Below are 576716 nucleotides of genomic sequence, written 5' to 3' on the forward strand. Positions count from 1 at the left end.
GCTCTAAAAAAACAAGGTTGGTGAAGTTATTTTGCAAACTGTGAAGCACCAGCCAACTGTTGTCATCCTTCAGACTTGACATGTCATTGAAAGCATTTCCCAAATTGTGCTAATGGAATCCAACTGGACAAGAGCAGATTTCCCTAGTGGTTCAGATGGTAAAGAATCCACCTGCAATGTGGGAGACCAGGGTTTGATCCCTGGGTTGGGAAGATGCCCTAGAGAAGGAACTGGCAACCCACTCCAGTATTCTTGCCTGGAAAATCCCATGGACAGAGAAGCCTGGTGGGCTACAGTTCATGGGTCTGCAGTTGGACACAACTGAATGACTAACACACACATGCCCTCAGTGGTTACGTCCTGCAGCTACACTTGACCTTGATTACCTGAATTTTCTTCGTTGCTTGGTCAGTTGGGCCCATCATTGCCTGTGACCAAAAACCCTGGTTCTTATTTCTGTAGGTGAGCAAAGACTGGGGTGGAGAGTTTGTTAGGGACTTCCTTGCAAGCTTTACCACCAAGGTTTTATGGAGTGACCAAAGTTTTATGGAGTGACCAAAGTTTTATGGAGTGACCAAGGTTTTATAGAGATATGTGAATCTAGCCTGAAAGTGAAATGGTCAGGTGAGCCTTGGGATGAACCAGTGGCATTTGCTCACTTGGGGGTGGGTGTCCCAGCTCTAGGTGGTTGATACCTTGGGGGAGATGCAGCATTGTGTGGCTAAACCCTAAGGTTTTTTGAAATTTATTTTTTTCCAAATGTGAAATTGTGACATTTTATTCTTATGGCAACTTCACTGGGCTTCCCTGGTGCCTCCCATGGTAAAGAATCTGCCAGCAATGCAGGAGACCTGTGTTCGATCCCTGGGTTGGGAAGATCCTCTGGAGAAGGGAATGGCTACCCACTCCAGTATTCTTGCCTGGAGAATTCCATGGACAGAGGAGGCTGTAGCAACTATAGCCAGGCTCTTTGGGACCATTGGGTTGCTGGACACGACTGAGCAGGTTGGCTTAGGAAGCGAGCCTCAGACCAGAGCGCTGGGCTTCTCATTTATAAACTGGTTGTCAACTTCCATAGGGTTGTTAAGAGACCACATGAGAAAACAGAATGCCCAGCCCACCACACTGGGCCCGGCCACAGGATTCCAGCGGGAGATGTCAGCTACTTGTGTTCTGCTGTTATCTGGCAACCCCCGAGCTTCAGAAGTTTTAATCCTTCGTTTGGTATTTCTCACCCATATGGTTAAAAGGGATCATGACTATACAGGCCTTTCAAGCTTGGTCAAGAAGATAAATATTAAGTATTTTGTATATTAGAAAAAGAGAACTATTCTTCCTTTCCCCAAAACTGCATGATTTCAAGGAAATGGTGTAGTCTTCTTAAAAACAGGTTTCAGCAAAAAATAAACGAATTGAAGATATTAAGTAATCAAAAGTAAAAAGGTGATGCTAATCGTCAAGGTGGTGCCAAGCGACCTAAGAATGGGGAACACCGCAGTCCCACCGTTTCTTCCGCGTGGAGCACCATTGGCCACCCCGCGAACTCCGCCCCCTCCTCGCTTGGTGGAGGGGGGGGGAGGCGGCAGAAGGGGCTGGAGCGAGTGGCTTTGACGGCACCAAGGTCAAGGGGGACGGCGGGTTCCGTCCCAATTTCTTGGGGTTTGGAGGACACTATGCGCCCAATCTCCGAAGGCCGGGTTCTGCACTTCCAGCCGGGCGACCTTGGTTTCCGAGACTTCCTGGAGTCCAGTTTCCTCTTTTGGGAAATGGAATGGCCAAGGCTGACAGTGATGGTTTAGGGCGCACGGGGACCAGGGTCTACGGCCTCAGAAGGCGAAGGGTCAGGCTTGCGCCTCTCCAGGGCTGGGCTCAAACCACCGGCCGCTCGGGACAGGACCGTCAAGCCACTAGACCCGGCGACCCTCCGCAAGGCCCCGGCTCGCGCGGATTCTAAAATGAGGACAAAGCCCGCCCGGATCTACCGTGCGCGCGCCGCTGCTGCCAATGGGAAGCCGGCACGGGACTGAGTGACAGAGAGGCGAAGCCAATGAGCATGCACCTTGTTGCGAGGTGGCCTTGGCTCCGGCATTATAAAGAGCGCCACGAGTCGGCATTGTCAGGCGGCGGCACCGCGCGGCCGGGGCGAGCTTTGGAGTCGGTGGGTTCGTGCGGCTGCGGAGGCGGAATAGGCGAGCGTGAGGTCGCAGCGGCTCCGTCGGTAGACGGGGGAGAGGCCCGGCAGCGCGAGCGTTAGCGCGGCCGAGCCCGCGGTGCCTTCTCGGCGGGTGGGGACGAGCGGGCCCCGCGGCGTCATCGGCGGCGAGGTGAGCAGCCGGGCCCGCGGGCGGGAGCCTGGGCGGGAGTGGCGCCGGCCTGACGCGCCGTGGCTGCTCGTTGCAGGAGCCGCGCGCCTCGGCCTAGCATGTCGGAAGCAGGTGAAGAGCAGCCCATGGAGACGACGGGAGCCACTGAGAACGGACATGAGGCTGCCCCCGAAGGCGAGTCGCCGGCCGGGACGGGTACCGGCGTTGCGGCGGGCGCTGGAGGCGGGAGCGCGGCGCCCCAGGCCGGCAACCAGAACGGCGCCGAGGGCGACCAGATCAACGCCAGCAAGAATGAGGAGGACGCGGGGTAAGTACTGCTGCGGGCCGACGGGGGCGCCGCCTTTGTTCCGGGGCCGCCTTTTGTTGGCGCCACGCGGCGGGGGGAGGGGCGGGCGGCCGGGGCCTGCTCGCGGCCCGCAGACCGGCAACTCCGCGCCGCCCGCTTACGGCGCGCGCTGGAGTTTGCAAGTTTGTTGGGTCGACTTTAGCGCCGCCCCGGGGCCGCTGGCGCGGGGACCTGCGGCAGGCGGTCCGAAAGGGGAGTGAGCTCGGAGCTGGGGCCTGGCGGGTCGCGCTGCCTAGGCTGCGTGGGCGGAGTTGGCGCGCACCCGGGCCTCCCTCCTCCGGCTCCTCCTGAGGGCGGAGTCCTGGTCTGAACTCTGACTCGGTCCCGGAAGCCTCGAGTTCCTTGAAGTGATCGGAGGTGGCAGGGGCCGTAGTGTTTTGATACATAGTTGTTAGACAAATTAGATTTCTTCCGGTTGTGAGACCTCAGGTCCTAGCTCTCCGGCCAGGTTGTGCTTTCTTTGCTCAACCAGCTTAGGGTACGGAGTCACCTGAGGCTTTATTAGGGTCAAGGTTGAGTTTGGAAGGGTAGGGGAGACTCGTTAACATATTCCAGAGGTAGACCCCTGATCCGAATGGTGGCTTTATTTATAATCCTTTCAGTGAGAGCTTTGTCAGGGTCTATACTTCCAAAATCACAGGTTGGTTATAAGGCTTGTTTCCATGTGTCTCACTCCACTATTTCAGAAAAATGTTCGTTGGTGGCCTGAGCTGGGATACCAGCAAAAAGGATCTAAAAGATTATTTTACCAAATTTGGAGAGGTCGTTGACTGTACAATAAAAATGGATCCCAACACTGGCCGGTCAAGAGGGTTTGGATTTATCCTCTTCAAAGATGCAGCCAGTGTGGAGAAGGTAAGCTGGGTAGTTCACAATTAGGAGTCTCACTCAGTGTATTCCAAGATACCATTCTTAGACCATGATTGGCTTATGTGTTTTGCACAGTTGAATGCTTTGGGAAGAGCGGAGAGGTTGAGAATTTATCCTATCCTTTTCCAAGGGATTAAAAGTAGAGATTACATGGAGGAGTGAGTATGGGCTGGGGTGATCCAGGAAGGTTTATAGTGGACCATTTATTTATTATCTTGTGCCTATTCTGGACCTTGCTAAAGCAAACATTTCATTGAGAAGATTAGAAGAGAGCCCACAGTTGCTAGGAGATAGGCATTACTTGAACCTCATTTTGCAAAAAAACAGAAGGTTAAATAGAAGAGATCACATAGCCAGTAAAGGGTGGATTGTGAGGATTCTAGCCCTAGCAGCCTAATTTTAGCCTGTGCTTTAAGTTTATGGGACTGGCTGGGCAAGAAGAGGGGTGCAGGGCATGGTCAAAAGTCTTGGGGGTGGGTTGAGGATAGATTTATAAGTGTTTAGGTAAACCAGGTGAAGTTTGGAGATGGGGTTGGGAAGTCAGGTTGGGGGTAGAGTTTGGAGGGGATGAAGCAATTTTGTGTGCCTGTGTTGGGAGTCTTATGGCTGAGAGAAAGAAGGTCCTGGTCTCAGGTCATGCTGCTGAGTTAGAACCCAACTCTCTTCTGTTGGAACAGGTTCTAGACCAGAAGGAGCACAGGCTGGATGGCCGTGTCATTGACCCCAAAAAAGCCATGGCCATGAAGAAAGACCCAGTAAAGAAAATTTTTGTAGGGGGTCTGAATCCTGAAGCCACTGAGGAGAAGATAAGGGAGTACTTCGGCGAGTTCGGGGAGGTGAGTGTGTGGCCTCCACAGTGGTCTGCCAGCTGCAGTGATGTTGCCTTCTTACTGGTCCTTGACAACTTGGCTGACTGGAACTTTTTTCCACTGTGGTGTTTGTGGGCCTTTTCCTATGAGTTCCCTATAGGCTCTGAGGTAGAGTCTTGAGCTTTGCCTATATTTGCAGATTGAAGCCATTGAGCTTCCAATGGATCCAAAGTCGAACAAAAGACGAGGCTTTGTTTTCATCACCTTTAAAGAAGAAGAACCTGTGAAGAAAGTGCTGGAGAAAAAGTTCCACACCATCAGTGGAAGTAAGGTAAGGTGTCCTCAGCTGTGTGTGCACTTAGCCTTTTGCTGAACCACATCCAAGAGTTCTCCAGGGTGGACCTTACTGTTTTTGTGCAGTGTCTGCTGCCCTGATAGGGACAAGTGGTCCTGTCCTTCAGCACTCCTAGGCTGGCAGGACAGGACGTGAGGGAGGCAGGAGAATACTGGAGGATGGGGCCCCTCTGGGACGGGTAGTGTGCGGAGTCGTCTCTTCAGTTCCTGAAGAGAATTGAAGCTAGAGGGCAAGGTGTACCGGATCTAGAATGCAGTGTGTATACTCAGGAGATTTTAAAATTGCCGCTTAGTGATTTCTGTGGTGAAGTCTCTCCTGCTTATGGACATTGTTGCAGAGCTTTTCTCTTATCTGTTTCCAGCCACAGCCACATCTCTTCATTTCCATCCCCTTTGGTCGCTGGCTAAATTAACCCCTAGTCCAAAGATCCTTTCCAAAGAGCTCCCAGGGTCCTGGCCACCTTAAATCCAAGGCCAGTTTTGACTTCAAAGGAGCAGAGTCCTTTGCAGTGAGGGGCACCTCTTTCTCCTGAACTCTGGACGAGAGAAAGGGTAGGTAGTTCATGCTCTAAGTGGTGGCTGAGGCAGTTGGGAGTTGAGGGTGTGACCCACTGGCAGGGTGTGGTAGGCTTTGCCTGAGCAGGAGTGGCAGCCAGATAAGGTGGGACAGGTAGGGTGGGGCTCCTGAAAGTCTCAGTCCTGGCTGGGAATTTGGAAAGTTTGGGATTGGGCCCTTTACTTTTATGTGAGAGAGAGAGGATCATAGGGGGCTGTTGGGTGAGAGCCCTTGTTACCCTAGAGGACACTGACATGTGCCGTATGTGAAACGGGCATGAAGTGCCCGTTTTGTGGTGCTGTTAGTCAAACTGCTGATGGTTGGTTGTGAAATAAATGTAATTTACGTGGTTATATTCAGCAGTTTTAACCTAGTAGGATAGAAAACATGAGATTGCATCACTTGGTGGGGGTAATCTGCCAATTTTTGACTATGCTTGGATGAGGATGTCTTATAGAATGGTTTATAGACGTCTTATAGAATTGGTCTTAATGGGAGACCAATGTTATTGAAGTTTATTTTAAAAATACACTTAAAAGCAGGAGGACAGGAAAGTCGATGGCGTTTCCACCCACAGTAGGCAGAGTTTTGAGCAAAAAGGAAACCGACTCTTATGCCCTAGCAGGGGAGATACACCTGGCCCATCCCAATAGTAGATCAGTGTTGGAGGAGGAAGGAGCAGCGGGATGGCCTTAAGGAATGCTGTCCTGAGCCCCAATGGCTTTTTTCCTCTGTAAGATAGAGGTCAGGGTTGCCACCTCAATAGTGTATTTGAGTGGAATGTTTTATTTCTTCTTGGGGTGGGGGGTAGGGGTGGGAAGGAACCTACTTTCTCTAAAATCCCTTAACTGGGAAAGCCTTCTCTGACTTCCTTGCCCAAGGTGGTGTCTTGCTACACTGGACTGGCACTGGCCCGGCTGTCCCTCTCCTCCCACTTGTTAAGGTATAGAGTGGCCAAGGGTGACGATCAGCAGACCTACGGGTGTGTCTCTTTGTTTTTCAAGCAGTCTGGGAAAATGTTTGAGCAAAAAAGGCCAGTGTGACTCTTGGTCTGAGTTTTAGTTGAAGTTCTGAGCTAGTCCCAGTATGGTTTCCTACTCCAGCATGTCTTGAGCAGATAAGATCTACCACCTTAATGCTTGTCATTGAGGGCTTTTGTGTACACTCCCTGTTTAAGGCTTGTCCCACTGGCATGACCCACTGTTCTCTTGACTTTCAGTGTGAAATCAAGGTGGCTCAGCCCAAAGAGGTTTATCAACAGCAGCAGTATGGCTCTGGGGGCCGTGGGAATCGCAATCGAGGGAACCGAGGCAGTGGGGGCGGCGGTGGAAGTGGAGGTGAGTAGAACCCAGTTGAAGACGGGTCCTATTTCCCTGCCTGCATGGAGCTTCTGTGTTTGTCTTGGGGGTTCTCTGGTGCTCGTTGCAGCAGGGTGGGCGTGGTCAGGAATGGCTCCTGAGTCGATGCTTTGCTGCTGCTTGGATTGGAAGAGCCCATCTTTCTCAGGTGGCCTGGGGCCCCAGGGCAGAGGGGGCCTCTGCATCACACTCCAAGTTTTGAGGGGGCAAGGTGGGAGTGTGCTTGGCTCTGTGGCTGTCCTGAGACTTGGTACACCCGTGGGTGGGTGGGCTGAAGGATAGGGCAATGCTGTGCCAGGCGCTTATTCTCCATCCATCCCAGGCCCCTCTGACTCCAAAGCCTGAATTCCATCCTTTTTAAGGCCAAGCTGCCAGGAAGGGTGGGGGTGATCAGTGGATGATTTGAATGAAAGTGAGCTGCCTTGGTTGCCCCAGTGAAGTCAGTTTTCTGGCCTGGCCTTCTTAGCTCTAGCTTGGGTCTCTCAGGCCCTCTACACCAGGACAGCAGCCCCTTGGCTTTTCTGAGTTGCCATAGTAACCTTGCCACCCAAAGGGCAGGATTTCCTCCATCCTAGCTCCTGCGTGTGCTAAATGGTCCATGGGCCCCTGTGCCCTGCTCCCCCCACAGGTCAGAGTCAGAGTTGGAATCAGGGCTACGGCAGCTACTGGAACCAGGGCTACGGCTACCAGCAGGGCTACGGGCCCGGCTATGGCGGCTACGACTACTCGCCCTATGGCTATTACGGCTACGGCCCCGGCTACGACTACAGTAAGTAGGAGAGAGGGAGGCCCCCATCCACTCACCCACCCCGGGAGGCAGGAAAGACAGGGCAGGGGCCATTGGCAGCAGGGGCTTTGGAGTCGGACAGGCTGGGCTTTTGTCTGAGAGTGGATTTTGAGCTTTTGGGTTTCAGGAAGGTGGGGTGATATCCTACCAACAGAGTTGTTGGTTCTGGTGAGGATGCATATCAAGCGCCTGGCACAGGGGTAAATGTTCAGCAAGTTGTAGCTACTTTCATTGTTGTTCTTGTCCCTAGGTCAGGGTAGTACAAATTACGGGAAGAGCCAGCGACGCGGTGGCCATCAGAATAACTACAAGCCATACTGAGGCTTCAGCAGGATGACTGACCACACACGCTTTGTTTGGATATCGAGTGAACACAATTATGTACCAAATTTAACTTGGCAAACTTTCTATGGCCTGTCCCATGTGCATCTTATTTAAAATTTCCCCCCTGGAAATCACTCTCCTGTTTAATATTTCCAGAGCTCTAGTTGTTTAGGCAGCGTGTGGTTTTTCAAGAGGCCAGAGCGGCATTATGGGCTGATTTTTATTACTGGGTTACCCAGAACCAGATTGGAGGGTCTGCTTCCTGCTGCCGCTCTGCAGCCTGGACCTGTGGACCCTGGTTGTAAAGAGTAAATTGTATCTTAGAAAACCAGTGTCACCTTTTTTTCACCTTTTAGTTTTATATTATTTGTGTCATACATTTCCTATAACGGAAGTGTTAATTTTACTGTACTTTTTGGTACCTTTCGGGAATCTAATGTATTGTAAGGTATTTTACACGTGTCCTGATTTTGCCACGACCTGGATATTGAAGCTATCCAAGCTTTTGAAATAAAAATTTAAAAACCCCCAAGCCTGGGTGAGTGTGGGGTACACTGTGAAGGGGGGCGGGTGCTCCAGAGCTCCAGTATCCTCCACGACCTCCTAAGGCATCCTGTCAGGCATAACCACACACTGTCTTCATCTTTGGTTAGTTTCCTTTAATGACTTGGCCCTGCTTAGGACTTGTGCAGCTTTAAAGAAAGTGGAGTGGCAGAGGTTTGAGGCAGTTGTTCAAGGAGATGAAGACAGTACAGTGAGGATTACCACCCTCAATGGGGATGCTGGCCCAGGCCAGTTGGAATCTGGAGCACCCTGGAACACCTGTCTTGACTTGCCATTGAAAATGGGATTCTATCCCAGCGAAGCTGTGAAACCTAAAGACAAGAGGGGATACACAAAGGACCAGCTGGATCTGAGCAACAGTGTCCCTCCTGGTTGTCATGTAACAGCCCCATCTGGCAGTGGTATTTGCTGGCTTGGCTGAAGCGCCAAGTCTAGTGACTTGAGACCTAAGATAGCTGGTTTTAAGATGCAGCACTTGTCTGGGGCCAGGGTGGATAAAGCCTCGCAAAAGTTCTGTATCTTATAGAGGAACTGGCTGGGGAAGGAAATAGCTATCAAATGCAAACTTAAGGACTCAAGATTTTCAGGGGTGAGGGATGTGGAGCTGAAGGCACCCAGAGCCTCCCAGTGTTGAAATTAACCTGTGGGAAAGGTCCACCACTTGGAACAAACATAGAAGCTGCCGATGGATGCTAAGGAAGCCAGTTCTGGGTCTTCTGGGAACAAGAAGCAAGGCCACTTACCTAGAGAGACACCTCTCAGCAGGGCTGCCTCAGGAGTGGAGCCTCAGGGTCTCACAACTTCTCACTTTGGCTTCCATGTCTGAAAAATAACCACAGGACCACTCAAAATGGTCCACCTTCAAAAATACATTCCCTTCTCCCAGCAGGTCCTGTTCCACCTCCAGATGTCTCTACTAGGGAGACCTGGGGGCAGTACAGTAGAAAGTAATTTGGTCAGGGATGGTGGGGTGGTTGTCGCTGGGCTGTAGGGGAGTCTACAGGGGAGACCTTGACTTTCCTAAATGATTAGCAATGTGGAAAGGGATTTTGCGTTGAATCTGTCCTGAATGCATACCTCATTTTAGCCACTTAGCAACTGAAAAGCAAAGCTGCTGCCACCTGTCTCAGGGAAGTTATGAGGGTATAAGAAGCTATAAGATATAATGGAAATCTCCCACTGTGGTTCTGACAGGCCCAGCCCTGCTTTCCCTTGTCCTGCATGCTACACTGGTGCCTGCCCAGGGCTCCGAGTTTTGGGGGAAACAGGCAGGAACAGGCCTCCACTTCAACTTCAGCTCCCCACTCCTTGCACTGCTCAGAGGACACCTGGCTCAGCTATTAGACCCCTGTCCCTGGGCATACTGGGAGGCTGTGGCTTCAGGCTCACCTGTCAGGATGGCATCTAGCTTTGCTACCACGTGTCGTGCGTTGTCCAAGCTGAAACACATCGGGGGCTTAAACTTCAGGACATTCCTCCCAGGCCCGTCGGTGCTCAACAAAATGTAGTTCTCCTTAAGCCTGTGAAGGTAGGACACAGCAGGGCCTGCTGCCCACCGGCCAAGGGCACTTCATACAGATCTTCCAGACTTTTCTCAGCCTGGTATTGGCAGCCATACTGCTCTCAGAACCCACCATAAGCCACCTACCACCAAAAGAACAGCACTGGCCAACCCCCACCCAGATTCCTGCCCAACTTTATGGCCCAGCATCAAAGACAAGCACAGCACCCCATGTGAGGTGCCCTGGCCCTGAGGCTGCTGCCACCCCTCCCCGCCCCCAGAGCAGGGGTCTTGCTCCATCCATCCCTAGAGGCCCAGCGTAAGCCAAACAGAATGGCCACAGGGCTACAACGTGGATGTCAAGGTTCCCTGCGTTTTCCATTTCGATGTATGGTTTATGTCATGCGTGGTTTACTTTTTCTTATAGGAAGGGTCCAGCATTCACAAATAGTGCAGTGAATTCATGTAGCCTAGCTTCAGTAACTCCTGCCACCTCTGTCTCTACCCTGCCCCCAGATTATCTTGTATAACTCCAGACTGGACTATCCAGTTTTCATTTCCAGTTCTTTTTGGAAGATGACTTTACTCTCTTCAGCATTATCACTGGTACCTAGTAATAACTTTTAATAGTCCACATTTATACTTTTAACCCAGGAAGGTATTTTGGCCTCTCACAGAAGAGGTCTGATGTGACTGTATTTACATTCTCTGACCCCCTGCTCTCATTTTTTACATTTATTACTTTTATGTAAGTCTTGTCAGGAACAGTGTCCTCAGCCTGCCTCTAGCTCCCTTATCCCATCCTGGTCTTCCTGGCACTGACAACAGCCATGCTAGAAAGCCCAGGTTCTGACTTCAAATCCAGCTCTGGCTCCTAGCAGGGTTGTTTCACTCAACTGGAGAAACGACACGGGGCTGGGGGGGTAGGGTGCAGAGAGGGGTAGTTGCAAGATGGAGGCAGTCAGGCTTGGCTGCAGAGCTGGCTCCCTCTTTCCCAGAGATCATTCTCAATTCCTGAATCCTGAGGCTCCTTGCGAGAACTGGTGGGCAAGCTGATGGATGTGCTTCAGCAGAAAGGAGGCAGGGGCTGGGCGGCCATGCAGGAGGGGTCAGCCTCCAAAACCATGTGGAGAGGTTTTTACATCAGTACAGTTTGTATGATTCAAAACGAGGATGCACATTTTACAACTTGAGTAAGAATACACATCAAACACTAGATGGGTTTTGCAAGGTGGGGGAAGTGGGTAGGAGTGAAGAATGGAAGAAAAAAGGGAATACCTAAACAAGAAGGGGAAGGGTCCTGGGGCTCAAGTGGACATGCAAGCCAGGGCTGGGGTGAGGGCTGAGTCTTGAGATGCCGAGTCCTCAGACACCCCACCCAACCCCCCCCCCCCCCCCCCCAGATGAGGAGCAGGAGTCTATCTGAAAACCTCTAGGAACAGGGAGTCTGCTTCTGCCACAGTCCCAGCTGTGGCTCTGGAGAAGCTGCTTCTCAGGCAGCCTGGGGCTGTGAAATGCAGGCTTGTGGCTGCCTGTGTCTGAGAGCTCCAGCAGCTTTGGTATTGCCTTGTTTGAAGTGGCTGCTCAGGCTGGGAATGACCTGCACTCTGTGGGCCCAGCATGTCTGGGGGCGTGGGTCAAAAAGGAGAGGCAAGCGGGGAGCTCTTTCCCAGTCAGAGCAGTAGACACTACAAAGGCAACTTGTTTCAAGAAAAAAATACCTGGACACCACGTAGTCAGCCTCTTCGGTTGCTGGCATTCTTGTGGCCTCATCTTTGATCAGATCCACACCAATGAATAGCCCAACACCCCTGGAGCAGAAGGTGACATTGCAGGAGACAAGGCTTGAGGGATCGAGGTCCTTGCTTTCACCCTCTGCTTGGGTGTCAGCCAATCCCCTGTCAGAAAGCTGACCAGGGCTCACACCTCTACCTCCCAGGGAGGCTGAGAGTTGTAGGAACCCTCAGAGGGTGGCCAGTTCCAGGAACTAAATGTGATAGGGAGGAACCCTCAGTGTAGACAGAGTAAAGTCTGATTCTGGCTTCACCACCCCACCTCCCACCAGGTGCCATCTTGGGCAACAGCACCTATAGGTGCTTCAGTTCCTCCTCTGTGGAGATAAGTTGCCACCATCCCAGGTGGGGGTGACAAGGTGAATGAAGGAACCATACCAGGCCCCTGGCAGATAATGACTACTGTTTTTAGCCTCACCTGATGTCCCCAAGAATGGGATGTTTGGCTTTCTGCTGTCCAAGGAGCTCCATCAGGAAGCTGCCCACACAGGCTGCATGAGCCTGCAGCTGCTCCTTCTCCAAGACATCCAGGACGGCCAGCCCCACAGCACAGGACACTGGGCTGCCCCCAAACTGAGCCAGGGGACAAAGGGCAGTTCAGGTGCCCAGCAGAGTGGGCCATGCCCCAGGGAGTGTGAGGGGCAGCAGAACTGCCACACACATTCCAAAGGCAGGTGAGACTAGGCATGAACCAATGACTCAAGTGTTCTGGGCAGCAGATGGGGTTCTCTTGAGGCTCCCATGGATCGTCCCCGCCTTTCCAGGTACTAATGGAGATGCATTAGCAGGGATCCAGTAAGAAAGCCAGGGATGCAGAAGAATCCCCAGGAAGATGCAAAAATCAGAAGAGAGGGTGTTCTGGGCATTCCCAAAGAGCTGGTTTTTGTCAAAAGGCTTCTGGATCCCATCTTGTGGACTGGACCCAGACCCACTTCATTGTACCACCCATCACCTCTTTCAAGGAGAGTCAAAAGCAACATGCCAGAGCCACACCCAGGAAAAGTCACTCTGTATAGTTTTAGCTCACAGCTTTACTGGCTGAGCTCAAGGTAGATTTTAGGGCGCAGACCACAAGCTGGCTGCCTGTGAGCCAAATGGAGCCTGAGGATTCATTTTGTTTGGCTTGTGTAGCATAATTAAAGGTTTTGAATTAGGTATTAATGTCTTAAAAGAAGGGACTTCACATAAAAATATGTTATGTCTGACTTAAACCTAGCCTACCTGGCTAGGGAACCGCCTACAGACCATCTTTTTTTTTTTTTTTTTTAAGTGTGTCTTAGAACCTTTACTGAGGTATAGTATACATACCCAGGTGGTGCTAGTGGTAAAGGACCCACCTGCCAATGCAGGAGACGTAAGATCCCTGAGTTAGGGAGATCCCCTGGAGGAGGGCCCGGCAATGCACTCCAGTATTCTTGCCTGGAGAATTCCATGAACAGAAGGGCCTGGCGGGCTATAGTCCATAGGGTCACAAAGAGTCGGACACGACTGAAGCAACTTGGCACACACATACAATAAACTGCATATATTTTAAGTGTATATAGTTCAGTGTGACTTGACAAATCTATGCTTAGTTGCTCAGTTGTGTCCGACTCATATGACAAATGTATATACTTGTGGAAATTCCACTACCATGAAGATATAAACCATTTCCACCATTCTCCAAACTTCCTTGTGCCCCCTCCACTATGGCCCAGGTAACCACTGACCTGCTTTCTCACCACAGCTTTGCCTTTTCTGGAATGTTATATGAATAGAATCACAAAATATGAACACTTTTGTGCTTAGCTTTTGCTCAATGTTTTTAAAAACTTATCCATAATATGTGTATTGGTAGATGGTTCATTTTATGGCTGTATAGTATTCCATTGTATAGACATACTACAATTTGTTTATCCAAATTCCTATTGATAGACTCAGCTTATTTTGATTTCTGTCTATTTATGAATAAAACTGTTATCAATTTATAATAAAGTCTTTTTGTTAACATATGGTTTCATTTCTCTTAGGTAAATACCTAGGAATGGAACTGCTAGACTGCTTGATAAATGTACATTTAACTTTATAAAAAATGTGAAACTTTCCCCAAGTGGTTGTGTACCATATTACACTTGTACCATGAGTCTGTGAAATCCCAGGAACTCCACATCCTCAAAAACATTTGGAATTGTGGCATTTTAATTGCAGCTATTCTAATGGTTATGTAGTGGTATGCTGTAGACCATCCTGGAAATCTGTATGCGGACTCTCATACCTGAGATCATAAAAACCTTCCTAGGTGAGTCTGCTATGAGGCAGCTTTCTGATAATGCCACAACAAATTATATGTGGAATGGACACAGGAGATGAATTGAGGTTACTAATTGTATATTATTACCAACTGTGAACTCATTACAAGGTGGTATGTTCCACTCATAGTGTCATTGTTTTTTTTTTTTTTTTTTGATGTGGACAATTTTAAAGTCTTTATTGAATTTTTTACAGTATTGCTTCTGTTTTATGTTTTGGTTTTCTGGCCTAGGAGCATCTGGGATCCTAGCTCCCTGACCAGAGATCAAGCCCATGCATTGGAAGGTGAAGTCTTAAGCACCAGACTGCCAGCGAAGTCCCTACCCGCAGCATCTTTGGTTTAGAATTGTGGCCTGGTCAACATGCTGAACTAGCGTAACAGATAGGTCTTTTTCCAAAGATCACCACAGGGGAGCAAAAGAAGAAAAATGAAAAAAGCCCTGGGCTTTTCCCTGGGCATTTAGAAAGCCATGCAGATGTGTAGGGATACGTTCACACCCCACGCTATGTGCATGTTCAGGAAGCCTGGGAAAGCTCTAAGCTCTCACCACCAGCTAACTTGAGGGTTCACAGAAGAAGGAAATAAAGGCTAAGGCAGAGTTGTCAACTGCTTGGCTGAGTGCTGAAGGCATGTACCAACACACACATAGGGCCCCTTGTCAAAGACTGACACAACTCTTGGTTTCAGCAATGTAAGGAGATGTCTGTCTAGTCATTAGATGATCACAAATCTAACCAAGCAGAGACTACAGTGGTCATGCATGACAACACAGACTTTACAGAACTAGTTTAGAAAAGGCAATATACAAACAACAACAAACCATGAGGAGGAAAAATGATTTCTACATTATATTATTTTAAATATCTAATTTTCAACAGAAAATTGTGAATCATGAAAGCATGGTCCATATATGGGGCAGTGGTAGTGGTGGGGCAGGTAGAATCAATAGAAACTGTTCTAGAGGAAGCTCAATGATGGCCTCATTAGACAAAGACTTTTTCTTTTTTTAGACAAAGACTTTAAATCAGATGTTATAGATATGCTTAAACACTAGAGGAAATCGTATCTAAAGAACTAAAAAGCTAAGCATGAATATAGTGTCCTGCCAAATTTGGAATATCAATAAATTGAATTTATAAAAAAGTCAATAGAAAAGCATAGTAACTGAAATGAAAAATTCACTAAGAGGTCAACAGCAGATGTGATCAGGCAGATGAAAGAATCAGTAAACTTGAAGATATGTCAGGTTTGAAAATCAGAAAGAAAAAAGAATGATAAGAAAATGAACAGAGCCTCAGAGACCCGTGGGACACAAACATTCCAACATACGCAAAGGGGAATCCCAGAAGGAGAGGAGAGAGAGAAAGGAGCAAAAAGAATATCTGAAGAAACAATGGTAAAAAAAACTTACTAAATTTGACTAAAAAAACCCCCAAAAACCGAACCCCAACAACTATTTAAACATCCAAGGAACTCAATGAACTCCAAGTAGAATATTCCATACCTAGACACAACATAACCAAACTAGTGAAAAACAAAAGCAAAGAGGGTGGGTGAAATGGGTTATAAAATACATAAATCACAGGGATGTAATGTACAGCATGGTGACTATAGTTAATACCGGGGACCTCTGCACTTTCACTGCAAGGGGCACAGGTTTGATCCCTGGTTGGGGAACTAAGATCACACATGCCCGTGGTGTGGCCAAAACAAGCAAACAGGCAGCAGACAAATAAGTAATACTGTACTGTATACTTGAGAGCTGCTAAGAGAACAGACCTTAAAAGTTCTCATTACAAGGCAAAAACACTAACTTTTTGGTGAGGGATGTCAAGTAGACTTACTGTGGTTATCATCTTGCAACATACACAAATGTTGAATCATATGGTACACCTGAAACTAATATGATGTTCTATGTTAATTATACCTCAAAAAAGAAAAAAGAATATTGAAATTATCGAGAAGCAACTCATTTCGTACAAGAGATCCTCAGCAAGATTAATAGCTGATTCCTCACCATTGTTGTTTTTTAGTCGCAAAGTCACGTCCGACTCTTGTGACTCCATGGACTGTAGCCCATCAGATTCCTCTGTCCATGAGATTTCTCAGGCAAGAATACTGGAGTGGCTTGCCATTTCCTTCTCCAGGGGTCTCAACCCAGGGATCAAACTTGCGTCTCCTGCATTGGCAAGCAGATTCTTTACCACCGAGCTACCAGGGAAGCCCCTTGGAAACCCTAAAACCTAGAAGTCAGTGGGATGACCTATTCAAAGTGATGAAAGAAAAATACTGTCAGTCCAGAATTTTATATAAAGTAAAAGTATCCATCAAATATAAAGGAGATGGGAATTCTCTGGCGGTCCCATGGTTAGGAGTCCACGTTCTCACTGCCAAGGGCCTGAGTTCAATCCCTGTAGGGAAAGTAACAGCCTACATCCCACAAGCCACGTGGTGTGGGAAAAAAATTTCAAAAAAAGATAAAGGAGAAACTAAGATAATTCTAGAGAAGCAAAAACTGAAAAAGTTTGTCAGCAGCAGATCTACTTTACATGAAATACTAACAGTATTTCTTCAGTGAAAGGACATCAGACAGTAACTCAAATCCACAAGTAGGTTGAAAGTGAGAGAGTGAATGTATGCCATGCAAACAGAAAGAGAGTTGGGGTGGCTATTGTAATATCCGACATAAAAGACTTGCAAGATTAAAAATGCTATTAGCAACATAGAAAAACATTTTATAATGATAAAAGAGTTATGTACTTAACAATAGAGCCCCCAAATACATAAAAACTGAACTGAAAGGAGAAATATAGAACTCAACAAAAATAGTTGGGAGTTCAGTCTCTCATTTTCAATAATAAACTAGACAGAAGATGAACCAGGAAATAAGCCTGAACAACACTATAAGCCAATTAGATTTAATGGATATATACAGAACACTCCACTTCAAAAAAGCAGCATAAATACTCTTCTCAAGTGCACATGGAACATTCTCCATGATAGACTATATATATTAGGCCATAAAACAAGTGTTGATATATTTTAAAAGTCTGAAATCCTAGAATGTATCTTTTCTCACCACAGCAGAATAAAACTAGAAACAAAGAACAATGAAAAACTAAAAAATATGTAGAAATTAACTGAAACAATGGGTCAAAGAAGTCATAAAGAAGATTAGGACATATTTAGAGATAAAGGAAAACACAACATACCTAAATTCATGGGATGCAATAAAAGTACTGCTTAGAGAAAACTTGGTATCTGTAAATACTTTTGTTAAAAAAACTCAAATGAATACTACTTTCACTTTAAGAAAATATAAAAGAGAAGAGCAAACTAAACCCAAAGCAAAAAGAAAGAAAATCATAAAGCTATATAGTGGAAATAAACAGAAATACAGAAAAACAACAGAAAAAAAACCCCCCAAAAAACAAAAACTGATTCCTTGAGAAAATCAACAAAATTGACAGAGATCAGTTAGACTGACCAAGATAATAATGAGTCAAATTATGAAGATCAGGAATGAAAAAGGATATACCACTGCCAATCTTATACAAGTAAAAAGGAGTATAGGGAATAATATGAACATATGTCAACAAGCTAGATAACTTCAATGAAATAGACAAATTCCCAGAAAGATAAAGAGTATTAACACTGCTTTGAGAAATAGAAAATCTGAACAGACCTGAAGCGAGTAAAAGCAACTAATCAGTAATTTAAAAAATCCCACAAAGCAACTGGTGAATTCTATTAAAATGTTTAAAGAATTACCACCAATCTTTCAGAAAGTCTTCCAGAAGACAGAAGAGGCATGACCACTTCCTGCCTCATTTTTTGAAACCAGTGTTACTCTGATACCAAAACCAGACAAAGATATCCCAAGAAAACTATAGATCAATATCTCTTAAGAACTAGATATAAAATCCTCCAAAAATATAAGAACAAACTGAATCTGGCAACATATAAAAAGGATTATACCATGATCATGTGGGCTTAATCTCAGGAATGTAAATATTAACCATATTAATAAGATGAAGGACAAAAAAAATCACACGATCATTACAATAAATGAAGAAAGAGAATTTTACGAAACCCAACAGCTTTTCCAGATTTCCCTGGTGGTTCAGGGGTTAAGAATTTGCCCTCCAAAACAGGGGGCGTGGATTTGGTTCCTGGTTGGGGAACTAAGATCTCACATGCTGCAGGGCAACTAAGCGTGTGTGTCCCAACTACTAAGCCTGTATGCTCTGGAGCCTGCACTCTGCAACTAGAGAGAAGCCTGCGCCCTAGAAGAGCCTGTGGGTCACAACCAAGACCCAACAGAGCAAAGCAAACAAACAAACAGCCTTTCATTATAAAAGCTCTCAGCAAATTAGGAAAAAAATTCTTCTTCAACCTGATAAAATGCTTCTAGGAAAAACTCACAGCTGATATTATACCCAATGGTGAAAGACTGAACGTATTTCCCTAAGATTAGGAACAAGACAAGATGTCTACCCTTGCTACTTCTAGTCAACATTATACTGGAGATTCTAGGGCAGTTAGGCAAGAAAAAGAAATTAAAGGCATTCAGAATGGAAAGGTACAAGTAAACTATTTCTATTCACAAATGACATGACTTTGTACATAGAAAATTCTAAAGAATCTGTAAAAAACTATTAGAACTAATAAATGCATTCAGTAAGGTTGCATGATACAAGATTGATATCCAAAAATCATCTATATTTCTATATACCATAAATGAAGAATCTTAAAGTAAGATGAAGAAAACAATTCCATTTATTAAGCCATGAAAAATAATATAATACTTGCTGCTGCTACTGCTAAGTCGCTTCAGTCGTGTCCGACTCTGTGTGACCCATAGACGGCAGCCCACCAGGCTCCCCCGTCCCTGGGATTCTCCAGGCAAGAACACTGGAGTGGGTTGCCATTTCCTCCTCCAATGCATGAAAGTGAAAAGTGAAGTGAAGTCGCTCAGTTGTGTCCGACTCTTAGTGACCCCATGGACTGCAGCCTATCAGGCTCCTCCATCCATGGGATTTTCCAGGCAAGAGTACTGGAGTGGGGTGCCATTGCCTTCTCCAATATAATACTTAGGAGTAAATTTAATAAAAGTAGTTCAAGGCTTTTACAGGGAGTTCCCTGCAATCCAGTGGTTAAGACACCAGCTTCCACTACAGGGGGTGCAGGTTTGATATCAGGTCAGGGAACTAAGATCCTGCATGCTGTGTAGTGCAGCCAAAAATTTTTTTTCATCATTTTATGAAGAAAATTATGAACATCATTGAAAAAAATCAAAGACCTACATAAATGGACAGATATGTTTACAGATTAGAAGACTTAATACTGCTGCTGCTGCTGCTAAGTCACATCAGTCGTGTCCGACTCTGTGCGACCCCATAGACGGCAGCCCACCAGGCTCCCCTGTCCCTGGGATTCTCCAGGCAAGAACACTGGAGTAGGTTGCCATTTCCTTCTCCAATGCATGAAAGTGAAAAGTGAAAGTGAAGTCGCTCAGTCATGTCTGACTCTTAGCGACCCCATGGACTGTAGCCTACCAGGCTCCTCTGTCCATGGGATTTTCCAGGCAAGAGTACTGGAGTGGGGTGCCATTGCCTTCTCCGTTAATACTGCTAAGATGGCAATACTCTCCAAATTGATCTACAGCTTCAATGCAATTGCTTATCAAACTCCAAGCTGCTTTTTTGATGGAAACTGACAGGCTGATTCTTAAAATTCACAATGAAATGCAAGGGACCCAGAACAGACAAAACAATCTTCAAAAAGAAGAACAAAGACTGGAGGACTAACAGTTCTTGATTTTAAAACATACTACAAAGTATAGTAGTCTAGACTGTGTGCAACTGGCAAGAGGGTAGATATACAGATCAATAGAACAGAACTGAAAGTTTATAAAGAAACCATTAAATCCATATATTTATGATTGATTGATTCCTGACAAGGGTGCTAAGACCACTTACTGGGGTAAGATATAACAAAGAATAGTCTTTTCAGCAAAAAGGTATTGGGACAACTGGATGCCAAGTCGAGTAACTCCAGCTCATACCATCTGAAAATTAGCTCAAAGTGGATCTAAGACCTAAATATAAGAACTAAAACTAGAGAATTCTTAGAGGAAAATACAGGTGTAAATCCTCCTGATCTTTGATTAGGTAATGGTTTGTTAGCTATGACTCCAAAGTACAAGCAACCAGAGAAAAAATAAACTGGACTTCATCAAAATTAAAAACTTTTGTGCTTCAAAAGAAGACAACTCAAAGGGAGAAAAATTTTATGTTTGATAAGAATCCAGTATTTAGGATACATAAAGAACTCTTAAAACTCAGCAAAAAAAAAAGAAAAGGATATATTATTTCAAATATATATATATGTCATATATATTGGAATCTCCTTCATGAATCACATCCTTGTCATGGCAAAGGGGCTTGTGTAACTCAATAAAGCTATGGCCCCACACCTTGTAAGGCCACCCAAGACAGATGGGTCATAGTGAACAGTTCTGACAAAACGTGGTCCACTGGAGGAGAAAATGGCAACCCACTCCAGTATTCTTGCCATGAGAACCTCATGAACAGTATGAAAAGGCAAAAAGATATGACACTGGAAGATGAGGCCCCCAGGCTGGAAGGTGTCCAATATGTTACTGGGGAAGAGCAGAGGGCAATTACTAATAGTTTCAGAAAGAGTGAAGCAGCTGCGCCAAAGTGGAGACGACACTCAGTCGTGGATGTTTCTGGTGGTGAAAGTAGTCCGATGCTATAAAGAATGATATTGCATAGGAACCTGGAATGTTAGGTCCATGAATCAAGGTAAATTGGACATGGTCAAGCAGGAGATGGGAAGAATGAATGTTGACATTTCAGCAATCAGTGAACTAAAATGGATGAGAATGGGCAAATTTAATTCAGAGGACCATTATATCTACTATTATGGGCAAGAATCCCTTAGAAGAAACAGAGTAGCCCTCATAGTCAACCAGAGAGTCTGAAATGCAGTACTTGAGTGTAATCTCAAAAACAAGAGAATGATCCTGGTTTGTTTCCAAGGCAAATCATTCAACATCACAGTAATTCAAGTCTGTGCCCAACCACTGATGCCAAAGAGGTTGACCAGTTGACCTACAACAGCTTCTAGCACTAACACCAAAAAAAGATGTACTTTTCATCATAAGAGATTGGAGTGCTAAAGTAGGAAGTCAAGAGATACCTGGAATAACAGGCAAGGTTGGCCTTGGAGTACAAAATGAAGCTGGGCAAAGGCTAACAGAGTTTTGTCAAAAGAACATGCTGGTCATAGGAAACACCCTTTTCGAACAACCCAAGAGATGACTCAGTCTCTGAAATCAGACTGATTATGTTCTTTGCAGCCAAAGATGGAGAAGCTCTATACAGTCAGCAAAAACAAGACCTGAAGCTAACTGTAGCTCAGATCATCAACTCCTTATTGCAAAATTCAGGTTTAAGTTGAAGAATGTAGGGAAAAACCACTAGGCCATTCAGGTATGACCTAAAAAAAAATCCCTTATGATTATACAGTAGAGGTAATGAATAGGTTCAAAGGATTAGATCTGGTAGACAGAGTGCCTGAAGAACTATGGATGTATGTTTGTAACATTGTACAGGAGGCAGTGACCAAAACCATTCCAAGAAAAAGAAATGCAAGAAGGCAAAGTGGTTGACTGAGGAGGCTTTGCACATAGCTGAGGAAAGAGAAGCGAAAGGCAAAGGAAAAAGGGAAAGATACACTCAACTGAAGGCAGAGTTGCAGAGAATAGCAAGGAGAGATAAGAAGGCCTTCTTAAATGAACAATGCAAAGAAGCAGAGGACAACAATAGAATGGAAAAGACTAGAGATCTCTCCAAGAAAACTGGAGACATCAAGGGAACATTCACGCAAGGACAGGCATGATAAACGACAGAAACAGTAAGGATCTAACAGAAGCAGACAAGATTAAGAAGAGGTGGCAAGAATATACAGAAGAACTGTACAAAAAAGGTCTTAATGACCCAGATAATCATGATGGTGTGGTCACTCACCTAGAGCTGGACATTTTGGAGTATGAAGTCAAGTGGGCCTTAGGAATATTACTATGAGAAAAGCTAGTGGAGGTGACAGAACTCCAGCTGAGCTATTTCAAATCCTAAAAGACAAAGTTGTTCAAGTGCTGCATTCAATATGTCAGCAAATTTGGAAAACTCAGCAGTGGCCACAGGACTGGAAAAGGTCACTTTTCATTCTAATCCCAAAGAAAGGCAATGCAAAAGAATGTTCAAATTACTAAACAACTGTGCTCATTTCACATGCTAGCAAACTTATGCTCAGAATCCTTTAGGCTAGGCTTCAGCAATATGTGAACCGAGAACTTCCAGATGTACAAGCTGGGTTTCAAAGAGGCAGAAGAACCAGAGATCAAACTGCCTATATTTGTTGGATCATAGAGAAAGCAAGGGAATTCCAGAAAAACATCTACTTTTGTTTCATTGACTACTCTAAAACCTTTGACTGTGTAGACCACAACAAACTGGAAAATTCTTAAAGAAATAGGAATACCAGAGTACTTTACTTGTCTCCTGAGAAACCTGTATACAGGTCAAGAAGAAACAATTAAAGCCAGACATGGAACAACAGACTGGTTCAAAATTAGGAAAGGAATACATCAAGGCTGTATCTTGTCACCGTGTTTATTTAACTTATATGCAGAGTACATCAAGAGAAATGCTGGGTTGGATAAATCACAAGCTGGAATCAAGACTGCCAGGGGAAATACCAACAATCTCAGATATGAAGATGATACCACTCTAATTGGAGAAAGTGAAGAGGAATAAACAACCTCTTGATGAGGGTGAAAAAGGAGAGTGAAAAAGCTGGCTTGAAACTCAGCATTTAAAAAATTAAGATCATGGCATGTGGTCCCATCACTTCATGGCAATAGAAGGGGAAAAAGTGGAAGCAGTGACAGATTTATTTTCTTGGGCTCCAAAATCACTGCAGACTGTGACCACAGCCATGAAATGAAATGATACTTGCTTCTTGGAAAGACAGCTATGACAAACCTGGACAGCATATTAAAAACCAGAGACATCACTTGGCTGACAAAGATCTGTAGTCAAAGCTATGGTTTTTCCAGTAGTCATATATGGCTGTGAGAGCTGGGACCATAAAGAAGGCTGAGTGCTAAGGAACTGATGCTTCTGAATTGTGGTGCTGAAGAAGACTCTTGAGAGTCCTCTGGACTGCAAGGAGATCAAACCAGTCAATCCTAAAGGAAATCAACCCTGAATACTCATTGGAAAGACTGATGCTGAAACTGAAGCTCCAATATTTTAGACACCTCATGTGAAGAGTCTACTCACTGGAAAAGACCTGATGCTGGGAAAGATAGTAGGCCAAAGGAAAAGTGGGTGGTAGAGAATGAGGTGGTTAGGCGGCATTACCAACTCAATGGAAATGAATTTGAGCAAACTCTGGGACAGAGTAGAGGACAGAAGAGCCTGGCATGCTGCAGCCCTTGGGGTCACAAAGAGTTGGACACAACTTAGCAACTGAACAAGAACAACAACATATTGGAATATATATGTCATATACATTGGAGTGTGTATGTGTGTGTGTGTGTGTGTGTGTATGGCCAATAGGCACATAAGAAGATTCTCAACACCACTGGCCATCAGGCAAATGCAAATCACATTAATATACCACTTCACACTCACTAGTATGGCTATGATAAAAGATAGAAAATAAATGCTGAAGAATATACAGAAAAATTGGAACCCTCATAAATTGCATGTAAAGTGGTATAGCTGCTTGGAAAAAGTCTGTCATTCCTTGGAAAGTTAAACTTAGAGTTGCCATGTGACCCAGCAATTTCATTCATAGGTATATGCTCCAAAGAGTTGAAAACGTATGTCCATACCAAAACATCCTGAATGGTCAACTGCAGTATTACTCATAATAACCAAGGAAGGGAAATAGTTAAAATGTTAACTGAAGAACAGATAAATGAAACATGATATGCTCATATAATGAAACATTATTCATTCAAAAAAAGGAATGAAGAACTGATTCATGCTACGACAATGGATGGACCTTGAAAATATTGTGCTATGTGACAGAAGTCAGACAGAAAAAGTCACATATTGTGTGACTCCACTTATGTGAAATGTCAAGAACAGGCAAATCTACGGAGACAGAAAGAAAGTTAGTGATTGCCAGGACTTATAGAGAGAAGGCAATGGGGAGTGACTGCTAATGGGTATGGGGATGCTTTGGGGGGTGATTGAAAATGTATAATAACGAAAACTAAGACAGTGGTAATGCCTGTACAATGGACTTCCCTGGTAGCTCAGCTGGTCAAGAATCTGTCTGCAATGCAGGAGACCCCGGTTTGATTCCTGGGTCGGGAAGATCCCCTGGAGAAGGGAATGGCTACCCACTCCAGTATTCTTGCCTGGAGAATTCCATGGACAGAGGAGCCTGGAGGGCTACAGTCCATGGGGTTGCAAAGAGTTAGACATCAGTGACTAACACTTTCACGACTTTCATACAAGTACTGAACCATTATGTTGTACACCTGAAACAAATGTCAATTATAACTCAATCAAGAAAAAGATTCAATTCCCAATGAACATACAAAAACAAAAATACACATATACTGGGAATTCCCTGGCAGTCCAGTGGTTAGGGCTCTGTGCTCTCACTGCTAATGGCACAGGTTCAATGCTGGGTAGAGGGACCAAGATCCCTCAAGCCAAGTGGCATGACACCTCCTAAAAATACACACACACACTTAATAGCTTCATAATATCTGAAGTAAAAATTAATAGTATTATGAGAAAAAGTTGATCATTTTTCATCATAGTGTGATATTTAAATAATCCTTAATTATTAATAGATTAAGTAGAAAAAAAAAATCCAGCAAGAATATAAAAGATTCGAACAACATAATTAACAAGTGTGACCCAAGAGATATCCAGAGAGTCTGGCAAACAACATTTAGAGAACCCACAATTTCCTAAGGACATGTAGAACAATCAAATACCAAATCACCTCACCATATTTTACAGAAAAAGTATCAAAAGAAAAAGTGGTACTAAGTCAGAAGTTAATAAAAAGATTTGAAAAAACTAGAATTGAATGATAATGCAATGGTTCTCACTTTTGGTCTTAGAACCTTTTATACTCCCCCAAATTTGTGAGGAAGCTGAAAAGGTTTTGTTTATATGGGTTATATCTATTAATATTGATGAAAAAATAATTATATTTACCAAAAAATTATTGAGTAGCAGTGAGTTTGTTTGCACAGAAGCTACCATGGTGCTTCCTGGTCTGGAGGTTTTACTCACCGTGTTGAAGTACTCGACGCCGGTGGCTTCAAATGCCCTTGCCACAGCTTGTGTTGTGGCCACGCAGGCTACAGGGTGGCCATTGCCTATGGACTTGCCCATGGTGACAATGTCGGGGACGAAGTCTTCCCCCTGCAGCTGGAAGGCCCAGAAGTGCTTGCCTACTCGGCCAAAGCCCACTTGAATCTCGTCTGCAACAAAGACCCCTCCGGCCCTGCGGATGTGCCTGTGGCAGAGGACACACGGCTGATGGGAGACTGTGGTGAGAGGGAGCAAACCAGGAGCTGAGATGTCCTGGGACTCTGAATCCTGGTGTTGCCAAAATTAAGGTGGGGTCCTGAGGCAGGTATCTGGCCTTTTGGGAGCCACTATTTCTTCAGGGACTTTGACAACTCTGGCAAATAGGCCAGGCTGAGGTTGGAATTCGGAAGCAAGGCTGGCAGACCCCACCCTCAGGCAGCCTCTCCCACCTACTCACCCTGCCACTTCTGGGAAGTAGCCAGCAGGGGGAATGATCTGCCCTCCCACACTGGGCAGAGATTCAGCAAAGAACGCTGCAATCTGTGGAGGAGAAGGGAGTGGCACTGTGGTGGGGCTGAGTGGCAAGCTGGTGCATCCTGCTGATGCTGGCTCAGTGCTGGCTCCAAACATGAGTTACTGTTATCACCGTGCCCCCACTTTGGGCTCCACATCGGATCTGAATATTTGCGATGTGGTTTTTTCAGGCCTCAAATCAATTCTTACCACCTGGAAGTAAGACCCCCTGTACTTAGTGTGTTCCAGATGAAATTCACTGACTTCTCCACCATAAACCTCTTCCTTCCCTCCCTGCATATGGTGAATCCCATTCCTCCTAATTAGGACAGAAATCTGGCCCCATCCTTGATCCAGCCTCCTTCTTCACCCATCAGCTGGCACAGCTTCTGACTATTATCCCTGTAACATCTTTGTACCCTCCTTTCCTCTCCTGGGCAGATCTGCTAGTTTCTGCCTTGCCCTCCTGCAGCTGCTCTCTAACTGGACATCTCTTCCAGGCCATCTTTCACTGGCCACCAGGGTAATGCCTCAACCCAGACACTGAGCTCATCATTGTCCTATTTAAAACTCATCACTGACCCTTTTGCTTACAGCAGTGACTTCCAAACTCTGCTCTGCCTTGGAGCCATTTCAGAGGCTACTGCTGGGATAAAGAAAGGACCAGTGGGGTGGGAAACTGGTTACCCACCCATGCTAACATTCAGAGTAATCTCTTATAATCTACTTGATTTAATACAAGTAGGTGCAGAGCATCTGAAATGCGTAAGCCAAGCCTCCCAGCTCTGATTCTGCCAACCTTTTTGGCCGGTCTTTTCTGTATATCCTGTGTTCAGTTGCCACTCTTTCCGCAAAGTCTTCTAGAGAGCCTTCACACCAATTGCTAGCTGCCTCCCTTCTACTGTTGCTGTGGCTACTGCTCTTCCAGGGTAAGACAATCTCTCGTCTCCCCACTGCTCAGGCCAACAGGGCCTTTGCAGGGCACCATGTCAGACTGACACCATTCAAGTGCATCCCCTGGTCCCATTACCTTCTCTCTTAAAACTCTGTAAAGGTCCCGCATAGCCTCTGGCCCCTCAGCTAGAAGGGCACTTGCAGTCCTCTGACCTACAGTCCCACCTGCCTCTCTAGGTTTATCTTCTGCCTGCACAGCCTGACTCTGCAGTCACATGGTTTCTGTACAGGCCACTGGGCTGTTGAAGATGCCTTTCCTTGTCTACCTCCTACCCTGCCTTGAGTGGCTAATGCCTCCTTACCTTCTATTACTAAAATTAGTCAGTACCCGCTTCTCCCCTGACAGGCCCACCTTCACACTCAAACCAGTCCAGCCTGGACCCCTGGACTCTAGCAATGTCCAGGATATATCTCTACCTAAACTCTCAACTGAACAATTAACCCCCCTCCTAAATTCCCAAAGGGCAGGCCCTGGTTCCAATTTCTCTCAGGGTCCCAAGATCCAGTCCAGGGCAAGCAACATTTGCAGCTTGCTGGACCAGTCCTGCATGGATGTGGTTACCTTCCTGCCCTTCTCCTGTGCGCTGCTGACCACACGTTTCACCTCACTGGCGTAGGCCACAGCTGGATTGGGGTGGTCTTCCCGGTAGGGGCCCCGGTAGGTATCTGGGAGAGGTGCCTGCGGGGAGGGACAGTGCCACGTCATCCAGGCTGGGGTGCAAGCACCGACCTGTTGCCCACTTGAGCAGCGCATACCACGTGGACCCACTCCTTCTGCCCATCCAGGTCCCGGAACTTGTAGGGGCTGATGTCAATCAGGGAGCTCAGATGACCGTGATAAGCACTGGGGAGGAGAAAGGAGAGGGGACTTAGGCTCGTACTTCCTGGCCTGGCCTTGACAACTGTCCATCCATCTCAGGAAACAGTCAGGCAAGACCAAGCTTTCTGACACAGCCCCCAAGTCCTGGGGCCAGGAGTGAGCACAGGTCTTGGAGTCAGCAAGCCTTCCTACAAGGCCACTCATTAGCTATGTAATGGTGGCTAACTGTTAAGAGTCTCTGGGTTCAGTTCTCTCCGCTGTAAAGTTGGGGCAGGGGGCTCTTTCTCTCTTGTGGTTGTGATTTTAAATGTGATAATGCTCTAACCCTGTGCCTGGGTCTTGCACATAGCAGATACTCAATAGACTGGGAGTTTCAGTTTTAATACCTAAAATGTGGGACCAATTCTCACCACCTTATAAAGCATTCTCTGTTTCCCAGAAGCTGCCATAATGGAAGAGATGCCGAGGGAAAGAGACACTGGGTATCCGCATGGGGGTGTCTTTGTGGCCAGGTCCTCGTGATCCTCTGCGGGCCCAGGCCTCTCATCTTTCCTGCCCAAGGCACCTAAAGTCAGAGCCTCACTGATTCCCAATAAACGGCAGGCCCGTGCTTCTGGAAATGGCACTTACTGATCTAATACCACCACATCCCAGTGTCCTGTGTACTGGCGTGCCAGCCTCAGGGCCAGGTCGTTGGCTTCTGACCTATGACAGAAAAGGTGAATACTTCTTGAGCAGCTGTTCAGGGCTTTCCCTCCTGGATAACTGCTTCCTACAGAGAAACCTGGAGGGGAATGGAGGAACCCTTCTAGCAGCAAGAAGATTCTTAGGACACCATTTGTTAGTCATTCACTTATTCATTCAATAAATATGTATCAAATGCCTTCAATGTGCTAGGAGCTGGGGGCAAAAATATTAAGAAAACAGGCAGGCCCTGGCCCTCCTGGAACTTACGTTCTAGTATGTGTCATGGAAGCCCAAAAACGAAGACAGAACGATCATTTGGTAAGTGCTACAATGGACATAGGATGTCAAGAACTAGAAGGGGCTCTACCTTTGATAAGGGGTGTTAGGGGCTTGAATCATGTCCCCCAAAATTCATGTGTTGAAGCCCTAACTCCTAATATCTCAGAATGTGATTGTATTTGGAGAGAGGGCCTTTCAAGAGGCGATTAACTTAATATGAGGCCATCTGTGTGGCCCTAAACCAGTATGACTGGTATCTTTATAAGAAGACATTTGGACACGCAGAGAGACATCAAGGATTGTGCATGATTGGAAACATGGCCTTTTCCCAATCATGTGAAGACAGCGAGAAGGTTGCCACCTGCAATCAAGGAGAGAGGCCTCAAAGAAACCAAACCTGCCAGCACCTGGATCTTTGATTATGACTTCCAGAACTATGAGACAATGCATTTCTCTTTAAGCCACCTTGTTAGCAGTGTTTTGCTATGGCAGCCAGAGCTGACTAAGGTCATACCTGTAGAGTCTTGAGGGTAAAGTTCCTAAGCAGAGTGAGCAGCACACAAAGACCTTGTGAAGGAAAAGAGCTCAGAAAACCACAAGATGACAAAGAAGGCCAGGAGAAGCCTGAGAGAGGACGTGGGGAAGACAGGAAGGGCTGCAGAAGGAGCCTGGGTTTTCTTCTCAGTGCCAGATGAAGCCACTGTAAAGTTTTAATCAGAGAAGGGACATGATTCAGCTCCCATATGAGGAGAAGCCTCTCTGTGTATCTAATGGAGTAGAAAGCAATTCAGGTGCCAGTGAGGAGAACTAGAAGAAGGACACAAAGATGAGAGCAGGTGGTGGCCACGTAGATGGAGAAAGACGGAATGGAGTTAGGAGACAACGTGCAGACAGACGGGACAGGCTTAATGCAGGACTGGAAGGAGGGCACGCTGCTAACTTGAGCAGAGGTGCACATGCCTCCGTCATTTGCCAGGAGAGAGAGAGGGGTGGTGGTGGTGGTGAGGGACAGCCGGCCTTCTTGGGAAGGTCTGGGGCAGCTGCCTGGGAATGTCAGGGAGAGCCAATGCCACGGTCCCATGCCAGGTGTTAGCGAAGTTGGTCAACTCTTGTGTCTGTTGGACAGGTGATGTTACACATGTTCCAGAGTCAAGTGGGTGGTTAGAACCTCGAGGCAGAAACACACTGGGAACATGTGGGTCTAAGACACAAATGTGGGAGTCAGCAGCATGTGGACAATATATAATACACAGGAATGGATGAGATCAGGAAGGGAGAGGGGCTTAGAGAAGATCAGCCCTGAGGAATGGAAGGGGAGGAATTGGCAAAGGAGACAGAGGAGTGGCCAGAAGCTGGCAGAAAACCAGAAGCATGAAATGTTCTGGAAGCAAGACCAGAAAGCATTTCCAGAGAGTGGTAACTATCAGTATTACTGAGAGACATGGGAGGACAAGGGCAGCAGAGACCAGGTCTCCCCACTCCTATGCCTCATTATTCTCTGTACTCTTCTCTCCAGGGCACACTGGGTTGGTCCTGTGTACATGCCTTCACCTGCCATTTCGGCCGCAACCGCTACTCCCAGCGTAGTATCTCCTGTCACCCAGTCACTAAACTGGTGCCTAATGGTGTCCATTCTTGGTCTCCTCCAGTCCTGGTGACATCACTTACCTGATTAAAGCCCTCTGATGGTTTCCCAATGCTCTTGGGATAAACAAGAATCTTACTTGACTAAAGAAGCCCTGAGTGATGGGCCCTGCCACCCTCCCCAGTGTCTTCTCCCACGCTCTGCCCTCCCTCAAGGGCTGTCTTTCAGTTCAACTGTGCTGGGGTGCAAATACTCATCCTGCCACAGGGCCTTTGCACAGGCTGTCTGTGTGATGACCAACCTTGACAAGAATACTGCAAATGGAGCTGGCAGCAACCTTTCTTCCTCCTCATCCAGCTAGCCCCTAGTCACTGCTTGGCCTAACATCACTTCTTCAGGGAAGTCTTCCCCAACCTTCACAGAAGAGGCCAGGCCCCGCCCCCCACGGCTGCTATGCCTCACTATTCTCTGTACTTTTCCTCTAGACCAAGACTCCTCTTTGTTATTTTGTATTTCTTTGAAGAATCTTGGATGTTTCTATTCCTTATGGAGCTGGGATTTTGGCTGTAGCTCCCAGCACTATGCCCCTATAGTCTTAAAGCAGACAAAGGTACATATTACCTTGGTAAGCCCCAACAACAATCCTACAAGGGAGGTAATGGCACCCCTTACAAAGAGAACAGGAAACTGGATCTGACAGAGAAGCAGCAGGGCCTACAGCTGGGAAGCCTGAGTGCCAGCACACTGAGGGCTGCCTCTCCCCAAACTCAGTCGGTTACACTATGCTTTGCCCATGTGAGCAAACTGCTGCCTCATCCTTTTACTGGGGGCTGGCCATACCATAGTGCACTTACCCAGAATTCAGGAAATAAAACACACAGAGCTTCTCTGGCAGGGTCTCTGACAGCCTCTGCGCGTAATCCACAATGTTGTCATGCAGGTATCGGCTGTTGGTGTTGAGCACCTGGTTCTGTTCGTGTGCTGCTTGGACCACGAGAGGGTGGCAGTGCCCAACTGCAAGAGGGCCACCTCTATCATACGGCTGGCTCCGATCAGCCAATCCCTCCAGGCCTCCCCCAGCCCCAATCTGTAAACCCAACTAGAGGAAATGCAGTTATGGTGGGAGAAGTACAGAGCAAAGACGGGAGTCTGAAGACAGAGGTGCCAGTCTCAAAAGGAAGCCCTAGAAAGGAGTCCCTGAGATTCTGGCAGAAGGCCAAGTTTTCCGGCAGAAACCTGATCTAGAAGACCCATGTTATTAAGTAAGCTTCTTGAGGCCTTGTTCTTGACAAAGATGGGGGGGTGGGATTTGGGGGATGAAGATGGCATTGGGGTGTCTGCTTGACATTACCAGTTAGGGAGGCTGGAGGTAATGACTGCCAACAGCCAAGGATTATAACCAGAGAATGAAGATGACTGGTGGCTTGCCAAGTGTCAGGCACACTCAAAGCAAGTTACATGAATTAACTCCTCCAAACGTCTGGAGGTGTGTACCTCGTATCATCATGTCCATTCTGCAAATGAGCAAACCGAACAGAGACTGAAGCTTGCCCAAGAACACAGAGGGAGTAAGTGGAGGACAGGGATATGAACCCAGGAAGCCTGAAACTAAAGCCCCTGCTTTCAGCTCTACTAACTTCCAATTTCCCTACTGGGTCACTGGACTCCCTTTCCTTCCACCAGCTCTGGTGGCCTCATCTGGTTAACTGAATTCCTACTTAAGTTTCCTCGTCCAGGACCTGAGATGGTTACCAGGGCTAAAGCCTTGCTGCGACTGCCAGGGCCTGGCCAGGGTCCTGCTGGGTTGCTGATCATGGCTAGGCTGACTGCTGTTCTCTGAGCTCACCATCAGTTCCAAGTGGAACTGAACCACTAGACGTAGGTGTCTGACTCCTGCTGGTTTAGCACAGCTTTAGTGGTGTTAAGTCACTCAGTCATGCCTGACTCTTTGTGACCCCATGGACTGTGGCCCACCAGGCTCCTCCATCCATGGGATTTCCCAGGCAAGGATACTGGAGTAGGTTGCTATTTCCTCTTTCAGGGGATCCTCCCGACCCAGGGATTGAACCCGGGTCTCCTGCACTGCAAACAGACTTTTTACCATCTGGGCCACCAGGTAAGCATTTTAGCACAGCTAGTGTTTGGATGTTTCCACAGTTTCCATAAAAAGACTGGGCCTCCTCTGCACATGGATGCTGGCTAAGTTGAACCTGAGTTCCCTGCACCTCTCTGCAACCTGAAGATGACCCCTGAACTAGGTTCTGTCTTGGCATCCTCTCCTGCCCCATCCTGAAGTATCATACCTACCGTGAGCCACATTGTTGATGCAATCGATGTATTCTGCCCCCTGTTCATCATACATGTACTGCCCTCGGCCCCGGACAATCTTAATAGGATCCTCAGGAAAAAAGAGTCTGCAGGAATTGCTGTAGGGACAGGCAACAAATGGACAGCCATGTCTGAAGATCTGAAGGAAGAAATCCACCCATCACAGGCCTCCCCCAACATCTTCCCAGTTTCTGGAAAGGACAAAAGCTTGAAGTGCAAGGTGTTGTGTCCCTGCCTCCAGTTCCCCCACTCCACAGGTGGCTGGAAAGGTGAAGGATGGGTTAAGAAGTTGCTAAAACTTAAATTGTTTAAGTCATTTGAAGACTATGTGGCTTCAACATATCTGAATGAATGTGCCCAGAGTCCCTTGGGTCCTGGAAAAAGGTGGCTGCTCCAGACCCACGGGCTCCCTAGGGCAGTGTCTCTTTGCTGGGAGTGTGAAAAGGGCTGGCTCTCGGCCCTAACCGTCCTTGCTTGCCAAGCCTGCTGCTCTGCTGGGGGCCAGGCCCAAGCTCTAGACCAAGGCTGCCTCACGCTCCACGTCCCACCAAGAACCCCTCAGACACAGGTCAAGGGTAGACTTTCTCTAAGGCTGCCTGTGAGCCGACTTCCCCTACCCCGACCTTTCGTCTGGACTTTTAATCCCTTCCTGGGTCACTGTCTGGCCGGCCCCAGGTCCGGAGAGCGGGCCACCACTGGGGGAGGTCTTCCCAGGCGCCCGGCTGCAGCTGCGAGGGTGGATAAGACGCTGCGGTGGAGGCGCAGGAAGCGACCGCCTGCCACAGGCTGAACGCCGCAGGGTCTCAGGGGCCGTAGGCTCGGGAGCTGGACGAGACCCGGCGGAGCTGAGGTCTGCAAGCTCCGCGCCGGACGTGCGTACATCGTACGCGCCGCCCCCACGCCGCTGTCTCTGTACCTGAGCAGCCGCCGCCTCAGGGTCAGAGTCGCGGCCTTCCCACGCTGATCAGCCGCCATAGCGCTCGCGGGCAGTCGCTCGGAAACGCTGGGCTGAGCGTCCGGGCTCCGCCCAAGGCCACGCCCCAGCAGCGGGCCCCGCCCATCGCAAAGCGCGACTCGGGGCTCCTGTTTGCTCCGCGGCCCCGCCCCCAGGTGGTCTATTAGGAGTTTGTTCCTTAATTAATTTGGCTAGAGTCTGGTGGGTTCCTCACCCCAGCGAAGTTCCATAGACAGTGCCGAGCGGAAGCCGGGTTTGTGCTCGCCTTGCCTAGTGTTGCCCCAGCTCTGGTTTCCGGACAAAACACCAAATCACTGACCTCGCCCTCCCGACCTCTGTGGTTTCCTTCCTCGGGAAGTGTACCCTAGTGACCCCGCCGCTGCTCCTGCACCCGACGGGGCTCTGAGCTTCGGGAGGCTTCACCTGGAGCCTCAGGCTCAGTCCCTGAGTTGCCTTCCCCCCCGCCCCCCGCCCCCCGCTCCCTGAGCATAAAATGGGATGCGCCGTAAGCTTTCCCTGGGAACGTGTGGCAGGCACCCGGCATAGTTCGGGTCTCAAGGCAGGCGAAGTCCATGAGCCGCGGAAAGGGCACCACTGCACAGTCCTGTGAAGGAGCCGCAGAAAGGGCAGAAGGAGAGCACAAGGCCACTTGCTGGGGCTTGCTGAGGAGGTCCTGGGCGTGACCTCTGGGACTCCTGCTGGAATGCACGCAGGGTGAACCCGAGCTATAGAACTACTATGAGAATCTTACAGTGTTTAGGAAGAGAGGTAGGTCTCCTGAGCCTTATCCACGGCCAGGAGACGGAGGCTCAGACAGGGAAACGGCTTGTTCTTTTTTTTTTTTGAATATCAATAATTATTTTATTTTTTTATTTTTTAACTTTACAATATTGTATTGGTTTTGCCATATATCAACATGAATCCGCCACAGGTATACACGTAAAAATATGGAACGTTTCACGAATTTGCATGTCATCCTTGCGCAGGGGCCATGCTAATCTTCTCTGTATCGTTCCAGTTTTTAGTATATGTGCTGCCGAAGCGAGCACCTGGTTGTTCTTAAACACATGGCAAGAGTGAAGCCAAGACTGGACTCCCAACTCCAGGGAGTGAGAGGAGAACGCCGCTAAGGGACTGGAAAGCAGCATACAGAGAGAGAGACCCTCCTGGAACTTTCTGCCCTGGTGAACACTAGAACCAGGGCGGGAGGCTGCAGCCTGAGCTGGGTGGCCTGAGCAGGCTGGAGAAAGGGGAGGCTCCTGCTGTCCTTCTTGTCACCTCTTCATGAGTCTCAGCCTCCTGCTTCACCCCCTCATTTCTGATTTCTTCATCTCTTCTCCCAGGCTTAAGGCTTTTTTTTTTTGGCTGAACTGTGCAGCTTGTGGGATTTTAGTTCCCCAACCAGAGATTGAACTTGGGTCCTGGCAGTGGAAGCTCTGAGTCCTAACCACTGGACAGCCAAGGAATTCCCACTTAAGGCGTTTATTAAAGAATATTTGGAGTTTCTTTATTGTGGTAACATATACACATAACAAAATTTACCATTTTAACATTTAAAAAATATTTTATTTTTGGCTGTGTCGGGTCTTAGTTGCAGCACACAGGCTCTCTAGTTGAGGCGTGAGGGCTTAGTTGCCCTGTGGCATGCAGGATCTTAGCTCTCCCACCAGGGATCTAACCCACATCTCTTGTGGTGGAAGGCGGATTCTAACCATTGGGCCACCAGGAAGTCCCCATTTTAACATTTTTAAGTGTACAAGTTCAACGGCATTAACGGCATACACTCAGGTGCGTCCAGTACCACCATCCATCTCCAGAACTTTTTCATCTTCACACACAGAATGAAGTTTCTTACTTTTAAATGTAAAGCTGAATTAAACTTTAGGTATGATTCTTGAAAAAAAATTCCTCACAAATTAACCAAGAAAGTTTGCTTCTGGCCTGTAGTTTTTTTCTGAGGGCCAAGCCCCCCACCCTGCATGTGAAATGTGGTCACTGATTTTCTCAATGGATCTGATCCTCTTCTTTGGTAGAGAGACCCATAGCTGTCTGTACATCATGCAATTCCAGCTTTGTATATGTAATGCGTATGCTTGTGGACTTCCCAGGTGGTGCTAGTGGTAAAGAACCCACCTGCTGATACAGGAGACATAAAAGAAGTGGGTTCGATCCCTGGGTCGGGAAGATTTCCCTGGAAGAGGGCATGACAACCTACTCCAGTATTCTTCCCTGGAGAGTCCCATGGACAGAGGAGCCTGGTGGGCTACAGTCCATGGGGTCGCAGAGACACGACTGAAGCAACTTAGCAGGTAGGCAGGTGTGTGCTAGTGTGTATGTGTTCGTGTGGCAGAGGGAGTCTGAGAGTCCTGTGAGGGGCCTATCTTTGGCCCTGTCTTGAGCCCAAACATAAGCCTGTCTTGTGACTCAGGACAGCTCAGAGAAGTCAGGTTACCTCAGGAACTTTTCCAGCTTTGAGGTAGAGGGTGAGAAGGCCACAGTCAGGCCCAGCTCACATCTCACCCACTCCTGGGATGTCCAGAGTCAGGAGGGTGGAAGTCAGACCAGGATTGGCCATTTCTTGGGCTGAAAGTATCTACAAGAGGGGCAGGACAACACCAGGAAGCCTCCCCTCTTCCTGCTCAGAAAAGCCCACTCTTTTCTTCCTCTGGCCCCATGCTAAGCATTCCTGTGTCCATTCTCTCATGTCTGACCTTTGAGGTGGCATTGGAGGTCAGTGGGGCAGGGGAAGAGAGGAAGTAGCTGAGTCAAGATTTGAAGCTAGGGCATGTTGTTTCGCAACACAGGCAGCATTGGCATTCTCACTGAGATGGTTCATCACTGGGCAGGACTGTCCCACGCGTATCAGATGTTTGATGTGCCTGGCCCTACCCACTAATGCCAGGAGTGTCCCCCAGTCTTTGTGGTAACCAAAAGCAAACCATGCATTTCCGGTAGTATTCTAGGGATCAGGAGGACGGAGACCGGGGTAAGCCCACTCTGCTCTGGCCTCAGCTTCATCTGCAAAAGGGGGAAGTCATCTTTGTGACTAGTTTACATGCTATGGCACACAGTGGGGCTCCAAAAATGTGTTCTTTCGCTTCTGGAAGGGGTAGTTTGAGGCACAGCTGCCCTTCTTGGCAGGGGAACATGAGGTCCCCAGGCTTGAAGGCTCAGTTTTGAGGCAGGGTGCTCCCCGTGTCTCTGCTGGGACCGCAGCAAGTCAATCACTCTTGTATAGTCTGTTGCCCCTACCCCAAGCTCTTGAGGACTCTGCAGACTCTCAATTTTGAAGTTTGCAAAACCTGAGAATATACAGCACAAGGCCAGAAGAGGGCAGCAATGGACCATGAATGGCCCTGTCCCGGCCAAAGGAGCAGGAAAGACCCCTTCCTCTCCCCCACCCCCAATCCCCACACCCAGGTATCTGGGGAAGGAGGAACATGTGGCTTCTACCCTCATGAGGTTCTGCCCATCCAGCATCACAGTGCTCCCCATAGACTCCATGCTCTGCCAAATAATTTTGGAAAGACAAACTGGGGGACATCCAAGAACCTCAGTTTGATGCCCCAAGCCTGCTACCATGTCCTGACTGTGCATCCCTGGGCAGGGGACTAACTCCTTGGAACCCCACTTTCCCCACATGTAAGGCAGAAATAGTGATACCAACCACATACGCCCTTTACAGGTTGGTGAGGGGATCCAGTGAGTTACCTGGGTGGTGTGCTGTGCTGTGTTTAATCTCTTAGTCGTGTCCAACTCTTTGTGACCCATGGACTGTAGCCAGCCAGGCTCCTCTGTCCATGGGGATTCTCCAGGCAAGAATACTGGAGTGGGTTGCCATGTTCTCCTCCAGGGATCTTCCCAATCCAGGGATCAAACCCAGGTCTCCTGCATTGCAGGCAGATTTTTTTACCGTCTGAGCCACCAGGGAAGCCCAAGAATACTGGAGTGATGACTGACGGGACGTGTGCAGTGATGCTGGAGCTCCAAAGGACGCCTGGATGTCCAGTGGTCTCCGCCAGTCTTCACAGACCCCCTGTGTTTTCCTTCATTTTCATGTTACTGACTTCCCTGGTGGCCCACACGACTGGCTGAGCAGCATGGCTTGCCATTTATTCCCAGCAACGGAGGGGAAAAGGGGCAGAGATTAGACCTGCTCCTTCTCCTGAGCCAGCATGTGGCTGGACCTGTTTTGTTAATTAGGAGGCCACATGGTGGGGCCTGGGGTTACTGCTCATACTATGGCCTCCTTAGGCCTCAGTTCTTGGAGGGAGAAGGCTGGGATACCATCACGGCAGGCCCCATCATGTGCCTGGTTTTGCCACCTGAGAAATGGGCACACTTGCTGGGCCCCACTCTCAGGATTAAGGACCAACTGGGATGTAGAATTTTCTAAGATGGCTGAAACAAGATCTCCTATCCCACATTTAAAATATGCTGCTGCTGCTGCTAAGTCGCTTCAGTTGTGTCTGACTCAGTGCGACCACATAGATGGCAGCTCACCAGGCTACCCCGTCCCTGGGATTCTCCAGGCAAGGATACTGGAGTGGATTGCCATTTCCTTCTCCAATGCATGAAAGTGAAAAGTGAAAGTGAAGTCATTGACAATTTTCCCTTGAGTTAGGGTGAACCTCTAATTCTGGCAGGAGGTAATACCGTATGAGTTCTGAGGCTTGGTTGTAAAAGGTGACACAGATTCCATCTGGCCCACCTGGGACATTCACCCTGGGAATCCAACAGCCTTATGGTGAGGAAGCCCAGACCACACAGAGAGGTGTGCTGGCCATCAGAGGCCAGGCAACATCAACTGCCGGATGTGGGAAAGCTTGAGTGACAGCCGCTGAATTGAGCCCATTACTCCCAGAACTATAAGACAGAAATAGAAAGGATCTTTTTTTTTTTTTTTTTTTCTGGTTTGTTTGTTTGTTTTTGGCCATGCCACGTGACTTACGGGATCTTAGATCCCCAACCAGGAATTGAACCCAGGCCCCAGCAGTGAAAGTGCCAAGTCCTCACCACTGGACCACCAGGTGATTCCCAAGGATCATTGTCTTAAGGCAGCAGATTGTGGGGTGATTTGTTATGCAGTAGTCATGGCTCATCAGATCAGAGAACACACAGGGGCTCAGTGACATGGGTGCTGGACAGAGGGCTCAGCTGGTATGTTAGCTGGGCAAGGCCTTGAGTCTGTGTTTCCCTGACTCCAAACCTCATCTTTGCCTTGAGCCTGAAATACTTATTCTGGTTTCTGGAGGTGGCTCTGGCCCAGGGAGAGTTCTCTTATCCCTCCCCACACAGCAATGACCAAGCTGAAACCTCACCTAGGGATGGGCCTAGGGCCAGTCCGCAAGGACAGACATACCCAGACCCACATTCGTGATTTATTACACACAACAATATCCGTCTACACAGAGAGGGGAGGCAAGTAGCTGGTCTGGAGCTGGTGGCTGGGGCCCCTTGTCAGAAGGGGGAACCTCTTCTCAGAGCATCATTGGCTGAGGGCACAGGCCACCTACTCAGGCGTGAAAGCAGCCCTGAGGCTCTTTTCATTTGCATAGCTCACTCAGAGGACTCATTTTTGGGAGGCTGACCAGAGTTCCCCTGGGTGGGGAGACTTGGGGCCATCGAGGCCCAAATTCTGAGCTGGCGGTCCATCTCCTCAGGCTGGCAGTCCCATCACGTCCCTCATGTGGTGGGGGTGTGGTGAAAAACAGGAAACAGACATTCCAGCCTGGGACCTCCGCGCTCGAGGATCACAGGGCTCCCTGCTTCTGGGTCCACGTGGTAGTGATCACAGAGCCTGGCCTTCACTCCTGGCCAGAGGACACTTGTTTTCACAGCAGGCAGGCTGGTTCCTGAGGCCTACAGCACTCGATGGGAGCTCAGCCCGCTTAGGTTGCTTCCCACAGCTCCAGCTATGAGTGCTGAGTGGAAGTCCCGTCCTGCCCTGGTGAACCCAGGGCCTAAGGGGGCCCAGAGCGGTGGGCAGCTGGGTGTGGCTGAGTGCAGAGGCCAGAGAAGCCAAGATCAGTTGTTTGCTATTCATGCCACGAGCCTTTGTGGATGGCATGGCCTGGGGTTCCAGAGCTTCAGAGGGCAGGCTCTTGCAGGGCAGTGGAGCAGCCGGAGTTTCTGCTCTCAAGTGACTGAAAGCCCAACCTGGCCTCTCTGCAGCCTCTCCTGAGCCAGGCAAGTTACTTTCATCTCCTTCCTGGAAAGCCAAGCCCTGAGGGAGCCCTGCAGGTACACAGTGCCCCCAGGGGGCCTGTCCGCTTTCCTGCCAGCTTCACACACTGATTGTCCTGGGGCTGGGCTGGGCACACTCTCAGATGTTAAATGGCCACAAGTATTGGTGTTGCATCCCGTGAAAAAAGATCAATATATTACTGTTTTGTTTTTACAAAAATTAAAAATGTCCACATGGATCTATACAGGTTGTGAACTGCGTGCTCAGGATCACTAGAAAAGGAGGGAAAGACTGAAGGTGAGGTGGGAACTGGGGGGCCCCAGAAGCCCTGTTTCTGATCTGGGTATCCCTGTCCTGCCTATTTCCTTGGGAAGAGGTATGGCCTCCCAATCCTCTCATCCCAACCTCCTGAATTCCACCCTCTCTTGGGGTGGGGGAGGGACAGTATGAACAAAGTCTCAGGGGCTGATGGCTTTGCCCTGGCTGGGTCAGGGCTTGAGTGAGCCCTGTATGACCAAGAGGGTGGTTTGCTCACAACCAGGATCACAGCCCTGGGTCTTGGGCCACACGATGGGAGAGTCAAATCTAGGGTTACTTGGGGAGACCCGGCTGTTCCATCACGATGTAGGGAGCGGCAGGCACTCAGCCCCAGGGTTCCCTTGGCTCTCCCACTCCTCCTAGCCTGCCTTGGAGACTCTTCCCTGAAAGTTACCTTATGCCAGCAGCCAGGCACAGGCAGTCCATCGGGGCCCTGGAAAGGAAGAAGGTTTCAGTGACAAGGAGGCAGGGCTGGTCAGCAGCTCCCTGTGCTCCGCATACTCCTGCCCCAGGAGGAGCTAGCTGCAGCCCAGGGAGCTGCCACCTGAGGCCAGGGCCTGAATGCCTGCCTTGTCCACCTGGGTAGTCAGGTCATGGGACACGACAGCCACCCTCGGTGCTTGTTCTAAGCATGCCCGCATGGGCTTTGCTGGGACACGAGTAGCTGTGGGTGGAACCAGGACACCACAGAGTATAGGGCATTGTGCTAGACATCCCCAGGCCAGGAGCAGGCCTGGCCCTGGTCCCACCAAGCACCTGTGTGTCTTTCTGTGTGGCAGCTGTGATGAAGGTTCTGGTAGCTCACCCTGTGGTCTTGAGAGCTTTCAGACATGTGTCCAAGAATATATGAAGGACAGTCCAGGAAATGGGATTCCCTTTTGGCCTGTCCTGGTCCCTGTGTTTGGATCTGAGTAGCAGACAGGATGGGCTGAGGTCAGGGTGGACACTGGGCCAGGGTGGGGAGGTGTGTGTGTGTGATGGGGTTGGAGTGGGGATAGTCTGGAGCCATCAGACACAAGCAGGGAGGTGGGTTTCCTCAGGCGGCCTGGTGGTGGGGAGCTGGTGATGGACCAAGGCTGACCCATCAGTCAGCCTAGTGTCCCTGGTGGACGCCATAGTGGATGACATTTCACTCTGTTCTGAAGCACACAGGAAGACCATGGACACAGGGGAGCATGCCCCCCACCCCCAGCACTCTCATGCACCCCTGGGGGCTGAGGCTGGGGCCCAAGGGGAAGTGGGGAGGAGGGACAGAATGGAAGGGAAGGCAGGGCAGGGCAGTGGGCACAGGCAGCACAGAACGCCCAGCACAGCAGAGCACACAGCACACAGCAGGCCAGGCTGCATACCGCCGGGCAGGGTCCACCGCCCCTGGCCAGGCCCCTGGAACCTGGCGCCCCTCGCCTGCCTCTGCATCTAAGATTCTCCTGTTTCAGAGACAAAGGCTTAATGACTTGGAGGGAAGTCTTGACCAGGGCCTGGGGCTTGGGGCCGGGCCCCCCTGTCCCCTGCTGTCCCTGGTCCTTTTAGCGCGTGCTTGCCTCCCCGCTGCTCTTCCTGTTTTTTCCCATTGCCTCCTCCAAGCCATCTGGAGGTAGGGATTAGAACTCCTGTTGCATGGATAAGGAGACTAAGGAACAGAGGGCTAAGTGACCCATCTGAGGTCAGAAGATTGGACTTTGGGGTCCCTTGCCCTGCCCTTCTGGAAGGGGATACACAACATGGCTTCTCCCCCACCACAACCCTGGCAGAGATGGGGGGATGTGAGTAAGTGGTGAGTTTCAATATGGAAACTCAGTTATTTTTCCTGTCTTTTCTGAGGTCCACTGGAAGAGTTTGACATGTAAACCTTCCTTGCCTTCTAGAAGGAGAGGACTGAACTTTGGTTATTTCAGGTATCAGATCTGGTGGGCCACAAGAAGCTGTGGTAAAAAAGCAGTAAAGGAGAAAGGCTGTGAGGGGAAAGGGCTTTGGGGCACGCGGAGGAGATGCAAGGGGTGAATGTGCAGCTATCCAGACCAGCAAAAGCCTCCTCTGGGACAGGACAGACCCTCAGAGAGGTAAGGGTGGTTCCATCTCCCTTTAGGTCCAAAGAAGCTGAGTAGAGGAACAAACAGACTCCGTCCTTGACCAGGCTTCCATCTTCTAGATGGAGTGGGTCCCTGGGCCTTGCCCATGGAGGGGTTATGACCAGAGTGAGAGGAGCCTTGGTGATGGTAGAGATTAGAGGGTAACCCCAGCAGTGTGGACACCCCAGGGCAGGGCACATGGGGCCTCTGGGACTTGCGACTGAGCTCCGAGGGCTGCAAAGACTTGGGTTTGGGCTCCCTTGTCTCACCAACACGTACCACAGGACAAGGCTGGTCCAGGCCTGGGGGTCCCGGCTCGCCCTTCTGGCCTTTCATTCCTTTCCGACCTGGGACACCGCGATCCCCCTGGGCAAGAAGGAAGATGGGGTGTGATGGTGGCTGCCAGGCCCAGGGCGCCTCCAATGTCCCTCACAGAGATGGGCCTGGGGCCGGCAGGCCCCTGCCCTGCTGCCCACAGACCAGCCTCTGCAGCCTTCCTCCCCGCACCCACCCCGCCTTCTCTCTGCTTTCTTCCTGCCTCCCATGTCCTTTCCTCTCCACCTGCTCCCTCCTTCTCTTTGCTTGCCTCCCTCCTTCTCTCCTCCTACCCTTCACATTCTCTCCACCTTCCCCACCTTCTCTCCACGCTCGCTCCGGTCTCCTTTTTCTCCTCGAGGTCCAGGGAAACCCTGTCAAAAAGATTAAAGGTTAAACCTGACGATGAAGTTTGAGGTGTGCTCTGGTTCTCTCTTCATCTCTCTACCTCTCCCACCCACCTCTGCCCCTTCCCTCCGCACATATCCATGTTACAAGCTGGACCATCCCTGGCTTCCAGGGGACACAGATGCGGGGTATGAGGATGATGCTGAGAAAAGCCTGCATTCAGGACACTGGCACGGCTTCCTCCAAAGTAGAACACCACTGCTGTTTATGGGTGGAAGCCCTCAGGCAGAACTGCTAGCAAAAAGCTTTGTGTCATGTCAAGTCAGGTGCAGCAGACACTGGCCCAGGCTCGGCTGGGGGCTGAGACATAGCAAACCCATGGAAGTTTATATCACCATCTTCAGCAGACCAAGAAATGGTGCTCTCTGTTCTCTGCGCTTGGCTGAAACTCTTACGCACCCACCTACCCATCCATCCATTTGTTCATCTGTCCATCTTCCCAGTATCCACTAGGAACTGGGCTTTGGGCTGAATGCTGAGGGCAGAAAACCAGATTTGATGAATTCCCTCGTAGGTGGCACTAGTGGTAAAGAACCCGTCTGCTAATACAGGAGACATAAGAGATATGGATGGGTTCGATCCCTGGGTTGGGAAGATCCCCTGGAGAAGGGCATGGCAACCTATTCCAGTATGCTTGCCTAGAGAAGCCCATGGACAGAGGAGCCTGGTGGGCTATAGTCCCTGGGGTTGCAAATAGTCAGACACGACTGAAGTGACTTAGCATGCACACTCTTATATTTATTATGCTGTTTATTTTCTGTATCTTCTGATGTATTGATATCATCAAAATCTTGCTGGCTGGGGAGAGGCTGCCTCTCCTAGAGGTAGCCAACCCTTAGATATAGCAAAGAGCTAGGCAGGGAGCATGCCTTTCAGATGTAAACCAACCAATCCTGGAACAACCTCCTCTATCTAACTCACACACCAAGTCAATATTTTCCCTGCCCCAAATCATCCCAGGGCCAGGTAGCAGGCAACTAGAGACCATGCTTAGAGCCCAAAGCCTGCCAGAATTCTTCAAACTAGCCAATCCTAAACTGTTGACTCTGCTCTGCCTCGCTTTCCCCAGAGAAATGCTAGTAAAATCCCTGCCCTAGGTTTCTCCCCCACTCCTTTCTGCCTGCCAACCAAACCTACTGTGTCTCCATGTGGTTCCATGTGGGGCATGCCCTTTCCTTGAGAACTGTAAGTAATAAGTTCTTCTTTCAAAGGCCTGTGTCGTCACTAAGTCGCTTCCATAAGTTAGAACCCCGCAGGTACAAAGGTACAGAGTCTAACGTGACAGGCAGTGGGGTGCAGAAGATAATGATCAATACTCATAGTGATAGAGATCTGAATCAGACACCATGGGGTACCAGGAAGAGGGGCTCTTCTGTCCAGGTGTGAGGTCAGGAAAGGCTTCCAAGTAGACTCCCCATTTCAGCTGGGCCCATTGGAGTGGGTTGACTTTTTACTTTGGCCTCACCATATGGCATGTGAGATCTTAGTTCCCTGACCAGGGATCAGGATCAAACCCCTGCCCCCTGATTGAAGTATGCAGTCTTAACCACTGGACCACAGCGGCCACAGTATTGGGGGCATAGAGTCCCTTTTGCTCCACCACCACTACCTCTCTGGGTCCACAGCCTGAGCTGGATTCAGTAGTGTCTTCTTCTCCTGGAACATCAGTGGAACCCTCCAGTCAGAAACTCAGCCTAGAGTTCTTCCTCTTCCTGTGTGTAGGGTGCCACTTTCTCCCTAAAGTTTAGGGTAGGCACCAGACTTGTTGCAGCCTACCTGCATCTGGTCACCATTTCCCTTGCAATAGCTATCTGATTTTCCTGGGAGCCACTCTCCCTTCTCACAATTCACCAACTCCACCCCCAGATCCAGGATGGAGCATTATGAGCAGGTCTGGCCAGTTAGGGAACTGCATTCTTATGGCCAAGTGACATTTCAGCATTGGCCCAGCTGGGGCCGATGAGAGTTGATGAGACTTTTTCTCAAAGAGTAGCGAGTGAGGCAAATGCCTTTCTCCAGGATTTGGACTTAGAGGGATGCAAGTTTGGAATTCTTGGCTCCATCTCATCACCATGCAGAAATTGGAATGATTCAAGAGGAAGAAGAGACAAGAGAGGGTGAGAGGTTGGGTTGTGTTGACATACTTGAGCCCTGGATCTATGTGTCACACATATGGAGTTTTCAGTTATGAGTCAGTTTAAACCAGTTTAACTTGTGTTTCCCATCTCTTGCAACCAAAAGATACCTGATCCAATCAACATTGGATTAATACTTCTCTTCTCCTTCCTGCAGTACTGCCATAGCTGAAGCCTTATCATCTCTCACCAGGATATTGCAACATGCTCCTCATTGGTCTTCCTACCTCCCTACTCCAATGGATCCACTCTCCATCCTCGATCATCCCCCCATCTGTCATCTGTCCAGCTATCATCCATCCATCCACCATCCATCATTCGCTTGTATCCATCACTCATTTACATACCATCCACCCATCCTTCCTCTACCCATCCCTCCACCCACCCATCCTCTGTACTGTATCCATCATCCACCATCCACTCAACCACCCATCTATCTATCAAGAAAGCACCTACTCTGGGCTGTGTGTTGGGTTTGCACTGTGGACAGGGGTGGAACCAGTCAGTTGTAGTCTAGCCATGGGGAATGGGGACACATCCGAGCCATCCAGAGGGCAGCATGAGGGCAAAAGTTACAAACGGGAGAGACCCAGCCACAGTGGATGGTGAGCTACTTACATCTAGTCCTGGCTCCCCGGGTCTGCCCTGAGAAGAGACAAAGAGGAGATGTGAGGAGGCTGAGAAGGAGGTGTTGGGAACACAATTCACAGCCCTGTGAATTGTCGATAGAACCTGTACTCTGGCCCCAGAGACCAGTGAAGCGCAGGGGTTGAGCCCCCAGGACTGAGTGATACCATTGTTGGGGGACATTAAAGGAAGGTGGTTACCTTCTCTCCTTTGGTTCCTGGCAGCCCAATAAGGCCTGGTGGGCCAGCTGGCCCCTGGGTGGAAAAGGAATGTGTCAAGAGTCATGACAATTATAGAAATTAGCCCCTCTAAGGATGAACAAGGCTCATGACACTCACAGGCAGGCCACTGGGTCCTCTCTCACCCGATGAGCCCTTCTCTCCCTTTGCTCCATCCAAGCCCTGGAAGCAAAGGGGAGATACCAGTTAAGAGGGCCAGACAGATGGCAGAACAGGAAAGCCTGGGGCCTGACCGGGAACCAAGGTGTGCGGGGCAGAGGGACAGACTCCAGGCTCTGACAGGCCCAGCCCTGGCTTCCTTCTTGTGCAAATATCAGAATGTGGGTGTGCATGTTTTATCCTTTCTTACACATGGGCTTTTTCACTAATCCTGGAAGGTAGGTTATAGTCACACCCATTTCACAGAAGAGGAAACAGAGGTACAGAGAGGGGCAGGGACAGGCCCACTTGCACAGCCAGGAAGTGGCAGAGCTGAGCAGCCACTGGGTTTCTGAGTCCCCGTCTTGGACCTCATCCCTGACAGCAGCTGCTTATTCTAAACATCATCTGGGGAGGCCTCGGAATAAAACAGAACCAGAAGCCGCACATCTGCTCAAGCTACATGCTCGGCCCCACTCAGCTTTGGGATTCTATGAGTCTGAGGCCCCGCTTGGCCTCTGAGCTGGGGATGCAGAGATGTGGTCTCCCCCAGGGTAAATGAGGGAGATGCAGTGAGGCCAGCTGGCCTCCCTGGGTGAGGGGACATGGGCAGACCACACTCACAGTTTTAATTGGAGAGCAGAGAACACGATGTTATGTAATATACACCAAAGCCAGGACTTTGTATCCAGGCTGTGGGCAGTTGAGAGACAGATGTGTGCTTGAGGGGAGAAGAGGGGAGGGGGCAAGTAACGGAGAGGCGGAGTGTGGGCTGGGGAGCACCAGCTCTGAAGATGCTGGCAGGGGCTTGGGAATGGCCAGGCCATGGGAAGAGGCAGGGCTGGTCCGGGGCCGACTGTGGGGCCCTCACTTTGCCTGCTAGCAAGAATTTGGGGAACCAACCAGGCTGTGAGCCTGCAGCAAGTAGGGGCCGGAGTTCCCATCCATGCTTCAGAACTCACCTTGGGACCCTGCATCCCCTGAAGGCCCTGGAGAAGGAGGAGAAAGCCCCAGATTAGAAAGGCCATGAGGCTGGGTCCAGACCTCCCAGCCAGGCCCTCTTGCAGCGGCCACAAAGGCTTCCAGGCCACTCACTGGCCCTGTGGCTTCCCAAGCCCAGACCTGGGCTCTGCTCGGCTTGCCTGATGTGTCTCCTCCCCGCTGGGGTACCCTGTTGTCCTCTGGGCCTAAGCCCGCCACCCTCTCCACATCCCAGCTGCTTCAAGCCAAACTTTCTTACCATGGGGCCTGGGGGACCAGGAGGGCCTGGGGGCCCTGGCTCTGCTATGATCTGGGCCTAGGAAGGGTCAGAGGTGGATTAGTTGCCCATTGCCCCTCCACCCCTCACTTACCCACACTTGAGCTCATCGGACATTGGAGGAGCACTCCCTGGGTGCTGGGCACTGCGCTCCACACTGCCCCCAAGAGGCACTGCCGGGTGGGAGGCCCAGTGCTGGCCTTTGGGTTCAAAGATGGCCTGAGGCTCCCCGCCCCCCCACTGCCCTGAGCTTGGTCAGGCCAGGTGGTCCTGTGTCCCAAGGCTCAGGGCCCCAGCCAGCCCCCAGCAGAGACCGTCAGCAGTGCCCTTACCAGGCTCTCCTGTAGCTTGTCAGATGCCGACTCTCCCTTCTCTCCCTTGGGGCCGTTGGCACCCTGCGGGACAGGATGGCCCTGAGCCCTTTCTGTCTGTCACCAAAATTGCCACCCACGGGGCTCAGCACCTCCCCTTCCTTCCTCCATCAAGCAGTGCATCTTCAGTAGCTTTCCCTAAATCAGTGGGTATTCCGAGAGCATCTTAACAGCAGTATACGTTGTTTCCTGTGGGGCAGCCAGGGGCTCTAGGAGCAAAGACCTGGGGTTCAAATCCTGGCACCAGCTCTCTAGCCGAGTGAGCCTCATGGATGGACAATGGATGTGATGTGGTAGCAGCTCTTCCCGTCTGGCCACGCATGACAAAAGCAATGTTAAAATGACGATGAAAGTGGGTCCCTATTCTCAGCCCTGCCCATGTGTCCCTTTGTGGGAGGGGAGGTTATCACTCCCATTTTAGAGCTGAGGAAACTGAGGCCCAGGGAGGTTAGGTCACTTGTGCTGGGTTCCAGAGTCAGTGAGATGGAGCAGGATGCAGACTTGGGCTGTCAGAGCTCCCCGTCTAGTCATCTGCCATTAGGCAGGGCCTCCTTATTTCACCTTAAGGAGGGCTCTCGATGTAAGTGGTAGGTCTGCCTGCAGGGGAGGAAGTGCGGGCTCAGAGTCAGGGCATCCCAGCGCTTCCCTTCAAAGGCCCAGTGGGCTGGGGCTGAGACTGGGCTGAGACTAGGACCACAGAGTCCCAGCCCCTGGCAGCCACCGTGGGGGGCCCGCATTCACCTTGGGACCCTCACATGGGGCAAGTAGCAGAGGGGCTTACTCAGCCACCTACCGGGAGGCCTGACAAGCCCATCTCTCCTGCTTCCCCTTTGGGTCCTGTTGGTCCGGCTTCTCCTGGATCTCCTTTCTGTCCTTTGGGACCCTGAAAATCACAGAACAAGATACAGTAGGCACTTTCCCTCCCCCCATGCGGAGCTTATTCTAAGGCAGGCCAGATCCTCCCTTCTTCCTTGTGGGTCTTCTCCTCCAGACCAAGTGATGAAGGAACAGAGGGGCCTGGCTGGCAACACAAAAGGGGCAGTCCCCGCTTGTCTTACTGCAAGCAGGGCTGCAGGGTGGGGCAGGGGGCAGAGCAAGTGGGAATGGGTAGCTACTGAGGGGGTGCATATGGGATCAGGGCCAACCCTGTGCTCACATCTCAGGAGCCAATGGTGAGAGCCCCTAACCCCATATACAACCAACCATCCCTCGGTCACCCAACCAGCTGCTGCAGTCCTTCATTCGACTGATTGTATAACGTCCACTCTGAGTCACACTCTAGGGACCAGTGCTAAAGGCACATCCGTGAATGTTAAGTGATACCCGTGGACACTGTCGTGTCTACGCAGGATCATACACATGCGTGTATACTTACACCGATACTAATAATGACAGGGAGATGACTCTTTGTTATTACATGCCAGGCACTACTCTCGAGTGTGTTCCGTGTGCCGTTATTTAGCCCTCAGCCCTTTTACCATCTTCAGGAACTGAGGGACCGAGGAACCGAGGCTGCCAGAAAGCGAGTAGCTTGCCTGAGGTCTATGGGCAGAACCGGGATTTGGCTCCAGAGCAAATGTTCTGTTTTCTAGACCTCTGCACGCACGCGTGCAGAAACAGACACAGACACACACAGACACACACACACTCAGCCTGACACAGTATCAGGCACAGCATCACCAAGGAAATGAAAGGCCCAGAGACCTTCTCTCCGTCGATTCCAGGAGCACCAGGCAATCCGAGTTCGCCCTGGAAGGGAACAGACAGCAAGGTGGGGTTATGGTGCCCCGGGCCCTGGAGGGATTTGTGGCCAGGCTGCCCCCTCTGACCAGCGCACTGGCCCCGGGTTGGGTCCCTGAGGTTGGGCCTTCAGGAAGAAGCTCACTGCGTGCCTAGCAGTGCCTCCTCCACTTCCTCAGCCCTGTGGGCAGGTGCGGCCATGGCTGTGGTAGGTGGAAGCTGAGGGTCCAGGCCACAGAGCCCAGGGATGATGGCTGGGACCAGATCCTACCTGATTTTAAAGTCTTGGGCCCCTTCTCCTGAGCCAAGTGGGCAGGTGTGAACGATACACACAGGCCATAGGAATGGCTCTGTAATCTACAGGACTTTGTAACATCACGAGGGGCCCATTTATGGATTATATGTGTGAATGAGGCATCGCAGGGAGAAGCCAGGGCCAGGAAGAAGGCACCCCGCTTGGTTAGGAAGGAGCAGGGCCACCTCCTCTGAGCCCTAGAGGCCAGGCCAAGGTGCCTGGAGAGAAGCAGAGGCAGAGAGGAGACCCTGGAGGCGGCCCTGGAGACAGAGACCCGGGGGACCACACAGTTACGTCTGCACTGACCTTGGCTCCGGGGATCCCTGGTGGCCCTGGGGGCCCCTGTGGCCCAGGAGGACCCTGTGTGTGAAAGTCAAGGGGTCAGTGTTTAGGTGGGGCCTCCCCATCACTGCCCACCCCCGTCTCCATCTTGAGGCCGTAGACCATATAGCCCCCTTCCCACCTAGTCAGGTCAGGCCTGTGTCTTGGGGGAGGCCTGGCGGATGGTACCAGGTATCAGGTAAGACGGCACAGTGTCTAGCCCTCTGCCCTCAGTATACGTTTCATCACAATACGCTTCTGCTCAATCCCATGACAGCTCTGTACTGCCTCTAGAAGCAAACGTAAAACCAACCCCTGCTGGCACTCAAAGCCAGCCCCAAACTGTATCCCCAGCAGAGGCCCAGCACTGTGGTCTCTGCCTCTCCTGTGACCTCTGGTGCTGTCCGCTGCTCCCGGGCATCCCTTGGTTTCACGGGGAGGGGACAGCATATTCACTCCCGCGCTCCCGTCCCTGCCCAGGCTTCCCTCAGGCCACCTGCCCCCACCCCTGCTCAGGCCCCGTCACAAAGGCTGCTGTCACTCAGCCCCCAGTCCAGCAAGCCCCAGGCCTCTTCCCTTCACCTCCTCTCCCCTACCTGCCCCCTCCTTTTTAAAGATTGAGGCATAGTTGATATACAATATTATATATGACATACAATAGTATATACTATTATAATCACTATAATATAGTGCTTCAAATCACTGTCCAAGGTTATACTCATTTCTAGTTATTATGAAATATTGGTTATATTTCCTGTGTTGTTCAATATATCCTCGTAGCTTATTTTATACATAATAGCTTGTATCTCTTCACCCCTTACCCCTATCATCCCTTCTCCCTTCCCTCTCCCCACTGGTCATCACTAGTTTGTTCTCCATATCTGTGCATCTGCTTATTTTTTTTTTTTTTGTTATGTTCACTAGTTTGTTGTATTTTTTTAGATTTCACATATAAGTGATGTCATATAGTATTTGTCTTTGTCTGATTTATTTCACTTAGCATAATACTCTCCAAATCCATCCATACTGCTGCAAATGGCATTTTAATGGCTGAGTAGTATTCCACTGTGTGTGTGTGTGTCTGTGTGTGTGTGTGTGTCTGTGTGTACACATCTTTACTCATTTATCTGTTGATGGACACTAAGGTTGCTTCCATATCTTGCAACCTGCCCCTTCCTGTCGGTGCCTCCATTGAGATGCCCTGGTCTTACTCCTTCTTCCATTCCAGCCACCCTCCTCCAGATTCAGGCCCAGCACCTGCTTTCCCGGTGGCCTCTCTGCCTCGAGTGACTCCATCTTCCACACCATTCCCCAGCTAGCCTGCCCCTCAGTATGTGTTTTTCGACTTCACCCCTCTGTGTCTGCCCAACAAATCCAGTCATCGTCCCCATCTGGCATCCACAATCCACCTCCCCACTTCTCTGCTCCCACAGGGCTTCTCCTTGCGGCTCTGGAGCAGCCATGTACAGGCGCAGCCCTGGGCCATGCCACACCACACCACGCCACGCAGGCCTGGGGTGGGCACCGTTACCATCAGCTCATGCTTCCCTGAGGCTTGTGGGAGACAACTGAAATTGAAGCTGGGGTGGGATTCGGTGCTGACACCCAGTCTTTGCAGACCACCTCTCCCCACCCCAGCTCCTCTCCCAGTGCCTCTGAGCAGCTGGCCCCCAACCTTTCTCTCCAGCTGGTGATGGGTCCTGGGCTTGCCCAGCACTGGGACAGGGCTGAGGCCGCACAACTCCCGAGTCTCCTGGAGCAGGCCTTGCCACGCTCTTCTTTCTCACCCAATGGTTGTTAGGAGATCAGCCTTCTAGCCTCTGGTTCCTAGAAAGGCCCCGAGAAGCCCTGCCTCTTGCTTCTGAAGGGTGAGCTGTCCTTTTTTGCCTCAGCCTCTGAGGAGCTCAGGGCCACATGGGCCCATTTACAGTGGCTCTCTCAGCATCGTGTGGGACTCCACACAGTACTGATTTCCATATTAGGTACCTGGTGACGTTACCTAATATGTGTTAAGTCTCTGTGTTAAGCTACCCCTGGTCCGTTGTGTAAAAAAGTGTGCAAAGTGGGTGGATATTCCCTCAGGAAAGGAACGCTAGGGGTCCACCAGGAACGCTACCTTAAGGGCTTCCAAGATCCTGCCATCGTAGTCAATTACCACTGTGTCTCCTTGTTCGCCCTTGAGGCCCGGGGGACCCTGAGGCAGGAAGAAGAGGAAGAATTTCAGGGAGGAGCATGGTGGGCATTTTTGTTTCACCCCGAGAACCTAGTAACTGGGGCTGCACACAGGACTGTGACCTGTGGGCCAGCTCTCTCAGCTGGACCCTGGGCGGCCCCCAGCGTGGTGTCTTCTTGAATTCTCTCAGGAACTGGCACCCTGGCTCACTGAGTGAGCATTCTGGGGGCCAGGCAGGGGGTTACACAAGGGAGAGGGGAGGCCTGGGGCAAACTGAGGAAAACACCTCCGCCTCACAGGAGGTGCCTGTGATCCGCCTTCACGTGAGAACTGAAGCCCACTGAGGCTCGTCCTTGAGAGAAAATGGACAGCCTGACTTTGATGTGAAGTTCTTCAGATTTTTAAATGTTGGCAAACAAAAACACCCAAACCCTCCAAAACACTGCCAGCTGGAGGCTGCCCTCGAACCTCAGTTTCTTAACCTCGGGGGGAGGCTGCATGCACCAGGCGCTGACACTCCCATTCACTCCTGGTTCCGAGTCCACACCCACCCACGCACATGTCCACATGTATGTGTCTGCACACGCCCTTGTCGACAGGCACAGACGTGTGCCCTGCTGCTGGCCTCACCTTTCCCCTTGGAACCTCCCCTCCCCTCTGGACTCTTCTCTGCTAGAGCAGCAGCGGGTGTGAGCACTTTGCTCAGGCTTGCGGCCAGGTGCACCAGAGAAGAGACCCGGCCAGGGCCTCATTTGCCAGCTGCCTCCACGGTCACAGCCTCTATGGAACTGGAAGGTGTACACTGAACTGCCATGCTCAGTGCTTAATCCAATTCCCTGGCCATCCGCACCAGCAGGCTGCCAGCTTAGACCTCTGTCTTGGAGGAGGGAGGCAGCCTGTGGGAGCGTGAGGGGGATGTGATTGCTTGAGATCACAGGGCCAAGAACAAGGTGCTGATAGGGGCTCATCACTAAAGATCTGGGACCAGTTGCGGTGGTTGTGCTCCAGCGACAGGGGTGAACTGTGAAGTGGGGCTGGGGGAAAGGCAAGGCCCCCATATGTCATGTAGGATAACACCATCCGTGACATATCGAAGTCTATGTTGAATGTGCCAAGGGAAAGAGTCTAGGAGGGCAGACTCTTCTTGCCTGGGGAGGAGGAGAAGAGGGAGGAGGACGGGACTCTCCTTTTCACATCCATAATTGAACATTTTACCCAAAGCATGTATTAAGAATTAAAAAGCAAAAAACAAAAACAAAAACAAAAAAAACCCCAACCCACTAATGAAATATTAGTATTAAAAAAAAAGACTACAAGTTCTCAGAGCTCCACTGCTCCTCTGGGGTATCTGGGGGACAGGGGCTTTGGAAGGAATGAGGTCCCTGGATCTCATTGGTGTGGCTGGGGTGGGGGGACTGCTTACCCGCTGCCCCATGGCTCCATCAGTGCCTGGGTGGCCGGGCTCCCCCTGTGGAGACACATGGCTGCAGCCAGAAGTTCCCCTGCCCCCTCCAGTGCCCTCTTCCCCAAAGAGCACAGGGCCGAATGGATGTGACTAGCATCTCCCAAGTTGAGGGAGGAACTGTGGGACCTTCCTCTGGCCCCTTGTTGTGTAGACAAGATGGGCCACTGAGGCCCAGGGGCCCAAGGCTACACGGTGAAGGCCTTGTCACTACTTGAGACCACCTGCCACCTGACTCCAGGCCAGCCTCTGATTGCCAGGGCCCAGACCCTTGGGCCAGGGACCTTCTGGACTCCCAGCTTAAAAGGGTAGATTGGAGGTGAAACCAGTACCCCCCAGGATGGGCCTTCGGGAACCAGAGAAGCTCACATGATGCCACCTTGGGCCCCAGGGCTCTGTCTCTGCCATTCTCTACCTGCAGCCCCTTTGCTCCCTGACTGACCCTGCAACAGAGGCGTCTGCTGTGGAGCTTCCAGGCTCTGCAGGCTTCCAGAGGAGGTCCTGAGAACCTGCCTGAGCCTACCCTGAGGTGGGGGTGGTGAGTTCAGTACAGCCCCCAGGACTCAGGCCCCAGGCCCCCTTCTGGTTTGGTCTTAATGCATGGTTGGAGAAACTCAGGGGCTCAGTCAGGTTAGAGGAAGCCTGGCCAGGATTTGGTTGTTGTCTTAAGGGGATGAGGCACCAAGGAACACAGCCAGTTCCTGGCTTGGGGGAAGGGCAGAGTGGGGCCACCTGAGATGGGAGCCAGAGGACTTGAGGGTGTAAGGGGAGGCCAATGGCCTGGATGATTTGCCAGGCCTGTTAGTGAGTGGGACCCTGGCCTTCCTGCTGGCCTCCCTCTGGCCTGACCTGGTCATCAGCCCACGTGCCTGTGATGTAAAAGGGTTGGGTAGACGCTTCATTAGGCAGGTGGGAACTGGGGAGATGGGAGGCAGGGGGACCACAGGAGGAGGGATGTGTACCTACCTTGGGCCCTGGGGGTCCAGAGAGCCCTGGAGGGCCTGGTATCCCATCATCCCCCTGAAGAGAGAACAGTGGAGGCTGCAGCCTTCAGACTTGCACGCATTGGCTGGGTCCTCTGGCAGTCAGCTGGCCATCCCCTCCATGCACTTCCTACCGCACCAGTCCACTCCTGGTAGCGGCACTGATCACACTGGGTCAGGTCAGTGCTCCCTCCCCTCCTTGTCCCTCTAGGGCAGGGGTAGGGTAAGACCCACTTCCATCCCCTGTCCCCACTAGCCCAGAACACAGCTCAGTAGGTGTGTGCAAAAGGAATGGATCAGCTGAAGGAGAGGTAATTTATTCCCTCTGTGAACAAACATCTCTGAGCACCCTCTGCAGGCCAGGCAGACAAGATCCCTGCTCAGTGGGTCAGAGGAGACCAAGGGCCAGGAGATACCCAGATAAATTCACAGCCTCATGCTGGGTAGTGGATGTGCCCGGAAGAGAATATAAAGGAATGTTGGGATAGAGAGGGACTCAGGGGGAGTGTGGGCTTCAGTAGGTGGCTGGGGACAGCCCTTCGGAGGAGGGCACAGCTTGCTGAGACCAGTATGAGGAGGAGGAGGCCTGGCCGTGGGAAACAATGGGGGAAGATCAATCTGGGTCAGTGGTTCCCAAACTGGAGGGCACGTTAGCACCACTGGGGGCTGCTTGAACAGAGCATGCCCACCTCTAGTGTCTCTGACTCAGTGCCTTTGGGCCCCAAACACGTGGGTCTAATGAGACCCAATGATGCTGATAATACTGCTGGTCCAGGGATCACACTTTGAGAACCAGTTTGATGTGGGAACAAATGATCTGCCTGAGTAATTCTATGTGTTTGATGTATTTCTCTAAGAATGAGTGAATGAATGAATGAATGAATGTGATCCTGACTTCTGAGACAGGTAAGAGCAGCGACCCACAGCGAGGACTTGGGTTTGGTCCCGCTCTGCCCAGCCCCTGCTTTTATCTCCAGCCACCTCCCACATCCCTGCCAAGAAGGCCCTCCACAGCCACCCCCATCTTCTTCCCAGAAACACTGGGCTTAGCCTGGTCAGAGCCACCTGGACACCAGCCTCCTCCTCCTCTGGTAGAAGTGGCTCTGATGACCTCCACCCAGCATAGCCCATAGACCCTGAGCTCCTCAGAGAGATTCTCATGGGTGATGGGGCTGATAGTCCTGGACTCCAGTCTAACCCTGAGCTGGTCCTTCCCAAGCTGAGTGATCCTGGGCAAGTCACTGCTCATGGGGGCTATGATGCCCCCAGTCTCAGAAGGAAGTTGCGAGATTAGAGGGAATGCATTGGAGGCCCTCAGCTCCCAGAAGATGCTTACTGAGGATAGCGCCTTCCCCCCACTTTCTCTCCTGCCCAGTCCTGGGGCCCTGGCTCCTTCAGGGATGACCACAGCCTGCCTTCCACCCTGGCAGGTACTGCTTAAGGAAGGAAGAAAAGAGAGCTGACAAGCTAATGGGCTTTATTATTCAATCCTCACAACCTGCTGTGAAGGTAAGGCAGGAAAAGTCTGTCATGACCTCATTTGACAGAGGAGTAAACTGAGGCCCAGAGAGGAGATGATGTCACTTGTTCAAGGTTATAGAACTTGGTCTTCTAACCCCACTGCTTTGGCTCCAGTGGGGGAGGAGGAGGAGAAAGGGGTGAGGTGAAGGGGCCCCCTGTGTCCAGGCCTAAGACAGGAGTGAGAGGCACTCACCTTGGGGCCTGGGGGTCCACTCGGGCCCTGGAACAAGAGAAGAAGGGGTGTTAGACATCATTCCAGAGGCTGCACCCGGGCTGTCTTCCTTAACATCCTTGTTTTATAAAGGGTGACGTCAAGTCCCAGAGGGTGGCAGGGCTGTCTCTGGAACCCAGCTGAGCCATCGTATCTTGGACAGAAATCTGCATTAGATCCCAAGCCGTGATTAGTGGACTGCAGGCTCTATCCCAGGGGTGTGGGGTTGTGAGAATTTTGCTGGGGTTGGGTCCTGGCCCATCTGCTCCCAGTGGTGGTGGGGGCAAGAGCCCAGGTATGCACCCTGGGCTGCATGCCCAGTCCCGCTGTGGGTGGGCAGGGGAGAGGAGCTTCCAGGTCTCAAACCATGGTCCTGCCTGCCCAGGCCTCTGAAATGCCCTGGATACTGACCGTTGCACCATCTTGTCCAGCTTCTCCTTTGGGACCCTGAGGAGGCATAAGAGAAGAGCACTGAGGCGGGGTGGGGTTGGGGTGTCACAGTTGCCTGAGCCTGTATCTCCTGCCAGACCCTGGGCTGGGGCTGCATGTACGTTCTCTCATGCAAGTACACTTTTGTCCTCACCAAACCTCTGAAAAGTGGGTGTCACTGTCCTCACTTCACAGATGAGAAAGCTGAGGCTCAGGGAGTTATGTGCCCAGCACAACAAGGAATCGGTGAGCTAGTTGAGCAGTTGCCCTGATAGGGGACCCTGGAGGCAGTCTAGAGAGGGGGCGGGTGCCAGCTCTGCGCTGGAGGAAGCACAGTCCAACCTGAGCCCCTGGGGGAGGGAAAGGGGGCGGTACAATGAGGTCTGACCCCGCTGTTTGGGTTAGGACTAGGGGCACAACAGTGGCTTCATACTAGGGAGAAAGAGAGAGAGAGAGATGGAGAGAAAAAAGACAGAGAGAGAGGGAGAAGAGGTTGGTAGAGAGGTGCAGAGACAGGGTTTCAGGGTCAGGACTGGGACTGAGATTACAACCAAGGTCAGAATCTAAATGCAGTTAGAGATTGGGGTTAAGAGTTGGGTCAGAGTCTGTAGGCGTGAGTTTGGGTTTGGATAACAGTCTGAACTGGGGGTGTGGATCTGGATTTGGAAATGAGTTTGGGGTCAGACCTGGGTTTGATTCCTGGGTCGGGAAGATCTCCTGGAGAAGGAAATGGCAACCCATTCCAGTATTCTTGGCTGGGAAATCCCATGGACAGAGGAGACTGGTGGGCTACAGTCCGTGGGGTCACAAAGAATCTGACATGCCTGAGCGACTAACACTTTCTCTTTCACTTGGGATCAAGGCCTATGTTGGGGTCAAGGACCTGGTTTGTGTTAGATTAAGGTGTGATTGGAGTAGGAGTCTGGGTTGGGGCTGGGGATAGGATAGGGTGGGGGTTGGTTGTGGGATCAGGGTTGGGAGGTTTGGTAACCACGTCCCGCGTGGTCCAGCTCCATGCCCTCTCTTACCTCTGGGCCTGGTGCTCCCCTGGGGCCATCTTTCCCAGTGTCGCCAGGAGGGCCCCGGGCCCCAGGGGGTCCTGGAGGCCCTGGAGGCCCAGCAGCTCCATCTTGCCCTGGATCTCCCTGAAAGACATGGGGCCCAGCATGACTCTGAGGGTGGGCAGAGGGAGTTCTGGCCTCCAGAGAGAGAGAGAGAGGCCTCCTTAGAGGGGTGGCCAGATGTCTTCGCCTTCCCAGCGTGCGGCTGGCTTGGAGGAAAGGGCCTTGTTATTGGGCCTCTTGCTACTTCTTGGTATACAAAGGGACAGGACAGGTCCCTTGGTATATAAAGGGACATGACCTACACCTCTGCATGAGAGGCCAATAGGATCTCGTACCCTCCCCCATATGCATCATTGCTCCAGCTCTCAGTGCCTGAAGCCCAGCTACGGAGTTCAGGTGACAGGTGAGACATATTAGGTGTGGGACAAAGCACACGTGCCCAAACAGCCCCCTTCCTTTTGGAAGGGAGGGGACTGTTTGCCTCCTGAAAGACCTTCCTGGTCGCTCAGCTCTGGCTTTATTAAGTGCTAGAGGCACACTCTCGGGCATTGGTCCCAGAGAAACACTGAAAATATTGAAAATTAGAAACATGTCCACACAAAAACCCATACGTGAACATTCACAGCAGCTTTATTCACAATAGCTCCTCATGAGAAACAATCCAGATGTCCTTCAATGGTGAATGGTTAACCAACTGGGGTACATCCATATCTCGGAACACTGCTCAGCAATAAACAAAAAAACTGAACACTGACTCACGCAACAGCGTGGATGCATCTCAAGAGATTTATGCGGAGCGAAAAAAGCCAGTCTCAAAAGGTGGCTACTAGATGACTGGGCTACACGAGATTCTTGGAATGCAAATTTGCGGAGATGGAGCACCGATCAGCGGGGTTAGGGATGGGGGCTGGAAAGGAGATAACTACAGCTATAGATAGAGAGCAGGAGGGCTTTTTGTGTGGTGGTTGCACAAATCTCAAGGGTGATAAGATTGCATGGAAATACACAGATGCACAAATAAGTAAAATGGGTGAAATTGGAATAAGGTTGGTGTATTATATCAATGTCAGTTTCCTGGTTGTGGTTGTACTATAGCAATGTAAGATGTCACCATTGAGGGAAACTGGATGATGGGAACAGGGGGTATTATTTATTACAACTGCATGTGAAACTATAATTATCTTAAAAAAACCAAAAAAGCGACAAAGGTACACAACATCTCTTTCTTGCAGCACCCAGTCTCTGACTCTTGGCTGTGTTAGTAACGGGTTAGACCTCAGGCAGCCAGAGCCCTCACCTTGTGGCATGTCCCCGCAAGGAGGAGAGACTGCAGAGCCCCTGGCACTTCCTGATGCTCTTGGGGGTGCCTGCCCAGTACTGGCTTAGGGCACAGTAATGGGGCATCCCTGGCTCACAGTGCCAGCAACTCCCAACCCACCTGTTGCCAAGAAAGGAAGAAGGCTTTTGTAGATTGGGCCCCTGCTGCATGCCCAGCGCTGAGGGGTGAGGTTGTCTCACCCAACCCTGTGACCACCTGGCCAGGGCGCTGCTACTTATTTAACAGATGAAGAAGCCAGGGGTTAGAGAGTAACAATTTACCCAGGGTTACAGAGTAAGGAAGGTCAGGATCTCTTCTGGCTACTGAGGCAAGAGTCTCCTTTAGACAGATTTTTTTCATCTGTGGACCTCACACTATGAGAAAACTTGCCTCTCTAGACCATGGCACATATGACATAGCTCACTCGTCTTCCCAATTAAAAAATTAACTGAAATTCTCAATGTCTACCATACAGATCTTCTGACCAGTCTGACTTAGCCAGGGTCCTGACAAAGAGACTAGAACTCCAGCCAAAAGACAATGGCTCAGAGTGGCAGTGGTGGGTGATTCCTGTCTCACTTTACACTGTGTTAGGAATCAGCTGCTAAACAATTCAAAGGCTCAGGGTGGGAACCACTGATAACGGACTCTCCTTATCAAGGCAGAAAATGAATGTCAACACTTGAGCATGTTCTAGAGGGTGTTTAACTTCTCCTGAGTTACTTGGAATGCGGCTGGACACCCTTCTTCCCCCAGGATCGGATGGCTGAGGTCTCCCCCTAGGAACGCGGGATGAGTCGAGGGGAGAGTGCACACCAGCAGCCCAGACTCGGCCAGTCTACCTTGAGGATGCGGCGACTGTACACGTGATGGTCTCTACTTATAAAGTCCGGATTGAGCCTCGGGAAAACCATCTAGTCAGCAAATAGGTGTTTGATGAGAAAGGCAGGAGGGTGATTTGGAAACCACCAGGCTATTTCTGGAGGCAAAACCACTTAACCCAGCCTGGAGAGAGGAAGGGCATTGGAAGTGCGGACGGACCACAGTGAGAGGATAACAGGGAGGAAGGCCAGGGGTCTCCAAACGGAGGAAACAGGCTCCAAGTGTCAGACATTTTTTATCTTTCTCTAAAGTGTCAGGAGGAAACAAACAAGTCAAACAAGTCAAATTCTTTTCCTTCTCTACACAAATTTAAAAAGAGGTTTTTCTTAAAATTTTGTGTTGCCATGATGACACCTGGCTCCACCTGAACTTCACTTTTCTCAAACCTTGAGCTAACCAAGGTGTTCTTCTTAGGGCAATGTTTGTCTTCAGCTATGTTAATGAACTATGTATTTACCCTAGACTCAGTCTTTCTTCAGGTTGATTCTGCTTAAGACTCAGAACCGATAAGGGCTCAACAAACCTGTATGTTTTCCTCATACATTGTTCTCCTAATCTATGTTAATGAAACTATATATTTACTTGGAAACCTGCCTTTCCTCAAGATTCATGTCAATCATTTTATGGTCTGGGATGACTCACCTGGTGCCAATGTTATCTCAAAATGCATGTTATGGGTGAGGGGCCTGGTGCCACTCTGAGTTTTGAGACCTCTCCTTTCTCTAATCAGCAGCTCACTGATAGGTATATAACCTACTGCTAAAGGCTAGCAGGGGGGCACTCTATGTCAGAAGCTTTATCTATCACTTTTATAGTTTAATGAAACTTTATTATACAAAAGCTCTGAGTGATCAAGCCTCGTCACTGGCCCCCGATTGAATTCTTCTCCTCCAGAGGCCAAGAATCCCTGCGTCTCTCATGGTTCAGCAACAACCTTTAACAGTCTCCGAAGAGGGCTGCTATGCTTGATCCCATCCCTCGGGCTCTTCTGCAAAGGGACCTCGCCCTCCCCTAAGAGCTGGAGTCCATTTCTTCACCCTCTTGACTTGGGTGGATCCTGTGACTTCTGTGACCAACAGAATGCTGTGGACATGACGCTGTGTCCCTTCTGGAGGAGGCTCTTAACTGGCCTCCTGCCTCTTGGAATGCTACTCTTGGGATGGCCCTTCTCCCACCAGGCTGGGAGAGGCCTGAGCCACACAGAGATCCATGAGCGGGCATCTCCGGCTGAGCTCCCCACCAATAGCCACATGAATTGCCAAGACATGCTTTGTGGAGCCCACCCAGCAGGAGTCCTCACTCTGCTTCAGACTCCATTGAGGAGACCCCTGGTTTGGCAGGAGGCACTTCTGGGTACCCGGGCCCGGGGGCATGGAGGGCTAGAGGAGACTCTGACCTACTGTTCCCACTCAGCTGGGTACCCACTTTCCTGATTGCCATGAACCTTCATTTCAGGGGCTTGGGATATAGGATGTCACCCCCACTCACAGTTGGAGAAACTGAATCTCAGAGGAGGAGGTGATTCACTTCACATCACTCGGCTGGTAAGTGGCAGAATTGAACTCTGGGCTCAGGGCATCTGGCTCCAACCATAGCCTTCCCTCTTCCTGGGTGCCAGCTGCTCTCGGGAAGATCAGTCTCTAGTCTGGGCCTGGTGCCAGCCCCGCTTTCTGCCTATCTATGGTGATAAGGGTGACCAGGATGTCTGCTTGTCTGTGCAGAGAATGGAAGCTTTGGCCAAATCAAGGTGCTTGGAGCTTCTGCCTGATGGCTGCTTAAGTAAAAACAGGCAGCAAGATAGACCATGGGTGGGGAGGAGGCTGTCACTCCCTTCTTTCTGTGATCAGTATAGGGACCCAGAAAAAACACTTATTATGGTATAAAACAAACCATGCGGGGTTGGGGGAGGGTCTTGCTTGGGTCTTACCTGGGGGCCAAAGTCTCCTGGTGTGCCCTAGGAACAAAAAACAGGATGATCTATCACCAGTACGTCTACTACTTCTTCACGTGTGTGGAGCATTGCTCTGCGCTCAGTGCTTCATACACGTGGTCTCACTCCAATCCTAACAAAAATAACGTACAGATGCTACCTTATCTCCATTTCCAAGGAGGAAACTGAGGCACAGAGAGGCTAAGTAACTTGCCCAAGGTCACACAGCTAGCAGATCCAGGGCTTGGAGTGAGGCGGTCAGCTATCTATTGCCAGCCTCCAGACACAGCAGAGTAGAACCCTCGAACTTCCGAATAATGATGGATGATAACTGATTCACTGCTTGAAGTCACCAAGCTTCGGAGCAGCGTGCTATGTAGCAGTAGATGCCAAGACAACAATTTTTCTCTGGTTTCAAAAGAGAGGTCTCCCTGCCTTCATCGTTTCTACGACTCAGTGGCATTAGCCAGAATTGGCATGAAGGCAACCACTCCACCTGCCAACTGGTGCCTATTTGTTCATCTACAAAGAACACTTAGTCCTTTACCTTGCACAGTCTTCCCCATGAGAAGCTGGTTTAAATTTGCAGCTGGTTTAAATTTACAGATGGAGTAACTGAGGCCCACAGAGCTGGGCAACTTGCAAAAGACGACACAGTTGCAGTGGAGCTGGAATGCACACCTGAGGCTCCAAACACCAGATCCTGTGCCTTGCTCAGCCCTGATGGTGGATGGAACCCAGGCTATTCTGACCTACCCAGGGCATGTGGCAATGGGGGTTGTGGGTGGCGCAGCACAGCCTGGCCCTGTCCTGCTTAAGAAGTGTCTGTCGGCTCTATCACACCCAGGGCTGTTTTGGCCCCTGACTCCACTGTGGGACACGCAGATCTCCCCTCTCTCCTGCTCCCCTCCAAGCACCTGGAGTCCCAGCCCTCCAGGAGTCTGACTATGACATTTAGTGCCCAAATGCCAGGGAAGTCCTTCTCACAAGGGCTTCTCACAGGGCTACAAATATCCTGGGGCTAGCTCTCTACCATTTGTTTTCCTGGGAGGTGTTCTCCCCACAAAGAATGCCATCAACAGTGTTCAATTCCCCAGGCTTTTCTGGTACCTTCCTCTTTTCAGGATTGACAATTTTGGAAACCCGTCAGTTTGGATAGACTATGCTTTGAGATTTGTTACACTCTGGTGCTAGAAGACTTCAGCTTCAACCCTCCAGGTACTTTAACTTGTCACACAGAAGCCTCATAACCATTTTAGGAGGTAGGCACCACCAACTGCACTTCACAGATGAAGAAACTGAGGCTCCAGGAGGGGATGTGACTTGCCCAAGGTCACACCCTGGGACTGGGGTTTGAAGGCAGGTTTCTGGCCTCCTTTTTCAGCCTGCCATATCTGGACAGCCTCCAGCATCACTTACCTTTTCCCCTTTGGGGCCTGGAAGTCCCTGGAGAAGGAAGATAGAGAAAGAACATGGGTGAGTGAAGAGGACTAGGCTGACCCCTTTCTGGTTCCCCTGAGGCTCTGAGGGCAGAAAGGCCTGTGAGGCTGAGCAGAGCTGTGGGTGGCTGAGTGAAAAGACATGTGAGCCTATCAGCCTTCAGCTGCCCGTGCTGGCCCCAAGGAAGCTCTGCACCTCAGTCCTCACCATGAGGAAGACAGGGCACTGGGGCAGTCACTGGCATCCTCTCTGAACAGGGGTAAGTGTGCTAGGTACTCCCCCTAGAGAACAGAGCTCTCCCTGCTCAGCCCTCGCTGTGCCCAGACACCAGTGAGGAGTCATTGACTCCTGGGTCTGGAGGTGTGAGAAGGTGGAGGTGGCTCCTGGCAGGACACGGTGGTTGCCATCACCCTCTGGCTGCAGGGAAATGTGTCTCTTTCAGTCTTGCCAAGTTATTAACACCAGGACTTCTAGGGAAGCGGGTCAGGTCACACACAAGGCACTGACGGTGGGGCTCAGCGACCCTGGGGTTGGGGCTAGGCTGCGGTGGGGCCAGGTTGGCGTTCACACTCCTGGTCAGGGGCCTTGATCACTGGAATGGATCACTCCATCCCAAGTCATGTTCTCTTCAGCTAGTAGTGGATTCGCTCATTCACTCTTTCAACAACTCATCCGTCTAGGTACTGGGTTCTTTCCTCCCATCCTTTAATAATGTACCCAGCATCAGTCAGCTCTCCAATCATTTGTTAATCCATTCATTTTTTGCTCAGTTGTCTGCCCAACCATCACGCATTTATACATCCACAAACTCATCTACTCTTGCTTCCATCCAACTGTCTGTACAGTGTTTGATTCATTACCTCACTTGACTCTCCTTCCTTCCACCCACTCATCCACCCACTCATCCGTCCATCTGTCCATCAATCTATCCATCCATCTGTCCTTCCTTTCTTCCATCCATATCCAATTATTAATTTAATTATGCTATCTCTGTGCATCTTATTTATTCTGCTAAGGATGCCCATGGACCACCTCTGACCCAGGTGTTGAAAACCCTTCAGCGTGGTGTCCACCATTCAACTCCTGAGACTGTATGAGGGGATGTATGTGCTGAGGGCCTTCTGGGAGGGCAGGTGTTTTGAGGGCTGACTGGACACCAGGGACAGTGTTGTTCACAGTTTTTTGCATTCCCAGCATCCCTGTGGGGAGAGTTAATATGACTGTTTGACAAAAAAAGAAGCCTCATGCTTGGGAGGTGAAAAGGCCTCCACAAGGTTGCACAGTCAGTAGGGGGTGGGGCTGGATTCGAACTCAACTCTGACAGTCAAATAGCTTCTCTCCATGTTGAACCACATTCTCAGTGGCTCCTCCCTCTGGCGTCCATGGCCATTCCCAACCCCAGGGGCAGCCCCATCCCAGGACACCTACAACTGCCCTGTTATCACTTACAGGCTTTCCATCCAGACCCAGTGGCCCCTGGAAAACGAGAAAGAGAGACAGAGAGAGCACAGAGGTTATATTTCTTCTGTGTTTTATGACCCAGAGGCACTGGGTGACAAGAGACCAAAGCCTGCCCTGAGTTCATGGTCTTGGGTACATTTCACATGGACTCAGGCTGGGGGCATCTCTGTGTTGTTTGTTGCCCAGGATCCCCTCCTCCGAAAACAGAGCCCATTTCTCCTTCAAAGCCACCTGCCTCCATCACCCCACAGGATTTGGACATGTGACCACATTCCCTCCGCCAGGCTGAGTGCTTCAGGAATGAGTGTCATGCCTGAGACTCTGAATGGTGGAGCTTTAGCTTTGTGGTGTCTGCAGATGGCCAGTGACCACTGCACAGAAGCCTCCACTATCTCCCCTTCACCTGTCTACACACCTGACGAAGCCTTGCTGACTCCACCTCCTTGTGGGGGAATAGAGGAATCCAATGGGGGTGCCATGGACTGGGTCTGCCTGGTCTTGACCAACCCTTGCCCGCTGGGTCTAGCTGTAAACAGTCAGTTTCCCTGGCTGGGTCTCCAGACTGCCCTGGCAGACAGTCATCCACCAGTTCCCCAGATGCCGTGACAATGGCTACCCCTTGGTGCCCTTGCTCAAGGCCCTCACTCCAGGAAGGAAACTAGGGCAGTTCTTAAAACTGGTCCCCTAAGTGCTTCTGGCCACTCGCTTTACATTCAAGTCAAGGGTCTAGATGTCAGGGCAATGGCCTGGGGGCAGCTGGGGTCCCAGGAGAAGGGGGAATGGGGCCATTTCAAGGGCTCAGGCCCTGGGGTCTCCTCGTGAGGTGCAATTTCAGTCCCTGCCATCTGAGCTCAGCAGGAGCTGCATGAGCTGGCCTGTCTCCTCGGCCCAGCTCCTGGCCATCTTGACCTGGTTCCATATGAAAGGGCTCTTCTCTTCAGCAGTCCACTAAGAGTGGGCCTTGCCCCCATCTACCCACCACAGGCTCCGGCCCTGATAAGGCCATGTCCCTCTGGGCATCTCTACCTGAGACCCCTCACCCTGGCCTGGCCTTCCCAGCTGCCATAACACAGAGGGCCCAGTCCCATCCTGGGTCTCTTCTGGGGCTATTGGTGACCTCTATACTCTGCCTGAATTGTAACAGGAGCCCTGTGTAAGGCAGGTGTTATCATTCCCATCTTACAGAGGAGGAAGCTGAGGTCCAGTGAGGGGAAGGCATTGCCCCAGGCCAGGCAGCCAGAAGTGGGAACTGGAGCCCAGATGGCAGGGACTTCAATTCTGTGTGGACACAGAAGTCTATACCACACTCAAGCCCTGGCAGTGGTCTCACCTGGACTCTGGCCACTCTCTCCGCCTCTTGTCTGCCCTTGTATTCCTCTGTTCAAACTTTCCTTGCTCTATCCCATTGCCCACTGGATCTTGACTGTCCCTGGACCCCCAGTCACCTTGTCCAGAGTGGTTGCCACTGCAGACTCTGTGCCCAGGCCCTGAGTGTGTCTGTCCATCCTGCTGACCTGAGCCCAAACATAGTGCACACTTTGCCCCTCTTTATTCTGCATGGTTTAAAAAAGTCATAATGCAGATGGAAATTAAAAAGAGACGAAGATGCAGCTTAGAACTAAGTAACATTCTTTCCTTTTCAAGAAATAAGAAGGCAAGAATGCAGAGAAAAAGGAAGCCCTGTGTGTTACTGATGTGAGTAAACTGTGCAGCCACTAGGGAAAACAGTATGGAGGTTCCTCAAATAATAAAAAACAAAACCACCTTATGATCTGGCAATTCCATGTCAGGGTATTTACCCAAGAAAAATGAAAATAATAATTCAAAAAGATACCTGCACCTCCATTGCAGCATTTTTCACAATAATGAACAGAGAAACAACCTAAGTGTCACTGATGGATAAACTGATAAGAAGATGTGGCATGCGTGCACACACACACACACACAGAAACACTATTCAACCATAAGAGAATGAGAGGAGCTTGCCTTTTCAACAACATGGCTGGACTGTGAAGTGCATTGTGCTAAGTGAAAAAGTCAGGCAGAAAAAGACAAATACCACATGATCTCATTTATGAGTGAGTGAGTGAGTGAGTGGAAGTCACTCAGTTGTGTCTGACTCTTTGTGAACCCATGGACTATAGTCGATGGAATTCTCCAGGCCATAATGAAGGAGGAAACAGACAGAACAGGCTCCATCTTGAAAGCAGGACTCCATCTTGGGCCGGACTGTGGACTTTGAGCTATATGCCTAGTATCTATGGAAACGACATATCAACTGGAAAACCAGGCCCCCTGGATGGAAGAGCCCCAGGGCTCGTACCTGGACTCTGTTGCCTAAAAGAATACCCTAATTATCTGTGTAACCGAATAGAATCATAAATTCTATTATGCTTGATTCATGGGGTCGCAAAGAGTTGGACACGACTGAGCGACTGATCTGATCTGATTATGCTTATTGGGGTATGACCACAGGCCTGTTGATAATTGTCCACTGTTAACTACCTAGGCTTCAGTTCAGTTCAGTTCAGTCGCTCAGTCATGTCCAACTCTTTGCAACCCCATGAATCGCAGCATGCCAGGCCTCCCTGTCTGTCACCAACTCCCGGAGTTCACTCATACTCACGTCCATCGACTCAGTGATGCCATCCAGCCATCTCATCCTCTGTCGTCCCCTTCTCCTCCTGCCCCCAATCCCTCCCAGCATTAGAGTCTTTTCCAATGAGTCAACTCTTCGCATGAGGTGGCCAAAGTACTGGAGTTTCAGCTTTAGCATCATTCCTTCCAAAGAAATCCCAGGGCTGATCTCCTTCAGAATGGACTGGTTGGATCTCCTTGCAGTCCAAGGCACTCTCAAGAGTCTTCTCCAACACCACAGTTCAAGAGCATCAATTCTTCGGCGCTCAGCTTTCTTCACAGTCCAACTCTCACATCCATACAGGCATATGAATTACGGGTTAACTTTGATTATATCTTTCTTTTCCTTTGTTCAGACTAGTTTCAGGGAATTTGGGGAGGTGGGTTTGAGCATGTACACTTAGGGTATATAAGGTTTTCTGAAAACCTGGTCAGAGTCCTTGGCTAAGAGGAGATTCTGCCTTGGGCCCACAGGTGTGATAAACCGCACTCCACTATCTGCATTATCCTTCTGAGTGAGTTTGTTTCCCAGAACACGTGGCTACAACATTTGGTGCATGGGCCGGGAAACTCCTCACTTTGAGGAGACAAGTCCCATTTGGGACTACTCCGAGGCCTTGCGGCTGGAATCTTCTAGAGGGGGTAAGGTGCCTCGCCCTTTTGGAAGGATTCTGCTTCTCAGTGCCCGGACCTTTCATGTTAGTAGGTAGTGGACGGCAGCAGGGGAACTGAGTGCTCAGGTGAGGAGGAACCCACCCAGCAGGGTGGAAGAAGGGGCCTGATCACCCCCCTGGGAGGGACTAGAAGGGGCATGGACCCACAGGAGCCTGGAATAGGCAGATGGTGGCGATTGCTTGGTACACAGGTTGACGAGAGTGTTAGGGCTTGGGAAGGAAATTTGTGAAGGTCATTTATGAGGTGGTGTCCACACCGTCTTGGGGAAAATTATTACCAAGCAATTCCCAGGGGATTTTTAGGAGAAGAAACTTGGTTTTTTGTGTGCTCATATTCTGCCCTCCCCAAGGAGGTCTCCTATCTGCTGTGAAATTCTTGACCCCATCGGAATTGTCAGGCTAGAAGGAGGGGGATACATAAGTGAGTACAAGTTGGCTTTTCTGGAGACAGCCTGGGACATGGGTTATTTAACCCATCTGTATTTTCATCCACACCTGATCAAGCCCACCAAGGCAGAATGGACTTTAAAAGTTAAGGGAGAAACAGTCTTCGATCACGTGGTGTTCTGGTTCGGCTGTGCTGACCGACAGGTGAAGACACGCCAATCCCCCTTCTCCGTCTGGGATCTGGCAGGTAAGGCTATTCTCACCCAATTAGGAGGGAGGCAGAATGGCAATTTAAGTGTCATTGAGCGGAAATATCAGAAGTACATAGGGTACTGAGAACTTCGTAGACAGAACGAAAAGGAAAAGTAGAAGGTCCGAGAAGGTAAGCAAGATGTGGGGGAAGTAAATCTAAGGCAAGTGTATTGGAGTGCATGATTAAAAATTTAAAGAAGGGATTTGGAGGAGACTATGGGGTGAAAATGACGCCTAACTGCCTCCGCATACTCTGTGAGGTTGAATGGCCCCCTATGGGAGCAGGATGGCCACCAGAGAACACCATGAACTTAAAAATAGTGGAAGCAGTCTATACAGTAGTCACAGGAGAGCCAGGGCACCTGGATCAATATCCATATATTGACTCATGGCTAGGGTTAGCTCAAGATCTTCCTACTTGGACAAGATTCTGTATTCAGAAGGGAAAGGGAAAAATATTAGTGGCACAAAAATTGACTGATGATAAAAAAGGAAATTCTACAGGATTTGGACGGGGAAGACCTGACCCCTCCCCCATACTGGATAATGAAGTGCCTGCCTCTCAGTGTTCCATCAGGACCGGAGGCCGCCTTAATGCTTGATCCAGGGCCAGGTGAAGTCCTGCAGCAGCAGCAACCGCTCTTCCACCAGCTCTCCCGGAGTTCCTAGAGCCGCCGTTTCGGCAGGCTCCAATCCCAGCAATGGAGACCTCTGGTCAACTCCCCCAGAATTCCACCTCAGCTGGACCTCCTAGATTGTATCCACCTCTCCCGTAACCCCTCAAAATGAATGGAGGTTGCACAATCTCCCGGAAAGGAAACCGGACGGGCTAAACAGTCAAAAGAGAGTTAACTCAACAATTCCCTGAGGTCTGAGCAGAAGACAACTCACCCCCTCCCCAGGCTTGCAAAACAAGTCCCACTGGTAATAGAACTCAAACCCGGTACAATTACCTGAGCACGCGCCTTGGGCCTGCCAGACCTTGCTAAGCCATTTACTCTTTACATGACTGAAAAGGACAAGGTGGCTACAGGAGTGTTGTCCCAGACTATGGGGACATGGGACAGACCAGTGACTTATTTCTAATCAGCTGGACAGTGTTGCCACTGGGTGGCTGGGATGCTTACGGGCAGTTGCTGCAGTTGCCTTACTGGTCCGGGAGGCAACCAAGCCCACTTTGGGCGAAGATTTGTTCGTAAAAGCCCCGCATGAGGTCAACACTTTCCTGCTAGGGGACCCCCATAAATGGCTGTCGACATCCCGGATTACTCAATACCAGGGACTGTTATGTGAGAATCCCCATGTTACTACTGAGCCTTGTTAGGCCCTGAATCTGGCCACTCTCCTTCCTGTGGGAGAAGGTGGGTCCTCACATGATTGCAAGGAAATATGCCAGCAGACCTGACTTCAGAGACCAGCCAATCCTGGACCCAGATTTGGTCCTGTACACCAAGGGCACCAGCCTGGTGAAACAAGGACAATGACTGGCGGGATGTGCAGTAGTCACGGAAGAAACCATCATTGAGGCTCGCTCTCTGCCATCACACTGGTCCGCTCAACAGGCTGAACTATATGCTCTAATCCAGGCCCTCCAGCTGTCAAAAGGACAAAATCTCAGAACTGCACTGCCTGCTCACAGGTCAATGCTGCCTCTCGGCACAGACGGAAACCTCCAGGGATTCAGGTAAAAGGCACGTTGCCCTTTGAACACCTGGAAGTGGACTTCACTGAAATGAAACCTCACCGACACTACCATTACCTGCTGGTCATGGTATGTACGTTCTTGGGATGGGTAGAAGCTTTTCCTACCTGGACTGAAAGAGCATCAAAAGTAGCCCGGTGCCTGCTTAGGGAGATAGTTCCCAGATTTGGATTTCCTACCAGCATTGGATCGGACAATGGCCTGGCTTTTGTAGCTGATTTAGTATAACAAGTAAGCAAAACTTTAAAGATCAAGTGGAAATTACATACAGCATATAGGCCCCAGAGTTCTGGGATGGTGGAAGGAGCCAGCCAGACTCTTAAAGAGACACTCTCCAAGTGGATCATAGAGACTGCTCCTGGGTGGACTTGTTTCCGACCGCTCTGCCCAGACTCCGGATGACCCCACAGTCCCATGGCTCTTCTCCGTACAAAATTGTGTATGGGAGGCCCCCTCCCATAATAAAACAGGTGTCAACAAATTTGCCTCAGGTAAGGGGAGATGAGATTTCACAGCAGATGGAACAACTGGGTAATAATAAATCAAGTAACTAAGTTTGTACAAGAAAGGGTGCCATTCCCCCTTGGGGAACAGATTCACGAATTTGTGCCCGGGGATCAGGTGCGGTCATGGACTGGAAACACGACTCCTTGGCCCCACATTGGAAGGCCCATATACTGTTGTTCTAACCAGCCCCACTGCAGTTAAAGTTGCATGTGTCACTCCCTGGATCCCCACATGAAGGTGAAGAGAGCATACCACGCAGACCCAGAGGACACCGAGTGGACTACACAACAGGACCCCACGGATCCCCGTGAAACCAAGATCATCTTAAAGAAGAAACAGAGATGAAGCTATACAATCAACTGCTGGTACCAGGACTTGCTGGTATCATCTTAAGACTAACCATAGTTTCAGTACAAAGAGGGACCTGTGCTATAATTAAAGTTGAATGTTGTGTATATATTCCTGATTTATCTGGCTATATATCAGCCACCCTAGATGACATGAAAGATCAGGTAAAAGTTAGGCTTGATGATAATCTTCCTTTTTGGACTTCGGTCCTATTTTAGGTGAAGGGTGATTGATGGAAAACTATATTTACCATTGTTACAGTTGCCTTGATAGTTCTGCTTTGTGGACCCTTTATTTTACAATGTTTTATGGACTTTGTAACCCAAAGGTTGATGTTGTTCTCCCAAATTGGAGGTTGGAGAGTCAGGGTGCAATATATCCCTATGAATGATGCTCATACTTTGAGTTAAGAGCATCAAGAGCGGGGAATGAAGGAGGAAACAGACAGAACAGGCTCCATCTTGAAAGCAGGACTCCATCTTGGGCCGGACTGTGGATTTTGAGCTATATGCCCAGTATCTATGGAAACAACATACCAACTGGAAAACCAGGCCCCCTGGATGGAAGAGCCCAAGGGCTCGTACCTGGACTCTCTGTTGCCTAAAAGAATACCCTAAGTATTTGTGTAACTGAATAGAATCATAAATTCTATTATGCTTATTGGGGTATGACCACAGGCCTGTTGATAATTGTCCACTGTTAACTACCTAGGCTTAAGGCATATGAATCATGGGTTAACTTTGATTGTATCTTTCTTTTCCTTTGTTCAGACTAGCTTCAGGGAATTTGGGGAGGTGGGTTTGAGCATGTACACTTAGGGTATATAAGGTTTTCAGAAAAACTGATCAGGGTCATTGGCTAAGAGGAGACTCTGCCTTGGGCCCGCCGGTGTAATAAACTGCATTCCACTATCTGCATTGTCTTTCTGAGTGAGTTTGTTTCCCAGAACGCGTGGCTACAACAATAATACTGGAATGGGTAGCCTTTCCCTTCTCTGGGGGATCTTCCCAACCCAGGAATCAAACCAGGGTCTCCTGCATTGCAGGTGGATTCTTTACCAACTGAGCTGTGAGCGAAGCCCTCTTTTTATATGTGGAATCTAACACCAAACAACAACAAAATAAACGAGCTTATAGATAGAACACACTGAAGGTTGCCAGAAGTAGGGGGGTGGGTGAAATGGAAGAAAGGGTCAAAAGGTACAACCTTCAAGTTACAAGATAAACAAGCTCTAGGAATGTAACGTAGAGCAAGGATGACTCCAGTTAACAATACTGTAAAGAGGTACATCTCCAAAGTCTTCATTACAAGAAACAAAACAAAACAGAGACTAAGGTGTAGCTTACTAAATGAAGCTCTTTTCTTCAAATGCCAGGGGGCAGAACACAGCAGACCTCACTGCTAAGTCACCAGCAGCAGCTGGTGACATGAGCTGGCCTTGGAACTAGATTGCATGATGAGTTCAAGACACTCCTGATAAAGGCCAGGACACAGAGCAGGGCTTGCTTTGGACCTGACTCCCTTTCCTTTATGGGTCTGCCCTTGCCACAGCTCTGGGAGCCTGGTGCCACATCCCTTCCTACAGATGAAGAAGCTGAGCCAGTGGGACTGTCCAAGGGCTTGAAATAGGCCCTACTCTCCATGGAATGCTCTCTCTCCGGTAGCACAGGATAGCAGGAGTGACGGATGGCTATCCAGGGAATCTGGGGAGAAGGCTCATAGGCCTTGCCTTCCTTCCAGGATTTCTGGTGCCTCTGACTCCCTGAGTGAGGAGACGAAAGGCTCTCTGGACCTTCTTTCACTTTGACCCTCTGCCAGGCCCAGTTCCAGTTGATGTGAGGCATGCAGTGCCACGGTGCCCCCCTTTTCTAGAAATGACTGTTATAGAAGGGAGCTTGGGGATGTTCCCTTGGCTTTGACCCCAGAGGGGAAAACTCAGTGCCACAAACTGTCTCTGAGAGCATTCTGAAGGCCAGACCTCAGCAGCCCCCTCCTAAGAGTGACCAGGGGCCTCTTGCCTTCCAGGCAGGATGCTCCCTTCTGCCACCTCCAAGACTGTCCCAGTGGATCATTGAGACTGCAGCCTTGGTTCCCAGCTTACTAGTTTGTGAGAAGCCCACTACATGCCAGAAAACCAAGTTTTCAATCCGGGGTCCTGTCTGTATTTGGGGTCACAGGTCCCTTGGCTCCTGGGACTTGATAAAGTTTGTAGTTTCAGAATAATGGCAGAGGGGGCATGAAGAGCACCAACCTTGGAAATGCCCATGGTGAGGCTGAAGGAAAGTTACGAGTTCCTCAGGGATTCAAAGCTGGAGCTGTATGTGGAGACTCCCATGGACAGAGGAGCCTGGTGGGCTACAGTTCATTGGGTCACAAAGAGTCGGACATGAGTGAAATGACTTAGCATGCACGTGGTTAGATATGATGCCAAGAAGATTCCCTTGGCAAACATAGAATGGTGACGTGCAGATACTTAGAGACCAGAGGGTGGGGGCCTGACTTCGGGGACGGAGCTGACCCACAGCCATGGCTTTGGTCTGTGGAGGTGGCTCTGGGCTCATCTCTGATGACACCGAGGCAGGAAGTTTATGCCCAGGCCCTTGAATTCTCTGTCTGGGGAAATAGCTGATGCTTGGAGAGGCTGCTCAGTGACCACGGGTCACTGGGAGTCACCGAGGAGGGAACTCACAGAAGGGTGGGGTGGAGGAGGAAACAGCTTGGCTTTGGAGTCAGATGGACTTGCCCAGCTTTGGGGCATGATTCTGACCCCTCTTATCTTGGGAGAGGCTGGGGCCCAGGCTGTGACCCTTAGAGGATGGGCCCTGCCCACAGTCACCCTAATACTGCTTTTACAAAACTGGTGTCCATGGAACACTAGTGTCTTGCAGGCTTGCCTGGGGTAAGGAATTCTATGGTCAAGTAAGGAGTTGTTGTTGAGTTACCAAGTTGTGTCGAACTCTTTGAGACTCCAGGGACTGCAGCACTCCAAGCTTCCCTGTCCCTCACTGTCTCTCGGAGTTTGCCTAAGTTCATGTCCATCGAACCGGTGATGCCATCCAACCACCTCATCCTCTGTTGCCCTCTTCTCCTGTCTTCAATCTTTTCCAGCATCAGGGTCTTTCCCACTGAGTCAACCATTTGCTTCAGGTGGCCAAAGTATTGGAGTTTCACTTTCATCATCAGTCCTTCCAAAGAGTATTCAGAGTTGATTTCCTTTAAGATTGACTGGTTTGATCTCCTTGCTTTCCAAGGGACTCTTAAGAGTCTTCTCCATAGAAGATTTTTTGAACCATAGTTCGAAAGCATTAATTCTTCAGCGTTCTACCTTCTTTACTGTCCAAGTCTCACATCCATACACAACTACTGGAAAGACCATATCCTTGAATATATGGACCTTTGTTGGCAAAGTGATTTCATTGTTTTTTGTCATAGCTATCCTGCCAAGCAGCAGTTGTCTTCTAACTTCATGATTGCAGTCACCATCCACAGTGAAGTAAGGAGCTATACCCTGTGAAATAGGTTTCTTTCCTGAAAGACTTGCCTGAGCTTGTGGGTCTCCCAGAAGGCAATGTTCCCAGCCTCACTGGATGCCTTGTCTCAGGGCCTGGCTGAATCTTTGCAAAGCAACTGTGATGGCAGGCTGTGTGGATGAACCTGGTGTTTCCATGAGTTGGAGGGAGGTCCAAGCCTGGCTCTGAGTGCTCTGTGAGGAAGAGAAACATTCTGGGGAAGGGTAGGCCTAGTAGATGGGCTGGACCAAGGCTGAGTGCCCCAGCTGCTGACAAGCTGGTTTTGAGCAGGAGGGGAATGTACTGGGAAGCCAAGCCATCTGGAAGAGCAGAACCCCAGACGGGGTGGTGGCAGGGCCTTGGTGGAAGGGGGTCTTATCCTATCCAGACAGCCCTCCCTTCCCCGACTCTCGGCAGAGATGCTTCTCTCCCTGCATCTCCCACCAGAGGAGCAGAAGGAATGACACAGAGTGAAGGGAGGACTGGGGCCTTCCCTGGGTTCAAACCCCATCTCTGAGCCTCAGCTCCCACAGAACGGGTGACCCTGAGGGTCATATGCCACAGCATGTGCCTGGAGGTGCTTGGTCCCTGCTGGCTCCTTCCCCTGCCTGATCAAAGCCGTGGAATTCACCAGAGGTTTTCAACGCTTTCTGCCCTCCACGAAGCTAGACAGCCGTTTACAAGGCTGGGTTATGCTTTAAATCACTCCTCCCTGGTGTAGATCAGCTGAGCTCCAGGGTGATTCTGGTTGTGTAGAAGCAAACAGAACCTTGCGCTGTGCTGAACCTCAGGCCAGGAGGACAGAGCCCCCGTGCTGGCCCATCCCCTTGCCCCGCTCAACAACCTGAGCAGCCTGGAACCTCAGTTTCCTCATCTGTAAAATGGAGGTCATGCCTTTCTCTCAAATGACAAGTTCAACATGGGTCCCAAGATAGTCTCCTTGGTCTCCTCTTTCAGATCAACCCAAGTTGTGAGACCTACAGGCAAGCAGACACGGAGTGGAGTCTGCACTGGCCCTGGGGTGGGCAGTGCTGGGGAGGGATGTTTGGGTGGCCTTCCGAGTGGCTGGCAGTGAGATGCCAGGCTGTGCCACTGCCAACATCTCTTACCTTTGTGGGTTGGCTCCCTCCCTCACCCCTTGGTTAATTCCTAAGCAGGGTTCCATGGAGCCATCTTTCAAAAAAATATTAGCAAGTATGGCAAAAGAGAGGAGGTTTCTTGGAGAAGTAAGTTTGGGCCAGGGAGTATGCCAACTCTATCACTGGAGCATCTCAATGTGGCCGTGGAACAAAGCCTTGGAGGGACCCTGGGGCAAAGGAATTGTGCAGACTGTTTGCTCTGTGTGAGGCTGGCTCTGTTCCTCCCTGTTAGTTGCGGCTCAGGCCTCCCAACTGGCGAGAGTTATCTGTTGTATGGAACTGAATCAATACACTGGCCGTGTTTAGACAGAGACAGGAGTAAATGCTCAGACCAGCCGGGGCTGGGTGACTATCTTGCTTTCTGGTTGTAATTAATGCTGACAGCTCCTGTAGGGGAATGGAGCACCCCCCAAATGCACCAGAACAGGGCCCCTGGATGGGGGCTTACCAGGATTATCAGTCCAGGGGCCAGTAATTATGGCCCAGATGTTGACAATTCATCAAATTACAAGGCTGTTGGGGCCCAGAGTCCCAGCCTGGGGTGTGTGTTTTCCTGTGCAAAGGCTCTCTCATTAGGGCTGTCCAGTGGGCAAGGGGGTGGATGGGCAGTGCCCTCGGGCAGGTCAGTACCATGTGGTTCTGATTTCTCAGGTCAGACTGTTTGCATACACACGGGCCACAGCACGACTGTCCAGGCTTAGTGATTTCCCAGACTTGAATTCCACAGTAGGGTAAGGGAAGAAAGAACCCCCATTCTTACGTCCAGGCTGGCTGCAGCTTGTGTCTTGGTGGTGGCACGTGGCTTCTTCTGGGGAACCCCTTCCTGGGATCTCAGGCTCTTTGTAGAGTGGTCTTTGCAGTCACCTGATACACCTAACTTGGAGAAGGCAAAGGCACCCCACTCCAGTACTCTTGCCTCGAAAATCCCATGGATGGAGGAGCCTGGTGGGCTGCAGTCCATGGGGTCGTGAAGAGTCGGACACGACTGAGCGACTTCACTTTCACTTTTCACTTTCATGCATTGGAGAAGGAAATGGCAACCCACTCCAATGTGCTTGCCTGGAGAATCCCAGGGATGGGGGAGCCTGGTGGGCTGCCGTCTATGGGGTCGTACAGAGTCGGACACAACTGAAGTGACTTAGCAGCAGCTACACCTAACTCAGAGTGAGCTGTGGGGACTCCAGCTGTGTGGGGACCTAGGAGCCTGCCAAGGTCAGAGCCCTGCCCTTCACTTGCTCCTTGGCCCTCCCATGCTGCCCCCTCTCACTCCTTGTCTGGGCAAGGGAGGGAGGGCAGGGCTGGCCTGGAGCCAGGTTCAGTTTAGCCCATGCAGTTAAAAAAAAAAAAAAAAAAGAAGTAAAACTTAACCAAACTAGTTGCAACATTTAAAAATTGTAACGTTTCACATAAACATCTGGAGCATGGACTTTTACCGAAAAGCTGAAGATGGGTTCAGCTGGGTTCACATGCCTGGCAACGGCTGCTGGGCCCAGTGCAGTTCCCAGGGCCTCACAACTGGCCTCCTGTCCTGCTGAAGTGACCTGCCAGCTCTGTCAGGGCATCTGGCTTTGTGACCCTTGGCCTAGAAAACCCATTGGTCCCTTTAGCTCTGTGATTCTGTGAGGCCGGAAAGCCAGCTGGCTTCTATTTTGGGGAGAAGACATGATCAGTGAACACGCTGTGTGCCCTGGAAGCAATTACACATATGTCCATTACACATCTTGGCTAGAAAAAGGGGTGCTATGCCTTTGAACAGATCCCAAAATACCTGCCTAAATTACACATTTGCCCGTTACATGATTACCCTGTCAGATATCGGGAAAAATTGTTTCAGGGTGGGGTGAAGGGGAGTGACAGACCTGACTCCCATTGGGTGGGTGAGGATGGAAGCTGGATCAGTGAACTGAGCTTATCTGCTGAGCGCTGCCTCCAGCCTGGTGTCTCCAGCTCAGGCACGTGGGGCTGGTCTGAGGGAAGGTAATGGGATGGCAGACCAGCGGAGGCACCCATTTTGCTGGCAGCCTCTGGTGCGATGAAGATCTAGCAGGATGGATCAGAGGGTGGCGGGCCCAGTGTGGCTGAAACTATACAGTGGGTAGTGGCCTGCCTGGGACAGCACAGTTCAGCTGGTGGGACTGAGACCCAGCATTACCAGGACACCAGGGGACAAGAGTGACTGACAGGGCTCACAGCAGACACAGGCTGCAGGGACCCCTGATATCCAAGGCTACACACCTGATCTGCCCTCTTGCCCTGAGCCTCAGTCTGCAGGGCCACTTGCTTGCTTCCTCCCATCCTCACTCGTGTTTGAATCCCCAGCCTCTCTGAAACCCTGGGTTTTGAGGTTAGCCCCCCTTGGTTTCCATGAGTGACACAGTTGTTACCCACTGTTAACAGATTGGGCTTCCCTGGTGGTCCAGATGGTAAAGAGTCTGCTTGCAATGCAAGAGATCTGGGTTTGATCCCTGGGTTGGGAAGATTTCCTGGAAAAGGGCATGGCAACCCATCCAGTATTCTTGCCTGGAGAATTCCATAGACATAGGAGCCTGGTGGGCTACAGCCCATGGGGTTGCAAAGAGTTGCAAGAATTAACAGGTTGATTAGAATTCTTAAGAATCCAAAGATTTCATTAAAAAACCTGTATTTCCAGCTTCTCTTGAAATGTTAGAAGACGTGGTAATGATCGATCTGCTTGGGCTGAGCTACAGTGACCCCCTTAGATGGGGCATGTGCCCTTCCAGTTCAGTCGAAGCCCACTGTTCCCTCCACTCCCCTGCACCCAGCCCGTCTGGGTCATCACCTGGCTGGCCCCTGGAATGCATCAGTGAGCTTGAGAGCCTGCAATTCTAGCTCTGAACCATCTCTCCGAACCACATATACGTCCAGTTCTCCACTTACCATGGCCTCTCTCCTGGATCGGTCTCCACCAGACCCCGTGCCTCCAATCCCCTCAGTGCCCATTCTTCCTACAGTGAAGCAGCAGGGAGTCATCCTCCTTGTTCTGCTTTTACCCTGCAGGCCTTGGAGCGAGCTGCTTAACTTCCCTGGAGCTTGTTTCCTCCGCTGTAAAGTAGGTGTGGTGTGCATGGAATGATTTCCTATAGCTGACAGTGTCTAGACTAGAGCTGGGCACCCAGGGCGTTGAATGAGTGTGACTGTAATGTGCTGGGCCAGCTTTGGTGTAAAAATCCAGGAAATGGGGCAGAGCTAAAAGACACACACACACCTTTGCCTTCTCACCTGGAAGTCATTGACCCTAAGCATAGCCCTGTTGGGCAGGTACCGTTATTACCTCCATTCCACCGATGAAGAAACTGAAGGTTGGTGAGGCTAGGCATAGCCAGTTTGGCCTGGGACCCAAGCCCGAATTTCCTGCTTAAACCCTGCATGCTTCCCACCTCACCATCTCCCTCTGGCTGCACCTGGTATGGCCTCACCCCCCTCTCAGGGCAGAGCTGCAGCTCCCCTTGGCCTGACATTCAAGGACCCCCTGTCTGCCCCCACGATACTCCTTCCAGACCCACACGTCACCTCTGAGAAGTCTTCCTCACCTTTTCCTTAGCCCACACAGCTCCTCAGTAACTGACCTACTGCACTGCCTTCCTGCCACCTCCCCTCCCCACTGTGACCCTCCCTGAGGATCCAGTGCCCACCAGAGGCCTGCCTCTGAAGGGTGTCTTGTGACTATTTGAAGTGCCCCCTTCTCTAGATGGGCTTGCACCATCCTGTCCCACCAAGTTTGGGTCTGAGTAGCCCAAAAAGGCTTCCCAGGTGGTACTAGTGGTAAAGAACCTGCCCATCAATGCAGGAGATCTAAGATGTGGGTTCAATCCCTGGGTCGGGAAGATCCCCCTGAAGGAGGAAATGGCAACCCACTCCAGTGTTCTTGCCTGGATCCCATGGACAGAGGAGTCTTGCAGGCTACAGTCCATGGGATTGCAAAGAGTTGGACATGACTGAATTGACTTAGCACACACACAAGTACAAGGACCTGCCTTGGTAGGGAGATGGCCCACTGGGGCCAATCTCTCCCTAGAAGCCCCTCCAGAAGGGTGGTTATGTAGCACAGGCTTGCATACCTCCAGTGACAGGGAACTCACTGCTTCCTGGGCAACCTGATGGATTTGCAAGGTTTCTGTTAAGCCTGGACCTTCCCAGGTTGGATGCTATTGCAAGTTCTCTCCACCTTGTGCCCCCTTTATAGAGGCAACTGACTTGTCAATGAAGCTGAGTGCTCCAGGCCTGCTGGCCTTGACCCTCCTCTCCTGTTCCCTCCCAGCCTGGCCTGTCTTGGGTGCACCCTTTCCCTGGACATTATCCTTGAATTTCCCATCTGTCAGCCCCTCCTCGGCCTTCCAAACTCGGCTTACACCTCTTTTCCTTTGGATGGTGCCCTGACCCCCACCAAGCCTGGCCTGGGTCACAGACACTTGTAGCAACCTGCACCTTCTCAGCCCTGAAGTTTGATTCTCTCTCCCACTCAATCCCAGCCTCCGTGAGGGGAGGGGCCCTGGATGTATGTCTCACTAGTTGTATCCCAAATGTCAAACAAAGTGAGGACACAACAAATATTTGTTGAGTGAACCAAATGCCAAGTGAATTCTTCTATAAAGTTCCCTACTGGCACCAGCACTTGGCCTGGGAGCACCAGAGGGCGCTCCTGACCTGTCAAAGGCTGTCATGGGCACCAGCTGACTCCTGCCCCTCTGGGCCACATCTTGGGTGCTGGGGACACTGGCTTGGGAGGGGCTCCCCCTGCTGGGGTTGGTGATCACCGTGGTTGAAGGAACTGTCATTCACTGAACCCAATCCGTATGTCCAGTGCTAGGACTCTCATGGGGTCAGTTAATTGGCTCCCCAAACGCCTGAAGAGGGGTCACATGGTCTGTGGAGCCCCAAAGCCCACTCTCTCTCCACTGCATGGGCAGGACAGAGGGCCAGTCCTTGATTTCAGGAGGATACTGTGTGGACCAGCTTCATACTCCAAATAACTGCGTTCTTTCAAGTCTACTTACTTGGAAGACCTGAGTTTGCCCCAGTGGCCTAGTGCAGGTCTGAACATGCTCTTCCTGGCAATGGGGTGAGGGTTCTTCACTGCCTGGGCAGAAAGGGAGTCAGAGACCAGCCTGGAGGGCATCACTCTGCAAAGGTGTTGTCACAGGATCACCTGCAAAGAGCCGGACAAACCTCTGCTGGCCTCCCACGGGCTACCTCTGCTGAGAGCAATCCCAGAACTAGACATGGGAAGATGGTACCTTCCTTGGAGGTTTGTATTAGGAGCAGGGGGCTCCTGGGCCACTGCCTGGAAGATGCAAAATGCTTCCAAGGGTAAGTAGGGCTTCTAGAGACCAGGGGGAGGAGCAGCAGCTCAACCCTCTGTTCTTTTGGTTGTTCCACGTGTGATACTTGAGAGACATGGGCCCAAGGCAAGGAGCCCAGGTCCAGGAGCACCTGTACTGGGCTTTTGAGGGGACCCTGGGGAAGAGGAAGGGAAAGTCAGCATGGTGGCCTTTTCCCTGGGGCCCAACTGTGGTTCCCCACAGTTCCAATCTGGGGACAATTAGCAGGGGCTGCTCGGGAAATCTGCTTTCATTTGCTCCACCTGGAATCTGGAGAACTGGGGAGCAGCCCTGCAGGGGTCAGATGAAAATGAGATGTAGGATGCTGAAGTCCAAAAACAGATGAATTCGGGATATTACAGATGAATCATTTAACTAATTACATTTTTACAATCAAAGCTGTTTTTGAACTATGAGGGTGCAAATAAGCCTATGAATGCATGGTGCCTGGTGGTTCTTTTTTTGTTCACTTGATTAATTCCAAACAGTCTAACTGAGTTATTCGTTCCAAAATTGGTCCCAGGCAGAGGCCCTGTCTCCTATCCCGCATTTCAGCGCAGGGCTTGTGCTGGTCTCCTGGGGCCTAGGCTGTCTGTCGATGCCCCCCATGACTGACTCTGCATGAGATGGGCAGCTCTGCCTGCCCTTCACCCCTGGCCCAGTTAGAGGATGCTTGGGGAGCTGGCTGCTGCCAAGCATGAGGATTTCTGGTTTTGGTCTCTCACCTGTCAGAGTCAGGCTGCAACTCCTGCCAGCCCTCTCTTCTCCAGTCTTGCCTCTTTCATTTCATCCTTACTGGGACTTGTTTCAGCCGCTTAATATTGATAGCCACCTTCTGTCTGGACCTCCCCCACACCCTGCCCCTGTCTCTGTCCTGTAGCCAGGGAGGCCTTTCCAGTATATACATCCGTCTTCATCCCTCTGGGTGAGTGGGGGCCCTTCGTTCAGCGTCATCCTCCTCTTTTCCTGCCCTTCCACAGGGTCACCGTCCACTGGCACGTGGACCACACTTTGACCCTGCATTTTCATTGTGTCCATGTTGGTGCTGCATGGAATGCCTATCTACCTCTTCCCCCTGTCAAACTCCTACTCATCCCTCAAAGCAGGCCCCAACTGTCCCTCTTCTGTGAAGCCTCCCCTGTCCCAGGAGGAGTTAGCTCCTCCTTCCTCTGCGGGGTCCAGGGCCTTGTCTGGCTGCCTTACAGCCTTACCCGCTGTGCCATAAAGATCTCTGTGTGGGAAGGTCTAGAGAGCCTTCAGGGGGAAGCCAGGCTCCTCGTGCTTGTCACTGTGAGATGTGGCAAAATGGCACGGCCACTCTAAGCTTCAGTTTTTTCAGTCCATAAAATAGGCACAAGTCGTGGTGTCCAGGGATAGGATGTACTCTTACTGTGAAGTGCTGCACAGATCCGATCCCTCATGTTTTCATCCAGGCCAAGTTTCTCACTGCAAATGTGGACAGAAGGGCTGAGTGGATGCCTAGGGGCAGGGGTGGGGAGGGGGTCAATTATGGCTGTGGTCTCCCTGCTTCCCTCAGCTGCTCCTGGCCAGGGAAATGGAATTAGACATTTCACCATGAGGAAGATTTCCCCCCTCTTGCCACTACCAATTTCTAATTGGGGCCTGTTTTGAGGGATGAGTAGGAGTTTGACAGATATATGGATGAGGAATAGGAGAGAAGATGGGACGAAGACATTTTCTTCTTTAAGTTAGACCTGGTTTTCTGTTTTGTTTTTTAATGGAAAGCAGGAAAGGGTCCTAACAATTTGATAATGGGGGAGGGGTGGTGGAATGGGGTGAGAATCCCAGGGCCAGATAGAAACAGGGATGAGGAGGAGAACATTCACTGTAAATATCTGTTTCTCTAGGTGATGAGAGGATAAAGACCCTTCTACCAGTGCGCAGACAGTCTGAGCCCTGATCTGCTGCTTTAGCCAGCTTCCTGATAGGGTGGCTGGTGTGATGGAGAGTCTGCAGGCTTTGTGCTAATTCAGGCTTTGCCTTGGGGGTGGGCCTGGTGTCTCAGCCAAGTCCTATCATGGACTGAGCCCAGCTTCCTCCTCTGTGCAGCAAGGTCAAGACCATCAATCTCTCAGGGTGTGAACACGGGCCAGCATGTCTCCAGCAAACACTCAGTCCATGCACTTACAGTCCTTATAGTCCCTGGCATGTTGGAAAAGCCTCTGGGCGGGGGATGGGAGTGGACAGTCCTATAGCTCAGCAGGTAAAGAACACACCTCCCAATGCAGAAGACCCAGGAGATGCAGGTTCCATCCCTGGGTTGGGAAGATCCCCCTGGAAGAGGAAATGGCAACCCCCTCCAGTATTCTTGCTGAAAAATCCTATGGACAGAGGAGCCTGGTAGGCTGTAGTCCAAAGGGCCACAAACAGCTGGTCATGACTGAGTGACTAAGCACTGGAAGGAGAGAGTCCCCCAGCTCTTGTCAAGGCAGTCTGCCCCTGTGGGCAGGTGGTTTCAGTAAACACAGAGCTGAGTTTTCTTGGCCTCCTGCCTGGGTCAGCCTCTCACTGTGACCTACAAGATTCTACTCCATGCAGCCCTGGAGACCTTTCCAACTCCCCCTTCTACCATTTCCTGGCACTTGCTCACTCACTCCAGCCGTACTGGCCTCACACATACTCTGGACACACGACACTTGGTCCAGTCTCATGACCTGTGCACTTTTTCCTCTGCCAGGAGTATTTCCCACCGCCTCCCCAAATTGTGACATCTTTTCATCAAATGAGTTTCAGTTCAAATGTCATCTTCCCCAAGAGCTTTCTGATTATTTAAACCACCCAGTCAGCCCTCTCATCATGTTCCCTGCTTTATTCTGTCTAGGATTTTACTGTTTTGTTGGTTTCTTTTCTTTGTTTCTCTCCTCATCACTGTAGGGAGGGGCCTTGTCACTCCTGTTTGGCGCTAGTCCAAAGACCCAGGAAACTGTCTGGCATAGAGACGATGGCCAATGGTGTTTCTGATGTGGTCACGCTCCCCTGTTCCAGGGACTCTGCACCACTGGCCCTCAATGGGCTTCATCATTTCTATGTGCCTCTGGTCTCACAGCTTATCACTTTCCTCATACATTCAAATACATAAATCTTAAGCTCTGGAAAATTTACTAAATACACATTTTCAATAACTATTTAAATTGTGTTCTGAAGGTGTAAAACAAACCCAAAAGTCATTAAAGCTCAGTGTTAAGAGTCAAAAAGTCCAAATGCCAAAAAAAAGAGGAAATGTGAGGATTTTGATGTTGTAAATAGGAGATGGTGAGAAGTTTTCTATGCCAAAGTCAAGGTGTAGACAATGCTGAGCCTTGCGTGAGGGACAAGTCTTTTTGTCCTAGACAGAAGCCACAGTTTGGAGAGGAAAAAGGAGAGTGTGATAAGAAACCTCCAGGAAGGCCACAGCGACCCCAGTTGTCCCTTCCTCTCTGCTGCTGCTGCTGCTAAGTCGCTTCAGTCGTGTCCGACTCTGTGCGACCCCATAGACGGCAGCCCACCAGGCTCCCCTGTCTCTGGGATTCTCCAGGCAAGAGCACTGGAGTGGGTTGCCATTTCCTTCTCCAATGCATGAAAGTAAAAAGTGAAAGTGAAGTCGCTCAGTTGTGTCCAACTCTTAGCGACCTCATGGACTGCAGCCTACCAGGCTCCTCCGCCCATGGGATTTTGCAGGCAAGAGTACTGGAGTGGGGTGCCATTGCCTTCTCCGCCCTTCCTTTCTATCCCATGGTAAGTTGGCTGTTGGCTACCCCTCCCTCATAGTTCCCCAAAGACTGCAACTGGGTCTGATTCTCTTTGTGCTACCCTCATACACAACACACCTCTTGGATTTGTTGAGCAGAGCCAATTCTGCTATTTATGAGATCTCACTTTATCAACATGAATGCTGATTACTACCCCTAAATGTAAGAGTGTTGTATCAAGGGCTCCTCTGCAGGTCCCACCTTGGACTGACAATGTTCTGAGTTTAAAATTCCCCCTGTGCTGCTCATTTCATGATGTCTGCTGTCCCTGTATCAACTGAAACTTGAAAATTCTTAAACGCCTGGTGATCTCTTGAAATTCTATCCCTGCAATTCCAAGTTCTACCACCAGATGGCAGTTAGGATTACATGCTGCTGCTGCTGCTGCTAAGTCGCTTCAGTCGTGTCCGACTCTGTGCGACCCCATAGACGGCAGCCCACCAGGCTCCCCCGTCCCTGGAATTCTCCAGGCAAGAACACTGGAGTGGGTTGCCATTTCCTTCTCCAATGCATGAAAGTGAAAAGTGAAAGTGAAGTCGCTCAGTCGTGTCCGACTCTTCGTGACCCCATGGACTGCAGCCCAGCAGGCTCCTCTGTCCATGGGACTCTCCAGGCAGGAGTACTGGAGTGGGGTGCCATTGCCAGGATTACATGAATTTTATCAAAACTAATATCATCTGAGATTGCTTCTAATGAAAATATACCCGAAATTAAAACAAGATACATACTTACACTGACATCCATAAATTTTTACCTATAATATTAGCATAGATTTAAAAGTATAATACCCTTGATTGACCAAGGCTTTGGGAAACAAGTAGCATTCATGTGCTGTTGGTGGGAGTGTAAATTAACACAGCCTTCGGGAGGGCAATTTGACAGTACACATCAAAAGCCTTAAACATGTGCAAACCCTTTGGGCCAGCAAGTCAACTTCTAGACGTTTATTCTAAGGAGATAATTATGGAAATAAGCTTAGATTTATTCCCATCGTGTTGACTACAAGAGTGAAAGATTGTCAACATAAATAACATGACTTGGAGATTGGTTAAATCAATTACATATATGGCAAAATGCTATGCAGCTATTACTTTCTATAAAAATTTCTTAATAATGTAGGTAAGTCTCATTCTATATTAAGTGAAAAAAAAATAGGTCACAAAAAAGTATGTCCACTGTAATCTCATTTTTATAATAATAAAAATAAAAATAAACGTGTATACAAAAAGTATGGGAAGAACAAACACCAAAATATTGAGAGGACTTATCTGTGGGTGGTAGGATTACGGATAATTGTTTTTTTCTTTTTGTGCTTTTCTCTATTTTGGGAAGGTTTTTATAAAAAACATGCTTCTTTCGTCATCAGCAGAGAGCTATTCATGAACGCTTGCAGTAGAAAAGGACAGGCTGGCCTCTGTATAGGGAGACTGTGGACAAGGTGACCACAGGCCCTTTTCCGTCCACAGCCTGCCCCAGGTACATACTCAGCTTCTCTGCCCCTGTCCCTCTGCTGCCCTGCTGGGCCCACATATGCACTTAGTTTCAGCTGCTCTGCTCACAGGGTGGGGAGGGGCCCTGGACTAACCCGGAACACACAGCTGGCGCAGTCTTCACCACAGCCACCCTGCCGAACTCTTTTCTTGCTCTTACTTCCCTTTAGGAAGTGACATGTTTTTAGCACAAAGGAAAAGAAAAACCTCCCTGAGGCTGGTCTTGAAGTTTACTAAATTGCAGAAAAAAGCCCCTAAAACTTTTTCTAACACTGACAATTCTCAGGGTTTTGGTAAAACTTTTACAACTTTGAAATGCTTATTTAACCTATTGTTGGTAGCCTGCTAGAAGGTATATAAAGCTCTTCTCAAGTTAACGACGGGGGTAATCTCCTTCACTCTCTTCTGATGTCTATGTCAGAAGCCTTTTCTGTTTCCTTTCAGTAAACCTCACTGCAAAAAAAAAAAAAAAAAGAAAGAAAACGGACTGCTCTCAAATCCATTTTCCTTTCTAAATGCTGCCAACGTGTGTGGGTGGATAAATTTCCTAAGCCTGTCTTTCTTTCCATCAAGGTTGTGTGAGGTGAGGAAGATAGAGGTATTATTGAGGGGCTGCAACCTGACATCCTACACTTGGGCTCTGGGTGTATTCTCCCATTTAAACCTTTAGCTCTGTCAATGTGATTTCCCCAGGTTCCAAGTACCCCAGTTCGCCCACCTGAGCCAGGATAGGACTTGGGTCAGACAGATTAAAAGCCTGTGAATACTCAGCACATGAGGTGCCTCTCGGGCGGCCAGGCCCCTCACGCTACAGAGGTCACCTTACCCCTGGGTGACCACATGGAACCATCTGTAAGCAGAGCCCAGGCTGGGAGCCAGGGCCTCCATCAGCTGAGAGGTCCAAATTTCAGCCTAAAACACATAGACCCCCGAGCCTGCAGAATTCCCTTCCAACCTCCCCCCGCCCACATGGGTCTGCTTCCCTCCTACTAGTGGAAGCCAGGCAGGGTGTCACCTTCACCCTGGGGGCCCATTATAGGGACAGCCTCTGAGGCCTGGAACAAGGGTGCTCAGAAGCACACAGCTAGGTGAGCTGACTGGCTCCCGGCACTGGAGGCATGAACACCTTGAACTCAGAAGCAAGCAAGGCAAGCCCACCTAGGGAAGATGCCCAGATCTGTGTGGAACAGTGCATGCATGCTAAGTCACTTCAGCTTGTCCGACTCTTTGTGACCCCATGGACTGCAGCCTGCCAGGCTCCTCTGTCCATGGGATTCTTCAGGCAAGAATACTGGAGTGGGTTGCCATTTCCTTCTCCAGGGGATCTTCCTGACCCAGGGATCCAACCCGCATCTCTCATGTCTCTTGTATTGGCAGGTGGGTTCTTTATCACTAGAGCCACGTGGGAAGTCAGAAGGGAGGAGCTGCATGCAAACTGGGGATGGGTGACAGCAGGAAAAGGAGCAACAAGCCCTGGGGTAACTGTTGATGTGATACCAGCTTCTCACCCAGCCCAGTCTGCTCGGGGCTACCCAGAAACAAGAAGCCTAAGGGGCCAAGGGCACAAGGGCACAGGCTGCCAGCGCTGCCTGCAAACAGGGAGTGGGGAGGGCTTGCTGGGCTCTAACCTGCTTCCTTTCCAGAAAGCTCCCAACTTCATACCAGGTGAACACACCTCTTCTTTGGCCTCCCCATCTCAAATTCACAGACCCTATCTCTGACCTGGGCTTAGCACCAAAAACCTCGCACACTATATGCTTAGTTGCTCAGTCATGTCCAACTCTGGGACCCCATGGACAGTAGCCTGCCAGACTCCTGTTCATGGGGATTCTCCAGGCAAGAATACTGGAGTGGGTTACCATGCCTTCCTCCGGGGGATCTTCCCAACCCAGGGATCAAACCCAGGTCTCCTCCATTGCAGGCAGATTCTTTACCAGCTGAGCTACCAGGGAAGCCCCAAACCCCAGGCTTAATTTCCTGGGATTCAATTCCCAGCTGCCGAACTCTGCAGGGGGACTCTGGCCCGTCACCCACAGAGCCTGCTGACCACCCCCACAGCCTGCTCCATCCTGGGAGGAAGGGCAGGGATGGTGGCAGAGGGAGTTGAGGCTCTGTGGGAGGTAGACTGGACCCTCTGGCAGCTGGTGTAGAGCTCCCTGCCCCTTACCCGGGCTAAATGACTCCCACAGTCAGCCAGCAGCCTCTCTGATGCTCACAGCCAGGGAGAAAGAACCTCTGGCTATCATGCGCTCAGAGGAGACAGTAATAGGGGAAAAGCCACTACTCACTCCCCTGGGGCTTCCCTGGTAGCTCAGTGGTAAAGAATCTGCCTGCCAATGTAGGAGACACGGGTTCGATCCCTGGTCCGGGAAGATCCCACATGCCTCGGAGCAGTTAAGCCCATGCACCACATTACTGAGTCTGTGCTCTAGACTCCAGGAACCGCAACGATTGAGCCCATGTGCAGCAGCTACTGAAACCCGCGTGCCCTAGAGCCTGTGCCCCTCAACAAGAGAGGTCACCGCAATGAGAAGCCCACACACTTCAACAAAGAGTAGCCCCCACTCTTTACAACTAGAGAAAAGCCCGCGAAGCAAAGAAGACCCAGCAGAGCCAAAAAAAAAGTAACCCTGGAGTGTAAAAGGCAATAAGGTAATGCCAGGAGTGGTTCTGTCGGAACTGTCCAGAGCTCCTGGGCTAGTGAAGGGAGTGCGCCCAAGACATGAAGGTGAAATATTCTAGCAAAAGCTTCTAGTTCCCCAAGAGCCTGGCTGCCATGTCTGGGAATGAGAGGCCTGACTCCTTCCTTCCGCATCAGGAAAAGTTGCTGGGGAGGTGGTGGCGCCCTGACCCGCCGTGTGCTCCTGCGGGATGAAGGCGGATCATGGCTGGCTTCACATTTCATTCTTAACCCATGCAGGGCTGGGTGTTTCTAATCTGAGGGTCCAGGCTGCTTGCTGCTGGGGGAGCTGCCCTGGCCAGCCAGGAGGTTCCAAACTCCACTCCGGACTCAGAATGGACCACTCCAGACATGAGGGAAATCCCCCCTAAATTTTCACCAAGTCTTGTAGGCTAGGTTTGTGACACATTTTGTGCAGCTATCACCTCCTCTGCCTTAATTAATCCCAGCTCCAATGCTGTAAGGGAGGTTTTGAATCACCCCGGGTCACAGAGCAGGAAACTGAAGCTCACAGAGGGCCAGAGCCTTCCCCAAGGTCATCCATATACGAGATAGCAGTGTTGGAACCCATGCTCAGGTCTCCCTGATGCTTGAGGCTGGAGTGCCTTCCACAGCCTCCTTGGAAGGCAACTCCTGCAAGACTGGGGGACCCACCTTTTGCCCCTGCCTTCCCCTGCCAACCCATCCTGAGTGTGGACAGAGCTGGCCGCTAGAGAGGCCCCTGAATTTATCGACGTTTACCCTCCCTGCATCCTCCTGGCCTGAGGCACAGGACAAATGTGTCTCCTGACAGGATGGTCCTGTTGTACTCTCCTTCACCAGGCTCGCCCCCTGCTCTTTCTTTATTAGGACTTCTGGATGCTGCTGTCACGGGCAGGACCCGACAGCGGCACAACCTCGTGTCACCGTGCTTCCGCTGTGGCGCTCACTCAGCCCAGGCTGGGGACGTCCATTCCAGGTATAAGCTAGCTTTTAGGTTTAACTGTAGAAGATCTGAGAAGTAATGACACCAAAGAGGCCAAACAGGAACCACCCAGTCTCCGGTTCTGGAGTGGTGACAGGACACGGGGGGCTGGGACAGGGAGTCTCCTGTTCCCTGGGAAGAGGACGACATCCAAGCCCGTGGGGGAGCACTCACTCCACGGTCAAGGACTGGACCCTGGGCTCAGGGCTGACACACTGGCTGGGAAGAGCAGTGTTGGGTGGTCTCAGCATGCCCATGAGACTCTTGAAAGCTATTTGATTTGTCTGCAGGGCTGCTGGAGGGGCAGACGGTTCCTGCCAGGATGGCCTTGCAGACCCGCACATTTTGCATCTCCACAGAACTAACGCTAATCCATCCACAGAGAGACTGTGGCCACTGAGGAGCAGAGGTGCAGGAGCGGGAGGAGAGGAGTGCAGACAGTTAAATAAAGGCACAGAGGAAGAAGATTGGCTAGAGAGTAAAGGGCAAAGAGAGAGAAAAAAATAAATGGCAAATTACCGGGTAGCCATCTCGTCCCGATTGCCCCTGTGGTAATTAATATGTCGTTAATAATTAGACCTTTGGTAGAAAAACCATATGGCAACACTTAGAACTCAATCAGGGTCCCAGATCCCCCCCGCCCCTGTGTCTGCAGGGTTTGCAGCAGAGGCTGCTGACAGACTCCTTCAAGGGGGAATGCAAGGCTGAACCGGGTCTGGGGGATGGAGCACCTCATCCCCACCTCATTGACCTGGCTGGAGGGGTCACCAGGGCACACACCACAGTGTCTTCCTCATGTCAGCTGAGGCACATGGCAAGGACCTTGTGGAGTTCTAGGGGGTGGCATTCCTAGCTACCACGGACAACGCTCCTTCATGGGCCTCACGGGTTTCCTGTCTGTTGCTCCTGGGAATGGGGTGACCCAAGGAAGACAGCCCTTGGAAGTCAGAGGTATGGGGACACGTTGACAGCTACTGGATGCTTCTCTGACCCCATGTGCTTGAAGTAGTGGCTGCCCAGACACTGGACAACACATCGGCCTCCACTTCAGGTTGCCATGGTAGCTATGGAGCCACCTTCCAGAATCCCATGGAGTCTTTGCTATGTGCAGCCTGAGAACTCTGCATTTGTTTAATTCACTTAGTCATTTTACAGCCAGGTTAAAAAACACAGACATACACACAACAAGACAAATTTGCTCCATAGCCCTCTGCGTTCCGCACTTTGGCGAGTTCACACAGGCTAGCCTCCACATGACTCAACTGCGTGAAACTGCTCCTGGCCCATAAATCTACACATTCCGGCTTTCTTCCTCAACGGGGTGCTGCTACATGCACCAGGACGTTCAGATTCTGAAGGGTGCGGATTGGGAAATGAATCATGGTTAAGCTGAAGTAAAAATGAAGCTGCTCATCTGAAAGGAATTCCTTTAGAAGGTTAATTTTGGCTCAAGCAGACCGTCATTGTGTTTCTTGAATGAATTCATCGGGATTTATCAGGCTCTGAAAAACTGCCAAGATGAATCAAAGGCAGACTTGTCATGGGTCTTGGAGAAGGAATGGGATTTCTGGGCTGCTGTGGATCCAGTAGCCACCCCCTCCCTCACACCCTTCTCCAACTCAGCACCCTTACTGGCCAGCTGTACTCTCAAGGTCTCTGTTGCCCAACCCAGAGAGTCAAATATTTTGGCAAAGAAGGAAAACAGACCCCAGAATCTAGTGGTTAAGCCCCACTTATTCTTGACATAATTGCCTGACTCCAGAGTCCTTTCTGCCAAAGCACGTGAGATGAAAATGTTTACGCAGATCAACTGCTGCAGAAGGGCTAGGAAATACAGGCATGGTGCTTGTGCTTCTGTGCACCAAGTCAAAAAACTTGAGCCAGAGATTTTGATGAGGAGCAGTCAGGCGCGTGCCAGCTCTCTTGGAAGGATAATGGTCACAGGATGCTTCACTGGGCAAGTCAAGCACATGGAATCCTGTGTTTGCATTCATCTACAAATGCCAAAAGAACATGTCCCCTGGCTGAGATTGAATTTTTTTTTTAAAGAATACATCTCTCTAATCAAATATTCTTTTCATAGAAGTGCTACACAGAGAGAAAACAAAATATCTTATCTTTCAGGAGCAGAGAACATAATCCAGGACACTTACAGGAGGACCTGCAAAACACAAGCAGAGAAGCCATAGTAAGTATCAAAGGGAGAGAAGGTCCCCTCACCCCCGCCAGCCCCTTCCCTGCACAGCTCCTGGTCACCCCTCCTTGCAAGGCTTTGATGCTGTCGTCAGCCCCAAAGCCAAGTGTCAGGGCAGAGGGAGCACCTCTGTCCTTGGAGGGACCGGATGGGCATGTGCGTGGTTATGACAGTCCAGCAAGTTTTGGTTTGTGCATTCATGACATGAGGCTGCTGTTGCTTCCTGCTTGGGGCACACCCATGTTGGGCTTTGCCAGGCAGGGTAGGAATCAGATCCGTTCCTTCTTGAAGAATACATTTTGGAGCTCAATGGGGGTTGGTTCATTTCTGTGGAAAGGGAGATACTTGAGAAAGAAAACATTTTGGGCAGAGGGGAGAATACTCCTAACAGGCACTGGCTATGTGCTTGTGTGGATGAGGAGATGTGTAAGGAGGTGGAGGGGGCCCATAGCCCAGCTCTGGGGTTAGCGGTGCTGAGCCTGGCTGTGTGTAGGGAAATTTGAAGGGGGCCAGTCTAGAAGCACAGGTGGCAGCTCCAGTAAGGCTGGTGCAGCAAGCTGAGACTTGCCCCGTGGAGGACATGCAGGTGTTCCTCACCTTGGAGTGTACACACCACATTGCACAGCCATGACTGCATTTGACCTACTCAGTAATCTTTGAGGTATGACAAACATGCCCATCGGCAGGTGACAACACAGAGGCTCAGAGTGAAAGAAGTGACTTGTCTAAGGAAGTGACTTGTCTAACCTACATAGTTGGTTAGGGATGGAATTTATGTCTGAAGGAAGTCTCCCGATTCTCAGATCCTACACATATTCCACTAAAAGCCACAGTGCTGCCAAACCAGGGACTCCTCTGCTTGTTCCCCTCCAACCCCAGACCTCAGTCTGGAGGGTGAGGCCAGAACACAGAGGCGGCCCTCGGCAGTCAGCCACCCCCACGTTTTCATGGATCAGCGTTGGGTGCAGGTAGTGGGACCAGGGGTGAGAGAGGCCACAATCTCTGACTCTCAGAATTCTCCTTGGATGGATTGATACTTGAGAAAACAACAGCACAGGAAGGAAGCACAAGAAGCTCCCAGCTCATCATGAGAGACCAGAGCCAGGCTGGGCTGACTGGGGACAGGAGACTAGGCTGGGTCCAGAGGGTGAGGCATGGTTATCTGGCAGAGGAAGAGGGAGGGAAAAGCTCCAAACACGCCAAGTCACTGGGCATCTAGGGTTCAGGCAAAGCCGAGCAGGCTGCAGGAGGGCAAGACCTGGGGAGAAGGCAAGTCAGCCAGACCACAGTGTCTTGTTTCCATGTCATCATCTGGGGGTGGGGGACGTGATCTGAAGGACAGTGGGGGCCACTGAAGGTTTCTGCACAGAGGAGTGATTCGAGGGGGGAAAGTGGGCTTGAGGATGTGCTGCAGTCGTCCCCCTGTAGGTGACAGTGGCCTGGACTTGGGGACTGGCAGAAGAGACGAAGAAAAGTGAGTCAGATGGACTTGCCAGTGAGGACAGACAGAACTTGCTCATGGATTTAATGGTGGAGGGTGAGTGAAGAGGTGATGGGATAGAGGAAGGAGAGCGATGAGACAAAGCTCTTTCTCTTCAAAAATTGATGCACGAGGTGCTAATGTCTGAGAATGTAACCTGATGGGGGGTGCGTTCTGTGCATACGCTAAATCTAGACTAGGGGCGGGGTGGGTTGTTGGCCATGTGGACATCTGTACTGCTGGTATCTCACTTCCAGACAGCTGCCCCACTCTCTGTTTTACCAAAAAGAGGAAAGCCACCAGATGGACTAACTATCACCTTTCTGATGCCACACACACACACCTGCCCGCACCTTCACCTGTGCCTGGCCTACTCCATGTTTGGTTAACTCTGATAGAAGACATGTCCACATATTGAGGTGTGGGGAAGTCATTCTGGCTTATACATGAGTTAACTTGGATTTTCTGCTAACTAAAACATCCTATTTATGGCCAATCAAAAATACACTGTACTTCTGCTTTAATTATTAAAGAAAAGGATGCATTGACCAGAAGTAAAGACTGTTCATGTTAAAAATAAAGAGCAAATGCATCCCTTCCCGGGATGCCAATGCTGGTACTCTTTTGATAAGACAGCTTCCCAGGTGCCAAGGCCATACTGACTCACCAGGTACCTGATGATCTGTTTTATTTTTAAACCTTGAAAGAATGTATCCCTGACTTGTTTGAGGTTCTTTGTTCTTTTTTTAAAACACAACATGATTATATTTGAATATACAACCAAAATACAAAACACCATAGTAAACCGATGGAAATTAAATATGGTATTTCATTTACATTGCATGAAAATAGCTAAAATCCCTAGTTATGAGTTCTTAGAAACCAGTAACAAAGACACTGATATACCAAGGAAAATGAAAAAAAAAAAAAAGAAGAAAATGAAATAACAAAGTGAGTAGTAAAGATTAAGCATATATGAAGATTATTGAGCTGAATTAAAACAGAATAAAAGCAATTTCTTTGTAATATCACATTGCCAAAGATTAAAAATGTAACATTTGTGCAGTTTCATAAAACATACCCATATAAACACTGGGGGACAAGATTGATGAAGTCCCATCTATATAGTAGGGAAAAATATATTATAATTTAATTATATAATTTATAATTCTAAGTTCAAACTCAGTCCAAATTCTGAGTGTGGACTCAGAATTACAAAATTTGGGTATCCTTAGTTCTAGCAGTTTCAATTTATTGGAATTATTTCTACAAATTAGTCAGATAAATTTAATCTATATAAACCATGTTTACCACATAGAAAATTTGTAGCTAATATACATACCCCCAAAATGACATGCATATTAATTTATCAATAAATCCAAAAGGATGTGCACAAGATTTCATTAATGGTAGATAACACAGATAGAGGTGGCAGAATTAGAGGAGGAAAAAAGCCATTTAATAAGTAAAATATTACACTTCACAAATTGCCATATCCTTTGAAATCTTGGAAAAGATTTTTTATGAATTAATTTTAAATTTCCCTGTGATAAGTTAAAAATTTAAATATATGCAGTTATAGGAGCATTGAAATGAAGCCTTGAAGTTACACCATCCTGAGCAGTGTAACAATATCTCCATCATTCAAGCTCCTGAGATATAGTCCAATGGCAGCAATAAAACAGTCAACTTGCCTGGTTACTATTCTCTCCAGTATCACCCTTTGGGTCACTTTCAAACTTGAGCCTTCTCAGCCAGTTTTTCTGATCTACTGCTGCTGCTGCTAAGTCGCTTCAGTCGTGTCTGACTCTGTGTGACCCCATAGACGGCAGTCCACCAGGCTCCCCCGTCCCTGGGGTTCTCCAGGGAAGAACACTGGAGTAGGTTGCCATCTCCTTCTCCAATGTGTGAAAGTGAAAAGTGAAAGTGAAGCCGCTCAGTCATGTCCGACTCTTAGCGACCCCATGGACTGCAGCCTACCAGGCTCCTTCGTCCATGGGATTTTCCAGGCAAGAGAACTGGAGTGGGGTGCCATTGCCTTCTCCGTTTCTGATCTACAGGGAGTGTCTATTGCAACACAGTGATGAAGATTCTTCATACTTTATGAAAACTGTCTTTGGCTTTACAGAAGATGGTGGTAGAAGCAATGACATCAGTTTTCCTAATTAGTCATCACGATCATTATCACCAAGGGGGTTCTCCTGGGCCCAGAGGTGGGAGTGAAGAACATTTGGAATGAAGAATACTGCATCAGGTCTGGTGGTACCAATTGTTGAGATTAGAAACAAAGAAGACCAAAGTATATTTTCTTGGAAATATCATCTCCCTGTGGTTTACAGATGAGATTTATACATTTCTCCAAAGGGAGAGAAATGTCCCTGATGGTGACAGATATCCTCCACCAGTTCAGTTCAGTTCAGTCGCTCAGTTGTGTCCGACTTTTTGTGACCCCATGAATTGCAGCACGCCAGGCCTCCCTCTCCATCACCAACTCCTGGACTTCACTCAGACTCATGTTCATCAAGTCAGTGATGCCATCCAGCCCTCTCATCCTCTGTCGTCCCCTTCTCCTCCTGCCCCCAATCCCTCCCAGCATCAGAGTCTTTTCCAATGAGTCAACTCTTCGCATGAGGTGGCCAAAGTACTGGAGTTTCAGCTTTAGCATCATTCCTTCCAAAGAAATCCCAGGGCTGGTCTTCTTCAGAATGGACTGGTTGGATCTCCTTGCAGTCCAAGGCACTCTCAAGAGTCTTCTCCAACACCACAGTTCAAAAGCATCAATTCTTTGGCGCTCAGCTTTCTTCACAGTCCAACTCTCACATCCATACGTGACCACAGGAAAAACCATAGCCATGTTCGCCTCAAATCCCATCTTCTCCCTTCTTTTCGTGGATAAGTGAATACTCTTGTTTCACTGTGTACGGTTCTCTGCCGCACTAGTATCTAAGTCACAGGCTCTTCAGGATCACTCAAAAACTATTCGTAAGAGTCACTGGGAGTACAGAGTTGGATATAATAGCCCAACACTTCCAAGATGTCAATGCTGCTGCTGCTGCTAAGTTACTTCAGTTGTGTCCGACTCTGTGTGACCCCATAGACAGCAGCCCACCAGGCTCCCCCGTGCCTGGGATTCAATAGGTAATGATGAAGACAGGCACAAAATGGCTGTATCTTTAAAACACCCTCTGTTGTTTATATGTTGCTTTAAAAATTCAAAAGGCAGAAAAGAGCAGCAGTCCCTTCTTTTCTGATCTATTAATACAGTAAAATTTTGCTATGTTTTTCCAGACAACTTTCTATTCAATAATTCGCATTTGCATTTTTAGATTGTCATGTAGCAATAGACAAATATATAAACAGTGTTTTAGTATTTTACTTATGCATGTGCAAAAATTTTTTAAAGATTACTAAAATAATCACCATTATAGTTAACACTAATTAGTTCAGTTAGCATTACTTAACTCTATTATTGAAGAAGCTGAGCATCATTTCTTTAAGTGCTAGTGAAATAAAAGTGATTAGATCTCATTAAGGGAAATGAAGTTATTTAAATGCAAAATGAATAAATAACCTTGTGTGGCTGTTCAGCATCTTTCTTTTAAAGCTCTCAAGGCACTTATTTTTTAAAACAATTATAAAACAAAACCCCATAAGGGATGCTGAATAACAGTGTAAGGGTCATGAGAGGGCCACTCAGTGAGGTTTTGGGATGTGCAAGGGTATTTTTAATCAGTTGCAGGCTTGATTGTTTAGAGGTGAATGTCAGAAAGAACAGGAAAAACAGTACCAGTTTTTGTGTCAGACTCGAAATCACAGCTCTCCCACTGACTAGCTATGTGCCCTCAAATGAGTTATTTAAGCACCCCGAGCCTTATTTTTTCCATCTATATAAAGTGAGAATAACACTTTACTATAAGGGCTGTCGGAGAAGGCAATGGCACCCCACTCCAGTACTCTTGCCTGGAAAATCCCATGGATGGAGGAGTCTGGTAGGCTGCAGTCCATGGGGTCGCTAAGAGTCGGACATGACTGAGCGACTTCACTTTCTCTTTTCACTTTCATGCATTGGAGAAGGAAATGGCAACCCACTCCAGTGTTCTTGCCTGGAGGATCCCAGGGACAGGGGAGCCTGATGGGCTGCCGTCTATGGGGTCACACAGAGTCGGACACGACTGAAGCAACTTAGCAGCAGCAGCAGCAGCAACTCTATTATCAGGTTAGAATAAACACATTCTTCAGGAATAGTAACCACTAATATTTCAAATAAAAAAACCCGAGGCATATGAACACACCTCAATGCATACATTTAGTTGACATTTGTACAAAAATGACAATTTAAAAAAATCATCTTGGGACTTCCCTGGTAGCACAGTGGCTAAGACTCTGGGCTCCCAATGCAGAGGGCCTGGGTTCAATCCCTGGGTGCAGAAGCAGAGCCCATATGCCACAACTAAGGCCCCAGTGCAATCAAATAAATAAAAATAAGTAAATATTAAAAAAAATCAACTTAAAACACCCTTCAAAATCGGAATAGCTTTTCAGTGCTTGAATGATACTCATACGAATAAGCTCTCATTACAATTGTTCTTTTAATGGAGGGTCTTCATTCTAACATGACAGAAAAGTGGGCTGAAAACCATACTTCTCTGAGGCAGTTTCTCAGAATTATCTGGGAGGCTGGCTTCCAGGCTACCGTCCTCACTTTGGCTCAAATAAAACTCTTTTCTATTCCATTTATAGACTGTTTATTGATTATTTTTGTGGACAACTCAGAGGAGCTGACACACCTCCTCTTTCCTGGGACCCTGCTGCCCCCATGCTCCCCCAGTCACTGTCAAGCCTGACTTTCAAGCACATCCTTCCCCACAGATCTGAACATGAGAAACCACCCTTCACTGCACGGCCTCCTTTGTTCCTGCCCCCGCTCCTCTCTCCCTCACAGATGCACTGTGAAAGAGGGGTCTCCTCTCACTCACCTTCCATTCACCTTGTAACCCTCCGATTTGGATTCCATTCCTACTTCTCCATCAAAATGGCATTCACCAAATTTCCAAGGACCTCCTCCAATCAATAATCCTGACAAGGATTTCTTCTCCTTGAAGTTATCTTCTACCTCCTTCTAGAAGCACTCTCCTTCTTTGGCTTCCAAGATGTCACGTCCTTTCACCTCCCTGACTGTTCAGCTGACTCAGTCTCCTCTCCCAGCCCCACATGCTGAGGCTCCTCAAGGTTCAAGTCCAAGCTTTCTTTTCTTCAGTTCTCTGCTCATCAGTCGCCTCTCTCCATCTTCCCCAAAAAGCTCTTTCACACTCATGGCTACACTAGATGCAAGTGTCCCAAGTGTATATCTTCAGTGCTGACCATCCCTCAAAGTCCAGGCTCCCTTTTTGAGCTGCCTGCTTGATTTCCCCTTGAATAACCCCATGATTCCTTAAACTAGAATGCATAGTCATGCTCATGATTTTCTGCCCTCACACATGCTCCTCTCCAGCTCCTGAACTCAGTGGACATCATCCCCTCCTTCCCAGCTGCTGAACAGGAAAATGAGGAGTCCTCCTTGACACGATCTGTTTGGCACATTCCCTGTTTGTTGCTCTGGAGCTCATCCACTTGGGTCTCTCCCCAGTACCACAACCTCATCCATGTTACCAGCATCTCCTGACTGTTGTAATAGCTTCTTCACCCATCTCCTACTTCACTCATCCCACAGACGTCCACTGAGTGCCCACCGTTCCAGACACTCTCCTGGGAAAGTGGGATACAGCAGTGAAAGTGACAAGCATCCCTGTCCTAAGGAGCATCCCTGCTAGTGAGGGGACAGCTGAGAAACACTAAGCATAAACAATGGTACGTCACCTGGAAGAGGACAGTGTCATGGAAAGAGAGAGGCAGCGGGACAGGGTATTTCTCCAGGATGAGACGTGCAGCAGCATGTTTGCATAATGGAAGTCATCAGCAGGAAGGGGAAGACCTGATGTGTTGGAGAAAGGGGGATTCCTGGAACGATGCCCTTGAGAAGGCAAGAGGGACTGGCACTGGCACAGCTGTGGGTGGGAGCCTGGACAGTCCATCTGTGGAATGGGCAGGGAGGGAGAGCATGCAGGTGTGTGACTGTGGTGGGATTTGTGGAAGTTCTCTTCCAACTGCCCCAACTATGCTGGTGAAGTAGGAACTGAAGCCGTGAGTCACGAGTGAGGATTAAGTGGCTGAGGGTGTGAGGGGCTTCTATGAGGTTATCAAGATCCCCAGGAGTTCACCTAGAAGTGGTGTTGGAAAGAGGACTGGAGACCCAGGAACTGAAACCCACTAGCTGTGAAAATGATGTGCCTGGGATCAGAGACAGCCTCAAATATGTAGACCTCATGTTCTCCAGTCTCCATTCAGAGGCTAGATGCAAGTCCGATCATGGCCCGTCCCTCCACTCCTCACTTTCCCATTGTTCTTAAGACAGAGGCTCAAATTCAAAGCCCTGTCCTCGCTGTGGGCTGCCCATGCCTCTTCACCTGAGCCCGTCGAACTGTTGGCGTGCGAGCTGTTATTGATAGAAGGTGGTGGGCAGGCTAGTGGTTATTGGGACTAAGTCAAATTGGATTCATACTGCTGCATGAATCAGGGTGAATTCCAAAAGGATCAAAGATTTACAAGCTTCAAAAAAAAAAAAAAATCCTAAAGGAAAATGTGGGGAAATTTCTTTTTAACCACGGAGAGGAGCAGGCTTTCCCAAGAACAGTTCATAATTTAGAAGCTATGCCATAAAGTCAGATCCAACCATATAAAAGCAAAAATGTCTGCAAGGCAGAAAGTCAAAAGCCAGAGTGAAAACATTTCCAACTCATGTCACAAAGGCTAGATAGTTCGATATAAAAGTATTCCTAAAAATCAACTCTAAAAACATCAATAATCTAACAGAAAAATGGTTAAAAGATATGAATAGAGAGAACAGAGGAAATATAGCCCTGAAGTATGTGAAACAAGAAATTGTTATTCTCAATAAAAGAAAGTTAAAACTACATCATATCAGATGAGAAAAAGTGAAAAAATCTGATGGCTTATCATGTCAAGGGAAATGAGGACAGCCACCTCACACATGGGTAGGGAGGATAAATTGGTACATTCTCTGCAGAGAGTGAGTTGGCAATACTAATTAAGATGTAAAATTTTTGTACCAATTGCTACAATGATCCTCCTAGAAATGAATTCCATAGATATATTAGCATATGTATAAGATGATAGGTGTATAAGAATACTCACTGCAGAACTGGTTGAGATAGTAAAGACATTAGAAACAGCACAAGTGGAATGGCTTAAAGAAATGATGGGATGCTTATGAAAGTGGGATACTAAGCAGCTTTGAAAAAGACTAAAGTAGTTCTGTATGTTCTGACATGGTATATTGTTGCATTTTTTAAAAAAGGCATATAACATTATATTAATAGGTAGCCATTTATACTAAAAAAATTGGTAGACTTTTGTTTGTATAAATGTGGAACATCTCCATGTAGTCAGAAGAATTTGGTCATCAAGTTGCTTCCGAGTAGGGGAATAGTTGAGAGAACAGGAGAGGTGGGGAGAGACATCTTTTCACCACGGACTCTTTGATGCCATCGGATACACATGTGTAGCTCCCAAGTCAGACAAAGCAATAACTTTAACTTAAAAATGGCTGGATTCAGCACTTGTGTTTTTGTCTGGTCCTCCAGCTTTTGTGGCCTTTCCTCACACTCACTTCTAAGCTCCCTTCAATAAAGCTCAGACTATGATTATCATCCTGAGGGCCTGGGCGCCTGAGATAGGAGCCTGTGGCCTGGTGTAAGGTGCAGCTCAGGAGATGGAGGAGGAGCTGCAAGAGTGACCATCACTATTAACGACCTCAACAGCTCTTTGCATACTTAAAGGCTGTATTTTCTGTGTACTCTCTATTCATATCTTTTGGCAATTTTTCTATTAGATTATTGATGTTTTTAGAGTTTATTTGTAAGAATACTTTTGTATCCAACTACACAGGCCAGAGACTATAAAACTCTCAGAGGAAAACATAGGCGGAACACTCTCTGACATTAATCGCAGCAAGATCTTTTTTGATTCATCTCCCAGAAAAATGGAAATAAGAAAAAAAATAAACAAATAGGACCTACTTAAACTCAAAATGTATGCAGGTCAGGAAGCAACAGTTAGAACTGGACGTGGAACAACAGACTGGTTCCAAATAGGAAAAGGAGTACGTCAAAGCTGTATATTGTCACCCTGCTTATTTAACTTCTATGCAGAGTACATCAAGAGAAACACTGGGCTGGAAGAAGCAGAAGCTGGAATCAAGATTGCTGGGAGAAATATCAATAACCTCAGATATGCAGATGACACCACCCTTATAGCAGAAAATGAAGAGGAACTAAAAAGCCTCTTGATGAAAGTGAAAGAGGAGAGTGAGAAAGTTGGCTTAAAGCTCAACATTCAGAAAACTAAGATCATGGCATCCGGTCCCATCATTTCATGGGAAATAGATGGGGAAACAGTGTCAGACTTTATTTTTTTGGGCTCCAAAAATCACTGCATATGGTGATTGCAGCCATGAAATTAAATAACGCTTACTGCTTGGAAGGAAAGTTATGACCAACCTAGATAGCATATTGAAAAGCAGAGACATTACTTTGCCAACAAAGGTCCGTCTGGTCAAGGCTATGGTTTTTCCAGTGGTCATGTATGGATGTGAGAGTTGGACTGTGAAGAAAGCTGAGCGCCGAAGAATTGATGCTTTTGAACTGTGGTGTTGGAGAAGACTCTTGAGAGTCCCTTGGACTAAAAGCAGATCCAACCAGTCCATCCTAAAGGAGATCAGTCCTGGGTGTTCATTGGAAGGACTGATGTTGAAGCTGAAACTCCAAATCTTTGGCCACCTGATGTGAAGAGCTGACTTATTAGAAAAGACCCTGATGCTGGGAAAGATTGAGGGCAGGAGGAGAAGGGGATGACAGAGGATGAGATGGCTGGATGGCATCACTGACTCGATGGACGTGAGTTTGGGTAAACTCCGGGAGTTGGTGATGGACAGGGAGGCCTGGTGTGCTGCGATTCAGGGGTTGCAAAGAGTTGGACACGACTGAGTGACTGAACTGAACTGAACTGAAACTCAAAAGCTTTTGCACAGCAAAGGAAATAATAAACAAAATGAAAAGACAACACACAGGCTGGGAGAAAATATTTGAAAATGATGTGACTGACAAGGGATTAGTCTCCAGAATTTACAAACAGCTCATCATCAAAACAAACAATCCAATCAAAAATAGGCAGAAGACCTAAACAGACATTTCTCCAAAGAAGACATACAGATGGCCAATATGCACATAAAAGATGTTCAGCATTTCTCTAGTTATTAGAGAAATGCAAATCAAAAGCACAATGCGATATCACCTCACACTGGCCAGAAAGGCTATCATCAAAAGATCCACAAACAATAAATGCTGGACAGTGTGTGGCGAGAAGGGAACCCTCCTACACTGATGGTGGGAATGTAAATTGATATAGCCACTATGGAGAACAGTATGGAGGTTCCTTCAAAACTAAAAATAGAGCTACAATATGACACTGCAGTCCGACGCCTGGGCATATATTTGGAGAAAAAACATGATCCGAAAGGGTACATGCACCCCAATGTTCATTGCAGCACTGTTTACAACAGCCAAGACATGGAAGAAACCTAGATGCCCATTGACAGAGGAATGGGTAAAGATGTGGTACATATATACAATGGAATATTACTCAGTCATTAAAAAGAATGAAATAAGGCCATTCGCAGCAACATGGATGGACCTAGAGATTGTCATACTGAGTGAATTAAGTCAGACAGGGAAGGAGAAATATCATATGCCATCCCTTATATGTGGAATATAAAAAGAAATGATACAAATGAACTTACTTACAAAACAGAAAGAGGGTCATAGACTTAGAAAATGAACTTATGGTTGCCGGGAGTGGGGTGGGGAAGGGATAGTTAGGGACCTTGGGAAGATCATATACACACTGTTACATTCAAAATGGATAACCAACAAGGACTTATTGTATAGAACATGGAACTCTGCTCGATGTTATGTGCCAGCCTGGATGGGAGTGGGGTTTAGGGGAGAATGGATACATATATATGTATGGCTGAGTCCCTTTGCTGTTCACCTGAGACTACCACAACATTGTTAATCTGCTATACCCCATACAAACTAAAAATTTTAAGTTTGGAAAAAAACATAGGCAGAACACTCTCTGACATAAATTGCAGCAACATCTTTTTCAATTTATGTCTCAGGAAAATGGAAATAAAAACAAAAATAAACAAATGGGACCTACTTAAATTCAAAACCTTTTGCACAATAAAGGAAACAATAAACAAAATGAAAAGACAACCCACAGATTGGGAGAAAATATCTGCAAATGATGTGACCAAAAAGGGATTAGTCTCCAAAATTTACAAACAGCTCATAAGGTTTAACATCATCAAAATAAACAACCCAATCAAAAAACGGGCAGGAGACCTAAGCAGACATTTTTCCAAAGACATACAGATGGCCAAAAGGCACATGAAAATATGTTCAATATTGCTAATGATTAAAGAATATAAAATCAAAACTATAAGGAGGTATCACCTCAGACCAGTCAGAATGGCTATGATAAAAAAAAAAAAATCCACAAACAATAAATGCTGGAGAGGGTGTGGAGAGAAGGGAACCCTCCCACACTGCTTGGTGGAGATGTAATTTGGTACAGCCACTATGGAGAACAGTGTGGAGGCTCCTTAAAAAACTAAAAGCTAGAGCTACCATATGATCCAGCAATCCCACTTCTGGGCATATATACAGAGAAAGCACCCTAATATTCATTGCAGCACTGTTTACAATGGGCTTCCCTGATAGCTCAGATGGTAAAGAATCTGCCTATAGTGCAGGAGACCTGGGTTCAATCCCTGGGTTGAGAAGATTCTCTGGAGGAGGGCATGGCAACCCACTCCAGTATTCTTGTCTGGAAAATCCCCATGGACAAAGGAGCCTGGAAGGCTAGAGTCCATGGGGTCACAAAGAGTTGGACATGACCGAGCGACTAAGCACAACACAAGACATGGAGGGAACCTAAATGTCCATCAACAGAGGAATGGATAAAGAAGATGTGGATAAAATGGATAAAGAAGATATGAGACAATGCCATTTGCAGCAACATGGTTGAACCTAGAGACTGTCATATTGAGTGAAGTAAGTCAGACAGGGAAGGAGAAATATTGTATGCTATCTTTCATATGTGGAATCTAAAAAAAAATGATACAGATGAAGTAATCCTTAAAACAGAAATACTCACAGAGTTAGAGAACAAACTTGCTAAGTGGGAAGAATGGGGGAAGGGATGGTCAGGGAGTTTGGGATCAACATGCATACACTGCTCTATTTAGGATAGATGACCAGCTGGGTCCTGCTGGGTAGCATAGGGAGCTCTGTGCAATGTTACGTGGCAGGCTGGATGCGATGCGAGTTTGGGGGAGCATGGATACATGTATATGCATGGCTGAGTCCCTATGCTGCCCACCTGAAACTATCATCACATTGTTAATTGGCTATGCTGCTGCTGCTAAGTCGCTTCAGTCGTGTCTGACTCTGTGCGACCCCATAGACGGCAGCCGACCAGGCTCCCCTGTCCCTGGGATTCTCAAGGCAAGAACACTGGAGTGGGTTGCCATATACTTCGATATAAAACAAAAGCTTAAAAATGAATTCTCTCAAAAATAAGGAAAAAAAAAAGAAAAAGTATCCATCAGTCACTTAGGGCTCCTCATGCTCTGGGAACTCCACTATCTCCTTTCCTCAGACTTCTCGTTTAACCCCTGCTGCCACTGAACTTGCACATTTTACAGGTGAATAAACTGAGGCTCAGAAAGCTTATTATGCCTTGGTCCTGGCCTGCTGGAACCCAGCATGATCCAGGCAGCCTGACTTCAAGTCTAACCAAGGGCAAACTATTTTGCCAGAAAGAGCTCTTACATTCACCGAGTGTCCCCTGAGGTCCCTGAGAGGGTGTGTGGCATGTCTGAAGTCACTTAGCTAGTGGGGAGCAGTTCAGGTTGGAAGCAGAGCTATGGGACCCCAGACCCACAGCACCTTCCACCATCCTCAGAAGAGCGGCCAGAGTGGGAATGGCAGCATTTCAGAGATACATCCCTTCACTGGTGGGACAGGACACGTCTAGCCCAGCTGAAGTGAAGTGAAGTGAAAATCAGTGGTGTCCGGCTCTTTGCGACCCCATGGACTATAGAGTCCATGGAATTCTCCAGGCCAGAATACTGGAGTGAGTAGCCTTTCCCTTCTCCAGAGGATCTTCTCAACCCAGAGATTGAACCCAGGTCTCCTGCATTGCAGGCAGATTCTTTACCATCTGAGCCACCAGGGAAACCCAGAGGGGCTTTTAAAAGTGCTCACCTCTTCCCAGGGCTTCCCATTCACATGGAATAACTATACCTAGACTCTCAGGAGACACAGCACTCCTTTGTGGCCCTGCTGCTTGCTCTATCAGGCTTAGCTACGCACTGGGTCTCACTTGTCTCTCTCTCAGTTCCCCAAGGGCCCAGCTCTCTTCAACCCCGGACATTCACACCTGTCTTCACAACCGCGAAACTTAAGACATCTCCTCACATTTTGCTCTTGCTTCCGTCACAGCTGCCTGCCATTTTCTTCCAAGCACTTATCACAGTCTTTACTCCTGAAATCCACTTATGCATGTTTTGTTTATTTCTGTCAGCCCCACCAGCAAGGCAGCTCCCTGAGAGCTGGGGCTCTGTGTGTCTGGCCTCCCACCGCTTCCCTGAGGCCTAGAACAGGGCCTGGCAGACACAAGTACTTTGTAAATACATGCTGAATGGATGAGAGGGGAGAAGAGGTCAGGAGAGCCGAGCCCTCGACTTCTGACATCATTGTATAGTCAATCGTTGATATCTAAGGTTGGGAATGGTTCCATGACTCCCCAAGATATCCAAATCCAAGGATGCTCAAATCCCTTATATAAAATAGTTATAGTTGCATATAACCTACGCAATCCTCTTGTATATTTGAAAGCATTTCTAGATTACTTGTCATACCTCACACAATGTAAATACAGTGTAAATACTATGTAAATAGTTGCTGATGCACAGGAAATTCAAGTTTTGCCTTTTGGAACCTTCTGGAAATTAAAATTCTGATACGTGGTTGGTTAACTCCATGGAGGGCAAACCATACAAGATTTGTGCAGTGGCCACCAGCAGCCTCTGGAGATGGACTCTCTGGCCAGCCAAGAGCTTGGCTTGGGCTGTCCAGGGATTTCCCTGCTTAGAAAGTGAGGCTGGCTGCAGGGTCTCCAGGAGGCCACGTGGTGGTCCAGCCAGGGCCTGGCTCCATTCTGCACACAGTTTTCAAATATGTTTTCAAATATTCAGGCATTGGCTGGATATGCTTTATTTGCTGTTGGGAATGTGGGAGCAATTAACAGGAGTCAGATAACATGGGAAATAAAATGGGTCTGAGGGAGCAGAGGGTTCGATGGTTTTGGAGCCTCTTTAACCGAACTGATACAGCCTGATAGGGACAGTGTTTCCCAAGTGGGGAGCCAAGTGTCCTCATGCCTCAGGGTTAGAAGGGTGCAGGAGCTGCTCCTTGACAGCCAAGCAGAGGTGGGCGGAGGACCTGGGGCCTACAACGCCTACCTACCTAGAGCTCTTAGCCCTTCTGGGGATGATCATTTCCTGAGTGTTTCCCAAAGGCTGTATTCCTGGAAAAGCAAACTGGGAAGAACTCCCACAGTCTGGCAAATATGTGGCCTGCATACTTGGAGGTGGGGCTGGCCTTAGTGCATAAGGCTGTTGGGGTCACCGTCCCTGCTCACAACCCACACTGGCCCCTCTGGCCTGTGCCTGGACTACTGACTCCCACTCTGCCAGTTCCCTGCTCTGCCCAACAGGCTCTGGCTCCTATCCAGGCCTCTGCCTCTTCCCACTCAGCAGCTCGGGTTACAGGGCCTGGTCTTGACTCTTAGAAGCCCACTGACCCATGAGGAAATGACCTTCAGCCATGCTTCTTGGGTTTTTCCCAGGGGAGCAGAGTGGTCCAAGGCTTTTGAACTGAGTTTGCAGGTAGATGAAATGAGGCTTGGAGGCTGGCAAATCCAGAGCCAGTACTGAGTCAGCAAGCTAAGCGCTTAGGTCAGGCCTCAGGCCCTGGCTTTAATCAGGGCAATACTGCCAGGGAGTGTGGAGGCCTTAGAACCTGACTCTCCAGCTCATGAGCTCTAGACCTTGAACACGCGGCTGTCCTCTTGGAGGCAAAGTCTGCTTGGGAGAAACATGGGGAGTAACAGTCCTGCTTCTCTGGACTGCTACGAGGACTGAGTAAGATATTGTGTGTGCATAAAGTGCGCAGGAGAACAGTGGCTCAGAGGAGGCGCCAAAGCCCAGTGCTGGCCGCAGTTACAGCGCGGCGTTCTTCCTCTTTCTGACACAGGTATGCATGCTGTGCAGACACACACGTAGACACACAGAAAGAAGAGAAACACAGATGGTGGTTTTCCATTGTTTGGCTCATGTTGCCGAACCAACACTGACTGCACAACAGGTTTGAAGAGGCTCGTTTTGAAACGGCACCTGAGATGGCGCTCCAGCATTTTGGCATGGAGGTTTGCTCTGGCAATCACCCTAGTCAGACTCTGTGCAGGGCAGGCAGTGGTGCTAATTAGAAGTCTAAGTGAAAAGTAAACTCATTGGATTAAAAAAAAAAAGAAACTGGTCCTATTGAAGTGTAATTCATATACCATGAAATTCACTCTTTTAAAAGCATAAACAAGTACTTTTTGATATATTCACAGAATTGTGTAACCATCATCATTGTGTAATTTTCTTTCAGTTCAGTTCAGTTCAGTCGCTCGGTTGTGTCCGACTTTTTGCGACCCCATGGACTGCAGCATGCCAGGCTTCCCTGTCCATCACCAACTCCTAGAGCTTAATCAGACTCAGGTCCATCGAGTCAGTGATGCCATCCAACCATCTCATCCTCTCTCGTCCCCTTCTCCTCCTGCCTTCAATCTTTCCCAGCATCAGGGTCTTTTCCAATGAGTCGGTTCTTCACATCAGGTGGCCAAGTATTGGAGTTTCAGCTTCAGCATCAGTTCTTCCAATGAATATTCAGGACTCAGTTCCTTTAGGATGGACTGGTTGGATCTCCTTGCAGTCCAAGGGACTCTCAAGAGTCTTCTCCAACATCACAGTTCAAAAGCATCAATTCTTTGGCACTCAGCTTTCTTTATAGTCCAACTCTCACATCCATACATGACCACTGGAAAAACCATAGCTTTGACTAGATGGACCTTTGTCAGTAAAGTAATGACACTGCTTTTTAATATGCTGTCTATTATGTCATAATAGCATATTATGTCATATGCTGCCTAATATGTCATAACTTTACTTCCAAGGAGCAAGTGTCACTGTTTCCACTGTTTCCCCATCTATTTCCCATGAAGTGATGGGACCGGATGCCATGATCTTCGTTTTCTGAATGTTGAGCTTTAAGCCAACTTTTTCACTCTCCTCTTTCACTTTCATCAAGAGGCTCTTTAGTCCTCTGCTTTCTGCCACAAAGGTGGTGTCATCTGCATATCTGAGGTTATTGATATTTCTCCCGGCAATCTTGATGCCAGCTTGTGCTTCATCCAGCCCAGCATTTCACATGATGTACTCTGCATATAAGTTAAATAAACAGTGTGACAATATACAGCCTTGACATACTCCTTTCCCAATTTGGAACCAGTCTGTTGTTCCATGTCCAGTTCTAACTGTTGCTTCTTGACCTGCATACAGATTTCTCAGGAGGCAGCTCAGGTAGTCTGGTATTCCCACCTCTTTAAGAATTTTCCATAGTTTGTTGTGATCCACACAGTCAAAGGCTTTGGTGTTGTCAATAAAGCAAAATTTTCTTTATCCTCCATTAAAAAAAAAAAACAGAATGTGTCTTTTAAAAATAATTTTATGTATGTATGTATTTATTTTTATTTTTGGTTGCACTGGGTCTTCATTGCTGTGAGGGATTTTCTCTAGCTGCAGCAAGCAGGGGCCACTCTCTAGTTGTGGTGTGTGGGCTTCTCATTGTGGTGGAGCACAGGTTCTAGGGCAGATGGGGTTCAGCAGTTTTGGCTCCCAGGCTGTAGACACAGGCCCAATAGTTGTGGTGCAAAGGCTTAGTTGCTCTGTGGCATGTGGGATCTTCCTGGATCAGGGATCAAACCCAACTCTCCTGCACTGGCCGAATGATTCTTCCCGCTGAGCCACCAGGGAAGCCCTACCTTTCATTTTTGAAAGAGAGTTTTGCTGGACATAAGGTTCTAGGTTAGTGGTTTGTATTTTTTTAGTCATTTGAATGAGTCAGTCATCCCATGGCCTTCTAGCCTCTATTATTTCTGGTGGGAAGTCAGGGTTTTTATGTTATTGAAGTTCTCTTGTATGGATGAGTCATTTCTCTCTTGCTGCTTTCAAGACTTCCTCTTTGACTTTCAGTATTTTGCTGTAATATGTCTGGGCCTGATTCTTAGATCTATAGAAAAATCTATGCTTAATATAATTTCTCAGAAGGTAGGACTTATGTGTATCAATTTGCTACTTAATTTCTGTATGTCTTACATCTTTTTTTTTTTTTTTTTGACTGCACTATACAGCATGTGGGACCTTAATTCTTTGACAAAGGATCGAACCTGGGTCCCATGCAGGGGGTGTGGGTTTGACCCCTGGTTGAGGAACTAAGATCCCATATGCCACACAGTGCAGTCAAAAATGAAAAAAAAAAAATTTATACTCTTTCATATTTATCTGTTATTTCATTGAAACTCTTTAATTCTGTGTGTGTAGATTTAAATTACTGTCTAATGTCCTTTAATTTTAGACTGAAGGAATCCCTTTAATATTTCTTGTAGAGCAGACTGCTAGTGATGAATTCTCTTCATTTCTGCTTTCCTGGGCATGTCTTATTTTCTCTTTCACTTTTCAAGAATAGTTTTTCTTGTTATAGAGTTCTTTGTTGACAATTTTTTCTTTTTTCCCATCACTTTGAATATGTCATACCAACTGCCTTATGACTTCTGTGGTTTCTAATAAGAAATCAGCTATTAATCTTATCAAGGATTCCGTTTCTGTGATGAGTCACTGTTCTTTCACTGCTTTCAAGATTCTTTCTTTCACGTGTGTGTGGAGAAGGCACTCTTCCTTAGACAGGATCATCTCAATTGACATATCTTCAAGTTTGCTGGTTCTTCTGCCAGCCCAAATCTACTTTTGAGCCCCATTAGTGAATTAATCATTTCAGTATTGTACTTTACAGCTTCAGAATTTCTATTTTGTTCCTTTAAAAATACTTTCTATCTTTTTATTGATAATCTCCATTTGGTGGTACATAATTTTTATAGTTTCTTTTAATTATTTAGACATGATTTCATTTAGTTCTTTGAACATATTTGAAATAGCCATTATAAAATCTTTGTCTAGTAAGTTCTTCTGGGCTTAATCACTGATAGTTTTAACTGCTTTTCCCCCCCTTTTCCCCCCATTGCCACACTTTCTTATATCTTTGTGTGTTTCGTAATTTTTGTTAAAAACAGTATTTCAAATAGTCTAATGTGGCCACTCTAGAAATTAGATACTCCTCTTCCTTTCCAGAGTTTGTTCTTGTTTGTTCAGGGCCTTTTCTGAGCTAAATGTCTATACATTTTCTCTGAAATGTGTACTCTTTGTCATGGCAGTTACTGGATTCTCTGCTTGGTTTGCTTAACTGTTAGCTTAGGTCAGAGGTTTTCTTTAATGCCTTGAACTGGTAGATCTCCCAATCTGTGCCAAGGGACTCTTTGTGTGTGTTGAGCATAATTTCAACACTCTATGAGGTTACAATCTGCCTTTGCCTTCACTTTTTGCTTGAATGGAGCCTCAAGGTCAGCGAGAGGTGAGAGACTGGGGTTCTTTTAGGTCTTTCCCTACGCAGGCATGCGTATTCTAGATCCCCAGGTATCTGTTGGAGCATTTTAAAGCTTCTTTGGACAGTTCATCCCCTTGATTTTCATTTAAGTTGCTGTGTCAGCTTCTTGTTGCTCCAACTGGTATTGCCACCTTAGGCAGCTGCAATGTTAAACAATTGTTGCTGAGTGTTTCTGGCAAACACTCTTAGGATGTGCCTTTTCGCAGTAAGTGAGCTCTGCATCAGTTCAAAAAAAAAAAAAAGACAAGTCATGTGTATGGGCCTTTCCAGGGAGCTGACAGTGACAGTTTTTGGAGAATGAGCATTTGAGGAGCTTCAAACTTGTTCTGGCACCTCCAGTGGCTGCTCATTTTCACAGGTACTGTGCTTGTGAGGCTGTGATGGTTTTAGGGTTACCATGGGGCTGGGGAGATGAGAAATTAAAAAGCTACAAACCTCACTGCTCTCAGCAAGGTTCAGACCTTTTTCTATAAAATTAACATTTCTTAGGTTGTTACCAGACATTGATTTTCAGAATTTGGAAAAGGTCATTTTCTTTCTAGCGTTATTGTGGCTTTTATGGAGGAGTTGATTTCCAGAAGTCCTTACTCTACCATTCCGGCAGTGCTTCTGCTGTATTTTTAGAAAGTGTTTCTTAGGGCCAGGGTGGATAGAAAACCTTAACACTAAAACTGCTGATCTAAGGCTGGCACCTGCAGAGATCTGGTGAGTGGCTCCATTTGTCTCTATAGGTTTAGCACAGCCAAGCAAAATTTGTTTTCATCCCTTCCTGCCTCCTAACCCTTTATCCTTCATTTGCCCATCAGTCCCTCTCTCTCTCTCTCCTCCCTTTCCTCCCTATTTCCTGTCAACAAGCATTTATTGGCCCTCTCTTTAGTGCCTGGGGTCAAACTCCTGCTCTGAGGAGCCCATCCTTTGGTGGAGAAGGACATGTTTGCAGAGCAGACCACCAGCACTTCAGGGAGTTCTGGGACTGAGGGAGGGATCTAGAGCTAGGGGAGCCAGGAAAGACTGATTGATGCTCATGGAGAAAGGGGAATCCGGAAGGAGAAAAAAAAATCCTGCTTAAGTTCCCTAGAAAGAGGATCCCAAGGATACTGCTGGGCTTCCTCAGCTGAGAAATAGGCTACTGGGGAGACGAAAAATCCGTTCTATTATGATAAACATACAAAAACACTGAAGGACCTGTGAAGTATATTCCAGGCAAAGGCTCCCACTGAGAGCTGGAGAGGCCCCATCTCCACAGGTGGGCTGGGTCAGTTCTGTCTGCAGCAGCAGCAAGAAACCCTCTCAGCCAGATATTGTCCCACCAGGCAAACAAACAAACAAACAAAAACCTTTCTCCCTGGGGCTCAAGAAAAGCCTGGTTTGTACAGGGGAAGGACCCAAAGCCAAGAGGTGCATGTATGTGAAACTATGTAGAAATAAACACGAGGCCCAGCCAAAGCTAATCAGAGAGGGACATCTGCTCTGTGCTACTCACACCATTCTGCGATGGGCAGACCACAGGGCATTGCGTGGGAAAGGGCAGTGAAGGGGAGGAGGGGCTGCCCACCCCTTGCCCAGCAGCTTAGACAAGACATTTCTCCCCGTGAAGCATCAGTTTCCTTATCTACAAAATGGGGATAATAACAAATTCGTATCTTTTGCAGAGCTCTGTGAAGATCACATGAGATGAAGGACTTGGGAGGACACAGCGTGGGGTCAGGGGTCCACTGAGTCCTTGATTTTCCCTTGACTTTTAGATCAGTTATGAAGTGGAGTCATAATTCTAATGAGTTTTTAAGTTGAGTAATATACTTTGTCCTAAAAAAAGTCACTATCTATTCCTCTCTTTCTCCCAAAAAGGACATCAGGAGCTTACAATAAAAGGCAATAAAATCTTTTACGAGGGCAGAAATGAGAACTGAGTGATGAAGTGTGTATTTGGCAGGCAGTGGTGTGGGGGGTGCGGGGGCGGGGGGGGGGGAGTGATTACACAGAAAATCCATTGTAATCAAATACAAAATAGTCTCCAGCTTCTGGAAGTCAAAGCAAACAGAGTACCATGACAGGCATTTCCTGCCAGTGAACTCTGGGGAGTTTATCTAGTAAGGAACTAGATTGGGTAAGCATGCAGCAAATCGTGGGGACAAGAGGCCTATGCCCAGGGCCAGGAAGAAGAATCTGAGCTTCACAGAGAACCTGCCTTGTTTCTCCCAGATTCAGTCTGCCTGGGGTCCTCCTGATGGTGGAGCATGGTTACCACCATGCTGTCCTTATGAAGTTGCCTAGGGGCTGAGCATGTGTGCATTCATTCATTCACTGTTCTGTGCATTTCCATTCCCTGGAGGCTCCTCTGCACCAGGCTGTTAAATGCGTGCTGTAGACTTGGGGTGTTATCCCCAGCCAGAAGGATTAGATAAGACTTTTTGGAGGAGATGCTTGAGCTAGGCCAAAAGGACAAAGCATAGTGAACTTGGGGTAACAGTCCAGGTACAGGAGGAGAGATCTGGGTGGGGGAGGATATGAGTGCAGGTTCAGAGTGGGAGGACCCTGGACATAGCTGGAGGTGGGGGGTATGGGAGGAGTAGTGGTGAGAACTGTGCTGAGACAGACTGAGAAGGATAGGTGGGAGGTTTGGTGTGGGAGTGGGGAGTGAGGGATCAAGGAGGATCCCCCTTGTCTGCATAGGGAAGCAGCTGGCTGGAGGTCCCCTCCCTGCAATGGGGAGCTGGATGAGGGCAGGCTAGGGGAAGTGCTGGGTTCAGTGGGGCCAGGTTCAACCTCTGGGTCCAGAGGGGATGACTTGGCTAGAGGAAGGAAGAGGGGTGTTATCAGCATTATGGGGGTGCCAGAGCCACAGGGGTGGGAGAGAAAGAAGGCCAAGGGCAAATCCATTTAAGAGGCAAGTGGGGTCTTATAGGAAAGGTATATGAGAAGGGGTCAGAGATGTGGGAGAAAACACAGGCAAGAGTCAGCAGGGGGCCTGGGGGAACAGCCAAAATGAGGTTCAGGAAGAGAGACAGCAATGCATTTGCGTCTGCCCGTGTGGCCACCAGGAGGTCAGTGGTAACCTTTGGCCAAAATGATGTGGGTGGATTGGCAGTGAAAAGAGACTGGAGGGGCTTGGAGGAGCAGAAGGCAAGGTGGAGGAGATGGGAGCCCAACAGGGGTGTGCAGCCTCTGAGGGAAGCTTCACGGTGAGTTGGGCAAAGAGTACGAAAGAGTGCATTTTGGGTGAAAGGAAGATGGCAGGAGGGAGGCTGGCAGCAAATGCAGGTGAGTCTGCAGGTTGTATGGCAGGGAAGTGAAGGGGTCTTCTCCTGGTGGCTCTGCCAAGGGAAGGACTGGCCAAGTCTGTGGAGGGACGGGGACACAGAGGAGAACCATCTTGGGTCAAGGGACCCAGGGTAGCAACCCTGGGTGGTGGAATCACCATCTATTCCTACAAAGACAGGAGGTCATTTCAGAGTGGGAGACGGGGGGTTAAAATTTCTGAGGCTGATAATGAGGTTCAGGGGGTGGCTGAGGGCATAGAGGGGACTGTCACTGGAACTGTGACACTGGAATGATGTCAAGAAGGCAGCACTGGGCACTGCAGCTCTGGGGACAGTGGCTGGAATTGGAGGGGGAGACAAAGACCTGGTCCTTGGTTATGGTCTGGTGCGGGGACTGGAGCCTCCAGCCAGGTTCCAGGTCAAGGGCAGACTTCCAGGTCGAGGTTTAGGAACTAAGAAAACCTGGGACTCACCGGGATCACCTCTTCTTCCGGGCTTGCCACGCCGTCCAGGGGGGCCTAGACAGGAAAACAAGGATGGACTCTTTAAGATGGGAAGCCAGGGGTTTGGGGACAGCCTGCCTGCTGCCAGCTGCCTGCAACTCACACGCATTGCAGCAGCCGGGGGGATAGCCTGCCCACCACCTTGCTGGCTGGGAGAGTGGAGAGGAGTGTGAAGAAAGCTCTGGCTCCTGCCCCTCCCTTACCCCTGCTCCTCTGGATCGTCCTTATTGGTTGCATTCTCATCCCCCACTCATTCATTTAGTTATTCAATTATCTGTTTATTATTTCATTCACAAGTCCTTTCCCATTCAAAAATGTATACTGCCTAGAAACTCTTGAGGCAGGAGATTGCCACTGAGAAACTTCAGACTTACAAGAAAAATAAGGCTGAGGATGGCAGTTATCTTATGAAAGCTTGGACAAATTCTTTTTAATATTCACTAAAATAAAGCAACAGAGAGAACACACCACATAAAGACACTGTCGTGTGTACAGGCTCAGTTGCTCAGTCGTGTCTGACTCTTTGCAACCCCATGGACTGTAGCCCACCAGGCTTCTCTGTCCATGGGATTCTCCAGGCAAGAATACTGGAGTCGGTTGCCATGCCTTCCTCTAGGGGTTCTTCCCAACCCAGGGATCAAACCCAGGTCTTCCGCATTGCAGGGATTCTTTACCATCTGATGCCCTTCTCCAAAAGACATTATCATAGCATCTCAGATGCTTAAACTCAGTGATAACAGGCTCTATCCTATCCACCTACCTCCTTCCTCTGTTCACTAAACACTTTGGCACCTCCCTCCCCTTCCCTACAGCTCTAGGGAGACACATAAAGTTCTTGTGATTTATTGCACATAATGTGCACACTGATGCATGTGCTTTTTGGTATCCAGTCTCATCCACATGGTTTTGCACTTTCCGAATCTGATGTAGACCATCCTGCCTTCTCCTTCTGCCCCTGGGCCCACATCAGCCCCCAAGACCAGAGTGACCGAGATGCTGAAGAGGAAGAGGGCTCTGGGTACCGGAACAGGTGGCAGGGCTCAGAGAACAGCTCACCTGGCCTTGGAGTGGAGGGCGGAGCTCATGCCTCCTTGCCTTCCCCACCCTGTCTCTGTTTTCACTCCCCGCTAGTCTAACTACCTCTGGTTCTTTCTCCTGTTTTCTCAGGTGGGAGAAGGTGTGCAGAAACGAAGTCGCAGGCACTAGATTGTAATTTATACCTCTCTTCATCCTCACTGCACTCCCAGCTCTGGGCCGGGCCCGGAGGCAACTGAGGAACAGCCTGTGTCATAAGCACTGTCCTTTCCTGTAAAAGTCAACTCTAAGGGGATTTCCCTGATGTTCCAGTGGTTAGGACTTTGCTTTCCAATGCAGGGGTTTTAGGTTTGATCCCTGGTTGGGGAGCTAAGATCCCACATGCCTCAGGGCCAAAAAACTAAAACATAAAACAGAAGCAATATTGTAACAAATTCAATAAACTTTAGAAATGGTCCACATTAAAAAAAAATACTTAAAAAAAAGCCAACTTTAAACCCCCTCAAAAATTCCTGGAACAATCACAGAGTAGAGGCAGAGACTGGCCATGAACCAGGTCTGTGGCAGGATGGCTCACTGAGAAATTAGTGTGCCTGTGTGTGTTTCCCTTTACTGTTCTCTTCATTTCTAAGCAGGTAGTCATCCCCACTTGTGGGCTCCCTGGGTAGCTCAAATGGTAAAGAATCTGCCTGCAATGCGGGAGACCTGGGTTTGATCCGTGAGTAAGGAAGATCCCCTGAAGAAGGGCATGGCAATCCTCTCCAGTATTCTGGCCTGGAGAATCCCATGGACAGGGAAGCCTGGTGAGCTACAGCCCATGGGATTGCAGAGTCAGACATGTCCAAGCGACTAACACACACACATGACCATTTGTGCCCCTGAAATGGGGGTCTGGGACAGAGCAGAAAAGCAGAGGCGGCCCCAGGTCAGGGGTGCTTCCGACTTTTATTAGGGGGGTGTCCTAGATGGGGAGGACGGAGGGCTTCTGAGGAAGAGAGAGAGAAGGGACTCCTGTGGAGGGGAGGAGTTACATATTAGACTCTGAAACCTTTGCAAACCCCATGGGTGAGGTAAGAATGAATTTCATGCCAGCCTTATGGACTGGGGGGCTTGAACTTAGGAGGTTAAACAAACTTTAAAAAGTGAGAAACATGCTATTTCTTGCACTACTGAGTTTGTAGTTAAAAATGTTTTTATTGTGGTCCCAAACATAACATTTACTGTCTTAACCTTCTTTATGTGTATAGTATAGTAGTGCTAATTAAACACACACTGTCATGCAACAAATTTCTATAACTTTTCAACTTCCAAAACTGAAACTCTATATCTACTGAACAACTCCCATTCTGCCCTTCCCTCCAGCCCCTGGAAACTGCCATTCTGCTTTGTGTTTCTCAGAGTTTAACGATTTCAGGTATCTCAGACAAGTGGAATCATGCAGTATTTGTCTTTTTGTAATTGGCTTCTTTCATTTAGCATAACGTCCTCAAGGTTCATCCATGTCTCAACATATGATAAGACTTTCATTCCCTTTTTTAAAAATGATTTTATACATATATATACATAAAATAAATATATATATTTAAATTAATTAACTTTCCCTGGTGGCTCAGATGGTAAAGAATCTGTCTGCTGTGTGGGAGATCTGGGTTTTATCCCTGGGTCAGGAAGATCCCCTGGAGAAGGGAATGGCAATCCACTGCAGTATTCTTGCCTAGAGAATCCCATGGACAGAGGAGGCTGGTGGGCTACAGTTCGTAGGATCACAGTCAGCCACTACTAACACTTTATTAATCTTTGCCTGCGCTGAGTCTTCACTGTGTTGTGGGGGATTTCTCTAGCTGTGGTGAGTGGAGGCTACTTTTTAGCTGTGGTGTGTGGGCTTCTCATTGCGGTGGCTTCTCTTGCTGCAGAGCATGGGGCTCCAGAGCATGGGCTCAGTAGGTGTGGTGCACAGGCTTAGTTACTCTGTGGCATATGGGATCTTCCTGGAACAGGATCGAATACACGTCTCCTGTATTGGCAGACAGAGTCTTCTCCACTGTACCAGGGGAGTCCTTCTTCCTTTTTAAGACTGAATAATGGTTGGTATAGTCAAAGCTATGGTTTTTCTAGTAGTCCTGTACGGATGTGAGAGTTGGACTATAAAGAAGGCTAAGTGCAGAAGAATTGATTTTTTTGAACCGTGGTATTGGAGAAGACTCTTGAGTGTCCCTTGGACAGCAAGGAGATCAAACCAGTCAGTCCTAAAGGAAATCAACCCTGGGTATTCTTTGGAAGGACTAATGCTGAAGCTGAAGCCCCAGTACTTTGGCCACCTGATGTGAAGAGCCGACTTGTTGGAAAAGACTCTGATGCTGGGACGTACTGAGGGCAGGAGGTGAAGGGGCCACAGAGGATGAGATGGTTGGATGACATCTTCAACTCAACGGAGATGAATTTGAGCAAACTCCGGGAAATAGTGAAGGACAGGGAAGCCTGGCATGCTGCAGTCCATGGGGTCGCCAAGAGTCGGACAGGACTGAGCGACTTAACAATAGTCTGTTGTTTGTGTCTGCCACATTTTCTTCACCCATTCATCTTTTTTTTTTTTTTTTTTTTGCTGTTCTGGGTCTTCACTGTGGTACGTGGGCTCTCTAACTGTGGTGTGTAGGCTCAGTTGCCCCACGGGCATATGGGATCTTAGATCCCTGACCAGAGATTGAACCCTCATCCCCTGCATTAGAAGGTGGATTTTTAAACACTGGACCACCAGGGAAGTCCTATCTTCATCCATTCATCTTTTCAGTTGATGGACACTTGGGTTTCTTCTACCTCTTGTGAACAATGCTACAATAACACGGGTGTGCAAGTATCTCTTCAGGATCCTTTTTCAACTGGTTGGGATACATACCCACAAGTAGAATTGCTGGATCATATGGTAATTCTATTTTTAATTTTTTGAGGAAATGCTATTCTGTTTTCTATAGTGGCTACACTATTTTATATCCCCACCAACAGTGCACATGTGTTTTGTTATTTCTCCACATCCTTGCCAACACTTGTTACTTTCTTTTTTTTTTTTTTGATAGTGGCCATCCTAATGGGTATGAGGTGATATCTTGACTTGGATTTCTCTAATAATTAGTGATGTAGCGTATTTGTTAGCCATTTATATATCTTTGAAGAAATGTCTATTCAGATCGTTTGCCCAGTTTTAAATTGAATTGTTCTTTTGTTTCTGAGCTGTAGGGGTTTTCTATTTATTTATTTTTAGTTGAAGGATAATGGCTTTAAAATGTTGTGTTGGGCTCTGCCATACATCAACATGAACTGGCCAAAGGTATACATATGTTCCCTCCCTCTTGAACCTTCCTCCCTCCTCCACCCCATCCCACCCCAGTAGATTGTTACAGAGCACTGGATTGAGCTCCCTGCATCATACAGCAAATTTCCACTGGCTATTAATTTCACATATGGTAACATGGATGTTTCAATGCTACTCTCTCAATTTTCTCCACCCTCTCCTCCCACTGTGTCCATAAATCTGTTCTCTATGTCTCAGTCTCTACTGCTGTTTTGGGGTTCTTTATATATTCTGGATATTAACCCATTTTTAGGTATAGAGTTTGCAAATATTTTCTCCCATTCTGTAGGTTGCCTTTTGTCTCTGTTGATAATTTCCTTTGCTGTGCAGAAGTTTCTTTAAAATTTTACTTACTTATTTAATTTTATTCTTGGCTGAACTGGCTTTTTGTGGCTGTGCTTGGGCTTTCTCCAGTTGTGGTGAGCAGGGGCTACTCTACAGCTGTGGCACATGGGCTTCTCATTGTGGTTGCTTCTCTTCTCGCAGACCATGGGCTCTAGGGTGTGGGTTCAGTAGCTGTGGTGCATGGGTTTAGTTGTCCCTTGGCATGTGGAATCTTCCTAGACCAGGGATTGAACCCGTGTCTCCTGCATTGTCAGGTGAATTCTTAACCACTGGACCGCCAGGGAAGTCCCAGAAGTTTCAAAGTTTGATGTAGCCCAATTTGTTTATTTTTACCTATTTGACCATTAAGTTAATTTTAACTTTTAACCTTTTGAGCTAATTTTTATATATAGTATAAGGTAAGGGCCCAACTTCATTCTTTTGCATGTGGATATCCAGTTTTTCTAGATAGCATTTGTTGAAGAGATTGTCTTTTCCCCATTGTGTAGCTTTGGCACCTTTGTTTAAAACCATCTGACCATATAAATGATGCACCCCTGAGTTTTTTTTTTAATAAATATTCATTTATTTGTTTATTTTTGGCTGTGCTGGGTCGTAATTGACGTGCATGGACTTTCTCTAGTTGCAGTGAGTGGGGGCGACTACTGTCTTATTGCAGAGCAGAGGCTCTAGGGTATACAGGCTTTAGTAGCTGCAGCTCTTGGACTCTGGAGCATGGGACTCTAAGTAGTTGTGGTATATGGGCTTAGTTGTCTCAAGGCATATGGAATCTCCCTAGACCAGGGATTGAACCTGTGTCCTCTGTATTGTCAGACAGATTCTTTAACCACTGGACCATCAGGGAAGTCCTACCCCTGAGTTTGGAGAGTAGAGATTCATGCCAGTTACACAGCCCTTGAGGCCCTTGAGTTTTCCTGACACCAGACAGAGACCTTGAGTTTCATGCTGGAATGGCTCAGGACTGTATTGACTGGCAAGGCTAAGATTCTGGCACCCCCATAACTGACAGCATCTCCTCACGGCGGTGTAAACAGTGTAACCAGCCTCCAGGTCCATGATGTCAGCCAAGGCCTGAAACACCGCATTGCACGTCCAACAGCCTCCAACACCTACATGTGGGTGTCTCCCCAATACCTCAGACCCCTCATGGCTAAACATACATCCTGCTCTCCTCCCAGCTCCTTTGTGGGGCTGACGGTGCCTGGGAACTTTGTGAGGCTGGTCAGTGTTTGGCCTGTTCTTTCGGGGCATCCTCTGTGCTGGGGGGTGAGTGAGGGTGTGGGAATAGGAACTCCGCTGGCACACCTGGGGGCATGCTCCCCTGGCTGTACAAGGGGGGAGGCCCAGCAAACTGACCCCTGGGTTCTCTGCTCTCACCAGGCTATCGAAGGCCTGTGATTGGCCCCGCAAGGCTGCTCAGCTGTCCTGGGCCTCAGACTGAGGTGTGCGGCATGGCAGGAAAGCAGCCCAAGAGTGGGAGAGTAAGCCACGCTCTTCCTGGATCTGAAAGCTAAAGCAGCACCGTGGTTTTCTGATGGTCATCATGGCGTATGACTGCAAAATTCTCTGTCTGGGTAACTCAAGCCAGATGAAGAAGACATTTGTTGTTGCTGAGGGAGCTGAACTAATGGATTTTTCTGGGTGGTTCTTCTGGGTGGCATAGTTAGGCAGAAGGCCCAGTGAGGAGGATGCTCAGTGGGTAGGCAGCTGTCCAGGCATGGTGGGGTGCCCCTGCTTCCCAGGGCCTTTGAGGGAAGCTCCCAGCAGGCCTGGCGTGGGCGAGGAGCCTGGGTACTGATGAGTGCATGTGGCCTGTGGGGCTGTAGGCCTGACAGGCTGGACAGGACTCCCAACTGAAATGGCCTAAGTGAAGAAGGAGACTGAGGCAGCTGCTTGTGAACCCTCTGCAGCCAGTCCGAATCAGATCCCGGCAGCCTCTGTGTGAACAGCTCACCAATAGACAGCTGGTTGACCCTCTCTTCTGAAATTCATACTCAAACATTCAACTGCCTCCAGGATAATTCTATTGAAAGGCAACATGTCTAAAGCCAAAATCATCTCCCAATTCTCCATGTGCTCCCTGACAGGGTTCCCTTCTCACCTAAGTGTAGGGATCACCGGTATCCATGGAGCCAAGCCAAAAATCTCATGGAAGCTGTCTGTAGCATCCTCCTTTCCCCACACCTGAGACCTCTTCCTCACTGGCATCAGGCAAAGGCTGCCCCCACACCTAGCCTCTACAACCTGCCCTTCCTGCCATGCCTTGCTTGTCCTCCTAACAGAAGACAGTCCACTGCAGCTGGCAGTCTGCATCGTGTGCAGCCTAAGTTCCCTCCTCACTATTCCTTGGCATTCTCTTTAAAAGACTGTCAAATCCAGTGAGATCCAGGCCTTAGAAGAGATGCAAGACAACCTAATTTGATGCCCAGGGCTGCTGAGATGAGGGATACTTTTTCCTCCTCCTTTCTTCCCACGGCATGAGATGCAGGTGGCGAGGCCTGCCATGCTTGATAAATAGAGGCCCTGGGAGTGGGGAGTGCCAGAGCTGAGCCTCATGCTGACTACTAGTCTCCCTGTCTGCTTCTTTTGCAAATGGAGAGGCCTTGCACACGAGAAGCTTGCATGGTGAAACCTGCAGTTGTGGGGCGGTGGTGGGTGGAACGGCAGGAAGCACGGCCCTTCATGAATTTCTGGATTGTCAGGTGCTGAGGGCTGGTCAGGGGCAGAAGCCCTGGTTCAGCATCTACTAGGCACCACTCTAGCTACTTATCTAGCAAATACAAACTTGGAACCCTTTGTGCTCCGGATCTCCTGTGGCTCATCCAAGGAGCTCAACTATTCCCTGCTCATCCCTCTTGTATGCCTTGTACAGAGGGGAACTCTGAGGCTAACTGAGGCTAAAAGACTTGCCTGCCTAAGGCCACATGGGCTTCCTAAGTGGCGCTAGTGGTAAAGAATGACCTGCCAATGCAGGAGATGTAAGAGACATGAGTTCAGTCCCTGGGTCGGGAAGATACTCTTGAGGAGAGCATGACAACCCACTCCAGTATTCTTGCCTGGAGAATCCCATGGACAGAAAAGCCTGGCAGGCTATAGGCCATGGGGTCACAAAAGAGTTGGACATGACTGAAGTGACTTGGCACATATGCTTGCATACAAGGCCACATAGCTGGTGCTTTGGCGAGCCCTTCATCATCAGTTTGTGATTCCTAAGGTGTAAGGGCAGTTGTGCCAGACATGTCAAACCCCTAGGCAGGCAGCCTTGACAACAGAAGGGGCGGCCACCCTGGGGTGAGCCGCAGGGCAGACAGGCCACCCCACTGGCATCTGGGCCAGGCCTACAGCATGTTGCCCTGGGCTCCCAGGGAAAGCTGGGCCAGCTGATTGCAGCTCAGATGTTCTCCAAACAAGCAAAACCAGGCTTTTGGCCCAGCAGTGTGCCCCAGAGTTTTCCACCTGTTGGTTTTCCTCTGCTCCTTCCTTTCCACAGTAGGACAATGTTTCCCACTGCTGGTGCAGACTCAGACACTCAGGCTGCCCTGGAAGGCACCTGGGAGTCTGTCTTGATCAACTTGTTGATGTACAGATGGAGACAATAAGGTCTTGCCCAAGGACGCTGCTGTAAGAATAGTCCCGGCTGGAGAGTCTCCAGGTGATGAAGACCAGCTCGGTCTGTCCTCACCTCTGTGTGACCCACACAGCTCTGGATCAGGGGCTGGTGGTCGTGGGGACCCTGGCGTTTCACAGTGGGTGCCGCTGTGGTGGTGCCTGCAAAGCTTCTTTCCAGAGGCTTTGAGCAACAGACATGCACAGGTGACGCTGGTGCAGAAAGGGAAAAACCATGACTGACAAGAAGCTGTTTAACCTCTCTGCACTTTGGGTTCCCAATCCACAAGGACAAAAGTTTAGGGGTGATGGCAACCACACCTGCCTTGCAGAACTATTTAACAGATGAATTGACAGCAGACACACCAGCGTGGGGGCACAAAAGAGGGACCTATTTCGGACTGAAAGAAATAACGCAGGGGCCTCTGGAGCATTAGCATCTGGGTATTTGATGTACCTGGATTACATACTTCCCAAGGTGCATGAAGCCTGAGACAGGGTAGCTATATTTCAGTTTAGCTCAAGTATGGGGTAGTGGGCAGGGTCTGAGTCCAGAGGCTGGCTGAACCCTCAATTACACCCTGACCTTGACCCCCAAGAGCAGGGCCAGTCTGGAGCCTTTCCACATACCTGATTAGTGTGTCTGCGGACCTGGGGATCAGGATGCATGGGTAGAATGGTCTGGGAATGAGATTTCCGAAACAAATCCTGAGGTTTCAGGCATAGCATGGGCTAGCGAGGGCTCTGCTCGTGACAACCATCTGCATATTAAGTAACTCCAGGGAGGACGATGTTTTTCTCACGCACCCTTCGAGGCCAGACAAAGTGGAATCATTTCTAACCGATAAAAATCTGATCTCTGATTGGGCTGGAGAACTCATGTCACTGACCCACTTCAAAGGGGGCCTGAACCCTGACAGGCTCCAGGGTGGCCTGAGCAGTGAGGACCTGCTGGTCTCCTTCAGTCCTTCTGGGCAGCTCCCTCCGCTAATGCCTGCCTTACTGCTGTCCTCTCACAACCCTGGGGCCAACCCGGGCCAGCCTGCCTAGGCCTCTCCCTCTCTCGCTTCCCCTGGATCCAGCGGTTACTCAGCCACACTCCCTCAGCCAGCCCCTACTCCTCCCACCTGCAAGTCCCTAAGGGTAGGAGCTGTTGTGCAACTTATCTAATAGAATCTATACTCAGTTTTGAAAAATGCTTTAAACCCTCTCCACTCTTTCTTCTCTAAAGATTGGGAAAACTGAGGCTCAGAGAAATCAAGAAAGTTTCTCAGATGCAACAGCAAAAGGTGGAAGCAACTCAAATGCCCATCAATGTGTGAATGAATAAACAAAATTTATTACAATATATATGTGCAATTCAGTCTTAAAAAGGAACGAAATTCCTGCACATGCTGCAACATGGATGGACTTTGATGACACTATACTGAGTGAAATAAACCAATCACAAAAGGAAAAATACTGTATGATTCCACTTATGTGAGTTATCTGGAGTAGTCAAATTCATAGAGACAGAAAGAACAGTGGTTGCCAGGGGCTGGCGGGGCGTGGGGGCGGGGTCGTGAGGAGAATGGGGAATTAGTGTTTAATGGGGACAGAGTTTTGGCTTGGAAGACGAAAAAAGTTCTGTAGATGGATGGTTGCCCAATGATGTGAATGTACCTTATACCATTGAATTATATACTTAAAAATGGTAAATTAATAATCATGTGTATTTTACCACAATTAAAAAACAAAAGAAAAGAAATGCTCCCTGGGTTCTCAGCCACCAAGGGCCAGAGTGAAATGTGAACCCAGGTCAGCCTAGTGGAGACCGTGGTAATGATGCCACTGAGCGTCCACTGAGGGCCTGGAACTGTGTGGTCATAGGGACAGTGGTGTTGTCCCCCAGGGTACACAGCAAGGAGGTGGCAGGTCTGTGTGACGCCAGGGCCCGTCCTCCAAACTCCTCAGCTACTGTGATTAAGGCTGTCCCCACATGTGTCCACGTCCTCCGAGGTCTTCAGACCCGGTCCTCTGGCATTGGAGGCTCCTTTATCTGACCTTCTTCCCAGGACTCCAGGAAGAGAGTGGTTCTGAATCCCCTAGACATTCAGCTTGGCGTTCCCTAAGATTGCCCAGGGCCCCAGGGCCATTGTGGGGGTGTAACTTGAGCATAGAAGGCAGGGGGAATTCCTGGATTTGAGCTTCTATGACCACATCATTAAAACATCTCCCCAGATCATTTTGTTTTACAAGTTTCAGATCAACCTCAGAGCTGGAAACTTCCACCATGCTCATTTCCAGCCTGGCCTCACAGGGCCCTCTGTCCTTCGGAGGATGGAGGCAGTGTATCCTGTGAATGCCTCTGGGAGGGTCTGGGGGACACTGCACTCGGCGAGGGGACACTGACCCTGGGAGAGGCTGGCTAGCTGGCAGGCTGCTTGGGTTCCAGAGGTAATGCTGTCCTTCAGGAATTAAAATCACAGTATCTTGCTTGGCAAGTACAGCTCACTTAAAAGGCATTTAGGTCCTGCAGGCTCATCCTCCACCATCCACCACACTTGTAAGCCCAACGGCTTGTTGCAAGGTCCTGAAGCAGTTTGGAAAAACAATGCCACAGGCTGCTGGGGTTGTAAGGCAAATGTTTGTTTGGAACTAAGATGGTTGTCCAGGTGAATGAAGACCCCTACTGCCCCAGTGATCAGACCTGGTCAGCCTGCTTGAACATCATGCCAAAGGAACAGAGGCCACCTTGGAGTGGGGGGCTGGGCCAGGGCTGGTGGATGGCCCCAAACTCACATTCCCCAAGGGCCTCAGATATGAATGCTGATGCTCCCTCCAAAAGGAGTGGACAGTTCTGGACAGACACAGCAGCCCCTCTAACTCTGTTCAAGAAAAACTAGAGACAGGTGGTACCATTTACTGAATATTTACATGTGGCACTAACCTGGATTCCATGGTACTAACTCATATTCTTCACATTTAACCTTGGAGGAAAGCTACTATTATGATCTGTATCTCATAGATGGAGAAACTGAGGCACAGAGAGATTAACTCAGCTCTGAGGTTAGACAGCTGGTGTGGATGGGGCCGAGCATTGAGATCCTGAGCCCTGGCATCCCAACCCTGCCATTGGCCTCTTGCAGAAGATGCTTGTGGAAGGTGGGCAGGTAGAATGGGTCACAGTTTTTATACCCAGTTCTTGGCACTTGTTATTATTATTTTTAAAAAATATACTGTGAACCACACAAAATGGAAGGGGCCCAGAGGTGGTTCTTAGAAGTCTGTGAATTAAATACTGAAATAAAAGCCCACAGGCTGCCAACACTGGAGCAGACTCTGGCCTGCTTTTGGCATGCCCATCAGAAATATCTATTGTTTCCAGGCTGGTTTCTCTCCCAAGTCAGGAGCAACTTTAATAAGGCATTTAGCTTTTTATTTTTTTCTCTCTTTTTAAAAAATTTAAATTGGAGGAGAATTGCTTTACCATGTGGTGTTGGTTTCTGCCATACATCATAATAAGGCATTTTAAATGGGATCACAGAGTCCAGACCCATTACTTAACGCTGGCAGCACACCAGACCCAAGAGCCAACTCCTGAGGATCCCCAGGGTCCCGGTGGGAGGGGACTCAGAAGATGGGGTGCAGCAGGCCTGGAGGGCGCGGCTGACACATGCTGAGCCGATGCAGGCTATATGCTGGGTGCTTTTCTGTCTCTTTAATTCTGCTGGCAACTCTGAGATGTGGTGTAATGGGTTTGCTCACAGCAAAGAAACCGAGGCCCAAGATGAGGTGACCTGTTCAAGTCAGGGCTGGTCAGGAGCCAGGAGCTGGACCAGAGCTCTTGTTGGCACTAGCATGATACTCCTAAGTGTCTCCTTTTTGGGAAAGCTAAAGAAATGGACTGCCTCACCCAGAGGACCTGGAGAGAAGCAGAATACAAGAGGTGTTAGTACATGGTTGCTGGGTCAGAGCAACAGGGCTCATGGAAGGGCTTTCAGGAAAGGGCCTCTGTGCCTTAGAGTGGAGATTTCAAGGGACTATTTGAAGGGGTTCTTTTAAGTGACAGATGGCTAAGTCACAACCCTTGGCTCAGGCAGCTGAAGGGAGGGCTGAGTAAACTTGCATGAAGAGTGAGAAGCCCCTCAGAGGGACAGAGAGAGACAATGGCCCATCTTTTCTCTTGGGCTCAAGGCCATGAGTACATCTCCAGGACTGGAGAGGCCCTGATTGGCCAGTTGGCTTGGACTGGAAGGGCTAAGTGGGAAGTTCCAGGAAAGGGAGAAGGACTTTCTTGAGCTCCCCAAGGGTGAAGGTACGGTCAGGTTAACCTGAACGTGGAAAGAGCTGGTGCCCAGGCTAAGAAAGGCATGCAGAGAAACTGTGGCTCCTGGCTGCTGGTTCCTGTGCAGGCAGCGAGTGTATCCGAGGCATCGGCTGTGAGGGGTTGGTGCTGGGTGGTCAGCGGTGAGTGGGAGAGCCTGGGTGGTCAGCGGTGACTGGGAGAGCCTAGCGCAGGTCTCTGGGGCTCAGTCAGACCCAGATCTGTGCTAGTGAGAATTGGCTTCTTCCCAGAGCCTATCATCTCCTGGGATTCTGTTTCCAGTTGGAAAACAGACTCCAGAGAAGCAACACAGAAACCAGCACACCCCAAAGACACCAAGTTCCTCAGTTCTCCATTCACCCCAAAGCCTTAATCAGTGACACATGGGCCAATGTATCCCCTCAAACTTAATGAAGGCCAGGATTTATTGCTTTCAGAGAATGAAAAGCTTTTATTTTTTTTTTAAACTTAAAAGCCATCCATGTGAGCTTTGATTTCCAAGAGAATTCCTCCTAACCTACATGTTAAAAGTCCAATCAGAAAGTTCTAGAAAAGAGCAAGTGAGGCCTTCAGCGTATGGCCAACATGCTGGTGGTCATGGACTTAGGAAGCTGGCCACTCAGCTTGTCCCACCCTGCTCCGAGGTAATTTGACTCTACGGGCCTTGGACCTAGGCCTCCCACTCCTGGGGACAGGAGAACAGAGCTCTCCTGAGGGAAGGGCATGCCAGCCCCCAGCAAGGCCTGGGGTGCTTTAACATCCACATCCAGGAAGTGAGGGCAGCAAGTGAGCAATCAAGCGACCAGCCATCCCAGTGTGCTCAGGACTAAGAAGTTTTCTGGGCCTTTCAGTTTCAAAGGTGGGACAGTCCCAGGCAAACCAGATGGTTGGTCACTTCAGCAGGCAGCCTGTGAGGAGGCTCTCTACACAGTCCCATCTCCCACTGTCTCCTTTCATTCCACACCTACACCTCCTGCCACGCAGTCTTGCTTCTGCTTCTCAAGCCAGCCAGGCCTCGTCTTTTCTCAAGGCCTGTGTTCCCTCTGCCTGGGGCACTCCTCACGTGGCTGGGGTATCTCTGCGTGGTTGACTCTTTGTTGAGCTTCCTAGACACCTTCACTGGTCACCATCTCTGGCATGTTTTCTTGTTTTATTTTCTTACAGTCACTTACCTTTACCTGGCTTATTTATTTCATTTCTTTTTTAGTGCTCAGGGGATGAGGAGGTTGGAACCAAGTTTTGAGTTTATAATACCCAAGGGACACCAGTTCTGGGTTCATAAACCACCAGCCATTATTTCTACAACCACCACCAGCAGGATTACTGCAGTGTACATTCAGAATTTACTGTGTCCTGGGTACTGTTCTGAGCTCTGTCATGTCAGTCCTCCTGTAATTTTCATAGCCACCCTACAGATGTGAGAGTTGGACTATAAAGAAAGCTTAGCACCAAAGAACTGATGCTTTTGAACTGTGGTGTGGAAGAAGACTCTTGAGAGTCCCTTGGACTGCAAGGAGATCCAACCAGTCCATCCTAAAGGAAATCAGTCCTGAATATTCATTGGAAGGACTGATGCTGAAGCTGAAACTCCAATACTTTGGCCACCTGACGCTAAAACTAACTCATTTGAAAAGACCCTGATGCTGGGAAAGATTGAAGGTGGGAGGAGAAGGGGTTGACAGAGAATGAGATGGTTGGATGGTATCACTGACTCAATGGACATGAGTTTGAGTAAGCTCTGGGAGTTGGTGGTGGACAGGGAAGCCTGTCGTGCTGCAGTCCATGGGGTCGCAAAGAGTCAGACACGACTGAGTGAATGGAACTGAACCCTAAACCTCATTCTACTGAGGAGAAAACTGGACCCAGAGAGGACAAGTCACTGGCTGGAAGTCACTATCAGTGGCAAGGTCAGGACTTGACCAGGTGGTCTGGTGCCAGAGATCATGTTCTGAGCCACAGGCTATTCTGTTTTAGAATTAGATGAGGTGGGGCAGAAGCCCCTTATGAATCCTAGAGGAAGCTGGGTGGAATGGCCTAAATCAAAGTTCTTACCCTCACCCCATCCCAATTCTCTGCCTGAATTCCCAGTCTCTGTGAACAGCATTACCACTTACCTAGGAGCCCTCAGGAATGTGGGTGGATCCATCCCACTCACACTTCCTGAGCCGCTGACCAGGTCTTGGTCTTGTCCTGGCATTTTATGTGTATTACTGTGAACCACACAACACCACCATGTGGTGGGGGCTATTCTGCCAATTTTATAGCACCAAGAGGTTAAAGAACATGCACCAGATGACAGAGTCAGAAGAGAAAGAACCAGAGTCTGCCCCTCTCTGCTCCTGCTGGGCCTGGTACCAGCATCTCTCCCTGCTCAGTGGTCACAGCCTCGTCCCTGGCTTCCTTGTTTGCTTCCATTCTCTGTCTCACAGTCAGTACAGTCCTTCTAAACCACAAACCTGATCATGGCGTTTCCTTTGAAGCCTTCCACAGGCTCCCCTCTGACCTTGGGCCACAGTCCGAGCTCTTTGGCCAAGGCCCTTCCAGGTTGAGCCAGACTTTGGCCTGTGCTGCCCATCTCCTACTTGTCCTCCATATATTACTCCTGGCCCAGAACACATCAAGGCCCCTGAGCTGTATGTCCTTTCTCAAATACTGGCCAGAATAATTCCTATTCATCCTTCAAGACCCAGCTAAGACATGGACCCTTCCCTGGGAAGCGTTCCTGGCTGCCACTCTTGGGCCAGGGATAGTTATTTGCTTCTGTACTTAGTGCACTGGGATGAAGCTGTCTGCCCAGCTCTCTGTCTGTCTGTCTGCTAGACTGTGAGCCTCACAAAGTGGAGGCCACATTCAATTGGCCTCGGTCCTCCAAGAGCCTGGCCCTGGCTCAGGTCAAATCCAGTTAAACTGGACTAAGGTGGATGGTCACCAGCAGCCATGCAAAAATGCTCTGGACTCTAGGGTGTCCATCAGCAGCTTGTCTCAGGGGCTTATCTTTGCTGGGGGTTGGAAAAGGAAAAGATGTAAGTTTGTCTCTTTAATTATTGAGCACCTGTGCTTGACCCATTCTGCCCACTGGGGTAGGAAGATGCCCAGAGATGAACCAAGGGCCAGCTGCCATGGTCTTTTAGCTGGGGCTGTTGGAAATCACTTGGGGCAGATTTAGCCCTAGTAAACTGCTCTTAACCACTCTCTGGGGAGATCCTTGAGCCCCCAGATAATTAGCTGCATGTGTGTGGGAGACAGGCCTGTTTTTCCCCCAAAGATTTATGAGAAGGGGGAGTATTCTCATTGACCTCCCTTTCAGGAAAGGTCTCTTTCTGGAACACTTGCTGAGTATTCCATCAACACATATGCTTGCAGTAAGCCTGCTTGACATCATCACACCCGGCATATGTTTCTTGTCTCATACGCATTTTAGCACTCGCTTTGGTGACTGTATGTATTTCTGAGGGTCCCTAAACATAGCTCCGAATGAAGCACTTATAATTCATCCTTCATGAAAGCCACCACTGGTCTTTCTAAACATACTTGGAAGTGGATTCAAAGTTTATTTAGAGAAAAAAAATTTTTAGTAGACAGAAAGAGAGTGTTTGTGAATTCTTTCTCCTAACCCCTCCCTTCTGAGACCTTGGGAACAACTCCTTTGGCTCACAGATGCTGACACCTTCAGAGGAGAATGTGGACGTGTGAACACGCGCCATCTCTTTGCCCAGGCATTTCTCTAGTTCCTCCTCAGTTTATTCACTTGCTATGCTGTTTCTCCCTCCATCCCAATTTCCCTTTCTTTCCTTCTAGTCATGCGCTCATCCATATATCCTGCTGTAGAAAAACTACTCACTACATAGTTCTGAATGAATGAAAGACTTTATTCATCTAGACAATCAAATATCCACCTAAATATTTGTTCAACTATCCATCCAGCTGTTAAGTTATTAATCTCTGTTTATTCTTCCTTTTGATCACCCATCCACCCATCCATCCATTCAACCATCTGTCTGTCTGTCTTGCCATCCATCCAACATTAACCCACTCTGTGCCAGGCTCTGGGGATACTCAAATAAATACATCTGGTTCTGTTCTTAAGCAGCTCACAAGTTTCTAGGGTATGATATGCAAACAGTCAATTATAGCACAGCGTGGGAAGTGATCTTAGATGTGCAGGTGCTGTGGGGGGCCTGGGGAAGGGGCGTGGATGCCTGGGATCAGTTCCAGTACAGAAGGGGAAATAGAGCCATCCACAGGTAGAAAACATGCTCACCTTCCCTATCTCCTAGAACTAATGGGGTGGCAACTTGGGGTGAATGGAGTCAACAGTCTCCCCAGAGCCATTCCACTTCTGCTTTGTAGACATTTCCTGTCAGAAATACACTTCTTGATGGGGCCCACTCAGATGTATTCCCTCGTGATCCTGCATTCCCATTCTGCAGAGGACAAACCAGGGCTCAGGAGGAGGGGTAGGCAGAAAGAATCGGCAGAACCTTCATATCAGAGTCTGAGGATGGGTGGTCAGCCCCTGCAGCCTGCTGCAGCCATTGGCCAGTGGTTAGCCCTCAGGACAGCAACAACCTCTGGCTTATCTACTCCCACTTTGAAAGCTTCCGAGTGCTTGGGACTCGGGCCCAGTTGCTTGGGATCCAGGCTCTCTCTGTACTCCATTTGTCCCAGAGCTAACTAGAAATTCCTGGCAGGTAAGCTGTGGTCCCTCTCTGGGAAGCAGAGTGCTCAAAGGACCCCTCAAACCCTGATATTTCAGCACCTCCCTTCTCCTGGCCCCATGCCAAGGGCTGAGAACAAGGATCTTGCTTGCAGAGCAGGGACCATGCCTCTCAAACTCTAGGCTCTGGCCAAGCCTTAGGCTCTGGAACCTGCAGAGAATGGCCATGGTTCAACAAACATTGTGGGTGCTGGACTGACCAACATTGCCTTGCCTGGGTGAGGATGGCTGGGTGTTCCCCCCACTGGGTAAGGCAGTCCCTCTGCCCTCTCTAGATGAGTATTTCCCCTTCATCACAGTGTCATCTTCCATGCCTCCCTTGTCCACATACCCCAATTGGCCCTGCCCGTGGTCTCTGTAATCCCTGTCAAACGGGCTCTCTCAGCCTCGCTGCTTTCAACCATCTACAGAGGCCTCCTCATGGGCCTCCCTTTCCCCAGGCTTGTTTCTCCTATGCAATGTCTTCCCTGATTCCCCCATCCAAGGTGCCTTTCTAAATCTAGCCATGTCACTCTTCCTTAAGAGAACATCAAAGCCCATGGCCACTTCCTTAACACAGAAGTAGGATCATTAAAAGAGTTATGTGTTCAAAATCTGCTCTGTCACATACTATCCGGTGAGTGCAGGTAACTCTGGGCCTCAGTTTCCCCATCTATAAAATGGGCATATTAATACCTTTCTCACAAAGCAGTTTTTGTTAGAATTATGGCTGCAATATAAAGTAAAGCTTTTCCCCAAAACAATGCTTCAGAAAGGAAGGAGTCATTTTATACTCAAGTCTTTAGAGAAGGCTTTCATTTCATGTGGTGTATGCTCAATTAATTTATTAAAAAAAATAGCAACAAAGTACCATTTGGTAAAAATACACAACCTAAACCATTCCTAATTAACACTAGTTCTAGAGGCTTCCCTGGTGGCTCAGATTGTAAGGAATCTGCCTGCAGTGAAGGAGACCTGGGTTTGATCTCTGGGTGGGGAAGATCCTGGAGAAGGGAATGGCAACCCACTCCAGTATTCTTGTTCACAGTATTCATTCCAGTATCCTACAGACAGAAGATTCTGGCGGGTTACAGTCCATGGGGTCTCAAAGAGTTGGACACAACTGAGCGACTACCACTTTCACTGTATTTCTAGATGCTTAAAGAGGTAACCCTAGGGATCTGTTTAAAAAAAAATAAAAGAATCCAGGAATTTAAGGAGGGGAGATGGAATTTATTTTTACTACTTCCAGAAACCTGAGTTCCAAGGGCAAAATAGGTCAGGAGAGGAAACACCAGCAACAATATTTAGGAAGCTGGGGAGTAGACAAATGAGAGATCACTGTCCATGCAGAAATGGGACAACCAATATTTTAAGCCAGGATTCGGGACGCCTCAAAAGCAACCAAAACAAATACCCAAAGCCCAGAAACTGGAAGCACCATACAGTGATGAGCTGGAATCTAGACCAGGAGTCTCAAGTCATGGCTTACAGGCCAAATTTTGCTCACCCTCTATTTTTGTAAATAAAACTTTACTAGGACACAGCCATGTTCATTTTTTTTTTAAATGAACTACCTATGGCTGTTTTTATGCTACAAAGGTAGAGTTAAGTAGTTGTGATGGAGATTGTATTAGTCTCTGATCTGGACAGCTGCCATTCTTCAAACTGTGCAGAAGCTTGGGGTTTGTTTTCCAGACAGAGGAAAGAGGAAAGTCTCTAGCACATGCAGGGAGCCAGGCACAAACGAGGGGGGGTTACCATTAAGTGAAAGCTTACACATGGAATATGGAGGCCCACATATCTCTCCTTCTCGACGCAGATCCCTTCCTTTGCTGCCAGGTGGAAGGTGGGAAGGCTCTTCCTTGGGAATCTGATCAGCCCAGGAGAAAGACCCAACAAGCTCATGCTCCTGTGGAGCCATAAAAATAAGTAGTTCCATCTGGGTCAGTGGCGCTACCAGTCAGCTGTTTAGGTTTATACTCTGAAAAACAAGTCTAAGGTACTGGACGCCTCTTACAGAGGGAAAAACAAATGGAGAAAGCAACTCAGAGGAAACTGGCTTTCAAAAACACAAAACTTAAAAATCCATAAATAATAAGCTCAGAGATAATGGTGGATACAAGGTACATGAAACAAGATCAGGATGCTATTAAAAAGGAATACTCAGAGAACAGAGAACATTTGCACAAAAATTCTTTCAAATTAAAAACATGATAGCAAAGATTGAAATTCCATGAGAAAGAGTTGTGACAGAAAGGTTGGGGAGAGTCATCAAGAAAGGAGAACAAGACAAACAGATGCAGATAACTGGAAAGAGGAGATAAGAAAATCAGTCCAGGAAATCATGATTTGACAAGGGACTGCCCCCTGTTTCTTTGCCCCTCAATAAAAAACAATCTTACAAAGCAAAAACAAACACAGACACACACCCAACCACTAAGCCAAACAAACAGAAAACTTCAGAAAGAGGGAACAGAGAAACATGGGGAAGAAATTGTTAAAAAAAAATTCAAGAAATTTGGTTTTCTGAGAGTCCAGCTCAGTAAAAGACAGCAGACCTTGGGTGGGGGAGCGGGGGAAGTCAAGATAGTGGAATTGTAGGATGCAGAATTTGTCTCTCCTCACGAGTACATCAGGAATACATCTACAAATGGAACAATTCTCAGAGAAAACCGGCTGTACGTTAGCAGAAGACTTCAGACACCTAAAAGGGCAAGAAAAATTCCCTCACAACAAGGTAGAAAAAAGAAAGAAAAAAAGAAAAGAGGAATCAAAAGAGGGTCCAGCAACCCTGGCAGGAAGCGGGACATGAGGAGGAGGAACCAGAGATCAAATTGCCAACATCCATAGGATCATCGAAAAACCAAGAGAGTTCTAGAAAAACATCTACTTCTGCCTTATTGACTACACCAAAGCCTTTGACTGTGTGGATCACAACAAATTGTGGAAAATTCTTAAAGAGATGGGAATACCAGACCACCTGACCTGCCTCCTAAGAAATCTGTATGCAGGTCAAGAAGCAAGAGTTAGAACTGGACAAGGAACAACAGACTAGTTCCAAATCAGGAAAGGAGTATGTCAAGGCTGTATATTGTCACCCTTCTTATCTAACTTACATGCAGAGTACATCATGAGAAATGCCGGGCTGGATGAAGCACAAACTGGAATGAAGATGGCTGGGAGAAATATCAATAACCTCAGATATGTAGATGACACCACACTTACGGCAGAAAGCGAAGAAGAATTAAAGAGCCTCTTGATGAAAGTGAAAGAGGAGAGTGTTAAAGTTGGCTTAAAACTCAACATTTAGAAAACTAAGATCATGGCATCTGGTCCCATCACTTCATGGCAAATAGATGGGGAAACAATGGAAACAGTGACCGACTTTAGTTTTGGGGGCTCCCAAATCACTGCAGATGGTGACTGCAGCCATGAAATTAAAAGATGCTTACTCCTTGGAAGGAAAGTTATGACCAGCCTAGATAGCATATTAAAAAGCAGAGACATAACCTTGCCAACAAAGGTCTGTCTAGTCAAAGCTATAGTTTATCCAGTAGTCATGTGTGGATGTGAGTTGGACTATAAAGAAAGCTGAGTGCCAAAGAATTGATGCTTTTGAACTGTGGTGTTGGAGAAGACTCTTGAGAGTCCCTTGGACTGCAAGGAGATCCAATCCTAAACTGCAGTCAATCCTAAAGGAACTCAGTCCTGAATACTCATTGGAAGGACTGATGCTGAAGCTGAAACTCCAATACTTTGGCCACCTGTTGCGAAGAAGTGACTCATTTGAAAAGACCCTAATGCTGGGAAAGATTGAAGGCAGGAGGAGAAGGGGACGAGAGAGGATGAGATGGTTGGATGGCATCACTGACTCGATAGACATGAGTTTGAGTAAGCTCTGGGAGTTGGTGATGGACAGGGAAGCCTAGTGTGCTGCAGTCCATGGGGTAGCAAAGAGTTGGACATGACTGAGCGACTGAATGACTGATTGACTGAACCCTGGCAGGAAGCTGGACATGAGGAGAGGTTCCTGCACTCAGAAATCCCCACCCCTCATTTTTTTTTTAAACACTTAGAGTGGGTAAACTAGCTAAGGCAGAAAGGGACCTTTGGGGAATCAAAGGAGAACACAGCAGATGGTCTGTGGAAGGTACGACAAAGTATCTATCTTGCATCAAGACCTGGCTCTGCCCAACTGCCTGCAGGCTCCAGTGCTGGACATCTCAAGCCAAACAACCAACAAGGTAGGAACACAGACAGCCCTAGCCATCAGCAGACAGGTTGCCTGAAGTCATACTAAGCTCAGAGATACCGCCATAAAACACACCACCTGATGCAACCCTGCTCATCAGAGAGAAAAGACAATTTCACCCAGTAGAGTGCAGGCGCCAGTCTTTTGCAGCAAAAAGCCCACACAAGCCCTGGGACCAACCTCAAACACCAGGGGGCAGACAACAGAAGCAAGAAAAACGACAACTGTGTAGCTGGCAGAAAGGAGACCGTAAACACAAGAAATTAGACAAGAGAATCCAAAACAAGCAAACAAAACTAAGTTAAGACAGAATTAGACAACAGAGAAATATGTTACAGATGAAGGAGCAAAGTAAAAAACTCCCTGATTCCTTCGAGTGTATCTTTCATTTCAGTTATTGTGTTGTTCATCATGTTTGTTGGTTCTTTAGTTCTTCTACATCTTTGCGTTTAATTTTTGTTAGTTTGATTAATATGTGTCTTGGCATGTTTCTCCTTGGGTTCTTCCTGTATTTGGAAAACTCAGAAATGGCCACAGGCCTGGAAAACTTCACTTGGGAAAGGAGTACAAGGCTGTATGTTGTCACCCTGCTTATTTAACTTCTATGTAGAGTACATCATGTGAAATGCTGGATGAATCATAAGCTGGAATCAAGATTGCCAGGAGAAATATCAACAACCTCAGATAATCAGATGATAACACTCTTATGCCAGAAATGGAAGAGGAACTAAAGAAAGAGCCTCTTGATGAGAGTAAAAGAGAAGAGTGAAAAAGCTGGCTTGAAACTCAACATTCAAAAAACTAAGATCATGGCATCCAGTCCCACAAGTTCATGGCAAATAGAAGGGGAAAAAGTGGAAGCAGTGACAGATTTTATTTTCTTGGGCTCCAAAAATCACTGTGGATGGTGACTGTAGCCACAAAATTAAAAGACACAATCTTTGGAAGGAAAGCTATGACAAACCTAGACAGTGTATTAAAAAGCAGGGACATCATTTTGCTGACAAAAGTCCATACAGTCAAAGCTATGATTTTCCCAGTAGTCATTTATGGATGTGAGCATTGGGCCATAAAGAAAGCTGAGTGCCAAAGAATTGATGCTGTTGAATTGTGCTGCTGGAGAAGACTCTTGAGAGTCCCTTGGACTGCAAGGAGATAGAATCAGTCAGTTCAAAGGAAATCAACTCTGAATATTCACTGGAAGGACTGATGCTGAAGCTACAATACTTGGCCCCTTGATGCAAAGAGCTGATTCTTTGGAAAAGACCCTGATGCTGGGAAAGACTGAAGGCAAAAGGAGAAGGGGGTAGCAGAGGATGAGATAGTTAGATAGCATCACTGACTCAGTGGCCATGAATTTGAGCAAACTCCTGGAGACAGTGAAAGACAGGAGAGCCTGGTGTGCTGCAGTCTATGGGGTCACAAAGCGTCAGACATGACTTAGCAATGGAACAACAGAACCAGAAAAAAGGTACTTCTCTAGATGGGAAACACAGAGAAGAAAAGGATGTACAAAAACAAACCCCAAACAATTAACAAAATGGTAATAGGAACATACATATGAATGCTGCTGCTGCTGCTAAGTCATTTCAGTCGTGTCCAACTCTGTGCAACCCCACAGATGGCAGCCCACCAGGCTCCCCCGTCCCTGGGATTCTCCAGGCAAGAACACTGGAGTGGGCCACCATTTCCTTCTCCAGTGCATGAAAGTGAAAAGTGAAAGTGAAGTCACTCAGTCGTGTCTGACTCCTAGTGACCCCATGGACTGCCGCCTACCAGGCTTCTCCGTCCATGGGATTTTCCAGGCAAGAGTACTGGAGTGGGGTGCCAATGCCTTCTTGTTATACATATTATACATATGAATAAGTACCTTAAATATAAATGGGTTAAGTGTTCCATCTAAAAGACACAGACTGGCTGATGCCAAAACAAGACCCTATATATGCTGTCTATACGAGACCCATATCACACCTAGGGATACATACAGATTGAAAGTGAGCCTATGGAAAAAAAGATTTCATGTGACTGGAAATCAAAAGAAAGCCAGAGTAGCAATAGTCATATGGGACAAAATGGACTTTAAGATAAAGATAATTACTGGAGATAAGGCTCAATAATAATGAGCAAGGGATCAATCCAGGAAGAAGATATAACAACTGTAGATATTCATGCACCAAAAATAGGAGCACATCACTACAAAAGGCAAATGTTAACAGCCATAAATGGGGAAATTGAAAATAACACAATGATAGTGGGGACTTTAACACTTCACTTACACCAATACATAGATCATCCTGATAGAAAATTAATAAGAAAACACAAACCTTAAGTTACACTTTAGACCAGATAGACTTAATTGATATTTATAGGACATTCTATCCAAAAGCAGCAGAAGACACTTTCTTCTTAAGTGCACATGGAACATTCTACAGAACAGATCACATCTTGGGTCACAAATCAAGCTTGGTAAATTTAAGAAAACTAAAACCATATCAAGCATCTTTTCCAACCACAATGCTATGAGATTAGAAATCAATAACAGGGGGAAAAAACCTGTAAAAAATACAAACACATATAGGCTAAACAATATGCTACTAAATAAGCAAGAGATCACTGAAGAAATCAAAGAGGAAATTAAAAAAAAAACAAATGACAACAAAAATGTAATGACTCAAAAACCTATGGGATGCAGAAAATTAGTTCTACCGGCAATTTATTGCAATACAATCCTACCTCAAGAAATGGGAAAAACATCAAAGAACCTAATCTTACACCTAAAGCAACTAGAGAAAGAAGAACGAGCAAGCTAGAGAAAGAAGTCAGTAGAAGGAAAGAAATCATAAATATCAGAGCAGAAATAAATGAAATAGAAACAAAGAAAACAATAGCAAGGGTTAATGAAACTAAAAGCTGGTTCTTTGAGAAGATAGACAAAATAGTTAAACGATTAGCCAGACTCATCAAGAAGAAAAGGGTGAGGACTCAAATCAAAAAATTGTAAATGAAAAATAGGAAGTTACAACAGACACCGCAGAATACAAAAGATCATAAGAGACTACTATAAGCAACTATATGCCAATAAAATGGAAAACATGTAAGAAGTGGAAAAATTCTTAGAAAAGTACAAACTTTCAAGACTGAACCAGGAAGAAATAGAAAATATGAACTGACCAATCACAAGCAATGAAATTAAAACTGTGATTAGAAATCTTCCAATAAACAAATGTCCAGGACCAGACTGATGGCTTCACAGGTGAATTTTATCAAATACGTAGAGAAGAGCTAACACTTCTCCTTCTCAAACTCTTCAAAAAATTGCAGAGATAGGAACACTCCCGAATGCATTCTAAGAGGCCATCATCACCCTGATACCAAAACCAGGCAAAGATATCACAAAAAAGGAAAATTACAGGCCAATATCATTGATGAACATAGATGCAAAAATCATCAACAAAATGCTAGCAAACAGAATTCAACAACATGTTAAAAGGATCATACATCGTGATCAAGTGGGTTTATCCTAGGGATGCAAGGATTCTTTAATATACAGAAATCAATCAATGTGATATACCATATTAACAAACTGAAGAATAAAAACTATATGATAAATCTCTATAGATGCAGGAAAAAGCTTCTGGCAAAATTCAACATCAATTTACGATAAAAACTCTCCAGAAAATGGGTACAGAAGAAACCTACCTCAACATAATAAAAACTATGTATACTAATGGAACAAGATAGAGAGCCCAGAGATAAACCCACACTTATGGGTACTTTATTTTTAATAAATGAGGCAAGAATATACAATGGGGCAAAGATACCCTTTTCAATAAGTGGTTCTGGGAAAAACTGGACAGCTACATGTTAAAGAATGAAATTAGAACACTTCTTAACACCATACACAAAGATAAACTCAAAATGGATTAAAGACCTAAATGTAAGACCAGAAACAATACAACTCTTAGAGGAAAACATAGGCAGAACACTTGATGACATAAATCAAAGCAAGATCCTCTATGACCCACCTCCTAGATAATGAAAATAAAAACAAAAATAAACAAATGGGACCTAATCAAACTTAAAAGCTTTTGCACAGCAAAGGAAACAAACAAGGTAAAAAGACAACCTTCAGAATGGGAGAAAATAATAGCAAAGGAAACACTGACAAAGAATTAATTTCTAAAACATATAAGCAGCTCATACAATTCTACACCAGAAAAACAAACAACCCAATCAAAAAGTGGGAAAAAGACCTAAACAGGCATTTCTCCAAAGAAGACATAACGGATGGTTAACAAACACATGAAAAGATGCTCAACATCGCTCATAATTAGAGAAATGCAAATCAAAACTACAATGAGATACCACCTCACACCAGTCAGAATGCCATCATCAAAAAGTCTAGAAACAATAAATGCTGAAAAGGGTGTGGAGGAAAGGGAACTCTCTTGCATCGCTGGTGGGAAGGTAAATTGATACAGACACTATGTAAGATGGTATGAAGATTCCTTAAAAAAACTAGGAATAAAACCACCATATGGCCCAGCAATCCCACTACTAGGCATATACCCTGAAGAAAGCAAAATTGAAAAAGACACATGTATCCCCTTGTTCATTACAGCACTATTTACAACAGATAGAACTTGGAAGCAACCTAGAGGTCCATCGACAGATATGGATAAAGAAGCTGTGGTACATGTATACAACGGAATATTACCATAAAAAGAAACGCATTTGAGTCAGTTCTAATGAGGTGGACGAACCTAGAGCCTATTATACGGAGTGAGGTAAGACAGAAAGAGAAATGTAAATATCGTATACTAACACATATATGGAATCTAGAAAGATGGTATTGGTGAATTTATTTGAAGGGTAACGATGGGAAAACTTAATGGCATGGGGAGAGGGGAGGAGAGGGTGAGGTGTATGGAGAGAGTAACATGGAAACTTACATTACCATATGTAAAATAGATAGCCAATGGGAATTTGCTGTATGACTCAGGGAACTCAAACACGGGCTCTGTAATGACCTAGAGGGGTGGGATGGATGGGGAGGGAGATAGGAGGGAGGTTCAGGAGGGAAGGGACATATGTATACCTATGACTGATTCTTGTTGATAGTTGACTGAAAACAACAAAATTCTGTAATGATCCTTCAATTAAAACATAAATAAATTAGAACCATACAAAAAAGGTATATATAAAAAACCCACAGCAAACATTATTCTGGATAGTGGAAAATTGAAAACATTTCGTCTAAGATCAGGAACAAAACAAGGGTGTCCACTCTTGCCACTATTATTCAACATAGTTTTGGAAGTTCTAGCCATGGCAATCAGAGAAGAAAAAGAAATCTGGGTTAGAAAAGCAGAAGCAAAACTGTCCCTGTTTGCACATGACATGATATTATACACAGAAAATACTAAAGATTCCACCAGGACATTACTAGAGCTAATCAATGAATTTATTAAAGTTGCAGGTTATGAAATTAATACACAGAAATCTCTTGCATTCCTATACACTAACAACAAAAGATCAGAAAGAGAAATTAAGGAAACAGTCCCATTTACTATTGGATCAAAAAGAATAAAATACTGAGGAATAAACCCATCTAAAGAGATAAAGGGCTTCCCTGCTGGTTCAGATGGTAAAGAATCTGCCTGCAAAGCAGGAGGCCTGGGTTGGATCCCTGGGTTGGGAAGATCCCCTGGAGAAGGGGATGGCTACTCACTTTAGTATTCTTGCCTGGAGAATTCCATGGACAGAGGAGCCTGGTGGGCTACAGTCCACGGTGTCACAAAGAGAAGCACAACTGAGTGATTAACACTCATTTTTTTTTTTTTCAAGGAGACAAAAGATTTGTATACAGAAAACTATAAGATAATGTTCCTGGATTGGAAGAATCAATATTGTGAAAATGGCTATACCACCCAAAGCAATCTATAAATTCAATGCAATCCCTATTGAATTACCAATGGCATTTCCCAAAGAATTAGGACTAAGCATTTTTACAAGTTGTATGAAAACACAAAAAACTCTGAATAGCCAAAGCAAGCTTAAAAAATAACAGAGCTGGAGGGATTAGGTTCCCTGACTTCAGACTCTACTACAAAGCTACAGTAATCAAGACAGTATATTACTGACACAAAAACAGAAATATAGATCATTGGAATAGAATAGAAAGCCCAGAAATAAACCCACCTATGGTCACCTAATGTGTGACAAATGAAGCAAGAATATACAGTGGAGAAAAGACAGCCTCTTCAATAAATGGTGCTGGCGAAACTGGACAGCTACATGTAAAAGGATGAAATTAGAACACTTCTTAACACCATACACAAAAATAAACTCAAAACTGATTAACGACTTAAATGTAAGGCCAGACTTTTAGAGGAAAACCTTCTTTTACATAAATCATAGCAGGATCTTTTTTGACTGACCTCCTATACTAATGAAAATAAAAACAAAAATAAACAAATGGGACCTATAAACCTTTTGCATAGCAAAGGAACCTTAAAAAGACAAACCTCAGAATGCAAGAAAATAATTGCAAACAAAGCAACTGATAAGGGAATAATCTCCAATATATATAAATAGCTCATGCAGCTCTCTCTCTCTCTATATATATATATGTATATAAATATATATATTTACCCAAACAATCCAATCAAAAAATGGGTGGAAGACCTAAATAGTCATTTTTCCAAAGAAGACCTACAGATGGCCAAGAAACATGAAAAGATGATCAACATCACTAATTATTACAGAAATGTAAATCAAAACTGCAATGAGGTATCACCTCACACCAGTCAGAATGGCCATTTTCAAAAAATCTACAAACAATAAATGCTGGAGAGGGTGTGGAAAAAGGGAACACTTTTACACTCTTGGTGTAAATTGTTATAGGCACTATGGAGAATAGTTTGGAGGTTCCTTAAAAAACTAAAAATAGAACTATCATATGACCCAGCAATCCCACTCTTGGGCATATACCCTGAAAAAAATCATAATTCTGAAAGATGCATGTACTCCTGTGTTTACTGCAGCACTATTTACAATAGCCAGGACATGCATGCATGCTCAGTGGTGTCTGTCTGACTCTTTGCGACCCAAGGACTGAAGCCTGCCAGGCTCCTCTGTCCATGGGATTCTCCAGGCAAAAATACTGGAGTGGGTTGCTATTGCCTACTCCAGGGGATCTTCTCAACCCAGGGATCAAACGCGAGTCTCCTGTAGCTGCTGCATTGACAGGTGGATTCTTTATCACTGAGCCACCTGGGAAGCCCAGCCAGAACATGGAAGCAACCTAAATGTTCATCAACAGAGAAACAGATAAAAAGATGTGGTACCTGTATACAGTGGACTAATACTCCAGCCATAAAAAGGAGCAAAATCGTGCCATTTGTAGAGATGTACATGGACCTAGAGATACTGTCACACAGAGTGAAGTAGAACAGAAAGAGAAAAACGAATATTGCATATTAATGCATATATGGAGAATCTAGAAAAATGATATAGATGATCTTATGGCAGAGCAGAAATAGAAACACAGACATAGAGAACAAATATATGGACACAGGGGCAGGGGAAGGGGAGGGTGGGATGAATTGGGAGATTGGGACTGACATATATACACTATTGATATGATGTATAAAATAGATAACTAATGAGAACCTACTGTATAGCATAGGGAACTCTACTCAATGCTCTGTGGTGACCTAAATGGGAAGGAATTCAAAAAAAGGGGGTATATGTAAACATATAGCTGATTCACTCTGCTGTACAGCAGAAACTCTAGTGGCAAAAAGTGAAGAGGAACTCAAGAGCCTCTTGTTGAGGGTGAAAGAAGAGCGTGAAAAAGCTGGCTTAAAACTCAGCATTCAAAAAATTAAGATCATGGCATCTGGTCCCATCACTTCATGGCAAATAGAAGGGGAAAAAGTGGAGGCAGTGACAGAGTTTATTTTCTTGGGCTCCAAAAATCACTGTGGACAGTGACTGTAGCCATGAAATGAAAGGATACTTGCTCTTTGGAAGGAAAGCTATAACAAACCTAGACAGTGTATTAAAAAGCAGAGACATCACTTTGCTGACAAAGGTCCATATAGTTAAAGCTATGGTTTTTCCAATAGTCATGTACAGATGTGAGAGTTGGACCATAAAGAAGGCTGAGTGCTGAAGAATCGATAATTTCGAATTGTGCTTTTGAGAGCCCCTTGGACTGCAAGGAGATCAAACCTGTCAGTCTTAAAGGAAATCAACCCTGAATATTCATTGGAAGGACTAATGCTGAAGCTGAAGCTCCAATACTTTGGCCACCTGATGTGAAGAGCCAGTTCACTGGAAAAGACCCTGATGCTGGGAAAGATTGAAGGCAGGAGGAGAAGGGGGCATGGTGAGATGATTAAACAGCATCACTGACACCAACACAACATTGTAAAACAACTATAGTCCAATAAAGTTATTAATAATAAAAAATAAAATAGACCTTGCTAAGGTACTTCATCTTGAAATTTCAAAACTCTGACGTTCAACAGATGATTCTGAAAGCGCCCAGAGAGAAATAGCAGGTTTCACACAAAGGACTGAAAAAAGAGGAAGACTTTGGATTTCTAATAGATAATGCCTAAAACTGAAATATCAAGAAGTTGCAGGATATTCATGTTATTTAGAGAAAGGTGATAATTACCAACAGAACCCCACTATTGGCCAGGTGCTATGCCAGGAACTGGGCATAAAATGTTAATAAGACAGCACAGTCTCTACCATCATTAGGATAGTAAGAGAGACAGGCACTGGTCAAATAATGTATAAAATTACAAACTGGTAAGTGCTCTGAGAAGACTCTTGTCAGTCCCTTGGACTGCAAGGAGATTGAACCAGTCAATCCTAAAGGAAATAAACCCTGAATATTCACTGGAAGGACTGATGCTGAAGCTGAAGCTCCAATACTTTGGCCATCTGATATGAAGAGCAGACTGATTGGAAAAGACCCTGATGCTAGGAAAGACTGAGGGCAGGAGAAGGGGACAACAGAGGATGAGATGATTGGATGGTATCACCAACTCAATGGACATGAGTTTGAGCAAACTGTGGGAGATAGTGAAGGACAGGGAAGCCTGGTGTGCTGCAGTCCATGGGGTCACAAAGAGTCGGACACGAGTTAGCTATTGAACAACAATTGCTATGCAGGCAAAGTACAGGGACCTCTTACAGTATGTGATAAGAGAACATGATCTGGTCTGGAAGGTCTGGGCTTCTTTGAGAAACCTATGCTTGAGATAAGGTCAGAGAGATGCTCAGAGCTGACAGGGCAGAGTGGAGAACATTTCAGGCTGGAGGAACAGCAAGTACAAAGGGTCTGCAGTGAGAGGAGGTAGCAGGGCCTCAACTCTGCACCCCCATTGGAATCACCTTAAGAGATCTTATAACAGATGGCTGGGTTTCACCCTCAGAATCTCTGATTTAGTAAGTTTGAGAATTTGAACTTCTAAAAATTCCCAGGTGATATTGATGCTGTTGTTCCAAAACCAGAGTTTGAGAAGCACTGATATAAATATCTGCAGGGCCCAGTCAGAAGGAATTTGTATTTTATTCTTCAGGCTAGTGGTTCTCAAATTTGAGAATCATCTGGGCACTGGCTGAGCTTACAAACTTCCAGGTGCCCACCCACCTTGGTCTGTGCAGGGCCTGATAATGAGTATTGACTTGGATGCTGATGTTCAGAGGCCACTAGAGGGCTGGGAGCAGGGTGATGGGCAGGCACCTCCTGCAGCAAAGCAGTGGGTAGAGGATGGGGCCTCACTAACTCTGGTAAGAGACTAAGTTGGAAAGGGCAGGATGGTTTTGCAAGGCGGACAGGCAGGTCTGAGATGGCTTGAGGACAAGAGCCAAAGAGTGTGTAGGAGCCTGGAGGCTCTGGTCTTGGGGGTCCCCGATCAGGTTTCAGCTCCCCAGCCAACAAGCACCGTCAGCCTTTCTGTCAGCAGGAAAGCCCTCCTCCAGGTGGCCAATTTCAGGTTTCAAGTGTCAGCTGGATTTTCTGTTCCTAGTCTCCTCAAACCTGCCTGAAAGTTCACTGCCAAGTTGATTTCTAAATTTTGTGAAATAAATTTATTCCCAGGTGAAAACTACTCTATCAGATTTCTTCTGTGGATGACTCAGCCAAGATGGAAATCTGCTGTGTCTGGCTTTAGAATCCATCAGAGTCAGCTTCCATTTCTAAGACAACTGAGCAAAGCCTCAATTCCACCTGAATCTCAACAGATGGAGTGAGCCAGCCTTGGCCTCTCCAGGCTTTAGGCTCCTCCTGACAGCAAGGAGGGAGCAACAGCAGACCCTGCAAAGGACCCAAGCCTCCCCAGTTCCCTTCTATCCCTCCCTGCTATTTTGTGGCCATGATAAGAGCCACAAAAGTCCAAAAAGGCACCACATGAGGACTTCATCAACCCTGAGTTGTGCCTGCCCCCCTGAGACCTTCCCTGTCCCTTTCAGTCTCAGTCCACTCACATTTGGACACAGGATGAGGCTCAAATGGGGCTTGGCTTTCCTGGTAGCCCAAATGGTAAAGAATCTGCTTGCAATGTAGGAGACCCTGGGTTTGATCCCTGGGTCAGAAGATCCCCTGGAGGAGGGCATGGCAACCCACTTCAGTATTTTTGGCTGGAGAATCCCATGGACAGAGGAGCCTGGGCTACAGTCCCTAGGGTTGCAAAGAATCGGACATGACTGAACAATTAACACTTTTGAGGCTCAAATGAAAGGCTGCCCACATAGCTGCCCCTGTGACATGGTGAGTTCTAGGAACTGGAGGCCTGTGCAATTCCTCCTGCTGGTTAGTCCCAGGAAGGCAAGTGTTTTATGGGAGATATGGTTACTGCAAGCATTGCAGAGACTCTGGGAGCCAAGTACAGCTGTCCTCTTTCAGCAGGGCCTGTAGGAGAAGGGCCTAGGGACTCCTGCCTTCCTGCCATTTTTAAAGGCCCACCTCTTGTTTATGAAGCATCGACCTCTCCCACCCGCTGCTAAATAGTGTATTTCTGTGAGCTTTGATCGTCTATTTCTTCAATCCACAGAGCCACCTTGTGCAGTGTTATTCACGCCTTTTGTGTCACTTAGGGCACAGTCCATTCTGAAGGAGATCAGCCCTGGGATTTCTTTGGAGGGAATGATGCTGAAGCTGAAACTCCAGTACTTTGGCCACCTCATGCAAAGAGTTGACTCATTGGAAAAGACTCTGATGCTGGGAGGGATTGGGGGCAGGAGGAGAAGGGGACGACAGAGGATGAGATGGCTGGATGGCATCACTGACTCAATGGTTGTGAGTCTGAGAGAACTCCGGGAGTTGGTGATGGACAGGGAGGCCTGGCATGCTGTGATTCGTGGGGTTGGGAAGAGTCGGACACGACTGAGCAACTGAAATGAACTGAGGGCATGTCCTTCTCCAGCTCAAGTGCCCCAAGTCCTCCTCTGCATTGGGGTCAAAATCCGCCACCTTGCCCTGGCCTAAGCACATTGTCAGATCTGTCTGGTGATTACCACATCTTTGACCTCATTTTAAATACCCCTACCCCAATTAACCACACAGACTTTCTTCCTGCTAGAATGTAAGTTCCTCCACAGGACAGATCTTGTCTCTCTTATTTCTAGTGCTTGGCATAGAGTGGAGTTCAGAAATATTAGTTGTGTGAATGAAATGAGAAAATGGAGGCCTGCAGAGAAGTGACTCGCCCCACATTATAAGCTGACAGAGGCCTATCAGGCCTGGACACAGGTCTGGTACTGGCTTGGCCAGCTTGGGGTAACTCTGTGTGGCCAAGTACTCTGATGAATGTTTCCTGGTCAAAAGAACCTTGTGGAAGGCAGAAATGCTGCTTCTGGGCTTATCTTGCAGAGATAGTGGTTGTAGAACAAAGTGCAGTAGTTGTGGGTGGAGACTTGGAAGCCAAGCAAACCTGGACTGACTCCTAGCTCTGCCACTCACTTGCTGAGTGGCCCTGGGTAGGTCACCTATTCTCTCTGAGGCTCAGTTTCCCAGTCTGTAAACCCGGGATTACACGGCATCTACCTTCTCAACTTGTGAAGCTTGTGCAAGACCTGGAGTACTGAACGCTGAGCACAGGCCTGGCGCTTGGTGATTTGCAATGAAAGTGAAAATGTTGCTCTGCCTGCCAGGGGCTGAGATGTGGAGCTCACAACCCAGGCCATGTGCCCCCAGGGCTCTATAAGCGGCCTGCAGGGAATCAGCGTCCTCTGGAGCAGGTGATGGTGCCACCACATTGGGCAGCGTCATCAGGGGAGGGCTCTGAGGACAGAGACAGCTGCCAGCAGGAGGGCATGGTGGGCACAAATGCCACAGGCTCAGGAGTGTGGACAAATACACTTGGGTTTGCAATTTCAGACATTTGCATGGTTTTTCATCTTTTAATCTCATCTGTTATCAGCTGCTAGGAAGAGCAGAGCCAGACTCCAAGCTGTCAGAATCTTTCTCTGAATCCAAGAAGAGAACAAAGAATTCTGAGGGGGTGACACAGCTGCCTGACTGGCAGGGGCAGGGCTAGGCTGGAAGAAGGCACGTGAAAGCCAGGCAAAGGCACTTGGCCAGGAGGGTGGGCACAGCTGCCAGGAGGCTAACCAGTTGGCCTGCCAGGGACCACCCTGGGCTCTGGAATGTCAGAAGGCTGGAAGGAGTCATCTCTTTGAAGAGTGCCTTTGTGTTTGGGAACTCAGGAGCCAAAGTGGTGTGAAGTTCCAAGACCCCCTCAGGATGCAAGAGGGGTGGGTTGGCTAGGTCCCAGTTGGGTGATCTCCCAGATACCAAAGCTACTCCCTTCCCCAGAGCCTGGAGTGGTCAGTGGTTATTTGTGGCTGCTCTAAACCGGCTGGTCACCTCCTCACATTTAGATGCTTTCCCAGAACATAAACCCAACTTTCCAACATTGATCGGAAACTTCTCTGCTTTCTTAGGGCTAAGGATAGGTGAGATCTACATTCTAAGCTCAGATCCACTTGACTCAGAGCTGAGTTAGGTGCAGATGGAAGCAGGGCTCAGGGCTTCCAATCTTCAGGTAGAAGTAGTGTGATTCAAAGCCAGCAGCCTTGAGGAAGCTTCCTGATCTGCTGAGAGTGCTCCTGGTAGGCCGGTTCAGAGATGTGATGCAGGGACCCGTTCTCAAAAGCTCCTCCACCTAGGGCTTTGTATCCCTTAATAAATCTTTTCCCTTTCTTCTTAAATTAGCTGGGAGTGGATTCTGTTGTCTGCAACCATGAATCCTGACAAACTCCTCCAAGGACTCCCTGGCAGAGTTTTAAAATCTTCTGCTTGCAGGCATAAGCAGGTTATACAGATTAAATAGAACTCATGTAGCAAATATCACAAGGCTGCCATTTTGGTCTATGTTTGATTTTTGACAGTGATATGATTCAAGAAGTCTTTCTTTACTACGAGAAAAGAGAGTGCAAGCTGCAGAGTAAGTGGGGACTGCCAGTCAGCTGCAGGACCAGAGCTCAATACGGAGTAGTGGGGACTGGGGCACACTGGAGAAAGTATACTCTAAGGGGGCAGCTACTAGGTAGTTACAACAGACTGTTTCTAGATCCTTCCATTTTCTAAGAGAAGGGTGGAATCAGGATGTCCCATATCTTTAATCATTTTGCAAACATAATGAGGGTCAAAAACAAAAAAAACCACAGAAGCAACAGCTTTCAATCTGAGTTTGGCCTGTGGTTGCCCCTTTGTGACCATAGGATCAAGCTCCAGCTCTTTATTATGGCATTTTACACATACCAACCTCATTTCCTCCCACACACTCCTTTCCTGCCCTCCCCCACAGCTGCATGGACAGACCCCTTACCCTATGCCTCATTTCTTTCCTTATTCTCCCACCTGGCAAATCACCTACATATCCTCTAAGATCATCCCAATGATCAATCCTTTGTGAAATGTATTCCCATCTATTGAATCCCAGATGTTCAGTCTTGGGGCTCCCACAGTTCCCTCTATGTCCTTTCATCCTGAAGTTTCTCACTCCATGAGAATCACCAGGGCCTCTGTGTCCCCAGCCAAGTGCCAGGAGCTTGTCCACCTTTAGAGAAAGCCTGTGTGGTTCCCTAAGGAGGTGGGCTGATTCTCAGGTCTCAGGCAGTGTCCATCCTAGTGGAATGGGGTGTGTGGGGTTCAGCTGGCCTCACTGTCCAATGAGTGAGCCCCTGGCCAGCCCTCCTCCCAGAGCTTGGAATCATATGTGCACTTTCAGGACAGAGTTTCCCTTTCTCCTCTGGGGACGAGCTGGGCAAGCACATGGCCTGTGCCTGTCTTCCACCCCATGCCTTCAGGCCACAGTATGGGTGGCCTTGTTCCATCCCCGCCTCCCTCTCTAACTGCAGATTTGCCTTCCTCCTGTCCTCCTGAGTGGGGTGGTGATGCATTTCAGTTCACCCAACTCTAACTAGGTTCACCTCATAGTTATGAAGCTCCAGCTTTTTGCCTGGCAGAGTGCAGGCGTGCTCCCATATCTCAGGGAAGCCTCACAATGATGCCTGATGTTGGTCTCATGCCCGTTTTACAGAAGCCCAGGCTCAGAGTGGTGAAGTGACCTACCTAAGGTATGTGCCTGACCATGGCCCTGATGCCTGTCCTGCCCTCTTTCCAAGAGAAATGATTCTTGGCTGTGGGGCCAGAGGGTAGCCATCAGGAGGACTGGGCCACCTTTCCACATCTCCTGCCCTGAACAGAGTCAAGTTCCTGGGAGCATGTCCAGTTCAGCATTTCATGGGATGTGGTTCCATGATTGCCCCCTGAACACGAGAGCCTCTAGCTGGGGAGCGCTACATACATGGCACCCCTGGAGCGCTTTTCCTGTGTTTAGCTTTCTTTTGAAGGTGGGAAATCTGAAGGGGGGCAGGGAACTGCCCTAGAAAAGCACTACCGGCCCTTGACCTTAACCTTCCTCTGCACTTGGACAACAATGAGCCTCACGGATGACAGGAACCAAGCATCTACGGCAGTGCTGGTATTTCATATGTTGTCTCCTGTGGCCTTTCAAACTCTTAGGAGGTGCAGATACTATTACTAATTTATTATTCATTTTCAGATAAGGTGATGGAGCCCAAAGACAAGGCTGTCTTGAAGTCACACACGTAGTAAGAGATGGCGCTGGGACTCCCAATCAGGGCAGTGGACTTCCTTCCCCACACCCTGGGCCTGGATCAGCCTGGGCACAGTCCCAATTTTCTTCAAGGCAAAAACTGTTTCCTCAATAGATGGAGATGGTGGCCTCTAAGGCAAGAGGACTTGGCTGGTGGGAAGGCTCTGTGCCAGACCCAGAGCTGGTCATGACTAAAGACAGATAGAGCAAGAGGAGAAGGCAAGGTTTCTGATTGCTGAAGGCCAGCTGCTGTGCACCAACCAAAAGGGGCTTTCAGAAGCAAAAAGTTTTCTAATTAAACAAAAGGATGGATTTCAAGGAATGCCACATTTTGAATCTCTTACCCATTCAGACCTTTGAATAAAATTCATAATTATTTTGAAGAGATAATGTAATTTCCAAATCAAAACTGTGCTGTTAGACTTAAAGTAATGGAAGAACCTTCTGCTACCCCTTGGTGACTAGGAATTTTGTGGGGGCATAGTGGAGGTTTCATCCAGTGCCTGGGGGAGAATGTTCCCCTTGAGCCGATTTAAGGACCAAGGAAGACAAAAATAAAGGCAGCAGCTGGTGATCATGACTCCTGCTTATTGCATGAACTGGATATTCTTGGGCACACACTGGTTATTCCCTCCTGAACCTCTGAGCCAGGTCAAATGGTATGGTCTACATTTAATGTATGGAGGCCCTCATGCTAGATTTGCCAATGCTTCCAGCCATATATGAAATGGCAGCTTCAGTATCTCTCTAGAGGGAAGAAGTAAGCTCAAAGAAGAGTTTCTGCTCAGCCTGTTGTCAGTACAGACTGACAAATCAGGAGGGAGGGTCTGCAAGAAGCACAGAGGACTTAGAATCAATGTTTGGACACTGTGATAATTTGCAAAGTTGTTGCAAAATGCTAGTTTGCTCATCATATATGAGCTATAATTAATCCACCATGTCTTTGCAAAGAATTCCAAATGATTCAGGGTGTGCAACTAACTTTGACCTATTGCAAGTTTCTTAGGTGGCCATGCCTGGTGTCTGGTTTCAAGCTCTGTGTTGCCCTATATGAGCTGGTAGGCTAACGAGGGAAAAAGCCCCCTGTGACATGAGTAGGATAAACAGAGAGGCACAGAGTCTTGGTGCTCTGCGGAGGGGAAGGTGAAGTCAGGACTTGATACAGGCTGTGTTTTAGTCTGTTTGAACTGTTATAAGAAAGATATCATAGATTAGGTGGCTCATAAACAACAGAAATTTGTTTCTCATGGTCTGGAAGCTGGGAAGTTCAAGACCAAGGTGCCAGCAGATTGCAAGAGCCTCCTTCCTGGTTTACAGACACAGTCTTCTGCTGTGTCTTCACAGGGCAGACAGAATGGGTGAGGAAGCTCTCTGCTGCTGCTGCTAAGTCACTTCAGTCGTGTCTGACTCTGTGCGATCCCGTCCCTGGGATTCTCCAGGCAAGAATACTGGAGTGGGTTGCCATTTCCTTCTCCAATGCATGAAAGTGAAAAGTGAAAGTGAAGTCGCTCAGTCGTGTCCGACTTTTAGCGACCCCATGGACTGCAGCCTACCAGGCTCCTCCGTCCATGGGATTTTCCAGGCAAGAGTATTGGAGTGGGTTGCCATTGCCTTCTCCGAGGAAACTCTCTAGGCTCTCCTATAAGGGCACTAATCCCACTTATGAAGGCTCCACCCCCACCACCTAATTGCCTCTCAAAGGCCCAATGTTCTAACACCATTACTTTGGAGGTTAGGATTTCAACATATGAATTTTGAGGGGACATAATACATTCAGCCAATAGCAGGTTAGAATGTACACTAGGTGTTCAGTAACATCTAAGTAATCCAGCTGTTCCTTAAAAAGTTAAACATAGAGTAACCATAAAACCCAGCAATTTCATTCCTAGGCATATAGACCAAATAACTGAAAACTAGCATGTTCAAGCGTGCCGGCTGCAATGGACTGCTTGGCAGAAGTGCACCGGCTGCAGCAAACCTTGCAGAAGCGTGGCGGACAGGAGCTACCCCATGTCCGAGGTCAGGGGCGGTGGCTGAGAGGAGCTACCCCACGTCCGAGGCCAGGGGCGGTGGCTGAGAGGAGCTACCGCACGTCCAAGGAGCAGTGGCTGCGCAGGCGCAGGAGCGCCGAGAGGAGCTACTCCATGTTCAAGGTCAGGAGGGGGCAGCGGTGAGGAGATACCCCTCGTCCAAGGTAAGGAGCAGTGGCTGCGCTTTGCTGGAGCAGCCGTGAAGAGATACCCCACGCCCAAGGTAAGAGAAACCCAAGTAAGATGGTAGGTGTTGCAAGAGGGCATCAGAGGGCAGACACACTGAAACCATAATCACAGAAAACAGTCAATCTAATCACACTGGGACCACAGCCTTGTCTAACTCAATGAAACTAAGCCATGCCCGTGGGGCAACCCAAGACGGGAGGGTCATGGTGGAGAGGTCTGACAGAATGTGGTCCACTGGAAAAGGGAATGGCAAACCACTTAAGTATTCTTGCCTTGAGAACCCCATGAACAGTATGAAAAGGCAAAATGATAGGATCCTGAAAGAGGAACTCCCCAGGTTAGTACGTGCCCAATATGCTACTGGAGATCAGTGGAGAAATAACTCCAGAAAGAAGGAAGGGATGGAGCCAAAGCAAAAACAATACCCAGTTGTGGACGTGACTGGTGATAGAAGCAAGGTCTGATGCTGTAAAGAGCAATATTGCATAGGAACCTGGAATGTCAGGTCCATGAATCAAGGCAAATTGGAAGTGGTCAAACAGGAGATGGCAAGAGTGAATGTCGACATTCTAGGAATCAGAGAACTAAAATGGACTGGAATGGGTGAATTTAACTCAGATGACCATTATATCTACTACTGCAGGCAGGAATCCCTTAGAAGAAATGGAGTGGCCATCATGGTAAACAAAAGAGTCCAAAATGCAGTACTTGGATGCAATCTCAAAAATGACAGAATGATCTCTGTTTGTTTCCAAGGCAAACCATTCAATATCACAGTAATCCAAGTCTATGCCCCAACCAGTAATGCTGAAGAAGCTGAGGTTGAACGGTTCTATGAAGACCTACAAGATCTTTTAGAACTAACACCCCAAAAAGATGTCCTTTTCATTATAGGGGACTGGAATGCAAAAGTAGGAAGTCAAGAAACACCTGGAGGAACAGGCAAATTTGGCCTTGGAATATGGAATGAAGCAGGGCAAAGGCTAATAGAGTTTTGCCAAGAGAACACACTGGTCATAGGAAACACCCTCTTCCAACAACACAAGAGAAGACTCTACACATGGACATCACCAGATGGTCAACACCAAAATCAGATTGATTATATTCTTTGCAGCCAAAGATGGAGAAGCTCTATACAGTCAACAAAAACAAGACCAGGAGCTGACTGTGGCTCAGATCATGAACTCCTTATTGCCAAATTGAGATTTAAATTGAAGAAAATAGGGAAAACCACTAGACCATTCAGGTATGTATAATAATATACATATTATAATCCCTTATGATTTGTATATATAATGTATAATATGTATATATAATGTATAATATGTATAATTTGTATATATAATGTATAATAAAGTATAATCCCTTACGATTATACAGTGGAAGTGAGAAATAGATTTAAGGGACTAGATCTGATAGATAGAGTGCCTGATGAACTATGGAATGAGGTTTGTGACATTGTACAGGAGACAGGGATCAAGACCATCCCCATGGAAAAGAAATGCAAAAAAGCAAAATGGCTGTCTGGGGAGGCCTTACAAATAAATAGCTGTGAAAAGAAGAGAAGCAAAAAGCAAAGGAGAAAAGGAAAGATATAAGCATCTGAATGCAGAGTTCCAAAGAATGGCAAGAAGAGATAAGAAAGACTTCTTCAGCGATCAATGCAAAGAAATAGAGGAAAACAACAGAATGGGAAAGACTAGAGATCTCTTCATGAAAATTAGAGATACCAAGGGAATATTTAATGCACAGATGGGCTCTATAAAGGACAGAAATGGTATGGACCTAACAGAAGCAGACGATATTAAGAAGAGGTGGCAGGAATACACAGAAAAACTGTACAAAAAAGATCTTCATGACCCGGATAATCACAATGGTGTGATCACTGACCTAGAGCCAGACATCCTGGAATGTGAAGTCAAGTGGGCCTTAGAAAGCATCACTATGAACAAAGCTAGTGGAGGTGATGGAATTCCAGTTGAGCTATTTCAAATCCTGAAAGATGATGCTGTGAAAGTGCTGCACTCAATATGCCAGCACATTTGGAAAACTCAGCAGTGGCCACAGGACTGGAAAAGGTCAGTTTTCATTCCAATCCCAAAGAAAGGCAATGCCAAAGAATGCTCAAACTACCACACAATTTCACTCATCTCACATGCTAGTAAAGTAATGCTCAGAATTCTCCAAGCCAGGCTTCAGCAATACGTGAACCGTGAACTTCCAAATGTTCAAGCTGGTTTTAGAAAAGGCAGAGGAACCAGAGATCAAATTGCCAACATCCACTGGATCATCGAAAAAACAAGAGAGTTCCAGAAAAACATCTATTTCTGCTTTATTGACTATGCCAAAGCCTTTGACTGTGTGGATCACAATAAACTGTGGAAAATTCTGAAAGAGACGGGAATACCAGACCACTTGACCTGCCTCTTGAGAAACCTATATGCAGGTTAGGAAGCAACAGTTAGAACTGGACATGGAACAACAGACTGGTTCCAAATAGGAAAAGGAGTACGTCAAGGCTGTATATTGTCACCCTGCTTATTTAACTTATATGCAGAGTACAGAAACGCTGGGCTGCAAGAAGCACAAGCTGGAATTAAGATTTCCCAGAGAAATATCAATAACCTCAGATATACAGATGACACCACCCTTATGGCAGAAAGTGAAGAGGTACTAAAAAGCCTCTTGATGAAAGTGAAAGAGGAGAGTGAAAAAGTTGGCTTAAAGCTCAACATTCAGAAAACTAAGATCATGGCATCTGGTCCCATCACTTCCTGGGAAATAGAGGGGGAAACAGTGGAAACAGTGTCAGACTTTATTTTTTGGGGCTCCAAAATCACTGCAGATGGTGATTGCAGCCATGAAATTAAAAGACGCTTACTCCTTGGAAGAAAAGTTATGATCAACCTAGATAGCATATTAAAAAGCAGAGACATTACTTTGCCAACAAAGGTCCGTCTAGTCAAGGCTATGGTTTTTCTAGTAGTCATGTATGGATGTGAGAGTTGGACTGTGAAGAAAGCTGAGCGCCGAAGAATTGATGCTTTGAACCCTGGTGTTGGAGAAGCCTTTTAAGAGTCCCATGGATTGCAAGGAGATCCAACCAGTCCATTCTAAAGGAGATCAGTCCTGGGTGTTCTTTGGAAGAAGTGATGCTGAAGCTGAAACTCCAGTACTTTGGCCACCTCGTGTGAAGAGTTGACTCATTGGAAAAGACTCTGATGCTAGAAGGGATTGGGGGCAGGAGGAAAAGGGGACGACAGAGGATGAGATGGCTGGATGGCATCACTGACTCGATGGACATGAGTTTGAGTGAACTCCTGGAGTTGGTGATGGACAGGGAGGCCTGGCGTGCTGCAATTCATGGGGTTGCAAAGAGTCAGACACGACTGAGCGACTGATCTGATCTGAACTGAGCATGTTCATAGCAGTATTATTCACAATAGCCAAAAGGTGAAAACAATCCAAATGCCTATCAATGGATGAATGGATAAAATGTTGCAAATCCACAATGGGATGTTATTCAGCTATAGGAATGAAGTACGGATACAAAGTACAACATGGATAAACCTTGAAAAGAAATTGCTGAAGCCAGACACAAATGGCCACATATTGTATGATTTCCCTTACATGAAATACCCAGAATAGGCAAATCTAAAGATGGAAAGTAGATTAGTATTGGCCAGAGACTGGGGATGGGGGGTGAGGACGGACTGTCAACAGGTATAGGGTTTCCTTTTGGAGTGCTGAAATGTTTTTGAGCTGAATAGGAATGATAGTTACAGGACATTGATTTTACTAAATCCTACGAATTATTCAGTTAAACTGGCTGATTCTGTGTTAGGTGAATTTCACTTTAACGGTTAAAAAGAGAGAATCCAGCTAATAGTTCATCTTGCTTCTGGAAGTACAGCCTCTGTTTCATGTCTAATGATGCTTTTAAAAATAAACCAGAATTAGACGGGGAGCGGTGGGGAACTGGTTAGGGTAAGAGGGCAGAAGGGGAAAAAAGCAAAGTCGAAGCAAGTGCAGCTTTGGTGCAGCTGGTTTTCCAATCCCTCTGTTTTCCTGAGGGATGGTTTTCACTTGTAAAGAATAAAAATGCTCCTACAGCAAAGCCAGTGGCTCCAACAGCAGATACAGGAATCACTCAAATCTCTTCCTTCTGTGCCGGTCCACAGGGGAGCTCGATTTACCAGGGAGGGAGGCTCAGAGAACATTGGGAAATCAGCAACTTGCTGGGTGCAGCCTGTGGGGGGCTGCCCTTGTCAGAGGGGTCTGAGTGTGGAGAGATGGGTGTGTGGGGAAAAGGGCTCCCTGACCACCTGACTCCCTGCCAGCCCCCAGAAGAGTGTTTTGTATGTGAACAGGTTTCTCCCACTTTTTCAAACTGGAGGCAGGCTCTAATGGCAAAGTCCAGACATCACCTCTCTCCATTTTTAAAATTAGTTCCATAAAATGAAGTGAATTAAAACATGTGAGACCTTTCCACAAGCTGGGCTGGCTGCCAGGCTCTCCAAGCTCCAGAATGAGAGGGAGTGGAGTTGCCTCCTTCCAGATCCATGAGTCTCCACTCTCAGGTATGTGGGCTCTGTAGGGCGGGAGTGGCACTGTGGTGTGGGGGTATTCTGGGGTAGGGGGCACTGCAGGGCTATCCACAGCCCAATAATTGGAGGTGCCTTCTCTGAGCAGAGGGGGCCTGCTTCACCAACCTGCTTCCTCTCGGGACAAAAGCATCATTCACTGTTGACCATTAGCTTTCCGTGATGAAAAGAGGTTCATGGGGTCAGGGAGGGGTCAGAATAATAACAATGATAATTAGGGTACCTGGTATTCATTGAGAAGTTATCACATGGTGGGCATGATGCTAGGTGCTTTGTGTAGATCACTGCATGCAGGCTTTGAGACAACTCCAAGAAGTAGGAATCATTATCCCCCTGTTATCATTGAGGAAACTGAGGGTTGGGGAGGCTGAATGAAGTACTCAGGTCCTGTACCTTGGGCTCAAACTCCCCAGGTGTGTGGTCCAGGGGTGTGTCTGGCTATTCCAGGTAGAGGTGAGTAGGGGAGGGATGGGGTTCCACCCAGGCAGTCTCTCTCCAGGGGCCATGCTCTTTTCTATGACTTTCTACACCCTGAACCCTCAGTGCTCCCAAAACTTCTTTGCACCCCACCCTGGAGGCAGCCGGATAGTACAGAGAACACAGAGGAGAAAGTCAGACTCACTCCAGTGGTCAGTGAAACCTCAGCTGGTCACTCCGAGCTGAATTTCTATGACACTGGGAGGTGCAGAGAGATAGGAAAGGTGAATCCAGCATCCAGATATGCCTCGGACACAGAGGCACTGTCCTTCCACCTCCAGCCTGTGCAACTCATACCAAGGGCGGGCTTCCCTGAACGGCGCAGTGCAGTGGCCTAGGTCCGGAGGTAGCGAGTCAGGCCGAACCAGCCAGGGCTGAAATCCTCTTGGAAAGCCTGAGGAAGATGTACTGCTTGAAGCAGCATTCAACCCCTTAAGGAGACAGAGCAGCAGGCTTACTCCTCTCAGAGCTGATGAAACAGTCACTTGTGTCTAGTGGAAACCATGCATTTAAACCCTAGATGATCCCTAGGGATCATACAGAATGAACCCAACCACCCCTCGCAAAGGCTGCGAATTGACAGGCAAAGCCACAACCTTAGTTCTGCATCTCTAGGAGATGTGTGTTCCTTAACCCTCTGCCATGCTGGAAGCCTTCTTCTAGCCCTGCCCCATCTAATAGCATCCTTCCCTCTACACCATGGCTCCCAGAATTGAGTCCTCAGGACAAGCTTCACAGGGGAGCAGAATAATCCTCCTCCTTGTTGAAGGTATTACGCCCCTGTTAATACAATCTCAGGTCCTACCCTGACACATAGGCAGTCAACGCCATGATGAGTTTCTCACCCAAGCCTTGAGGCTGCCCTCTCCGGGCCTCAGCTCATACATATGTAAAGTGTGCACAGGTCTACCCTGTTTCTGTCCAGCTGATCTGGTATGGAGGTAAGAATGGGAAGGTGCAGGCTGTGTGAATGATGTTCCTGGCTCGGTGTCCCTGGCTGTGCCGTGGACCGCATTCTCACTGATTCACAGCCAACTAGGGATGTCTGGGGATAGACAAGAGATGTATGATTTAAATACCAAAGCTTCACTTATGCACTGGAGTCAACATAAGCTGGGGACATAAGTCTGCCTGCTCCTTAGTAGGCCTTGTGTGGGGTGAGGTGTGTGCTCCAGCTGAGGTCCTGAGTTTGGTGGCTAAGGACTTTCTAGTACTCAAGGGCTCCTGAATGTAAGTTCAAGCTGTTTTTTTTTTTTTTTTTTTAAGTTTTATCATTTTTTCCCCCCAGAACTGGAGCTAACACTTGGCTCTGTAGAGTTTTGGAGAGAGGTGCATTCGAGCTTCTTATGGGTAACCCGAGGGTTTTTCAGAAGAATTTGGACTATGCATAATTTTTGCCTTCTGTAATGACTTTAGAACAAAGATCCAACCTAAAACATGACTTTGTAACAATGACTTATTTTGTACCTGCCCCCTGGGAAAGCAGCGGTCATATATTTTGGTTACCCATATCTCTAGGGCACAGTCTAGTCACTGGGATGTCTCAGGAGAAGGCCTGGCTACATGGATGCATGATGAATGGATAGGTGGGGGAAGATGGGATTGGAGCTTGAGGCGAGGATGGGCCTGGTTGAGAATTAGGACACCTCTCTGACCAGCATCACCAAAATGCACCCACAGGAGAATAATAGACAGTTTTCCAAAAGGTGTGTGTCAGAACAGCCTTATTGGTATCTCTAGAGCAGAAGTAATACAAAAGGTAATGAAAGCTGGCCATCTGGGCAGTTAACTTTCACTCCCATTTTTGCCTTGGAGGCAGGAATAAGCCCACTCAATACATCCAACTCCAGCAATAAGTCAGCTTTTGGCTGCACTCGGGGTTGTTCCCCTTCCCCTTCCCCATTCTCTAGGTCATAGCTTCTCAAACCCACCTGGGGATCTTGTTATAATACAGGTCTAGGGCAGAGATCTGGGGGAAGGCTGCAGATTCTCCTAGGAGGAGCTGATGTGCATGGGCAAGAGCACAGGGACTACCTACCAAGGTTCCTGGCCTGACAAATAGGATGGTGTAATTGTGAGTCACCCAGGTGAATGGAGTGAGTCTGGTCTCCAGCACAGAGGTGGACAGGCCCAGCTTTTCCTACATGATGTTCCTATCTTCTGTTTAAAAAGTCACATCATCACTGTTCTTTTTGTGGAAAAGGACTGTGAAATAAAGCACCCAGAGTTAATGTGCACTATCAGGGGAGCTGAGATGAAAGTCTGGATTTAGGTCACACTAGACCTCTCACCAACCACACTTACCAGCTCTTTTCCTTCATTCTGATGACAAGGAAGCTATGTCCCTTGTGCTGAGACACTTGGGTTATGCTCCCCCAGGCCACACGGATGGTGCGCAGGGCTGACCCCATCTCTCTACTCCTTGTTCCGCGCCCTCTGTGCTGATCTTTACAGACAGGACAGAAGACAGTTCCTGCTTCCCCCTGAAAACAGCCCTTATCCGCCCTGAGTTGAGACCTCCTGTGGGCCGTGCAGTTGCTCAAGGACCACTGACCCCTCTCCCAAGCTCCTGTTTGAATCAGTGCTGCAGAGCACTTACGAGCCTCTGCCTTCCTGTGCCACAGAGCGTGCATTTTGTTTTCAAAATCTACACGTAAACACAGACAGCTGACAAAGACAAGTTTTTCCATGCAAAGTTGTGCCTTGGGCACCAGATTCTCGGTGGTGGAGGCTGGGGGAGATCAGGAGTATCGATTCTGGGTCCCCATGTGTGGCTTGCCTGAGTGACCACAGGCCAATCCCTCCCCATCTGAACTCCTAAGGGGTCTGGGCCTCTGTTATCTCCTGACGTCATCTGCCACCATTTGCTTCCCCTCTCACCTCTAGCACATTTATTACTGTGCTGCTCTTCCAAACAAGGCACCATCTCCTACCTCATGATCTCTGCACTCAGTGTTCCCGCTGCCTGGAATATTTTCTTTCTAGACGGCCACCTGGTAAATTCCGTCACTTCCTCCACTTCTTTTCTCAAATGTCACTCTTCTCATTGAAAGCTGTCACATCTTCCTCACTCTGCCACCCCAACACTCCAGGCTGTCCTTTCTTTCTTTTTTTTATAACACACCAACTTTCTAGCATATTGAAACCTTCTTTACTGCCTATCTTCCCCAAAAGAATACTGCAAGGATTGCTGTCTGTTTTGTTACTATTTTCCCAGGGCTCAGACCTGTGCCGAGCACACAGAAGGCACCTAATCAGTATTTGTTAACAATACAGGCCTGACATAGAAGGAACCTACTTCAACATAATAAAGGCCGTACATGACAACCCACAACAAACATTATTCTCAACGGTGAAAAACTGAAAGCATTTCCTCTAAGATCAAGAAGAAGACAAGGGTGCTCGCCATTATTATTCAACATAGTTTTGGAAGTCCTAGTCACAGCAAGCAGAGAAGAAAAAGAAATAAAAAGAATCTAGATTAGAAAAGAGGAAGTAAAACTCTCACTGTTTGCAGATGATATGATAATAAACACAGAAAACCCTAAAGATGCCACCAGAAAATTACTAGCGCTAATCAGTGAATACAGTAAAGTTGCAGGCTATAAAATTAATACACAGAAATCCCTGGCACTCCTATATACTAACAATGAAAAATCAGAGAGAAGTTAATGAAACAATCCCACTCACCACTGCAACAAAAAGAGTAAAATACCTAGGCATAAACCTACCTAAAGAGACAAAAGATCTGTATGCAGAAAACTGTAAGACACTGATGAAAGAAATCAAAGATGACACAAGCAGATGAGAGATAGACCAAGTTCTTGGGCTGGAAGAATCAATATTGTGAAAATGACTCTATTACCCAAAGGAATCTACAGATTCAATGCAATCCCTATTATACCACCAATGGTATTTTTCACAGAACTAGAACAAAAAATTTCATAATTTGCATGGAAACACAAAAGACCTGGAATAGCCAAAGCAATCTTGAGAAAGAAAAATGGAGCTGGAGGAATCAACCTTTCTGACTTCAGACTATACTACAAAGCTACAGTCCTCAAGACAGTATGGTTCTGGCACTAAAACAGAAATATAGACCAATGGGACAAGATAGAAAGTTCAGAGATAAACCCACGTACCCATGGGCATCTTATCTTCGACTAATGAGGCAAGAATATACAATGGAGAAAAGACAGCCTCTTCTCTAAGTGGTGCTGGGAAAACTGGACAGTTACATATAAAAAGTGAAACTAGAACACTTCTTAACACCATACACAAAATAAACTTGAAATAGATAAAATACTTAAATGTAAGACCAGAAACTATAAAGCTCTTAGAAGAAAACATAGGCTGTACACTATTTGACATACATCACAGCAAGGTCTTCTTTGACTTACCTCCTAAAGTAATGGAAATAAAAATAAATGGGACTTAATTTAACTTAAAAGTTTTTGCACAGCAAAGGAAACAATAAACAAGATGAAAAGACAATCCTCAGAATGGAAGAAAATGATTGCAAAGGAAACAGCTGACAAAGGATTAATCTCCATATGACTCAACAATCCCACTTCTGGGCATATACCCTGAGAAAACCATAATTGAAAGAGACACATGTAACCCATGTTCGTTGCAGCACTATTTAAAATAGCTGGGACATGTAAGCAACCTATTAATAGATGTCCATCTACAGATGAATGAATAAAGAAATTGTGGTACATATACACAAAAGAATATCACTCAGCCATAAAAAAGAACACATTTGAGTCAGTCCTAATGAGGGGGAGGAAACTAGAGCCTGTTATACAGAGTGAAGTAAGTTAGAAAGAGAAAACAAATATCATATATTAATGTATATATATGGAATCTAGGAAGATGGTACTGATAAACCTGTTTGCAGGGAAGGAATGAAGACACAGACATAGAAAACAGATGGATGAATTGCGAGAGTAGCATGGAAACATATACATTATCATATGTAAATTAGATAGTCAGTGGAAATCTGCTGTGTGATGCAGGGAGTTACAATCAGGGGCTCTGTGAAAACCTAGAGGGGTGAGATGGGGTGGGAGGTGGCAAGGAGGTTCAGGAGGGAGGGGACACATGTATGCCTATGGATGATTCTTGTTGATGTATGGCAGAGACCAACACAGTACTGTAAAGCGATTATTCTCCAATTAAAAACAAATAAATTGAAAAAAAAGGAAACAAAAACCAATACTGGCCTATGATGCCCACATGGTTGCCCTCTGGGAGTTGAGGTTTGTAAGCCAGATATATGAGCCAGAGGGCGTGAGTATGTAAGGTGCCCGACACAACATGTGTGGTGGGGTGCCATTTATGTTCAACATGAGCAGCTGATCTGGGACAGAAAAGGTCTGGGGAGGGGGTGGTAGTTCCCACATTAAAAGTTTAATACTATCTATTTTAATGTGCAGTTTCACTGCATTGTGTCTTCACTTGCAAAAGCTTGGGTAGAGTAAGCGGACAAGCCCAGCAGGTAGCCTCAGATACTCCATCCAGTGGGACATGGGCAATGCAGCATCACTCAACCTAGAGCAGCAATCGGTGCCTCTGCCCAGGGCACTTGCAAACATGGAAGGAGGCCTGCATGCCCTGCCAGGCTGAATGGACCTGGGTTGGCATGACCAGAAATGCGGCAGGGACGCATGTCATCCTGGGGGGCCACCTGCTCACCAGTGGGGACAAGGATGGTGAGACCAGGAGAAACAGGCTCAGGGGGACAAATATTGGAGAGGTCGTGTGGCCCAAAGAGAAGGGTCCTTGCTGCTAGAGATTTCACAAAGTGAGCTGTAACCTGGTCAGAGGGTACTCCTCATCCCAGACCTGCCACAGAGCTCCAGGTGAGAGACACTGCTCTCTTGCAAATGTCCCTTCATTTTGGGTCATAGGGGAACAGAATGATACCCAGCAGCCTTCAGCAGAAGCAGTTCAGCAACTCTGACAGTCCCCTGTCAATCAAAGAGCTCTGCTGATGGAGTCAGAGATAGAGGTACTTCCCCATCACTGCCCATGTCCAGTTGTGTGACCTTAGACAGGCCCTCACCTCCAGTTCTCTTTGTCTGCAAAGCAGGACCTACTATGAAAGGCTCATGAGACTGATAATGAGTAAACCCCCACACAGAGCCTGCACAGGGCGAGGATGGACCAGGCTCTTGGAAACATTTATTTATTTTAAAAAGAGAAGATGGCCGTGATACACCAACATTTCTCAACCTTTTCTTTTGCAAGCCCTTCTTTCTATTTATATGTACTCTTATTAAATAAAAAATCAATATTTATTAATATATAATAGATAGACCACCAATAGTAGCTGTAGGAGGAAATGATTAAAACAGATGGGAAGTAATAGAGATAGAGTTCCAGAATTAAAGATGAAAGCGCTCGAATCGCAAAAGTCCACAGAACACTAAATAGAGTTAAGAAAAAATTTATGCTTCAGCTTGTGGCAGTCTCCACAAACTGGAGACTATTAGAGACAGAGAGAGGCCTACACACAGACTGGCACCACGCTTTCCGATAGCAGCACTGCCTGCAAGATGATAAAGGAGCAATGGTTTTGGGGAATCAACGTGAGTATCGAAGCTCTAAGTACTGAACTTTGAACCTGGGAATTTTACATCTAGTCAAACTGGCATCCGAGTGTGAGGCGATGACCAGGGCAGTCTCAAACACAGAAGGCCTTAGATGGTCTGCCACACAAAGGCCCTTGTGGGAAAACATCCTGGAGGAAGAACTCAGACAAGAGAAGAGACAAACCCAAGGAATGTGACTAAGGAGTGGTCAGATTCCCTAAAGACTGCTGGTCCCCCCACCCTATGACCTAATTAGCTAAGACCAAGAAAGAAAATAGAGGAATAACAACATGATGGGAATTAGGTGGAGGGGACATCGGGGACATGAGTGTACAGGAAAGTTTTTGCCTTGACAGAGAGGCACATATGGATTACAATTTTTATTTAGAAAAAAGAAAGGATTAACAAAGAAGCATAGAAAAAGCAGAGGCAAGCTGAAACCATAAACTTCTCAGTAAAAATGGCAGATGGCTGATTGGATAAAATACAAAATCCAGCTAAGGGTTTTACAAGACAGACAGTTAAGCCATAAACTGAAGTAATGAAGAGGAGAAGGGGATGGATGGGGTAGATCTGAAATTCGTTGGAGCTGGATTTGGTCCGTGGGAGTTCATTATGCTATTCCTGTCTACTTTTGCAAACATTTGAGTTTTTCCATTACAAATGCTTTTTTTAAAAAAGCATGTTTTTGACCAAGATTTATCTCTTCTCCAAAAGTTCAAGACAGCTATGAATTGCTTTTATTTGCCCTGTGTCATCGCTTGAGCTTTCAGAAATGGTTAAATAGAAATGAACTTGGAGGAATTGGTTTTATTGGGTAATGATATAGCATTGCATCTGGAAATGCCCCAAATTTCTACTTAGAAAGATCATTGTAAATTGGCAGGGGTGTTTTGTGTGTTTAAACTGTGTATACAAATTGACCTTTTAAAATGAAACACAAATATATATACATTTTAACATTTATGCATATGTCTGTGTGTGTACCCTCACACGCTCTCCCAAATCTGAATCTTGGGACCATTAATTAGAATGCTAATAATGTTTGCCTCTAGATGGTAAAATTACACAAGGGTCCTTTTTATTATTCTCCTTCCGCTCCAAAAGATCATGTGTCCCAAGTTGCGTTTACATAGTAACAGTTAACTTGTTTTCCCATCATTATTAATCAGAGTCATTTGCAGCGGCCAGTCAGAGCCTCTGATGGCTTCAGATAGGCAGACTCCCACATCGGGCTGATAGAACTCTGGCAGAAAGCCAAGAAACATAGTGTTGGGTTGGCTTGAGAGCTGCTTCCTTGTAAGGCAAGGTTTTCATCAGTTTTTGAAATAGCAAAATTCATCGGTGGATCCCATTGTGACCTTCAGGGACCTGAGCAGTGGGTCTCATCCACATCCCCTGTCGCTCCTCCCGGTCTTCACTGCCCACTGAGGGCACTGTGGAGCAGCGTGGCCCCAGAGGACTCTCTGTGATGATAGGCGCGTTTGCCAGGCCGCCCCATGTGGAAGCCAAAAGCCACATGTGGGCTACTGAGCACCTGAACTGTGGCCAACTCAGCTAAAGAGCTACATGTTAAATTTCATTGAACTTTAATTAAAGTAGCCATGGATGAGACTTGAAGACATTAAGCTAAGTGAAAGAAACCAGGCATAAAAGGCCACACACTGCATGATTCCATCTATATGAAATGTCCAGAATAAGACTCTGGATTTACAACGACAGAAACAGAGTTGCTGGGAGTCACAGGAAGGGGGGTTGGAAGTGACTGCTAGGGTTTCTATTTGTGCTGATGGACATGTTCTAGAATCAGAGACTGGAGATGGTAGCAAGCATTGTAAATACATTGAAACCCACCTAATCGTAACACTGTAAAATGGTGAATTTTATGTTGTGTGAATTAGATCTCATTTTTAAAAATATGGCTTCTTGGCTGAGCTCTCTGCCCTTGGAGAGGAGGGTGGGAGAAGGTCTGCAGGCTCCCCTTCCAGGCCCAGCCCTTGTGGATGCTTGCTGGCTCCGGCACTCCTAAGCTTAATTGAGGAAGGGCTTCCTAGAGATCCCAGGACCTGCTGGCCACCTGCCCTAAACCCAGCCTTTCGTATCTCTGACCCCTCGTCAGGCACTGATTAGGGCTTGATGGTGAGGGGAGGGACCATGGGGCCACTGACTCCTGGTGGGAGGAAGGCCCAACTCCACGCTGCAGCTCTCCTCACTGCACAGGGTCAGCCCTTCCACCCCCATGACGTCACCAGTAGGACAGGCTGACCCCCAAATCCTACCTGGATCCAAGTGGGAGTGGGGGTGAGCACGGGTGCAAAAGTGCTGCACTGAACACACAGAAGGCGGCATTGTTTCTGATGTCTCGTCAGGCAAAGTCTGGAAGGGATTCTTGGTAGGAGCTCTGATGAGGGTTTACCAAATTCTCAGCACAGCAAGGGCCAGGGTGATTGATGTGGAGAAAAACATTTTTACCAGCCCCCTTCATCTGGTTTGTATTAAGAGATTTCCATGCTTGGGTTTTTTTTTTTTTTTTCCCAAGGTAAAAATCCATGATGAGTTGGGAGCAGAGAAACAGCAGAGGGGACAGGCAGTTGGGTGGTGGTGGGGCCGGGGGGAGCTGGGGGCAACCAGACCAAAAGACAGGCTGAGGTGGAGGAAAGTCTCTCACTCTTTAGGACTGTGCTGTGCTTAGTCGCACAGTCATGTCTGACTCTTTGTGACCCCATGGACTGTAGTCCACCAGGCTTCTCTGTCCATGGGATTCTCCAGGCAGGAATACTGGAGTGGGCTGTCATGCCCTTCCTCCAGGAGATCTTCCCAATCCCAGGATTGAACCCAGGTCTCCTGCATTGCAGGTGGATTCTTTACCAGCTGAGCTAGTGGGAGACAAAGGCCCAGTAGGCAGATAATCAGTGATGATGGAAATGCTGGGACTGGCTTCCTTTCTCACTTTATTAAGGTCATGATGGAACTGGAAGCAAAAAAAGTGGTCCCTAGCAGCCCTTATCACCCCAGCCTCTCACCCCATGCCCGGTCTGCCATTTCCTCTATCTCTCTTGCCCTTATGTTTCTCCCCAGCACCATCAGCATCAGATGTCACTAGAGGCTGTTTTTTTTATTTCAGTCTCCCTGCTGAAGCAGGCAAGCCCCACAGGGATGCAGAATTGTTGACTGCATGCATGAATGAATGAGTGACCAAGTCCTTCTCCTGCCTTTCCAGCCCCAACCTGGACACTCGGTTCCTCCTCTTTGGTTGGGGTGTCTCACTAGTGGGTTTGGCTTGGTGGAGACAGCCCCTTGCAGTGGCCCTGATGGGGGTAAGCCTCCACTTCTCCCTGGGTTTTTCTCTCTTTCAGAGCTGGAGAGAGTGTAAGTTGGGAAAGGCCTCCAGAAACCAGTGAAGCATGCACACACAGGGTTTCTTGGCCTTCTTGGTCCTCAGGCTCTCTGATCCTCCTCTCCAGGCACCTCCATGATCAGGTTAGCAGAGCGAACCTAAGCGCTCCATAAGCAGAGCTGGCTGAACCCCCAGAGACTAGGTCTGGGACCCACTATTCCCCTGCCTAGAATGACCATGAGAACTGTCCCACTTATCTGGCTTTTACTTATGCCTCAGGGAAGAGTGCTCATGTCACCTCCTCCAGGAAGCCTTCCTGGTCCTGCTCCTCTGTTCCTCCTTGTTCCTGGACCGACCTTGCTCTGAAGCCTATTTCTCCATCACAGTCCTTGGTACTTGGATATCACTGGCTCCCCCAGTGAGAGCTCCTGGGAGCTCAGAATCATCACAGTATCTGGCACACAGCAAGTGCTCACAGAAGGTTTGTTGGGCTGATGTGTGAAAGAGGAGTGTGGTCAGCACAGCGCTCTAGCACCCAGCACGGGGTGGGATGGAACAGGGAGAAAACATGACTGGATGTAAAGAGGGAGAACTGGGTGGGCCACCTGCCATCCCTTTCTCCCTTGGCCTGTGCATAGCCTGCCCAGTCTGGCTGTGTGACTGTGATCATGGGTGGCTCATATCTTGTCTGAGGGCACCTGCCCAGGGCTCAGGCCTTTCCTCCAGCACTCAAGCTGTTCTCCTTGGCCATGGGCTCAGTTGTGTCCATCCTGCATTTTTAAAAAACACAGGAGTGGCCGCAGTAGCCACTTCCATGATCACACCAGAGGGGCTGGCGCCTCCTCTCCAGATTGCGACAAAGCCAGCTGGGGCTGTCCTCTGGGGGTGCCAAGAGGACCAAAGGTGCTTCGGCACTCCATCACCTGTCTGACAGTTTGGTGCAGAAGTGACCTCTTGCCACACCAGGCTGGAGTCTCGGTAACCAGCTGCCTGTGTGGTGTCTGATCGCTCAGTAACAAACCGAGAGAGAGCCACACAGCCAGCTGCAGAGGTGGGGCAAGGAGTCTGACTCCAGGTAAAGAAGGAGGGGAGGAGAAACAAAGTGTGATAAGGACTGAGGAAGGACAGCGCTCAGCTCTGGTGCCAACAGTTAATCAGCAGTTTAAGACGAAGGGGAAGAACTACGATTTCTGCCATCAGTGAAGTGAGTTTTTAAATGAGTGATAACTTCTGTATACAGTGCAGGTGGTCTGACAGCAAGCACAGCCTGAGCGTCCACTTTGCACCAGCCTCTGGAATGCTGGAGATATCTCAGCAGGCCTCTGTTCAGGGAACTTAGCTCAATGGAAAGCCATTCCAGATGGGACATGTGGTGCTCAGAAGGATGTGCATGGGGCTCTCAAGATGGGTAGCCTGGGGCCTGACCAGGTCTTGGGGGTCAGGAAGACTGCACAGGGTTTGGAGGAGGAGAGGATATGTAGGTGAGGGATACATGTAGGAACCCAAAGCAGGGGAGCTTATGGTCTGAGGGTGCATCTGAGAGAAAGTGGTGTGTTCGCAGTGTAGGGGAGGCATGAGGCTGGCAGCACAGTCAGGAGCCAGACTTGGGCTCACTATGGGGACCGTGGATTTCATCTCAGTGGGGGAGATGCTGATTTCATGATGCTCAGCCTGCGGGCTGGATTTTTTGTCCCAGGATGTTAGGGAAAAAATTGTGTCCCCCACTCCATCTCCCAACTCATATTAAGGTTCAAAATGTTAGTCACTGAGCCATGCCTGACTCCTTGCGACCCTGTGGACTGTAACCCACCAGGCTCCTCTGTCCATGGGATTCTCCAGGCAAGAATATCGGAGTGGGTTCCCATTTCCTACCCCAGGGGATTTTTCTGACCCAGGGATCGAACCCTGGTCTCCTGCATTACAGGCAGATTCTTTACCTACTGAGCCACCAGGGAAGCCCAAATTAAGGTTACTGGAGGTCATAAAGGTGGGACCCTAATCTGATAAAACTGGTGTGCATATAAAAAGGGACAGAGATAACACAACTCTCTCTCTTTCTCCATCACACGAGGACCCAGTAAGAAGGTGCTCTCAGCAGGCCCCAACTCTGATGACGTCTTGTTCTTGGATTTCTAGCCTCTAGAATGTGAAAAAATAAATTTCTGCGTTTAAGCCCTCAGCCTGTGGTATTTGGGAATGGCAGCCTGAGCAGACTGATAATGTGGGCCTTAAGTTAGATACTTTCACCCACGCTTTCCCTCTCACTTTCCAGGCAGCCCATCATCTTCACCGTCCTCACTCTGAGCAAGGAAGCCAAAGGACTTTGATGACTCGATCAAGTTTGCAGAGCTAGGAGCACAGCTGTAAAAACACCATCTTGCTTTGGGTATTTTCTCTCTTAATGAAAAGAGAGTGGCTACCTTTTCAATTAGCAAGATGGAAATGCTATTATTCAAATTTAACAAATAAAAATAGACATCAGCTAATGACACAAGTTATGCTAAAGAGACTGAAGATGAAGGGGGGAGGGGATGAGACAAAACCCTAATGGCCTCAAGTATTTAGAATGATTATTCTTAAAATGTGTATAATGAATACTAATTTGATATCAAGAAGGGTTTTAATTAAAGGTAAAACATGGATGCACAGCTCTTTCAAACTTCTGTCTTCAATACAGTATGAAGATAAACCTCTTCACTTTCTCTTCCAGAAAGAGAGGAAGGAAGCATCCTTCCTCTAAGGATGAGAAGGAGCTAAGAGAGAAGGAGCATGGAGTTTCTTGTGGCCCAATAGACAATCTATGCTAAAATCTTTTAAAGACTATTTTTTTCTTCTTCTTTTAAATTTATGTATTTTTAATTGAAGGATAATTGTTTTAAGACATGTATATGTTTGGCATTTCTTTCTTTCTTTTTTTTTTTTTTGAGCCACAGGCTGCCCAGCAGGCATCAGGATAAGACAAACACTCACTAGCGCAGCCTGTTGAGGAAGGTCTCCCTTTGAACATTCCAGCATGTCTCCTTGTCCATCATCCCTGCACTGAATATTTTGAGAAGAAAATAAACGAAGATGTTTCCCATTAAGAAAAAGAGCAGCGAGGCCCTCTCCTAAACAACTGAAAGAAGGAATACAGGACAGTCTCTTAGGAAAGTAATTTGGCAATATGTTTCAAAATCTAAAATGCATATACTCTTTGATCTAGCAATTCTACTTTTAGGAATGCCTCCTCAGATACTCCACATGTGCACCAAAGTATGAGGTAGGAGGGGATTCATAGCAGCATCACGTTTAATAAGAAAAGATTGGAAGCAAGCCATATGCCCAATAACAGAAGAATGGTAAAGTAAATTATGACATGCTCATACAATGAAACTCCATGTAGCCTTTAAAAAGAATGAAGTGAAATGAAGCCATAGAAGTACTAAAAGGAGCCATAAATTTCTTTTATCTTCTCTGATTTGAGAAGACTCTTGCATAAGACACAAACTTTAGAAGCCATACAATAGAAAGCTGATAAATTTGACTACATTAATTTTTTTTTGCATGACCCAAAAGGAAAATGAAAAAACAAACACAAAGAAATAGTATAAAACTGAGAAAATATCTCCAACTCATATGAAAATTTCCTTAAAGCTAATCAATAAGATGAACAACTCAACAGAAAAATGGGCCCAGGATAGGATCAGGCCATTCACTGAGAATGAAACAGAAGTTTCTCTGAAACATATGAAAAAAATGCTCAACCCTTAGTCAAAGAGAATTTCAAAATAAAACTCTATTGGGATGTAGTTTGTCATCCCTTAGAATGACATACAGTGAAATAGTAGCAGGCTGGTAGGGCCTGGAGAAGCATTGAGAAAGAAGGGGGTGAGTGTTGAAGCACTCTCTGCAAAACATTTTAATCCAGCAATCCCACTTCTAGGAATTAATTGCTCAAATATACTCACCAGCATGCACACCGGTGGATGCAGGCATTCAAAAGAATGAGGAAGCTCTGTGGGTTCAAGATGGCGGAGTAGAAGGATGGTCACTCATGCCCTCCTGTGAGAGCACCAAAATCCCAACTAGCTGTTAAACAACCATCAACAGGAGGACCTGAAACCTATCAAAAAAAGATACCCCACATCCAAAGACAAAGAAGAAGCCACAGTGAGATGGTAGTGTAACAGGAGGGAAAGGGGCAGGGCACAACTTTTGAAAGAATGACATAGCCCAAGAACATGACATAAGCTGATTAGAATCAAATGGGACCAAGATGGCAGACAAGACTAGACCTTGATCTTCAATCAGCAAGTGAAATGACACACCCAGAGGTGCCATGACAGTTCCAAAGCACTGTCAAAAGACCAAGGAGTGGGCGGTGGCCCAAATCCTGGAAATCTCCATCCCGGAATTCCGAACAGGGCTTCCCTGATAGCTCAGTTGGTAAAGAATCTGCCTGCAATTCAGGAGACTGTGGTTCAATTCCTGGGTTAGGAAGATCCGCTGGAGAAGGGTAGGCTACCCACTCCAGTATTCTTGGGCTTCCCTTGTGGCTCAGGTGGTAAAGAATCTACCTGCAATGCAGGAGACCTGGGTTTGATTCCTGGGTTGGGAACATCCCCTGGAGAAGGGAAAGGCTACCCACTTCACTATTCTGGCCTGGAGAATTCCATGGACCATATAGTCTATGGGGTCGCAAAGAGTTGGACATAACTGAGCAATTTTCACTGTCGCTTTCACTCCTGAAAATAGTTGGAGTAATCCTCTCACTCATTAGTGTATGAAATTACCCAGCCTATAAAAGCTAACCATGCTACATTTTGCAGACGCACTTGCCCTCTGGGGTGGCCCACACTCTGTGGAGTGTGCTTCTCTCTGAATCTGAATAAATTCACTTCTCACCTATCACTTTGTCTCTCACTAAATTTTTTCTGCAATGAGAAATCAAGAACCTGAGCTTCACTAGGTCATGAAACCAGGTACCATGGGTTTTGGCTGGGTTTCAGTCCCAGCAACGTGGGTTCAAGTTCCAAGCAGGGTTTTGGCTGGGTTCGAGTCTCAGCCACATGGGTTCAAGTCCCAATTTGTGGTAAACGGTTTCAGCAGGAGGGACACAATCACAATAAAATCAAATCCTATAACCGCTGGGTGGGTGACCCACAAACTGGAAACAATAATACCAAAGAAGTTCTTCCATTGTTGCGAAGGTTTGGAACACCATAATCAGGCTTCCCAGCCTGGGAGCTGGACAAAGGGACTGGAAATCCCCAGGGAATCTGACCTTCAAGGCCAGAATTTGATTACAAGATTTCCACAGGACTGGGGGAACAGACTCCAGTCTTGGAGGGCACAAACAAAGCCTTGTGTGCACCAAGACTCAGATGATAGGAGAAGTTTATTGAAGAACCTGATTTGGTTCAGGAAACTGAATCAAAACTACCTGCTAGTGTTGGAGGGTCTCCTTGGAAGTGTGGGTCAGCAGGGTCTCACCACAGGGATGGGGGGTTGGCAGCAGCTGTCTGGGAACATCCCCTTTGGCATAAACCCTCTTGGAAGTTGCCATTAACCAGACCATAGAGCCCTTGGACTTCCCTGGTGGCTTAGACGGTAAAGCGTCTGCCTACAATGCGAGAGACCTGGGTTCGATCCCTGGGTCAGGAAGATCTCCTGGAGAGGGAAATGGAAACCCACTCCAGTACTCTTGCCTGGAAAATCCCATGGACAGAGGAGCCTGGTAGGCTACAGTCCATGGGGTCGCAAAGAGTCGGACATGACTGAGCGACTTCACTCAGAGCCCTTGTAGACCAGAGGGCTGGGTTGCCTCAGGCCAAAAAAGTACCAGGGAGGGAGGCATCCATCAGCAGATAATTGGATTAAAATTTTAGTGAGCAAGGCCCTGCCCACCAGAGGAAGACCCAGTTTTTCCCACCACTAGTCCCTTTCATCAGGAAGCTTACACAAGCTTCTTAGCCTCCTCCATTAGAGGGCAGACAGAAGAAGCAAGAAGAACCACAATCCCACAGTGAATAAAACAAAACCATGTTACAGAAAGTTAATCAGCATGAAAAAGCACAGAGTTATGTCCCAGATGAAGGAACAAGATAAAATCCTAGAAAAACAACTAAATGAAGTGGAGATAGGCAACTTTCCAGAAAAAGAATTCAGAATAATGATAGTAAATATGATTAAGCATCTCGGAAACAGAATGGAGGCAAAGACTGAGTAGATTGCAAGAAATGTTTACCAAAGATCTACAAGAACTAAGGAACAAACAAACAGAGATGAATAATACACTAGAAGAAATCCATAGCAGAATAATTGATGCAGAAGCATGGATAAATGACTTGGAGGACAGAATAGTGGAAATCACGGTCACTGAATAGAGTATAGAAAAAAGAATGAAAAGAACGAAGACAGCCTAAGAGACCTCTGGGACATTAAATGCGCAAATATTCACATTATTGGGGTCCCAGAAGGAGAATAGAGAGAGAGAAAGGACCTGAGAAAATATTTGAAGAGATAAAAAGCTGAAAACTTCCCTAATATGCCTGCATGCTCAGTTGTCTGACTCTTTGAGACCCTATGGGCCACAGCCTGCCAGGCTGGAATGGGTTGTGATTTCCTCCTCCAGGGGATCTTCCTGTTCCAGGGATTGAACCCACATCTCTTGAGTCTCTTGCATTTGCAGGCTGATTCTTTACCCACTGAACCACCTGGGAAGGTCACTGAGCCATCCCTAACATGGGAAAGGAAATAGTCAACCAAGAATGAGGAAGCTCCGTCTAAGAGACAAAAACATCTCAGATTTTCTATTAAGTAGAAACAAGGGACGAAACAATGTGTGTTTTGTTATTACCACTGAGTTAAAAAAGACCTGGAAAAGGCTGTGTTTATACATGTGTTTGTTTAGATGGGTCAAAAAACACCCTTAACAGGATACATGAGAAATGACTAGGGGAGGGTTGCTACAGGACAGAGGTACAAGGACTTTCCTCCCTGAATACCTTTTTATACCACTGGAATCTTGAATTATAAATATCTTGCCTACTAAAATTACTACAATAAAATCAAAAGAATGAGGCAGATTTATATGTTCTGATAAGGGATGTTTCCAACTTACCTTGAAGTATTAATAGCAAGGTACCTGAACATATTACAACACGGATAAACTTTGAAAACATGCTGGATGAAAGGAGCAGCACAAAACTCCACACATTGTATGATTATGTTTATATGAAGTGTCCAGAACTAGCAAATCTGTAGAGATAGAAAGTGGATTAGTGGTTTCCTAAAGCTGGGGGTGGGCAGTGACTACTAATGGGTCCGGGCCTTCTTTTTGGGGTGATGAAAAGTTCTAAAATTGATTGTGGTTATGTGTTGCACAACTGTGTGAATAGACTAAAAACCATCAGCTTTGAGTTGATGGTACATTTTGAGTGGATTGTATGGTATGTGAATTATGTCTTAATAAAGCCATTTTTTTAAAAGGTCAGGTGCAGAACAGTGTGTAAAGCATACACAGCTTTTCTGAAAGAGCGGCATTTTTCTGTGTGGTTTGGTGTGCATGTAGGAAATACATGAGTGGGTGATCCTGCAGCAGAGAAGGCGGCCACTTTCCACAGGCTATGTGAGCCCCACTGAGCCTAGAGACTGAATGCAGTGATACGAGCCATGGAGGGAAAGTGTGCCCATTTAAGGTTCCAAATGATGAGGACCTTTTCCAGCAATATTAAAGATGGGGCTCTACTTGCTGTCCCAGGCATGGCACAGTGTTGTAGTCTAGAGTTGCAGGCCTCCCCTCTAGGCCCCTGCAATAAAGCTGATAATAACTGGATACAGACAACAGAAGGTCAGGGAGGTTAGATGACTTTGCTCAAGTCTCACCAAAAAGTCAGTTCTGACTCAGCACACAACACAAATCTACAGACTCAGAGCTCAAGTGTTCATTCCACTGAAGCCGCCCTTCAAGTTTGCAGACATTCACAGGATGCAGAGGAGCAATTCATAACAAGTACATGCCCTGCTTCTTCAGGTACAGGCCCTGACATGGAGAGCACCAGAAAGAGAATTGGGCTACCTGCCTCCCATCAGAGCGTGCATGAGCCATGGTCCTCACCATCGTCTTCTTCCTCCCGCCCCATCATCACCTTCATCTCCCCGACTTCCCTCCACCTCCTGCAACTTGAGCAGTGGCAGCTAAAACTCCCCAGTGATTACTACAGGCCTGACACTTGGTACCCACTGCCTTGTTTAATCTTCAGGAAGTTCACCTCCAAGCCTTCATGACAAGTCTTGGGAACATCTCACACAGAGCCCAGTGTTTCCAATCCAAGCCTCCACTTTAAGATATTAGGGAGAAGCTGTGCGAGTCAGGACTTCTGGGAGAATGGCAAGGAAGTCAGTGATCTCAGGCAGGGAGGACCTTCATGGCCATCTAGTGTCAACCTCCCATTAAGCAGAAGGTGTGTCCATCCATCCAACATTTATTTAGTTATCTATTATGTTGTCAGGCTTCCCTTGTGGCTCAGATGGTAAAGAAACTGTCTGCAGTTTAAGAGACATGTGTTCGATCTCTGGGTCAGGAAGATCCCCTGGAGAAAGGAATGGCAACCCACTTCAGTGTTCCTGCCTGAAGAATTCCAAGGACAGAGGAGCTTTTGCGTCCATGGCGTTGCAAAGAGTCGGACATGACTGACCAACTAACACATATACACATGTTGTCAAACAGCAGACTTTGTGCCAGAGATACAATTCAGAATTGGCCCCATTCACGAGGCCAGTTTAATGGAGTCTAATACAACTTCCTTTCCATCATGGCTCTTCAGCCTATTTTTGCTTACTTCTTATGCTGGGGAACTCATCACCTGGCTAGAAATCACATCCCATCTAATGGAACATTTGGACTATTCACTCCCTTCATTTTCTAGTTGAAGAAACAGAGGTCTAGGAAGAGAAATGACATGGCTGAGCTCACACTGCACACCAGGTCAGAGCTGGACACCTGCCTTAAGGCTGTTTCCTTCAGCTTAGAGCTCTCTGAGAGAGTGGTGTATTGCCTTCAAGGTCTGTTTGAGATCTATTCAAGAAGTTTACTTTGCTGACCCAAACTTCTGTTTAGCCTTTCAAACCCACAGGGTACTGATGGCTGACTGTTTAAGTCCAAAGTCAGACAAAACCAATTTCTCTTTTTGTTAAAAACAATTTTTAAAAAAAAGATGTTTCTTTTTGTCTTCTTATGGAGAAAGGTTTGTAGTAGAGCAGGAACTCATCTCCTTCACCTTGTGATCTCAGACTCCAGAACTGTCCCTGGCCTGTGGACTGGCTACAGAGCAGGAGAAAGAGCGTGGGCTTCCAGCCTCAGGTTCTGGTGCTGGCTAAACCCCAGTCCTCTGTCCACCTAGCCTCTCTGAGCCTCCATTTCCAAACCAGGATACTTTAAAAAAAATTTTATTTTAAAAAATTATTTTAATTGGAGGATAATTACTTTACAATATTGTGAAGCTTTTTGCCATACATCAACATGAATCGGCTACAGGTATACATGTGTCCCCCCATCCTGAACCCCCCTCCCACCTTCCTCCCCACCCTATCCCTCTGGGTTGTCCCAGAGCACTGGCTTTGGGTGCCCTGTTTCATGCATGGAACTTGCACTGGTCATCTATTTTACATATGGTGATGTACATGTTTCAGTGCTATTCTCTCAAATCATTCCACCCTTGCCTTCTCCAAAAGTCTGTTCTTTATGTTTGTATCTCCTTTGCTGTACTGCATGTAGGATCGTTGGTACTGTCTTTCTAAATTTCATATATATGTGTTAATGTACACTATTTGTCTTTCTCTTTCTGACTACTTCACTCTGTAGTCACCTCATTAGAACTGACAGGGAAAGAGACACGTGTACCCCAATGTTCATCGCAGCACTGTTTATAATAGCCAGGACATGGAAGCAACCTAGATGCCCATCAGCAGATGAATGGATAAGAAAGCTGTGGTACATATACACAATGGAGTATTACTCAGCCATTAAAAAGAATACATTTGAACCAGTTCTAATGAGGTGGATGAAACTGGAGCCTATTATACAGAGTGAAGTAAGCCAGAAAGAAAAACACCAATACAGTATACTAACGCATATATATGGAATTTAGAAAGATGGTAACAATAACCCTGTGTACGAGACAGCAAAAGAGACACTGATGTATAGAACAGTCTTATGGACTCTGTGAGAGAGGGAGAGGGTGGGAAGATTTGGGAGAATGGCATTGAAACATGTAAAATATCATGTATGAAACGAGTTGCCAGTCCAGGTTCGATGCACGATACTGGATGCTTGGGGCTGGTGCACTGAGACGACCCAGAGGGATGGAATGGGGAGGGAGGAGGGAGGAGGGTTCAGGATGGGGAACACATGTATACCTGTGGCGGATTCATTTTGATATTTGGAAAAACTAATACAATTATGTAAAGTTTAAAAATAAAATAAAATTAAAAAAAAAAAGAACTGACTTAAAAAAAAACATTCCTTTTTGTGGCTAAGTAATATTCCACTGTGTGTATGTACCACGACTTCCTTATCCATTCATCTGCCGATGGACATCTAGGTTGCTTCCATGTCCTAGCTACTGTAAACAGTGCTGCGATGAACATTGGGGTATGTGTGTCTCTTTCAGTTCTGGCCAAACCAGGATACTTGTGCTTGCTACTTCAGCTAATCTGAGATATTGTGTATAAAAACAATCTAGGCTTCCCTGGTGGCTCAGTTGTGAATAATCAGCCTTCCAATGCAGGGGACTCGGGTTTGATCCCCAATCCAGGAAAATCCTACTTGCTATGGAGCAGCTAAGCCCATGAGCCGCAACTACTGAGCCCACATGCTGCAGCTGAAGCCCACGTGTTCTAGAGCCTATGCTCCGCAACAAGAGAAGCCACTGCAATGAGAAGCCTGCGCACCACGACTGGAGAGTAGCCCCTGGTCGCTGTAACTACAGAAAAGCCTGCACAGCAACAGAGACCCAGCCCAACCAAAAATAAATAAAATAATTTAAAAAACTAGCATTGAACTTGACACTAGTAAGTGCTTGATAAAACTGAGGTTGGGTTTGTTAATTTTTTTTTAAAATGCTTTGAATCAAATTATTGTCTGAATGAAGGAAATGATTTAATTCCCTTTACAAGACACTGCCTTCTGCTACAAGGGAAGCCCCCATCCTGCCAGAAATGGCCTCAAATTCTTTGTTAGACCAAGAGCAGGGATTTCTGGTTAGGAAATGTCAATCATTGCGAATTTCATGGAAGGTGGAACAAGAATAGAAACTGCTAAATTATTTTTAAGGAAATATACATTTTTTGGGGGCTACCCTGGTGGCTCCGGGAAGAATCTGCCTGTAATGCAGGAGACTCAGGTTTAATTCCTGGGTGGGGAAGATCCTCTGGAGGAGGAAATGGCAACTCACTCCAGTATTCTTGCCTGGAGAATCCCATGGACAGAGGAGCCTGGCAGGTTACAGTTCATGGGCTCCTAAAGAGTCCAAGACAACTGAGCGACTAACACTACTAGTGTACATTTCTTTAACAGGTTGCAAAATCTTCGTCAGTGGGGACAGGTCAGTTTAAAGTGCTGGCAGTTATGAAGGGATGAGGAACACACAGATTCTCCCGCCTGTGAAAACATGCCCTCCTGTGGAGCCTGGTTGGGCCTCACTTAGGAGGGCTGAGGTCCTGCATGGAGTGAGCTCGGGCAGAGGCTACATACTGCCAGGCAAAGAGCGTGAGGAAAGAGCCTGCAAAATCTGAATCCCTCACACAGTGTGCTAGCTGTATAACTCCAGGCAAGCACCTCTCTGAGCTTCAGTTTTCCGACCCTAAAAACGGGCATAATGATAATACCTACCTAGCTGGGTTGTCGAGAGGATCAAATGAGAAACATATTGGAAATTGGCACTCAGTGCCTGATCCATGGAGCTGTTCAGGAAATGGTGTCCTTGTCATACTGAGGGTAGGTGTTTCCATTGACTGCTGTGTTTCTGCAGTGCAATCCTTTGGGGAACCAGTAACCTCAAAGCGCCACAGATATTCTAGGTCTGTGAGCTAGAAATTGGCCACTGGAGCAAATATGATGAGAGAGAAAACACGCACTTGGGGGCTTGAGCAAGAACAAGCTCTGTGGTCTTTACCAGGCCAACAAGCTGGTCAAGGACAATGGAATGAGTTTCTGACATTCAGCTTCAGAGTCTGTAAACAAGACAGGCACTGAACTCTCCAGGACATAATTTGGTCCCATTTTTGCCATATCCAAGCAAAGGCTGCTGGGAGCTTCTGTGAGAGACTGTTTCTAGATTTTTCATCATTCTTGTGCCATCTGTACCATCTTTTTAACTTTATTTTTTAAAGTGTTTTTTCTTATTTAAGCAAATATGTTTGGAAATGAAATTTGATCTCTTCCACAAAAGGAAAACCAGTCTTCCATGCCATAAAATGGTTACAGTTAAAAAAAAATACAATGAAATTTACACAGTGCAACAAATTTTAGCCAAAACCCTTGCCTGAAATCACTTAGCCTGAAGTCTGTTCTCTTTGCAAAAAGGGAGAGTAACAAGTGTTAAAGGAATATTAACAACAGACAGGTTCCAAATAGGAAAAGGAGTTCGTCAAGGCTGTATATTGTCACCCTGTTTATTTAACTTATATGCAGAGTACATCATGAGAAACGCTGGACTGGAAGAAACACAAGCTGGAATCAAGATTGCTGGGAGAAATATCAATAACCTCAGATATGCAGGTGACTCCACCCTTATGGCAGAAAGTGAAGAGGAACTCAAAAGCCTCTTGATGAAAGTGAAAGTGGAGAGTGAAAAAGTTGGCTTAAAGCTCAACATTCAGAAAACGAAGATCATGGCATCCGGTCCCATCACTTCGTGGCAAATAGATGGGGAAACAGTGGAAACAGTGTCAGACTTTATTTTCTGGGCTCCAAAATCACTACAGATGGTGACTGCAGCAATGAAATTAAAAGATGCTTACTCCTTGGAAGGAAAGTTATGACCAACCTAGATAGCATATTCAAAAGCAGAGACATTACTTTGCCAACAAAGGTCCATCTAGTCAAGGCTATGGTTTTTCCTGTGGTCATGTATGGATGTGAGAGTTGGACTGTGAAGAAGGCTGAGCGCCAAAGAATTGATGCTTTTGAAGTGTGGTGTTGGAGAAGACTCTTGAGAGTCCCTTGGACTGCAAGGAGATCCAACCAGTCCATTCTGAAGGAGATCAGCCTTGGGTGTTCTTTGGAAGGAATGATGCTAAAGCTGAAACTCCAGTACTTTGGCCACCTGATGCAAAGAGTTGACTCATTGGAAAAGACTCTGATGCTGGGAGGGATTGGGGGCAGGAGAGAAGGGGACGACAGAGGATGAGATGGCTGGATGGCATCACTGACTCAATGGACGTGAGTCTGAGTGAACTCCAGGAGTTGGTGATGGACAGGGAGGCCTGGCGTGCTGCGATTCATGGTGTCGCAAAGAGTTGGACACAACTGAGCGACTGATCTAATCTGATCTGAAAGATACAGCAGGACCAAACTGACCAAACTCTTGGGCCAACTGGAAGGACTGAAAGATTTGAAGAAGGGCTTTCTGATACAGAGTTGGTGCCTTTGATACTGAATAAATAATGCTCTTGTGTCCCTGCTCAGCAAAACTTGCCCTGAAAATGCCCCGGTATAAACCAGGGCACACATGGCCCATGTGTGAATGCTCAGTTGCTTCAGTCGTGTCCGACTCTTTGTGACCCCATGGACTGTAGCCCACCAGGCTCCTCTGTCCACGGGAATTCTCCAGGCAAGAAGACTGGAGTGGGCTGCCATGCCCTCCTTCAGGGGATCTTCCTTACCCAGGGATAGAACCAGTATCTCTTACGTCTCCTGTATCGGCAGGTGATTTCTTTGTATGGATGTGAGAGTTGGACTGTGAAGAAGGCTGAGCACCGAAGAATTGATGCTTTTGAATTGTGGTGTTGGAGAAGACTCTTGAGAGTCCCTTGGACTGCAAGGAGCTCCAACCAGTCCATTCTGAAGGAGATCAGCCTTGGGTGTTCTTTGGAAGGAATGATGCTAAAGCTGAAACTCCAGTACTTTGGCCACCTCATGCGAAGAGTTGACTCATTGGAAAAGACTCTGATGCTGGGAGGGATTGGGGGCAGGAGGAGAAGGGGACGACAGAGGATGAGATGGCTGGATGGCATCACTGACTCGATGGACGTGAGTCTGAGTGAACTCCAGGAGTTGGTGATGGACAGGGAGGCCTGGCGTGCTGCGATTCATGGTGTCGCAAAGAGTTGGACACGACTGAGCAACTGAACTGAACTGAGCACCACTTGGGAAGCCTAGGCGGCGCTAGTGGGCTACAGTCCATGGGGTTGCAAAGAGTTGGTTGCAAAGAGTAACTGAGTGAGTAAGCACAGCACATGGCCTGATGGATGTATAAACAAATGCCCTTGGATTCTCATTCATCCTACATTTCCTTGCCACTCCTCTACAGGTTCTGTCTCCCTCCTCTCAGGCTCTTCTCCCCACCTCTGCCTGCAACCTAAACCTTGGTCCCTCATCCTTGTCTCCCTCACACACCTGCCTGCAAGGTGTATTTCTTCCTGCAGCCTCTCCTGGAAATTCCGCACTGAGCATTCCTGTTTCTGCTGTCTCTCCAACCTGCTCGTCTCCTTGTTCCAAGGGTCACCCATTCTGTGCGGGACCTTCATCCTCTTCAGGCACACAGTCACCTCAAAGATAGATGCTTTCACATATGTATGTTCACACCTATGCACAAGCTCTTACTGTTCCCTTCTATAGATGAGGAAAGTGAGGTCCAGAGAGACTAGCTGACAGGTATGGGTCCCACAGTTGGCTGACAGCCAGGCAAATGCCATATCCTGACTCCCGCCCTCCCTCTGAAGTCTTCCCACCACATCACTCTGGACTGCTCTCTGCAAACCACAAGCTGAAATAACAAAGAGGGCCACAGGCATTGCCTAGAAAATACTGAGTGGGAGATAAAGGAGTTTTGATATTTATACAAAGGTTTCTCTCTTCCTCGCTTAGGATGTGAGGCCATTATTACTGGCAGTGAGGAAGCTCCTAGGTCCAGCTTCTTCTGGTTGACACACTGCAGGTTTGCAGGGACATGTGGTAGGAAGCATGCCTGAGTGCCCCTTCTACAACTGACAGCCAGGAGGCTCAGGGTGAGCCTTCAGAGCCAATCCTCCTGAGCCAATCCTCCTGTCCCTGACTGGGGGCCAGTAGGTGGAAACACACTTGTCCCTTTTCTATCTAGAGACTAAGGGAATGAAGGGAACCTGAATTTGGAGACAGATGGATAAAGGCTTGAATCCCAGCTTAAAGATCGACCTAAGGACAGAAAGAGGATAGGAAGCCTCAATGATGGGGCCCCAGCCTGGAGGTAAACCCGAGGTGGGAGTACCCACTGAACCCTGAGCCCACAGAATCCAGGTTAAGCCATGGATAACCTCACATGGGGGGTGCCTGGTCTGCCTTTCTCTCTCTTCTTTTGCCTTCAGCACCTCTATTTTCCTTGGAGAACCATCCCTCTTCCCTCCTCTCAGTTCAGTGGGTTTGGTAAATCTTGACCCCTGACATGTACTCTGACTTCTGGTATGTAACTTTGGCTTGGTCTATCAGCACACTCTTGTCTTTCTGGCTGCAATGATTGACTCAGAGATGGATGTGCCACCAAGGAGACTTAGTCATGGGACTTCTGCTGTTGGGAAAGAGAGGCTCTCTTTGGTTGAGATACAAGAAAGGAGTGAGGAGTGAGCTTTGAGGGCCCCACTTTCTGAAGAAGCCAGCACACAGCAAATAGACCCAAGCACTGGAAACAAGGGCATTCTGATGTCACCAGGGGAGCACCCAGACCCATCCTACTGAAGTCAAATCAGTGATTCATATTTTTTTTCTCTCTTGGTGTAAACCAGTTTGAGTCAGATTTTTTGTGACAGGCCACAAAACACATCCTAATAGGTAAGTGGAGTTTTAGGGGGACCCACATGGCACAACTGTCTCATGTTAAAAAAAAAATTAGTCCATTACCTACCATTATGATACAAACCATTATGTTCAAACTATTGTACAATTGCACTCATCTCTAGCAAAGTAATGCTCACACTAGCAAAGTAATGCTCAAAGTTCTCCAAGCTAGACTTCAACAGTACATGAACTGAGAACTTCCAGATGTTCAAGATGGATTTAGAAAAGGCAGAGGAACCAGAGATCAAATTGCCAACATTCACTGGATCATATAAAAAGGTAGGGAATTCCAGAAAAACATCTTCTGCTTCATTGACTGTGCTAAAGCCTTTGTGTTGATCACAACAAACTATGGAAAATTCTTAAAGAGATGAGAATACCAGACCATCATACTTGCCTCCTGAGAAACCTATATGCAGGTCAATAAGCAACAATTAGAACTGGACATGGAACAACAGACTGGTTCCAAATTGGGAAAGGAGTATGTCAAGGCTGTATATTGTCACCCTGCTTATTTAACTTCTATGCAGAGTACATCATGAGAAATGCTGGGCTGGAGAAAGCACAAGCTGTAATCAAGATTGGCAGGAGAAATATCAATAACTTCAGATATGCATATGACCACCCTTATGGCAGAAAGTGAAGAGGAACTAAAAAGCCTCTTGATGAAAGTGAAAGAGAAGAGTGGGAAAGTTGGCTTAAAACTCAACATTCAGAAAACTAAGATCATGGCATTTGGTTCCATCACTTCATGGCAAATAGATGGGGAAACAATGGAAACAGTGGCAGACTTTATTTTCTTGGGCTCCAAAATCGCTGCAGATGGTGACTGCAGCCATGAAATTACAAGAAACTTGCTGCTTAGAAGAAAAGCTATGACCAACCTAGACAGCATATTAAAAAGCAGAGACATTACTTTGCCAACAAAGGTCCGTCTAGTCAAGGCTATGGTTTTTCCAGTGGTCATGTATGGATGTGAGAGTTGGGCCATAAGGAAAGATGAGCACAGAAGAATTGATGTTTTGAACTGTGGTGTTGGAAAAACTCTTGAGAGTCCTTTGGCCTGCAAGGAGATCAAACCAGTCAATCCTAAAGGAAATCAGTCCTGAATATTCACTGGAAGGACTGATGCTGAAGCTGAAGCTCTAACACTTTGGCTACCTGATGTGAAGAACTGACCCTGATCCTGGGAAAGATTGAAGGCAGGAGGAGAAGGGGGCATCAGAAGATGAGATGGGTGGATGGCATCATTGACTTGATGGACACGATTTTGAGCAAGCTCTGGGAGTTGGTGATGGTCAGTGAAGCCTGGCATGCTATAGTCCATGGGGTCACAAAGAGTCGGACGTGACTGAACTGAACTACCATTTATAGTTTATAGTTTATCAAGGCTTTAGTAAATTTTAATTCTGTCCTCTGCTATAGTTACTATCATCCCCCTGTCATTTGCAAATGTGGTCACTGGACGCGTTTTATGTTTCCAAGTTATCAAAAAACCATGAACAAGCTAGGCCTAAGTATGAGTCTATAGTCCAAAAGAAAACTGGCTCCTGGTTGACAGTGGCCCACTCATTCATTCATTCATTCAGTGTTTATTGAGTCCTCTTATGGCAACTCATGATCTGATTAGACTGCTGTGACTATTAACCAACCAGCTGCACTCCTAGCTTGACTCTAGTCTGAATGACTAATTCTCAGACAAAAAGACTGGGCATTTTGTCAACCCATGTGAAGTTCAAAGGCACCGAGATTAAACACTCCCGTGACCTGAGGTCACGTAGAGGACCAGCTCGGTGAACGGCTTGTACCTGGTGGGCACTGAGGCTCACTGTCCACTGGTCACAGGGCTCATGGGCCCTTTCCTTCCTCCTCTGCTTGAGACAGCAGGCCCAGGTCCCTGTCTGTCTCAGCCACCTGGGGTTTCTAGAAATCCCTCTTCTGAAAACAGGACAGTTCTGATGTTACTACATCCTGTCCTCTATTCTTCCTTAAAGCCAAGGCCATATTTCTGCAATCACACTGGCAAGTTCTTCCTGTGCTCCAGGCACAATTCACTTGGATCTAGAGACTCAAATTAATGCAATGAGACCCAGCAAATGCTTTTTGCATCTGACTTGTGACAGAGCTTCTTAAAACTGCCCCCCTCACTCTCTCTACCTGGAGTGGAAGCAGGAGCACAGGACCCGAGCCATCATTTGCACTCACTGCTGCCTGTTAAAACTACATTGTGGCGTTCTGGCCACATGTCTGGCTCCCCTTTCTTCTCCTTATGCCGAACAGATTTTAAAAAGCCAAGTGTGCTCTTCTGCACATTTTTGCCATCCCTGGGCCTGTTTTTTTCTGGGCCCTGGCCCTGCTCCTCTTCTTCCTGTCTACACACACACACCCTTTCTAAGTCTGAGAAGTAAGTTCGTGCATCCTCCATCCCATAGGAGAAGCTCTTTTTTTTTTTTTTTTCCTTCAAACATCTTGACATCGACTTTCCTAATTTGCAGGGTATGAATCTTTTGGCTTGTGGGACAGCAGCTCCAGTGCCCAGGATGGTGAGCTAATGGTAGAGGAAGCTCACAAGGGCGCCCCCTGTGTGGAGAGACCACAGCCTTGCCCCTGAAATGCAAGGGCCCCTTCACCTGGTAGTGCTGAGGGTCAGGGTGGTTCCTCACAGTCTATGTCGCGTTCATCCAGCCCCTCCATCTCCAACACTGAGAAACGCTAGATTATGGTTCTAGAAGGGGGAGCCTTGGAAACCACCCAGTCCAGGGGTGGCACCTTAACTGGCAGCATCACCTGGAGGGCTTTTCCTGTCTCCATCCCAGAGACTGAGCCGTCAGCTTTGGGGTGGATCTCAGGCACTTGTATCTATAAAAAGAACCCCCAGGTGCTAAGATTCTGCTGATGGGCCTCACTGGGAGCCCCCCACCCCCACAGGGTAGTTGGCACCTGGCACAGGGCACCAACCACTAGGGTTCCAGGGTAAGCTCATAGAGTGTGCCCAGGTGCCCAGCCTAGTATTTCCATTACCTTGTGCTGACTAAGGGCTTGGGAGCCTGAGCTAGGGGCTGCTTTACTTCCACAACCCTCGTAAATACAGCCTGGGCTTATTAAGCAACAGGGACCATCCAGTCAGGCCAATAAACATATGTATAAACAGATAAATCAATGAAGCAATAAACAGTAGGGGCCATAATGATCTTTTTACAATTTCTCTTTGGGGGTGGGCTTTGCAACGTTACTGTGTTGTTGTTTCAATAAGCAAAATTGTTTTCTTGGGACTTCATCCAAGATCCAGCCCCAGCTGCTCACAGGAAGCCCTGTGCAAGCAGACGGTGTGGGAGAAGGAGGCTATACTTTGATGTGCAGTATGGGGGCATCCTGGGGGCATGAAGGCCTTCCTGAGGCCCAGGCTCCACCATCTCTGGCTTGGCTTCCCACTGGCCTCCTTCTTCCCCTCATACTCACACGGTGCCTTCCTCTTCAACCAAGCCCTCCTGTGTCCTCTTGACCACATACATATACCTCTTGTGCTGTGCTTAGTCGCTCAGTCATGTCTAAGCACGTGTCTTAGACTCTTAGTCTTATCTAAGAGTCATGTCCGACTCTTTTGTGACCCCCATGGATGGCAGCCTGCCAGGCTCCTTTGTCCATGGGGATTCTCCAGGCAAGAATACTGGAGTGGGTTGCCATGCTCTTCTCCAGGGGATCTTCCTGACCCAGGGATTGAACCCAGGTCTCCCACATTGCAGGCTCTTTACCATCTAAACGGTATCCAGGTCTTTGGCATTTCAGCCTCTTTACTGTCTGAGCCACCAGGGAAGCCCAAGAATACTACCTACCCCTTCTCCGGGGGATCTTCCCAACCCAGGAACTGAACCAAGGTCTCCTGCATTGCGGGCAGATTCTTTACCAGTTGAGCTATAGGGAAGCCCATCCATGCCTCTTGGGAGGTATTAAGGACTTTCCTGGGCCCACCTAACTGCTTCCCAGACTCTACCACATGACCTGAGTTCAGCCCACTGGGGTATTTGGTGATCTTTTCCCTCCTTGACAGCAACAGACCCTTCTGTTTGCTGACCCTTTCTTTTCCTTATTCTCTGAGCCCAGCTCTGACATCACCTTCTCCCTATTCTGCCTGGTAATGGTCTCCCTGCCACACTGGGAGCTCACTGAGGGCAGAGCTTGGGTCCTCTCAGGCTGGGTCAAGGACCGAGGTAAGAAGGGCTGTGGTCAGGGCAGCAAGAGCTTTGGAGGCAGATACACTGGGTTTAAACCCTGCTCACACTCTCACCAGCTGGGTCACTCCTTAAAGCCTGCAAGGTGATCCTCTCAGTGATGGGCATCATTTGGCACGGTTTTCCCTCCTTCCATCAGTGTGTGTGTGTGGTGTGTGTGCGTGTGCACGCACACTCAGTCACTCAGTTGTGACTGACTCTTTGAGATCACAGACCACCAGGCTCCTCTGTGGAATTTTCCAGGCGAGAATACTGGAGTGGGTGCGTGTGTGCATGCTTAGTCGCTCAGTTGTGTCTGACTCTTTGTGACCCCATGGACTGTAGCCCGCCAGTCCACGGGGATTCTACAGGCAAGAATACTGGAGAGCTGCTATGTTCTCCTCCAGGGGATCTTTCCAACTCAAGGATTGAACCCAGGTCTTCCGCATTGCAGGCAGATTCTTTACCATCTAAACCACGAGGGAAGGCCAAGAGTACTGGAATGGGTAGCCTACCCCTTCTCCAGGGGGTCTTCCTGATGCAGGGGTAGAACCATGTCTCTTGTGTCTCCTGTGTTGGCAGGTGAATTCCTTACCACTGGGCCACTTGGGAAGCCCCAGAGTGGGTAGCCCATCTGTTGAAGACTCATCTTGCCTGTGAGTCCCCACAACAGAGCTGGGTCTGATTTATCTCTTCCTTCCCAGCTGGGCCCAGATGGTCACTCAGGAGCTCTGCTGGCTGCAGGGGCTGCTCCTAACCCAGCTCAACTGTCTGGAGAAGAGGGAAGCTCCTGCCTGTGCCCAGGGTTCCCTCTGCACCTTGTGATGACTGATATGACCTCCTCCATCCTCTAAGGCATGAGGTCACCTTTACTCTGAGCGCATTCAGCTCCATCCAGCTTCCATACCTCTGCTGGTCCTCCTCCTCATCTACTGAGCTAGCCCCACTTGGTCCCATCTTCTGTCACATATACTTTTGTCCACAGCCTCCTCTGTACCCACAACCATCTGAACCCTTCAACCATTTTCCACCCTGCCCTCAGGAAAGGGCTTTCAGAGCACCCCTCCTCAAAAACCCATCACTGCAACTGGAACAAGTGCCCATAACTCTCTAGCTGACCCCCAACCACTTCAGCTTCACCTAGAACTGAATAGCATCCTGCCGCAATCCACAGTGTGGCCGCTCAGAGCTGCTCCCACCTTCCTGGAAGCATTTCCCTCCTCCTTGCTTGTCCCTGTACTTGTCAACATCATATCTATTGTTTAGGCCCAGAGCAGAAATCATCCCTTCCATAAAGACTTTTCTGGCTCTCTCCTCCAACCAGGGAGCAGATATCACCCTCCTCCACAGCCCAGGAGATCCAATTTGCATCCATACTTTGCGTGCCAGCCTTCCTGGCCACACAGCTGGGCCATGCTTTCCAGACCAGAAAGCATTCATCCAGTTCTGGAATGGAATGGGCACTTGGCGACTGTTTGTTGAAACTGAATTTTACACAGTGTGTGTTTAAGACCCTTCTCAGAATAGGTGTTAGTCTGACTGTTGTGCATATGTACGTGTTAAGTCACTTCAGTCATGTCTGACTCTTTGTGACCTGAGGGATTGCAGCCCGCCAGGCTCCTCTGTCCATGGGATTTGCCAGGCAAGAATATTGGAGTGGGTTGCTATGCCCTCCACCAGGGGATCTTCCTGACCCAAGGATCAAACCTGCATCTCCTGCATTGCAGGCAGATTGTTTTACTGCTGAGCCACCAGGGAAGCCCAGTCTGACTGTTAAACTGGCCATTTGCTATTAGACAAAATTCAGTTGTGGTCAGGTCAAATTTTTTCCTATGGCCAAATCATTATCCGAGGGTACTGCTGGAATATAAATCAGCACTATCTCCATCTGCTTGGAAACAACCGATGGCATTGGCTCCAAGTTGCTTGATGATGTCCAGATGTGGGCTGCTGCACTGAAGTGCATTTTCTGTAATTGAGCTGACAGGAGCTCCAAGTCTCACAGGGGTGCTTGGCCTTGAGCAGGTCACCCCTCTGTGTGCCTTGTTTCTCCTCTGTAGCAGGGAGGGGGCATGGCAGGCTTATCAGCCAGTTCACAGAAAACATGAACTGACCTCCATTTTCCTGAAGCAGTCTATAGTTTGAAATCAAGTTTTCTGTACACGCATATTGAGCTCTGAGCCCACTGTAGATGAGGTGTGCTCCTTTGTGGGCTAGCGGACCTGGTCTCACCACCACATTGAAGGGAGGAGACCCAGAGCTGGACATGAGATCTTGCTGTATAATACAAGATGGAAGCCCCCAAGTGCTGGGGGCCCAGCAGGCTCCAGAGGACTCATCCTATTCTGGCTCTGAACAAATGCAGGCTGTCATCATACAACCATGTCTTTCTTTTGCCTTATCCAAATGCACCCTCTTCCCACTTTGAGGGACTTCTTGCTCCCCAATTCAGAAGGCATTCTGGGGCACCTGCTGGTAGAGGTACACCTGAATGCTAGTCTTCAGGGTTTCAGGGCTTCTCAGGGGTACACTCACCACCCTCCTGGGGCCCCAGCTGACCTGGGCACTGCAGGGAGTGAGACGGATGAGAGCCAGGCGCTCCCAGCCCTGAGGAGCTCAGGGCCAGGCCAGGTGGCAGGCTGTGCATGTAGGAGAACTGCTCTAAGGGAGATGCCACAACGTGCCAAGGAAACTCATGGGGTCAGCGGGCTTTGGTTTTGCACAGAGGGGCTCAGGGAAGGCTTTATCAAGAAGACAATATTGGAGCAGGGCTTTGGAAGTGAGAAGGTCTTAGATTTGCTGAGAGGGTAAGCAAAGAACAGCCATAGAGACAGTTTGAGACAAGATATAGAAGCAGGTGGGGCTTCCCTGGTGGCTCAGTGGTAAAGAATCTGCCTGCAATGCAGGAGACACAGGAGATGCCAGTTTGATCCCTCGGTTGGGAAGGTCCTCTGGAGGAGGAGATGGCAAGCCACTTCAGTATTCTTGCCTGGAAAATTCCATGGACAGAGGAGCGTGGTGGGCTTCAGTTGGTGGGATTGCAATGAGCTGGACACGACTGAGCCCACACGCACACGGAAGCAGTTAAGCCTGGATCAACTCATTTTTGTCTATAACTTGTGGTGTGAGAAAGGCAGAATGGGAAATCAAATGTACCTGGCCAGGATAGCAGGCAAAGGAGGGGGAATCCCACAGGCTGGGTAGAGAGGGTCTAGTGTTTTGTGCAGGGGAGCAGCAGGACCAGGCTGGGCCGTCAGAAGCCATATTCCTCTGAAGGAGCGCAACCAGCAAGCATCATGGAGGTGATGAAGTTCCTCCAGGGAGACTTGGTGCATTTGGCATCACTCCAAGGCAAGTATGGCTGTTTATTTGGATACTAGATTCTTTTTTATTGTTCCTGGGCTGTAAGGTCATGAACATGCTTTTCCTCTGATGTGGCCTTGCCTGCTAACAGATTCCTGCTGGCAGACACATGTTCTCCCCGGCACACAGGGACTGCTCTTCACTGCAGCAAACCCAGGCTGGTACAACCTGAGATATGGAGTGGTAACACAGATGGGTGAGAGTGGGGAGAAGAAAAGGAAACAAAGGACTGCTCATGTGCTGTGGCTCTTTAAGGATTACCCTTTTGAGACATGGGTCCCAATTTACAGAGTGAAGTCGATATGGAAACCCAGCCGTTGAAACCATTTACAACATATATAGCATAAAAACCAGCCAGCAACCTATCACAGCTAGTCCTAGCTCAGAGGCCAGAACCAAATTGATGCCAAGTGTCCCCATAGTAGGATCCTATATCAACATCCCTGTTATGAACACAATGACCCTTGGGCACAGCTCTCATCAGTTGGGCAGCGCTGAGCTAAAGGAATCATGAAGGGCACATGGGAAAATCTGCTAAAAAAGACACCCCCATCACCACCACCCCCTTTCTCCCAGCCCCACAGGAGTGTGCAGAGTCAGGCTGTAGACCCTGAGCATGATTTTTTTCTCTTCATGTTTAAAGTCTCAAAGGAAATGCTCTGTGCAGACTTGATGAGGAGGAGTCAGAACCTGAAACACACATCCGAGTGACTGTACTTCCTTATCCTAAGTGGGTTCAAGCAGCATTGCCAGCCAGCAGCCCCCAAACCAAGACAGGTGCCACATCTCCTGTTTATAGGTTGAGATGGGCAAAATGATGTGCCCAAGTTTGCATCACTGGTCCATTTATGCTAAGACCTTTATATTCAGGGATGCTGAGCAGGGAGGACAGGTGAAAGAGACATGAGTTGTGGGCCTTATTTTTCTAACTGCAGGTGGGTCTCCAGGGATTCAGTTCCCCAGGCTCCTTGGCTGCGCTCGGTGACATCAGCCTGACTGGGCTGACACTGGTGGGCCAGGACTCGAGTAGCCCAAGCCTACTATTGGGGCACCATCCCTGGCTTTCGGGATGGGCTGACCCTGGCATCCGGGTTGGACTCAGTGCTTGGCCGGACTCAGTGCTCTGTTACCCACTTGCCTCTCAAGGGAGAGCCCAAATTCCAGGGTCCCTTTTGGGTGGTCGATTTCCTACCAAAGTGGAAACATCTTCCCTGCCTCTCATCTCTGAGCCCACCATCTCCTGGTCCCTAGCTGAACCTCTAATGTCCTCTCCACACAAAGCTAGCTCCCACTTTACCCCAGCACACCATGGAGTTTCATACCATTATGTCCAACTGTGAATCCAAGCCAGAAAATGCTTCTAAGTGTTAATTTTATAGCTGTTATTAACCAGGGTTAAATCCTTCTGATTTAGCTTAAACCCTAGAATAATTGTTTTGAAGATCTAATATGTTGGTTAAGAAGGATTTGGGGGGGGGGACATAAATTTGACCAACTTTACACTAGGAAATCCAGTAAAATTTTTAGATTAGAAGTTGCGCAGTGATAGCCCACAGACATATTTTTGTTTGGCCTGCAGAGAGTTTTAAAAACATGTGAATTCATTGCCCAGAGTTAAAAGGCAATTTTGCATACAGCTCAGGATTTCTGGTTCCTCTTTAAGAAATAAGTTGATGAGGCAGCAGAGGCTAACCCTGTGAGGATGGGGACTGATTCAGGGGGGTGAAGGTGGGTCCTGGGGAGGAGGGGGTGGCCCCACCAGGCCCAGGAAGCATTGAGGGAGAGTGTGGCTCACGAGAGAAGTAGCGCTGAACATTCCAAGTTCCCAGCACAGACCTGACTTGGCTGCGAGCCCTGGTGTAATTTACAGACTTGGCAGGAGAGCTATTTCCTCCAGTTTTCTGTTTCTAATTAAAGCTTTTAGGCAAAGGGTTTAGTTGCTGATTCTGGTGCCAGAGTTAGCCCTGGCCTTATTAAACAGAAATATACAGCCAAGAGGAAATGAAGGAGGAAGGACAAATGATGCCAAAGGGGGAAAATGTGACTAAGAAACCAGAGCAGCATCTACAGGAGTAAAATATCAGGGGTGAGTTTGGTGGGGGGCGGGCTGGTGGAGAGAGGATGGGATGGGAAGCAGGAGGTACAAGGACTGCAAGGAACTTCGGATTTCTTAGGGGAACTGAAGACTACCATAGCAGCAAGAAATCAACCTCCTGGGAAAGAAATGAAGGCTTAAAAGATCCTCGAAACGACTTCTGTCTCAATTGGAACATCAGGGCTACCACTCATCAGCTGGCTTTGTACTCTCTGGCACCCCTCCCCCCAACAACCCCGGGGGTGGGGATGGGGTGGGTTGGGCATCTCTCCTAGTCTTGGTTTTCTCAGCTATAAAATGAGCACAGCAACAACAACTAGACAGGGGATGCTATGGGCATGAGATGAATGCATGGGGTTGCTGTGGGGATGAGATGAGAGCATGATGTGAAAGCCTGCCTGCACCTGAGCAGTAGGACTCAGGCCATTTCTCAGGGGTGGGACCCTCGCTGCGCACCTGGGCATGGTAGACCGGGGTCTGCGAGTCCCAACACAAGTGCCACCAGCTGGAGGTAGCCCTGCAGGTATTAAGCTCCACAGTTTGGTCATAGGAGATCAATCTGGACAAAATCCATTTTAAGGCACAATCCCCACAAATACTTCTTACCTTGTTCTGCTGGGGGCCCTCCCACAGGATGGGTGAGTACTAAAGTCACCACCTGGGGTAAGGGAAGAGGCATGGCCTGCTCAGGGGCTGATCTGTTGCTCAGGTAGGGGTGAATCCCCTCCTTCTTGCCTTCACTCACTCCAGGGACCATGGAAGCACTTTGGGGCAGGAGGGTGGTTAGAACGCCAGCGCTAGATACCATCTGTTTTGATTTTCTGTTGGTTGCATACGGAGGGGTTAGCTTAGGTTGGATTTGCATGTATGAGTCCTCCATATGCCAAGTCAATTCAAGTGCAGTCGCTAAGTCATGCCAGACTCTTTGTAATCCCATGGACTGTAGCCTGCCAGGTTCCTCTGTCCATGAGGAATCTCCAGGCAAGAATACTGGAGTGGGTTGCCATTCCCTTCTGCAGGGGATCTTCCCAATCCAGAGATTGAACCCAGGTCTCCCACATTGCAGGCAGATTCTTTACCACGTGAGCTACCAGGGTAGTCCTTATGCCATATGCCGGGAGGTCTTCAAATAATTTGTTCACTTAACTTTAATCAAGTGGACCCTGGAGGCTATAATTTTTCAGCACACACTGGCTTCTACCAGAACTGAAATATGTGATCTAAAGATATTCTGCTGAAGTGGAGGACAGACTAGTAAGGGCTGTAAGGAGGAGGTGGCAAGGGTCTTGCCACCTGACCACCTGAACCAGACCTCTGCTCTTCCTGGTCTCTGCACACCCCTCTGCTCCTGCAGTGTTCTTCCAGTCACCTCTCTCCACTTGACACACTTCTATTCACCCTTCCAGGCCCACTTCCACTATCACCCCTTTTCTTCCTTGATATCTCATCGTCCCTCAGGCTTTCCTGCATTCCTGTGCCAGGGCACCTATGGAGTTACCTTGTGGACAGCAGTACATGACATGTCTCCCACTGCTCTGTGAGGTTTCTGGGCATGGCCAGAACCAGGCCTCCTGGGTTTACACCCAGCTCTGCCCCCTGTGACTGCTCTATGCCTCAGTGTCCTCATTTGGCAGGTGGGGCTGGGAGAAACATCTCCTTGCAGGGCTGGGTGAGTGTAGGCACTGAACGTGTCGACAGCCTCTGGCCTTAGCAAGCCCTGAAAACCTGTTAGCTGAACCCACAGTGGGCACCACCCCCACCCCTAGAGTGGCTAGAACCAAGACGTCAGACAATAACAAGCATTAGTGGCTTGCGGAGAAATGGACGACACACCCTGTTGGTGGGAATGTATGTTCCATGTCTTGCTTGCCTTCCTCAATCTGCTATTTTCCATAGCACACGTCATCTTCTAAAATACTATGCAATGTACTCATTCTAGTGCTTATTTATTGTCTGCATGGGCTTCCCTGGTGGCTCAGATGGTAAAGAATCTGCCTGCCATGTGGGTGACCTGGGTTCAATCCCATGGGTTGGGAAGATCCCCTGGAGAAGGGAATGGCTACCTGCTCCAGTATTCTTGCCTGGAAAATTCCATGGACAGAGGAGCCTGGAGGGCTACAGTCCATGAGGGTCACAAAGAGTTGGACGCGACTGAGTGACTACATTTTCACTTTCCTGCTAAATGGGAGCTCCACCAGGTCAGGGATTTTTATTTGTTTTGTTAATTTATGTATCCTCTTGCTGTATTGGTAGGCACTTGATAAACATTTGTTGAAAAGCAGAGAATTTTGTCCTCACATCTCTGAGAAGTAGGTTTTATTATTCCCACTTCTCAGATGAGGAAACAAAGGCTGGAAGAGGTGAAATAACCTCCCTAGGGCCCCCCCAGTCCTACCCCCCCAGCTGGCAAAGGGAGTTGGGGAGGAGTCCAGGGCTGCCTGTGCCAGGACTGAGCCCCTCTATGTTGCAGAGGTGCCACGACTCCTAAAAGCAGAGACCAGGGGACAGCAGCTGCTCTTTGTGAAACAGGCATTGAGTTAGATGCTTTCATTACCCCTTCACTACTTTGAAGTGATTCTGCATGTTTGCCCTTTTATTTCCACTTAATAGAAAGGAGATGGAGGCTCAGAAAGGTTGTGGGACTTGCCCAAGGCCCTGTGGCTAGTGAATGTTTGTTTATAGAAAGGGGTTTCGAGCCTTCTAGATGCAACTGAGCTCCTCCCAATGTATAAGTCACGTCCTGTTTACTTCCACAAGATAAGCACCTGTGGATGAAAAGAGTGCTCAGGAAGCTAAATTAGGACTTCCCAGGATAGGGAGTGGTCGGGGAACATCAACAGGCAGCCTCTCAGGACATCCTCAAAGCAAACCCCACCACTTCTACCTTCCCTGTAGAAGCCATCACGCTGTGGAAAGGGCCCTTGCTCCCTCTGGCAGGCCAAGAGTTGCAGTAACCTGATTAATCAGTCCTCGGATGGGGGTCACTCGAGGGGGGATGGCTCAAGGACATACTCAACCGTCCCAAAGCCTATTTTATGGGCTCTGGAAAGGAGCTGCACAGGACTGATGGCAAGACACGGGCGCCTTCACAGGGTAACGTCTGCGTCAGCATCAGGCAGGGCAGGGCGACGCTGCATCAGTCCTACGGTGAAGCTACTATCGCTGTAATGTGAATAAACAGTGTCCCGTAACGGGCTACTGTTTTATACCTGCCAGACTCAACACTTGGCCTGGCCAGTATACAGAGAGCGCTTCCCTCCGTGCTTCTAGCATGGAGGGGATGGACCTCACGGTGTTTAAGATGCCAAATTCTGTCCTGCCCCATCTCCAAACGAGTTACCCCATAGCTACTGAGAATGAACCCCAAAGCACCCACTGGGCAGCCTTGAAGTCAGTTTAACCAAACTTGCTCAAGGCAAGTCACAGTGAAGCCAGAAATCCCCATTCTTAGATTCTCTCCTCTCCGTCACCTGAAACCCACCATCTGGGCCTAGGATTCTACCACCTTACTTCCTGGAGTACATTTCCACAACTCACCCCACCTCCACAGTGGCTTCACATTCTCCAAGGCCAGGCCACCAATCTCCTGGCTACAACAGTCTCCACGCTGTTCATCTTCCACTGGCAGCAGATCCCACCCTGTGATGGGAGAGAGACTCTGATGCAGCTATGGTAGGGATGGACGGAGTGCAGGCAGGCAGAACAGCAGGAAGGGCAGCCAGAGCTGAGGAAATCATCTATGCAAAGGTGGAGAGGAGAGGGGGCTTCCCAGGTGGCACAGTGGTAAAGAATCTGCTTGCCAATGTAGGAGAGGCAGGAGACACTGGTTCAATCCCTGGGACAGGAAGATCTCCAGAGGAGGTCTTTTATGGGGTCGCACAGAGTCGGACATGACTAAGCGACTGAGCACCCTGCAGAGAGGAGAGGACGGTTCTAGTGGATGGTGAGCGATGCTGTGCATGTAGCAGGAGTCCCGGGCCCATCACACGGGGCCAGAGAAGACACTGGAGAGGCAGGCTAGGGTCGAGTGAGAAGGGCTTTACCCAGTATTCTCAATGTTAACCCTCCAAGGGGTTAACTAATTCCATGGAGCATCCCCTCTCCCAGAATGCGTACATGTATCCAAACAGCCCGTCTGCCCCAATTTCAGGGTATTCATCCGCCCCCTAAATGGCGCTGTTGCTGCCCCATGGTGAGTGGGTCTCATCAAGAAGAAAAAGACCACCCTTGTCCCTGTGCCTGAGAAGCATGTGGAAGATGACTGAGCGGAGGCAGAGCACAAGAAGTAGGGGTCTGGGAAACACCCTGTGATAATGCAAAGGTCTTTGGTAAATTCCTGCCAGATCCAAGTGGTAAGAACAGTGCCAAAGAGAGGGTTAAAGCTGATATTAATGGCAATCCAGGAAGGAAAAGGCAGTTATAGAGATGGAGAAGTCCCTGTGTAGAAGATGCTGCTGCTGCTGCTAAGTCACTTCAGTCATGTCCAACTCTGTGCTACCCCATAGACAGCAGCCCACCAGGCTCCCCCGTCCCTGGGATTCTCCAGGCAAGAACACTGGAGTGGGTTGCCATGTCCTTCTCCAATGCATGAAAGTGAAAAGTGAAAGTGAAGCCGCTCAGTCGTGTCTGACTCTTAGCGACCCCATGGACCGCAGCCTTCCAGGCTCCTCTGTCCATGGGATTTTCCAGGCAAGAGTACTGGAGTGGGGTGCCATCACCTTCTCTGTATAGAAGATGAGAATAAGCAAATCTTTCTTGGGGTGGGGTGGGGCTGGGAGAGGGCCTGCAGTAGCTGTCCTCCCCAGCTCCCACACTGCACTCCCCTCACTGCCCTCCTCTCACTGCCAGCTCCCAGAGGCTGGGAGAACAGAGACCGTGAGACCAAGGAGCAGGAGGTGAGTGGGACCCTGTCTCAGCTATTTGCCCAACAGGGGACTCCATGCCAAAGCCCACACCCCTTGTTCTACTTTGAGTCCCAGAAGCTCTAAGCAGAGTGACTATCTTCAATTGCAAATTGATCTAGAGATAAGTCTGACTTTATGTGAGGCTGTTTAAAGACTTACTTTATCCCACTTTGGGGGCATATTTATTCATTTCATTGCAGAAATGTTATCTGGTTACGGGGGCTGCTTGTACATGTCTGACGTTACCTTCTATTGTAGAACGGTTTTGAATTCTGACACATCAAGTCCCAAGGGGTGAGATAACCGATTGTGAACTGTACTAGGGTAAGTTTGATTAAATTACTGTACATCTGTCTGGCAGTCAAAAACAAAACACAGAAAGATCTCAAAGACATAGAGTAAGTTTTAAAAAAATAATTCAATTGTGTAACAAAAAATTGCAAAGTGTCTAGTAAGCTAGGCACTTTTCTAGGCACTGACATTAGAAAAGTGAAAAAAGTGGAAAACTACTAAATAAAGCTCTCTACATGCACTGTGCACACATGTGTATATAAATGTATAGGAAAAGGCCTGCATTGTCCCCACACAAATCTGGTAATAGTGGAACCTGAGGGGACAGAGGTCATGGAAGCATAAAGCACTCAATGCCAAAGTGTACTGAATAAAATGTATATATGTATATATTTATGTGTTCAGTTCAGTTCAGTTCAGTCGCTCAGTCGTGTCCGACTCTTTGTGACCCCATGAGTTACAGCACGCCAGGCCTCCCTCTCCATCACCAACTCCCGGAGTTCACTCAGACTCACGTCCATCGAGTCAGTGATGCCATCAAGCCATCTCATCCTCTGTCATCCCCTTCTCCTCCTGCCCCCAATCTCTCCCAGCATCAGAGTCTTTTCCAATGAGTCAACTCTTCGCATGAGGTGGCCAAAGTACTGGAGTTTCAACTTCAGCATCATTCCCTCCAAAGAAATCCCAGGGCTGATCTCCTTCAGAATGGACTGGTTGGATCTCCTTGCAGTCCAAGGGACTCTCAAGAGTCTTCTCCAACACCACAGTTCAAAAGAATCAATTCTTTGGCGCTCAGCCTTCTTCACAGTCCAACTCTCACATCCATACATGACCACTGGAAAAACCATAGCCTTGACTAGACGGACTTTTGTTGGCAAAGTAATGTCTCTGCTTTTGAATATGCTATCTAGGTTGGTCATAACTTTCCTTACAAGGAGTAAGCGTCTTTTAATTTCATGGCTGCAGTCACCATCTGCAGTGATTTTGGAGCACCGAAAAATAAGTCTGACACTGTTTCCACTGTTTTCCCATCTATTTGACATGAAGTGATGGGACTGGATGCCATGATCTTCGTTTTCTGAATGTTGAGCTTTAAGCCAACTTTTTCACTCTCCACTTTCACTTTCATCAAGAGGCTTTTTGTGTATAAAATATAAAATAATATGTATATGTGTGCATGCATGCTCAGTCATGACTAACTTTTTGTGACTCCATGGACTGTAGCCCACCAGCCTCCTCTGTCCATGGGATTCTCCAAGCAAGAAAACTGGAGTGGGTTGCCAGGCCATCCTCCAGGGAATCTTCCTGACTTAGGGATCAAACCCGCATCTCCTGCATTGCAGGTGGATTCTTTACCCACTGAGCCACTGGGAGAGTCATAAATATATATACATGATGTAAATGTGAATATATTTATATAAATATATTCGTGTATATTATATATCTATATATTATATATATAGTACATTTTGTATATATTTGGTATTTTATATATTCAATATACATATTAAAGTGCTATAAACTGAATTTGTGTCCCTCCCAGATTTATGTGCTGCTCCTAACCCTGCTGCTATGCTGCGCTTAGTTGCTCAGTCATGTCCAACTCAGACTCTTTGTGACCCCAGGGACTATAGCCTGCCAGGCTCCTCTGTCCATGGGATGCTCCAGGCAACAACACTGGAGTGGGTTTCTATTTGCTAGTCCAGTGGACCACTTTTTGTCAGAGCTCTTCACTATGACCTGTCCATCTTGGATCACCCTGCATGGCATGGCTCATAGCTTCATTAAGTTATACAAGCCCCTTCACCACGACAAGGCCGTGATTCATGAAGGAGAAGAAATAGCAAATGGCTTTCACAGGCTCCTTTCAACTCCAGGGGGAAGATAGTAAAGTCGACAGTCAGCTCTCGCCAGGACTTAGGAAAGTATGGAGGCTGTGTGAGGTGGGAGCCGTCAGCTCACTCTGTCTCCACCTCCACTAGCTGCACTCCCTGCAGGCTCCCCCGGCTGCCCCCAGAAAGACATGGTGAAGGCCCTCCTATTGGGAAATTAGCACCTAAAGGGGCATATGAAGGGAGTGGCTGGGTTAACAATTACCTGGAAAGTTCCTTATACTGCCCAGAAAGTGCAATGGCCATGGTATTACATCTCTCCAGCACTAACCAAAAGAAGGGTGCCCTGGCCTGGATTGCTTTGATTAAATTGGCATATTCTCTCCTATGAAGAAACCAGGGACTTCCTGAGAGCAGCAGTCTTGACCCTGACTCTCCTCATGACATGGTCTGACCAACATAGAAATGCCTATTTTGGGGCTTCACGCTACCCTGGAGTCTTTCTGGAGAGCATGGTTCTGGCACAGTACCTATGGAACTGCGATTTCTAAAGTGAGAGGCTGAAGCCCAGAGAGACTGGGCTATCTGCTCAAAGTCACACAGCTGGCAGGGACAGAGCCACAGCATCAGCTGTGTGGGGCCAGAGAGCACCCTGGCTCCTGATCAAAGGCACCTATATTGTCTAGAGGGAAAGTCAGGTTATTAGGGTGGGGATGAAAAGCTCAGGAAAAAAAAAAAAAGGTCAACTTCCAGGTGTGTTTTCAAATTGGTTCTTTTGGGAATCCTGTACAGGTCTCAAGTTTATGTCATAACAGTAGAACGAGGGTAAAGTTGGGAATTCATCTTCTCCCTCCTCCTCACATGATAGGGACTAACAGAGCAGGGGGTCGGGGAGGACCTGACCCTGAGGAGGTGGGGGCCTCTGGGGAGGCAGGGCACAGATGCTCCACTGGTGACTACAGGAGGGGCCTGTGGGGGAGGGGCTTTGCCAGCATTCTCTGGGCTTCACTGAGCTCAAGGGAACTACCCCCATCCAAGGTACCAGTGTGTTCTTAAGCCACAGGAGTGTGGAAACCAGAGCCCAGACCCAGGGACTCAGGTGGGACTGCAGATGGAGAAGTCCAGCCTGGCTTCTACTGTGTGACCACACTCTTCCCACTGATCGCAGCCCCCCCCCCAACCCCCACAAAAGCTCCCCTGACCTGCAGCCACTCCAGGCCAGCTGTGATTTAGGAAAGCTTTACTCCTCTACTGGTTGGGAAGTAAAGTGAATCCAGTCAACAATTAGGGTCTGCAAGGAGTCGGGGGAGGGAAGCTGAAGGGGGGGAGATAGAGGCACCCCTAAATGCAGATCTGGGAAGTAGTGAGTGAGAGCAGACAGCTGGCCTCAATCTCTGGCCTGGCCCCTGAGAAACTAGCAGGATCAGGGAGGGTCTCTGTCATCAGGACCACTGGCCTCTGGTGCAGGGTTCTCAGACTTGCGACATGTCAGCAGCGTCACCTGGCAGACTTGTTCACACACACGTTGCTCCTCCCTCAACCCAACCCCCACCTCCAAGCTAGGTCTGGATGGAGCCTGATAATTTCCATTTCTAATTTTTGGAACCTTCCCAGGCAATGGTGCTGCGGCCATTAGCCTGAGGACCACACTTTGAGAACTACTGCTCTAGAATTCCCTGGACAGAGAAGCCTGGCAGGCTACAGTCCATAGGGTCGCACAGAGTCGGACATGACTAAAGCGACTTAGCATGCACGCATGCTCTAGGCCTGATGCTGCACTCCAGCTGGAACCAGCTTGTCCCACAGGGACTGGTCATGCTTCACCCCTGTCCCATCCGATTAGAATTTCCTGAACAAGGGCCCAGCCGTAACCTCATTTTTTTCTGTGTCAGTAAACCCAGGACAAAGTCACACAGAGGGTTCAAGCCTGGTTTGTTCCCCAGCTTCAGCTGCTCCCTACTGTCTCTGCAGGCCTAAGACTCTGCATGGGCTGGGGGCTACCTTGTCCTCCAGGGACTCTGTCAGTCCCAGAAAAACTTTCCTGTTCTTTCCTGGAAGGTGGGCTAGGGATTTCAGAAGTTCTCACTCAGCTGTGACCTTGGGCCCCAGGACTTTCTGTGGAAACCTGTGCCTTCAGCCTGGAGGTAGAACAAGGCTTTCTCCTCATAGCTTGGGCGAGGGTGAGTGGCCACATGAATCCATCCCTGACTTCTCAAGGAAGGATTCAGTAGGGTCTTTCACATCTGGTTGCTCTTCTGGGTCAGAGGAAAGGTCAGTTTGGACCACTCTCAGGCTGAGGCATGCTGCACATGTGACATGGGGGACAACCCCCAAACTGTTGGCACATTGGAACCATGAATTAAAGGCCTCAATGGCAGGAGGCACCAGGACCAACCTCATTTCAGTATTGATGTCTTACCCATCAGCCATGTGGTCTTGGACAATTTTTAATTTCTTTGTACTTTAGTTTTCTCATCGTACAATGGAGATCATTATGGGACCTACCTGGTAGGGTTCCCTGAGGTTAAATGAAATCATCTGTGTAAATCCATTTTTTGTTGTTGTTGTGTAGTCCACTAAGTTGTGTCCGACTCTTTTGTGACCCTGTGGACTGTAGTCCACCAGGGTGGATTTCTCAGGCAAGAAGACTCAAGTGGCTTGCCATTTCCTTCTCCAGGGGATCTTCCCGACCCAGGGATCGAACCCACGTCTCCTGTATTGGCAGGCGGATTCTACCACTGAGCCACCAGGGAAGCCCTGTAAATCCATTTATGGCTTCATAAACTGTTATCATTGAAAAATAAACCAAGAACAAAAAACACCGTAGATGAATGATCACTGCAGCATTACTCACAAGAGCCAAGAAGTAGAAATAACCCAATGTCTCTCAACTGATGAGTGGACAAACAAAATGTGGTCTGTTCATCCAGTAGAATATTATTCGGCTATAAAAAGGAATGAGGTATTGATTCAGGCTACACCATGGATGAACCTCCAAAACATTATGCTAGGTGAAAGGAGACAGACACAAAGGGTCACATATTGTATGAACCCATTTATATTAAATGTCCAGAATAGATAAATCCATAGAGACAGAGGTGGAGCAGTGGCTCCCGGGGGCTGGGGGGTAGGGGTGGGCCTGGGAAGTGAGAGCTGGATTTCTCTTCAGGGAGACGAAAAAGGTCTGGAACAACATAGTGGTGATGGTTGTACAACTCTGTGAATGTATTAAATGCCACTTTAAGATGTCCCCAGGGGAAGATCTCACCTCTTCGCAGATGCTCCTCATTTCTAAAAGGGAATGAGTCGTAAAACAAGGCTGACCAGTGAGAAGACCCAGAGGCCAGGGTTGAGAGGGAGGTGTCTTTTTAGAAATAACAGTCATTATTAGTGACAAGAGGGGTGTCAACTTGGACACATCAAACACCCTGAGCTCATGACTGCAAACCTACCATGTTAACCACTTCATGTGGCTTCAAACTCAGCCCCCTTACCACCTCCACCTGGCCTGGCTGTTTTCGCATAAAACAACTTTCATGAGCTCTTGGCTCCTCCATCTTGACATGAGATGAAGCCTCAGGAAATCCTAGAGATGTTTGTCCAGGTCATAAACAAGGCCACAGCTTTTCAAAGACCAATTTCTCCTCTCTTGGTCCCCTGAGCCCTCAGCCTTATGGAGGCCACATGGACGGCTCTGAGCCCCAAATGAAACCAGGATGACTGACATGTCCACCTCATCCTCTGACAGGGGTTCCACCCCTAGAGACTAAAGCAGGTTCTGACAGAGGTGGGACCTCTGGGACGGTCTGCTGGTGGCTGGACATATGCCCATAGCTTGGCAAAAATTGGTCGAGGTGGGGCAGGGGTCGTCCCTGGAGACCTTCACAGCAGCAGCTCCTGTTTCACCCACGACCTTATGAAGTGTGTGTCTCACTCTCCCAAGGGTCTCCCTACCCAAGAACTGGGTGGGAGGTGGTGGGGGACCCATCTGCACTGCTGATGCCTCCCTTCCCTGGGGCATGGGTGCTTCAGGTCTTGGTGACCTAGAGAGGGCAAGAAGTTCAGGGTGGGAAGCAGACCCCCCACATTATCAAACATCATCCCTCTGCCCATGCCCACGCGTCTTCATGTCAATAGGCTGGAAGCAGATGATCAAAAATAGAAATATTTGCTAGTTCTGCCTCAGTTACTCATCCTAGGGGCATAAGTCCCAGGCTCTTGGGGTTCCAGGAGGCTTGCCTGCCTCCACCCTGATGGTGGTCACAGAGTCTGGATGGCCACATTCTTCCTGCCCTTCTGAGAGCAGTATGGGCCCATTCCACAGCATTCCCACTAGGAAGTTACTCTTGGGCCCTTCCTCTGAAGCTTTCCACAGATGGGTGGTCTGCTATCTGTGGACTCTACCCAAAGAATCTGCTGTAACCTCTTGGTTCACACCTGTGTTCCCAGAGTAAACTGATGGAGGGAACAGCAAACCCAATGTGACCACTTCCCAGAGGCCAGAGCCTGGCCCACCACACCCGCCTTCAATGGTATGGATGATAAAACTGGGAATGCAGGCTCAGAATGCCTGCGTCAGCTGCCAAGATTTTTAAGATTTGTACTCAGTCCTTTTCAGCCTGGATTGCATATAATATCTTATCAATTTCCCCTACATTCATAATAAGCCTGACTTTTCTTGGGAAATGAAAATCCATGTGTCCTGACCATCTAGTATCAAAGCAAGACACACAGAATTTACAACTTCATAGCTACATTAATGACAGCTAGAAAAATGAAAGCTTGTGTGGGTGGGTATGTAATACTGCATTTGTACCCAACCAGGGCTTTTTGTATATGTGAATTTTTTTTCAATATTATTATTAAAAAGGAAATATACTATTCCAGGAAAATTTAAGAATAAGACCTACCCACAATCCCATCAACTCCAGGAAATTTTAAGAATAAGACCTACCCACAATCCCATCAACCTAGCATAAATATTTCCATTTTTGGACATGTGTTTCCAGCCTGTTGACATGAAGACCTGTGGGCATGCGTGGAGGAATGATGTTTGATAAAGTGGGGATCTGATTCCTGTCCTGAAATTCCTGCCTTCACAGTTCACTGAGGCCTGGAGTGCCCATGCCCCAGAGAAGGAAAGCATCAGTGGGGCAGAAGACTGTGCCATCTCCCCCCACTCCTGAGCCATCAGAAGACTCTGGGAGGAAACCATGGGCTCCAGGAGAAGGAGGGGCTGTGGGTGGGGAGAGCCCAGGAGACAGTGAGACCCACAGTCCATACGACTGTGAATGAGGCAGCCTTGTTCTTGTTTGTTTTAATGTTTTAAAATTAATTATTTTAATTGGAGAATAATTACTTTACAATATTGTGATGGTTTTTGCCATACATCAACTTGAATCGGCCATAGGTATACATGTGTCCCCCCCATCCTGAACCCTTTCCCACCTCCCTCTCCACCCTATCCCTCTGGGTTGTCCCAGAGCACTGGCTTTGGGTCCCCTGCTTCATGAATGGAACTTGCACTGCTCATCTGTTTTACATATGGTAATGTACATGTTTCAATGCTATTCTCTCAAATTGCCCCACCCTTGCCTTCTCCCACTGAGTCCAAAAGTCTGTTCTTTACATCTGTGTCTCCTTTGCTGTCCTGCATGTAGGATCGTGTTTTGTTTTTTTTTTTTAATTTGTACTGTATGCACTACAGTGTGTACACCACCAAAAATTTAAGTTTATTAAAAAAAAATTTTTTTTTGAGACAGCCTTCTTTTGCATAACATTTAACAGCTCCATACTTTCCCTTATAATTTACTTGGCCATTCCCCTTATCAGACATCTAAGTGACTTTCATTATTACACCATCAAAATGTCCTCATGCAACCTTGATTTTGCCCTTAAACTTCAGCTCTGGTGCTCATCTCTGCTCAGGACCTCCTGCTGCCAAGGCTTCCACATTATCCTGATTCCTCTGCTTATTGTGGAGGCTTCCCCTTTCCCTTTCTGGAGCTGGCATCACCCTAGTTCCTCTTTTCTCTTTTGTTTTATCCAGCTTGATACTGATAGTCATAACCATCCCATCCAAAAACCCTTAATGGCTCCCCATAGACAGTTTCCTGGACAAAAGCCACACTCCTTAGTCTGGTTATCAAGCCCCCAACTCCCTGGGCCCAGACTCCCCAAATCATCTTTCACATAACCTTCACATTTCAAGCTCTGGTCAAACCAAACCACTCACAGCCCCCTAGACACTGTGCTCATCTAAGTTTGCATGCATTTGTACAGCCAGACTCCTCCACCTTGAACACCCCTACCAAAGCCTGCCCACCCATATTCCTACTTCTCTCCTCAAATCTCAGCTCCAGCATCAGCCCTGCTCTGCCTCTTGCCCACGATCTCCCCCAGTGGGGTCAGGAATCGTCTGCCATGTCTCAGTGCCCTGTGCACACGGTCCTGTCGTGCAGCGCCTCACATGGACTGTATTTTGAGGCTTACTCATCAGACTCCCCTCCTGGACCAAGAACTCCCAGAGGCCCATCACTGTTCTTTTATCCCAAACACAAATACAAAGATCAGGCCAAATGTCACACTCAGTAAACACATGGTGAATGACTGAATGGGGGAGTGAGTCTGAGTTCTCCCTGCCGACCATGTGGAACCATCCTAGCCCTGTGGCATTCCAGCTGAGTGTTCTGCCCCTCTCTCTCCCTGCCTTCACACCCAGGGAAGAAAGCAGATCTGTGGAGACCCTTGGAAGCCTCGTAGAAACAGAAATATAGAAAACAATGAGCTGTAAGCCAACTGCCTTTGGGATTTCAGAGCCAGAGCAGCATCGACAAAAATTGCCATGATTAAGAACAGAAAACATTAAATGGGAGCAGAATAATGTAGAGAGCCTCCTCATGGTCTCACCCACCCCCACCCACTCACACCTTTACTCTGCGCATTCCCACCCTCCCACCAAACCCACTCTCTGCATGGTGCAAACTTCTATGAGGCAGCTTGTGAGGATCTGTAAGTTACAGCTGAATATTCCATTCCCTGTCTCAAAGGCTCACATGTTTCCTGGCTTGATAAATATCTTATGGACAATTATTCCTGAAACGTGAGTCTACTGCCAACAACCACGTCTAGTTAAAATGCAAGAAGTATTTTTAGTGTTCCAATAATCCCATGGGAAGTTCAGTTCTCCACTCCAAGAATTTAAGGGCTAGAGTGGGCACCCTTGTCTCATTCCTGATATTAGAGGAAATGCTTTCAGTTTTTCATTGTTGAGAATAAAGTTTGCTGTGGGTTTATCATATATGGGTTTATTATTTTGAGGTATGTTCCTTCTAAGTCTACTTTCTGGAGAGTTTTTTAAAAAATCATAAATGGGTGTTGAATTTTGTCAAAAGCTTTTGATGCATCTATTGAGATGATTATATGGTTTTTATCTTTCAGTTTGTTAATATGGTATATCACATCACCAGTATTATTCAACATAGTTTTGGAAGTCCTAGCCACAGCAATCAGAGAAGAAAAAGACATAAAAAAGAATCCAGATTGGAAAAGAAGAAGTAAAACTCTCATTTGTTTGCAGATGACATGATACTATATATAGAAAACCTTAAAGATGCCAGCAGAAAATTACTAGAGCTAATTAATGAATATAGTAAAATCGCAGGATATAAAATTAACAGAAATTGCTTGCATCCCTATACACTAACAATGAAAAATCAGAGAGAGAGGTTAAGAAAACAATCCCATTCACCATTGCAACAAAAGAAATTTAAAATGTCTGGGAATAAACCTATCTAAGGCGACAAAAGACCTGTATGTAGAAAACTGTAAGACACGGATGAAAGAGATCAAAGACAACACAAACAGATGGAGAGACATATCATGTTCTTGGGTTGGCAGAATCAATATTGTGAAAACGACTATACTACTTCGAAGCCATCTACAGATTCAATGCAATCCCTATTAAACTACCAAAGTTTTCACAGAACTAGAACAACAAATTTCACAATTTATATCAAAACACAAAAGACCCCAAATAGCCTAAGCAATCTTGAGAAAGAAAAATGGAGCTGGAGGAATCAACCTTTCTGACTTCAGACTATACTACAAAGCTACAGTCATCGAGACAGTATGGTACTGGCTGCTGCTGCTGCTAAGTCACTTCAGTCGTGTCTGACTCTGTGTGACCCCATAGATGGCAGCCCACCAGGCTCCCCCATCCCTGGGATTCTCCAGGCAAGAACACTGGAATGGGTTGCCATTTCCTTCTTCAATGCATGAAAGTGAAAAGTGAAAGTGAAGTCGCTCAGTCGTGTCCAACCCTCAGCAACCCTATGGACTGCAGCCTTCCAGGCTCCTCTGTTCATGGGATTTTCCAGGCAGGAGTACTGGAGTGGGGTGCCATTGTCTTCTCCGATGGTACTGGCACAAAAACAGAAATACAGACCAATGGAACAAGATAGAAAGTTCAGAGATAAACCCACACACCTATAGGCACCTTATTTTTGATAAATGAGGCAAGAATATACAATGGAGAAAAGACAGCCTCTTTGATAAGTGGTGCTAGGAAAACTGGACAGCAACATGTAAAAGAATGAAACTAGAACACTTCCTAACACCGTACACAAAAATAAACTCAAAATGGATTAAAGACCTAAACGTAAAGCCAGAAACTATAAAACTTTTAGAGGAAAACACAGGCAGTATACTCTTTGATATAAATGACAGCAAGATCCTCTTTGACTCAGCTCCTAGAGTAATGGAAATAAAAGCAAAAATAAACTAATGGGACCTAATTAAACGTAAATGCTTTTGCACAGCAAAGGAAACAATACACAAGATGAAAAGACAACCCTCAGAATAGGAGAAAATAATTGCAAATGAAACAACTGACAAAGAATTAATCTCCAAAGCGTATAAGCAGCTCATACAGCTCAATATCAGACAAACAAACAACCCGACCAAAAAATAGGCAGAAGACCTAAACAAATATTTCTCCAAAGAAGACATACATATGGCTAATAAACACATGAAAAGATGCTCAACATTGCTCATTATTAGAGAAATGCAAATTAAAACTACAATGAGGTATCACCTCACAACAGTCAGAATGGTCATCATCAAAAAAATCTACAAACAATAAATGCTGGAGAGGATGCGGAGAAGAGGTTGCATTGCTGGTGGGAATGTAAATTGATACAGCTACTATGGAGAACAGTATGGAGATTCCTTAAAAAACTAGGAATAAAACTATCATGTGTACATGCATGCGTGCTAAGTCACTTCAGTCATGTTCAATTCTTTGTGACACTATGGACTGTAGCCCACAAAGCTTCTCTGTCCATAGGATTCTCCAGGCAAGAATACTAGAGTGGGTTGCCATACCCTTCTCCAGGAATCTTCCCAACCCAGGGATCGAACCAACATCTCCCCATCTTCTGCACTGGTAGGTGGGTTCTTTACCACTAGCACCACCTGAGAAGCTTCTAAAACTATCATATTACCCAACAATCCCACGACTGGGCATATACCCTGAGAAAACCATAATTGAAAAAGACATGTGTACCCCAATATTTGGCTTCCCAGGTGGTGTTAGTTGTAAAGAACCCCCTTGCCAATGCAGGAGACTGAAGCATCATGGGCTTGATCCCTGAGGATGGCATGGCAACCCACTCCAGTATTCGTGCCTGGAGAATCCCATGGACAGAGGAGCCTGGCATGCTACAATCCATAGGGTTGCAGAGAGTCAGACATGACTGAAGTGATTTAGCACACATGCAACCCAATATTCATAGCAGTACTATTTACAATTGCTAGGACATGAAAGCAACCTAGATGTCCATTAATAGATGAATGGATAAAGAAGATGTGGTACATATATACAATGGACTATTACTCAGCCATAAAAAAGAACAAATCTGAGCCAGTTGTTATACAGAGTGAAGTAATTCAGAAACAGAAAAATAAATATAGTATATTAACCCATGAGTTCCAGAAAAACATCTATTTCTGCTTTATTGACTATGCCAAAGCCTTTGACTGTGTGGATCACAATAAACTGTGGAAAATTCTGAAAGAGATGGGAATACCAGACCACTTGATCTGCCTCTTGTGAAACCTATATGCAGGTCAGGAAGCAACAGTTAGAACTGGACATGGAACAACAGACTGGTTCCAAATAGGAAAAGGAGTACATCAAGGCTGTATATTGTCACCCTGCTTATTTAACTTCTATGCAGAGTACATCATGAGAAACGCTGGACTGGAAGAAACACAAGCTGGAATCAAGATTGCTGGGAGAAATATCAATAAGCTCAGATATGCAGATGACACCACCCTTATGGCAGAAAGTGAAGAGGAACTCAAAAGCCTCTTGATGAAAGTGAAAGTGGAGAGTGAAAAAGTTGGCTTAAAGCTCAACATTCAGAAAACGAAGATCATGGCATCCAGTCCCACCACTTTATGGGAAATAGATGGGGAAACAGTGGAAACAGTGTCAGACTTTATTTTGGGGGGCTCCAGAATCACTGTAGATGGTGACTGCAGCCATGAAATTAAAAGATGCTTACTCCTTGGAAGGAAAGTTATGACCAACCTAGATAGCATATTCAAAAGCAGAGACATTACTTTGCCAACAAAGGTCCGTTCTAGTCAAGGCTATGGTTTTTCCTGTGGTCATGTATGGATGTGAGAGTTGGACTGTGAAGAAAGCTGAGCACCGAAGAATTGATTCTTTTGAACTGTGGTGTTGGAGAAGAGTCTTGAGAGTCCCTTGGACTGCAAGGAGGTCCAACCGGTCAAACCAATCCATCCTAAAGGAGATCAGTCCTGGGTGTTCATTGGAAGGACTGATGCTAAAGCTGAAACTCCAATACTTTGGCCACCTCATGGGAAGAGTTGATCCATTGGAAAAGACCCTGATGCTGGGAGGGATTGGAGACAGGAGGAGAAGGGGACAACAGAGGATGAGATGGCTGGATGGTATCACTGACTCGATGGACATGAGTTTTGAGTAAACTCTGGGAGTTGGTGATGGACAGGGAGGCCTGGTGTGCTGCAATTCATGGGGTCACAAAGAGTCGGTCACAACTGAGCAACTGAACTGAACTGAAGTGAAGAGGTTTCTGGGAAAATGGTGGGTGACTACTAATGGGTATAGGCTTTCGTTTCGAGTTGATGCTAAGTTGCTTCAATCATGTCTGACTCTAGCAACCCCATGGACTGTAGCCCGCCAGGCTCCTCTGTGCATGGGATTCTCTAGGCAAGAATACTGGAGTGGATTGCCAAGCCCTCTTCCAGGGGATTTTCCCTCAAGTTGATGAGCTGTTCTAAAACTTATTGTGGTGAAGGATGCATAACTCTGTGAATATGCTAAAAACCACTGAAGTGTATACTTTCAGTGGTAAATTGTATAGTGAGTAAAATAAATTTCTATAAGGTTGTCACACGACAAAACCTACCTGAAACGCTAGGCCAGCATGGAGATGGCATCATGCTCTGCCCCTCAGGAGTCTCAAGGCACATTCATCTTCTATCTTCCCAACAGCAAACCTACTGCATTTCCATCCTTCTTCTCAAATGTGGAAGAATCTGCATCTATGGGGCACATCTTACAGCAAACAAACAAACCCCCAGACAGGATTGCTCACAGGCAGAGGCCATCGATGATTGTCAGAACATAAACAATTTCTAATACAGGCAGAAACACAAAGGAATGGAGACTACATGTTCTCTGCCTTCTCACTGTGATACATGAGCATAGGATGATGGAGCACGGGTCAGACAGCAGAGCTGATACGAGGACTGTCAGAGCAGTTCTGGCTTGCCTTCCTGAAAAAAGTGGGGAGAAGCCAAATCACCTCTGTCCCTGATCCCCATGCATTTAAGAAGCATATCACCTACTTCTCCCACCTGTCCCTGGAACCAGATCTCTCAACCCATAAGAGGATGACTGCCAAGATGTGGCCCCGGGCAGGACTAAGGAACCACTGTCCCCATGAGAGGGGGGTGATCCATGGGGATCTGTATTGAGGTCCTGTGCCTGATCATTTGGCTTTTCATTTATTTCAGAAGGCCATCCTGGACCTAGAAAATTTTTTGAAGAAGGTTTCCTGCTGCAAATGAGTAAGGTTTGGAGAAAAAGTTGTATCTGGAGAGCTTCAGTCTCAGAGAAATAAAGTGATACCAATTTGGCAATGGAAGCATCAGTTCAGTTCAGTCACTCAGTTGTGTCTGACTCTTTGCGACCCCATGGACTGCAGCACACCAGGCCTCCCTGTCCATTACCAACTCCCAGAGCTTACTCAAACTCATGTCCATTGAGTCAGTGATGCCATCCAACCATCTCATCCTCTATTGTCCCCTTCTCCTCCTGTCTTCAATCTTTCCCAGCATCAGGGTCTTTTCCAAGGAGTCAGTTCTTCACATTAGGTGGCCAAAGTATTGGAGTTTCAGCTTCAATGGTGGTGGTTTAGCTGCGAAGTCGTGTCTGACTCTTGCAATCCCATGGACTGTAGCCTGCCAGGCTCCTCTGTCCATGGGATTCTCCAGGCGAGAATACTGGAGTGGGTTGCCATTTCCTTCTCCAGAGGATCTTCCTGACCCAGGAATTGAACCCAGGTCTCCTGCATTGCAGGCAGACTCTTTACCAACTGAGCTATGAGGGCAGTTCTAATGGAAGCATGGCCTGGCTCAAAGCAGTGTGGCCTCAGCACATTCTAGATCAGAAGTCAAGATAGCTCCTAGCAGGGAATAACACAGCTGATAAGCAGCTGCATGGAGAAGTTGTCAATAAGCACGGGAGCCCAGGGTGAGCTGGTGCAAAGTGAACTGGACCACAGGAGGGCAAAGAGTGTGCACACCCAGGATAGTAGCATGCCAGGGCATTCTCACCTGCTGCCATCTCAGCCCAACAGTAGCTCCCAGGACAGGTCACCCACCTGCAGCTTTTTATATTTGCATCTGCGTGTTAGTGAGCCACCTCTCACACACAGCTGCATGGATGGTTCAGTAGAAGATGCCATCTCTGATGAAGAAGCCCCGGGAGAACAACCATGTGTTCATGCAAGAAAGGAAAGGCAGATGTGGATTAAGTGAGTGCCAGCAGTGTCTGAACACAAGAAAATCACTTCTGGAGAGTCTGGGCACCATGCTGCAAGTGTGACAGTCCCCCATCCCACCCCCACCTCATCCTGGTAGGCCATCCAGAAGGTTTTCCAATGCCTTGCCCTCCATCTTCTCGTGACATGGGATGCTTGAAATCATCTGCTGAGGCATCTGTGTTTTACAGAGGAAATCACGGCTCAGAGAGGAAAGGAGCCTGAGCACCCACCCACAGTAGGCATGTGATGGAAAACAGCTCAAATTCATGGTCCTCTGATTCAAACCATATTGTTCAATGACTTGTTGGATGTGCATAAAACATTTGGCTCAAAAGAAGTCCGGGCACCAATCGATGATGAAGTGCAATGTGTTGGGAAGTGAATTGGTAACAACTATCAATTAAGACTTTCTTCCTTTTTTCAACCACTGTCTCCTGGGTGCTGAGGAGTGGGGAGGACCCATCACCCTGCCCACTGTGGTCAGTGAGGAAGGAGGGACAGGACATAACCCCTTTGTTCCAAGGCAGCAGGTGCATGGTATGGCCACAGCTCATTAACACTTGGAGTGAAAGACATTCAGGTCTTGGAGGGCAGGAGTGGGGGCTCCAAGGGTGGACAGAGACGGGGTAGGATCTGCTTGAGGACAAGGATATCCCCAGGGCTGAGACAGGCAGGGAAGTGGCCCAAGCCTTCTGATGCCCGCAAGAGTCTACAACCATTACCTGGCCATGTCTTCTGAACTGTGAGGCTTGGAGATGCCCAGAGACAGGCACTGTGCAGGGTTCACCCTGCACCCTGTGCTTAGCTCAGGGCTGGCACAGAACAGGCTCCTGGCACATGCTGCTAAGTCAACCACTTATAGCAAATCTGTACTCTGTTGCATGCTGCTCTCCCCCTGGGAAGGACAAGGCTGGCTTCGACTCACCCTGTCCTAGCTCCAGTTCCCAAAGATGTCCAGCTAATAAAACTGTATTTAAAGGACTGGTTTATATTATACCCCAAGAAATTAATTCATTTCCAAAGCCTTGGTGTGCTGTCCTGAATGTGGTGTCCAGGTTGTTCAAGGCCACATGGACACATGTGGCCTGAAGGGTCACATCTTTAGGGAAACCAGAAATGAGCCTGAGCTAGAGTTTCTTGCTCAAAGGTCAGCTCCCGTTTTCTGCGCCCATCTTGACAAGAAGAGGGGAGTGTTGGCAGCGTTACCCTCTCAGGCTACAACCTGGAGAGATAAAGTGACTCCCTGAATTACAAGCTGCACAGCAACAGGGCTGCAATCTCAAGCCCCTGGGTGCTGGGCAAGGGCTGAGCGAGTCAGCAGGACTGAAGCCCACGAGGCTGCGCTGAGCTCTCAGCTCCACCTCCCAGGCTCGCCCGCGAGGCTCTCTCCCCTTGTGCCGCAGGCACTAGGGTCTGCTGCTCAATGTGGTTTGGCGTGCATTTCAAAGAACCAGGACAGCTGAGCATCTGGGGTTTCTCTGGTGTTCACTGAGCGAACAGCCCGTGGGGCCACCTGTCACATGGGTGGAGGCTTTTTGAGACCAGCCTGCCCTGCCCCAGCCAGCCGCGCACGCAGGCTCCAGGGAGTGGGCGGAGCTTCTGCAGCACATGGCCAGGCCGGCAGGACCACCCAGGGACTCAAGACCCAGTTCAACACAGGGTTTGGCCATTCATAGAACATGACCCTGGGCAGATCAAGGACTATCTCTGAATGTCAGTTTTCACGTGAAGAGTGACAAGCCAAGGAAAGCTAAAGATTGCTAGCAACTACTAGAAGCTAGGAAGAGGCCAGGGAGGATTCTTCCCAGGAGCCTTTGGAGGGAGCATGGCCCTGCCTATAGCTTGATTTCAGACTTCTAGTCTCAAGAGTGGAGAAGACACCTTTTTGCTGTTTTGAGCCACCAAGTTTGTGGTACTTTGTTGTGGCAGTACTGAGAAAGGAATACCTACAAAAATACCTATAGGGACTTTGCAGGTATGATTAAATTAAATATCATGAACTCATGATCCACCAATATATGCTGGATTATCCAAGTGGACCCAATGTAATTACAAGGGTCCTTATGAGAAGGAAGCAGGTCAGAAAGGAAAAGGTGATATGAGGACAGAGCCGAGACTGAGGTGATGAAGCCATAGGCCAAGGAATGCAGGCAGCTTCTAAAATAAATTCTCCTCTAAAGCCCCCAGAAAGAACTAGTCCCGCTGACACCTTGATTTTAACCCCTCAAGACCTGTTTTTGATGTCTAACCCTTTAGAGCTGCAAAAGAATAAATTTGTCTTGTTTTAAGCCATCAAGTTTACGGCAATTTTGTTTCAGCAGCTCCAGGAAATGAGCACAATTAAGTCACTTGACAGTCCTGGTGTACACTGGAGGCTACTGACTTACCCTGATAGGTCTAAACCAGGCTAAGTTGCTTCACCTCTTCGCATGGTTTGTTAAGAAGTACAGACTCCTAGACTGTATTACAAAGCTACAGTCATCAAAATAGCATGGTGCTGGCACAAAAACAGACCCATAGACCCATGGAACAGCACAGAGAGCCCAGAGATAAACCCACACACTTATGGTTAATTAATCGTGACAAAAGAGGCAAGAATATACCATGAGGAAAGACAGTCTCTTTAATATGTATTGGGTAAACTGAACAGGTAAATATAAAAGGATGAAATTAGAACATTTTCTTATGACATATCCAAAAATAAACCCAAAATGGATTAAAGACCTAAATGTAAGAACTCCAGGCCAGAATAATGGAGAGGGTAGCCTTTCCCTTCTCCAGAGGATCTTTCCAACCCAGGGATTGAACTCAAGTCTCCCGCATTGCAGGCAGATTCTTTACTAACAAGGGAAACCACAAGGGTTACCAACAAGGGAAACCACAAGGGAAACCCTTGTGGGGGGTTTCATATAAAAGAATGAAATGAGAACATCTTCTTATAACATATACAAAAATAAACTCAAAATGGATTAAAGACCTAAATGTAAGAATGGAAACCATAAACCCCCCTAGAAGAGAACATAGGTGCAACATTCTTTGATATAAATTGAACAGTATTTTTTTGGATCTGTCTCCTATGGCATAGGAAACAAAAGCAAAAATGAACAAATTGGATCTAATTAAACTTAAAAGTTTTGCAAGGCAAAGGAAACCATCAACCAAATGAAAAGACAACCCATTGAGTGGGAGAAAATATTGCAAATGATATGACTGATTAAGGGATTAATATCCAAATTACATAAATAGCTCATACAAAATATTTTTAAAAAACGGATTAAAAATGGATAGAAGATCTGAATAGATATTTTTCCGAAGAAGACATACAGATGGCCAACAGGCACGTGAAAAGATGCTCCACATTGCTAATCATCAAAGAAATGCAAATAAAAACCACAATATCATCTCATACCTGTTAGAATGACAATCATCAAAGAGACCACAAATTACAAATTTGGGGAGGATGTGGAAGAAAAGGGAATCCTTCCACACTGCTGGTAGGAATGTAATTTGACACAGCCACTGTGGAAAAGTGTGAAGGTTCCTTAAAAACTAAAAATAGAACTACCATATGATCCAGCAATTTCACTCCTGATTATATAGCAGAAAAAAATAAAAACCCTAGTTCAAAAAGATACATGCACCCCAATGTTCATAGCAGCATTATTTACAATAGATTTGGAAGCAATCTAAGTATCCAACAGACGCATGGATAAAGAAGATGTGGTATATGAAATACTAATTTCTAATTTGTTTTGGAATATTGGGAATATTGCTAAGCTATAAAAAGAATGAAATCTTGCCATTTGCAACAACATGGATGGGCCTGGAGGGTATTATCCTAGTGAAATAAGTCAGACAGAGAAAGATAAATACTGTATGTTATCACTTACATGTGGAATCTAAAAAATAAAACAACTAGTGAATATAACAAAAAAGAAACAGACTCACAGATATAGAAAGGAAGCTAGTGGTAACCAGTAGGGAGAGGGAAGGGGGAGGGGCAAGATAGGGATGGAGGATTAAAAGGTACAAACTACTATGTGTAAAATAAATAAGCTACAAGGATATACTGTATAGCACAGGGGATACAGCCAATATTTTATAATAACTATAAATGGAGTATAACCTTTAAAAATTGTGAATCAATTATGTTGTACACTTGAAACTTACATAATACTGAAAAATCTACTATACCTTTTTAAAAGTATTTTTAATTAATTTATTTTAATTGGAGAATAATTACAGTATTCTGATGGTTTTTTCAATACATCAACATGAGTTGGCCATAGGTATACATGTGTCCCTCCCATCATGAACCCTACCCCACCTCCCTCTCTGGGTTGTCCCCCAGCACTGGCTTTGGGTGCCCTGCTTCACACTGAGCTTGCACTGGTCATCTACTTTACATATGGTAACGTACATGTTTCAATGGGATATTACTCTGCTATAAAGAGGAACACATTTGAGTCAGTTCTAATGAGATGGCTGAACCTGGAGCCTATTATACAGAATGAAATAAATCAGAAAGAGGAAGACAAATACTGTATATTAACACACACACACACACACACACACACACACATATATATATATATATATATATGGAATTTAGAAAGATGATATTGATGATCCTACATTGAGGGCAGCATTGGAGACACAGATGTTTGGACTCAATGGGAGAAGGCGAGGGTGGGATGATTTGTGAGAATAGCATTGAAACACGTATATTATCAACTATACCTTAATTTAAGAAAAAGAAAAAACGAAAATAAGAAATACAGACTCCTAAGCCCCACCCCAGACAGGCTGAAGGACAACCTTTAGGAGAGGTGTCCAGGAACCTGCGTTTTACCGGCTCCTGGTGACTCTGATGTTCACATAGGTATGGGCACCCTAGGCTGGAGACCACAACACCCCATGGGGGAAGAGGGGACCCACTGACCCTTATTGCTATAGCCCCTGGGACCCTGGGAAAGATTTTAAGGCTCAAATGCTAAAGCTATTCATGGGCACAGAATATGAATATTTTTACTTCTCCCCGTTTTCATTTTAATTGAATAAATATTCTGCATTTTGCCCCGGGCACAAGGAGTCTGGTGAAAGAGGAAGATGTCCTTCAAGGGCAGTGATGACAACCAGGCCTGTGGGAACCACAGGAAGGAAGAATCAACCCTGCCAGGGTGGGCAGGGAGGGTTCATGGAGGAAGAGATCCTTGGTGGGGGGATCTGGAAGGAGGAGAAGACTGTCAAGGGAGTCAAGGGGGAGGGCATTTAAGGAGAGGGGAACGTGTGAATTAAACCACTCAGATGTGAACCAGCATAGGCCAAATGGGGAAACAGTAAGAAACAGGACTGGCCAAGTTGGGCAGCTTGTGGAGGACTTGTGGGCTGTGCTAGGAGCTCGGACTTGCCTTGGGGCCTCACTGAAGGGGTCTTGGAGGATTGAGATTGGGCAGGGGTGTAAGGAGCTAAAGGCTGCAATGGATCAGATTTATGTTGCAGGAGAAAAAAACATTCTCAGGCACTGTACAGGTCCTCACATGACCATCCAATATCTGTGGCTTCACAGAGAGAAGCCAAGATACCACAATACAGGAACAGTGAGAATGGTGCAGATCATTTATAAGCTCATTCTCTGTCAGGCACACCTGCCTGGTAGCACCAGCTCCTGGGCCCACTCATTCTGTCCCTGTCTTTGCTAGGCTGTGTCTGGGCGATGTCTATTTGTTGTAAATATACCTGCTGTTACCGAAGCAGAGAAGCAAGCCAAGGAAAAGGACACGGTGGCTGCTTCAAAAGAGGGAGATTCAGGTAAAAAGAAGATCGAGAAAGACTGATGGGAAAACTGATTATAGCAGCCCTTGAAGACTGATTTGGGAATGAGTCTCTTTATTGACATGCTGTGACATTCAACTGCAAAAAAACTTACTGTGCTTTCATGTAACTTTTTTGGCAAAACTCAACCAAAAAGAACAAATATTTTTCTCATTGAAAAATTCTCAAAGAGTTGAAATTATAATTCAACATAGTTAAATATGAGATATTATAAAAATGAGTTTATTTCAGCTTTCTATTTCACTCTTTTCTATGGAAATAAAAGGCCTTTTTCTGGACCCCAGTGTCCTTACATAATAGGATCTCCTGAGCATGCCTTTTCATGCAGATCTGTCTCTCTTTAGACCATGCTCTCAGGGCAGGGAGTAATCTTTTCATCTTTACTCCTGGGTCCCATGCAGCCTGGAATATAGTGGACATTCCTGCAAGGTCTGTTAAGCAGATGAATGAAAAAGAAATGGAGAAACAATTGCATTTCTGTGTCACTCTTGGATGTTTGCTCAGAATCTGAAGAAGTGGGCTTGCAAGGTCCCTGCAGGGTGGCATGCGGGCTCTGGTGTGTGTGGATTTAATTAAGTGCTGTGTTGGGCTGAGAGACTTTGAAGAGGAAGGGAAGTCCTTGTGCAAGTGATGGACACACATGAGGCACAAGCAGGCGGACACATTCCCTGTTACGTGCATGGATGCCGCCTCCAAACAGACCCTGACAAATCACTTCTCATGAGGAAAATCATGGAAGGAAAGTGACCACAGGGAGTGTGGTCAGTTTCCCTAGTGCCTAACGGAGGAGCTGTGGCTGTGAGTGGTCAGTACAGAGCATAGAGGCTGGGAGTTAAAGGAAGGGCCAGGACTCTGGGAGAGAGGAGGAGAAAAAGACAAAGACAGAGGATCCTAAAGACACTAATTATCTACTGGATCCAGCCATGACTGAAGCTAGCCCAGCCTGGGCCTTTAAGTTTCATGAGTCAGCACTTTCTCTGTTTTGTTGAAGCCAGCCTCTCTCACTTGTAATTGAACTCTCTCTTTTATCTGATCTCTGGGAACACAGGGAGCATCAGACAGCAGGCTGAACACAGTGGCCTGGGGGACAAAACCCCAGCCTTTGCCTTGGGAAAGGTCCAGGAGACTCATGGGAAGCCCCCAAAACATGGGCTGTTTTCCTAGTTTTAAAAAAACAAATCCAAACAAAAGCCAGAGATGGTTTTTAAAACTAGAGCGTCAAAAGGAGGCAGATGTGAAGGGCGGCTGTATAAACATACTTATCTAAAAAATGATAGTGAAACATCCAGGGCCACCAGATTTCAGAACTGGCCTCCAGGGGAAAACTTACTGGTGTGATTTTTATCAAAGTGATACTAAGACACATTGTTCTCATCTCTTCCTGCTCAGCTGTCTCAGGATCTACCCCTAGGGTTCCACGCCCATCCCTGGGGTTCAGGGGACACATGTTCCTAGTGCTGTGCCAATGCACAGGTGGAGTTACTAAATGTTTGTTTGCTGAATGAACCAGCATGAAGAGCCAGAGCTCAGCTGGCAGGACTCTGGTCTTTTTTAAAATTTAATTTTAAATTTACATGCAGTAAAATTCATTCTTTTGGTGTACAGTTCTCTTGACTAATGAATAGTCACATGACCACAATGACAATAAAGGCACAGAATAGCTCCACCATCCCCCAAATTCCCTTATCCTACCCTACCTCTAGCCCTTAATCCCTGGCAATTACCAATGTGTTCTCTGTCCCTAGGTTTTTCTTTTTTTTTAATTGGTAAAGTATTTATAACATAGAACTTACCATTTTAACTGTTTTTAAGTGTATAATTCAATGGCATTAAGTATATTCATAATGCTGTGTAACCATTACTACAGCCTATTTCCAGAACATTTTCATCAACCCGCCCAGAAATTCTGTTCCTATTAAACAATAATTCCTCACTCCTACTTTTCAGCTTCTGGCAACCACCAGGAACTGTCTCTATGAATTTGACTCTTCTAGGAACTTTATATTAGTAGAATCATACAGTTCAGTTCAGTTGCTCGGTCTTGTCTGACATTTTGCGGCCCCACTGACTGCAGCACACCAGGGTTCCCTGTCCATCACCAACTCCTGGAGTTGCTCAAACTCATGTCCATTGAATTGGTGATGCCATCCAACCATCTCGTCCTCTGTCATCCCCTCTCCTCTTGTCTTCAATCTTCCCCAGCAGTAAGGTCTTTTCCAATGAGTTAGTTCTTCTCATCAGGTGGCCCAAGTATTGGAGTTTCAACTTTAGCATCAGTCCTTCCAATGAATATTTAGGACTGATTTCCTTTAGGATTGACTGGTTTGATCTCCTTGTAGTCCAAGGACTCTCAAAAGTCTTTTCCAACACCACAGTTCAAAAGCATCGATTCTGTTTAAGTCCCTACTTTCAATTACTGTCCCTACCATCTGCCTTTTATAGAATGTCATATAAATGGGAGCATACAGGATGTAGTCTGTAGGATTTTATTTTTTAAACGTTTATTTTTAAATTGAATGATAATTGCTTTACAGAATTGTGTGTGTTGGTTTCTGCTTAATATCAACATGAATCAGCCATAGGTATACACATGTCCCCTTCCTCTTGAGCCTCCTGCCCTCTTCCCTCCCCATCCAACCCCTCTACGTTGCTACAGAGCCCCGGTTTGAGTTCCCTGAGTCATACAGCAAATTCCCATTGGCTATCTATTATACATTTGGTAATGTAAGTTTCCATGTTACTCTCTCCATACATTCCACCCTCTCATTCCTGAGTGCAGCAGCTTCCTTATTTTAGCATACTGTATTTGAGATTAGCCATATTGTTGCATTAGAACAGTTAGAACTGGACATGGAACAACAGACTGGTTCCAAATAGGAAAAGGAGTATGTCAAAGCTGTATATTGTTACTGTGCTTATTTAACTTATATGCAGAGTACATCATGAGAAATGCTGGGCTGGAGGAAGCACAAGCTGGAATCAAGATTGCCGGGAGAAATATCAATAACCTCAGATATGCAGATGACACCACCCTTATGGCAGAAAGTGAAGAGGAACTAAAGAGCCTCTTGATGAAAGTGAAAGAGGAGAGTGAAAAAGTTGGCTTAAAGCTCAACATTCAGAAAACAAAGATCATGGCATCCAGTCCCATCACTTCATGGCAAATAGATGGAACAACAGTGGAAACAGTGGCAGACTTTATTTTTCTGGGCTCCAAAATCACTACAGATGGTGACTGCAGCCATGAAATTAAAAGACATTTACTCCTTGGAAGAAAAGTTATGACCAACCTAGACAGCATGTTAAAAAGCAGAGACATTACTTTGCCAACAAAGGTCCATCTAGTCAAGGCTATGGTTTTTCCTGTGGTCATGTATAGATGTGAGAGTTGGACTATAAAGAAAGCTGAGCACCGAAGAATTGATGCTTTTGAAGTGTGGTGTTGGAGAAGACTCTTGAGAGTCCCTTGGACTGCAAGGAGATCCAACCAGTCCATCCTAAAGGAAATCGGTCCTAAATATTCATTGGAAGGACTGATGCTGAAGCTGAAACTCCAATACTTTGGCCATGTGATGTGAATAACTGACTCATTAGAAAAGACCCTAATGTTGGGAAAGTTTGAAGGTAGGAAGAGATGGTTTGATGGCATCACCGAGTCGATGGACATGAGTTTGAGTAAACTCTGGGAGTTGGTGATGGACAGGGAAGCCTGGCATGCTGCAGTCCATGGGGTCAGAAAGAGTCGGACACGACTGAGTGACTGAACTAAACTGATATTGTTGCATGTACCAATAGTGTGTTCCTTTTTTATTGCTGGATGAGATTCCATTATATGGATATACCACAATTTGTTTTTCCAGTTTTCATTTGAGGGGCATTTGGGTCATTTCTAATTTTGGAACATGAGTAACATGCTACAAATGTTTTCATACAGATTTCTGTGTGAACATAAACTTTTATTCTTCTTGGGTAAATACTTAAGTGTGGGATTGTGGAGTCATATGAGAAGTGGATGTTTATCTTTGTGAGACACTGCCTTCCAAAACTCTTTTCCAAAGTAGCTGAACTATTTTGCATCCCCAAAATATTGTGCATCCCCACTGGCAGTCTATGAGAGTTCTAGGTGGTCCAAATCCTTGCTAAACTGCAATTGTCAGTCGCCTTTGTTTTTTAAATCCATTCAGTTCAGTTCAGTCGCTCAGTCGTGTCCGACTCTTTGTGACCCCATGAATCGCAGCACGCCAGGCCTCCCTGTCCATCACCAACTCCTGGAGTTCACTCAAACTCACGTCCATCGAGTCGGTGATGCCATCCAGCCATCTCATCCTCTGTCGTCCCCTTCTCCTCCTGCCCCCAATCCCTCCCAGCATCAGAGTCTTTTCCAATGAGTCAACTCTTCGCATGAGGTGGCCAAAGTATTGGAGTTTCAGCTTTAGCATCAGTCCTTCCAAAGAACACCCAGGACCGATCTCCTTTAGAATGGACTGGTTGGATCTCCTTGCAGTCCAAGGGACTCTCAAGAGTCTTCTCCAACACCACAATTCGAAAGCATCAATTCTTCAGCACTCAGCTTTCTTCACAGTCCAACTCTTACATCCATAATGACCACTGGAAAAACCATAGCCTTGACTAGACAGATCTTTGTTGGCAAAGTAATATCTCTGCTTTTCAATATGCTATCTAGGTTGGTCATAATTTTCCTTCCAAGGAGTAAATGTCTTTTAATTTCATGGCTGCAATTACCATCTGCAGTGATTTTGGAGCCCCCAAAAATAAAGTCTGACACTGTTTCCACTGTTTCCCCATCTATTTCCCATGAAGTGATGGGACCAGATGCCATGATCTTAGTTTTCTGAATGTGGAGCTTTAAGCCAACTTTTTCACTCTCCTCTTTCACTTTCATCAAGAGGCTTTTGAGTTCCTCTTCACTTTCTGCCATAAGGGTGGTGTCATCTGCATATCTGAGGTTATTGATATTTCTCTCGGCAAGTATCCACTAATTGCCAGTCCTAAGTAATAGAATAATTACAAGAGTAGGAAGTGAGTGAATGAATGAAAACTATAACTTAGATCTTCTATAAATCAGAGACACATCAAACTATTACTGTGTGCCAGACATGGTCTTCACAGCTTTTTAAGTATTATCTCACTTAATCCTTATGTTACCCTCAACATAGTGAGGAGGACACTTAAGCCCAGAGTGGAGAAGTCACTTGCCCAAGGTCCCTCAGCTAGTAATGGCCGAGTCACACTGAACCCAGGCTCCGACCCATCACATAATGTGCTTCCCTCATACACAGATGGGTGCTATCAAATATAGCTTCTCCCTCCTCCCCTTGGAGAGTTTAAATGCATTGTCCCCATTTGCAACATTCCTTTGAGAGCAGGATTATCCTTCCCATTTTATAGGTGAGGTTCACTCACCAGTGAGAGGCACAGGCCCTGGAGTCTGGGTCATCTGCGTCCAGAGGCCCAACAGCTTTCCACAGCACGCCACGTTCACAGTACGCAAACTGCTACTTTTAGACACAAGGCCTGAGCATCATGTATGCCCACTGGAAACAAAAGCCAAGACAGAGAAGCCTTAGGGCCCTAGTGGTCCCTCTGATTCCTGGCTGGGATGCCTCTGAAATGTGCAGTCATTGTTTGAAGATCCTTCCCTGTGCCAACTTTGCCCAACATCTGCAACATTTTCCAGGAAAGACAATGTGAGGGCGAGGGAAAGAAAAGAACAAACACTTCTGTGAAAAAATGCACAGATCTGAAGGTGCCTTCCAGCCTTTTGGGGCAACTCAGAAAGTGACAGATGTGGGAAGCTGCCATTGAGGCTTTGAAACCACAGGCTCGTGCTATTTCTCACAATGAAAGTCTCAAAGAACAAGAGAATTTCCTAAAGGGAAATTCAAAGGGTCTTTTCTTGCCTTTGGTGAGATTCCAGGAGACAGAAAGGCAAAGACAGAGGTTCAGATTGGGGTGTCCGTACCCTGCGTCTTCTCATGGCCCTCTACTCACCTTGCCACCATTCGCTTGCTGAGCAGTCAGAACTGGAAGATATAGCAGTCATTCACTGAGAGCCTACTGTGTGCCAAGCAAGGTCCACCTCCAGTTTTGGGGTTCTCTCCAAGATACCCCCTGGGATACCATGCCCATCAGAAGGAGTGGCCATACTGCTGGGTGTTGGCACCTTCGTAATGAGCTAGGTCATAATGATCACCATCATCATTCATTCATTTATTCCACTTAACAATGAAGGTCCATGGTCCAGTAAGGAACATGGAGGTGACTGCAGTGTGGGCAGTGAGTAGAGATGGGCACCAGGTCTGTGGTGGCCCCAGGAGGGAGAAATCAGCTTTGGGAGATATGGTACACTTCATGGAAGAAGAGACTCTTCAGCTTTGTCTGTGAGGAGGAAGGGTTTGCCAGGAAGAAAAGGTCATTTCAGGTAGAAAGAACAATATATACAAAGTCTCTGAGGTATAAAATAACAAGAATTGTTTGGGGAAATACAATTCATTATTTATAGCGGGAGTATGGGGTAAAGGAAGGGCCATGAAGTGAGCCCAGACTGGCCCCTCCATTGGCTACTGTGATCCCTGATCCCTGCTGCACACAGTAAGCACTTAATAAATTCATGCTACAAGGAACACGGAGGTCACTGAGAACAAGACCCTTTTCTTCCTCTGTCCCGCAGAGAGGCAGATGCTCACAGGACACTGAAGGCGGGGAGGCTCTCAGGGTTCACATGCCGACCTGGGCCCACACCCTCTGCATTCCCCTGCGGGCACTGGCTATAACTCTCTCCTCCCTCTCCTACTCAGGAAACCACAGAAGGACAAGGTGGGTGTGAGAATGAGGCCGCTATGCTGCTACCCTTGATTTTGCTTTCATTTAGGAAAGAAAAGGAGCTCACTCACAAAGCCTGGTCCTTTCACTATTTACTGACTCCACATTGCCCTCCTGCACCAGGTGTCTCTGTCTCAGGGGTCCCGCTCTGAGCTCCACACTCTAGCATCCCTGAGAGCCTGTGTTGACCTCCCTCACAGGCACCGCAGGCCACCAGCAGCTCTGGGGCCAGAAGGGCTTGTATGGCCTGCAGCATATTCGGTTCTGTGTTTGTTCTGGAAAATCATGATGGATGAATCATAGCCATACTCTGAAGCCACCTGCACCCTGATGTTTCTGCTGCTTGGTTTTGTGAGTCAGTAAATTCCCCCTTTTACTCAAGCTAGTTGTTATATGTTCTAAGACTTCTGATTAATTCAGTTCTATTCTTGTTTAGATTATTCTCTAAACACACTGTGATTCAATTTTTGTATTTTGTTTCTGACCCAATAGTTATTTAAGAGAGTGTTTTAAAATCTCCAGATGGCAAAGTTTTTATATGTCTAAACACTTTTGTTATTCATGCCTGGCTTATTACATTCTGATAAGAATAGAAATAGATGAGTCCTTTCCCCTGTGATATTAAAAAAAAAAAGTATCACAAACTACAGTCCAACATGCTACCACACCTAATGCTGAAACACTCAAAGCACCCCCATTAAAGTGAGGAACCAGGCAAGGATACTCCACCTCCACTTTTATTGAACAGCTTTCTAGAAGGCCACAAGAAAGGAAGGAAAAATATAATTATTTACACATGGTATGATTTGATACCTCAGGTGCATGAGAACAAACTAAAAACCACTAGAAATAATGAGAGAATATAGTAAAGTAGATGGATATATGTTTAATACATTAAAATGAATGGCAGAGATTATGATATCACTTATATGTGAAATCTAAAAAAGAAAAGATACAAATGAACTTATCTACAAAACAGAAATAGACTCACAGACATAGAAAATAAGCTTATGGTTACCAAAGGGAAAGGCAGGGCTGGGGATAAATTAGGAGGTTTATATATTTTATATATAAAATATATTTTATATATACATAAAACTGAACCACTGTGCTATATACCAGAAACTAACATAACACTGTAAATCAACTATACTTCATAAAAATAAATAGAATATATTGAAAAAATGAATGGCATTCCCATATATAAATAATAGCCAGTTAGAAGGCATAATGGAAAAATGTTCCATTTATATAATAGCTGCAAGAAAAGGATAAAACACCATAGACTAAACTCAACAAGAAGTCAAAGAATCTATAGGAAGAAAACCCAAAATGACTCTGCTGAGGGATATTGAGAGTGCAAGCATGATGGAAAGCATTCTTGGACCTAGAGAGATAAACAGATACTCAACACTGAAAGATGCTTATGCTCCTTAAATTAATCTATAAAATTGATGAGATACCAGCAACCATATCTGTAATCTTGCTTTGTAACTTAAAATAATACCAGGGTTCGTCTGGAGAAAACACATAAAATAGCTTTGATAATTCTGAAAAAGATGAGTAATGAGTCAACAGTAGCCCAATAAGAAATGTAAAGCGTGTTAAGTGTGAGAGCATGCTAAGTGGCTTCAGTCGTGTCTGACTCTTTGTGACCCCGTGGACTGTAGTTCACCAGGCTCCTCTGTCCAGGGGATTTTCCAGGCAAGAATATTGGAGTGGGTTACCACGCCCTCTTCCGGGGGATCTTCCCGACCCAGGGATCGAAACCCATGTCCCTTGTATCTCCTGCATTGGCAGGTGAGTTCTTTATCACTAGTGCCACCTGGGGAGCCCTGTTGTTGTATAAGCTCTGTGCTATTGCTTTATTTTGGGGGTTGGGGGTGGGGATTTCCTCTTTAGTTTATCTAGGCTGTTTCCACCAACAGACAATATGTGTTCTCAGGAACTCCTTAGATCCCATCCTATTCCACTCGTATTTGTGACAGCTTTTCTATGTCTGCTCTGAGCCTGGAGTTCAAACTGGGGTAACTAGGAGGACACTGAACATACTGGGCCTGGGCTGGGTAATGGGGAGACACCCAGTTGTACTGAGATAGGGGGTCCTGGGCCTTCGGCTGCCACACTGATATCTCTGTGGATTTTATGTGTAGACACAGCCCTTCTGTGCTGGGCCAGCATCACGTGACTTTGGCTACTTCCATAGCCACAGCACTGCTATCAGATGAGCATCTACCATGTGATTTATCTACGGGAGTGTGAGCTCTCTGAGGGCAGGAACTATGCTCTGCAGCATCACCACCCAGGAAGGGGCCTGGGAGAGTACTCAGGCTCTGGCATTAAGTACTAACTATCCCTGGGTCGGGAAGATCCCTTGGAGAAGGGAATGAGTGGCAACTCACTCCAGTATTCTTGCCTGGAGAATCCCATGGACAGAGGAGCCTGGTGGGTTACAACCCATGGGGCTTCAAAGAGTCAGACATGACTGAACGAATAATACACACACACACACACACACACACACACTCTTAAAAAAAAGAACTAGACAATTTTCCTTCCCACTTCCTGCTTTCTCAAATGGCAGGTAAATGTCTACATGGAAACAGGGAGTCAGAAAAACAGAACCCCCTGTTTTGGGTCCACTTCGCAGAGACCCCCAACACAGCTATGGCAGCTGCAATCCACAGCCCATGACCCTGCCTGAAGACAAGTAATATCACTGAGCCCACCCAGGTGGTATGGTGTGTGAGGGGAGGGTCACGCTTCTGGAATCCAAAATTCAGGTGTGGCTGATTTGTTTCTTGGCTCCCAAGAAAACATGAGGGCTGGTGGTTGAAGAGTCTGTCCACTTTCTCTGCTCCCCCACAGGGAGCAGAGCTACTCGGATTCAGCCTCTGAACCTCTTGTAAGGAGTTAAAATCCAGTCAGTGATGCTGACATCTGCTTGGTACAGTTATACACACTTTTCCCTGATTGATGTCCTCATTTAGTTGGTTACGTGGTATGTAGGTCAGGGTGGGGAGCATGAGCTTGCCTTGCAGGGTGATTGATGTGGTTTGTGCTGGCAGTGGGGGGCTGAAGACCCTGAGTTGATGGTGCTGAACCAGTTGCTATTGTTTAGTTGCTCAGTCATGTCCAGCTCTTTGTGACCCCATGGACTGCAGCATGCCAGGCTTCCCTGTCCTTCACCATCTCCCGGAGTTTGCTCAAACTCATGTCCATTGAGTCAGTGATGCCATCCAACCATCTCATCCTCTGTCATCCCCTTCTCCTCCTGCCTGCAATCTTTCCCAGCATCAGAGTCTTTTCCAATGAGTAGGCTCTTGGCATCAGGTGACCAGAGTATTGGCGCTTCAACATCAGTCCTTCCAATGAATATTCAGGGTTCCAAATGAGGTGCATGTCTACAAGCAGCCATGTGTCCCACAGACTCAGAGTTCAGGCTGCAGGCTTACTCAGCTCTGCACCCCCAGGGCCAATCCCTTCTGGAGCACCACTTACCCTGTCTTCCTCCTTCTTCCACGAGGCACCTGCTCTGTTTAGATCTCACCTCCACAAACATCTCTACTCTCAGCTGAAGTCTCCACAGCCAGGAGGATGCACATTCCTCTCAGACACACTGCAAACAAATCCACTGCTTGCATGAGGTGTGTTCACTGCTGCTGGGAATGTCTTGGGGGTGAAAATTCAAAGACAGTTTCGTTGTGAACCCATCTCTGTCTCCACAAAGAGAGGGTGGCCTTGTGGGTGGTCAGTGAGGTGGCCAGTCAGCAGACGCCATGATGCCACATCTGTGCCAAAACTTCTGAGGGACAATTAGACTGTAAGCTCCTCGAAGGCAGGACCGCAAGAGGGGGCCCTGCTGCAGAGATGAGGGTGCTAGACAGGGCCAGAGTGGAATTTCAGGGAGTGGGGTATGTTACAGCCATCAGGTGAGTGGAAGGGTGGCAAGGGATCAGGGTATACCAGGGTCCCTCAGCTGTGGACTGTGACTAGAGGTTCAGAGGCAATTTGCCAGGTCATGAAATTCTCAAGCATCAGGTGCCTTGATGCCATTCTCCCCACTCAGTCTAGACCCTCCCATTTGTTCATTCACGCATTCATTCACTCAGTGAATATAAACTGTTGTTGTTCAGTCGCTCAGTGGTGTCTGGACTCTTTGCGCCCCACGGACTACAGCACACCAGGTTTCCCTGCCCTTCACCATCTCCCAGACATGAGTTTGAGTAAACTATAAACCGAGCACATACTATTTACCAAGCACTGATGTGGGGAAGAGAATGAGCACCCTCGTCCTTGAGAGCGTTATAATCTTAAAGACAAGCAAAGGAACAGACCCTTCGCACCAAGCTGGCCTCACTCACCCAGCCCCCCGGGTGGCTGAGGAGCTGGGCTGCAGCGAGCCGAGTCACTTTGCTTCCATCCACTGGCTGTCTGCTGGCAGTCAGCACCTGTCTCCTCCTTTGTGCCTGGATCAGATCTGCCTTAGGGAAGACCGCTAAGGTGGCAGTGCTGATGGTCTGCCTGAGCAGTGGGTGCAGGAAGGAGCTGTTGCCTAGACAGGATAATGTAGTCAGTTTAGAGAGAGGTGGGTACTCAGGTACTCAGGAGGTACAATAAACAATAATGCTGTCCATTTTTAAAGCTCTCAATCTTCACAGCTAGTAGTAATAGTATCATTCCCATTTTACAGTTGAGAAAACTTGAGGTTCAGAGAGATTAAGTAACTTGTTCAGAGTCACAAGGGCTTCCCTGGTAGCTCAGCTGGTAATGAATCCACTGGCAATGTAAGAGACCTGGGTTTGATCCCTGGGTTGGGAAGATCCCCTGGAGAAGGGAAAGGCTACCCACTTCAGTATTGGGGCCTGGAGAATTCCATAGACTGTACAGTCCACGCGGTATCAAAGAGTCGGACATGACTGAGCGAATTTCACTTTCACTTTCTGAGTTACACAGGTGAAGCAGGTGATTAATGGGATCTGGAGTATAAGTTGCTGAGGAGGACTCAGTATGTGGATGGGAGGGAGCTCACTGCACAGGCGGAGGGGCGATGGTGAGAAGAGGCTGCTGATGTCCAGGTCCATCACCAGCTGACCCGTGACCCCAGCTCTGGCCTCATATTCATTTCCTATCCCTCCACGAGGTGTGAATCTTCCCCACCAGAGTAGTTTTAGGCAGTAAGGGATTTCATGTGGTCAAGCACCAGCATGAAGCCTGCTGACAAACAGTGCTTGTTGAATGAATCATTCCTATGACCATATCAGTAACATTGGTCTTGAAACAAGACTTGAGCTTATTAGAATGTGGGACAGGAAGGCAGAATGATTCCTCCTTCTTCTGAACATGTGCATGCACACACATGTGCATAAGACACGCATGCACACCAACAGCCTAAATACAATCATACCCATGGCACCTGTACACCATAAGACAGTATGTGTGTGCATGCTCAGTCACATCTGACTCTTTGTGACCCTATAGACCATAGCTCACCAGGCTCCTGAACACTGGAGTGGGTTGCCATGCCCTCCTCCAGGGGATCTTCCTGACCCAGGGATCGAACTTGCATCTCATTTCTCCTGCATTGGCAGGCGGGTTCTTTACCACTAGAGCCACCTGGGAAGCCCATAAAAGAGTGCAGGCAGGCACATATACACACATGCACACAACACAAAGACACACACATACACATGCATAACCTAACTATGAAGGCTTGATCTTACTGACTGTGGCCTTTGGATTAATGCTGAGAAATTCTGCCTCCTTGCTATGAATACCTTTTAGTTACTGTTGATATTTTTATGGGTTTCCCTGGTGGCTCAGTCGGTAAAGAATCTGCCTGCAATGCAGGAGACCCAGCTTTGATCCCTGGGTCAGGAAGATCCCTTAGAGAAGGAAATGGATACCCACTCCAGTATTCTTCCCTGGAGAATCCCATGGACTGAGGAGCTTGGTGGGTTACAGTTCACAGGGTCGCAAACAATCAAGACACAGCCTAGTGACTAGCACTTTCAAACCAGGCACATAACTTTCTGGATTCTTCATCTGGGAGAAAACCACAGCACTGCTCCCTCATTCCACCCTACATTCCCCCAGTGAGATATCCTTATACAGCAGAAAACCATGGGGTCTGTATCAGAGGGAAATCGAACCCTCAGTGATAAAGGGACATTTGAAAGGATGCCCAGAAACACCAGCATCTGATTAGATGGTTTTTATAGGGAGTTAGGCCCCTGCGCCTTTGCTGCCCCCCTCATCCAGGCCAAGAAGACTTCGTTCATTAGCAGAACAGATGTGGCTTTTCTCTCCCCTAAGGATAAAGATAACAAACTACCCGCAGAAACAAGGACATTCTGAACCTGGGCTGCAGCAATAACATCTGACTGGGGCCCAAAGAAAATGGCATTTTCCCCTTGCAGTTCAATTAACAAACATTTATTCAGGGCCTGTTATTTATTTGGCTTCATGTTTCAGTCTTGGGCTTCTCTGTCAAGGCTGCTCCCTAATACTAGAATCAGCCCTGGGGAAGCAGCCTTAGGCTGCCAGCAAGTAGGACTGCAGGAAGTCTGTTCTGTGTGGAGGACCCAGCATCTGGAGGGCCTGGCCCCCATGTCCTCACTGTCACAAGTCACCTCACAAGTCTTAGCTCTGTCAGTCCGGAAGCTGTGTGACTCAGTTAAGTTACTTAACTTCTCTGGGTCTTTATGTCATTCTTTGAAAGCTGTGAACAATGATAGCATGTACTCAGAGGGTTGTGACGACTAAATGGGATAGGACACTTGAAGTACGAGGGCCTTATGCATTTAGTAAGGGTTGGCTATTATTATTACTAACATCATGATAATTAGTATCAAGTTAGCTCAATTTTCTTGTCTGAGCTCCAGTCTCGGTTTTCTTGTCCTGTTAAAGTTCCTCCATGGACTAGCACCCTTACCTAAATTTTTGCCCTCCTGGTCAGACTCTGACCTTGTTGCCCCTTTAGTGAGAAACTGGAATGAGCCCCCATGTGCATTTCAGCCCTACGCCTCAGCCTTGTCTGTATGCCTGACTCCAGTTTGAGTGGTGCTTGACCCTGGTTGCCTGGTCCGGCCTGCTGCCCCTAGGCAGGGCCTCCGACCTCAACCCTTAACTCTACTTAAACCCACTGCGGCTGGGGTACTGGTCAGCTGGCTAACTCTTCAGGCAGTCCTCCAGCCCCACAAAGACTCACTTTAATGCTGATTCTAACCTCATGTCCCACTCAGGCCCTCTGAAGGCAGTAGGATGGAGATGAGAAAATCAGAGAAAGAATCTGAAAACAAGCCTCAGACACATTTATCAGTCTTTTCTTATCTGAGGCAGCCAGGCCCTAAATCCTTGGTCAGAGGTAGGAAACCACATGGCTTCAGTTTTAGCAGGACTGTAGAGACCTAAGTGAAGTCGCTCAGTTATGTCTGACTCTTTGCGACTCCATGGACTGTAGCCCACCAGGATCCTCAGTCCATGGGATTCTCCAGGCGAGAGTACTGGAGTGGGTTGTCATTTCCTTCTCCAGGGGATCTTCCTGACCCAGGGATCAAACCTGGGTCTCCCGCATTGCAGGCAGACGCTTTACCGTCTGAGCCACAGGGAAGCCCCATAGAGACCTAGGTATTCTGCAAAGATTAGATCGTGAAACTGCAGATTTATACCCTGCCTCTTCTCTCTAGGATGTAAGCCCAGGAAAGCAAGGACCCCATTGCCTTATTTACTACTTAGTGGTCAGAATGGTGTCTGACCCATAGTAGATGCTCAAGAAAATGTAAAATGACAGAAGAGAATATGGTTGTCCCCCACACTGCATGATCTTTGACTTCTTCCATCCAGGTCTCGGCATTAGTTTTTAAGGTGAGTGGCAATGCCTGTGGTGTCCGACTTGGCCAAGGCCACACCATGGGTCACTGCCCTAGGACAAGGGGAGACAAGCAGAGCTGAGTGAGGCAAGTTTCCAACCATTCAATACCAAGGCTGAAGTCATTGATTCGTTGTTGTTGTTCAGTCACTCAGTCATGTTCGACTTTTTGCGACCCCATGGACTGCAGCACGCCAGGTGTCCTTGTCCTTCACCATCTCCCACAGCTTGCTCAAACTCATGTCCATTGAGTCGCTGATGCCATCCAGCCATCTCATCCTCTGTTGTCCCCTTCTCCTGCCTACAATCTTTCCCAGCATCAGGGTCTTTTCCAATGAGTCAGCTCTTCACATCAGGTGGCCAAAGTATGCTTGAGTCTCAGTATCAGACCCTCCGATGAATATTCAGGACTGATTCCCTTTAGGACTGACTGGTTTCATCTCCTTGCAGGCCAAGGACTCTCAAGAGTCTTCTCCACACCACAGTTCAAAAGCATCAATTCTTCAGCACTCAGCTTTCTTTATGGTCCAACTCTCACACCCATACATGACTAGTGGAAAAACCATAGCTTTGACTAGACAGACCTTTGTTGGAAAAGTTAATGCCTCTGCTTTTTAATATGCTATCTAGGTTTATCATATCTTTTCTCCCAAGGAGCAAGGCTTTTAAGTTCATGGCTGCAATCACCATCTGCAGTGATTTTGGAGCCCAAGAAAATAAAGTCTGTCACTGTTTCATTGTTTCCCCATCTATTTGCCATGAAGTGATGGAACCAGATGCCATCATCTTTGTTTTTTGAATGCTGAGTTTTAAGCTAGTTTTTTCACTCTCCTCTCTCACTTTCATCTAGAGGCTCTTTAGTTCCTCTTTGCTTTCTGCCATAAGGGTGGTGTCATCTGCATATCTGAGGTTATTGATATTTCTCCTGGCAATCTTGATTCCAGCTTGTGCTTCATCCAGCCTGGCATTTCGCATGACATACTTTGCATATAAGTTATATAAGCAAGGTGACAATATATAGCCTTGCTGTACCCCTTTCCCAATTTGGAACCAGTCTGTTGTTCCATGTCCAGTTCTAACTGTTGTTTCTTGACCTGCATACAGGTTTTGAAGGAGGCAGGTAAGGTGGTCTGGTATTCTCATTTCTTTAAGTCATTGATCCTAACACATAAATAATTACTGAAAATCTGTTCTGTGCCAGGCACTGTGCTAGGCACCATTAACCTGAGTTATCTCTTTAATCTACGAGGTAGGTATTATTATTACTATCATTTTTTAGGTTGAGAAGGAAGGTACCAGGAGATGAGCAACAGGCCAAGAACAGGGCTGTAAATTGCAGAGCTAGACTTGAACCCAGGCAGTGGGACCCAGACTCAGCACTGCCTCTGGTGCTCTGCTGCCTCCCTCAATGCACCGGCCAGATCCCCGGGGTTGGAGGGTCTCAGCTCTTTCTCCCTGCCTTGCTTGCAGACTCAGTGAAGGGCTCAACAAAGAGTCCAGTGTCAGCAAGGCTGAGTGTATGTCCCAGTCCCTCACTTACAGCCCCTCTACTGGAGGGGAATAATGGCATGTTTCTCAGTTTCCTTCTCTGTGAAACAGGGATAATAAAGCACTTCTGTGGGGCTGTCCCAGGTGGCGCTAGTGGTGAAGTACCTGCCTACCAATTCAGAGGCATAAGAGATGTGAGTTCAATCCCTGGGTTGGGAGGATCCCCTGGAGAAGGGCATGGCCACCCACTCCAGTGTTCTTGCCTGGAGAATCCCATGGACAGATGAGCCTGGTGGGCTACAGTCCATGGGGTTGCAAGACTAGGACACGACGGAAGTGACAGCATGTATGGATGTATGTATATGGGCCTGTGGTGCAGATTAAACAAGAAGCACAGAGCTTCGTACAGAACAGGTCCTAATTCCTTCTTCCCTGCTGTGAGATGTTCCTTCCTGTTTGGCTACAGCACAAGGGGAACGTGGGCTCTGGGCCTCAAAAGGGCAAAGAACGTCCCCCAAAATGGGAAACACTGGGCTCTTCTGGGGGTTGTCGTGCCCCTGTGGGGAGGGCTGAACTCAGAGGGCCCTTGCTGTTTTCACTTTCTTTGTAGGACATGAAACAGAATTCCAGTCTCAAGGAAAAACCCCCATGGAAGCAGAAATAAAAACAGAATTCCCCTCCCCCAGAGGGCGGTCACAGACTCCCAACCCAGGAGATGATAACTAGTGTTCTTTGCTTACTGGGAAGCTGAAAACACTATCTGCTGAATAAGTAGTTTAGGCTGAGAAAAAGGTTCTGTGAGTGTTAAAAATTTCCAGAGTGTTCAGTAACAACAGTCATGATCTTACAGATACTGCTTGACTAATGAGTAGGTTCCATGAGGAAAATGTTTTTCTGTAGAAGAATAAACATGTTGGAGAGTCGGCTGAATGGACACTGGAAGGGTCTGGATTTCCAAGCCTTTACTAGCTGTGTGGTCTTGCTTAGATCACTCAGTCTTTCTGAGCTTTGTTTCCTCCTCTGTAAAATGCAGATAGTTATATCTGCTCTGGGGGCTGAATTTGATGATGAATTAAAGTCTCAGCCTGAGGTGACCCCTCCTCTGGTGTCACACACTTCTGCAGAGGCCCCACCAGCTGCCCTTGGTTGGTAGGATGTGAGGCTCGCTGCATTAGCAGGACAGACTGGGGGAAAGTCTGAAGCTGAGGACAGTGGAGAGACAGCACAAAGATGGTGCAGGGGCCGCCAGGGGCTCGTCTCGAGCAGACGGCTCCTTGTGGGTGACCGTGGACTCACCCCTTCCCTCCAGGTCTCAGTCTCTCTTGTACAATAAGGACCTGGGCTTGATCTCAGGGCTCTCCATGCTCCCCAGTCCTAAGTTTGTATAAAAAGCAAGCTAACCCCATCCCCATGTCTCCATCCAGATTTAGAAGCATACAGCATTTGTATAACATGTGAGCTGCTGGTGCTCCAACGGGGGACAGTTTCCAACTCTGTGAAGAACAACACTGTCTGAAGGGACTGTCAAACACTAGACATCTTCCAGGTACAAAGGTCTCCCCTCCCCCATGGAATCATTACTTCCCAGCTGCACTTGTTCCAAAGCGGTATCAACGTTCGCTAAAAACAAGAGAAAAGAACAAAAACAAACAACAACAAAAAAAACAGGCTTGAGAGCAACAGGCTCCTAAGCAACTAGAGGCAAAAATCAAGTTGGAGAAGACATTCAGCTCTGGGAACCTAGGGGCAGAATAGCCAGCAGGCAGTGGCCACATGGACCATTCAGAGGCTGGCTGTGCCCAAGCGTGGCCCACCTGGTAGGCACACCAGTCACAGCTCCTGGGAGGTGGTTGAACAGGACCTGATAACACCTCCCGCAAATCCTGCTAACTCATCCCTGACGAGCTTGTGTGTCTTGCCATCACCCTAATGGTTACCAAGATGCTGGGAATATGGACATTCTGCATTTCTATGTGTGTTTGCTCTTTGTCCTTCAGCCCTTACCTGAGTATGTCATCATGACATGAAACAGCATTTGTAGTATTTATAATTAAATGATGATTCTATATAAAAATGCAACCATAAACACATGCCAAGCCCTAGCATGTTCCCTCCCTTCATTTGGTCCTCACTCTAGTACAGTGATCCTGAAGGGACATTTACCGTCCTTATTGTACCACAAAGAGACTGAGGCAGTGAAGGCGGCCAGCAGGGTGGGCACCTGGCTCTGTGCCTCACAATCACGCTCAGGATATTAAGGTCAGGATGCTTGTTCCCTCCAAGCAGAGATGTCCGTGAACTGCAGAGACTGAGATTCAGGGAAGTGTATAGCTGGGGCTCCCACCCTCCTGATCTAGCAGATGATTAGGAGGGCTGAGGACCAAGAGGTGGGAAAAGCCCATTTTACTTGAGGACACTGAGGCTTGGCCAGAGAAGGCAATGGCAACCCACTCCAGTGTTCTTGCCTGGAGAATGCCAGGGACGGCGGGGGCCAGGGACGGCGGGGCCTGGTGGGCTGCCGTTTATGGGGTCACACAGAGTCGGACACGACTGAAGTGACTTAGCAGCAGCAGCAGCAGTGAGGCTTGGCAGAGCTCAGTGACTTCCTTAACCCATCACACAACTAAATATCAGAAACTACAGCCTTCTCCTGTCTCCAGCAGCGATGACATCATAGTTGGAGGAATTTCCTGCTCACTCCCTGCCGCAAGGTGGTGGCCTGGAACTAAATCATGCAGCCTCACTGGCGGGCAAACAAATGTTAGTTTCAGCATCGTGCATTCGTTGATTTGCTCACAGTGGCTTCCCCTGTGTTACATGCCAAAACAATTCTACAATCCTCTCCAAGACAAAGGCTAGGAAAGTGCTTGTTAAAGCAGCTTCACTGCACTGAGCAGGAAATGCCCTGTGAATCTAGAATCTGGCCCGCTCACCCGTGCTGAGTGCTTGTTCCACTGGACACAGACAGAACAGCGAGGCTTCACGGAAAACCCTTTGATCCAGGTCCCAGTTGTGTTCTCTGCTTTGTCACTGCCTTGGAAGAGGCAGTATACATCAATTGGAGGGAGAACATTGAATGTTCTTCTCTGGAGTCAGTGTTAGGGTTAGGACAAGACTCCAATAACTCTCAGAACTGGACTATCTGGGTGGTTGTAGTCACTTGGTGTTCTACAGGTCAGGATTAAGGGTCCTTCAGTTTCTTCCTTAAAATAACAATTCCTCAGTTAAATATGAGTGGTCATAGTTATGGCTCTGGTTCTAATACTGCCAGCTAGACGCATGTTATGTATCCTCTGAGTTTCAGACACAACATCTGTAAAACACAGATTGTAATCTCTTCCCCCGTCCATGCTCCCAGGTCATCTCGAGGATTCAATGAGAACTCAAGTATAAAAATGTACAGTGCGAAGGCTTCAGCAAAGAGCCTAAGGTACCCCTCTCATTTGAGGAAACCAAAGAGGGGTCTTGCCTTTACTTCCTTCTCAGGAAGTAGTGTCAGGGTAGGAAGAAGCAGAAATGGAAACCAGCTGGGGAGGTGTGAGTCTGTCTTCGTGTGTGTGTGCTAAGTCACTTCAGTCGTGTCCGACTCTTTTTGACCCCGTGGACTGCAGCCTGCCAGGCCCCTCTGTCCATGGGATTCTCCAGGCAAGAATACTGGAGTGAGTTGCCATGCCCTTCTCTGGAGTCTATCTTTACCTACTACTTACTTGCCTTGGGGCCCCTTCTTCTTTCTAATCCTCAGTTTCCTCCTTTGTAGATTAGGGATTCCAATGAATTTCTGGCAGGATCATTGAGAAAACCAGGAGAGAAAAATATGAAGCTCTCTGTAAAGTTAAAGCACTGTGCAAAGGAGTACTCTTTTCCAGTCTTACTGCTTGCCTCAATTTCCTCATTTGCAAAATAGTGATATTCACATTGACACCACAGGCTGTTTTGAAATGGGTGAAAATCAAATGATATGACAGCTGTGGAAACAGCTAGCATGTGTTTGGCATGCAATGGGTGCTCAATTAATGTAGAGTGTGGGCCTGTAGGCAGCCTTGGAGGAGCTGAGATGAAAACACTGAATTATGGGGTGGGGGGCTCATTTGCAATTTTAAAAAACACAGGAGCCACCATCAGTGCCTGCCTCCAATTACTGGTTTGTTATCTGGCCTCAGCTTTTATTTGGAAAGATGTTTTGATATCAGCCAATTGGGAAAGCATGAGACATTTCTGTCCTGAAAGCACAGTGGCACAGTGGTCACAGGTGACAGAGGGCAAGAAACCAGCTTCCTCCACCTACTTCTGTTTCCCTGAATACACCCCCAGGGAGGCCCCACAGTTCAGGGGCAGGAACTCCTTTCTCTGTTCTTTCCAGAGCATGGGGGTACAGCTAGGGGGAGCTCCCATTCCTGGCTCTTCCCTCAATGCCACTGTAGAACTCATGGTTAGCGTGGTCAAGAATGGCAGCAGAAGCTTCAGGAATCAGTTGTTTTAAATAAATAGTTGTCCCAGGGGGGCTTCCCAGGTGGCACTAGTGGTAAAGAATCTGCCCACCAATGCCCAAGACTTAAGAGATGCAGGTTTGATCCCTGGGTTGGGAAGATCCCCTGGAGAAGGAATGGCAACCCACTCCAATATTCTTGCATGGAGAATCCCATGGACAGAGGAGCTTGGAGAGGTATGATTCAGAAGTTTGCAAAGAGTTGGATGTGACTGATGTGACTTCAGGCAAGGTGGTGGAAAAGTAGGTGGATGTGGAGTATATCTCTCCCCACAAATGCATCAAGAATACATGTACAGATACAACAGCTCTCATAGAACACCAGCTGAATACTGGCAGAAGTCCCTGACCACTGGAAAGGATTATATGAATCTACGCATAATTGGGTAGGATGAAAGAAGGAAGGGAGAAGGAGGAGGAGAGCCAGGAGGACCAGACCTGTGCCCAGGTGTTGGGGAGCTGGAAGAGGGGAGAGATTCCTGCATCTGGTGTAATTGGTTGGGATGGAAGAGAAGCATCTGAGGCTGTCGGAGGGTGAGGCAGCTGATCTGTGACAGTCTGAATAGAGTGAGAACCACACAGACTTTCCGTGCCAAGGCCCTACTTACCCTGGATAGTGATACATGTCCACTGGTGTGCAAGGTAGCTGGCAGCTGGAGCGTGGAGACTGGAGAGCAATTCTGGGGAAAGACTGCTGTTGACTGCAGGAGATGGGTCAAGGGAACAGGAGTGAGGAAATTTGCAGCAGGGAATGCCTTTGGAGGAAATCTCAGCAGCCAAGGAAGTGGGATGCTACTGCTGAGTCCATACAGGGGGTGGACCCACCATTGTAGCCTTTCTCTCCCCACGTGCTGGGACTGGCAGATACATAATAGAGAAGGACCAGCCAGGGTGGCCCTTTGAGTGCCAGCTGCCAGAGGCTAGAAAAGACTCCTAACAGAGCCATGTTTCTTGGCTTGTGGCCACCGGCTTCCCCGTGCACCTTGTGCCACCAGCGTCCCCATGATCCAAGCAGCCCTGCCACCTCCATGTCCGGTCCTTACTGAGGCAGACCCAAGTCCTCCAGGGCAGGCTCAAGAGCAGACTCCTGCGGACGGCCCCCACACAGAGGTGGGAATAAAACCACAGTGAAGCTCCAGGGTCAGAGCAACTAAGGAAGAGGATCGAAAATCTTTCCATCAGCTGCACAAGCTGCAGATTAAATCCACATGATCAACTAGGTAGGCTCTGTGTCTATGGAATGTATAAAAGGACAGTCAATGTACCCACAAGAGAAAGCACTTCAGCTCTGGAAGTTGTGGACATGGGAGGTAAGCACCGGCAGGAGTAGGGCCAGATCAGAGTCTGAGCTGTCCCTATAGCAGGGTGACACCAGCCCTCCCCAGCACTGGAGGGCCTCTGAGGGAGGTGGAGGTGCCCTGTAGCTCACAATGGGGGAAGGACACTGACAGCTGATACTGCAGGAATCTATTTGCTATTATTTTTTATGTTTTGATTTGTTCTGTTGTTGGTTCTGTTTTTTCTTTTCCTTTTCTCTTTGTTTCTCGGTTGTTGTAGTTATTGTATTTATTATCATAAATTTCTATTAGGCATTGGGGATTTTTTAATCACACTTTTAATTTTTTTTATATATTTCTATTATTACTTCTATTTGACTTTCTGCTGTTTTGTGTTTTTTATCCTTTGTTTTGTTTTTTTTTTAAATTTTTGGTTCTTTTTTTGTTATTTTTCAATATATGCAGATCTTTTTATGTACTTCTCTTTTAACTTTGCTTTTCTAACTTTTCCACCATTTTTGTTTGTTCTGTTTTCATTGCTTTATTCCTCAGTTAGCACTCTGCTTTGGTGTTGTTTTCTGTTTTAGTTAGTTTTGCTTTAATTGGTTGATATCATTTTTTGGTTTCTTTTGTTTGCTGGGTCACTCTCTTATACTTTGTTTTCTTTAGTCTGTTTTGGTTTCTTTAGTGTGTTTGTATGAATGTGTATGCATGCTCCTTTGTTTTGTTTCTGTTTGTTTGATTTTGCTTTTACCATTTGTCTGAGTTTCATTTTTTTGCATGTGTATGTGCGTGTTTGTTTTAAATCCTCCTTATTGCCATGACAAATGGCTTCAGAGGGCGGGTCTTGGTTCCCCAACCAGAAGTTGGGCCTGAACCTCTGGAATGGGAGCACAGAGTCCAGATGCTAGACCGCCAGAGAACTCCTGACCCTGGGAGAGTATTAATCAATGTGAACTCCCACAAAGGCGCCCATCCAACTCCAGGACCCAGCATCACCCAACTGTCTGCAACACCCAGTGCTGGATACATCACCCAACAACATGCCAGACAGGAACACAAACCCGGCCATCTGCAGTCAGGCACAGACACCACAAAACACACCACTTTACATGGCCTTGCCCACCAGAAGGGAAAAAAAAAACACCTTCTCCCACCAGAATGCAGGCACAAGTCCCTCTCAACATGAAGCCTACACAAGTCACAAGAAGACCAACCTCACCCGCTGGGGGCAGAGACCAGAAGCAAGAACTGCAACCCTACAGCCTGGTGAAAGGAGACCTCAAACACAGTAAGTTAGACAAAAGGAAATATCAGAGAACTATCGTGCAGACAAAGGAACAAGGTAAAACCCACAAGACCAAATACACAAAGAGAAAATAGGCAAACTACCTGAAAGAGAATTCAGGGTAATGATATTAAAAATGACCCCAAATCTTGAAAATAGGAAGGGGAAAATGCAAACTTCATTTAAAACATTTAACAAGAACCTAGAATAAATACAGAATAAACAAGCAGTGACAAACAACACAATTACTGAAATTAAACATACTCTAGAAGAAATCAATAGCAGAATAACTGAGGCAGAAGATGGATAATTGAGCTGGAAGATAAATGCTGAAGAGTAGAATAAAGAAAAAAGAATGAAAAGAATTGAGGCCAGTCTCAGAGACTTCTGGGACCATATAAAATGCACCAATTTTTGAATTAATGTGATGCACCATATTAAAAAATTGAAAGACAGAAACTACATGATATACTCAATAGATGCAGACAATCTTTTGACAAAATTCAGCACTCATTTATGATATTAAAAAAGCCTAAAACCTCTCCAGAAAATGGGCACAGAAGGAAACTACCTCAACATAATAAAGGCCATATACAGCAAATTCACAGCAAACATTATTCTCAATGGTAAAGACTGAAAGCATCTCCTCTGAGATCAGGAATAAGACAAAGTGCCCATACTCACCACTATTATTCAACATACTTTGGAAGTCCTAGCCATGGCAATCAGAGAAGAAAAAGAAATAAAAGGAATCCAGTTTGGAAAAGAAGAAATAAAACCTCACTGTTTGCAGATAATCCTGTACATAGAAAACCCTAAAGATATCACCAGAAAATTTCTAGAGCTAATCAATGAATTCAGTAAAGTGGCAGGATAGAAAATTAATAAACAGAAATCCCTTGCATTCCTATACAGTAACAATGAAAAATCAGAAAGTGAAATTAAGAAAACAAATCCATTCACCATTGCAACAAAAAGAATAAAATATCTAGAATAAACCAACTAAGGAGACAAAAGACCTGTATGCAGAAAACAATAAGACAGACACCAATGAAAGAAATCAAAGACAACACATTAGATGGAGCGATATACCATGTTCTTGGATTTGAAGAGTCAATATTGGGAAAATGACTATTCTACCCAAAGCAACTGACAGATTCAGTGCAATCCCTATCAAATAACCAATGGCATTTTTCACAGAATTAGAACAAAACATTTTATAATTTGTATGGAAACACAAAAGACTCTGACTAGCCAAAGCAATCTGGAGAAAGAAAAACAGAGCTGGAGAATCAACCTTCCTGACTTCAGACGATACTATAAAACTACAGTAATCAAGTCAGTAGGGCACTTGCACAAAAACAGAAACATAAATCAATGGAACAAGAAGGAAAGCCCAGAAATAAACCCACACACCTACGGGCACCTTTTCTTTGACACAGGAGGCAAGAATATACAATGGAGAGAAAAGACAGCCTCTTTAGTAAGTGGTGCTGGGAAAAGTAGACAGTTATGTATAAAAGAATGAAATTAGAACACTTCCTAACACCATACACAAACATAAACTCAAAATGGATTAAAGACCTAAATATAAGGCCAGAAACTATGAACCTCTTAGAGGAAAACACAGGCAGAACACTCTTGACATAAATCACAGCAAGATCCTCTTTGACCATCTCTAGAATAATGGAAATAAAAATAAACAAATGCAACCTAATTAAACTGAAAAGATTTTGCACAGCAAAGGAAACAATAAACAAGATGAAAAGATAACCTTCAAATGTGATAAAATAATTGCAAATGAAACAACTGACAAAGGCTTAATCTCCAAACTGTATAAGCAGCTCATACAGCTCAATATCAGAAAAACAAACAACCCAATCAAAAAATGGTTGGAAGACCTAAAGGGACATTTCTCCAAAGAAGACCTGAGGTGGATGAACCCAGAACCTGTTATACAGAGTGAAGTAAGTCAAAAAGAGAAAAATAAATATCATATATTAACATACACATATATATGTATGTGTATATACATATATATATATATGGAATCTAGAAAAATGGTACTGATGAACCTATTTGCAGGGCAAGAATAGAGATGCAGACTTAGAGAATGGACTTGTGGCCATAGCTGGGGAAGAAGGGGGTGGAATAAATCAAGAGTGTAGCATTGACATATATACACTGCCATGTGTAAGTTAGATAGCTAGTGAGAAGTTGCTGTGTAACACAGGGAGCACAGCCCTGTGCTCTGTGATGACCTAGAGGGGTGGGATGGAGGTTGGGGTGGCTGTGAGAGAGGCTCAAGAGGGAGGGAAAAATATGTATACTTATGGCTGATTCATTTTGCTACATGGCAGAAGTAACACAATATTGTAAAGCAATTACCTTCCAATTAAAAATAAATAGATATTAATTAAAAGTTATCATGATAAACAATGATATTAGACCTTTATCCTTCCTTTGGAAAATGGAAAAGAGAAAAATTCACTTTCAAGTCCATTGACCCAACAGAACTCTTGGTGCTTTCCTTTCTAGTCTATGATCTCATGTACATAACTCCTGGAGTTTTCATTGGAGTTCATGCCTTTCTGTGGCCTGTGTTCTCTGCTACATTATCTGGTGACTCACATTTTCCCATCTTCATAAATACCGTTTTTAATAGCTTCCCTGTGAGAAATGCCTGGGCCATGGTGTTCTCATGTGCCTACCCTATGAACACTCTGTTCATCACTGACCTGGCTTGCATTTCCTGTCACACTCAGTGCTGAAATCAGGGCATAGATCCTGGTCTTGCTCGGACACATCTCTTACTTTTGCCCACTGTCAAAAGTGGTCAGCATGTGACTCTGTCAGTTTCTCTACTGGGCAGGATCTAAAACAACCATTTAGACTGTCAAACAAGCTACAAACTGGGAGAAAATATTTGCAAGACACATCGGATAAAACACTGTTACCAGACTTCCCCGGTGGCACAGCGGATAAGAATTCACCTGCCAATGCAGGGGACACTGGCTTGATCCCTGGTCCAGGAAGATTCCACATGCTGCCAAGCAACTAAGCTTGTGTGCCAAAGCTACTGAGCTCGCATATTGTAGAGCCTGTGATCTGCAACAGGAGAAGCCACTGAAATGAGAAGCCCATGCACTACAAGGAAGGACAGACCCCACATACTGAAACTAGAGGAAGCCCAAGCAAAAGCAATGATGACCAAGTGAAGACAAAAAAAAATTAAAAAATCCACTGTTACCCCAAATCTACAAACCCCTCTTAAAACTCAACAGTAAGAAAACAATCCAGTTAAAGATGGGTTAAGATCTTAACTGGAGAAGGATATGGCAACCCATTCCAGTATTCTTGCCTGTAAAATCTCACGGGCAGAGGAGCCTGGTGGGCTACGTTCCGAAGGGTCGCAGAGTCGAACACGACTGACTAAGCAAGCAGGCAAAGACCTTAATAGACACTTCAAGGAAGATACACAAAATGACAAATAAGCACACAAAAAGATGTTCCACATCATATATCAGCAGGGAAATGCAAATTAAAATGAGAAATCATTGCACACCTATTAGAATGGCTGAAATCCAGACCACCGACCACACTGTGCTAACATTTACACGGTCACCTTTGCTGTAGGCTGGGAGCTGAACATCCCAAAGTCCCACTGTACCAGTAACCACACAGGTGAGTCTGTTCCAAGATCTTCCTGTGGCCTCCTCAAGCCCTGTTTCCTCTGGAGTTTGCCCCAGAACCACTGAGACCAAAGACAGGAAGTGGCACCCTGCACAGTGCAATCAAGTCCCATTGCGCTAGGTGGATGAGGGACCAGCACAGAGGGAGGTCCCTACCTGTGTTTTCACTAAATTATTTACATCCTCTATGTGCCCCATTGAGTTGTGCCATTGAGTTCATTTTTCTGGTAAACAGACTAAAAAGTAAAAGTGTTAGTGGCTTGGTGGTGTCCGACTTTTTGTGACCCTATAGACTATAGCCTGCCAGGCTACTCTGTCCCAGGGAATTCTCCAGGCAAGAATACTGGAGTGGGTTGTCATTTCCTACTCCAGGGGCTCTTCCCAACTCAGGGATTGAACCTGGGTCTCCTGCATTGCAGGTGGATTCTTTACCATCTGAGCCACCAGGGAAGACCAAAAAAGAGACTAAGGGCCGGGGTAGTTGGATCACTACCTGGATCACTCCAGGTAGTGATCTGCATCACAACTGATTAATAAGATGACTGATTAATAACAGAACTGAACTCAGACATTGTGACTCCAATCCAGGGCCCTTTCCTCTTGACCCCATCATGGGAGAGAGGGAGGTACTGTCCTCATCAGAACCAGACATCGTGGCAAGCAAGGCTGAAGGCCCTGCAGCCTCAAGGCTCAGAGGAATGATTTTGGTGAGGAGGGGAAAGGTCATTGCAAACCTTTCAGGAAGGCACAACCAGCTCTTCAAGTGAGCAAGGCTGAGCTGGCAAAGTGACCAAGTCTTCCACTCCCGGCTCCTTGACGCATTGCTGGGAGGGAGGCCTCTGACTGCCCAACTCAACTTCCATCCAAGTAAGAAGGTGCCTGGGCAGCTGCCAAGGCTGGCCACCTCTGCCAAAAGCTGAGGGAACCTGCACCAGCTCTTTTGCTTTTTAAATTGAAAGAATAAGAATGTTAAGAAGCCATCCTCAACCAAAAACATTCAAAATACTTTAAAAAATCTCAACCATGGCTTTCCTGGTGGCTCAGTGGTAAAGAATCTGCCTGCCAATGCAGTAGACACAGGTTTGATCCCTGATCCAGGAAGATCCCACAAAGCACGGAGCAATGAAACCCGTGTGCCACATCTATTGAGTCTGTGCTCTAGAGCCTGGGAGCCCCAACTACTGAGGCCCATGCACCCTAGAGTCTGCGCTCTGCAACAAGAGAAGCCACTGCAAAAAGAAGCCCGTGCCCCGCAACTAGAGAGTAGCTCCCACTTGCCACAACTAGAGAAAAGCCAGCACAGCCAGAAATAAAGAAATAAAATTATAAAACAAAAAAAACACTTTAACCAGTCAGACACTGTGGGACCAGGATGAGATGAGTCTCCTAAGACTGCATGTTTCTCATTATTTTTTCAAAACATTAAGCAATTAAACCTAATTACATGGAGCAATAATATAAAAGCTGAACACAAAGCTGGACCTACAGCTGAACACCACAGCCTGGCCTACTGGATGGTTTCTCGAGGCTGGCAGCAGGCCTTGACCCAGCACAGCAGCTATTTCTCCTGATCTCCTTATGTCAGCACCCAGATTGTGTATGAGGGCTGAGCTGGGCTGAGGACAGGCTGTCTCTTGTTCCTCCAGGACACTGTCACTCTCTGTGCCTGCAGCAGTTCACTTCAGAGCTGCATTTTTGTTCCTAAACAAGGCCCAGCATCTGGACTTTAACCCCTCTGGTGCCAAGATGGGGGCTGTGGAAGCAGAAGCCAGGAGCCCATCAGCTCCAGGCCTCAGGTGTTCTGGTGAGGGAGGGGGTTGCTGCTGCACCTGCATCGCTGCCCAACCAACTCCTTTCCCACATCCAGGGGTCTCGAGGGCCAGCATGTACATGCAGCAGCCCCTTGGTTGGCTTTCTGAGACCCTGCTGCACTCTACTCCCACACAGGCCAGCATCCTTCTCACTGGTATTTGTCGAGGTGCACAACCTTGCTCCCTGGCCCTGGTGTGGGAGGGAGACTGAGAGGAACAAGCAAATATGCAGGAGCATCGGCCTGGACCAGACACCTGCCAATTACAGCCTTGGGAGGTGGGTGCCATCCCCACTCTAGAGATGGTGGGGGGTGGGTAGATGGGTGGGTCTAAGTCCCTCCAGCAAGGCATAGTGTGTGTGTGTATGCATGTGTGTGTGTATTAGTTGCTCAGTTGTGTCTGACTCTTTGTGACCCCATGGATTGTAGCCCACCAGGCTCCTTTGTCCATGGGATTCTCCAGGAAAGAATACTGGAATGGGTTGCCATTTCCTTCTCCAGGGTATCTTCTCAACCTAGAGATCGAACCCAGGTCTCCCACACTGCAGGCAGATTCTTTACCATCTGAGCCACCAGGGAAGATAAGGAAGGCATAGTGATGCATCTCAGAAAACAAAGGGCAGCCAGGTGACCAGGTCTGCCTGCCTTAGGCCCACACTCCTGCCACCACACCACAGCTCCCTATTCCAACACCCCAAGAGTACAGTGCCTTGCCTCTCCTTTCCTCTCTTTTCCTCTGCTCCCTTGATCTGTTGTTGTCGTTCATTCGTATTGGACTTTTTGCAGTTCCATGAACTGTAGCCTGCCAGGCTCCTCTGTCCATGGGATTTCCCAGGTAAATACTGGAGTTGGTTGCTATTTCCTTCTCCAGGGGATCTTCCTGACACAGGAATTGAACCTGTGTCTCTAGAATTGACAGGCAGATTCTTTATCACTGAGCCACCAGGGAAGCCCCCCTTGATCTGAGCTTCACAGTAATCCAGGCCCAGGGGGCACTCATGCTGGGGTGACCCAGAGTTCCTATCTAAGGCTCCATCTTCTTGGTGAGGCCGTATGGTCTCTTGCCTGGACCCTGCAAAGACCCCTAACTGTCTCCGCCAGCATATTTCCAAACTGATGACAGAAGGATTTTTTGAGCTTGTGGCCCTGACCTTGTCCCTTCCCCCCTACTCTATCTGCCATGGCTCCCCACGGCTCCTTCTGGGTGCTAAGTGTCTCAGCTTCTTGTGAGAGGGTTTCATTGGGTGGGGTGGTTCTACTTCTTCCTTGTGGCCCGTCGCCTGGCTCTAACCCTACTACCCGCTTGGTCCTTCCAAGGCATAGCAAGAGCTCAGGTTCAATCTGTCCCCACTGGCCATGCCCTTCCTTCTGCTGGTATTGCCTTTCCACATTCCTTGTCCAGGTAGAGGCTATAGAGTCAGCTTTCATACTTGTGCCCTCTCCTAGGTGTTGTTCAGTCATGGAGGTCTGCCAGAGGTCAGGCCTCTCCACAGAAAGGCTGGACCTCTACCTAGAAAGACATGTGTGCAACGGTTTGCCACCATGCTGAATTTTAAGAGTCTTAAATACTTATAGGTAGAACAGTCACTTTGAATCCTGAAGTCTGAATGTAGGTTGCTTAATCCAAAGTGTACTGCATTATCTCAACTGTACATTCATATCTTATCTCCTGAGAGCTTGTGTCTTAATTCTCCTCCTGCTGGGAATAAGTAATCACACCCCACGAGGAATTTCTTTTTTGCAAGCAGTTAACAAAGACACACAGGTGATCTCCCCATGGGCCAAAGTTTCATGACCTCTACCCACTGGAATTCTGCCACTTGTTGCCAAGACTTCCAGAAGTGGGTTCTGATTTCCCAAGGATGTGAATGGTTGTTCCCTGGAAAGGACAAAATGGGCCCTGGGAAGATGAGGGAAAGAAGAGTAGTTTTGTTTTCTCAAAAGGTGAACTTGGGCGTTCCATGGTGGTCCAGTGGTTAGGACTCCAAGCTTCCAATGCCAGGCCCCAGTTCAATCCCTGGTCCAAGAACTCAGACCCTGAAATCCTCACTGTGTGGCCAATAGATAAATAAATAATTTTTAGAAGTTTAAAAGGTAAACTTTATTCCTGGGAGCTGTCAACCCCCTGACTTGTCTACCTTGTAGGAAAGGTCCATGTGTGTACATATGTAATAAACACACACACATGTGAGTGTACAGGGAATACTGGGGCTCATTCTCAACCACCAGGTAGGCTGTTGAGAAAGGAAACCAACAGAATTTACGTGATTCCTTTAAATGGCAACTTGGGAACTAGGGCATTCTGATTAAATGAGAACAAGGTTATCTGCTTGGTCAAGTCAAAACAATTCATGTTCCCTGACTGTCTGCTGTGTGCCAGGCTGTGAGATTCAGGTTGCAGCTCATGCACACATGAGCCGCAAGTGTGCTTATAAGAAGGGAGCAAGAAGAGGTTAGACTTGGAAGAGGAGAAGGCGATATGACCACAGAGCAGAGACGGAACTAATGTGGTCACAAGCCAGGGAATGCTGGTGGCCACCAGAAGCTAGGAGAAACAAGGAACAGATTCTCCCTTGCAGAAGGAATCAGTTCTTCTGACCCTTGATTGTAGCCTTGTAAGACTCATTTTGAACGTCTGGCCTCCACAACTTTAAGAGAATAAATGTATGATGTTTGAAGCCACCAAGTCTGTGGTGATTCATTACAGCAACCACAGAAAACTAATACAGACCCTTCTTGAATTGCTGCAAGTTTCCAGCCATGAAAACATCTCACTATGAGAATTATATCAAAGGATTATATCAAAGTTGTCTGTGATAACCTCAGCTAAGTAAAATAAACATGGGATGGGAAAAACAATCTTTTACCTAAACTTTCTCTGGGTAGAGAACAGAAATCAATCAGGAGTCCACAAGAAATAAGAAATGATTTACAAATTCTGATTAGAAACATAAAAAGTTAAAAGTCCTGCTGAAAAAGAAAGGGGTTTTACAAATGTGCTTTTAAGGTCATGAAATAAAGAACTGGCATTTCCTTGAGTGTTTAGGACTCTGGCTGCCATTAATCACTGTTGATACGTACAAAGCAGCTTCTAGAACACTCTCCTTTTATTCTGAAGGCTTCAGAACAAAGTTCTGATACTTATGTAGACAGGATCTAATGAAGAAAAGAGAAACCCAGTACAAGTATTTACAACAGAGGGAACACAATGCAGGAAGCCAGTTACACAGGTGTTGGAGAAGTTGAGAAGACAAAGAGATGACATTTAAAATAACCCAAAGTTTACAGCAGGAAGCTACTAGCACCCCTAAGTGAGAGTGACAAATGAGAGGGGCCTGTGTTACTGGAGCCCAGGGACTGAGGTCGCCAACAAAAGCTGGGGCTGCAGCAGGCAGTATAGCCCATGGCGGGGAGGCAGGCAGGCAGGCAGTTTCTCTCTTCTCCAATTCTCTAACCTTCCTCCTGCACTGTCTTTGGCCAAACCTAGCAGGAATTCAGGAGACCCCAGAGGCAGGGGAACACAGTCTTCAGGGCTCAGGCATTCTATGATCAGAGCAGAGAAGGAACAGTCTGACTGTAAACAGGCACAGTCATGTACTGACTCTCAAATACCCAGAGCTGGGTCCATAGATTTGGACCCAGTGATGCCTGTGTCATCCTCCCACTAAAGAGATTCATGCTGGGAAGGAGGAACGCTGGGCAGAAGCAGAAGGAAGAAGAGAGCAGGCAAATCCTGTGGACAGGGGACAGCAAGTGCCTCCATCCCACTGGCAGACCTGAGGCCTGAGCAACTCTTGGCTGTGTGCACCTAGCTTCTCTCCTGCTCTGCCAGCTCTGTCCCGGGCACAGACTCCCATTGCGGCTATTCAGTTGCTCTGTTTAGGGCCCTTAACCTCCTTGCACGGGTTGCCAGTGCCCCTCAGAGCTCCCCTCACCTGCATCAGCCAACTCAAATCTTAAGGACCATCACCCTCCAACCCCCACTACGGCCCTGAACTGCTGAGACCATCAAATCTCAAGCTTACTGGTTTTTTTTTTTGCTGAGAGGTTTTTGCCCTTCTGACACCAAAACTACGGTGTCTTTTCCAATTCTTCTCTAACTTTCCAGCATCAACTGGGTGTACTACAATTCAACTCAATTAAATTCAGACGCGAACTTGAACTGCAGTTAGCAGACAGACCCCACAGGTTCAAAGGCTCTCTTCTACAAGACTGCCCCACTTCAGACGCCAGTTATAAGTACTGGGCCACCCGTACTTCTGACTGACTGGCTATAAACTGGGGCTCCCCATGGCCCACCCTCAAGCTTCGATGATTTGCTAGAGTGGCTTACAGAATTCAGGAAGCCACTTTCCTTACGTTCACTGGTTTACCATAAGGGGTCTGGATGAATAGCCAGATGAAGAGGTTATACATGTGGAAGGGTCTGGGAAGGCCTGAGTGCAGGAGCTTCTGTCCCATGCAGTTGGGGTGTACCACTCTCCTGGCACGTAGATATGTTCACCAATCCAGAGGCTCTCTGAACCTGAAACCGCCTTGGTTTGTAGTTTAGGTTTCATTACAGAGGCCAGATTGATCAAGTTGACTCTACACAACTTCCGGCCCCCTCTCCCTTCCCCAGAGGTGAAGGAAGTACTAAGTTGAAATTCCAAACCTGTAATCCTGGTTTGGTCTTTGTAGCTACCGGCCTCCATCCCAAAGCTAGGGAAGGGCCCCCTCATCCACCAGTCATCTTATTAGCATATAGAAGACGTGTATGTGTGTGCGTGCACACATGTTAATCACTCAGTCATGTCTGACTCTTTGTGACCCCATATACTGTAGCCTGCCAGGCTTCTCTGTCCACGGGATTCTCCAGGCAAGAATACTGGAGTGGATTGCCATTCCCTTCTCCAGGGGATCTTCCAATCCAGGGATTGAACCCTGGTCTCTTGCACTGCAGGTAGATTCTTCACCGTTTGAGCTACGGGGAAGTCCCACAAAAGACTTTTAACACTGGATATGCCAAGGGTTTTAAGAGCTGTGTACCAGGAACCAGGGACAAAGACCGACTACTTATTTTTCATATACCATATTCTCCCTCTTTTAACCCGTTGTTATGTGCTGAACTGTGTTGCCCCAAATTCATACAGTGATATTCCCATCCCTTAGAACTTCAGAATTTGACTGTATTTGGAGATAGGGCCAGTCAAGAGGCAATCAGTTAAAATGAGGTTATTAAGGTGGTCCTTCATCCAATGACTGTTGTCCTTATAAGAAGTGGAGATCAGGACACAGACAATCACAGAGGGAACACCATGTGAAATCACAGGGAGGAGGTGGCCATCTTCAGGCAAAGAGAGAGGCCTCAGAAGGAACTGAACCTGCTAACACCTTGACCTTGGATGCCTGGCCTCTAGAACTGTGATGTAATAAATTTACGTTGTTTGAGCCACCCAGTCTGTGCTATTTTGTAATGGCAGCCCGAGTATACAAATACACCCTCCCAACACCCCCAGGACGCAGGTAATATTATCTCTGCTTTGAAAGTGAAAAGAAAGTGTTAGTTGCTCAGTTGTGTCCGACTCTTTGCGACCCCCCGGACTGTAGCCTGCCAGGCTCCTCTGTCCATGGGATTCTCCTGGCAAGAATACTGGAATGGGTTGCCATTCCTTTGTCCAGGGGATCTTCCCAACCCACTGATCAAACCCAGGTGTCCCTCATTGCAGGCAGATTCTTTACTGTCTGAGCCACCAGGGAAGCTTTACAGATGGGGAAATCAAGGTTGACAGAGGCTAAGTAGTGTGCCCAAGGTCAAGCACTCACACTCAAAGCTGCATCACAGGAAAGTGGTGGAACACGATCTGCCTACTCTGCTGCTTTTCCGGCATCTCCTCATCACACTCTCAGTGGCCCCAGGTGGCTCCTCTCTAGACAGATGCTGTGGCCACATGTGGTCCCAGCAAGACAGACCCCGCAGTGGGGTTGGGAGGAATGACTGGACCGGACTTGGAACATGTGGTGGCTGTGTGACTGGTGGAATGGAACATCACTCCTCATCTGTAAAATGGTGAGGATGGCCAAGGGCAGTGGAGGCTGCCAAGCTCAGAGACCAGCCTGGGCTGAGCCTCAGCCCAGAGTAAGTGCTCCCTCTGGGGGACATGTCTCAGGACCCCAGTCTGGTGACCTCATCTTGTCCATCATGTGGGCAGTTCTGGGCAGGAGACTTCGGTGATGGTGCTGTTGAAGGAGAACTGTGCTCCCGGAGAGACTGGGCACCTTTCTCACACATCCATTTCACAGCCCAGGAAACTGAGGCCCGGGCTGATGGTGGAGAGAGGATATAATTTTCTCAGGACCACAGAGTTAGAATTTAATAGAGGTGGAATCAAACCCAGTCTGAATTCGAAGCTCCAAGCCCTTACTGAAAGGCTATGATTCCCTTCTGAACTGCAGAGTGCCCTGCCCGACCAGTCGCGTCTATCTCTGCGCCCAAAGTAAGGCTCACACAGGGCACCCCACAACTGACCCTGCAGCTGGCTCTGTGGACCCCAAATTTCACAGGAGCCTCTGAGGTTGAGGGAGGGTGTGGGCACCAATCCAGACTCTGAATGGCGCCGGAATCAGGGGCCGCTAGCCCAGCAGGATGAGCAATAATCTTTTCATCTCCTCTTGGGTTCTGGAGATTTGTGTCTCTCTGGGGAAATTACTTGGGGTCACAGAGAAATTTCTTTGACAGCTAATAAACTTTCTCTTTCTGGAACCAGATCCTGCAGCTCTGGACCCCTGGGGGAGGTGTGTATTATATTTTTTTCTCTTCCCTCTTAATCAGCAGATGAAGTGGAAAGGGGTAAGGGCAAGAGATTGGAGCCGAATTACCTCCTTGGCCAAAGTTCACTCTGAACTGGTCATTTGCATACGTGGAACCCAGGGAACAGAAGTTCTCCACTGGGACCAGAAGTGACCTTCAACTGAATATCAGATGGTTCAGGAGTCCCAAGTTCAAACCTCAACTCAGCAAAGCTAAGCCTGGAGCTGAGCCCAGAGCTGGGCACACAGAAAGGCAGTTGAGGCCCCTGATTTTAACTACAGGCTTATGGTGGCTGACACATGGGATTCCAGTTCTGGCTCTGCCTTGTGACCTGGGGGCGGGGATTTCAGCTCTCTAAGACTTAGTTTCCTCATCTCTGCTGCTGCTGCTGCTAAGTCACTTCAGTCATGTCCGACTCTGTGCGACCCCATAGACAGCAGCCCACCAAGCTCTCCCGTCCCTGGGATTCTCCAGGCAAGAACACTGGAGTTGCCATTTCCTTCTCCAATGCGTGAAAGTGAAGTTGCTCAGTCGTGTCTGACTCTTAGCGACCCCATGGACTGCAGCCCACCAGGCTCCTCCATGACTGGACAATAATAGGACCTATCGCCTAGGCCCTAGCATTCCAGAATTTCTCATTAGGAAAAGTATGGGGAAGGAAGGCAATCTGGTTTCAGGGGGGTGAGGTGGGAGCTGTTTTTGAGGTCTCAGTTGCACGCCAGGGCACTGTTTTTACTTAGATGGTATGTTTTGGGGGCGGCCATAGAAAAGGCTCCCCTTAGCTTCCCACAACTTCCTGGACTTGCTTCAGAGGAATGAATCAGATCTTGTATGAGAATCGCTTAGCACAATGTCTGCCACCTAGTTTGGAATATGCTGATTGTCATTCTTATTATTGTTGTATTTGTTAATAATAGGATACTGGGTAGGTTCACAAAACAGCAGGAGAGGCAGCCATACAGGCCACTATGACAGCATCACAGTGTGCCAAGCATTGTGAGAGGGCACAGATAATCAATTTAATTCTTCCTGGGCATCCAGGGTTGACTTCATAGAGCTGGTAACATTTTAACTGAGCCTCAGTGGACACACCAGGGCTCAGGGCAGGGCATTCAGAGGTTGGCAAGAGTTGAAAGAGAGGGCACGAAGAGCATCCAGCAAAGAAGCAAGGTGAGGAAGCCAGTGGCCTTGAATGCCATCTCAGGAGGGGGATTCTGAGTCCCAGAATCACGTGCCTGGTGTTTAGCTGTGTTGACAGTGTGGAGAGACAGAGATAGAGGCAGGGCGATAAGTTGGGAGTCTGCCAGTGATGCCTGAGGCCTAGGCTGAGGCAGGGAGACTGAGAAGAGAGAAGACCTGGGGGATCAGGGTGGTTGGAAGGGCAGAAAGAGCAGAGGCAGAGGGGCAGACTGGGTGGTGATGCTGTGTTTCATAGAGAGAATGCACAGAACACCATCTCTGCTACAAATCACATGGAAATGCCCCATTTGCTTTCCCCAAATTGTACCATAATCCAGGTTTCACCAGGAATGCCTCAGAACAGCACCGGGATGGTGGATGAGCTGCTGCTTTTCTCATGGTGTTATTATGTGGCCTCTGGTGACACAGTTAAGCCATCCATACTGAGCTAAGAGGGTGGGAACCCAGAGATGAGCCCTGCTCACCTCACAGTGTACCTGTATAGGGCACAGAACTAACAGCTAACGTTGATCAGGTGCCTAACTGTCTGGAAACTGTGCTAAACTCCTGATGGGTTCCATTCATTTAATATCTGAGGGGAGATACCCCCATTTTGCAAAGGAAGTGTATACCTTGTCAGTCAAAGCTGCACAGCAGAAGGTAGTGGAATCAGGGTCAGTCTAGCCTATGCAATTGACAGAGTACTCTCGGAGCCTCATCGCATGAAAGCTCCTTTCTTCCCACCTGTCTGCCCCCCAAGGATCACAGAGCTCTGAAGTGATAGAAAGGGTACTTTAACTAGGGATGTTTGTCTCCAGGTACAATGTTCCTTGAGACAGTACAATCACCTCCACCTCAGTGGACCACACTCTTGCTCTTTCATCTCATTCCTGGTAGGAGGTGGTGTGGTGGTGTGGTCATAATCACCTTCTGACTTTTTATGCTCTACCTTGGATGAAACAGGCCTGGGCAGAGGGGAGAGGTGAGGAAAGAAGCACAGTGACCAGAGCTGGAGGGTACCAGCAGCTGGCCCTCATCTATGTTAACCTGGATCTAGTACAAGCCCCACCCGTGAGCCTTCCTAGTGGGAGAGTGGAAGTGTTGGTAGGGTGGGGGCGGCAGGCAGTCCCTGATGAGGGAACCCAGCCTCTGAGCCTATAGCCCTGGTGCTGCTCTGAGTTCCAAGGGAACAGGCCCTGAGGATGCCACTGTCCCACTTGGGGCCCCCTAGCGGAGACCCTGTGCTCTCCATTACTCATCAGCCCCCTCTGAGGCCAGGCTCAGGATCATTTCCATTGTTCCAGAAGCAGAAATCAAGAAGCTGACCTAGACCTGAGGTCACTGAGAAACTGGACCCTGGGAGAGGGAGAACGGTGGCGTAGGCCTCTGCTTATGCTGGGGGGAACTGGTCTATGTGCTCACTATAGGCTTAGAGGTCCCTGATGGCCACAGTGAATGAAAACTGAAGTTGACCTAAAATTGACCCAAGGCTTCTGGTCAGGCCTCAAAAAACCTTAGCCAATGTGTCATAATCCCAGGGCCGAAAACAAGCAGAGGCAAGGCTCCTCTGTGGCACTTGCCTCCCCCTGAGACTCTGCTCTGGACCACACCAAGGGATTAAGGGATTAAGTTTGAAGATTGCAAATAGTACCTAGAGAACAGGGCATTTGGTAAAACAACCCAACTTTAAAAAATAAAACCAGCCTCTTTATTAAGGTACTGCTGCAAGAGTTAAAAGATACTTGAGTTTCATAGGTAGAAATGCACAAGTGCCAAACACCTGGAGGAACTAAAAGGTACAAGCCATCATTTTTGTTTATTTAATTTACTGTCTCAAAATACTTAGGCCAGAAAAGTATGCATTAATGAGCTTTCCATTATGATCTGGGATCCTGGCAAAATAAACTGTTTTACCTATAGTTACTCAGTTCATCATAAGTGTCTGATGTGTGTTTATGTATACATGTGCTGTGTAGACCACAGAGTAGGCAACACATAGCTAATATGTTGGTTCCTTACCCACAAACATCTTTAAATTCTTTTGGTATCTGTATTTGTAAATATTATATGTAAACCAGATGGATTTATAGAACATGTACACTGGAATCCAATTTTATTTTTTTAACAACATGTACTATAAAATTGCTTTGAAAAAATGATCTATGCATTAAAAAAAAAAAGATTTCTTGATCTACTTCTGAAATCCAAGAGAATCAAGAACACACATAGGAAATGCTGGCATTGGAAGCATCTGCTCAGAACTGACTCTTGGTTCCAAACAAACTGCCTCGAGCAGTGGTTCTCAAACTTGGCCTCACAATATGATCACCTGTGGAGATTTTTTAAGTTCTGGCCGTCACCCTTTGCCAATTATACCAAAAGTTCTGGATAAGACCCAGGCATCTGCAGCTTGTCAAACTCCCCAGGGGTTAACAGCATGTGTACCAGAGTTGGTGAACTTGCCTGGAGGGTGGTGCTCACTCAGGTCCACACTGCACTCACCTAGGATCTTTAAACCTTTCTATGTCCTGGCTGCACCCATGATGATCACCAGGACCAGCCAGCAGATTTTAGAGTTTCCCAGGTGATTCAGATGGAATCCAGGACTGGAAACCACTTCCTTCAGAGGATTTGTGAACAGTCCTGAGGGACGTGACTGCTTAGCCCAGCTAACTTGATGGAACCTGAGATGGGCCAGGGGCTTCAGCACCATCGCTTCAGTCTGGTTGCAAGTTTTGCTTTCAGGTCATCGCCTTCTCTCTCCCTCTTCTTAACTGTGTGCCATGAAGCCAGCAGGAGAAGTGCTCTGTGGCTCCTGTCCTTTTGACTCCTGGCTCCAGCAGGTGCATCTCTCCTCTCTAAGCACCCACAGCCTTAGTTTGAGCCCACGTCCTTGATTTCTCCCTTTGCCTCTGCCTCAGCCCCCTCCCTCTCCCTCCCAGTTAACCCCCACCCTGCAGCTGGAGCAATCTCTTTAAATGCAATCCCCATCCTGTCTCTTCTCTGCTCACAACCCCCAGCAGACATGGAGACTCTTGGAACCCTTGGAGGTTGCTGATGGGAATGTGAAATGGTGCAGCCGCTGCGGAAGCCATTGTGGCAGCAATTCAACTCCTAGGATTGCCCCCGAGAAATGAAAACAAATGTCCACACAAAGACCTGGATGCAAAGGCTCACAGTGCCCCAAACTGGAAGCAATCCAAACGTCCATCAATTGGCCAATGGATAAACTGTGGTATATCCAATCAGTGGAATGCTAATACATGCAACAACACAGATAAATCTCAGAAACATGATGTCATGGGAAAGAAGTCAGACATAAAACATCATGTAATGTATGAATTTGTATGAAATTTCTAGAAAAGATAGATCTATAGAGACAAAAAGCAGATCAGTGGTGCCTGGGGTTGGAGGTAGGATTGGGGATTGACTGGAAATGGGAACAAGGGAAATTTCTGGACTGATGGAAAGGTCTTAAAACTGGATCATGGAGGTGGTTGCACAGCTGTATAAATTTACTAAAAATCAAGAACCTGTACACTTAGAATGGGTGAATTTTACTATGTATAAATGATACTTCAAATAAAACTTTTTAAAAATCTTCTGATGGCTTACACAGGATAGTGAAGGAGCTCCTTGCCTGGCATGCTGAGCCTCCCACTCTATGTTCCTTTCCAGGACAACTCCCAGGTGCCCACGCCCTGTGGAATGCTTACCTTTCTTCAGTCACAGACATGGCCCCTGGGTCGGGAATTTCTCATTTCCATAGCCACCTTCTCACCCTGGAAAACTCCTTATCCTTCAGGACTCAGAGCAAACAACACTCATTTGCAAAGTCCACATCACCCTTACCTGTTATCAAAATATTATTTGCTTACACATTAATCTTTCCCATTATGGCAGTGCTTTTATTTTTTATTTTTATTAAAAATTAAAGACAGTTTTTTGCCACACCACATGGCACGTGGATCTTAGCTCCCCACACCCCTGCATCTGAAGCGTGGAGTCTTAGCTACTGGACCACCAGCGAAGTCCCACAGCAATGCTTTTAAAACTTAGGCTAATGGGTTGTGAAATCAACTTCATGTGGTACAACCAGCATTAAAAAAAAAAAAATGAAACAATAAAGATTAGAACGCACTGTACGTAGTATTGTTTCACTGTAAGGAGTATTGTGAAACGACTGTTTCACTTTTTCTGTATGTGGACTACATGGCTTTTCCATACTCTGTGTTGATGTTTAAAAAGTCTGAAAAACGCTTAATTAGACAGGGAGTTCCTTGAGGGCAGGCATTGTGCTATGTCTTTCTGTATTCTCTTCTTCAGCACAGGGCATGGAACCCAAAAGTCACCCAATATAGTGTCTGCTCAGCGAAAGAGTGGTTTCACGTGAATGTAAAAATCCCCCCAAAACTCAATTATATATCCATTTGTGTCTTATATTTTTTCCATGACCACAGCCCACACAGGGATTTTAAAAATTTGTTTGTTGGCTCACAGTCCACCTTCTCCTACAGTTAGATTGGCAGCAAGTTAGGCAAGAAGTTCAAATAATCACTGTAAGTCTGAGTTATAAGACTGACTATAATTTTCAAGTACACTTTTGACAGTTAAGATATACAACATAAAAATAAAAATGTAATAGCAATAATTCAGACCTAAAATGCCAGGCAACACTGGCTACCAAATTTGCAGAGTCTGGTGCAAAACAAAAATTTGGATCCCCTCATTCATAAGTCTTAAAAATTCAATGACAGAGCATTACACCAAAGACGGGGCCCTCTGAGTGCAGGGTCACAGGGTCTCACTTATGAAGGCTGGCTCTGACCCCAGCTCACAAAGACCTCATAAGACCTGGGGTGAGGGGGAGTTTATAAGTGCTTCCTCTTGGTCTTAACGGTGTGGGGAACAGAAGATCTCATTTAACTCCTGATGTATAGAGGGTTCAAAAATGCTTTAGAAACAAACTGAAAAATGGCCAAGGAACCTCTAACTGATAACACAGGGCTGGCAGATTCAGCATTACCACAAAGTCTTCTTCCCTGTCTTCAGGTTTAACATGTGGCACTGTTTGCCCAGATTTTGGGAGTCAACCTGCCCCGATGTGTGGCAGTGACAAAGGAAACCCATAAAATGTTTGACAGGGGCCCCAAATCATCCATAACAGAAGGATTTGGACTTCACAAAAGAAACTGGACTTTGTAGCCAGAGCATGACTGGGCAGAGGGTCCATCAATAAGCCCATGCCTCAGTTTCCCTGTCCTGAATCCCCATCTGTTTACCAGGTCTTTGACTTTCAACCTGATCACCACCCTCCACCCGACCTACTGGCCTGTCTTCGGGGTCATCCAACTGATGGCAAGTCCTGCAGCTTCATCCATCCACCCAGGTTGGCCCTTGGGGATTCTCCAGGCAAGAATACTGGAGTGGGTTGCCATGTCCTCCTCCAGGAGATCTTCTCAGCCTGGGGATCGAACCCGGGTCTCCTGCATTGCAAGTAGATTCTTTACCATTTGAGCCACCAGGGAAGCCCAAGAATACTGGAGTGGGTAGCCTATCCCTTCTCCAGGGGAACTTCCTCCAGGAATCAAATCAGGGTCTTCTGCATTGAAGGCAGATTCTTTACCAGCTGAGCTACCAGGGAAGCCCCTTGTAGTGATTAAACCTTGTTTAAAGCAGCAGAAAGCTGCTCTTTAAATAGAAGGCATCTTGCAGAGGCCCAGTCTATAAAAGAATCAGAGTGGAACAGCTCTGGCTGTTACTGGGCACAGGGAACCTAGGCCTGACTTCCTGCATCCCTTTCATTACCAGCCCACCGTCTCACCAAACCTTCCCTTGTCTCCAGTCCAGTGATATTTCCAGCACCCCAGGATGCTTCTCTGTTTCCTCTTAGTTGCCAGGAATTTCTGGCTCTGAAAGATTTGAAGCAGGTTGTGCATCTGTGTGGTCCCAGTGCAGTCCCATCTGTGCCACTGCACTCACTCAGGCCTGTGTGGCCTGCAGTCCTCAGTTGGAGAAAGCTCATCCACATGTTTGCACCCCAACCCACCTACAGCGTTTCCCTGAAACCCATTAGAGGCACAGAAATGGTACCCATGCGAAAATACTTACCACGTGCCATTTTGGTTTGAGGTAGCAAACGAACCCCACATTTAAAGGGAGTTGAATTTGAGAGGCTTGAGCATGCTACCAAACTCAGTGCTGAATCCCCTTTCTAAGGAAGGGGATTCAACACCAGACACGTATGGGCCAATGCCCTGTGGCCACCTGCCTTCTCTTTGTTTAGATTCTGGCCAGAGTTTTAAAAAATTAAAACACAATAAAAACTTTTGACTGGACAATTATGTGAATTTTAAGACATGCATTGATTCTTGTAATTCTTGTAAGTAATTGCTGCTACTTATAGGATAAAGGGGGGCTTCCCTGGTGGCTCAGACGGTAAAGAGTCTGCCTGCAGTGTGGGAGACCAGGGTTCGATCCCTCGGTTGGGAAGATCCCCTGGAGAAAGAAATGGCAACCCACTCCAGTATTCTTGCCTGGAAAACCCCATGGGTGGAGGAGGCTGGCAGGCTACAGGCAATAGGGTCGCAAAGAGTAGGACATGACTGAGCGACTTCACTATTGGATAAAGGAGAGCTTCCCATGTGGCTCAGTGGTAAAGAATCTGCCTGCAATGCAGGAGACCTGAGTTCGATCTCTGGGTCAGAAAGATCCCCCTGGAGAAGGGAATGGCTAGCCACTCTAGTATTCTTGCCTGGAGAATTCCATGGATAGAGGAGCATGGTGTGCTACAGTCCATGGAGTTGCAGTGTTGGACATGACTGAATGACTAACACATAGGACAAAGGACAATCATTTCCATCAAAACCCCAAAATTCCCTCATGCAATTCCTTTGCAGTCAGACCATCCCTTACCCCTAACTCTGGTGACCACTGATCTGTTCCCTATTACTACCGTTTTGCCTTTTCCAGGATGTGACATATTAATAAATGAAATCATACAGTATATAACCTTTTGAAACTGCTTTCCATCACTTAGTATATAGTATATTTAAGATTCATCCAAGTTATTACATGCATTAATAGTTTGTTCTTTTTCATTGCTGAGTAATATACCATTATATGAATGTACAATTTTTTTTTAATCCATTCACCCATTGAGGGACATTTGAGTTTTTTCCCAATTTTTGGTGATTATAGATAATGCTATTGTACATATTCATATGTAGGATTTTGTGTAAGCATATGTTTTCATTTCTTTGGGATAAACGCCCAGGAGTAGTATTGCTAAGTCATTTGCCAAGAATAAGTTTACCTTCCTAAGAAACTGCCAACTGTTTCCAGAGGGTTTCAACCATTTTCATCCTCATTAGCAAAGCAGGAGAGTTCTAGGTGTTGCACATCCTCATCCACTTGGCATTGTTGGTATTTTTCTAGCTACTCTAATAGGTGTATAGTGGTATCTGCTGCTGCTGCTTCTAAGTCGCTTCAGTCGTGTCCGACTCTGTGTGACCCCATAGACGGCAGCCCACCAGGCTCCCCCGTCCCTGGGATTCTCCAGGCAAGAACACTGGAGTGGGTTGCCATTTCCTTCTCCAATGCATGAAAGTGAAAAGTGAAAGTGAAGTCGCTCAGTCGTGTCCGACTCTTTGCGACCCCATGGATTGCAGCCTACCAGGCTCCTCCGTCCATGGGATTTTCCAGGCAAGAGTACTGGAGTAGGGTGCTACTGTGGTCTTAATTTGCATTTTCCTTATGACTTATGAGGTCAAGCATCTTTCCATGGGTTTATTTGTCTTCCATATAACTTGTGCTTATTTATTTATTGACTGCTCCATGAAGGCTTGTGTGATTTTAGTTCCCCAACCAGAGATTGAACCCAGGCCCTCAGCAGTGAGAGCTCAGAGTCTCAACCACTGGACTTCCAGGGATTAACAACTTTTGCCTATTTTTAATCAGGTTCTTTGGTCTTTTATTGTTGAATTTTGAGAGTACTTTGTATAGTCTGGATACAACTCCTTTGTTCATTATATGATTTGGAGGTAATTTCTCCCAGTGTTTGGACTGTCTTCTCATTCTATTTAGGAAGTTCTTTGCAGAACAAAGAGCTTCCCTGGTGGCTCAGCTGGTAAGGAATCTGCCTGCAGTGTAGGAGACTGGGTTTGATTCCTGGGTTGGGAAGATCCCCTGGAGAAGGGAAAGGCTATCCACTCCAGTATTCTTGCCTGGAGAATTCCATGGACTGTATAGTCCAGGGGGTCACCAAGAGTCAGACACGACTGAGCAACTTGCACTTTCACAGAACAGAAGTTTTACATTTGGCTTATGTTCAACTTACCATTTTTTTAAAAAATGGATTGCACTTTTGTCATCTCTAAGAGCTCTCTGCCTAATCTAAGATCATAAAGATTTTCTCTTATGGTTTCTTCTAAGAGTTTTAAGTTTTACACTCTGTATTTATACCTCTGATCCATTTTGATTTAATATTTGGATATGGTCTGAGGTTGAGGATGGGAGGCATTTTTTTTGCATATGTAAATCCAACAATTCCAGAACCACGGTTGAAACCACTGTCCTTTCTTCAAAGAATTGCCTTTGTCCTTTTGTCAAATATAGTTGACTCTATTTGCCTGAGTCTATCTCTGGGCTCTCTATGCTGTTCCATTGATCAATGTGACTATCCTTTTGCCAATATTACCTTGTCGTGATTGGTTTCCTCCAAATTTGTCCTTTTTCAAAATTGTTTTCGCTATTCTAGTTCCTTTTCCTTCCCATATGAATTTTAGAATAAAATTTTTGATATCTATAAGGAATCTTGCTTGGATTTTGAGTGGGATTACATTATATCTATAGATCAATTGGGGGAGAATTGACAGCGAATACTGAATCGTTCAGTTCATGAATCAGGTATGTCTCCCCATTTATTTAGTCTTTCTTTGACTTATTTCATCAACATTTTATAGTTTTCAGCAGATATTTTGTTATATTTATGTATAAAATAGGAGGGAGTATTGTAAATGGGCTGCATGTTAAATTTCAGTTTCCAATTGTTTTTTTTTTTTTTTTAGTGTTTACTTTATATCCCATAATACAGCTCATTTATTAGTTCCAAGAGCTTTTTATTGATAGTTCTTTGGATTTTCTGTGTAACCAATCATGTCTTATATGAGTATAGATAAATTTATTTCTTCCTTTCCAACTTTAATGCTTTCCATTACTCTTTCTTACTTTATTGCACCTGCTAGGACTTTCAGTACAATAACGAATAGGAATGCTCTCTCTCTGATTATGGGAGAAAGCATTCAACTTTTCACCATGCGGTATGATGTTAGCTGCAGATTTTGGTAGATGCTCTTTATCAATCATCCTAGCCCCTGACCCCTAACCCTGGAGACCACTGATCCATCATTACAAGTTTTGCCTTTTCCAGAATGTCATGCAAATGGAATAACAGCTTTTGAGCTCTACCTCAGGTTAAAGGCATTTCTTTCCATTTCTGAGAGTCTCTTTCTACTTCTCTTCTAGTTTGTTAAAGAGTTTTTATTGTGAATGAATATTGAACTTTATAAAATTCTGTTTCTGCATCTATTGATATAATTGTGATTTTTCTTATTTAGTTGTTAACATAGTGGATTTCATTGATTGATTTTAGCACACTGAACCAGTCTTACATGGCCAGAAATTTTTAAGCACAGCATCTATTACTTTCTACCATGTAATAAAGTTGTTCAAATGTGTGCTATCTCCCCATGAGGGTTTGGGCTTCATTTTATTCAATCAACTCAGGTGTTTTGAATGCCCACTAAATTCCAGGCACCACTCAAGTTAAGTTCATATCCATCATCTTATCTAATTTTCACAACAGCACGAGAAAGTAGATATTATTATTCTCATTTTACCGTCAAGAAAACTAGAGGGTGAAAAAATTAAGAGGCTTATCTTACTCCCACCTAGGTCTCCTAACTTCATATCCAGTATTCCCCCTGCTTCAGTAGCAGCCTCTAATTTATCTTTTAACCCACACCAAGTTCAGCAGGTGATGGCACGCAGCAAAAGGCCAACACCGACCAGTCAAACAAATGATCGTGCCTCTCTGCCTGTGCTCCAGTTGTAAAAACTCCTCTGGCCACGTTGCAGTGTAGTCATGGGCTGGCTGATGCATAATCCAGGAAACTTACTACTAAAAACTAACTTCCAGTGACTGAGCCCCAGAACAAGAACATGAGAGTAGCAAGTTTTTTACCTATTGGGTTTCAAAGAAAAGAGCAACTCCACTCAGAGGCTTCATCATCTATCTCTACTCTTGACTCATAGGTGATGCTGAGGAAGGAGGATATACAGCTAGAGATGGCTGGGTGGGTTGCAGAGTGAACAAACCCAGCAGACACAAAACTCCTGAAGCCAGACAGTGGTGAGTCCTAGAAGTGCTGTGCATCCTTAAGGGCAAAATCATTACAAACTAGCCATGTCTTGTTTCTCAACAGTGAGGTGAATGTCATGGGCATAGGATAAGCAGAATGTCCTTTATCTGTCACATTTGGACTGATGATGAATTAAGTCAGGTGAAAAAGCCTTTCATGATATCCATGTATACTATATATATAAGTTACCTTCTGAAAAAGACTGCCAACCAAGTTCAAACATCTACCCAACAACCATATCTCCTTCCCACCTTCTTCAGCAGCTGAATTCAATTTAGTCATAGAGGACATGGAGATGTTTCAATTTCATGAAACGCTGGTCTCCACTCTGGGTCCCAGGCCCACATGACTCTTGCTTTGAACTGGAGATACCAGCACCAGCCAAGTATGGCTGCTTCTCAGAGACAAACCGCAAATGACACTTTATCTCCTTTAATCCTCACATGATGTAGGTACTCTCCTGTTATAGATGGAGAATTGAGCAGAAAGAGTTTAAATAATTTGCCTCACATCCAGTAAACTGTCCTGTCTTACTGCCTCATCCTATTTGCCTCTTATTAAAAAAAAAGAGAGAGACATGGAGGTAAAATGTATTACCTACACAAATTCAAAATAGAAATTTCAGGAAAGAACATAGGAAAATAACTATGAAAGAAATTGAGTCTTAAGCTCAAAAAGTCTCATTGAGTATCAGGAAATTAATTAGAAGAGATCTATCTGATATTTTCAGAAAAGTATTGAATTGATATTTCTCCATATCTGAACATAATATGTTTTTTTATAGGTGGACATATATTGTTACAATATAGCTCCAATATCAGAAAGGATGTAGGCTGACCATTAGGCTCTACAACTAAAAGTAAATAGTAAAAGTTTAAATGTAAAAAGAGTTTATAATTTAAAGAAAACCTATTAAAATGCTTAGGTCCAAAAGAAAATCAAAGCTTCAATTGCACATAAATAAACCATATATTTTTGGAAAGCCCATTTAAGAATAAACAGAGTAAAATCACTATACTTAACAGTGAAAGTTAGAGGTATGAGAGACAGGAAAATGTAGAATACCACATACAACTCAGAAAACATTTTTTAAAATTCTTTTTTATTGAAGTATAACTGAATTACAATGCTGTGTTAATTACAACTGTACAGCAAAGTGACTTAGTTATATATATGTACATTCTTTTTCATATTCTTTTCCACTATGGTTTATCACAGGATACTAAATATAGCTCCCTGTGCTATACAGCAGGACGTTGTTGCTTATCCAACCTTTATACAACACCTTGCATCTGCGAATTCCAAACTCCCAGTCCAACCCTCTCCCAATCCAACTCCCTCCCCCTTGGCAACCACCAGTCTATTTTCTATGTCCCTGATTCTGTTTCTGTTCCATAGATAGGTTCGTTTGTGTCATGTTTTACATTCCACATATAAGTGATACCATGTGATATTTGTCTTTCTCTTTCTGATTAACTTCACTTAGTATGAGAATCTCTAGTTTTATCCATGTTGCTGCAAATGGCATTATTCCATTACTTTTTATGGCTGAATAAAGTTTCGTTGTATATATGTACCACATCTTCTTTATCCATCTCATCTGTCAATGGGCATTTAGGTTGTTTCCATATCTTGGCTATGATGAATAGTGCTGCTATGAACATAGGGGTGCATATATCTTTTTGAATTACAGTTTTGTCTGGATGTGGGATTGCTGGATCATATGGTAATTCTATTTTTAGTTTTCTGAGGAACCTCCATACTGTTTTCCACAGTGGTGGCACCAACTTACATTCCCATCAACATTCCCTTTTCTCCAGCATTTAAAAAACATTTTTTTAAATAAAAATAAGTATTATGAAAATTGACCAGTCTGGGGATCAACTACAGTTTTAAGCATGTTGCTTGAGCCATTTAAGGAATCAGTTCAGTTCAGTTCAGTTGCTCAGTCGTGTCCGACTCTTTGCGACCCCACGAACCACAGAATGCCAGGCCTCCCTATCCATCACCAACTCTCAGAGCTTACCCAAACCCATGTCCATTGAGTGGACATTGGTCGGTGATGCCATCCAACCATCTCATCCTCTGTCATCCCCTTCTCCTCCTGCCCTCAATCTTTCCCAGCATCAGGGTCTTTTCAAATGAGTCAGCTCTCCACATCAGGTGGCCAAAGTATTGGAGTTTCAGCTTCAACGTCAGTCCCTCCAATGAACACCCAAAACTGATCTCCTTTAGAATGTACTGGTTGGATCTTCTTGCAGTCCAAGGGACTCTCAAGAGTCTTCTCCAACACCACAGTTCAAAAGCATCAATTCTTTGGCGCTCAGCTTTCTTTATAGTCCAACTCGCACATCCATACATTACTACTGGAAAAACCATAGCCTTGACTAGACGGACCTTTGTTGGCAAAGTAATGTCTCTGCTTTTTAATATGCTGTCTAGGTTGGTCATAACTTTCCTTCCAAGAAGCAAGCGTCTTTTAATTGTCTATTTAAGGAATAGACAATTTTAAATTACCCTAACCATTTTTACATCTTAAGAAATATAGAAATCTTCCCAGTTTTATTTACTAGCTACTGTCATCCTTCATACTTTGGGTAAATATTGACCAAGTGTCTATCATGTGAAAGACACCTGGCCAGGCAGAGGTTTTAGGGTGAACTAAAGACAGAAATTGCACTCATCTCACACGCTAGTAAAGTAATGCTCAAAATTCTCCAAGCCAGGCTTCAGCAATATGTGAACAGTGAACTTCCTGATGTTCAAGCTGGTTTTAGAAAAGGCAGAGGAACCAGAGATCAAATTGCCAACATCTGCTGGATCATGGAAAAAGCAAGAGAGTTCCAGAAAAACATCTATTTCTGCTTTATTGACTATGCCAAAGCCTTTGACTGGGTGGATCACAATAAACTGTGGACAATTCTGAAAGAGATGGGAACACCAGACCACCTAATCTGCCTCTTGAGAACTTTGTATGCAGGTCAGGAAGCAACAGTTAGAACTGGACATGGAACAACAGACTGGTTCCAAGTAGGAAGAGGAGTACTTCAAGGTTGTATATTCTCACCCTGTTTATTTAACTTATATGCAGAGTACATCATGAGAAACGCTGGACTGGAAGAAACATAAGCTGGAATCAAGATTGCTGGGAGAAATATCAATAAGCTCAGATATGCAGATGACACCACCCTTATGGCAGAAAGTGAAGAGGAACTCAAAAACTTCTTGATAAAAGTGAAAGAAGAGAGTGAAAAAGTTGGCTTAAAGCTCAACATTCAGAAAATGAAGATCATGGCATCCGGTCCCATCACTTCATGGGAAATAGATGGGGAAACAGTGGAAACAGTGTCAGACTTTATTTTTCTGGGCTCCAAAATCACTGCACATGGTGACTGCAACCATGAAATTAAAAGACACTTACTCCTTGGAAGGAAAGCTATGTCCAACCTAGATAGCATATTCAAAAGCAGAGACATTACTTTGCCAATGAAGGTTCGTCTAGTCAAGGCTATGGTTTTTCCTGTGGTCATGTATGGATGAGTTGGACTGTGAGAGTTGGACTGTGAAGAAGGCTGAGTGCCGAAGAATTGATGCTTTTGAAGTGTGGTGTTGGAGAAGACTCTTGAGAGTCCCTTGGACTGCAAGGAGATCCAACCAGTCCATTCTGAAGGAGATCAGCCCTGGGATTTCTTTGGAAGGAATGATGCTAAAGCTGAAACTCCAGTACTTTGGCCACCTCATGCGAAGACTTGACTCATTGGAAAAGACTCTGAAGCTGGGAGGGATTGGGGGCGGGAGGAGAAGGGGACGACAGAGGATGAGATGGCTGGATGGCATCACTGACTCGATGGACGTGAGTCTCAGTGAACTCTGGGAGTTGGTGATGGAAAGGGAGGCCTGGCGTGCTGCGAATCATGGGGTCACAAAGAGTCGGACATGACTGAGCGACTGATCTGATCTGATCTGAAAGACAGAAACAGCACCTACCATCATGATACCAAAAGTCCATGGGAAAAGCAAGACTAAACCAAAAGTCATATCATAATTAGTGACAACACCCTTGTTGTTGTTCAGTCTCTCAGTTGTGTCCGACTCTTTGCAACCCCATGGACTGTAGCATACCAGGCTACCCCTTCCCAAGACCCCAGTAGGAGCCAGCTGGGCTCCACATCAATAATTAGTTACAATAGAGGTCACTGCTATCAAGAAACTTCAAAGAACTATGAAAGAGAATAACCAGAGGAAACCTAACTACTATATGTAGGTTGGTGATTTAGGTAAGGCTCCCCAACAGATGAGTCATACTTAACTAGGTGACATGCAACAAGAAGAGATATGGAAGGTGGAGGGAAGAGCATGGCAAAGGCCGTGGGGCAGTAAAGAGTTTTATGGGCCTGAGGAGACCTCAAGTTGAAACAGGAGGGAAATGGGTAGGGCACAACCTTTAAAAGAATGGTAGAACCACTATGGATAAAACACAACTGATTACACCCAAGATGGTGGAAGATTAGACTTCCAGCAGACTTTGAGCCTTATTATAAGCTCATTTTAATACATTAGCAAGCTAAATGACATCCCATAGGCACCGTGACAGTTTTGAGGCTAACTATTAAAGGCCAAAAAGTGTGTGGTAGCCCAAATCCTGGAAATCCTGTCCCTTCTCCAAAATAACTAGAATAATCCTTCCATGTATTAGCCTACGAAATTACTGAACTCATAAAAACTAACCACCCCATATTTTAGGGCTGCTTTCACCTTTTGAGATGGGCCACATTCTGCCTCTGGAGCAGATGAACTGGGTATACACATGCAAAAGAACGAAGCTGGACTCTTACCTCACATATGCACGCTTAGTCACTTCAGTCATGTCTGACTCTTTGTGACCCCATGGACTGCAGCCCGCCAGGCTCCTCTGTCCATGGGCTTTCCCAGGCAAGAATACTGAAGTGGGTTGTCACTTCCTTCTCCACCCTTACCTCACACCATATGCAAAAATTAACTCAGAAAGGATCAAAGATTTAAATTTAAGAGCTCAATTTAGCAGTAAACTGAGAGGATATTTTTTTTTTAACCTTGGATTTGGCAAAGGTTTCTTTTTATCTTTTCTTGTTTTTTTGAAGGAATGTGCAGTGTTTATTGTAAGGCACCAGACAAGGAGGCCTGGAGAAGGCAATGGCACCCAACTCCAGTACTCTTGCCTGGAAAATCCCATGGACGGAGGAGCCTGGTAGGCTGCAGTCCATGGGGTTGCAAAGAGTCGGACATGACTGAACAACTTCACTTTCCCTTTTCACTTTCATGCATTGGAGAAGGAAATGGCAGCCCACTCCAGTGTTCTTGCTTGGAGAATCCCAGGGATGGCAGAGCCTGGTGGGCTGCTGTCTATGGGGTCGCACAGAGTTGGACACGACTGACACGACTTAGCAGCAGCAGCAGCAGCAGACAAGGAGGCCAGGGCAGCTAATGTTCAAAAAACCCAAACTCTCTGATCATTTGCAGGGGATGATTTTTATAGGCAAAATCTGAGGTGAGGTCTGCAGGGTGTGTGACCTTCCTCTGATTGGTTAGTAGGGAGATAACAGGAATCTCAATCATCAGCCTGTGGGATCAAATAGTCTGGGATCCAAGTGCTTGTGCTCAGCCTGAAGTTACCATACTCCACCTAAGTGGGGGCCTTAGGTCCTGTAGAAGAACTCAGAAATTTGTATCAGATTGTTATGTATATCCCTTAAGGAGGAACCGGGACCCTTCCCATCATTGCACCATTGTTTCTTGACTGCCTTTTAATTGTTTGTGCATTCCCTCACTCCTCTAAACAGTAACTGTTTGAATCTGGCAGTGGTTTTTTAAATATGACATCAACAGAATAAGTAACCAATGGGGAAAAATAGATGAATTGGACTTCATCAAAATTAAGAACTGTTTGCATCAAAGGATACTGTCAAGAGAGTAAAAACACAAACCACAGAATGAGAGAGAATATTTGTAAATCATATATCTTGTAAGAGTGTAGTATTCAGAATGTATAAAAAACTTGCACAACTCAACAAAAAAAGAAAAATAACCCAATTAAAAGACAAGCAAAGAATTTGATTATCTCCAAAGAAGATATACAGATTGTCAAAAACACATGAAAAACTGCTCAACATTATTAGTCATCAGTGAAATATGAATCCAAAGAATGAGAATATCACTTCATAACCACTGCTGCTGCTGCTAAGTCGCTTCAGTCGTATCCGACTCTGTGTGACCCCATAGACGTCTGGCAGCCCACCAGGCTCCCCTGTCCCTGGGATTCTCCAGGCAAGAACACTGGAGTGGGGTGCCATTTCCTTCTCCAATGCATGAAAGTGAAAAGTGAAAGTGAAGTCGCTCAGTGGTGTCCAACTCTCAGCGACCCCATGGACTGCAGCCTATCAGGCTCCTCCATCCATGGGATTTTCCAGGCAAGAGTACTGGAGTGGGGTGCCATTGCCTTCTCCAAGGGTGACCATAATTTTTTTTTAAAGGAAAATAGTAAGTGTTGGAAAAGATGTAGAGTCAACTGGAACATTTATACACACATTGATGGTAGGAATGTAAAATGATTCAGCTGCTTTGAAAAACAGTTTGGCAGTTCCTCAATAAGCTAAATATAAAATTACCATATGACTCAGCAACTCCATTCTTTCATCAAAAGCAGGTCCATTGTTTGAAAACAGATACTCAAGCAAATACTTGTACACAAATGTCCACAGCAGCTTTGTCACAATAGTCAAAAAGTAGAATTAACCCAAACATTCACTGATGGATGAATGGATAAAGAAAATGTGATATATGCATACAATGAGATATTATTCAGCCATAAAAGAATGAAGTCCAGATATATGCTCTAACATGGATGAATCTTGTGAACATTATGCTAAATAATAAGCTAGTCACACAAGACTATGTACTGTATGGTTCCATTTATATGAACTATCCAGAGTGGGTCAGATCCACAGGGACAAAGAGCAGATGAATGGTTACAGAGGCTGGAGGTAGGGGAGAATGGGAAGTGACTGCTTCATAAGCATGCAATCTCCATTTGGGGTATTAAAAAAGTTCTGGAATTAGATAATGGTGATGGTTGCACAATTTTGTGAATATACTTAATGCCACTGAATCATACATTTTAAAACAGTTACAGTGGTAGCTTTTGTGTGTATTTCACTTCAATAATAATATTTTAAAAGCCAATTAAGCAACTTACACTTCTGATTATAAAACTTAACAAATAGACATTTTATGTAAAAAAGTCAATGTGGCTGTTAGGACAATGAGCGGGGCAGAAGCCTTAGTGGAAGTGGGGAGCCCAGGGAAGTGCAGTGGGAAATGAGGGGACAGATGGCTTTGTGAAATGCGGGAGATATGATGATTCTGGATTCCTGGCAAATGGGGGAGGAAAGAGGATGATTAGAGATATCAGATTCCGTTCTGATACCCAAACTTTACAGCTATATGGATCAGTGTCACTTACTAGTGGCACCTAATGTCCTAAATAAAACATCGAATATCCAATTTAAACACAGACTAAAAGAATAATACATGGTGTCCAAATCTTATTTATTCTAGAATTGTAAGGATGCAATTTCAATATGAAAGCAATCCTTTCTTTTCTCACTGATCTGAACTATTTTACTCTAATGATTAAAGTGAAAAGTGAAAGTGTTACTTGCTAAGTCACGTCTGACTCTTTGCAACCTCATGGACTGTAGCCCTGCCAGGCCGTGGAATTCTCTGGGCAAGAATACTGGAGTGGGTAGCCATTCCCTTCTCCAGGGGATTTTTCCAACCCAGGGATCGAATCCAGGTCTCCTACATTGCGGGTAGATTCTTTACCATCTGATCCATCAGGGAAGCCCCACTCTTAATGATATGCTATACTAAATTATACTAAATTCTATGTTCTTGAGTTTATGAAATTTCTATTGTTTCATTGATTTAACTGTTCTTATACTGATTAAACACTTTTATTTTCATTATTATATCTTTATATTTTACTATCTGATAACCTAAAATCCCTCCTTTTGAAACTTTTCCCTTTTAAAATTTTCTTGGCTGTTCTTTTTTTTTTTTTTTTTTTTGTTTTTTTATTTTATTTTATTTTTAAACTTTACATAACTGTATTAGTTTTGCCAAATATCAAAATGAATCCGCCACAGGTATACATGTGTTCCCCATCCTGAACCCTCCTCCCTCCTCCCTCCCCATTCCATCCCTCTGGGTCGTCCCAGTGCACCAGCCCCAAGCATCCAGTATCGTGCATCGAACCTGGACTGGCAACTCATTTCATACATGATATTTTACATGTTTCAATGCCATTCTCCCAAATCTTCCCACCCTCTCCCTCTCCCACAGAGTCCATAAGACTGTTCTATACATCAGTGTCTCTTTTGCTGTCTCGTACACAGGGTTATTGTTACCATCTTTCTAAATTCCATATATATGCGTTAGTATACTGTATTGGTGTTTTTCTTTCTGGCTTACTTCCCTCTGTATAATAGGCTCCAGTTTCATCCACCTCAGGCTGTTCTTAAAATATTTATTCTCCTAGATAAAATTTAGACTCATTTTGTCAAATTCCCAAAATATCTCATTAAGATTGACAGAAATCATACAAAATGTACATATTAATTTGAAAAGAGTTGGCATTTAAAGTAACCAGCTAGTGATCTCTATGACATTACCATTTGGAACTCCTCACTACCTATCTGGAGAAGAAATGATTATAATCCACATTCAGCAACTGGCTAGATGAAGTATAGAGAGTTTAAAGATTTAAGTGTAAAAAATTAAACCTTCGAAGTACTAGAAGAAAATATTTGTGATGTTGAGAGGCAAAAGACCTTTCCAGGATATGATAATAAACATAGGTGTCATGAAGAACAAGATTTAGAATTAAAAAAAAAACCCCACAAATAAACAAAGAAGTCAAACCAGAATAAATAAAATTGGAAGGTGGTTTAAAAATTGAAAATTATTTTGCAAAATAAGAAAGAGTTAAAACATCTAGTGGAAAATTTAAGAAAGTAACAAATAAACAATTCCAAAGGAAGTACAACTGTCCAATAAACAAATGAAAAAGTCTTTGCCTCTTTAATTGCATGAATTACAAGTCAAACAAGACAGGTTTTTACCTAAAAGTTTTCCAGTGTATATCTTTGTTAACATTGTAATAAATATCCAGGGCAGAAGACAGGAGTTAGAGAGTACTTACGAACAAGAGTCATTTTTTCCATTTTTTTAAAAAATTATTTTTTAATTGGTGGAAAAGTGCTTTACAATTTTGTGTTTTTTTTTTCTGCTGTACAACACAAATCAGTCATAATTATATATTTATAAATATATATTATCTATATAGTCCTTCCCTCCTGAACCTCCCTCCCTTCCCCCCATCCCACCCCTCTAGGTCATCACAGGCTGGGCTTCCTGTGTTATTCAGCAACTTCCCACTATCTGTTTTACATATGACAGTGTGTATATGTCAATGGTACTTTCTTAATTCATCCCACCCTCAGCTTCCACAACTGTGTCCACAAGTCCATTCTCTACTATTTTTTTCTAGATTTCACATATATGCATGAATATATGATACTTGCTTTTCTCTTTCTGACTTACTTCACTTTGTATAAGAGGCTCTAGGTTCATCCACCTCACTGCAACTGACTCAAATTTGTTCCTTCTTATGGACGAGTAATATTCCATTGTACAAATGCCCACAACTCCTTTATCTATTCATTTGTTTAACATGTGCAAAGATTTAGTTATAAACATGGTCATACAATATTATTTAAGATAGCAGAAAATTGAAAATAATATACATTTCCAAAAATGGGGAAAAAATGTGTGAGAACAATATTTAATGTTCTAAAAAGTTAACATAGTATAAAACTGTTCTGTGGAAAATATTTCTAGTCAATGTAAAAAAAGGGAAATGAAAAGAAAGAATGAAAGCAAAAGAAATTATATATACATTTGCTTGACACTTTAGATAGAATACAGACCATAATATTACCAGTGTTTATGGTTCACTGAGGGCAAAATTATAGTTGAGTTTAGTTTTCTTTTGGCTTTTCTCATTTTATACAACTATGTATTACTTTTTCCAATAAGAATAAAACAAAATTTTTCCGTGGATAATTTTACCTTTTTTTTTTTTTTACAACAACACTCAGAAAGATCATGATACTCATAGGTATTAAAAGTTTTTCAAACACTGTTTATGGCATTACAAATTGGTGTACAACTTCTGAACATCAATTCTGCAATATTAGAAACTTCATTTCCTTTGAACTTGTGAATCTATCCCAAAGAAATAATTCAAAATACTGAAAAGGTTATGCATATCCAAGTGAAAATGTTCACTGCAGTGCTATTTGTAAATATGAAAAATTAGAAGCCCACCAAAGTATCTCATCATAGGAGAGTTATAAAATAAAAAATGATACATCTAGAGAACTGGCTAGAAGTTTTTGGAAAAGGCTTTGGAACCCATTGAGATAAAAGGCTGTTTATAAAGTATAATTAAAATTATAAGAATAATTATGCTTATGATTAAAAAATACTAGAAATAAGGACTTCCTTGGTGGTCCAGTGGTTAAGACTCTGCTTCCAATATAGGAGGGTGTGGGTTTGATCCCTGGCTGGGGAACTAAGATCCTACATGTCACAGTGTGGTTTAAATAAATAAATAAAATACTACAAGGAAATGTTATAAAAGTTGATGATAGCTGTTATGATGTAGTATTATACATGATTATTTCTTACTTTGTTCTGTTTTCCAAATGTAGTCATATTACTTTTATTCTTTTTAAAAAACTGTTTATTGAAGAGAAGAAAAAGAAGAGGTAAGTTAGGTGGCAAGATAGAAAATGTGATGGAAGCAGGAGAATGTGAAGGGTCTGAAGTAAGGTAGGGAGGGTGCTGATTAGCCTGGTGGGGACCCTTGAAATGCAGGGTTAAAGGGACTGACCCAGGTTTTTAGCTGGGGCAATGAGCAGATGGGATGCCTTAAACCTGCAAAGAGGACATGGTTTAAATGTCAGGTTCTCAAGAGGCTGATCCTGCCTGCCTTGCATCCAGCACTGTTTTCCCACATGTCTACCACTGGGAGATGGTCATGGGAAGAGGACGACGACCTGGGCCAGCCTGAATCTTATGATTCTTTGAAAGCCAACAATTCTTACCTTCTGGCCCAGGCTCTGATATGAGGTTTCTGGCTCAGAGTCACTACAGATCGAACAGTGATGACTATGTCTTTCAAGCTTAGTGAATAAAGCTGTTTTATACACTTGGATGCAAAAATCACTTTTTTTCCCTTTGAGAGGAAAGCATTAAAAATAATGCTTATTAAAGTCAACTCAGACAGGATAATTACAGGCACAACTGTCCCAGCCTAAATACAGCTTTCAAACTGGAAAGATGCCGTACCTTCCCCACTCCTCCCCATCTTTTTACTTACTACTTTTCCTCATTAGAGAAGTGGTCTGAGAGACAGGGAAGGTTTTGTTGTCTGGTCTTAATAAGAAGATTGATACATAAAGCACTCTCTTCTACAACTCCTGAGATAAAAGCATTAGCATATGATCACATCCAGAGCTGTTAGGCAAATGATGTAAACTGAGGTTCATCGTTTGTGTCCAACTGATCCTTTCATTAGAATCAGTCTAGTTGTCATCAATCAACATGTACAGGCATCTACTGTATGTCTGGCACTGTCCATGCACTAAGATGGTAGCAAAAACAATCAAAGTTCAACCTCTACCAACAGTGTCTACCACATCTTAGCAAATATCAAGACAGCTGAGCACTTTCCCGGTGGTTCAGTGGTAAAGAATCCACCTGCCAATGCAGGAGACATGGGTTCGATCCCTGGTCCAGGGAAGATCCCACATGCTGTGGAGCAACTAAGCTGGTGAGCCACAACTATTGAGTCTGTGCTCTAGAGCCCGGGAGCTGCAACTACTGAAGCCCTGGTGCCCTAGAGCCTGTGCTCTGCAACAAGAGGAGCTACTGCAATGAGAAGCCTGTGCACCACAGCTAGAGAGTAGCCCCTGCTCTCTGCAACAAGAGAAAGCCCTGCACAGCAATGAAGACCCAGCACAACCAAAGAAACTGAACAAATAAAGTTTATTTAAAAAAAAAAAAGATGCTGAGTCTAGGTTTTGCCTCATCACCATAAGATCCACTTACCATGAAAAGGCAACCTCCTAAAGCAAGTCCCAGAGAACAAGCAAGGCTGATTTGGATATGGTAGTTATATACCTTCATGACACTACCGTTAAATAAGGCATGATACCAGATCTTGAGCCTTTCAGCACCTGTCACCGCCCCCCCACCACACACACACACCAAAGTAGGTCACAAATGGGCTCAGACACAGGGATATTTGGTGGTATGTGGGAAGTGTCATTTTCATACACCAAGTATGGCCCCAATTGCTAGTTGTCCCTGATGTTATTTTAGAAAGGCATAAGCCCTACATTTCCCAGTTTCCCTTGCAGTTAGGAGTGGCCATGTGATTAGTTTATGGCCAATGGCATGTGAGCAGAAGTCATGTGAAAGGTTCCCTGGGCATGATGTTAGAGAGAACGTGTGTGCACCCTGCCTTCTCTTTCTCACTTCCTGAAGGCTGAGTGATCAGGCAATGATGAGAGCTGCCACAGTCTTCTGGGACCATGGGATGACACCATGTGCTGAGAATGGTAGAGTCACAGCACACTGAGAACCTGGGTGTGCAATATCTTGGTGCCACTATACAACTGCTTGTGTTGTTACACAAGCAGAAAACACATTTTCCTAACTATAGTATATAGGCATCTATGTTATAGCAGCCTGATCTGTATCTTTAACACACCAAGGATGACTTAAATTAATAGGTGTACTAACAATAATAGCCACCATTTGTTGTCTATAAGCCATGTGCCATGCAGTGTGCTAGATGCTCTCAATATATATGATCTCATCTGATCTTTCACAATAACTCTATTAGGTAGTTATCATCAGCCCTATTTTATAGATCAGGAAACTGAGGCCCAATGAGGTGGACAAGACTGCAATGAACTGTTGACAGAGCCATGGCTTGAACTCGAGTGTTTAAACTTTCGATTTTGGGCTCTTCCTATTACCCTGCGCTGGGTACTTACCTGCTCTAAGTGAGTTATTTTTTCTCTCTACCGGGTTATTTTTAAGAGCATACACTTTGAAGTCAAAATTTCTGAGCCACAAATAGTATAAGGAATTATAGATCTCTATTTGATTAAAGCTAAATCCTATCAGAACTGAAATTTCAACTTCTACATTGACTTCATTTTCAAACCAAGGTTTTCTATTAAGAAGAAAAAAGGGAAACCTTTAAATCTATTGAACAGCTATTTATGTTTTAAGAACTGGTGTTTTCAAAATACACTCTCCCAAAGGAGAAACATCAGTTCATGTAATTTCCAAATTCCAATTTTCTTGTTAAATCAGTTTAATTCTTATCTGTTTTCCTTCACTATCCAAGTTTTAGCTCAAAACTCTTTGATTCTCAATATAATTGCTTATTTAGAAATCCCAAGAGAATCAGAAACAATGAAAGAATCCAGTAATATGGTGACATAGAAATTTAATATAAAGTAGAGGGCGAGAGCGGGATGATAAGGGATAATGGCATTGAAACATGTAAATTATCATATGTGAAACGAATACCAGTCCAGGTCTGATGCATGATACAGGGTGCTCGGGGGCTAGTGCACTGGGATGACTCAGAGGGATAGGATGGGGAGGGGGGTGGGAGGGGGGTTCAGGATGGGGAACACATGTACACCCATGGCAGATTCATGTCAATGTATGGCAAAACCAATACAATATTGTAAAGTAAATAAATAAATAAAACTGAGAAAAAAGAAATTTAATATAAAGTAAATAGCTTTCCTATATTAAAATTACCGTTAGAAGAGATAATCACAGAAAAGATCTTAATTCTATTCTATTTTATCCTATCCTATCCTATTTGAAAATACAAGATACCTAGGGATAGATTTTGGAGAAGGCAATGGCACCCCACTCCAGTACTCTTGCCTGGAAAATCCCATGGACAGAGGAGCCTGGTGGGCTGCAGTCCATGGGGTCACTAGGAGTCGGACACGACTGAGTGACTTCACTTTCACTTTTCACTTTCATGCATTGGCGAAGGAAATGGCACCCCACTCCAGTGTTCTTGCCTGGAGAATCCCATGGACAGAGGAGCCTGGTGGGCTGCAGTCCATGGGGTCGCTAGGAGTCGGACACGACTGAGCGACTCACTTTCACGCATTGGAGAAGGAAATGGCAACCCACTCCAGTGTTCTTGCCTGGAGAATCCCAGGGACGGGGGAACCTGGTGGGCTGTCATCTCTGGGGTCGCACAGAGTTGGACATGACTGAAGCGACTTAACAGCAGCAGGGATAGATTTAATAAGAAATTTACAATATTACATGAAGAATCTTAAATCTTCTAAGAGATACAAAAGAAGACTTGAACCACTGCAGAAGCCCCATGAACAGAGGAGCCTGGCAGGCTATAGCCCATGGGGTTCCAAAGAGTCAGACAATACTGAGCAACTAAGCACATCAGCACAGTCCCATCATACATTAAAATGTATAATAAAATCATGATAATTAAATCTAGCATTGACCCACGAATAGAAAGATCAATGGAATACAATAAAAAAATCTAAAAAATCGAGTTGATAAAATGGACTATAATTTTCCCCTTATTACTATCTGTGCAGGATAAATTTCAAGACCCACAGTGGGTGCCTAAAACCTAGGATGGTACCAAACTGTGTATCCATATTTTTCCCTATAATGCATATTTACAATGAAGTTTACTTTATGAATTAGGCATGCTAAGAAGATAACATCAATAACTTATAATAAAATAGAACAATTACAACAATTACTATAATGAAAGTTATGTGAATATGGTCTCGTTCTCTCCCAGAATATCTTCATGTACAAATTTAATGCCTTTTCCATCTTAAACGCCTTAAATGCCTTGTCCTTTTAAGAGACACAGTAGTCATGACTTCTGTAGTCTGAGGTGTGAAAGCAAAACTAGCACAAATTTCTTTTTTCTTCTTCACAATTTCATGGCTAAAAGCTTCATTCTTACCGTAGATCTTAGCAATCTCAGCATACAATCATACACTTTTTGCTTTCCTTCTTATATTGAGAAGTTTTCACCTTTCACTTAAAGGAAGTACTTTATAACTATTCTTTGGTATATCTAAAGTACCAGCATCACAACTCTTGTACTTTGGGGCCATTACTAAGTAAAATAAGGGTTAGTTGAATGCAAGCACTGTGATACTGAGATCTGATCTGATAAGTGGTTACTGAGTGACAACAGGTGGGATACGCTGGACAGAAGGATGATTCATGTCCTGGGTGGGATGGAATAGGACAGTGTAAGATTTCATCATGCTGTTCACAACAGCACACAACATAAAACTTATGAATTGCTTATTTGTGGAAGTTTCCATTTAATATTTCAGACTTTGGTAGTCCTCGGGTAACTGAAACCATGTAAAGAGAACCTGGGGATAAAGTAGGATGACTGTTTATAAAAATAAGAATGTTTGCAGACCAAAACACTAACATAAGCAAAATCAAAAGAATAATGACACACAGAAAAGAAATATATTCAATGCATTTAACAAAGAGCTTATTGCCCTCATCCACAAAGACCTCCCACAAATTGTTGGGAAAAAGCCCAATAATATAATAGAAACAAAAGCTATAATGACACAATTTACAGAAAGGAAATGATGTTCACTTTCACCTAAAATAAGAGTGCTGCAAATTAAAACTTCCCTGAGATACTGTTTTTAACTCTTGAGAATGGCCCAGACCCGTAGCACACTGATAACACTGAAGCGAGGGTAAAACCAGGAGTGTAAAATGGTGCACCCTTGATAATAGGTAATTTGTTAACATCCAGCAAGATTAGTAATGTGTGTGTGTCCTTGACCCCTGATATCCACTAAAATTACTCAGATGCATATATTATGAATGGGAAATGATGGATACATGAATTTATTCCACGGTATTTTTTGTAAAAGCAAGAAAGCAGACACACTTAAACATCTATAAACAGGGTTCTGGCTAAAACAAGTAGGGCACATCCATGCAAAGGAATACTATACAGCTAGAAAACAGAATGAGGAGGCTCTTTACATACTAGTAGAGAAATATCTCCAATATTGTTAAATGTATTGTTAAATGAAGGAAATGTGCAGAGCAGCATGAGCTATGTACAAAAGCGGGGAAAGAGATACATACTAATATATGCTTTTCTATGTGTAAAATATCTCTGGAGGCATATACAATAAATCTAAAGCACCAGTGTTCTGTGGGGAAGATAACTGCCCATCTGGACAACACTATACACAGTACATCCTACATACCTCAACATTTTTTGACCTACTAAATTTTTTCAGCCATTAAAAAACAAACATACTGTAGCACTTCTCTTCTTATCTCACTGAACCACTCACTTTCTGGGTACTTTCTATGTACATGGTACTGTTATGAGTGCTATGGGGTGACTGCAATGTGGATCTGGAATCTTTTTCCAATTCTGTTTGTTAATTGCAATATTTATCCTCAAGCACCCAAGTTCTAGTTGGATGTAAAATCTGCCTCTTAATTAAAAATTTTCAACTTTGATAGGATCCCAGAGCACAAAGTTAAGAGGATTCTTAAGAGTGGTCCACAATGTATCTATTAGAGACCAGTTCATTTTTTCAATCAACCAGTTTGCCATGATGAAGACAAAAGTTCAGCCTCAAGATGATGCTGCTGACTGATTTTATTCTCATTTCATAGATAATGAAACTGAGGCACAGTGAAGGGATTCTATCAAAGTTGAAAATTTTTAATTAAGGGGCAGATTTTATGTCCAACTAGAACTTGGGTGCTTGAGGATGAATATTGCAATTAACAAACAGAATTGGAAAAAGTTTCCAGATCCACATTGCAGTCACCCCATAGCATTCATAACAGTACCATGTACATAGAAAGTACCCAGAAAGTGAGTGGTTCAGTGAGACTTCCTCTGGTGGTGTCATGTCAGGAGAAGGCAATGGCACCCACTCCAGTACTCTTGCCTGGAAAATCCCATGGAGGGAGGAGCCTGGTTGGCTGCATGGGGTCGCTAAGAGTCGGACATGACCGAGCGACTTCACTTTCACTTTCCACTTTCATGCATTGGAGAAGGAAATGGCAACCCACTCCAGTGTTCTTGCCTGGAGAATCCCAGGGACGGGGGAGCCTGGTGGGCTGCCGTCTATGGGGTCGCACAGAGTCGGACACGACTGAAGCGACTTAGCAGCAGTAGCAGCAGTGTCATGTCAGAGTAGGGATTTAGATCCAGGGAGTCTGTCTTGTTTCTCACCATGATTCCGTACTGATGCTCGAAGTCAACTCTGTGTCATGTGTGTGTTGAACGAAACATATTAAAATAAAAGAAAAAATCACCCCCAATATTTCAGGAGCTTCTGTTTAGGAACAGGGGTATAGTTGCTATTTGTGCCCAGGTAAAATATAGAATAAAGTCATTTCATAGAGTTCAAGTATCACACTCTCAGAATAAGGAGACATTTATTTTTGCTTTTGCAAGCTTTCTTTCTCTAGTCACAAAATGGAGCATAGTAATTATTACATTCAGACTCAACATTTGGGTAGTTAAGTAGCAGCCCTGAAAAGTGATCACAGATGAAGTTGAAAGGGCTTTTTTTTTTTTACACACAGCCGTCCCTACTCCGTCTCCTCTCCCCCTACCCCCACCCCACCTCAAATACTGGGTTAACAAACTCAGGCAATGTTTGAGAATTACTGACATGAAATTAAAACGCTCATGATAGTACTTCATTCAAACTAGTTTCTAAATTTAAAAGCCTATAAAAAGCAGCTAAGATCAAAAAGTGAACAAAATGACCACTTTCTTTATGATTATCAAATGTACTAATAACCGAGCCCATAGGCCTGCACAGTCAGCTGAGACACGTGTGTGACAGCCGGATCCCCACAGCCCCCCAGCAATGACAAAGGGGCAGAGGCACTCAGCTGAGTGTAGCCAGGAAGAAGCGGAGAGCTGGCCTTTGGGTGAGACACTTAACGTCTGCAGGCCTCAGTGTACTCATCTGTAAAATGGAGATAATAATACCCTGTTTACAGAATGGTGAGGCTCACATGAGCAAACTTGCTAAGGACTAAGAAGCTGGCTCCCAGCAGGGACTCAGCATCAGAATTCCCTTCTTCCCAACTCACAGGATAACTACAGACAACACATCCTCCCTCCTATGAAGGCAGGAATCACTCTGGTCTCTGCTTCTGTCATCGCGAGGCATCCTCCCTGTGTCTGTCATCTCTCTTATTAGAAGGACACCAGTCATAGTGGACTAAAGGTCCACCTACTCCATTATGACCTCATCTTAACCAATTACAGTACATCGACAATGGCTCTATTTCCAAATAAGGGCACATTCTGAAGCAGTGAGGGTTATGACTTTAAGAAATCTGTTGGGGATACACAATCCAGACTGAGCAATCCTTTACTGAGTCCATTGATGTAAAGGAGACAAAGAAGACCAAGCGCTTGCTCTAGACCTTTTCTGCTCAGCATCTCTTTGGGGAAAAGAGAGTCTGGCACAGAGTGATGCTAGGAGCAGCCAGATGATGCTTACACTGTGTATAAGGATCAGCCTCAACTTTGGCAGATCCATTAGGGTGTGACTCTCAGGGCCACCACATACACCCTGTCTGACCAAGAGTAAGTCATTTACCAACATGAGCCTCAGTTCCTCCTATGTGAAAAGAATAATATCACTTCACTACCTGGGTAAACACCGACACATATACCTGCCCAGAGCATGTAGTCCATTTTTTCTCAAGTAGCAAAAGTGCAGAAACTTAGAGCCATAAATTCTATCTTGGTAAAAAGCACCATGATTTACCCAGTTGACCAAATGGGAGACTAAGGGATAATCCTAGATTCCCTTCTGCTCCAGTCTTTACACCCAAGCACAATGTCATCCCCCTCCTTATTATCTCTTTAAGGTACTTCCTCTGTGTCATTCCAGCCTAGCATCTTTCTCCTGGAAAGCTGTGGCACCTCCTACCCATGCCCCACATAGTGTCAGATCAGAGGAGCCATGGGAAACAGACCCCAACACATCACTCCCTTGTCCGAAACTCACCTCAGTTCAGCACACCCATCAGAAGAAAGCCCAAACCCCATTTAAAGCCATTCCAATCATTGGTCATTCAGTCATTGGTATAACTTGACAAAAATAATTTCATGTGTATTTAAAAGAATAAATAGACAAGAATTGGCTAAGGTGTTTTGAAGAAGAAAAATAACAAGAAAGTGATATGAACTGTTATGGAATATTACATAGCCACAGGAATTAAAATAAATTGGAAGGGGTACATATTTTGGGAAAAAGGTGTTCATGTACCAAATAATTTCTTGTACAATTCAAGAGAAAAACAGGCTGCTCAGCAAATGGTTTTGAGATAACTAGTTATTGGGAAGATCCTCAAGTTAGATCTTCTCACATTGTGTACCATAATAAATTATAGATTTAAAAAGTAGTTAAGAATAAAAATAAATAAGACTTCCATATTTCCCATAAGCTATTTTTTTCAGGTGCAGAGACCACACCTTCTTTATTTCCTTTTTTAAAAATTAAAAAAAATTTACTGGGATATAATTGCTTTACAATAGTGTGTTAGTTTCTGCTGTATAACGAAGTGACTCACCCACAGGCATACATATATTATCCCCTCCTTCTTGGGCCTCCCTCCCATCCCACCCTGTCCTTTATAGTAAACAAGACTTCCTTTTAAAATAAGAGGAAAGAAACAATACAGATGGAAAAATACATGAAGTATTACATAAACTTGAAGGAAAGAAAGGTAAATATTTAACTAATATCAGGAGGGACTCTCTAAGTATAAAAGCAGTGGAAGAAACAGATCAACAAATTTGGTTACTTAAAATTTTCAAATTTTATAACATCAACCCTCCCCGTAAAATTGAAAGTCAAATGCCAAGTGGGAAGAACATTTGTAACAAACAGCAAAGGATAGTTGTCCTTAAGATATTAAAAATACCTTGCAAATTGGGACTTCCCTGGATGGAGGTCCAGTGGTTGACCCTGTGCTTCCTTTGCAGGGGCGAGGGTTCAGTCCCTGGCCGGGGAACTAAGGTACCACATGCCATGCAGTGTGGTCCGCCCCCCACACCCAATGTTGCAAATCAATAGGGAAAAAAACACTTAAACTGGACTTCTCACCCCAAAGACAATTCAAAATAGAATTATAACTGTGCAATAAATATATGACTGATAATAGTAAAAAAACCCATTAACCACAAGGTACCCTGTTTTTGATCTGTTTGGTAAATAATGATAACATTAATTACTAATAGTAATGAAAAATGTTGATCAGGATGCAGGGATGCAGGTTCTTCCAAGCACAGATGGTTTTGAAAAAGGCTCTGGGAATTATGTGGCCAGGGAGGTAGAGGGCAGGGCAGGGGGCGCTTAGACATGTCCACTACCCCTGACTGTCTCATGTCACTCCTTAAAGTCTGGCCTAAAGAACTGATTAGAAATAAAAGACAAAGGCAAAGATGTTTATCACAGCATTCTTTATAGTAGCAAAAATGTGAAGGCAAGCCTAATGTCCACAAGGCGAGACATTTCTACATCAAATATGGACTATCATGCCCCCATCAGAAAGATTTTCCTTAAGGTCCAAAAGAAATGCTAAAAAAATGTGTTTAGTAATCCTATTGTTGAAGGCAGTGTAACACTATTATTCTGAGACTGTTCTATGTGTATGTACTGTATGCATATTTGTATGTGTATCATAGGATAAATGAGTGAATTTGGTGTGCGTTGTTGAGAGGCAGGTTTTTCAGCATAAGAAAAAGATCATATTAAATAAGTAAACAAACAAAACCAAAATAAATGAACAAGCCAAACCAAACAAAAACAAACAATGTAGATACAGAGAACAGAGTAGTGGCTACCACAGGGTAAGGGAAGGAGGAGGGCAAAATGGGTAAAGAGATCACTTGTATGGAGACACTATTGACTGTTTTTGGTGGTGAGCACACTGTAGTGTATACAGAAGTAGAAATACAATGCACAATAAAATTTACGTAATGTTGTAAATCAATGTTACCTCAATAAAAAATAAATAAATACAAACCTTTAGCCCTGAATTTAAACTGGAATTAGCAACATGTGCTCAGGGTACATTTTATCTTAGAAACAGATACACATTTTCTAGTTCTTTCCACTGACAAGGCCTAAAAAGAAATGACTAACCAACAGCTACTCACAACACCCAGATTATGATCTTTATATATTTCCTAATTAAAGGAATATATAAGCTGAGTCTGAACATGGTCACAGTAAGAGCAAATAAACTATGAGAAACTACAAGGGTCATAACAAAAGGACTCATGACTCAACTTGAAGAGGTTCCCACTGACTAAAGATGGGGCCCCATCAGGCATCAATAAAAATAACTGCAATGAATTAAAATACACCAAATATGCTTGAGTGCATGTGATCATCCTGGACTGAAAATAAAATTCAGTGGTCACCATTGGAGGGCACTAGGGAACCAACTCACTATTATGAAAACTGGTAAACAACTGGAAAAAAATAAAATATCCTGCTGTTCTTAAGTGAACTCTACCACAGTGTAATCAAACAGTTTATCTTCATAGAAGTATTCCGGATAACACAGAAAGAAAAATAGCAGAATTAGAATATTACCATTTTACACGTCCCTAATAAAATAATGGATCTAGGCAATAATCACCAGTGACTGTTCATATCACAAAAGAAACACAATCACCCAATGCTTCTTGGTGGGAGCACACATGACCACTTAGTAAGTATTCTTACCCAAAACCAAACCTGAATCCTATCAAGCCTCTACATCTACTCATCAATTTATAGGAAATACAGGGGCAAAGGAACATTTTAAATGATACTGCAGGAATACAACCATCAAAATCCTGACAGTGGGAAACTCTACAGGACAAATGACCAATTCCTTCAATAATAAATTGAAAGGAATAAATGAAAGAGAAGGCAGATCCTATAGACTAAAAGAAATTTAGATTCATCAACCAATCACAATCAGATCAGATCAGATCAGTCGCTCAGTCGTGTCCGACTCTTTGCGACCCCATGAATTGCAGCACGCCAGGCCTCCCTGTCCATCAACAACTCCCAGAGTTCACTGAGACTCACATCCATCGAGTCAGTGATGCCATCCAGCCATCTCATCCTCTGTCGTCCCCTTCTCCTCCCGCCCCCAATCCCTCCCAGCATCAGAGTCTTTTCCAATGAGTCAAGTCTTTGCATGAGGTGGCCAAAGTACTGGAGTTTCAGCTTTAGCATCATTCCTTCCAAAGAAATCCCAGGGCTGGTCTTCTTCAGAATGGACTGGTTGGATCTCCTTGCAGTCCAAGGGACTCTCAAGAGTCTTCTCCAACACCACACTTCAAAAGCATCAATTTTTCAGCACTCAGCCTTCTTCACAGTCCAACTCTCACATCCATACATGACCACAGGAAAAACCATAGCCTTGACTAGACGGACCTTTGTTGGCAAAGTAATGTCTCTGCTTTTGAATATGCTATCTAGGTTGGTCATAACTTTCCTTCCAAGGAGTAAGCGTCTTTTAATTCCATGGCTGCAGTCACCATCTGTAGTGATTTTGGAGCCCAGAAAAATAAAGTCTGACACTGTTTCCACTGTTTCCCCATCTATTTCCCATGAAGTGGTGGGACCGGATGCCATGATCTTCGTTTTCTGAATGTTGAGCTTTAAGCCAACTTTTTCACTCTCCACTTTCACCTTCATCAAGAGGCTTTTGAGTTCCTCTTCACTTTCTGCCATAAGGGTGGTGTCATCTGCATATCTGAGCTTATTGATATTTCTCCCGGCAATCTTGATTCCAGCTTGTGCTTCTTCCAGTCCAGAGTTTCTCATGAGGTACTCTGCATATAAGTTAAATAAACAGGGTGACAATATACAACCTTGACATACTCCTTTTCCTATTTAGAACCAGTCTGTTGTTCCATGTCCAGTTCTAACTGTTGCTTCCTGACCTGCATACAAATTTCTCAAGAGGCAGATCAGGTGGTCTGGTATTCCCATCTCTTTCAGAATTTTCCACAGTTCATTGTGATCCACACAGTCAAAGGCTTTGGCATAGTCAATAAAGCAGAAATAGATGTTTTTCTGGAACTCTCTTGCTTTTTCCATGATCCAGCAGATGTTGGCAATTTGATCTCTGGTTCCTCTGCCTTTTCTAAAACCAGCTTGAACATCAGGAAGTTCACAGTTCACATATTGCTGAAGCCTGGCTTGGAGAATTTTGAGCATTACTTTACTAGCATGTGAGATGAGTGCAGTTGTGTGGTAGTTTGAGCATTCTTTGGCATTACCTTTCTTTGGGATTGGAATGAAAACTGACCTTTTCCAGTCCTGTGGCCACTGCTGAGTTTTCCAAATTTGCTGGCATATTGAGTGTAGCACTTTCACAGCATCATCTTTTAGGATTTGGAATAGCTCAACTGGAATTCCATCACCTCCACTAGCTTTGTTCGTAGTGATGCTTTCTAAGGCCCACTTGACTTCACATTCCAGGATGTCTGGCTCTAGGTCAGTGATCACACCATTGTGATTATCTGGGTCGTGAGATCTTTTTTGTACAGTTCTTCCGTGTATTCTTGCCATCTCTTCTTAGTATCTTCTGCTTCTGTTAGGTCCATACCATTTCTGTCCTTTATTGAGCCCATCTTTGCATGAAATGTTCCTTTGGTATCTCTGATTTTCTTGAAGAGATCTCTAGTCTTTCCCATTCTGTTGTTTTCCTCTATTTCTTTGCTTTGATCGCTGAAGAAGGCTTTCTTATCTCTTCTTGTTATTCTTTGGAACTCTGCATTCAGATGTTTATATCTTTCCTTTTCTCCTTTGCTTTTCACTTCTCTTCTTTTCACAGCTATTTGTAAGGCCTCCCCAGATAGCCATTTTGCTTTTTTGCATTTCTTTTCCATGGGGATGGTCTTGATCCCTGTCTCCTGTACAATGTCACGGACCTCAGTCCATAGTTCATCAGGCACTCTATCTATCAGATCTAGGCCCTTAAATCTATTTCTCACTTCCACTGTATAATCATAAGGGATTTGATTTAGGTCCAATCACAATAGATGAAACTTATTTGGATCCTGAGTCAGATTATTAAAAAACTATGAAACAATTGTGGAAACTTGAACACCAACTGGATATTTAATTGGTTTTAAGCACTTTTAACTTAAGAAATTTTTAGGTATAATGAATAGTATTTTGGTTCTTTTTTTAAAAAATGGCCTTGACTTTTACATATTTATACCAAGATACCCAGAAAATGAATGATGTGATGCCTGCAATTTGCTTCCAAACATCCCAAGTGGTTCATAGGTCTAGATGAATTAAGACGAATTATGATTTGATGATTGCTGAAACCTGCTGATTGGCACCTGGGGGTTCATACTAGTTTCTCTACATATATGAAATGTTTGAAATTTTCTAAAATAAAAGATTTAAGAAACATTTTAAATGAGATTTTTCTCAAAACGATTGAGTGACATGGAGAAATGTTCACGATAGAGCAATGATGGAAAAAGCTACAGAACTAATGGTGCTGTCACACACAGAGAATTCGGAAGCAGGAGAAGAAAATTCAATACAAAGTTAATAACAAGTCTTCTCTCTTTATAGCGATGTAATGGATGGTTTTCACTTCCTTATATTTTCAGTTTTCTGCAGTCAGGAGGCCTTCCTTTATAATTATAGACATACATTTTTAAAAGCATTTAACTTGGAATTTATCTGGGAAAGCAAATTTATTATGTTCATAGGGTGTTTATTTCTGCTTTGGCCTAACCAATCCCAACAGTCTCTGGAACTGCCATGAACCAGAGATTTTTTTCTGTGCAGAGAGAGAATCCCAGACTTAATAACATAAACATTGTACAGCAGACCTCATACAGAAGTACCTTGCTCAGGCTGAGAAGGTTTTACAGAGCCCACAGTTTCTTACATCAAGGGAAAACTAACCAAGCAGAAAAAAATCCTTTGCAAAGATGAGCACAGCTGTGCCCCTCCCAGTAGGGGAGAGCTGGCCCCAGCCCAGGGCCCAGCAGGGGCCTGCAGCCCTCAGGGAAGAACAGCACCAGGCGGTAGGTCCATGCTAACATGCACAAAACCTGTAAGGGAAAGTTCTGTTCAATGAAAAAAACCAATTCTAATAACCTGCTAATTCCAAGGAGAAAACATAATATAAGGCATCAGAAGAGGCTCTGTGAGAGGGTGACACAGTAAAGGGTGTTCATTTTGTGTGGCCAGTCTCCCCACTTTAAGATTCAAAATGTTGTGAAAGCCTTGTTTCCAAAATGCTCTGCCATCTAGTCTAACAAATATCTACCCCCTACCTAGCTGCCTTGTGTTCCAATGGAAATAGACTTATCCATAAAACCCATTTTTTTTTTCTTGCCTTATACTTGCTCACCTGGGAAAAACAAATATATATATTTTTTGTCCTTCACATTTTAAAAAAGGTCTTATCAGCTTTACCAACCATATATGTTTAGGACCTATGGGGGAAGAAAAGTAAATCCCAGACCTTGCTGGTACGTTTGCAGTCCACTGGCACTGGAAAGACAGATACACAAGAGCTCCTGGAATCCTTCCCTCTATTTTGTGATATTTGAGTTTTGGGGGCCTGTGGGGGGGACATCTCAGTTCATACCAGCACTTTTTTTTTTTTTAAACTTAAGGAAATAAACAGGAGAAATTCTCATGGGAAAGTCCAGATGGCATTACCTTTAAGAGAGCCCTTCTTTAACGAAGGCTGGCAAGCAGAAACAAGCCACTTCACCGTCTTGGCAGCAGGGCCAGGTACCTTCTGTGTGACTGTGCAGGGATGGGAACTGGCTGCAACCCAGCACTGAATTCCTGGTGCTGCCTTGTCCCTAGGGGGCAGGTCACTTTCCCTGACATTACAGCCAAAAGAACCCTCCAGAGAGGTGCAGCGTGTTTTCAGGCTGATCACTGTTGAGAAATGGGCAGGCCATCTCCTGGTCACCTCTCCTGACTGTAAGGGGCAGAGAAGAGGGTCTGGGTGGAAGGGGCCAAGGGGCAAGCCACAGCTCTGTGCCTCTTGCTTTCCCCAGCCGGGTTCTAGCAGGCCCTGGGCCTGGATTCCACCCAGGGAAGGGCTGCTTGGTGGCAAGGTGAATGAGTACTGCTCTCTGGAAAAACAGAACCAACTTTTACTAGCTTGGACAACTGTGGGAATGCTTTGGGATATTTTAAACTATTTCTCTACTTTGGAGACACCTGAGTAGCCGACTTGCAAATGTTTATACAGAGGTGCCCCATCCAGAAATTCCTTCAAGCTCGGGCAATTTGCTTCACCTCTTTGGGCCACGGTTTCCCTTTCTGTAACTTGAGGAAGACAATGGTATTTTCCTCATAGAGAGTTTGTGAGAGGAAGCAATAAGGATATGAGTGTGAAGCAGTCTCAACAACCGCCACACTGTGTGGTCTCAATAAGCACGAGGGATATTTGTTGTAGGTTTTTTTTTTCCTATTCAGAATAACAGGAATGTAAACTAGAAAACACGGATAGAATTCTAAACCAGTCAAGACAGGACTTCAGGAAAAACCTGAGGGGGAGATATGGACAAGTTATATTTGAAAGAAACTGCTCAGTTCGGTGCTTTGTGATGACCTAGAGCAGCAGGAGGCTCAACAGGGAGGGGATACATTTACACTTATCGGTGATTCACATTGTTGAACAGCGGAAACTAACACAATATTGTAATGCAATTATCCTCCAGTTAAAAAGAAAGAAAAAGCTGCTCCAAAAGTTCCTGCCTAAGCAATCGGACACAGTCCAACAAATTGACTTTTGAATGGGTGAGTTTGCTCAGCACTGTATTCTTGGCACCTAGCATAGCTCCGGGAACATAGTAGGCGCTTATTCAACATTATGGAAGGAATTATGATAAAAGCAGTCATCTATCCAACACTTGTTCTCTGCCATGCATGGTAAACATTTCCACATAATTTAACTCTCCTTTTATTACTACCATTTCACAGATGGCATTGGGTCTCCAGGAGGTTAAGTCAGAGGTTTCCCCCCCAAGCAATCAGGTCCAATCCCCAGCAAAGCTTTTAAACAAAAGCAGCTGAGGCATTTACCCGGGTCAGTAATGAAAATTCAACATTCTTCTGTCATTTATATAACTTACAGGGAGTTTTTCATATTGATTCCTTTTATCTTTGCATTTGAGGGTAAGATAAACCTGTATGCATTTAACTTATTTCAGCTATTTAAAGAAATAGAGAACAAGAGAGAAGAATCTGTATTAAATCAGGCACAATAAGAGGAAACATTTTAACAAAATATTATGTTAAGAACTTTAGGTTTCTATAAATCATCCCCATCAAGCTCTGAAATCCCTAAATTACTATTGTTGTGCTATTCAGTATCCCCCATCCACAACAACTGATGAAAACACAAAACCAAGCCAAACACAGAGTTGGAAACTTTTTTAACTTAATTTTGACTCTGCCTTACTGGAACAACAAAAACAAAAATCAAAACCTTGCAGGATTTAACAAATTTAACTACAAATTACACGTCAGATCCTTTCAACAATTAAATGCTTATATAAAAAGAATGGTTCCCGAATCAAATTTCCCAGATTTTTCATTAACAAATGTCCCCATGGATCCCTCTTCGTAACTAGAGCCAAAATGGAAATTGGTGTGAAAATTCGTGAACATTTATGAACAGCAGACAACTGCAGAAAAAGGAGAGAAAAAGGAAGGAGCATTTGCTATTTATTTGGAATAACTAGCAAAGCAGAACCAGCTGAAGGCTGGTCCCATGTACCTTGCCCAAATGCTAGGGAGGATGAAATGTTCAAAAGGCCGAGCAAGTGGATGGTTAGGTGCAATTTCATGCCTCACTGCACAGCTAAATAAAGGGAAATATTTTTTTAAGTGTAATTGAACTGTAGCTGCTCTGATGGGCTGTTTTGCTGTGGGGACTCCAGTGATTTTGAGAGCCACACACCTTTTAGCCACGACAAAGATTTTTTTTACAGCAGGTAATATGTGAGGGAAAGACAGATTTCTTTCTGTACCATGGGAGAAGAAACAAACATTCTGAATTCTAAGTGTTTTTAAAAACTCTGCTTTTCATTAAATATGTACAAATGAGTTTATTTTCTCACAGAGCCCAAGATGTCCATGGATTTGGCTTTCTTTTCCTGAGCTGTTGCCGGAGGCTGAGTAAAACTGTTATTGTGTTTGGAAAGAGGCAGCAGAAACAAGAAGGGAAAAAAGTCAGGAAAAGAGGGGGCAGAATAATGCTAACGACCATGTACTGAGAGCTTGCTGCTGCCTGCACTGTTCTCAGTGCTTTGCTAATATTCCCTGAGACAGTGCCCTCTGAGGTGAGTTTCTCTGTTTTACAGATGAAGAAACAGGTAAGAGAAGAAATGAACTCCTATGTGTGTGTTAGTTGCTCAGTCATGTCTGACTTTTAGCGACTCCATGGACTGTAGCCCTCCAGGCTTCTCTGTCCATCGGGATTCTCTAGGCAAGAATACTGGAGCGGGTAACCATTCCCTTCTCTACGGGATGAACTCCTATAAGGCTACACAGCTAGAGTGAGCGGTGAGGGAGCACTTGCCCAGAGATGCTTCCCAAAGGCACACAGCTACCCCCAACCCCTACTGTCGTGTAAACACAGAGGGTCTGGATGAGAACAGACATTTCGTTTATAAACAAGGAAGAGCTCAAACATCTGGTCCTTCCTGTGCAGCCTTGGACACTGTGCAGGTACGGGCCCTTTGGCCTGCCTGGGCCACGTGCATAAATACCAGGAGGCCTCCCTCTTTGGGAAACCAGCCTGGTTATGGAGAGGTCAGGGAGAGAAGCATGTCTCTAGTTGCACAGGGTTTCCAACAATTGGCCTGGGCAAGGGTGCAGGCTGAGGAGCTGAAAGTGACGCCCGGGTCTAAGGGCATTGATTAACAAATCATGTTCAAGTATCCCCCCACCTTCTATTGTGGGAACATACGCATAACATAAAATTGACCATCTTAACCATTTTAAGTGCACAGCTCAGTGGCACTGGGTACATTTACAGCCCTCACTACCATCCATCTCCAGAACTTTTTCATCATCCCAAAGTGAAACTCCTTAAGCAGGACTCCCTTTTGCCCCTCCCCTAGGCCCTGGGAACCACCATTCTATTTTTTGTCCCTATGAGTTTGACAACTCCAGGTACCTCATATAAGTGGGATTATATGATATCAGTTTTTTTGTAACTGGTTTATTTCACTTAACATGCTGTCCTGTAGGTTCATCTGTGTTGTAGAACGTGTTAGAATTTCCTTCTTTTTAAAGCTGAATGATATTTCATTGTGGGCTTCCCTGATGGCTCAGCAGTAAAGAATCTGCCTGCAATGCAGGAAATGCAGGAGACATGGGTTTGATCCCTGGGTTGGGAAGATCCATAGAGGAGGCAATGGCAACCCACTCTAGTATTCTTGCCTGGGAAATTCCATGGACAGAGGAGCTTAGCAGGCTACAGTCCATGGGGTCGCAAAGAGTCAGACACGACTGAGCACACACACACACAATCCTCCATTGTCTGTACAGACCGTATTTTGTTTATCCATTCATCCACCGAGGAACACTGGGTTGCTTCTTTGCTCATGTATCCTTTTTAGAAATAGTATCTTCTCCTCAGTGTAATGTGTGATTACAGCACATCACTATTTACAAGGCACTGTCCCTCCTGGGCTATATGTGAAGGCTTTGGTTATCACTCAGCCTTAACTGTGGAAAAGCGGGAGTACCAGCTGTACTGCTAGAGCCGCCCACTTACTAAAGGACATAGCAAATGGAATTTTTAAGGGAAATCTCCCATATTTTTAAACTGTTACTTCTAATGCTTTAAAACACCATGTCCGGTAGATCCCCCATGTGACCAAGGCATCATAGCAACTCCATGCAGCAAGTTGGATAGACGAGGAGGCATAGCTCAGAGAGGTTAAGAGAACAGACCAAGGTCACACAGCAGCACCAGTACATGAGGAAAAGTCTTCAGCTCTAAGCTCAATCTCCTTCCAAAACACCATGTGTTGCATTTCCCCTGTGAAAATACTTCATAAATGACAACGTAGGCCGCATATTTAATGCATTATTGTTAACAGGAGTGAAGAAGTGACTCTGAATAGAGCCCTAAATGTTAGATTTGGAAAGCATATCCAAAGCCTGGACACAGGTCGTATGGAGTACATCTGACCTCCCGGTGGCAAAAGAAAACATCGCTTCTTTCCAATAGCCAGGACATGGAAATGCCCATCAACATGAGGAATAGACAAAGAAGATGTGGTGCATATATACAATGGAATATTACTTAGCCATAAAAAAGAACAAAATAACACCATTTGCAGCAACAGGGATGGGCCTAGAGATCATCATGCTGAGTGAAATGTCAGACACAGAAACACAAATACCATGTGACATAGCTAAAATTTTGAATCTAAAAATAGGGGACAAATGAACTTATTTACAAAACAGAAGTACAGTCATGGATGTAGAAAACAAACTTATGCTTACCAGGGGATAAGAAACAGGGACACAATAAGTTGTGAGACTGGGATTGACATAAATACAATGTGCTCAGTCACTCAGTCGTGTCCGACTCTTTGTGACCTCATGGACTGTAGCCTGCCAGGCTCCTCTATCCACAGAATTCTCCAGGCAAGAATACTGGAATGGGTTGCCATTTCCTCCTTCAGGGGATCTTCCTGACCCAGGGATTGAACCCATGTCTCTTGGGTCTCTGCCTGCATTGGCAGGTGGATTCTTTACCAATAACGCCACCTGGAAAGCCCATATATATACACTACTCTGTATAAAACAGATAACTAATAAGAACCTACTGTATAGCACAGGGAACTTGGCTCAATATTCTGTAATGGTCTATATGGGAAAGAAACTTTAAAAAAAAAGAGTGAATATATGTATATGCATAACTGATTCACTTAGCTTTCCACCTGAAACTAACACAACATTGTAAATCAACTACACTCCAATAAAAATTAAACGAAAATACTACTTCCACCTTCACGACCTTGCACAATGTGTACCTTGAATCCATCAGGAAACAAGCATTGCCTTCTGTTAATCAGGACCCTGACAGGCGGCAGGCTTCTGAGGAGACTGGCCTTCAGAAATCCTGCTGAGAGCTCTGGGACTCACACGATTCAGGTCCTGGGAACACCAGGCTCTCATTAATCCTTGGGGCCCAGAGGCCAGAAATTCTCTAGCTTGACCCCACTTCCTAAAACCCCAGATGATAGGGTTCTTCTCGTGCAAGAAGGGGTTAAACAATGCATCTGTTTTCTCTCTTAAAAGGTCAGGAACCCAGGCACAGGTTTAAAAGCATTCTTCACACAGCTGCCGATAACCCTGACACCCGGCTCCTAGCAGGCCTGCTGTGCAGCAGGGCCAAGCCCAGCCTGTGGGTACAGCTCCCACACTGTCCACCTGGGGCTGGAGAAGAGGCCTGCTTTGGCCTGGATGTGCCTTCTGGACCCTGTAGCATATTCTCACAGGTTCTGAGCCCCCTAATGCTGGGGACACAGCAGTGAACAAAACCGCAGGGAGTCTTGCCCTCCTGGAGTCCACATTCTCACAGGAAATGGGTGGAAGAGGGCAGTGTGATAACATCGAACATTTATCTAGGGAGTATTATGAGGGATTTGGAGTGCTGAAAGTAGGGAGACCTGTGATAGTAAATATATTTTTAAAGCCACTTTTTATAGATATAAATGAGATACAAAAAGCTGTGTATATTTAACGTGTAAATTTGATTTTGGAGGTGAGCATACGTAGGGCTTCCCTGGTGGCTCAGATGGTAAAGAATCTGCCTTCAGTGTAGGAGACTCAGGTTCGATCCCTGGGTCGGGAAGATCCCCTAGAGAAGGGAATGGCAACCCACTTCAGTATCCTTGCCTGGAGAATCTCTATGGACAGAAGAGCCTGGTGGGCTACAGTCTATGGGGTCGCAAAGACTCAGAAACGAGTCAGACACGACTGAGCGACTATCAGTTAAACATCTGTGAAACCACCACAACTATGCCAAAAGAAGATGCAACACCTCCAAAAGTCTCCTCTTGCTCTCTTTATTATTATTAGTGTGTGAGAGATAAGAACACTAAACACAAGATCTACCTACTTAGCACAATTACAGTATACCACATGGTGCTGTGAGCTACAGGCACTGTGCGGGGTGGTAGAGCTCCAGAACTTACTTACCTTGCATAACTGTAAGTTACCTTGCATAACTGTAACTTCACACTTTTTGGCCATCACCTCCTCATTTCCCCCTCCTTCTAGCCCCTGCCAACCACTCTGTGCTTTGATGAGTTTGACTATTTTAGATTCCTAATACACATAGGATTTGTCCCCCTGTGTGATATTACATATTAACCAGTGACTAACATGGGGACCATTGTGACTTTGGAAACTCAATCCAGCTTCCTGATCAACTCCAGACAGACCCTCATGTGCAATGCACACTTCAAAAAACAAAACACCACAATATCTTGGAGAAAGGCTCTTACAAGTCCACACCAACTCACTTCTCAGGCCTCCCAGTTGCTCCACTGTGGACCCCATCTCAATAAAAGATGAAACTCATCTGCCTTCCAAGTGATGAGCTTCAAGCCATGAAGTCACTACCGTCATCAACTGTCCCTAAGGGCTGCCTGGCCCTCCTTCTAAACTCCTCTCCACCTCTTCCCTTGCTTTGCCTGTGTCCACATCTCTAAAATAGAACATGAATGGCTTCCCTGGTGGCTCAAATGGTAAAGAGTCTGCCTGTAATGAAGACCTGGGTTCAATCCCAGATTGAGAAGATTCCCCTGGAGAAGGGAATGGCAGCCCACTCCAGTATTCTTGCCTAGAGAATTCCATGGACAGAGGAGCCTGGAGGGCTATAGTCCATGGGGTTGCAAAGAGTCGGATATGACTGAGCAACTAAATAGAATATAAATAGGACACGTGGGCTGCTGTGGAGGTGAGATGCGCGGACACATCAGTATGCTGGCTGTTAGTGGGAGGAGGAGCAGTTGTTGCAGTAGCTTGCTTTTTAAAGCTGAGTTTTTTTCTTTGTCTATAGCTGCCAGAAAAGAAAGAGCTGACCTTTCATTGTGTGATCATTTTGAGCATCCCAGTACTTTCAAACACAGCTGTGGAAAACCAAGACTGGCCCGGGTGTGCCAGGCTTTATGCTTTGCAGGGGCCTCTGGTGTGATGAGGCCACACCCTTCTCCCTGGCCCAGATGTCAGGGACCCCTTGTTCTGGATCCTGCCACAGTCCAAGGGCACTTTGCTCTTTCCTGGGTCCTTGCAGCTGGGAGTGGTGACCCTGCACCCGCTGCCTCTTGGCCGCACTGGAAAAAGTCAGAGCCACCATTATCGTTCATTTGGAACTGTGTGTGTGTCTGTATGGAGTCCATGACATTTTCTGCTACCTGAAAGGGGCCTCCAGAGCAACTGTAACCCCACTGGCCAAGGCCAGGTATGGTGCAGCCTTGTTGGAAGGTTAGCTGATAACACAGGCTGAGGCCGGGGAGCAAGATGAACAAGGGTGGGAATTGGAGGAAGGCAGAGTGGGTCCCTCTTCTAGCTGCATGACAGTGCGGCAAGCTAGCCTCAGCTTTCCCAGCTTTAAAATGGGAATAACATTCCCTCCATCAGGGACTTATTCGGAAGAAAAATTTAAAAACACACACAAAATATATCTATAAAACAGAAAATGGCATAGGAACATACACTACTGTTGTTACTACAAGATTAAGTTGAAGAAGTGCATAAAAAGGTGAGTTGAGGAATTGATGCTTTTGAAGTGTGGTATTGGAGAAAACTCTTGAGAGTCCCTTGGACTGCAAGGAGATCCAACCCAGTCCATTCTAAAGGAGATCAGCCTTGGGTGTTCTTTGGAAGGAATGATGCTAAAGCTGAAACTCCAGTACTTTGGCCACCTCATGCGAAGAGTTGACTCATTGGAAAAGACTCTGATGCTGGGAGGGATTGGGGGCAGGAGAAGAAGGGGACGACAGAGGATGAGATGGCTGGATGGCATCACTGACTCGATGGACGTGAGTCTGAGTGAACTCCGGGAGAAGGTGATGGACAGGGAGGCCTGGTGTGCTGCAATTCATGGGGTCACAAAGAGTTAGACACAACTGAGCTACTGAACTGAACTGAGACATGAGGACTAAAGGACTAAAGTAATCCTGATTTGAAGACTGAGTTGGAGTCCTTTCTGTGAATTTCAGTTACCTCACTCTCACAAGGAACTCTTTGTTCCCGTTCTAAACTGATGTCTTTAGAGTCACGAACAGGGATTTCTGTTGCCTGGACCAAGACAGTTTTTGGCAAAAAGAGAGAAGTCTGGGAATGCTGATCTCACCTTACAGAAACAGGGTCTGACAGGTCCCTGTTCCTACAAGGAGACCCTTTCACCCCTGTCAGCCGGGAGTCTTGAAGTGACAAACACTCTCTCATGTCTGCTCTGGGCCGGCTCTGAGCTGGAGGCTGGGGACCCCGTGATGGCCCCGCCGTGTTCCCTGCCTTAGGCAGTGTGTTCTTTACACCTGCAAAGACTCATGTTCCATATAGTGTGGCATGTGCCATGAACATCGGCTGCTGTTTGGGCTGTCTTGTTTGTGGGGGGGTGGGAGGGTAGGACATCAGGGAAAACTACAGAGGGAAGAGGTTACCTTTGAGCAAGCACTGGGAGGAGATGTAGAAACTCCCTAGGGTGCACCCCCCTCTGCAACCCCCCATTCCTGCCAGAGTCACAAGCTTCTTCTATTACTGATTTAATATTTCTCTTTAAATTGATACATGCTTTTTTTTTCCACTCAAAGCTATTTTAAAAGTAAATGTTGTAAATAGAAAACCAGTTCCATTTGCCAAAAATAGAGAGAAACCCTAAAAGTAAATACAAGGAAAGGAAGTTATTAAATTATAACCAGACACTGCAGCTTGCTGGAGTCTCAGAGTCTGAGGCCTACGCTCTTCATTTGGGACAAAGGGGAACCGGTGAGAGTTCGAGAGGTGTCAAGGACACACCAGCACCAACATGAGACTTTCTCCTCAACATCCTCTAGAAAGAACCAGAACAGGGCAACACTCTCCAAAGTAAGATGATGTTACCTAATGCCCCGTGTGTGCATCCCATCACATCCTCTCCTGGGAGTGCACAACCCTTGCTTTGGGAGAAGTTGCTGTAGCTGGCAAAGGTGGGGGCCTGCAGGGGGTGCTGTGTGTTTGGGGAGGAAATGGACAGAGCTCAGGGGGTGAGGGGGAAACTGGTGCAGATGATGGTGAGTGCAAGAATACCAAAGACAACTGTAACTCCCTTTTACTGAAGGCTTCCTGGGGATCAGGCACTGCCCTCAGGACTTGAGAGCATCATCTCGCTTTAATCCTTTCCTGGCCTCAACAGCGAGAGACAAGGTGGGAGAGGAGTATATTATCTGACTGTGAGAGACCTTGTAGTTCTTGGTCTCAAGCTTCAAAGACTGTTTCCCACGCTGCCCCCATCCTCTGTGAAAGCCTCCAAAACTGTCCTTGTGCTTGATTCACCTCACGCATCATACCCCTACCACCACTGACCCCCTGAGTTGGGCAGCCGGGGTGGCCAGCAGGACCAGGCGAGGCGGAGATGCTGACTGTGGGGCTGGGCGCAGAGGTAAGAGCTCATCAGCACCAACGCTCAACCTCCCTCAGGCCTCCAGGCTTCCCTGCCTGGGAGGCAGCTCAGAGGGGAGGGCAGCGGTGGTGGAGCCGACAGTACCCATTCAAGGTGTGCCTGGGGACAGGACCTGATGTTTAATTTATAAATTCCCAACTTAAAAAACATTGTTATCATGATAAAATATACAGAACATAAAATTTACCATTCTAACCATTATTAAGCGCAGTTTGATGATGTTAAATATATTTACATTGTTGGGCAACTATCACCAGCATCTTGAATCTTTTCATCTTGCAAAACTGAAACTCTGTCCCCATTAAACAATAACTCCCCATTCTCTCTCCACTTCCACCCCTGGCAACCTCATTCTACTTTCTGTCTCTATTAATCTGACTACTCCAGGAACCTCATGTAAGTGGACTCATACAATGCTTGTCCTTTTGTGACCAGCTTATTTAACTTAATGTAATGTCTTCAAGGTTTATCCATGTTGTGGCATATGATGAAATTGCCTTCCCGTTTTAAGGTTAAGTAATCACAATGGTGTGATCACTGACCTAGAGCCAGACATCCTGGAATGTGAAGTCAAGTGGGCCTTAGAAAGCATCACTACGAACAAAGCTAGTGGAGGTGATGGAATTCCAGTTGAGCTATTCCAAATCCTGAAAGATGATGCTGTGAAAGTGCTGCACTCAATATGCCAGCAAATTTGGAAAACTCAGCAGTGGCCACAGGACTGGAAAAGGTCAGTTTTCATTCCAATCCCAAAGAAAGGCAATGCCAAAGAATCCTCAAACTACCACACAATTGCACTCATCTCACATGCTAGTAAAATAATGCTCAAAATTCTCCAAGCCAGGCTTCAGCAATATGTGAACCGTGAACTTCCTGATGTTCAAGCTGGTTTTAGAAAAGGCAGAGGAACCAAAGATCAAATTGCCAACATCTGCTGGATCATCGAAAAAGCAAGAGAGGTCCAGAAAAACATCTATTTCTGCTTTATTGACTATGCCAAAGCCTTTGACTGTGCGGATCACAATGAACTGTGGAAAATTCTGAAAGAGATGGGAATACCAGACCACCTGATCTGCCTCTTGAGAAATTTGTATGCAGGTCAGGAAGCAACAGTTAGAACTGGACATGGAACAACAGACTGGTTCCAAATAGGAAAAGGAGTTCGTCAAGGCTGTATATTGTCACCCTGTTTATTTAACTTCTATGCAGAGTACATCATGAGAAACGCTGGACTGGAAGAAGCACAAGTTGGAATCAAGATTGCCGGGAGAAATATCAATAAGCTCAGATATGCAGATGACACCACCCTTATGGCAGAAAGTGAAGAGGAACTCAAAAGCCTCTTGATGAAAGTGAAAGTGGAGAGTGAAAAAGTTGGCTTAAAGCTCAACATTCAGAAAACGAAGATCATGGCATCCAGTCCCACCACTTCATGGGAAATAGAGGGGGAAACAGTGGAAACAGTGTCAGACTTTATTTTTCTGGGCTCCAAAGTCACTACAGATGGTGACTGCAGCCATGAAATTAAAAGACGCTTACTCCTTGTAAGGAAAGTTATGACCAACCTAGATAGCATATTGAAAAGCAGAGACATTACTTTGCCAACAAAGGTCCGTCTAGTCAAGGCTATGGTTTTTCCTGTGGTCATGTATGGATGTGAGAGTTGGACTGTGAAGGAGGCTAAGCGCCAAAGAATTGATGCTTTTGAAGTGTGGTGTTGGAGAAGCCTCTTGAGAGTCCCTTGGACTGCAAGGAGATCCAACCAGTCCATTCTGAAGGAGATCAGCCCTGGGATTTCTTTGGAAGGAATGATGCTAAAGCTGAAACTCCAGTACTTTGGCCACCTCATGCGAAGAGTTGACTCATTGGAAAAGACTCTGATGCTGGGAGGGATTGGGGGCGGGAGGAGAAGGGGACGACAGAGAATGAGATGGCTGGATGGCATCACTGACTCGATGGACGTGAGTCTAGGTGAACTCCGGGAGTTGTTGATGGACAGGGAGGCCTGGTGTGCTGGGATTCATGGGGTCGCAAAGAGTCGGACACGACTGAGCGACTGATCTGATCTGATCTGATCTGATTTTATATTGTATGAATAGATCACCTTTTGCTTACCCACTCATCCCTCGATGGACACTTGGGTTGTTTCCACCTTTTGGCTGTTGTGAATATCGCTGCTATGAACACGGGTGTACGATCATCTGTTCGAATTCCTGCTTTCAAGTCCTTTGAGTGTATGCCCAGAAGTGGATACATTCTCAGCTTAAACATGATCAGAAAGGCCCTTGTTATCTTTGGGATGCTGCTCAGGAGTAGGCTCCTTCCATTCTGTCCATTCCTCTTTGATCCCAGCCTAGTCTGCCTGGGCAGTATTCACATCCTTTCTCTGAGATCTTGTTTTATAAGCCCCATCACATTCTACACATTTAATACATGCTATACATACATTCTGAAAGAGCATCTGTTCCAGAAATAGGAGATGGGGCACTCGGTACTCCGGATCCTGGAGAAAGGCTCCAGTTAGCTACATGCCCCTGGGGGAGCAGAGTGTGAGGCAGGTAGCTGGGACTCACGATTGTGTCTGTCAGCATCTCTAATAGACCTGGAGTATCTTGTCATCTGCTGCCCTCTTCAGAGAGCCCCTGCTTGTCAACACAGCAGTCAAGCAGTCTCCTAGCCACACTGGTGGAAACTGGTGATAAGCAGACTGGGTCATGCAGGAGAGGGCATGTTCCCTCCTGAGAGTCCTAGTATGGACAGGACCTTCCAGTCCTAAAACCAGGGATGGGCCACTATCATTTCGTCCTGCCAGCCCCTTATGCAGAGGTCCAGATGGGGCTTTCAGCACACTAACATGGTTTTAATTTATTTTTCTTAGGCATCTCCTCTCACTGGCCTTTCTGATAGGGATCACCATAATAAAGGCCATTCATTTAAAAATGTCCCCCCACCCCGCCGCCTTGCCCAGTTTGTCTAATAGGGCAAGTGGTTACTCCAGGCAGCTGAACCACTTTGAAACTTACCCTTCACATTCCAAAGACTTCAACCCCTCCACTTCAAGAGACTGGAGGTTTGGCGTTGGACATCTGCCTGACAAACACACAGCAGTTGTCAGGCCACACTCATAAATTAACAGGAAGTCTTGGTTGATCAGGGCTTCCCAGATGGTGCTAGTGGTAAAGAACCTGCCTGCCAATGTAGGAGATATAAAAGGTACGGGTTTGATCCCTGGGTAGCGAAGATCCCCCAGAAGAGGGTATGGTAACCCACTCCAGTATTCTTGCCTGGAGAATCCCATGGACAGAGGATCCTGGTAGGCTACAGTCCATGAGGTTGCAATGAGTCGGACACGACTGAAGTGACTTAACACGCACGCATACTTGGGTGATCAACATCTGGCTCAGCCCTTCCTCAGTCCTCTCTTCGGAACTGTAGCTTGCTTTGAGCTGACAATCTAGGCTTTGACAATCCTTCCTCCTCTAGCGCAGCTATTTTGGACCTCTTGGCTCTTACCTAGCCTCACCCTCTCTGCTTCTGCATCCTTCTTTAGCCAGGAGCCAGTGTTCACGGGCCAGCCAAGAGGGCTAGGGCTCCTGTGATTACGGATCCCTGCAAAGCCAACCCACTGATTAGTACTGTCTTCCTGACTCTAGAGCCTGCCTAGAAGAATCATGCAAAACCACAGAGCTGGGCAACCCCACCCCCACACCCCACCCTGTGCCCAGGCCATCAAGGCTCCAGCTTCCCACCCAGAGCCAGAATCCAGAAGTCAGAGCAAGCCCAGAGTATGGAACAGCAGAAGACGCCAGGGGAAAGATGGGGAGGGTCTAAATCTAAGCTCATTGATAGACCAGAGGGGAAAAAAGAACATGGAGAAGCAAGACAGGGAGGGGGATAGACACCGCAATGTGGATCAAAGACAAGGTCTGGCTCATGCTACAGAACCACCCCACTTGGCAGAAAATCCAAAAATGTCCCCAGTGTTCCTGGGTACCTACTGCCTGGAATCATCTGGATTCTCACAGAATTCTCACTGAAAGAAAATAATTCTTCCCTCAGAACACTGGACCTAGACACCCCCGTTCTAAGGAGCTGAACGTCTGCTCTGGGACTTCCTGGAGCAGCTGCCCAATCCAAAAACCCTTCTAGGAGAAGCCAGTCTGAGGTCTGCAGTCAATGCCTGGGAAAGCCCAGAAGCCCCTCCTCACACCCTCAAAGCCTGTAGTTCCATCCCTTCCCATCTGTACCATGCTGCAGCTGTCCCCACATCTTCCTTCCACATAGACTGACTTATATGTTTTTGATATTTTATCATGCTGTGACATCTGATGCTTTGCTGACTAGGGCGAGACTACCCCTCTCAGTGTTTGCTAATTCCCAAAGACAGCAACCAGCCTGCCTCCAGCATGCTTTTCATATGCAAACCAGCCAATCAAAAGGCCATACCTGTTACCATCTCTTTTATAGGCTCACACACCAAACCAATATTTCCCCTGCCCTAAATCACCTCCGGAGAAGGTAATAGCACCCCACTCCAGTACTCTTGCCTGGAAAATCCCATGGACAGAGGAGCCTGGTAGGCTGCAGTCCATGCTAAGGGTTGGACACGACTGAGCGATTTCACTTTCACTTTTCACTTTCATGCTTTGGAGAAGGAAATGGCAACCCATTCCAGTGTTCTTGCCTGGAGAATCCCAGGGATGGGGGAGCCTGGTGGGCTGCCGTCTATGGGGTCGCACAGAGTCGGACACGACTGAAGTGACTTAGCAGCAGCAAATCACCTCAGGGCCAGGTACTAGAGAGCCAGGATCATCCCTTTAGCCCAGAGCCTGCCAAAATTATTAGGCAATCTTAAACTTACTCAGCTTGCCTACCCTGGGCACTAACCTAAGAAAGTCTCATTCAATCAATAGTTCTTGGGTGGGGCCTGGGAATTTTTCCTAAATGCTTCATAGATATTTCTGATACACAGCCAGATATGGGATATACATTACAAAATGTAAGGTATTTGTCAATATTAATAACAGTAGCAGCAGTAATAGCTACCATTCACAGAGCAGGTGCTTGTAATGTAGAACTCCTAATTTCCACCACAGCCCTTACGCTATGCTATGCTAAGTCACTTCAGTCGTGTCCGACTCTGTGTGACCCCATAGACGGCAGCCCACCAGGCTCCCCCGTTCCTGGGATTCTCCAGGCAAGAACACTGGAGTGGGTTGCCATTTCCTTCTCCAATGCATGCAAGTGAAAAGAGAAAGTGAAGTCGCTCAGTCGTGTCGGACTCCTAGCGACCCCATGGACTGCAGCCTACCAGACTCCTCCATCCATGGGATTTTCCAGGCAAGAGTACTGGAGTGGGGTGCCATTGCCTTCTCCGACAGCCCTTATAATAAAGTGTTATTCTCACTTTATATAGATGGAAAAAATAAGGCTCGGGGTGCTTAAATAACTCATTTGAGGGCACATAGCTAGTCAGTGGGAGAGCTGTGATTTCGAGTCTGACACAAAAACTGGTACTGTTTTTCCTGTTCTTTCTGACATTCACCTCTAAACAATCAAGCCTGCAACTGATTAAAAATACCCTTGCATGTCCCAAAACCTCACTGAGTGGCCTTCTCATGACCCTTACACTGTTATTCAGCATCCCTTATGGGGTTTTGTTTTATAATTGTTTTAAAAAATAAGTGCCTTGAGAGCTTTAAAAGAAAGATGCTGAACAGCCACACAAGGTTATTTATTCATTTTGCATTTAAATAACTTCATTTCCCTTAATGAGATCTAATCACTTTTATTTCACTAGCACTTAAAGAAATGATGCTCAGCTTTGATGTGTAGGCACCAGCCCCATCTTACCCCCGGCCAAAGGAAACTGGACCTCAGCAAAAGGACTGGAGTCAGTTCCAGTCAAGAACATGAACTTGCTTTGATAAATTCTTCAGAACTTGGCTTCAGCAAATCCTCAAGCCCTGAAATTACATGTGAGATTTTACATGAATGGGTACTTTTGTCTAAGGCCTTAGCTTTCATCAGATTTTCAAAGGAGTCCCCTCAAAAGTCAGAATTTTGTTTTAATTTCTTTCCTAATTAACTTTAAGAGTTACCCTTCCTTTTTCTTATTTTCAATGAAGCTATGACCTGCTCTAAAAGCAGGCAGTGAAATTTAGTTTATAAGATTTTATGGTAATATTCCAGTAGACTACATAAAAAATAAATTCTAAATGGTTCTATTCCTTTATCTTATTCATAATAAATTATTGTTTTATTGGATTTCATGTCTGAGGTTTTTATTGAAAATATTCTTTTTCTTAAAGATTCAGTATCTTCTCTTCCCCTGTGAGAAGTGAAAAATAAAATATTCATATTGAAACAGATCAGTGGAACTTGCCACTGATCTTTCTTAATCTTTCTAACTGGAGAAGAATGTGGCATAGAGAGGATTTATATCATAGACACTATTTTTTTTTAACTAAATAAGTATTCATCAGTTCACTCAGCACATTTTTATTAAGTTCTGATTTAGGTCTAGGGGGATTCCACTGGGATAAAAGAAAGTCAACTGCTCCCAAGAAACTACATGCCAGTGGGGAATATAGGCTATAAACTATAAACCGTAAACTAGATAGATAGATAGAAAATAATGATGAGCACTATATTAGTATACTGTGGCTGCTGTAACAGATACCCACAATTTGATGGCTAAAATAACAGAAATTTATTGTCTCAGAGCTCTGGAGGCCAGAAGCTAAAATCATGGTGTCAGTAGGGCCTTCTAAAAGCCCTAGAGGAGAATCATTCCTTGCCTCTCTCCTAGTTTCTGGTGGTTGCCAGCAATCCTTGGCATTCCTTGACTTGTAAATGCACCATTTCAATCTCTGCCTCACTTGTCACATGGTGTATTCCCCATGTGCTTGTGTGTTTAAAATTCCCTCCTTTTGTATGGACACCAGTTATAAGGTTAGGGCCTGCTGCTGCTAAGTCATGTCAGTCGTGTCCGACTCTGTGTGACCCCATAGACAGCAGCCTACCAGGCTCCCCTAATCCAATCCAGCATGACCTCATAACTTGCTTACATCCACAAAGATCCTATTTCCAAACAAGGACACATACTCAACTAGGGCTCCAACATATCTCTGTAGGGGGGGATACAAATTCTTTTAATTGGAGGATAATTGCTTTACAATGTTGTATTGGTTTCTATCATACAACAACATGCGAGTGTATGTGCTAAGTTGCTTCAGTTGTTTCTGACTTTGCGATCCTGTGGTCTGAACTGCCAAGCTTGTCTGTCCATGGGATTCTCCAGGCAAGAATACCAGAGTGGGTTGCCATGCCCTCCTCCAGGGGATCTTCCTAACCCAGGGATCGATCTGCATCTCCTGCAGCTCCAGCAGTGCAGGCGGATTCTTTACCACTGAGCCACCAGGAAAGCCCACAACAACGTGAATCAGATATAAATATACATATATCCCCTCCCTCTTGAGCCTCTGTCCCCCTTCTCTAGGTTGTCACAGAGCACCAGGCTGAGCTGCCTGTGTTATGCAGCAACTTCCCATTAACTATCTATTTTACATATGGTAGGGTATATATTTCAATGCTGCTCTCTCAGTTCATCCCACCCTCTCCTTTCCTTGCTGTGCCCATGTACCCTGATGTTCACTGCAGCACTATTTACAACAGCCAGGACATGGAAGCAACCTGGATGTCCATCGACAGATGAATGGATAAAGAAGTGGTGGTACATATTTATAATGGAATATTACCCAGCCATAAAAGGGATTGAATTTGAGTCAGTCAAACTGAGGTAGACAAACCTAGAGCCTGTTACACAAAGTGAAGTAAGAAAGAGAAAAACTATCATATACTAACACATATATATGGGGAATACAGTTTATCCTACAACAAGTGTCATGAAAAAGGTCAACTGCCTATGTGGGAGACAGAGAGTGATGGGCCCTGGCATGTTGGGGAAGGTCTCTTGAAGGAAGTGTCATTGGAACAGAGACAAAAATGAAGTGAAAGAATGAGCCAGAAGACATCTGGGGCCTTGAGGCAGAGACAACCCAATTAACTTGCATTCCTGACTCTCAGAAACTGTGAGATAACAAATGTTTGTGGTTTAAGCCATTAAAGTTTTGTGGTAATTTGTCTGCATCAACAGATAACTAGCATGGTCACCCTGCAGCAGCCTTTCCTGTTGTATTACTTTTCTATTGCTGAAAAACAAATTACCACACACTTGAGAACTTAAAACTTTAACTCACAGTTTCTGCAGATCATTTTTTTCTTTTTTTATATATGTATTTTTAATTGAAAGATAATTGCTTTACAGTATCGCACTGGTTTCTACCAAACATCAACATGAATTAACCATAGGTTTAGCCATGTCCCCTCCCACTTCAACATCCCTCCCACCTGCTTCCCCATCCCACCCTTCTAGGTTCTTACAGAGCACTGGTTTGAGTTCTCTGAGTCATACAGCAAATTCCCATTGGCTATCTATTTTACATATGGAAATATATGTTTCCATGCACTTTCTCCATACCTCCCACCCTCTCCTTCTCTCCACCATAGCCATGTCCATAAGTCTGGTTCTCAATGTCTGTGTCTCCCTTGCTGCTCTCTGCCGGTCATTAATATGGGCACTATGTTCAGGATCTGCAAGCTCTGGGAGGGTTGAAATCACAGTGCTGGTAGGGGTATGTTCCTTTTTGGAGCTTGAGGGCCTCTTTCAAGTTCATGCTGATGTTGGCAGATATCAGTTCCTTGAAGTTGTAGGGTAGAGGTCCTCATTTGTCATTTGCTGTTGGCCAGGATCCACTGCTGTTGCTAGAGACCACTCACAGTTCCTAACCATCTGGCCCCCTCCAATGGTCTCTCTTACTTCAAATCCCCTGACTTCTGTCTCTGACTTCTAGATCCAAATTGAAGAAGTCTGTGATTAGGTCAGATGCACTAAGATAATCTCCCTTTTGATTAATTCAAACTCAGTTTATTAGTAACCTTTATCACATCTGCAATAGTCCTTTGCCATCTTAATGTAGCATAATCCCAGGAGTAATATCCCATCATATTTACAGCTTCTGCCCACACTCAATGCAAAGGATAAAGAGCTTTACACCAGAGGTGGGACTCTTGGGGCTATTTTAGGATTCTTCCTGCCATACCCATATTCCACTCCCAATACAGTAACTACCAGTAAATTGCAAGAATGCTTTGTTTGTGCCTGGTGTGCACCTGTCAACAAGGTAAGCAGGGCTGCCTCTTTGCCACCGACTTAGCAAGAATAAAGGCAGAGCGGCAGGGCCCATGTGGTTGTGCCAGCCATTCTGGAGTCTTAGTATGCACAACATCTAAACCTCCTTTCAATGCTGGCATTATTAATTTCTCTGTTAAACAGATTAGGAAACTACAGTTCGAATGACTTAAATTATTTCTCTAAGGTCCTAAATACCAAGATAGGACCAGGATTTGCACTCAAGGTATCAAAAAGTCCTCGGTATCATTTTTCTTCAGGCCAGAATACTGGAATGGGTAGCCTATCCCTTCTTCAGAGGATCTTCCCAACCCAGGGATTGAACCCAGGTCTCCTACATTTCAAGTGGATTCTTTACCATCTGAGCCACCAGGAAAGCCCAGAAATGGCAAACCACTCCAGTATTCTTACCTGGAAAATATCATGGACAGAGGAGCCTGGTGGGCTACAGTACATGGGATTGCAAGAGTTGGACACGACTTAGCGACTAAACCACCAATCAAAAAGTCAGGATTCTAGTTCTAGCTTTATTACTTTCTACCTGTGTCACCCAACTCCTCTGAGTCTCAGTTTGCCCTTTAATATAGCAGGCTTCCCTGGTGGCTCAGGCAATAAAGAATCTGCCTGTAACGTGGGAGACCTGGGTTCGATCCCTGAGTTGGGAAGATCCCCTGGAGAAGGGAATGGCAACCCACTCCAGTATTTTGACCTGGAGTAATTCCATGGACAGAGGAACCTGGCAGGCTACAGTCCATGGGGTTGCAAAGAGTTGGGCACAACTGAGTGACTTTCATTTGCTATAGTGGAGTTAACAGAATATCTGTGCCTCTTTCCTATCAGGACTAGTGTTTGGATTCTCTAAGCAATAATTCTCTAAGCAACTGCACCTTCTAAACAGCAAAGGCCAAAAAAGGCTGAGCGACTGTGGCTGTTGACATTACTTTTAAGCACTTTTACTTTCATTTACTGGAAGAAATTGTTTTCTAGGCAACCCAAAGGTTCAGAAAACAGCCAAACCATGAACTCATCTTTGATCATAAAGCTCTGAGCAGGAGAAACAGAGACTGGGGCTTGAGGAGAGGCATCAATTCTTTGGCAGAAGCAGAATGGCTGGGCAAGCTCAAAGCAAATACAAATGAGTAGAATCTTCCAGTGTTACCAGTACTCATGCAGGGCACTGAGTCACCCATGTAACCCAGCAATCCATCTTGCCTGCAAACAAATGACTTGTTTAAATGAAAAGCAGACAGTGTAAGCAGAACTGTTCTCAAAGGAGTATCTCTTATGCTCCTCATTAGGCGCCACTGGGTCTTTTAGACAATTTGGCCTCAAAAGGAAGGGTGGTAAATCACTGTGCATGTTGCCTAATTGGGAAGCAAAGACCCTGAAGGACATGTATCATCTGAAGGCTCCTCTGGGAAATGCAAAACAGCTTGAACCCTCTTCAAGTGAAAACATGTATGTTTACAACTGCCAACATATTCCTCCTCCCTTCCATCTCTTCCCAAGAGAACATAAAATAAGGTGGAGAAAAATGTTTTGAAGTACAACAAGACAAGAAATTTGCTTTACACAGTAGGACTGTTATGGATATTGATTCTAATGAGTGAAGCTTGCCACGCTGAAGCTCATGGCAGTACTCTGAGACAGGAATGATCATTCCCATTTCACAGATGAGGAAACTGAGGCCCAGAGAGAACTAAACACAAGAAGGTAGGTGACAATTACCAGAGGAGCAACCTCATTTTGGCTGGGAGGCCTCAGAGTGAGGACATAACTGGGCACACAGGGCATATGGGGCTGAAGAGAAGAGGCTCTAGCCATGGGGAGAGTCGGTGGGAAAGCAGCTAGGGCTGGAATCTGGAAGGGTTCAACCCAGTAGGGCCAGATGGTGCCTTGGGCACCCTGGCAGGCCCCACTGAACCACACTGGGGCATTAAAGATGAAAGCTCTTTCTGAGCCCTGTTCAGGAGGTGTACATGTGAGATGGGAAGATACCAGGGTTTAGCCAGAAGAACCAATGGTTGCCAAGTGCCTGAGGGGGTCAGGAGAATTTAGTGAAGGTTTGGGACATGATGGAAGCAAACCAGGATTATTCTGGGCTAACTGGAACAACTGTTCCCCTGGGCTATGTGTCTGACTACTGCAGGAGGAATGGCTTCCAGATTCAGAACAATAGCTGTTGTTTCTTATATAATCTACATGCTATTTATTTATTATCCATTTTTCCCTAGCTCTGGTCCCTTTTACTTGGAAGTTGCTCTTTCTTTCTAGTATCTTCCATACCAGCATCAAGTCCCACTGCATGGCGAGTATCTGGGTGGGATTCCCTAGCATGGGTCCTATCTGGGTGGCAAATATTTCCTGTGCCAATCCCCTCCCTTCCTATGTCCATGGAGAGACTGTCTGGGAGAATCAAATAAATATTTTTAATTAATATTTGGGAAGGAGAGCCAAGGCCAGTCGTTTTATCTTTGAAGCTAGATATACTTGGGTTGAAAGAGAAATAGCTGCAAAAGAAGGTAACATGACCCTTTGAAGATATCAGGGCCTTCCATTTGTCCCCTTGATGTGGAGAAGATACTGTCCAACGCCCCCCCCCACCTCCCCCCCCCCCCCCCCGCACAGAGAACAAGAGCACAGAGATGCCAGGGTTCCAAAAATGCAAGCTGGCACAGAGACTCTGCCAGAATTTCTGGATGAGGACACCAATCTGGGCATCAAAATGCCACTGGTCTTTCAAGAGGGACCACTCTTCAAAACACTGGGCTTCCTTGTAACCCTGGTTTTCCCAGGCCATGGTAGGGGAACTTTAGTGGCCCATGATCTTCACCAGGATAATAATGATCACCCCAATAAGGATGACAGGGATGGCACTGTTGATGACAACAGTCAGTCTGCACTGAATACTTTAACAGCATGTCCAGGTCCTTCATGTGCTTTATTTAGGATGAAGCAAGTACTCATTATCCCTATTTTATAACTGAAGAAATGGAGGTTCATAGAGATAAAACCACCTGCCCAAGGTCAAACAGGTGTTGGGGATGTTCAGGACCTGAACACAGGTTGTTTTATCCCAAGCCCCTGCTCCTAACCACAGACATACACCCCTCTAGCGAGCTGCTGGCTCCCCTTTCTTCTTGGTTCCCCTACAGGCAGCCTCACTTGTCCTATCACTAGGGACATCATTTTACCCCATGGCCATCTCCCCCCAACACACAGCAACATACAACAGGTATTTTCATACAACATACAATAGGTATGTTCCATACAACATAAAACAGGTCATAAGACCTGTGAGTCTTCAACTCACAGGTCTTCCCCTGTGGCTTAGCTGGTAAAGAATCTGCATGCAATGCGGGAGACCTGGGTTCAATTCCTGGGTTGGGAAGATCCCCTGGAGAAGGAAAAGGCTACCCACTCCAGTGTTCTGGCCCGGAGAATTCCATGGACTGTATAGTCCATGGGGTTACAAGAGTCGGACATGACTGAACGACTTTCACTTTCACTTTCAACTCTTTATTATACTACAGGAAGAATTCTGGCTCCTTCAGGCCAGAGGATGTGGAACCAGTTCCCAGGAAGTGTCCAGAGGGAGTCTGATGATATATCATTTGGGAAAAGTAGAGAAATCTGAACTTGGGTTGAAATTATATGATATTCAGGATTCATGTTAATTTTAGGTGTATTAATGGTACTGTGGTTATAAGGGGGAAAAGTTCCAATCCTTGAGAAATGCACAATGAAGTACCTGCAAGTGAAATATAAGGTGTCTGGGATTTGCTTAAAATACTCCAGAAAAAAACAGGTAGAGATGATAGATGAAGCCAGATCAAACTGATGATAATTGTTGAAGCTGGAGGGGTGGGTTGATCAGGGGATTGTAAGATTATTCTCTAAACCAAATTAAACTGTATTTACTGGTTCGATATCTGGGTCAGGAAGATCTGCTGGAGAAGGGATAGTCTACCCACTCCAGTATTCTCAGGCTTCCCTTGTGGCTCAGCTGGTGAAGAATCTGCCTGCAATGCGGGAGACCTGGGTTCGATTCCTGGGTCGGGAGGATCCCATGGAGAAGGGAAAGGCTGCCCACTCCATATTCTGGCCTGGAGAATTCCAGGGACTACACAGTTCATGGGGTCGCAAAGAGTCGGACACGACTGAGCAACTTTCACTTTCACTACCTCAGATGGGGCAGGTTCCAGAATGAGTCCTGTTGTCCTGGGTCCACCGGCCACCCCAGGGCCCTCGCTGTAGTTTCCCCAGGAGGCTGAGGGAATGCTCAACCAGCTGGACCCTGGGCCACAGCCCAGTTTCCAGAGCTCCTGAACTGGATATACTCCACTCCATCCCAAGACCCCTGCCATACCACTGCAACTCATTTAAAAACACCGGTCTGTGAACACTCTTCAGGGATTTTCAGTCTCCTGCTTTGATTGATACGTCTTTGTACTGCAATGCAATCAGCAGCAGGGTCTCAGTTATTTTGTGTTCAACAAATGCATTCAAATGCAAAAGGTAATTTCACAGTGGAAATCCCCAAGGTAAAAGTCAAAGTTTCTATTTATCACAGACAACATCCTGGTGTCTAGTCAACAATGATGTGAATGTGTAACTTGATCTTGTATAAGATGCCAGGGATATTCATAAACATTATTAATATCAAAAGTGCATGTGACCACTATACAAAAATTAATCAATACAGATCAAACACCAAAGCATAAGAGTTGAGAGTATAAAACTCTTAAAAGAATACATAGGAAATTTTTCATGACATTGGGTTTGGTAATGATCTCTTGGATATGACATCAACAGCAGAGGCAACCAGATTTCATCAAAATGAAAAATTTCTGTGCACCAGCGGACACAATCAATACAGTGAAAAGACAAACTTATTAAAGAAAATATTTGCAAATAATATATTTGATAATTGATTAATATCCACAATGTATAAAGAACCCCTAAAACTTAACATAACAAGAAACACAAGGAAAAATGCACAAAACCTGAATAGGCATTTCTCCCAGGAAGATACACAAATGTTCTGTTAGGCACACGAAATGATGCTCAAAATCATTAGTCACTAGTGAAATGCAAATCAAAATCACGATGAGATACCATGTCACACTTGTTAGTGTGGCTATGATTTTTTTGTTTAAAAAAGGAAAATAACAAGTATTGGTGTAGATATGGGGAAATCAGAACTGCTGGGAATGTAAAAACAATGCAGCCACTGTGGAAAATAGTTTGGCAGTTCCTCAAAAAGTTAAATGTGCATGTGACCGCTATAGAATTACCACATGACCCAGAAATTCCATTCTTAGCTATATACCAAGGGAAACAGGGACTCAAAACAGATACATTTACACCAATGTCATGGCAGCATTATTCACTATAGTCAAAAGATGGAAACAATTTCAACAGATGAATGGATAAATAAAATGTTGTTTATACGTGTTGTTTTAGTCCATTTAGGATGCTCTATCAACATCGCTTAGTTCATTCTGAGTGGCTTATAATTAGCAGAAATTTACTGCTAAGAGTTCTAGATCAAGGTGCTTACATGGTCAGGTTCTGGTGAGAGTCCTCCTTGTGTAGACTGCTGACTTCTTATATCCTCATATGGTAGAAGAGGAGAGAGAGAGCTCTAACCTCTTTTATGAGAGCACTAATCCCATTCACGAGGGCTCTGCCCTCATGACCTAATCACCTCCCCAAAGCCCCACTTCCAATACTATCACCTTGGGGATTAGGATTTCAACATATGAATTTTAGGAGGACACAAAGATTCAATTTACAGTACATAGAATGGGATATTATATAGCCATAAAAAGGAATGAAATTTTGATACAGTATGGATGAACTTTGAAAACATTATGCTAATGTGCTTACAAAATAAGCCAGATACAAAAAGACAAATATCGTATGATTCCACTTACATGAAGTACACAGAGTAGTCAAATTCAGAGACACAGAAAGTAGAATAGTGGTTGTCAGAGCCTGGGAGAGAATGAGGAAGCTATTCTTTAGTGGATTCAGAGTTTCAGTTGGGGAACATGAGAAAGTTCTAGACATGGATAGTGGTGATAGTTGCACAATGTACATGTACTTGATGCCACTGAACTGTACACTTAAAAATGGTTAAAACGGTAAATTTTATGTCATGTACATGTGTGCATGCGTGCTGAGTCACATCAGTTGTGACGGATTCTGCACAACCCTATGGACTGTAGCCCACGAGGCTCCTGTATCCATGTGATTCTCCAGGCCTTCCTCCAGAGGATATTCCTCACCTAGGGATGGAATCCACATCTCTTAGGTCTCTTGCATGTTATGTACATTCTACCATATACACAAAAAATAGGGCCAATAAACAGGTCATTAATAACCATTTTGGCACATTGGTAAGGCTTGTAAAGTATCAATTCTGAGCTATTAAGACACTTAGAGTTAAGCATTTACATGTAATTTTACACAATTCTCCTTCAAAATGTATTATTGGGGAGACAATTTTATAGGAATTTATTAGAAAAGGTATTAACTGTCCCATGAAACAGAAATTTTTTTTTTAATAAGAAGACTCTCCAAAGGATGGGACCTTGTACTTGGACAGCATCCCCAGTTGAGATGCTACTGAAATTCAGCTCCAAGGAACAAGGGGCTGCACAGGAATAAACTATCTCAAGATAAGGAACTTGTAGATTCTCTCTGTTCATATCTCCCCTTCTTGTAGCTTGACTGACTACCATTTAAAGTGGAAAGACACATGTGAAAAAATAAGAAGTATGAGGTCCGGTTTTCAAAAATCATTTAGCTTTTTATATGTTTAAATATTTACATGGTTCCAAAGTCAAATCTAAAAACCACAAGGCATATTCAGAAAAGTTTAGCTTTTATCCCTATGCATACAGATCCCTCCCTTGCTTGTTTTGTTTTATTTTCCTCTGATTTTGTTTTGGTTTGGGTCTCTCTTTCCAATATTAGGTTCAGTTAGATTTGTTTGTGGGTTTCAATTCCAACTTGACCATCTTTACTTCACAAAGCGGTAAGCAGCATTGAGCAACGGGGCTTGCCTTTAAAAGGAAACTTTTATATTGTAGTCAGTATGTGCACAAAAGGAAAAAGATTACAGACTTAGCAATGCCCACTTGCTTCCTTGCATTACAGAACACTTGATATCCTGGCACCAATCCTGTGCTAGGTAAGAGATTTTCAAAGGGAGCTTGTTTTCATTCTGTTTACTATAATGAAAACTATATTAAAGCAAAGCAGAAACACCAAACAAAGGAAGAGGACTTTATCAAAGGAACAAGGACCAGTTCTCACTCAAGGTCAGCTCCGAATTCCTCTCTGTGAAGTCCTTCCTAACTTAGGCAGAGCTTCTTGCCTCCCATCCCATGGACCTTTTGCAGGAGACTACTAATAATGACCATGTGACATTATGGCTGCTTATATGTCTAGCTTCTCAAAGTCCAAGCATCAGGGGGCCAGAAATGATGCTTTATTTCTTTTCAATGGATAATAGAATGTATTTGTAAAGAGTCTGTAATAAATGGGGTATCTTTAAGATGTCAAACATTGACCCCATGGATCCATGGCCCTTAGCAAATAAGAACAGTGAGCAACCAATTGTTGTTGTTCAGTCACTCAGTGGTGTCTGACATTCTGTGACCCAATGGACTGCAGCAAGCCAGGCTTCCCTGTCCTTTGCTATCTCCTTTGCTCAAACTCATGTCCATTGTTTTGGTGATGTCATCCAACCATCTCATCCTCTATTGCCCTCTTCTCCTCCTGCCCTCAATCTTTCCCAGCATCAGGGTCTTTTCCAATGAGTCAGCTCAGATGAACATCCAATAGACATGTGTAAATAAATGAAATGGATGAAGAGGACTTTGGCAGGTGATACAGAATTTACCATATGCCTCTGGGAATTGGACCTTCAAAATACTTTTAAACTATATAAAAATGTATTCCTAAAATCCCAACAATATTATATTGGTTGCTACTGTTTGTTGTTCAGTTGCTAAGTCATGTCCGACTCTTTACGACCCCATGGACTGCAGCATGCCAGGCTTCCCTGTACTTCACTATTTCCTGGAGTTTGCTCAAGCTAATGCCCATTGAGTTGGATCTTCATATTAGGTGGCCAAAGTATTGGGCTTCAGCTTCAGCGTCAGTCTTTCCAATGAATATTCAGCATTGATTTCCTTTAGGACTGATGGTTTGATCTTGCAGTCCAAGGGACTCTCAAGAGTCTCCTTAGCACCACAGTTCAAAAGCATAAAGTCTTTAGTGCTCAGTCTTCTTTATGGTCCAACTCTCCATCTGTACATGACTACTAGAAAAATCATGGCTTTGATTATATGGCAAAGTGATGTCTCTGCTTTTTAATATGCTGTCTAGGTTTGTCATAGCTTTCCTTCCAAGGAGCAAGCATCTTTTAATTTCATGGCTGCAGTCACTGTCTGCAGTGATTTTGGAGCTCTTGAAGAAAACAAAGTCTGTTAGTGTTTCCATTCTTTCCCCATCTATTAGCCACAAAGTGATGGGACCAGATGCCATGATCTTCGTTTTTTGAATGTTGAGCTTTAAGCCAGTTTTTTCACTCTCTTCTTTCATCCTCATCAAGAGGCTCCTTAGTTTCTCTCCACTTTCTATCATTAGAGTGGTATCATCTGCATATGTGAGGTTGTCGCTATATCTCTGGGCAGCTTGATTCCAGCTGTGATTCATCCAGCCTGGCATTTCACATCATGTACTCTGCATATAAGTTAAATAAGCAGGGTGACAATATACGGCCTTGCTGTACTCCTTTCCCAATTTTGGACCAGTCCATTGTTCCATGTCCAGTTCTAACTGTTGCTTCTTGACCTGCATACAGGTTTCTCAAGAGGCAGGTAAGGTGGTCTGGTATTCCTATCTTTTTAAGAATTTTCCATAGTTTATTGTGATCCACACAGTCAAAAGCTTTAGCATAGTCATTGAAGCAGAAGTAGATGTTATTCTGGAATTCTCTTGCCTTTTTCTATGATCCAACAGATGTTGGTAATTTGATCTCTGGTTCCAGCTTGTACATCTGGAAGTTCTTGATTCATATAGTGCTGAAGCCTAGCTTGAGGATTTTGAGCATTACCTTGCTAGCATATGAGATGAGTGCAATTGTACAGTAGTTTGGACATGCTTTGTCTTTGCCCTTGTTTGGAATTAGAATGAAAAATGACTTTTTTCAGTCCTATGGCCACTGCCAAGTTTTCCAAATTTGGTGATATATTGAATGCAGCACTTTCACAGCATCATCTTTTAGGATTTTAAATTCTAAAAATTTAAATTTGAAATCCTAGGCTGGAATTTCATCACTTCCACCAGCTTTGATCATAGTAATGCTTCCTAACGTCCATTTGACTTCACACTCCAGGATTCTGGCTCTAGGTGAGTGACCACACTATTGTGGTTATCTTAGTTATTCAAACACTTTTTGTATAGCTCTTCTGTGTATTCTTGCCACCTCTTCTTAACATCTTCTGCTTCTGTTAGGTCCATACCATTTCTGTCCTTTATTATGCCCAACTTTAAATGAAATGTTCCCTTGATATCTTCAGTTTTCTTGAAGAGATCTCTAGTCTTTCCCATTCTATTGCTTTCCTCTGTTTCTTTACATTGTTCATTTAAGAAGGCCATCTTATCTCTCCTTGCTATTCTCTGAAACTCTGCATTCAGTTGGGTATATATTTCCCTGTCTCCTTTGCCTTTTGCATCTCCTCTTTTCTCAGCTATTTGTAAAGCCTCCTTAGACAACCACTTTGTCTTTTTGCATTTCTTTTTCTTTGGGATGGTTTTGCTCACTGCCTTCTGTATAGTGTTATAAACCTCCATCCATAGTTCTTCAGGCACTCTGTCTATCCAATCTATTCCCTTGAATCTATTTATCACCTCCACTGTATAATCATATGGGATTTGATTTAGGTCATACCTGAATGGTCTAGTGGTTTTCCCTACTTTCTTCAATTTAAACTTGAATTTTGCAATAAAGAGCTCATGATAAAGAGCTCATGATCTGAGCCACAGTCATCTCTAGGTCTTGTTTTTGCTGAATGTATAGACCTTCTCCATCTTTGTCTGCAAAGAATATTATCAATCTGATTTCGGTATTGACCATCTGGTGATATCCATGTGTAGAGTCGTCTCTTGTGTTAGAAAAGGGTGTTTGATATGACCAGCATGTTCTCTTGACAAAACTTGGTTAGCCTTTGCCTTGCTTCATTTTGTACTCCAAGGCCAAACTTGCTTTTATTCCCAGGTATCTCCTGACTTCCTACTTCTGCATTCCAATCCCCTATTATGAAAACGGCATGTTTTTTTGGTGTTAATTCTAGCAGGTCTTGTAGGTCTTCATAGAACCAGTCAACTTTGGCTTCTTTGGCATCAGTGGTTAGGGCATAGACTTGGATTACTGTGATGTTGAATGGTGGTTTGCCTTGGAAATGAATTGAGATCATTCTGTCATTTTTGAGGTTGCATCCAATACTGCATTTTAGACTCTTTTGTTGACTATGAGGGCTGCTCCATTTCTTCTAAGGGATTCTTGCCCACAGTAGTAGATATAGTGGTCATCTGAGTTAAATTCACCTATTTCTGTCCATTTTAATTTACTGATTCCTAAAATATCATTGTTCAATCTTGCCATCTCCTGCTTGACTACATCCAATTTACCTTGATTCATGGACCCAACATTCCAGGTTCCTATGCAATACTGTTCTTTAGCATCAAACTTAACTTTCACCATCTGACACATCTGCAACTGAGCATCATTTTTGCTTTGGCCCAGCTGCTTGGAGCTATTAGTAATTGCCCTCAGCTCTTTCCCAGTAGCATATTGGACACCTTCTGACCTGGAATGTTCATTTTCCAGTGTTGTATTTTTTGTCTTTTCTTACTGTTCATGGGGTTCTCCAGTGGTTTGCCATTTCCTCCTTCAGTGGACCACGTTTTGTCACAACTCTTCACTGTGATCCTGTCCGTCTTGGGTGGCCCAGCATGGCATGGCTTATATTAACAGCTTGATTGCATTACTCAAGCACCTTCACCACAACATTGCTATGACCCATGAAGGAAGCCTATGAAATTACCTAGACCCTAAAAACTAACCATACCATATTTCAGTGCCTCTCACCTTCTGGGATGGCCCATACTCTGCCTGTGGAGTGTGTTCTTCTCTAAATAAATCCACTTCTTACCTATCACTTTGTCTCTCACTGAATTCTTTCTGCAATGAGACCATTAAGAACCTGAGCTTCATTGAGTCCTGAGACCCTGTGTGTCCTATCAATTTAAAAATTAGCTTACGTCCCAATCTGAGTTGCAGAATCTCAGAGACAGAGTTTTGAGTGAAGTAGAAAAGGATAGCTTTATTACTTTGCCAGGCAAAGGGGGAAACAGTGAAACCAAGTGGGGCCCTGTGAGGTTCCTGGGTATGGAGGCCAATTTTTTTATCCCCCATTTTCTTGTAGGCAATACTCCAGCCTCCACGACCTTCCCTGAGTTCAAAGGGCAGATTCAAAGAGTTGCTAATCAAGACAGAAGCAGTTAAGAAACCACTCGAGGCAAGATTAAAAGGACTAGAGAAGCTCATCAAGATCAGGGAACCCTTAACCAGTTGCTAAGACGCCATGCTCCGAAAGCAGGGGGCCTGGGTTTAATCCCTGGTCAGGGAACTAGGTTCCACATGCTGCAACTAAAGATCCAGCATGCTGCAACAAAGACTGAAGATCCTGTGTGCCGCAACTGAGATCCGGCATAGGCAAAAAAAAAAAAAAATAATAATAATAATAATAATGATAAATAAAAATAATAATAAATATTAAAAAGAAAAAAAAAGGATTAGGAGATCCTGAGACTCTGTACACACCCTAATCTTGTCAGTAATCTCACCTTTGGGAAGTATTGTTATAAAACTCCTTATCAAATCCTCCTGGGTTGGGGACACATGTTTTCTCAAGGCAGGAGCCCTCTGCATCCCCCTCTGCCTGGCAAAGTAATAAAGCTACCCTTTTCTACTTCCTCAAAACTCTGTTTCTGAGATTCAGTTCAGCATCAGTGTACAGAGATGCTGAGCTTTTGGCATCAAGACTATGAGGAATTAACAGAAATTGTAGGGGGGAATGTAGCTTCTATACATGAAAAATACAATGGTTGTAATAAAAAAATTCAATAGATATGTTAAAGATACTTTTGAAGAGAGAATTAATAAATTGGAATACATACAAAATACATCATCAAGAATGCAACAGAGTAAGACATGTGTTGAGTACAAATGAGAAATTAAGAGATGTGGAGAACAGAATGAATCCTCAAAAGAAAGAATAGAAAAAATAGAGAAGAGAAAATATTTTTAAAAGATAATATCTATGAATTTCCTAGGGTCAAATAGGAAAAAAAAATCCACAACTCTAGTATATAAGACATATTCCAAGTAAAGACAAATAAAAAGAAATCCACACTGAGGTACACTGAAACTACACAACACCAAAGGCAAAGAGAAGATCTCAGAAGAATCCGCATAGCAAAGGCAATTCACTTTTAAAAGAATGACTAATATAGTGACAGTAGAAAAAATTTTCAACACAAACATTGGAAGCCAGCCAATGAAATATCTTCAAAGTGTTAAACAAATCATGGTCTAAAATTGTGTGTTCAGTAAAAATATCAAGCCATATACTTAAAGTGTGTGCATCTTACTACTTATTAAGTTTACTTTGATTAAAAAAAATGAGAAGCACCATAGTAGAGTGTGCATATTATAGACTGATAGAAATGAAACATATAAAAAAGAGAATATAGACAACAAAACAAATAATGAAACAAAAGGTAAGAAGTAAAAAAGTCTATAAAAAGGGAAACAATTAGAAAATTTTTAAGAAGATCAAAGAAACAAGTCCAATTATATAAAAAATCACTATGTAAGTAGACAAAACTCAGTTAAAAGAAACAGATGGATAGTTGGATAATAAAAAAATCCAACTAATTAATATGTTCTGTTTATAAGAGACATGCTGAAAGCATAAGGACATGGAAACATTAAAACCAAAAAACTGAGAAAACATATATTGCCTAAAACATAAGGACATGGAAACATTAAAAGCAAAAAACTGGGAAAAGATATATTTGACAAATACTAACAAAACAACAATGAAATGCTTCAAAACAAACATCAACACTCTCAGAGAGATAAGAAAAATGTCCACAACAAGTGGTGCTGGGAAATCTGGTCAACCACGTGTAAAAGAATGAAACTAGAACACTTTCTAACACCATACACAAAAATAAACTCAAAATGGATTAAAGATCTCAACGTAAGACCAGAAACTATAAAACTCCTAGAGGAGAACATAGGCAAAACACTCTCCGACATACATCACAGCAGGATCCTCTATGACCCACCTCCCAGAATATTGGAAATAAAAGCAAAAATAAACAAATGGGACCTAATTAAACTTAAAAGCTTCTGCACATCAAAGGAAACTATTAGCAAGGTGAAAAGACAGCCTTCAGAATGGGAGAAAATAATAGCAAATGAAGCAACTGACAAACAACTAATCTCAAAAATATACAAGCAACTCCTACAGCTCAACTCCAGAAAAATAAATGACCCAATCAAAAAATGGGCCAAAGAACTAAATAGACATTTCTCCAAAGAAGACATACTGATGGCTAACAAACACATGAAAAGATGCTCAACATCACTCATTATCAGAGAAATGCAAATCAAAACCACTATGAGGTACCATTTCACTCCAGTCAGAATGGCTGCGATCCAAAAGTCTACAAGCAATAAATGCTGGAGAGGGAATGGAGAAAAGGGAACCCTCTTGCACTGTTGGTGGGAATGCAAACTAGTACAGCCACTATGGAGAACAGTGTGGAGATTCCTTAAAAAACTGGAAATAGAACTGCCTTATGATCCAGCAATCCCACTGCTGGGCATACACACGGAGGAAACCAGAAGGGAAAGAGACACGAGTACCCCAATGTTCATCGCAGCACTGTTTATAATAGCCAGGACATGGAAGCAACCTAGATGTCCATCAGCAGATGAATGGATAAGAAAGCAGTGGTACATATACACAATGGAGTATTACTCAGCCATTAAAAAGAATACATTTGAATCAGTTCTAATGAGGTGGATGAAACTGGAGCCTATTATACAGAGTGAAGTAAGCCAGAAAGAAAAACACCAATACAGTATACTAACGCATATATATGGAATTTAGAAAGATGGTAACAATAACCCTGTGTACGAGACAGCAAAAGAGACACTGATGTATAGATCAGTCTTATGGACTCTGTGGGAGAGGGAGAGGGTGGGGAGATTTGGGAGAATGTCATTGAACCATGTATAATATCATGTATGAAACGAGTCGCCAGTCCAGGTTCGATGCACGATACTGGATGCTTGGGGCTGGTGCACTGGGACGACCCAAAGGGAGGGTATGGGGAGGGAGGAGGGAGGAGGGTTCAGGATGGGGAACACAGGTATACCTGTGGCGGATTCATTTCGATATTTGGCAAAACTAATACAATATTGTAAAGTTTAAAAATAAAATAAAATTTAAAAAAAAGAAAAATGTCCACAAAACAGGGACAAGATGCTATTTTTAAAATTAGAGAATAAAGAGAGCTCTTTCTATGGAAAGGGGAAAAAAGAATAACTTTGTAGTGGGTAAGCCAGACACATTGCCTCAAACAAATAATCAAGATTATCAATGAGAAGTTATATCTATTGATATAATGTGATGAGAATGGAACGTTACCTCTTTGGTCTCCCTTCTAAAAATCCATAACCCAAGTCCAACCATTAGGAAAACAAACAAATCCAAGTTGAGGGACATTCTATAAAATACATGACCATTACTCTTCAAAACTTTCAAAGTCATCAAAATTAGGAAAGTCTAAGAAACTGTCACAGACAAGAGGAGCCTAAGGTGACATGACAGCTGAATATAATACAGCAGCAGTCCCCAACCTTTTTGGCACCAGGGACCAGTTTCATGGAAGACAGTTTTCCCATGGACCGGTTGGGGAGGATGGTTTCAGGATGATTCAAGCACATTACATTTATTGCACACTTTATTTCTATTATTACTACATTGTGATATATAATGAAATAAGTATACAACTAACCATAATGCAGAATCAGTAGGAGCCCTGAGCTTGTTTTCCTCCAACTAGATTGTCCCATTTGGGGGTGATGGGAAGACAGTGACACTCAAAGTATGTTGTTTAGGTCCAGTCTACTCCGTAATCTCATAGTCTCATTTTGGTTACTGTCACTGCTTCACAAAGACAGTATTTTGGAAATGGAAGCAGGCTTTTCAGTGCTTTTGTGGCAATCTCAGGATATTCCTCCTTGACTGTACTCCAGAACGTATGGAGATTTGAAGTTGTGTCAGACATACTTTTAAGGCCACTGTCATTTGCAATCTCAAGCAGTTGAGCCTCTTCTAGCATGGACAAAGTCAATTCACCTGGCTTATTCACAAACGGGTTGCGGATCTATTCCTTTCCAGTTTGGGTGTCTTTTGTGGTTGGCAAGTAATGCTCAAACTCTTTTGAAAGCTTAGATAGGTGACCATGCACCAGTTAGGAAAAGAATGCCATGACTCAGTCTCTTTCAAAATCTCTGCTAATGCTCGAGACATGTCAAAAATCCCAAAGTTTGTTCATAGCCCCATCACTCCAGTTTGCCTTTGAATGCAGCCACTTTATTTGCTGACTTGAACACAGTTGTCATTCTCCTCTGAAATGACAGACTGAGTTTCCTGAGGGGGTTGAATATGTCACAGAAGTAAGCAAGTTCTGTGATGCACTCTGTGTCGCTGAAATGTGCTGCTCGTGGTGACTTTTTCTAAAAGAAATCTCTGGAGTGGCTCTCATAACTCAAAAACTCTGGCTAGTGATCTACTTTAGAAAGCCATCTTACTTCTGTGTATAAGAGGAGACGTGTGTGCTCTGCATCCATCTTCTCACAGAGCTGAGAGAACAGACATGAGTTAAGGGCATGTACACTAATGTGGTTGAGAATTTTAATTATATCCTGCAAAACGTTGTTAAGTTCAGGTGGCATTTTTTTTTTTTGCTAGCCAACATTTAGGGATGACATAATGTGTAGACTGACATTCAGAAGTGATCTCTTTTTTTAAATTGGAGGATAATTGTTTTACAATGTTGTGGTGGTCTCCTTCATACCTCAATCAGTCACAATTATACATATATATGCCCTCCTTCTTGAGCCTCCCTCCCCACTGTCCACCCCTGCCCCATTCCACCCATCCAGGTCATCATAGAGTGCCAGGCTGGGCCCCCTGTGTTACATAGCTGCTTCCCATTAGTTATCTACTTTAAAAATGATAGTATATATATATATATATATATATATATATATATATATATATATATATATATATCAATGCTACTTTCTCAATTTGTCAGGAAGAGAAAAACAAATATCATATATGAACAGAGAAGCAATGTCTTTGACCTCAGTAGTCCAGTCATGGTAGCTGCTCTGTCCATGTAAATACAACACAGAATGACCAGCTCAGTTTTCCTGATATGTAATCATTCAACGACTTGAACAGTTCTGCAACTGTGGTGTTGGTTGGCAATAAAAGTGCACATAATGTATCCTCATGCACAGCCTCTTGAAAAATAGATCACACAAAAACAAGCACTGTTGCTTTGCTGTCAACACTGGTAGACTTGTCAACCTGGATTGTGTACCATGGTGACTCATTAATCCTAACAACTGTGCCTCAACATCCTCTGCTATTTCAACAATTTATCTAGTTATGGTGCTAGCCGAAAAAGGAACATGTGCCACCTTTTGACCTGCAGTCTCTCCTAAATGTTCACGACAAATTCTAAGAAGCAGACAGGATCAACTCTTCACCAATAGGAAAGGGCTTTTTAGCATTAGCAATGTGGTTAGCCATTAAGAACAATGCTCTCAGCGCATACATATTTGATGAAGTAGTGGTCTTCAATAACTGCTCTGTTCTTCATGTTTTTTTCTTTTGAAAAACTCTCAAGGCTTGTCTTTTAATGCAGGGTGCTTGGTCTCCATGTGGTGAAGCAATTTAAAGGTCTCATTGCTGGTTGCCACATAATATACAAAACTGGCATGGAGAAGAATGTGAATCATCTGTTGCAGTGAAGCCACAGTTTAAGCAGGAGTCAGTATTTTCTTTTCAATGCAGCTTTCTTTTTGTTGGCAGTCTTGGGGAGTCTTCTGCTGTCTCACTGGGTCTTACCCCCTTTTCAAAGAGCTCCCAGTGACATTTATTTCTTACTCATTTTGTCTAGGGTTAACCTGTAGACTTACCAGTACTGTGACTGAGACAAGTGCATGGTGCGGGACAGAGGCACAGATAGAAGAGGTAAGTAAAATAATGGGTGGAACTTGCATGGACCAAAATAAGTGTCAGATTCTGACACCTGTGCACCTATACCAGATGCCCGTACAATTGAAGTACATCAACTCACTTGCCACTACAAAGCCTGCCACTGGATGCAGCTTAATTGCCACTTGCCACTCACTGACCAGGTTTTGATATGAGTCTGCAAGTGACTGATTTATAATGGTTTCTGTGCAATCAAACCTCTCTGCTAAGGATAATCTGTATTTGCAGCCACTCCCTAGTGCTAGCATCATCTCCTCAGCTCCACCTCAGGTCACCAGGCATTAAATTCTCATTAGGAGCATGCAACCTAGATCCCTCACATGTGCAGTTCACAGTAGAGTTCCCACTCCTAAGAGAATCTAATCCCACCGCTGACCTGACAGGAGGTGGAGCTCAGGTGTAACGCGAGTGATGGGAAGTGGCTGTAAATACAGATGAAACTTTGCTCAGTAACCTACCGCTCACCTCCTGCTGTGAGGCCCGGTTCCTAATAGGTACCAGTCCTTGGTCTAAGGGTTGCAGACCCCTGTAATATGGTATCCTGCATGGGATCCTATAACAGAAAAAGGACATTAGGTAAAAACTAAGGAAATGTGAATAAAGTTTGGAATTTAATTAACAATAATGTATCAGTATTGGTTCATTAAGTGAACAAATGTACCATTGTAATGTAAGATGTTAAAATAGCAGAAACTATGTGTAGGGTATATGGGAACTCTCTATATTATCTTTACAATTTTTCTATAAGCTAAAATCTATTTGAAAATTAAACTGTTTATAACAAAAAGAGCTTTTTAAAATTAAAAGCATAAATAGAATTAAAACAAATGAATTAGGGCACTACCTAACACCAGACACAAAAATAAACTCAAAATGGATTAAAGACCTAAATGTAAGAGGATATAAAACTCTTAGAGGAAAACACTCTTTGATTAATCTCCAAAATATACAAGCAGCTTATGGAGCTCAATATCAGAAAACCAAATAATCCAATAAAAAAAATGGGCAGAAGATCTAAATAGACATCTCTCCAAAAAAGATATACACATGGCTAAGAGGCACATGAAAAGATGCTCAACATCACTATTTATCAGAGAAATGCAAATCAAAACTATAATGAGGTATCACTTCACATTGGCCAGAATGGCCATTATCAAAAAATCTACAACAACAAATGCTGGAGAAGGTGTGGAGAAAAGGGAACCTTCTTACACTGTTGGTGGGAATGTCAATTGGTAGAGCCACTATGGAGAACAGTATGGAGATTCCTTTAAAAACTAGGAATAAAACTACCATATGACCCAGCAATCCCACTACTGTGCATATACCCTGAGAAAATCATACCTCAAAAAGGCATATGCACCCCAATGTTCATAGCAGCACTATTTACAATAGCTGGGACATAGAAGATGCCTAGATGTCATCAACAGATGAATGGATAAAGAAGATATGGTACAATGGAATATTATTCAGCCATAAAAAGGAATGAAATCAAGTCAGTTGATGTGGATGAACCTAGAGCCTGTCATACAGAGTGAAATGAGTCAGAAAAAGAAAAACAAATACCCTATGTTATTGCATATATATGGAATCTAGAAAAATGGTACTGATGAGCCTATTTGCAGGGCAGGAATAGAGGTGTGGATGTAGAGAAGGGACTTGTGCACACAGCAGGAGGGGGGGGGGACAAATTGAGAGAGTAGCACTGACACATATATACACTACCACGTGTAAGACAGATAGTGAAAAACTGCTGTATAGCACAGGAAGGTCAGCTTAGTGCTCTCTGATGACCTAGATGGGTGGAATGGGGGGAAGGAGGGAGGCTCAAGAGGGGGAAACATGTATACATATGGCTGATTCACAACACTGTACAGCAGAAACTAACAATATTGTAAAGAAATTATATTCCAGTAAAAGTTTTTTTAAAGACATTTAAATTGACAATTAAAAAAACTCATTAAAAGTTTTGAAAGATAGAGTTACCATCCTAGAAAATAAAGCAAAAATAAAAAGATATTGAAAGTAGAATAGTCTACTAGTCTATTCTACTAGAATAGAGAAGGCAGTCTAACATCCAAATAATAAGAGTTCAAGAAAAAAAAGAGAGAGAGACACAAGGGGAAGAGGAAGTCATCCTCTAAAATAAAATAAAATCACAGAACCAAAGAATACAAATTTCCAATCCACTAAGTACCCAGCATAATAAGTCCTATTAGAATACTGAGGAAAGAGAGAAAACCACACAAGTTCAAATTTCTCAACAACATTGAAAGCAAGAAGGTATGGAGTGATTCATTAAAAATTCTGAAGACATATGCTTTCTAATCTAGAATTCTATACCCAGTCAAATTACCCATGAAATGTCAAAATAAAATAATATTTGCAGACATAAGAGATGTCAAATAGTTTTACTTATTTTAAAAATGAAGGTTAATCTCCACCAAAATAAGAGGGTAGATTAAGAAAGATATAGACATGAGGTACAGAAAATATAAAATGTAATATAGAAAAAAATAAGTAACTCTCCAAATTAAAGACAAAGCATCTGGGATAATGAGAGTTACCAAATATAAAGGGCAATCAGTCCAGATTGGAACAGTGTTATGAGATGTGTCCATCGCTATGCTTCTCACCACCATACCACTATTTAACCTGATGAGACTCCTGGAGAATATGCTCCACCAAAGCAATGAAATAAGAGGAAAAAGAAAAAGACATGATACCCAAAGAATAAGACAAAAAGGGAATGCCACTGGATAACAATGTGGGAAGAATTAGCAATAAACACACACACAAACGAAGCAAACACAAACCCCAAGCAAATATTAACTTCAAGCAAAACAAAAAGAAACCAGAACACATTCTGAACAATAAACAATACTGGAACAGATTTAATAACATTAAATATTGATTTAAGTGAAAATTATATAAAAGTACATAGAAAGATGTTCAATATCATTAGTCATTAGGGAAATGCAAACTAAAATAACAATGGGATATCACTATACCACTGTTAGAATGGCTAAAATGAGAAAAGAGTGGAGCAAATGGAACTTTCATACACTGCTGGTAGAAATGTAAAACTTTGGAAAACAGTTTTGTAGTTTCTTAAAAAGTTAATCATATTTCTTTCATATGACTAGCTGTTCTACTCCAAGATACTTATACCTTACAGAAAGGAAAGCATATTCCATACAAAGGCTTGTATACAAATGTTCACAGCATTTGAAACAGTCTCAGAATAGGAAAAAACTAAATGTCCATCAACAAGTGGATGGATAAACAAAGTGTGTTACAGACATACAATAGAATAGTACTCATCAATAAAAAAAAAGAACTTTCGACATTATAAAAAGATAGTTATACTGAATGAAAGAAACCAAACCAAACAAAAATAGTATGGACTGTATGGCTACATTTATATAAAAAGCTCACAAATTCATTCTAATTTAGAGTAAAAGAAAGCCAATCAGAAATTGCCTAGGGCTAGAGGAAAGATGGGAAGGTAGAGGGAGAAAGGATTATAAAGGGGCAGGAAAAAACTTCTGGAGTGATGGATATGTTCATTTTCTTCATTGTGGAGATGGTTTCACAGTGTTCATGTATATATATCAAAACTTATTCAAATGTACACTTTAAATATGCTTTCTTTATTGTACATCAATTTATACTTTAATGAGGCTGCTTAGAAACATGAAATTGGGTCCTTACCCCAAAACATACATACATCAAAATCAATTCCAGGTGGATTAAGACTTTAAATGAGAAATAAAAACATTAAAAAGTTTATAAGGCACTATGAAAGATTATCTTTCTAAATTTAGGATAAATGTTATTTCTTAAACAAGAAACAAAATACTAACCTAAAAACAACAAAGATAGAAAAGATTGATAAGTGAAATTACAGTGAACTCAAGGACATCTGACAAAACAGAAGCCAATAGCATCATAAAGAAATGTTTTAAAAAAGCCCACAAACTGAGAAAATATTTTCAATATACAAGGAGTGTCAAACTCCTCGACTAAGAATTAGTATTCAGAATACATAAAGAACTCTTGCAAGTTAATAAGGATTCTACTTCTAGGAAGATGGAGTGGATATGGTTTTTACTATTTCTTCCACAAAGAACAACAAAAAGCCAGTTCTAGAGAAAACACAAGAAGTCTCTAACAGTGAAAAGAAGAAGGAAGACCAGTGAGGTATCTCGAGACCCAGGAACGACATGGTGGTAAGTTTTCTTTTTGTCTCATAGATCCCCAGACTTGGAACTGGAGATGCCAGCAATTTGGAAACACCAAGGGGCACAGGTCCAAAGAGCCTCAAATAGAAACCTGCTCTCTGCAGCCAAAGGACCAGGAAAGGGGCGTCCTGTCAAGACTTCTAGATAACTCCTCTCTACTTCAGCCAAACCACACAGGAAAAACTGACTCTACTCTCACTGCTGCCATTCTGCCATTGAGGGCTGAGAGCGGAGCCTAGATTCAAGCCTCAGAAGGCTATGTATAGGGATGCACTGACACCACTGCTGGGGTGGAGGCAGAGAAGGCCAAGGGAATCAGGACATTCACCCGAGCAGATCAGTAACGAGCCCCACCAGGGGTACTGTTGGAATCCACATTGGGTACTGGAACTCCCACTGAGCCCAGCAGTCACAGGGAGACCCTTGGAGGGTCAAGAGAGGCAGAGGAGGGGGGTGCCTATCTTCTGTCTTTACTCCCCTTCCCCCACCTGGGCTGTGTTAGAGAAAGTCAGCTAAAACAGAAATGTAAAAGGAATCAAGGATTATAAAACAAACAACCTGATGGGAAAATGGGCAAAAATACATAAAGAGAAAAGAAAATGCATGCGTGTTCAGTTGCTTTGGTCGCGTCCGACAATTTGTGTCCAAGGGTCTCCCTGTGACTGCTGGGCTCAGTGGGAGTTCCAGTACCCAATGTGGGTTCCAACAGTACCCCTGGTGGGGCTCGTTACTGATCTGCTCGGGTGAATGTCCTGATTCCCTTGGCCTTCTCTGCCTCCACCCCAGCAGTGGTGTCAGTGCATCCCTATACATAGCCTTCTGAGGCTTGAATCTCATGGACTATAGCTCGCCAGGCTCCTCTGTCCATGGGTTCCTCCAGGCAAGAATACTGGAGTGGGCTGCCATTCCCTCCTCCAGGGGATCTTCCTGACCAAGGAATTGAACCAGCGTCTCCTGTATCTCCTACATTGCAGGCAGATTTTTTACCCCTGAGCCACCAGAAAAGCCCAGAAAAGAGAATACCTATTTTAAATACCTATTTTATAGAAAATAGCACCTATTTCATTAGGCTGTTTTATGATTAAATTATGTGTTTGCTTAAAATAGTCTCTCTTACATTTTCTTTAGAATTGTTTAATATATAAGGCTTTTTGTTGTTCTTTGGAAGTTGTAAACAAGCGGTGGTATTGTTGCTATTTCACAGGAAATGGCACACACCTGCTCAAAAAATATGAAAAAATGATCAACACCATTAGTAATCAGAAAAGTGCTAATTAAAACCATCACAAGACAATAATTCACACACACTGTATACACTATATGACCAAAAAATTAAAAGTCTACAGGAACTCTTATTCATTGCTAGTACAGGATCACTGACCACATCCACTTTGGAAAACAACTTGAAATTATCTTGAGAGTTGAACATTTCACAGTTGATGATCTAGCAACTCTACTTCTAGGTGAAGTCTAAAGAAATTCTCACACATGTGCCAACAGATGTGCAGGGATGTTCCCAGCAACATGGTCCACAGTAACAAAAGAAAGTCTGCGGAAATGTTTCCTGTTTAAACAATGCTGAGGAGACATAGCTATTGTACATCTAGTACTGGAGGCAAAAAATGCTATGAGGTTAATAAAACTGCAATGTTTAAGTAATAGAATATTCTTACTGTTGGAAAACAAATATACACTGAAGTATTTAGGAGTGACATAATGTGATAGTCTCAAATGGTTCCCCCCAAAACTGTGTGTGTGTGTGTGTTGGGAGTGGGGAGAGGTAAGGAGAAAGAGAATGAGATCAAATGATAAAGAAAACAGGGAAAAATGTTAATGATAGGTGAATCAAGGGTACAGGCTAATGGTGTTCTTTGTACTCTTTTTACTTTCTTAAATTTTCTGGAAAAGTGAAATTATTTCCAAAATAAGGAGTTCAGAAGAAGAAGGGAACAGGGAATGGTAAAATTCAGGATAACAACCACCTGAGGTAGGCTGGGCAAGAATGGGCTAGGTTAGAGGGATTTTTTTCTGATTTTTGAACAGATTTTTTCCTGATTTTTGGAGTCAGAATGGCCAGAGTTGCTTCTTTGTGCTCTGACTCTCTTTTTTTTTTTTTTTTTGTTCTTCAATTTTATTTTATTTTTAAACTTTACATAATTGTATTAGTTTTGCCAAATATCAAAATGAATCCGCCACAGGTGATGTAGGAGACAGGTTCTCAGGTGTTCATTATATTATTATGCTTTATAATTCAGGCATTGTCATTTGCATGCAATCAAATATTATAGTTGAAAAGATAAAAAAAAAATCTCATCTCAGGAAAGACATTTCAGGATGATACTGACTGGAGTGCTGAATATATACTTGATCCCTAGAATCTTTTCATTGGAAGGATAAAATGATTCATATTTTTCTTTGATTTATGTATTCTACAACTTCCCATCCTATCCCTCCCTTCAGATAGTTTTGGGTTGGAGCAGGAAGAGTAAAAGTATAAGAGAGACTGCTAAGTTGGACAGACAGGTCAGTATACTACTCTTGAGTTTTAAAATAATTTATAAAAATCTCCCTTTGGTGAAAGGACCAACTGTTGGGTCTGGGACACAGTAGGCCCACATGACCACCCACAGTGGTGTGGGTCAGGAGCGCTGACCTGTACGCCAGTAGGCTACCCGTGGTGGGGCGGCTCCCAGGAGCAGCAGGGACACAGGAGCCGGGGAGGATGGGGACAGCACTGGGCAGGGTCCATGCAGACAGAAGGGTTGCCTCCCAGATGGAACAAAAAGCACAGGGTTAGGGGGTGTGGGCATAGGCAATAGGCTGGAATCTCTGGGTGGCAGTGACAGCAGCAGTAGGAGAGGTGGGCTGGGGCGGGCGTGGGAAAAGGAGGAGCTGCAGCCCCCGTCCTGGAGGTGCCAGAGCAAAGATCAGAAACTCAGATGGGGGCCAGGCCAGTCGTCTGCTGAGTGAAGCAGAGGCATCCAGGGCGTGGGGCTGAAACGCCTTGTCTGTGTTACACATGTGCGTCAACACACACTGAGCTGGCTGTAGGATCTATGGTTGACCAAGGGGGGCTCCATCCAGGGATCTGTGACTAAGCAGGAATGGCCTAGAGTTGACAGATTTTTTTCTGATTTTTGGAATTAGAATGGCCAGAGTTGCTCTGATTTTTCAAGGGAAACTGAATATTATATGAGATCTACCGATTTATAAGTGCTGGCTCAAAGCTTTCTAAAACAAGAAGCAGGCCTCATGAATACGTGATGGCCACCATTTGGTGACCTCCTTACTAAGTTTATTCACTTTCTGGGGCTGTCATAACAAAGTACCACTGACTGGGTGGTTTAAACAACAAAAAGTGTCTTCTCTCAGAGTCCTGGAGGCTGGAAGTCCAAGATCACCCTGTTAGCAGGGGTGGGTCCTTCTGGGAGTTGACTCTGTCCTGTGCTTCCCTCCCAGCTTCTGGTGGTCAGCTGCAGTGTTTGGCACTTCTTGGCTTGTAGATAAGTCACCTCGATCTCTGCCTTCACCTTCACATGATGTTCTCCCTGTGTGTGTGTGTGTGTGTGTGTGTGTGTGTGTGTGTGTCTGAGTCCAGATTTCTCCCCTTTTATAAGGACATAGGCATACAGGATTAGGGCCCACCCTAATGACCTCATCTTGATCACCTACAAAGGCCCTATTTCTAAATAAGGTCCCATTTATGGGTCTGAGGATTAAGATTTCAACACGTTAATCCCAAAGGAGGACACAGGTCAACATATAACATTAGGGTAATCATCAGATGATCTAAGCAGTGACTGAGGCCCAGGAGTGTCATGATACAACCAGAGAGGGGCTCAGGGTGGGGCCAGGACTCAGGGATGGGGTGTCCAATCATTGGCATGAGATCCATAGAAGGATCTGTGCCAGATTGAGTCTGCCAACAAGGGCATGGGAGAGAAGAATACAAGAGGCCAGGAAGCCTGGCAGGCTGTGACCCTATACTAAGTCTCCACAGTGCTGAGGAACCACAGGTAAGCCAGCCCATCAAATCCATGGCTGCCAGGGCCTTCAGACCCTGGCTGAGACTTCTGATGGGACATACCCATCAGCACTGCACCCAGAGCCTATGAAGCACCTGTGAAGCCAGATTTGAGAAGTCGGATTGAACAAGTAAATAAACGAAGAAAGATAAAGAAAACAGCAACAATTCCATGACCAGGTCTGAATTACCCTGCCACTCCTCAGAGCAGAAGCCTGTCCTGGCAGTCAAGGCTCAGCTTGGGTGTGTTTCCAGTCCTTGGTGAGGGTGGTTTCCAGCCTCCTCAAATGACTGACAGCTCTTTGAGGCCACAGGTTCCTGGGTGCCCCACACCACTGCAGCCCGCACACATGAGGAGCAGCTGGTGCCCATATTCAGGGGACTTGATCAGGAAGTCCAAGGGACCCACGGCATGTCCTCCAAACAGACTTTAGAGCCACAGAAACCATGGAAATGTTCACTCCCGTCCATCCAGTGAACATCGGCCCAAACAATCATGAATGATGATAAATGCCTAGGCCTGTGGGAGAAATGGAGGCCTAGCTGGAAGGAAGGTCTGACTCAGGCAGGAGGCCTTGTCTGGGGCTGCAGCTGCTCCTGAAGACATTACCACAATTACTTATGGAATACAGAAAGTACTTCATACTGCTGTTTCTAAATCTTATTATGACAACAAGACTTTACTTAATTTCCAAGATTTTGTGTTTGTATCCCTTCTCTTACAACAAAAGCCTTGTTCCCCAAGACTTTAATATAATTACTTAAGGTTACAACATGTATATTTGTATATATAATAGCTTCAAAAAACAATACCATTTTTTTTATTACCAACAGCAAGACATGGAATGCAGGTTTTGTGTAAGTGTTTGTGGTTCTTTTTGTCTCTTTGTCCCACTGGTAATAAACAAATCACCGTGTTTCGAAGTCACTTGAAACAATTCTCTGTGAAGTTATGCTATCAGGATCATTTGTTTCAATCTGTTTTTGATGTTAAGAGATGGTTTTCATTCTCTCTTGGTTTCATTTAGTTTTTAGTTATGTAAAATGTTTACATGGCTCCAAAGCCAACTTATGAAGCATCGTACCTTGCTTGGTTTGTAAAACTGTGGATTGTTCTTCTATTGCTTCTATTTCAAAATATAAGCAAATATGTATATATGTGTAGATATGTGTGCGTGTATATACATGTTTATATATATGTATATATATGTGTGTGTGTGTGTGCTGGACCGTGTGTGTGTCACTCAGTCATGTCTAACCTGTTGCGACCCAATGGACTGTCGCCCCCCCAGGCTCCTCTGTCCATGGGGATTCTCCAGGCAAGAATACTGGTGTGGGTTGCCATGCCCTCCTCCAGGTGATTTTCCCAAACCAGGGATCGAACCCAGGTCTCCCGTAATGTAGGCAGATTCTTTACTATCTGAGCCACCAGGGAAACCCAAGAATACTGGGATGGGTAGCCTATCCCTTCTCTTCCCGACCCAGGAATCAAACCAAAGTCTCCTGCATTGCAGACTAATTCTTTATAAGGTGAGCTACCAGGGAAGCCCATATACATATTTATCTCCCTTTTGCTTATATGAAAGGCAGCATACTATATACACAGTTCTGCTAACAGTCACATCAGTCGTGTCCGACTCTGTGCGGCCCCATAGACGGCAGCTCCCCCGTCCAGGCTCCCCTGTCCCTGGGATTCTCCAGGCAAGAACACTGGAGTGGGTTGCCATTTCCTTCTCCAATGTGTGAAAATGAAGTCGCTCAGCCATGTCTGACCCTCAGCGACCCCATGGACTGCAGTCTACCAGGGTCCTCCGTCCATGGGATTTTCCAGACAAGAATACTGGAGTGGGGTGCCATTGCCTTCTCTGAATCACAGTTCTTTATCCTGTCTTTTCCTGGTCAGTTAGCAGCGTATCCTGACGGTAACTTCACAGTGATACAGACCCTCCTCATCACCTCTCACAGCTCCACACTACACCACTGTGGAGATATACCACAGTTTGTCCAATCAGTTCCCTCTGGGTGAATTCTTGGGAGATTCCCCACCTTCAGCTTTGCAAACAGTGCTGCAAATTATAGCCTTGTTCATATATGACTTCATTCTTTTTAAAAGGCTCCATTTTGAACCCTCTGTCTCTCATCAGTGAGAGGGTCACTTAATATTCCAAACCTCAGGCTCCTCATCTGTAAAATGGGAATAATAATAGTATCTAGCTCACAGTTCAAAATGAGTTAACATGATTTAAAATACCCAGCACAGAGCCTAGCACATAGTGAACAGTCTATAAATGTTTGCTGCTGCTGTTGTTCTATTCTGTTTTAATTACTTTTAGCCCAGGGCTTTAAAAGTTCACTGTCTGGAAGGAGATAGAGAAATGTAAATTTTTAGCTGCCTAATGCATTGAGTGCTACCAGAGGTATAAGAACAAGTGTTACTGGATCACAGTGGAGAGGCTTACTAGCTATGCTTGGAGATCAGAGAGGCTGTCCATGATAGCTGGTTTGTCCATCCTACCCACCTCTTTCGTGTGGAAACCACAACCCAGGCTTTCTTTCTCAACACAAGAAGTTGCAACAACCCCTGTCCCCCAGGTTAGCACATGACCCAGGCCTGACCTCCCAGGGTCTAAATGATTGACTCGAGAATAGGCACAAGACCCAGCACAACCAATGAGGGTCAGTCCTGGAGCTCACCAGGAACTAGAAAAGAGGCTCTCTCAGTTTCCACCAGAATGTCAATCTCATTGAATGTATGCCTGGAACTGCCAGGGGCCAACACATGGCAAGGGAGAATGTGAAGAAATCAGAGCTAACAGGTGGAGAAGGACAGATTCTCAACACTGTCTCTTGGACACTGGGGATTTCAGTTATGTGGGCTGAAAGAAAGTCCTTTTCTGACTAGGCAAGTTTGAATTGGGTTCTCATTTACATTAAGCATGCCAGATAGACAGAGGAGGCCTAATGCCTGAGGCTTAGTAACTAGAGGGATAAGGAAAGACTTTCCAGGAGAGAGAAAATCATGCGGGAAGGTCCTAAGGAAATGTAGCAGTCAGCCTCTTTTGTAGCTTTAACTAAAGAAAGGTCATCTGTGGGCTGACATCCATCATCAGGACAAACCCAACTTCCAAACTAGAATGCTGAGGTCTAGATCTTGAGGAAGGGCTGGGAATCTCACTTGGACAATTGTCAGCCAGGTGATGTCAGAAATCAGATAACAGCATGCAAATGAGTTGGTGGTGGTATCAGAGCCTCCCCAGATGCAAGTTGGGGAACACTGTCCATGACCATCAGAGTCTGCAAGATGTCCTCACAGGCAATGCTCCATTGCCAAGGGCAGCCTTAACCAGCATTTGTTTGCATTTTATCCCGAGGCCTCCACTTACCTCCACAGTCCTGCCTGTTACATTGTCACTTTGGTTTCTGAAGTCCAAGAATACTGGAGTGGGTAGCCTATCCCTTCTCCAGCAGATCTTCCTGACCCAGGAATCAAACCAGGGTCTCCTGCATTGCAGGCATGTTCTTTACCAACTGAGCTATCAGGGAAGCCCATAAAGCATTTACTTCTGCTTCACTGACTACCTTAAAGCCTTTGACTGTGTGTGCGGTGAGTCGCTCAGCCATGTCCGATTCTTGCAACCCCATAGACCGTAGGCTTCCAGGCTCCTCTGTCCATGGGATTCTCCAAGCAAGAATACTGGAGTGGGTTGCCATTTCCTTCTCCAGGAGAATCTTCCCGATCCAGGGATCGAACCCGGGTCTCCTGCATCGCAGGCAAACTCTTTACCGACTGAGCTACGAGTGAAGCTTTTTACTCTTAACTATAGTGCAATATCAAAACCAAGAAGTTGACACTGATGCACTGTGTGTGTACATTTCTTTTTTATCACAGATGTGGATTAGTGTTGCTATCACTGCACTTAAAATACAGAAATGTTTCGTCATCATAAGGATCTTCCTCACGCTACCCCTCTACAACAGTAAATGTAGATTGGTCTATTTCTCCTTTCAGCTCTTAGTTTTTGCTTCACAAAAACTAGCTTTAGTCTTTGGAGAACACATATTCAGTATTTTTGTCTCTTTTTGGTGGATAAACCCTTTTATCATTATATAATATCTCTCTTTGTCTCTGATAATTTCCTTTGGAACTTAATCTAATTTTAATATAGTTAATGCTTTCTTTTGATCAATGTTAACATGACATATATTTTCCCATCCTTTTGCTTTCAACCTACCTATTCTCATATATTTTAAGAGAATTTATGTAGGTAGCTTAGAGTTGGATCATACTTTTTTTTAAATCTACTCTGATAATCTCTTTTAGTTGGTGTATTTAGAATATTTACATTTATATTTAATGTGATTACTTATGTTAGGGCTTAAGTGTGTACTTTTAATTTTAATTGCTCTGTTTTACTTTTCCTGTCTTCTTTTGGATTATGTGAACACCTGTTTGGAATTCCATTTTTATATATGTCTACTGGTTTCGATATATCAATTTGTATAGTTTTTTTAGTGGTTGTTCTAGGTATGACATCAGATCAGATCAGATCAGTCACTCAGTCGTGTCCGACTCTTTGCAACCCCATGAATCACAGCACGCCAGGCCTCCCTGTCCATCACCAACTCCCGGAGTTCACTGTGACTCACATCCATCGAGTCAGTGATGCCATCCAGCCATCTCATCCTCTGTCGTCCCCTACTCCTCTTGCCCCCAATCCCTCCCAGCATCAGGGTCTTTTCCAATGAGTCAACTCTTCGCATGAGGTGGCCAAAGTACTGGAGTTTCAGCTTTAGCATCATTCCTTCCAAAGAAATCCCAGGGCTGATCTCCTTCAGAATGGACTGGTTGGATCTCCATGCAGTCCAAGGGACTCTCAAGAGTCTTCTCCAACACCACAGTTCAAAAGCATCAATTCTTCGGCGCTCAGCCTTCTTCACAGTCCAACTCTCACATCCATACATGACCACAGGAAAAACCATAGCCTTGACTAGACGAACCTTTGTTGGCAAAGTAATGTCTCTGCTTTTGAATATGTTATCTAGGTTGACATCATACAAACATAACTTATCACAGTTATCATTTAACCAGTTTTGATGACATTTTTATTTAACTGCACTATAGTTAAGAGTAAAGATGACTATAGATGGAAACCTTACATTCTGTTAAGTTCCTTTACCCTCCTGCACCTTAACTATTTCCTCTACATACATTTAAAACCACATCAAACAGTGTAGTATTTTTGTTTCAACTATCACACTTAGAAAATACAACAGGAGAAGAAAAATATTTTTACTCATTCTGTTGGTCTTCTTTCCTGATGTTCCAAGATTCCTTCTTTTAATATTTCCTTTCTTTCCTTTAAGAAATTTTCCTTTAGCTATATATACATTTAGGGTAGGTCTGCTGGTGACAAATTCTCTTAGTTTTCGTTTCATCTGAGACCATCTTGATTCCCCTTCACAGGTTCTGGGTTAAAACAATGCTTTTATTTCAGCAATTGAAAATTATTATGCCACCTCCTTCTAGCCTCCATGGTTTCTGACGAGAAATATACTGTCATTCAAATTGTATTCTTCCTTTAGGTAAGGTGTTGCTTCTCCCTGGTTGTTTTCAAGATTGTTTCTTTCATGAGATTTCAGAAATTTGACTTGTGTCTTGGTGTGGATTTCTATGGGTTTATCCTATTTGGGATTTGCTTAGTTTCTTGAAACTGTGGGTTTATGTCTTTTGCCAAATTTGGAAGTTTTCAGGCATTATTTCTTTGAGTACTTTTCAACTTGCCCTCTTTTCCTTCTCCTTCAGGGACTCCAAAAACACAAATGATAGATCTTTTGTGGTGATTTCACAAGTCCCTAAAGCTCTGTTTACTTTCGTTTTGTTTTGTTCTGTTGTCTCTGATGTTTAGATTGTGTACTTTCTATTACTCTATCTCCCTGTTCACTGATTCTTTCTTCTGTTATCTGCATCCTGCTGTTGATACCATCTACTGAGTTTTTTATTTTGGTTTCTGAATCTTCAGTTCTAAAATCTCCATTTTGTTTTTCTTTATCTCATCTATCATTTTTTTTTTGAAACTGTATTTTTTCCCTTTGTTTCAAGCATAACTGATCACTGAAGCTTTTTTATGATGGCTGCTTTAGTAGTCATTGCAGATAATTATAATGTCTCTGCCATCTTGACACTTGTGAGCATTGATTGCCTTTTTCTATTCAGGTTATAATTTTCCTGGTTTTGTTATGCTGCTGCTGCTGCTGCTAAGTCGTTTCAGTCATGTCCGACTCTATGCGACCCCATGGACGGCAGCCCACCAGGCTCCTCCGTCCACAGGACTCTCCAGGCAAAAACAGTGCAGTGGATTGCCATTTCCTGCTCCATTGTTAAGATGAATCATTGCTAATTGAAAACCATATATTTTGAGTATTATATTATGAGATTCTGCGTAAATCTATGTAAATCTTACATAGAATTATGAGATTCTATGTAAAACATTCTACATGAGTTAGATATGTAACTCTTCTGTTTCAGCTGACTCCTCTGATAGCACACTAGCAGGAGAAGAGATACCTTTTCATTACTGACAGGAGGGAGAAGACTCCAGGTTCCTCACCTGCCCTCTGTTGAGACCTGAAGTGGGGATAGTCTCCTTGGTACTTGTGGGTTGGGAGTGGGAGTTTCATCTCCCTATTCAGCCTCTACTGATCCCATTCTGGCTGGGTGGGGCTTCTCCTCAGGGAGCCTCCACTGATATCATTTGGCTGGAATCCAGCAGTTATTATCTAAACTTTTCTCTCTTGCAAGGCTGTGACTTTCCTGTTCCTCTGGCTAGTAGAAGTAGGCTTTTATTGGGAGTTCCCCATTGTCATTTATTGTGTCCTGAGGTCCCATCTTCTCTCCACCATACCAGTTGTCTTATGTTGGTTTCTTATTTAATGTCCATGGCTTTTAGTTATTCTTAGCAGGAAGAATAGGAAAAAGTATCTCTCCTTCATCTTTCCATAAGTGAAAGTTACTTGGAGCATTTAAAATGTTTCACGGAACAGTCTCACAGAACGGACTTGTGTTGCCAAGGGGGATGTAGGTAGTAGGGGAGGGATAGATTGGGAGCTTGGGATTGGCAGATACAAACTATTATATAAAAAATGGATAAACAACAAGATCCTACTGTAGAGCACAGGAAACTATATTCAATATCCTGTAATAAACCATAATGGAAAAGGATATGAAAAAAATATATATCTGAGTCACTTTGCTTATACCAGAAAATAACACATCACTGTAAATCAACTATCAGAGAAGGCAATGGCACCCCACTTGACTATACATCAATAAAAAATAAATAAATAAATAAGTAATGTTTCAAATGTCAAAGTGGAGCCAAAATAAAATAGTCACAGTGCCTGATGCAAATACTTTAATACCTTTGATGGCAGTGAAGGTGCTAATAAAAGTCATGGATATAGCGCTGGAATGATCTGAAAGGACACTAATTTGACTTTGGACAAACTGCTTTGGCTGTCAAAAGCTCACTGTTCCTTCTGGAAAATAAAAATCAAACTATCATGTAAAAGTGTCATGAGGAGAAAGTGAGATAAAAGTCTGTCAAGTACACGGCATTGAGAACATATGCTATAAATAACTTCTTTATTTTTCTTAATCAGTTCCAACATTACATCCTAATATTTCCTAAATAAATCCTGAGTTCTAGCTCAAATTGTTTATAATCCTATTGCAGTTGGACTCAGTTTCTCCATCTTTAAAAGAAAAGGATTGGTGTAGATCACTGGTGCTCAATGGATGGGCTGTAGCAGTCCCTGGGAGCTTGTGAATAATGCAGAATCCGACACCATGCTCAACCTAGTTGTTATTGAGTCCAAGGTCACTCTGCTCATTGCATGACATGCCAATAAATATGAGAGATGAGGTGTTGAGACAAGGAATACAACTTTATTTGGAAAGCTGGTTGACTGAGAAAATGGCAGACTAGTGTCTGAAAATAACTATCTTTCCAGTTCAGGATACCAGGTTCTTTTATAGAACAGAGAGGAGGAGGAGGTGAGGAAGTCAAGTAAAAAGGTCATAAATATTGCAAATATCTCCTGGAATGGCTAGCCTTGGGGAAGGGATATGCTAATTTATTCTTTTAAGCAACCATTCACAGGTAGGTAGGATCAGATTGTCTCTCTGAGAGCTGAACAAAGGCACTTTCACCTAACATTCAGGCAGAGGGGCAGGGTTCTTTGAGGAAGGTCCATTATGAATGATTATAATAAGAAAAACAAAGAAAACCAAAGGTTAAAGTCAAAGAAACAGACCCAACATGGAGTCAATATTGGCCCTTCCCTGTAACATACTGAATCAGAACCTGCATTTTAACAAGACCCTCAGGTGAGTATGGCTGAAGGGAGTTTGAAAAGTGGTGCTCTGGGTGACCTTTAAGACCACTGTCAGCCCGGACTTTACTTACCTTGAACTTCTCCACCTTCAGACCACTGCTGAAATGCTCTGACCTTTCTACTCTGGCCACATGATACTAACCATTATTTAAGGTGCAGCACAATCCCACCATGCCCCACGCCATCCCAAGCATAATGTTTTCTTTGGCCACTACAACCTGAACTGCCCTCTAAATGCCTTAAATGACCCATCTCTAGACCATTAGCATGATGATTTACCATCTGCTTAGTGACAGCTTGCCTGTTTTCTTCTTGAGCCACTATTTAAATCATGTATCATGTATTCTTATTGAACTGAATATCTTTTCAGAAACTGAGGATGTAGACAGCTCCTGGAAAGCTCCTAGACAGCAAAGACCATGACTACCACAGGCTTTACTGTTCATCATCTGGTTCCCTACACAAGGAGAGACTCAAATACATAATCATTTTCACCAAGAATGTGCTCTAAGTACAGCTTTCAAGTCCCTAATTAGTAATCAGAATATGCTATAGTTATCAATATTTAAAATGAGCATAAATAAGCCTATATTTTGTTCTGATATATTAAAAAGGAAACTTAAAAAAAAAAAAAATAACAACACCCAATGGTGAAGAGATTGTGCTACGACTGGTACTCACACACTACAATGTAAACTTTGTAGTTTACAATGACACAATCTTTTTAGAAAACATATTGGCAATATATATTATGGACCAAAATGATGTTTTCAGAAAATCCACTCCTTTATTTTAATAAAGCAAAAGCAAGAGTTTATTTGTAAGAGAGCAAAAAATGAGAGCAAAACTTAGACATGATATAAAAGTCAAACATTAGAGAATTGGTATATCTCCATTTGACGAACTACCATGGAGCCATTTGAAATAATTAGGGAGGCTGTATTCAAACATAGGGAAATGTTTACTCAATATTAGGTAAGAAAATTGGAATAGAAAATAACATATGCTATTGATTATAACTAATATATGCAAATAAGAATGAAAAAGGAAGGAACAAAAAATTAGAAATGGTATTTTAAGGTGGTGAGAATGGGTTTAATTTCCTGTACTCATTTTTTCCCAAAATTTTTCATTTTGGCAACTTTTCATTAAATAAAAACATGAGCTTCTTATAGTGACAGAAAGATTCACTTAGGAATAGATCAAAGCTCAAATTTTCTTCATAGGTTCATCCACAATGCCATTATGTGGAATCTGACAGTGATGTGACATTAGAATTAATAACCAAAGCCTCAGCGTCAAGAAGTTCTCAGTAGCTAAACAGCAAAAGATCTCAAGGCTGAAAATTACCATATTGAAAGAGGTTAATCCATAACCTGTAGCTGTGAACTGTCATTCATTCTTCCCTCAATCCCCACTAAAATAAGACTGTATTTGCATACTGCCAGTGAAATGTGTACTCATTAAAGGATGAAAAGCTTTAAAAAAAGTTTTTAGCCCATGTACCAACCCTTTCTTTGGCACTTCACTCATAGGGAGCCCCAGTTCACTTCCCTCATATGCTGATAGTAGTGGTAAGTCCTGGAGCCCAGTTATCCAGGCTGGTGACCCACTGTCCCCTGATCTACAGTGACCCCAATCTACATGCTCCCTGAGAGGTTCCTGAGCCTCTTCCCTGAGCCTATAATGGGGATGTTTATGCTTTCCTCATAGGGAGAAATTAAATGAGGGCAGAAAAGTTTTGAAGGTTCCTGGGATAGGGCAATGATGAATATATGTTATCACTGGTGCATTGGTTCAAGATGGCAGAGTAGAAAGACATGTGCACATCTTCTGTGACAGACCAGAAACTGCAATTTGCTGTTGAACTACCACCAACAGGAGGATGCTGGAACTCACCAAAGATGTGCCACAGCCAAATACAAAGGAGAAACCATAATGAGATGGTAGGAGGGGGTACAGTCACAATAAAATCAAATCCCATACTCCCTGGGTGGGTGGCCCACAGACAGGAGAACAATAATACCAGAGAAGTTCTCCCAGTGTTGTAAAGGTTCTGAGTCCCACATCAGGCTTGCCAGCTGGGGATCCAGCAAAGGGGGACTAGGAATTCCCAAGGCATCTGACTTTGAAGGCCAGCGGGATTTGACTGCAGGAGTGCCTCAGGATAGGAGGAAACAGAGACTCCACTCTTAGAGAGCACACAAAAAATCTTGTGTGTATCAGGGCCTAGGGGGAAGGAGAAGTGACCTCTAAGAGACTGAACCAAACCTACCTGCTAGTGTTGGTGGGTCCCTGCAGAGGGCTGGAGTGGCAGTGGTTCATTGCAGGGTCAAGGGCAGTCCCAGAAGTTCTAGGATGTGTCCATTGGCATGAGCCCTACTGGAGGATGTCATTAGCCCTGTCATAGAGCCTGTAAACTCCAGGGCTGGGTCACCTCAGGTCAAACAACTAACAGGGAGGGAGCACAGCCCCACTATTAGAAGACAATCAGATTAAAATTTTACTAAGCACAGCCTTGCCCACCAGAGGAAGACCCAGTTTTTCTGACCACCAGTCCTTCCAGCAGAAAGTTTATACAAGCCTCTTAGATAGCCTCTTCCATGAAAGGGCAGACAGAAAAAGCGAGAAGAACTACAATCCAGCAGCCACCTGTACAAAAACCACAATCACAAAAAGTTAAACACAATGAAAAGGCAAAGGATTACATCCCCAATGAAGGAACAAGATAAAACCCCAGAAAAACAACTAAATGAAGTGGAGACAGGCAACCTTCCAGAAAAAGAATTCAGAATAATGGTAGTGAAGACTATCCATGATCTTGGAAAAAGAATGGAAAAGATGTGAGAAATGTTTCCCAAGGACCTAGAAGAACTAAATGACAAACAAACAGAGATGAAAAATACACTAGGAGGAATAACTAACAGAATAACTGAGACAGAAGAACAGATAAGTGACCTGGGAGACAGATGGAAATCACTGCCACAAAGCAGAATATAGAAAAAGAATGAAAAGAAATGAAAATCGCCTAAGAGACCTCTGGGATAACATTAAACACACCGACGTTCCCAATATGGGGCCCCAGAAGAAGAGAGAAAGTACTCAAGAAAATATTTGAAGAAATAATAATTGAAACCTTCCCAGCATGGGAAAGGAAACAGTCAACCAAGTCCAGGAAGCACAGAGAGTTCCAGGCAGGATAAACCTAAGGAGGAACACATCGAGAGGCATAGTAATCAAACTGACAAAAATTAAAGACAAAGATAAACTATTAAAAGCAACAAGGGAAAAATTACAAATAACATACAAGCAAACTCCCATAAGGTTACCAGCTGATTTCTTAACAGAAACTACATGTCAGAAGGGAATGCCATGATACATTTAAAGTCATGAAAGGGAAGAACCTACAACCAAGAATACTCTACCCACCAACTCTTATTCAGATTTGATGAGAAATCAAAAGCTTTATAGGTAAGCAAAAGTTAAAAGAGATTCAGCACCACTAAACCAGCTTTATAACAAATGCTAAAGGAACTTCTTTAGGCAGGAAACATAAGAGAAAGAAAAGCCCTACAAAAATAAGCCCAAAACAAATAAGAAAATGGTAATAGGATCATTACCTTAAGATCAGATCATTCGCTCAGTCGTGTCCGACTCTTTGCGACCCCATGAATCGCAGCACGCCAGGCCTCCCTGTCTATCACCAACTCCCGGAGTTCACTCAGACTCACGTCCATCGAGTCAGTGATGCCATTAGCCATCTCATCCTCTGTCGTCCCCTTCCCCTCCTGCCCCCAATCCCTCCCAGCATCAGGGTCTTTTCCAATGAATCAACTCTTCGCATGAGGTGGCCAAAGTACTGGAGTTTCAGCTTTAGCATCATTCCTTCCAAAGAAATCCCAGGGCTGATCTCCTTCAGAATGGACTGGTTGGATCTCCTTGCAGTCCAAGGGACTCTCAAGAGTCTTCTCCAACACCACAGTTCAAAAGCATCAATTCTTCCCTAATAGGATCATTTACAGGTCAAGAAGCAACAGTTAGAACCAGACATGGACCAATGGACTAGTTCAAAATTTGGAAAGGAGTAAGTCAAGGCTGTATATTGTCACTCTGCTTATTTAACTTATATGCAGAGTACATCATGTGAAATGCCAGGCTGGATGAAACACAAGATGGAATCAAGACGGCTGGGAGAAATCTCACTAACAATTAGAGAAATGCAAATCAAAACTACAATGAGATCACTTCACACCAGTCAGAATGGCCATCATCAAAAAATCCACAAACAATAAATGCTAGAGAGGGTGTGCAGAGAAGGGAACCCTCTTGCACTAATGGTGGGAATGTAAATTGGTACAGCCACTATGGAGAACAATATGGAGGTTCTTCAAAAAACTAAATATAGTGCTACCCTGCAATCCCACTCTTGGGCATATATCCAGAGAAAACTATGGTCTGAAAGATATATGCACCCCAACATTCACTGAAGCAGTGTTTACAGCCAAGATTTAGAAGCAACCTAAATATCCACAGGGCTTCCCTGATAGCTCAGTTGGTAAAGAATCCATCTGCAATGCAGGGTTGGGAAGATCTGCTGGGGAAGGGATAGGCTACCTATTCCAGTATTCTTGGGCTTCCCTTGTGGCTCAGCTGGTAAAGAATCCGCCTGCAATGTGGGAGACCTGGATTCGATCCCTGGGTTGGGAAGATCCTCTGGAGAAGGGAAAGGCTACCCACTCCAGTATTCTGGCCTAGAGAATTCCATGGACTGTATAGTCCATGGGGTTGCAAAGAGTCAGACTTGACTGAGCAACTTTCACTTTCATTTTAAATGTCCACAAACTGAGGAATGGAGAAAGAAGATGTGATTCATATATACCTGGGAATATTACTCAGCCTTACAAAGAATGAAATAATGCCATTTGCAGCAACATGGATGGACCTAGCGAGTGTCATACTAAATGAAATAAGTCAAACAGAAAAGGAGAAATATTGTATGATATCCCTTATATGTGGAATCTAAAAAGAAATGAAAATAAGTTCATTTATAAATAGCTAATCGATTAGCTATTTGCTCAACAAACACCTGGTACAAAGAGCTGACACACAGGAAAAGACCCTGATGCTGGGAAAGATTGAGGGCAGGAGGAGAGGGGGTTGACAGAGGATAAGATGGTTGGATGGTATCACCAAATCAATGGACAAGTTTGAGCAAACTCTGGGAGACAGTGAAGGACAGGGAAGCCTGGTGTGCTGCACTCCATGGGGTCGCAGAGAGTCAGACATGACTCAGTGACTGGACAACAACAACAAACACTGGCACCTTCTATGCACTGGACACTTTCCTAAGCACTGGGGACACAGTAGTAGACAAGAAAGACGTCTAAAAAGACCACTAAAAGCAGACACAGACTCACAGACGTACATACAATGAACTTAAAGTTGCCGGGGGAAGGATGTGGGGAAGGGATAGTTAGGGAGTTTGGGATGGACATGTACACACTACTATATTTTAATGGATAACCAACTAAGCCCTACTGTGTTGTACCTGGAACTCTGCTCAATGCTATGTGGCAGCCTGGATGGGAGAGGAGTTTGGGGGAGAATGGATACATGTATATGTATGGGTGAGTCCCTTTGCTGTTCACCTGAAACTATCACAACATTGCTAACTGGCTATATTCCAATACAAAATAAAAAGTTTTAAAAAATATGTTATCTCAGACATTGATTATATCCTATCAATTATTTAATTTTTATTTTTTTAAATTATTTAAGTATGATAACATATTTACAGGAGACTTGGAAAATACAGAACAAGGTTACATATATATTCCACTGTATATTACAATTATTTTTTAAGTAGAAAAATTAAGATTTTTAGTCGGAGTTTCAATGCTATGCAAAGTCACTTCAGTCATGTCCAACTCTCTGCGACCCCATAGACGGCAGCCCACCAGGCTCCCCTGTCCCTGGGATTCTCCAGGCAAGAACACTGGAGTGGGTTGCCATTTCCTTCTCCAATGCATGAAAGTGAAAAGTGAAAAGTGAAAGTGAAGTTGCTCAGTCGTGTCCGACTCTTAGCGACCCCATGGATTGCAGCCTAACAGGCTCCCCCGTCCATGGGATTTTCCAAGCAAGAGTACTGGAGTGGGATGCCACTGCCTTCTCCGGGAGTTTCAATAGCAAACTCAAAAATTAACAGAATGAATATATAGAGAAGCAGAAGGATATAATAGACCTGAAAAGCACTGTGAACCAATTCAACATAATTAAGACTTATACAATTTTCACACAACAGTAGGATACAAATTCTATTCAAGTTCCCATAAACTAGGAGACACTGGAATATACCCAGGGATATAAAACAAGATGCAAAAATTTCATGGTTAAGAAGTTTTGAAAATATGCAGAGTCTGTTCTCTTATCACTGCAGAATTATGTTAGAAAGCAATATCAAAAGATATTTGAAAATAACACACATAGTTTCAAATGCAATGTGACATTTAACAAGAGAGATCTTCAATTTAGCCACTGAAAGGCTCAATAAAGTTAGACTGAAAAAAACACAGAGGGTGACTGCAGAGAAAAAAGCATTTAAGTGAGAAATTAGTATCAAAATTAGAAATTAATATTAGAGACACTTAAACAAAATCCCATGTTTATGGAAGTTAAATGTCCACTTTTAAATGATGGGTCTATTTAAGAAGAAAATTAGAAAATATTTGTAATAGAAAAAAATGAAAAGACAATTTACCAGAATTTGTTGCATGCAGCTGAAGCTGCTCAATGCAATTAAATACAATATGGAGTCTGGAATAAGATATAAAAACAAGTAATGGACACTAGCATAAAATTTTCTGCAATTTGAACAAAATCTGTACTTTAGTTAATACTGTCAGGTCAGTTCAGTCACTCAGTCATGTCCAGCTCTTTGTGACCCCGTGGACTGCAGCACGCCAGGCTTCCCTGTCCATCACCAACTTCCAGAGCTTACTCAAACTCATGTCCATTGAGTCAGTGATGCCATCCAACCATCTCATCCTCTGTTATCCCCTTCTCCTCCCACCTTCAATCTTTCCCAGCATCAGGGTCTTTTCCAGTGACTCAGTACTTTGCATCAGGTGGCCGAAGTATTGGAGTTTCAGCTTCAGCATCAGTCCTTCCAATGAATATTCAGGACTGATTTCCTTTAGGATTGACTAGTTGGATCTCCTTGCAGTCACCTGTTAATTTCCTGATTTTCTTATAACATAATATTTCATTATATTTGCAGAATTGGATTAGAAGTTTCAAACCTCATTCAAATTTTTTTAAAAATCACTAAGATAATAAATTTTCTAGGCTTTTAGCAGTAATACTAGATGCCAAAATACATGAAACTACATCAAGTTTAGAGTGAATATAAATTATAAATCTAACATTCTATTCATATAAAGTCAATAGGTGGAATTAAAATGTCATAACTTTTTTAGGTAGGCAAAAGTTCATAAATTTTCTTAAATATATATATTTTATTATACATTCTCTATACACACACACACACACACACACATGTAAGTGAAACTGTTAGTCGCTCAGTTGTGTTCGACTCTACGACTCCCTGGACTGTAGCCTGCCAGGCTCCTCTGTAATTCTCTAGGCAAGAATACTGGGGTGGGTAGCCATTCCCTTCTCCAGGGGATCTTTTTGACCCAGGGATGGAACCTGGATCTTACCATCTGAGACACCAGAGAAGTCCTATGTACACACACACATACACACACACACACACACATATATGTATAGAAAAGATTTTCCACTATGGTTGATAAAGACTTGAGAAACAACAATAATATAAAGAGATAGAGAAATTGGAAAACATAAACTAAATGAAATGGAGGGCTGAATATGAAATAAAAAAGGGAAACAAACTAGATGAAAGTAAAAGATCATCATATAGTCCAGTTGATTTTAAATTAAACATGGTTGTCCATTAGAAACATATCTAGAGCTTTGGATAACAACAGCAATACCCGGGCATTTGTATTTTTCAAAAAATTCCAAGATAATTTTTATGCATCTGGATTTTGAAAAGTGACTGCAAGTTTTTCTATTAAATGATAGTTTTAGTAATATAGAATTCTATTATTTTCTGTTGACCAATTATGATACAATGTTATTAAGTGAGTAATAGTTTCATAATCACAATAGTTGAACCATAAAGAAGGCTGAGTGCCAAAGAATTGGTGCTTTTGAACTGTGGTGTTGGAGAAGACTCTTGAGAGTCCTTTGGATTGCAAGGAAATCAAACCAGTCCATCCTAAAGGAAGTCAGTCATGAATATTCATTGGAAGAACTGATGCTGATGCTGAAGCTGAAGCTCCAGTACTTTGGCCACCTGATGCGAAGAGCCAACTCACTGGAAAAGACCCTGATGCTGGGAAAGATTGAAGGCAGAAGGAGAAAGGGACAACAGAGGCCGAGATGGTTGGATGGCACCACTGACTTGATGGACATGAGTTTGAGCAAATTCCGGGAGATGGTGAAGGACAGGGAAGCCTGACCTGCTGCAGTCCATGGAGTCACAAAGAGTCAGACACAACTGAGTGATTGAACAACAACAATCAATCGTAAAAGATGTTTATCAGTTTTCATAGTCAATAACCAGATAAAAAATAAAAGATAATTACAATTATAAGCCATAATGGAAACATGATTAATCTAACAATATAATTACATACAATTTGGGAGGTTAAGTAGAGTGATGTGGTAAGTGGAAGTACATACATGCACATGTTCTCATCCACCCAGCCAGTCTATGTCTTTTGGTTGATGCATTTAATTCATTTACATTTAAGGTAATTATTGATAAGTATGATCCTATTCAGTTCGGTTCAGTTCAGTCCAGTCACTCAGTCGTGTCCGACGCTTTGCGACCTCATGAATCACAGCACGCCAGACCTCCCTTGTCCATCACCAACTCCCGGAGTTCACCCAAACTCATATGCATCAAGTCTGTGATGCCATCCAGCCATCTCATCCTCTGTCGTCCCCTTCTCCTCCTGCCCCCAATCCCTCCCAGCATCAGGGTCTTTTCCAATGGGTCAACTCTTGGCATGAGGTGGCCAAAGTATTGGAGTTTTAGCCTCAGCATCAGTCCTTCCAATGAACACCCAGGACTGGTCTCCTTTAGGATGACCCTGCAAAAGCGCGGCTGAGAAGAGCTACCCCACACCCAAGGTCAGGGGCTGCTGCCGAGACGAGCTACCCCAAGCCCGAGGTCAGCGGCAGCGGCCGAGAGGAGCAACCCCACGTCCAAGGAGCGGTGGTTGCGCAGGGGAGGGCCGAGAGGAGCTATTCCACATTCAAGGTCAGGAAGGGTGACCTCGTCCAAGGTAAGGAGCAGTGGCTGTGCTTTGCTGGAGCAGCACCCTACGTCCAAGGTTAGAGAAACCCAAGTGAGACTGTAGGTGTTGCAAGAGGGCATCAGAGGGCAGACACACTGAAACCATAATCACAGAAAACTAGCCAATCTGATCACATGGACCACAGCCCTGTCTAATTCAATGAAACTAAGCCATGCTGTGTGGGGCCACCCAAGACAGATGGGTCATGGTGGAGAGGTCTGACAGAATGTGGTCTACTGGAGAAGGGAATGGCAAACCACTTCACTATTCTTGTCTTGAAAACCCCATGAACAGTATGAAAAGGCAAAATGATAGGATACTGAAAGAGGAACTCCCCAGGTCAGTAGGTGCCCAATATGCTGCAGGAGATCAGTAGAGAAATAACTCCAGAAAGAATGAAGGGATGGAGCCAAAGCAAAAACAATACCCACTTGTGGATGTGACTGGTGATAGAAGCAAGGTCCAATGCTGTAAAGAGCAATATTGCATCAGATCAGATCAGATCAGTTGCTCAGTCGTGTCTGACTCTTTGCGACCCCATGAATCACAGCATGCCAGGCCTCCCTGTCCATCACCAACTCCCGGAGTTCACTCAGACTCACGTCCATCGAGTCAGTGATGCCATTAGCCATCTCATCCTCTGTCGTCCCCTTCTCCTCCTGCCCCCAACCCCTCCCAGCATCACAGTCTTTTCCAATGAGTCAACTCTTAGCATGAGGTGGCCAAAGTACTGGAGGTTCAGCTTCAGCATCATTCCTTCCAAAGAAATCCCAGGGCTGATCTCCTTCAGAATGGACTGGTTGGATCTCCTTGCAGTTCAAGGGACTCTCAAGAGTCTTCTCCAACACCACAGTTCAAAAGCATCAATTCTTCGGCGCTCAGCCTTCTTCACAGTCCAACTCTCACATCCATACATGACCACAGAAAAAACCATAGCCTTGACTAGACGAACCTTTGTTGGCAAAGTAATGTCTCTGCTTTTCAATATGCTATCTAGGTTGGTCATAACTTTCCTTCCAAGGAGTAAGCGTCTTTTAATTTCATGGCTGCAGTCACCATCTGTAGTGATTTTGGAGCCCAGAAAAATAAATCTGGCACTGTTTCCACTGTTTCCCCATCTATTTCCCATGAAGTGGTGGGACCGGATGCCATGATCTTCGTTTTCTGAATGTTGAGCTTTAAGCCAACTTTTTCACTCTCCACTTTCACTTTCATCAAGAGGCTGGAACCTGGAATGTCAGGTCCATGAATCAAGGCAAATTGGAAGTGGTCAAACAGGAGATGGCAAGAGTGAACGTTGACATTCTGGGAATCAGCAAACTAAAATGGACTGAAATGGGTGAATTTAACTCATGACCATTATATCTACTACTGACGGCAGGATCCCTTAGAAGAAATGGAGTAGCCATCATGGTCAACAAAAGAGTCCGAAATGCAGTACTTGGATGCAATCCCCAAAACAACAGAATGATCTCTGTGCATTTCCAAGGCAAACCATTCAATATCACGGTGATCCAAGCCTATGCCCCAACTAGTAATGCTGAAGAAGCTGAAGTTGAACGGTTCTATGAAGACCTACAAGTACTTTTAGAACTAACACCCAAAAAGATGATCCTATTACCAGTTCTAAATTGTTTGGGGTTTATTTTTGTAGGTCTTTTCCTTCTGTTGTGTTTCCTACCTACTGCAGAGACATTCCTTTAGTATTTATTGTAAAGCTGGTTTGGTAGTGCCTAATTCTTTTAACTTTTGCTTATCTGGAAAACTTTTGATTTCTGAAGTCTAAACGGAAGTCTTGCTGAGTAGAGTATTCTTGGTTGTAGGTTCTTCCCTTAAATCACTTTAAATATATGGTGCCATTCCCTCTGGCTTGCAGTGTTTCTGTTGAGATATCAGCTGATAACCTTATGGGAATTCCCTTGTATGTCATCTGTCATTCTTCCCTTGTTGCTTTTAATATTTTATCTTTGTCTTTAGTTTTCATCATTTTGATTAGTATGTGTCTCAGTATGTTTCTCCTTGGGTTTATCCTGCCTGGGACTCTGTGCTTCCTGAACTTGGTTGACTATTTCCTTTCCCATGTTAGGAAAGTTTTCAACTATTATTTCTTCAAGTATTTTCTCAGGTCCTTTCTCCTTCTCTTCTCCTTCTGGGACCCTTATAATGTGAACATCGGTGTATTTAATGATGTCCCAGAGGTCTCTTAGGTTATCTTCATTTTTATCATTCTTTTTTCTATATTCTCTTCTGCAGCACTGATTTCCACCATTCTGTCCTCCAGATCACTTATCTGTTCTTCTGCCTCAGTTATTTTGCTATTGAGTCCTTCTAGTGTGTTATTCCGGAGAAGGCAATGGCACCCCAGTACTCTTGCCTGGAAAATCCCATGGACGGAGGAGCCTGGTAGGCTGCAGTCCATGGGGTCGCTAGGAGTCGGACATGACTGAGCAACTTCACTTTTCACTTTCATGCATTGGAGAAGGAAATGGCAACCCACTCCAGTGTCCTTGCCTGGAGAATCCCAGGGATGGGGGAGCCTGGTGGGCTGCCATCTCTGGGGTCACACAGAGTTGGACACGACTGAAGTGACTTAGCAGCAGCAGTGTGTTGTTCATCTCATTTTGTTTTTTAGTTCTTCTGGGTCTTTGGAAAACATTTCTTGCATCTCCTCCATTCTTTTTCCAAGATCCTATATCATCTTCACTATCATTATTCTGAGTTCTTTTTCTGGAAGGTTGCCTATCTCCATTTCATTTAGTTGTTTTTCTGGGGTTTTATTTTGTTCCTTCATCAGGGATATAATCCTTTGCCTTTTCATTGTGTTTAACTTTCTGTGATTGTGGTTTTTGTACTGGTGGCTGCTGGATTGTAGTTCTTCTTGCTTCTACTGTCTGCCCTCTGGTGGAAGAGGCTATCTAAGAGGCTTGTATAAGCTTTCTTCTGGAAGGACTGGTGGTCAGAAAAACTGGGTCTTTCTCTGGTGGGCAAGGCCATGCTCAGTAAAATTTTAATCCAATTATCTGCCAGTAGGTGGGGCTGTGTTCCCTCCCTGTTAGTTGTTTGGCCTGAGGTGACCTAACCCTGGGGTCTGCGGACTCTATGGTAGGGTTAATGGTGACCTCCAAGAGGACTTACACCAAGGGGCCCCTACCAGCATAACTGCTACCAGTGCCCCTGTACCCATGGCAAGCCAGTGCCAACCCACACCTTCACAGGAGACCCTCCATCACTAGCAGGTGGGGCTGGCTCAGTCTCTTGTGGGGTCACTGCTCCTTTCCCCTGGGTCTTGGCACACACAAGATTTTGTTTGTGCCCTCCAAGAGTGGAGTCTCTGTTTCCCCTAGTCCTGTAAAAGTCCTGCAATCAAATCCCACTGGACTTCAAAGTCAGGTTCCCTGGGGATTCCCAGTCCCTTTGCCAGATCCCCAGGCTGGGAAGCCTAATATGAGGCTCAGAACCTTCACAACAGTGGGAGAACATCTTTAGTATTATTGTTCTCCAGATTGTGGATCACCCACCCAGAAGGTATGGGATTTGATTTTATCATATTTGTGCCTTTTCTCTCATCTCATTGTGGCTTCCTCTTTGTCTTTGGACATGGGGTATCTTTTGTTTTGTGGGTTCCAGTGTCCTCCTGTCAATGACTGTTCAACAGCTAGTTAATTTTGGTGCTCTTGCAAGAGAAGATGAGCTCACGTCCTTCCACTCTGCCCTATCCTATCAATTTTTAAAACGAAAATAAATTTAAATTGATGCCATTCATTGATCGATGAGGATGGACACTCATATATCCTAGTGGGAGTCTATACTGACATGACCAGTGATAGCTCAATTTAGAAATACAATTTAGAAATACAATTAACAATGTGTAGCAGCAGCTATAAAAATTGGCATATCATTTGACCCAGCAAATCCATTTGGGGGAATCTGTCAAAAGGAATTTAGATAGAAGAGCAAATGTGAATGTACAGGGATGTTCAGGTATTAGTTATAAGCAGGAAACTGGAAAAAGCCTAAGTGTTCAATGGTAGAAGACTGGTACATAAATTTTCACACAAGCTTGCAATGGAATCTTACTCAGCAATAATAAAGCTGTAGAAGTATACTTAATCACACAAAGATATGGTCATGGAATACTGAGCTATTAATATTTAAGCAATAATATTTACTGTATGATTCTGCTTTGTGAGGAAAGACTATATATCTAGATAAAGATATGCATGTACCATGTATAGGATATCCAGTTGGAGAAAGAGAATTATTTATGGACTTTTCTTAACCCAGTACTTCCTGGGTATAAATGATGAATTAACACGTCTCCTCTCCCTTGGAGGAGAGACCTATGCACAAAGATTGGCAGGGGAAAGGGATCAACAGAAAGATCCCTGAAACATGCCACTATGCACCAAAGATGTAGCAGCCTGCCCAGGCTCTAAAATGAACTGTTGGTCGGGGGGCAATCCCTCACACTGTGTTTCAGCTCAGAGAGGATGAGAAGCCTTGTGACTGGAGAGGAGCAAAGGGGTTATTCTCAGCTCTACTGCAGCTGCAAACCCCCAAGGAGATGCCTCCTTCTCCCCTTCACCATAGCTCCAGCAGGCTGTGGGGCTTCTGCTGGGACAGCTGAGCACTCACTGAGTACCTGCACCCAGATCTGACGGGACTAACATTGACCTGTGCCTGCTCTGTTCATGTCATGATCACATGAATTTTCTCATCCATTCCCCTCATCCTTGATTCATGTTTCCCTCCATATAGCCGGTCGAAGGCAGATCTGAGTTAGTACTTGGAGCTCAGTGCTCACTGCCCTGCACCACATCCAGTGTAAAGAGGATGGAAAAAGAGTATACTGTGCTTCAGGAGTTCAAGCTGGAGACGAACTGCACACCCAATAGGGACAGAGAGAAAGAAAGAAGACAAGATGCCAGTGCGTAGTAAACTCCCTCATTTCAGAGGGCAAGATGGGCATAGGTTAATCATGGAGAATGGCAGCATGTGACAGGACCCGAGGGAGACTGATGACTGTGGTGGCAACAAAAACAACTGCAACATGTGCCGGTTTACTGTGATGCCAGGCACTGCACTAAGCACTGCACCTCTATTAATGCATTTAAATTTCGCAGTACTCTTAGGTATCCCTATCCAATAAAGAATCTGAAGCACAGAGCTTAAGAAACCTAACCAAGACCACACAGCTGGAATGTGATAGAGCCATGATTCCAACCCAAATAGTCTCCCCCTGCCCCTATCTGGCTTAAAACAACACAAACTAATTACCCTAAGAGTTCTGTAGGTCAGAAGTCAAGTACAGGTCTCATCAGACTAAACCCAAGATGTCAGAAAGCTATGTTCCCTCCTGGAGGCTCTAGAGGAGAATCTCCTTTCTGATCATTCAGGTTGTTGGCAAAATTGAGTTCCTGTGGGTATAGGACTGAGGTCCTACAGTTCTTTCTTTCTGGATGTGAAACGAGGGTGGATCCCAGCTTCCAGAGGCAGCTGCATTCCTTGGCTCAGGGCCTCCTTCCTCCATTTTCAAAGTCAGCACCAGCGGTGGAGTCCTTTTCACAGTGTGCATCGCTAACCTTTCTCGATCGTCTTCCATTTTTTTGCAAAAGTTATTCTTGTAAATTGAAGTAACAATATATATAACATAAAATTTTTATGAGTTTAAAGTGTACAGTTCAGTAGCATTCATATTGTTGTGAAACCATCACCACTACCCATCTCCAGAATTCTTTTCCTCTTGCAAAAGTGAAATGCTATACTCAAAGAGTAACTCCCTATTTTTTCCTTCCCCAGTTCCTGGCAACCAGCATTCTACATTTTTCTCAAAGAATATGACTACTCTAGGAACCTCATATAAAGGGAATCACACAGTATTTGTCCTTCTGTGACTGGCTTATTTCACTCAACATAGTGTACTCGAGGTTCATCACATTGTGGCATGTGTCAGAACTTTCTTGAAAGCTGAGTAATATTCCATTGCATATCCATTCATCCATACATGGACACTTGGGTTGCTTTTACCCTTAGGCTATTGTGCAAAATACTGCTCTGAACACCAGGGTACGATATCTCTTCATGCTTCTGCTTTCAATCCTTTGTGGGTATGTGGAACTGCCAGAAGTGGAATTACTGGATCATATGGTAGTTGTGTTTTTCATTTTTTGAAGAACCTCCATACTACTTTCGGGAGCAGCTGCACCGTTTTACATTCTGAATGCAGATCTTCTTAATGCACAGCCTATTCCTTTAATTTCATGCTGTCTGAGTAAGGGTGGTCTGGGTACAAGGACCTAGGGATAAAGATGCAGAGGTAGAGGAAGCAGGTGTGTTTGGAGGGCAGGGTGGAACCCATCCTGGCTGGCCCAGAGGCCCCAGAGGTGCGCCAGGCTGAGATCTATCAGCTTGATGCTGAAGAAACAAGGAGGCACTGACGGTTCTGAGGAAATGAAGAAGCTCCGAAGGCAGGGTTTCATTGGGAAGACTATTCTGGTGACAGCACATGGCTTAGATTGAGGGGTTGAAAGCTGGCATGAAACAAACCCTGTAGCCTATGGTTCTCTTTGAGGAGCCTAGAGATTTTTTTTTAATATACGTTCATTAGTTCACCCAATGATCCATTGATCCCAAATCCACCATCACACTCAGTGCCACATCCTGAGCCCACAAGGCCTGAAGCCACAACATGAATCGACCTGGGACTCAGCCCAATGGGCAGGCTGACACAGCAGCCTGCTACTCCCAGCAACATACAAAGGGGATACTTTGGGAACTCAAGGTGTGGGCCAACACAGAAAATCCACATTTGTCACTGTATGGGAGGAAAAAGTGTATGGGAGAAAATCCACATTTGACATGTATGGGAGGAAAAACATCACATTCTAGGGACTGGTCACATTTGCCCAGCCTCAGAATCCCAGTTCCTCACAGGGCACAAGGTTACTCTCACCCACAAATGCATAACACTGGCTATAAATTCAACTATAGCTTAGGATTTTCAGAGCATGGCTTAATAATTAGGGACAAAGCTGAGTAAAAGGACCAATTTCCATTTGTGTTTTCTGCCAAGGTTCTAATTTTTAGAGTTATTTCCCCCCAGAGTCCAAAGAAAATAAAATCATTTTCTTTGAGCAAAACTTTTCCATGCAGAAGAAAGTTGCTGCCTGTTCTAATGGATACCCGAGAGCCATGTGCTGCTTAAGCTTCTTGGAGCAGCTGAGCTGCAGATGTGGAGGACCGGCCAGGCTCAGCTCCCAGCCAGCCCTCCTGGGCACATCTGCGACAGGGGACTTTCCTCTGGAAGCCATATTGCTAATGGCCTCTTCCGCTCCTCTATGTGCCCCCGCAGCAGCCCCCAGTTTCTAGCCTTCAGGCCCAAACAGGCTCCTTCTGCAGCTTGCCTACCTGGGTGGGGATGGAACCATGCTCAAGTGAATACCTGCTGTGACCCTGCTAGGCAGGGTCAGCCCAGGAGTAGCTCTGGTCCAGAATCGGTGCTTTGCTTTTCAGGGGTGGGGAGCCCTAAGCACCAGAGTAGGAGGCGGTGATGAAGGAAGGCACATCAGGCCCACAAATCATCCACAACCCTTGAACACCCAGAATCCATTCTCCTCATACATTCAGCTCCAGTCTCCTCAACTTCGTGACTCTTCCTCATTCTGAGGCATTCAGCACACCTCCCCCTTCATCAAGGAAACAGAAGCCACAGGGGCAGCATTCTCAGTCTCCCAACCCCCACCTGTGCTTCCTCCTGGTCTTGATCCTCACCTCCTCCTACCTCTTCAGGGTCCTCGATACTGTACTCACTTCAACCCTTTGGTCTCCCATGCTCTCCTGGGTGCTCTGCTGTCCACCACACTAACACCCTCCCTCGTGAGCGCCTCCCAGCACCCCATGCCCCTCCCAGGTGCTGCCCATTTAGTCTCACCTCTTCCTCTCCTCTGTACCTCCCACCCATTCCTCAGTCCACTGCCCCCCAGTATAACCCACCAAGTTCTAAAATGATCTCTCTATTGCTGAACCCAGCGGTCACATTTTGGAGCTTGGTGCCACCCTGCTTCTGTCTGCTGCCTCCTCTCTTCCTCTATCTTTCCCTTCATCTGGATGGGTTCCTCAGGCTATGTGACAAGCCCTCTCCTCTTCTCTCTCTGTAGAGCCCTCTTGAGAGATCTCACCTCATCCCTGATTTTTTTACTGTCAATCCAGAGCCTGAGAAATAGATCCTGGGCACCTCCATTGTGATGTTCCACCTGGACAAGCCTTTCTCCACCCAACCTGTTCCAACTTCCTGTTCCTTACAGCCACCCAGACCAGCAACCCAAGAGCTTGCCCATGCTCCTCCCTCCCTCTCCTCTCACAGCTAATGAAGCCCAGGCCCCAAGCAATTCTACTCCTAAGCACCAGGAGAAGAATCAGCTACTATCTACTCTTCTCACCCCATACTCCTGAGCAGCTTCCCAGCTCACCCACCAGCTGCTGCCCAAGGTCTGGGTCCTCAAATCCATCCTCACCCAACTAGAATGCCAAAGAGCTCAATGCATCCCCGATTGACAACTCCCATGGGTCTCCCTAGCTTCTAGGATAAGTTCAAACCTCCTGAACATGGTACAAGCACTAAATAATCTGAATGCCGATTAACCCTCTTTCTAGTCTCATTCCTTTCAAGCATCACTGCTCCTGCCTGTCTTTTTGTCCCCACCTACCCCAACCTTCATATATACAAACTCCACTTTCTAACTATATTGACTGAACTCATATCCTTGAACACTCTGGTTTAGAGAAGACTTTTATGGTCTTTTTTCCCAATTCCTACTTATGCCTTCTTAATGTAGGCATCACTTCCCTTCAAAAGTGCCCTGACACCTCAGGCCTGGATTGAGTGTCCCTCCAGTCTTCCCTAAATGTTCCGTGAGGTCAGGGACATGCCTATCTTGCCCTCCAGGTGTCCCTACACTTCAAACGTATGCCAGTGCTAAATATTAGCATTAAGTAAAAGAATGAGGGATTATGATGTGCTGGGTAACTGAAGAGGCGGGTTTCCCGTGCACAAAGCTGAAACATCCTGGCTGTGCACCTGCAAAGAGTCCATTACTGTGCACAGATGAGCCTCCAGGCAGGGCTCTAGTGGCGTGTCCCCTCATCAATGCTTATGACTTAAGGAGACCGTGATGGCAAGCAGTTGAGCCTGGGGCCAGGACCTACGTGGGACAGAGATTCCAGCTGATGAAGAGCTTCAGCAACACACCCACTGTCCTATCTATCCATCTAACCCCCCAGCCAAAGAACTAGAGAAGTGCAGCGGGGCATGCAGGATGTACAGTCATTTCTTCCTGGGGAAAGGTAAGCCCTTTAACAGTTGTCAATCTTATTCCATTACTGCCCATCTTATTCTTATGTCTAGAATAGGCACTTAATAGAGATCTGCGGTATGAATGAATGAGTGGATGAAAGCAAACCTGCACCCCTCGCCAGTGGGGAAGGAGTGACAAATGCCAACAGCTCAGAATCAAAGACTCAGTGGGAAGGGTGAGAAGCTCCCTGAGGCCTGTCCATACGTGGGTCTGGAAGGAGCAACAGGCTCATGTGCCCACCACTTACAGCAATAAGCAATGTGCAGGAAGGATGCCAACCAGTGGTTTACCTCAACTAACAAGAGAGTCTGTTAAGTCCAACACCAAGCCTGTCAACCAGGTTCCTTTCTCTCCCTCTCTCCCAGAGGCTCAGGCTCTCTAGCCTGAGCAACAGCAGCCCCTTCTTTTGAACAGCATGTTACAGTCTACAGATCCTTTATCATCTTCACCAACCCCCTCAACCCTTAGTTTTCAGATGAAGGGATGGCAAGTTCAGGGGCAGAATGTGTTGGACCAAAGCCCCGGTCTCAGGCTGGGGCAGACTGTGAAGCGAGGCAGCAGCTGCTTCAAATCCAGTTCTAGGATATGCATGCAGTATTATCCAGGTACAAGACAACAGGCAGTAGCCAGGGCTGTGATGAACTAGAGGTCAATGCTTTACACAGGGCTACATAGCTCTGGTTTGCACTTGCAATATTGCAAACTGGGCCCTAGGGCAGCCTGGTCCTGCATTTTTTCCAAGAGTAGCCAGGAATCAGGATTTTAAAATAAAGTTTCTTGACCTTTTTAAAATTTATTTTTAATTGGAGGATAATTGCTTTACAATGTTGTGTTGGTTTCTGTCATACATTAGTTGGATCCATCCTCTATTGAAGTATGTTTATCTCATTGGTTATTGGTACTATCCACTGCTATACCCAAGAACCTAGAACAGGAGCTAGCATCTATCAGGCCTACTACAAATATTATCTAGATAGATGGATGGATAAGTGGATAGATGGATGGATGAGTGAAGAGATGAATGGATAGATGATTGGTTGTACAGACAGAGGGGTGGGTGGATGGGTAGATGCATAAATGGATGGATTCACGGATGGGTGGATAGATAGATAATGGGAAAAGAGGGAGAAAGGGAAAGGGAGAGAACTGATATGTCAAGGACTTGTTGACTTGGATAGTCCTTGACTTTGCTACCAGATCAGAGAGCTCAGTGAGGTAGCTGGTCTTTGGTTCCCCAATTGCAGTGTAAATAGATATATTAGTTACTCAGAGGGCTCTTCCAAACTCCCCCAACACCTCCCTAACAGCAATATTCATGTGACTCCTACATATTCTCCTTAATCACTAAGACTTGATAAAGGATACTCTAAGGCCAAAGGAAAAATCTGGGTCATTTTGGACCAGGGCTTGAGGTTCTGTTGATGCATTTGGAAAGAAGGCACCTTTGTTACATCTCTAAGTGTGAAAAAATGGCATGATCCAATTTGTCTCCATGGTTAACAAAAGAGAACAGACAGGATGGGAATATGTGGATTTAGGAATGAGGAGAGTTCTGTTCAATTCAGTTGCTCAGTCATGTCTGACTCTGCGACCCCATGGACTGCAGCATGCCAGGCTTCTCTGTCCATCACCAACTCCCAGAGCTTGCTCAAAATCATGTCCATTGAGTCAGTGATGCCATCCAACCATCTCATCCTCTATTGTCCCCTTCTCCCTCTGCCTTAAATCTATCCCAGCATCAGGGTCTTTTCCAATAAGTTGGCTTTTTGCATCAGGTGACCAAAGTATTGGAACTTCAGCATCTGTTCTTCCAATGAATATTCAGGACTGATTTCCTTTAGGATGGACTGGTTGGATCTCCTTGCTGTCCAAGGGACTCTCAAGAGTTCGCCAACACCACAGTTCAAAAGCACTAACTCTTCAGCGCTCAGCTTTCTTTATGGTCCAGCTCTCACATCCATACATGGCTGCTGGAAAAACCATAGCTTTGACTAGACGGACCTTTGTTGGTAAAGTAATGTTTCTGCTTTTTAATATGCTGTCTAGGTTTGTCATAGCATTTCTTCCAAGGAGCAAGGGTCTTTTAATTTCATGGCTGCAGTCACCATCTGTAGTGATTTTGGACCCCAAGAAAATAAAGTCTGTCACTGTTTCTACTTTTTCCCCATCTATTTGCCATGAAGTGATGGGACTGGATGCCATGATCTTACTTTTTTGAATGTTGAGTTTTAAACCAACTTTTCACTCTCCTCCTTCACTTTCATCAAGGGGCTCTTTAGTTCCTCTTAATTTTCTGCCATAAGGGTGGTGTCATCTCCATATCTGAGGTTATTGATATTTCTCCTGGCAATCTTGATTCCAGCTTGTGCTTAATCCAGTCCAGCATTTTGCATGAGGTATTCTTCATAGAAGTTAAATAAGCAAGGTGACAATATACAACCTTGACATACTCCTTTCCCAGTTTGGAACCAATCCATTGTTCCATGTTTGGTTCTAACTATTGCTTCTTGACCTGCCTACAGATTTCTCAGGAGGCAAGTCAGGTGGTCTGGTATTCCCATATCTTTAAGAATGTTCCATAGTTTGTGGTCCACACAGCCAAAGGCTTTAGCACAGTCAATGAAGCAGATGTAGATGTTTTCCTGGAATTCTCTTGCTTTTTCTATGATCCAGTGGATGTTGGCAATTTAATCTCTGGTTCCTCTGCCTTTTCTAAATCTAGTTTGACCATCTGGAAGTTCCTGGTTCATGTACTGTTGAAGCCTAGCTTGGAGAATTTTGAGCATTACTTTGCTAGTCTGTGAGATGAGTGCATTTGTGCAGTAGTTTGAACATTCTTTGGCATTGCCCTTCTTTGGTATTGGAATGAAAATTGACCTTTTCCAGTCCTGTGGCCACTGCTGAGTTTTCCAAATTTTCAGGCATATTGAGTGTACCACTTTAACAGCAGGGAGTGAGGGGAACTAGGGTTCAAAGTTCAGCTCAGCCACCCACTAGCTACATGACCTTAAGAAGTCCCTTATCGTCTCTGGGCTTCAGTGTTTTCATCTTCAAAATGGGGTGATAACATCTACTTCATACTTTGTTTGTGAGGATTAAATGAGATAACACTATGTGCACAGAGACTGGTTTATAGAAGACAATCAGCAAATATTAGTTCCATTTTATTCTACACAACAGTCCAAGTAGTTTTATGAATGAAGACTTTATAGTAATAAAATGTTGATATTAAATTTACTCCCCATAACTGTTTAAGACCAAAACTTAAGAATGATGATGTTCAAATGTTCATTGATTGATGAATGCATATACAAAATGTGGTATATACATAGAATGGAAAATTATTCTGTCATAAAAAGGAATGAAGTACTGATTCATTCTCAAACATGGCTGAACCTTGGAAACACTAAGTGAAAAAAGCTAGACGCAAAAGGCCATTTATGTGAAACACAAAGACTAGGCAAATTCATAGAGAAAGTAGATCTGAAGTTATACCAGGACCTGGGGTGGAGGGAAATGGAGAGTTATTGCTAAACAGTTAAAAAGACTCTGTTTGGAGTAATGAGAAAGTTTTGGGAATAAAAAGTGGTGATGGTTTCACACCATTATAATTAATGCTGCTGAATTGTAGACCTTCAAATTGTTAAAGTGAAAAATGTGTTTTACTACAGTAAAAGAATTTTTAAAAAAGAATCGGAAATCTTGGCAAGTAACAATTTTCCTACTTTGCTTATAAAAAAGAAAAGAGTTACATGGCTTCCTGTTTTATAAACATTAAAAACTCTCAGAGTTAACTAGATGAAGGTGTCTTTTGCCTTTTGAGACCTAAAATGTGTTTTCAGTTATGAAATGAAATTTGGAAACATGACCTGGATATTTTCTTTCTGTAATTTGGGATCAAGAGAGAAGAGAAAGAGAAAAAGTAACTCAGTAAGTTACTGCCTTTGGAAGATAATCAAACATGGAATAGGTTTCTCGTCACAAATTAAGATGTATTTATCTAGCCCACATGAATTCCAGTTGGACATATTGTAACAGGGACAGCAGTTTGGTAGCAGTAGTCTACCCCAAAACCAAGAGAGCCCTCGCCTTCTTTACCAGGTGTCTGTTTGAAGGCCGAACAAATCCTAACCTCAGTCATCCAGCAGGGAACACTGGGACACTCCTAGCCATCTGAGGCCATGAGCTGTGTCCAGGAGTCTTTTGAGAAAGAATGTACCCAAAGGGAGGTGATGAGTTAATATTTGAGGACAAGGGAGCAGTGCTGGAGAGCAGGATGGGGTCTCTGATGACATCACCGACACCACAAGGCATAATCCAGGCAGGCACTAAGCACCAAGACGTGCACACGTCCAGGGACAAGGGTCAGTTCACAGGGACCACTGATTACTCCTGCCAAATGGCATCCTTCCTCTTATTTTGCAGTCTCCACCCCCACCCCTACTCTCTCCTGAGAATCAGAAGGTCCACCTTGAACCCTTGGACACCAGTACATTACAATCCTGGCACAGTTTCCTTAATGAGCTGTGAACCCCTGCCGTATATTAAACATCCTTAGGACAGCTTCCTATCTAGGTCCAGACATGAATTTGAAACAACTGCATGGTGTGGACAAGTTCCCAGCAATCTATGTGACCCAGAGCTGAAGATGTGTCCCTGGAAATGGCCTGAGAAGAGCAGCTCCAAAGCTCTGTTCCTGTTTAACCATGGATGGCAATTCTCATCTTCTGTGTCCATGGAAGCATGAGGGTGGTGCTTTTATAACATTCTCTTTCATTTGCTGCCATGCTTTATCAGTGCCTGTAATTATTTCCATTACTGAACCAACAGCTCATGTGAAATATGCACGAGCATACCCAGAAAAAAAACAAAACAAAATGAGACCCTGAATGATGAATAATGGGAAGGAAACTTTTCTCAATATGGTCAACACACGTTCCAGATTCTGATGCTGCTGGGACTGAGCCACAACAGGACACTGTGCTGTTACTGAGAATGAGACAATTTCTGGTACATGGGCTCTGAACACAGCTTTCATTCACTGTACTATCAATTTCCTGAGAACCTCTCCTGCTTTCCTATCTATGACCATTTCTTTGCATGACCTCTAACAAGGACCTCAAAACGCAACTACTCATGGAAGTGAGCATCAATACGGAAACTGATTGTGTATCATATGGCTGGGATCTCTGCAAAACAATTTTTTTTAGTAGGGTAGTATATCAGTCAGGACTTGTATTGTCAAAGGTCAGAATAGGATCAAATTAATTTTAAAAACAAAGAACACATTGCTTCTTTTTAACTGAAAAAAATCAACAAAGATTTAGGCACAGCAGGATCCAGGTGCTTCAGTGACTTCAACAGGACTTTCCTTCCCCATCTCTCGGCTCTAGTTTCTTTGTGTTGGCTTTGTCTATGGCAGGCTTGTGGGTGTGCTATCCATACTGTGGCCCCCTGTGGCTCCAGGACTGCATTCTACCATCAATGCAACTTCAGTGGGAAAAGACACTCTCTATGCCAAAGTGTGTAGGAAAAGTCTGAAATCTGCCTCTTTGGGGGTAAGTGGGTCATGTGATAATTACCAGATGGTCGGGTCAGCCTACCCTCAAGCCATAGCCTGGGACTAAAGAAGGGTGTTTGCCCCAGGAAAACCAGGATTCTCTCACCATAAGAAATGGGGACAGATATGGTGCTGCCCAGCACAGGCAAACATCAACATGATGGTTGGCCTTGACCTGACCAGCTCCCAGCCCCTACCAGACTTCTCTTCACAAGATGGGGCTACCTAACATATCTGCTGTCCATACCTGCTGATCCTTCTGCAGACCTGCCCACTTTCTAGACCTTCCTAGCCTAGGGCATGTAGCCATGGGCTGGCTCTGGTCCAGCCATCTATGCTGAGGCTTCCTCCATACCATGAAATTGGGTTTTCTTTTCTCATAGAATTTCCTTGTCTAGAGTCCTACAAGTTGTGTGGCTCAGCAACTAACTGACCATTCATGCATTCATTCACTCACTCCTCATATTTGGTTGATGTTTGTGAGTCCAGCACTCTGCTAGGCATCATTTTCATATACACTGCCTGTTCAATCTATAAATCAGCGGTGGCTTCATGGAGGAGGTGAGCTTGGGAGAACCTAGAGGAGAAGGGGTAGAGGGTAGATTCAGGGCTGGGGGAGGGGAAAGAAAGGTACCCAGATGGGTGTGGGCACTGGAGTCAACATCTGTGGGTTTTGCCTTCCCAGTGTCCCTCTCATTGTTTTACTAGCATCCCAAGTGCCTCTGGAAAGCCAATCCCTTGCCGCACTCAGCACACATGGGTGTAGGTGGTACTGATGCTATCCCTGACTCCAGGGTGGGCATATGACCCAGACCTGACCAAGCAAATCTCCACATTCTCTCAACTACAGTAACAAATCTGGGGAACACACAGCTGTGGCTAGACCAGGGGAAGTCCTTTGCATCACTGGGGCAGAACAGCTGGTACAATGTGGGAGCTGGCAGGGGCTATTTCCACCCTCACAGGAGTAGAGACCACCTGAGAATGAAGCCAACAAGGGAACACAGAGCCGAAAGACAGGCAAACCCACCAGAAGGATGTCAGCTGCTCCTGAAACCAGAATTCCCTAGAACTCCCAACAGTTCTGTTGATGCTTAAGCCAGTTTGAGCTATTCTCCCATCAATTGCGATAAAAGGAGTCCTGAGGCAAGCATGGAGCTTTGGGGGACAGTGAGGGACCAGCTGGTGAGTCTTCAATGGGGTGCTTCCATTGCTGAACTTGGGGGCTTTGATACAGGGGTGTCAGTCTGGCCACAAAGGGCTTGAACCCCAAAATGTAGGATCAGACTCAGAGCTGCTGTCCAATGCTCCCTCAGCCACATGCCTCAGCTGCCTAGATGCCTGGTGGATAAATGGCTGCTGTGAGAGTTCAAGAAAGATTCCATTCTGCTGTTCCCCGGACTCTGCTTATTATATTAAATAATGTGCAAAATTATCAGTCATCCTTACATTGCTGTCATCCAGAAAACTGGCCCTGTTCATCTGAGTTCCCCAGCGTGCAGAGACTGCTTGGGACACTGAGGACCAGACAGAGAAAGAGGCACTGGGTCCAGAAGCTGAGCCATGCCAAGGGCCTCTAGAGTTGCAGGGCCAAAGCCAAATTGGAAAAGGTGGGGGTGTTGGTCATCAGAGGTGCAGCCAGAGAAGTGTGGACAGCAGGGTCAGGGGACAGGGGGCAAGAACAGTGTGGAGGGGAGGTGTGTGGGCAAGATGAGTAGCAGCAGCCAGGAGGAAGCTCCAGCACTGATCTGAATGCCACTCACCCTGAAATGTGTCTCTCAGCATCAGTCTCTCCCATCCTCTTGGCTCCCATTATAAGGAGCAGCCGTGGCCCTCTCCATGGGTCCAACTCCTGAGATAAGTATCCGACCCCTCCTCTCCTGTTCCTGGGTGCCTGCCAGCTCCAAAAGGCCCCTAGGGCACACCTCTACCTTCTACAAGAACAGCTCCTGCTTGCTTCTATTTCCAGGAGGCGCCTGGCCTGGATGGATGGTATGTAACAAACTTAACACTGGGCACATCACTGGGTACAAACTGTCCTCATTCTTTGGTGACCAACTGGGCTGAGGTGGGGGAGGGGTTGCCCGGTCTCTGAAGAGCTGAGACAGCTGTGTGTCCTCAGTAGGCTGCAACCCACTTTAGGGCACCCTCTGAGGTCTCTCCTGGGACCAGCTGCCTGCTAGCTGCAAGCTGTTGCTCAGAGCCCCTGCTCGGCCTCTTGGGCAGCCTGGACACTGAGACCTCAAGAAGGTTCCTGCCGCAAGCCTGGGACAGCTGAAGAAAGCTTGGTCCCAGTCAAATGTAGCCTCTCACTCCTCAGATAAACAGTCCAAAATGGCAAGTGCCAAAACTAAACATTTTTTAGGAGTTCTTGGACATTAAATAGCTTCCCACATTCACACCACACACACACACACACACACAGATGATTTAAGTGTAAATAAATCAGAAACATCTGGACACTTTTTTCCTTAAAATACAAGTGAATTTTCCATTCAGGAGGAAAAGTCTATGACATATTTGGAGTCTCAGCAAACACAACAGCTTTCAGCTAAGACATCCAGTCATCTCAGAGGGCAATGCATGATCTGTCTGGCATCCTCATCCAGCTGTCACTTACCCAGAGCTTTAATTCCCACTCTGGGCCTTCTTCTACCTCCTGTTCTACCCCTCAGCTTGCCTACCACTTAGAAACTCTTGTCCCTTACTCGTGATAAGTCCTGACTTACCTATTAGCCCTTTGAAAAATTCTTCCCCTACATAATGAATACAGAGAAATCCCTTGCAAATCTGTACGTGAACAAGGAAAAAATCAGAAAGAGAAATTAAGGAAATAATCCCTTTCACCAGTGCAACAAAAAGAATAAAATGCCTAGAAATAAACCTGCTTAAAGAGAAAAAAGATCTGTATGCAGAAAACTATAGGCCACTGATGAAAGAAATCAAAGATGACATAAACAGATAGAGAGATATACCATCTTCTTGGATTGAAAGAATCAATATCGTGAAAATGACTATACTACCCAAAGCAATCTACAGATTCAATGCAATCCCAATCAAATGACCAATGGCATTTTTCACAGAATAAGAATAACAAATTTCAAAATTTGTATGGAAACACAAAAGACCCTGTATAGCCAAAGCAATCTTGAGAAAGAAAAATGGAGCTGGAAGAATAAACCTTCTTGACTTTATACTATACTACAAAGCTACAGTCACCAAGACAGTATGATACTGGCACAAAAACAGAAATATAGATCAATGTAACAAGATAGAAAGCCCAAAGGTAAACCTATGTACCAATGGGTACCTTATCAGAGGCAAGAATATATGATAGAGAAAAGATAGCCTCTTCAATAAGTGGTTCTGGGAAAACTGGACATTTATATGAAAAAGAATGAACTTAAAACACTTCTTAATACCACACACAAAGATTAAACTCAAAACGGATTAAAGACCTAAATGTAAGGTCAGAAATATAAAACTTTTAGAGGAAAACATAGGCAGAATATTCTTTGACCCATCTCCTAGAGTAATGGAAATAAAAGCAAAAATAAACAAATGAGACCTAATTAAACTTAAAAGCATTTTCAAAGCAAAGGAATCTATAACAAGATGAAAAGACAACCCTCAGAATGGGAGAAAATAACTGCAAATGAAATAACTGACAAAGGATTAATTTCCAAAATATAGAAGCAGCTCATGCAGCTTAATATCAGAAAAACAAATAGCCCAATCAAAAAATGGGCAGAAGACCTAAATAGATATTTCACCAAAAAAGACATACAGGTTGCCAATAAACACATGAAAAGATGCTCAATAATGCTCCATTAATAGAGAAATGTAAATCAGAAGACCTAAATAGGTATTTCACCAAAAAAGACATACAGGTTGCCAATAAACACATGAAAAGATGCTCAATAATGCTCCATTAATAGATAAATGTAAATCAGAACTACAGTGAGGTATCGCCTCACACCAATCAGAATGGCCATCATCAAAAAATCTACAAACAATAAATGCTGGAGAGAATGTGGAGAAAAGGGAACCCTTTTGCATTTTTGGTGGGAATGTAAAGTGATACAGCTACGATGGAGAACAGTATGGAGATTCCTTAAAAAACTAGGAATAAAATTGCCATGTGACCTAGCAATCCCACTACCAGGCATATACCCTGAGAAAACCATAGTTCAAAAAGACACATATACCTCAATGTTCACTGCAGCACTATTTCCATGTCCTTACAACAGGACATGGAAACAAGCCAGATGTCCATTGACAGATGAATGGATAAAGAAAATCTGGTACATATATATAATGTATATTCAGCCATAAAAATGAATGAATTTGAGTCCGTTGAACTGAGGTGGATGAATCTAGAACCTGTTAAACAGAGTGAAGTCAGAAAGAGAAACACAACACATATAAACAGAATCTAGAAAAATGGTACTGATGAACCTATTTGCAGGGCAGGAATAGAGAGGCAGACATAGAGAATAGGCTTATGGACACAGCGGGGGAAGGAGAGGGTAGGACGTATTGAGAGAATAGCATTGAAAATATATTTTACCACATGTAAAACAGATAGCTAGTGGGAAGTTGCTGTATAACACAGACTGCTCAGCCCAGTGCTCTGTGACAACCAGGTGGGATGGGAGAAGTGGGTGGGAGGGAGGTTCAAGAGGGGGGGGATATATGTATCCCTATGGCTGATTCGGGCTTCCCAGGTGGTGCTAGTGGTTAAGAACCTACTTGCAAAAGCAGGAGACATAAGGGATGTGAGTTTGATCCCTGGGTTGGGAAGATCCCCTGGAGGAGGATATGGCAATCCACTTTAGTGTTCTTGCCTGGGAAATCCCAAGGACAGAGGAGCCTGGTGGGCTACAGTCCATAGGGTCGCAAAGAGTTGGACATGACTGAAGTGACTTAATATGCACGCACGTATGGCTGATTCATGTTGTTGTACAGCAGAAACCAACACAATATTGTAAAGCGATCTTCTTCCAAATAAAAAAGTTTAAAAAATTCTTCATCAACTAAAGCCACACTCATGATTATTCACTCACTCCCCTCACCAATTTAATGCACTCCCTGTGGAGGTTTCCGTATTAAGTCTGAACTCTCCCACTTTCTGGTTACAACATCCTCACTTTTCTCCCTTCCCTACCTTATCCTAGTTCATGGGTTGGGTAGGACCAACCCAACCCTCCACTTGTTACAAGGATGGGCACACATCTCTTGGCCTGGTCTTCACCTCCTGGCCACAGTGACTGGTTCCAAGATGAGTAGCAACTTCTATTAGTTAAATAAGTCAATCCCATGGAAAACAGGTACTCTAGGTCCACTGGGATTTATGAGCCTGGAACTGTTGGCAGCTGTCTTGCCAACACTTAGGGTGTAGTAGTTTTATCTATGGCCACATAACAACATGACCCCAAACTTAGTACCCTAATACAGTGTTATTATTTCTCATGATTCTCTGGATTAACTGGGCTGAGATGAGCAGTTTTGTTACCACAATGACAGCTGAGGTCACTGATGTAGCTGCATTCAGTTGAGAGCCTGTCTGAGATGGCTAGAATGTCTGTGATGGCCTCATCCTCCTAGGTCTCTTTCCATGTGGCCTTTCATCCTTCAACAGTCTAGCCTAGAGCTTCTTCACAGCTAGGTGACTAGGTTCCAAGAAGGCCAGCCCCAGTGTGCAAGCAGTTCATCAAGCTTCTACTTGTACCACACCGGCTAACGTCCAATTGGCCAAAACAAACTGCATATCCAAGTTCAGACTGAGTGTTGGAGGGGGCTACACATAGCATGAATATTAGGAAACTTGGTTCACTGGGAGTCACCAGAGTAATTGTCTAATACACAGGTTAAACAATTAGAGGAACGGTTTTTAATGTCATCACTGTAGTCCTGGGAGCCATATATGCCTGAAGTCAGAGATCTACTCTAGTCTCTCCAGGTACACAAACCCCAAACAAACAAACAAAACTCTTGTTTTTGTTGTTTAACTACAATTCTGAGTCAGGTTTCTGCCACTGACCGATACTGTAACCCATGCCACCTCTAGTAGACACTGGGGACACAGACTGAAAGCAGATATAACTGACTTACCTACATGGAGGAGTCCCTAGAAGTCTGTCATCCCAAAAAACTACAAATTTGCAAGTGATGGGGCTAGCTCTCAGGCCTGAGTGCTGGGCACTTAAGAAATGGTCAGTGAAAGTGAGTTGATGAACTGTTATCATACTATTCACTTTCAAATTCTGCTGAATAAGTATTCTCAAGACTTCTGTTTCCAGGAGTCAACTGGGGCTGGTCTTTCTGGAACTCTCCAAATGAACCAGATATCATTCACTTTCAAGACTGAGGAAGGTCCCAGTCTTGGTCCCAGTGGGGTCAGGCCAGGGCTTTTCAAAGTGGTCCAAGACTAGCAAAACCTTTTGAGAGTTTACCTGCCATCCTTGCACCAAGAAACATCCTCTTGTCTTCTAGAATAGTGAGAGTCAGCACACACACAAAAAAAGAGGAATATTGAATTTGAAACCTACAGGTGCATGACGGTTTTAAACCTGTAGACTTCTGTCTACGTCTACATCTCTTGAACAGGGGTTGGCCTTAGTGACTTACCTCTAAAGAAGAGAATGCAGAAGTGATTTTCCATGACTTTCCAGGCCAGTTAGAAAAAGCCACCCAAACACAACAACCCAAAACCTGTGGGACACTGTAAAAGCAGTGCTAAGGGGAAGGATCATAGCAATGCAGGCATACCTCAAGAAACAAGAAAAAAGTTAAATAAATAACCTAACTTTACACCTAAAGCAACTAGAAAAGGAAGAAATGAAGAACTCCAGGGTTAGTAGAAGGAAAGAAATCTTAAAAATTAGGGCTGAAATAAATGCAAAAGAAACAAAAGAGACCATGGCAAAAATCAACAAAGGCAAAAGCTGGTTCTCTGAGAGGATAAATAAAATTGACAAACCATTAGCCAGACTCATCAAGAAACAAAGGGAGAAAAAACAAATCAATAAAATTAGAAATGAAAATGGAGAGATCACAACAGACAACACAGAAAAACAAAGGATCAGAAAAGACTACTATCAGCAATTATATGCCAATAAAATGGACAAGGTGGAAGAAATGGACAAATTCTTAGAAAAGTATAACTTTCCTAAACTGAACCAGGAAGAAATAGAAATCTTAACAGACCCATCACAAGCACAGAAATCGAAACTGTAATCAGAAATCTTCCAGCAAACAAAAGCCCAGGACCAGATGGTTTCACAGCTGAATTCTACCAAAAATTTAGAGAAGAGCCAACACCTACCCTACTCAAACTCTTTCAGAAAATTGCAGAGGAAGATAAACTTCCAAACTCATTCTATGAAGCCACCATCACCCTAATACCAAAACCTGACAAAGATGCCACAAAAAAAGAAAACTACAGGCCAATATCACTGATGAACATAGATGTAAAAATCCTTAACAAAATTCTAGCAATCAGAATCCAACAACACATTAAAAAGATCATACACCATGACCAAGTGGGCTTTATCCCAGGGATGCAAGGATTCTTCAATATCCACAAATCAATCAATGTAATACACCACATTAACAAATTGAAAAATAAAACCCATATGATTATCTCAATAAATGCAGAGAAAGCCTTTGACAAAATTCAACATCCATTTATGATAAAAACTCTCCAGAAAGCAGAAGTAGAAGGAACATACCTCAACATAATAAAAGCTATATATGACAAACCCACAGCAAACATTATCCTCAATGGCGGAAAATTGAAGGCATTTCCCCTAAAGTTGGGAACAAGACAAGGGTGCCCACTTTCACCACTACTATTCAACATAGTTTTGGAAGTTTTGGCCACAGCAATCAGAGTAGAAAAAAATAATAATAATAAAAGGAATCCAAATTGGAAAAGAAGAAGTAAAACTCTCACTGTTTGCAGATGACATGATCCTCTACATAGAAAACCCTAAAGACTCCACCAGAAAATTAATAGAGCTAATCAATGAATATAGTAAAGTTGCAGGACAGAAAATCAACACATAGAAATCCCTTGTATTCCTATACACTAACAATGAGAAAATAGAAAGGGAAATTAAGGAAACAATTTCATTCACCATTGCAATGAAAAGAATAAAATACTTAGGAATATATCTACCTAAAGAAACTGAAGACCTATATATAGAAAACTATAAAACACTGGGGAAAGAATCAAAGAGAACACTAACAGATGGAGAAATACACCGTGTTCATGGATCAGAAGAATCAATATAGTGAAAATGAGTATACTACCCAAAGCAATCTATAGATTCAATGCAATCCTTATCAAGCTACCAACGGTATTTTTCACAGAGCTAGAACAAATAATTTCACAATTTGTATGGAAATAACAAAAAATCTTGAATAGCCAAAGCGATCTTGAGAAAGAAGAATGGAACTGGAGGAATCAACCTGCCTGACTTCAGGCTCTACTACAAAGCCACAGTCATCAAGACAGTATGGTACTGGCACAAAGACAGAAATATAGATCAATGGAACAAAATAGAAAGCCCAGAGATAAATCCACACACCTATGGACACCTTATCTTTGACAAAGGAGGCAAGAATATACAATGGATTAAAGACAATTTCTTTAACAAGTGGTGCTGGGAAAACTGGTCAACCACATGTAAAAGAATGAAACTAGAGCACTTTCTAACACCATACACAAAAATAAACTCAAAATGGATTAAAGATCTAAATGTAAGACCAGAAACTATAAAACTCCTAGAGGAGAACATAGGCAAAACACTCTCCGACATACATCACAGCAGGATTCTCTATGACTCACCTCCCAGAATATTGGAAATAAAAGCAAAGATAAACAAATGGGACCTAATTAAAAGCTTGTGCACAACAAAGGAAACTCTAAGCAAGGTGAAAAGACAGCCTTCAGAATGGGAGAAAATAATAGCAAATGAAGCAACTGACAAACAACTAATCTCAAAAATATACAAGCAACTACTGCAGCTCAATTCCAGAAAAATAAATGAACCAATCAAAAAATGGGCCAAAGAACTAAACAGACATTTCTCCAAAGAAGACATACAGATGGCTAACAAACACATGAAAAGATGCTCAACATCACTCGTTATCAGAGAAATGCAAATCAAAACCACAATGAGGTGCCATTTCACACCCATCAGAATGGCTGCTATCCAAAAGTCTATAAGCAATAAATGCTGGAGAGGCTGTGGAGAAAAGGGAACCCTCTTTCACTGTTGGTGGGAATGCAAACTAGTACAGCCACTATGGAGAACAGTGTGGAGATCCCTTAAAAAACTGGAAATAGAACTGCCATATGACCCAGTAATCCCACTGCTGGGCATACACACTGAGGAAACTAGAATTGAAAGAGACACGTGTACCCCAATGTTCATCGCAGCACTGTTTATAATAGCCAGGACATGGAAGCAACCTAGATGTCCATCAGCAGATGAATGGATAAGAAAGCTGTGGTACATATATCAATGGAGTATTTCTCGGCCATTAAAAAGAATACATTTGAATCAGTTCTAATGAGGTGGATGAAACTGGAGCCTATTATACAGAGTGAAGTAAGCCAGAAAGAAAAACACCAATACAGTATGCTAATGCATATATATGGAATTTAGAAATATGGTAATGATAACCCTGTATGTGAGACAATAAAAGAGACACAGATGTATAGAACAGTCTTTTGGACTCTGTGGGAGAGGGAGACGGTGGATGATTTGGGAGAATGGCATTGAAACATGTATAATATCATATATGAAACAAATTGCCAGTCCAGGTTCGATGCAGGATACAGGAAGCTCAGGGCTGGTGCACTGGGATGACCCAGAGGGATGGTATGGGGAGGGAGGTGGGAGGGGGGTTCAGGATGGGGAACACGTGTACACCTGTGGCAGATTCATGTTGATGTATGACAAAACCAATACAATATTGTAAAGTAATTAGCCTCCAATTAAAATAAATAAATTTATATTGAAAAATAATAATAATAAAAATAAAAACAGGAGCCATATGAAAAAAAAGAAAAAGCCACTCAGCCTCTCTTGGCTTCTTTCTCAGGACACTCATCCTTAGAACCCAGTGACCATGTTGTGATGAAGCCAAGCAGCCACTTGGAAGGCCAGGAGCAGATGATCTGGCTAAGCTCCAGCTGAGGTCCCAGACAATGCCCAGCACCCCTGACAGACACCTCCCCACCAGCACTGAGAGGAGCAGAGGTCAACTGTCCTTGCTGAGCCCTACCTAAACTGAAGATTCATGAGCAAAATAGACATTTTAAGCTATAAGGTTTTGAAGTGGCTTATAAAAAGCCACAGATAGATAACTGGAACAAGATGGAAGAGACTTTAGAGGTAATATAGTTCAACTTGTCCATCTTATGGGTGGGAAAAAGTCCAGGAGATGAAAGTGACCAGAAGACCCAAAGTGACCAGATTAGGACATGGGCCCAGATCTCTGGATTGCAGGTAGAGTGCTCTTTGCACTATCAGCCCAGGGCTGACACAACACTCATTTCAACTCCTCTCCCTGACCTCTCTGCACAAATGAAGGCCTGCCACTAAGGATGGAGGGATGGAGAGATAAAATGAGCCTGGGTTCCGGAAACATCCCTGAGCAGCCACACTAGCCCTGGACTATCTACCTCCGGAATTATCATACAAAGAAAATAAATCCTCATGCACTTAAGTGGGGATTTCTGTTATCTGCAGCCAAATGCATGCCTAACTGATAACATTGGCTTTCGAACTACACTGGATTGAAAATTCCTACTGTGGTGTTTCCAACTTATTTTGCTACTGTTGCCAAAAACTCTGTAACTGAGCTGTAAGTCAAGGGGTCAAGTAGAGAGAGCTCCCTACTACCCTACTTGCTGCCAGAAACGCTCATCTATTCACAGCAAGCTGGCCCTCACTCACCCTCAGCCTTCTAAGCTGACCCAAGCCTTTCCTGGCATTCTACACACTTCCTCTGGCCAGAGAAGGATTAAAAAAAAAAAGGTGCCTGGTGCCTGGTGCTTTTCTCAGTCATGCAGTCATTGAGCTATGACACCAGACTGACCCTGGGCTGCCAAAGCCCTCAGAAATGTGACTAGACAGATTACACAGACTCGAACTAACAACCAGAATGGGGAGGCTCTCAATAAATGTTGCCACACCCTGCACACCCATGACCATGCACATAGGTTGGCTGCTGACATGGGTGGGCTCACTCAGAGAGAGACCCCCAGTGCAGGTCCTGCCCCAGTCAGGGCCTGAGATCACCCCATGCAGAATTGAAAATCTGAGAGTTTTGACTGGGGGTTTTACAGCAGGCACATTTTTGGCTGAAGCTATTTACCCGGCTGTGATTTAATATTATCTCTTTAAAAATAATCAGTCATTAACAGGAATCTCCAATGTCTGGAGCCCTGGGAGATGGCTTACTTTGTGACTGCCTTAATCTGAAAAACATAGGAATGGAAAGGTTCCTTTTTAGGAGCAGCCTTATAAAGATGGAGAAGCAAGAGCACCTTGTGCCACATGCATTCAGCTAACAGGGCCTTCAGGGTGTTCTGAGAAAAAAGCTCTGGTAACACAAACTCAAGCTGATCTCAGACAAGTCTAAGCTCCTCAGGCTGCAGCTTACAAAGCTGCACCATCACTTCACTTGAGTCATATGGTGACTCCCATAAGAGTGGTCTGGCTATTACTGTCCCCATTTTACAGATGGGAAAACTGAGGCTCAAGGCATTGCAGGGACTTGCCCAGGGCCACACACAAGTGAGTAGGTATTGTGGGCTGAATGTTTATGTCTCCCCCAAATTCATATGTTGAAGCCCTAACCTTCAATGGGATGGTATACAGATGTGGAGCCTTTGGGAGGTGATTACGTTTAGATGAGTTCAAGAGGGTGGGACCCTCATTATGGGATTAGTGCCCTTAAAAGAAAAGGAAGAGATTGAACTCTCTCTCTCTTTCCACCATGTGAGCACATAGCAAGGCAGCTGTCTGCAAGCCAGGAGGGTCTTCACCAGAACTCGACCATACTGGTACTCTGATTTTGGACTTTCAGAACTGTGAGAAGTAGATTTATGTTTTTTTAAGCCACCCAGTCTATGGTACCTTGTCACTGCAGCCCGAGGAGACCAAGACAACGAGGTAACAGGCTAGAAGACTCTCTGGCACTCTCTCACTTACCCCTGCATCACTGGAGCAAATCACTTACCCACTCTAAGACTGATTTTTCCTGCCTGTAGACGGGGAAATGCCCACCTTACTAGGAGTTGTAAGGGTAAATGAGATTGTGACTGAAGGAAAGTTACACGGCTCAAAATAACCTGGAGTTAAAACTCCCCTCTGGGTCCTCCCCACCATTTTATGCAAAACAAAGAACTCTCACCCAAAGAAAAAAATGGACATAATGTACATGCCCAGCTCCCATCCAGTGCCAGCCTCTGGCCGATCTCCAGAATTACTTGCCCCAGCTGTTTAAGAGAGAACTAACCCGAACAACCTTGGAGAAGAAGAGGCCTCCTTAAGACAGTAGATTTCCACATATATGCCTATATATACTTACTCTTTTCTTGGGTTAGTGCAGCAGCTCACTAATCTGACTGCTGCCCCTTCTTGCCACATTAAAGGTGATCTGTTTGTGTAAAGGCCAGTCTCGTTCTTTTTCCGAACCTCGCCTTCTCTAACTCCCTTATCCTACAGTGACTATCATGGTGATTGAAGAACTAAGAGGCTCAGAGCCCATAAAAATAAAACATTTTTTTGTTGTGGTATGAAAATATATGTAATGGGAAACTTACTATTTTTAAGTGTACGCTTCAGGGGCATTGCATACATTTACACTGTTATGTAACCATCACCACCATCCATCTTCAGAACTCTTTCATCATCCCAAACTGAAACTCTGTAACCATTAAACTGGGGGTCCCCAACCTCTGGGATCTAATGCCTGATGATCTGAGGTCCAGTTGTGATATAATAATAATAGAAATAAAGTGCGCAATAAATGCAACGTGCTTGAATCATCCTGAAACCATACCCTCCACCTCGGTCCATGGACAAACTATCCTCCATGAAACTGGCCCTTGGTGCCAAAAAGGTTGGGACTGCTGCATTAAACAACTTGCCATTTTCCCTCCTCTTCCCCCGTGCCAGCCCCTGGAACCCAACATTCTACTCTCTGCCTCTATAACTTTGCCTGCTCTAGGGACCTCACATAGGTGGAATCATAGTATTTGTCCTATTGTGGCTGGCTTATCTTATTAGTGTAATGTCCTCCAGGCTCATCCATGTGGTAGCACACATCAGAATTTCCTCCCTCTTTAACTCAAATACTATTGTATCACATGTATAGGCTACATTTTGTTTATCCATTTATCTGTTTTTACAATTTATCATCCTCACTCACGCAGAGGAACTGAGATGAGGAGCTCCCCTTCCTCCTCACAAATGAATCCCAGACAGCTTGTTCTTGTTCTTCTGATTGTAGCCTCAGCCCATTATTCCCACAGAAACATACATGGACAAGCAGGTGTACCATCCACCTGTGGTAGAGGGCCAGCTGTGTTTTTTATTCTAACTTCCAGTTTGTTGGGGACCAATACTCAGAACCGGAGAAGGCAATGGCACCCCACTCCAGTACTCTTGCCTGGAAAATACCATGGGCGGAGGAGCCTGGTAGGCTGCAGTCCATGGGGTAGCGAAGAGTCGGATATGACTGAGTGACTTCCCTTTCACTTTTCACTTTCATGCATTGGAAAAGGAAATGGCAACCCACTCCAGTGTTCTTGCCTGGAGAATCCCAGGGACGGGGAGCCTGGTGGGCTGCTGTCTATAGGGTCGCACAGAGTCGGACACGACTGAAGCAACTTAGCAGCAATAGTCAGATCATGAACTCCTTATTGCCAAATTCAGACTTAAATTGCAGAAAGTAGGGAAAACCACTAGAGAAACCACTAGGGAAAACCATATCATTCAGGTGTGACCTAAATCAAATCCCTTATGATTATACAGTGGAAGTGAGAAATACATTCAAGGGATTAGATCTGATAGACAGAGTGCCTGAAGAACTACAGACAGAGGTTTGTGACACTGTACAGGAGGCAGGAATCAAGACCATCATCGAGAAAAAGAAATGCAAAAAGACAAAATGGTTGTCTGAGGGGGCCTTACAAATAGCTGTGAAAAGAAAAGAAATGAAAGGAAAGGAGAAAAGGAAAGATGTGTCTATTTGAATGCAGAGTTCCAAAGAATAGCAAGGAGAGATAAGAAAGCCTTCCTCAGTGACCAATGCAAAGAAATAGAAGAAAACAATAGAATAGGAAAGACTAGAGATCTCTTCAAGAAAATTAGAGATACCAAGGGAACATTTCATGCAAAGATAGGCTCGATAAAGGACAGAATGGTATGGACCTAACAGAAGCAGAAGATATTAAGAAGAGGTGGCAAGAATACACAGAAGAACTATACAAAGAAGATCTTCATGACCCAGATAATCACGATGGTATGATAACTCACCTAGAGCTGAACATCCTGGAATGTGAAGTCAAGTGGGCCTTAGGAAGCATCACCATGAACAAAGATAGTGGAGGTGATGGAATTCCAGCTGAGCTATTTCAAATTTTAAAAGATGATGCTATGAAAGTGCTGCACTCATTGTGCCAGCAAATTTGGAAAACTCAGCAGTGGTCACAGGATGGGAAAAGGTCAGTTTTCATTCCAATCCCAAAGAAAGGAAATACCAAAGAATGCTCAAACTACCACACAATTGTACTCATCTCACATACTAGCAAAGTAATGCTCAAAATTCTCCAGCCAAGCTTCAACAGTACATGAATCATAAAATTCCAGATGTTCAAGCTGGATTTAGAAAAGGCAGAGGAACCAGAGATCAAATTGCCAACATCCGCTGGATCAACGAAAAAAAGCAAGAGAGTTCCAGCAAAACATCTATTTCTGCTTTATTGACTATGCCAAAGCCTTTGACTGTGTGGATCACAACACACTGTCGAAATTCTTCAAGAGACAGGAATACCAGACCACCTGACCTGCTTCTTGAGAAATCTATATGCAGGTCAGGAAGCAACAGTTGGAACTGGACATGGAACAACAGACTGGTTCCAAATAGGAAAAGGATACGTCAAGGCTGTATATTGTCACCCTGCTTATTTAACTTATATGCAGAGTACATCATGAGAAACACTGGGCTGGATGAAGCACAAGCTGGAATCAAGATTGCCGGGAGAAATATCAATAACCTCAGGTATGCAAATGACACTACCCTTATGGCAGAAAGTGAAGAACTAAAGAGCTTCTTGATGAAAGTGAAAGAGGAGAGTGAAAAGGTTGGCTTAAAACTCAACATTCAGAAAGCTAAGATCATAGCATCTGGTCCCATCACTTCATGGGAAATAGATGGGGAAACAGTGGAAACAGTGACAGACTATTTTTTTTGTGCTCCAAAATCATTGCAGATGGTGACTGCAGCCATGAAATTAAAAGACACTTGCTTCTTGGAAGAAAAGTTATGACCAATCTAGACAGCATATTAAAAAGTAGAGACATTACTTTGCCAACAAAGGTCTGTTTACTGAAAGCTATTGCCATTCCAGTAGTCATGTATGGATGTGAGAGTTTGACTATAAAGAAAGCTGAGCACCGAAGAATTGATGCTTTTGAACTGTAGTGCTGGAGAAGACTTGAGAGTCCCTTGGACAGCAAGGAGGTCCAACCAGTCTATCCTAAACAAAATCAGTCCTGAATATTCATTGGAAGGACTGATGCTGAAGCTGAAATTCCAGTACTTTGGCCACCTGATGGGAAGAACTGACTCATTTGAAAAGACCCTGATGCTGGGAAAGATTGAAGGTGGGAGGAGAAGGGGACGACAAAGGATGAGATGGTTGGATGGCATCACTGACTCAATGGACATGAGTTTGAGTAACCTCTGGGAGTTGGTGATGGACATGGAGGCCTGGTGTGCTGACTGTATAGGGTCGTAAAGAGTTGGACATGACTGAGTGACCGAACTGACTGAATACTTCTGTGAAATACAATAAAATGATGTACAAAATAAAAATTTAAAAACCAAACCCATAAAAGTATTGGCCATTTTTTACATTTTTAGATTCAACAGACATAAATTACTGGTTAAAAGACAATAAAAGTTTTCAAACATTCTTAGTTTCTATCCAAATCTTGTTACAGATCTGTTACAAACATTTCAAAGGCTGGCACCCATCCACAAACCACATTTTGAGTAACACTGCCTGAAGCACTGATTAACAGCAAAAATGAAAACATCTAAATGACCATAAGTAATGTAGTTGCTAAATATACTTTAGTATCTCCATATTATGGTTTAGCAATAAAATATAATGAAGCACATGAGTCACCAGTTCCACTCCTAAGTATATAACCAAGAGAAACGAAAACATATGTACCCACAAAATCTTGTTCACAAATGTTCATACCAGTTTTATTCACAATAGCCAAACAGTGGCAATCCAAAGTCCATTGGTGGATGAATGGATAAACAAAATGCAGTATATCCATACAATGGAGTATTACTCACCCATAAAAAGTAACAAAGTACTGACACATGCCACTGGATAAACCTGGAAATCATTATGCAAAGTGAAAGAAGCCAGACATAAAAGGCCACATTTATATGAAATGCCTAAAATAGGCAAATAGAGAGTGAGAGAAGTAGATGAGAGGTTGCCAGGGGCTAGGAGTGATAGAGGGATTAGAACATGATGGCTAAAGGGAACTGGATTTCCAAGTGGAGTAATGCTCCAAAAGTGATTCTAAAAATGATTGTGGTGATATTTGCACAATTCTGTGCATATACTAAAAAGATTACTGAACTGTACACTTTAAATACACAAATCATACAATATATAAATTATATCTTAATAAACTTGTTATTAAAAATGAAGCAGAGGATTTCCCTGGTGGTCCAGGGGTTAAGAATCCCTCTTGCTCTGCAGGGGATGCAGGTTCAATCCCTGGTTGGGGAACTAAGATCCCACATGCCAGAGCAACTAAGCCCACACACCACAACTATTGAGCCTGCCTGACACACCAAAGACCCTGTGTGCCGCAACTAAGATCCAATGCAGCCAAAGAAAGAAATAAATATTTTTTATAAAGTATGTTCTTTTAAAAAAATAAAGCAGAGTCCTATAGCTATTAAAACAATTTAATTAAATCATTTAAAACCTAAAGAAAATCCTAAGTCTGGATTTTTCACTAGTAATTTCTTCTAAACATTGAAAAGAGAAACAACACTAAATCTTACACAAATTCTTTCAGGTAATACAGTTACATTTCCTAACTCATTTTATGAGACCAGCATAACCTTGATAGCCAAACCTGACAACCTGAAACTAAAATCACAGACCATCTCTCTATGAAGACAGATGCAAAAATTTCTAAACAAAATGTTGAATCTAGCAACATATTAAAATAATAGAGCCCATCTAACCCTGTGTACGAGACAGCAAAGGAGACACTGATGTATAGAACAGTCTTATGGACTCTGTTGGAGAGGGAGAGGGTGGGAGGATTTGGGAGAATGGCATTGAAACATGTAAAATATCATGTATGAAACGAGTTGCCAGTCCAGGTTCGATGCGCGATACTGGATGCTTGGGGCTGGTGCACTGGGACGACCCGGAGGGATGGGATGGGGGGGGAGGAGGGAGGAGGGTTCAGGATGGGGAGCATATGTATACCTGTGGCGGATTCATTTTGATATTTGGCAAAACTAATACAGTTATGTAAAGTTTAAAAATAAAATAAAATTTAAAAAAAAAATAAAAAAAAAAATAAAATAATAGAGCCCATCTAAATGGGGTTTATTCTGGGAATGCAAAGGTAGTTAACATTCTAAAATCAATCACTGTAATTCAGCGTTTTGACAGAAAATAGAGAGAAAATATCATAAGATCGTCTCCTGAATATAGAAATACCACTTGACATGTCTTAATATTCAACCATAACCTTTAAAAAATAACCTCTCAGCAAACTAAGAAGAGAATTTCTTTGATTTGATCAATATCTACAAAAACCTACAACAATGGTCATACTTAATTCTTCTTCTGACTTCAGTTATAAAACCAGGATGCCTGCAATGGAATTGGTAATAATTCTCTTCAGCACACTGAAGATCCTAGCCAAAGCAATGAGTAAAGTAAATAAAGATATAAGAATAGGAAAAAAATAAAATTCTACTTATTGATGATATAATAGAAAATATACAGAAAATCTAAAAGAGCATTAAACTATTAGAGCTAAAAACTGAAGTGGCAAGAACACTGAAAACAAGGGAACATGAAAAGCAAATTTTAAAACATTATTTTTAAATAGCATCTAGAAAAACCATTAAATTCCTAGGAATAAAGAAAATAAAATATGTACAAGAACTCTATACTAAAAACTTGAAAATACTGTCAAATAAAATTAAAGACCAAATACACAGAACAATACACCATGTTCATAAATTGAAGGCCTTGGTATTGTGAAGATGTCGTTTCTTTCTAAATTATTATCAAGATTCAATGAATCTCATTCAAAGCTACAGCAGGGTTGGGGTTTGTATTGTCATTGTTTTAATACCAAGTTGCAAACAGGTTGTAAAACTTGTATGAAAATGCAAAGGCCTAAAAATAACAAATGCTGAAGCTGAAGCTCCAATACTTTGGTCACCTGATGCAAAGAGCCGACTCATTGGAAAAGACCCTGACGTTGGGAAAGATTGAAGGCAGAAGGAGAAGGGGACAACAGAGGATGAGATGATTGGATTGCATCACTGATTCAATGGACATGAGTTTGAGCAAACTCTGGGAGATAGTGATGGACAGGGAAGCCTGGCATGATACAGTCCATGGGGTCACAAAGAGTGAGACACGACTTAGCAACTGAACAACAAGAACAGCAAAGGCAGTTCTGCAAAAAAATACCATATGATACCAACAGCGAAGCTCTGGTAATTAAAATAAGGTGATAATTACTCATGGATAGACAAATAGGAGAATGGAACAGAAAAGGCAGTTCAGACCCAGACATGCACAGCCACCAGGATGGCTGAAACAAAGCAGAAAATGCCAAGTGTTGGCGAGGATGTAGTGGTTGTTGCTGTTCAGTTGCTCACCTGGAATTCTGGAATTCTCATACATGCTTGGCAGAACTATCACCTTCTTTGGAAAATGAAGTGGAACTAGTTACTAAAATGTAACATAACTAAAATGTAACAAAATGTATACTTTATCCCCAGCGATGCCCCCATAAGATATAAACGCAACAGAAATGCATACATATGTTCCCCAAAACACATACACGATTGCTCAAAACAGCACTGCTCATAATAGCCCCAAACTGGAAACAAACCCAAATGCCCAACAATAATACAATGAATAAATAAATGAGTAATCCACCGCTACATGCAGCAACATAGATAAACCTCATAACGCTCAACTAAAGACACAAAATAATCTACAGCGTGTGATTCTATCCACATAAAATTCAAAAGCAGGCAAAGCTAGTCTATTATGTGAGAAACAGATAGCTGGGAGTCTCTGGAGAACAGGTCATGTTTGTGGATCTGGACACAGATGTGTTTTGGCTGTGGAAATTCATCAGGCTCCAGACTTAGGCCATGTGCTCGTGCCTGTAGTAACTTCTATTTGACAAAAAGTTAAAACAAATAATGAGGCAGACACCAGACGTACAGACATGTTGATGTTATAGTGACAAAAGCTCTTAATGGTTGCAGGGACACAATATTAAATGTGAGCGGATTCATTGCCTTTCTAGCACCTCCCGCAGAAGCTCCTGTGCTTTGCCTGCTTGTGAGCATAGCTTCAGATGAACTGACCAGGAGAAACAACAGAAAGGCCAGGAGCAGCGGGAAACATACAGAGAGACTTTTACACAGAAAAGAGTGAAAACAATTGGTGTGAAAGGAAATGTGGAAAAAGGCCAGGAAGGCAGAGGGAGGGGGGGAAAAAAAGATCAGAGCTCAGGGGAAGAGAGGAAGGAGTGGGCTGAGAACCACGGCAGGCACCTCGAGTCTCGTTCTGGTGTTTGTTTGAATGGGTCTCCGTGAAGAGTGGTCTGTGGACCCCTGGAGCCCATTCAGGCTGGACCAATAGGGAATGGTACCCTCATAATGTGAAGTTAAAAAATTTACAGAATACCTCATGTTATTTTATTTCTGTAAGAATTTAAATGTATGTTATTTGTTGAAGCACAGAAAAAGGTCTGCAGAATGCAAACTAAACTGGTCAAACACATACATCTAGGGCTTGGGATTGGATAGGGTAGTGAGGTGGGGGTACAAGAGAGACTTTTCTGGGGGAGGGAGAGAATAGGACAATTTTAAGAAGGTAGCTTGCTTATATAATAATAATTTTTTTAAAATAAAAGAAGCCTAGAAGAGAGCCTCTGTAGGGAAGTGGGGACCTTCAGAAAGAAGAAAATGGTATGTTCTAGGAAGGAAATGAGCCTTTCTCAATAATCCTAAGAAAGGAACTGGGACCAACTGAGTTGTTCCTTAGAGGATTCTGGCTAGAGGATCTGGAACCTTCCCATAGCCAGCCCTGGGGGCTCAGAGTCCCTGCCCCACAGGCACTGGGCAGGAACACCAGGGTTCACGCATCGCTCTTCTACTTCTCCACCACTCCCTTACCCATCTCTCACCTCAAATCTACCCTGCTTTCCCTACTGTCTCCCTCCTGAGTTTATCACCTCACCCCCATGCCCCGACCCTCTCCACACATATACCTTCCTGCTCTTTTCTACACACCACCCCCAGCAGTGAAGGGTGAGTGCCCAAGGTAGCAGAACTAGACCCTCACAGACCCTCGACCTCCAGCTCCTGATGGAGCTCCTGGATCCCAAGGGGGTGGCGGGTGGGGGGGGCAAGAGGAGAGGGTGTACACTTTAGGGAGCAAACAGGCACGGGGCGGCCTGAAGGCACTACCTTGACCTTGTAGACATTAAGCCCAAGTTCTGCCTTGGGAGTCATGTAGGGGAGGGGGAGGTCACTCTTGGGCAGCTGCTCCTGGCCTTTCTCAGAGGCAGTCCCCTGTCCTCTTAGAGCCTCCCGCCCTTCCACACACAGAGAGAAAGTATCGAGATCCATGGCTAGATCACGCCCCCTTCCCACAGGGCACTGTGAGTTCACCGTCATAGCTAATAAATCCGCTGCTCCCAGGCACAGCTGACCCTTCTGCAAGCACTTGGGCCAACACAGTCCATCTTTACCCCAACCTGTGGGGCAGGCAGTGCCAAGGATGGGGGTGACACCCAGGGGTAAAGTCACCGTCCAGTCCTTCTGAGGGTGGTACAGCCCGTTCTCTGCTCTGTCTACAGGTCATCCACCACCCCCACCCACCCAGGGACACATATGGTCTCATCTCTGCATTTTAAAAGTACATTTTTCACAACGCCCCATAAAGAGAGGAGTGTGCACTTCCGATGGGGTGCCAGCCCTTCCTCAACACCATCTTTTGTTTTCTGGGCTGCTCCTTAGAGTCCTCATTTCCTTCAGAGTCTCAGCCTCCAGTGCTTTGAAGCCCTTCCTGTGCTCTCCTGCTAGTGGGCCACACAGGCTACTTCTAAAGAAACGACCAGACAACACGCACCTCAAGCTTGATCATGTTGTGAAAATCACAACCTTGTGAGGAAGGCAGCTTGGCTGCCTTCATCCTATTTCTAAAGCAGGACTAAACAAAAATGAAAAAGAACAGTGGAGCAGGGAAGAAGAGGATCGGGAAGGAAACCTCAGGGCCACCCAAGAGAAAAAGACTTTACCAAGACACCTGCTGACAATCTACAAGGCAACAGAAGGAATCCCAAGTACAAGGGCTCCTGGAGGAGCCAGGAGTTGTTCTTCCTCCATCTTCAAGCAGAAGGCTTGCTGGAGGATTCTGACACTAAATGAACCAAGAATCTAAGCAAAAATGTCTTTCTTTTCTGTGGAGGAAGCAACCAAAGGAAAGAGCTGGCTTTACTTACTAAGTACCCCCTGCCCTGTAATAATGGTCTGTGTCTGACTCTCATCCCCTGGGCACCACAGACCACTTTCCCTAAGGATAAATGAACAGACATTATGAAATGCCTAGGGTATGCCAAACACTTCCACATAAACTTGTCTCAGTATATCCTCAGCACAAACCCCCAAGGTACATAATATTTTCCCATCTTACACACAACGAGATGGAGAGTTTAAAGAATCAGATCACTTACCTGAGTTCACAAAGCCAGTGGGTGGCCACAGATGACATTCATAGCCAAGGCTACCTGTATCAAACCCAGACTCCCCTCCCCTATGCTGTGCAGCTCCCTGGCACCTGTAGGGGAAGTGTTCTTACCTCTCAACCCTGATCTGGAAGCCCCAGGTAGAGGGCTGGACAAAGGAGTCAGGGCTGCCCAGGAGGGCTCTCTATTGCGAGACCCTGAACCTCAGGCAGAGTGATAAGCCAAAAAAACAGTTGATACAGACACATCCAAGACACCTCTTACTCCCCAGGGTACTGCCCCTCTGCTCCCGCTGGCTGGATTCCCAGAGCTGCCCTGCATCCTGTGCTTTCCCAGCCTCCTTCCTCAGCATACATTTCATTTCTGTGAGCTCCTGCACTTCTTCCTATACTTTCTTTTTGGATCTAAATCTGTTTGTGTTGATTTCTGTTGCTACTGATCAGAGAACATGATCTCATTCACCACCCATCCAGCCTCCTTCCCCCATCTCTAGTCCCCAGAACAACACAGACCCTGCAAAGCTGGTTATTTACCCTCCGAAGCTGCCTATCTCATGGTTGGTCAGGCCTGGGGGCTCACTCCAGGGCTCAGCCCCCAAGACAAGTTTATAAAGGGACAGAAATGATGATGCAAGCAGCAGAATGGGACAGAGTGAGCCGAACTAAGAGACCAGGGAAAGAGGGACATTTCCATGTGTTTCAGCCACAGCTAATCCTATCTGTACAGTTCAGCAAGGGCAGTTCTTTCTGTCCATGCCACCCACTTCAATCAGTCCCACCAGGATGGAAGGCAAGCTGAGGCCAACCGGTGCCAGGTTCATGGCAGAGCATGCCTGCATTACCTCCAGAAGGCTGTGTATGTCCAAGCTTTAGGATGGTACATGGGGGTGGGGTGGGGTTCCAAGCTAGGTGAAGCCACAAGACGGAAAGGGGAGAGGCTCAGTGGCCAAAGGACAGAGAAGAAATTCAGGGAGACGTACGTGTTCAGAGGCTAGGCCTTCCAACCTCGGGAGGAGGCTGGGAATGACTGAGTCTACAGAGTTTCCAAAGCTTGCTCTATTTAGGCAATCTGGGGATTGGAACAGAAGTTACAAGAAACGTTAGCTGCAAATGGTTAAGAAGGCTTCTCAGGGAGATTCTCAAACTCTTTTCCTGTAGGGAATAGATTTCTGACACAGAAAGGCAAGTACCTAAGGCAAACTGGCAGGACCGGATCTGACTCAGGGGTAAGGGATACTGGCCAGCACCCAACCAAATTGCAAATAACTTTAATCACCCAATCATTGGTCCCTGGGGCCAACTCAGAACTCAGAAGAGCACCCTGGCTAGAATTAAGTCTAAAATAAGCAAGAAAAAAAGTCACATGGTGAAAGCATGAGAAAAACTGAAACAGAGTCAGGATAAAGTCTAAAAATAAGAAGGGGGTGGACATCCCATCAATGGGCTTCCCCACAGGCATTGAGAAGCTGCCCTTATAGGATTGCCTGGTTCCTGGACAGTGAGGAATTCAAGAAGGATATTGTTGGCTGTGGCAGCCTTATTTATAAATTTTTATTACCCCTTCTCTGTAACAGTTCTCTGACAGACTTGTCACTGTCACTCCACAAATCACCTAAATGTATTTATAGTATGAGCTGAATTCTGTGTGTTCCCATAGTAAAAGCTGCGTTTGGCCTTCCTCCCCTCCCCCACCCCCATCTAACACTCAGTGGAAGATCTATTATGATCCTGGGGGTAGCAGGAGTGAGGGGAAGATGGAATATAACACCTGCCTTTTAGAGTTTCACAGGCTGGGGCAGCAGTGGTGACAGGTAGTGAAGCAACCCCGACTACAATATGGAATTGTGTGAGGGGGTCCCCAGAGTACAGGCAGATTACTGAGGAGGGGGCAATTAATTCTGCTTAGAAGATGAAGGCTCTCAGAAGAGAGAAGATCAAAGCTGGTCCATGAGGAGTGAATATGAATTCTTCCAGTAAAAAGCTAGGAGGGGAGACATTTTTTAAGCAAAGGAATGACATGCAGTTTCCAAGTGAATGGCATGATTGAGAGACACATTCCATAGGCTTAGGAAGGTGACACAATTTGAGAGATGGGTCTAGAAAGGGAAGCAAGAATCATATTGACAAATGCCAAGGTACAGAATGCATGCTGCTGCTGCTAAATTGCTTCAGTCGTGTCCGACTCTGTGTGACCCCATAGACGGCAGCCCACCAGGCTCCCTGTCCCTGGGATTCTCCAGGCAAGAACACTGGAGTGGGTTGCCATTTCCTTCTCCAGTGCATGAAAGTGAAAAGTGAAAGTGAAGTCGCTCAGTCGTGTCCAACTCTTCACGACCCCATGGACTGCAGCCTTCCAGGCTCCTCCGTCCATGGGATTTTCCAGGTAAGAGTACTGGAGTGGGGTGCCATTGCCTTCTCCTACGGAATGCATACTTGATCCTAAATGCATGGGAAGCAGGATAAGTGAACTGATTGGCTAGAGAGAAGAGGAAGAATGCACAGCGCCTAGATATGTGACCAAACATTATTCTGGGTGTTTCCCCATGAGGATAGTTTTGGATGAGGTAAACATTCAAACGAGTGGACTTAGAGTAAAGCAGGTTGCCTTCCATAATATGAGTGGGCCTCATTCGACCAGTTGAAGGTCTGAATAGAACAAAAAGAGAGAATTCTCAAAGAAGAGAGAATCCTTAGGATTCTAACTGGAACATGGGCTCTCCTGAGCCTCCAGCTTGCTAACCTACCCTAGAGATTTTGGACTTGCCAACCTCTATAATCATATAAACCAGTTACTTAAAATAAGTCTCTCTGCAGACACAGAGAACACACTTGTGAACACGGGCTGCGGGGAAGAAGCAGAGGTGGGACGAATGGAAAGAGGCACATAGAAATATATACACTACTCTATATAAAATGGATAGCCAATGGGAATTTGCTGTATGACTCAGGGAACTCAAACCAGGGCTCTAACAACCTAGAGGGTGAGAAGGGGTGGGAGGGTCAAGAGGGAGGGGACATATGTATACCTATGGCTGACTCATGTTGATGTATGGCAGAAACCAACACAATATTGTAAAGCAATTATCCTTCAATTAAAAATAAATTAAAAAAAAAAGTCTCTTTACATAGGTAGGTAGGTAGGCAGGCCAGTAAACAGATAGATAGACTTACATATCCTATTGGTTCTGTTTCCCAGGAGAACCCTGACTAACACAGTAAGGAAGAAAGACATCCTCCAGACTTCAGGCTAAGACAACACTGCAGCCCAGGCCATCTTCACATGAATCCATGTGTGTTCAGAGTCAGCACACTGTGACACATGCCCACTCAAAGTGAGGCCCTGTGCCGCTGCCTCCACCTTTGCTGTGTCATTTAATCCAAGAGCTGACTGTGTATCTCCTCTCAGATGGCCACTAGTCACATCAAAATGAACAGATCTGAACAGAGTCCTCATTCTGTTCACCCCTTTTAAAGCAAATGGCACCACTGAGTTGCCCAAAAATTTTGGGTGTCATCCAAAAGCTAGGAGTCATCCAATCACTCCCCCTTACTCAGTCCACCTCTAAGTCCCCTCAGTGTAGTCTCCAAAATCCACACCAACTCCATCTGTGTCTTTCCATCACCTCCACCATGCCCTCATCTGGCCTGGACAATTGCAATAACTTCCCTGTAGTTTCCCCACTTTCTCTGCTCCTACTTTCCTCTCAGGCATGCCTCCAGACATTCTCCCCTCTGTATCAGCCTGAGCTTTTCAAAACATAAACTGGACAATGTCACTTCTCTATTTCAACCCAGCAATGATTTCCCACTGCTTTTTGGATGAAATATACACTCTCTGTGGCCAAGAGGGTCAAACTCATCTACTGCATACTCATCATGCCCATCCCTGCCTGCTTCAAACACTGACCCCTCCCTACCCCCAGAAGACACCCCAAACTTTGGGCTACCTAAGAACCAAATCACTGTTCTTAGGGCCTTGGGATATCCTCCCAAGATATGCCTAGCTTCTTCTCCTTATGCAGATCTTGTCATCAATGGTCCCTCCTCAGAGAGGCCTCCCTGACCTCCCTTTCTAAAGTAGAAAATCTCAACACCAGCACCCACCTGCACCTCTACTAAAGCACCTGGTCTGTGCCTTCATAGCTCTCATCACAATTCAGAATTATCTCATTTATCTGTAAGTTTATCTGTTTTTATTTGTCTGTCTCCTCCACCCCATCCATGACACTTGGAATGTAAATTTTATGTGGCACAGACTTTGTCTTGTTCACCACTGTGTCCTCAAAATCTAACATGGTAAGTACATTTTAATGAAGAATAAATAAAATAACAAATAACTACCTTCTAAGTTTAGGATTATGGTATCAATATGAAAGAGTGGCTAATTGAAGCACAGAGAGGTTAGATAACATGCCCAAGGTCATTCAGCACTAAATGGCAGATCCAGGACTCAACTCCAAGTCTGTTTTACACCAGAAGATGAGCTGTCCATCACTCCCCATGGGTGTCTATATTAACCAGTGTCTATGCACACTTTTCCGCTTTAATAGATCCTTTAGTAATACAATATTTATTAAATACAAACACCTCTGGTGCACCTGTGATATTCCAGGTATCTTGCTGTGTGGACCATGGACATTAAATAAGACAGGGGCTGTTTTCCCAGGGGGCTTCCCTGGTAGCTCAACCAGTAAAGAATCTGCCTGCAATGCAGGAGACCTGCCCAGTTCAAGTCCTGGGTCAGGAAGATCCGCTGGAGAAGGGATAGGCTACCCACTCCAGTATTCTTAGGCTTCCCTGGTGGCTCAGCTGGTAAGAATCTGCCCGCAATGCAGGAGACCTGAGTTCAATCCCTGGGTCGAGGAGACAACCGCAGCACATGATGAGGTAGGCAGGATGGGTGTGACCCAGTAACACATTGGCAGGCCTGTGACTAGCCCAGGGCCAGAAACAAACTGTTTTTGCTTTTTGAATGAATACCTTTCAGCTGTTTTGCTTTTTGTTCCTGATTATGCTGGTAACGGATGCTCAAATCTAATCACTCAATGATCGTCACTGTTCACACTGTGATATTATCATCAGTTTTCTCCCCATTCTTGAAATATTGTGGGTATCTTTCCCCTATAAAGGGCTATGAATGTTATTCTCCACATTTTTGCTACCACAAGTGATGCTCTGATAAACATCACTGTCACCTGTGTACAATGGTCAGTTTATATACTGAAATTAGAAGTGCAAATGCTTGGGAAAAGTTTCTGCTTTTAAAAATGCTGTTTATATGCCAAACTGTCCTCCAGAAAGATTGAAACAAATAAACATTATCAATCTGATCAGTGAAAACGAACATCTCATTTTACTATATATTTCCTCAATTATTCATGACGTGGACCATCTTTTCCAGGGCCCAGAGCAGAATACGTTCCGCAGGAGCATTCACTGAAGGAAAGTGCCAGCATTTGTAATTTTCCTACTAGGAACTCCCTGCTCATATCCTTTGTCCATTTTTCCATTAAGATATTTGGCTTTTCCTTATTCTTTTGCAAAAGTGCTTTATAGCTCATGAATATTAGCAATGTGCTTGCTATATGCGCTGAATTTTTTTCAGCTTACCATTTATCTTTAAACTTTAAGGTGGAATCTTCTTTCTGTTTAAGAGAATTTAAATTTAAATTTAAATCTTCTTTCAGAAAATTTAAGCTTTTAAGCTTAAAACATTTAAGAAAACATTTATTCTATAGCAGAATTTTTCAACATTGGAACCACTGACATTCGGGTGGGATAATCCTTTGTGTTGGGGGCTCTCCAGTACATTGTAGAATGTTTAGCAACCTTCCTGTCCTCTACCCACTAGGTGCCAGTAGCACCCTTCAAGTTGAGACAAATGAAAAAATGTCTCTAAACATTGTCAAAATCCTCCAAAGGCTAAGTCATCCCTGGCTGAAAACTGCTGCTTTGTGGTTTCTGACTTCAGTACCGTGCTTATACAGTCTAGTTCACTTCACAGTTTTTACAAGTGACCCATTGTATTTTTGTCTTGCCTTCCATGGTTTTATTTTTCACAGTTAAGTCTTCAGTCCATGTGGAATATACTTTGGCATAAGAAGAGAACTAAGAAACGAAATATTATGACTACATCGAACTTACCCCTGGGAAAAGGCAGTCCCGCCATGTGCGTAGCTCTTGATATGCGAGACATTTAATAATCCCAATGTACAAAGTTATATGACACCTCATAGAGTGAAGAGTCGCACCTGTCAGCCAACAGTTGGCATGGAGTTGGCCAAGATGGCCAAGACACTTGCAGGCTCGTCTTCCCACAGCTTCAGCAAGTCTCTACTGGGTTTAAACAAGACGTGTTCAATAAATGTTGGTCGAATGGGACTATTTTAGGAATATGTTTGCTAGTGGCTATTTTACCACTTACATAATCAACATCACCGTAAATCAACAACCCACCACTCAGTTCTGGAGTCTGGAAAATTCTCAACAATCTTCCGTTTTAGTAGGAAAAGAACACCAGAGTGAAAGGTTAACTCTGTATGTCACTGTCCTTGGTTTGAGTTTTGTGTACTTTCTAATATATTTTTTAAAACATTAATTATCCTTTAAAAAAATCCTATTAGATTTCTATAGAATTTAATGAATATAGTGGGCTCCCTCTAGTGGTCATAGAAAATCTTCAAATCCCAATGGTCATTACATGGCTAAACCTCAAGACCTTTATTTATAGGACACAGTATATTTTATAATTAATAGGTTCAGAGTGGCTAGACAATGCCTTAAGAGAAGACTTCTAATTATTTTCTTCCATCCATCAGTGGATCTACAAATTGGTTTCATAAGATCACTGTCTAAAACTATGGCTATCATCTTCCCTTCTAAATCCCTCTTTGGGGATTTCCTGTTTCTGTTCAGGATATCTCCCTCCCCCGGGCTTGAAGCTTTGGGTATCTTTGTTCCCTCCAGTGCCCATCAATCCTGTTTGTGAGCTCTGTCCACCACATGGCCCAGTGCCTCTCACAGCTGTTCCCTGCCATCAACTCTCATGGCCCTCATTCAAGTTCTCATGACCTCTCCTCCAGGGGAGTCATTCAGCAGATATTTATCATCCCTCTTTCATACTCCAGCACTGTCCTAGGCTTAGGGGATGCGTTGGGCAGCAAGACAAGACCAGCCTCATCCTGAGCACCCTCTTGGTGGGTGATGCGATCCAGCTCATCCACCATGCTGTTTCTATAGTCCTCCTCTTAAAGCTGGACTTTCCTGACACACCTTCAACCGTCTCCCATGGAACGAAACCCACATCCCTCCATAATCAAGACCCACCCTCACCGCCCTCCAACCAAACAGAGTTCCCTGACACTCCCAGAGTTCAGCCTCTGCTCAGGCTGCCAGACCTTGTGGAATGTGTCCCCAATCCTAGATGGCTAAGATGCCAACAAGTTTTCAAAACCCTGCCCAACTGTCATCTCTCCCCCAGGTCTCCTTGATCTGATGTGATCTCTCCCTTCTTTTAATTTCTCTGGGACTTTTTTCCTCTAACAACTGGGTCTGCAAGTCCTGTAACAATCTCAGTCAATATCACCCATAGGACAAACACAAAATTGGGGGTGGAGAGAGATGAATGAACGAACAAATGAATGAATTCTCCAGGGAATTCTGGCGGGGTAAAAAAAAATCAGACACACAAATTATCTTCTTCAACTTTGTACAGTGTGAATAGTGGGATAAACTGCCATTAAGTTACTTAGTTTTACCATAAACACAAGTCAATGAGGATTTAACAAGTTAAAAAAAAGTATCATTTTTAAAAGTCTACAAATAAGAAATAAGTCAAAGGGGATAGCAAGTTTTTGCTTCAAAGTACAGTAAGCAATGGTGGCCCACTCCGCTACTCTTGCCTGGAAAATCCCATGGACAGGGGAGCCTGGTGGGCTGCGGTCCATGGGGTCGCTAAGAGTCGGACACGACTGAGCGACTTCACTTTCACTTTTCACTTTCCTGCTTTGGAGAAGGAAATGGCAACCCACTCCAGTGTTCTTGCCTGGAGAATCCCAGGGACGGGGGAGCCTGGTGGGCTGCCGTCTATGGGGTCGCCAGAGTCGGACACGACTGAATCGACTTAGCAGCAGCAGCAGCAGCACAGTAAGCAAGTTCCTAAACCAACTAATACAGTAAACAGGCTGAACAGAGTAACTCTGACCATTTATGTTCTGCCATGTGACATTTGCCATAGAATGTCTCAGGTTTTGTATCACTTCCCCATTGAACTTCATGCTCTCCTAAGCAGTTTCATTCCTCTGCTCAAACTTCCAAACATTTTTACAGAGCAGCCGATTTCTAACTCTGATTAACCTGCTTATTAATTTCTGGAAAGTCACCCTACACTTGCAAGTGCAGTGCCTGTCATTTGGAAACCACATGCCATACATCTGGGATATGATGCAAGGACACAAAAAGGCACAAAAAGGAAATGAAAACTATTAACTGTTTTTCTGAAAAGTTCCTAATACTCTCCAGGGCAGGTTGAGCCCAGTTAAAACCAGTGCAAACTGGACGGAGCTCCATGTTTGGCACGATGAGGTCTTCCATACGCCATTAGTGGCTGACAAAGAGTTCATGGGCCACAGGTTTTCTTTTCCTTTCCAGTTCCCTACTTCTGGGCTCTGTCACTAGCATTTTCTCACCACATCCCAGAAGAACATGCCAAGAAAGTCTGCCAGGCCTCTGTTGTTTCCCTCTAGAATATCTCCAGCCAACTGCCAACCCTGAATCGCCTTCTCCCTATCTTTCAGCCCTGACCGACATGGGTGAAAATCAGGAAGATAAGAGGCTGCACACAGTGGATCTGGCCTGGCCTGGGGGTAAGGGATCTGGGTTCCTAACCACCAACTCACTTTCAGGAAGCAGTGCCAGGCCCTGTTACAAACTCTCTACAAGCTCATTCAGTCTTGCATGATTCCATGAGGTAGGTACTATTAGAAACCCCACTTCACAGAATGAAAAACTGAAGCAACAGAGTCATGGAGTTGGTAAGGGACAGAGAATTTGAATCAGGCAGTCTGGGTCCAAAATTCAAGTGTTTGATCACAGAGCCGCACTGTCTGTTGGCCCAGTTCAACAGAGGGACAAGACTTAGTGCTTGAAGTAGAGGCAAATCTCTTGTCAAACCCGGGGTCCCTGCTGAGGAACTCCTGGACACGTCTGGCCAGCTGCCCCCAGGAGCAGGAATAATGTGGTTATATATTACTTGTGTCCACCCAGCTACACCCCTTTTCTCTTTTTCTGAGAACAGCACCCTAATTCTCCTTGAGGTAACCACCCTTTCCCACTCAGCCCACATGATTCTGCTAGTGTCAACCCTCCCCCACACCAGCCTGCCCTCAGGGCAAAGAATGGTCACATGACCCACACCTGGCCAATCAATGTGTCCCATTCTCCAGGCACAGCAATTAGTTCAGGGAGAGGCATCTGCCCCAAGCCAGCAAATCAGGATCAACTCTGGGACTTCTTTCTTTAATCATGGTAAAACATAGACAAAGTTTAAATAACTATTTTAACCACTTAAAAGTGTACAATTTCATGGCATTTAATGCATTCACAGTGTTGTATAACCATCACCACTATCCATTTTCCAGAACTTTTCCATCTTTCCCAATGTAAACTCCATACCCAGCAACAAATACATGCCAAGTCACTTTAGTCATGTCCAACTCCTTGTGACCCCATGAACTATATAGCCCACCAGCTCCTCTGTCCATAGGATTCTCCAGGTAAGAACACTGGAGTGGGTTGCCTTGCCTTGCCCTCCTCCAGCAGGGTCTTCCTGACCCAGGGACTGAACCCGCCACTCTTCCATCTCCTGCATTGGCAGGTGTGGGTTCTTTACCACTGTTGCCAGCTGGGAAGCCCAGTCAGCAACAATAACTCCCTGTATTAGTCTGCTTGGGCTATCAAAACTAAGTACCACGGTTTGGGTGACTTAAACAACAGAAATCTATTTTCTCACAATTCTGAAAGTTCTAAGTCAGAGATCAAGGAGTCAGCACGGTTGGTTTCTGCTGAGGCTTCTCTCCTTGGCTTGTAGATGGCCATCTTCTCCGTGACTTCACATCATCTTCCTTCTGTGAGTGTCTGTGCCCCAATCTCTTCTTACAAGGACACCAGTCCTAGTGGATGAGGGCCCACCCTAATGGCCACACTTTATCTTATCTGCTCCTTTAAAGACCTCCATCTCAAATACAGTCATATTTTAAGAGGTACTATTGCAGGGAGGGTTGGGGGCGGGTAAGTACTTGAACATATGAATTTGGGGAGGATACAATTCAGCCCATAACACTCCCCATTCCTCAATGCTGCCATCTTTGAGAATGGGGAATGCTCTACCTGCTGGGGTTGCTCAGAAGGTCTCATCTACTGCTGGAGCCATTAGTGGCCACGTCTCATCCCAAGGAGATGGTGTCTGAAAATGACACAGGGAAGATCTGAGAGATGGAGAGAAACCCCTGAACCCAGATATACCTGACCTCTACTCTATCTCTAACCTCTCCATTCTAGTTGTATGAGCTAATATGTTTCCTCTTTGTTTCTTTGTTTTAACATAATTAAAAGAGCTAGTTAACGCAAGGAGCTTTTACACCAGAATGGTCCATATGTCCAGGAGGTGCAGGCCGTACCTACATGGCAGCTGTTCAAGTGGCAGAGCCTAGAGTCAAATCCAGGCCTCTCAGGCTCCAGGGGGCCAGTCCCAACCCATCCCTTGGGATGCTCATGTGTTCACAGCACAGTGGGGACCAGGTGGTGCCCAAGTCTCCCACAGAGGCGACTCTGGGGCCACCCCCTGCCATTGCCCTTCCTGCAACATTCCAGAATTCCAAAAGCCCAAACAGACTGAGGGCTCCTATCCTTTCAGCACAGTGACCTAAAGCCCTGCAGCAGTTCCTCCCTTGTGATGACTTTCAGTACAGAGCAAGAGGAAGGCAGGGGACAGGGCAAGACAACAGGCATCCTTTTCACCAACACTTCCTTGAAAGACAGTCTGTAAGAACACAGGATGGGAAACAATTCAAATGTCCTTGGGGTGGGAGGACTGGCCCGGTACCTCATAGGACTGCCCAACAGCCTGACAGGATTCCTCATTTAACCCAAAATGAGGCAGCACTGCTCTCTGATCCATGGACTGATTCAGATCATCTCAGAGGGAAACTGCAAACCGAGAAGGCAACACAGGGACAACATATTTGCGTAAAACCAAGAGGGGAGCTACTCACTGAAATGGATCTAAATGACCTCAAAAACTGAGCTGTCCAACTCTATAGCAACCAGCCGCACATGGCAACTTAAGATTAAACAAGCTTTTGTAAAATTTAAGTACAGTCGATTTACAATGTTGTGCTAATCTCTATTGTACAGCAAAGTGACTCAGTCACACACACACATACATTCTTTTTTTATATTCTTTCCCATTAGGGCTTATTTATAATACGATACATTAGGACCTTGTTTATCCATTCTAAAACAACAATTATAAATACAGTTCGTCACTTATAGTAGCCACATTTCAGGTGTTTGATAGCCCCACGTGGCTAGCAGTAGCTGCTATATTAGCAGAGAGAAAGAACATTTCCATCATCACAGAAAGTTCTATTGGAAAGGACTGCTCAAAAGGACCTCAGCAAATGGGTAAAGGGCCCCCAGAAAGGGGAGCAGGAGAAACAGGGCAGAAAAGGGGAGGGGAATTATTTTTTACATGTAATCTTTTGTAGTACTTGTAGTACACATATTATTTTCCTATTCAAAAATAAACATTTTAAAACTTTAAACACATTTTAAAACATTTAAGTACATAGTAACATAAGAAAAGAAGATACTGGAATCCCCAGGGACACGGGTAAGCCACATGAATCTACAGCCTGGAGCTCTCTGCTGAAGGAAGAGAAGTCTCTTCTGGGGCAGGTGTATGAGAAACAGCAGCACCAGGGGGCTCCTAGGTGGCAGCCCCACACACCTGATTCACACCTGGTGTGCAGGAAGCTCCTATGTCCCTTACATTTTGATCATCTCAGCAACTTCATAATTAGAGTGATTAATAGTCCCATTTATTTTAGTTTCCTGAGGCTGCCACAACCAATGACCACAAATGAGGTGATTTAACATGACAGAAACCTATTCTCTCACGGTTCTGGAGGTCAGAAGTCTAAAATCAAGGTGTTGGCAGAGCTAGCTCCTTCTGAAAACTCTTAGGGAGAATTGTGTCCATGCCTGTCTCCTGTTTCTGTGGCTGCTGACAATCCTGGGTTTTCCTGGGCTTGCAGAAGCATCACTCTGGCCTCTGCCTCCATCTTCCCATGGACTTCTTCTCTGGGTGTTTCCGTGTCTCAAATCGCTTAAACCTCTGTGTCTTATATAAGAACACTCGTCATTGGTTTGGGGGCCTACTCTAAATCCTGGATGACCTCATCTCAAGATCCTTAATTATGTCTGCAATGACCCTATTTCCATGTAAGGTCACATTTACAAGGATCAGGGGTTAGGACTGGGACGTATCTTCTGGGGGGACACAATTCAACCTCAGCTATATTGTTTTATAGACAAAGAGTTCAAGGGCCTCTCACTTGCCTGAGGTCACAAGGCTAGTTCAGAGCACAGTTCAGCCACTCATCCCACCACTGACTCCAGTAAGAGAAGAATCTTGACCTTCCAGCCCAAAGCCTACCCTCCTTTCAGCCTCAAAGCTCCCCGAGCACCCACTTCACAATGGGCAATACACACAGAAGAGCCGCCCCCTTCTCTGGCCTGGCTTATCTGCCTGCTGCATCCTAGGATCTGACAAAAGACTACACTGTCCCCTGGGCCGTGGGAAGGAACGGGGCCCGGGGGATCCGTGGGCATCTCAAATGAGATGGGGATCCAAGTTACAGAGGGTGGTCTCCATGTCCAGACGCCAAAATTCTGGAGGGCAGATCAAAGCCAGAGAGAAAGGGAATGAGTTAAGGCTTCTGGTATTGGAGGAAAAGGTCTTTGTGCTTCTTATGGCAGAGGCGAATGTGCTAGCCTATGGGGTTTCACACTGATAAAAGGTTCTAGTCTGAAGGGCTCAGATCAATCCTCCAGCTCAAGATGACAGGAGAGAAAAAGCAGATGTGGACATGGGTGTGCCCTGCAGCCTGACACAGGCTGTGACGCCACACCCCCTGGGCTATGCTGGCCTCACCTGCCAGGATGGCCTGGGTACAGCCACAAGCCCCTCAGACAATGAACGACAGCATGGTGATGTCTGGAGAGGAGGGCAGGTCACCATGGTCTGACCAGCTTTCAGCCTCCATGCTCATACAAGAGACCTTCTTGGTGGGTCAGGAGTCCCTGGGGGAAGACAGGACACAAGACTGCCTCCAGGTCCTGGCCTTTGACCTGTATTTCCTCCACAACGTCAAAAAAGCCTGCAGAGCCCACTCCAGTATTGGAATCATTTACTGATACAAACAGTGAATTGCTGGCCAAGATTTGGACCTGGTTTGCATATATTTGGGAGCTCCATGTCCCCTCACTGCCTCCCTTCTCCCTCTCCATCTATCATCTGTATCGATGATTTTTAAACTTTCAGTCAGCAACCCACAGCAAGGAACCCATTTCACACTGGCAATTGCAAATATAAATAGCTGAAACAAAAACCTCAGTATTTTTATTCCAGTCTCTGCTAGTTCAAAATTTCAGAACACTGGCTACAACCCACATAACTGATTTTAAGTCTCATAAATGCATTGTGATTCCCAGGTTTGTTTGTTTGTTTTTGGCCACACTGCTCAGCTTGTGGGCTTTTAGTTCCCCAACCAGGGATTGAACCTAGGCCCTCAGCAGTAAGAGCGCTGAGTCCTAACCACTGGATCACCAGGGAATTCCCAGTGACTCCTAGTTTTTAAAAATCTCATCTACATAATTCACATGATTTTACATCCATACAATACTCAGAAAGAACAGGGAAGGAACAAAGGGATTATTTTATACATTTTGCAGATCAGCCAGAAATTCATTGATGGAACTGAAATTTTTTCCCCCACTGAATTGCAACTTCTGACTTCCTGATCTGCTCATGATGTCATTACTTATCATGTCCTTTTCCATTCTATTAAAATCTCAGAAAGAAAGTGAAAGTGAAGCCGCTCAGTGGTGTCCGACTCTTTGAGACCCAATGGACTGTAGCTTGACAGGCTCCTCTGTCCATGGGATTTTCCAGGCAAGAATACTGGAGTGGATTGCCATTTCCTTCTCAGAGTTCCTATCAAAGGCTAGCTCAAGCTCAACTCCCACTGGGTCCCCAGAGTCTGAATTTCCACAGCACAGGTCCACCTTTGTACAAATCTCAGGGCATCTCCCAACCTGGTGATAATAACCATCGGTAAGCTTAGTTTCTGGACCAGGTGAAATGGCTTCAGAAATGCCAGGCAGCTTGTCTAATGGAAGGCATGATAGCAAGGAATAGGGCGCCTGGGTTCAGCTCCTGTGTTCTCTCACCTTGTCTGGCATGGTGAGATGTCTGGGAAATGTTATGATTTTTCACTTACTTGCTGGTATTATACACTGTTCTATGAGAGGACAAGTTTAAGCCCTGAACACAGTGGGGCTGAGACTACACCCTAAATTCTCAATCATAATATGTGCAGAGCTCTAATAAGGACAACCAGAAGACCTAATATGGATCAGGATTTGAGTCACATGGACTAGGAACCAACAAATCCTCATTTCTAGTCACAGCCGTCCTGGTCCATACCACCAAAATCCAAGAGACATGATTATTTGAACAAGTCAGACCATGTTTACAGCTCCTTTCCTCTTCCTCTACCATTATTCCCTCTATCTTCTCCCTTATGTTTGAAACAGAGCTAAGAACACAGTGTTAACACTGTGAATGGTTCATGCTTGTTTCTCCATCTTTTTTTCCCTCCGTCTTTAAAAAGGGATGGCTGCTACTTTCCTAGCATTTGAGCCTTTATTATTAGTCATCTCAAAGAGTTTTTAGCTCCTCCACCAATACCACTGTCCTTATCTAACCAAGTCAGTTAATTTTGCCTGAATATGTATGACACACTACTGCCAAAGATGTAGGAAGAAAGGATGATCCACAAGGTACCATAGATAGCCTGAAACATGAGATGATTCTCTTGACCATGGCTTTGGCAGTTTTGAGCAGACAGAAGAGAGAAGGCCAGGTCTCTAGAAGTCAGGAGCCAGCAAGGATTGAACATCCACTTACCTGGGGGGCAGACACAGTCTGTCGGTGCTTCTCGAACTGTCCGGATCTTGACTGGTCCCTCCAACTTCTGAATCAGGAAGAAATGGGGGGGGGGGCGGAAATAAGGATGAGTTTCGGACGACATGGGGTAAAAGTGGAAAAATCAGCAAAAGCCAATATGTGAAAGATCTACAGTGTTGGTGCTGGTGCTCTCAAGAACAGTTTTTAAAGGATCATTAAATTCTATAGGCAGGTTTAGACTGGGAGAAGAAACAGAAATAAACACTAAGCAATTACTTGGGAGTCCTTGAATAGAAAGTGGCAGGTTTATGCTTTGTAACATTTTCAAATATAAATCCGGGAATGACAAAGGGACCTGCAGTCCCTGGTATGAAGACAGGAGGGCAGAGCAGAGGGAGGCCAGGTAGGGCCAATCAAAACTTACTTCTGTAAGAGTTTTATAGTTTCTGGTCTTACATCAAGTCTTAATCTAAATTAATCAGTCTTTTAATCCACTTTTAGTGTATCTTTGTGTATGGTGTTAGGAAATGTTCTAATTTCATTCTTTTACACAAAGCTGTCTAGTTCTCCCAGCACCACTTACTGAAGAGGCTATCTTTTCTGCATTGTATATTCTTGTCTCCTTTGTCAAAGATAAGGTACCCACAGGTGTACAGATTTATCTCTGGACTTTCTGTCTTGTTCCATTGGCCTATATTTTTGCTTTTGTGCTAATACCATACTATCTTGATGACTGTAGCTTTGTAGTATAGTCTGAAGTCAGGAAGGTTGATTCCTCCAGCCCCATTCTTCTTTCTCAAGATTGCTTTGGCAATTCAGAGTCTTTTGTGTTTCCATACTAACTGTGAAATTTGTTATTATAGTTCTGTGAAAAATGCCATTGGTAATTTGATAGGGATTGCACTGAATCTGTAGATTGCATTTAGTAGTAGAGTCATTTGCAATATTGATTCTTGATGGAAATGTAAATTGATATAGCCACTATGGAAGACCGTATGAAGACTCCTTTAAAAAGTAGGATCAAAACTACCATGTGACCCAGCAATCCCACTACTAGGCATATATCCTGAGGAAACTAAAATTGAAAAAGACACATGTACCCCAATGTTCATTGCAGCACTGTTTACAATAGCTAGGATATGGAAGCAACCTAGATGTTCATCAACAGATGAATGGAAAAGAAGCTATGATACATATATACAATGGAATATTACCCAGCCATGAAAGGGAACACATCTGAGTCAGTTCTAATGAGATGGATGAACCTATAGCCTATTATACAGGGTGAAGTAAGTCAGAAAGAGAAAAACAAATATCATATATTAATGCATATATATGAACTCTAGAAAGATAGTACTGATGAACCTATTTGCAGGGTAACAGTGGAAACGCAAACATAGAGAACAGACTTATGGATGTGGGAAGTGGGGAGGAAGAAGAGGGTGGGATGAATGGACAGAGTATGGAAACATATACACTACCCTATGTAAAAGAGATAGCCAATGGGAATTTGCTGTATGACTCAAGGAACTCAAACCAGGGCTCTGTAACACCCTGCTGCTGCTGCTACTGCTAAGTCACTTCAGTCGTGTCCGACTCTGTGCAACCCCATAGACGGCAGCCCACCAGGCTCCTCTGTCCCTGGGATTCTCCAGGCAAGAATACTGGAGTTGGTTGCCATTTCCTTCTCCAATGCATGAAAGTGAAAAGTGAAAGTGACGTTGCTCAGTCGTGCCTGACTCTTAGCGACCCCATAGACTGCAGCCCACCAGGCTCCTCCATCCATGGGATTTTCCAGGCAAGAGTACTGGAGTGGGTTGCCATTGCCTTCTCCGCTGTAACACCCTAGAAGGGTGGAAAGAGGGTGGGAGGGAGTTTCATGAGTGAGGGGACATATATGTACCCATGACTGATTCATGTTGCTTTATGGCAGAAACCAATACAATATTGTAAAGCAATTATCCTTCAATTAAAAATAAATAAATTTTAAAAAAGCTTACTCCTAATAGCTATCCCTGATCCAGAGACCACCCCCATTGAACCTCAAGGAACCCCAAAGCCCCCTTGGCTGCAGCCCCTCTAGCCCATAGGCTTCAGACCCACTGGCTTAGGCTTAATGCAACCTGATGATATTTTCCTTCTTTCTTATCTTGGCCTAGGAAATCTGGTTTAGTACAATTTAACAAGAATCTCTACACATGCCCAGCCCTGTGCTAGATTTGGCTGAAGGGAAAAGAATTACCGTAGACAGGTAGGCAAAAGGCCCAGCTCTGCTACTATGACAACTCACAGCACAGCCCTGGCATTATCATCACCTGATGTGAGGCCTGAATTATTGTCCCTGCTTCACAGGTGACACAGGCTTGGAAAAATTAAGAAATTAATCCCCAATCCCATATCTGGATTTAGGGGAGTGAAGCAATTGACCCATAATCCCAAAACTAGCCAAGACTTGAGTCTTGACAAGAATATACAAAGTATTAACCTTTTTCTTGGGAAAACAAAACAAAACAACTTCCTAAACATAAAGCAAAGCAAATCCCAAATGTGTTAACTTGAGTTAAAAATGCATACCACCACTAAAAGGGTTATCGAAGGTTCAAACCTTAAAATGTAATTTTTCTCAACAATAAAAATTTAAAAATGCAAGTACAAAGACCTGGAAAATAGCACAGCAAGCAAATGAAAATGTAATTTTTAAATCATTGTTTTAGAGGAAGTAAGAAAGGCACTCTCAGTTTTGAGCCCTTGACCACCAAGCCTGGAAATTTCACACAAGAAGGGTCTGAACAGGGAATTCCCTGAAAGTCCAGTGGTTAGCACTCTTCACTTTCACTGCTGAGGGCCTGGGTTCAATCCTTGGTCAGGGAACTAACAAGCTGCAAGCCATGTGGCCACAGCCATCAATCAATCAATAAATGGGGCTGAACAGCCCAGCACCAGGAGCCTGAGATAAAAAACATAATCAGGGTAGGCTCTGGTCCCTACAAAGCACTTTTCAAGTTCCACCTCCACTCCAACCTACTAGCCTCACCCTCATTTTCCAGATGGGCCACAAAGACTGAGACTGAAAAGAGATGGAGTTAAGGTCAAGGTTTTAGAGAACTGGAGGATGTACGATTATGAACCCTGTGATAGAGGTCTTTGTGAAGGCAGTACCACGACAAAACTTCTCTATCCTCCCCATACCTTTTGAAGTGCCATCCCCTCCCTCCCTCCCACCAACCAAAGGCCTTGGCTGGCCTCTTGGCCCCAGGTTCTCAGCCCCAGACTCCCACCTGTCACTCACTCCTGGTCAAACCTGAGGCCCTCTGCCTAGAACTGCCCACCTGGCTCAGAACCACCCTGAGAGCAGCCCAGGGTGGCAGAGAACATAAAGAAGTTTCCCCACAGCTGTCACGGTCTCCTACCAGGTAAGTGACAGCAGCAGCAGATACCTCTCCCACCCGCCCCTCACCCTGTGCCCTGGACTCTGAAGCATCCCGGCCACGCCCATCCTCACTGAACTGGAATGCCACAGAAGCTGCCCTGATGCAGGCACAACATCAGGACCTCAGAACTCACTTCCCCTCATTGTACTTGCAGGTACTATTACAGATTTCAAAATTTACTTGGATAAATAATCCAGCCTTTTAGTTTAAGCCAGTCTAATTTGAACCATAAGCTCTCATCTGTTTTTATCATTTCTAGAAAGACTAGAAGCTACACTCTTTTCTTCTTTTTTTTTCAGCAACAAAAGCATTTAATGCTAAAAAACAATTCGCTTTCAACAAGTGCCATCATATCTGGGCAGCTCCCCGACGACGGGAAGGGGACTTTATCAAATGCTGATAGGAAACACAATTACTTTTAAGCTACTCTTATCTTCAAACAAAAACTAAACAGAAACCTATTGAAGAAAGGGGGAAAAATGTATTGTTAAGGCTACTAGATGGGATCACAAATAACTGATTGAGTTTTTGTTTCGTTATTTATTCTAACTCCTTCTGTGCATTTGTTTTTCTGGATTAGATGGTGAATCTTCAAATTTTATCTCTTAGTCCTCCACTCTTTCCCCATTTTAGAGTCCCTAACTCTGGAGTTGAAACAACCTGACTAGGAACATAAAAATGAAATGTCTGTATTAGAAACTCAATCCCATAATCTTTATTTCAATGCCTTTTTTTAAATTCCTGAGAAAATCTTTTGTGTCCTGGTTTGTAAAAATGACTCAAAAGCCTCAGCTTTTTATACGTACCCCAGCATCTGCAAACAATATGGTCTTGGTTTTACATATGCAAACAAGTCCTAATTCCAAAAGTAAATAAAGAATGAATTTCTGAGAAAAGACTCAAGACTTTGGGAGTTCCCTCCAAAAGAACTGAGGAGAACTTAGATTTGGGGGAAGGGGTGGCAAGAGCTGAGAGAAAACTAATCAGGGAAAATCATGGTTTCCAAATTTTCAGATGATAAAATTTATCAGTGATCTATTGAAGCATTAGTCTCAAACACTTCATCAGTTATTTGATCACATCCCTGAACAGCTGCCTTTTGATGAAATAAAGATTAATATACAAAAAGGATTATATAATGTTTCTGCAAAATGCTACAAAGAAAGCCACAAAGGCATTTCTATCCTTTGACAGAAAATTCCTACTCTAGGAAATATATCCCAAGGAAATTAATCATTAGGAGTAAAAAAATTATATTCATGATTTGTTGCACTGCAAAACAGTGGGTATATTTTAGTGAAGGATGATGAATCCCTTTCATGAAACTGTCATATCTTCATGAAAAATCATTATGAAAACTATGTAGCAACACAGAAAAATGTTTATGATACAATAAATAATGTTTACATCTGTGTAAAAATGCAGCCATGGAATGGCAGCAACTACCAAAACATCTACCCACTTGGGTGTATGGATCATGGTGATTTACTTTTTAAAAAGTTTTTTCCACGCTGTAATATCTTCTCAGTGGAAAAAAAAAAATCCTGGGGAGGAGAAAAGCCAAAATGAAGCCCTAAAATTTCCTTGCCTAGGGCAATTTTTGAGTGACAGACATGATTCTGTCTTCTCAGGAAGCCCTAATTTCAGGATCAACCCCGATAAAACACACAGGCACCACAAACACCAGAGGAAGGCTTGCAGAAGATCAAAGCCCTGCTATAGTCACATCCTCTCTGCCTTCCTTCCAACCCCTGTAGGGAAGGGCCCATGGGTACATTCTGATAACCACCAGCAACTCAAGAGAGCAGCATATCCTGGTCTCTTTAACAGTCTTTTTTAACATCCCACCATGGTCATGATGATTTTGGTGATGATAAGGGTAACAAATATAAAGTATTATTACCACCAAGTTTACTGATTTCTTATTATGTGCCAGGCACTGTGCCAACAACTGTTATCCTACTGAGTCCTCCCAAGAACCCCATGAAGCTAGGACAAGGTTTAGACTCATTTACAGATGAGAAAACTGAGACTCAGGGGAATGTAAGCATCAGGACTGGACTTGAACCCTGGTATCGACTAACTTCAATCACAAAGTAAGACAACCTCTGTTTACAAGCACTTTTCATGTCTAATAAAAAAGAGTTGCTGTAAAAAATCCAAGCCATACAAAATGACAGAGACAGAAATTAGGTCAATAATTGCCAAAGACTGAGGGAGTGGGAGGAATGAATCACAAAAAGACTCATGGAGGAGCTGTGAGGTGAGAGAACTGTTTTGTATGGTGCTGGGATGATGGATATACTCCATGCATTTGTCAAAAACTATTGGACCATACATTACAAAGAGGAAACTTTAATGGATACAAATTTTTAAAAAATCAACTAGGATGTTGAAAAAGTCCAGGATGGAATGTAGGCTGAGACAAATTAATGTAACTATATTAAAATTACATGATATAACCTCACTGAAAGTAGTTGGGAAAAACGTGCAGCTGACCTGAGTCACTTTGCAAAATAGTGTTTCAATTGAGAACTGTGGGCTGAAGTTCCTATACTCTGGTAGGTATAATTGTTTCACACAGGGGTATAGGGTGGCAATTTTGAAATTACTATGCATATATATTGGGGTTGAGCAAATAAGTAGATAAACTATGGGTAATGAGAGTCAGGTTTCTCACTGTCTGAGAAAGAAGTTATAAATAAGCAAAGGAGGAAAGCTAAAATGAACAGTGTGGTGCTGGATTGGTCAGAGACATCACCATGAGGTCATGCTTTTGTTATATACACAGACAGATGCATAGAGAAATAATTACAGTTATGTGAATATAAAAGAGTACACATGTACTCTTTGTGCCTTTGCTGTTTGCAGAGAAGACCTGCAACCAATGGCACCCTAGTAGCAATAAGCACATTCAGCACCCAGATCTTGGTTTCTAAATACCATTCTCCAATGGAAAGAACCATGACTCCTTGGAGAAATGACTGCTTCTAGAGCCAGGACAGGAAAAATATAAGACAAGCATGGAGTATCTTGTAGTATTAAAAAATAAAGAAATGCTTTAAGGGTGGGGAGGGCAGGTATATCAAAGAAACAAAACAAAGTGAAAGAATTCAGAATGGCCAAAGCTGGAACAATGTAAACAACAAAATAAAGGATGTAGTACTGAATTAAAATCCAAATAACAAATTAAATACCTATGAGTCCATATTGATATAAATGATTGGGTAAATAAATAAACAAATAGGGGAAAGAGACAAATCTTTCTTACAGAAGAATTCTAAGTAATATATGTAGATACTTCTGTCTCCAGGAGGTAGAGCTAAATTCCCCTCTCCTTGAGTATGGCCTGGACTTAGGAACTTACTTTCAAAACGTAGAGTAGGAAAAGGAAAACAGTAAATTTATAATGGAGAAATCTAGCATATACCACTTTAATCAAGTGATCAAGGTTAATGTCAACAGTGATAGGTCATGTTGACATCACAGACCACTGACGTGATGTCGTGACAGTGGCAATCCACCCGATTGGTATTTTCCCCAAATACTCAGAACGCAGTCTAATCATGAGAAGCATCACACTAGTCCAAATTGAGCAACATTCTACACAATACCCAACCAATATGCCTTCAAATTGTCAAAGTCATAAAAAGCAAGAAACGACTGATCAGGTGTCATAGATTGGAAAAGATAAGACAACTAAATGCAATGTGGTCTCCTGGATGGGGTCCTGGAATAGGAGAAGATTAGAGGGAAAACTGGCTAGAAGACCTAAATGCAGTCTGTGGTTCACTTAAAAAATGGGTACAGATCCTTGGTGGTCCAGTGGTTAAGGGTTCATCTTATAATACAGGAGGTGCAGGTTGGCTCCCTGGTTGGGGAGCTAAGATTCTAAGATCCCACATGCCTCAGGGCCAAAAACCAGAATGTTAACAATAGAAGCAATATTGTAACAAATTCAATAAAGACTTTTTAAAAAATGGGTAGCAGAATTACAGTCACTAGCAACTGATTATCAGAGAAGGCAATGGCACCCCACTCCAGTACTCTTGCCTGGAAAATCCCATGGGCGGAGGAGCCTGGTAGGCTGTAGTCCATGGGGTCGCAAAGAGTCGGACACTACTGAGCAACTTCACTTTCACTTTCATGCATTGGAGAAGGAAATGGCAACCTACTCCAGTGTTCTTGCCTGGAGAATCTCAGGGATGGGGGAGCCTGGTGGGCTGCCATCTATGGGGTCGCACAGAGTCAGACACGACTGAAGCAACTTAGCAGCAGTAGCAGCAGCAGCCACCGATTGTGGCTCAGCTGGTAAAGAACCCACCTGCAATGTGGGAGACCTGGGTTCAATCCTGGGTTGGGAAGATCCCCTGGAGAAGGGAAAGGCTACCCATTCCAGTATTCTGGCCTGGAGAATCCCATGGGCTGTATAGTCCATGGGATCACAAAGAGTAGGACACAACTGAGTAACTTTCAGTCATCACTGATTAAGATATAACTTTGCTATTTTCTATAACAGATATTCTTTTTTAAAAATTAAAACAAAACTCACATAGCATAAAGTTAACCATTTTAAAGTGAAAAATTAAGTGGCCTTTAGGGAATTCATAATGTTGGGCAGCCACCTCTTTTATGGAGTTCCATCTAGTTTCAACATATTACCATTACTCCAAAAGGAAATCCTGTACCCATCAAGCAGTAGCTTCCCTTTCCTCCCTCCTCTCAGTCACCAATCTGCTTTCTATCTCTATGGATTGACCTAATTTTGATATTTCACAGAAATAGAATGACACAACATGTGACCTCTTGTGTCTGGCTTCTTTCACTTACCAAAACGTTTTTGAGATTCATTTACTTTGTATCATGTGTCAGTACTTCGTTCCTTTTATAGCTTAATAGTACTATAGTACTACATTTGTATATACATACCACAGTTTGTTTATCCATATATTCTGTGATGATCATGTGGGCTGTTTCCACCTTCTGGCTATTGTCAGAAGTGCTGCTATGAACATAAGTGTATGTGCATGTACTGTTTGAATACTTTAAAATTCTTTTGGGTGTATATCTAGGAGTGGAATTGCTGGGTCATATTGGGCTTCCCTAGTAGCTCAGAGGTAAAGAATCCATCCGCCTGCAATGCAGGAGACCCACGTTTGATCCCTGGGTCAGGAAGATCTCCTGGAGAAGGAAATGGCAACCCACTCCAGTACTCTTGCCTGGAAAATTCCATGGATGGAGGAGCCTGGTGGGCTACAGTCCATGGGATGGCAAAGAGTCGGACATGACAGTGTGACTAACTTTCACTTTCATAGTAATTCCATATTTAACAATTTGAAGACCCACTAAAATTTTCCACAGTGGCTGAACCAATTAACATTCCCACCAGCAGTGTATGAAGATCCAGTCTCACTAACAGATCCCAATGGATGTGAAATGGTATCTCATTATGGGTTTGACTTGCATTTCCCTAATGACTATTGATGCTGAGCACCTTTCCATGTGCTTGCTGACTCTCTGCATATCTTGTTTGAAGAAATGTCTGTTCAAGCCGCTTGTCCATTTTTAAAATTGGGTTGTTTGTCTATTGTTGAGCTATAAGAGTTCTTTACATGCTGCTGCTACTGCTGCTAAGTCGCTTCAGTCGTGTCCGACTCTGTATGACCCCATAGACGGCAGCCCACCAGGCTCCCCCGTCCCTGGGATTTTCCAGGCAAGAGTACTGGAGTGGGGTGCCATTGCCTTCTCCGAGTTCTTTACATATTTGGATACTATATCCTCATCATATATATGGTTTGAAAATATATTCTCATATAATAGACCCATTCTTGATCAGAATTCTAACTATCTCCAACTGAACCACAATATGAGTGTGTGAAAAGCACCCTGAAAACTGGAGGTGATGGGAGAGGTCCATGGCTTCATGCTGGCCTTCACATGAGTCTTTTGTTTTTCACATTAGTTTTTATTGAGATCTTTCTAGATGAATAGTAGGTTATTGTTACTCATGAATTTGACCTGGTTCTTTTTAGTTAGTAGCAATCATATTCATTTTCCATTGTTGCATAACAAATTTCCACCAAATTAGAAGTTTTTAAAAACAACAAAAATTTGCTATCTTAATAGTTTATGAGATCAGAAGTCTAGACACAGATGAACTTGGTTCTTTGCTCAGGGTCTCAAAAGGCTAAAATCAATGTGTCACTCAGTGCTTCTGCACCTCTGGGTCCTCTTTCAAGTTCATGTGGTTCCTTGTGGTCTGAGGCCTCCAGTCCTTCCTAACTGCTGGCTAGGGGCTGCTGCCAGTTCCTTGCCATGTGGTCCTGTCCACAAACCCTCTCATGCTTCAGGGAAGGGTCCAATCTTTTTTAAGGACTCACCTAATTAAATTAACTCAGACCCACCAAGGATAAACTTTTAAATTAACCCAGTTAACTGATTAGTAACTCAATCATAGGTTGAGTAACTCAGTCTTATCATCATAATCACAGGTTCTGCCTACACTCATGGGGAGGGAATTATACAAAGTGTGTACAACCAGGAATGGTAACCTTAGGAGCAATCTTAGAATTCTGCCTTCCAGAGTATTGCATCACATTTAATTTTTTACTTTTGACAAATGCACTATGGTTATGTGGGATTTCCAAGTAGTGCTGGTCGTAAAGAACCCACCAGCCAATGGAGGAGACATAAGAGATGTGGGTTCAGTCTCTGGGTTGGGAAGGCTCCCTGGAGGAGGGCATGGCAACCCACTCCAGTATTCTTGTCTGGAGAATCCCATGGACAGAGGAGCCTGGTGGGCTACAGTCCATAGGGTTTCAGAGTCGGACACGAGTAAAATGACTTAGCATGCACGCACTATGGTTATGTATACACGTACAATGTTTCTGGTGGTGGTTTAGTCGCGAAGTTGTGTCCAACTCTTGTGATCCTGTGGACTATAGCCTGCCATGTTCCTCTGTCCATGGGATTCTCCAGGCAAGAATACTGGAGTGGGTTGCCATTTCCTTCTCCAGGGGATCTTGCCAACCCAGGAATTGAAGCCGGGTCTCCTTCATTGCAGGCAGATGACCAACTGAGCTATGAGGGAAGCCCACAATGTTTCTACATACATCTAAAATTATTCTAAAAAATCTTTAAAGCTGTATCACGGCTTTCTACTTCTAGGCAAGATGGAGTAGGAATGATTAGTCTTACCCTCCTGCCTAAAACAATGTCAAAAATCCAAACAACAACAATAAAAAAAAAATCCCACAAACAAAATATATGAAGCAATGGTTTTGAAGATATTGAGATAAAGCAAGGAAGGAGAATGATCCTCAAAGACACAGAAAAAAAAACTACTCTGGATTCCTACCTGGAAAGAGTTTTCTAGGTTGTGGCACAAGAAGAAGAGATACAGGTGGAACCTTGCAGCTAGGAGTCCAGGGATACCAAAGTAGCTAGAGTTTGCAGAACAAAGGGCCTGGTAGGTGAGAGCTGCACACAGGAACCATGGAAGCCATCCAGCATCTTCACTGGGTATTCAGCAGAGGGCACATGTGTGTGAAGAGACAACCTGAGGCAAGGAAAGGGTTAGAGGGAATAGTGCCCAGGTCTCACGCGGGGCTGGGAAGAGCACTGGTTACGACACTGAGCAGGGGACCAAGAAGGGTCCTGCCTCAGGGGTAGGGGATAACCAGCTCTACACTAAATACAGCTCTGATTCCACCTAATGGATCTTAAAAACAAAACCCCCAAAGATTAAACTATTTCCAAGTAACAACTATGACCTAACAAAGCTCATGAATATTGATAGAAAAATAAAAATATCCAGCACCTAGAAAGGTAAAACTCATAACATCTGGCATATAATAAGAAATTATCAGCAGGAAAAATAGGCCCCATAATAAGGAGAAAAAATCAGTTAATTGAGAATGATCCACAACTGCCATAGCACACAAAGACCTTAAAACAAGGATTGGAACTGTGTGGTCTATGTTCAAAAGGCTAAGTAGAGACATCAAAGATATTAAACAACCTAAACTGAAATTCTAGAGATGAACACTATGATGTCTGAGATGGAAAACAGGACAGAAAGGATTAATGGAGGATTAAACATTGCAGAGGAAAAGATTAGTAAAACAGTAATAGAAACTATCCAAAATGAACACAGAGAGAAAGAATTATTTTAAAAAGAAAGTATGGCAGTGAGCTTTGGGATTCAAGTGGCCTTATATGTGTGTAATTGGAGTTCCACAAAGGAGAGGAGCAAAAAGCATCTGAAGAAGAAATGGCCAAGAACTTTTTCAAATTTTGATGAAAACTATAAAATCACAGATTCAAGACTCTTAATGAAACTTAGGCAAAATAGACATGAAGGAAACTATACCAAGGCATAACATAATTGAATTGCTTAAAACCAGGGATAAAAAGAAAGTCTTACAAGCACCCCCCCAAAATAGAGACATACTATATGAACAAATGAAACTTGCATATACTGCTGATGGGAATGTAAAATAATAAGATGGTCTTGAACAAGAGTTTGTCAGTTTCTTAAAAAGTTAATCACATATCTATCAGACAATGAACCATTCTACTCCAAGGTATTTATACCCAAGAGAAATGAAAGTATATTCCATACAAAGACTTGTCCATGAATGTCCATAGCTGCTTTATTTGTAATAGCCTCCAACTGAAATAATCCAAATATCCACTCACATGTGAAAGGATTAAAAAACTGTGGTTCAGTTCAGTTCAGTCGCTCAGTTGTGTCCGACTCTTTGCAACCCCATGAACTGCAGCACACCAGGCCTCCCTGTCCATCACCAACTCCTGGAGTCCACCCAAACCCATGTCCATTGAGTCAGTGATGCCATCCAACCATCTCATCCTCTGTCGTCCCCTTCTCCTCCTGCCCTCAATCTTTCCCAGCATCAAGGTCTTTTCAAATGAGTCAGGTCTTTGCATGAGGTGTCCAAAGTATTGGAGTTTCAGCTTCAACATCAGTCCTTCCAATGAACACCCAGGACTGATCTCCTTTAGGATGGACAAATCCATATAATAATAGTAACAGAAAAGAATGAACTAACAATGTATGCAAAAGTATCTAAGAAAGAGTCAATAATCATATTGAGTGAAAGAAACCAGATTCCTCTCCCCACCCCCAAAGAATGCATACTGTGTGATTCCATTCATATAAAAATCTTACAAAAAGGAAAACTAATCAATTGTGAAAAGAAATCAGCAATACCTGGGTGGCAGGTAGGAAAGAATGGAAGGGAGAGAATTCAAGGAAGAAAGAGGAAAAGTTTTGAGGGTCATGGGCTTGGGCGTGTTCACTATCTTGACTGTGGAGATGATCTCACAGGTGTACACATGTGTCAAAATGTAGCAAATTATACATTTCAAATATATGGAGTTCACTATATATCACATATAACCTAACAAAAGCCAGAGGACAAGGACGCCCAGGGCCTTGGCCCCCGCGGGCTTGGCTGGCTTGCGGGGCAGGAATCCTGGGCTCAGGAGGTATCCGTTCACCATCCTGAGCCTCAGCTTCCACCACGGTGCCAGGTAAACATCCCGGCAGAGCCAGGTAAAGACAATGAGAACATCTAGCCCAACCCAGGCATTTGGCAGGAGCTCAGAAACTTTTCTCTAAAGAATATGAGTTTAATGGGTGACTTCCATTGGCATGCTGAATGACTCTTATAAACCACATCGGCAAACATTTCCTTAAGGGTCCTTGTTCAGTCCCAAAATACGTAAGTAAGTGTGTTTTGAAAGGTGTGGTCTGCAAACAAAATACAAGTCTCCAGTAATCGTTAATTCATGTTCCTGTTCATTATTTTTCAAAGACACACACATCATTTCAAATCAGAACCCCTCTTCTAAGGTTCATTACACCAGCGCGGCAGAAAGAAATCCCACCAACTATGTGAGCTCTGTGAGGGGGATGAACAATTTCCATCATGGCTTTTTCTTTTTTCTTTTTAGCCATACTGCATGCCTTGTGGGGTCTTTAGTTCCCCAACCAAGGAATGAACCCGGGCCCTTGGCAATGAGAATGTGGAGTCCTAGCCACTGAACTGCCAGGGAATTCCCTCCATCATGGCTTCTGACATGTTGAAAAGAGCACTCAGGCTGCTCCCATGTGGGGCCTCCAAGCCTTCTCCACACCACAGCCCAGCTGCCATGTCAGGCCTGCTTAGGCCTGCTTTAATCCCCACACGGGGTTCCACCTGTTCTTGCTGACCCCTGCCCTCTTGATCCTGTCCTCAGTGAACATCTGGCATTTCTTGATGTGCAGGTCTAATTAGATGGTGGTGGGTTGAATCTTGGCCCCTGCCAAAATTCATGTGTTGCAGTCCTAACCCCCCAGTCCTTGAGTGTGTCTGCATTTGTAATGGGGTTTTTAAAGAGATAATTCAGTTAAAATGAGGTTATTGGATCAGGTGGTCCCTGATCCAATATGACTGGTGTCATATGGACACCACTCTCTTAAGGAGAGGAGATTCAGACACATATACACACAGAAGGAAGACCATGTGAGGACCAGAGAGAACACGGCCATCCAAGGAGAGAGGCCTCAGGAAGAACCAACCTGCTGACACGTGGATCTCAGACTTCTAGCCTTTAGGATGATGAGAAAAGAAACATCTGTTGTTTCAGCCACGCTGACTGTGGTAATTTGTTAGGGCAGCACCAGTACACTAAAACAGATGGGGTGCCCTCACTTACCCCTGCCCCCACCCCACTCCACTCCCCCACTATCCCCAAGTGCACTGAAGTGAGAGGAGGCAGGGATAGACTGAAAGGACTTTGACTGCCAGGCAGATTGAGATGTTTTCACCGTATTAGCCTGCAGGTGATGAGAGGCACTGAGGGTTGATGGGGGTGAGGGGAGGGAGACACCTTTGAGAATATTTAAGAAGAGGAATGGAAAGAATGATCAGTAGCCATGGACTCAGGGAGCACTGATTAAACAAAAGCCCAGGAAGACAGCAGCAGCAGAACCTGGATTGGCTGGGCTGAGTGATACTATGGTGCTTCTTCCAGCTCAACTCATTCACGGCCACTCCTAAGGTGTGAGTTTCATCACAGGAGCTGGAAGGAGGAGGAGGAATTGTCCCCAGGAAGGATGTGACACTGATGTTAGCAATCCTGGCAGCCCTGTGGCTAGGATCAGCCACGCGGGGAGTAGGTAAGGAGGGCAGTGCTGGCCCCTTACCACCCAGGGAAGTCCGGAGAAGGGGCCTTACTCCATGCTCACAGAAATGTAGTGAAGCAGACACCATCACCCTTTTTCCAGAGGAGGAAGCTGAGGCTTGGAAAAGTTGACTAATTTGTCCCAGGACACTGTGGTCAGTTTAGAGGCAGCTCCAGGCTCAAACCCAGGTCTCCCAGCTCTGAAGCAATGGCTTGAGTTGTGCCAGGCTTCCAGGTGGGACAACTTCTGTGGGGAGGCAAGAGGTTAAGTTGGTCTCGCCTTTCCCACTTCCTTCCCAGCTCCTGTGTGCATATATGTAGGAAAAAAGCAAGTTAGCCAAGATGGCGTGGTCATGCTTTCTCGCCCCACGTGCTCTTGCTCTTGCCCATGTTTTGTGAATAATGATTATGTAACAGCTGAGACGACTTACAGCGCTGCACGTGTGATATGAGATACTTGCTTGGTCACAGGCTACTTTTGTTCTGTAAGCATATATAAGTTCCACCTGGAAAGCCCTGAGGACGTTATTTTAGGAGAGGTTAGTTACGAGAGGTCATGTTATGTCTGCTGCTACGCCTGCTTGGCCAGCCCAAAGAAAATAAACATGCCTGCAGTTCCTATCCAGCTTCCCTGTTCTCACCTTGCTTACCCTGGGTTCAGGGAACAGGGGGCACAGTGAGATACAGCAAGACAACTGGCATAGTAGGCATGATCAGCGAGACAAAATAACGTCTGCATATGTGTATACACACACTCATACTTACCCCCACACATGCACACACTCACATTCATGTGTACTCACATGTATACACACACAGGCGGCATGCTCACATGTGTGCACACTTGCTCATACACACATACACACCCATATGCATGCACACTCTCAGGCTCTCCCAGTCCTTGCACTGGTTCACCCTCACACACACACACTATTCCCAGTGCTGTGTGAACTTGTCCTTCATTCATCTGAACCAAAAGATGGGTATGAACACAAGATGCTAACAGCCCATACATCACACAAAAAGGCACAGTTAAGTAAATGGACAGACCCTGGTTTTTGTGTGATGATCCTCCTTGGAGGCCCAAGTTAAGTATTGATAGATTTTATTTAAATTGTCTTCTGAAAACACCATAATTTTTTCTAACTACTTTATGATTTATTTCACAACGTAAAGTTGGAAGCAAATTCTGTTTTAAAAGTTCACGTTACCTATTGGAAGGTACTCCCACGTCCCCGATTTTGTGGCTACATCAGAAAGACAAAGGTTTTCTCATTTACCAATATGAATCGAAACAGATATGTGTGAGGCCTCTTAACTCATTAGTTTAACCATGAGCATTTGGAGTACTTGTGCCATACTGCATATTCATGAAAGCAGACTCACTTATTAATTAAAGCAAACTTATTGGGTGTTTGAGAGCCCTTTCACAATGAAAATCCATCTAATAATTTTCATGAATAATTATATTTCTATTGTGATCAAAACTGAAATTTTTAATTTAAATGGAAAAATCTCATTTTGCTCAAATGAGAGACTGAAAAAAAATATGGGGCAATGAAACTAATGCAGTCTGCATTTCTTCAACAACCAAGTCACATTTCACATCACTGACTCAGAGACTGGACATGTTGATACCTTTTTCTCTTCTGTGTGTCCTTAACAGGATGGCAGAACCCCAGTGGTAAAAAGATCTTAAGATTGTGCTTGTAACCACAGGACCTCCTGTCCAATTAGCAGACAAAGACATTCCTTCTGGATTCAGTCAAAGAAAGTATTCCAACAAAAAGAACCATTTTCAGGAGGTATACGATGTGTTGAGCTCTTCAGACATATCAACTGGTTTAATCCCCACAGAAACCTTATGAGGCAAATACAGTAATCCCCATTTAGTAGATGAGCAAACTGAGGTTTGGAAAAACAACCATTTACCCAAATCTGCACATCTGGGAGGGCATCCCTGGTGGCTCAGTGGTAAGGTATCCGCCTGCCAAAGCAGGAGAAGCAGGCTTGATCCTTGGGTCAGGAAGACTCCGGGGAGAAGGAAATGGCAACCCATTCCAATATTTTTGCATGGGAAATCCCATGTACAGAGGAGCCTGATGGGCTACAGTCCGTGGGGTTGCAAAAGAATTGGATACAACTCAGCTGCTAAACAACAACAACACAGCTGGGAAATGGCAGAACTCAGATGGGAACCCAGTTCTGCTTAAAGCTAAAGTATTCCCTGCTGCTCTACACATCAAACCCCTGCAGAGGATGTCCACACTGACAGGAAAAGCTAAGGTATCGTTTCCCTGGGGGGCTGATGTGAGGCTGCACAAAGGGACTCAGTCAGGTCATCCAGGCTTGGGTGTACACTGCCGTCCCCACCTGGGGCTGATCACTGCCCCTCTGGGAGAGTGAAGCCTGTCTAGCAGGGGTTGGGATGGGGCTGTTAAGAAATACCACAAGAACGGGGGAGGAGCCAAGATGGCGGAGGAGTAGGACGGGGAGAACACTTTCTCCCCCACAAATTCATCAAAAGAGCATTTAAACATCGAGTAAATTCCACAAAACAACTTCCGAATGCCGGCAGAGGACATCAGGCACCCAGAAAAGCAGCCCAACTCTTCGAAAGGAGGTAGGAAAAAATATAAAAGACAAAAAAAGAGACAAAAGAGGGAGGGACGGAGTTCCGTCCCGGGAAGGGAGTCTTAAAAAGAGAGAAGTTTCCAAACACCAGGAAACCCTCTCACTGCCGAATCTGTGCCGAGCTTTGGAAGCACAGAGGGCAACATAAAAGGGAGGGGAGAAAAAAAAAAATAAACAATTAAAAATCGCGGATTGTGAGCCCTACGGGAACTCCCCCAGCGGAGAAGCAGCGCAGATGCCTGCACACGGCATTAGCAAGCGGGGGCTGGGCAGGGAAGTGCGGCGCGGGCTGTGTCCCTTAGAGTAAGAATCGGGCCAAATGTCTTGAGCGCTATCTGAGCGAAATAATTTGGGCTAGCAAACCAGACTGTGGGATATCTACCACGCGAAAAGCCAGCCCTAACCTAAGACACCGCCAGGCCCGCGCACAGAACAAAGGACTGAACAGAGATAGCCGGCTGCAGACCTCCCCCTCCGGTGACAGGCAACCAGAGCCGGAAGGGGGCAATCGCAGCCCCAGAGAGACACTATCTATAAAACTGTAAGCAGGCTTCTTTGCTAACTAAAACTTCTTGGGGGTCTGGACGGTCAACATCTGCCTGAGAAGGTGCGCCGGTTTTACACCCAGATAACCGAGTGGCGGGGAGGCGATAAGTCGCAGCATTGGCGCCCGCCAAGCACCTCATCGCCTGAGCTGCTCGACCTGGGAAGAACACAAAACGCAGGCCCAACCGAGTCTGCGCCTCTGAGGACTACCCGAGTGCCTGAACCTGAGCGGCTTGGACCTGGGAGCTCAGTCCAGGGCCGGCCTCTGATTGTTCCCGGCGGAACAACCTAGAGCCCAAGCAGTGTGGGCAGGGAGGTTACACGCGCCGTGAGCGGGGGCAGACCCAGTGTGGCCGAGGCACTTCGAGCGCACGCCAGTGTTATCTGTTTGCAGCATCCCTCCCTCCCTCCCCACAGCGCGGCTGAACAAGTGAGCCTAAATTAAAAAAAAAAAAAAAAAAAAAAAATAGGGTCCTCCACCGTCCCCTTTGTGTCAGGGCGGGAACCAGACACTGAAGAGACCAGCAAACAGAAGAAGCTCTAACAGAGGGAAACGCCTTGGAAGCTACAGGCCATAGATTAAAACCCTGTGGTTACTACGGATTACATAGGAAGGGGCCTATAGATCTTGACAAATATAAGTCGGACTAAGGAACTGCCAAAAATGAACTGAACCCACAATACTCACAACAAAACCAGAGAAAGACCTAGATATATTTTTACTATTTTTACGATCAATCTTTCTTTCTTTCTTTTTTTTTTAATTAAAAAAAAATTTTTTTTAAGTCCTCTATTGTCCTTTAATTTTCACTTTTATAACTATTACTTTGCAAAAAAAAAAAAAAAAGACCCTATTTTTTTTTTTTTTCTTCTTCAGCAAACTTCATATATATATTTTATAATTTTTTGACCGTGGTTTTTTTTTTTTTTTTTTTTTTTCATTTTTCTTTTTCTTCTTTTCTTTAACATTGCATTTTTGAAATTCCAAACTCTACTCTAGATTTTTAATTTTAGCCTTTTGATATATGTTATCAATTTTGTACCTATAGTTTTTTTCATAATTGCTGTGACTTTTTTTTTTTTTTTTCCTCTGTTTCTTTCTCTTCTTCTTTTATATAACATCGTATATCTGCAATTCCAAACTCTACTCAAGATTTTTAATTTATGCTTTTTGGTATTTGATATCAATTTTGTACCTGTATTTTCTTTGTAATTTTTGTGACATTGTTTTTGTTGGTTTGTTTGTTTTCTCTCTTTATTTTTCTTCTTCTTCTTCTTTTTTTTTTTTTTTTTTTTAACGTTGTATTTTTGAAATTCCAAACTCTACTCTGGATTTTTAATTTTTGCTGTTTGGTATTAGTTATCAATTTTGTACCTGTAGTTTCTTTATTACTTTCACGACCTTGTTTGTTTTTCTTTGTTCGTTTTTTCTCTCTTTCTTTTCCTTCTCCTTTTCATTAACATCGCATTTTTGAAATTCCAAACTCTACTCTAATTTCTAATTTTTGTTTTTATGTATTTGTTACCAATTTTGTACCTTTAAGAACCCAATCTTCAGGACCCATTTTTCACTAGTGTACGAGATTACTGGCTTGACTGCTCTCTCTCCCTTTGGACTCTCCATTTTCTCCACCAGGTCACCTGTATCTCCTCCCTAACCCCTCTCTACTCTACCCAACTCTGTGAATTTCTGTGTGTTCCAGACGGTGGAGAACACTTAAGGAACTGATTACTGGCTGGATCTGTCTCCCGCCTTTTCATTTCCCCCTTTTATCCTTCTGGCCACCTCTGTCTCCTGCCTCCTTCTTCTCTTCCCTGTATAACTCCGTGAACATCTCTGAGTGGTCCAGTTGTGGAGTGCACATAAGGAAGTGACTACTGGCTAGCCCACTCTCTCCACTATTGATTCCACCTCATCTCATTTGGGTCACCTCTAACTCCCTCCTCCCTCTTCTCTTCTCCATGTAACGCTGTGAACCTCGCTGAGTGACCCTCACAGTAGAGAAACTTTTCATCTTTAACGTAGATGTTTTATCAGTGGTGCTGTATAGAAGGAGAAGTTTTGAAACTACTGTAAAATTAAGACCGATAACTGGAAGTAGGAGGCTTAAGTCCAATCCCTGACTCCAGGGAACTCCTGACTCCAAGGAACATTAATTGACAGGAGCTCATCAAACGCCTCCATACCGACACTGAAACCAAGCACCACACAAGGGCCAACAAGTTCCAGGGAAAGACATAACAAGCAAATTCTCCAGCAACAAAGGAACACAGCCCTGAGCTTCAAGATACAGGCTGCCCAAAGTCACCCCAAAACCATAGACATCTCATAACTCATTACTGGACATTTCATTACACTCCAGAGAGAAGAAATACAGCTCCATCCACCAGAACATCGACACAAGCTTCCCTAACCAGGAAACCTTGACAAGCCACCTGTACAAACCCACACACAGCGAGGAAACGCCACAATAAAGAGAACTCCACAAACTGCCAGAATACAGAAAGGACACCCCAAACTCAGCAATTTAAACAAGATGAAGAGACAGAGGAATAGCCAGCAGATAAAGGAACAGGATAAATGCCCACCAAACCAAACCAAAGAGGAAGAGATAGGGAATCTACCTGATAAAGAATTCCGAATAATGATAGTGAAATTGATCCAAAATCTTGAAATTAAAATGGAATCACAGATAAATAGCCTGGAGGCAAGGATTGAGAAGATGCAAGAAAGGTTTAACAAGGACTTAGAAGAAATAAAAAAGAGTCAATATATAATGAATAATGCAATAAGTGAAATTAAAAACACTCTGGAGGCAACAAATAGTAGAATAACAGAGGCAGAAGACAGGATTAGTGAATTAGAAGATAGAATGGTAGAAATAAATGAATCAGAGAGGATAAAAGAAAAACGAATTAAAAGAAATGAGGACAATCTCAGAGACCTCCAGGACAATATTAAACGCTACAACATTCGAATCATAGGGGTCCCAGAAGAAGAAGACAAAAAGAAAGACCATGAGAAAATACTTGAGGAGATAATAGTTGAAAACTTCCCTAAAATGGGGAAGGAAATAATCACCCAAGTCCAAGAAACCCAGAGAGTCCCAAATAGGATAAACCCAAGGCGAAACACCCCAAGACACATAGTAATCAAATTAACAAAGATCAAACACAAAGAACAAATATTAAAAGCAGCAAGGGAAAAACAACAAATAACACACAAGGGAATTCCCATAAGGATAACAGCTGATCTTTCAATAGAAACTCTTCAAGCCAGGAGGGAATGGCAAGACATACTTAAAATGATGAAAGAAAATAATCTACAGCCCAGATTATTGTACCCAGCAAGGATCTCATTCAAGTATGAAGGAGAAATCAAAAGCTTTTCAGACAAGCAAAAGCTGAGAGAATTCTGCACCACCAAACCAGCTCTCCAACAAATACTAAAGGATATTCTCTAGACAGGAAACACAAAAATTGTGTATAAATTCGAACCCAAAACAATAAAGTAAATGGCAACGGGGTCATACTTATCAGTAATTACCTTAAACGTAAATGGGTTGAATGACCCAACCAAAAGACAAAGACTGGCTGAATGGATACAAAAACAAGACCCCTGCATATGTTGTCTACAAGAGACCCACCTCAAAACAGGGGACACATACAGACTGAAAGTGAAGGGCTGGAAAAAGATTTTCCATGCGAATAGGGACCAAAAGAAAGCAGGAGTAGCAATACTCATATCAGATAAAATAGACTTTAAAACAAAGACTGTGAAAAGAGACAAAGATGGTCACTACATAATGATCAAAGGATCAATCCAAGAAGAAGATATAACAATTATAAATATATATGCACCCAACACGGGAGCACCGCAGTATGTAAGACAAATGCTAACAAGTATGAAAGAAGAAATTAACAATAACACAATAATAGTGGGAGACTTTAATACCCCACTCACACCTATGGACAGATCAACTAAACAGAAAATTAACAAGGAAACACAAACTTTAAACGATACAATAGACCAGTTAGACCTAATTGATATCTATAGGACATTTCATCCCAAAACAATGAATTTCACCTTCTTCTCAAGAGCACATGGAACCTTCTCCAGGATAGATCACATCCTGGGCCATAAAGCTAGCCTTGGTAAATTCAAAAAAATAGAAATCATTCCAAGCATCTTTTCTGACCACAATGCAGTAAGATTAGATCTCAATTACAGGAGAAAAACTATTAAAAAATCCAACATATGGAGGCTGAACAACACGCTGCTGAATAACCAACAAATCACAGAAGAAATCAAAAAAGAAATCAAAATTTGCATAGAAACGAATGAAAATGAAAACACAACAACCCAAAACCTGTGGGACACGGTAAAAGCAGTCCTAAGGGGAAAGTTCATAGCAATACAGGCACACCTCAAGAAACAAGAAAAAAGTCAAATAAATAACCTAACTCTACACCTAAAGCAACTAGAAAAGGAAGAAATGAAGAACCCCAGGGTTAGTAGAAGGAAAGAAATCTTAAAAATTAGAGCAGAAATAAATGCAAAAGAAACAAAAGAGACCATAGCAAAAATCAACAAAACCAAAAGCTGGTTCTTTGAAAGGATAAATAAAATTGACAAACCATTAGCCAGACTCATCAAGAAACAAAGGGAGAAAAATCAAATCAATAAAATTAGAAATGAAAATGGAGAGATCACAACAGACAACACAGAAATACAAAGGATCATAAGAGACTACTATCAACAATTATATGCCAATAAAATGGACAACGTGGAAGAAATGAACAAATTCTTAGAAAAGTACAACTTTCCAAAACTCGATCAGGAAGAAATAGAAAATCTTAACAGACCCATCACAAGCACGGAAATTGAAACTGTAATCAAAAATCTTCCAGCAAACAAAAGCCCAGGTCCAGACGGCTTCACAGCTGAATTCTACCAAAAATTTAGAGAAGAGCTAACACCTATCCTGCTCAAACTCTTCCAGAAAATTGCAGAGGATGGTAAACTTCCAAACTCATTCTATGAGGCCACCATCACCCTAATACCAAAACCTGACAAAGATCCCACAAAAAAAGAAAACTACAGGCCAATATCACTGATGAACATAGATGCAAAAATCCTTAACAAAATTCTAGCAATCAGAATCCAACAACACATTAAAAAGATCATACACCATGACCAAGTGGGCTTTATCCCAGGGATGCAAGGATTCTTCAATATCCGCAAATCAATCAATGTAATACACCACATTAACAAATTGAAAAATAAAAACCATATGATTATCTCAATAGATGCAGAGAAAGCCTTTGACAAAATTCAACATCCATTTATGATCAAAACTCTCCAGAAAGCAGGAATAGAAGGAACCTACCTCAACATAATCAAAGCTATATATGACAAACCCACAGCAAACATTATCCTCAATGGTGAAAAATTGAAAGCATTTCCTCTAAAGTCAGGAACAAGACAAGGGTGCCCACTTTCACCATTACTATTCAACATAGTTTTGGAAGTTTTGGCCACAGCAATCAGAGCAGAAAAAGAAATAAAAGGAATCCAAATTGGAAAAGAAGAAGTAAAGCTCTCACTGTTTGCAGATGACATGATCCTCTACATAGAAAACCCTAAAGACTCCACCAGAAAATTACTAGAACTAATCAATGACTATAGTAAAGTTGCAGGATATAAAATCAACACACAGAAATCCCTTGCATTCCTATACACTAATAATGAGAAAACAGAAAGAGAAATTAAGGAAACAATTCCATTCACCATTGCAACGGAAAGAATAAAATACTTAGGAATATATCTACCTAAAGAATCTAAAGACCTATATATAGAAAACTATAAAACACTGGTGAAAGAAATCAAAGAGGACACTAACAGATGGAGAAATATACCATGTTCATGGATTGGAAGAATCAATGTAGTGAAAATGAGCATACTACCCAAAGCAATCTATAGATTCAATGCAATCCCTATCAAGCTACCAACAGCATTCTTCACAGAGCTAGAACAAATAATTTCACAATTTGTATGGAAAAACAAAAAACCTCGAATAGCCAAAGCGATCTTGAGAAAGAAGAATGGAACTGGAGGAATCAACCTACCTGACTTCAGGCTCTACTACAAAGCCACAGTTATCAAGACAGTATGGTACTGGCACAAAGACAGAAATATAGATCAATGGAACAAAATAGAAAGCCCAGAGATAAATCCACGCACATATGGACACCTTATCTTTGACAAAGGAGGCAAGAATATACAATGGATTAAAGACAATCTCTTTAACAAGTGGTGCTGGGAACTCTGGTCAACCACTTGTAAAAGAATGAAACTAGAACACTTTCTAACACCATACACAAAAATAAACTCAAAATGGATTAAAGATCTAAACGTAAGACCAGAAACTATAAAACTCCTAGAGGAGAACATAGGCAAAACACTCTCTGACATACATCACAGCAGGATCCTCTATGACCCACCTCCCAGAATATTGGAAATAAAAGCAAAAATAAACAAATGGGACCTAATTAACCTTAAAAGCTTCTGCACATCAAAGGAAACTATTAGCAAGGTGAAAAGACAGCCTTCAGAATGGGAGAAGATAATAGCAAATGAAGCAACTGACAAACAACTAATCTCGAGAATATACAAGCAACTCCTACAGCTCAACTCCAGAAAAATAAATGACCCAATCAAAAAATGGGCCAAAGAACTAAATAGACATTTCTCCAAAGAAGACATAAAGATGGCTAACAAACACATGAAAAGATGCTCAACATCACTCATTATCAGAGAAATGCAAATCAAAACCACTATGAGGTACCATTTCACACCAGTCAGAATGGCTGCAATCCAAAAGTCTACAAGTAATAAATGCTGGAGAGGGTGTGGAGAAAAGGGAACCCTCTTACACTGTTGGTGGGAATGCAAACTAGTACAGCCACTATGGAGAACAGTGTGGAGATTCCTTAAAAAACTGGAAATAGACATGCCTTATGATCCAGCAATCCCACTGCTGGGCATACACACTGAGAAAACCAGAAGGGAAAGAGACACGAGTACCCCAATGTTCATCGCAGCACTGTTTATAATAGCCAGGACATGGAAGCAACCTAGATGTCCATCAGCAGATGAATGGATAAGAAAGCTGTGGTACATATACACAATGGAGTATTATTCAGCCATTAAAAAGAATACATTTGAATCAGTTCTAATGAGGTGGATGAAACTGGAGCCTATTATACAGAGTGAAGTAAGCCAGAAAGAAAAACACCAATACAGTATACTAACGCATATATATGGAATTTAGAAAGATGGTAACAATAACCCTGTGTACGAGACAGCAAAAGAGACACTGATGTATAGAACAGTCTTATGGACTCTGTGGGAGAGGGAGAGGGTGGGAAGATTTGGGAGAATGGCATTGAAACATGTAAATATCATGTATGAAATGAGTTGCCAGTCCAGGTTCGATGCACGATACTGGATGCTTGGGGCTGGTGCACTGGGACGACCCAGAGGGATGGAATGGGGAGGGAGGAGGGAGGAGGGTTCAGGATGGGGAACACATGTATACCTGTGGCGGATTCATTTTGATATTTGGCAAATCTAATACAGTTATGTAAAGTTTAAAAATAAAATAAAATTAAAAAAAAAAAAAAAAAAAAAAAAAGAAATACCACAAGAACGAATATGTGAACCTCTGTCCACGGTGTACACCGGAAGGCCCTTAACCATTTCCCCTGTAGGCTCCAGGAGTACACAGACATGCCTTTTTTAAAAACTATATCTGCAAGGAATTCTCTGGCAGTCCAGTGGTTAGGACTCTGAGCTTTCATCACTGATGGTCTGGGTTTGATCCCTGGTCAGGGAACTAAGATCCCACAAGTCACACAGTATGGCCAAAAATAAATAATGTGTGCTTAGTCACTCAATTGTGTCCGACTCTTTGCAATCCCATGGACTATAGCCCACCAGGCTTCTCTGTTCATGGGATTCTCCAGGCAAGAATACTGGAGTGGGTTGCCATGCCCTCCTCCAGGGAATCTTCCCGACCCAGGGATCAAACCTAGGTCTTCTGCATTGCAGGTGGATTCTTTACCATCTGAGCCAAAACAAATACTAAGATAAAATAAAATCTGGTAGGGCAGACATAGTATTTTTTTTAAATTATATCTGCAAACTTATTTTTTTCTCCCAATGGTTGGTGCTTAGTACTGAAATATGTTTCCAGATATGATGAAGGGCTGCTTTCTAAATGCCTGTGTCAACAGTTAAAGATTAATCCTGATCCTACACATAGAGAAAATCAACTGGAGAAGAGCTGGAGGTTGTGTGTGGCCTATGGAGAAGTTTACCAAACACTGTTACATTTGTTCACAGAATTAGAAATTGCATCGCAGATGGAGTGCAGGCTCTGCAAAACACTGCTTAAGCAGGATTCTGCGCCAAATCAACAAATGAGCCTAATTCTGAAATGAAATCTTCAGAGTTCCTCCAAATCTTATTTTCAGACTTCTTTATCATTTGCTTTTTGCTTTTGCTTTCAACAACAACAGACCTAACTGACATAAAATAAAAGCTCAACCGAAAGACAGATTGAATCCACTTTTCCCATCATAAAACTTGAAGCCTGATTTAACAATTTGATTTAAATTTGATATATCAAAATCATTTGATTTAACAGTTTGGGAATTCCACAGGAGGATAAACATGTATGTCACGGACAAACTTAAATGTTCCAAAATCAAGACAAAATACAAAGCCCTAAAAATGACCCTCTTTAGGCAGTTGCTCTACATCATAAAAAATAATAGAAGTAAGAATGCTTCCCCACAAAACCGTCAGCTGTACTGTACCAACGAAGGTGTGGACTGGCCTAGATGTCATGTTAATAGAGGGATGCAGATTCCACCTATGAAATCCTGTGTGGCCATGAAATATGACCACAAGGACTGCACAGCACTTGGAAAAACATTTTTGATAAAAAGGTTGAAATACACAGAGGCAAGGTGTAAATAGTGTGCACACTTAGAGATATATGAATCTGTACATCCAAACAAAGACTGGAGAAAATCATGCAAAAGGTTACATAGTCCTTGTTTTAGGGTGGTGGGATCATCAATAACATTAACCATGTTAGACTAGCACACATCTTGGTTATTTAAATTTAAAGAAAAAAGGAGGAAGGGGAAGGGTTGCCAAGCAGGCATGCTAATTCCCAACAGTGGGTATAACACCCTAAAGGAGGGTGAGTTGAGAAGCTCCTAAGCAAAGAGAAAAGGGTTTGAAAGAACTCTATCTCCCACCAACACCTAACAATGCCTAGTCGGGGGTCAGGAGTCAGAATTACAAGGGAAAAGGGGGAAATGTATAGAAATCTGTGGTGAAAGAGAAGGCTCCCTGAAGGTACAGGATTATACCAAAGCTCTGTGGGGCCTTGACACTTAAGAACAGTGAGATCCAAGGCTCAGAGTTCACCCTGGGCTGCACAGAATATTCTGTCCAGCCCTCCCCTCTCTCCCTGAATCACCATGGCCCCTCCCCACAGGTTGAGCAGTGCTCTTAGCCCCATCTCATGTGTAGAGAACTGAGGTTCTGGAGCCGCCTGGGCTACACAGCAGCAGGTGGTAGAGGCTGCTATAAACTGAATGCTTGTGCCCCTCACTCCCTGCAATTCATGTGTTGAAACCTAATCCCCAATATGATGGTATTAGGAGATGGGGGCTTTGAGAGGGGGTTAGGACATGGGAGTGGAGCCCTTACAAATGGAATTAGTATGCTTATAAAAGAGACGCCAGCATCCCAGGTTGCTCAGTGGTAAAGAATCAGCCTGCCAACACAGAAGACGCAGCTTCCATTCCTGAGTCGGGAAGATCCCCTGGAGTAGGAAACGGCAACCCACTGCGGTATTCTTGCCTGGAGAATCCCATGGACAGAGGAGACTGGTGGGCTACAGTCTATGGGGTCACAGAGTCAGACACAACTTATTGACTGAAAAACAACAACAAAAAAGAGACCCTAGAGTGCTCCCTCAACCTTTCTGTCTGCCCTATGAGGACAGAGTGAGAAGACAGCTATCTATGAACCAGGAAGCAGGTCCTCACCAGACATCAAACCTGCTGATACCTTGATTCTGGATTTCCTAGCCTCCGCAACTGTGAGAAATAAGTATCTGTTGTTTAAGCCATCCAGTTTTGTAACAGCAGCTTGAACAGATGAAAGACAGTGGACTTCTGAGTTCTTGTCCAGAGTACCTCCTCTTCAGACTCAGGCCCCTCAAGGCCACCATTACCTACAGCACCAGGCAAAGCTGAGCAACCTCCTGGCCTCACTGCTCCAGGTCACCGAGACTCAGGCACCCCAACACTCCTCAGCCAGGCCAGAGAGCAGCCTCCTTCCTCACAAGTACACTCCTATGGGGAGAACACTCCCTGGGAAGCGGATGGAAGTGGGCTGAGGAAGGTGGGCCCTGGGAGCAGGTGGTCCTGACTGCCCTCGGCTGGACATGAAACTCATACAAAGGGTGCAGAAGACACACCCTCCCTTATCACTCCTCCTGCCAAAGACTTCTGCTGCCCTGAGAGAGCCTAGGTCTGGCCTGTGTGCCCAAAACAGGTCATGGCCTTCCTCTCAGTGACATTTCTCCCTTGTAAAACAAGGACAATAACTTTTGTCTTCCAAAACTCATGATGCTGTTGTGGGGAAGTTTTAAGATTTAAAGTTATCCTATAACTTGTTAAGCTCACATTTTGTGAGCATACTATATTCAGAGAAATACAGATTTTGATACAACCACAGATAAACCCCAATTTATCAACATACATAAACACCTACAAAACAAGTATCTACCAACCTACAGCCTATCCCATTTGATCAAAAATCTTTTAGCTGGATGTCAAGTAATGGAGGAAGAATTTCTCCAGTATGTGGCTCCAGCTTGTTGCCCCAGCCCCTCTCCTGTTATTCCTTGGATGATCATCTACTTGATTTGACTGGCCCCGTGTCTTCTTCCTCTTCTTCTAATAACAACACTCCAAATTGCCCTTTAGGGGCCATCCTCCACTCCCAGTCCTTTCAGCTCCAGTGGGGTACACACAGATGTGCACAGGTGCACAATCCATCCCCCCACCCCCAGACCCCGTGACTGGAGAGGCTGCCTGGCTCATCTCAGTGACCAGTTGAGGCAAACCATATCGACCACTGGAGTGATTCAGTGATATTGGGAAAGAGAACCTCTAACACGGAGGGTATGGACTTGGAGCTGCTGGCAGCTGCTGCCGTTTCATGGGAAGAGAAAGGGGATCTTTGACAGATACAGAGCCAACGCAAAGAAACACAAAATCAAGGCACTTCTAACTGTGCCTTATTGCAGAAGGAAATGGCAACCCACTCCAGTGTTTTTGCCTGGAGAATCCCAGGGACGAGGGAGCCTGGTGGGCTGCCATCTATGGGGTCGCACAGAGTCGGACATGACTGAAGCGACTTAGCAGCAGCAGCAACTGTGCCTGAGCAGATATTACCCCGGACATTTCAGTTACTCAAGCCAATGAATTCCCTTTTTAATTAAGCCAGTGAGAGTCGGGGTCCTGTCACAGTACTATTTGATAGAATAAGGATCCAAAGACAACTAGAAAGGTGGAACCTAATGAGATGATGCTCAACAAAGGTAAAGAAACATCCTGCTCTGGGGACCATATTGTAACTGTACACACTTTAGAAGGGGATTTGGAGGTCATGGTGAGATATGGATGTTGAAAAAAACCAAGGGGGCCTACAGTTGGGGCTGGGGTGAGGAGGGGAAGCAGAGCTGTCTGGGCACACCTGATGGGTACAAGGCGCCACATATAGATTCAGGTTTACTGATCTCCTCGGTCCTCAGAGCAGCTAGGACAGGTCCCTCTGGCCCGAGGCACCTCTTCCACTCACTGCACAGTAACGTGCGGGTGTTATCATTTTTGTGTGTGCCGTGATGTGGAAAGAGTTGGAAAGCAGGACCCTAGAGTGCCATCCCCAGCCACTCCAGCCAGTCATCTTGGGATCAGAACAGGAGGCGCTTAAGGGTTCAAGATCACAAACTACAAAGGATTGTGCCAGAGAGAATCCCAAACGATCAACCTTGTCTTTGACTATGGCTAGAGGCAGAGCTGGAGAGCAGGACCTTGAAGGAAACAGAAATTTCGCAGCTGGAGAGTGTCCCCAAAGTGTGCAGCAGTGAAGAGGATATGGTGATGAGAACTGTGGCGCCACAGTTTGATGATTCTCCCCTCCCCTACCCCCACTCTTGTCCTCCTAGTGGGGCAACATTCTAGGGCACCCACCTGCCACTGTTAGTCGCTCCCTAATAGCCATTCCTAGGCTCCATTCCACACAAAGCTACAATTTTCTTCCACTGGCAACATGCCCAGGCTCAGAGGATGTACCAAACTCGGCCAAAGTCTCCTGGGGCAACCCCATTACCCTTGACAGGTCCCGATTCTCGCTGGTGGCTCTAAGGAAATTTCCCTGACTCAAATAAAGGAGAAAGCCTCTCGAGAAGATGGCTTTTTCTTGCCCTCTTCCCTTCTACCTTGGCTATTCCTTGGCTACACAGGCTTGGGGCTGCAGCAGCCATCTTGTGGCCATGAGAATGGCAGATAATAACCTGGAACCCAGTCATGGCCAAGTCATGGAACTGACCCAAGGTCTGCAGCCTGCCTTTCAGGCTTCTCTGGTTATGTAAGCGAATTCAACAACTGTATTGTTTAAGGGATCGCACTTGGGTATTTTGGTGAAAGTGAAAGTCCCTCAGTTGTGTCCAACTCTTTTCGACCCCCATGGACTACACATTCCATGGAATTCTCCAGGCCAGAATACTGTAGTGGGTAGTCTTTCCCTTCTCCAGGGGATCTTCCTGACCCAGGGATCGAACCCAGGTCTCCCACATTGCAGGTGGATTCTTTACCAGCTGAGCCACAAGGGTATTCTGGTACTTGCCATCAAAAGGCTTACTGACCAACACTTTCCATTACCTAATTCGCTCATCACTGCATAGGTAGTTGTGGCCATCATATTAGGAAAGAGGAAGTTGGAGCTCAGGAAGTTGAAGAGGTTAGATGCCAAGACTAGTAAATTGTGGGACTGAAATCCCATTTATCATCTACCCTTCTCTGCCTGCTGGTATAAATTCATTCAGCTTACACATCCCCAACTTCAGGAGTGATGCTGTAAATCTTTAAAGCCAATGCACAGAAGTCCAATTCAACAATTTCAAAATACTTTGTGAAAGGAATACCCTGACAATTGGCTTGTTCTAAACATGCTGCTGTTATTATAAAGCTCTCCTAAACTGCTGCAAAAAGAAAATAAAAAATAAAGTGGAGAAATAAAGTGAACATGCCAGGAAGTAAGTGGAAAGAAGCTTTTTTTGGTTTGGAAACCAGGAAATGTCAAGGAAACAAATGTAGCTATGATTTATACATGGTTTCCAGTTGACCCATGGGATTTAAAAATTGGCATTTTTAAGTGTATACCACAGAGCAATCCTGACAAGTGATAAGCTGCCACAGAGGCCAACAAAGGTCCATTTGATTCTAGGTTTTATGCTAACTTATATATATATATGTGTATATATATATATATAGTTGATGGTAGTGAAGGAAAGGGCTTGAATTTTACCCTGAATCTTTAGGTTTTTCTTATCTTCAAACTGATTGGTCTGGACAAGGGAAGACCAATAGCCAACAAAAAACCCATTGTAAGCTGGAAATAGTTTCCTTTAATACTAAATGTTTCTTTAATCCTTGCATTAAAATTTTTACTGTGGTATAGCTGTTTTACTCTAAAATTTAAGCTTTTGTAATACTTTAACTTAGATATAAGAAATGGGGGGGTTTGATTACTGAGGCAAGCTATTTAAAGCACTTAAAAAGCATCATATCAGATGCTTGTTTTGCATTTATATTTTGGGGTCATACTGAAGATTGTTAAGGACTCTTGCTCCAAGTCTTGCTTATTTTCTGAAAACCATTTATTTCATACCATGGGAAGGGTCTTTAATAATCATGAGTTATCATGAATATTCTTTTTTGTAGCTTCTGTTATCAGGCACATCAATCAGTCCCAAAGAAGTTATTTCAGGGTTCCGTTCCCAAGGGAACAAAGACAGTGGGTTCCATGTTAACAGTGGCTTTTGTAGGCTTATTTTTATTTTTCTGACATGAAAGTTGTGTATAGTTGGCAAGGATTTCTCTTCTCTGAAAACAAGCTTGTTGGTAAAAGGACAAGCTGCAGGCACCGTCACATACACAACCACTTCAGCACAGGCTGAAAGGATGCTTCCTGAGAACAATTAGAACTGAAAAACATGTTCAAGTACAAATGTGCTTTCTTTAAGAGATTTTTCAGTTTATCGTTTATTTGTCTTTGATATTGAATAGTTTTTTTAAGTTATATTCAGATCTATTTAAAGCCAATTACCAACTCCCACTACTGCACTTCCCGCAGTCCCCTCATCTCAGCCAGGGGCTCTCAGGGTCACTGTCCAGGCTGTGGACATTTCCCATCCAGCGACATCTGTGAGAAGAATGGCTAGAAGGAACAGCCTGGCACCCGGGGAAAGAGATGCCTTTGCACAGGGACACGCAAACAGCCAGAAGCTCAGCCCTGACTGCATTCGTAGTGTGGCATCTCAGACGCTCCAAGTAGAGACTCCTCCACATCAAGTCTGGTTAGCTGAGATGCGTCCTATGCTAAAGGTATAGCCTGCAGAATGGAACAGCAAATTTCAAGTGAAAATCCCAGGATTTGACATTTTCCTTCACCTTACCACTGAAGAAGAGAAAAGGGGGTAGTGGTAGAGAGAGAGAGAGAATACTCTGTCTAGTAACTCCTTGGAAGCAGGATGAAGCAACTGCAATCTCTCCTATGACCTGCGTAGTTCAGGCCTTAATCCACACTTCTCAGTGGTGGCTGCTTTCCTAGGACCCTCCTCCCTGTTGGAATGGACACAATTTGCAAGTTCCTCATAAAAAGTTTTACCGGGATTTCTGATGTACTCAATCAAACTTAATAGTTTATTTTTTTCTAAGTAAGAGGGGCCCCCTATTCAAAAGAACAGCCATGATTATTGCACTAACAGGTAGAAATTGTACTAGCCTTCCATAAATCAGCTCAACACCCTAGTCTCTAAGGATTTGCCAAAAGAGAATGGGCTGCAACTATGAAACCAACACCAGGTGTTGCCAGCAGTGCTCCAGAAAGATTTCTGAAGTCTACAAGCACTCTCAGGAGGAACGTAGAAAATCATTTCATGAAGCAGCAATTTTGCCCAAAACCAAGCTAGAAGAGATGTAATACTGGCTTAAAATGACTAAGAAATAGGTATAGTGATCAAGAAGGCATGTTGCAGTCTTCTCCCGCTCTCTTTAAAGAACTCAAATCAACTCAACAATGGATACACAGCTCATTACTAAAGATCACAGATGAGCACAATTCAGGGGACTCCACAGTAACAAGCCTACCCTTCCTCTCCCCTACCTTGAAACTCTGTAGTGCTTTTCACACTATAGTTAAGGATGTCCTTTGAAGGCTTCCCTGAGAGTCCCTTGGACTGCAAGGAGATCCAACCAGTCCATTCTGAAGGAGATCAGCCCTGGGATTTCTTTGGAAGGAATGATGCTGAAGCTGAAACTCCAGTACTTTGGCCACCTCATGCGAAGAGTTGACTCATTGGAAAAGACTCTGATGCTGGGAGGGATTGAGGGCAGGAGGAGAAGGGGACAACAGAGGATGAGATGGCTGGATGGCATCACTGACTCGATGGACGTGAGTCTGAGTGAACTCCGGGAGTTGGTGATGGACAGGGAGGCCTGGCCTGCTGCGTTCATGGCGTCGCAAAGAGTTGGACATGACTGAGTGACTGAACGGAACTGAACTGGTGGCTCAGATGGTAAAGAATCTGCCTGCAATGCGAGAGACCAGGGTTCGATCCCTGGGTGGGGAAGATGCCCTGGAGAAGGACATGGCAACCCACTCCAGTATTCTTGATTGGGAAATCTCAAGGACAGAGGAGCCTAGCAGGCTACAGTCCATGGGGTCCCCAAGTGTGGGACAGGGCTGAGTGACTAACACTTTGGGGAGTATGCTGGGGATCTCCGGTTAGACGCCTTTCCTAGGAAGTAGAGGATGGCTCAGGCAAGGGAGCACCACAGCACAGCCAGGGGTGTGCCGGCCAGTCTACCACCACCATTCTATTGGGAAGTGCCCCACTGCACAGAAGGTGGAGGTTTTGATCAACATGATGGGTGCAAGTTTGAAGTCCCAAATGTGGCTTCTGCTTTGAAGACGTATAACAGCAACCTTAACAGAAGTGTCACAGAATCTCATATGACACTTCTAGCAAGGAAACTCAAGATCTGCTGTGTCCACAATACCCAGGTGGCATCGCCCAGATGGAGTCAACACAAACTAGAATCTGGGTTTTCTGGCTCTGTTTTTTCTTCCCCTCATCCTCCCAAGCTGATGTTGGCATCCCCAAAAGTCTCCATCGCTCTGAGTGCGCACGGAGCCCAAGGAGCCCTAGGCACAGCATAGCACCCCCAAGATGGAGCTGCTCCGAAACACTTTCCTGACGGGTCAGAGGGTGGACAGGGCAGGCTGAATTGACCATGTCCCTCCAAGGACCCTGGACCGGGTCTGACAGACGTTTCCCGCCACCAGGAAACCTCTGGTCTGCTGGAGACCCCACACCTCTGCAAGTATATCAGCATTGGGGACAGAAGCTGCTACCACTGACAAGAGTCATCAGACCCCTCCCGAAAGAGCTCCTTCATTATCCCGGCACAGGTAAGAGGGCAGGCGCTTAACGCAGGCGGGAAGCCACCGGTCCAAGCGCGCGCACCCGTGGAAACTCGCCCCTAGATCTGTTACTTCAAAGTCCGCAGTCTTTCCTCTTCCTCCCGCTGCTCGTCCCCGAAACAGTCCAAGCTTGTTTTCCCGCAAGCCGACCCTGAGGCTGGGGCGGGAACTGTAGGACCGATCGCTCGGCCGCCTGCACCCCAGCCTCCACCGCCTCCGACCCCTCCCCGTGCAGCCTGCCGGGACGCACTCGGGCGCTCACCGCTGGCGGGCGACCCCTCCCCAGCGCCACGGCTCCCGGCGCACGGGCACTCCCCGCTCCGCACGATGCCCCTTACCTCACGCAGCAGGCGCTCCAGCCGCGGCTCGGCCCAGGCGGCCAAGGCGTCGGGAGTCCCCGCGCGCAACAGCAGCTCCCGCTCTTCCTCGAGGGCGGCCACCCGGCCCTGTAGCGCGGCCGCCTGGACGGCCAGCAGCAGGCAGGCGACCGCCGAGCTCGCGGAGAGCAGCAGGCACAGCGCGCTCACCGCCCAGGCCCGCGCTCCAGTCGCGGGGCTCACGGGTCCGCCGCCGCCGCCAGCTGCGTCTCCGTTCCGCTTGTCCTCGCAGGCGCGCCGGCCTGGACTCATGGCGCGCTCGTCGAGCATGAGCTCTCGGAGCCGGCGGTGCACAGAGCCCCGGGAAGCGGGCTGAGCGTGTGGGAGCGGTCGGGAGAGCCCGAGGCACGAGGTCGGCCGGGCGCGGGGCTCGGCCTCTGGGCAGCTGCTGGACCGCGGCGCACACCCCCTACCCCGCTGCCAGCTCCTCCACAGCGGCCACTTTGGGCTGTTTCCTCTATGCAAATAGACCCTGCCAGAAAAGGAGCCGGGACCCACCCAGGGGAGGAGCGGCCCCGGCGGCCCGGCGCGGCGAGGGGGCGGGGGCGGGAAGGAAGCCCGCTCCTCCGAGCACCCCCCGAGCGCGCCCGGCGAGCCCAGAGCGTTCAGCACTCACCTCTGCCCTTACCTGCTGTCGGCGTCGGGCTGCACCCACTGCCGCTCCCGCACCCCTGCGACTCCCCAGCCGGAGTTCCAGCTTCAAAATCCCAAGAGGTGTGAGGTGCACCCAGAGGCTGAGAGCGCCTTCTGCAGCCCACCGCTGGCTGCGGCATCACTCATTTCTTGGGAAGATTCCCCTAAACTTGTGAATTAACCTTTGTGACACTTTTTTTAAGAGTTCAAAACTTCAAACCCTAGGGCCAACTTAGTGACTCGTTTCTGGATGGTGCCCTAGCGCCGTTTGGTGGCGGAAAGGGACCTCTTGTGTATTCACACAGACGCAGTTAATCGGGATTGCGCCTGGCAGAGGAGTGAGAATCTTTAATACTCTCCCCATTTATTATGTGCCAGACAATTGTAATAAGTTTTACAATTACTGACCTAGGTAAAGGCTTTCCTTTGAGAAAATTGAGACTTTTAACAAGTGCAAAAGATAGGGGGAAAGAACTCCAACTTTTGATGAGCTGATAGCTTCATTCTGTAATGGAAGCACAAGAAAGTGTTAGTCGCTCAGTCCTGTCCGACTCTGCGGTCCCACGGACTGGTAGCCCGCCAGGTTCCTCTGTCCATGGAATTCTCCAGGCAAGAATACTGGGGTGGGTTGCCATGTCCGTCTCCAGGGGTTCTTCCCAACCCAGGGATTGAACCCGGGTCTCCAGCATTGCTGGCAGATTCTTTACCATCTGAGCCATCAGTGAAGCCCAATGGAAACACAATATGGCCAAAAATAATCATCCAGTATGTACCACATTTAAGCTATACTGTGATTCTGTATATTCTTTAACACGTGGTTAAAGTAGGAAAATCTGAGTGATAATCAAGAGGCTGGAACAGTCTTTTTTAAGAAAGGGGGGCAAGACTGAAGTCAGGCGCATTCTCTGCTGGCTCAAATTCCTACTTGGCATGTTATATCCTAAAATTGGTCCTACATAGTCTCCCACTAACTCTGGTAATACTCAAATAAAAACAACAGACTAACTTAGATCTTTGTAATGTGGGCAAATCCGCAGTGGTTTTTGAGGGGAAAAAAAAGACCTGTTATATCTTCCTGCTCCCTCTCTGGGTATCTTCAGATTTATTAGCTTCTTTGGACACATTACAAGGCTCTTAAAACTGCTGAGGACCTTCAGCTGACATGTTCCTCCTTACTCCCTTAACTTGGAGGAGAAAAGTACCTCTGAGACTGGAGTAAAAGAGGAATGGTTGGCACCTCACCCCTGCAACTTCATAGCTGTGACCTTAGGTGACTTGGGGTTACAGTTGAGTGGTTAGACAGAGAAGGACTTACTAAAATCTAGTGTATGACCAATAAATAGCCTGAAAAGTATTTGCTCAGCAAACTGGATTGTCTTCTTCGAAAAGAGGTCAACACCATATTATAAGTTGGCACTTCGTTCTTGCTACAAACACGTAGGCAAATTGCCCATCAGCTGCATGTATTGTTCACTATATTCCAGAAGCTTCTGTGTATCAAAAAGCCAAGCTCATGGTTCCTTTGGCCTTTGTCCTTGCCTACTGCCTCACTATCTGGAATACCCTGCTCTCGGATCTTTGAGCAAGCTCCTCCTTTAGGTTAAGGTCCTCAGGTCCTTAAACCTTACTGTCTCTGAAAGACCTACCCAGATTGTCCAATCTAAGGAAGCTTCACTGACAGTCTTCAGAAGGATTACTCAGGGGAATCATTTATCACTGTTTGAAGTTACCTCTTTATTAACAAGACAAAGTTACCCCTTTGTCTTGTTCGCCACTGTTTTCTCAAAGAACAGTGCAGGATCTGGCAAATATTTGCCAAGTGAATTAAGGAAAGGTGAAAATATGTTTTCTGTCTACACATCATTTTAAAAGGCAAGGAAGAAAATACTCTATCTTATGTCAGTTAGGGCCCTGGAAGGAAGAGATAGTATTCAGACTGAAGATAGTTTGATTGTAGAGACTGTGAAGCCAACAGGGGATGTGGAAGAAGCATTCTGGTGTATAAACAGTGGGAGGCAATGACTATTTCTCACTGAAATGAGAATAGGGAACTGTTGTTGGAATCCTGTGAATGCTCAGAGCTAAACAAAGGTCGGCTCAAAAGGAGCTGTGTCATTTGACAGGTCTGCAAAACCAAGGCTTGGAAGATAAGAAGCTGGAGATAATCTCTCCTCTTACTCTCTGATCTGTTGGGCCTCCCAGCAGATCAAAACTATTGGGCAGGGGAGCCCAGATGATGTGGTAACAAAGAGGTCAGCCTCCTAAGGGCAGAGAGCTGAGTCAGAGTGGTGGAGGGAAGATCTAGGGGATGGGAATCCACTGCATTCCCTAACATGCATATAGATTACCAAGGTCAGTCTAGCTACTCTTGCCTCTGAAATGGCTAACCTGTCAGCGATAGGCACTAATCCTCAGAGAGACCAACTGGCTGCCGCTGCTGCTGCTAAGTCACTTCAGTCGTGTCCGACTCTGTGCGACCCCATAGACGGCAGCCCACCAGGCTCCCCCGTCCCTGGGATTCTCAGGCAAGAACACTGGAGTGGGTTGCCATTTCCTTCTCCAATGCATGAAAGTGAAAGTGAAGTCGCTCAGTCGTGTCCGACCCTCAGCGATCCCACGGACTGCAGCCCACCAGGCTCCTCCATCCATGGGATTTTCCAGGCAAGAGCACTGGAGTGGGTGCCATTGCCTTCTCCGGACCAACTGGCTACTTTGTGGCAAATCAACTACTTTGGACTCCCTTCATCCCAGAAGGGCCAGCAATTTGTTCCTCACAGGGATGGATAGCTGTTCTAGGTAAGGGCTTGTGTTCCCTGTTTGCAGAGCCTCAGCCCGCACTACTATCTATATAGACTCCGCAATCCACAGTATCCTATATAAACATAGCACCACCAGGAAACCCACTTTACAGCAAAGTAAGTGTGGGAGTGAGCCCATGACCATAGAACCCACTGGTTATATTATATATTACATCCTGCACCAGCCAGAAGCAGCCAGCCTCCCAGAAGACTGGAACTACCTTTTGAAGGCACAACTGAAGCACCAACTCATAGTATTCAGATTCAATACAGTAAAAGACTGCACTGCCATTTTTCAGAATGTGGAATATGCATTAAATGAGGGACCTCTAATGATGCTTCTTTCCCAATAATATGTGGGTTTAGGAACCAAAGGGTAGAAGCAAGAGTAGCCCCATTCACTGTTACTCCCCATGACCAGTGGTGGTGGTGGGGTTACCCTTGCTGTCCTCACCAAGCTGGGCCCTACAGGGTTGAAGATCCTACTTCTACTTCTCTAGAGCGTTACTCTTGCCAGAGCCCACAGCAAGAGTCCATTCAACTATAAGCTATGGCTGCCCCCCAGGGCACTTTGAACTCTGTGTCCAGGGGCCTGAACACAGGGGTAACTGACCCTCATCAGCAGGGAGAGGAGGGCCGTTTTAGTACAGTGGGGGACGTGAGGACTATGGCAGGGACCTGCTAGCACTTCTTTGCCCATCACAATTGCAGCAAGTGCAGCAGTCCCAGCCTGGTGATTGTCAAGGGTCCAGATGCTTCAGGACAAAAGGGATTAACTATTAAACTAATTAACTATTTTATTAAAAAGGGATTACTTAGGTCAGATAGGGTGGATGACCACAACAGAAAATTGTAAATAATATTAATAATGTAGAGATTCAAATATGTTCAAAATGCTGTGTTTAAGAAGGCTCCTCTGTCCATGGGATTCTCTGGGCATGAATACCAGAATGGGTTGCTGTGCCCTTTTCCAGGGGATCTTCCCAACCCAGGAATTGAACCAGAACTTCTTGGGTCTTCTGCACTGGCAGGTGGGTTCTTTACCAACTAGCACCACCTGGGAAGATGTTTAAGAAGGCTGCTGCTGCTAAGTCACTTTAGTCGTGTCCAATTCTGTGTGACCCCATAGATGGCAGCCCACCAGGCTCCTCCATCCCTGGGATTCTCCAGGCAAAAACACTGGAGTGGGTTGCCATTTCCTTCTCCAATGCATGAAAGTGAAAAGTGAAAGTGAAGTCGCTCAGTCATGTCCGACTCAGCGACCCCATGGACTGCAGCCTACCAGGCTCCTCCATCCATGGGATTTTCCAGGCAAGAGTACTGGAATGGGGTGCCATTGCCTTCTCCGAGTACTTAATCATTTTTTTAAAATTTCCAACAAAAATGGCTTAGCTTAAGCTTTAAGGCTTAAAGGGGTAAACTTCAATTACATAAGGAAATTGTTACCTAGAAAAGGCAGCACGACATTATGGGAAAAGCACCAGCGTCTTGGTGTATAATGCCTACATTCCAGTTCTGGCTCCACTACTAGCTCACAGCTACTTACTGTTTCAGACCCTCAATTTTCTAGTTTGTAAAATGGATATACCAACCAGGACTAAATTTACTCTATCTGAAACTAGAAAACTAGAGAAACTGTATGAAATGGCAGTTTTCAAGATACTGGACAGTGATCACAATGAAGGACAGTGATCCTTGGGAAATGGGGGGGGGGGTGGGGGGAATGAAGTGAGCCCAAGGACTGTCCCAGTTTACTCTCTGGAGAGATGTTTCCAGGTGACAGTGCAGGGAGGGGGAGTTAGGCACAGCCACCCTAAGGTGAAGGAGCTACAAGTCCAAAGAGGCTGAGGCAGTTAGAATTTGCAGGGTAAAGGACTGGAGAGCAGAGCTGCAGACAGAGAGAGAACTCTCCATCTGAGATCATGACATTTGTGAAGAAACTACCGGTGCCAGGACAGAACCACTTAGAAGGATGAGACTCTAATTAGAGAGGAAGCAAAGCCTACAGCTCACACTGGCCAGGAACAGCTCTTCTTCCCACCAACCAGCATGGAAAAGCTGACAATTCAGAGGGCAATGGGTAAAGTATGCTAAAGATTTTGCATTAATAGTGGGGATAAACTAGCCCTAGACTAAATGCTGCTCTGGTCCTGTCTAACAGAGCTTAAATCACAAACCTGAAAGGATCAAAATGATTCAAGTAATTTAATCATGTTGCATAATAAAGCTCAAGTAAATATAAAAATACCCAGTATCCAAGAAGGTAAAACAAAAAGCCACAATCACCAGGCACACAAATAAGCAAGAAAATATGACCCATGATATGATAAAAAGCAATGCAAACTCAGAAATGAAAAGACAGTAGCAAGGATATTAAAAGCTATATCAGGATTCCATATGTTCAAGGAAATAAGAGGAGAGATTGAACACATTTAGGAGACACAAAAGATTTTTGTTAAAAGATCTAATTGAGAGATTAAAATGACAACACTTGACATGAAAAATAAACTGAATGGGATTAAAGGCAGAGCAGACACTGCAGAAGATTAATGAACTTGAAACTATAACAATAGAAACTATCCAAAATGAAACAGAGGAAAAAGATTGAAAAATGAAAAAAAAAGAACATCTATTGTCTCTTTAAAAGATAATAGAAGGCTTAAGGCAAAATGGGATTATTTGGAAGGAATGATGCTAAAGCTGAAACTCCAGCACCTTGGCCACCTCATGTGAAGAGCTGACTCACTGGAAAAGACTCTGATGCTGGGAGAGATTGGGGGCAGGAGGAGAAGGGGATGACAGAGGATGAGATGGCTGGATGGCATCACTGACTCGATGGACGTGAGTCTGGGTGAACTCCGGGAGTTGGTGATGGACAGGGAGGCCTGGCGTGCTGCGATTCATGGGGTTGCAAAGAGTCAGACACGACTGAGCGACTGAACTGAACTAAGACAAAATAGCAATGTATTGTGGGGTTTTAACATATGGCTAAGTAAAATGTGTGGCAAAAACAGTATAATGCCCAGGATAGGAACAGAAATGCAAAAGTAGGAAGTCAAGAGAATAATAGTGGAATAACCTGGAATAACAGGCAAGTTTGGCCTTGGAGCACAAAATGAAGCAGGGAAAAGCTAATAGAGTTTTGTCAAGAGAACACACTGATCACAGCAAACATTCTCCTCCACAACACAAGAGACGATTCTACACAGACTGCACCAGATGACCAATACCGAAATCAGATTGATTATACTCTTTGTGACCAAAGATGAAGAAGCTCTATACAGTGAGCAAAAACAAGACCTGGAGCTGACTGTAAGTGAGATCATGAGATCCTGTTTGCAAAATTCAGACTTAATTTGAAGAAAGTAGGAAAAAATACTAGGCCATTCAGGTATGACCTAAATCAAATCCCATATGATTATACAGTAGAGGTGACTAATAGATTCAAGGGATTAGATCTGGTAGACAGAGTGCCTGAAAGAATTAGGGATGGAGGTTTGTAACACTCCAGAAGGCAGTGACCAAAACCATCCCAAAGAAAAATAAATGCAAGAACGCAAAGTGGTTGTCTGAGTAGGCTTTTTAAATAGCTGAGAAAAGAAGAAAAGGCAAGGGAGAAAGGGAAAGATGTACCCACCTGAATGCAGAGTTCCAGAGCATAGCAAGGAGAGATAAAATGACCTTTTCAATGAATAATGCAAAGAAATAGAGGAAAGCAATAGAATGGGAAAACCTAGAGACCTCTTCAAGAAAATTGGAGGTATCAAAGGAACATTTCATGAAAGGATGGGCAGCACAACAAAGGACAGAGACGGTAGGGACCTAACAGAAGCAGAAGAGACTAAGAAGAGTTGGCAAGAATACACAGAACTATACAAAAAAGGTTTTAATGACCCAGATAACCATGATGGTGGGGTCACTCACCTAAGAGCCAGACATCCTGGAGTATGAAGTCAAGTAGGCCTTAAGCATTACTGCAGACAAAGCTAATGGAGGTGATGGAATTCCAACTGAGCTATTTAAAATCCTAAAAGATGCTGCTGTTAAAGTGCTGCACTCAATATGTCAGCAAATTGGAAAATCCTCTATGATGAAAGGACATTTTGGGTTTTTTTTTGGTGTTAGTTCTAGGTGTTGTAGGTCTTCATAGAACTGGTCAACTTCAGCTTCTTTGGCATTAGTGTTTGGGGCATAGACTTGGATTACTATGACTATATTACTATTACTTTGCCAACAAAGGTCCGTCTAGTCACAGCTATGGTTTTTCCAGCAGTTATGTATAGATGTGAGAGTTGGACCATAAAGAAAGCTGAGCACTGAAAAACTGATGCTTTTGAACTGTGTTGGAGAAGACTCTTGAGAGTCCTTTGGACTGCAAGGAGATCCAACCAGTTTCATCCTAAAGGAAATCAGTCCAGAATGTTCACTGGAAGGACTGATGTTGAAGCTGAAACTCCAATGCTTTGGCCTGATGCAAAGAGCTGACTCATTTGAAAAGACCCTGATGCTGGGAAAGATTGAGGGCAGGAGGAGAAGGGGATGACAGAGGATGAGATGGTTGGATGGCATCACCGACTCAATGGACATGAGTTTGAGTAAACTCTGAGTGTTGGTGATGGACAGGGAGGCTTGGCGTGCTGCAGTCCATGGGGTTGCAAAGAGTCAGATATGACTGAGCAAGTGAACTGAACTGAACTATGACTATAGAGGATACACTAAATAATTTGAATGTTTCTAAAAACACTGAAAACATAAAAAATAGCAACATCTTTTACAATTAAAACTTCTCTATTAATGACATACTCTAATCATTTAGGCTTGTTCTTGGCATTTATTCTCAAAACTGTACCTACCTATGTTGCCTTTAGTTAACAGTAAATCCAGCAGTTTTTAAAAGCACTGGATTTTTTTTTTTAAAAGGCATCCAAATTGGAAAGAAAGAGGTAAAATTTTCATTATATGCAGGTAGCTGAATTAGGTCATCAGTTCTAATAATTTTTGTGTGGAGTATTTATGGTTTTCTATATAGAATAGAACAGAAAACCATAAATACTCCGCACAAAAGTTATTAGAACTGATGAACTAATTCAGTAACAGGATATATGATTAACATATAGAAATCTGTTGCATTTCTTTATACTAGCAATGACATATCAGAAAAGTAAGTAAAAATAATGTTTTATAATCACATAAAAAAAAAAAAAAAACCTAGGAATAAATCTGACCAAAGAGGTGAAAGACTTATTCGCTGAGAACTATGTAAATGATAAAAGAAGTTGAAGATGATTCAGAGACATGGAAATATATCTCATGTTCTTGAATTGGAAGAATTACTATCATTCAAATGGCCATACTATCCAAACCAATCTACAGATTTAATGCAATCCCTTTCAGATTACCCATGACATTTTTCACAGAAGTAAAACAAATGATCCTAAAATTTAGATGGACCCACAAAAGACACAGAGTTGCCAAAGCAATCCTGAATAATCCCAGAATTCAGACAATAATACAAAATTACAGTAATCAAAATAGTGTGGTCGTGGCACAAGAAGAGACATATGGATCAATGGAAAAGAATAGAGAATCCAGAAACAAACCCACTTATGATCAATTAACCTTTCACAAAGGAGAAAATAATGTAGAAGGGAGAAAAGACAGTCTCTTTAGTAAGTAGTGTTCAAAAGCTGGACAGTCAGCTGCATGTAAATTAATGAAGTTAGAACACTCCCTCACATCATACACAATAATAAACTCCAAATAGCTTAAAGACTTAAATATAAGGCATGGCACCATAAAACTCCTAGAAGAAAACATAGGCAAAATATTCTTTTACATGAATAATAGCATTAGTCAGCCTCCTAAGGCAAAAGAAATAAAAGCAAAAATAAACAAATGGGACCTAATCAAGCTTATAAGCATTTTCACAGCAAAGGAAACTTAAAAAATGAAAGAACAACATACAGCCTGGGAGAAAATGTTTACAAACAATGTGATTAACAAAAGCTTAATTTCCCAAATGTACAAATAGCTCCTACAGCACTCTCGCGTGCGCTCTCTCTCTCTCTCTATATATATAAAGTAAAAAACTGGGCAGAAGACCTAAACAGACATTTTTCAAAAGAAGATATGCAGATGTCCAACAGACATACAAAAAATGCTCAATACTGCTAATTAGTAGAGAAACACAAATCAAAACTACTGATTTATCAGCTCCTCCATTTAGAATGGCAACCATCAAAAAGTTTACAAAATATAAATGCTGGAGAGGGTGTGGAGAAAAGGGAACCCTCCTACACTGTTGGTAGGAATGTAATTTGGTGCAGCCACTATGAAAAACATATCAAAATTTCTCAAAAAAGTAAAAATAGAACTACCATTTGATCCAGCAATCCCACTCCTGGGCACATATGCAGGAACAATGAAAATTCTAATTCTAATTTAAAAAGATACAGGCACCCAGTGTTCATAGCTGCACTATCTACAGTAGCCAAAACATGGAAGCAACCTGAGTGTACATCAATAGATGAGTGGATAAAGATACACATACACACATGCATACATACACAATGGAATATTACTCAGCCATGAAAAGGGATTGAAATAGTGCCAGAGCAACGTGGATGGATCTAGAGATTATTGACTAACTTCAGTTCAGTCGCTCAGTCGTGTCTGACTCTTTGAGACCCCATGAATCGCAGCATGCCAGGCCTCCCTGTCCATCACCAACTCCCGGAGTTCACTCAAGCTCACGTCCATCGAGTTGGTGATGCCATCCAGCCATCTCATCCTCTGTTGTCCCCTTCTCCTCTTGCCCCCAATCCCTCCCAGCATCAGAGTCTTTGCCAATGAGTCAACTCTTCACATCAGGTGGCCAAAGTACTGGAGTTTCAGCTTTAGCATCATTCCTTCCAAAGAAATCCCAGGGCTGATCTCCTTTAGAATGGACTGGTTGGATCTCCTTGCAGTCCAAGGGACTCTCAAGAGTCTTCTCCAACACCACAGTTTAATTCTTCGGTGCTCAGCCTTCTTCACAGTCCAATTCTCACATCCATACATGACCGCTGGAAAAACCATAGCCTTTACTAAACGGACCTTGGTTGGCAAAGTAATGTCTCTGCTTTTGAATATGCTATCTAGGTTGGTCATAACTTTCCTTCCAAGGAGTAAGCGTCTTTTACTTTCATGGCTGCAATCACCATCTGCAGTGATTTTGGAGCCCCCCAAAATAAAGTCTGACACTGTTTCCACTGTTTCCCCATCTATTTCCCATGAAGTGATGGGACCGGATGCCATGATCTTCGTTTTCTGAATGTTGAGCTTTAAGCCAACTTTTTCACTCTCCTCTTTCACCTTCAACATTAAAGTCTTTAATTATATATAACTTCTCTCCATAACTACATTTAAAAACAAACTGAATCCAGGTAAGGAATGAATGTAAGAAAATGTATCTGAATAGTAGACATTCTTGATTGGTTGAAAATTTTTTCTTTGAAAATTCTATTCCCCCTTCAATGTCAATGGAATGTCACAGTAAAAACTACTATACTAAGGAGTCAAAAGCAGAATTCTTGATAGCTTTGTCTAACCTGGTGCCATAAAGAGGAACAACCAACATTATTGGGAATTTTTTTTTTTTTTAATGAAGTAACCTGGGTTAAAGCATTTATAGAAAACAAAGTACATAATTGCTATTTACTTGTGAGACTACTAAAAGCCAGGTAATCCAGATGTTTTTAATCACCATATAACATAGATATTACCCCTAAGTGATTCCAAGTAAGGAAGTACAATTACTTTAAAGTAACTTAGGGGTCTCTTCAAAATGGCAGAGGAGTAAGACATGGTCACCTTCCTCCCCACAAATACATCAAAAATACATCTGCAAGTGGAACAAGTCCTACAGAACACCTACTGAACTCTGGCTGAAGACCTCAGACTTCCAAAAAGGCAAGCTCATGTCCACATAACAAGATAGGAAGGAATTGGGACAAGATTTGTGCTTTTGGGAAGGAGCTGTGAAGGAGGAAAATTTTCCCCACTAGGAAGCCCCCTCACTGGCAGGGACAGTGGAGAGCTCTGGAGACTGTAGCAACAGGTATGCAGAAGGCAAAGCAGAGAGAATTCTGCAAAGAGATGAGTGCCAACCAGCATCCCCACAGCCTATGCTTTGCCTTTTTCTAGTTTGCTTTCTGCATTTGATTTGCTCTTGGTTTTGTGTTTTTACCAGTTTTTAGTTTTGTTTTCATTTATGGGTTTGTCTGTTGATTTGATTGCTCTTTTTTGTTGCCTTTTTTTTTTTTTTTTTTGGTGAGTGTGAAAGTGCCTTTCTTTATGTGTTTTTGCATGTTTAGTTTTGCTTTCACCATTTGTCAGAGTTTTGTCTGTTTCTTGTTTGTTGGTTGGTTTTTGTTTTTTCTTTTTTCCCTCTCCTTCTGTGCCACATGGCTTGTGGGGTCTTGATGCTCCAGCCAGGGGTTGGGCCAGAGCCACTGAGGTGGGAGACCTGAGTCCAGGGTTTTGAACCACCAGAGAACTCCAGACCTCTTGGAATATTTGTGAGTGCTCTCCCAGAAGCTTCCATCACTACACTAAGACCTGGCTCCACCAAATGGCCAACAAGCACCAGTGCTGGATGATTCATGCCAAACAACTAGCAAAACAGTAACACAAACCCACCCATTAGCAGACAAGCTGCCTAAAGCCATACTAGGTTCACAGACAGCAAAAACACACTACTGGATGCAGCACTGATCATCAGAGGGATAAGATTCAGCTCCACCCACCACAACAGAGGCATGGTCCCGCCACCAGGAAGTCTACAGAAGGCAATGGTACAAGCACACCCACGGGGGGCAGACACAACAAGAACTATAACCCTGCAGCCTGCAGAAACGAGACCCCAAACAAAATGAGTAGAGAAATATGCAGCAGATGAAGGAACAGGGTAAAACCTTACAACCCCAAACAAATAAGGGGAAATAGGCAGTCTACCTGAAAAAGTATTCAGAATGATGATAGTAAAGATGATCCCAAATATCAGAAATAGAATGGAGGCAGAGATAAAGAAAATGGAGGCCCCGATCAAGAAGATACAACAAATTTTTAACAAAGACCTTAAAAACCTAAAGAACAAACAATCAGCAATGAACAACACAATAACTGAAATAAAAAAAATACACTAGAGGCATACACTAGCAAAATAACTGAGGCAGAAATACACTAGCAAAATACACTAGCAGAATAACTGAGGTAGAAGAAGGGATAAGAATGGTGGAAATAAGCAGAGCAGAATAAAGGGACAAAAATGAAAAGAAATGAAAACACTCTTAGAGACCTCTGGGACAACAGTAAGCACACCAACATTCAAATAATAGGGATCCCAGGAGAAGAAAAGAAAAAGTATATTAGAAAATATTTGAGGAGATCATGGATGAAAACTTCCCTACCATGGGAACAGAAATACCCATCCAAGTCCAGGAAGTCCAGAGAGTCTCACATAGGATAAACCCAAGGAGAAACACGCCAAGACACGTATTAATCAAACTAACAAAAATTAAACACAAAGAAAAAATATTAAATGCAGCAAGGGGAAAGCAATAAATAACTTACAAGGGACTCCTCATAAGGTTACCAGCTGATTTTTCAGCAGAAACTCTGCAGGCCAGAAGGGAGAGGCAGGATATATTTAAAGTGATGAAACAAAAAAAAACTACTACCAAGATTACTCTACCCACAAGGATATCATTCAGATTCGACTGAGAAATTAAAAGCTTTACAGACAAGCAAAAGTTAACAGAATTTACCAAACCAGCTTTACAACAAATGTTAAAGGAACTTCTCCATGCAGGAAATACAAGGTAAGGAAAAGACCTACAAAAACAAACCTAAAACAATAAGTAAATGATAACAGTATAATAGATATCAGTATGCATGTATGCATGCTAAGTCTCTTCATTCGTGGTCGGATCTTTGCGACCCTATGGACTGTAGCCCATCAGTTTCCTCTGACCATGGGATTCTCCAGGCAAGAATAATGGAGTGGGTTGCCATGCCCTCCTGCAGGGGATCATCCCAACCCCGCGATCAAACCCACATCTTTTCCATCTCCAGCATTGGCAGGCGGATTCTTTACCGCTAGTGACATCTAGGAAGCTCTAATACATATCAATAATTACCTTAAATGAAAACGGATTAATGCTCCAACCAAAAGACACAGACTGGCTGAATGGATGTGAAACAAGAACCATATATATGCTGTCTAGAAGAGATCCACTTCACATCTAGGGATACATACAGACTAAAAGTGAGGGGCAAGAAAAAGATTCCATGCAAACAGAAATCAAAAGAAAGATAAAAGTAGCAATACCCATATCAGACAAAATAGACCTTAAAATAAAGACTGTTACAAGAGACACATGATCACTTGGATCACAGCGCCAGGTAATTCAGTGAAACTATGACCTATTCTTGCAGGGCTACCCAAGATGGACAGGACATGGTGAAGAGTTCTGACAAAATGTGGTCCACTGGAGAAGGGAATGGCAAACCACTTCAGTATTCTTACCTTGAGGACCCCATGAACGGTATGAAAAGGCAAAAAGATTTGACAATGGAAGATGAGCCCCAAAGGTAGGTAGGTGTCCAATATACTACAGGGAAAGAAGAGCAGAGAAACAACTCTAGAAAGAATGAAGAGAATGAGCCAATGCAGAAACGATGCCCAGTTGTGGATGTCTGGTGGTGAAAGTCTGATGCAATAAAAAACGATATTGCATAAGACTTGAAATGTTATGTTAGGTCCATGAATCAAGGTAAATTGGATGTAGTCAAACAGGAAATGGCAAGACGGAATATCGACACTTTAGGAATCAGTGAACTAAAATGAATGGGAATGGGTGAATTTAATTTAAATGATTATATTTACTACTGTGGCAAAAAATCCCTTTGCCACAGAAATGGAGTAGCTGCCATAGTCAACAAGAGTCCAAAATGCAGTACTTGGGTGCAGTCTCAAAAATGACAGAATGATCTCAATTCATTTCCAATGCAAATCATTCAACATCACAGTAATCCAAGTCTATATACCCCAGCCACTAATGCCAAAGAAGCTGAAGTTGAATGATTCTATGAAACCTACAAGACCTTCTAGAATTAACACCAAAAAAAAAGATGTCCTTTACATCATTGGGGATTGGAATGCAAAAGTAGGAAGTCAAGAGATACCTGGGCTAACAGTTAAGTTTGGCCTTGGAATACATAAAGAAGCAGAGCAGAGGCTAACAGTTTTGCTAAAAGAACTCAGTAATCACAGCAAACTCCCTCTTCTAACAACACAAGAGATGACTCTATACATGGACAGTAACAGAGGGTCAACACCAAAATCAGATTGATTATATTCTTTGCAGTTGAAGATGGAGAAGCTCTACACAGTCAGCAAAAACAAGACCTGGAGATGACTGTGACTCAGGTCATGAGCTCCTATTGCAAAATTCAGACTTAAATTGAAGAAAGTAGGGAAAACCACTTGGAGAAGGCAGTGGCACCCCACTCCAGTATTCTTGCCTGGAAAATCCCATGGACAGAGGAGCCTGGTAGGCTGCAGTCCATGGGGTCGCCAAGAGTCCGACACGACTGAGCGACTTCACTTTCACTTTCATGCATTGGAGAAGGAAATGGCAACCCACGCCAGTGTTCTTGCCTGGAGAATCCCAGGGACAGAGGAGCCTGGTGGGCTGCCGTCTATGGGATTGCCGAGTCAGATACGACTGAAGTGACTTAGCAGCAGCAGCAGGGAAAACCACTAGGCCATTCATGCCCTAAGTAAAATTCCTTATGATGATACAGTGGAAGTGGCAAATATATTCAAGGGATTAGATCTGATAGAGTGCCTGAAGAACTATGGACAGAGATTGGTAACAATGTACAGGAGGTGGTGACCAGAACTATCCCAAAGAAAAATGAAAAATAGATGTCTGAGGAGGCCTTACACATAGCTGAGAAAAAAAGAGAAGCAAAGGAGAAAGGAAAAGATATACACAGCTGAATGCAGAATTCCAAAGAATGGCAGGGAGAGATAAGCCTTCCTAAGTAAACAATGCAAAGACATAGAATGGGAAAACCGAGAGACTGCTTCAAAAAAAAAAAAAAAAAAAAATTAGAGATACCAAGAGAGCATCTCATACAAAGATGGGCACAATAAAAGAGAGAAATGGCAAGGAACTAACAGAAGCAGAAGAGATTAACAATGGGTGGCAAGATTATACAGTTCAGTTCTGTAGCTCAGTCGTGTCCGACTCTTTGCGACCCCATGAATCACAGCATGCCAGGCCTCCCTGTCCATCACCAACTCCCTGAGTTCACTCAGACTCAACGTCCATGGAGTCAGTGATGCCATCCAGCCATCTCATCCTCTGTCGTCCCCTTCTCCTCCTGTCCAGCATCAGAGTCTTTTCCAATGAGTCAACTCTTCACATCAGGTGGCCAAAGTACTGGAGTTTCAGCTTTAGCATCATTCCTTCCAAAGAAATCCCAGGACTGATCTCCTTTAGAATGGACTGGTTGGATCTCCTTGCAGTCCAAGGGACTCTCAAGTGTCTTCTCCAACAGCACAGTTCAAAAGCATCAATTTTTCGGCGCTAAGCCTTCTTCACAGTCCAACTCTCACATCCATACATGACCACAGGAAAAACCACAGCCTTGACTAGACGAACCTTTGTTGGCAAAGTAATGTCTCTGCTTTTGAATATGCTATCTAGGTTGGTCATAACTTTCCTTCCAAGAAGTAAGCATCTTTTAATTTCATGGCTGTAGTCACCATCTGCAGTGATTTTGGAGCCCCCCAAAATAAAGTCTGACACTGTTTCCACTGTTTCCCCATCTATTTCCCATGAAGTGGTGGGACCAGATGCCATGAACTTCGTTTTCTGAATGTTGAGCTTTAAGCCAACTTTTTCACTCTCCACTTTCACTTTCATCAAGAGGCTTTTTAGTTCCTCTTCACTCTCTGCCACAAGGGTGTCATCTGCATATCTGAGGTTATTGATATTTCTCCCGGCAAACATGATTCCAGCTTGTGCTTCTTCCAGTCCAGCGTTTCTCATGATGTACTCTGCATAGAAGTTAAATAAGCAGGGTGACAATATACAGCTTTGACGGATTCCTTTTCCTATTTGGAACCAGTCTGTTGTTCCATGTCCAGCTCTAACTGTTGCTTCCTGACCTGCATACAAATTTCTCAAGAGGCAGATCAGGTGGTCTGGTATTCCCATCTCTTTCAGAATTTTCCACAGTTTATTGTGATCCACACAGTCAAAGGCTTTGGCATAGTCAATAAAGCAGAAATAGATGTTTTTCTGGAACTCTCTTGCTTTTTCCATGATCCAGCAGATGTTGGTCATTTGATCTCTAGTTCCTCTGCCTCTTCTAAAACCAGCTTGAACATCAGGAAGTTCATGGTTCACATATTGCTGAAGCCTGGCTTGGAGAATTTTGAGCATTACTTTACTAGCATGTGAGATGAGTGCAATTGTGTGGTAGCTTGAGCATTCTTTGTCATTGCCTTTCTTTGGGATTGGAATGAAAACTGACCTTTTCCAGTCCTGTGGCCACTGCTGAGTTTTCCAAATTTGCTGGCATATTGAGTGTAGCACTTTCACAGCATCATATTTTAGGATTAGAAATAGCTCCACTGGAATTTCATCACCTCCACTAGCTTTGTTCGTAGTGATGCTTTCTAAGGCCCACTTGACTTCACATTCCAGGATGTCTGGCTCTAGGTCAGTGATCACACCATCGTGATTATCTGGGTCGTGAAGATCTTTTTTGTACAGTTCTGTGTATTCTTGCCATCTCTTCTTAATATCTTCTGCTTCTGTTAGGTCCATACCATTTCTGTCCTTTATCGAGCCCGTCTTTGCATGAAATGTTCCCTTGGTATCTCTAATTTTCTTGAAGAGATCTTTCCCATTCTGTTGTTTTCCTCTATTTCTTTGCATTGATTGCTGAGGAAGGCTTTCTTATCTCTTCTTGCTATTCTTTGGAACTCTGCATTCAGATGCTTATATCTTTCCTTTTCTCCTTTGCTTTTCACTTTTCTTCTTTTCACAGCTATTTTTAAGGCCTCCCCAGACAGCCATTTTGCTTTTTTGCATTTCTTTTCCATGGGGATGGTCTTGATCCCTGTCTCCCATACAATGTCACGAACCTCAGTCCATAGTTCATCAGGCACTCTATCAGGTCTAGGCTCTTAAATCTATTTCTCACTTCCACTGTATAATCATAAGGGATTTGATTTAGGTCATACCTGAATGGTCTAGTGGTTTTTCCTACTTTCTTCAATTTAAGTCTGAATTTGGCAATAAGGAGTTCATGATCTGAGCCACAGTCAGCTCCTGGTCTTCTTTTTGCTGACTGTATAGAGCTTCTCCATCTTTGGCTGCAAATAATATAATCAATCTGATTTCGGTGTTGACCATCTGGTGATGTCCATATGTAGTGTCTTCCTTGTGTTGTTGGAAGAGGGTGTTTGTTATGACCAGTGCATATTCTTGGCAAAACTCTATAGTCTTTGCCCTGCTTCATTCCGTACTCCAAGGCCAAATTTGCCTGTCACTCCAGGTGTTTCTTGACTTCCTACTTTTGCATTCCAGTCCCCTATAATGAAAAGGACATGTTTTTTGGGTGTTAGTTCTAAAAGGTCTTGTAGGTCTTCATAGAACTGTTCAACTTCAGCTTCTTCAGCGTTACTGGTTGGGGCTTAGACTTGGATTACTGTGATATTGAATGGTTTGCCATACAGAACCATACAAAAAAGGTCTTAATGACCCAGATAACCATGATGTTGTGATCACTCACCTAGAGCCAGACATGCTGGAGTGAGAAAACAAGTGGGCCATAAGAATCATCACTAGAACAAAGATAATGGAGGTGGTGGAATACCAGCTAAGCTATTTAAAATCCTAAAAGATGATGCTGTTAAAGTGCTGCAATCAATATGCCAGCAGATCGGGAAAACTCAACAATGACCACAGGACTTGAAAAGCTGTTTTCATTCCAATCCCAAAGAAGGGCAATGCCAAAGAATGTTCAAACTATCATACAATTGTGTTCACTTCACATGCTGCCAAAGTAATGCTCAAAATCCTTCAGGGTAGAATTCAGCAGTATGTGAACCAAGAACTTCCAGATGTACAAACTGGGTTTAGAAAAGGCAGAGGAACCAGAGGTCAAACTGCCAACACCTGTATCATAGAAAAGGCAAGGGAATTTCAGAAAAACATATACATCCGCTTCATTGACCATGCTAAAGCCTTGCACTATGTGGATCACAAAAAGCTGAGGAACTTCTTATAGACATGGGAATACCAGACCACTTAACCTATCATTTAAGCAGCTTATATGCATGCCAACAAGCAACAGTTAGAACCGGACATGGAACAACGGACCGTTTCAAAATTAGGAAAGGAGTATGTCAAAGCTGTGTATTTTCACTCTATTTAACTTAAATGCAGAGTATGGGCAGTGGAGAGGCCAGGGTGCTCTCTGTCCTGGACAGCGTATCAGCCCCAGGGTGGCCAGTGGCAGCAGTGACGGCAGGGAGCCATCCACTCCTGGTCATCCTCCAACATCAGCTCCAGACTTCCCTGGAACCCCTTCCCCGTGACTCCAGCAGGGCCTCTGCCTCAGCCCCTGAACAGCATGGTGATCAACACCCAATAGCTGGTGAAGGTTTACACACTCAACAAGGACCAGCAGTGGGACAACCAGGGTGCCAGACATATCATCCAGCTATGTGGAGCAGCTGAAGGGCATGTCCCTGCTAGTCAGGGCCTGACAAAAGGTGGTCCACTGGAGAACGGAATGGCAAACCACTTCAAGCTTCTTACTTTGAGAACCCCATGAACAGTATGAAAAGGTAAAAAGATATGACACTGAAAGATGAGCACCCCAGGTCAGTAGGTGTCCAATATACTACTGGGGATGAGTGGAGGGCAATTACTAATATCTCCAGAATGAAGAGGATGAGCCAAAGCGGAAACAACACCCAGCTGTGGATGTTGTCTGGTCGTGAAGGTAAAGTCCAATGAAATAAGGAACAATATGGCTTAGGAACCTGAAATGTTATTGGACGTGGTCAAACAGGAGATGGCAAGACTGAGCATTGAAATTTTAGAAATCAGAGAACTAAAATGGATGGGAATGGGTGAATTTAATTCAGATGACCACAGTACCTAACTCTGTGGGCAAGACCTCAGAAAATAAGCAGTAGCACATTTAACACTGGAAATAAAATATTTCCCTGCACATTTAAAGCCAAGTTTGATGTCAATAAGATTTCTAGAAATACTAAATTATGAGACATCAAATCATTACGGAAAATGCTGTTAACAAAAGATGCCTATTTATACACTGGCCATTCTCTAAACCTCTCCCATTAGTCCTGACGCTCCCAACACTTTCAAATAAAAACCTGGTGCTTTCAGAAAATGAGTTCAGAAGTACAAGATAAAAGGCAAGAGTAGGAACCTGGTAATCAACCTTCTAATACTGGGAACGGGGGATCTCTGGTCATGGAACTGTTGGGTTGGTGCAAAAGTAATTGCGGTTTTGCATTGTTGATCTTTGATACTGAAATATTCTTAAATATGGTTATGCTATACATCATTTTAACGTGCATTCCTCGCTTTATGGTTTTCTAATGACAGTATTTGCTGTTTATATTTAGACTAGGGAGATGATGTTAGACAAAAAGGAAAATTAAGCAATTGTCTTATTCAAGTTCAAAATAGGTCATAAAACAGCAGACAACTCACAACATCATTTGCAAAGACAATAACCTTGATGATGAGGAGTGCAGTGGCCAGCCATTGCAAGTTGACAATGACCAACTGATAGCAATCAGCAAAGCTGATGCTCAAAGTTGATTCTCAATTACATGAGAAACTGTCAAAGAACTCAAACTCAACCATTCTGTGGTTGTTCGGCATCTGAACAAATTGGAAAGGTGAAAAAACTGGGTTACGTGGGTGCCTTGCAAGCTGACCAAGTCAAAAAAATCCTTTTCATTTGCAACAAAGGACCATTTCTCATTTGTATTGTTATGTGCAATGAAAAGTGGATTTTATACACCCAACAAATGGCGATGACCAGCTCAGTAGTTGGGGCTGAGAAGCTCCAAAACACTTCCCAAAGCCAAACTTGCACCAAAAAATGGTCATGGTCACTGGTGCTCTGTTGTCCATTTGACCCAGTACAGCTTTCTGAATCCTGGTGAAACCATTATACCTGAGAAGCATACTAAGCAAATCAACGAGAGGCACTAAAAAATGCAATGCCTGCAGCAGGTACTGGTCAACAGGTCCAGTTCTTCTCCATCACAACACCCAACTGCACATCACATAACCAACACTTCCAAAAAGTTAAACCGGGCTACCAAGTTTGCCTCACCCACATTCACCTGACCTCTTGCCAAATGACTTAAGCATCTCAACAGCTTTCTGCAGGGAACATGTTTTCCAAAAATTTACTGAATCCCAAAGCATGTATTTTTACTTTATAGGAATAAACAAACATTTCTTGTTGGTAAAAGCATGTTGATAATAATGGTTTCTATTTTGATTAATAATGATGTTTGAACCTAGTTAAAAAGATTTACAATTCATGATCTGAAACTGTAAGTTTGAACCAACCTAGTAAGATCTCACATGTGTGTGGCTCCGTCACTAAGTCATGTCTGACTCTTGTGACCTCATGGACTGTAGTCCACCAGGCTCCTCTATCCATAGGATTTTCCAGGCAAGAATACTGGAGTGGGTTGCCATTTCCTCCTCCAGTGGATCTTTCCGACCCAGGGACTGAACTTGCATCTCCTGCATTGGCAGAGGGATTCTTTACCACTGAGCTACCTTGGCACCAATACCCCACATGCTGTACCACTAAAAAGACTCAGCAAAGCCGAAAAAAAAAAAAAAAGGAAACTTGAGTTTCCAGAAGACAGGAAAAATTAGTAGACACTCATGTGATGGAGTACCATCCTTGCACCACTTAACTTTTTCTACCTAATTCACTGAAGTTTCACCTTAACTCCGAAACTTCCACAGATTAGGCCTAGACACTAGCAAGTACCCTTTAGTAAAGAATGCAAACGTTTTTCAGAAAGGAAAGGGATTAGAAATCATTATTAGTAAGAAATAATGTGGTTTTTTCCCCTCCCTCCTATATCCTGGTAATTGTAGATAAATAAATTGTAGACAAATAAATTTGAGTTTCTGATAGGGGAGAATGTAAACATTAATTTGGGAACTCGGAAGTACTTGTAGGGAAAGGCTGGATGCTTAGGTAGTTCAGTGGCACTAGCAGTATGGAAATAGAGAGGAAATTAAAAGAATGGCTGACTCCTTAATCTCTATAACTGTGTTCAGGAAAAACCTTTTCATCAACTGCGCCTTTAAAAAACCTTATTACATATAACAGAGTTGAATTACACGTGGACTGGATAAGGGGCCTTAACATAATTTATGCAGTGATGCTTTGCCAAAATTTACTTCAGTTCTTTAAAATTTCTAGCCAACTTCAGGAATGTATCTCTACTGTATGTGCAAATGCTGCCAGTGGATTCCATACAGAAACCCACCTTGGTTTCACTATTTGTCATACTAAAACTTACATGCACTTTATGTTCAAAAGCAATAAAACTCACGTCTTTGGTAATGCACTTCAGAAATGGGGATACCTGTAACAAAAAACCTGTATCCAGATAATTGATCATGAATTCTACAACAAAAAATATTTTTACCTTGCAGACTGATAAACAGCTTTTTTTTTTTTTTTTAAACTAACATTTACCATTATCGTTTTTAGTGTGAAATTGGTAATAATAAGGAAAAATACCTTCAGGCAAACAAAAAGGTCATGTTAGCCAATTAGGGTCTGAAAACTGCAGTTTTCTTATCCAAGTGTTTTCCATTCAAATCATGTTTTTTTTCCCCCAATAAAGATTAACATAAATATAAGCTGCTTAATAATAACCTTAAAGTCTCATAGGCTGAGGTTCAAGTATTTATACTTCAAATGATAAGGAAATAGATACTAGCAATTTCAACACCTGAAGATTTGGCATTAAAAAACCTCAGTAATCAGAACTTCTATTCCTATGTTTGTGATATAAATAGCCATTGGCAAATAGGGCTTTCCAAGCTAACTTCCCATTTAATCTTAAATGAAGTGTGTATGTGGTTTCCTTAACCTATTTCGATGCACAAGTTGATGTCTTTCCATGCTACTTACCACCACTGACATCACCCAAGGAAACAGAACACAGTACTTAAAATTTAATGAAATTTCAACAGCAAACATTTCCTATGGGATCTGGTTTCTAATATCTTCCTACTGAGAGTTAATAATACTTATTACCTGTTCAACAACTACAGAAAAAAAAATTAAAAGTGTGAGGTATAGTCATTTAAGAATGAAGTAGTCAAGATTTTCTTTTACTCAAAAAAAAAAAAAAAAAAAAAGAAAAAGAAAAAAAAATCATTTCAAAGAGTCAACTTTCATGTACAAAACACAAGATCAATCACAATTATCACTGGACACAAAGGATATTCCAAAGGTTTTTAAAAATGGTAATTAATCTTAAAAAAGAAAAATTTTAGCTTTTATATTTCATTATCAAGACCATGTTTGCTTAATAAGGTAATTATGCTATTGATACAAAACATACAGTATTTACACTTAAATGTACAAAATAATTTAATGTTTACAAAAATATTAGAATGTTGAGTTGACTGACACAGTCTTAAGTAATCTCTTCTAGAGAAGTATAGTAAGACCACTGATTTCCATTTCATTTCTTTTTTAATAAGTCAAAGAAAGGATGCTGCAATGCTTCATCCAAAGTAATTCTTTTCACTGGATCATATTCTAACATTCTTCGAACTAGGTCAAACAGTTTCTCATGTTCTTCATCGTGACAAAGCATAAATTCCTGAGGAGAAAAATGATGTTAAAGGACATTAAAAAACAGTTAAAAGTTAAAAAAAAAAAAATTTAATTCTTTTTCTTACCTTCAATGGTTTGCAACGTCTCCTAACATATCTACCAGCAGAACTATGTTCATCCCAGTCTAGCTGATTATGATGAAAATACTTGCGTTTTCTACAGGAAAGAGAAGTCTTGGTTAGTTTAAAAAAAGATTCACATGCTTACCCTGCCCTTACCAGAGAATAGGGGTAACAGACAGAACCCTGAACCATAAGCAGCTCTCTCTATATACATAAGCACACAATTTCTAAATATTTCAACAATAATTATTTATCAGATATCTTAAATTATATCTTTCTTAATCTTGTACCCTATAAGGTTTTAGTATCCCACCTAAGTTGTTCCCAAATACCACATGTCTAACAATGCCAGCTTTACAAACAGGTTCCTATAACCATTTGTGTAAATTCTGATGTCATTAGATGTGGAATGAGGCTGAAAATCTTGAACAATTCTATGGGTGACTTGTTTTTCAAAAGCTATGTATTGAAACCTCTTATATAATATCTTATCCAAAGACATATAGCTAGTTAGCAAAAGTGTGGAATTCAAACTAAGACTGATATGATTCCAAATCAAGGTCTTTTTACTACTCCATGTATTATTTTTGTATTGACCTAGGAAAACATTTATGCAAAGGTTAGCCTGAGTATAAAAACACCATTTTATTTACTAGATCACAAAGTAAACACTGCATTCCTTTTCAAAAAACTTGACTTCATGGAAAAAAATCCACAATCTACAAGTTTTTGGAATAAGCAATAACAACCAAAGATGGTTTTTCTGTAGTTTGAATACAGGCCATTGTATGCACCCAAGGGCTTTAATCTTAAGAAACATTACCTTGTTTTCTGAATCATGTGTGTTGGTATGGGTCCTAATATTCGTTCCATCATTGCTAGGTGCTCTTTACTATCATGAGTCTAAAAAAAAGTAGGAAAAAGAAACTTAGCACTTTCCATTTCTGTACATGCAATAAAGGGAAACAAAACAGTGCTTCTGTAAAAGGACCAGGTTAGACAATTATACAATTCATATTACACTCCATTTCAGAGGACTATAACTGCATGAGCTGTATTATCTAATGCAAGCCCAGTAAAACTGAAGTCTTTCTGAATTGGATCAGTAAGGGCTGTATAGCAGATGGTGAATAGGTTTTTAAAATGTATTTTATTGACATAGAGTTGATTTACAAAGTTTGAAAAATTTGTTTAATGTAAAACTGAACAGTTTTTCCTTATTTATTTGTATTTATTGCAGTGTTTAAGATACCTCGGGAAGATTACCAAAAATCTGTCTCATTTTATCAGTTGCTTAACTAACCTCCATTTACTGAATAGATAGCAACCCTGTAACACTTCCTAATCCTAGATAATAAAAATACAATCCCAGTAATTCTTACAAACCAGAGCTAAGTATGTGGGAACATGACTTTCAGAGAGGTTAAGATACTAGCTCAATATTATATAGTTCATAAATGAGGAAACTTGAGCTGTGAATCCAAGTGAAAAAGTTTTATTCTTAAATTACATAGTAACAGTTTCGGCTAAAGTAGAATAAACTGTTAAACTGACAGCTGAAATCATACACTCCTTGAGCAGAGGCTGGCAATTTTTCTATAAAAGACCAGATAGCAAATATTTTAGGCTTGGATGGTCACAAATGGTCTTTATCACATATTCTTTTTCATTGTTTAAAGCAGGCATCAGGCAGGATACAGTTTGCCAACCTCTGGAGAGCAGTCTGTGAGCAATGCTTTTTAAATCCATTAACTACTGTGCCTAGCACACTGCTTTCAAAATGATATTCTTAATTCATGACAGGAATAAATAATACAAGCTCCATATCGTAACAAAGCACCTTAGCTGAAGACATTTTGGAGGGTGGAATCCAAATATAAACCGAATCTCAAACCAAAGTTAATAATCCATGCTTAAGATCCCAGTGATTTATAATCATAAAACCATTTGAAAAATTTTTTATGTGTCCGAATGAAGAAAGCATGCACTGTGCTCAGCTTTTTCCTTGACCCTACAGCTTACTACCACAAAATCAGATACCACCTCCTAGGAATGACGCAATAGCTACTTTCTAGATATCACACTTATCTAGAGTACTTTTAACAAGCTCACTACAGATCAGACAAAAGCATGAAGTGCCCCACAGTAGTAAACACATGTATTCTGCAACAGCCACCTAAATGACTTTTAATTCATCGCAGCTTCCTCCTCATCCTGCACTGTCATAACCTCAAATCAACCTTGCCAGAATTAGCCAGGAACTCCCTAACAGCCCTCACCCTGCCCAGAACATACTTTGATCATATTACAACCCTATTTCAAGTTCTTCAATGTTACACCACTTGAAGCTTTCAAGAGTTTGAGCTTTCAGACATTAAGTAAAATTATGAGGAAAAAATGTGGAGATCTAAATAACATTTTCGCCCTTTTACTTTGCCAAGTAAGGGCTTTTATTTTTTTAAAAATAACTATTATCTCATAAAAAGGACATTTTAATACTAAAAAAAACCCAAAAAACAAAACCACCAAACAACAAAAAAACAAAGAGGGATAATTTCTACCTGAAAGCCAGAATGGCAACTCTACAAAATCATTTTCATTTTGGACCAGTCTGTATCTGGAAACCACTGACTTGTAGGATCAGGGAAGAACTAACTCATTGGAAAAAGACCCTGATGCTGGGAAAGATTGGAGGCAGGAGAAGGGGACAAAAGAGAATGAGATGGTTGAATGGCATCACTGACTCAATAGACATGTATTTGAATAAGCTTCAGGAGGGCAGGGAAGCCTGGCACACTGCAGTCCATGGGGTCGCAGAGTTGGACATGACTGAGGGACTGAACTGAACTGACTTGTAGGGTAAAACAAGTATCTTTCCACGGCAAACAAGTACACCACAGTGTCAGTACTTGCCTACTGACACTATTTTTCTATTTATCCAAAACACTTGATAGCACTATTCATTCTTCCTCAACTAGAGTACCTTTCTGTATGCCCGCTGCATTTATGAACACAATTTCTTCTTCCTGATATGGCCATCACACACACTCTAGCTTTATGACAAACTCCTACTCCTCTTCATAGAATGGATTAAACTCTCTACTCCTCAGTGATGCCTTCTCTAAGGAAACTTAACTGTTCCGTTTCTGGGTTTCCACCACACTTTTTACATTGTTCCATTTTAACAAATAGCACATTATACTCTTCACAGTTCTCGCATTATCTATCTTGTGTATGACTTTCTTGAGGACAGAGATATTGTCTTCATTTTTGTACACGCAGTGCTTAGAAATGTGCCTAACATGTCACAGATGCTTAATACAACGTACTGTTTCTGAATTCTTTTAAAAAACAAGTGCAACATAACCAGAACTGAATGAAAACTGACCATAGCTACACTAATTGAAATTTATGAAAGCATGTCACACACACACAAAATGGATCACGTTCACATGAACCATGTTTTTCGTATTCAATAGGAACCGTATGTTTAAAATCTCCAATCACATGCAGAGTGAATTATGACCATTCACTCAGAGTAGTATTTCATTCCATAATGGTTTTAGAGGATGACTACTTTGCATATGCAAATTTTAATCTTAAAAATACTGACACACAATGGCAACTTTTCAAAATAGAAACCAAAACTTCAACAGGCCTTTAACATTTAAAGCTCACTATAGAGCAGTACAACTAGAGGAATCCCTGCTCACCATAACTAGAAAAAGCCTGTACATAGAGCAATGAAGACCCAGGGCTGCCAAAAATACATACATACATACATAAAGCAAAGAATTAGTAAATAACATTTAGTAAATACATACCTGAAAGACTGTGAAACCAAGGTAATATTCAATAAGAATGCAACCTATGCTCCAAACATCACAAGGCTGAGACCAACCTAAAGCTATTTAAAAACAAAACCAAGCATTTTATTATGCAACAATTTAACTGTTAATACACTAAATCTTTTCCTATGTGGGTGCTCTCTTTATATAGCTCATTTAGAAGAATGATAGTAAATCCACAGCTTACGTTTTTAGTTTTATATCAAACATTATTCAGTATCCTTTGAGTCCTCCATATCCTTATATCAAATTATAGTATTTTAACCTAGGGGAAGAGGCTTTTTATGTAAAACAAGACAGACTAGCCAATGTTTCATAGTCTTTTAATTGCTTGTGCAGAGAGGAACTGTTATATCCAGTTCATGGCTGTTCTATGAAATTTTACATTTTATTAATGCAAATATAGATCAACAATTATCCTCAGAATGTAATTACTAACCCCCTATTAATTATCAGCTTGATATCTGCGTTTGTTTCCATTAAAAGAAATATTGTACCACATAAATTATGTAGGAATTATAACAGATATTATAATTGATATTACAAATATTCTAAGCACCCATAAGCAGAATCACACATTTAAAAGTTCACACAGAGGTATCTCTATACGTACTTTCAGATTGTCTATACATGATCTATATTATACTTTCTCCTTCAGAACTCTCAATAGTAGTATTATTCAAAAAAGAAAAAGACACCTAGCCTTAAGTCTGTATTTAATTAGAAAGAAAAGAGGAAACCACACAGATGTTTTCATCTTTCAAAGTTTAAGTATTTAATACAACAATAATGTACAAAAAACCTACTTTAAAAAACATTTCAATTTCTTCCAGTAGTATCACCGAATTTAAAGACGAAGAAACGATACATGCAAGGTATGATTTAGTTATTTTTGTTAACCCTCACAGGGCGTATGATTTGAACAAATGGAAGATGGAGCCTGTTTCTACTTACAGTAACACATAAAAATTTTGCAAATGATTAAGAGCTTGGACCTAAGATGAAAAGTTTTCTTTTGCAACCACTCCTTTCTCCCAGTCCAGCTTTCTAGCAAATGACTGTAACCTTCTGTAGCATACCACTGTACATCATTTCATTCTGTTATGGGTTAGCTCTAACACTCTTTGGAATTTCACATCATTCAGTTTTACCGGAATTTCCCAACTTCTGTTTATTACCAACACCCAAGATGTAAGATCAACTGTCTTCCTCTTACATCTTCCTCTTCAATCTAATCCTGCCTTTATCTTCAGGAGTAACACTTTACACAAACACATAATGAATGCTTGTAATCCTTCCATCTCTTCATTTCTTCTCCTAAAGACCAAGAATGCCAGTTTCGGATTTGTATCAGCTGTTTACAGCCTGGCCACCCATGGGACTGTATCAATACCAAGAATCACTATATCTTACCCAACCTAGGAAAAGGCCATTAACTGAGTGTAAGATACACTGCCATTTTACATACCAATAACAAAGAAAAAAATGCCAATTGTTTTGTGTTCTCCCACATGTTAAAATGTGGGCAAAAATTTGCTTCTTAAAATTGATAAAACACAGCAAGTTATCTTTTAATTTTTTGGCTGCACTGCACAGCATGCCAAGATCTTAAGTTTCCTACTCCTACTGCAGTAGAAGAGCAGAATCTTAACCACTTAACTGCTGGGGAAGTTCCAGCAAGTTTATCTCTTTTTAAGCTCTGAAAATACCTCTCCATCCACATCTCTTTCCACACTCTTTTCTCTTACCTTCATTGCAGCCTTCAGTCCTCAACCATGAACATACTTTCTAAACTACTGCAACAGAAGCAGATTCTTTCAGACCACCCTAAGCAGAAATCCTAGTAACATCAAACCTCAAAGACAAGCTCTAAACCTGCACTGTCCTATGAGGTAGCCACTAACTACGCGTCACTATCTAAATCTAAAATTTAAATTAACTGGCTACACTGCAAGTACACAGTAGTCTACTTACGGCTACTAATGGCTACCATACTGGACAGTGCAGATATAACACTTCTATCATCATGGCAAGTTCTACTGGCTAGTTCTATAAAATATTCTTAATTTCCTTACCCTTTTACCAATCCTCTACTCTAGATAAACATCATTAGTTTGATTTCATACTCCTATTCTGAACTACCAGTCTTCTTGGACAAAAAGGTAAAAAGTGGAAAAGACTGACTCCATGAAAATGTTTTTACTATCCAACCTCAGTTGAAACTTAAATTCAGCCAAGTATTATGGTTATTCCATTTAACTATTATCTCTCCCAGTGTCACCTGATCTGATTTTTCCCCGCTGTTTCCAAGCCCCTCAAAGTCGTCTTTGACTTCCCAGCTCTATCAAAATGACCTGGTGACTAACATAAATTCTGAGGCACAAGATGCTCTTTCCCTAAGCTCCCTCTTATCATCCACCCTGCACACCGATGTATGCCCACTAGATCTTAAGCATTTTCATCAGTACCAAGCTTTAGTGATAAGACAAAAATAGGTGTTCCCATCATTTCAAAAACCACACTATGATGTAATTAAGCCAACAGAACTTGTTCTCTTATGATCACGTAAGACTGACTTGTTCAAAAATAACAACCACTTGGAATATCTTTACAGATGGTATCGTATTATTCCCACTCAGGAAAAATAATTATAGCAATGACCAGACAGCTTTTATGGAAACAGAAAACATTTTCTGTACACTGCTAAGAAAATCACAGCTATCCACCCACTACCTGGCCCCCACAATAGAAACTGTAGAGAACAAAAATATCTTTTTCAATATAAGTATCAGGAAGTCTGGTGTCTACTGACCCAAAATGACCTCTGGAGCTCTGTAATGCCGTGTAGATACCAAAGTACTATGATGTTCATCATCGTATGTTGCACTTCCAAAGTCAACAACTTTGATATCTGTGTTTTTCAGTGTGCGTTCATCACGTTTCTAGAAAACAGTTGAGTAAACACAAAGATCAATATATAAAACACTTTACAGCACTATTCCAAAAGGCTTGCCCATGAATTGCCTTTTTGATTTTTCAATATAACCCCATGAGAAAGGCAAAGGATTACCCTTTTTGGGTTAAACATCAGTATATAATAAGTCTTAGAGGTAAAATTTCTCATCCAAGCATCCTATCAAGTTAAATTAATTTTAAAGATAACTACCGAAATTAAAACAAGTCTTTAACTTACCATTTTAGAATTATATTTGACTACATAGTCAGACTTCACAAATAAAATATTTTCAGGCTTCAGATCTGTATGGGTTAATTTATTATGATGCAAAACTACAAAAGAACAAAAAGACATTATTAGTTTCACTGATAAATTTAATCTATATTGTGGGAAGGGAGGAATGGTGATAGACATAGGAATCAAAAGCAGTTTCATCTTGTAATATGTGCAGTTTTAGCAACAATGCTTTGATATGTTACTTATAAAAACTTTAATTTATTGGTATTTAAAAATTTAACAAAGTGTACTTACAATTTATTGACTGGCAGATCTGATATGCCATTTGCCTGATGTGGTCGATTTGAAATGGCAGAAAGCTATTTTCTTTAATGAAATCATAGGTACTAAGTCCCAAGAGTTCGAACACAATACAAACATGACCATGATGATCAAACCATTCTAGCATCTGGACACATCGGCTAAAACAGATCAAAATAAAAATGATTCAGTTTATAGAACTCTGATTATTTCATGTAACGTGATGGATCACAGTTCCAAGTTTATACTTACAAGACACTATTGGGATCAGTACTATTTAAATGCTCTAATACTTGGATTTCTGAACGAGCTGCTTCACGATATCGTCCCACGTTTTTTACAATTTTCACTGCTACATGTATGCCATCCCTTAAAAACAAAATGAAAATGATAAATGTACAGGAGGTGGTTGAAGACATGCGTCCTAAAATAATCTTTCAGGGCATGTTATAGCAGCTCTTTATTAATGTTTTTTTTTTTTAAACATTTTTAACAAAATTCACTTTACATGGAGTGATGATTCTCTTAATACCTGTGAATGCTAATATTTGTTTCCAAAAGTTTAAATTTACTGAGATTTTTTTTCCCCCTTTTGGAGAAGGAGGATAAAAATATAAACCTTGTATAGAATATACTACTGCTGAAAGCATTTGGTCATTCACTAAGAGAGACTGATAAGAGAGACTGACTGTGACAGACGGTGCACAGGTATTAGTGATTAAAAAGGCTTGTCCTATGTATCTCAGTTTAATGGAAAAGACAGACACAAACAACTTATCATAAAGGTTACAAGTGCTTGATATGGAGTAGACAGAAGAAAGAACCTATTGATTGGGGTTAGGGAAGTTTAGACATCTTCAGAAAGGAGGAGACACACAACTGAGCCCTGAAAGACAACTAGCTGTCAATTCATTAGATTTGGGAGAAAATTCCAGCAAAGGAGACACCATCATTAAGTCATGAAGCCGAAAAAATGTTTAGGTCATTCAGGGATGCCAACAGGTAGAAACAGCTACAATCTAGGGCAGTGTGCTTCAGACTGGGGCGTCCATGTGCACGTGTGTGCTAGGTTGCTTCAGTCGTGTCCAACTCTTTGTGACCCTATGGACCGTAGCCCATCAAGTTCCTCTGTCCACGGGATTCTCCAGGCAAGAATACTAGAATGGGTTGCCATGCTCTTACAGGGGATCTTCCGGACCCAGGGACTGAGCCAGGTCTCCTGCACTGCAGGCAGATTCTTTACCAACTGAGCCACCAAGGACTACTTCCTACAAAGTATAGAGGGAAGTGGTGGTCAAGTGGTTAAGACACAGGCTTTTACTGCCATGGGTTCAGGTATGATTACTGATGATGAACTGAGATCTTGCAAGCCATGTGAGGAGGCCACCCCCACGCCCTCGCAAAGATACAGCTCTGAATGATTTTGAGGAAAAAGGTTTCCAAATCTGCAACTTCCTTTTGTCTTCTTTCCTAAAGCTGACCTTTTTGAAGACAAGCCAGGATTCAAACCTGTTTTCTTCACTCTAGCCTTTTCATGTTAGAAAAGAAAACCTCATGGATATGAAGATTAGTATGGCAAAGTATGTGCCCTAGGATGTCCAAAAAAAAAAAAAAAAAAAAATCTTTGAGGCAAACAAATTTTTCTAGTGGCTGGATAGCAAATCTTTCCAATTCGCTTAAGAAGGCCCTAATGAAGTTATAGGCTGGTAAATCATTCAAAAATTATTTTGATGACTATAAAATCTATGATGCATATATCTCAAGGCTTAAAAGAATCACTATATGTAGCATAGAAACATATACACTACCATATGTAAAACAGATAGCCAGTGGGAATTTGCTGTATGATTCAGGGAACTCAAACCGGGGTCTCTGTGACAATCTAGAAGGGTGGGATGGGGAGGGAAGTTCAAGAGGGAGAAGACATTATGTATACTTATGGCTGATCCATGTTGATGTATGGAAGAAACTGACACAACGTTGTAATGCAAATATCCTTCAATTAAAAATAAATGGATTTAAAAAAAGAATTACTATAAAACTGCTGTGACAAAACTTCTTGTCTCATCTGTTTACTTGTACAGCTAAGTTTTCTAAGGGCTAATATAGCTATAAAAATGAAAGATGGGTAACAGTGTTAGCTAATAATGCTACCGTAGTAACCATGTGTGGTGAGTGTTTAGCTGTGTCTGACTCTTTGCAACCCCATGGACTATAGCCCGCCAGGCTCCTCTGTCCATAGGATTTTCCAGGCAAGGATACTGGAGTGGGTTGCCATTTCCTCCTCCAGGGGATCTTCCCCTCCCAGGGATCAAACCCAGGTGTCCTGTATTGCAGGCAGATTCTTTACCACTGAGCCACCTTGTGAAACCCATTTTAGGTCTCGTATCAAAATCTGTAACAGATCTTTGTGTACTTGATCAAATTGAGTACTATTAACTGGACTGTCTCAAATACTCAAGTCTTGGAATCTCAAGATATTTTAAGAAAATTTTAATGGGACAACTAGTGAAATCCGAATCTAACCTGTAAATTAGTAGACAAAATTTGAAAATACATATAATATGCAAATATAGAGAATGAAAGAGTAAATACTATAAAATGTTAACATTTGTGGAATCTGGGTGAAGAATACATGGGAATTCTTTGGATTATTTTAGCAACCTTGATAAGTCAAAGTGGGGTTTCCCAGATAGCTTAGATGGTAAAGAACTGGTCTGCAATGCAGGAGACTCGGGTTCGATCCCTGTGTTGGGAAGATCCTCTGGAGAAGGGAATGGCTACCCACTCCAGTATTCCTGGCCTGGAGAATTCCATGGACAGAGGAGCCTGGCGGGTTACACTCCATGGGGTCACAAACAGTTGGACACAACTGAATGACTAACACTTTCACTAAGTCAAAGTATTTCAAAATATCTTAAAATGTTACTTTATGTTCACATTTTTGTGGTAGAGAGAAAAAGGTGATAAAACAAGACATTTAGGAAAATGTTCTTTATGAAAAGTGGAGTAAAAATAAGTTCAAGGAAAAAGCATTTCTAAGTAGTCAAGAAAAGTTTGTTCCTGGATGACAGGAAGTATGAAGCTATTGTACTTACATTCCCCCAAACATAAGGATACATGTTTACTAAAAAAAAATCAACACTTAAAATAATCTGGAAATTATACCCTCAGCTATTTTATGATGAGAAAGTTAGATGTCAATTTAAAAATGTGCACTTTTCACTCAACAGTTTTATAAGTTTCACTTACAAAAAAACTTGCAACCACAGAATACATATTCTAGAGCAAAACATGAAAAATGAAGCAGAGAGGATATCCAGTAACAAAAAGGTTATTATAACTCAATCTGAACTTTATTCTGTAGGCTTTAAGTAATTTCCTCATAGTTTAAGAAGCTGACCCTAACGTGCAAATAATATCTTTTAGAAATAAAGGTTTTTGAACCAAGATTAGCCATGCTTTATTGTCTCTGCAGTTCAGAAGTAGGGTAAAGCACTCCAAATCTTTTTTAGAAAGCTAAGGGCCTACGTTCTGAGAACCTCCTCATTGGAACACTTACTTTAATTTCAATTGACTCCATCTGATAAGAATGTTCAACATTCCTGATCAAAATTCACATTCGTGGTAAATAAATCATACACAGTTAAAAGAAATTTTGAATATTTATACCTCCCAGGAAACACATAGCTAACCAGTTAAATTCAATTTTATCCAAATTATAGATCCTTCCCCACCAAAAATCTTAGAATATTCAAAAAAGAAAAAACAAACTTACATGCCATGATCAATGCATTCTACAACTTTGCCAAAGGCCCCTTCACCCAAAGTATCCACGATTTCATCTAAAGTGAGGGGGGGAGAAAGAAGTATAAGTACCTGAGCACAAATTATCAGTTATTCAAACAATGAAAGCTTAAGTGTGGAATATTTTCAAATGATCTCTATCAAAGCATAACTAAGGTTTCAGCACTCAAAATTATTTTATTTTCAGCTGTTACAAAAACAATTCAGACAGAGCTATCTTTCTTGCTCTAATCTCAAATTCCACTGATTATTTTGGAACTTTAGAGTAGAAATATTTAAACTCTATAGAAAAGAAGAAATACAAAAGAACAACAAACAAACCCACGAAAAACAAAACAAAAAAGCAATGAAGAGTTCTTTAGCCCCCCGCTGACAAACTATTCTTAAAAAGATTATTCTGTCTGCAAAGTTTAAAAAGTGTTGAAAAATATTCTATACATCTTGCTCTTAGAACGTCTCCACTTTGACAGATCAGGTGACCCTCCTCATCATCCTCTATACTCCTGGATCTTTTCCTTCGGTGGCTCTTCTGGAACGGCAAGTGGGCAGCACCAAGATCGTCCAGCCAATCAATATATCAGAGTGAATTCAGGGCAGAATACGCAATTCATTCAGCGGGGAGATATTCAGGCATTCAGATAAGCACCAGGCCACGAACAGTTGGCAGGAGCAATTTCAAATTCAGTCCCCAGAAATTCACAGGGCACAGTTTATGTTACAGAAGAAAAACATGGCAAGGAACAGATTTTCAGATAAGATACTTAAAGTGGCAATAGAAAAAAACAACACAATTGTCTCTTTAAAATATTGACTTAATTGAAGTCTGAAATTTAAAGAATGCAAATGTCATGATCTATTAATCTCTTGTTATAAAATAGCATATGCTGTGAGTTGGGATGTCTAGTTTGTCAGAAAAATGTTTTGAAATGTCAATATTAGTTCAACAAATTTATTATTTAGCAATATTTTTAAACATACACGATTAAAATATAAGGGGACAATAAAGGCTAGTTAATTTCAATGTTCAATGTAATCAATGCTAGTTCTATTGAAGAAAACTTGGGAAGGAAAATAATTAACTCACTTTACTTATCAAACAAGTGAAGATATGTGAATTTAAAAAAAGAACAGGCTTTTTGGACATTTAATTTCCCATTCGGCACCCACTTTCAGAAGTCCAACCTAACTAATTGGAACAATGATGCACTGTGCTATGGGACTGTGTTATATTCAAGATTAAGTATCCACCAGTGCAACATTCTATATTTGTTTCCAAGTATTGGGAAATAGGCTTCTTTTAAAAAAAAAGTTTGAGATGAAAGAAAAGATGGGTGCCTTTACTTTTCACAAGATTGTTATAAAGCATAAAAATATTTTTAATATTAAAATGATGAAACTCATGATCTGGTCTACAGAAAATGAGTAAATGTAGGTAAACGAGGGCTAACTAATATCAACAAATACAGATTAGTTGTAAGAATTTTGATACTTCCTTTAAGGATTCAAGTAATTTAAACACAATTATATTCATACAGTATTATAAACTTTTCCAAACTTATTGGCCCAATAAGAGCTTTTACACACAAGTAAGTATCCACCCAAAATAAAAACAAAATGAATCATACCGAATGTGACTGATGACTTGAACAGTGTCTATTACGCTTCCTTTTAGGACTGCTTCTCCTGCTTCGGACTGAAGATTTACTGCAGTGGATTCGATAACTGCTTTCAACGTCTCTGTGATAATGTCTAGGAACATATCTTTCGCAGTAGTCATTTCTGTATTCATCAATGTATCTCCGGTCCCGATAATCTCTCTCATTCAAGGACCTTGCTTCTAAATAATGACTGAAAACACATTAAAGTATTAAAAATTACACTCTTCATTCTAGAATAATATGGTTAAAAATAAAACATTCTCTCAAGTACTCCTGGTTTAAACAGCTAACTCAATAACAGAAAAAAGTACAAACTGATGGATCAATTTATACTTAACTCATAAAACTTAAAATAATTTTACTTTAACCAACAAGTAAATGTGTTCATATATTTCTACTAATATATACTACTATCAAGAAATAAAGTTTGAGTCAAATCATTCAACATATTCAGTGCTTACTTAAGAGTCCCTTTATCTTCTGGTCAAAGTTAAGACCAAAGAAAATTCACAAAACTGCTCTTCTGAAATTCATCAGTCTTAGGATATACCCATCTGTAACTAAGCTCTCTTCCTTTTTTCAGAACTATACACAATACGAGACAGGCAAAAAAGGATTCCTTTCTTAATGTAAGTGAATTTTAGATTTCTCTGGCACAGAGAATTCTCTCAAGAAAGCTGAATCAGAGCTAAAAGGAATCAAATGTATTTCAGCCCTTTCATTTTATAGATGGCTAAACCGAGATCCCTAGAAGGAAAATGATTTGCTATGGTTGAAGAGCACATTCTAAATCCTATTGTGTGTGCCAGCTTTACACCTCATCTATCCCATCTTCTGTCTTTATTTCGAGCTTCCTATATCCTCTGAGAAATAGACAACACAGTTTTTGAAGGCTGCTTCATGTGCCAAAGATATCTAAAATACATTCCTCTTAAATGGGAAAAAGATCTTGTAATTGCTTGCCTAGGATTACTCAACCCCCTACTTCCCTGTGCATTTTGAATTTCCTGTCATTCCTGCATGAGAAATAAACAAGAATTCAGGGAAAATAGCATCACCTGGTACCACAGTGCTTAACTTCTGAATCTACATATCCCTTTGAAAATCTGATAAAAGATATGGACCCTGTCCCATAAGAAATGCAAAAATGCATAAACAAAACGTGGCGAGAAATTTCAGAGGCCATGGACCTCAGGAAGCAAATGGATTTCAGTTAAGCAGCCTTGATCTGATGGAAAGAAAAAGACACACATTCAATTGGCCCAGTTTCCCGTCCCCCTCTCTACCTGGGATGAGAGTCCTCTTCAACAGAGTGTGAAGCTTCAAGAGGGATGCACATGGAGCACTGAGGGAGAGAGGGGACACCTGCCCAGTCAGACACATCAGCTAAAATAATCCTAACAAGCAATGGAGTGACAGATGTTGACTAGACTGCCCTCACCAATAGGTTTCTTTTTCCCAGAATATGCTGTCATTCTTTTTCACAAAGGAGCTAAATGGTTTAGGCAGAAGTAAAGGAGAAGCATCTCTAAAACTCCTACTCAACAGGGCTGGCATCAAATCCAGGCTGGGGAGATGCAGAAACCCCTTTTCCCCTTTCTCCAGTGTCAGCCTTAAGTTCTAGCCACTGGAGAAACAACTCAGGATGTTAGGGCAAGACTTTAGGTCTATCAGTTGCTTGGAACCATATGGGATCTACATCAAGCTAGACATTACTATACTCTGAAGGGCACCTGTTTAATCCTGTAAGGCATCCTTCCCATAAAAGGCCAAAATTTATCAGAAAAAAACTAACACTAATTATCTTTAGCTGCATTGGTGCATGAGATTAGAGATTGTGATAACCATAATCTTCAGAATAACACACACAGGGTGAAGTAATACCATGAGAATAAACTAAAAAGCTGAGGACTTCTTCAACCTGTAACAACCAAAGCTTAGAGATTACATAAACAAAATCTACAGAATTATAAAGGCTACATGGACAGAGTGAACAGGATGAACAGATTGATTTTATTTCTAAAAATATTCACTAATCACGCAGTGAATATTTCACAATAGTTCTTCAAAATAGCCAAGACTAATGAGACTATGCTCATTCCTTTTTATTTCCACACAGGTCCTGTGGGAGATAAAAAATATATATGAGGCAAAAATCTCTGCCAACAAATTAATGACTCAACAATGCAGGAAATGCCAAAAGCCTGTACATGAGTGCTTAGGGTCACAGAGGGGAAAAAAATCTCAAAATGCTTAAAACGGTCACGGAAAATCTCATGAAAAAGAGAAGAGTTGCATCTTAAAGGGAAATCAGAATTTGGACAAAGTAAAAAGTAGAAATGAGGGGAGAAAAATGGCATATTACCATCTTACATTTATAGAGCACTTTAACCACAGTGGCTCAGAGATGAGTTTGTGTACATATACTTAGGAAATAATTTCAGCAAGAGCCATTTTCAAATAGGGATGCATAAGCAAATAAGCTGCAACACAGATCATCCAGAATCTTGCATGCCAGCCTGAAGAGCTTAAAACAGTGTTTCTCAGAGGATGGTTTGTTTATTAACAATATCAAAATACTGAATTATTTAAAATGAAGATCCCTGGCCTCAGGTGAGGCTCACTGAATAATCTGGTAATATGCATTTTAAACATACCTCCAAGGTGATCCTATTCACACTACAGTTTGAGAATCACTCGTGTAAGGCTTGATACTCTTAGGTTACAGGGACTTCCCTGGCAGCTAGCTCAGCAGTAAAGAATCCCTCTGCCAATGCAGGAGACACAGGTTTGATCCCCAAGTTGGGAAGAACCCCTGGAGAAGGAAATGGCAACCCCTCCAGTATTCCTGCCTGGGAAATACCATGGACAGAGGGGCCTGGAGGGCTGCAGTCAGAAGAGTGCAGACACGATTTAGCGACTAAACAATGACAGCTCTATGTTACAGGAAGACATTTAAGGATACAAAATGAGTGTTCATAGCTACATCAGTTTTCCTGTGCAGAATTAACCGATCAAGCCTGTAGAAAATGGGCAATTCACAGGCTACTTACGAATCAGGAAAATAAAGACACTTCACAATATATGTGAAAAAAGGTACAATAACTCATATACAATAAAACTGCTTATAAATCAGTAAGGAAAATACACTTTAATAGAAAAAAAGGCTAAGAATACAAAAATAATGTTCAAAATGAACTACAATTAAAAAAAAGTAATGTTCAAGTGGTAAGTAAATATATGACAGAGGACAAACTCAACAGAAATTTAAAAATTCAAATGATAACAAAGCACTATTCTTGGCATTTCAAAATAACCAAGACTGATGAGAGAATGAAGGAGCAAGTTGTAGGGAATATAACTTGGTACAAACTTTCTGGAAAAATACATGAATATGTAGCAAGAGTCTTCTAAGAGTTCACACGCTAAACTGTCCTGTCTCTTCTTAGAATCTATTTCCAAGAAATATGAGAGGCAAAGATTTGTACACATAGGTATTTTTAAAAATAATCAGAAATAATTTTATATCCAAATAATGGGGGATTAGCATCCTATCAAGATTACCTTTATATGTTTCTGTATTTTTTATTTTTTCCAGTAATTTTATTAAAAAACACTCTTGTAAAGTTTTGAATCTTAAAAAGACTATTAGACTACTTCAGATTATGGAGAGAAATTACCACCAGACATCTCTGGTGCCAAGAAGAAACTATTAGTCTAGTGGTTATTGGACAATCATGTTTATACAGTTAATTATAACATAAATGAACTGTTCATCAATCATACCAGTTCTTTTTTACCTACATAATGCATAATAAACTTATGAATAATTAGTATTATGACATTATGCCTTACAGAGTATTTTGTATTTATTTTAATATAGGATACAGATATTCTCTATAGTACTGGGATACGGATATTCTCTATAGTACATTAATTTAGCTCAGGTCATTGAAATCCTGGCAGAGATTCTCTTTTCTCTTCATACAATGTAAAGAATGATTAGTCTGCATTGATTACCAATAAGCTTACTGTTCTGCAGAACAAGTCTGTTTTAGCATGGAAAAGGAAAAAAATTACATACTGTTTTTTAAAGTAACCCCAGCTGGCTAATTTAGAAAGCAATCTGGCAAACAGTCCCAATGGAACATCTGCACAAAACAAGGAGAAAACATAGAACCAACAAAAACAAATGAGAAAGGGAAATTAATGGAGGACAAAATGAAAGAAACTACTCACCTAGGCTTTGTTTAATCATTTAGGAACTTAACAAAATTCCTCCAATTCTACATAAATGTATTACCTCCAAATTTTACACTGGTAAAAATACACTAAAACAGGACACATGCCATTTGGTATTTTTATTGTGGCCCTTCCCTAAATTACTGGCTACTGCCTACGCAAAGGAATGGTTCTTAAAACAGCCAAGCTTCGAAAAATCCCAAATATATTTACTGGTCTTATCTACAATACAGCATAAGCAACTAATCCCCAAAGCATGTTATCATTCTCACAGGGCACACTATTTTTCTAATCTGGGTAACTCTCCCCACCCTTCATTCTCTCTCATTTGTGGAGACCTAAATAAGTGCCCAATGTACACATCTGCCTAGTATTCACATACAAATTGAAGGCACTTGATGGTCCTTTAATCACTCGCTTCACTCGTGTGTGTCCTATCACCGCTTTTGTGTCTCGTTTCACACAACTACGTTACTGGCAGCAAGACTCGGTCAACTATCTCCCATAGGTCCCAAATGGATTCATGAGGATAGGCACTCTGTTCTACTCACAGTAATGTCTAGCATATAATAGGTACTCAGGAAATCTTTTCTGAATGAGTATTTGTTGACGGATTTATAAAAACAATTTAACAGATGAAAGCTATACAAGCTAATGGCAAATCATTTAAACTATTTGTGTTAAAATGGTAGTAGTTCAACAGTAATTTACCAATCAGATTCTTTAAACTGGTGATGTGGTTTACAATATCTGTTCTCTTGCGTACTGCTGTGGGATCTCCTCTTCCGTTTGTGACTTCCACTGTAGCTTTCATGTCCCCAGCTTTCTCTGCTATCCCAATCAGGGCAGTGAGTTCTTTTGGAATGCCGCATCTGTTAATGGAAATGAAAAGTTAGTTGTGGAATCACAGATGGCTTGTTTAGTAAATACAGTACTTTACATTAATATTGATTAAATTCAAAAACACCCAAGACATGGGGTTGCAGAGGTTCTAAAATGTTTGTAGGTAATGTTTCCCAAGGCATGGGGGCACTACCCCACTGGTATGTCAGATGATTGATTCTAAGTGGCACACAGATCCTGGTACTAAATAACACTGTGAGACCTTAATACTTTCTTTTTCAATTCTTCTGGATAAATTCTCAGTTCGGTGCTTGTTTTCAACTAACATTCGCTAACTGCTATTTTTAAAATAAAGAGTCAGGATTCAGGCTTAGAGTCTTTCTCTTGTGTCTCCTGTCTTGGCAGGCGGATGCTTTACCACTGCGACATCTGGGAAGCTTTCTTACCTTTTTCCTATGGTAAATTGCTACTAACCTCTTAAATTATTGCTATTATCAAACTGTAAGTTATTGATGTTAACTTTAAAGGTGAGCTAGTTTAAAACAAGTATCACCAAGTATCAAGCATCTTTGGCAAAACATTGTAACACAAATAACTGAAGTCAGAGAAATACTTAGGGATACTAATACAGGAGATGACTTTGTTTTAAAGGTAAAGAGCCACTAATGCAGATCCTTTTTCTCAAACACTCAAGAGTTCTATTCTCTAAATCTTGAGAATGACTCTCAGCTTTGAATAGAACTCGGGGTGTGAATAGAACACAGTATTCAACTGAGAACCTGAAGAGCAATAAAAAGTGATTTTATGAACTCATTTCTTCTAACCACAAGTTCATTTTCAAATCATCCTGCAGCCTTCTTAAAATTAAACCTATCTGTTGTAGATCTGGCGTGACTAAGAAAATGAACCTGTAAGGATGAATATGGGCACAGTGAAATCAGACAGCAACCCACAAACTTCATTAGGTTTTTCAGGATCTGTATTCTAACAAGTCATCCCTATCTGCCTCTCCACATCTTAGCTCTTTCACAAAGCAGCTTCGTTTTTAACAGATGTCCAAAGTCTGTTGAAGGCCGTGAGTTTCACAACCCAGCAAGGAGCTGAAAAAGGTAAACTGGAGCAAAGCCAGCTTAGTTAACCTCCCTCAGTTTGACAAATGACTCAGTAACAAGCAAATGAATTCAAGTAACACAATTTAAATGATTTCAAATGGTTTAAAAAAGATTTTGAAATGAGGCATCTCCTGGGAGGTATTTCCTAAGAAAATATAGGTAAAATGCCATCAGAGCCTGAAGCCACTAATATTCAGATCTTTTAACTCACTTCTCTTGCTGATTCTAACGCTATGCCCATCATACATACTTCTGATATGTAGCTTCTCTTTTAGCTTGCTTCACAAAAGGAAGATAAGGCACTGGTTAAGTCCAACAAACTCTACAACTCTAGTTAGGGTTCTCACTGGAAATTGGTAAGTGAGCATTTGGATTTGACCTATGACATATTCATAGGTCATTTGAATATGGGAAACTGAAATAAACCACACTACAAATTAAGGAGCAAAAAAGACCATCAAAAAAGCCATAAAAAGAACTGTATTTTTAGTGGAATTCTTCTGACCTTTTGATTACCCCAATTGTATTTTAATCACATAGGAACTTTAAAACTGCTTAGTTAAGCATTCTTAAATCATACCAAGCAAAATCCCATCTGATGATTGATGCTTATTATTATGACTAATACATAGTTTCTGCAAAACATGTCTGCTTCAGCTTTTTTCCTTCTACTGTCAGCCAGTCATAACTAGCTCACCTGTGAACAAAACATAATTCTTATAGAACCAGTTATCACTGTGCAAATATTAAAATAAGAGTCTTGGGAGACCCAAAGTTTTTTATTTCTCTAGCCAAGTTCACTACTTTCATTTTAATTCATCTGTAGGAAGCCCTCCTTCACTACTGTTCAGAAATATTTTCTCAGAAGGCCAAGAACAGAATCCCAGACCCAGGTTACATAAATTAAGTTCCTTCACATACAAAACAAAAAACAAAAACAAAAACCCACCCCCTAGAATTATTGCATTACTTCTAATTAATAAAGAATTCTACATATTAGAATCATTAGACATCTTCCAATAAAAACACCAAATACAAAAAACATCAGATATGCTTATACCCGTCTTGGAAACCTGATTCTCTACTGCCTCTATTTTACCCAACAATTTTATATCTATATATATGGCTCTAAAATATCTATAAAGGTTAAAGTTATGATTAGATGGCTCCAAGAGGGACGTACCTGATAACAAAAAGCCTGAAAGTGTATGTATGGAACACAAGCATACAAAGATAGCTATAAAACTAGACTAGGAGATTGACCCGGTCAGTTTGGAGTGCTGTTTCCAAAGGACAGGATAAGCATACTACGGTTGCTTAAGTAATCAAGGGCAATGTGATTCAAAAGCATCAGAAATGCAAATCTGCTGCAATAATGACACGCTCCACTTTAAAATCAGTTTGCACAATGGATGAGTCTCTCCATATTTACATCTCATAAGCACGAGCTAAATTCCACCGCCTGGATTCGCAGACTTGCAGTTCCTCGGACGCCCAGTCCACAGCCCCAGCCTATCCGCCAGGGCACCTGGCCAGGGCCTTTGGCGCACTCAAGAGATTTGACCCCGGAATATCCCCGAATGCTACCAACAGCTGAGGCCAGGCACCCAGGAGAAGGCTTGACCTAGGAGTACACTTGCTCCAGGCGGTTCCAGAAGGGTTCCTGACAGGTACTCACTCTGATCGGCGGGACGAAGCACGGCCTAAGTAGCCATGATGCGAGAGGCCTGGGTGCTCTGAAAAAACCTAGCGGCAGAGCCGAGGCCTTTTATCCCTAAGATTTTAAATCTACTATGACGCCTGGGCAACTTTAGGTTTTAAATGTCACAAGCAGAGCTGTGTCCCAAACGCACCCCGGTCGCCGAGGCCCCGAATCCCGTCGTTTTTCGGACACCTGGCTTCGAGACTTACAAAACTGGGAAGTCGCCCAGCCCAGAACACACTGCCCGAAGCCTTACCTCTGCAAAAACAAAAGGCCCTTTGGCCGCGAATTGTCGGCACACCGCCGTCTTCTCTCTCCAGTAGCTGCGACAAACACCCTACAAAATGGCGGCCGCGCCGTCTCCCTACAACCCCCCGTCAGCCTCTAGCACCGCCCACACCAGGCGAACGCGCCTGCGTGACAGAGCTCCCGTGCTCCCTCCCCACCCCTAAGGGGCGGGTTCCACGTGACGTCAGGGATGGCCCCGCCCTCCACCACGCAGTTGGCCCCGCCGAGCAGTCCCTGCCCCGAGACCTTTTTTGGTTGAGGCTGCGCCCTAGATTGTTTTCGTTGTGGGAGCACCTGGATCAAACTGGGCGTAAACGCCCTAAGCTTGTGGCGCCTGTCTGCAGCTATGGGAGGGATTATTCTGAATGCAGCACCTCTCAGCAGACCCAACGAAGGCTCCGTTTTCTGCTCTTCCGCCCAAGTGGGCTGCACCGTGGCTTTTTGGCTGCCTGCCTTCCGCCTACCGGAGGACCTCAGTTCAGTTCAGTCCCTGAGTCGTGTTCGACTCTTGGCGACCCCATGAACCGCAGCACGCCAGGCCTCCCTGTCCATCACCAACTCCCGAAGTTTACTCAAACTCATATCCATTGAGTTGGTGATGGAATCCAACCATCTCATCCTCTGTCGTCCCCTTCTCCTCCCGCCCTCAATCGCTCAACTCAGGCGCAATCATCACGCAAGAGACAAGCCCCAAACCAGGTCCAGACTGGTGCTGGGGATAGTATAGTTGAGCCTGCTTGCAACTTCCTGTCTAAAAATGGATTCCGATAATTAAGAGGATAGCCTAGGAAACAAGCTCAGAGGTACTTATCTTTTTAAGGCCTATGCTCCTGAGAGAAACAGCAACAAAAAGAGAAGTTTTTGTTGAGACTCCTTACCTGCCTCCTGAGCGGATTTGCTAGCTAAAGTTTCCCTAACAAAGTTTTCCCTATTATTTTCCCCTGTGGGTTTTATTCAAAGTATGAAAGTGAAATCGCTCAGTCGTGTCCGACTCTTTGCGACCCCATGGACTGTAGCCCACTAAGGCTCCTCCATCCATGGAATTTTCTAGGCAAGAGTACTGGAGTGGGTTGCTATTTCCTTCTCCGGGGGGGGGGGGGGGGGGATCTTCCCAACCCAGGGATCGAACCCGGGTCTCCAGCAGAATAATATATGAGAGCTAGTGAGCCCAGTTAAAATAAGGTATTTCACAGTTGTAAGAATCCCTGGACAGTTTCCTTGTGAGCTGTAAGTAAGAAAAGAGGGTCAAAATTTAAGCCCTGGGGAGCACTTATGCGGCAAGAAAAAAGCCTGAAAATGAATGATCAGGAGAGGAGAACCAAGAGTTTGGTGTCAGAGTAAGGTAGTAAGGACGGGTAGGAGTAAGGATATGTGTCCTCCGTCGTTAAGTGGTGTCTGACTCTTTGCAACTCCGTGGACTGTAGCCTGCCAGAGTCCTCTGTCCATGGGGTTTTCCAGGCAAGAGTACTGGAGTGGGTTGCCATTTCCTACTCCAGTATTCATTAGAAGGACTGAAGATGAAGCTTCAGTACTTTGGCTGCCTGATTGGAAAAGCCAGCTTATTGGAAAAGACCCTGATGCTGGGAAGGATTGAAGGCAAAAGGATAAGGGGGTGGCAGAGGATGAGATGGTTAGATAGCATCACCGACTCAATGGATATGAAATAGAGCAAACTCCAGGAGATAGTGAAGGAGAGGGGAGCCTGGCATGTTGCAGTCCACAGGGTCACAAAGAGTCAGACACAACTTAGTGACTAAACAACAACTCCAGGGGCTCTTCCCAATCCAGGGATCAAACGCCTGTCTCTTGCATCTTCTGTATTGGCAGGCAGATTTTTTTTTTTTTTTTTTTTTTTTTTTACCACCAGCACCACTTGGGAAGCCCAGAAAGCCCAGGGTAAGGGAGAGAAGGGGTTAAATGCGAAAAAGACTGACAGTGACAGATGCTAGAAAAGTGGCAGGAAGGGTTGGTGCTGAAAAGTGTCAGGATTTTGTGTTCTGACAAACAGATGAATAAAAGAGAAAGTCAGAAATCAAATTTGAGAGGGCAGAGTTGGGACTGTTGTGGGCCTAAACCAAATAGAATGAGTTTGTACCTTGTTGGGTGAAAGGAGGGCACTGCCATTTCATGATCTAATATCATAGAAAACATGCCACCCACTTTGGATAAACTGAATTGTTATGGAGATTGTATCCCATGTCAAGAAGTGAAGAAGTGAAGTTGAAAAGATAATTGGAAAATTGGAAGTGAAAATTGCTATCCTGTAGAATGAAACAGACAACTTTATTCTCCTCACCTGGAATAGCCACCATTTCTGAGTTTACAATTTTAAATCTTAGCCATCCTTCGATGTCTGTCTCTAAGATGCTGTCCCCGACTGCATTAGTTCCCACTCATCTCCCTCTTCTTGACTACTCCAGTTAGAGATGAAGCCCTCAAACAGTTGGCCAAGGCACACTGGTGTGCCTGGAGCCACCAGAATATGCTGACCAATTTTGCCCATAGAGTGAAATGTATTGGTTCTACAACTGATTATACTTACTGTTTCAAGAACATCTATCAGTTAGGATGTTTAGCTGAGTAGACTGGGCCATCTTGCAAGGTAAAGTTGGACTCAGCTTGAGGCATACAGAGGCATAAATTAAGCTGGCACCAAAGAAAACTTACCATTTTTGCTGGAGCATGAAAGATCTTTGTCTCATGAGGATCAGGAAAGTGCACAGTTTTGCTCAAACAGCAATATAAAGTTAAAAGACAGCCAAGTGGGAAGGACACCTACAGAGGGATAAATAGACCTCACAAAACATTACCCAGTAGCAGAGTCTGCTTTGTAGTTGTTGCTGTCTTGTTTTAGTGTCATTTTGAGTATTTAAATTTGTGTGCCACTTATATATTAAGGTCTAATATTTGAAAGTGTGTTGTGATCAGGAGGAGGCTAAGAATGTCCTATGAGTAGCATTTCTCTTATTACATGTATGGTGCTCCTAGTTACTCTCTGCAGCTTGTGTGCTTTGAATAGAGACAAAAACCTAATTTATATTATCTTTGGTGTCTTAGTAGCTACAACTCAGTACATATTTGCAGGTTGCTTATGAAAGCTGCTTTTGACTGTTTTGCTCAATTAAATTGAATTAAAGTTTGAAATTTACTCCCCAAATTCCTCTGCTAGTTGGCTTAATAATCTTATTTGACATCTTAACTCTTTCTATTAAGTCAATTACCTGGAAAGTGAACACCTTGAGTCAGAGGATTTAATGAAACAAATCTGTCTAAATTTCTCGGAATCTACTACTAACACCAAGGTGTCCCTGGTGGCTTGGTGGTAAAGAATCTGCATGCTAATACAAGAGACACGGGTTCAATTCCCGGATTGGAAAGATCCCCTGGAGAAGGAAATGGCAACCCGCTCCAGTATTTTTGCCTGGGAAATCCCATGAACAGAGGCCTTTGGTGGGCTACAGTCCATGGGGTCACAAAAGAGTCAGTCATGATTTGGCGACTAAATACCAACGACTACTAACACCAGAAAAAACTGTCTAATCTGGTATCTTCATCTCAATACAAGAACAAGTATGTCTTAAGAAAACCTTAAAGTAAGCCATATGTAAAGAAAATCTTAGTTTTGAAGACCAAACAGAGGAATGTTCTTATTGTATATTCTAGCATAGATATTCTACAGGTTTAACTTCAGACATAGGAAAAGCAGAGTTCTAGAGTAAAAGTCATCTCTGAAAGCAGAGTTCCAGGGTAAAAGTCTGTATTGTTATGTAAATTAAGTTTAACAAAAGCTTGCCATTTTTATGGATAAACCTTTTCAAAGGTATAAACCTTTACGGGTTTATACTTTCTAAGTTGTTAGTACTGATTTAATTATATGTTTTTGTGTGCTTTTAGCTATCAGTTTATAGTCATTTATGTGCTAACCACTTGGTATACATGATCTCATTTAATAACCTTAATAGCTCTATAAAGTGATCTTTGGTTACGGGCTTGCATTCACAATTATCAAGTACCAGAACCAAGGTTCACTCTCAGGCTTTACTTGCTCCAAAGTTCTTGTGTTTAACCCATTCTACTGACTGCTTCAAATCATATAGCAAAGTATTGATACATAGCAACTTACTTTACTTAGCCATTAGGGAAAACTGGCTGAGTCCATCTTTCAGTAAGACCAAAGGAGTTTGCCTTAAAAAAATACCACTTTTCAAGATGATATATCATCGAAGGCTCCTCATGATGAAACAATGAGTCAGTTTATCATCAGTACATCAAGGTCATCAAAGATCTCAGGGTGCCATATTCACTGTTCAGCAGCAGGTCACAAAGGGTCTCCCGTGCAGCCCATGCTGCCGAAGATGGATAACATCCCAGGTTTCTCCAATATTTCCTGAGACTGGCTATGAGGATATTCACACAGCACACTGTGAAGCAGGATCCAGCCCCATAGAACACTGCCAGAAACATCTCCTGATATGCAGTGCACTTTGCAGCGTGTACATGAGGTGTGGAGTGGAAGAGTGCCAGAATGATGTAATTCAGAGGTTGTGTTAGGAATAGTTGTAGACTAATCTTTCCAATCTTATTGTCAGTTTTCACTACTTCTATATGAAAGGGCTTTGGACCTAGGTTAGTAAATTAGTTTGTCAACACATGCTACCAATAGTCTCAGCTGTCAACTATCCAGGGAAACCACTGAAGGGAAAACATATTTACCTACATTCTAAACTTCTTAAGAATATTGTAGAATCCTATATAAGTATATGAAAACGTGTAATACATATATTGTCTCCAAGTCTTCTGGGTTTACCTTTTATTTTAGTGTGTGAGTATCAAGTTCATATTTTATGTAATTGTAGGAAGTATAATATCCTTCAGAGTATTCTGATGATTTCTAGAGAGGGTGTTAACTTTTCTGGAGCTTCCTGTCACCTCTCTAAATTCCCATTCCTGGCTCTATCCCTCAGTTCCTGTATACTATATTATCTGCAGTAGCTATCCTTGCTTTATAACATTTTGTACCAAGTATTGACACAGACCTATTCTCCTTGGTTTTCTAAAGACTGTATAGCTTTTATGAGGAATAGGGCTTAAAATTTTGAGGATAGTTGAGGGTATCCTCAAGTATCAGGTTCTACACTGAGGGTAGGTACACTGTAGAAACAAAAAGAACTTACATTTTAGTAGCAGAATTCACAGTTCTGAAGGTACCAATCATTTCTCTTCACAGATAATTTCTTATTGGCTTTTAGCTCCTTAGGATGCAACCGGCCAAGTTCCTTAGGATCATCCTCACATTTTCTCTCAAGAGCGTTCTCCCTTTTTCTAGTCATTCTCTCTGCCTTCATTCATTCATAAAATATTTACTGGGCACCGACTTATACCAAACACTGTCCTAGGTGCTGAGGATGCAAAAAGCACACAAGACAAAGTACATGCCTTTTTAGAGTTCAGGTTCCAGTGGGGAAAGAAAAAAAAGGAAATAAATATTTCAACTCTTTATATATCTTATGAAGAAAACAAACTAGAAACCAAAAGAATATCTGAGAAGGGCTGGCTAGACGTAGGATGGTAAGAGAAGTGTTCTTGGCAGATGTGACAGTTAGTTTAGGGCTAAAGAAGAGAAGAAGCTGGTCATGTGAAGATGAGACAGAACTCCACTGGAAGTCTCATTTAACCCCATATGGACATGTATGTGAAGATATTTTGACATTTTTTGATAGGAAGAAAAAATTGGAAACAATGTAGATGTCCATTACTAGGGGAATAGATAAGTAAAATGGATGTGTACTGTGTATTAGTTAAAAGCAGTGAACTTGATTTACAAATAGACCTAAAAACTTAATGTTGAGTGAAGAAGAAAATGTGATTTATAACACGATCTCATTTAGGCAGATTTTTAAAAACACCAACCACACGACATATTTTCAAGGATACATATATATTTAATAAAGATTTGAGAGCAGATTGAAAGGGCCATGTGTTAAATACACTAGAGATGTGCTTCTCAGAATTCTGATCTTTAGAGTAGAAGACCGTTTAGGCTATGCTCTCAATTTACTCGGTAGCTTTGTTGCCTTTAAAATTAGATCCTGTGTCTAATTTTCAACACAATCTTCCCTGTGGCTACAGGAGGCAGCTGACTCTATAGTGTACCTTAAGCTGACAGCTGGCTGACCTGATCTTGTCGTTTTCCTTTTTTAAAGCTTTTAAAACAGCTAACCAAAGGCATTGTGTGTGTGGTAGTCACTCAGTCATGTCTGACTCTTTGTGATTTTTTGGAAGGTAGCCCACTAGGCTCCTCTGTCCATAGAATTCTCCAGGCAAGAATACTGGAGTGGGTAGTCATTTTCCTTCTCCCTGGATCTTTCTGACCCAGGGATTAATCCCAGGTCTCTGGCATTGCAGGCAGATTCTTTACTCTCTGAGCCACCAGGGAAGCCCAAGGCAGACAACTCAATAATTCTTATAATTGCTATTGCCCCTATACTATTCAAGTGCTTCCTGCTACTGCATAAACTAGTGTTTGACCTCTATTTGAATCTCATCCGAATTCACCACCAGTGAGAGTTCTTTCCTAGATCCAAGGGCTGTGTTCTTTGTTCTATTTCACCACCTTGTCTTTCTAGGAAGGAATGATAAGGGACATCTTTGCTTTATTCCTGTTTATAAAGCAACAAAGTTCCACAGTTTTACTTGTTTCATGTTGTAACTTTTCTTTGCAATATATTGTGGAAAAATGTCCAATAAATACCAATAAATACTTGTATATAACCAATCCTCGTTATTTGTGGGGATTCTGCATTTACAAATTTAGCTACTCATTAAAATTTATTTGTTGTTATTGTTCAGTTGCTCAGTCATGTCTGACTCTTTGCAATCCCATGGATTGCAGCGTGGCAGGCTTCCCTGTCCTTCAGTATTTCTGGGAGTTTGCTCAAACTCATGTCCATTGAGTCAATGATGCCATCCAACCAGCTCATCCTCTGTCACCCCCTTCTCCTCCTGCCCCCAATTCCTCCCAGCATCAGAGTCTTTTCCAGTGAGTTAACTCTTTGCATGAGGTGGCCAAAGTATTGGAGTTTCAGCTTTAGCATCAGTCCTTCCAAAGAACACCCAGCACTGATCTCCTTTAGGATGGACTGGTTGGATCTCCTTGCAGTCCAAGGGACTCTCAAGAGTCTTCTCCCACACCACAGTTCAAAAGCATCAATACTTTGGTGCTCAGCTTTCTTCACAGTCCAATTCTCACATCCATACATGACCACTGGAAAAACCATAGCCTTGACTAGACAGACCTTTGTTGGCAAAGTAATGTCTCTGCTTTTCAATATGCTATCTAGGTTGGTCATAACTTTTCTTCCAAGGAGTAAGCGTCTTTTAATTTCATGGCTGCAGTCACCATCTGCAGTGATTTTGGAGCCTAAAAAAATAAAGTCTGACACTGCTTCCACTGTTTCCCCATCTATTTCCCATGAAGTGATGGGACCAGATGCCGAAACAATGTGCAAAAAAGTGTTAATATAGCAGGCCTGAAGCTGCTCTTTTCAGAAAGACCTACTTTCAGCTTGGCTCTTGGCTGGCATCTGAGACCTTGGCACTTGACCTACTCTCCTCGCAATTTTTTTTTCTTGGAAATTTTAAGCTATATAATTTTTTAAAATTTTATTTACTTTAATTGGAGGATAATTATTTTACAGCATTGTAATGGTTTTTGCTATACATCAACATGAATCAGTCACAGGCATACATGTGTCCCTTCCCTCTTGAACAGCCCTCTCATATCCCTCTCCACCCCACGCTCCAGGTTGTCACACAGCACCAGCTTTGGGTTCTGTAGGTCATATGTCAGACTCCCACTGGCTATCTATTTTACATGTGGTAATACATATGCTTCAATGCTATTCTTTCAAATCATCCCACCCTCTCCTTCTCCCACTGTGTCCAAAAGTCTTTTCTTTATGCCTGTGTCTTCTTTGCTGTCCTGCATGTTGGATCATAAGTACCATCTTTCTAGATTCCACATATATGCATTAATATATGATATTTGTGTTTCTCTTTCTGACTTACTTCACTTTGTGTAATAGGCTCTAGGTTCATCCACCTCCTTAGAACTGACTCAAATGCATTCATTTTTATAGCTAAGTAATGCCCCATTGTGTATATGTACCACAACTTCCTTATCCATTCATCTGCCGATGGACATCTAGGTTGCTTCCATGTCCTGGCTATTGTAAATAGCGCTGCAATGAACACTGTGGTACATGTGTACAGTGTAAGAGGGTTACCTTTTCTCCACTCCCTTTCCAGCATTTATTGTTTGTTGACTTTTTGATAATGGCCATTCTGACCAGTGTAAGATGATACCTCATTGCGATTTTGATTTGCATTTTTCTAATAATGTTGAGCATCTTTCCATGTGTTTATTAGCCATCTGTATGTCTTCTTTGGAGAAATGTTGTTTCGGTCTTCTGCCCACTTTTTGATTAGGTTGTTTGTTTTTCTGGTATTGAGCTGCTTATATATTTTGGAGATTAAGTCTTTTTCAGTTGTTTCATTTGCTATTATTTTCTCCCATTCTGAGATTTGTCTTCTGACCTTTCTCATAGCTTCCTTAGTTGTGCAAAAGTTTTTAAGTTTAATTAGGTCCCATATGTTTATTTTTAAATTTCTTTAGGAGGTGGATCATAGAGGATATTGCTTTAATTACTTTAATTTAATTGCTTTAATTACTTTAAGGAGGTGGATCATAGAGGATATTGCTGTGATTTATGTCAGAGAGTGTTCTGCCTATGTTTTCCTCTAAGAGTTTTATAGTTTCTGGTCTTACATTTAGATCTTGAATCCATTGTGTGTGGTGTCACAAAGTGTTCTAAATTCATTCTTTTCCATGTAGCTGTCCAGTTTTCACAGCACCTCTTGTTGAAGAGACTGTCAAAACAGTATAGTACTGGCACAAAACCAAATACAGATTGATGGAACAGGATAGAAAGCTCAGAAATAAATCCATGCTCTATGGCCAATTAAACTAGGACAGGAAGGCAAGACTACACAATATTGGAGATAGTCTCTTCAACAAATGGTGCTGGGAAAACTGAACAGCTACATGTAACAACTGAAATTAGATCATTCTTTAACAGCTTACACAAAAATAAGGTTAAAATAGATGAAAGACTTATATGTGAGATGGGACACTATAAAACTCCTAGAGGAAAACATAGGCACAATACTCTCTGACGTAGTTCGCAGCAACATGCTTTCCAGTCTTTCTCCCAGAATAATGGAAATAAAAACAAAAATAAACAAATAGGACCTACTTAAACTCAAAAGCTTTTGCACAACAAAGGAAACTAAACAAAATGAAAAAACAACCCACAGACTGGAAGAAAATAATTGCAAATGATGTGACTAGAAACAGTGACAGATTTTATTTTCTTGGGCTCCAAAATCACTGCAGATGGTGACTGCAGCCATGAAATTCTTTGAAAGACACTTACTCCTTGGAAGAAAAGCTATGACGAACCTAGACAGCATATCAAAAAGCAGAGACATTACTTTGTCAACAAAGGTCCATCTAGTCAAAGCTATGTTTTTTCCAGTGGTCATGTATGGATGTGAGAGTTGGACCATAAATAAAGCTGAGCGCTGAAGAACTGATGCTTTTGAACTGTGGTGTTGGAGAAGACTCTTTGAGAGTCCCTTGGACTGCAAGGAGATCCAACCAGTCCATCCTAAAGGAAATCAATCCTGAATATTAATTGGAAGGACTGATGTTGAAGCTGAAACTCCAATACTTTGGCCACCTGATGTGAAGAACTGAATCATTGGAAAAGACCCTGATGCTGGGAAAGATTGAAGGCAGGAGGAGAAGGGGACAACAGAGGATGAGATGGTTGGATGGCATCAGTGACTTGATGGACACGAGTTTGAGCAGGCTCTGGGAGTTGTTGATGGACAGAGAAGGCTGGCATACTTCATTCCATGGGGTCACAAAGAGTTGGGCTTGACTGAGCAATTGAACTGAACTTCAAAAGCAGAGACATTACTTTGCCAACAAAGGTTCGTATAGTCAAGGCTATGGTTTTTCCTGTGGTCATGTATGGATGTGAGAGTTGGACTGTGAAGAAGGCTGAGCGGCGAAGAATTGATGCTCTTGAACTGTGGTGTTGGAGAAGACTCTTGAGAGTCCCTTGGACTGCAAGGAGATCCAACCAGTCCATTCTGAAGGAGATCAGCCCTGGGATTTCTTTGGAAGGAATGATGCTAAAGCTGAAACTCCAGTACTTTGGCCACCTCATGTGAAGAGTTGACTCATTGGAAAAGACTCTGATGCCGGGAGAGACTGGGGGCAGGAGGAGAAGGGGACGACAGAGGATGAGATGGCTGGATGGCATCACTGACTCGATGGACGTGAGTCTCAGTGAACTCCGGGAGTTGGTGATGGACAGGGAGGCCTGGCATGCTGCGATTCATGGGGTCGCAAAGAGTTGGACATGACTGAGTGACTGAACTGAACTGAACTAACTGATGTGACTCCAAAATTTACAAACAGCTTTTGAGACTTAACATCATGAAAACAAACAACCCAATGAAAAAATGGGTGGAAAACCTAAATAGACATTTCTCCAAAGAAGCCATAAAGAAGGCCAAAGTCACATGAAAAGATCCTCAGCATCACTAATTATTAGAGAAATGCAAATCAAAACTACAGTGAGATATCACCTCACACCAGTCAAAATGAATATCATCAAAAAATCCACAAACAATAAATCCTGGGGAGGGTGTGGAGAGAAGGGAACCCTCCTATGCTGTTGGTTGGAATGTAAATTGGTATACTGTAATATTATTAATATTCAGACATGAAAAGATTAAAATAATGCCATTTGCAGCAACATGGATGCCCCTAGAGATTGTCATACTGAGTGAAGTAAGTCAGACAGAGCAAGACAAATATCATGTGATACTGTTTATATGTGGAATCTAAAATATGTTAAAAGAACTTATTTATAAAACAGAAATAGAGTCACAGATGTAGAAACAAACTTTTGGTTACCGAGGGTGGAGGGGGAGGGGTAATTTGGGAAACTGGGATTGAAAAATACACACTACATTACATAAAATAGATAACTAATAAGGACCCAGTGTATAGCACAGAGAACTCTACTCAATACTCTGTAATGACCTATATGGGAAAAGAATCTAAAAAATAAATGGATGTATGTATAAATGATTCACTTTGAGGTACGCCTGAAACCAACACAACTTTGTAAATCAACTACATGTGTGCTAAGTCGCTTCAGTCGTGTCCGACTCTTTGAGACCCCATGGACTGTAGCCCACCAGGCTCCTCTGCCCATGGGATTCTCCAGGCAAGAATACTGGAATGGGTTGCCATTTCCTCCTCCAGGGCATCTTCCTGACCACACTCCAATAAAAAATTTTAAAAACAAACAAGTTGAGCCCCCAAAACTTTCTTTTTAGAGAACATTCAAGGACAGAGGATGTTATATGCTAAGATCCTGAAGTGGGATGAAGATGCCCTGTTGATGTATAGGAAGAAATCTAGAGACAAAAGTGCAATGAAGATTAAAAAAATTATAGTCTTGTCTTATTTTTTTCCCTGAAATTAGTAAAAGAAAAAAAAAAGGACAAGTAAATTCTTTCCCCAAATTCAATGGTTATTTTGGGGGTGACAACCTTCTTCCTATGAGGTATAATATACAAATTAAAAAAAAAGTTGACAGCATTTGCTTTAGTTCAAAAGTAAAATACTTTGGTCCCAACAAAACAAGAGTGAATTGATCAACAGAAGCATATCCAGAGAAGACACTGTTGACCAACTTGGACAAGGGCCTAATAGATCAGTTATAAATACACTCTTTCCTTTGTACAGGATAGTTAGAGGAAATTAGGAGCGTAAATCAGGTGCTCCTGAGCACATTCTAAAAGCCGGGACACATTAACTCCTCTGACTGGTTTCTGGGGGGGAATGTGGGGTGACAGATGCCCTTGACCTCTGGGTCATTATGCAAACAGAGTATCGTGGTATTCCACTGAGACTCCTAGAGACTTCTGTGCTCTCTCACAGTGCGATGCTCTTGCTAGCATCCTGTGGCAGATGGGGAATGGAGAGAGGATGAAAGAGGGTTAGGGTCACTCCATCCCAGGAAGCCCCCTGCCCTTAGATGAAAATTCCAGTGGCAGCTCCTAGAGCCCTTGATGAGTTTGGGTCTGTTTCTTCTGCCTGGTCTCTGGAGAGCCACTGGAGGACTTGGCACCTTTAGGACATCTGGAGCCCCTGGGCATCTTCTTCAGGCACAATGAGTAGGTCCCATGGGGAAGGGCCACTGAGCCCAGGTTGGAGTGCTACAATCACATCTTGTTATGATGCCAGTGACTACACCTGCCTAACTACCCTACCAACATGTCCTTAGCACACAACCAAGGGGTCTGGCAGCACCCCATGCATCACCAGGGGTTTCCCAAACAAGCCCAAAGGTCTTGACCTTCTTGAAGGATATTTCACCTTAAGGGCTAGTGAATGGAGCCCTAAGTTGGCCACACAGTCAAGTGAGTTCTCACAAAACTCATAATCTCCTCCTAGAAAGCAATATTGGACAAGGGATGCAATTCTCATATTTTTTGCCTTGTATTTTTATTATTAGAGAAGTGAAAATAAAGTGATGTGTGTGTGCATGTGTGCATGTGTGTGAATAATAGTAAAAGTTGCTTAAGATGAAGACTTGGGAAAGTAGTGTCTGCACAGAGGAGAAGTGCTTTCTTTCTGATAATTATCTCCTAGGACATGTGCAGAAAGTGATGAAAGAGACACAGATAATAACATGTATCTATGTTATATTGTCAAAGAAACTGTGAAGGAAGAAACACCTGCTGCAAATTTGCCAGGAGGAGCAGGAGGCCTGTTGTTGTGGCTCAGTTGCTGAGTCTTGTCCGATTCTTTGAGACCTCATGGACTGCAGCGCACGAGGCTTCCCTCTCTCACCATCTCCCAGGAGTTTGCCCAAGTTCATGTCCCTTGAATCGGTGATGCCATCCAACCATCTCATCCTCTGATGCCATCTTTTCCTTCTGCCTTAAATCTTTCCCAGCATCACGGTCTTTTCCAGTGAGTTGGCTCTTCACATCAGGTGGCCAAAGTATTGGAGCTTCAGCTTCAGCATCAGTCCTTCTGAAGAGTATTCAGGGTTGATTTTCTTTAAGTTTGACTGGTTTGATCTCCTTACTGTCCAAGGGACTCTCAAGAATCTTCTCTAGCACCACAGTTCGAAAGCATCAATTCTTTGATGCTCTGCTTTCTTTATGGTCCAGCTGTCATATCCATATATGACTACTGGAAAGACCATAGCCTTGACTATATGGACCTTTGTCAGCAAAGCGATGTCTTTGCTTTTTAATACACTGTCTGGGTTTGTCATAGCTTTCCTTCCAGGAAGCAATGGTCTTAATTTCATGGCTGCAATCACTATTCCACAGTGATTTTAGAGCCCAAGAAGAGGAAATCTGTCATTGCTTCCACCATTTCCCCTTTTATTTGCTGTGAAGTGATGGGACCAGATGCCATGATCTTAGTTTTTTGAATGTTGAATTTTAAGCCAGCTTTTTCCACTCTCCTCCTTCACCCTCATCAAGAGGTTCTTTAGTTCCTATATGGGGGTCAAGAAGCAACAGTTAGAACCTTGTATAGAACAACTGATTGGTTCAGGATTGAGAAGACCTGCTGCTGCTAAGTCGCTTCAGTTGTGTCCGACTCTGTGCAACCCCATAGACGGCAGCCCACCAGGCTCCCCCGTCCCTGGGATTCTCCAGGCAAGAACACTGTGGAGTGGGTTGCCATTTCCTTCTCCAGTGCATGAAAGTGAAAAGTGAAAGTGAAGTCGCTCAGTCGTGTCCAACTCTTAGCGACCCCATGGACTGCAGTCTACCAGGCTCCTCCATCCATGGGATTTTCCAGGCAAGAGGACTGGAGTGGGTCCCCATTGCCTTCTCCGCAGAAGACCTAGTATGGCTCAACCAAAAGATGATGCCTGTAAAAATTAACACAGAAATCTCAACTGTTGATAAAAATGGAGCCAGGAGGCCAGAAGGGAGAGCTCTAACACCCTACAACCATAGTGGAACGTGAAAGACTTTCTTCTGCCTGACAAGAGCTCAGTCAATGAAAGATGGTTACAGATGCTGGGAGGGATTGGGGGCAGGAGGAGAAGGGGACGACAGAGGATGAGATGGCTGGATGGCATCACCGACTCGATGGACGTGAGTTTGAGTGAACTCTGGGAGTTGGTGATGGACAGGGAGGCCTGGCATGCTGCAATTCATGGGGTCGCAAAGAGTCGGACATGACTGAGCAACTGAACTGAACTGAACAGTGCAATCAATGAGAAGCTACTATAGTTTGAACTCTTTCCTTAACAACCCCTCTCCATAAATAAGTTATCTCTTTATTGCAAAAGATTGCATGTGGCTTGCCATGGTTGCTGATGCCAAATTTCAGTTCTTTGATGATCATGAACAAATCCATTTTTGCTGGAGAAATAACTGTCAGTCTATTTAATGTCAGCATTTTCGGCCCATATAGGGATCCAGAGAAGACCTCCAACAACTGGAAGGTGGGTGCTTAAACAGGTGTGATACCAACACTGAGCTCACTGATCCTTGATGCTTTTCTTAGGGACCCTGGGATTTGAAGGTTAAGTCTTTCTCCTGGATCTGAGTTGCCCTCTTTGCTTTGCGGATCTCCAGGTTTATTCATGATCTATATTAAGGTTTTGTCCTTTCTGATTAAAGCCTTGTTTATCTTCAAATACTCATTTGGCATATTGACCTGACTTGAAATCAAGCTGTTCCAACTGGAATTGTCTCACTTTCAGCTTGATTCCTTTTGGAACAGGGACTCTTCTATTAGATCTGTGCCGTTAAGCATTCAGCCTGAGTCTTTCAGGACTGGGCTGTGCCCTTGAAACTGGCTGGTGTTAATGCCTGCAGGGTTTTTGGGCTGTGCCCTTGAAACTGGCTGGTGTTAATGCCTGCAGGGTTTTTGAGCTGTTAGGGCTTTTTGTAAATTGTCCTTCTACTCTAGAGAAAAACTTCTGGGAAATAGGATCCCAGTTACCTAAATATTTTGAAGGAGCATTTGCCCCTGCCCACCTCAGCCACAGAGACCCTGGATTTTATGTTTAAAAACTGTGGTCCTTCCTCACGTGCATTTCTATGTGGACCTGAGGCAGGAGATAGATGGGCTCCAGGCCAGACATTTACAACTAGCCTCCTATTCATATTTCTTAAGGCAGAGTATAGATGGACTCCAGATAGGGAGTTTACAGCCAGCCTCCTGTTTATACTTCAAGATAGAAATAACAACAAGAACAGGGTAAATAGCTGGACTTTGTCTCCTGTAGACACTTTAAGATAAGAATAATGACAGGGACAGAGAGGAATTAAGCACTGCCTGGGTAAAAGATCAAGAGGTCACGTATTTCTCATCGTTGGGGTCAGGGAGACCTTGACTGCGCATGTGCAGAAAGGTTCTGGGGGGTCAAAAAGGGAGGGGGCGCCAAACCATAATAAGTTTTACTAACTTCCCAAAGACCCTTGTGTGAAAATCCATCTTGGCTAAAGTATGTGCATGCACGGAGGGAAGGGGCCTGAGTCAAAGAACAAAGCAGGTTGATTGGGCAGAGAAAAACAAGGACATGAAAGATTGCCCTCTTACAAATGATTTAAACTTCCCTGGAGAAAAGGGAACGCTCTTGCACTGTTGGTGAGAATGTAAATTGATACAGCCACTATGGAAGAGGTATGGAGATTCCTTAAAAAACTAGGAATAAAACCACCATATGACCCAGCAATCCCACTCCTAGGCATATACCCTCTGAGGAAACCAAAATTGAAAGAGACATATGTATCCCATTGTTCATTGAAGCACTATTTACAATAGCTAGAACATGGAAGCAACCTAGATGTCCATCAACAGATGAATGGATAAAGAAGTTGTGGTACATATACATAATGGAATATTACTCAGCCACAAAAAGAAACACCTTTGAGTCAGTTCTAATGAGATGGATGAACCTAGAATCTATTATACGGAATGAAGTAAGTCAGAAACAGAAAGATAAATATCATATTCTAACGCATATATACAGAATCTTAAAAATGGTACTGAAGAATCTGTTTACAGGTCAGCAGGGGAGAAACAGACATAAAGAATAGACTTATGGACATGGGGAGAGGGGAGGAGAGGGTGAGATGTATGGACAGAATAATATGGAAACTTACATTACCATATGTAAAATAGATAGCCAACAGGAATTTGCTGTATGGCTCAGGAAACTCAGACAGGAGCTCTGTATCAACCTAGAGAGATGGGATGGGGAGGGAGATGGGAGGGAGGTTCAAAGGGGAGGGGATATATGTATACCTATGGCTGACTCATACTAAGGTTTGACAGAAAACAAAAAAATTCTGTAAAGCAGTTATCATTCAATAAAAAAATAAAAAATAAGTGCATCTTTTATTGACAGCATATAGTTGAATATAGCTTTTATATGTAGTCTGACATTCTTTGCTGTTTAGTTGAAATAAATATTTCATTTACATTAAAAAAAAGAAAAATGATGTCTTAGCATACTGAGAATATCTATAAAGAAACAAAAAACAGAAAGCAATAGAGTGTCACTTTTTCCTCCCACCTTCAGCCTTAAACAATCACTAATCCACTTTCTGTCTCTACAGATTTGCTGTATTTAACGTTTCATATAAAGGGAATCATATAATACTGGCTTTTTTTTGACTAGCTTCCTTCACTTAGTGTAATGTCTTCAAGGTTCATCCATACTGCAGTGTTCACCCCTTTATGTCTTTTATGAGTGAACAATATATAATGTATGGATAGATCACATTTTATTTACCCATCGTTTAAGCTGCTGTAGTCCACTTTTTGCTGGTTCCACTTTCACCATCTCTGGACCAAGATCAATGTCTCCTGTTCTCTGTCTTATTCACTGCCATCCACGCCTCTTAGATCTGCTTAAAATGCCAACTCTTCTCAATGGTATCCTTGACAAAACACCTGCTGCTGCTGCTGCTGCTAAGTCGCTTCAGTCGTGTCTGACTCTGTGCGACCCCATAGACAGCAGCCCACCAGGGTCCCCCATCCCTGGGATTCTCCAGGCAAGAACACTGGAGTGGGTTGCCATTTCCTTCTCCAATGCATAAAAGTGAAAAAAGTGAAGTTGCTCAGTCGTGTCCGACTCTTAGCGACCCCATGGACTGCAGTCTACCAGGCTCCTCCATCCATGGGATTTTCCAGGCAAGGGTACAGGAGTGGGTTGCCATTGCCTTCCCCGACAAAATACCTATTAGGGACCCTTAAAGCTGGCATCTTCTTTCACCTAGATGGCAACTCCCTGTGGCAATCTAGCTGACTGTCAAGTCGAACACATGCTTTATGGCATCAACAACTATAAAACAATTAGAGTGGAAGGGCTTCCCTGGTGGCTTAGACTGTAAAGAATCTGCCTGAAGTGCAGGAGATCTGAGTTCAATCCCTGGGTTGGGAGATCCCCTGGAGGAGGGCATGACAACCCATTCCAGTATTCTTCCCTGGAGAATCCCCACAGACAGAGGAGCCTGGCAGGCTACAGTCCATGGGTTCACAAAATGTCAGACACGACTGAGCAACTAAGCACAGCACATTAGAGTGGCAATCCAGGGCAGATGGCATGCATGGTCTCCAGTGGTTCCTCTTTGTATAAGCTGAAGTATACAGGGCCCTCTAGAACCCATCATCCATCCTTTCAGTTTCTCAGCAGCTGAGCCTCTATTTTATGTTTTAGGAGTTTCCCCACTTTATGGTCTTGGGAAGAAATAACACAGTCTTCCCAGAAAATAACAGATGCTTCCATTTGCAGCCTCCTCACTGCACTTCTGGAATAAGATATACTCATGCAGACTCTGAATCTGGACATAGAAACAAGAAACTTGAAATCGAGCAACAGCTAATAGAATCTACCTCAGTGGGGCTCTGAGCTCAATTTCCTGTCCTCCTCAATGCTACAGGAGAGATGAAAACAAACAAACCACAACCCTCTATTGCACACAGCTAAGAACCTGACACGACAGAACCTTGTGTTTGTCTTGGAAGGGGCAAATGACCCAGTGTAGGGTGGTGATCAGGTGTTCTAAAATTGCCTTTCTGCAAAAGAAGATTTTTTAAGATCAACTGAGGCAAACAAATGATTAAAGAAAGATAAAATAGCTCCTGAAGACTCACGTTCTTCTTCCCCAGCCTCTTTGTCTCAGGCTCTGCCTCTAGCATGTCTTGCTCCCCTCTTCTGGGGACTTGTGCTCAGACCCTGCCTCCAGGGTCACCTTTTCCCTTCCCCCTTTATACTGCCTATTCCTCCTCTGTACCCTCAGTTTCCCCACACTAATTTTCTCACTGAACTTCCCTTTCCTCCTGAAGCTCTCCTCATCCCATTTTCTTCTGAACCCCTCAGAACCTGTCCCTTTGAATTAAGTAAGCCTTCTGAGAATCCAGAGGTTAAACTCTTAAATTTTTATATTCTTTGGACTAAAACTGAACTGTAAGCATTATTCAAAGTGTTTCTCAAAGTAAACAAAGATCCTTGCAGATTTGCTAAGGAATTTAATATATCAGTCTTACCAATCTTGTTTCTTTGATCTATATCAGTTAGATCATAAGCTTGTTGGTGAAGGCCGTTTCCAGCATTGAATGAAAATTTCTGATTGGGAAAGTCCTGAAAGGTCTACAATTAGAACCAGGAGAGCAACCTTCTAACTTATACCATCAGGCCCAAGAAATCCCTAGATGACTTCATTGGGCAATTCCTAGCACTTTTCCAAAGCTTAATGATTGGAATAAAGGAACAAAACTCATGCTTACATACAAACATCTGATTAATCTGTTCATCACTATTATAATCAACTTCAGGTTATTTTAAAGAAAAGTCTGGTCTTATTTCAGATGTTGATCCCACTCATGTAGATTTAACTCTGATTATTAATGGTCTGAACAAGGATCTAGTAAAAAGGAACAGGGTGTAATGGGAAACTGTCCACTCCAGATTTAGTTAATCTGATAAACCAGCTCTCTCACACTCTGGATGAGTCACCTAAAAGGAAAACTGCCAAAATTCTTAATCTTAAATTTCACCAGATAAAATTTCCTAAAAGAAACAAAAAACTTCCTAGCTTCTGTTATTAGTGCAAAGAGGACGCTGGAAAAGAGATTGTTAACAGTTTCAAGCACTTCAGTCACCATCAGCCCTCTAACTGGGCTTTCCAACTTCTTCCCAATTCCCAGTTGTGGGGCTCCAAGGAACTGTAGGGGCTTTTCTCAATCCTCCCTCTTAATCAGCTTGGAGAACCAGTCCTCCAGATTTGAGATGGATCTCTTCTAGTCCATCTGAGCCACTCTTGATGCTCAACCCCACTACTAGAAAGCAGTCCCTGCCTTGAGTTCAAATAATGGGGATCTCTAATGAGATTCACAAGAGATTCCTGTCTGTGAACGGATTCCCTTTTGTTTGGACCCTTTGAGAGACACACACTCTTTTCTCCTTAGTTCCTCTGTCCCCTTTCATATATTACACTGATAATTCTTCTTAAAGTAGTATCATGCTGAAATTGCTTTCTTCTGAAAAGGGATAATAATTCTGGAATTTGACAGTAGTCATCAAAGCAGCCAACCAGATGAATTAAGTGACTCTTTGATATCTTTTTTTTTTTAAGTTTGCAAATTCTTTATATTTCCAGCTATTGAGACAACATTTCTGAGTTGAGGTTACCTCTAGCAGCAAAACCAGAGCCAGCTATTAAGCAGCCAGAATGCTACAGTATACATGACCATTTATTTTTAGCATGTTCTTTGTTCTCCTCTTCCAGAAGCTGCAGACATCTATTTAATGTATCTGTAGTCATAATTAAGCTGTATCTACAACTGTCATGTCTCCTGAAGTTCCTTCAATCATTGCATATATATTTGAAAAGCCATACATGGAGTCAGTTCTAACCAGCTGTCCATTTTGGTGAACAACATTTTCACTCATAGAGAGCTTTATTTTTAGCCTGCCAACTGCATGGATTTTTTCATTTTGAGGGGATGGAGGAGGTCCTTCTAAATCCAGAAAATCTAGTGGTCTTTCACTTAGGGTAAGTACAGGAGGTGGTGTTTTTAGTGCCATAGGCTTAAAGGGAGTTGACTGTGTACAGTCTGGTCTTGAAATCTGCTGGTCTTGAAAATGGAATGTTCATTATTTCCTGCTACAATTCTCTCTGGAAGCTGCATAATCACACTAGCATTTGAAACTCCTTCTTGGAATCCTTGTTCCAGGTCAGCATTTGTTGGTGCTATCTTTCATTTTTCCAGGACCCTCACTTATTGACCTTTGGTGTATTACATTTCCTACTGAATTTGACAAATTTCTGCCATCTCAGCAGCAGTAGGAGAAGGAAATGCTGCCCCACTCACTAAATGTATACCAACGACTGCTTGTTTTCTGGCATTATCTGCTTCTTAGCTTCATATTAAATCCTTTAACTTGCCTCAATATGCATGTGCTGGACTAAGAGCCACTTCTGTCCCCTTGGGTCCACTGGAGGGTCCCCAGCAAGGGCCACCACCCACTGGCTCTCCTTTTTGACATCTTTTATCAGCTCTGTCTCTGAGCTGATTCTGGAAACACTGATCGTTTATCTTTATTAAATCAACTACTACCCTCCCATCACTTCATGGGAAATAGATGGGGAAACAATGGAAACAGTGTCAGACTTTATTTTTGGGGCTCCAAAATCACTGCAGATGGTGACTGCAGCCATGAAATTAAAAGACGCTTACTCCTTGGAAGGAAAGTTATGACCAACCTAGACAGCATATTGAAAAGCAGAGACATTACTTTGCCAACAAAGGTCCTTCCAGTCAAGGCTATGGTTTTTCCTGTGGTCATGTATGGATGTGAGAGTTGGACTGTGAAGAAGGCTGAGTGCCGAAGAATTGATGCTTTTGAACTGTGGTGTTGGAGAAGACTCTTGAGAGTCCCTTGGACTGCAAGGAGATCCAACCAGTCCATTCTAAAGGAGATCAGCCCTGGGATTACTTCGGAAGGAATGATGCTAAAGCTGAAACTCCAATACTTTGGCCACCTCATGCAAAGAGTTGACTCATTGGAAAAGACTCTGATGCCGGGAGAGACTGGGGGCAGGAGGAGAAGGGGACGACAGAGGATGAGATGGCTGGATGGCATCACTGACTCGATGGACATGAGTTTGAGTGAACTTCGGGAGTTGGTGATGGACAGGGAGGCCTGGGGTGCTGTGATTCATGGGGTCACAAAGAGTCGGACACGACTGAGCGACTGAACTGAACTAAACTGAACCTTCCTTATAGACAAAATTGCCAATTGGTATTGACAAGATTCACAGTGTACTATCCATTGATTCAAATAGATCCCTCAAAACCTCTCCCCAGAACTAATCCATATCCTATAAGTAAAGAATCCTTTCATGGCATAAAGCCCATGATGCTGCTGCTGCTAAATCGCTTCAGTCGTGTCCGACTCTGTGCGACCCCATAGACGGCAGCCCACCAGGCTCCCCTGTCCCTGGGATTCTCCAGGCAAGAACACTTGAGTGGGTTGCCATTTCCTTCTCCAATGCATGCAAGTGAAAAGTGAAAGTGAAGTCACTCAGTCGTGTCTGACCCCATAGACGGCAGCCTGCCAGGCTCCTCCATCCATGGGATTTTCCAGGCAAGAGTACTGGAGTGGGTTGCCATTGCCTTGATAGGACATTAGAAGTCTCAAAAGACCCATTTCTTGGAATAGTTCCTGTAATATCCCTATTTTACTAATGAGAAAACCTGAGGGCTGAGGGTGGAGGTTTGCTGAGGACCTCAGAACAATAAACAATGTTGTTATCCTGCCATACCCTGTTGTTATTAACCCGCATACTTTACTAACATCCATTCCCACTGGATGTAAATGTTCCACTGTAATTCAATTTATGCAGTGCATTTTTTAGTATTTCAGTTGATGGACTACTGCGTATCATTTTTGCCTTTACGTTGGAATAAAACCAGTTCACCTGGACAGTAATCCCTCAGGGTTTTACTGAGAGTTCTTATTTCTCACAAATCCTCAAGGCTGATCTAGATAATATATAGTTCCCAGAAATTTTACTTTGTTGCAATATGTGGATGATTTGCTTTTTTGCTGTCCTCAGGTCTCTTCACAGGAAGACAGCATCCACTTGCTAAAGCTTTTAGCATTAAAGGGACACGAGGTTGTCAAGGAAAATTGTAGTTTGCTCAAACCCAGGTTTGATATTTAGGGCATCTGATATCAGAACAAGAGTTATACCTAGTTTCAGATAGGTTTTATGGTGTCTTTAAGTGTCCCCAAACCCCAAACATTAATTTCAAGGTTTTCTCAGATTAGTCAGCTTTTGCTGAAAATGTATTCCAAGTTTCTCTCATATAGACAAACTTCTGTATGTTTTGTAGCTTATGATTTTGGAATGTTGTAAATGCATCATGGCTTACTTCTAGCTGAAGTAAAATTTAAAATGGCCCTTATGTTTAGGTGTTATTAGATGCAATACTTTTACCTGCCAGTTTAGCTCTTAAGATTTCAGGGCATTCTAAACTTAATGCTCTAGAAGCTAAGGGAAATTCATCTTATTGACATTTCCACAAGGAATGCTTCTCTTAAAGGGACTGATAGCAGGTTAACCTCTGTCATGGTCCAAAAGGGTATTTCCCCAAATGATAACTTAGGAAAACTGGCCCGGAGAAGTTCAACAATTCGCCTCAGGAAAGGAAAAACAAGATTGGAAATCCAGTAATTGTTTTGATAAAAAGAGAATGCTCTACTCAGCCCAGTGCTCTGTGATGTTCTGAGGGGTTGGGGAGGGAGCATGGGAGAGAAGCTCAGGAGGGAGGGGATATATGTATACTTATGGCTGATACACATTGTTGTATGCAGAAACCAACACAATATTGTAAAACAATTGTTCTTTAATTAAAAATTAATTAAAAAAAAAAGAGAGAGAACACTCTGGTTTGGACCAAACAACAACCCAGTCTTACTGGAAACTTTAAAATTCCTACCCTAACTGGACCTGCACATCATCAGGTGACCTGAAAGTAAAGATTTCCCAGAATAGAAGCAGACAATGTTTGAGTTCTACTTCTTTTGCTGTTTGGGGGACTTGCCTGTGATTTGCCATGCTTGCAGACTCTGAATTGTAATTCTCTGTTGAATAAACCCAATTTTTCTGGTGAAATAACTGGCAGTCTATTTGTTTTCAGTCCATATAATTCAGTGACATTTAGTACAACCACTTTTGTGTAACCCTCACCATTACTTAGCTTCAGAACATTTTCATCATCCCCCAAAGAAATCTTGTACCCATTAAGCAGTCACTCCCCATTCATCTGTTCTCCAGACCTTGGAAACCAGTAATTTACTGTCTCTTGGTTTGCCTATTCTGGATATTTTGCATAAATGGAGTCATACAATTCATAACCTTTGTGTCTGACTTCCTTCACTTAGCATAATGTTTACAAGGTTCATCCATGTTTTGGCATGTATCTACATTTTATTCCTTTTTATTGCTGAATAATATTTCACTGTATGGATATACTACATTTTATTTATCCATTCACTGATGATAGATACTTGAGTTGTTTCCATCTTTTGGCTATTGTGAATAGTGCTTCTTTGAACAGTTGTGAACAGGTTTTTGTGTGAACAATTGTTTTCAGTTCTCTTGGGTATATACCTAGGAGTTGAATTTCTTGGTCTGTGGTAATTCTGTATTTAACATCACTAAACTGTTTTCAACAGCAGCAGCACCGTTTAACAGTTTCATCATTCACGCACAAGGGTTCAATTTCTTCATGTCCTTACCAACATCTGTTATTAAAAAATAGCCATGTGGTACTTTTTGGATTTATTATATCACATAATGGATCTGATATATCTCATTGTGGTTTTGACTTGCATTTCTTACATTATGATTAATGATGTTGAACATCTTTTCATTTGGTTATTGGCTGTTTGTATATTTTCTTTAGGGAAATGTCTATTCAATTACTTTGCCCCCCTTTTAATTGCATTGTGTTTTTTTATTGAATTGTGTTGCATCATGAACTTTTTAAAAAATGTTTCAGACTTGAGGCTTTTAGAAAATATTTGCAAATATCATGTTCCATTCTATGAGATGTCCTTTTAATTCTCTTGCTAGTGTCTTTCGATACACACAAATCTTAATTTCAATGATGTTCAATTTATTGACATTTTCTTTGTTTGCTTGTATTTTGTGTCATATCTAAGAAAATGTTGCCTAATTCGAGGTCACACAGATTTTTCACCTATGTTTTCTTCTAAGAATTTTATAGTTTTTAAAAATAGTTTTAGCACTTACATTTAGGTTTTGATTCATTCAGAGTTAATTTTTGTATGTGTTATGAAGTAGGTGTCCAGAATCATTTTTTTTTTCTTTTGCATGTGGATATCCAGTAGTTTCAGCATTAGCCATAGATGAGACTATTTTCCCCACTGAACAGTCTTTTTACTCTTGTAAAAAATCAATTTTGCAATTTTTTTTTTTTGGTAGACTCTCAATTTGATTCCATTAAACTATACATTTTTCTACATGCCAATACCACACTGTTTTGATTACTGTAGCTTTGTAGTAGGTTTTGAACCTGGGAAATGTTCTTCTAGATGTGTTCTTCTTCCAGATTGTTTCCACTGTGTGGGATCCCTTGCAATTGCATATGAATTTTAGGATCTGCTTTTCCACTTCTGCAGAAAGGCTATTGGAATTTTGATAATGATTGCATTGAATTTGTAGATCATTTTGGTAGCATTGTTATTTTCACAATATTATGTCTTCCAGTTCATGAATATCAAATGTTCTTTCCATTTATTTACATCTAGGTCTTCTTTAATATATTTCAACAATGCTTTGAGGTTTTCAGTGTATAAGTCTTGGACTTACTTGGTTAAATTTCTCCTTAAATACATTATCCTTTTTGATGCTATTGTACATGAATTTTCCTTTTACATCTTCTATTACTTGCATGTAGAAATAAAATTGATTTTTACATGCTGGTCTTGTATCCTGAAACACTGTAAACTCATTTAAAAGTTCTAATCGATTTTTGATGGTTGTTTGGATTTCTATATATAGAGTCATGTCATTTGAAAATTGAGAAAATTCTTGCTTTCTAGTTTGAATGCCTTTTATTTCTTTTCCTTGTCTAATTTCTCTGACTACAACTTCCAGTACAGTCTTGAATAAAAGTGGCAAAATCATGCATCCTTGTTTGTTCCTAATCTTAGGGGGAAAGCTGTCAGTTTTTCATTCTTCAATATGAGATTAGCTGTGGATTTTGCATTAATGTACTTTATCATGTTAAGGAAATTTCCTTCTATTCCTGGTTTGCTCAGTAATTTTATCATGAAAATTTACTGAATTTTGTGAAATGTTTTTCCTGCATCAAGATGGTTGTTGTGTGTGTTTTGCCTTCATTCTACTAGTGCAGTGCATTATATTGATTGATTTTCTTATGTTGTACATATCCTCATTTTCTAGGATAAATCCCACACAGTCATAGTTTTTTATCCCAGATTTATGTTAACTTGGCTAGGAGCTGGGCAACCATAGGTGCCAGAGTCTTCAAATTCCTCTAGTATCCTTGTCTTTGTCTCCACTATTGACAAAACTTACTAAACACTCCTGAAGTGAAAGTGAAAGTCGCTCAGCTGTGTCCAGCTCTGCGACACCATGGACTATACAGTCCATGGAATTCTCCAGGCCAGAATACTGGAGTGGGTAGCCTTTCCCTTCTCCAGGGGATCTTCCCAACCCAGGGATCGAACCCAGGTCTCCTACATTGCAAGCAGAACACTCCTCAAGGAGAGTCTGTATCTTGTAGCTCTTTCTGCCGTAATCCAGAGTTGCTGGTGTGGTGGCAAGTTCTGGGGTGGGGGTCAGGGTGTGGTGGAGTCTATAATTTTCCAATTAAATCTCAGTCTTAGTGGGACTGTCTAGGACAAATATTTATCCAGTGGTACAGCTTTCTCCCAAGTTCCTTGCCCTGTACTCCCTCCTCTGATTGCAGCATTCCTAATCTTTTTCCTTGAATACCCCCCACACCCCAACTCCATGTTTATTTTTTCCCCCTCCTTAGTGAGACAGGAAGGTTAGATGGGGCTAAAGTAGGAGGAATGTCCTTATCTCAGCTAGCACAAGACTCTGGCAAACTCTTTTCCCCAAGAGAGTAGACATTTTTGGTGAACTCTAGATTAGTGTTTCACAATGGTTATCCTTCATCTCTTAAAGCACTGAGGGAATATTTATCAGGTCTCCACCACACAAATCCATTGAAGTTTCTGAATCTAATGGCAGTGGAAATGTGGGTGACCTCCTAAGACTGTAGCCTCCAAGGAATTTCTCACTCTCAAGACAGTCCACATTCAACCTTTGGCAATTTATTAAAATGAGCATTTAATATTTCTAACATTTTGTGGTTCCTGTAGTTTCTGTTCCAGGTAAGCAGATCTGTATTTCTCTGGAATACAGGTATGCCTGTCATACCAGATTTTGCATACCAGTGTTGCAATTTGCCCAGCAATCTCAGTTCTCAGTAATATAAAAGGAAAGTCATTGATTTTCAGCCTGTCCAACTTATTATTGTTGTAAGGATGTGAGTGATCACTTTCAAGCTGTTCACAGCATAGAAGCTAAATCAGGAAGTCCAAACAAGTTTTTGAATGCTAGAAAATTGAAGATTATAAAATGCAAACAAAGTCACAAAAATTCTTTAACTCCTTAAATGTTTAAATGCTCAAGTAATGCAACAATTTCACAATAATTAATCTGGGGTCAGTAGAATGTCAGATGTTGTCTGTGCAGAATTATGCAAAAGTGCAGAATTGTGTGCAGGATAGACAACACCTTGCATAGAATCCACTACACTTTGATTCAACTTGAAATTGTTTGCACTCCTGCATATACACCAAAATTTGCATTTTGTATTCTCTCTATGAAAAGCAGTACACTTCTCATTAAGTGAGCAGCAGCCTTCTAAGCAAGCCTTTTTCATGAGAAAAACATACAAGGAAAGGGAATTTTTTTCCTGATATTGTGATTACCTGCACCTTGGGCTATGTTTTAAAAAGATGAGGTATTTTAGATCTTTAATAATCTCTGTAATAGTAAATAGAGCTATTACATTTGTTATTATTGTAGCATTTCATCCTGGCACTTAAAATTTGCTTTCAATTTTAGACTCAGAAAACACTCCTGGTATGTTTGACCAGTTATCTGTGCTGAAAAGGTTGATCATGATGATACACAATGTGGACAATCTTACAACTTCTGCTGTGATTATTTTCATCTGAATTTGTTTTAATTAGAAAATGTATTTTTTTTTAATAGCTGAGGAACCACATATCTCTTAGGTTTAGCTGTTAATAGATACTGGTTTATAACTGACTTTCTATCATTTTTTGTATTGAATGAACAGTTTCATACTGCAAAAAAAGTTTCAAAAGGATTTTTCCCTCATTTAATAGATAACCAATGCTCTGAAAGTTAATCACAAATCTACATTTGTATTCAAGATTCAAATACACAAATAAAAAATAGATCTTAGCAAACACCACAGAAATTGAAAATATTGAATTTGATAGTCTCATAGCATCATTAATGTATTTGTCACTCATGAAGCTAAATTTATAACAGTAAATTGGGGTTAAACTGTTGAAGTGGTTGCAACCTAACAATAAACTGAACTTTGGTATGTGCTGCAGAAAAAATGAACTTCATGTATGGCTGCAAAGGAGAGCTGTATCTGCAAGGAACAACCTCTACAATGAAAGCCACAGCTGATCTTATACAAGGTTTTGGGAAGCTTGGTCCAAGGATTGGTGGATTTTCAGAAGCAGGAATGTTTATGGAATGACACTTTCAATTATGTTAGTGTGATCACTAGAATAAAGCTGTTATTGACTGGCATACTTTCAGAAATATAGTTACTGAACTGAGGCATTTGCTGATTGACTTGTTTACAGGCATGGGATGGTGAACGATAGGCTGACTTTCAGAAGCTGGAGTCTCATTAACTTGCTAACTGTCAGATGCAGGGGTCACTGCTGCTGATTTTTAGAAGTTGTGTACTGATCCAAAGTAATCTCTAACTAATGGTGATTACTTGCTTACAACTTGAGACTATGACCCAAAAAAGTCTTTTCTTTAACATGGAAAAGAAGACTTTCAATTCTCAGTTACCTTCTCCCACCCTACCCACTGGGCTTCCCTGGTGGCTCAGACAGTAAAGAATCTGCCTGCAATGTGGGAGACCTGGGTTTGATCCCTGGGCTGGGAAGACCCTTGAAGGAGGGCATGGCAATCCACTCCAGTATTCTTGTCTGGAAAATCCCCAGGACAGAGGAGCCTGGTGGACTACAATCCATGGGGTAGCAAAGAGTCAGATGTGACTAAGTTTAGCACATACCCCACCCTCACCCCCCAACCCTCCAACTTTGGTCTTTTCTCAGCCAAAAATATAGGAGAGACTATAAAGAATTGTTCAGATCTCTGTGGAGGTACAATTTTCAGCTAGCATTGCTATTTAAGTAATTTAAGTGCCAATTACTGAAACAGAAATACAGCTCTAACTGCTCAATTTTCATTATCGGGAAAAAAAAAATACAACTAATTACATTAAGGGAGACTTAAAAAAAATCAACACAAGATGCAGTTCAAAATCAGTCCATATAAGACATATTCACTATATACAGGATACCTGTCAAACTTACTGGCCATCTTAGCTTTCTTCTCACCCACCAACCTCATTTATTTGCTTCTGAACACCATCTTATTTGTTCTAATATATTGTATCCTATTCTCCAAATGTGCTGTTCCTGTTTCAGTTTGGACTTTCATTCATCTATCACTTGAATTATCATAGCTCAGATTTCTAGGCATCAGTCTACACAGTTTGAATAAATCCTAGATACATTCTCTACACATTGTTGCCAAAACAATGTCCCTTGTTTAACATCTTTAACTATCAATTTCAGGATAAAATCTAAACTTCCTTGCATGGCAACCAGGGCTTTTTGTTATCTTGCCTTCTACTCAAACTTTAACATCTGCCATTCTCTTTATCATTAGTTTTATACTTGAATTTCCACAGAGATGTCACAGTATTCCCCACCTCTACTTTTCCTCTTATTTGGAAGGCTTATCTCAACCTCTGGAGAGTTCTTATTCTTTCAAAACCTGACTCAGGATCATTGCTTCTGGAAAACTTTCTCTGATGTAATCAGGCTTCCTTCAGTTCAGTTCAGTCACTCAGTCGTGTCTGACTCTTTGCAACCCCATGAATCACAGCACACCAGGCCTCCCTGTCCATCACCAACTCCCGGAGTTCACTCAGACTCATGTCCAGAGTCAGTGATGCCATCCAGCCATCTCATCCTCTGTCGTCCCCTTCTCCTCCTGCCCCCAATCCCTCCCAACATCAGAGTCTTTTCCAATGAGTCAACTCTTCGCATGAGGTGGCCAAGTACTGGAGTTTCAACTTTAGCATCAGTCCTTCCAATGAACACCCAGGACTGATCTCCTTTAGAATGGACTGGTTGGATCTCCTTGCAGTCCAAGGGACTCTCAAGAGTCTTCTCCAACACCACAGTTGAGAAGTATCAATTCTTCAGTGCTCAGCTTTCTTCACAGTCCAACTCTCACATCCATACATGACCACTGGAAAAACCATAGCCTTAACTAGACTGACCTTTGTTGGCAAAGTAATGCCTCTGCTTTATAATATGCTATCTAGATTGGTCATAACTCTCCTTCCAAGGAGTAAGCGTCTTTTAATTTCATGGCTGCAATCACCATCTGCAGTGCTTTTGGAGCCCCCCAAAATAGTCTGACACTATTTCGCCATCTATTTGCCACGAAGTGATGGGACCAGATGCCATGATCTTAGTTTTCTGAATGTTGAGCTTTAAGCCAACTTTTTCACTCTCCTCTTTCACTTTCATCAAGAGGCTTTTTAGTTCCTCTTCACTTTCTGCCATAAGGGTGATGTCATCTGCATATCTCAGGTTATTGATACTTCTCCCTGCAATCTTGATTCCAGCCTGTGCTTCTTCCAGCCCAGCGTTTTTCATCATGTATTCTGCATATAAGTTAAATAAGCAGGGTGATAATATACAGCCTTGATGTACTCCTTTTCCTATTTGGAACCAGTCTGTTGTTCCATGTTCAGTTCTAACTGTTGCTTCCTGACCTGCATATAGGTTTCTCAAGAGGCAGGTCAGGTGGTCTGGTATTCCCATCTCTTTCAGAATTTTCCAGTTTATTGTGATCAGGTTTCCTTAGTTAGGTTCAATCTCTTTCTTCATGTCCAAATTGCTACAATGTTCTTGCACTGCAAAATATTTTCACAATCTATTTGCCTGTTAAAACAACCACACTTGTATACACTGACATAATTTGCTTTACTCATGTGACAGTCCCTCAACTCTATTCCCTTTACTTCTTTCATAGCTTCTTAAAGGCCTGTGACTTTTTTCTTAAAGTTTCCAGTGTGCAATACAGTACCTGCCCCAAGGCTAGGAGAAAAACAAACCACTGAGTTGTTTATAATTATTCCTTTTGTTTTCCTGAAATTGTTTTGACACTAAAGAACACCAAGAAGGAAAAACATACTCTATTTCATGATGTGATCAATGTACCTTTCAACATTTTGGCACATATGCTAGATTCATTAAACTACTTTGACAGCCCCTTCTGGTGTGAAATTAGAATCTATATTATTAAATACATATATATTAAACATTTAATAATTCAATATTGTATTAAATACTTTATATAGCTTTGAAAACTGCTTATTTTTCCATTTAATATCCCTAAGACGACAGCTCACAGTATATAACAAGTATACTTTCACAATAAATTAATTCAGAGCAAAAAAAGTAAAAATTCTGAGTAGAAAATTTGCAATTTATAGCAATTACTAGAAGAACAAAGGAAGAAGAGAACAGACTTTTATTTCTATTTTTAAATGAAATCCATGCACAAAGTTTGACAGCAAGTCAGGAAAAGGACAATCCCCAGAAACTGAGAGGTAGTTTACAGTTCATTTTTATCTTTTATTTGGTCCTTTTTTCTAAAAATGTATAATTTCTTTGACCACATCTGTTATATGCTATTACAATGTCAGTTATTTTAAAAAGCATTAACATTTATTTCAATGGGAAATCAAGTGCACATCTCCCCTCATCACCCAGATGCATATAACAATTACATATGACAAGCAGACTACACTGTTGTAGAGAGAAAACAATTAATTTACAAATGCCCAAAGTCAATGTCTCCAGTCAGGGATTCATTTTAGGTTATTACAAACTGTCTGACAGGCTTCCTCATTATGCATTTCATAGGTTTGTCCTTAGACTCGATAATGAGGACTAAACTACAGAAAGGCTTTTCATATCCATTACATTTATTATATCACTCTCATGTATTTTGGTGAGCTTTGGTTTCAAAAACATGCAAATCTACTTCCTAGGGGTTCTCTTCAATATGAATTTTATAATGATTAGTAAGAGATGACCTGTGATTGAAAAGTTTCCCGCATGTATTACATTCATAGGGTTTCTCTCCAGTATGAATTCTCTGATGGGCAATGCGCGATGAGCTTTGTCTAAAAGTTTTCCCACATGTATTACATTTGAAGGGTTTCTCTCCTGTATGAATCCGCCGATGTTGAATAAGAGCTGAACTTTGGCCAAAAGATATGCCACATTCTTCACATCGATATGGTTTCTCTCCAGTGTGAATTCTCTGATGATTACTAAGGGATGAGTTACATCTGAATGTTTTTCCACACTCATTGCATTTATAGGGTCTTTCTCCAGTGTGCATTCTCTGATGTTGAATGAGAGCTGAACTTTGTCTGAAGGCTTTCCCACACACTTTACATTTACAGGGTTTCTCTCCAGTATGAATTCTTTCATGAATAATAAGTGTTGAGTGGGAACTTAAGGCTTTTCCACATTCATTACAATTATAAAACTTCTCACCAGTATGAATTATTCGGTGTCTATTAAGTCGTGAAATAGAAGTGAAGCCTTTTCCACATTCATTACATCTGTAAGGCTTTTCTCCAGTGTGAATTCTTTCATGTTGAATAAGAGATGCACTCTGACTGAAGGCTCTCCCACACTCACTACATTTAAAAGGTTTCTCTCCTGTGTGAATTCTCTGATGATAACGAAGGGATGAACTAGACTTAAAGGTATTACCACATTCATTACATAAGTAGGACTTTTTTCTGGAATGAATTCTCTGACATCCAGGAAGGGATGTACTGCAACTAGATGCCTTCCTACCTGGATTATATTTATAGGGGTTTTCTCCAGCATGGATTTTTTGATGTATAAAAAGGCCTGATCTTCTGCTGAAGGATTTACCACATTCTTTACACCTATAGGATTTCTCTACAGTATGTGTTCTTAAGTGTTTATAAAGGGATGTACTGAGAGTGAAGGCTTTCCCACATTCTTTACATATATAGGGTTTCTCTCCAGTATGAGTTATTTGATGTTGAATAAGTGCTGAACTTTGGTTAAAGGCTTTTGAACAGTCTTTACATTTAAATAATTTCTCTCCACTGTGGTTTTTCTCATGTTTACGAAGCGATGAAGTATTTATGAACGTTTTCTCACACATACTACATTTATAACGTTTCCCAGCTGTGTTGGTTTTTTGTTGATTAAATAAACTGAAATTTTGTTTGAAGCTGTTTCCTTGTATTTCACATTTTGGTGGGGCTTTTTCTCTTGGGATCACCTGTTGCCTAAAAAAGACTGACTTTGGGCACAAGTTTTGCCCAAATTGAGTATTTTTATGTTTTCTCTCTATAGTGAGGATTTTCTTGTGAGTGACTGAAACTATCTGTACGCTTTCTTTTTTCTCCTGCTTTTTCTCTAATCTGCCTTCATATCTGCAGGGTTTTTCTGATTTGAAGTCCCAGGGTCCACTCCTTTTGGATCTTTTCATTATCAGTTCCTGAAATGAATGATCTTGTGTTTGAGTTGACTTTGTGGTTTTATAACTGTTCTTCCATCCTGGAGAGGAAAGAAAAAACTGAAAATGTTTCATGTAATACAGCATTTGGCTACTAAATGTATAGACTGAATACTGATGGTATTCAAATAAGGTCTCAATATCTGGCCAAAAGATAATAAAAACTTAGGAGTTTTAATTAAGCAGTACAGAGAAATAAGCCAACACAAGCTGAGAACAAGAGGGTGGAGAAAATACTAAACAAACCCATTTAAAGATTGTGAGTGTAAGAGTGACCAGGAGAATCAGTTAATGGGAAAATGGAGAAGAAGGATTAAAAGGGGAGCCATAAATTGGAAAAGGCAGTCTGGGATCAGAGTCCAAAGCCCATGACAGAATTTTAAATTATCTTCATGAGATTTCTCTTACTTGTATAATCATTCATAATCTGGAAAGTCTTCATCTCTTTTCCCTCATGCCAAATTCCTTTGTATCAGTCAGAATCCATTCAAAAGTTAACTGAGTGTTTTTAATTGTTTTGTAGAAAATAATATTTATTGTTAATTGGAGGATAACTGCTTTACAATAGTGTTGGCTTCTGCCATACAACAACATGAATCAGCCGTAAGTATCCACATGTCCCCTCCCTCTTGAGCCCCTTCTCCAACTCCTACCCCATCCCACTCCTCTAGGTTGTCAGAGCACCAGGTTGAGCTCCCTGTGCCTACAGCAACTTCCCACTGGCTATTTTATACATGGTAATCTACATACATTAATGCTACTCTCTCAATTTGTCCCACCTTCTCCTTCCCCTGCTGTGTCCAAAGTCTGTTCTCTATGTCTGCATCTCTCTTCTTGCCTTGAAAATAGGTTCAATAGTACCATTTTTCTAGATTCCATATATATATTATTAATATATATTAATGCACCAACACATAAATATACTTATTATATTAATATTAATAATATATTATCAATTAATAATTATAAAATATAATCAATATCAACAATATATTAATACATATTAATATATGCAATAATGTGTCAACATATAACATATATTAATACATATTAATATATTATAAATTACTGTATGTTAATATATAAATATATTATATATAATATATTAAATATATATTTATTTATATTTATAATTATATTTATATTAATAATATATTATTAATAACTAAAATATATTAATATACATTATTAATACATTAATATATATTAACACATTATAATGTATAATGCATATATATGCATTAATATATTAAATTTATTTTTCCTTTCAGATTTACTTCATTCTGTATTATAGGCTCTAGGTTCATCCACCTCATAAGAACAGACTCAAATGCATTCCTTTTATGGCTGAGCAGTATTTCATTATGTATATGTACCACAACTTCTTTATCCATTCATCTGTTGATGGACATCTAGGTTGCTTCCATGTCTGAGCTATTGTAAATAGTGAACACAGGGGTACTGTGAGTTTACAGTCCATTCCTCTTATTATAGGCACTCACCACAGGACTAAAAAATATATATATATATATATTCTATACATGTAATTATACTTATCTATCTACCTATATCTAAATATATTTCACTTTCCTTTTCTATCCTAAGTATTCTTTGCAAGCAGATTAGCATGCTTTTTTAACCTACAGATCCTCCTAATGGCATCTGAATTACATATAAAATGTTTTATTAATCTTCCTCAACAAGTTATATATAAATTTTTGAACAATGTCAAATACTTTCAATAACTTATATATTAATTTCACACACACACACACACACAATTCAAACACTTGTAGCAGTTGCCTCCAGGATAGTACATTATACAAGCAATGAGAGGGTTTCAGAGCCACTTCAAACAGGAAGGAATTAGATCAATCTACTGAGGTAACAACAGGTAGGCATGAAACTAAAGGTTGCAAGATAGAAAAGTAACCTTGCTAATGATTCAAGCAAGAGAGGCTATGCAAGCAACATACAAAAGAGTCAAAGATTAAATATAAAAAAGGTAAAAAGGGCTAACATGATAACATGGTAAAGAACAGAATTAAGTTAAATTTTAATTGGGTAAGGATGCAATTAATTGAATATTAAATTTTGCCAGGGGAACAGGTATACATATAGTTATTTATTTTCTCCTGGTTAGAGTAACCATTTCAAGGGTTCCTCTGCATCTTACTGTATTTTGACATTTCTACTTGACATTCACAATCTGTGTACAGATTGTCTCTGCTTGGTGAACATAATATAGTCTGCTTTTCTCTTTTCTTCTACCAGAGTTAACTTCTCAGTTTCCTTCATGGGTAACTTCTATTCCCCCTTTAAAAACTGCTTTCTCTAGAGTTTGGGATTTTTTTCCCTTCACTCTACACATTCTCTTTGACTAATTTTATATGCACCCATCTTTACTATTTCTTTTCCTCTTTTCCAAGGCACTGGTATTTGCCATGCAGGGCAAGTGAGAATAACACTCATTAAAAAACAACAAAAACAACTAAGTATCAATAAATCATTCATTCAATTAGGGACCACATCTTCTGGAAAAGCCCACAGTGTGTATTTAGTGTAATAATAGCTTCTTTTCACTTAGCCAATCACAAAATCTTTCTGCTGCTTCAAAATCTCTCTCATCTTTCCTATTTACTGTTATGGAAAGAAGAGTTTTTTTAAAAAATTTTCTGTTCATACCCTCCAAGTTCCTTGTCCATCTAAATCTTGCTAAATATCAACTTTCAATAAGATTATTTGGGTAGAAGAGTGGGAGGCAGTCATAAAACTAGAGTACTTTCCCTGTTGGTTGCAGGCTACATGTGCTGGGGAAAAGACTCCAAAATTGTGGATTGTCATTTATAATGTAAAGTTAGAGACCCTGCCTTAGTTAGAGACCTAGACTTCCCTGGTGGCTCAGATGGTAAAGCGTCTGCCGACAATGCGGGAGACCTGAGTTCAATCCCTGGGTTGGGAAGATCTCTTAGAGAAGGAAATGGCAGACCACTCCAGTACTCTTGCCTGGAAAATCCCATGGACGGAGGAGCCTGGTAGGCTACAGTCCATGGGGTCGCGAAGAGTTGGACATGACTGAGCGACTTCACTTTCACCTTTATATAGGTCTGTATGTAAAGACTGCTGTATTATGACCAACAAGTTTACTAGAGCTCTTGAGCACTGGACTCGGGTACCTAAATGGTACTCTGCTTCTCATGCTTTAATGTTTCTACCATAGTATCTTAATTATGGTGGCTAAGTGGTAAAGAGTCCGCCTGCCAATACAGGATATGCGGGTTCAATCCCTGGGTTGGGAAGATCCTCTGGAGAAGGAAATGGCAACCCACTTCAGTTATTCTTGCCTAGGAAATCCCTTGGACAGAGGATCCTGGCAGGCTACAGTGCATGGGGGTCGCAAAAGAGTTGGACACGATTGGTCAACTTAACAACAACCAACACCACTTCTAGACTTCAGTCAGTTCAGTTGCTCAGTCATGTCCAACTCTTTGCGACTTCATGGACTGCAGCACGCCAGGTTACCCTGTCCATCACCAACTCCTGGAGCTTGCTCAAACTCATGTCCATCGAGTTGGTGATGCCATCCATCTGTCTCATCCTCTGTTGTCCCCTTCTCCTCCTGCCTTCAATCTTTCCCAGCATCAGGGTCTTTTCTAATGAGTCAGTTCTTCACATCAGGTGGCCAAAGTACTGGAGTTTCAGCTTCCGCATCAGTCCTTCCAATGAATATTCAAGGTTGATTTTCTTTAGGATAGATTGGTTGGATCTCCTTGCTGTCCAAGGGATTCTCAAGAGTCTTCTCCAACACCACAGTTCAAAAGCGTTGATTCTTTGGCACTCAGCTTTCTTTATAATCCAACTCTCACATCCATACATGACTACTGGAAAAACCTTGGCTTTGACCAGACAGACCTTTGTCAGCAAAAGTCTCTGCTTTTTAATATGCTATCTAGGTTGGTCACAACTTTTCCTTGAAGAAGCAAGCATCTTTTAATTTCTTGGCTGCAGTCACCATCTGCAGTGGTTTTGGAACCCTCCAAAATGAAGTCTCTCACTGTTTCGATTGTTTCCCCATCTATTGGCCATGAAGTGATGGGACTGGATGCCATGATCTTAGTTTTTAGAATGCTGAGTTTTAAACCAACTTTTTCATTCTCCTCTTTCACTTTCATTCTTCTTCACTTTCTGCCATAAGCGTGGTGTCATCTGTTTATCTGAGGTTATTGATTTTTCCTGGCAATCTTGACTCCAGATTGTGCTTCATCCAGCCCAGCATTTTGCATGATGTACTCTGCATCTAAGTTAAATAAGCAGGGTGACAATATACAGCCTTGACGTACTCCTTTCCCAATTTGGAACCAGTCCATTGTTTCATGTCTGGTTCTAACTGTTGACCTGCATCTTGACCTGCATACAGATTTCTCAGGAGGCAGGTAAGGTGGTCTGGTATTCCCGTCTCTTGAAGAATTTTCCACAGTTTGTTGTGATCTACACAGTCAAAGGCTTTGATGTAGTAAATAAAGAAGAAGTAGATGTTTTTCCTGGAGCTCTCTTGCTTTTTCGATGATCCAGTGGATGTTGACAATTTGATCTCTTGTTCCTCTGCCTTTTCTAAAATCCAGCTTGAACATTTGGAAGTTCATGGTTCACATACTGTTGAAGCCTGCCTTGGAGAATTTTGAGCATTACTTTGCTGGCATGTGAGATGAGTGTAATTATGTGGTAGTGTGAACATTCTTTGGCATTGCCATTCTTAGGGATTGGAATGAAAACTGCCCTTTTCCAGTCCTGTGGCCACTGCTGAGTTTTCCACATTTGTTGGCCACTGCTGAGTTTTCTGCATTTGCTGGCATATTGAGTGGAGCACTTTCACAGCATCATCTTTTAGGATTTGAAATAGCTCAACTGGGATTCCATCACATCCACTAGCTTTGTTTGTAGTGATGCTTCCTAAGGCCCACTTGAGTTCACATTCCAGGATGTCTGGCTCTAGGTGAGTGATTATAGCATCATGGTTATCTGGGTCATGAAGATTTTTTTGTATAGTCTTGCTCTCTGGCAATTCAGTCTCCACACTGTAACAGAGTAAGCTTTCTAAAATTCACATTTTACATGCTACAAACTTCCTTAAGATCCTCCAACTTATCTTGAACTTATAAGGTACACAGTACTTAACATGGTGAACAAAGTTTGTCATGATCTAACCTTTGCTCAGCTTGGAACTCATCTCCTTCCCCTGGCTTCTTGCCAGGTATGCTGAACTACATGCAATTTCCAGAGCCCTACATTTTTGTTTGTGTGTGTGTGTGTGTGTGTGTTATCTTTGCATATGCTGGAGACATCCTTTCCATTCCCAAATACTTATTAAGTGCCTACTATGGGCCAGGTAAAGTTCTAGGGAATGTAGAGAATGTGATGACTAAGAATTTCAGTCTTTAAGGAGCTTATACCTTGGTTTTGTGTTTGTGTGTGGGGGGGTGAGGGGGAAGGCGTGACAAATAATAAGTAAATAAATGACAACCATACTGATGTGTGAAGCAAGAGCTTCCTAGGCAAAGGAAACAGCAAATATCAAAGTGTGGTGACTTCTGAGACACAGCAAAGAGGCTGTGTGGCTACTAGAGCACGTTGAGCATGAGAGAAAATGGTAAATACTATTGAAGCAATAGGTAGAGGCAAGTCATATAAGGCCTAACAGGTGATGTAAGGACTCTGGAATTTTATCCTGTGTATGCTGGGAAGTCACAGGCCATTACATTCTCACTCAAGTTGGCTACTGTGTAGAGAACAGTGTTGACACACAAGTAGAAGCAGGGAACAGGGAAGATTACGAGGTTCCTGTAGTTAAGTAGGTGAGAAAGAAGGTAGAAGTATATGGTGACTGCATTCTTATCACCTGCTAACGGAACTGGAATTGCTAGTTGACTGTGTGTGTTAAGAACTAAAAACTTAACACTGATTGTGCCAAGATGGAGACTATTTGGGATTTAATAACTACTTTTCACGGGACAGGAATAAAGCCCCACTGGAGTGCACAGCAGAGAAGGCAATGGCACCCCACTCCAGTACTCTTGCCTGGAAAATCCCATGGACAGAGCAGCCTGGTAGGCTGCAGTCCATGGGATCGCTAAGAGTCGGACATGACTGAGTGACTTCACTTTCACTTTTCACTTTCATGCATTGGAGAAGGAAATGGCAACCCACTCCAGTGTTCTTGCCTGGAGAGTCCCAGGGATGGGGGAGCCTGGTGGGCTGCCGTCCATGGGGTCGCACAGAGTTGGACATGACTGAAGTGACTTAGCAGTAGGAGGAGTGCACAGAAGAAACACTGGGAGAAACATCAAGTATAGAAATGCTTTTGAAACGTTTTGTTTAAAGGAGAATAGAAAAACAGATTTGGGCAGTTTTAATTTTTTAATGGAAGTAATTACAGCTACAAGGTTCCATACCAATAACGGGAAACTCATTTCACTCTACCTCAAGTGCCAATACCTTAGTCCAAAATTCATGTTTCCTGCTGAAGGGGACATGAGTCCTAGATTGTGGACATCCTAACTGTTCTTTATGATCTGTTTAAAGTTTCTGGTAAGTCTACAGATGTGTCTCCTTAAGTGCAGTTCAACTTCTGCTCTTCTCAAGAGTCAAGCCTAGGCCTGAGCTATGTCATAAACAAGGCTATAACTTAGGTCAGAAGTTTAGAGACCAGGTGATTTTCCCAATGACTACCACCCCAACTAAAACCTGTCATTAGGTCTAGATTCTTTTCCCTTGGTGCTTATGAATCTCTGTGCATCTCTCTTCAATCTTCTCTTCCCACATGATTTCATCCACTCCCACACCTCCGATGTCAATGACTATACTGACTCTCAAAACACTTTAGAGAGGTATTTCCAGTTGCCTGCTAGATTTTCCATTTGTGTATTTTTCTTTAAATTCAGTTTGTCCAAATCTGAAACCAGTGCATTCCTTTCAAACTTTTCTTTCTGTGCTTCCTAGGTCTGAATTATATCATAACCTCAGCTCCTTTGCCATAAATTCTTAGTTTCATCTCAGAACCTTCTCTCTCCTGCATTCCATGTCTAGTCAGTCATCAAATTCCCTTAAATTGTATCACTAAGATGTTCCTAACAACCATCATTAATACATCCAAGTTCAGGACCTTCTTACTCTATAGTGACTATTGCTATTGACCTTCAATTTAATCCTTTGATCTGTTTTTCACCTTTCCAATATTACTTCCTACCAAATTTAACCTTCTTACTATATAGAACTCTTATTTCAAAAAGCATTGATTGTGCTTTATTTAACTCATTCTTCAAATTTTTAAAAAGCACCTACAATATGTTAGGCTCTATCCTAGGTACACGATCCACAAGACATTTCAGATCTGGTAATGAAAAGAAACAGTTAACTTCTTGAAGGAGTTCACTGTTTTTGCATTAGAGACAAAAAAGGAGTAGGCAATCACATTGCAATGTGATAATTTATACAACAAAAACACAAGACAGAAATGGATACAAATGTGAGCTTAGAACAGCATCCAAACTACCCTCAGACAGTAGTGAGTGCAAGCAGGGAAAGCATATAGGTGTGGTCAAAAGTTTGGGGAAGAAATGTCTAAAATGGGATTTTAAAGGCTTAGCTGTAGGTTAGATGGATGGGGTAGTGTGAAGGCTAAAGGCAGCATTAAAATCTTTGAACCCAAGTCAACTTTCCAGACCTATATCCTTCCCCACCTTATTCTACAGGTGGTCAGATTCAAAATTATTCCTATAAAAATGTCACATGCATTTGAAGTCTCAAGACTTTTCAGTCAGAGAACTGAGGGAGTTATTTGCTGAGAATTAAACATAATACCACAATGGGATAGAACTACACATCTGAAAATGTATTCCATAATGCTTATATATTCATGAAAAAGAGAAATGCTGTTTTAAAAATTTTGTTGTTTGTAATTCTAATTTTTAAAGCTTTGTATTACAGAAAATGTTCAACATGTACAAAAGTAGAGTGAATTGTACAATGAATGGCCACGCCAGCATCTACAATTACTAATGCTGTTACATTTATTACCTTTTTATGGGTAGAATCATATCACCAAAAAGATGTGTTGAAGTCCTAATTTCCAGTAACTCAGAAAATGACCTTATTTGGTAACAGTAACTTCACAGATTCAATCAAGTTAAGATGGGGTGATTAGTGTGGGATCTAATATGACTGGTGTCTTTATAATAGGGAAATCTGGACACAGGCAAGCACAGAAAGATCATGTCAAAATACCCCTGGAAACACCAAATAACAACAGAAGCATAGACTGGAGTGATGCAGCTGCAACCCACCACAAGAAGGTAGGGAGAGGCAAGGAAGGACCCTATCCGGAGTTTCAGAGAAAGCATAGTCCCACAAAACTGTGAGACAATAAATTTCTGTTGCTTAAAGCCACACAATCGTGGTACTTTGTTGGAACAGGCTGAGAAAGCCAAAAAGTTCATTCAGGTTTTTCTGTAAGATGTTATGGAAAAGCTCAAATGAACTTTTTGGCCAACCCAATATAATTCCCTTACATCTCTTCCATTAGAGTATGCTAAAGTATGCTAATGCCCTATTATATCATTTCATCAATATTTCAGAACACATTTCTCAAAGATAGGAATTCCACTTGTAAACACAACCACATACTTTTACTATATCCACCAAAATCAACATAATTGTTTGAAGTTATTTTTGCCTGTAAGATAGTAAATGTTCTTCGCTCAAATTCCAATGTGCTTCTCAGGGGTGGTTAAAACATCAATAAACAATTCTTGGATCCCAACTGGGTGTCCTACAATTCAACTCTAACATTATCTATAATACCTAGTATGCATGCTCAGTCATATCCAACTCTTTGTGACCCCAAGGGCTGTAGCCCAGCAGGCTCCTCTCTGTCCATGGAATTTCCCAGGCAGGAATACTGGAGTGAGTTGCCATTTCCTACTAAAACCTAGAGATAGTATCATATCCCACAGGTTATGGGCTCAGTTCTCTAAGACTTCCCCCCGCCTCGTTCAGACATCTGTCACAAGCCCAGGTTATCATCTGTACTTCTGACCAATTGGTTATAAATCAAAGGTTCCCACGACCCCTTTCTTAGGTTTGATTAATTTGCTATAGTGGCTCATAACTCACTTTTGCTTACTAGATCACCAGTTAATTATAAGAGGATATACCTTGAGAAAAACCAGATGGAACAGATGTACAGGGCAATGTATGGGGAAAGGGCATGGAATTTCTATGCCCTCCCCAAGTGAATCACTCTCCCCAAATCTCCACATGTTCAGCAACTCAGGAGCTTTCTGAATCTGTCCTTTTGGGGTTTTATGGAGGCTTCATTACATGGGCATGATTAATTAAATCATTGGCCACTGGCAACTAGTTCAACCTCCAGGCCCCCTCCCCTCCCTGGTGTGAACTAAAAGTTTCAACCCTTTCATCACATGACTAGTCCTGGAAACCAAATCCCATTCTAAGGTAGGGTCCAAGAGAAACATCATTAACATAACAAAGACAACTTTGGGACTCTCATCACCTAGGATTTCCCACAGTTTTAAGAACTGTACCCAGGTTCAGGGGTAAAGAATCCTCCTGCCAATGCAGAAGACGCAGGCTTGATCCCTGGGTCGGCGAGATCCCATGGAGTAGGAAAAGGTAACCCACTCTAGTATTCTTGCCCGGAAAATTCCATGGACAGAGGAGTCCGGTGGGCTGCAGTCCATAAGGTTTCAGACACACTGAGCACTCATGCACCAAATATATTTTTTTAATTATAAATCATAACACTGATATAAACCACTAAGGATCTTTATTTAAACTGCTGTGATTTAAAGGCAATTGAGATAATTCTTCTCTATGTGACTAAACCAATGACATGATATACTATTAGAGTCATTTGTTTCATTTTGCTTTTAATATTTATGGAACACTTTTTCCAGTTTTATTTAATACTATCCTTATTCTCTTAATCTTTTTTGTTTTTCTTCTTTCACCTTACAGGTAACCTTTTTTATTGATACGTGTGTGCGTGCTAAGTAACTTCAGTCATGTCTGACTCTTTGCAACCCTATGAACTGTAGCTCATCAGGCTCCTCTGTCCATAGGACTCTCCAGGTAAGAATACTGGAGTGGGTTGCCATGCCTTCCTCCAGAGGATCTTCCCAACCCAGGGATGGAATTTGTGTCTCCTGCACTGGCAGCTGGGTTCTTTATTGATCTGCTTTTATCTTTTTCTTTTTTAATACAAGCAAATACATACTTTTTCTTTTTTGGTATCTCCTCTTTTCTTTGCTATCTATATTTTTCCTCACTTAGTAATATTATCATCCCACAATGGAATTTATAGAGATCTCCCCTCATTCCTTTTCACAGTTGCAAAGAATTTCTTGGTGAGAATGTACCCAGTTTATTCAAGCAGATTTCTTTGATCGATAGTTGGATTAACTGGGTTAACATTACCCAAAGCCACACACGATCAAAATCACCTCTTCTGCCTAGAAGAGAGCCAGCCGAAGACCATAGAACTACTCCTTAGAGTGAGAAAGCGCTCTATGAACTGACATGCAAAGAGCTTCAATATGTACCAAAGTGAAAGGGGTAGAATAATGTATGCTGTATAATATAATTGGAGTGGACAAAGGAAAAAAAGAAATATGTATTTATATTTCCATATAAGAGCTCTGCCAGCTGCTGCTGCTGCCTCCTCATCACATCTCACCTTCCATAGTATCCTACATGTGTTCATTTCCTCATGCACCTCTCATGGGCTCATTTTTGGCTTCTGTTCTTACCACCACTCTCTTTAAGGCAACGATGACCTCCATGTGAAAAAAGCAAGACGTGCTCTTCAGTCCTCACCTAACTCACGTTTCAGCAGCAGCCAAGAATGACTCCTCCTTTTCACTGAGAAGTTCTTTGCCTAAGCTACAGTAGGCAGCTGCCGGAGTTCTCGGCCTGAGCTCGCCTCCACATTCTCCTCATGGTCCACCAGCCTCAATTTCCTTTGCAGCTTTTCAGTCTCCTTTGTGCACTCCTTTTCCTCTACCTGATCTTTAACCCTTGGAGTTCCACAGGGTTGAGTCCTAGGCCCCTAATTCTTTTTACTCTGTACCCTTTCCACAGGCCAGGTTCATCTACAGACATATTCTAGGCAAGACTTCTCTACTCTCCATACCTAATTATACAACATCCTACTCAAAACAGCAATTAGATGTCTCAAAGACAGCTCAAATTCAACATGCCTAAAACTGAATTTATGACTATTCCCTCCTTCCAACCTGTATAACTTATAAATGGCACCTGTTGTTTCTATAAATGGCACCAGTTCTGAATCAAAACTTTAAAAGGCATCCTTCATACTTCTCCCTCAGTTAATCGATTACCAAGACTTGTTTCTTCTAACATCTAAATAAGTCTCAAATTCATTTAATTTTCCCCACCTCTACTGATATCATCCTTTATGAGCCTTGACTTCAATGACACTAGACTCCTGAGTTTCCTTCTATAGTACACCTTATCTTTATCATCCCTACAGGTTCATTTCTCTCTACCTAGCCATGAAATGCCAGAGTTTCTCTAGATTGAGTCCTATTCTCTTTCTTTCTCTTGCTGTACCCTGAATCCACTCTACAGGTTAACTCAAACTCAAGCATTGCTTCAATTATCTTTTAGTGACCGAGTCTTCACATTTAATGCTCAGTGTATATTATGAGGGATGGAACTCTAAATCTACTAGGCTATTTGACATCTTCACTTGAATAGCTGGATCAACCAAAAGATGATTCAATTTAATTCATCTAAAACCATATTTATACTAACCCCCAAATTTGATCTCCTAGCATCACTATCTCAGTGAATGATATCACTGTCCTTCCCAGAATAGGCCACAAACCAAGCGAAGCATCCTTGACAACTCCCTCTCTTCTATCTTCCATATCTGATCCATCTCTAAGTCCTGCTGCTTTTATCTGCCAAATACCTCTGAAATCGGTTCCCTTTTTTCTAGCTCTGTCACCACTACCTAACCAAGTCATTCATGGATTCACCAGCTGGAAGCTGACTCTAACCAAGCACTACTTTAAGTACTGAGGAGATGGGAATAAATAAACAGACAATCCAGCATAAGGGAACTTACAATCCAGCATAAGGAACTTACAGTCCAGAGTAATAGCAGATAATACATAAATATGTACTATTTTGCAGTGAGGAGTACTCAGAGAAAATAAAGTATGGTGAAGGAAAAAAGAATGTGGAGGATAAAAGACCATGTTCAGATGAGCTGTGACTAATTGATAAAGTGCAAACTGAGCTGAAACCTATATAGTACAAGGAAGTGAGTCACATGGGCTCCTGGCTGCCAGGAAGAAAAATGGTCCAGGAGAGGAAAAAGCAAGTGCAGAGGCCCTTACATGGGAGCCTGTTTGGCCTGCCTGACAAACTACAAAGAGACCAGGGTGATTAGAGTTCTCCAATACAGGGCAGAGAGGAAAGAGATGAAGGTGAAAAGGTAGCCAGAACCAGACCACAAAGGCCTCTGAGGGCCATGCTGGGGGCTTTATATTGTGTTCTATGTGACAGAAGCCACAAGAGGCTTTGGGCATGACAGTAAGATAACCTGATCTACATTTTAAATAAACCATTCTAGCAGCTACAAGGAAAAAAGATATTGGTGGCAGGAGGTGAGGGCAGGGGACAAGAACAAGACTAACTTAAACATATTAAACACACTTTCACCTTGTAAGGAATCCACTGTTTAAAACCACTGCATGCTCTTTAATTAGACTGCTGCTATATCCTCTACAGCACTTCTCTGCAAATTAGAAAAAGACCCCTAATCTCTGTGCAGATGCAGCCCCAACAAATCGAAGTTGCTGCCTTCAAAACAAGTTGAAGGCAGCCCACAAATGACTGCTCAGCTGACCATCTGGCCAGGTTCAATCTGCCCTGAATTCTTGCATAAATACAACAAAGGAAGAGAAAAAAAAAACAAAGAAAAGCACTTTCTCATTGGAGGGAATTGTTTACCCAGATCATCATTGGGTTTTTAAATTTTTGAATTAAAGAATATTTTTACATTGGGTGTAAACCAAACTCATGAGATGTTCAAGTTGATTTAATCACATTATTCCTGTATGTGTGTGTATATATATATACCACTGTGTACTATAGCAACAATCTAATGAGACTGCTCCCTGAAAGGAAAGCTATGACAAATCTAGACAGTGTAGCCCGTATAGTCAAAGCTACAGTTTTTCCAGTAGTCATGTATGGATGTGAGAGTTGGACCATAAAGAAGGCTGAGTGCCAAAGAATCGATGCTTTCAAACTGTGGTGTTGGAGAAAACTCTTGAGAGTCCCTTGGACAGCAAGGAGATCAAACTAGTCAATCCTAAGGGAAATCAACCCTGAATATTCACTGGAAGGACCGATACTGAAGCTGAAGCTCCAATATCCACCTGATGCAAAGAGCCGACTTAATGGAAAAGACCCTGATGCTGGGAAAGATCGAAGGCATAGGAGAAGGCGATGGCAGAGGATGAGATGGTTGGATGGCATCACTGACTCAATGGACATGAGTTTGAACAAACTGTGGGAGATAGTGCAGGACAGAGGAGCCTGGTATGCTGCAGACCATGAAGTCAAAGAGTCAGACATGACTGAGTGGCTAAACTATTATACACACATACACACATATACATAATATTTCAGAAAACTGATTATAGACTTTGGACTCATTTCTTAAGTAAGAGACTCAGATGAGATGTGTACCTTTTGAGCCATTCCCTCCTATCTCTCAATATAAAACATATGGATCCAAGGATGACAGTTTTTTTTCCCTTTTTGTTTGTTTTTCCTATTTATGAGTAGTTTTGAAGTGAAAATAATATTTTAAAAAACATATTTGGAGGCAACTAGAGATCCTAGGTGGAGAAGGCAATGGCACCCCACTCCAGTACTCGTGCCTGGAAAATCCCATGGATGGAGGAGCCTGGTAGGCTCCAGTCCATGGGGTCGCTGAGGGTCGGAAACAACTGAGCGACTTCATTTTCACTTTTCACTTTCATGCACTGGAGAAGGAAATGGTAACCCACTCTAGTGTTCTTGCCTAGAGAATCCCAGGGACGGGGGAGCCTGGTGGGCTGCCGTCTATGGGGTCACACAGAGTCGGACATGACTGAAGCGACTTAGCAGCAGCAGCAGCAGCAGAGATCCTAGGAGTCCTACCTTGGAAGCATAAGCTTTTCTGTCACTGGTTGTTCAAAGGGTTGGTTTTTGGCTCTGGTCTAGAGTTAATAATCGAAGTGTTCCAAGAACATCCAGGTCCTTAACCTGAGCTCACAGGGAAGTGAGTTCCTCTTGAAAGGAAATTGTTCTGAGGGTACTTTAGCCCAGGAAGATGAGGGATTCACCAGGGGTGCAGGAGGGATGCGACACATGCCAGCACTCCCAGGACACCCCATCTGACTGCCACCTTTGACCAAAGAGAGGAAGTTCATTGCATCAAGAGAAACGCACACACTGGTTGGCTCTGACGTCTTTACTTCCTCCAGACACCCACTCAGAGTTTTCCTGCAACATCCCAAACCTGAGAAGGACTCCACATCTCTGCCAGGTGGCCTTGGGGTCTCTCTGGACAGCTTTGGACTCCAGTCATACTTTCTATTCAGTTTAATCCAACTAATACTTCACTCAGGAAGGGGGACTCCTCATGGATCAGAGTCTCCTGAGGTGAAGGGAAAGGGAACAATTCTTCCTTTTCTTAATCTGATCTTTCATGCCAGACTCAGCCCACACCTCACAGTGGGACTGATATCCTTCCTAACTCTCCACTGGTTCCTTGCTGCCTGAATTCTCTGTTTACTCTGTGGTGGTCTCCAGAAATTCCCACAAAATTAGTGTATTTCTCCCAAATGACAGTTAAAAGATATAAACAAAGACAAGTGTGGTTTCTAGCTCAAAAGATCTCATCTTGTACAATCTCACTTTAGGAAGAAAGTGTTCTAAAGGTGTGTGGGCTTTAGGGATGGATATAGCCTGTCCTGCAGTCCATCTGCTGGTGACTTCTTCTCAGGCTCAATCACAGATTCTTCCTTCTTAACCCATCTCATAAACACTGAGGTTTCCTAGGACTCTTGTCTGCTCCTCTATTCCTTTACCTGCACAGTTCAAGGCTTCAAATGCCACCTTTGCACTAACGCCTCCCTGACCTCCCTATTCAGTTCCAACCCATAAATTCTTCTACAGCTGTTTACCGGTAACCTGTACCTGTATTTTGCTCACATCTCAAATGAAACCCATCCCATACCAAACTTGCCCTATACCGTTAAAAAAGGGCCCCCTATTTTTTCCTCCTGAACCCACTGCATGTGCCTTCTAGGTAATGTCTTGCCTACATTATGCAATAATCTCCAGAAGGTTCCCACCTCTAGTTTTTCCTCACTTCAAATCTAAGCCCAACAATGTTTCTGAAGTGACCATTCTTATTAAATTAAAATTACAAAATAAGGACTTAATTAATATATTGTCTGTGAAAATTTTAATTATATTACATGTAAATAAAGTCACTTTTCATCATGTCCATTCTCAACCCTAATCCAGATGGAACTAGTTACCAGGTTAGGTGTCCCTGACTTTTCTCTCAGGACTTAGACACCTAGTATGCATACAGACAAACATACATGTAAGTTTCCCTAGACATAAATGGTGACATGTCATAATCATGCTCCATAATGCGCTTTTTAGTCCCTTACATGCCTTGGAGCTCTGCCTCCACCAGTGCTCTTGCTCTATGACTGTGGTGTTATCTGCCAGTGTAGGTGTGCTCAGCGTCTTTAGGTATGATTTTACCGAAGGTTATCTATAGTGTCTCAGACTGAGGCCATTTTTTCTAGAATATGAAGGACCATATAATTCTTCAGTTTAAAATCCTTGAATTTTTTCCAGTCAACCATGGACAGCTCCCATCCCTAAGAACTGAACCAAAGCGCTTCATAGTGTGGCCCCCACCTGGCTTTCTAATCTATTTCCTTCCTCATCTCTTTCTTTTCCCATGACCCTGGGCTTCAGTCAGAATGAATCTGCTGCAGTTCCTTCAATACACTAAGCTTGCTGAATGAATACCTGAAAATGCGGCTCTCCTCTGAAACAACAGGAAAGAATAAGAAAAAAGATCCTGAGAGATTCACCTGTGAAGTATCAGAGAAACAGAGGAAGCTTGCAAATGGGGGCCTTAGCATCCCTTCTCTACCACTTCTTGAGCACTGAGAAGCCAGAAAAACTTCCCTGACCAACATCTTCAAGTCACAAACCCACTCATTTACCAGACTGCTGCCTGCAGAGATTCCCCACCCACTCACCTAGAGAGGAGCCTCCAGGGCTTTCTTTCTCTACCTTCCAGGGATCTTCTCCTTGCTGCAACAGGGAGATCACTTTGGGTTTGGGAAATAGGAGTCCTGCTCATAGAGCAAAAAAGAAAACAAAAAGACTTGATTTTGCCTTGATGCAAAGAAGAATCTGAAATCTGAGTAGAAAACTCAAAGGATGATACAAAGAACTTCTGTGGGGTGTTTAAGTTGTGACCCCACGATGTGAGCGGGTATGTTAGGGTAAAGGCAAGGGACAATGCAACATTTAGTTGTATGTCAGTGAGGCATGATAAATGTACAGCCTTGATTAATAGGCAAAAACAGTTTTCTATACAAGAGGGAATATGCATACACTGTTAAATGAATTGTTATACATACAGACTAAATTAACATTTGTAACAGGTATCTATGGAAAGGATTATGTATCAAGAAGCTTGTCTAAAATGAGAAAACACTATCTGATCCCTTTGAAAGATGGCAGCGGTCAGCAAACTATGGGTCTCATATGCCAAATCTAGACTACCATCTGTTTATGTATGACTCTTGAGCAAAGAATGGTTGAAAAAAAAAGAATATGTTACAGAGACCATATATGGCCCACAAAATCTAAAATACTTACTCCCTGGCCCTTTAAAGAAAAAGTTTGCTGACCCCTGTAAAAGAGAATTGAGAAAAGCAAGTGTTGGGTCAAAGAAGAGGGTTGAGGGATGCTCTGTTAAGAGATGAGCAAACACATCATAGCTCAGTCTCAGAGGGAAAACGAGGGAAGTGCCTACAATGAGGGAATTTCTAATGTGCAGCTCTGTAGACTGTCCCATCCATGGGGCAATTCCATGCCTGTGAGGGGGAAAAAGTTTTTCGGATTTATTTATGGAGATCCAATTTGTACAGTGCTAAGGCAAAAAAAAAAACAAAAAACAAAAAACAAACAAAAAAAAAAACACCTCAGATAAAGTTTTTAAATGACCCAGGGCTTTTATCCAGGGAATCAGGTACTGAGGTATCCAGATTTCTGAATTCTGTATCTACAGGGGAAATTTCCTTACCCAAGGAGACAAGATTACTATAGTTCTCCAGCATCACATCTTGGTACAAGTTTCTCTGAGGAGGAGCCAGCTTTTTCCACTCATCCCGTGTAAAGAGCACAGCCACATCTTCGAACGTCACTGACACCTGTAGAGACAAGCCATCCCAGCTCAGCCAGGACCACCCATCACACAGGGTGAAAAAGGTGGCAGTGGGTAGTAGATGGGCTACCATGAAATGCTTCTATACTATTCTGGGTTGTGAAACTTCCAGATCATTTGTTTAATGAACAATTGACCTGTGACAAATATATACTGAGCAGCATGAAGTATGAACCAGGCCCTGTTAACCACTACAAAAGATGTGTGGAACTATTAATGCCATTAGTGGGAAGGTCATTTAGAATAATCTTTCTAATGGCAATTTGATAACACACATTACAAGCTTTAAAATGTGGATATTCTTTAATGCTCCAATTACTGTATTTGTTTGATAATGAACAGTGAACAAAAATGTACATAAAAGGATGTTTATCATCATCCTAGTAACAGCAAAGAAATGGAAACAGAAATAATCACTGAGAGGAATTAGTTTACTTAACTTAAGGCACTATGTTTGTGCTCCCTAAAACTTGAAGACAGTAACAATGGAAAGTAAAACAGCTATCATTTATTGAAAGCTTTTTTCAGGCCAAGTACTATTCTTAGAGCTTTATATTAATCTTTAGTATAAACCTTTATTTTGTCTTCATAGCAACCCTAAATTGTCTCCATTTTACACATGAGAAAGCAAAGGAGAAATTTACCCAAGTCACATAGCTGGTATGAAGGAAACATCACTACTCTTGTAAGTCTCTTCGACTCTAAATACAGTACTATTTCACTTTTGACACCAGATGTGGAGGGTTTTCCATACACCAAGCAATTGTGCAACACCAGCTGGGTGTCTTACAATGATACTCAATTCTGACACTGAGGATAGTGTCAGATCCACAGGTTAAAGGATCAGTACCACAACACTGGCCCCTCTTCAGTGTCAATCACAAGTCCAGGTTGTTACCTGTGTTTCTGACTGACTGGCTATAAATTGGAGGTTTCCACAACCCTCTCCTAAGGTTTGATTAATTTGCCAGAGTGGCTCACAGAACTCAGGAAAACATTTACTTACTAGATTACTGGTTTATGATAAAAAGAATGTAACTCAGGAACTGGCAGATGAAAGAGATGGACAGGGAGGGGGTGTACCATGGACTTGCCATTCTCTCTGACTCTTTAAATGTTCACCAACCTGGAAGAACTCTGAACCCTTTTGGATTTTCATGAAGGTTCATTACATAGGCATGAGTGATTAAATAATTGACCATTAGCAACTGATTCAACTTTCATCTCCTAGGGTGGTGGTGGGTATAGGGAGGCAGGACTGAAAGTTCCAACCCTTTAATCAAGGTTCCCTAGCAATTAGTCCCCATCTTTAGGTGGGGTCCAAAAGTCACCTCATTAACTCTGGTGTGATGAAAGGGCTTGTTATGAATAACAAAGTACATCCATTTTGCCTTCATTGCTCTGAAGTAATTTCAAGGATAAAAATCATTTATTACTAATCACTTAGGAAATCACAAGGGTTTTGGAAATTATTTGCCAGAAACAAGGACAAAGACCAAATATATCCTTCATATTATAAGTCACAATATCACAGCTGGTCAGTGGTAGAGACAGAATTCCAATCCAGGGAACATCCAAGGCTTCATACTTAACCACTCTGCAAAACTTCCTCTCAACGCCTATCTAACAGGGTTAAGAAATACATGAGATAATCCATACAGTGAAGATAAACAGTAATGATGTACGCAACAATGTGAATGTATTTAATGTCAATGAATTATATACTCAAAAGTGGTTAAAGTGGTAAATTTAATCTTATGTATATATTACCACAATGAAAAATTAAAAGAGATTAGATCTGGTAGACAGTGCCTGAAGAACTATGGACGGAGGTTCATAACATTGTACAGAAGGTGGCGACTAAAACCATGCCCAAGAAAAAGAAATGCAAGAAGGCAAAGTGGTTGTCTGAGGAGGCCTTACAAATCTGAGAAAAGAAGTGAAAGGCAAAGGAGAACGGGAAAAATATACCCAACTGAATGCAGAAGTCCAGAGAACAGCAAGGAGAGAAAAGAAAGTCTTCTTAAGTGAACAATGCAAAGAAAAGAAAAATACACACATACATATGTACATAAATAAATAATGAATAAATAAAGGTACATAGAAAATTATTCTGAAGGCTGCATACCAAAGGAATGACCATTATTTTGTCCAGGGGATGTTGGGGTAAGAGTGATTTTACTTTCTTTTTTATGTATGTATTTTTTATTTTCTGAATTTTTAAACATTAACATGCAGTGCCATATAATAAGATAATTTATTGGCACAGGGGAGGGATACAAGAAATGATCTTTGCCCTCAAAAGAAATAACAATCCAATTGGCAGACAGGGAAAAATGCATGAATAATTTGAGCAATGAAAGAAAAAAGTGTTGCTGGACAAGACTATATACCATTTCCTAGTTTAATCCTCATTTTAGAGATGAGGAACATAAGATCCAGGGCACATACTTTATCCATGGCAGAGACAAGACAGTAACTGAAGTTTTCTTTTAACCCAGCACTTGGTGGGTATACTCTTTCTCTGGTCTTAAATGTCCTGTCACTGAGTTTTATACACAAGTCCACGCAGTACTGATGTACGGGCAGCAGATGAGGTTAGGGAGAAATGTCATATAGGACTCGTACATATGGACAGAGAAGATCTGGGGCAAGAGAGCAGCTTGGCTCTGCTGGAATGGAATGTGAAAGCCTTAGAAGAAAGTAACCCAAATGTGCAAAGGCAGGTCCTAGCCATAGCTGCAAAAGATCAACCACCACATTTCATGGGTCCAGAAAATATACAATATCCCATTGCAGACAGCTCTGGTAACTTGGGGGTTAGGCTTGCCCTGTGTTCTGAAAAGAGGTACAAGAGGAATGACTGGACAATAACCAACATGAACTTAGAACCTGGGTTTGATTTCAGATTACCTGACTTCGTTGAGCCTCAGTGGCAAGTCTAAAATGGGGGTAATAACTTCTACTTTGCTATAACAGTGAGAATAAAGCTAAAGCCCTTGGGATATTCCCTAGCAACATTATCTATTATGGTTAGATGAGGAAGGACACTGTACAGTCATTTCTATGTACCAACAATAATAGTATCATATATTATATTAATATCTTCAGCCACCACAACCATCACATGCTGCTGCTGCTGCTGAGTCACTTCAGTCATGTCCAACTCTGTGTGACCCCATAGACGGCAGCCCACCAGGCTCCCCCATCCCTGGGATTCTCCAGGCAAGAACACTGGAGTGGGGTGCCATTTCCTTCTCCAATGCATGAAAGTGAAAAGTGAAAGTGAAGTTGCTCAGTTGTGTCCAACTCTTCGCGACCCCATGGACTGGAGCCTACCAGGCTCCTCCGTCCATGGGATTTTCCAGGCAAGAGTACTGGAGTGGGGTGCCATTGCCTTCTCCCAACCATCACATACTGAACATCTATTATGTGCCTGGCCCTGATCAAAACTTTTTCCACGCACTAACTCCCAGGATCCTCTCATCTATGCTAGGAGGTAGGTATGGTTGTTGTTTTCTTTTCACAGGTGAAGAAACTGAGGCACATTAACAGCAACAGAGAAGATGGGCACAAACCTGGCCATACAGCTCAAAAGAACCACTCATAATCACTGTATACCCTGCGTTCCACTACCAATATCCTATGGAACTCTCACTGCTGCTTCCTGAGGAGTCTTCTCTCTACTCTTGGAGTCAAGAGACTACTCCATCTATGTCCCCTCCAACATGGTTATCCTTTATTTTGCACACTGGCTCACCTGGATGGGGTCCCACTCTCATTTTCACAGCATAAAGATGAAATGGCAGGTCAAGATCAGTTTTCAAGACAGTGATGGAAACAAGCTGCATGATCCAGGTTAAGAAGGAGAAAAAACTAAAAACTATGGACTGGGCAAAGCCTTGGAAAGTATCATGAGGATTCTCAGAGGTGGAAAGAAAAAGAAAAAGAAAACCATTCTGGCTAAGGGTAGGGAGGGGGATATGAATGAACAAAGGGAGTATATCAGAAAGGAACTCTGTCAAGAGTGTGTGTTTGTTTGTTCTGACCCCAAGTGGTATAAAACATGTGGTATCTTACTTCTCAAACCAGTAATCATATAGTAAACTGAGGTTAATGACTAAAAGCGCACCTATTAGGGGAAAAAAAAAAAAAAGAGAAACACTAGACATGGATGCGGAGAAGGCAATGGCACCCCACTCCAGTACTCTTGCCTGGAAAATCCCATGGATGGAGGAGCCTGGTAGGCTCCAGTCCATGGGGTCGCTAAGAGTCGGGCACGACTGAGTGACTTCACTTTCACTTTTCACTTTCATGCATTGGAGAAGGAAATGGCAACCTACTCCAGTATTCTTGCTTGGAGAATCCCAGGGACAGAGGAGCCTAGTGGGCTGCTGTCTATGGGGCTGCACAGAGTCGGACACGACTGAAGCGACTTAGCAGCAGCAGCAGACATCGATGGGGAAGGGTGGGGTGGGGAGGGGGAAGGCAAATATTCTCTACAGAACCCATCATCCACCATGGTGGACCAGTTGTAAGAGTTCTTTCAAGAGAAAAGGACTTGAGCTCCAAATCCTGGCGAAAACTGTATTGGGTAGAGAATTTTACTTTGAGGGTTAAAAACCCCACCTGTCCCTAAGACTTGAGATGACAACTCACCTGAGACCTTGCTTCCCTCTGTTCAGTAGCCATATCTTCTTTCTGGGCAGTGTCCCCTGAGGATGGGTGAAGTCTCCAGAAGCCAGATCTGAGGGAAGACAAAGCGAGCCAGGAGGAAGCCCCTTCTGTTTTCCACCCCTCTGAATCAGCAGCTCTGAATCATTTACACTCCCTGAGAATGATGCCAAGTGTCCTCAGAGAAGGAAGTCAGAAGCAGCCAGGGGTAGACAGGACCAGACAGAGGAGCTGGGTCATCCTGTTCCAAGCCCAGCTCTTTCCCTGGCTCCGTGAAAAACGTCCTAGGACTCAATCAGCAGCAGCAGCAACTCCTTGAGCCTCATGAAGTGCCAGGCACTACCTGCATTACTGAGCACGGTTGACACTGTCAGCTCCCATTTTACAGATCAGGAAACTGAGGGCAGAGTGGGAACAACTTGCCAGGGAGGCTGGCATCTGCTCTAAACTCCGTGCGTGCATATGTGACAACTTTTCTGCACTTCGAGTCTTCCCACCCAACTCGTCCTCCTCCTTGCAAGGAAATAATTTCCAGATTTTTAGAGAAAACTGCTTTGGAAAGGGAAAGCATCAGTTCTCCTATGGCGGAGGAGGCTGCTGTCTTGAGAAACGAGGTACAGACAACCAGAGACCTGGATTCCAGTCCTGATTCTGCCACTGGGGGAAGCCGGCGATTCACTTCTCAGGCAAAACAAGCCTGTCTCTAGGGAGAGCAGCGGCGATGGTAGGGGAAGGAAATTATTTTCTCACGTTCACTGCCGGCCCAGAGCAATTCAAACGCCGGAAGAAGCCGGGAAGGTACCGCGAGGGGAACCTATCTGGAGGAAGCAGGAGGATGGCTGAGCCCGGCCAAAAGAGAGGAAGTGTCCGACTTGTGGCGTTCAGGGCACGTCTGTGGGAGGCGGTGGCGTCAGGAGGACAGAGCCCGGATGCCCGGCCCTCGGCCCGCTGGCGCCCACAAAGGCCCAGCTTGCTCCTGCTGGGCCTGTGTCCCGCGCCCCGACGCATCCTCCCGAGGCCGGGTCTTCCCTCCCGCATCCCGCCTACCCTCCGCCGCTCACCTCGCCTAGGCCTCTGGGGTTCCGTGGGCTGCAGGCGGGAGGCTCCGGAACTGCCACAGCCTGACAGCAGCTTGGGGTCTGGACTCGCCCGAGGTGCTGCCTGGGCCAACCTCAGGTCGGGTGGCTGCTCACGCCAGCTGCAAAAGCTGGGCACCCCAAGTAGGTACAGGAGGGGCGGGGCAGGGACTGTCGCTATACCCCTCTGGGAAATGTAGTTCACGTGAGAACCCAAGGATTCTGGGACGTGTAGTTCGCTGAGTTTGTCTGCGAGGAGACGGCTCGTTGAGCTCCTTACTCGCACAAACCCAGACCCCTGTTCGTTGTCTCGCTTTGTGGGCTGCTGACTCCTGGGTTCCCAGTTCTTCCGCGAGGAAACGGACGTTCATCGAGGACAGTGTCTTGTAGCTCTGCATCTGTGTAAATGATAGGTCAAGTAGACCACCGTCAAGAACAAACCTATTTCCCCTAAGGTCTTTCAACAAAATTAGCTGTAAGGGAATTAATGTCTAGGCTACAATTTCCATTGTTCTCCTGAGCAAGGACGGTCCTCTTCTCTTTTAATTCTCTTCAAATAGCCCTCTTCCCAGTCACCAGAGGACTCTTAAAATTATGCAGTGCCCAATGGTGTTTAACTCTCTGGAGTACCACTATCTAGGAATATTGAAATGAGTCTTTTCTAGGAAGACTTCTTCCCTGATTACTGAAAGACCCTACATATGGGACTTCCCTGTCTTCAGTCATGTTTCTCTTAAAAATGGGGTTTACAGGCCCTAAGCGGGAGAAGGTGAGTACTCTTGCCTAGAAAATCCCATGGATGATGGAGCCTGGTAAGCTGCAGTCCATGGGGTCGCTAAGAGTCGGACATGACTGAGCGACTTCACTTTCACTTTTCACTTTCATGCATCGGAGAAGGAAATGGCACCCCACTCCAGTGTTCTTGCCTGGAGAATCCCAGGGATGGGGGAGCCTGGTGGGCTGCCGTCTATGGGGTCACACAGAGTCGAACACGACTGAAGTGACTCAGCAGCAGCAGCAGGCCCTAAGCAGGCTCTGGAACCAGATACTTCAACAATATGCCAGTTGTGGTAATTTAATAGTGCCTTCTCATCTAGTCGGGGCTTCCCTGATAGCTCAGTTGGTAAAGAATCCGCCTGCAATTCAGGAGACGCTGGTTCAATTCCTAGGTCAGGAAGATCCAGTGGAGAAGGGATAGACCACCTACTCCAGTATTCTTGGGCTTCTGTTGTGGCTCAGCTGGTAAAGAATCCAGCTGCAATGTGGGAAACCTGGGTTTGATCCCCAGGTTGGGAAGATCTCCTGGAGAAGGGAAAGGCTACCCACTCCAGTGTTCTGGCCTGGAGAACTCCATGGACTGTATAGTCCATGGAGTCACAAAGAGTCGGACACGACTGAGCGACTTTCACTTCACTTCACTTCTCATCTAGTCAACAAACCATCGAATAATGCACTGCTTTTAAGAAAGAATGTATGGTGAGAACAAAGCAATGAGGGCTCTGATAAAGACAATATTGAATGGTTAAAATGGCACATACCCACTTTTTTTTTTTAAAGCAAGCATTGTTCTTCTGCAAGAGATGATGTGAAAAATATTTCTAAATGGATGCCACCAGAGAACCATAATGAGCTTACTCATTGAAGTCAACTTTGTCTTCAGCTCTGCTCAGTATTCATCTACAGGAGAGGATGTTAAATGTCAGACCTGTCTTTTTTTTATAACACCCACCAAACTGTAAACTCAGTTGTGACACAGTTTACCCGGAGATTCCATGGACAGAGGAGCCTGGAAGGCTACAGTCCATGGGGTTGCAAAGAGTCTGTAGAGTACATCATGAGAAATGCTGGGCTGGATGAAGCATAAGCTGGAATCAAGATTGCTGGGAGAAATATCAATAACCTCAGATACACAGATGATGCTATGCTTATGGCAGAAAGTGAAGAGGAACTAAAAAGCCTCTTTATGAAAGTGGAAGAAGAGAGTGAAAAAGATGACTTAAAACTCAACATTCAAAAAATTAAGATCATGATATCCAGTGCCATCACTCCATGGCAAATAGATGGAGAAACAATGAAAACACTGACAGACTTTATTTTCTTGGGCTCCAAAATCACTGCAGATGGTGACTACAGCCATGAAATTAAAAGACGCTTGCTTCTTGGAAGAAAAGCTAGGACCAACCTAGACAGCATATTAAAAAGCAGAGACCGTTCTTTGCCAACGAAGGTCCATCTAGTCAAAGCTATCGTTTTTTTCAGTAGTCATGTATGGATGTGAGAGTTGGACTATAAAGAAAGCTGAGCACCAAAGAATTGATGCTTTTGAATTGTGGTGTTGGAGAAGACTCTTGAGAGTCCCTTGGACAGCAAGGAGATCCAACCAGTCCATCCTAAAGGGACTGAGTCCTGAATATTCATTGGAAGGACTGATGCTGAAACTGAAACTCCAATACTTTGGCCACCTGATGTGAAGAACTGACTCCTTGGAAAAGACCCTGATGCTGGGAAAGATTCAAGGCGGGAGGAGAAGGGGGCAACAGAGGATGAGATGGCTGGGGAGACAGAGGACGAGATGGCTGGATGGCATCACTGACTTGATAGACCTGGGTTTGAGCAAGCTCCGGGAGTTGGTACACAGGGAAGCCTGAGTGCTGCAGTTAAGTTGCCTAGAGTCAAACACAACTGAGTGACTGAACTGAACTGAACTTACCAGGAGAGGGCATCAGATGCTGCAAGTTAAGGCTTCAGTCCCACAAAACTGTCCCACACTCCTAGGCCCACCCCCAATTCAGACACCAATCTCAAGTTTAGGTTGTTATTTGTGGCTCTAACATACTGGCTATAAATCAGAAGTTTCTTCGCCCTCTCCTCCAGTTTGATTAATTTACTAGAGCAGCTCACAGAATTTGAGAGAGCATTTTACTTACTAATCAGTTTATTATAAAAAGGTATTTATCAGTAACAGCCCAATGGGAGAGATTCATAGGGCAAGGTATGGGGAAAGGATGCAGAGCTTTCTTGCTCTCTCTGAGGACCACTCTTCCAGCACCTCCACAGATTCACTCTCTGAACCCTAGTCATTTTGAAATTTTATAGAGCTTTCATTACATAGGCATGATTGATTGAATCATTGGTCATTGGTGATTGAACTCAATCTCCAGCCCCTCTTCCCTCCCCTGAGAATGGGGTGGGGCTACTTTCAACCCTCAAATAACGTTTGGTCTCTGGCAGTTAGCCCTCATCCTTAGGTGTTTTCCAGAAATTACCTCATTAACATAAGATCTGCTGCTGTTTAGTTACTCAGTTGTGTCTGACTCTTTACAACCCCATGGACTATAGCCCACCAGGCTCCTCTGTCCATGGGATTTTCCAGGCAAGAATACTGGAGTGGGTTACCATTTCCTTCTCTAGGGGATCTTCCTAACCCAGGGGTCAAACCTGGGTGTCCCACATTGCAGGCAGATTCTTTATCATCTGAACCACCAGAGAAGCACCAGAACATAAGATCTGGTGTGGTTGAAAACGGGGTGTTATGAATATCAAAAGACACATTTATCACTCTTTGTTGTCGTTGTTGTTTAGTCACTCAGTCGTGTCTGACTCTTTTCCACCCCATGGACTGCAGCACACCAGGCTCCCCTGTCCTTCACTATCTCCCGAAGTTTGCTCAAACTCTTGTCCATTGAGTCAGTGATGCCATTCAACCACTTCATCCGCTCTCACCCCCTTCTCCTCCTGCCTTCAATCTTTCCCTGTATCATGGTCTTTTCCAGTGAGTCAGCTCTTCACATTAGGTGGCCAAAGTATTGGAGCTTCAGCTTTATCATCAGTCCTTCCAATGAATATTCAGGGTTGATTTCCTTTAGGACTGATGGGTTGGATCTCTTTGCAGTCCAAGGGACTCTGAAAGGTCTTCTCCAACACCACTTTTAATTTCATGGCTGGAGTCACTGTCCACAGTATGAGGAGCAGAAGGGATGTGTGCTCATCTTCTCTGCAAGAACACCAAAATCGCAACTAGCTACTGAACAATTGTTACTGAGTCAAAGCTCGCTCTGCTTGCTGCACGACAGGCCACTGAATCTGAGAGAGGAGGTGTTGAGACAAGGAAAATGACTTTAATTGGGGAGCTGGCAGACTAAGAAGATGGCAGGCTAGCACCTCAAAATAACCATCTTATTGGGGTCTGGATACCAGTTTCCTTTATAGATTAGAGAGAAAGAAACAATGAGGAACTAAAATCAAAAGGCAGAATAGAGAGGGAGAGGCAATGGGGAAGTAAACCGAAAGGGTCTTCAGTCTTCCAAAACATCTCCAGGGGAATGTCCAGCCTTTGGAAGGGGTATGTTAATCTCTTCTATTCACAGGTGGTCAGGGACAAACTATCTTCATGAGCTGAACAAAGGCACGTTAGTTTACAGTCAAGCAGAGAGGCTGGGGCCTCCAGGCAAGCAATTGAGTATGACTATAATAATAAAAGCAGTGAAAAGCAAGTCAAATAAACAGTTTCCAACATGGAGTCAGAATTGGCTTCCTCCCTGCAATGCAACCATTGACAAGAGGATGTTGGAACCCACTGAAAAAAAGACACTCCATGTCCAAGGACAAAGGAGAAGCCGAACTGAGATTGTAGGAGGGGTACAGTCCTGTTAAAATCAAGCCTCATACCTGCAAGACTCTTGGAGGCACAAACAAAACCTTGCGCACAGCAGGATCCAGGGAAAGGAGAGGTGACCCCCACAAGAAATTGAACCAGACCTGCCTGTGAGTGTTTGAGGGTCTCCTTTGGAGGCATGGGTCAGCAGTGGCCTGCTGCGGGGACAGAGGCACTGACAGCAGCAGTCCTGGGAGGTGTGGTGTTGTGGCGTAACTCCTCTTGGAGGAGGTCATCATTAGCCCTACGATACAGCCACAGGCAGATGATCCACAAACTGGAGAACAGTTATACCAAAGAGGTTCTTACACTGCTGGTAAAGGTCTAGGCCCCACAACAGACTTCCCAATCTGGGGATTTGGGAAAGAAACTGGGAATCCCCAGGGAATCTGACTTTGAAGTTCAGCAGAATTTGATTATCACTTAGGAAGTCCCAAGGGTTTTGGGAAACTGGAAGAAGATCATCATCATATATACATATATATATAAAAAATATATATATACTTGTTTTATAAATCACAATATCACAGACTAGCCAAAGCAGCAACTTTCAGCAGTCCTGTTAATGATGCTTCTTAGTTTATCTATTCTCTTTTTTAACTGCAGATTTTTAAGTGTACATTTTCATAAATGTTGATAAATTTATTTGACCCCAATTAAAACACAGAACATTCTCATCATCCCAGGAAGTTCCTTTAAACTACTTGCCACTCAGAACGACCCACCGAGAAGCAAACACTGCTCTGCTATCTTTTGCCGTAAATTAGTCTTGCCAGTTCTAAAACTTCATATAAATGGAACCATGTGGTATGTACTTTTTTGTGTCTCATTTCTTTCCCTCAACATGATATTTATGAAATTCTTTTGTATTAATTTTATTTAATTAATTTGAATTTAATTCTTTTGTATCATTTTTTCTGTGTATTGATATTTCTTTTTATTACCGTATAATATTTTATTGCACAAATGTACAATGTTTATTCATTCATCTGTTGATGGACATTTGGATTGTTTTCAGATTGTGGTGCTGGAGAAGACTCTTGAAAGTCCCTTGGACTGCAGGGAGATCAAACCAGTCAATCCTAAAGGAAATCAACCTTGAGTATTCATTGGAAGGATTTATGCTGAAGCTGAAGTTCCAATACTTTGGCCCCCTGAAGCAAAGGGCTGACTCACTGGAAAAGGCCCTGATGCTGGGCAAGATTGAAGGCAGAAGGAGAAGGGAGTGGCAGAGGATGAGATGGTTAGGTAGCACCACTGACTCAGCGGACATAAATTTGAGCAAACTCTGGGACATAGTGGAGGACAGAGGAGCCTGGCAAGATATAGCCCTTGTGTTCACAAAGAGTCAGACACAACTGAGTGACTGAACAGCAACAATAACAAGTTATTATGAATAAAGCTGCCATGAACATTGGTTCGCAGATATTTTGGTGGGCATTCATTTATTTCTCTTGAGTAAATACCTAAGACCAGAACAACTGATTGTGGGGTAGGGGTATTACTGTGCTTGGGCTGCCATAACAAAATACTGCAGACTGAGTGGTTTAAAAAACAGAAATTTATTTCTTACAGTTCTGGAGGCTACAAAGTCCTGGGGAGTTCTGATCTGAGAAGTCTAAGATTGAGGCATTAGCATGGTGGATTTATTCTGAGGCCTCTTCTCTTGGCTTGAAGGCTGTTGCCACATGACCTCTTCTCTGTGAGTGTAGGAAAGAGAAAGAGAGCAAGCTGTTTAGTGTCTTTTCTTATAAAAGCCCTAATCCCATCATGAGGGCCCCACCCTCATGACTTCATCTAAGCCCTAATTACTTCCCAAAGGCTTCATCTTCAAATCCCATCGCCATCTCATTGGGGTTAGGACTTTAACATATGAATTTGGGAGGGGCATAGACATTCAGTACATAACAATAGAGAATGTTTAACTTTAAAACAAACTATTAAATATTTTTCCAAAGTGATTGTATCATTTTATACATCCAGGAGCAATGTAGGAGAGTTCCACGTGTCCCACAAGTTCACCAACGCTTGATACTGTCATCTCTTCCATTTTTGCCTTTTTATTGAGTATTCATGGCATATCATTGTACTTTTAATTTGCATTTCCCTGAAGACTTATGATTTGAGCCCTTTTTCAGGTGTGCATTGGCCATTTTTATATGTTCTTTTGTGAAATATCTGCTCAAGTCTCTTTAAAGTCACAATCACAGTTTTCAAGGCCTTTGTGAAATATGATTTATTTGGTACCAAAGGATACAAGCAGGCCTGAGGGGAGATAGGAATTGCAGTGATGTGCAATGTCCTCCATTACAGCTATTTTTCTTATTTTACCAGCCATAAATTAAATTTTATTAAACCTCTAGATGCTGTATAAATGTAAACTGTCCCTTAGTCTTTTGATCACATTAACTTAATTTAGCTGCTCTTAAACTTCCCCTGGTAAATTTAGTTGTGTCAATGATTCTGTAGGTAGGGAATTCCTTTGAAAGGCCTGGCTGAATTGTTTCAAACTCAGATTGATAAAAATTTGTATCAAAACTTATCAACTCAGTTCAGTTATTTCATGCTGTTAAGAAATTTATCCTGAGCAGAGATTCTACATTCTCATTATATGCTATGTTCATCATTGCTCAGTTGTGTACCTGAGCACAGCTCTGTGTCTTCAGATGACCCCAGTTGGCAGCACACTGCTCATTCTATCAGTAGACTTCAGGGGTCACACTGCACATCATCCTCATGGTTCCAATCCTTGCATCATCTTTAAAATTTTTCTATATAAGGTTTAATTATTGAATTGCCTAATACATAACAACATATATCTGTAATCAGTACTGTATATCATTATACCTATTGTTGTTGTTCAGTTGCTCAGTCTTTTCTGGCTCTTTGTGACCCCATGGACTGCAGCACACCAGGCTTCCCTGTCCTTCACCATCTCCTGGAGCTTGCTCAAACTCATGTCCATATAGTTGCTGATGCCATCCAACCATCTCATCCTCTGTCATCCCCTCTCCTCCTGCCTTCAATCTTTCCCAGCATCAGGGTCTTTTCAAATAAGTTGGCTCTCGGCATCAGGTGGCCAAAGTACTGGAGCTTCAGCTTCAGCATCAGTCCTTCCAATAGATATTCAGGGTGGATTTTCTTTAGGATTATATGGTTTGATCTCCTTGAAGTCCAAGGGACTCTCTAGAGTCTTCTTCAACACCACAGTTTGAAAGCATCAGTTCTTTGGCATTCAGCCTTCTTTATGGTCCAACTCTCACATCCATACATGACTACTGGAAAAACCATAACTTTGAGTAGACAGACCTTTGTTTGCAAAGTGATATCTCTGCTTTTTAATATGCTGTCTAGATTTTTCATAGCTTTTCTTCCAAAGAGAAAGTGTCTTTTAATTTCATGGCTGCAGTCACCATCCACAGTGATTTTGGAGCCTAAGAAAATAAAGTCTCTCACTGTTTCCATTGTTTCCCTATCTTTTTGCCAAGAAGTGATGGAACTGGATGCCATGATCTTAGTTTTTTTGAACGTTGAGTTTTAAGCGAGTTTTTTCACCTTTTCTCTTTCACGTTCATCAAGAGGCTCTTTAGTTCCTCTTTGCTTTTTGCCTTATACCTATACCAGTTAATAACTTTGAAATACATCTAATCTTGTCCTATTGTTATTCAGTCACCCAGTTATGTCTGACTCTTCATGACCCCATGGACTGCAGCACACCAGGCTTCTCTGTCCCTCACCATCTCCCAAAGTTTGCCCAAGTTCATGTCCATTGCATTGGTGATGCCATCCAGCCATCTTATTCTCTGACACCCTCTTTGTCTCCTGCCCTCAAGCTTTCCCAGCATCAGGGACTTTTTGAGTGAGTCAGCTGTTCGCATAGATGACCAAAATACTGGAGCTTCAGCAAAAATTATTGGTTGGCTTAGGTGCACATATTTTGAAACATTTACAATTGATCAAGTTCTGACAAGTAACCCACACTTATTCTGTTCTCATTCATGTTATTGATGACATTACATTAATACTTTCTTTCATTTCTCAGCTCAGCAATACACTGGCCCAAGAAATGTGACTTAGTGGTGCAAAATCAACAAACAATTCTAGTCTTAAATCACTTCTAGTAACCTATGAGTGGCAGTATTTCAACCTAGGCTACCTTTGTTTGATACAAGAATAATATTTTGAAGAAGAAAAATTCATAAAGTCTGAGTTCCCTTCATTAACAAAAGTCAAGTAGCGATAACTTATTTAGCAAACATCAAGTAACAGCAAACTGTGGCATGTTAACCTCTTGGTACCCCAGCATATATTTTGTAAAGATTTCAAGATACCCTTTATAGATTTCCTCCTGTGCCCAAAGCAGTATGCTCATAAGGCATGTGATTCTGTGTGTTCTAAGGGCCTCCAGACACCAGGTAAAAATGAGCCCACATAGAAGGACAAATCTGAGAAACAGTCTCTTGGCTGAAGTGAGCATTCTCTATCCCAACAGGAAAAGGTGGAAAATTATGATTAGTAAATGTACGCATACATCTTAACATACAGAAAATTTAGATCTTCTATCTTCTATCCAAGAATATATAGTTAAGGTTCAGTTCAGTTCAGTTCAGTCACTAGTCATGTCTGACTCTTTGTGACCCCATGAATTGCAGCACACCAGGCCTCCCTGTCCATCACCAACTCCCGGAGTTCACTCAAACTCATGTCCATCGAATCAGTGATACCATCCAGCCATCTCATCCTCTGTCATCTCCTTCTCCTCCTGCCCCCAATACCTTCCAGCATCAGGGTCTTTTCCAGTGAGTCAACTCTTCGCATGAGGTGGCCAAAGTATTGGGTTTCAGCTTCAGGATCAGTCCTTCCAATGAACACCCAGGACTGATCTCCTTTAGGATGGACTGGTTGGATCTCCTTGCAGTCCAAGGGACTCTCAAGAGTCTTCTCCAACACCACAGTTCAAAAGCATCAATTCTTCAGTGCTCAGCTTTCTTCACAGTCCAACTCTCACATCCATACATGACCGATGGAAAAACCATAGCCTTGACTAGACAGACCTTTGTTGGCAAAGTAATGTCTCTGCTTTTGAATATGCTATCTAGGTTGGTCATAACTTTCCTTCCAAGGAGTAAGTGTCTTTTAATTTCATGGCTGCAATCACCATCTTCAGTGATTTTGGAGCCCCCAAAAAATAAAGTCTGACACAGTTTCCACTGTTTCCCCATCTATTTCCCATGAAGTGATGGGACCAGATGCCATGATTTTAGTTTTCTGAATCTTGAGCTTTACACCAACTTTTTCACTCTCCTCTTTCACTTTCATCAAGAGGCTCTTTAGTTCTTCTTCACTTTCTGCCATAAGGGTGGTATCATCTGCATATCTGAGATTATTGATATTTCTCCCGGCAATCTTGATTCCAGCTTGTGCTTCTTCCAGCCCAGCATTTCTCATGATGTACTTTGCATATAAGATATAAGCAGGGTGACAATATACAGCCTTGCTTATATTGTAAAGTGAGCCATTGACAACCAATTTATTTATTGAATAATTAAGTGACTTTTTAATCAAAATAATTTTTAGTATCATGATATTTTTATAGGAAAATTTCTAGCAAATAATAGTATAACATTATTTAACACACCAAACACAATGTTAATTGACAGAGTTAGCAGTATCATTTTCATCCTTCAGCAAGTGTCTCTTTTAGGTATCTCAAACTCAGTATTTAAAAAAAAATTTTTTTTTTTTGAAGGATAATTGCTTTACAGAATTTTGTTGTTTTCTGTAAAACCTCATCATGAATCAACCATAGGTATACATATATCCCCTCCTTTTTGTAATCCTCTCCTGTCTCCCTCCCCATCCCACCCCTCTAGGTTGATACGGAGCCCCTGTTTGAGTTTCCTGAGCCATACAGCAAATTCCTTTGGCCATCTATTTTACATACGGTAGTGTAAGATTTCATGTTACTCTTTCCATACATCTGATCCTCCCCTCCCTTCTCCCCATGTACATGAGTCTATTCTCTATGTTTGTTTCTCCACTGCTGCCATGCAAATAAATTCTTCAGTTCCATTTTTCTAGATTCCATATATGTGCATTAGAATATGATATTTATCTTTCTCTTTCTGACTCACTTCACACTGTATAATAGGTTCTAGGTTCATTGACCTCATCAGAACTGACGCAAATGTGTTCCTTTTTATGGCTGAGTAATTGTGTATACAATCCATTGTGTATACATACCACAACTTCTTTATCCATTCATCTGTTGATGGACATCTAGGTTGCTTCCATGTTCTAGCTATTGTAAAGAGCACTGCAATGAACAATGGGATACATGTGTCTTTTTCAATTTTGGTTTCCTCATGGTATATGACTAGGAGTGGGATTGCTGGGTCACATGGTGGTTTTATTCCTAGTTTTTTAAGGAATCTCCATACCGTCTTCCATAGTGGCTGTATCAATTTACATTCCCACCAACAGTGCAAGAAGGTTCCCTTTTCTTCACATCCTCTCCAGCATTTATCATTTGTAGACTTTTTGATGATGGCCATTCTTACTGGTGTGAGGTGATATATCATTGTAGCTTTGATTTGCTTTTCTCTAGTAATGAGTGATGTTCAGAATCTTTTCATGTGTTTATTAGCCATCTGTAGGTCTTCATTGGAGAACTGTCTGTTTAGGTCTTCTGCCCAGTTTTTGATTGGGTTGTTTGTTTTCTGGAATTGAGTTGTATGAGCTGCTTGTATATTTCAGAAATTAATCCTTTGTTAGTTGTTTCACTTGCTATTATTTTTTTTTCCCGTTCTGAGGGTTATCTTTTCCTTTGCTGTGCAAAAGTTTTTAAATTTAATCAGGTCCCACTTGTTTACTTTTGTTTTTATTTCCATTACTCCAGGAGGTGGGTCATAGAGGATTTTGCTTTGATTTCTGTCATCTAGTGTTCTGCGTATGTTTTCCTCTAAGAGTTTTATAGTTTCTGGTCTTACATTTAGGTATTTAATCCATTTTCAGTTTATCTTTGTGTATGGTGTTAGGAAGTGGTCTAATTTCATTCTTTTACACATAACTGTCCAGTTTTCCCAGCACCATTTATTGAAGAGGCTGTCTTTTCCCCACTGTATATTCTTGCCTCCTTTGTCAAAAATAAGGTACCCATAGGTGCATGGGTTTATTTCTGGGCTTTCTATCTTGTTCCATTGGTCTATATTTCTGTTTTTGTACCAGTACCATGCTGCCTTGATGACTGTAGATTTGTAGTACAATCTGAAGTCAGGAAGGTTGATTCCTCCAGCTCCATTCTTCTTTCTCAAGACTGCTTTGGCTATTCTGCATCTTTTGTGTTTCCATATGAATTGTGAAATTTTTTTTCTAGTTCTGTGAAAATGCCATTGGTAATTTGATAGGGATTGCATTGACTCTGTAGATTGCATTTGGTAGTATAGTCATTTTCACAATATTTATTCTTCCTACCCAGGGACATGGAATATCTATCCATCTGTTTATGCTATCTTTGATTTCTTTCATCAGTGTCTTATAATTTTCTATGTACAGTTCTTTTGTCTCCTTAGGTAAGTTTAAGTGAGTGAAAGTCACTTAGTCGTGTCCAACTCTTTGTGACCCCATGGACTATACAGTCGATGGAATTCTCCAGGCCATAATACTGGAGTGGGTAGCCATTACCTTCTCCCAGGGATCTTCCCAACCCAGGGATCAAACCCAGGTTTCCTGCATTGCAGGCAGATTCTTTACCAACTGAGCTATCAGGGAAGCCATATTCCTAGGTATTTAATCGTTTTTGTTGCAATGGTGAATAGGATTGATTCTTTAATTTCTCTTTCTGGTTTTTCATTGTTAGTATATAGAAATGCAAGTGATTTCTGTGTATTGATTTTGTATCCTGAAACTTTACTAAATTCATTGATTAGCTCTAGTAATTTTCTGATACTATTTTTAGGGTTTTCTATGTACAGTATCATGTTACCTGCAAACAGTGAGAGCTTTATTTCTTTTCTGATCTGGATTCTTTTATTTCTTTTTCTTCTCTGATTGCTGTAGCTAGAACTTTCAGAACTATGTTGAATAACAGTGGTGAATGTGGACACCCTTGTCTTGTTCCTGATCTTGGGGGGAATGCTTTCAGTATTTCACCATTGAAAATAATGTTTGTGGTAGGCTTATCATATGTGGCCTTTACTATGTTGAGGTAGGTTCCTTCTATGCCCATTGGAAGGAAAGTTATGACCAACCTAGATAGCATATTAAAGCAGAGACATTACTTTGCCAACAAAGGTCCGTCTAGTCAAGGCTATGGTTTTTCCAATGGTCATGTATGGATGTGAGAGTTGGACTGTGAAGAAAGCTGAGCACCGAAGAATTGATTCTTTTGAACTGTGGTGTTGGAGAAGACTCTTGAGAGTCCCTTGGACTGCAAGGAGATCCAACCAGTCCATTCTGAAGGAGATCAGTCCTGGAATTTCTTTGGAAGGAATGATGCTAAAGCTGAAACTCCAGTACTTTGGCCACCTCATGCGAAGGGTTGACTCATTGGAAAAGACTCTGATGCTGGGAAGGATTGGGGGCAGGAGGAGAAGGGGACGACAAAGGATGAGATGGCTGGATGGCATTACCGACTCGATGGACATGAGTTTGGGTGAACTCTGGGAGTTTGTGATGGACAGGGAGGCCTGGCGTGCTGTGATTCATGGGGTTGCAAAGAGTCGGACACGACTGAGCGACTGAACTGAACTGAACTGTATCAGAAATGGGTGCTGAATTTTGTCAAAGGCTTTTTCTGCATCTATTGAGATTATCATATGGTTTTTATCTTACAATTTGTTAATATGATGTATCACTTGGATTGATTTACATATATTGAAGAATCCTTGCATTCCTGGAATAAATCCAGCTTGATCATGGTGTGTGAGCTTTCTGATGTGTTGCTGAATTCTGTTTGCTAAAATTTTGTTGAGGATTTTTGCATCTATGTCCATCAGTGATATTGGCCTGTAGTTTTCTGTGTTGTATTTGGTTTTGGTATCAGGGTGATGGTGGCTTCGTAGAATGAGTTTGGAAGTGTTCCTTCCTCTGCAATTTTTTGAAAGAATTTTAGGAGAGGCATTAGCTCTACTCTAAGTGTTTGATAGAGTTCTCCTGTGAAGCCATCTGGTCCTGAGTTTTTGATTTTTGGGGGATTTTTGATCACAGTTTCAATTTCAGAGCTTGTAATTGGGTTTGTCCATAATTTCCATTTTTTCCTGGTTCAGTCTTGTAAGATTGAACTTTTCTAAGAATCTGTCCATTTCTTCCAGGTTATCCATTTTATGGCCATACAGTTGTTCATAAGAGTCTCTTATAATTCTTTGTATTTCTGCATTATCTGTTGTAACCTCTCCTTTTTTGTTTCTAATTTTGTTGACTTGATTCTTCTCTCTTTTTTCTTGATGAGTCTGGCTAAATGTTTGTATTTTATCTTCTCAAAGTAACAGCTTTTAGTTTTATTAGCCTTTACTATTGTTTCTTTCATTTCTTTGTCATTTATTTCTGCTCAGATCTTTATGATTTATTTCCTTCTACTAATTTTGATGTTTTTGTTGTTGTTGTTCTTCTTCTTTTTCTAGTTGTTTTAGGTGTAAAGTTAGGTTGTTTTTCTTGTTTCTTGAAGTACGATTGTATTGCTATAAACTTCCCTCTTAGAACTGCTTTTGCTGCATCCCATAGGTTTTGTGTTGTTGTGTTTTCATTGTCATTTGTTTCTTGAAATTTTTTGATTTCCCTTTTGATTTCTTCAGTAACCTGTTGGTTATTTATAAATGTGTTGTGTTTCTTACAGTTTTTTTTTCTTGTAACTGATACCTAGTCTCATAACGTTGTGGTCGGAGAAGATGCTTGATATGATTTCAGTTTTCTTAAATTTACTGAGGTTTGATTTGTGACCCAAGATGTGGTCTATCCTGGAGAATTTTCCATGTGCGCTTGAGAAGAAGGTGTATTCTTCTGCATTTGGATGGAATGTCCTGAAGATATCAATGAGATCCATCTCATCTAATGTATCATTTTTAAGACTTGTGTTTCCTTATTAATTTTCTGTTTTGATGATCTGTCCATTTGTGTGAGTGGGGTGTTAAAGTCTCCTACTATTATTGTGTTACTGTCAATTTCCCTTTTTATGTCTGTTAGTGTTTGTCTTATGTATTAAGGTGTTCCTATGTTGGGTGCATAGATATTTACAATTTTGTGTCTTCCTCTTGGATTGATCCCTTGATCATTATGTAGTGTCCTTCCTTATCTCTTGTAATCTTCTTTATTTTAAGGCCTATTTTGTCTGATATGATGATTGCTACTCCAGCTTTATTTTGCTTCCCATTTGCATAGAATGTATTTTTCCATCCTCTCACTTTCAGTCTATATGTGTCTTTAGGTCTGAAGTGGGCTTCTTGCAAACAGCATATATATGAATCTTGTTTTTGTATCCATTCAGCCAGTCTGTGTCTTTTGGTTGGAGCATTTAATCCATTTACATTTAAAGTAATTATTGATATATATATATATTCCTATTGACGTTTTCTTAATTGTTTGGGGTTGATTTTGTAGATCTTTTTCCTGCTCTTGTATTTCTTGACTATATAAGCCCCTTTAACATTTGTTGTAAAGCTGGTTTGGTGATGCTGAATTCTCTTAACTTTTGCTTGTCTGAGAAGCTTTTTATTTCTCCATCAATTTTGAATGAGATCCTTGTCAGGTACAATAATCTTGGTTGTAGATTTTTCCCTTTCGGTACTTTAAATATGTCCTGCCGTTCCCTTCTGGCCTGCAGAGTTTCTGCTGAAAGATCAGCTGTTAAGTGTAAGGGGTTTCCCTTGTACGTTACTTGTTGCTTCTCCTTTGCTGCTTTTAGTATTCTTTGTTTTTGTTTAGTCTTTGTTAGTTTCATTAGTATGTGTCTTGGCATGTTTCTCCTTGGGTTTATCCTGTATGGGGCTTTTTGTGTCTCTTGGACTTGATCGACTATTTCCTTTTCCATGTTGGTGAAATTTTCAACTATAATCTCTTCAAAAATTTTCTCATAGTGTTGGTGCATTTGATATTGTCCTAGAGGTCTCTGAGACTATCCTCAATTCTTTTCATTCTTTTTACTTTATTCTGCTCTTCTGAAGTTATTTCCACCATTTTATCTTCCAGCTCACTGATTCATTCTTCTGCTTCAGATATTTTACTATTGATTCCTTCTGGAGTATTTTTAATTTCAATAATTGTGTTGTTTGTCTCTGTATGTTTATTCTTTAATTCTTCTAGGTCTTTGTTAATTGATTCTTGCATTTTCTCTATTTTGTTTTCAAGGTTTTTAATCATCTTTACTCTCATTATTCTGAATTCTTCTCCAGGTAGTTTGCCTATTTCTTCTTCATTTAATTGAACTTCTGTGTTTCTAGTTTGTTCCTTCATTTGTGTAGTATTTCTCTGCCTTTTCTTTTCTTTCTTTTTTTTTTTTTTTAACTTATTGTGTTTGAAGTTTCCTTTTCCCAGGGTTCAAGGTTGAATTCTTTCTTCCTTTTGATTTCTGCCCTCCTCAGGTTGATCCAGTGGTTTGTGTAAGCTTCATATAGGGTGAGATTTGTGCTGAGTTTTTGTTTGTTTTTCCTCTGATGGACAAGGCTAAGTGAAGTGGCAATCCTTCCTGCTGATGACTGGGTTTGTATTTTTTGTTTTGCTTGTTGTTTAGAGTAGGTGTCCTGCACAGGGTGTTACTGGTCTTTGGGTGATGCCAAGTGTTGTATTCAAGTGGCTTCCTTTGTGTGAATTCTCAGTATTTGATACTCCCTAGGGTTAGTTCTCTGGTAGTCTAGGGTCTTGGAGTCAGTGCTCCCACTCCAAAGGCTCAGGGCTTGATCTCTTTAAGCGGTAGACAAGGTGAGAGTGGATTTTGGTGCTGTGTTTCTTTTGTTTTGTTTTCTGTCTCAAACTTATTTTGTTTTAAATTGGATATTTATTATATCCAGTGCTCTTATTATGTTTTAAATTGGATATTTCATCTTCTCATCCAAACCAACATTTTTTTTTTTTTTTTGGTTTTTTAGTTCGTTTTAGTGTTAGTTTATGGCACCCCACTCCAGCAGGAGGAGCCTGGTAGGCTGCAGTCCATGGGGTCGCTAAGAGTCGGACACAGCTGAGCAACTTCACTTTCACTTTTCACTTTCATGCATTGGAGAAGGAAAGGGCAACCCACTCCAGTGTTCTTGCCTGGAGAATCCCAGGGACGGGGGAGCCTGGTGGGCTGCCATCTATGGGGTCGCACAGAGTTGGACACGATTGAAGTGACCTAGCAGCAGCAGCAGCAGCAGTGTTAGTTTTACCAATGTTTTTAATAGATTTTGTTTGTTTGTTTGTTTTAGAACAGTGTTAGTTTCACAGCAAAATGCCTCTCTGGGAGGGAGTTGTGAAAGAGGAAAGGTGTCCACATATTGAGAAGTCCCCTCACTGGTGAGAATAAGGAATGGAGGGGGAGTTTTGGAGCCTCAGAAAAGAGCACAGAAACAAGTATGCAGAAGGCAAAGCAGAGAGAGATCTGCACAAAGGGTCAGTGCCAACCAACACTCACTACTCTGAGACACTTGTCTGCTGGCTCACTGCACTGGGTGGGGACTGGATACTGAGGCTTGGGCTTTGGAGCTCAAACCCTGGGGACTGGACTGGGGTTAGGTACATGAAGACAGCCTGAGGGAGCTAGGGTGTGGTGCACCACAACTGAGGGAGTATGGGGAGAAGCCTGGGCCTGGACAGGGAGACAAGGGACCATTGAGGGACACTCAAGCAGGGGGTGGGCCTGCCATAGGAGCTGCTTTCTCCAGTTGCTCTCAGGTGGCAGGGCATGCCCACATGTGCTTCAGGGGCAGGTACCAGTCATGGCTGCCATCTTAGCTCCAGACGCGGATGTGGATCACTGCCAGTGCCACTACCAAGGCTCCTATGAGTGTTGCAGGCCACTGCCTCACCTTCCTGGGAGCCAGCACGGCCTGTCACTTCTGCCAAGGGCCCTGGAACCTGGTGCCAACCACATGCGATCTGCCACTGGTATCACTGCTGCTGCAAAGCGACCTATGCCTGGGAGCCAGCCTCATCCCCTGCCCTTCCTGGGAACCTGTACAAGCTGTATGCCTTCATACCTGCATGCCCCCTATTGAGGGGATACCAGCCAGCACATGCTGAGGCAAGACAGAGCAAACATCCAAACCAAAAACAGCCCTCATCCCCTAAAAATATTAAACCCACACCAGCCACACAGGGATGCTCTCGCTTATAAATAGCCCTCCAAGACTGTAGTAGATGGTTGTTTCTCCTAAAGTCACATAATAAGAGAAATACAAACAAAATGAAGAAGCATAGGATGCACTCTTAGCCAAAAGACCAAGAAAATTCCCCTGAGCAATGAAACAGAACTCTTCAGTCTAACAAACACTGAGTCCTAAAGCGAGGTAATGAAAATACTGAAGGAATTAAGAAAGGCTATTAAAAAATGCAGATTACTGTAAAAAAGGAACTAGAAACTCTAAGAGGGAGCCAAAAAAAAAAATAGAAAATTCATTTTCCAAGATGAAAACTGAGCTCAAGGCAATGAATAGCAGAATTAACAATGCAGAAGAAAGGATAAGTGACCTGGAAGATAGACCAATGGAAATTACCTAATCAAAGAAGCAGAGAACCAAATTTAAAAAAATAAAAAATGAAAGCAATGTAAGAGACCTATGGGATAATATAAAGCAAGCCAATTAAGCACAATAGGAATTCCAAGAGGAGAAGAAAGAAGAAAAGGGGATTGAAAATATATTTAAAGAATTTATGGCTAAAAGTTTACCAGACCTAAAGAAGGAAAATATCCAGATACAGGAAGCACATAGGGTCCCAAACAAGATGAACCCCAAAAGACTTACACCAGGATGCATTATGTGTAATAAAAGTAACTAACTATTAAAGAAAGAATTCTAAAGGCAGCAAGAGAAAGTTAAAGAGTTAATTACAAGGGAACTCCTGTAAGACTATCAGCTAATTTTTCTACAAAACACTACAGGCCATAGTTCAGTTCAGTCGCTCAGTCGTGTTCGACTCTTTGTGACCCCATGAACCACAGCACGCCAGGCCTCCCTGTCCATCACCAACTCCCGGAGTTCACTCAAACTCATGTCCATCGAGTTGGTGATGCCATCCAGCCATCTCATCCTCTGTCATCCCCTTCTCCTCCTGCCCTCAATCTTTCCCAGCATCAGGGTCTTTTCAAATGAGTCAGCTCTTTGCATGAGGTGGCCAAAGTATTGGAATTTCAGCTTCAACATCAGTCCTTCCAATGAACACCCAGGACTGATCTCCTTTAGGATGGACTGGTTGGATCTCCTTGCAGTCCAAGGGACTCTCTAGAGTCTTCTCCAACACCACAGTTCAAAAGCATCAATTCTTCGGTGCTCAGTTTTCTTTATAGTCCAACTCTCACATCCATACATGACCACAGGAAAAACCATACCCTTGTCTAGACTGACCTTTGTTGGCAAAGTAATGTCTCTGCTTTTCAATATGCTGTCTAGGTTGGTCATAACTTTCCTTCCAAGGAGTAAGCGTCTTTTAATTTCATGGCTGCAATCACCATCTACAGTGCTTTTGGAGCCCCCAAAATAAAGTCTGACACTGTTTCCCCTGTTTCCCCATCTATTTCCCATGAAGTGATGGGACCAAATGCCATGATCTTAGTTTTCTGAATGTTGAGCTTTACGCCAACTTTTCCACTCTCCTCTTTCACTTTCATCAAGAGGCTCTTTAGTTCTTCTTCACTTTCTGCCATAAGGGTGGTGTCATCTGCATATCTGAGGTTATTGATATTTCTCCCAGCAATATTGATTCCAGCTTGTGCTTCATCCAACCCATCATTTCTCATGATGTACTCTGCATATAAGTTAAATAAGCAGGATGACAATATATAGCCTTGACGTACTCTTATTTGGAACCAGTCTGTTGTTCCATGTCCAGGTCTAACTGTTGCTTCCTGGCCTGCATACAGATTTCTCAAGAGGCAGATCAGGTGGTCTGGTATTCCCACCTCTTTAATAATTTTCCACAGTTGATTGTGATCCACACAGTCAAAGGCTTTGGCATAGTCAATAAAGCAGAAATAGATGTTTTTCTGGAACTCTCTTGATTTTCAATTCAAAATGGCTCCCAGGCATGGTGTTGCAATGATATCTACTGTACCTAAGTGCAGGAAGGCCATGATGTGTTTAATGGAGAAAATAATCTTTGTTCAGGCACCAAGTACAGTGCTATTGGCTATCAGTACAATGTTAATGAATTTACAATATATATATTAAGTAAGGTATCTTTAAGCACAAACACACATACAACAAGGTTATGTATTGATTGGTTGACCAATAACAGTGTGAGCAGAGGTTCACAGGAACCTATTTCTCCTAATAGCAGTGGTTCAGTATTCACAGATTAAGTGTTTATCATGACTTCATTGAATATAACTACCTCACATAGAGAGAATTGATTGTATTATTATCCCTAGATGATAAAGCTGAGGTGCAGAGATATAAGGAATTAGCCTAGCCTGGGATGACATAGCTAGTAAATAGTATAGCTTATATTAGAACTTGGGGCAGTATGGCTCCAGAACCTGTACTCTTCCCCACCACACCATCCTGCCTCTTGTATGGTGAGAGTATCCTGGGTATCAGTCTTCCGTGAAGGTCAGGGTTGGAAGTAGAAAACAGGATGCCCTGGAAAACCAACTCTTCTCAGCATCCCAGCCTCTTTAGAGATAATGGTATTCTGGGTTGTTAAGTTAAACCTGTAATGTCTCAATGTTCTTGGGAAACAGGGTAGTAGCATTTCTTTGTAACATCTGAGTGTCCTGGGATTATCAGGCTGCTCTGGATGGCTAACCTGAGTTCCCTTATAAGATTAGGGTCTCTTGAGGCAGCAAGAGTATGGGAATTCAGTGTCTGCTTGTGGGTCCAAGTTGGCTACAAGAGACTTTGGGGGTTCATCTGCCATGGGGCTCAGGTTTCTCTAGGAGGCCATAGTATATTCTGGGGTTGAGGGAGAAGTTTCACATCTTGGACCACTGCTTCTTGACTCTCATGTTGTTATGAATTGAATGTTTATGTCTCCTCTCAGTTCAGTTCAGTTCAGTTGCTCAGTTGTATCTGACTCTTTGCAACCACATGGACTCCCTGTCCATCACCAACTCCTGGAGTTTACTCAAACTCATGTTCATTATGTCAGTAATGCCATCCAACCGTCTCATCCTCTGTTGTCCCCTTCTCTTCCAGCCTTCGGTCTTTTCCAGCATCAGGGTCTTTTCCAAGGAGTCAGTTCTTCACATCAGGTGGCCAAAGTATTGGAGTTTCAGCTTCAGCATCTGTCCTTCCAACGAACACCCAGGACTGAATTCCTTTAGGATGGACTGGTTGGATCTCCTTATAGTCCAAGGGACTCTCAAGAGTCTTCTCCAACATCATAGTTCAAAAGCATCAATTCTTTGGTGCTCAGCTTTCTTTATAGTCCAACTCTCACTTCCATACATGACTACTGGAAAAACCATAGCTTTGAGTATACAGACCTCTGTTGGCAAAGTAATGTCTCTGCTTTTTAATATGCTGTCTATGTTGGTCATAACTTTACTTCCAAGGAGCAAACATCTTTTAATTTCATGGCTACAGTCACCATCTGCAGTAATTTTGGAGCCCCCCAAAATAAAGTCTCTCACTGTTTCCATTGTTTCCCCATCTATTTGCCATGATATGACGGAACCAGATGCTGTGTTCTTAGTTTTCTGAATGTTGAGTTTTAAGTCAACATTTTTACTCTACTCTTTCACTTTCATCAAGAGGCCCTTAAGTTCTTCTTCACTTTCTGCCATAATGGTGGTATCATCTGCATATCTAAGGTTATTGATATTTTTCCCAGCAATCAGCTAATATATTAAAACCCTAAACCTAATATGATGCAATGATATTTGGAGGTGGGCCTATGGGAGATGATTAGGGTTGAGAGAGATCATGAGGGTGAGACCACAAGATGAGATTAGTATCTTTTTAAGAAGAAGAGAAACCAGAACTGAGTTTTCCATCTTGTGAAGGCAGAAGGTGGCTGTCTGCAATCCAGGAAAAGGGCTCTCAGGACCTGAAGCAGCTAGCACCTTAGTCTTAGATTTCTCAGACTCTGGAAATGGAAATCTATTGTTTTAACCACCCATCCTTTGGTATTTTGTTATGGCAGCCAGAGCTAATGAAGACAAGTGTATAGTCAGTTCTCCTGGGGATCTTGTTACAGTGAAGATTCTGATTCAGTAGGACTCAAGTGGGGTTCCCAAATTTGCATTTCTAACAAGCTTTCATGTGCTGCTTATTATTCTGATCCATGGATCATATTGTAATCTTAAGAATCCTAGAAGATTACCATGCTTTCTGAATTGAATTGTACTTTTAAAGGATATGCTTGAAGGATTAGCATGACCTTGGGGATTCTATGGGTACAGTGTGTTCCAAGACTAATAAAGTATTCTCATGGATTCAGTCTATACTGAGATTTCAAAACTTCATGGCGGGTGACAGGGATTATCTCCTAGTAGAGGTGAAATGTTCTAGGTTTCAGTGTGTCCTAGAGGACCCAGAGTCCAAGGATACTGGGTTGTCTTTAAAGGGTCAGAATGTCCTAGGGTCTTCAGAATGTACTTCCTGTAGCTAAGTAATCACAAGAAGCAGATTATTGCAGGTGTCAGGGTGTCCTGACTGTTCAGGGACTCTGGGTGTGTCAGGGTGTCCTTGAAGAATCAGAATGTCTGTCTTCTGCAGAGTTTTGGGGTCTGGGAGAATCAGGATGTACCTGGAATTCAGACGCTCTTCAGGGTCAGGGTACTCTGAAGTTCTGTGCAACCTCGGAAGTTCAGGGAGTCCTGTGGGGTTCTGGATGAATACAGAGAATACTTGAGAACTATGCTTGGCCAGAAGACTCATCCTATGTTTTATGTTGTTCTGAGGGGGAGTCCAGAGTATTCTGAGAATCAAGATATAGTAGCGGTGGCTGCACAGGCACAGGAGGGCCTAGAGGAGCTATCCCACGTTGAGGGTCAGGAAGGGCAGCAGTGAGGAGATACCCCTCATCCAAGGTAAGGAACAGCAGCTGCGCTTTGCTGGAGCAGTCTTGATGAGATACCCCATGTCCAAGGTAAGAGAAACCCAAGTAAGACGGTAGGTGTTGCAAGAAGGCATCAGAGGGCAGACACACTGAAACCATAATCACAGAAAACAGTCAATCTAATCACACTGGGACCACAGCTTTGTCTAACTCAATGAAACTAAACCATGCCCGTGGGGCCGCCCAAGACAGGCGGGTCATGGTGGAGAGGTCTGACAAAATGTGGTCCACTGGACAAGGGAATGGCAAACCACTTCAGTATTCTTGCCTTCAGAACCCCATGAACAGTATGAAAAGGCAAAATGATAGGATACTGAAAGAGGAACTCCCCAGGTCAGTAAGGGCCCAATATGCTACTGGAGATCAGTGGAGAAATAACTCCAGAAAAAATGAAGGGATAGAGCCAAAGCAAAAAGAATACCCAGCTGTATATGTGACTTGTGATAGAAGTAAGGTCTGATGCTGTGAAGAGCAATATTGCATAGGAACCTGGAATGTCAGGTCCATGAATCAAGGCAAATTGGAAGAGGTCAAACAAGAGATGGCAAGAGTGAATGTCGACATTCTAGGAATCAGCAAATTCAAATGGACTGAAATGGGTGAATTTAACTCAGGTGACCATTATATCTACTACTGTGGACAGGAATCCCTTAGAAGAAATGGAGTAGCCATCATGGTCAACAAAAGAGTCCGAAATGCAGTACTTGGATGCAATCTCAAAAACAACAAAATGATCTCTGTTCGTTTCCAAGGCAAACCATTCAATATCACAGTAATCCAAGTCTATGCCCCAACCAGTAATGCTGAAGAAGCTGAAGTTGAACGGTTCTATGAAGACCTACGAGACCTTTTAGAACTAACACCCAAAAAAGATGTCCTTTTCATTTTAGGGGACTGGAATGCAAAAGTAGGAAGTCAAGAAACACCTGGAGTAACAGGCAAATTTGGCCTTGGAATACGGAATGAAGCAGGGCAAAGACTAATAGAGTTTTGCCAAGAAAATGCACTGGTCATAACAAACACCCTCTTCCAACAACACAAGAGAAGACTCTACACATGGACATCACCAGATGGTCAACACCAAAATCAGATTGATTATATTCTTTGCAGCCAAAGATGGAGAAGCTCTATACAGTCAACAAAAACAAGACCAGGAGCTGACTGTGGCTCAGATCGTGAACTCCTTATTGCCAAATTCAGACTGAAATCGAAGAAAGTAGGGAAAACCACTAGACCATTCAGGTATGACCTAAATCAAATCCCTTATGATTATACAGTGGAAGTGAGAAATAGATTTAAGGGACTAGATCTGATAGACAGAGTGCCTGATGAACTATGGATGGAGGTTCGTGACATTGTACAGGAGGCAGGGATCAAGACCATCCCCATGGAAAAGAAATGCAAAAAAGCAAAATGGCTGTCTGAGGAACCTTGCAAATAGCTGTGAAAAGAAGAGAAGAAAAAAGCAAAGGAGAAAGGGAAAGATATAAGCATCTGAATGCAGAGTTCCAAAGAATAGCAAGAAGAGATAAGAAAGCCTTCCTCAGTGATCAATGCAAAGAAATAGAGGAAAACAACAGAATGGGAAAGACTAGAGATCTCTTCAAGAAAATTAGAGATACCAAGGAAACATTTCACACAAAGATGGGCTCGATAAAGAACAGAAATGGTGTGCACCTAACAGAAGCAGAAGATATTAAGAAGAGGTGGCAGGAATACACAGAAGAACTGTATAAAAAAGATCTTCACGACCCAGATAATCACGATGGTGTGGTCACTCACCTAGAGCCAGACATCCTGGAATGTGAAGTCAAGTGGGCCTTAGGAAGCATCACTATGAACAAAGCTAGTGGAGATGATGGAATTCCAGTTGAGCTCTTTCAAATCCTGAAAGATGATGCTGTGAAAGTGCTGCACTCAATATGCCAGCAAATTTGGAAAACTCAGCAGTGGCCACAGGACTGGAAAAGGTCAGTTTTCATTCCAATCCCAAAGAAAGGCAATGCCAAAGAATCCTCAAATTACCACACAATTGCACTCATCTCACACGCTAGTAAATTAATGCTCAAAATTCTCCAAGCCAAGCTTCTGCAGTACATGAACCAGATGTTCAAGCTGGTTTTAGAAATGCAGAGGAACCAGAGACCAAATTGCCAACATCCACTGGATCATGGAAAAAGCAAGAGAGTTCCAGAAAAGCATCTATTTCTGCTTTATTGATTATGCCAAAGCCTTTGACTGTGTGGATCACAATAAACTGTGGAAAATTCTGAAAGAGATGGGAATACCAGACCACCTGACCTGCCTCTTGAGAAACCTGTATGCAGGTCAAGAAGCAACAGTTAGAACTGGACATGGAACAACAGACTGGTTCCAAATAGGAAAAGGAGGTTGTCAAGGCTGTATATTGTCACCCTGTTTATTTAACTTCTGTGCAGAGTACATCATGAGAAACGCTGGGCTGGAAGAAGTACAAGCTGGAATCAAGATTGCTGGGAGAAATATCAATAACCTCAGATAGGCAGATGACACCACCCTTATGACAGAAAGTGAAGAGGAACTAAAAAGCCTCTTGATGAAGGTGAAAGTGGAGAGTGAAAAAGTTGGCTTAAAGCTCAACATTCAGAAAACTAAGATCATGGCATCTGGTGGAAACAGTGTCAGACTTTATTTTTTTGGGCTCCAAAATCACTGCAGATGGTGATTGCAGCCATGAAATTAAAAGACGCTTACTCCTTGGAAGAAAAGTTATGACCAACCTAGACAGCATATTGTAAAGCAGAGACATTACTTTGCCAACAAACGTCCGTCTAGTCAAGGCTATGGTTTTTCCTGTGGTCATGTATGGATGTGAGAGTTGGACTGTGAAGAAGGCTGAGCACCGAAGAATTGATGCTTTTGAACTGTGGTGTTGGAGAAGACTCTTGAGAGTCCCTTGGACTGCAAGGAGATCCAACCAGTCCATTCTGAAGGAGATCAGTCTTGGAATTTCTTTGGAAGGAATGATGCTAAAGCTGAAACTCCAGTACTTTGGCCACCTCATGCAAAAAGTTGACTCATTGGAAAAGACTCTGATGCTGGGAAGGATTGGGGGCAGGAGGGGAAGGGGATGACAGAGGATGAGATGGCTGGATGGCATCACTGACTTGATGGACGTGAGTCTGAGTGAATTCAGGGAGTTGGTGATGGACAGGGAGGCATGGCATGCTGCGATTCATGGGGTTGCAAAGAGTCGGACAGGACTGAGTGACTGAACTGAACTGAGGAGGGATCAGAATGTACTTGTGTGTTTTAGCTTTTTAGTTTCCTAGAAAGAAGTCTTTGGGAATCACCTGCATAATGAGATACCAGGCAGGCCCTACTCCTGGCCCCCATTTGTACCCCCTCTCCCTTCTCATGATGGGGTTCTGAGGAGGGGTCTCAGGCAGAATGCATTTTCTCCTCCTTCCCCTGTCTGCTCCCAGGAGGGGATTTAAAAGGACAAAAGAATTTGGCCTTCTGGGAATATGAGCTCTTGGCCCCAGTCCCTGGACCCTCCAACAGAGCACCTTCTCTCATCCGGCTTGTGATCCTCCCTTGATGATGGGGGCTCTGGTGACCAGGCAGTGATTGGATGGGCCCACAGGGGTGAGGAGGAGGTCACTCCTCCGAGGCTCAGGGAGAAAAGAGGTAGTGTGGGATTGCAAGCTGGGAAAGTAGGCAGCTGAGAGCAAAGGGAGAGAACGGCATCCCAGAGAGAAGGGGTAGGGAGAGAAAAATGGAGACTAAAACAGAGGAAAAAGAGTGAGGGCAAGACAGACAGAAGGAGAGCATACTTAAGCGAGGGAATGGAAAATTAGAAACAAAAGTTAGAAAAAAGGAGAGAGGGAGGAAGACAGAGGTATCTATCTATATCTATATTTATATTTACCTAGGGAGAGAGATTCAGAGAGGTATAAATAGAGGGAGAACAATCAAGATACCAGGCATAGAGGGGAACAGAAACTTAGAAAGACTGATCCAAAATCAGAGATTTAGGACACGGAACTGGACTGTCTTTGGTCTCTTTTGTGAGCCATGGACACAGAAGGGAGCAGTGAGCAGGGTAAGCAAACGAAGGAGCAAGTTTGCAGCAGCCTGTGGCCCGAGGGCTACCCAGCCGCTGAGACTGTGACCTCCTCAGTGGGTGAGTGAATCTTTTGGGTGGTGTTCCTGAGGAAGCAGCCAGTGTGTGGGCACCATGGGGCAACTGTTTGCCATGAGGAAGATGAAGAGGAGAAATAGAAAACCAGAATCCTAGAATGTTAAAAATAAGGGAACCTTAGAAGGCACGGGGTGGTACAACTTGTCTGCTTTACAGAGTCGGGTCACTGAAGCCCTACCCTGAGGACGGGGCAGAGTCAGAGCTGAAATCTGTCTCCTCACTCCTGACCTCAGAGTTCACCGACTGCATAGCCTTCTCTGAGGAAGAGAGCTGGAGGGACCACAGCTTTGGAAATGAGTAGAGTAAGGGGCCAAGGTGGACATTGAGCACCAGGTGGGGACCACCTCCTGGGTCCCCATGGGGATGGGATCTTCACTTCAGACATGTTTTTTTCAGTGTGTGCCTTCCAGGTGTTTCCTTTTGCTCCTGTTCTCTCTTCCCTGACTGGCTCTCAGACTAATTAGTGTGGGGGCTTAGTAAGCCTGTAGGGAGAAGAGGCAAGCCTTTCCCACGAGCTCAGGTTCCTGCAGCCTGGTGGCCGGGCCAGGACTGGGATAGGGGAGAAGATGAAATGCATGCATGGGGAGGGTGCATCTGAGCAGAAGAGGGAGGGATGTTTCATCTTCCCAAGTGAAGGGTATAGGATGGGAACAATATAAAGTTTTAAGTTGCATGTGAGCCATGAGAGCAGAGAGCAAGTAATAGGGGTCTTAGAGACCTGGGCAATTGTTACGGTGTCAGAGTGAACATAAGGTACATAGGGTAAGATCAGGAAGGTGGTATGTATGCTCAGAGAGGTGGAAGGCTGCGGAGGAGCATGCCTTACATGGGGACACATCTGGGGGAATGTAATAGGGAGTGGGCATATGGGTGCAGAAGTGAGGCAGAAAGAGCGTGAATGCCCAGGACAAATGAGTCTGAGGTGTGGACCTCATCTGGAGATGGCAGCCTGAGTTAGGGGACTCAGAAGCAAAGTGGAGCCAAGGCTGAGCTAGATTCAGCTGGTTCTGAAAGCTGAAGAATTTCTGCTTGGGGCAGAGTGTATGAGCAACACATTGGGTCCGAGTAGACTCTGGGGATTCCAGCATATGTGGTCTGGGATGGATGGATGGGTCTCTGCGGCAGCAACCTCTCCCCCTCTTCTCCTCCTCAGACATGAACACTCAGCCCTACCGGAACCTCTCTGGTGTAAGAGTGGGGAGACCAAAGCTTTCCCCGCAAGGAGGACAGAGGGGTCGGCCACACTCCCGGCGCCGTCACCGCACCACCTTCAGTCCAGCGCAGTTGGAACAGCTGGAGTCAGCTTTTGGGAGGAACCAGTACCCTGACATTTGGGCACGAGAAAGTCTCGCTCAGGACACAGGCCTCAGTGAGGCCAGAATCCAGGTGATGGCCCAGAATTCCGTGCCTCCACCCCCCAGGAAGAAATGCAGATTCAGTGCTTGGGAACTACTGGGGCAAAGTTCTCAGGGCATTATAACCCTAACCCAAACCTTCACCAGAACAGAGTCTTATCCAACAGTCAAGGTAACCTCATCTGTACCAGGAATGTCACTTGAGTTTAACCCTGCTGCTGCTGCTGCTGCTGCTGCTAAGTTGCTTCAGTCGTGTCTGACTCTGTGTGACCCCATAGATGGCAGTCCATCAGGCTTCCCCGTCCCTGGGATTCTCCAGGCAAGAACACTGGAGTGGGTTGCCATTTCCTTCTCCAATGCATGCAAGTGAAAAGTGAAAGTGAAGTCGCCAGTCGTATCCGACTCCCAGCGACCCCGTGGACTGCAGCCTACCAGGCTCCTCTGTCCATGGGATTTTCCAGGCAAGAGTACTGGAGTGGGGTGCCATTGCCTTCTCCGAGTTTAACCCTGGCACTAACCTAATCTAACTTGAATGCCAACATCAACCCCCAGTATCGACCCCCAACTTTAATAGTGATCTGAACAGCAGAATTGCAGTCCTAACTATTCCTACACATACGTAACCTTGTCTCTAACCATGGCCTTGAAACTCGATAAGCCTGATACTCCCTTGTTTCTAACCATATCTTGTGTGTGTGTTAGTTGCTCAGCTGTATCTGACTCTTTGCAACCCCATGGACTGTAGCCCGTCCATGGAATTCTCCAGGCAAGAATACTGGAGTGGGTTGCCATTTCCTTCTCCAGAGGATCTTCTTGACCCAGAGATTGAACCCAGGTCTTCTGCAATGCAGGCAGATCCTTTACCATCTGAGCCACCAGGGAAACCATATCTTAGGAATCTTAATCTTAGAATAAAATATACCCTAAAGTCAACCTGGTCTATGACAATTAAACTCATCCATAGTCTTAAACTCTAATAACCCTAGAGGAAGTTTCCCATTCTCTGGGGAAAGGAAATGTCATTTTGTCAAGTTTATCTCTTTCCTGTTGGAAGTTGACATTTCTTACTCACCTAAAATTGAAGCAGGGCAAATTTAGACATGGGCTGGAGGAATGGTGTGGTCTCACTTTGTCACTAGGCCTGGCTCAGTTATGCCTTTTGCAAGAGCTTTGCCTCCTCTGGGGATGTGGGGGAATTTTATGCCCGGTACCTTCAGTCTTCAAGGAGAGAGGGTGCATGTGATAATGCCGCCTATTTGAGAGAGAGGCTCTGATGCAGCTCTTCTTCCCCCTCTTCAGGTCTGGTTCCAGAACCGCAGAGCTAAGCAGAGGAAGCAAGAGCGGTCACTGCTCCAGCCACTGGCCCACCTGTCTCCTGCCACCTTCTCTGGTTTCTTGCCCGAGCCCCCTTCTTGTCCCTATTCGTACCCAACACCTCCTCCCCCAATGACCTGCTTCCCTCACCCCTACAACCATGCTCTTCCATCTCAGCCCTCCACAGGTAGTTCCTTTGCTCGACCCTACCAGTCTGAAGACTGGTACCCCAACTTGCACCCAACCCCTGCTGGTCATCTGGCCTGCCCTCCACCCCCACCCATGCTTCCCCTCAGCCTTGAGCCACCAAAGTCCTGGAACTAAAGTAAACAAGTACTGATAAGGTAATTTCCCAGTCTGTGACCCTCACAAAACAGAGAAAACTGGGTGATTTCCTTTCCTTCTAAGGGTGAAGTAAAAATATGGTGAGGGGTAGCACAGGGATTGGGAATGTAGAAATGGGAGATTATGATGAAGTCTCACTGAGGTGACTGAATAAATTTTAGGAGGTGAAACTACTGGAAGATGTAGGGAAAAAACCCCAGTGTAGGTGACTGGTGGAAGGGTAGAATTGAGGGAAGCAATGGTTGCTGCTGATGAATGGAAATGGTTGTAGGGTATAGAATTTTGTGGGTTTCATTCATTGAGATCACAGCTGAGAACCTTTATCCCTGTTGTTTCTAGCTGATTTCAGTCAGGCATTTGATGTGTAAGTCTACTTATACATCCCTTCCCCATCACCTGCACCCAAATCTGTCATTAACTTTTGTTCATTCTATTCTGAAAATCCTGGAGAAGGGAAGGGCAACCCACTTCAGTATTCTTGCCTGGAGAAACCCAGTGATAGAGGAGCCTGGTGGGCTACAGTCCATGGGGTTGCAAAGAGTCAGACATGACTGAAGGGACTTAGCACGCACACATTGTGAAAATAGCTCCTGAATTTATTCCTCTCCTTTCTATTCCAGCAGACACTTTGCTTTTACTGGCCCACATTTTCTAATTAATCCTCCTTCTTGGTTCCCTTAGGTCCAGTCTTTCCCACTTCCAACAGGCCGTGCACATCTGATAACATAAGAATAGCTCTCCAATGTGTTTTAAATAATAAATAAATAATAACTGATAAAACACATACTTAGCCTGTAAGAATCTTCAGTGTTACTTTCAACCTAACTTTTAAGTCAACTGCATGTGGTTTTGTTATTGAGCAAAGGCTCCTGTGGCACAGAAAGCCAAACTCTGACAGTGAATGTTTACAGCAAAGTAAGCTTTTATCGCAGGGCTCCACGCAAGGGAATGGGAGGCAAGTCAGATCCACTCCAACTTGGTCTTTGAGTTGGGGGTGTTTTTAAAGGAGAAGAATAAGTTGAGATTAATCATCATCTTGTGACATTTCTGTGACATCTCTTAATCATAGTTGTGGAAATAAGAATATCTCTAGTTTATGATTCTCTAGTCAGGTGGTCCATGCCTGGGGCATCTGTGAGCTTATCCTACTCTGGAGAAACAAACCTGAGTTTGTGTGTTAATAGTAATACCTACAGCAGCAATTTTAGTTGTCTGATTCTGATTGATTAGTGTTCGTTTGATGCAGGATT

At 44.2% G+C, this 576716-nt stretch overlaps 6 protein-coding genes, 2 non-coding genes and 1 pseudogene across 19 annotated transcripts; 2 read left to right on the forward strand and 7 right to left on the reverse strand.

The window, feature by feature from the left end:
- The first annotated feature begins 2096 nt into the window (after positions 1-2096).
- HNRNPAB (heterogeneous nuclear ribonucleoprotein A/B) lies at positions 2097-8260 on the forward strand. 3 transcript variants are annotated; one of them, XM_055551708.1, is made up of 8 exons: positions 2098-2324; positions 2401-2631; positions 3357-3525; positions 4218-4376; positions 4549-4680; positions 6479-6596; positions 7246-7386; positions 7655-8260. In XM_055551708.1, the coding sequence occupies exons 2-8, from the start codon at positions 2423-2425 to the stop codon at positions 7723-7725; spliced, it is 999 nt and encodes a 332-aa protein (XP_055407683.1). In that variant the 5' UTR covers positions 2098-2324; positions 2401-2422; the 3' UTR covers positions 7726-8260. The 3 variants fall into 3 exon arrangements, with proteins under 3 accessions (XP_055407699.1, XP_055407683.1, XP_055407692.1); XM_055551717.1 differs by having other exon boundaries at positions 2136-2158; XM_055551724.1 differs by lacking the exon at positions 7246-7386 and having other exon boundaries at positions 2097-2324.
- Positions 8261-8355: 95 nt separating this feature from the next.
- Positions 8356-33413, reverse strand: PHYKPL (5-phosphohydroxy-L-lysine phospho-lyase). 6 transcript variants are annotated; one of them, XM_055551667.1, is made up of 13 exons: positions 33340-33413; positions 32403-32521; positions 30950-31109; positions 28175-28249; positions 27481-27568; positions 27287-27403; positions 25715-25797; positions 25237-25462; positions 12005-12159; positions 11515-11604; positions 9682-9812; positions 9036-9114; positions 8356-8603 (listed from the first exon to the last, which is right to left on the reverse strand). In XM_055551667.1, the coding sequence occupies exons 1-12, from the start codon at positions 33396-33398 to the stop codon at positions 9065-9067; spliced, it is 1353 nt and encodes a 450-aa protein (XP_055407642.1). In that variant the 5' UTR covers positions 33399-33413; the 3' UTR covers positions 8356-8603; positions 9036-9064. The 6 variants fall into 6 exon arrangements, with proteins under 6 accessions (XP_055407642.1, XP_055407635.1, XP_055407628.1 ...); XM_055551660.1 differs by lacking the exons at positions 8356-8603; positions 9036-9114 and having other exon boundaries at positions 9726-10907; XM_055551653.1 differs by lacking the exons at positions 8356-8603; positions 9036-9114; positions 9682-9812 and having other exon boundaries at positions 11213-11604.
- Positions 33414-34319: 906 nt separating this feature from the next.
- LOC129642466 (U6 spliceosomal RNA) lies at positions 34320-34427 on the reverse strand. Its single transcript, XR_008709736.1, has one exon. It is a non-coding gene; the product is annotated as a U6 spliceosomal RNA (small nuclear RNA).
- A 3898-nt stretch (positions 34428-38325) lies between these two features.
- On the reverse strand, positions 38326-445143 carry COL23A1 (collagen type XXIII alpha 1 chain). Its single transcript, XM_055551748.1, has 27 exons — positions 444423-445143; positions 409423-409489; positions 115463-115507; positions 92204-92211; positions 90570-90596; positions 64662-64688; positions 63192-63218; positions 61770-61796; positions 57607-57723; positions 56561-56596; positions 56132-56158; positions 54401-54454; positions 53396-53440; positions 51916-51993; positions 49785-49838; positions 49148-49192; positions 48237-48326; positions 47405-47467; positions 47055-47111; positions 46777-46803; positions 45776-45838; positions 45638-45691; positions 45429-45455; positions 42588-42641; positions 42232-42318; positions 40278-40316; positions 38326-39837 (listed from the first exon to the last, which is right to left on the reverse strand). Exons 1-27 carry the CDS (start codon positions 444729-444731, stop codon positions 39835-39837), a joined length of 1557 nt encoding a protein of 518 aa, XP_055407723.1. The 5' UTR covers positions 444732-445143; the 3' UTR covers positions 38326-39834.
- Positions 407994-408066, reverse strand: TRNAK-CUU (transfer RNA lysine (anticodon CUU)). The gene has a single exon. It is a non-coding gene; the product is annotated as a tRNA-Lys (tRNA).
- Positions 445144-467208: 22065 nt separating the features above from the next.
- CLK4 (CDC like kinase 4) lies at positions 467209-489070 on the reverse strand. 3 transcript variants are annotated; one of them, XM_055551757.1, is made up of 13 exons: positions 488917-489070; positions 485715-485875; positions 480729-480951; positions 479542-479632; positions 479075-479141; positions 475549-475665; positions 475291-475457; positions 474997-475091; positions 474616-474745; positions 471780-471862; positions 468779-468858; positions 467959-468049; positions 467209-467879 (listed from the first exon to the last, which is right to left on the reverse strand). In XM_055551757.1, exons 2-13 carry the CDS (start codon positions 485873-485875, stop codon positions 467739-467741), a joined length of 1446 nt encoding a protein of 481 aa, XP_055407732.1. In that variant the 5' UTR covers positions 488917-489070; the 3' UTR covers positions 467209-467738. The 3 variants fall into 3 exon arrangements, with proteins under 3 accessions (XP_055407732.1, XP_055407743.1, XP_055407754.1); XM_055551768.1 differs by lacking the exon at positions 488917-489070 and adding an exon at positions 482048-482106 and having other exon boundaries at positions 485715-485854; XM_055551779.1 differs by lacking the exons at positions 479542-479632; positions 485715-485875; positions 488917-489070 and having other exon boundaries at positions 480729-480868.
- A 19706-nt stretch (positions 489071-508776) lies between these two features.
- LOC129626043 (mitochondrial fission factor-like) lies at positions 508777-509448 on the reverse strand (annotated as a pseudogene).
- Positions 509449-520037: 10589 nt separating this feature from the next.
- On the reverse strand, positions 520038-545638 carry ZNF354A (zinc finger protein 354A). 3 transcript variants are annotated; one of them, XM_055551793.1, is made up of 5 exons: positions 545418-545637; positions 544342-544429; positions 539542-539668; positions 538487-538582; positions 520038-522139 (listed from the first exon to the last, which is right to left on the reverse strand). In XM_055551793.1, the coding sequence occupies exons 2-5, from the start codon at positions 544372-544374 to the stop codon at positions 520575-520577; spliced, it is 1821 nt and encodes a 606-aa protein (XP_055407768.1). In that variant the 5' UTR covers positions 544375-544429; positions 545418-545637; the 3' UTR covers positions 520038-520574. The 3 variants fall into 3 exon arrangements, with proteins under 3 accessions (XP_055407768.1, XP_055407778.1, XP_055407786.1); XM_055551803.1 differs by lacking the exon at positions 538487-538582 and having other exon boundaries at positions 545418-545638; XM_055551811.1 differs by lacking the exons at positions 538487-538582; positions 539542-539668 and having other exon boundaries at positions 545418-545638.
- A 26687-nt stretch (positions 545639-572325) lies between these two features.
- Positions 572326-575445, forward strand: PROP1 (PROP paired-like homeobox 1). Its single transcript, XM_055566698.1, has 3 exons — positions 572326-572434; positions 573606-573838; positions 575107-575445. Exons 1-3 carry the CDS (start codon positions 572326-572328, stop codon positions 575443-575445), a joined length of 681 nt encoding a protein of 226 aa, XP_055422673.1.
- Positions 575446-576716: the final 1271 nt, after the last annotated feature.

This window comes from Bubalus kerabau, chromosome 1 (assembly GCF_029407905.1).
Source record: "Bubalus kerabau isolate K-KA32 ecotype Philippines breed swamp buffalo chromosome 1, PCC_UOA_SB_1v2, whole genome shotgun sequence".
Lineage (NCBI taxonomy): Eukaryota > Metazoa > Chordata > Mammalia > Artiodactyla > Bovidae > Bubalus > Bubalus kerabau.

Excerpts from the sequence above, each read along its gene's own strand:
- HNRNPAB (XM_055551708.1), top strand. The coding sequence starts at position 2,423 with ATGTCGGAAGCAGGTGAAGAGCAGCCCATGGAGACGACGGGAGCCACT. Across the intron at positions 2,632-3,356 it reads AAGAATGAGGAGGACGCGGG|AAAAATGTTCGTTGGTGGCC; the intron begins GTAAGTACTGCT and ends CCACTATTTCAG. Across the intron at positions 6,597-7,245 it reads GGGCGGCGGTGGAAGTGGAG|GTCAGAGTCAGAGTTGGAAT; the intron begins GTGAGTAGAACC and ends CTCCCCCCACAG.
- PHYKPL (XM_055551653.1), bottom strand. The coding sequence starts at position 33,398 with ATGGCGGCTGATCAGCGTGGGAAGGCCGCGACTCTGACCCTGAGGCGG. Across the intron at positions 27,569-28,174 it reads GATGTGGTGGTATTAGATCA|TGCTTATCACGGTCATCTGA; the intron begins GTAAGTGCCATT and ends TCTCCTCCCCAG. Across the intron at positions 12,160-25,236 it reads GCGTCGAGTACTTCAACACG|TTTGGGGGCAGCCCAGTGTC; the intron begins GTGAGTAAAACC and ends CCCCTGGCTCAG.
- COL23A1 (XM_055551748.1), bottom strand. The coding sequence starts at position 444,731 with ATGCTCGACGAGCGCGCCATGAGTCCAGGCCGGCGCGCCTGCGAGGAC. Across the intron at positions 64,689-90,569 it reads CGGGACGAGATGGCTACCCG|GGGCCACTGGGTCTGGATGG; the intron begins GTAATTTGCCAT and ends CTCGTTTTCCAG. Across the intron at positions 56,597-57,606 it reads GGGGAGCACCAGGCCCAGAG|GGTCCCAAAGGAGAAGCTGG; the intron begins GTAAGAGAGGGC and ends ATGCCTCCTCAG.
- CLK4 (XM_055551757.1), bottom strand. The coding sequence starts at position 485,875 with ATGCGGCATTCCAAAAGAACTCACTGCCCTGATTGGGATAGCAGAGAA. Across the intron at positions 479,633-480,728 it reads CAAGTCATCAGTCACATTCG|AAGAGCCACCGAAGGAAAAG; the intron begins GTATGATTCATT and ends TTGCCGTTCCAG. Across the intron at positions 475,666-479,074 it reads GAATGCATTGATCATGGCAT|GGATGGCATACATGTAGCAG; the intron begins GTAAGTTTGTTT and ends TTTGTTTTTAAG.
- ZNF354A (XM_055551793.1), bottom strand. The coding sequence starts at position 544,374 with ATGGCTACTGAACAGAGGGAAGCAAGGTCTCAG. Across the intron at positions 539,669-544,341 it reads AGAGGGAAGCAAGGTCTCAG|GTGTCAGTGACGTTCGAAGA; the intron begins GTGAGTTGTCAT and ends TTGTCTCTACAG. Across the intron at positions 522,140-538,486 it reads CCCTGGAGGCTCCTCTCTAG|GATGGAAGAACAGTTATAAA; the intron begins GTGAGTGGGTGG and ends TTTCCTCTCCAG.
- PROP1 (XM_055566698.1), top strand. The coding sequence starts at position 572,326 with ATGGACACAGAAGGGAGCAGTGAGCAGGGTAAGCAAACGAAGGAGCAA. Across the intron at positions 572,435-573,605 it reads GACTGTGACCTCCTCAGTGG|ACATGAACACTCAGCCCTAC; the intron begins GTGAGTGAATCT and ends TCTCCTCCTCAG. Across the intron at positions 573,839-575,106 it reads TCAGTGAGGCCAGAATCCAG|GTCTGGTTCCAGAACCGCAG; the intron begins GTGATGGCCCAG and ends CCCCCTCTTCAG.